Source organism: Pinus tabuliformis, chromosome 6, assembly GCF_031772625.1.
Source record: "Pinus tabuliformis cultivar Carrire ecotype Pingquan chromosome 6, CPIR1, whole genome shotgun sequence".
Taxonomy (NCBI): Eukaryota; Viridiplantae; Streptophyta; class Pinopsida; order Pinales; family Pinaceae; genus Pinus; species Pinus tabuliformis.
Genome location: NC_142292.1, coordinates 122402859 through 122979574, shown reverse-complemented (window position 1 = coordinate 122979574; position 576716 = coordinate 122402859). Strand labels below are relative to the sequence as shown.

Sequence of the window (576716 nt, the reverse complement as noted above, 5' to 3'; positions counted from 1 at the left end):
GTAACCCTGGTTGCTGGTATCTTTGCCTTCTTAACCTCTTCCTTGATTACCTTTCCTTTTCCCTTGGATTTGACAGCAGCTGGTGTGGCTTCAACCATAGGCAGGTCTTCACTAGATTGAGTTGTTTTTTCTAAGATGGTCTTCTTTAGTTGCCTATTTTCTTGTTGCAATTGGGCTATAACTAAATGAGCTTCTCTTAACTGTTTCTCTAACTCCTTGACTTGCTTATATTTCTCATCCATAGAAATTGTTTGTGCTTGAATTTCCTTAGGCTCAACAAGTTCTTCAATTGGCTTCTCCAATGGTAACCTTTTGGTAGCTGCCTTTGTGAGTGGCTTTCTTGGCACTGGAATCTCCACTACCTCTGGTGAGAACTGTATTTTTTTCCCTTTTTCTTCAGTGATTTCTCAACTATTGATGGATATATTTTCTTGATATAACTCTTTAGGGGTGAAGAAGTAGTCTTAGTGGTGGATGAAGGAGTATCCCTATGGCTTGATGGACTTCTAGTAGATTGCACTATAAACTTGGATGAGGTTAGAAAATCCTGCCATACCTGTCTCTTTTTCTGCAACTCTTCTAATATCAATAATTTTATTAGTGAAAAATGAAATAATCCTGAGTCAACCATGCCCTTCTTCATTCTTACTCTCTCAACCATCTTGCCTAAACTCCTGAAGAGGAAAAAGGGTAGATTTAGGGTCTTTTTACCTGAGAAATGCATGAGGAGCCTGAAGTGATATTGATAGACCTTGGTGAATATTCCTTCACACATGAAGTACCTCTGAATTACCTTGAGAAGCCTGCTATAATGTTCCAATAAATAGTCACTAGGCACTACAACACCAAACTACTGGTTTTTATACTCTGGTTTCATGAAATCCTTATAATTCTCCAAATCTAGATGCATTCCCTTGAACCATTTCTCCCCCTCCAAATGTATTTCTGTGGCTGATTCTATGGTGGCTTCTCACATAATGAATTTCAATTCACCAACTTTTACTTCATTTCCATCAAAATTTAGGGAAAATTCTTTGGTCACCTCCACATTATACCCCTATATTTTTTCACAAAATCTAACACAACCTGTTTTCTCAAAGGCTTCCCTGATGGCAGGGTCTGAGTTGATAAGTGAGAGATCTTGTGGTTCAAACCTCACAATCTCTCCTCCCTTTATCTTCCCCTTCTTCTCTAGAGTTTCCATTACTAAACACAAGACTTTCTGACTAGTAATGAAAGAGATGAAGATGCTTTATTTTGGCTCGTGTGTAGCACCCTAAATACAACAATAAAGAAAATACACTTCTATTGGCCAAATGACAGACTCAAGATGCCTCCAAAATTCCCAAGACCTATGATAATTTCAACTTAATTCATGTAAGCGTGATACACTAATAATTTCACGATTTCAAGGCAGGTGGATAGGTGGAAAAAGTCATTGTTTCTGTGTGCATCACCTACTATGCCCAGTGTTAAGGAAATGAAAGGAGAAATACTTGGAAACAACAATGAATTACATTCCAAAGGATACAAAATATTCCTATAATTTTAAACATCATACTCATACAAAAAAGACAGGGTTCAAATATGGTTTGGTTGATCACATGGGATGAAAAAGGGGTGACTATGGGCATGTGTAGTGCCCATGCACAATGTTAGTGTCTATGAGTCACCAGTGATCAAATGTGCTCTTTCAATGTTAGTTGATAGGGTCCTAGGTCAAATTGTTATAGTTTCAAATAAAATTTGATCATTGGTTAGTTTTAGGTCATTACTACTCCCTCCATACTCAAGGTCATAAAATGTTGTCATGGTCTTGTCATCCCTCCTATGATGGGTCACCAAAAGAGTGTCTTGGTCATCATTAAAGGTCATCATATCATTGTCATGCATACTGTGAGGTTTCAAAGGTCTTTAATCATGGTCTTAGATATCCATTTGGTGTCATCATTAGGTCAGGTCATCAAAAGTCATGTAGGGAGTCATGTCATCACCATAGTCACCATCAAGGGAGTTAGTAATTAGAGAAAGGTGTTTTAAAGGATTTAAAAGGCACATGTAACACTCATGGAGATGTAACTTTTCCTAATAAAGTTAAAAAGCTGTAGTACACTACCACATTTCATCATTCCTCAAAAAGCATATGTGATGTCATACCACTACCTAAGTAAAAATTTGACTTTTGAGCTATAAGAAGACCATACAAGCATGTAAAGACTTCATTTCATCTTAATTCAACTCTTATCCACCATTGTGCTTCACCTCATCCTTCAGAACCTGCAAATTTCCATCACTAAGCCTTTGCCAGAGTAGCTCGCTGCGCTTTTGCACTAGCACGTTGCGCTTCTGGGAGAATGTTGTGTTTTCGTATTTGGAGGCAAAAGGAAGCTACATCAGGGTCATTTCATTAGTATATAGGGTCCAGAGCCTTCAAACCAAGTAAGTACAACTTCACGTCAGCTTTTATACAGATATTTTTTTCGGCAACTGGTGAAATCCCTCTCCTAGGGTTTTTGCTGCGTTTTTGGTGTCTTTTGGTTTTTGCTTTGGTTCAAGGTTAAAATTCCTAGTTTCTTGACCTAATACCCCTGAACACACCTCATGTTTGGTTGTGTTATATTCTTTCCACGTAGTTAACAGGGGGTTTGAGGGGCACCCGTAACCCCACTTTATGGGGTCCTGGGTAGCGCCCCGAAAATTTTTGGTTTTGGACCCTATGTTAGGTTCGGCGGACCCACCTATGGTTTTGTGCAAGATTTTCGCACATGTTTTTTAGAAGCGATGGTTTTCAGTCCATGGTATTGGATGCTTCGACATGTATAAATATGTATTATAACATTGAAAGGAACATAATGAAAAATCAAGCTGGTAGTCCAGGTTTTGGGATCCGGGGGAAAATCTCTGTGTATATGTGTTTTATGTGTTCTGCTCTCGCATTATTTATTTTCTATGTTTTAGAATTCGTATGCAGGTAATTTTTTTACGGGTTAAAACCTACACCTCATACACCTCCCTCAACCCTTTCCCACACTCCTCTCCCTCATTCCCATCATTTTCCCCAAAACCCTAACCCCACGTTGCGTTTTTGTCAAAATCTAGGCTAGGAGTGTGTTTTAGGTGTTTTTTCCTCTTTTCCTCATTCATTTCAAATAATTCCACCTCCCTACACTCCCTAACACCTATCCCTACCCCCTATAATTTTCCCACAAATTTACCTAACCCCTAACCCCTTCATTCCCTTCCCTCAACACAACTGTCCCATTTCCCCTATTTTCCCAAATCATACCCTATCTTTCCTCCCTACCAAGCTAGGGTTTTATCATGCAGACTGAAACCATGGATAGTGAGAAGAAAAAGTACAACAAAGGAGGGAAATTTTCTAGGTATGAGCCCACTTAGGTCCAAGAGATCATGGCCTCATCTTTCATCAAGAAATCCTTTCAAGATGTGGGCTGCCTAGGTTTTTGTGAAAGGATTCAAGAGGCAGGTTCCCATGCCAAATTGACAAGCCTCTTTGCCACCAATTTTAGGAGGGATAAGGCCAACATAGCAGGGGTTGACTTCATCATCTCAACAGATGCCACTGGTATCCCTAACCATGGAGAAATATGGTTTAAATGGATGGATTTGGACATTTAAAACTACAATATCTTCCTGAAAGCACACTACAAAGATGCTCCCTCACACATTTTTCCTTTCAGATAATTGCTGGATCGATATGCTCCTTTGATGAAGATGATCATGAAATATTTTACATGTGAAGGGAGATTTCCAAGGCTATATCAATATCACATACAACTGTTGATGCAATTCACTTCTATCAAACCACTGAACTTGCCCCATTACTTATTCAGAAGCTTAGTCAAGATGAATGAAAAGGTACAAAGCAAAGGGAAAGATCACAAGGAAAACTTGTTTCATCATGGTTTGGTCAAGGTCATTGTTCTTCATCAGCTTTCACAGGTTAATATCTCATGGGAGACATTCTTGCAATCAGATGCCTTTATGCCTACCACTAGTCAACCTACCAGTCATAGCACTCCATCAACACCACCAAGGCCACATGAGGTTGGCTCATCTAGCAAGTTTTCAGTTAGAAAGACACCTAGGGCAAAGATCACACAGACCTACAAGAAGGGGAAAAGATTGGTTTTTTCCCTTGAGATCACTAAAGAGGTGTCTACACCTAGACCTCTAACTAGGTTACAAACTAAACAGTTGCATAAGGAAGCTACAATTGAGAAAGTTAAGGGAGAAATGGAGCAGTCACCTAGGCATGAGATTGAGTTAATGAGGAGGAAATGCCTCATGAACAAGAAATCTTGGACCATGTAGAGAAGTCAGATGCAAATATTATCAAGGAACAACAAGCACAAATACAAGAGCTCAAAGATGACCTTGCAAAGGAAAACCACATGGTGGTCTTCTTGAAACAAGAAAATAGACTTTTTAAGGTGAGCTTGATGCAACATAGTACCTCACAAGACCTTCCATCATCCAAAAAATCAAAGGACAAAGGTAAAGCAATGATTGGTTGAGAAGAGCAGGTTGCTGACAAGGAGCCATCTCCTCCAGCAATATAGAAATACCTTGTTGACCCTATTGCAATTGTGTTTGAAAAAGACAAAGAATATTTTCTTGAGTAGGTAAATGAGCACTTGGAGAAGCTCATGAGGGAGGTAAACAAAGCCACAAACCTTCAAAGACACATGGCTAGGCACTACTTCACCAGGAACTAGATTTGCAAAATTAGGGTTAGGAATATGAAAAAGAAGCTGAAGAAAACCCTAACCAAGCTAAAGAAGAAGGATAATTTGGATTTTATTGTTGAGGCCTCTCTAGTTGTCTAGGCCACAACTCAGAGATGTTAAAGATGATTTTTTAGTCAATTTTGAGAATTTTTGGTCAAATTTTGAATTTTTGGTGAATTCTGGCAATTCAGTTGCACAAAAGCGTAGCGTGGCTACATTGTGATTTTTCTCAGGGCATCCAAATCAAAAATTTCTTGTATGGATGGATAGCCCTTGACCCCCAAATCACCGTCATGTACTTTCTTTTCCATGTCAGCTCATAATTTTGGAGAAAAGGTAAAAAAATAGGTCATTGATGTTTCAACCTCCTTTTTGGACCCCACGTTGTGCTTCTGGAGTAGCCTTGGGAGATTTGATTTTTGGGTGTCATGGAGGTGGAGTTTTGTAGGATTAAAGGTTCAGTGGTCTTCTATACATCCTAGGCTATCTTCACATACCTTCAGTTCAACTTGAGGATATATAACAATGGCTAAAAAGGGCTTCACAAAAGCACGATGCGCTTCTGCAAAGGCGCGCTACGCTTTTGATATTTTCACTGCGCTTTTGCTAGGAAGTCAAATTTCGATGTTTGATGGGTCAAAATAACTTTAACTTGATTTATCTTGTCTTCTTAGATGTTTTGATGATGTAATTGAATGTCATAGTGATAGTTAAGGTTATTTTCATGTAAAGTTTGTGGTCATAAATGCTTGTAAAGTTAACTAAGTTGGTTTTAGTCTAAACAGGGAGTTGGTTTCTAACCTCCCTAGGTTTTGGTATGGTTATAGACATTTATGTAAAAAGTTCTTAAGATGTTGGATTCGACCCCTGAGAGGGGTAAATTTAGTTTTTCATCTATTTTTAGCTAGATCTAAGTCAGATTTGGCGTTGGACATTTGGGAGTGAGAGGCTTGGAGCTAGTGTACACTTTGCAGGAATAATACACGTAGTTTGGAACTATTATCTTGGGATTCCTATGGTATGATTTTGTGACAATGTTTCTTCTTTGTTTTATCATCAGTATGAATGTTATGTCTCCTTACTTCCATCTTAATTATTTCATGTGATCATCTCAGTAGTCTTCAAGAAGAATTCATACGTTTATGCTCTATTTTGATGAGATTTTCATGTTTATGTTTAATTTCCTCTGATAAATGAATTCACAACTCATATTCTCATTTTTATCCTTAACTTTTTCAACCCTATATCACAATGAAAACTCCAATATGTCATTTATCATACCTACATGGCCCCATTGTATCTCTATAACTGATCATTTGAAGCCTTGACCTAGTTCCTAGACCCATGACCTTGGTCCAACAAACCCTAAAATCAAACCATAGTGAACTGAATATCTAGCCTAAGATCTATTTTTCTTCCCAGTCATTTTATTGGCTGTGAGATTCTTGAGAGAGTCCTCTCTGATTTGGTAGGGATAGCTACCAAATCTAAAGATTGGTTTTAGGTTACCTCAGTCGATCTCTTTTCTCAGCCTTGGGACACTGAGGAGTGCTAACATTTTGGCAACCATACTAGGGACAAAGTGTCAAATATTCCTTGGGATTTTTCTCACGAGTTCATCAAGATCTAGGCCTGTGGGTGACAAGTTCTAGCTTTCAAAGAAGGCTGATTCGGTAGTTGAGCCAGAGTGCAGATTGAGGAAAACACTGGCTCCTAAAAGATATACAATATTTAATCCTGATCCAAACCCTCCAGCAGTAGTTGAAAATCCTAAAAAGCTCTTGAGAAAGCTGAAGTCTCAACCTCCAGAATTTGAAACAGGTACATCTCCATTGGTAAGAACCACATCTTTACTTGCACAATTGATTTCTCTTGAAGATTTATCTTTTGATCTTGACTTTGAGTTATCACTATTCAAGTCCAAGTCCAAGTCTTCCCTTTCAGAGACACTTTTTGACCCCATTAAGTTTGAGTCATATGTGCAATCTTCTGAGGCTTCATTTGCTAAGCTTGATAGTAAGCTTTGGTCAGATTTCCATAAACTCCAGAATTTAGTTGATCAGCTTAGAATAACTTCTAAAAAGCTTATACCATGTATCAGCAAGAGGCTTTCCCCATTGCTTCATCATCTGTTACACCTCCTTATACAACTACCCCATCATTTTCCACCACAAAACCATCATCTCCTCCCAAACCATCTTCTCCTAAAACAACTCCTCCATCAATACCCCCTGTTGTAACTATCATACTACCTTCTGCAGCCGTTATGGCGAGATTTGGCCCTTTGGTTTTGCCTGCGAAACTTGCTACTTTACCTCAAAATTATGGTCAAAGATTGCCTCTATTTGATGGGACAACTGAGATCACAGCCAGACAACATATAGATAAGGTAGTTGATTTCATTGACCTCGAAGAAGTCGATGAAGATGATGCCAAAATGTGCCTTATAGCTCAAAGTGTTTCAGGTGAAGTTAAGAAATGGTTCCATGCTTTGAGAGCTGCTTCAATAGCCAATCCCCAACAGTTGACAGACCTATTCTTGGCAAGGTGGGAAGAGAAAAAGAGCCCCCTCCAGATTCTGGCCAAATACAATTCTTTGAAAAGAGATCCAAATGAATCCGTGCAAGACTTCACTGCCAGATTCAATAAGGTCTACAATGCTATCCCAAACAACATCAAACCTCCTCCAGACTTGGAATTGATTCACTATCTCGATGCTTTTAATCCTGATATATGCTATCAATTAAGGGAGAGGAATCCTACAAATCTTGAATAAATTCTGAGGAATCTCATGAGTGTTGAAGCAAATTTGCTGAATAAGAAATCTAAGATGAAAGCATAAAAGAGGGTCATAATTAAAGAGGAGCCATCTACTTCATCAGATGGTAAGCTTGACACTTTAATCAAAACCATGGAGAAAATGATGGATAAGATGACAATATCAGAAAATCAAATCAGGAATCCTAATTTCTGAGGTCAACAACAACAACCTCAATTTAGAATCAAACAAAGAGAGCAACAAATTTGCACTCCACTCCAGCAGAATTATGCACAGGGACTTGATGAAGAAGAAGAGCTTGCAGGAGAGAATCACTTTTTTGAGTAGGATCAACAACCTATTTTCCTCATAGAAGAGGATGAGTTTTTTGAGGAACCATATGCACCTGATGATCAAAGATTTTTTCTTTCAAATGATGATGTTTTGGTAGTCCAAATAGAATATTATCAAAGGGGTTACCAAAATGCTCTTAGCCAAGTGCAAAGACAATATAATTTGAGGAACATAAATGTGCAACTCACTTCAAATCCGAAGAGGCCAACTTCTCAAAAAGATACTCATACCAAAGAATCGACCTCTACAAATTAGAACAAATAAAATGAGCCTGTTGCCACTAGTTAGGGAAAGAACAATGAAGAAACAAAAACAAGAGGATAGAAAAAGGATATTCTCACCAAGGAACAACCAGAAAATAAGGATATGACTTCCAAAGATGTAGAAAAACATCCTAGCTTATTTAGTCTTTAGAATCAGATTTCTAAACTGAAAGTTTCAATTCTTTTGATCGAATTAGTTAAGAATGATTAGTATAAATTCCATATAGCAAAAATGCTAAAGGTAGATCACATGTTAGACATGGTGAATGTTAGTGATGACCACCCTGAGATTTTGTTTGGCCTTGCTGTAGATGGAAATTTAGAAGATAGTGAAGTCCCACCATTTTACCTCAGTCTTCAGATCCATGATTTCATCCTTCACAATGCCATGTTAGATTCTGGAACTTCTCACAATCTCATGCCCAAAGCCATCATGGAAAAGTTAGGATTGGATATTATCCAATCATATCATGAACTTTAATCCTTTGACTCAGGAAGAGTTAAGTGTCCCAGTCTCATTAAAGACTTGGTAGTATCTTTAGACTAGATTACGACAAAGAATGTTCTAATGGACGTTGTTGTTGTTGCCATTCCTCCAAGGTATGGAACGCTGCTCTCCTGGTCATGCGGAGAAAAACTCAAATGCACTTTGCAACTTGATTTCTATTATGCTACTATATCGGTGTTCGGTCAACTTAGGAAATTATACCAGGAAACCAGGATGAAATATATGATTAGTAAAGAGAAGCCAAATAATCAGCCCATACATGTTGTACACACCGACCTAGAATATTTTATTTTTTACAATGATAATAATTCAGTTGATTTAGAAATTCAAATTGAGGAAGTTTCAAAAATTTTAGAAGTTTCAGGTAGTTGTGGAGCAGTTTCACATGCAGAAAATAAAGAACAGGGATTGACTGGTTTGCAGCTAAATACATTAGTTGAAAGGACAATAAATTCAATGAAGGAGACAAATTATGTTGAGATAGTGGATCATCTTCCGATTGAAATAAAAATCAGTGTTCCGAATGTCAGCTTCCTGATGAGGAAGATTCTCTTTAGACCATGGAATTTGATGGAGCCATGGGAAAGGAAGGAGATGGAATCAGAATTTGGATTCGTACCCAAATGAATCAATGAGATAAAATTCCTTGTAATGTCAGAATATGTTCATACAAATTAGCTTTCGATTGTTCTAATAATGAAGTGGAATATGAGGCCTTGATTACTAGTCTTAAGATTATTAAGAAGCTAGGTCCAAATAAGATTTCATTTTATGGTGACTCCAAATTGGTAATCAAACAAGTAAAAGGGTAATACCAGGCCAAAAATCATAGGATGCGAGCATATCGCAATGCTATGTTAGATATACTCAACATTTTTCTTGAGTATACATTATCTCTAATTCCAAGAAACTAGAATTTCATGGCTGATTCTCACGCCACCATTGCAAGCATATTTAAAATCCCAATACATTCCAATAAGAAGTTTGAAATCAATGTTAAACATCACCTTGCTGCCCTAATAATCTGCGATACTGGCAAGTGTTTCAGGATGATAAGCAAATCAATAATTTTCTGCAAATAGACAAAGAATTCGCCACTTCTTACATTGATGATATATTTTATGAAGATGATCAGGAGATCCAAGAAACACAATTGAAATTATTACAGTTGAAGGACAATTTCATTCCAAGAAGTCTTGTACCCTTGGAAGATCTCTTAGATGATGATGATGTTGCACAGAAGCTGACAATGGTCCCCACTGAAGCAGGAGTTGAAGACATCAATATTGGCATAGCCGAGAAGCCAAAGATGGTGAAGTTGTCTAAGTCCTTAACCCCAGAAATGAAAGGTAAATATGCAACACTTTTGGCTGAGTTTTCTGATGTGTTTGCATGGGACTATTCAGATTTGAAGGTTTATGATAAAAATATAATTCAACATACTATTCCTATCAAGCCCAATCAAAATCCTTTTCGCCAAAAGCTCAGAAGGATCAATTCGAAGCTGCTGCCATCCATAGAGAAAGAGGTAAACAGATTGTATAAAGCTGGTATCATTGTTCCTCTTCGCTTTTTTGATTGGATGTCAAATCTTGTTCCAGTTAGGAAAAAGATAGGTGAAATTCATTTATGCATTGATTTCCAAAATCTAAACAAAGTGTCCTTGAAGGACAATTACCCTCTCCCAAAGATGGATCACATTTTGCAGAGGGTGGTGGGTTCTTCTAGAATGTATTTACTTGATGGCTATTCAAGGTATAATCAAATCTTGGTCCATCCTGATGACCAAGCAAAGACAACATTCACTACACCTTGGGGTACTTTCATGTACGCCAAGATGCCTTTTGGGCTAAAAAATGAAGGAGGTACATTTCAGCGATATCACTTTCGCTTATGAAAAAGATGTGTTTTTAGTTATTTGCCTTGATGATATAACATTTTTCTCCCAAACAGATGAAGATCATTTGCATCATTTGAGGATAGTCTTCCAGAGGTGCAGGAAATTCGGCATATCACTGAATCCAAAGAAGAGTTTGTTTGCCATGGAAGAGGGAAAATTACTTGGTCATATCATATCAAAATATGGCATCCACATAGATCCCACAAGAATCGAGGCAATCCAACAATTGGATTACCCAAGAAACAAGAAGGAAATTCAGTCTTTTAATGGTAAGATCAACTTCTTGAGAAGGTTTATTCCTAACCTTGCTGAGCATCTAAGAGAAATAACTAACATGTTGAAAAGGGACAACGAGGTAAATTGGTCTGAGGATGCAAGGAAATATTTCAACCAAGTCAAAATTACATTATCTTGTGCTCCTATCTTAATTAGCCCTGATTACACTATGGATTTTATCATTTTTTCATTTGCTTCTGAGCACACATTGGCTGTTGTCCTAATGCAGAAAAAAGACCAAAAAACAGAGCAACCAATTGCATTTTTAGTAGAACCATAAGGGATGTGGCATTAAGGTATAATATCATTGAAAAATAGGCTTTGGCCCTAGTAAAGGCTTTGAAGGATTTCCGGGTGTACATTCTCCATTCACATATTGTTGCCTATGTTCCAAATGCTACAGTCAAGGATGTTTTGATGCAGAATGATCCTGAAGGTAGGCGAGGTAAATGGATTGTTGCAATGTTGGAGTATGACCTCGAAATTAAACCTACAAAGTTGGTCAAAGGGCAAGGTTTGGTGAAGCTTATGGCAGAGTCCAATTTACATGTTCTGGACATCAATCTCATTGTTGCACTGTCTGAAGAAGAAGTGGTTGATTCATCTGCTCAGGTATCACATATTTTTACCTCATCTCCTTGGTATTCAAATATTGTTTATGTGCTTCAGCATTTGAATTCTCCACCGGGTGTGTCAAAACGTAAGGATAGTGTAATGAGTTTTCATGATTGTCAAATCTTCCAAGGAAAGAGAAAGTTGTTATCGCTACCCTTGCAGCCAATTTCTGTCCAAGCACCTTTTCAGTAGTGGGGTCTCGATTTCATTGGTGAGATTCACCCTTCATCTTCAACTCAACACAAGTGGATTTTAATAGCAACTGACTACTTCACGAAGTGGATTGAGGCCATCCCCACTAGACAAGCTACGGATGCGGTAATAATTCAGTTTCTTGAGTCTAATATTTTGTCCTGATTTGGTTGTCCACAGAAAATTATCACTGATAATGCAATAGCCTTCAAGTCAAAGAATATGATTGATTTCTATGACAAGTACCACATCAAACTCAGGCATTCAATGGCATATTACCCACAAGGTAATGGGTTGGCTGAATCATCAAATAAATCATTGGTAAATATCATCAAGAAGTTGTTGGAAGAAAACAAAAAGAATTGGCACAAAAAGTTGATCAATGCTCTGTGGGAAGATAGAGTGAGCACTAAGAAGTCCATAGGTATGTCACCTTTTCAGCTGGTATATGGAGTGGACATTGTTTTTCCAACTTCTCTTGCTGTCCCAGTGATGAAAATTTTGTAGGAAGTTGACAATGAACCTAATGATATTCAGCGAAGGATCAATCAGATGATTCATTTGCAACAGTCTAGAGAGGAAGTGCTTCAAAATACTTCAAAGCTTCAGGAAAAGATCAAGAAGATCTATGACAGAAAAACCAAAGAAGATGATTTTAGTTTGGGAGATGTTGTTCTCCGATGGGATGCTCGGAATGAGGAGAAAGGTAAGCATGGAAAGTTTGATAACTTGTGGAAAGGACCATACAGGATTTCAGCTTTCAGAGGGAAGAATGCCTATTTGTTAGAAGAACTAGATGGACAAGCGCTACCAGGAGGACCAATCAATGGTAGATTCCTCAAGCATTACCTCACTTGATTTTTTCAGAAATTTCTCATTTCCATTGTACATAACAATTTATTTTGTTGCCAAAGTGTGAAGGAGCTATCATGAAATTTTGGAGCCTGAGGAGAAGGCCATAAGGATTTTTTGATCAACTGTTGTTTTGGAAAGTTAAGTCAGTTTCAGTTTGTCCTATATTTTGTTAGTCAATCATTTTGAAGTCATGTTTTGGGCCTTTTTACTTTTTTGACTCCATTGCCCAATGGATGAGGCTACTTGGTCTACAATGTTCTTGACACTTCCTAAAGGAGCTACCATCCCTAGCTGAAGCTAATGTTAGTGTCTATGAGTCACCAGTGATCAAATGTTCTATTTCAATGTCAGTTGATAGGGTCCTAGGTCAAATTGCTATAGTTTCAAATAAAATTGATCATTGGTCAGTTCTAGGTCATTACTACTCCCTCCATACTCAAGGTCATAAAATGTTGTCATGGTCTTGTCTTCACTCGTGTGATGGGTCACCAAAAGAGTGCCTTGGTCATCATTAAATGTAATCATATCATTGTCATGCATACTACAAGGTTTCAAAGGTCTTTAATCATGGTCTTAGATATCCATTTGGTGTCATCATTAGGTAAAGTCATAAAAAGCCATGTAGGGAGTCATGTCATCACCATAGTCACCATCAAGTGAGTTAGTAATTAGAGAAAGGTATTTTAAAGGATTTAAAAGGCACATGTACTACTCATGGAGATGTAAATTTTCCTAATAAAGTTAAAAAGCTGCAGTACACTACCACATTTCATCATTCCTCAAAAGCATATGTGATGTCATACCACTACCTAAACAAGAAATTGACTTTTGAGCTATAATAAGACCATCCAAGCATGTAAATACTTCATTTCATATTCATTCAGGTCTTATCCACCATTGTGCTTCACCTAAGCCTTCAGAACCTGCAAATTTCCATCACTAAGCCTTTGCCAGAGTAGCTTGTTGCGCTTTTGGGAGAATATTGTGTTTTTGTATTTGAAGGAAAAAGGAAGCTACAACAGGGTTATTTCATTAGTCTATAGCCTCCAAAGCCTTCAAAACAAGTAAACACAACTTCACATAAGCTTTTATACAGAGATTTTCTTCGGCAAGTGGTGAAATCCCTCTCCTAGGGTTTTTGCTGCACATTTGGTGTCTTTTGGTTTTTGCTTCAGTTCAAGGTTAAAACTCCTAGTTTCTTGCCATAATACACCTCCATCAACCCTTTCCCACACTCCTCTCCCTCATTCCCATCATTTTCCCCAAAACCCTAGACCCACGCTGCATTTTTGTCAAAATCTGGGCTAGGACTGTGTTCTAAGTCCTTTTTCTTCTTTTCCTCAATCATTTCAAATAATCCCACCTCCCTACAGTCCCTAAAACCTATGCCTACCCCCTATAATTTTCCCTCAAATTTAGCTAACCCCTTCATTCCCTTCCATTAACACAACTGTCCCATTTCCCTTGTTTTCCCAAATCATACCCTATCTTTCCTCCCTACCAAGCTAGGGTTTTATCATGCAGACTGAAACCATGGACAGTGAGAAGAAAAACTACAATAAAGGAGGGAAATTTTCTAGGTATGAGCCCACTCAGGTCCAAGAGATCATGGCCTCAAGAAATCCTTTCAAGATGTGGGATGCCTAGGTTTTTGTGAAAGGATTCAAGAGGCAGGTTCCCATGCCAAATTGACAAGCCTCTTTGCCACCAATTTTAGGAGGGATAAGGCCAACATAACAGGAGTTGACTTCATCATCTCAGTAGATGCCATAGCCTCAGCCACTGGTATCCCTAACCATGGAGAAATATGGTTTAAAGGGATGGATTTGGACATTGAAAACTACAAGATATTCCTGAAACCACACTACAAATGTGCTCCCTCACACATTTTTCCTTTTAGACAATTGCTCGACAGATATGCTCCATTGATGAATATGATCATGAAATATTTTAAATGTGAAGGGAGATTTTCAAGACTATAGTAGTATCACATAAGGCTGTTGATGCACTTCACTTCTATCAAACTATTGAACTTGCCCCATTACCTATTCAGAAGTTTAGTCAAGATGACTTAAATGGTACAAAGCAAAGGGAAAGATCACAAGGCAAACTTGTTTCATCATGGTTTCTTCAAGCTCATTGTTCTTCATCAGCTTTCACAGGTTAATATCTCATGGGAGACATTCTTGTAATCAGATGCCTTTATGCCTACCACTAGTCAACCTACCAGTCATAGCACTCCATTAGCACCACCAAGGCCACAAGAGGTTGGATCATCCAGAAAGTTTTCAGTCAGAAAGACACCTAGGGCAGAGATCACACATACCTACAAAAAGGGGAAAAGATTAGTTTTTTCCCCTCAGATCACTAAAGAGGTGTCTACACCTAGACCTCTGACTAGGTTACAAACTAAACAATTGCATAAGGAAGCTACAGTTGAGAAAGTTCAAGGAGAAATGGAGCAATCACCTAGGCATGAGACTGAGTCACCCTTGCAACAAGATGAGGAGGAGATGCCTCATGAACAAGAAATCTTGGACCATGTAGAGAAGTCAGATGGAGATATTATCAACGAACAACAAGCACAAATACAAGAGCTCAAACATGATCTTGCAAAGGCAAACCACATGGTGGTCTTCTTGAAACAAGAAAACAAACTTTTGAAAATGATCTTGATGCAACATAGTACCTCACAAGGCCTTCCATCATCTAACAAATCAAAGGACAAAGTTAAAGCAATGATTGGTTCAGAAGAGCAGGTTGAAGACAAGGAGACATCTCCTTCAATAGTACAGAAGGACCATGTTGACCCTATTGTAGTTGAGTTTGAAAAAGACAAAGAATATTTTCATGAGAAGGTAAATGAGAACTTGGAGAAGCTCCTGAGGAAGGAAAACAAAGCTAAAAACCTTCAAAGACACATGGATAGGCACTACTTCACCAGGAACTAGATTTGCAAAATTAGAGTTAGGAATATGATAAAGAAGCTTAAGAAAACCGTAATCAAGCCAAAGAAGAAGGATAACTTGGATTTTATTGTTGAGGCCTTTATAGTTGTATAGGCCACCACTTAGAGATGTTAAAGATGAAGTTTCAGCCAATTTTGGTCAATTTTTTATTTTTTTGGTGAATTCTAGCAATTCAGTTGCACAGAAGTGTAGCATGGCCACGTTGCGCTTTTTATTAGGGCATCCAAATCACAAATGGCTTGCATGGATGGACCTTCCTTGACCCACACATCACAGTCATGTACTTTCATTTCCATGTCAGGACATAATTTTGGAGAAAAGGTCAAAAAATAAGTCATTTTTCATGTTTCTGCCTCCTTTTGGACCCCACGTTGCGCTTCTGGAGTAGCCTTGGGAGATTTGATTTTTGGGTATCATGGAGGTGGAGTTTTGCAGGATTAAAGGTTCAATGGTCTTCTCGACCTCCTAGGCTATCTTGACATCGTTCAATTCATCTTAAGGATACATAACATCAAGTAAAAAGGGCTTCACAAAAGCATGTTGCACTTCTCCAGAGGCATGCTGCACTTTTGCCAGGAAGTCAAATTTCGATGTTTGATGGGTCAAAATCACTTTCACTTGATGTATCTTGTCTTCTTATATGTTTTGATGATGCAATTGAATGTCATAGTGATAGTTAAGGTCATTTTCATGTAAATTTTGTGGTCATAAATGCTTGTAAAGTTAACTAATTTGGTTTTAGTCTAAACAGGGAGTTGGTTTCTAACCTCCCTAGTTTTTGGTATGGTTGGATACATTTATGTAAACAGTTCCCCCTGGAGCCTTCCTTCCTCCTAGGGTTGATCCGTTTTGCTCTGTGGTTTCTATTGGTCTTTTTCCTGTCCCTCCCCTTTTTATTTTTTGTCGTTCTCTCTGTTTTATTTTTATTTATTTATTTATTTATATACCTTATATTTACATATATTTATTTTATATATATATATATATTTATTTATTTATGTTTTTTAATTAATTAATTAATTAATTAATTTATTATTATTATTATTTTTTTTATTCAACTATCTTTTACCTAACTTTTATCTTAATAACCTAATAACTTTAATATATATATATATATATATATTAATAATTATTAATAAATAATTTAAATAAATAAATTAAATTAAAGTTTTTAAAAACTAACCCTTAAATTTATCTATATTTTACCTAATTTAACTTATTTCCATAAATAATAATAATAATAATAATTTTAAAAATAATAATAATATTAAATTAATAAATACTAATTTGACTAGATAATCTTCGGCGAAATCACATAATTAATCTTTTGTCGACGCGTTTCGAACCAACAAGTGTGGTTCATCGTCAGGACAAGTTGAAGAACTGATCTGGCTTAGCTTGATTAAATAGAGTGTGCAGAGACTCCAACGGCTATATTGCAACGGCTAATTTTAACCAGAGGATCAAAGTCAAACCCCTGATTTTATTATTAATATAAGTTAATTGAATAAATTTATTGTTTTTAAATATAATGGTCATTATATCTTCATATTTATTAATTAACCTATATTTAAAATTATCTAAAAACAAATAAATGGTATTAAATTACTATTGTTCTTAGAATTTAGTTACAATAGGTAACTGCGTATTTATTTAATAAATTGTTTAAATCAAAGGGTCCAATGGTTAATTAGATAAAAGGTCATTAATAAATTAGGGTAAATTAAATAATGAAATGGTCATTAATACATTATAACAATATTTATTATTATTCCTAAATATAATAAATAGTATTAAGTCACTATTATTCTTATAGTTACAATAGGTAACTATGTAATTATTTAATAATAATTATTAAGATTAAGGGACCAATGGTAAACTAAATCTTCTCTAAAATAAATCATTTTTATTATTTAAAAGTAATGGCCCATTCGAAATTAAATTAATAAGTTCATATAATAATTTATGTTTATTAAGTAATCTATATTCACTTAATAAATTATAATTCTAATATTGTAAATACCATAATTCAAGTACATGTTCATTAATAATAGTCTATCCATTAACTCAATATTATATCATATATTTCCAATAATTTCTTGTTTATCATAACCTCTTATAATGAATATAGTAATTTATATCCATTAATCAATATCTAATACTAACATTATTATTAAAAACAACTATGTTATTACTTATAAGGTTTAAAAAAGGGGGGGTCTTTATTAATTCAATATAAGGAAATCAGTTAAAGGAAATGCAAAGAATCTAATCTAATATTAATTTACCCCCTGGGATAAGGATAATATCATAATTAGCCTGAAATTACTTAATAACATAATACTAACTCTTGCACTCCATGACAAACCCGTCAAAAACAGAACACGAGGAGAGGGAAGACAGAAACCCTAAGACCTACCAAAAGGGGAATGAGGAGGCTAGGAAGATAAGGCTGGGACCCAACAACTGCTAATCTTCCAGCCATCATCCCTATTAAGATTGTTCGGCCTTTTCTCAATCTCCAGGGCCTCTCTAAATTTACGATGGTGAAACTGTGCAACTTTGGCAATGACTTGAGCATCTTCTATACAGACATGATGCCTAGTCTTCCCCGCATGCTCAGCCAGGGCTGAGGACTTGGTCCTACCATGTCTTAAGTCAGCCGAATGCTCGCTAATCCGTTGATTGATAGAGAGACCAGTCTCACAAATATAAGGGGTCCCACAGGAACAGGGAATGACATAGACGCCTTTCATGTCCTTAGGGTCAATAGGGTCTTTCACAGACCTGAGGGAGCTACAGATAGTGCGGAGAGGTCTAAAAGTTGCGGGCACATCGTACTTCCTCAGAACCCTCGCAATCCTATCTGTGGTCCCTTGGATGTAAGGAAGGTTCACACCCATGATATGGTCTTTAGGGACTCTTCGGATTGAAGGCTCCTTCTTGGCCCTGAGGAAGGCTTTTCGACCTAGGTGCCTATTGTAACCATTCTTCTCAAAGACATCTAGGAGATGAGCCTTCTCCGCTTCCAGGCTCTCCTCATCCGAAATTCTTACAGCACGTGTGGCAAGCGTGCTAAGAACCCCTAACTTCTGAGCAGGGAAATGATGCGAAGACGCATGCAAGTATTGTTCAGTATGCGTCTTCTTTCTAAACACCTGATGAGAAAAGGAACCATCCACCTTCTTAGAGATGAGAACATCCAAGAACGGAAGACAACCATTATCTTCTTTTTCCATCGTGAATTTAATGACGGCGGACTGGTTATTGAGGTGACTGAAGAAACGGTCCAGCTCGACAGGACCATGAGACCAGACAACACCAGTGTCATCAACGAATCTTTTCCAAAGCTTCGGTAAGAGACGAGAGGAGGCCAAAGCCTTAGACTCAAACTCCTCCATGAAGAGATTAGCGACGACATGGGACAAGGGGCAGCCCATGGCAACTCCACAAGTCTGCTCATAGAATTCTCCCTCGAAGCTGAAAAAGGTGGAGGTAAGGCAAAGCTCAACTAACTTAGCCGTATCAGGGTCAGTTAGCTTATTGATTACCTTCATGGCCTCATTGATAGGAATACAAGTATAAAGGGAGACCACGTCGAAACTTACCAGAATGTCCTCGGGCTCAAGTTTAATTCTCTTAAGATCCTCAATAAAAGAAGCTGAGTCTTTGACATAGGACTCGGTCTGCCCAACCAAGGGTCTCAACTTAGCAGCGAGGAACTTGGCCAGGAGGTAAGTCGGACCACCAATGGTATTGACAATGGGTCTCAGGGGGACCCCATCTTTATGGATTTTGGGAAGACCATAAATCCTAGGAGTGATGGGGTTACCCTCAATAAGCTTCTGGGCTAGAGGAATCGTGGAACTGCACGACTTGATCGCAAGGGCGACCGCTCTGGAAACCTTTTTGAGGGGATTTTTCGAAAGCTTCTTATAACTCCCACTATTACAGAGATGGTCAAGCATCTTCATTCTGTAATCCTTTCTATCCATGATAACGGCAGCCCCACCTTTATCCGCTTTTAAGACCACAACGTCCCGATTTTCGTTCAAGCTCTTCAGAGCCTCAAACTCAGCCTTGCTAATATTGCTATGGGGAGGCTTAGCCTTCCTCAGGGCAACGACGCAATCCTGCCTAATTGTGTCTTTAATCTTATCAGGAAGGTTCTTAATGCCATATTCTACATCACAGATGATGTCTTCAACCGGGATTTTTCTGGGAGCTAGGGCAAAATTAAGACCCTTCCTTAAGAGACTAAAGACCGCGGGCGGAAAAGAAGAACTCGACAAGTTCACCACCTTATTGTCCTGTGGGGAGGAACTCGAACCACCCACCGACAAACCCTTAATATCACCATTACGACTAAGGCTATCAATGCCATCTAACACTTTATTAAGTGTACACTTTGCAGGAATAATACAGGTAGTTTGCAACTATTATCTTGGGATTCATGTGGTATGATTTTGTGACAATGTTTCTTCTTTGTTTTATCATCAGTATGAATGTTATGTCTCCATACTTCCATCTTAATGCTTTCATGTGATCATCTCAATAGTCTTCAAGAAGAATTCATATGTTTATGCTCTGTTTTGATGAGATTTTCAAGTTTATGTTTAATTTCCTCTGATAAATGAATTCATAACTCATATGCTAATTTTGATCCTTCACTTTTTCAACCCTATACCACAGTGAAAACTCCAATATGTCACTGATCATGCCTATCTTGCCCCATTGTATATCTACAACTGATCATTTGAAACCTTTACCTAGTTCCTAGACCCATGACCCTAGTCCAGCAAACCCTAAAATCAAACCATAGTGAACTGAATATCTAGCCTAAGATATATTTTCCTTCCCATTCATTTTATTGGCATTGAAATTCTTGAGAGAGCCCTCTCTGATTTGGTAGGGCTAGCTACCAAATCTAAAGATTGGTTTGAGGTTACCTCAATCAGTGTCTTTTCTCAGCCTTGGGACAATGAGGAGTGCTAACACACAACACTAGTGTGTGCAACAATGTGTAAGTAAGAAAAGTGGGGTGTCAAACTTAGTTTTTTAGTTGGAAATTAGTAAATGATTTTCAACTTTGACAGAATAAAACCCCAAATAAATACACACACCTGGAACCCGTGTTTGATGAGGAGAACTGATTCTTTGAGCTGTGTGCAGTGTTCCCCTACAACTTGTGTGTAGGGACAAAAATGATATTTTTCAAGTCCCTGGAGATGAAATGTTTGTAAACTTTGAAGGTTGTAGGATGAATTTGCATGCAATTTGATAACTTTATAGAGAAATTCTCTCCTCCTTGGCCAATAATGGTACTTGAGGAAGATCAAAAGGTTGAGCACTACAAAAACATGATTATGCCAAATTTGATGATGAATGTTGTATATTTGATGATGTCACCCACCACTTACTATTATTTAAACTTGATTGACATTACTCTAATCTGACTCTTATGACAATGACCCAAATTTATTCCCATTATGAGATTGTTTCCCAATGATTACTAATTTCAAATGATGACCCCTTATGGACCCTACAATTCAAACCAAGACTAATAGACCTCTTTTGACACACATATTTACAACGACTTGACCAGTTTGAGTCCTTTGTACAAATACATATTAGACTATCATACTTGGAGAATTTATAGACTAAATCTCACAAAGAGACACCCAAAATGAATAGTTAGACAAGCACACTTTGATCCCTATATTATAGGACCCTAACATAAGCCATCCTTAGAGCCTTCCATGTTTCCTTTTATTTTTGATTCCAAACTATCCATTCTAACATTCAATTCCTCCAATTCATTTTTGGCTACTCTTTTCGAGAGCGAAATTTGTTGCACTTGGTCTCATAATTTTGATATATCATGTTGCATTTCTTCCTCTTCTTCATGCGTCTAGTAGAGATTTCTGGTTTCTTAATAGGTGTTTCCATTTTATTTATTTGTGTAATTTTGGAATCAAACATTGATATTCATGCTTCAATATGCCCCTTGAATCACTTCAAACTAATTTTTCAAACAAAAGTTATGCAAATTTTAAACAAATACGCACCTTTTTCTTCCATTTTAAAAGCTCGATATTGAGTCTACTAAATCATTGTAATTTTGGATCTCCAAGGTTTGAAATTTCATCATGTTATATCCCTCAAAGTCTTCTTGCCTATCCCATAAGTCAGAGTACGATTGGATTCTTCAAGAAAGAGTTATGCCCAATCTCCCACGATGACTTGATTATAGACTAGTTCAGTAGAGCGAACTTGTACGGAATACCACGTGTCACTGTTTCGATCTTCGGCTCTAAAAATGGTACATGAAGAACTAAAATATGTTCACTTTCAGTCAATTTTCATGAAATTCAAATCCGATTCTCAGAGAGAAATTTAACATGATTTTTCCTAGGTCACATATTTGAGACTGAATTATGGATCTTGCAAAAACCCTAACTTCCTTGGATCATATCTATGAAAATATAGCAAACCAAGATCTGAAATTCGTATAATATTTTAATCAATATTTCAGCTCCACGTGGTTGCAATTTTAGCTTATGAATTTTCATATAAAAAAAGTATTGTGAAAATTACAAGATGACCTGTTTGAAGAAGCGAAACCCTAGAATCCAAAGCTCTAATACCAAATGTTATGCAACCAACTCATAAAATAGAAGAAAAGATAGATCAAAACTTAAAAGATATCTTCATCAAAGGAGAAACCTCCTTTACATTACATAAATGAACAAATTCTTGGATGATACAAACGATAATACCTCCTTGGTATATATAGGAGTCTAAGGAGTCAGAATATAATCAGAGCTTGCATTACAATAATAATGTGAAGGCACACAAATAACAATAGCGAGCTTCTATGGAGCACAAAATAACAACATGGGGGATACATGGGAACAAAAATAATAATAAGGGGCTATACTAACAATAAAAATAAGGGGAATACACTAGTATTATAGGGACCTAACATGCACAATTTCAAGAAGCGTTTTTCTGAACTATAAAGAGGAGAAAGGGAGTTGAATTGAAGGAGTAATATACCAAGAAGAATGATCTCACACATGTGGAATATTTCAATGAGAGGAATGCCAAATTTTAGAGCTAGTTGCACATCCAAATCTCAGGTTCCGAAATTTCATGAGCAAAATTTTAGGAAGGTGACTTGTTTGACCTATGTTGACTTTTCATATGGAGGTGACTTGGAGAAGGGTTGGGATTCGTGTTTTTGGTGGTATTTATAGTCTTGGTCTTGGTCTTGGATATCTGATTTTGATATGATTGTGTAAGAGAATGTTTTTTGTTGGATTTTCCCCCTTGTGGGGTTTTTCCCTAGCTTGGAGCTTAATTTCTGGTGTCTCTTATCTCTTTGTGATCATTTTGTTTTGAACATTTGTATAATTGCTTGATGAAGAGAACATAATAAATAATAAGAAAGTAGATAACATTCACATCTAACTATCAAGAAAGAGAAATAAATCATAATCTACACTCTACTTGGTTTCTCAACATGGTATCAGAGCTATGGTGAAGGCAGGAGCACCATTGAAAAAGACCTATTAAGGACTAAGCTTGGTATATGAGAAGAAAATAAGTAGATGTGAATGGATCTCAATTTCTGTGACTACTATTCTGTGGCAATGATCCAAACTATCCTAGACTAAGATTTGAATTTATGTGACTCGTAGTTATGACAGAGAATTCTAAAATACATCTCTTGGAAGAAGGACTATATATTTTAATATCATCTCTATCATTACATACATCTCCATGTATATACGAATTCCTGTAGCAAATAATGTTATATTTTTTAATAGAAAATACACGTTCATGTGGCAATGTTCCTATAATAATATGGCACTTATGTGAGTGAGTGTGAAGCTACACTTTATATAGAATGTGAGATGGTTTGAAGTACACGAAGATGTAATTTTTTGAGGGACAATCTCCTAAATTGATGCAAAGTTGAGAATTAGAAAGACGTGCATATATAATAAGATTTGTTGATCATATTGTGGAAAAATCATAACATAGTTTGACTTGACCACTTTCTGAAGCTGATCCAAGACAAGCCTCTAAACTCCTTGACAATCCCAACTATTGTAGAAGCAAGTTTTAAACCCTTTGAAATCATGTGTGAGTAGCATCTATCCACTTGTGAGAAGAATATATTTGAAACTCATCAAAACACATATGTCTGTGTTGACGGTGTTGGATCCGCAAACATTCAGGGGATCTATAATAACACCATATGCATGAAAGCGTGCTGGCTCTGATATTATTATTATAAGTGAAAGTTCCATCCATACATACACCATTGATGACCACTAGCCCCAATAGTGGAACATTAGAGTCAAGAACACCTGCTCCTCCAAATAAGTATACTCGCTTTATGCTATGGAGAAGCCAAGTCTCTTCATAACACTCCCAAGCCTTTTCTAAGCCTAAGCCTAGCCAAAATCTTGGCTCCCAAAAGCCCATTCTATGAGTTATGAGGTTTTATTTATAACAAAGTGTGGGGTGACCCTTGAAATTCCCCTTTGTGACTCTTTGAATTTCCTCACGATTGTTCAACTTCTTTACAAATAACTCATTACATAACATGATGACCTTTCACATTCCACTAATGACACTTGGAATTTCACTTACAACATATTTACAAATAATATTACATTTTCCACATGTACCCATGTGAGACAAAATAGGCTAGAGATAAAAATACAAGACACTATGGCTTCGAAGCTTAGGGAAAGACCAACTCAGTAACCTCCACTTGGTGCTTCTCGGTCACATATTGATGCCAATCTTGGTGCTAAATGATGGTGTCCCCAAACGGCTTAATGGTGTCTTTTTGAAAGTGAAATCTTGCCTCCATGACATCCGAGTATATGGTCTTGGAACCTGTATCCAACTCATTCTGAAGCATGTGTAGCATAGTGTTAACCTTGACCGGACCACTGATGTATTGCTGCATGTTGTGTGCATTGTTGAGCTAATCTATTAACACAAATTAACACCAGTATTTAATTATCAATCCAGGTTTGTAAAACTTGGAGGCAAGTCCACAATATATGGATATCAGATGTAGCCAAGCTTAGAAGATGAAATTTGAAGATTTAAGGAAGTACATATTACAAATATAAACCTATTTTAACAATTTCTAATTCACTTATGTAATATGTGAGGGATGAGGCTCCTAACTTAGGAGAACCAAGTTGTCCTTCCCTGCAATACTACTTTTATGAAGAGAAATCTAAGAGCACTATTTAATAAGGTTTATGATGCAGAAGATGTAAAAGAAGAGGCTCCTAACTAAGGAGGACCAGATTGTCTTTCTTCACAATTCTACTCTATCATAATCACCATTGCTTCAAACCAGAAATGCATAAATAACTTCAAATAAGAAAAGGAGAATGAAATTCAGTTTTAGTTCAAGATCAAATAGAAGGGGAATTTAACTTAAGTTCCCGTGTCTCCTTTCATATGTAGATTAGAATTAAACAAATATCCATTCAAAAATCATCACACATTAATTCAAATAAGAAAATCTGAAACAAAACAAGTAAACAAATCTAAAGCAACTACTTCATGAAAATTAAGCTAGTTTAATAATGAAGTGTACTTAGCTTGGAGTGGGGGTCCTCCACCCTTGCCTTGCACACTTGAAGTTGCTATCAAATGCTGAAACTTCAAGCACTCATCTACACTAATGAACAACAAAATGAAAGTAGAACAAGTTCTTCTAATTAATCTCCAATATTCAAATGTCTCAGCATAAAGTTATATAAAAATTACATCCCATAAGCCTTCAAAGTCTTGGCTTAAATAGAAGTTTATGAAACAAACTGATCTAAAGTCCCTCTAACAATCATATCTATTCATATCCATCTATCTAAGTTGAATTCATTCAATCCATCCCAAGAAATATGGACAATCCCATGAAATCACAAAACTGCCCTATTTCCTAGGGATTTTCTGGGTGACTAGTCATGTTTGACCAGCCTTGACCGGGCCTAATAAAGCTTGTTTTGACCGAACCAAGTGGAATTAGTTCAATCCTAGTTCCCAAGCTTTCCATTCATGCATCCAACTCGAGCCCAAGTGTCTTGCAAATATGTCATCCACATAGCTATTACGGGAATTTCTGATTCTGTCCAAAATTGCACTTGAAACTCAATTTTCATAAAAACTTCTAGAAATTGCAAAATTAAAATTAAATACCTGAATATGCATAAAATACATCAAAATGAGATGGATGTGATGGAAAATGGATGGAAAATATAAGGATTAAGTAAGTTTCCTTAAGAAAAAATAGACCAAAACTGAGGGCCAACATCTCCCCCTTGCTTACTCTCAAGCATGTCCTCATGCTTGCCTCTGTCTCCTTGACCTTTTGCTTCTATATGCTGACTGGCCTACTGATGTACCTGTGGCTCTGACCCTTGAAGATGAAGCTTTCTCTTGAGCTACCTGTAAAAGGATATCTATGCCTTCATGTACTTCTTCTCCCTTTTTGTAGATGACATTCTTTACTTTTTCTCCTTTTCTTCCCTCTGTTTTTCTAAAAAGAAATTTCATCATTTCTCTTTGAAGTGTTGCTCTTTGTAATATTCTTCACTTATCAGTGGAAAAATTATGGCTTTGGCTATGTATTCTGGAGTGATGGGAACAAGAATGTCTCCGATGTGTGATGAGGTTTCACCATCAACATACAAATACAAAAACTTTACACTATTCCTCCTTTGATGATAAAACACCAATATATCATTCTGGATGAGCAGCTTTAGTGAAGACAACAAATAAAACTTGAATTTTGTAATACATTCTGACACAAGATTCATGTCCCTCTCAAATTAGCAATATCAATAACTTTACTTAAAGGAGCCAATATCCAGTTGCCCTTACATCTCACTAAAAGAAGCCAAATTTTTTTATTTTATTTATTTTTATTTTTATTTTTTATTTATTTATTTTTATTTATTTTTTATTTATTATTTTTTTTATGACTAGGCATTCACTTTTAATTTAGCCACTGTTTTACCCATGCAATCTGCAAAATAGGGGTCGAAAGAACCATAAAAATATCCCAAATAGAAATGAATTTGAGAAAACTGCTCGTGCGGAGCATAATTAGGCTCATTCTGAAGAAAACCCATGTTTTTGTTTTTCAAATTTCATTTTCTTTTGCTCATAAAAAGCAATGAAAAATAGTGGCTTCTTAAAATTGAAATGCATTTCTGAGATTGAATGATCATTCAATTTGAAATCAATTTTTCTCTTCAAATGCTTCTCCAGTATCTTGCTTACCTCTTTTCTGATGCCCTTGACAAAGAGATGAAACCAATCCTCAAAAATATGAACTTACTGCTACCACAAACACAAAATTTTGATATAGAAAGATTATAAAAACATAATAAACATGTTTTTGTTAATCTACTTCTTATATTCTATCCTCTGTTTCAGTAAAAATTTTAAAAAATCCTTTGTCTCTGATGTAGAATTCTTTGTTTCCGTTTATCAACACTCTGCTCTGTTCATGCAAACCAAATATCCATCTTTATACACATCTCTGTAAGAAAGAAATTGAACTCTGTTTTTGGAAAAGAAATATAAAAAAACAAAATCATATTACAATTCCTCCCTTCGATTTTTGTTTTTCTTAACATATTCTTATGACATCAAATTAGAGTCACTTCTTCATTCACTGATTGTTGAATTGAGGCCACTGTGTGTAAATCAACATGCAACACTTCACTGCTGGTAATCAACGAATTGTTTCACACATTATAAACCTTGTACTCTGTTTTCGTTGATCATTTCCATTATGAAATCAAACTGAATCTTGGTCTTTTATCACACTGTCTGATCATAAATAAAAATGAACAAGTGTAGTTGTAACCTTGGCTGGCTATACGTTTTACAAAGGCTACACGTTTCAAAACTACACAAAATTCCTCATTTCATGCAATCAAAATTTATTAAGAGACTCTGTTTCAGAATTTCGTGGAAGATTTGTCTCTCTCAGTCGAGTTTTGTTTCATTTTCCTCCTTCCTACAGTTAACAAAACGTTCATAATCTTGAAGCTATGTCACAGTTTATTGCTTGTGCAATTAAACCCACTACCTGTGCATTTAAACTCACTTATAAACACTGCAAGCTTGGCGATTTCATGGAGTATACTTGACTGCTGTTGAAGTGTCGTAATCCCTTGATTCGTGGCCCACTTAGCTATGTTTCATATCGTTTCCCACTGTTAAGCGTTGTTTTAGAAAACCGTTGGGTTGACTGGTGGCACAAACGGATGACAAACAGAAGTTGTGTGCTTTCATATCCCGGCGATCTTTAGAAAAATCCCGAGATTTCCTCATGAACCTCTGTTGCATTTATTAAAGAGAATCAAGCTTTCGATCTTACCTTTGCTTCTCACGAGATTTTTTAACTGACTCCACTTCCTCCGTCGACTTACCCTTCTTATCTCTCCAAGTCCTCAACGCTCTATTTCTACCTTCACTTCCTCTGTCAAAACGTTTTACTTCCCTCAACTACTGGCCAATGGCATCTACCACCTTCCTGAGCCTCTCAACGGCTATGATGGCAAAGAAAATTCACAGTCCTGAGGTCTGTGGCTTCTAAAAATGGCGGAGCTCTTTACTGTTAATGCACAGGGCTTGTCTCTGTTATTTAAAAAAAATGTTTTGACCGTTTTGTTATTCTGTTTGTTGTCCTCTGACTGGAATGCCGTGTATAAACCATGCATACTAAATCGAAATTATTTTCGATAGAATGGAACTGTTTGTAATTATTTGCACCGTTCTGTCGACACCATATGGTTTATTATTTCTACGTTTGCATTGAATTTTTTTTTATTATGATTTTAGCTTAGGTTATGCTTGATTCATTTGAAGTCATCCTTCAATCCAGTCGTGGCTGTCCTCCTGCATACCAACTCACCATACCTTTGACTGTTGTATATATTGTTTGTTGCCACGTTGCTTGCATGAATGCCAGTCATTCATTATGTTTTTCGTTGGGTTTGCAATGCATTACCACCGGGCTGCTATGATGACCAAACTCCATCGTATTATCATAAGGCTTGGTATGATAACCTTGCACCATCACGTTGTATTTCCATAAGGTTTGCCATCATATCATATTCCATTTGCCATTATAACTTTACACCATCCATATATTGCCAATAACATTTCTTTTTATGTGCTATGATAAGGTTAATACATAAATCATTTTGATTTATATGTTTTGCAATATATTTCATAATGCACATATCTCTTATATCTCTTATGTTTTGCAATGTATCACTTTAATTTTAAAATGACCATTTAGGTCATGTTTAAAATTATCTCCATAATACTAATGTTTTATATGGTGGTGCAGGTTTCGATTTATTAAATCCTCATTTTGATCCCTTTTTCTTATAAAGAAAAATACTTAGGGTTATGGAATGAATATGAAATATATGAATGGAATATAGAATATAAATATAGGATTAGGTCTAGGATAAATGTACAATATAAATGTAGGATGTACATAGGATTAGGTATAAGATAATGGGTATAGGATGAGGGTAATGTAATGAATATAAAATATGCATTCAGGTATTAACTTAATTTTAACAAGCTCTAAAAATTCGAATTTGCAAGAGCAAAATTTTGTACTCACAATACTTGTACTTCCTTGACAATATTGGATGATGTCCTCTGATCAAATGTCTTAGATAGATTGAAACATAGAATTTATTTCTGCCTTCTATTCTAGCATCTTTCATTGATTCTGGTCCATTGATTATTGATGTCGTTCAGGTCCCTCTGCAATTGATTCATAATAACTCAGGTCCCTTCTGTCATGTACATTTTTATGCAATATATACATGTTTTTGCTAACATTTTAGGTCCCAACTGCTATTGATTTCAAAAATATTTCAGGTCCCAACTGCCAACAATACAAGTTCCGTTGTCAATTCAGCTGCACAATTAAGTTTCTTTTGCGACCTTCCCCCTTGCTGATGGGAAGACTTGTCCTCAAGTCTTGTTTATTTTGGAGGATGATTCCTGGAAAATCAATCTGAAGAAATGGTAAAACAAAATAGAGAATTCATATTGGCCAAACAAGTTGGTTTTCCTATATGAATTCGAGTTTGTATTGTGCCACTTTCGTGGATTTTCACAACCAAACTCCTTTATTATTTTTGATCTTTTTCTATTTTTTCTTTTCTTTTCTGGATGGAGGTGGGGTGTAATGGAGTAGGGAAGTATGAAAAGGTTATGAAAATAGGTTATATTGAAGTCATGATTTAGTAGTAAATGGATAGATAATAATTCTGGACTTCAACATGCATGGTCGCGGAGCTTAACATACAATATGGATGATGGATGAAATCATGAACAATTTGGCTTATGAAAGGCTTCTTTGGAGATTGATGTGACTTGACATGGTACAAAACTTGACTACTTCTTCTGATGATTATCTTCATGTCTTTTTGCCTCGATCTCGATCATGTTGTAGGGTTTGTTGGTGTTGTTGGTCAATAACTAAAGACAAGCTTCAAGAGTTTGAGTTTCATTGAATGAACTCAACATCAGGGGAATTTTTACTTCGCTTTGACTTGAACATTTGTATTCATATTCTGAAATATGAATTTAAGATCGACTTTGAAAAGTACTTCATCCATGGAGTTCACTCCTTCATTATTCCTATGACCTGCAAAAACATAGCACTTGCCTGCAATAAAATATTAGATGATGGATGAAGAGAGGTGTACAGTCTCTCTTCTTCCAATAAATATGTAAAGCATTATAAGCATTTCTTAGAAAACAAGTCCAAAAATGATATACAAACAAAATGCATTTATTTACCCCTTGAGGAATGGTGGCCAGCCTAGACCTCCTAGCGGTATTTTGTTTACAAAATGTTTGTTTTATATCCAATTAGAGTGATTCCAAATCAAAGATGAAGTGAATTCATATGGCTACCTCCAGTATAAAAAACTTTTCTAAATGGTTTAAAATGATATGGTAAAAATGATAAGAAGTGCCATGTTTGATAGAGTTACTTGTTATTTTTTAACTAGACCAACAGTCACTATTTGAAGTGTAACTTCTTCAATAAAGATCGAATCAATGTGATTCCACTTGGAGATCAAAATAGATTCATTTTTATCTTTCCAGTAGAAATAGGTTTTAAAAATTATTAGGCTTGATATCACAAAATTGGTGATGAACAAACCTAGGATGCAGAGTTTTACTATGCTGTTTTGAAGACATGTAGTCACTAAATGTGGCATAACTTTTTCATTTCACCTCCAAATGGGATTATTCAAATTGTGTCTTAAACTAGACTTGAATATATATCTCCCATATAAACAAGTTTTGAAAAGAAGATGATTTGGTATGTTAAATATGCCAATGAACAGTCAAGACCTAGAATTGTCACCATGCAGATTGTTCGAGAAACAGTTAGTATTTCAAGAATAATTTTTTTCATATGATCCCTGATTGAAGTGATTCAAATTGATTGGAAACTAGATTCCAAGGGCTATCTTCCCTGTGAATTTCAGGTAAAAATGTTTCCATTAGACACCTCAAATATTGGCTACATTAACTCTGTATTCAACATTTCACTTGAGACCTAGTTTTAATTTTGATCACATTTTTATTTGTGATGTAAATTGAGAATTTCAAAATGGATTCAAAAACTAGATTTCAAGAGATATGTAAAAAAACATGATTTAAAAATGATCCTATATGGTTACCCAAAATAGGATTGTTCTTACTGCATTTTTCATGTAATCCTTTCAAACGAATATTGAACAATGATTTGAAGAAATATTCATGACAGTTTGAAATAAAATTATTATGGAAGTCTTATTGTGAATTCATTATACTTGTTTTTTTATTCTATTCTATCCTATTCTACTTTAGAACATTAATTCAATCTCTCAAGTATAAGAGAATTTTCAATGCATCCATTTTCGTAATAAGATCATAAGTAAACTCATATCCAAATTTGAAAAATATACTTTAATGAATGTTTGGACATGAAAATTTATCTGATCATAAAGATTTGATGAGAAAGAATGTTGAAAAATGGAGTAGTGTTGTGAGCTAATGACTAGTTGAAACCAAGTTTTAAGATGATCTTTGTTTGCTTGGCTCTCATTAATTGTCATAGCACAAAACTCTTCTTGTGGTACTTGTTCAAAATATTGTATGCACAAGGGATCTTGTGATATACATGCTAGAAATTCTTCAATTTCTGGCTCTAATGTTTGATCTTCATTGCATATGATCCATGACTCATTCACCTCCTCACAAAGATAGCTAGAAGAAAGTTCTAGATTCTCTTCCTATGGATCATCTTCATGGATGTTTTGTTGCTCTTCTATCCTTTGACATAAAGATTCATCCCTAGTGAGCATTCTAAATTGAGGACAAGGACTTGAGAATAGTTTTGTGGTGGCATACCCTCCTTCTCTAAATGATTTCTTTAACATCATTTTTTTAGATCTTGTTTTACAAATGGATTTTGTAGTTATTTTATTTTATTTTTTGTTGGGGGTTTTGTTTTGGGAATCTATTTTTAAGATCTCTATTTCTAGGCATAAAGAAAACATAACTAAGAGAAATGTATCTTAACTGAATTTTTTTTATCAAATTTTTAGTGTTTTTGTTTATATTCTATTTGACTATGCTAATAATTGCCTCCTCGGCAACAACACCAAAATGTTGAGCTAATTTATTAACACAAGTATTTAATTATCAATCCGGGTTTGTAAAACTTGGAGGCAAGTCCACAGTATATGGATATCAGATGTAGCCAAGCTTAGAAGATAAAATTTGAAGAGTTAAGGAAGTACATATTACAAATATAAACCTATTTTAACAATTTCTAATTCACTTATGTAATATGTGAGGGATGAGGCTCCTAACTTAGGAGAACCAGGTTGTCCTTCCCTACAATACTACTTTCATGAAGAGAAACCTAAGAGCACTAATTAACAATGGTTTATGATGCAGAAGATGTAAAAGAAGAGACTCCTAACTAAGGAGGACTAGATTGTCCTTCTTCACAATTCTACTCTATCATAATCACCATTGCTTCAAACCAGAAATGTATAAATAACTTCAAATAAGAAAAGGAGAATGAAATTTAGTTTTAGTTCAAGATAAAATAGAAGGGGAATTTAACTTAAGTTCCCGTGTGTCCCTTCATATGTAGATTAGAATTAAACCAATATCCATTCAACAATCATCACACATTAATTCAAATAGAAAATCTGAAACAAAACAAGTAAACAAATCTAAAGCAACTACTTCATGAAAATTAAACTAGTTTAACAATGAAGTGTACTTAGCTTGGAGTGGGGGCCCTCCATCCTTGCCTTGCACACTTGAGGTTGCTATCAAATGCTGAAACGTCAAGCACTCATCCACACTAATGAACAACAAAATGAAAATAGAACAAGTTCTTCTAATTAATCTTCAATATTCAAATGTCTCAGCATAAAGTTATATAAAAATTACATCCCATAAGCCTTCAAAGTCTTGGCTTAAATAGAAGTTTATGAAACAAACTGATCTAAAGTCTCTCTAACAATCATATCTATTCATATCCATCTATCTAAGTCGAATTCATTCAATCCATCCCAAGAAATATGGACAATCCCATGAAATCACAAAACTGCCCTATTTCCTAGGGATTTTCTGGGTGACTAGTCATGTTTGACCAGCCTTGACCGGGCCTAATAAAGCTTGTTTTGACCGAACCAAGTGGAATTAGTTCAGTCTTAGTTCCCAAGCTTTCCATTCATGCATCCAACTCGAGCCCAAGTGTCCTGCAAATATGTCATCCACATAGCTATTACGAGAATTTCTGATTTTGTCCAAAATTTCACTTGAAACTCAATTTTCATAAAAACTTCTAGAAATTGTAAAATTAAAATTAAAATTAAATACCTGAATATGCATAAAATACATCAAAATGAGATGGATGTGATGGAAAATGGATGGAAAATATAAGGATTAAGTAATTTTCTTTAAGCAAAAATAGACCAAAACTAAGGGCCAACATGCATTTAGCTCCAAGTCTTCCCTGGTGGCCTCTCATCTTAGCTGCTCCATGTACTCATCGATCTCAAGCCAGACTTGGTTCTTGGATTTAGCTTCGGTGAGGGAACCAATTGATGGGATCCTTTGTGCTCTCACCATGAAATCCAAACTGTTGTACAACCATGCATATGAGGTCTGTACGCTGTTGATGAATGGGGTGAGCTGCTCATAGTTTTGGATCAACATATAGACCTTTGCTTTCTCTAGCTTAGCCTATGGCTTCATCTTCTTAGCTAAGTCAAGTGGGGCCCCTCTGTACCACATTTTCCAATCTTGTACATGGGTGATGAGAGCATGTATGTTCTTGAGAGTATGAATAAACACTTTGTTATGCTGTTGTAGGCCATGCACACAAACAATTTCTTTATGCACAATGACAAATTCGTCATAGAGATTCTGCATGGTATCCTCATGTGTTGATACTTCAACGAGTATCACTTCCCTCATCTATCCCATTGTGGAAACTATGCTCTGCTCTCGAAATTGTTCTACCTCTTGCTTGGCAGCCTGGAATTTCTTTTCCAGTTATTCATTCTCGGCCAATAGGTACTTAAAATCTGGGCTTCTTTCTCTTGCATAGGCCAATATGGCATCGACAAGTGCAGCTGGATGTTTCCTGGTGTCTGACACTATCACCCTTTCCTTGATGAATGCAAGTGATGCGTGATCATCCGGAAAGTGCTTCCTCCGCACCTGTACAATCCTCTTCTACAACTTGTCAAATGATAGATTGTACACATTCATGACTGGATCATCATCAATTATAACAACTTCTCCTTGTTCTCTTGGGATAGGTTCTGACACTGGAGGTGGTGGAGACTGAGAGATGACCTCTGGTGCTCTCAGCATGAGGTCGGTGTCTTCATTTTTTAGCTCCAGTTCCAAATCCATGTTTGTCACTTCGATTAGTTGCTCAATCTGCTGAACAAGCTCCTGATCCTGCATCTATTCACCATCTTCCTCAACTGCTGTCTTTTCTGGCTCATCAACTTGTATGGGCATTGTTTGCTTTGTCATTATGCCTTGCCTTTATTCTACCTCCTATGTATACTTCTCTTCTCTTTCTCTCCTCCTCCACTCATGTTCTTCCTTCAACTCCTCGATAGATGCAGTCAGAAAGTAACTTGCAATAGATGTTGATGACAATCTCTTTGGGTGTCCATGTCCAGCTCATGCTAGGGAACTACTGCTGGGCACAAATTGCATCCAGTAAGTATGCAGACTTGTAAAAACTTTCTTTGTCATTCTTGGGTGGATTCTGAGCGTTAGCCACATGGATCTTCAACTGATTAGCCAAAAAATATGGCCAGTTGAATGGCTTCCCATCACTCACCAACTGGTCTAGTACAACTATCCAACCTTTAGGAAAGGTTTTTGTGTTGTCTTGACTGTATATTCTATAGGTAAAGATGATAAATAATTGATAAGCCTTCCTGAGAGACTTTGTCTTGAAAACATGATTGGGTGTCTGTCTAAAATTTGATGTCTCTTTCACCTAGCACTTGACGATATCCCTTGTGTTCACGAAGTTGTGGGTGGCATAGAAAAATGAGTCCATGTGCTTCACCAACTGAGGTAAATGATAAGGTTTATGACGTGAATGTAAAAAATCAAGGAAAAAGCGACACTTGGCAATAGTTTCCAAAATAACTCAAGTGCCTCTTTAGGGTTGCTAAAATAGATCCCTATTTTGTAGAGATGCATTTTGTTTGTTGCTTTTTTCATTTTTTTAGGAAAAACTGCCATGCATTGCTTGGAAAGATTGCAGAGTTCTAGGAAGGACCAGGAAACTCTCTGGTTCATGCACTACGCAGTTTCTGAGCACAATGTGTTTTGTGCAATTTCTAATATGAGTGGCTCTGGGCTTCTTCTGATGTCTGCGGATCTTCCCAGCCCAAGGCTAACTGCAATCTAGTTCTGCGCAATTCTCAATGATCTCAAGGCTCACTGATAGATAGGACTGCACAATTCCCGAGAGCAAGGCTAGTTGCCCTTAAGGATTTCCTAGTTCTCTAAGGCAAGCCCAGAACTGTGAAAAAACCAAGTCAAGAGATCAGCTTGTGGATTAGAAGGTAAACCAAGTAAGTAAACACAAGCCAAGATGTAAAGGATATGGCTCAATCGAAGCACAAGTACCTAGATTAGTGCAAGATGAGATGGTGTAGTTTAAAAGGGAGGCTTCAAAACGAACCATAGGAAAAAATTTGGAGGGTGGTTGTAGTCGCTACAACATTGGCGACACACTAGTAGAACTCGAGCTCTATGTATGGACCTTGTCTCGTGAAAAGCAAGTCTAACTCTTCCGGAAGTATTGTTAAATTTTTCGATTATCATAACTTCTTCACTTAGCTTGAGTTAAAGATGTAGTTTCTAGCATTCTCTTTATCGATAACATACATAACAAGCCAAGTCAAACTGAGTTGTTTCTATTGGGGATGAGGGGTATATAGATGTACAATTAAAATAGGTTTCCATAGTTTTAGTTTCATCTCTGGTGTTGCTCTGCTGCGAGTAGGCCTGGATAGGACCCCGACAGAGTCACTTCAGGAACACAAGCATTGCTCTGCTGCTAATGAGCCTGGACAGTACCCTGTCAGAGTTACTTGCTTCAACTCTCTGTGCAGGGAAGCCATTCTCTTCTTTTTCCCTTTATTTTATTTTTTCATTTTTAAAAATTATCAAAGAATTATGCATATGCACTTATTTATTTCATGAGGCAAAAGAGGGATCCCGACTTATTGAGAGCAGAAGAGGTTGTCCCTTCAGAGAAGGATATTTATATATACCTATGACATACTTGTTAAGGTTTTCCCCCTCTCCTTACTCTACTTGACTTAGTTGACAAGGGTTAACCGAAAATAGAAAACCGATTAGAGTAGGCAGTACTAGTTAAGAGTGCAAGCATCGTGATTTCCCCATGACTTTCTCCAAAAGGAACATATTTTCCATTAGGGTATCATCGAATAGGAGAAATGCAAGATTAACATAAAGAAAGGGAATATAAATATAACCAAGTGTTGATAGTTGTACAATTTCCTCTTGGATTTCACCCTGCTTGTCTAAGAAGCCAAACACGATTTCATGCGGAAACTAACCTACGGGTACAAAAGCAATCAACAAAGGAAAGAATTAAAACAAAGCAAGACAAAGTAAGCAAATCAAGAAACAAACAATAAAATCAAACACTACTCCTACTCCTAACCTAAGCAGAGCATAGGCCAACTCATGTGAAGTTATACTTCCAATGCATCCATCGATGCATTGGTTGGCCCATGCAAGCGAGAGAATGATCGACAAGACAAATATGCAAGAAGAATAACAGATAATAAAGATACAACAATACAAACAAATACATTCGAAGCTTGAATGCATCCATAGAAAAATAAAAATGGAAATGACATGAAAGGCACTCTGTGGATGTATCATGGTGTCCTATAACATTACACGTGGAAGACAAGCATGTACACAACTTTGATCTTGAAATAAGAGAAAACGTAAAGAAATAAGAAAACTTCTATTCTGCAATAGTGCTTTCTACGTATGACTCCTCCAATTCATGAGAGATAGGATTGTGTGATTTTGGTGGAGGATGCGAAACTGTGAAATATATTGATTTTCAGTGTAAACAACAGAGTGATGAGGAGCCTGGAAAGATTCAACAGATTTCTGATCAGAAGTGGAACTAACCTCAAGGCTACGAGAACCTAACATAACCATTAGCTTGGGTTGAAGTGCCTCGACAAATTGAGGAGTTTCCAATTCATGAGAAGATGGATCATCAAAGACCAATGGCTTAGAAAGATCAATAGTAGGAAAATCAGAATTGTGATCAAATGAATGAATGAAAATATCACAACAACCATGATTAGAAGATTCAAGATCTAACGAATCATATAGAGGGGGTGATGAAAAATGAGAAATTTCACCCTCTATGTTTCCAAAAAGGTAAGATGAGAGATTGGGTGGATAAGGGAAGATAGATTTGTCCTCTCTACAATCAAATGAAAGACTGACAACCCATGTGTTTTGTTATGCAACCAACTCACAAAATAAAAGAAAGAGATGGATAAATGACTTAAAACGTAACCTCTTCAAGGGGTCAACCTCCTTTACATTACACAAATGAACAATTCTTGGATGATACAAATGACAAGGCATGTTTTCTATATATAGGAGTCTAAGGGGTCACAATATAATTAGATCTGACATAACAATAATAATGTAAGGGCACAACAATAACAATAGTGGGCTTCTACGGGGCACAATAATAACAATATGGGGACAACATGGGCACAACAATAACAATAAGGGGTACAATGACAATAATAATAATGGAATACACTAGTATTATAGGGACCTAACATGTCCCTCTCCTTCAAAAAAGTGTTGTCCTCAACACTTGAGTAGTTCTGGATGCTTCTGTATAAAATTCTCATCCTCCCATGTAGAATGTTCAGTGGGTTAGTTCTTCCACTTGATGAGATACTTTGAAATTGAATGATTTTGTAGCTGTCAAGTTCTTGTTTTTGTGACTGCTTCAGGTTCCAATATGATTTTTCCTTCCTCATCAAGCTCTAGCAATATTGTTTGAACTGGGAGCTTGTCACCTATAACCTTCTTTAAGCATGAATCATGGAAAATTGGGTGCACTCAGGAAGATGAAGGAAGTTCCAATTTGTATGCCATAGTACCAATCTTTTGCAACACCTTGTATGGACCATAATACTTTGGTGATAATTTATTATCCTTCTTAGCCTGCTTGAGGGACATTTGTTTGTATGGTTGTATCCATAGAAATACCAAGTCACCTACATCAAAACTTCTTTCGCTACGATGTTGATCTGCCTATTGTTTCATTCTATGCTGCACCAAAGTGAGGTTATCCTTTAAGAGTTGGAGAACTTTTTGTTGATGCTCGATGTGATCTGCCACTGCTTGAACCTTAGAATTTTCTCTTAAATATGATGTGATGTGTTATCACTCAGGTTGTCCTTAAGCTCCGGAAAAGGATACGACCGAGGTAACCACAGACCAACTTTGGACTGCAGGTTCTAGCCAACCTGCAATCAAAGAGGGCTCTCTCTTTTAGATTTAGCTTTGTTGAAAAGGATTTTAGGCTAGGTTTTGAGTTCAGAGGGTTTTTGTTTTGTTTTTGGTGGGAAAATTGATGTTTTCAAACAGAGAGGCAAGGCATAGTCTGGAAGTTTCAAACCATTGGGTGTGGAGTTGAGGAGGAGAACTGCTGGTGCATTTCTTCGGTCACAAGAGAGGAAAATGGAGCAAGATAGCTGCGCATGAAACAATATTTCAGGTTTAAATGATGGAAAGAATGCTAAGTAATGAGAGGCAGTTAAGAATCTCTCAATAAGCTTAACAGATGGGGGTAACAGAGCTCTACCTAGGGGCAGCGAAGAATCCCTAGATAATTTGCCAACACAGGTGAATCGGGGTAAATATGAGCCAGGAGGAATTCATATTCATAACCTATTCATTTACAGGAAAACATAAAGAAACAACAGAAATTGAGCATAGAGTGTACTTAAACAAATTCTAAGCTATTCTTTATTTCTGCTATTTAGATAGTGGTAAACAATAAACAGAGGTAAGATGCACTTATTGCTTCAGACTGCAGCACGAGGGTTCCATCTTCACATCTTCAAAACATTCATTTACAACAGACAATTTGCTCTCCAAGCTTTCAACAATCTTTGATTATAGAAAAAACTCAGGTATACAATGCGAGTCTCTAGTGAAAATTCTCAATTAACCAACCCTTGTAACAATGTAGAGGGCGGTATATATAGGGAAAAACTCTCTACAACTGCTTTTATTACATCTTGACCTAAACAGGTCGTAAAGAATGATTAATTTGACCTAATCCTATCTGAAATAAATGCATGAAAATATCTTTGGCTGTGCTGAGGGCCGCCGTATCAAAACTGAGTAAATGATGTTGTCCTCGGTGGCTTGGTGCAGTGTTTTCTGAAATAAATGTGTATGGGTTTTTGTTTCTCTGCTGTCTGGTGGCTTTGAATGCCTTAATTGTGATTTGAAGGCCAGGATGGGCTTACGCCTCTTGATTTGACTTTCTGGGGGGGCTCATCAATGTTCAGGTGCTTCGAGCCCCTAAAAAATCTTGACTGATACTCTTTGGCTCTTCTTCTTCCTCTGATACTCTTTGGCAATAAACTGGGCCGTTGTTTTCCTTTGCTGTGGGTCTAATCACAAATTAATGGCTGCTGTTCGGCCTCTGTTTCCTCTAGAACTGTCTTCTGCTCCTTATGGCAAGCTTCGCGAAGAAAAATGGGTCATTCGGCGCCTTTCAGGCTTGCTGGGGGCTGCATAATGAAAAGATTCCCTAAAGATTCCCCATTCAGGCCTAATTTATCCAGCGATGAGCGATTTGCGCTAGCTCATCAAAAACTGCCTCAGAAACTGATTTCGAGGCTCCGAAGTGCGATTTTCGCCCTTCGCGCTAAAAATGCTGATGATGTCAGCATGACGTGACTTTTTACGGCAGATGACGTCAGCATGATGACGTGGCGGGATGACGTCGGCATGATGACATCATCACGTACGGAGGTGACGTGGCAGTACGGCGGGTCTGATGATGTGGCAGGACACGTGGCAGGTGACTCGGCGGTACAGTGGCAGGAGGGCCACACAGGCAGGTGACGTGTCATGGTGACTGGGCAGGGGGTGACGCAAGTAGGTGACGTCACCGGGCAGGGGCGGTTTCCGGTTTTGGGGCGCACCGCCTTTGGGCATGAGCGGTTTTGTCAGAGGGGGCTCCGCCATAGCCCAGGAGGTGACGCGTGGCGGGAGGTACGGCGGGAATACCACCCATCTCCCGGATGCTAACCTTCGGGCGGTTCGGAGATGGGATGGCCCGTCAACCGTTGATCTGGGCATAGGACGATCGGACGGTTGGCGGGAAGGGTGAGGCGGTGGGAAGTTAGGGAGGGGAATATACAAGGGATATTCCGATTTTAATAATGCGCGGCGGGGGTTGTAGACTTAGGGAAAGTGGGTTATGGGGTTTAAAATGGGCGGGTTAATGTATTTACAGTTGGGGCTTAGGGATAAGGGGTAAAACATGGGTTTAATGCGCGCGGGTTTAACAATTTCTGCCCAAAACTTAAGGTAAGGGGGCGGAAAAGAGGGTTTTTGAGGGTTTTTAGGGCTAGGGGAGAGGTTGTTAGCATGACCAGGTGTCATCTAACTCCTGCTATGACTCGGATGGGCTAAAAACAGCCCCAGATGGACTGCTTTTTCCCTGACTTAGAAGAAAATATGGCTATATTGCCAGGGAGGGGATATTTACATAGGGGAATTTTATATGCATAGTTTTAGTAGGGGAAAGGGAAAACTAATAGGGAGTTATATACTAGAGTTAGTAGTTAATATGGAGATGATAAGCAAGCGCTAAGGTCAGGGACCTTAGGCTAATTTTGGGGAAAAGAATTTGAAAAGAAATAAAATCCTTGAGTGAAGCAGATCTTCACCAAGGCAACTGATATGGATGATGATGAAACTAAGAGGAATCAAGCAGATCTTGACCTCTTTGGGAAGTTAGTAAGTGACTTTAGGGAATTAGAAGAAGGGGGAGTTAGTGATGTCCACCTTTGAGCTCCTTTGAATGAAAACTGCCTGCACTGTGATCTGTAAATATGAAGCACTTTGTAACACAAAATTGATCATAAATCATCATTCTGCAACCTCACAGCTACCTACCGGGCCTACTTTCCTAACATTTTTTCTTCTTTTTGGTTTGGGTGCACTTAGACTTGCAGACCCTGATTTACAATTTTTGTTTTGAATGATTTCCTATCTAAATCTACACTTATTTCTGCCAGGGCCCAGATTAAGCAGTTGGGTCCCTTTGATTCTCTACCTATCTATAGATCTGCCAAGATTAAACTGTTTGGACATATATCATTCTCTATATTCTAAAACAGGAAATTGAAACCTAGGGAGACCAAGATTAGACTGTTTGGACCTCCCTTAAATGAAAACTCTTCAAAACTGGAACAACTCATCAAAATTGGAATCAACAGTGGCATTTGGACTAGCACACTTCATGGCTTTCTTGTGGAAATATGGAACACTGCAGCTTGCAAAGTATGACATATTTGGCATGTAAAAATGTCAATCATGAAAGATGAAACCCTGTTGCAACAGGAGGCTAACATGATGGATGGTGGATGATATCCATAAAGCACCGTAAATGGGGTCATTTTTGCTGCAGTATGGAAGGAAGTGTTATAACACATTCAACGAGAGGCAACCATTTGACCCATTGTGTCTGTTTATCAGATACAAAGAAACAAAGATATCCTTCTAAACATTTGTTCACTATCTCAATTTTCCCATCAGATTGAGGATGATAAGATGAGCTATGAGCTAACTGAATACCCAGACAAGAAAATAATTTTTTCCAAAAATTTCCAGTGAAAATAGGATCTCTGTCACTTTCAATAATCTTTGGGTTTCCATGTAGCTTTTGAATTGTTTCCATAAATGCAGTAGCAAATATATTGGATTTAAATGGATGAGATGATGCACAAAAGTGTGCATACTTGGTAAGTCTATCAACTACCACCATGATGACACTCTTTCCTTCGGACTTGGGTAAACCTGTGATAAAATCTATTGGAACCTCCTCCCAACGTTGACTTGGAATGGATAAATGTTGTAATATACCTGGGGTCTTAATTGTCTCAACTTTATTTTGTTGGAAAACCAAACATTTCGCCACAAAATTTTGAATATCATATTTAAGGCCATCCCAAAAAGATTCCTTCTTAACCCTGTGGTAATTTTTTTAAAATCCTGAATGGCCTCCTAAGGGAGATGTGTGCAATTTCCTAAGAATCTTTTGTTTGAGTTGGGAATTCGTACAGAGGTATAAGCAATCTTTGTACCATAAAGAATCATTTTTCCAGCTAAATGTATCAGATGTACTGGGACCTTACTGCTACTTTTGAATGAGTGCCCATAGTTCTTCATCATTCTTCCATTCATCCCTTGCTTTGTTTATCCAATCTGGTTGGATAATAGAAATGGCACAAAGTAATGCTTCCACATCCTCATCCTTTCTTGAGAGTGCATCTACAACAACATTTTGCTTCCCTTTTTTGTAGATGATTTCAAAGTCATAACCCAACATCTTTGCGACCCATTTTTGTTGCTCTTCTAAAGATAATATTTGTTGTAAAAAGTATTTAAGACTGTCATGATCTGTTTTTACCTTGAATTGTCTTCCCATTAGGTAAGGTCGCAATTTCTTAAGTGAATGTAGTATTTCCAACATTTCCTTCTCATAAATAGATTTGTGTAAATATTTCCCTTGATTGGACGACTTTTGAAAGCAATGGGTCTTTCCTCTTGCACTAAAACAACACCAATTCCATTTCCTGAGGCATCACGTTCCACAATAAAGGTTTTTGTGAAGCCTGGTGTAGCTAAGACCGTGCTTGGCACATTCTTCGTTGCTTTTGGAGTCCAAGAAAATTCATCTTTCTTCAATAATGTTGTTAGAGGTGCCACTATTCTCCCATAATTCTTAACAAACTTGCGATAATACCTTGTCAACCCGAGAAATCCTCGCAGATGCTTTATGGACGTGTGGATTTTCCATTCCTTAATGGATTTAATTTTTGTAGGGTCTACCTTAACACCTTCATGAGATACAATATGACCCAAATATTCCACCTCTTGTACTCCAAAGAAACATTTGAGGCTTTTTCATATAATTGTTTCTCCTCCAATAGTTTGAGCACCCTGTCAACATGTTGAACATGATCCTTCCAAGACTTGCTATACATTAGTATATCATCAAAAAATACTAACACAAATTTTCTAAGGAAGGGTTTGAAAATGGAATTCATCAAACCTTGAAATGTAGAAGGTGCATTGGTAAGGCCAAAAGGCATGACCAAAAATTCATAATGAACCTCATGAGTTCTAAATATTGCTTTTGGAATGTCTTCAGTCTTCATTCTGATTTGATGATATCCTGAACGGAGGTCTAACTTGGTGAAGTAAATTGCTCCATGCAATTCATCTAATAATTCATCAATGACAAGAATGGGGAATTTATCTTTAATAGTGAGCTTGTTGAGCTCCCTATAATCTGGACACATGCGCCCTGATCCATCCTTCTTGTGCACCAATATTACTAGAGCAAAGAAAGAAATTTTATTAGGTTGAATTATACCAACCTTTAGCATTTCTGCAACCATACGTTCAATTTCACTCTTTTGGGCATAGGGATATCTGTAAGGCCTGATGTTTGGAGGAACACTTCTTGGAATCAAATGAATAGCACGATCATGATCACGAATAGGTGGGTGGCCTGCAGGAGTCTCAAATACTTTGGAATGATTGTCCAAGACTTTTTGGAGATTTGGAGAAATAGATGATTCCAATGTGGGAACCTCTAGTGAACATAATTGTGCAATTATGTATCGTTGTTCTTTCTTTAGAAGCTTTGTCATGCTGTTAGAGCTGATTATCTTTCCCGGTTTCTTAATGATACCCCTTAATTCAACTTCCTTTCCTTCTAAAACAAATTTCAAGAAGAGTTCTTGAAAATTAAAATTTATCGTACCCAAAGATTGTAGCCATTGGAATCCTAGTACAACATCAGCGCCACCCATTGGAATGGAAAGCATTGGACTATTCAACACATATTCTCCCATGGATATCTTGATATTATGGCACTTTCCAGAGTAATTTATGGTTCCTCCATTTTCAATCATCACTTAACACTCTGGTGCTAGATATAGGAAGCAATTCAATTCCTTGACTATCTTACAATGAACAAAATTATGGGTACTTGCCGAATTAATCAACACTATTACCTTTTTCTTCTTGATATGTCCTTCTATCTTGATGGTTTCAGGAGTGGTAATTCTGACCAATGCATTACAAGATATGGTTGAATTCATTTCTTCTTTCTCTAGGGTCTGTTCTTGGCGTGTGTCCTCTTCTTTTGATGTTTCTTGTTTCTTTTCTTCCTCCTCTTCACAATCTATGTAAAATAATTTCTTCTCAACACACTTATGAACTTTAGTGTATTTTCTATCACAACTGTAACAAAACCCTTTTTCTCTTTTTTATTCCAATTGTTGTGGTGCCAACCTTGTAGGTTGTGGAAGGCTAGGGACAACAACACTTCCATATTTATAGTTGTGAGTGGCAGGCTTCCTTGTTGCCATAATTTTGCTTCCAATTTTTCTTGCCAACCTGAATGTCTTCTCCAATGAATTAGGTTCCCAAAGGCGAACCTCATGTTGGATGTTATCCTTTAAAGTCCCTATGATCACATCAATCTATGCTCCTTTGGAATATATTTTACCCTTATATTCAATTTTTGGAAGTCCTCAATGTGCTCCACCATTGAACCCTTTTGTTTGAGATTTATTAATTGGATAAAAAATGTGTTGCTTTTTGTATCCTCATAATGTGCTATCATTTATTTCATAAAAATTTCCCAAGTGACAATTTTTTTATGAGAGAAAAGCCATCGATACCATACAAACTGATTGGGTTCCAAATATAAAGTTGCGATGCGTGCCTTTTGTGTGCTTTGCACATTATGGAGATCAAAATATTGCTCCATCTGTAGCATCCATGTTACAGGATCCTTGTCATCAAAATTACTCATATCGATATTTGGAACATGGTGGGTCTTCAATCCAACATTAGAGTCTATGAAATCATGACTAACATTTTTTTTGTTCCCATCATGAGTTTCCTTTACTACCCTTTTGCCATTAGTAAGCATTTCGTGTAGCAACTTTGTCAAATTTATCTTCAAATATTCCATGTTGCCTTTAAGTTTTGCTTCTATACCATCCATCTTAGCTTCCATGCCATCCATATTAGCTTCCATTCCATTCTTTAAACCATTCATCTTAGCTTCAGTTACCTTTTGTGAGAGAGAAATTTGTTGCACTTGGTCTCGTAATTTTGATATATCATGTTGCATTTCTTCTTCTTCTTCATGTGTCGTAGTAGAGGTTTTAGGTTGCTTCATGAGTGTTTCCATTTTCCTCTCTTTGGGTCATCAATGAATGATAATTATGCTTCACAATTCCCTTTGAATCACTTCAAACTACTTTCTCAAATAAGGCTTTAAAAAAACAAAAAAAAAAAAAAAAAAAACTACACTTTTTTTTTTCACTTTGTATGAGATTGATCTTGAAATGGTTGTAACTATGTAATTTTGGATCTCCAAGTTATGAAATTTCGGCCTATGATAGCCCTCTGAGTCTTCTTTCCAACCACGCAAGTTTGATCGCAATTGGATTCCCGAAGAGAGAGTTATGCCCAATCTCCCGCGATGGCCTAATTATATACTAGTTCAGTAGAGATAACTTGTATGATGTACCATGTGTCACTGTCTTCTTTCTATCACGTTTTACGAAAATTTGAATAAGATCCTCATAGATAAAGTTATGAAGATTTTCCTAAGGTCCCCTGTTTGAGATCCAATTTGGAGCCTGCAAAAACCCTAACTTCCTCAGTTCATATCTCCAAACATATAGTGAGACAAGATCTGAAATTTGGTCATGCAGTTCATCACAATTTCATCTCAAATGGGTTTTAGTTTCAGCTTCTGAAGCTTTGTAGAAAAAATGTTATAGAGAACATGCCACCATGACTTATTTGAAGCAGCGAAACCTTAGAATCTAAAGCTCTGATACCAATTGTTATGAAACCGTCTCACAAAATAAAAGAAAGAGATAGATCAAAGACTTAAAACGTAGCCTTTTCGAGGGGGAAAACTCCTTTACATTACATAAATGAAAAATTCTTGGATGATACAAATGAAAAGACCTCCTTTCTATATATAGGAGTCTAAGGGATCACAATATAATCAGAGCCGACATAACAATAATAATGTAAGGGCACAACGATAACAATAATGGGCTTCTATGGGGCACAATAATAACAATATGGCGACAACATGGGCACAACAATTACAATAAGGGGTACAATGACAATAATAATAAGGGAATACACTAGTATTATAGGGACCTTACATGTTCTACAAATGATCGGAAGTGGAAGCATCTAGAAATGAATTTTCACAAGATGGAACAAAAATGATAGAATCGTGGAAGATGTCAGGATAAAGCGAAAGAGGTGTGGACAAAAGGAGGTCATCCATCACTACATATTCTTGTTCAGACTCCCGCACATACTCATTAAAAATGATATCTCAAGTTAGTTGTTCAACACCAACTCCATCCAAAACTTTATCCTCATGAACATCACAACATATGTGATCCAAAACGGATGAACACAACAGACAAAAATCCAAAGGATCAAAAGGACCAAAGGATGGAGGCTGAGGAGATAAGACCACATGACAACCATCGAGGTTACAATCCAAATATGCAAATATCCTGAGCAGGTGGGTAGGAGGAGATGGTGACAGATTAACATGAGGATTCTCAATTTCTCCTACCTCGACCGGCAAAGCTAGAGTTGTTTGATGAGAAGGGGATGAAGGGTCACTTGGGACAACAACCTTGTCCATATCAGATTTGGAAGCTCTAAAACCGAGGTATTTTGGGAGAGGTTTGAAAGATTCTAGCTCATGCAGATTCTCAGAAACGTGAACAAGATATTGAAATCTTTCCTCCAAAAATTCCCAGTCCTCTTCATCTTCAAGACATTCATAAAAATAGTGAAGAAAATGATTGTGAAAATTCTTAAGAGATTCATTAGGTGATTTTTGCAATTTTAAATTATTTTTATTGAGGGTTTTATGGTCATAAAGAAGAAAATCATGAAATAATTATTTAAAAAAGTGATCAAAAGAGTGTATAGAGGCTGCGGGCAATGTGTGATAACAGTGCTTTGCACACCCTTCGAATGTGAAATCAAACAACCCACATGCAATGTCATTTGATGGGACATCATGCCTATCATAGAAGCTAACAAAAGCAACAATGTGCCTGAACAAGGTTGTTCCATCATCTCCATTGAACTTATATTTGGAGAAGTCATCTATAATTCTCGCTAGCACATCGAAATCAACAAAGTTAGAGAAACATGTCAGGGTTATGATTTGGACAGAAGTCATGAAATATATGAAGAAATTAAAAACATACTTCAAGGGCTCAGCTTGTCATCTGGCCCTCCTTCTAGCACCATAAATGTTGACGGTGTTGGACCCGTCAACATTCAGGGGATCTCCTCGGTTTTAAGTCCCAACTAGACCTCAAACTGTTTGGAGTAGGAGTCCCAACAGTGGGTGGTAGTGTAATGCCTTGACTATGGTAGCGCACAGAGGTGAGTGTAATAAATTTGGGTGAAAGCAAGTGTGTGACCCTATGGAGAGTCAAGTGCGATGCATGGGGGTTCTAACACATGGAGGGTAAAAGGAAGTGTGCTCCTTAGAAGCCTATAATAGTATGGAACTTGAAAGGAACACATGAGCGGAATGACATCACAAGCGAAAATGTAGAATAGTCCACAAATTAAAGTAATGGGTTAATCCAACAACATGCATCCAACAAGATTCGTACAATTGCATACAAATTATTTCATAAAAAAATGCGTAAGTTAAACAACATACATTACTAAAGCAACCAAAATAGTCCAACTACAATAATGACCACTATCCCCAATAATGGAACATTACAGTCAATAGCACCTGCTCCTCCAAAGACATATACTCGCTTTATGCTATGGAGAAGCCAAGGTTCACTACAATACTCCCAAGCCTTTTCTAAGCCTAAGCCTAGCCAAAATCTTGGCTCCCAAAAGCCCATTCTATGAGTTATGAGGTTTTGTTTATAAAAAAGGGTGGGGTAACCCTTGACATTCCCCTTTGTGACTCTCTGACTTTCCTCATGAATCTTCAACTTCTTTACAAATAACTCATTACATAGCATGATGACCTTTCACATTCCACTAATGACACTTGGAATTTCACTTACCACATATTTACAAATAATGTTACATTTTCCACATGTACCCATGTGAGACAAAATAGGCTAGAGACAACATAACAAGACAAGACACTATGACTCTGAATCTTGGGGAAATCTCAACTCGACAACCTCCACTTGGTGCTTCTCGGTCACATATTGATGCTAAGCTTGGTACTGCATGATGGTGTCTTTATGAAAGAAGACTCTTGCCTCCATGACATCTGGGTATATGGTCTTGGAACCTATATCTAACTCATTCTAAAGCATGTGAAACATAGAGTTAACCTAGACCAGACCACCGATGTACTATTGCATTTTGTGTGCGTTTAGATCCAAGTCTTCCCTAGTGGCCTCTCATCTTAGCTACTCCATGTACTCATCGATCTCAATCTGAACTTGGTTCTTGGGTTTAGCCTCAGTGATGAAACCGATTGATGGGATCTTGTGCGCTATTACCATGATGTCAAAACTATTGTACAACCATGCATATGAGGCATGTATGCTATTGATGAATGGGGTGAGCTGCTCATAGTTTTGGATTGACATCCATACCTTTTCTTTCTCCAGCTCTGCCTGTGGCTTCATCTTCTTAACTAAGTCAAGCGGGGCCCCTTTGTTCCACATTGTCCACTCTTGGTCATGGGTGATGGAAACATGTATGTTCTTGAGATTTTGAACAAACTCTTTGCTACATTTTCGTAGGCCATGCTCATGTACAACTGCTTTATGCATAGTGAGAAACCCATCATAGAGATTCTGCATGGTATACTCAAGTGTTGATAATTTAGTGAGTATCACTTTTCTCATCTCTCCCATTGCAGAAACTTCTCTTTGCTCTCGAAATTCTTTTGCCTCTTACATGGAAGCTTGAGGGTTATTTACCAATTGTTCATTCTCAGCCAAAAGGTACTTAAAATTTGAGCTTGTTGCTCATGCATAGACCAAGATGGCATCAACAAGGGTAGATGGATGTTTCCTGGTGTCTAACACTATCACTCTTTCCTTGATGAATTCGGGTGATGCGTGATCATCCAGAAAGTGATTTCTCCGTGCTTGTACAATCCTCTTCTGCCACTCTTCAAATGATGGATTGTACACATCCATGAACGGATCATCATTAAGAAGAAAAAATTCTAATTGTTCGCTCGAGATAGGTATTGACACTGGAGGTGGTGGAGACTGAGAGATGAACTCTGGTGCTTTCAGCATGATGTCAATGTCTTCATTTTGTGGCTCTTGTTCCAAGTCCATGTCTGTCACTTCAATTAGTTGCTCAATATGTTGAGCAAGCTACTGATCCTACATGTGTTCATTGTCTTCTTCAGCTGCTGATTGTTCTGGCTCATTAACATGTATGGTCGTTACTTGCTCCATCATTGCGCCTTGCCTTTCTTCTTCCTCTTCTTTCTACTTCTCTTCTCTTTCTATCCTCCCCAACTCATGTTCTTCCTTCAACTTCTTCTCCATTTCATGTAACTTCAGTTCTTCTTCTTGCAACTTATGCTCTTCTCTCTTCCTTCGCTCTGCTATCTTTATCCGTTGATCTCTCTTCGCTTTTGCTGCCAAAGTTGCTTTCTCCAAGATAGGATCTGCTTTGATCTTGTAGCTTTGCTTTGCCTCTAGATCCTCAACGACCTTTCTCTTTCCCTTGTCTTTCACTAGGTTCTTGCTTATTACTACTGTTTTTGTTGCTTCATGTGCTGCTACTCTTTGCAGAGCATCTTTCCAAGTTGTTGCTATACGGAACGGCTCATGGATCTTGGAGGAATTGTAATAGTACCTCCAAGGTCTCCCACTTGTTGTTTTCTTTCAACAGGGGGCCACAAGAGATCTTAGTCATTTATCCAGCCTTGCAATGCCCATTGTTTGTCTACACCAAGAGAACTTCTCAGAGCTCACAGATTTTTTCAATGCATCTGCAATATTCTTCAAGGTGTCCACCTTTACTAGAAACACCTTTTTGTCTTCTATCATATCCCTCACAAAGTGATACTGAACATCAATGTGCTTTGTCTTTGAATGATATGCAGGGTTCTTTGCCAAGAAAATTGTGCTTTGGCTGTCACAGTATATCCTTATAGCTTCCTCTACTAACCCCATACTTGAACACAATCTCTGCAACCAAAATGCTTCCTTGCTTGCATGAGTGGCTGCCATGTATTCTGCCTCTGTAGTTGATAGTGCCACTACAGATTGTTTCTTACTCATCCAACTGATTGCACCTCCAAATAGGTTAAACACATACCCACTTGTAGATCTTCTCTGATCCAGATCTCCAGCCTAGTGTGCATCAACAAGGCCATGAATATCCAACACTCTGTCTAATCCTGGTCTTCCTTGGTAGCACAAACCATAATTACTAGTGCCACGCAAATACCTAAAAACCCGCTTCACTATTATCCAATGCTCATTCCCTGGTTTTGACATAAACTTGCTCAATACTCCCACTGCATGTGCAATGTCTGCTCTAGTACAGACCATTGCATACATCAGGCTACCGACTGCACTTGCATATGGAACATGGGACATGTCCTCTTCCTCTTCTTGTGTCTTGGGACACTGTTCAGCAGATAACCTCACACCTACAGGAATAGGAACCTTCACCGGTTTACTATCCTTCATATTAAAACTCTGTCGTATTGTCTTGACATACTTCCTCTGGTTTAACCAAATTTTCCTCTTTTCCCGATCTCTTTTAATTTCCATGCCCAAAATATTGTTTACAGCACCAAGATTTTTCATGTCAAATTTGGAGGACAATTGGGTCTTCAAATCCTGGATAATTTCTTTGTCATTTCCAACCAGCAACATATCATCCACATACAAGACAAGATAAATAACACGGTCACCAATTAATTTAAAATACACACAGTGATCTACTTTGCTTCTAGTGAAGCCAAGTCCCCGTATAAATGTATCAAATTTCTGATACCACATCCTTGGTGACTGTTTTAACCCATACAAAGACTTCTTTAACTTGCATACTAGTTCTTTCTTACCCTTCACCGCAAAGCCTTCAGGTTGCTTCATGTAGATCTCCTCTTTCAAATCACCATGAAGAAATGTTGTCTTCACATCCATCTGTTCTACCTCAAAATCAAAAGCAGCAGCAACAGATAAAAGTAATCTAATAGAAGTTACCTTGGCAACAGGAGAAAAAATATCACCAAAATCAATTCCCGGCACCTGGGAATAACCTTTTTCTACCAACCGAGCTTTGTATTTCTCCACTTTTCCTTTTGCATTTGTCTTCTTTTTGAACAACCATTTGCTGCCAATGGGTTTCCTCCCAGCCGACAACTCCACCAGATTCCAAGTGTAATATCCCTCCCCTTAATAAAAAATAATAAATAATAAGAATAATAAATAATAATATAATAATAAATAATAAATAATAAAAATAATTAATAATTAATAATAGAAATAATAAATAATAATAAATAAATCACTTAATAATAATAAATCATAAATGTTAAATAATAAATGATATTAAAAATATATACAAAGAAAATAAATAAAAATAATAAAAATAAAAATAGTAATAACCATACTAAAACTCTAAATAAGAATAAATAGAAATAAAACAAGAAAACTATCAAAAAGAAGGAAATAAAACAAGAAAAGCTAAAAATCAAAAGAAAAGTAAAGAAATAAAACAAGAAAGCTAAAAATCAAAAGAAAGTTGCATGTAGACACATGGAGTGTGTGCATGTGGTTCCCCTTCCAATGTTGTTGTATTTAATAGATGGTGAGGAAGATGAGAGGCATTCTTTCATTCCATCTTTTCGAGATTCCATCTTTAATTCTCTTGGGAGAATGGTGTTTTAAGACATAGGAGTCACTGGCAGTAGTACGTTGATTGAGGGCTCGGGGGTGGCCAGTTGTAGCGAATTCTTGCACAATTGAGCCTATGGTTGGGTGGAGAGTCATCCCCAAAACCTTGTTGCGGTAAGCCTACTTCTACCACAGGTAAGCACTATTCATTTAGTTTATTAATTACATGTTTATCTGGCTAGATAAGTGCCACTCTGATTTAAATTAAATGTTGATTAGTAAAGTTAATTAGATATTTATTTTTGGACTGTTACATATGGTATCAGAGCTTTGGCTCAACCCTTAGGGCCTATGGGCATCTTAGAAAAAAAAATTATTTTGTTGGAATTTTTAACTTGACTTGTTTTGAAGTTACAGGATGGTTACTTCCAGGAGGCCGCATATTTTTTCTACAAACCCTCGCTATACACGTAAATTTTTATTTAGTGCATACTTACTGCATAGTTATATTTTGATGGTGTTCATTTTTAAAGTCATTCCTATGAGTAATCTCCACAGCTAATCTTATCATGTACATATTTTCATATCTGGGCTCCTTCTTGTTGTCCCCTGCATCTTTACTGGTTGTTTATTCCAATTTTCTTAATCCAGAGACCACCCAATTATTTATAATCAAATTCTTGGGAATTGTTGGGGATTCTCAAGTTGAGCCCATGGAGGCATGGAAAGCTTTGTAATTGTACACAACGTGGGTTTTTAAAAGATAAATTTTTTATTTTACCTTAATTAAATTAATCCATATTTTTTTTAATGAAGTGAAATAATTTAATTTAAATAGAAAAAAAAATAAAAAAAAATGCAAGTAGTAGTTGTCTATAACCCCAGATTTTCTCTATTTTTGTAAAGCCCCTCTTTCCTTGATTATTAAAACCCTTGCGTGATAGCCCATAAATTATTCCTTTTACCTTAGGAAGTTTCCTCCTAATATATTATGTGAATTTTAATGAAAACGAATTTACAATACTCGATTCTCTTCCATGAAAGAATCAAATGCAATAAGATTTATTTAATGGTAACTTTTGGTACTGTCAATAATTTTTTTGGGTGCCTCCACGCAGAGGGAACGGAGTTATGGATTATTAAATTTTGGGTCCTTCGAAAGATAGTCAAATAATTTAATTTTCAAGTTTTCTATCCTTATGTGATCCACCCCTCACTTGATGCAATTGCGAAGGAAGTTAAATTTCGAGAAAGCTCATGTTGTTTTAAATTGTTACTTCGAATATAGTTTCATGTGCCCACCATGGCCTAGTTCACTCATGGTTAAAATTAATACAATCAGTCTACTTAGTAGTTTTGGTTATCAAGCTTTGTCATAAATGACGAAGTCTATTTTTCTTTATTATTTAATAACTCGAGTTGTCTCTGAGTTAACTCGATTATCCAACTGTCGTTGAGTCAGATTATTTTGACTTTACCGAACCCAAATACAAGTGAATTTTGACTATTATTTTGCTGAAGCTATTTTGGTATTAAATTTGTTACTCAACGTTTTCAGTTATTATGCCCCATATTTTTAATCTTCAAAGTGGGATTATTAGTTTTACTAATCACGATGCGGGAATGCGTTATTCCTCTTTTCGTTCCTTGCCAGTAGAATATATGCTGGAAATTCATTTTCTTAAAGTTTATATTAGTCCTTGTATTTTCTCTCATTAATATTTTTAGGAGGGGTATTTAAACGTTCATTTGAAAATTCTCTTTTACTATTTAAGGGATTATTCCTTTGTAATCTCATAATAAAAATAAATTTTCTTGAGTGAGTTTCAGATTTATTTAAAAGGGAGGATTTCTTGCGGAAGTGACTAACTCTTTAATTTAATTTTCATTTCATTGTATTTATATCTAATTTATTGGATTGCTTCACTTGGTCATTAATAAATCTAGACTTCATTGCTAATTGTTTGATCTCATTGGCTATTTGGTCTAAATTACATTGAGTAATTCGTCTTTATCTCACTTGTGTTTTAGATTGAAGTAGTATATCTTTAATTTTAATTAGTAATCTCATCTACGATCATTTACTTGTGCTTTCATTTGCATAATTCTCACTTGCTCCATTTGTCATAACATATTATAAGTGAATATTTTTAAGAGCACTTTCTATTAAGGAATTTGAGTTATTGTTCTAACATTTTCATCTAATTGTCATTTCCTTTACTTGCTTTATTGATTAATCCTTACATGCTTCATTGAATCATTGTTGTAAGCTAATAATCTTGTCATGAATATTGATTACAAGTGAATTGGTATTTCTTTTTTTGAAGCATATTGTTTTGAGAGATGAGGGTTTGACATTGAGAGAACCTGGTGACAATTGAGAGAGCACTCTGTGTGAGCTAACACAAAGCCAGATTATCTTCCACCCCTTTATTGGCAAGGAGGTCCGCTAATTTATTTGCATTCCTTCTGATATGAACGAAAACAATAGCTTGCCCTTCTACAATGATTGCTACTAGTTGTTAAACACCGTGGTCCAAGCGCCAACAACTTTTGCATTTGTGAGCTGGAGAGCCACCAAGTATGCAGTTGGCTATTTGAGTGGGTGGAGATTATGTGATCGAGCTATGATGAGGAAATGGTACTATTGATCTTATTGTGTGTGCATATTTCTCGTCATTGTTGTCGAAAGGAACAATGGAATTTGCAGGAACACGCATATCCATGGCCGCAAACTTACAATCTTATGTCTTATGCAGGAAATTTATGTCTTATCCGGGCAATTAACATGGCTAAATGTATTGTAATTTAGGTATTCGATATGGTGTTGCCTTCGCGGGTGTGCTTGCAGGCAGGCCATATAATTAATAAAATGATTTTATTTTGGTGTTGGGGAGGAATAACCTTCCCAGTCATCCGATCCGGTTTTGGGTCGGGTGACAGTGTCTCTTCTTATTATGGTGTGGAATATTTCTTTGATGATTTGATTTCTTAAATTTCCTTAGTAATTATTTAATAGCCATAAGAATCTCAAGATACAATTGCTTAAACAGATATAAAAAATCATGAATCTGCAGAATTAATATTGGTGATGAATAAATTTTCTTTCAAAATTCAAGTACCTTCTTAGCACAATAATGCCACCAATTTTCTTAAGCTTTAGTCATTCGAATTTGGATTATACATTGAGACAATTCTCTAAGATTTATTCTCACATCATTATGACCTTCTAACTCATGTTTTCCATGGTTTTATACTACAAAATTGTGATTGTTGGTAATTTATGGTTTAAGTATTGTGATTATTGATCATTTATGATAAAGACATATCTTATTAAACTCATAACTCTGATAATAAGGACAAATTATTAACCTTATTAGACTTTGATAATAATTATTATTGAGTATATTGGTTCTTATTTTATGATGAATCTTGAGTTACAGTAGTGTTTTTATTTCTCTTACAAGGTCTCTAGATCAACCTTCTTTTCTTTTACAGTTCATCAAATTCAAAATGTGATATTAAATAAGACCTGATATTAAATTAAGTGTAAGTTAAAGTTTGTGCACTCATTAGTTCCTCATTGGTTTTTGCATACATTATTATATACAACTGATTATTTGGTATGGATACCCGTCCTTTCCTTTGGGGTTCTCTGTTCTCATTACCTGGTAAAACCACTATCTCATTTTCTTGAGTTGTTGTGTTTGCATAGCTCTAGCAAAAATCTAAATGAGTCACATAATTAAAGATATAGTTTTATTATGACTCATTGATTCATTGAAAAAGTATATAATCTTGTAATATTGGATGGTGATAATCAATTGAAGTTGAAATTTGTCACCAATTAAAGTGCTCTAAAATAGTGAAATCTGTTCCAATTGACAATGGATAAACTCTGATATCTTATTACTTTTAGATGATCATTGTTCACTAGCATCTGTTCATTATTTCATTGTTCAATCTGATCTAAAAACACAGAGATAACATTCCTTGAATGTTGATCATACTATTCACTAATTATTTGGGTTGGATTGTTTTTCTCATTGTCCTTTAGCAATAGCAATTGCTTGGCATTTCTTTGGTCTATTATTGCAAGAACACAACTCTCTCAATATGATCTTCTAATAAATTTAATTTTACACTGCCATTGCCATTCAGATTACATGTATCTACTCATTTACTACTATATTCTCAATGGAAAATCATACAGACTTGGATTTCAGTTTAGATGCTGAGTATAATGTTACATGAGGTTTCGTGATTCAAGTTTAATTACATATAGTGGATAAAGATGTCGAAAGAGAAATGGAAAGGAGAAACTTGATAATGATAGTTCATGTGATTATGGCCAACTTGGATCGTAGAGGAGAAGTATCACAACAGGGGTAAGAAATCAATAAGAAGAAACAACCGATTTTAGAACATAATGGAAGAGTTGGTATAATCATGACTTGGTACTCTAAAGGTATCACTATAAGGTCTATCTAAGGATGATGCACATAAAGAAGAAAATATTGGTAATCAACAAATGAACTTGAAAAATCAGGGTAATAATGAAGGTTATTTTAAGGAACCTGTAAGGTATGATAAATAGAATGATTGGAGAAGATAAGTTGTGTGCATAACAACATCTATAACAATGGGAGAGCCACATTGTAAAGTTTTTCATAGGTGACTAACTATATGAATGAATTATGGATAACAAGACGTATGATAAGGAGATTTTATTATGTTGATGTCTTAAAACAGGAAAAGATAAGTGGATTACACTTGGTAGCTATCTTAATGAATTTATTTATTAGGTCTTACCCAAGTTGGAAATAGTAACAACATTTCCAAGGTATATCAGTGTTATAGGAGAGGAGGAAAAACCACAATGATTGGAGGTGAGAAATTCAAGTCAAATTAATAAAATATAATGAAGTGAAGAAACTTCCATTTTTGAAGCCAATAGACATGGAATAGTAGGAAATCAAGACAAGGAGAAAAAGAAAAATATATCTATGAATATCGGATAGGAGAAAATGAAGGGATGTTCTATCAAGAAGAAAGTTCTTTTAAAGGTATTAATGAGTAGAGCTAGAAACACCATTGGTAAAGGTCATAATGATAAAAATGTGAAGGTGTGAAGTTGCATGATGACCAAATGATAATAAACGAGGAAGATATAGGAAGGAATGTTGCTAGAAATTTTAGACGGATACCTTAAGAAGGATTGTGTACATAGTGACAAAAGAAGTGAAAGTCAATTAATAGAGATTGTACTTGACTCATTGTTTCATGAGTAGGACTTTCCATAACGATAAAAGAGGTCGTTTCCACATTTAAGTTTCTCATGGAAAATGATGGTAGTAGTGTTCCCAACTGTTTCAAAATCTAAAATAATGATACTATTTAATAAGAAAGAGTCTTTTGCCCAACTTGATGAAACTGAATTTATGAGAAAGCAATCAAGTGGTATCGAGATACGAACTTTACGAACTCGACGAGATCAGAAAATATTTCTGTGGATGAAGAGCTGATTGTTAAATAAGTCAACATGGATTAACAAATCCTTTCAAGCAAATTAAGCATGATATAAAATTAAATCATGATGAAAAAATGTTTATATGCAATTGCATATAGCGGTATTGGAATCAGTAAGCCAAAGGGTAAATGGATGTAAAATCAAAGGATTTTAATTTTGAGATAGATGATTTAAATAATGATGCCATCACTAGGAAGAATATATGACGAGAGATTAAGACTCAAGATGATGAGGCTCATGTGAAATTTAACGATGTACTTAGATGATTATACCATTGGTGTAAATAATCAACTACCTAGTAGAAAGAAGTCGAACTGATTATTGAAAAGTAATTAACAACTTGATGAAAACATATTGACGATGTTTCATGCTATCATGGTAGGAAGATAATGATGTACATATGGTTCTTATAGTGATAAGGTATCCATACGATAGTAGCGATATGCAGAGATATTATGATGTTATGTCAAGATATATTGACATATTCATTTACTAAGTGATGATAGGTATTTAATGTTCAATACTCATGATGGATATGATATGCATAACGTGGCATAGGAATTATGATGCTATCATATGAGGATTATTGACATGTGGTTCATTTATGAGAAGTCATGATATGTCTTTAATATAACTATGTTGATGGCATAACTGAAGCATGCGATAGTTCCGTACAAATCTATGACATGCATGAGCATGCAGTTCCTTATTATTCATAATGTTGCAATTAACAAAGATGAACGTTCTTATGATGACATGCAAGAGTTGGCATGTGGATTATTTCCTATGATACTATGATGGTATGGTTAATGCATTGGATGCATGTGGAGATGTGATGATTCACAGGACTCCACAAATGGGCCGAGAGGGCCGGTTTATTTGATGATCTCGTGCGAGCCCATACGCACGAGGGAGAATAAGTAACACCATATGGGCTGGGGACAAAACTCAATCAACACTACATATGCCAGTGGTTCCTTTGTCTTGTGTATAGCTCTTGATGGATAGCTCTTGAAGAGCTATGGCACCATCTTGAGGAGGCCAAGTGCCTGATGTTCTAGGCTAGGTGCCTATTATTGGATTGGGATGTCGAAGTCTGGAAGGGATGTAAAGGACTTCGATGCCTGGGGTTGTGCACCTTCGTAGTTGTGGAGGGAGTGGGCCAGCCTTGTGAGATGCCCGGGGTCATTGAGTACCAGACCGGATGCATGCCTTGGGGCATATGAGGTTTGAGTTAGGCGTGAGCCTTGGGGCCAGCCTTGGACTAGGATACAGACTGGGTCAGGCTTATCCTGGTGCCAAAAGTGGGAAAAAGGATAGAGATTCTTTGAGATTTCCCGGGGTGTTGAGGACTTTCGATGCCTGCTGGTTATACTAGTTCAGCAGAGGGTGTTGGCAACAGGAAGTAAATAAAATAATAAATAATAAATAATAATATAATAATAAATAATAAATAATAAAAATAATTAATAATTAATAATAATAATAATAAATAAATCACTTAATAATAAATAATAAAAATAATAAATCATAAATGTTAAATAATAAATGATATTAAAAATATATACAAAGAAAATAAATAAAAATAATAAAAATAAAAATAGTAATAACCATACTAAAACTCTAAATAAGAATAAATAGAAATAAAACAAGAAAACTATAAAAAAGAAGGAAATAAAACAAGAAAAGCTAAAAATCAAAAGAAAAGTAAAGAAATAAAACAAGAAAGCTAAAAATCAAAAGAAAGTTGCATGTAGACACATGGAGTGTGTGCATGTGGTTCCCCTTTCAATGTTGTTATATTTAATAGATGGTGAGGAAGATGAGAGGCATTCTTTCATTCCATCTTTTCGAGATTCTATCTTTCATTCTCTTGGGAGAATGGTGTTTTAAGACATAGGAGTCACTGGCAGTAGTACGTTGATTGAGGGCTCGGGGGTGGCCAGTTGTAGCGAATTCTTGCACAATTGAGCCTCTTGTTGGGTGGAGAGTCGTCCCCAAAACCTTGTTGCGGTAAGCCTACTTCTACCACAGGTAAGCACTATTCATTTAGTTTATTAATTACATGTTTATCTGGCTAGATAAGTGCCACTTTGATTTAAATTAAATGTTGATTAGTAAAGTTAATTAGATATTTATTTTTGGACTGTTACATAAAGCCTCATTTTTGTGCAAAGATGCCATTTCATCAACCATGGCCTCTTTCCAGAGTTTTCCATCCTTTGAATCCACTGCTTCCTTCACAGTTCTGGGATCATCATAAGTAACAAACAAAGCAAAATTTGAACAGAAAGCAGATGGACTATACCTCTCTGGCTGCCTTCTTTCTTGAGCTGATCTTCTCATAGCCGGAGTTTGTGGCTCTTCATCTTCTGATTCCTCCTTTGCTGTAGAGTCTGATTCATCCTCCTTTAGCTCAAAATCCATCTTCTCAGGTTCCTTTGGTTGGACTTCATGTTTAATAACATCTTTCACCTCTCTGAACACCACATCTCGGCTGTACACAACCTTGCTTGTTACTGGGTTCCAAAGTTTATAACCCTTTAAACCATCCTTATACCCAATAAAGATGCACTTTTCAGATTTACTATCCAACTTGGTTTGTTTCTCCTTTGGAACATGTATATATGCATTACATCCAAATACCCTTAGATGTGAAAGAAAGGGTTTCTTAACAGTCCATACCTCATGTGGAGTCTTATCCTCCAACACTGATGAAGATGACCTGTTGACCAAGTAACATGCAATATCCACCGCCTCTGCCCAGAATTCCTGTCCTAACCCGGCACCACTGGGCATGCTTCTTGTTCATTCTTTCTGCAACTCCATTTTGTTGAGGTGTATATGGAGTAGTCTTTTATCATGATATACCACACTTCTTACATAATTCTTCAAATTCCTTGCTGCAAAACTCTCCACCATTATCTGTCCTCAACATCTTTAACTTCTTCTCTGTCTGATTTTCCACGAGACCCTTAAATTCTTTAAACCTGTCAAAGAATTTAGATTTCTTCTTAAGGAAATATATCCATATATTCCTTGAGAAGTCATCTATAAATGATACATAGTACATAGACTTAGCCAGTGATGGAACCTTCACAGGTCCAAACACATCACTGTGCACAAGCTCTAATATCTGTTTCGCCCTCTTACCACCAGAGGGGAAACTCACCCAATTATGCTTTCCGTATACACAATTTTCACAGAAATCAAAATCCAGAGAGCTATTACTCATACCTTCTACCATACCTTTACCATGAAGTATTCGAAGGCCCTTCTCTCCAATATGTCCAAGCCTTTGATGCCACAACATGGTCTTTTATCCAGAGACCACTAGATTTTCTCCTCCACTTTTAGGAACCACTGAACTATTGCACCCATCAACAACAGTGCTACCTTGCAGCTTGTACATAGTTCCAATCTGAACTCCCCGCATCAATACGAATGCTCCTCGAACCATCTTGCAGGTATCCTTATTGAACATTGTTTTTACACCTGCATCATCCAGTTTACTCACAGAAATCAGATTTCTGGCTTATGCAGGAATATGCAGAACACCCGGAAGTGTTCTAACCCTTCCACCTTGCAGCGTCGACTTTACTTTTCCACGACCAATGATTCTAGCCTTCCTGTCATCCCCCAAGAAGACATCACCACCATCATATTTCTCATACTCACAGAACCACTCTCTATGGGGAGTGAAGTGAAAGGATGCACCTGAGTTAATCAACCGTGCCTCATGATCTACATGTGTACTTGAAGAAGCCAAGTACACATCCCCACCTTCATCTGAGGTGGTTTTTGCCTTTGCAGAAGGAGCCTCATCAGATCCCTTTCCTTTGTCAGGAGCTTTAGATTTACAGTCCCTTTTGAAGTGGCCTTCCTTTCTGCATTTCCAGCACACCACCTTTACAGGTTTTCCTGGAGATTTAGATCTCCCACTCGATGACTTATTTTTGTTTATGTTCTGGGACCATCCTCTTACAGACAAGGCATCACCATTTTGGCTCTCCATATTTTTTCGTCTCATCTCCTTCGTCAACAAGGCTGAGACTATTTCATCAAACTACAAGGTAGTTGCATTGCTACCTATTGCAATAACTAGACTATCCCATGAATTTGGTAGAGAACACAACAAACTGATGCACTTATCTTCATCTGAAATTTTAATATCAACAGATGCTAACTGACTTACCACAGTGTTAAAAGAATTCAGATGCTCTGTCACCGAGTCTCCATCTTTCATCCTCAAGTTATACAGCTTTTTCCACCGGAACAGTTTATTCACCAGAGACTTAGATTGGTACAAAGTCCCTAACTTGTCCCACAAAGCCTTTGCTGTAGCTTCCCCTGATACATTCAGCAATACTGAATCTGAGACACACAATCGTATTATGCTCTTTGCCTTCCGATCCAACTTCTTCCATTCTTCATCGGACACTCCCATTGGTTTAGTACCCAGATCTACTGCGATCCACTGATCTTTATCCACCAACAGATCCTCCATCTTGAGTTTCCACAACTCAAAACTCTGACCATTAAATTTCTCGATCTCTATCTTTCCACTGCTCACCATCTTCTTTCACCACTAGAATCGATCTCACAGATCTCCCACTGAACAAGGTCTACCACAGGCTCAAGAGAAACCCCTAAGCAACAAAGGCGTCCCCTTGAAGCGAAATCTGCTCTGATCCAAAATGTCGATTTTAACCTCATACAGAAATTACCTACATACGAATTCTAAAACACATAAAATAAACAATGTGAGAGCATAACACATAAAATACATATACACAGAGATTTCCCCTGGATCCCAAAACTGGGATTGCCAGCTTGATTTTTCATTATATTCCTTTCAATGTTACAATACATATTTATACATGCCGAAGCATCCAATACCATGGACCGAAAACCATCGCGTCCAAAAAACATGTGTGAAAATCATGCACAAAACCATAGGTGGGTTTGCTCAACCTAACATAGGTTCCAAAACCAAAATTTTTCGGGGCACTGCCCCGGACCCCACAAAGTGGGGTTATTGGTGCCCCTCAAACTCCCTGTGACCTCCCCCCTCTAACCCCCGATTAACTACGTAGGCTAGTTGTGGAAAGAATATAACACAACCCAACACAAGGGTCCTCCTCATGCCAGTGAAATGTTTCATGGATCCATGGATAATACACCTTCACATAGTGGTCCTTGCAAATATCATTGGGATCATACGAATTAAAGTCTTTGGTGCCAAACTTGAATCTCACTATCTCCTTATCTTCAACATCTACATATTTCTAGCTCTTAATCTCGTATAATATGATCAGCAAAGGAAGAGCTGGCCATGACACTTTCTTCTTCCTATGTAGTTCTTTTGACAACCCTATGGAGAGGTGACATTAGACCTATTTCATGATCAACTTGTCAGTGGCATACCTTGGTAGAACATGCAGAGGCTTCTCTCCACCAAAGACTCTGATAAAGTCGCCATCATCTGGTGAGGCATAATATATATGCAATGTTGACTATTGCCCCATTGTTTTTCCGGTCATGCAAGGGGGATCTTGATCAAAGATAAGCTTGTACAACGGGATGATAAAATGGTCAATTATCCTTGCCATCACTCCTCGATACCTGCAGTTGGAAAGCAACTTACAATAGATGTTGACGATAGTCTCTTTGGGTGTCCATGTCCAACTCATGCTAGGGAACTGTTGTTGGGCACAAATTGCGTCTAGTAAGTATGCAGACATGTAAAACCTTGCTTTCTAATTCTTGGGCCGATTCTGAGTGCTAGCCACATGTATATTCAACCGATGAACCAAAAATCTGACAAGTTGAATGGCCTCCCATCACTCACCAAATGATCTAGTACAACTACCCAACCTTTAGGAAAGGTTTCTGAGTTCTCTTGACCATATATTCTATAGGAAAAGATGATCAATAATTAATAAGCCTTCCTGAGAGACTTTTTCTTGTAAACATGATTAGGTGCATGTCTAAACTTTGAGGACTCTTTCACCCAACATGTGTCTAAATGAGTCCATGTGCTTCACTGAATGGGGTAAATGATACATCTGCTGAAAGTTCTCTGCCCGAAAGTTGGCAAGATCTATCCTGGTGGTACTGCTCTATCCTGCTAGCACTGCTCAATTTCATGGTATATTCATCTGTGTGTGAGACAATTCAGCTGATAATGTTCGCACATGGGAAGGTGGGGTAACTTCATGCAAACTTGTATAATCTTGATCAATGGATACAGAGATACACCTGTCAGTCCTCTAAGTATTTCTTGAAGTCCTCTGTGAAAGTAAATTTGATTTTCTTCCATGTTAACTTTGTACCCTTCTCAATGAATAATTGAGTATCTGCATAAACTGGTAGATCAACTGATATCTACTCAACTTCTTCCCTAGTACTTCTCTCGATGGTTTCCTTTGATGCAACTCTCTTGGATGCCATGTTCACCTTAAATTCTATAGATATTCTCAACGACTGTTGTACCTGTGGGACAAAGAGGATGTTCATTGGAAGCAATGTCGGCTTAAAAACCAAAGCAACTTCAAGTCAAGACCAAGCAAAAAACCAGGCCATGATGGGACATATTACACAATTTTGGTTGACAAAGGTCACTGGCTGCTTGTGGGAATTGTGCATTGTGCAGTCCCAGTAGTCACTTAGGAAGCTTGCTACCTGGAACTACGCAATGTGCATTTCAGTTAGGGGCCAAGGCTGGGAGAGACTATGCATTGCTTAGTCTCAGCGGCCAAGCTGGGAGGTTGGCTCGTGGAACTGCACAGTGTGTAGTTGGAGCTAGAACAAGACTTTTTGAAGTAATGCTTCCATGACTTTCAAGTTGTCATGAGTTGTATTGTGTGAGTTCCTTGGTTAATACGTGTACTAGCTATTTTTAGTAATCTAGATCCACAATGCTCGGATCTAGAAGGATCATGTATTCCTATATATGTAATGTCTGTGAGATCAATAAGATATAGTGTGTTTTGTGTTGTTTGAACAAAATTTCTCTCGCTCTCTATTTTTCTAACATGGTATCAGAGCGGGTTCAACCATGACTCTCTCACGAGAGGGGCTGTGATAATTAGATTTTGAGCAATGCTAATTATTTGTACACATGTGTAGGTTAGATAATACTGTGCGAAAGTATAAGTTTTGTGTATTTTTTTATGTTGATTGTGATCTTTGTGTCTGTCAAACCAACACAACCAGGGGATCTAGCGAGTTGTTTTGGCAAGAATCAACTCTTGTGTTTATCTATTGATGGTCTAGATCCTCATTGTTCAAGGCCATGTGGAGGTGCATCTTGAAATCTATAGGGAAGAGTTTGAAAGACAAGAATCCTTGGAGTCTGTGGGGCATGTCATTGTAGTCAACGTTGAAGGAAGAAGCCACGTTCACAAATCAAATCACATCTAAATTCATTTGGATTTGTTGCATTGCATTTTTGTGCAAAAACCTCAAAATTTTGATTTTCTGAAGGCATGAATTGGTTGTTTGTATAGGCCATGAATCATTAGCTACACATTGCTCCCAGGGTCTCTTACATAAATTTTCTTGGTGGAAATCCATAGACTTGGCGGCTACACGTTACTCCTATAGAACAAAGACAATGACACAACTTGGGAAAACATGAGGTTATTTCCCACGGTCAGGATGAATGTGGTAGTCATTGATAAGGCCTACAATTGCATGTTGGTAAATAAATACAACCTCGTAATCCAAGAACACCACACTTCTCTATCTTCATCATCCACATTAACAAATTATAGCTCTACCATTCTACGGGGGAAAACGTCTCCAATTTGACTGTATTCTGTAAATGTGTGAAAGCTTGTGTTTCCATTTGATGGAGAGAGACTCGCCAGTGATATATGTCAAAAGTGGTTAAATCTTTTTCTAGCTAGTTGCTCAGTTTGTTTTCTTCAATCATAACCATAGGTCTCCCTTAAACCGTAGTTTTCCATTGTTGTTCTGAGGGTCGAAGTCTCATTCAGAGGAATATGCGTTGTGACACAACACCTTCCATGAGCCACTTGTAGACTTAATTAATTTAGAAGTTTATTTATGAAGGTCAATTGGAAAAAGTTTTCTTTTTTAAAGTCAAGCCATTTATTCAATTGGTTTGATTCATTCATTTATTTAGACATGAATTATTATAACGTGTTTTACTATTCACACATACAAAGGGTTGAATATGACTATTTTATCAGCCACATGGTGGGTATATCTTTAATGGTTCTGGAAATAAAGTTAGTTGAGAAAATAGTCTGTGAAATTGTGGTGGTTTTATTAGTGTTGGTTGTAAAATTATTTTGTTGTGTGTAATAAAAAAAGAAAAAAAAGGAAGAAGAAGAAATGCAGAACCACAAAGAACAAGCCAACTATTCAACAGACTAATGTAACCCGTCATGCTCCTGGAGCATTGGTCATAGGTATTTCTTAATAAGGTCAAACTGGTGTAACCCATCATGCTCTGGGAGTGTCAATACAAGTTATTTATACAAGGTCAAGTTGTAGAATTGTTTGCTGAAGACATTGTGTACCCATAACACTATCCTAGATAACTGATGAAGGCTACGGAGGGCTGTGGATTCAACAGATGGTGGAACTTCCATAGGATGGTTTAGTATTGAGATTGAACTATTGCACTCTGGGAGGTTAAGAAGCGTCAATTATGCAAATCATGTCAACGATGGTCTGAAGCGGTTATGTCTTAAATGGATCAAGTGGGAAGCTAAAAAGTGTGGTGAAGAAAAGAGCGGAAATCAAGAGATTTCAGAGTGGACATGAGTGCTAGTGATGAGCATATCAGAAAAATTTGACAGAGATTAATGCATTGTTGAAATGTCTACTTTCTGGTTTTGTCATATAAGCATTAAGGGAGGGTATTGGAAGCAATGCTTCAATGAATTCCAAGTTGTCATGATTTTTATTGTATGAGTTCCTAGGTGAATAGGTGTAATAGCTATTTTTAGTAATCTAGATCCACCATTCTCGGATCTAGAAGGATCATGTATTCCTATATATGCAATGTATGTGTGTTACACAATAATTTGTCATTGGCCTCATATCCCCTGATCTCGGATAAAGTTAGTCTCTAAGCAACATCTTCTATGTGTCATACATCAAATAAATGTGTCCACATCTTCCCAATCATTCAAGAAGATTAACAAGTGCTCTTTAATCCTGAAGATTGACCCTTTTTTACCCATGTTTCAAGATCATCACAAGTAAACCTCATTCTGCCTGCAACGATTCTCTGTAATGAACTAGAACGTTGCGACGTCGTCGCAGGGGTACATTTGTTCCCTGCGACGGTCAAATTTTAGGGCTCGGTGCAAGTCCTCAAGATCTTTCTTGCGATGATAGCTCTAAATACATTGTTTCCTTGCGACGTCGTCGCTGAGTCCTAGTGTATGACTTGCGATGATCCAGATATGGCGAATTAGTTCAAACATAATGCTTCTGGGTGGTTCTGGAACTAGTTGTTGGGTCAAGGAAGTTCGCCTTTCCTCCTCTGGGATGGTGGTTCCACCTTTTGAGAAACCTCCCTTGAGGATAAGCTCCCTCTCCCTCATTTATGGAGGCTCCTCCTCTTATAAAAGCACTCCCTATTGCTATGATCAGCTAGTTTTTGGTATTGAGCAAATTAGCTAGCTTTGGTGTGAGATTGATAGTTTGCAGTGTGAATTGCTGATAGTCTAGCAATTGGTTGTGGATTGCCTTAGCCTTGTACTAGTGATTTTGAGTGAGAGAGAGAGTTATCAACCTCTTGGGAGACCCTTTTGAGAGTGAATGCTTGAAGAAACATACTAGCTAGACCCTTCGAGGAAGCTTGCGACGTCAAGGCTTGGTTGTAAGATTTGCTTTTATTCATTTTAATACAATTAATGGTGATTTCCTATGTATTATGTAAAATATACTTGATAAGCTTATGGTTCCTTGACTTTGTAAGTAAATAGATCATTTTCGTACTCTGTTATGTGTTCTGTTGTTCTCTTGTGTTGTTTCAGGTGAATTGCTCATCGAGGAAAAGGAAACGATAGCTGAAGTGGTGCAACGAAAGCTCCATCGAACACTAGTTTGAGGTAGGCTCTTTCAACAATGACTGTTTACGGAAACTAGCTATTACTTTATCTTGCTGTGACTAGACCCACTCTAGGGCTAGAGGGGTTGCCTCTGTCCGCAGAGGGAACATTTCCTACATCATAATGTGAGATCAATAAGGTATAGTGTGTTTTGTGTTGTGTGAACAATCTTTCTCTCGCTCTCTCTATTTTTCTAACAAGGACATCCTCTACACAATTCCAGAAGTCAAGGCAGAGGCCTTGAGCTCCTGAAATGAGCAGTGGATGCAGTGAAGTGGGAGATCTGGGCTAGCGAACCGAGATCTTCCCATGGGGAGTGTGAAAAACAAGCAGATTTGAAGGATGGTGTGATGCTAAGTGCATCTCCGATTAAGCGATGATGTATGCAAGTAAAACAAGTACATGAATCAATCAAATGGAAGGAAAATGAAGAATGTGAAGAGAGTCGCCACAACGATGACCGTTGGTGAAAATGGGAAAACACATGCAACACTTGGGAAAGGCAATCTAAAACTTAAAATAACACTTCTACAAGCTAAAACAATTTAAAATTCTAGTAGTTGTTCAAAGAAAAAAGTGAAACAACACTCACACAATCTAAACAACAAAAAGCGCCAGAAGAAGTGGTAAAAGATGATAAAAGCAAAACTCACGCTGAAAAGCGACGATGATCGCGCCGAAGGTTCCTTGATCTCCTCGAAAATGGCAGACCTCCATGATCGAATTTGAAAATGAGCTCTAGCAACGCCGATTAAATAGATTTGGTCAAGTTAGGGTTTATGACATGAATGCCAAAATCAAGGAAAAAGCGACACTTCACGACAATTTCCAAAATAACTCAAGTTCCTCCTTCGGGTTGCTAAAAATAGATCCCTATCTTTTAGGGATGATTTTATTTATTTTATTTTATTTTATTTTTATTTTTATTTTATATATATATATATATATTATTTTATTTTATTTTTATTATTATTTTATTTTTTATTTTTTAATTTATATTTATTTTTTAATTTTTTTTTCAAGAAAAAATGTCATGCATTGCTCGGAAATATTTTGCAGTTCTGGGAAGGACCGGGCAACTCTCTGGTTCATGCACTTGGCAATTTCTGAGCACAGTGGATTCTGCACAATTTCTAGGTTGAGTTGCTCTGGGCTGCCTGTCATGTCTGTGCATTTTCCAATCCCAAGGTTGGCTGCCATCTAGTGCCGCACAATTCTTGAGCTCAAGGCTTATTGACAGATAGGACTACGCAATTCCCGAGAGTAAAGCCAGTTTCCCTCAAGGATTGCGTAGTTCTCTAAGGCAAGACCAGAACTTTGAAAAGACCAAGACAAGAGATAAACTTGTGGGATAGAAAGTAAACGAAGTAAGCAAAATCAAGCCAAGATGCAAAGGATAAGGCTCAATCGAAGCAGAAGTACCTGGATTAGTGCAAGATGAGCTGTTGTAGTTTAGAAGGGAAGCTCCAAAAAGAAGCATAGGAAAAATTTTGGAGGGTGGTTGTAGCCGCTAAAATAGTCTGAGACTACTCACTCTAGGAAATTTGGAGAAAAATCAGAAGTAAAGGTCTAAAATATAAAGATACTAAGTCTAAAGGAGAAATATGGAACTATACTCCTATGAAATTCCTGAAGTATGTAATAGTTCATTTGAGAGGCATGACAAGAACTGTGAAGCATGGAAACAATGTTTTATCTCCCTATGAAAAGGACTATGACAAAGAATGGAAGGTATATCTATGAAAAGTTCAAGACATATATAAAGAAACCTTATAACAAAATGCTTGTACAAGATCTAAACTATCATGGCATTCAAAATTTCTGAGTAGTCAAGTTCAGAAATACATACAATGAATTTTTATGTGATAAATATGACTTTTTTCGTAACCTATAAGTAGAACTATGGGGCATTACACCATAATATATGCTAAAGAAAAAAGTTCGTTGACTCTGAAGTTGATCATACATGTGCCATTTTTATTTTAAAGATAACCGAAAGTCTGGGGTATCTAGTGGAAGGGTCCAAAAGTTTGTAAACTCTATGGAAAGAGACTGCACTATTAAGGTTTATCTCTAATCATGACGATCGTACCTTTTGAAAAAGGAATCAAATTTCCAATATAATGAAAAGCCTAAAGATCCAGTTATAGTAAGGACTATGATAAGAAATCTAAAGGTGCATGAAGTTTATCTCTATATTAAGCATACATGCTACCAAAATTTCCTTCTTATACATAAAAGGAAGACTAATTACATCAATAAAGCCGACCTATCCGATTCACCAATGTTTGCAAGACTATAAGTATCTTTGTTGGAGGAAAAAGGAACATGTCAATTGAAGAAAAGGTCAAGGGATAAAATCTTTGCAAGGATGAATAAGGTAAGGTTGAAAAAGGTATGTATAAACTTTGTTCATCAACTGTAGTATAGATAATGATAAGTTAATGATCTAATGCTCTCTTGAAAGATAATAGTGCATTATGAAAGGGGATGGTGTAGATATATTTTAGATATCCATTAGGGGACTTTTTAGGTCTAAAATGGGCCTCCTAAGAAAAATGTACAACCAAAATAAACTTTATAAGAACGAATAGGATTCAAGATGATGATGTCAACCATGGGGGATGATTCACCATTTTTGGAGTAAAAAAGTAAAAAGATTAAAAAATAATAAAATAGTAAAACTACTTTTTCAACTCGTATTTTCAACTTATCTCCCTAAGTTTTTACTCAAATTTTGAGTGGGAGTACTCGCTGGATGCAAAATTTAATTCCTCATCCAAAGAATACCCATGTTGTATACTTTCGATGGGCCCAACTACACGAAAAATGAGAAATACATGAAAAAACATGATTGCAATCACGTTATTCATGTATTTCTCAGTTTTTATGTAGCAGGGTCCATTGAAAATATGCAACATGGGTAGTCCTTGGATGAGGAATCAAATTATGCATCCAACAAGTGTTTCCGCTCGAAATTTGAGTAAACCCATAGGGAGATAAGTTGAAAATACGAGTTGAAAAAAGAGTTTGTTCTTTTTTCCCTCTAAAATTTGATGATGTCTTCTAATGTCATTTTATTATTTCCACTATTATTTTATAATTTCCTTAGGAGGCCCATTTTAGGCCTCAAAAATCCCCTAATGATCGATATGTTAGCGTTAGAAGTCTTTTCTTGCATATAAAGACTAGCTTTATGAAATCGAGGAATACAATGAATTCCATATCATGTATAAAGAGCTTGCTAATGCCATTTCTAGGTTTTGTAGCTAACAAAGTTGTGTACTTATAGAAATTTCAACTTTTACTTGAAGAGTTTGGAACATGAAGCATCTAGGGTTGTAAACCCTAGCGAAGGTTTGAGTTAAAAAACCATAGGAACAAAAACCCTAATTAATTGTTTAGGCTATAAGAAAAATATTTAGCTCTTGAAAATGACATAAGTAACATCATGTTTATGTGAAGATAAGAAAATGGTCCAAGGTTAAGAGGGAGTTGATCTTCCTCATAAGATAAGTACCCTACACTCTTTTCTTTGAATACTACTATTGTTATTTCATCTATGTACTTTGTTTTTTGTTCTTTCATAATATATAATAAATATTTCAAGTCAAGACAAAAACTATCTAAATTTGACTAGCAAATGGAAGAATTGGAAGAATGTGGTAGGGCATGAAGATTAAGAAGGAGGAAGAAGTTTGAAGTGTGCATCAAAGAAATCAATTAGATGGCAACATAAAATGGAAGAAGTTCACTTACCTCAACTCGAAAGAAGGAGTTGTAAGATCTTGGATGGATATAATATTATTTGAAGTTTGACAAAAATCCAGAGACACTTGTGATCGAAAGAGAAAATGATAGATCTAGGGAAATACCCTTTAACAAGAAGTTGAAGAGCTCTAATATTCTTTTACTGAAAACTAATTGGTTCAATTCAAGAACACATTAATTGAGTTGAGAATACTGATGCTAATAGAGATACTACCGATGATTAGGATCTGATATGATTTCTTAGAGGAGTGTGAAGAGAAATTATATTGAAATATAGAGAAAGAATATGTGAAGGTTTGTGCAATCAGTTGTGAAGAAATTTGGCTCCATGAAATGTTGGGATGAACTATTTGATGACACATTGGATTCGATCTGAGGATTGTCAGAAAACCAAGAAGGTCGAAGCTCGTTAGGATGTTTTTTGGTTGCAATATATGTATTAATGATCCAACATTAATTGTCAATTAGATGTTAATAGACTTCAATATGCAACACAAGAAATGCCTAAAGAGAATCGAGGTATCTGCAACTTAAATCCATACTTCTAGTCTATTTCTCCACACCTTCTGAAGTTCCTACACTACTTGTCAATTCCTGATCAAACCTTGTAAACAGTTGGTAGTTTATTATCGAAAACCCTAAACTGTCAATAAACCTGCAATCTAGTAAATAGCTCTAGAACTCACTATGAAAATCAATCAGAATATTGTTTTCTCAATTAAAATATTTCAAATAAATAAGCTTCAAGAAATCCAAAGGATTTCAACATCAAACATAACTTAAAAAAAAAACTTCAGTCAAAGTTTTTGTACTTAATCTCTGTGAAAACCAAAGAACCCAAATTACTCCACTTTGAATAAAAAAAAATCAAAGGTGCAACCCAAATATGCCTTCAAATAACAACAAATGAATCATCTAAAGAAAAAACTATTACGTGAAAATCAAATATATTAAAGAAGTAACTAATGTGTGCACAAGAAAATTTCACCTCACTCAAACTTTCATCTTTCTTAAACTTCAAAACATGCTTAAACAAGTGATCCTCCTCAAACCAAACTTGAGAAATTAAAGTCTACAATGACCAAAATCTTGCAAAATATATATCAAAAGCACAATGTCCTATATCAAATCAATAAGCAACTGTCAAAGAAGACTTCAAATAATAGTTTCCTTCTTCAATACATGTTCCTGCACTCAATGTATGACAATCATGATGAGTGTAGGACCTAACAATTATGAATCACTGTTCAAATCCCAAGTACTCATTTGACTTATCAATAGTGACAAAAGACGATAATATTGGAAGAGAAAATAACCAAATCCAACTGAATGACCATACCCTGTTTTAATATCAATAAACCAAATAACACTGAGGAAAACAACTACCTTAAGCAACTAGGGTTATCGATGTTATAATAAGCCTCAAATGTAATGAATATAAATCATATCTTAACACAATTCAATTTATCAATTCATTTCAAGAGTTTGAAGACCTTGTTGTATAGTCTGTAAACCCTAATCCAAGCAACGAAGTTTTTAGGGTTCACATGTATATTTATATAACGATGAAGGGTTTGTGAAATATGGTGAAATCTCCACTCAAATGTGAACAAATGTTTCAAAACTATGATTTTTCTCCACCACAGGTTGAAATGTATCCAAAGTTTACACTCTATTTAACAACAGTCCCAAGTCCTTGCTGAGTGATCAAGTGCTCAAAATTATGCTAAAAAATCAAAGTTTTCAGAATGGTGTGGAACTTGAACTATTGCGTAGTGCGCGTCATCTTGAATCCAGCACAACTCGTTTCGCACAAAACAGACAACGTATGCTCCTAGAAACTCGATCTGTTCATTTTCCCAAACATGGAAATTTGGTGCAGGAGCTGACAGGGATGTTGCCTGGGCATCTATACAGACCAATCAACAAAAAGAATATTATTTGGAATATTTTATGGAATATCCTCAGAACATTCCTTGTAGGTGGTGAATCAGAAGGTGACAAGTGTCAGAATTTCATTCGTCTGCGTGTTTTGGGTTTGGACCAATAAGGAGGTTACACATGACTAAGGTAGAGGTCACCACATGTCCTCCTAATGGTTGATCAAAATTTTATTGGCAAGACAGGTTAGAGGTCGGGCTCGACCCCGCGGCCTCCCACACAATAGAATAAAGGACTAACCACTCCGCCTATGCATTGTTTCTTAACTAACATATCATAGGTAGGTCAGTGATTAAAGAATCAACCCTAGAGAAAAGCTAGGGTGCAAGGCGATAATCACAATCACACATCGCAACTGGAAAATGTTATAGAATTGGCCCCAACAGGATCATGTTGTGATTGCGATATCGCAATCGCATATCACACAATGAAATTTATGTTATATGAATTACCCTAGCTCTACCCATTGCGATATATCTCAGATGCAATACAGATTATACTGTAGTGGATAGTTTTGTCAGGTCCACCGCTTATCGCAATTGCACATCACCCATGACCGCATTCACAAACCATAAGACCTGTCGCTTCTCGCTAATTTAGATTTTCTATGGGGCTGTTAGAACCGTTTCCTTAACCTCTGGACCTAACCACCTTACATGTGACCACTCGGCCTTAATCGCGAGATAGGCGGGGAAGTTGGCGGGACCGCCAATTTCGGCGTAACTACCAGAATTAACTCCAGATAATGAATTTAACTAGTAGTTAGCCAAATTTGGAGGAGGAAATTGTGGAAAGACTAGAATAAGTCATAACTAAGGCAGTTTTCGACCAAATGAGGAGCAGAAAGAGGATGGAGTACCATTTTTGAGTATTTTGGACTTATTGGAGCAATTTTCAGAAGCATTTGAGCATTGTAAACACATATTTTTACACTTTTGAGAATAATATAGAGGCCCAAGCCATTGGAAGATGTTTTTGATGATGTTCTGTACATGTTTATGTTGTTGTTCAATCTCTTATTTGTGAAAATTCTACACTGCAGTAATTGATTTATTTTTCCTACTTATTCCACCATAAGTTATTCATGAAATCACTTCAATAAACATTAAAATAAATACTGCTGCAGATATCACACCGTAATACAGAAACAAACATATGCACAAGAATCAACACATTGACACAGATATTTTGGACTAATGTCCTCGGAAAAACCCAATGTGGGAAAACTGGTGCAGCAAGGGAGGATTTTATTATTCAACAATTTTCTAGTACAACAGGGTGCCAAATTGGCTTACCCACAGATAGACAAATTCTTCAGCACTTCTTTTGAACCCAGCGTTAGCCCTGCTGACCTCTGCGTGGCCTGAAACCCTCTGTGTCAGTCTGTTGAGACTCTACATACCCTCTTTGGCCTTCTGCGTCACTCCTGTAGCCTCTGTGTGGATGACGTAGGCCCTGCTGGCTCTACGCAGTCTCTACTGCCTCTGCGTGGCTCCCTCTAGCCCTACGTCTGCCTTTTCTGCCTCTGTACTGATCTCCCATCTCTCAATTCCGTACTTGCTACCTCCTGACTACTCACAGACCACTGGTTCAATTTCTCAGCTAACCCCACTCCAGAAATTGAACTAACTGGTCTCCCTCAGTATGTTCTCCAAGTGACCCTCAAGCCTCCTCTTGCACTTTTCTTGTTGACAAATCAATGACTGAGATTAAGTCCCTAATCAATGGCTAAGATTAGATCTGGCTTGATCCATGACTTTTGGACCATTCTAACACAGTTTCATATTAATTCACATTAATATTTTATTTTCCCTAAGGTTAGACTTAGGGATTACATTAAAAATATTAATTATTTTAATATCTCGCAAACTGTTTAGAATCTGCCCAAACCCTTTCTGGGTATTGGAGATCTCATGTGCCTTAGCCTCTCCATCAAGTTTCGTGGCTAGAGCACATCCAATGCTACCCCAGATCAACACTCCCTCTTAGCGAGGATTGTCCTTTGGCAATACTCCTCATTGAGCATCACCCTGCTCATCCGACATCAATTCTTGTGCTGATGCTAAGCCTTCCTACCCAACATCCTTTGCATTACTGTATCCTGTACTGCTGCCCATGGCTCTGCCACTGCTACATCAGTATGAAAACTCCCTCTGCATCTGTGCTGCTGCTGGTCCTTTCTCCCAACACTGCATTTGCATTGCAACTCCCTCTTCATTTGTGTTGCTAACACACTCATTTCTACTTCTGAAAGGGGTTCGTTACCATCCCCATCTTTTCCCTGAAGTAGTAAAATTTTGACTTTCCAAGGGCCTTGGTGAGAATATATGCGACCTATTCTCCTGTAGGAGTGTAACTCAACTATACAGTTCCTCGTTGGACACAGTCTTTGAGAAAGTGACACCGGATATCAATATGCTTCGACCTATCATGAAACACTAGATTCTCAGAGAGTTTGATGCAACTCTGATTATCACACATGATCCTAGTCGCCTCCATATTTCTTCTGAATAGGTTCACCAATAGTTTTCTAAGCCATATGGCCTCACATGAAGCTGTGCTTGCTGCCATATATTCTGCCTCAGATGAGCTCAGAGCCACGAACTTCTGTTTCCTACTGCACCAGGAGGTCATTCCTGATCCAATGTTGAAACAATACCTAGAGGTACTTTTCCGATCCACTGAACTTCCTGCCCAATCTGCATCAATAAATCCACTCAACTTGATATCCTTCCCCTTGGTGTATAAGAGCCCATAATCAACTATTCCCTGTAAATACCTGAGAACATGTTTGGTTGTTGCCCAGTGTGCCCTCTTTAGTTCCACCATGAACTGACTGAGGGTGTTGACATCCAAGCAAATATATGGCCTGGTATTGACCAGATACATCAGGGACACTATGAGATGCTGGTATAGGGTGGGATCGACATCCTTTTCTTCTGACGCATCCATCTTCTTCCAGTTGGTGAGCATTGGCATAGCCATAGGTTTATAGTCTCCCATCCTGAATATTTTTAGGATTTCTATAGCATACCTCGCTTGCCCAAGGAACATTTCTCCTTTCTGCTGCCAAACTTCCAACCCTAGGAAGTAGTGCATTCGTCCTAGATCCTTCATAGCGAACTCTATGGCTAGATTCTTCTTGCAGTCCTTAATGAGTCTGGATGATCCTGTCAGAAAGAGATCATCCACATATAATACTAAGATAAGCAGCTTGTTCTCTACGACCAGATAGTAGAGATTCAGATTCATGTCACTCTTGAAAAACCCCATATTCTGCAAGTAGCCATTTGTTTGACCATACCATGCTCTCGGTGCTTGTTTGATCCCATACAAGGCTTTCTTCAGTCTACATACATGAGACTTCTTCTCATGAGTTTCAAAGCCCTCTGGTTGTTCAATGTATACATCTTCTTCTAGTACTCCATTCAGAAATGTTGTCTTGACATCCATTCGATGGATCTCCCATCCCATCTGGGTTGCAAGAGATATCACAGTCCTAATAGATGTATACTTGGCTACCGGGGCAAAGGTTTCCTCATAGTCAATCCCTTCCTTTTGAGCATACCCCTTAGCCACAAACTTGACCTTGTATTTCTCAACACTGATGTCTGCAACATATTTGATCTTGTAGATCCATCTCGAACCTACCACAAATTTGTCTTGAGGTCTTAACACCACCTCCCATACATCATTCACCATTATGGAGTTATACTCCTCTACCATCGCATCTAGCCAGACTTTATGCTAAGCTGCCTCCTTGAAGATGGCAGGCTCTCCATCCTGAGCTACTAACGCCTGATATCAATCTGGTTGTTTTCCCTCCCTCTTACTGTTCCTTGGCTCACCAATGAAGTTCTCTGCATCACACAAAATCTGACAAAGTTCCCTGCTAGTTCTTTCTCTGCCAGCAGGTGCTTCCATTCGCTCCTCATCCTAAGAATCTTCCTGACCCAAGGAAGAATTCTTCACTTCTGTTGGTTGAAGAGGCATGACCAATGGATCCTCTTTCAACTGCTCCTTGGAACACATTTCGCGAGATATTCTGAAAGCTCTGTCCTCCATGAACTTTATATCTCGTCGTACTACTACCTTCTTGCTCCCTGGAAGATAGATTTTGCATTCCTTAGAATTCTCGCTATATCCCACCAGATATCCCTTTTCCGCAGTCTGATCTAGTTTCTTCCTCTTTTCTTCGGGTATGCGGCAATATGCCAAACTCCCAAATATCCTAAAATGACTGACTTCAGGCGTCTTCCCAGTGAAGACTTTCTCTGGAGTAATCATTCCCAATGCCCAATGAGGAGTTCTGTTTTAAACATAGACAATTGTGTTGCATACGTCTGCCCACATGAATTTTTGCATATCCTAATCATACAACATGGCCCTAACTGCTTCTACAATAGTCATGTTCTTTCTTTCTGCTACCCCATTCTGCTCTAGATTGTAGGGAGTTGTCCACGCTCTTCTGATGACATCCTTAGCGCAATAATCAATGAAGTCCTTATCGACATACTCTCCATCATTATCTAAGGTCAAAAATTCTATTTTCTTCCCAGTTAGATTCTCCACCAGAGCCTTGAACTCCTTAAATCAACAGAAAACCTCATCCTTGGTTTTTAGAAAATAAATCCAAGTTTTCCTCGAGTGGTCATCAATGAAGGTAAGGAAATACTCAGCACCAGTGAGAGCTTTGATGAACATATGTCTGCAGATATCTGAGTGTATCAATCCTAGTACACTCTTGGCCCTGTGTTTGCTCCTAGGAAATGCCACCTTGGCATACTTTCCTAGAGCGCATCCCCTGCATACATCATATCGTTCCGTACTTAGATCCGAAACTCCTATTAAAGTGCTCCTGAGAATTGTCAGAGCTCCATGGTGCAAGTGACCCATCCTTTTGTGCCATAGTTCGTTCAAGTCCTTGTCCCCATGACTCCCTATTAGTGCCATTGGTGATTCTAGTTGTAATCTATATAATTGATTACTTTTGATCCCAATCTGATCTTTCTTTTTCCAGCTTAGGTGTTTGACGTATACCTTTTCCTTGATGAAGTAGACATCATAGCCCTTGCCTTGTAGTTGTGACACAGAAAGTAAGTTCATCCCTAATCCTGGTACATGCAGCACATTTGCGGCATGGAACTTCTCTCCCGATTTAATCTGAAAAACTATGGTACCCTTCCCTACTTGAGTACACTTTTCCTTGTTCCCCATGGTGATATGAAAGTTCATATTCTCTTCTCGATATTCTAAGAAACACTCCTTGATCCCCGTCATATGCCACGAGGCTCCACTGTGTATATACCATACATTTGATGATGCAACACTAGTCATGCACACCACTTCTTCTTCGAGCCTGGAAGCCAACATAGAGAAATCAAAATCTCTTTCTCTTGTGCAATCTTCTGAAAATATGCGTGAGTCCCCTGAGGTGGATGCCTCTGCATCGTGGTCTCGACCCATAATTGATTTTCCCTTTTTGTCTCTGATTACTTGCTCTGATACCATGTGAAAACTCTATCACTGTAGTAACTGATTTATTTTTCCTACTTATTCCACCATAAGTTATTCATGAAATCACTTCAATAAACATTAAAATAAATACTGCTGTAGATATCACACTGTAATATAGAAAAAAACATATGCACAAGAATTAACACATTGACACATATATTTTGGACTAATGTCCCCGGAAAAACCCGATATGGGATAACTAGTGCAGCAAGGGGGGATTTTATTATTCAACAATTTTCTAGTACAATAGGGTGCCAAACTGGCTTACCCACAGATAGGCAAATTCTTCACCACTTCTTCTGAACCCAACGTCAACCCTGTTGACCTCTGCATGGCCTAAAACCCTTTGCTTCAACCTGTTGAGACTCTGCGCAACCTCTCTGGCCTTCTGTGTCACTCCTGTAGCCTCTACGTGGATGACGCAGGCCCTACTGGCTTTGCGCAATCTTTGTTGCCTCTGCGTGGCTCCCTCTGGCCCTGCGTCTGCGTTTTCTACCTCTACATTGATCTCCCATCTCTCTGTTCCACACTTGTTGCCTCTTGACTGCTCACCAGACCACTAGTTCAATTTCTCAGCTAAACCCCTCCATAAATTGAACTGATTGGTCTCCCTCAGTATGTTCTCCAAGTGACCCTCAAACCTCCTCTTATACTTTTCTTGTTGACAAATCAACGGTCGAGATTAAGTCCCTAATCAATGGCTAAGATTAGATCTAGATTGATCCATGACTTTTGGACCATTCTAACACAGTTTCATATTAATTCACATTAATATTTTATTTTTCCTAAGTTTAGACTTAGGGATTACATTAAAAATATTAATTATTTTAATATTTCCTAAACTGTTTAGAATTTGCCCAAACCCTTTCTGGGTATTGGAGATCTCATGTGCCTTAGCCTCTCCATCAAGTTTCGTGGCTAGAGCACATCAAATGCTACCCCAAAACAACATTATTGATGTTAAATTGCTTATAAAATTAACATAAAAACTCATCATTTCACTTGCAAAAATTCATGAATCCTTAAGCACAATAAAAGCATTTTGTTTCTAATTTGAGGAGTATCTTAGCACAAAAATCTAATATTCTAAATCAGATCATTTTGGTATCAGAGCACTAGATTTTCTTTGTGAAAGAAGCATTTAACTATTTGCAAGTTTATGTCATGCTTACAAGGTTAAAACTCAAAAGAGGAGAAGGGAAGCTGGTTGGAAGCCTTGAAGTTGGGTCAAGGGGAAGGAGAGCAAGGTTTCCACAATCTCCAACACCAATTCATCCTCGAGTTGCAATTGAGACTCCAAAAATCATGTCTCGTGAAGGAGAACCTACAAACATGACAAAAGATGAGAAGACCTTCAAAAAGGCTTTCTTTGATATGACAAATATGGTTAAGGTCCTCTATGAAGAGAGGAATACCAAGCTACAAGGGGAAAGTTCCAAACCTCCCAAAGGAGAAGGCACTTAAAGAGGAGGTAATATAAAAGGAGGTAATGGAAATGGAGATAAACCTCCATCCTCTCCACCATCTTCTTCATTTTCTTATTCACAAGCATCTTCACCCTCTTCCACTAACACAACCCTTATACTCATCATCATACTTCAAAAGGAACTGGTAAATCACCTTTTTTAAAACTTGATGTTAAATTTGAGTTGCCCATGTATGATGGTGGAGTGAATGCAGAGAAGCTTGATAATTGGATTCATCAGTTTGAGGTATATTGTAGGATTCAAAACCTTCAAGAGGATGACATAAAGATTTAGTTAGCTTCCTTGAGAATGGAGGGTGCATCACTCGTATGGTGGGAATCAAAGACCCAAGAGGAGATTAAAAAACATGGTAATATCTCAATTTCTTGGAATGATTTAATTGCTGCAATCAAAAGACAATTCTACCCTCTAGCTTATATGCAGAAAGCAATCATGAATTGGCAGAACTTTAGACAACTTAAAGGTCAAAATGTGCAAGATTACACCCAAGAATTAAGAAAAATGTCTTTGATGTTAGGTGTAGATTTGCAATCATAGGACACATTACTGAAGTACATAGGGGGTTTACACAGTTACCTTAGGCATACTATCTTAATGTTTAATCCCAATAATATAGATGATGTGTATGTGCAAGCCACTCATCTTGAGGCAAGAGGGAAAAACACTCCAAAAGAAGGTAGTAAAAAGCCATTTAAGGGTAAAGAGAAAGAAAAGGGTTTCAAGGGAAAGAAAAATACATCCAATAAAATGGAAGGAGAGAAAACAATATGTAAAAAATGATCTAGAGAGGATCACGGTGAAGCTCATTGCTGGAAGCTTCATACCGAAATGAAACCAAAGAAATTAAACAACAAAGGAAAATAAAAGACAACTATCATCATTCAAGAGGATTTGGGATCCGATTCGGGTGATGAAACTAAAATTACAGCCATGGGTATAAAAGGAAAAGAATCCATTGCTAGCACTAGTATATCAAATTGTCACACTAGTACTCCAAATGAAGAAACAAGGATTGAATTATTTCATGTGAGGGTAATCTCAAAACATACAAAAATCAACACACTTTTTGATAGTGGGTCTCAAGCTAACTTGATATCTGATGAATTAGCTTAAAAAATTAATCTTGAAACCATTTTACATCCCAAGCCATATCCATTGGGTTGGATATGCAAGGACACAAACTTACATGTTACAAGAAAATGTATTCTTCGGTTTGCAATCACAACAAACTTCATTGACAAAGTTGAATTAGATGTTGTACCGCTTGATATATCAGGAATTGTTTTGGGTAGTTCTTACCTCTATGATAGAAAATCAATCTTCTATCTTCATGAAAACACGTACCAGTTGTTCAAGGATGGTGTGGAGTATATTGTAAGAGCTCATCGCAAGAAACTAAATCTTTCATTAGTTAATGCAGGGCAAATGAATTCAAGAAAGAATTTAGTGCTTCTTATGATCAAACCCAATGTTGATATTGATTATGAAGCGTTTGATGGTTGTAATTAAAAACTGAAAATTGATTTGGTTGATGTAGTTAACCATGATGATGAGGTGTTTCAGAAAGAAAAAGGATTTCCTTCCAAGAGGATAACCCAACATGAAATACCATTGTACAAAAAGTGTCTTCTTTCTAACATTGACATGCATCATATGTCAAGAAGGGAAAGTGCGGAAATAACAAAGCAAATCTAAGGATTGTTGAACAAAAGGATCATCCGACCATCTCCTTTACCATGTGGCACACCTTATGTTTTGATTCCCAAGAAGAATGGTAAGCATTTCATTGAATGGGATTCAAGAAGTGGTTTTCATCAAAGTAGAGTTGTTGAAGGAGACATATGGAAGACGACATTCAAAACCAAGCAAGGTTTGTTTGAATGGCTTGTTATGATTTTTGGTCTTTTCCATGCTCGTACTACATTCATGCATATGAAGCAAGATGTATTTCAACCATTTCTAGACACGATAGTCTACTTGGATGACATTTTAATTTTCAGAAAATTTCATTATGAACATGTCATGTATGAGAAAGAAATACTTGATGTCTTATGTCAAGAACATTTGTTATTGAAGATGTCAAAGTATATGTTGGATAAAAATTCTTTGATGTACTTGGGCCATGATATTGGAGAATATGAGTTGAAGTTAGACTTCTCCAAGATTGATGCCATTATGGATTGGTCAATGCTCAAGATAGTCATTTGGATAAGAGGGATTTTGGGAGAAGCCCAATGTTGGAGGGAAGATTTTGTTAAATTTTCTTCTATTGTAGCTCATTTGAATTCTTTGACAGTTGTGCAAAAGGTCTTCCAGTCGGGAGGCAAACAACAAGAGACATTTGATGCTTTAAGACAAATGATCAGCTAAGCCTTTATAGTTTCTCTTCTAAGCTTGAAAAAGTCATTTAAATTTCAGGTTGATGTATGTGACTATGCCATGTGCGTAGTCTTTATGCAAAGTGGTAAGACCATTTCTTTTCATTAAGAAATTTTCAATGGTTAAGTGTTTAAGTTGCAACGACAAAGGCACTTCCATTGGATGAGGTTTCTTCTACTATTCTACTCAGCCAAAAGGTATAAGAAACGTATAAGAGACAAGTTTGTTGATGTACTTTCTAGGCCTATAGTTTGTATAACTACTTTCCTCAAGCATCACGTTATTTTACATGAAATTTATGTTCAGAAAAATACATACCTTCAAGATGTATATTCAAGCTTGAGTCAAAGGAATCAAGTAGAGGAATTTGTTTACCATTTGCATCATAATGTGTTGTATCATCTTGGTAAGAAGGATGTTGCTAATGATAGTAACATGGAAAAATCCAAAGAGTTCATTGAATGACTCCAAATGGTACATCAAACAATGCAAGATCAACTTGAAAAGGGCAAAGGCAATTACAAAGCAAGGCACGACAAGCATTGTATAGATCATAAGTTCCAAATCAGTGATAAATGGATCGAGATTGGAAAGGTGAGGGAACTATACCCTCACCTGCTAGACAACTGAAAGTGATCTTTTTGGGTCCAAAAGGCTTCCAGCGGGGAGGAGTGATTAGGTGCTCAAAATTATGCTGCAAAATCAAAGTTGTTAGAATGGCGTGGAACCTAAATGAATGCGTAGTGCTCGTCATCCTGAATATGAGGCAATTCATTTTGTGTGAAACAAACACCGTATGCTCCCAGAAACACGATCTGTTCATTTTCCCAAACATGCAACTTTGGTGCAGGAGTTGACAAGGATGTTGACTAGGCATCCGTACAGACCAATCAGAAAAAAATAATATTCCTTGCAATATTTTGTGGATTATTCTCAAAATATTCCTTGTAGGTGGTGAATCAGAAGGTGACAAGAGTCAGAATTTCATTGATCCGCGTGTTTTGGGTTTGGACTAGTAAGGAGGTGACACGTGGCTAAGCCAGAGGTTGCCACGTGTCCTCCAAATGGTCAATCAAAATTTTATTGGCAAGACATGTCAGAGGTTGGGCTCGACCCCGCAACCTCCCACTCAACAGACCAAAGGACTAACCACTCTGCCTATGCATTGTTTCTTAACTAACATATCGTAAGCGGGTTGGCGATTAAAGAATCGGCCCCAGAGAAAAGTTAGGGTGCGATGCGATAATCGAAATCATACATCACAAAAGGAAAAGGTTACAAAGTTGGCCCTGACAGGATCAGGTTGCAATTTCGATATCACATCCGCATATCGCACAATGCAAGTTTTTTTATATGAATTACCCTGGCTCCACCGTTTGTGATATATCACGGGTGTGATGTAGATTATACTGCAGTTGATAGTTTCATCGGGTTTGCCGCTTATCGCAATCACACATAGCTCATGATCGCATTCACAAACCATAAGACCTGCCGATTCTCGCCAATTTCGATTTGTGATGGAGCTGCCGGAACCGTTGCCTTAACCGCCAGACCTAACTACATTGCATTTGACCACTTGGCCTTAAGCGCAAGATAGGCATGGAAGTTGGCGGGACTACCAATTTCAGCGAAACTTCCATAATTAACTCCAGATAATGAATTTAACTGGCAGTTAGGTAGATTTGGAGGAGGAAATTGTGGAAACACTAGCAGAAGTCATAACTAAGGAAGTTTTCGACCAAATGAGGAGTAGAAAGAGGCTGGGGTACCATTTTTGAGTATTTTGGATTGATTGGAGCAGGTTTCAGAAGCATTTGAGCATTGTAAACACACTTTTTTACACTTTTGAGCATAATAGAGAGGCCCAAGCCATTGGAAGCTGGACCAAGGAGAGGTAACCCAGGAGGGGTGAACTCCTTTATCATGTTCCTATTGTAATGTGTTTTTGATGTTGTTCTGTACATGTTTACGCTGATGTTCAGCCTCTTATTTATGTTAAATTGCTCATAAAAACTCATCATTTCTCTTGCAAAAATTCATGAATACTTAAGCACAATAGAAACATTTTGTTTCTAATCTGAGGAGGATCTTAGCACAACAATCTAATATTCTAAATCAGATCACTCAGTTCACCTAGTAATTAGGATTTTTCACTGTAACAAGCTTCAAGTGATGATAAATCAGGTTTCAACACTTGTCAAGTATAGTAGGGTTATCAACTCAATAGGGTTTCAACACCAAAAATACATGACAAGATTGTCAACTCATTAGAGATCCTCATAATCTTGTTTGACTCCTTACGGTCCCAAGTTACATTGCAAAAAAAAATTTCAAAATGGATCTTGGACTAAATGTTTGTATAGTGACAGAGAAAGAAAAACACTTTCACTTTCTAGACCAATAATGGATGAAAACTTACAAGTCTTGACTCATAAAATATATCACCAAATACACTTCACAACATACCAGATCTATGAAAGGATCAAAATTCCAAGGTAACCACTATTACGATGAGGAAACCCAAATCGTTTTGTCATACAAATAGGGTATCGATTTAGTATAACATTTCTCTTGATCACATGATTTAAATAAGTGCATTGATTGAGAGGTATCCCTTGCTCTCTCTCCAAATCCTTCAGATATGTTTAACAAATCAAAAACATAAAGATAACAAGCATATGAGAGAATCCATCACTTATACATCATACCACCAAAGAACCTTGTTGTTAGCACATTATTGCTAGAATGAAAAGCACATTGTAGGGTAGATCTGTGAACCACATAATAAATAAAAAGCTAGAGGGATGTTGAGTTGGTCTGATGGGCCCTACCAATCTAGCTCGAAACCTCATTTAAAACCTTAACTTACAAAGTCGAAGTAAATAATTTAACACACATGAAATAGAAATAGGAACCTAGCATTAGGATCCTTTGTATTTAATCAGAACAATATGTTTACACTAGGAGATAAACCAGATCTAGTTGAGGAGCGACACCTTATCAAACTAGCAACATCTCTTTAACAAAGGTATGCTAGCTTGGCTTAGAGCCAGAGCTTAACTTATATACATTTAAAATACACAAATTTCTCTAAGCCAACCAATCTATCCTAAACGAAAGAAGCAGACAAATCACAATTGTTTTCCATCGATGGAGATCTGATAAAACCACGATCAAAATTAAGAGATCAAGTTTGGTAGTGAAGAGACTATTTTGGCAAATGACCCCATTCTTCTCGGCCTATAACTGACACTAAGAGAGAAGCACGCTTTGGCTGTCAAATATCTCCATGAAAATATTAAACAAGAGTTGCAGTACCATCTAACAATTAGCCTTTGTGGAAAATTTGAGTAAATGAAGTGGTCCATGCAATCCTTGATTTGAGTGCAGGATCTCCACGGAGTGCGGGAACTGCATGTACTTGGACTAGTTTCTTTTTATGATCATAATGCTTTAGAAAATACATATAAACAAGAGAACTTGACTTAAAATAATAGTTACCTATCAAATTATTTAAATGTTGTGAAATTTAACACAAGTCTCCATAGTTATATAAAAAAGATAAGGGTAAATCTAGGTAAGGGAGCCAAAACTTGGTAAAACATGTCATTAAAAAGGGGAAAAATAGGGCATTTCATGATTCTGACATCTTCCCCAGCCCAACTCCTTTATGTTTCCTCACACAAATAGGGGTGTGTTGATCCTCTCCAAAAAAACAAAACTATAAAACTCCTCCCTCTTCACTTTTTGATATGAATGTTGATCTCTGTATCCGAGCCCTAGAATTCCTTCAATTTTGTTCTAAGTCTCTTATTTCTAATATTTAGATGAGAAAATTTCATCCTCCACATTTTAATTTTATCCTTTAGATCCTCCACTTCCTTCAATAGCTCCTCATTCCTAACTGTCAATGTGGAGTTATGGGACTTCAGGAAATGATCTAACACTTCCATCTCCTAGACTTTCACCTTCAAAGCCCAAATCTTTCTTTGCTTGAGTCATTCCATCACGATTCTAAATGACATTGATTCTTGTTGACCTTCAAAATATTCAACCATGTAACTATCGGTGGGTTCATTCATAGCTACAAATACATCTACCAACACAGATAATTTATCCTTCTTAGACACATGACGGTTTCTAAAAGAAAATTATTTATCACTTTCTGCCCATTTCACACCATTGTCCTTGGAAATTTCTTTTTGGGGTGTGTATTGAGGGGACTCCGCACTTTTGTCTCCTTATAAAATTTTTCACTTACACCTGGTCTTTGTTCTGCATTAAGTCCTTCATCTTCTATAGAGTCCTGGGGAGTTGCATCTGGTAAGGAGGCTTGGGGAGTTACATTAGGTAAGGAGGTTTAGGGAGATGCATCAGGTAAGGAGGTTTGATTCCAACCCAAACCTGTATTTGAGGTCGGGTTTGCTCAAATCCCACAATTCCTAGACCTTTGACCAAATTGGCACTTCCTTCTATGGTTTCCTCACAAGATTAAAATCCCTCTTATGTCAATTTTACAGTGGGAGGTACTTATGGGGCAATCCAACACTACATAAACTCTGTAGCCAATTCCTTCTCAATAGCCCCCAGAACCAAGATTAAAATCTGTAGCCAAGTCCTTTTCAATAACCCCTAGAACCAAGCTTCTAAACCTTTACCTTATCAATTTGTGTTCCCAAGAACCAAACACTGTAACCAAGCGCTACATCCACTCCCGTGACTCTGTGGGCCCGCAACTCTTTGAAATTCCAATTATAAAACCTTACGAGATTCTAACCTCCCGATTATGGCCCACCTTCCAATAACGTCGCTCCTTATTAGCCCTTCCTTTATAAAATATTCCTCAAGTCTCTTTTTACCTTATAATTGGAAATATTTAAATTTCCACCTTTCCCCTTGTGGGCCTCGCCAAGTACCCTGACATCCTTTTGAAACTCAATTAAAAATATGTTACAGGGTTCCGGGTTCCGACCTTCCAAGTTTTCCTTCTCGTAATCTCGATGCTCTAATTAAATTCCAATTTGCAAATGGTTACAGGCTCCGAAATTCTGGGACTTTTGACCTTCCAACTTTCTGAGTTGACAATCCTGGGTAATGGAAAAATACCTATTACTTGAAGCTCTGTCAACTAATGATCCCTAGTCCCCAACACTTTTGAAATTGCAATTTATAAAACGTTACAGGATTCCGGGCTTTTGAGTCTTTCGAGCTATAATTATATTACAGGATTTTGTTAAGAGTCAACCCCGGATTTATCAATTGACAAACTTTTCTAAAAAGCCAATATTTGGCGAAGTGTTGGACTTTTTCCAATGTTCTTCGCCTCAGACTCTTCTTGATCCCTTTCCCTTTTCATCTTCCTTATCAACAATATCAATGATTGATTTTCTTCCTCTAAGCTTAGATCTCAAGTTACACTATTCCTTCTGAGATTTGGGTTCTAAAAGTTAATCTAATTTGGCTCTCCTCCTCCAAATAACGCCTTTATGTCTCCTCTTGCTCCTGTTGCACTCTTTTTATGACCCTCCTGCAACCTTACTAATGCCTTTGTGTGACCCTTTTATAATTAATGGATCATTGATCCTTGTTCACCAACGATCAATGCTTATCTCTCCTGAGATTTATTTATCTTGAATCTATCATTGTTTGAATTCAGGTCTCTCGTGGATTTGAAGGTGTAGATCCCTCCTGAGTTGGATTCCTTTACAACAATTATAAAATATAATAACATACAACCTAACATGTTGACCCCAAAATATCTATCCATCTATATATATATATATATATATATATATATATAGATATAGATATATAGATATGAATAAATGGATGATTTATAGAAGGCCCTCTTTGGCCCAATTTACATCACTTGGCCCATTTTGGCACTAAGCCATGTTTTGGCTTCAAGCCTCTCGCTTTCACACTATGTCTCTACCTATATTAGACCTATCTACCTCTAGTCTAACTATTATTTACATGAAAAGGGATTCTGAACTGATTTAGTTCAAATCCAAAGAATCCTCACCTGAATCTCTTATCTAGGACTCTTAGATCCACAAATCTCTCATTAATCTAACTTCCCTCATTTTTATCTAATTCTCTCAAATATTCCTGAGATCTACCTTAAGGAATATATATATGATTGAAATTTTTATACATATTCTCTAAAATATCCTTACAACTTAGAAAAATACAATAATTAAATCAATTACATAAATTAGGGAACCAACTCCCTTGGTAAATGAAACAACCCCTAAGTCTAGAAAAACAAAGTTTATCTTGGAGGCAAGATGCTCCTACATCATACTCCTAAGGTGGAAAAATTTCATGGTCTCTTGACCATGTGCTTTCATATGTTGTTGAAAATCCTCCTGGATCAAACACTTTAGTCTATAATTGGTCTTTTTCTTTGTTGTGTTGATGCTATCCTGTTGTTTCTCCCCACTTGCTTTGTTGATGCAAAGTTCCTCTATCAACTGTTCCTCCTTACAGTTTATCCTCGTCTGCCTATTATACCTTCTTCTTCTAGGCAGTCTCTTCATCAACACACATGCTTCATGAACTATGATATAGACTAGAAAACTAGGCAAAACAACATACCTTTCTCAAGAAGGGTCCATGCCATTCTTCAAAAAGAACAACCAAGGGATCTGTAAGAAAGGCAAGGTATTAGACACAAACGCTTTGTGTTTAGGACAAATCTTAAGGTCATTAAGGTTATTGTGAAATCCCTTATCAAATTAGAAGAACTAGACCCACTCCTCTCTAAGGTGAAACAATTTGATTGGAAGAATTTAAGTTGGGCTCTAAAACTAGCCATGCTTTCCCTAATACAACACAAATTCTTGAAGCACCCTTGGGAAGGGGTGAAAATTTCATTTTCCTCCTCTCTCAATAATATCATGAGGATAACCTCACCTATACCCCTTTACAACGATGATGTTACGAGGGGAATCTTTTAGTCGATAGTAGAGACGTTATGGGAGTTGGACAACACTGCGGGTCATACCATTGGGAAAAAGATCGAGATTTTAGAAATCATGGCCATGGTTAGATCATATCACATCATGTTTGATCTAGAGTGTGATGACTTTATTTTTCAAATGTTCCAATGCCTTCATTAAGAAACATCATCCTGACATGGTAAAAAGAAACATGCAATCCATTTTATCTTCAGTTATGGGAAGTCGTGATGCCATTTGCAAGAAGCTGCAATCTAATTTTTTGCGCACTTGTAGAAAATAATAGATACTCCCACCTGCTACTCATGAACTAGCCAAAGGGTTGGTTGTGTTAATGCTCGAATTTTCCTCAGGCCGAGGAAGGCAAAACTCAAGGCAACATCAAACCACGCTCAACCTCGTAGCTAGCCCTACGAGGACAGGAGAGGGCTCTCTCCGGGTCAATCTCGGAAAAATATAATCAATTAGGCTCGAGATGACTGAAAATGTAACTAATCTTAGGCTAGGTATTAAGTGTAGAAGTTCAAAGGTGAGTTTTTTGGGGTTTTCATTGAATCAAAGGGAAAAGCAATTTTGGGTGCGGGAATGAGACACAGTTTCTGCAGAGGTCTGATTGGAGAAAGGTAGGCAATTGTTTTGATGCTTTAAAAGAAATGAGGTGAATAGATCAGACAGGTGAGGAGCTAAGGAGAGCAAGAAAACCTCAAGAGTTCTCCTTAAACAGATGAAAACATAGGATATCAAACAAACTTAAAGGCAGAGCATTACAGATTATGAATTCTACCTTAACACTTCATTTGTTCAATTGCAGAAGATGAGAGAGGGAAAATGATACACATAACAAAATTACAAGTACTGAAAGAAGCACACAATCAAGACATAAAGCCACAAGAATTCCAAACAGTGCTGCAAAACCCTGGTCTTTCCTTTGCCAAAATGTTGAAGTAACATGTACAATAAAGTCTCCAAGCCTCTTCCCAAAGAGTCCAACCCTGAAAATGACTAAGAAAATACATAATATAGGCAAGCTAACTTATTCCCTTGCCTCTACGGGTCGAGCTCATCATCCTAGGAGCTGTTTCAACCAATTCTAAACAAAGCACTACAATCTAGGCAGTCAAAACAACTTGCCTCTATAAGGTAGGAAACTGATTCATTCATTTAATTTTCACTTTTTAGTGAATGAATCTTCTAGAACAAGTAATAAAGTGCCAAAATTACATCATGTTTCATTAATTACATCAATAGGAGTGAAAAAATCCATCACAAGTCAAAACTGGTCAAACTAGCTACGTTTCTTGAGCTGAAGATGAAAAATGTGCCAAAAAACCTTGATGCGCCGCGCGCTTGAGCCCTATGCGCCACGCACCTTTCCACCTGCTTTTGGGGCACTTCCCGGCATCCAAATTGAGCTCAGGTTGGCTTGTTGGAAAGCCCTGGATGTCTACTTTCCAACCCAAGTGGAATTTTCCAATTTGATGTCCATTTGCCCCTCCAAAAGTGCATTCTCCCAAGGCTGCTTCCTGTGTGTCCAAAAAGGGGCAGTGAGGTCATTTTTTGCATGTTTTTTGACCTTTTGGGGACCCAAACCTTGATGAAATGCCTTGGAAATAGCTGAGAAGGTATATTTCATCATTAAAAATCCAAAAATTCAAACCATTTTTGATTTGGACCTCCCAATCTTATGGGTAGTGCGCGACGCGCTACGCGTTGAGCCAAAAAACCTGTTTTTTAAACAAAAATTTCAAAATTGACAAAATTTTCCCCAAACTTGTTGAAATTTGGGCTGGGGTCCCCAATCAAGTACTATGCTCAGCCAAAGAGGCTTTGGCGAAAATCCGTAGACGATCAAGCTCCTTTTCTCTTTTTTGCTTCTTGACCGCTTTCTTCAATTTTGCCTTAAGACTCCTAATTCGCGCCTTGCAAACTAGGTTCCGGGCCTTGTAATGCATAGCCATGTGTTTTAATAATGCATTGTCTCTATTGGCCTTTTTCAACCGTTCCTCCAAGTAGATGTTGACACTCTCGAGATTAGCCTCTCGATCCTCATTTACCTGTTGCTCTAGAGAGGTGAACTCAATTTCTCTATGTTGGGCAGCTTGGCGATTCTCACGGATGTTATGTAGCTCTATGATCACCTGCTGGTCCTCAAGTTGTTTATTCCGCTGCTCTAGATACCTGATATATTGGGTCTTCTCTGATTCTGAGGCTGTCTCATCATCATGAATAGTAACAAAACCTGATGGCTCACCTGAAGGCCTCTCCTCATGCTTGGGTTTCTTGCCCTTATCCTGTACCTGCGGTGCTGCTGTCGAAAACGAGGCCCCTTCCACACAAGGTGGAGATAACACTCGTTGTGTTGATGAAGTCAACGAGACCCCTTCCACCCTGGGTGGAGATAGTACTCGTCGTGTAGATGCAAATAATGCCCTGTGACCTCGCTAGTATGTCACATATGGAGGAGCACTTATATGCTTAGTCTCGGGAATGCCTGGCTGGTGTGAAGGTGCTCCCTCATCATGAACTATCTCGGGAGGTGGCTGTAATGCTGCAAAGTAATCACGCGAGATGAAATCTTCCCAAGTAATGCCCTGTTGTGCCAACTGATGCATCACTACGATTTTAATCAATGCATAATGATAGATGCTCTTATGCTGATGTGTTGGGCTCTTCCTTTGTACTAAAGGCACCATCCTCTCTATGTTGTGACACATGAAAAACAGAATGTTCATCATACGTACCCTTGTGAAATGCATCAACAAACGGACATGGTACACATAGAGACGTGAGAATCTGCCCTCGCAACTGAAATATCGAATGATGAGTTTCATCAATGGTGCATACTCATCCCTTAGGAATCTGAAAGGAAAAACTGCAGTCAAGTGTCTTATATACCCGGGCTTGATATATGGCTCATAGTAGAATCTGTCTAACTACTGGCGTTTACTCCATTCCTCCCCTACATTTGGTATCCCAGTGGCCTGAGCAATAGTCTCGGGTGACAAGGTGAAATTCACTCCGGCAAGGTTTACATGACCATCCTGTAAATGCAGAACAAATAAATGGACTAGTTCCTGATGATGCTGGATTTGTGAGATCCGCTCACAGTATTCAAAACATGATTGATACCGAAAACAGTCCATTGCAAGTGGACAATCTTGCAATTGAGCCAAAGAAGTAGGCTCCTCCCTGACATGCTGACCACTTTTTCCACCTTTGTGATACCTCCTTGGCACATTTACCTCCGGTGTAGAATCACTATCATAATCCTGCTCATAAGCTGACTCGGTCTCTGACATGTCTTTGAAAACAAGATAGCTGGAATATATATGCTGATGTATAAACTGTGTGTACAATTGCTTGTAAACTGTTCTTTTTCTCTAAGAATGCTATGACCAGGGGACACAAATGCACAAGGGAATATCAGGACAAGGGAAGCATTAGGGAAGTAGGAATTTGGAAATAAAAACAAGGGACTTAGAAAAGGGAAGGGAAATGATAAGGATAATGTGTTTTGTAATAGAGGTGAGGGACTAGGATTTTGAGGGATTATAGTGTAGGATGAAGGAGGGAATTAATGGGGAGAATAAGGGTGAATTTGGGAATGGGAAATAAAGGGAAAGGGATAAATAATGACAACCTTGGTTACATTCTGTTTTTGAAACCCTTACAACAATTTTTACACTAAAACCCTACATCAATTTCGTTGACAAGGAGGGATCTCCACTTGGATTTCAAAGGCAAACATATCATGAAACATTACATTTATCTTTCAAAAACCAAGCACAAGCGATAGATGTGAGCCTACCTGCAATTTTGTGCCGAGAGGAGGCGAGTTCATGCACTTCTAACCAAATTTTGGGCTTAAAACCCCAGTGCGCCGCGCGCCTTACCCAACGCGTCGCGCCCCTCTGATGCACCGCGCGCGTGTATTTTTGCACTACAATTTCTTGCCTGATGCGCCACGCGCTCTTGATGCGTCGCGTGCCTAATCCAACACGTCGTGCGCCCCTGAAACTGCTCAAACTTCCTTACAAATTCACAACTTCGCTTTGGAATGATGCTCTTCACTCTTGGCATGAAAAATGAGTTGAAAATGTCATGAAATATCTTTATAAAGACTCCCTTTTGATTTTTGCTTGGTCCATGACCCATTTTGTAATGTTTTGTCGTTGACACTTTTTTAGGATTAATAGACTTCTGACCTTTTTGGTTTCCTCCTTAAATTTGATTGAAATGATGATTTTCTTTGCAATTTTTTGCAGGGATAGCTGTGATATGCTTTGGCAAAGGAGACCAAGGCTGCACTTGGACGTTTCAAGAACTGAAATTTTTGAATATTTTTACAAAAATGAGATAACGACTTATCTTCAAAATAGAGTTTTGAATAGAAGTCCTAATTTATCTGTATAATGATAAAAATTGTTGAAGTAACCACCTATCGAGGACATCCCTCTGGCCTGCTGGTCTTCTTAGACTTTGCGAAACAAGACTGACTCAAACCCAAGACCTAATGACCAAGAACAATTGTTATGACCCAAAAATTTGAAACAGGACTGTACATGACCTTTGAAGACTTGTTTTTATGAATAGACCTGAACCAACAGTGCCAAGCAAGAGGGGAATGAGTAACATAACCATTCTGTCGGAGTTATTGCATGCCTAATGAAATGCAACTAATCGAAACTGATGGGACACCTAAACATGAAATGCAAAAAAGAGCTTTGATCTCTGACGGAGGGATAACTAGACCGACTCTAACATTGGCTCCAATGGGGATGGTAGCTCCTTGGAGATGCCAAGAACCGCAGATCTCTGCAAGAGCTAGACAGTGCCTTCATCCATTGAGCAATGGAGTCATTATTCCAACACAAAATTTTGAGAATTAAACGGAAAAAACAAAAACTAGTTTGACCAAAACAGACTCAAAACTAAAAGACTGATACAACTGACTTGACAAACTTAAACCAACTAACCTCTATTTTCAGAATTATAGCCTTCACTATTGGCCCCAGACTAAAGATGAGAAGTTAGTATACATGTGCAATAAAACAGAAGTAAAACGATATGTACAATGATGATGAAATGAGCATAAAATAATCAGAAGTAGTATCTCTTTAACAGCCGACCATTAATCGGCCCTCTAGGACAGTCATCTCCATTCATTTCTTTGAGAAGGAAAGCGTTTTGGCCACGATATGCTGCAATCTTATAAGGACCCTTCCATAAGTTGTCAAATTTTCCGTGTTTTCCTTTGTCTTCATTCCGGGCATCCCATCTCAGAACTACCTCATCTAGCTGAAAAGTGTCTGTTTTTGCCTTCTTATCATAAATCTTTTTGATGCGCTCCTGCAATTTGAAAGTATTTTGCTATACCTCCTCCCGTGTCTGCTGCAAATGTATCATCTGATTAATCCTCCTTTGCATGGGATCTTCGTCACTACCAACTTCCTGAAGCAATTTGACTACTGGGACAACAAGCGATGTAGGAAAAACCGTGTGTGTGTCGTATACCAACTCGAAAGGAGACATGCCAATAGACTTTTTCTGACTCACCCTATCAGCCCACAAAGCATTCACCAATTTCTTGTGCCAGTTCTTTTTATTAATTTCCAGCAATTTCTTTATGATATTAACCAAAGATTTATTAGATGATTCGGCCAATCCATTGCCTTGAGGATGATATGCAGTTGAGTGTCCTAGGCTGATATTGTATTTATAGCAAAATTCCACCATTCTCTTTGATTTGAATGCTGCTGCATTATCTGTGATTAGCTTACTAGGACATCCAAAACGTGACAAAATATTGGTTTCAAGAAAAGAAATGATTACCGCATCCGTGGCCTGTCGAGTAGCAATAGCTTCAATCCATTTTGTAAAATAGTCCGTGGCAGTCAATATCCATCTATGTTGTCCTGATGAGGCCGGATGAATTTCCCCGATGAAATCCAATCCCCACTGCTGAAAAGGCGCACTAACTTCAATAGGTTTGAGAGGCAAGGGCTGTAGTTTCCGCTTTCCTTCAAAAAATTGGCATTCACGACAATTCTTAACAGCCTTAAACACATCTGAAAACAGCGAAGGCCAATAATATCCTGCCCTTAGAATCTTATTTGCTGTGGTTTTCCAAAACAAATGGCCCCTGCAATCTCCTTTATGAAAGTCCTTCACAACTCTTTGAGCTTCCTCCTCTACCAAACAATTCAATAACATTCCACCAGGGTCTTTCCAATATAATGCAGAATTTATTATGCAGAATTTGGCAGCTTTCAATTTCAACGTTCTACTCTTGTTTCTAGGCATTCCGGGAGGTGAAGACAAATTATGAAGTACATATAAAATATCAGCATACCAAGGAGAAGAAAGAAACATATTAGATACCTGAACTGGCATACTCTCTTCATCTTCATCGGTCATGGCAGCAATCAAATTTATGTCCAGAACTTGCAGATTTGTTTCAGCCATCAGTTTTGCAAGTCCTTGTCCTTTGATCAACTTGGTTGGTTTAATCTCCACGTCATATTCTAACAATGCAGCAATCCACTTACCTCGTCTTCCCTCTGGGTCTGTCTGTACCAAAACGTCTTTAATTGCTGCACTAGGAACATATGCTATTATGTGGGAATGCAGTATATCTACACAGAAGTCTTTCAAATCGTTTACAAGCGCAAGTGCTTGTTTCTCAATGATATTGCATTTCAATACTCCGTCTCTTATAATCTGACTGAAAAAGGCAATGGGTCTTTCAACTCCTTCTCTCTTTTGCATTAATACGACTGCCAATGTGTGCTCAGAAGCAAATGAAAACAAAATGAAGTCCTGTGTGTAGTCCGGGCTGATCAAAGTAGGGGTTGAAGAAAGAGCTAATTTTACCAAATTGAATGATCTTACCACCTCCTCGGTCCACTTTATCTGACTGTCCTTTTCCAGCATATTCGTGATTTCTCTAAGATTCTCAGCTAGATTTGGAATGAAGCGACGTAGAAAATTAAGTTTACCATTGAATGATTGTATTTCTTTCTTGTTCCAGGGCTTTTCAAGCTGCTGAATGGCTTCAACACGTGCCGGGTCCACATGGATGCCGTCTTTTGATATGATGTGACCCAAGAGCTTGCCTTCACTCATGGCGAAAAGGCTCTTTTTTGGATTCAGCGAAATGCCATATTTTCTGCACTTTTGAAAAACAACTTTCAAATGATATAAATGTTCCTCATCAGTCTTTGAAAATACAGTTAAATCATCAAGGTAAACAACCAAAAATACATCTTTTTCGTTAGCGAAGGCCATGTCCATTGCGCGCTGAAATGTAGCACCTGCATTCTTTAAACCAAAAGGCATTTTGGCATAATGGAAGGTTCCCCACGGAGTGGTGAAGGTTGTTTTGTCTCGATCATCTTCATGGACCAAAATTTGATTATATCTGGAATACCCGTCGAGTAATGACATCCTTGATGCTCCAACTACTCGTTGCAATATATGATCCATCTTTGGCAATGGATAGTTATCTTTTAAGGACACCTTATTCAAATTTCTGAAGTCAATACATAAACGGATCTCACCTGTTTTCTTTCTTACAGGCACCAAATTTGATATCCAATCAGAAAATCTGATAGGCACAATGATTCCTGACTTATATAACCTGTTCACCTCTTTTTCAATCGATGGTAGCAGCTTAGGATTGATCCTCCTCAACTTTTGTCGGAATGGCTTCTGATTTGGCTTGATTGGAATAGTATGCTGAATGATATTAGTATCATATGTTTTCAAATCGGAATAATCCCATGCAAAAACATTTGCAAATGAAGACAACAATCTAATATACTCTTCCTTTACCTTTGGTGTCAATGATTTGGATAACTTTACCGTCTTAGGCTCCTGAGCCGTTCCAATATTTACCTCTTCAACTCCTTTTTCTGTTGGCTGCAATGTTGGTTTGTGGGCTACATCGTCCTGATAAAAAAGCTCCTCTAAAGGTATCAAACCTTTAGGAATCACATTGTCTTTGAGCTGTAATACTTCCATCTGATTTATTTGCAACTCATTGCTACCATCATCATGTTCTGCATCCATTAAAACATTTTCGAACTCACCTTTATTTTGCAGAAAATCATTGATCTCCTCATCATTTTGGAAAACTTGCCAATGTCTTTGATTATCCGGGACAGCAGGACGGTGCTTCACATGGATTTCAAATTTATTACTTGAGTTCATAGGGATTTTCAGATGCTAGCCGCCTTAGCAAGTGCATCCGCAATGCTATTTTGAACACGAGGCACACACGTCAATGTATAATATGAAAATACTTTTAATATATCTAAAACATCATTTCGGTATGCCCGCATCCGAGGGTGTTTGTTTGATATTCACCTTTAACTTGCTTGATCACTAATTCAGAGTCTCCATACACGGCAATTCTCTTAGCATTTAGCTTTCTTAAAATTTTCAGGCCAGCAATCAAAGCTTCATATTCAGCTTCATTATTTGAACAATCAAAAGCAAGTTTATAAGAACATACCCGGACATTACTTGGTACTTTGTCTGAGACAGAAAAAGGACTACGTACCCAAATTCCAATCCCGGCACCACCCTTACCTACTGCTCCATCAAAATCCATGGTCCATAAACCGTCTTCTTCTTCTGCCAAGTGCTAAAAGGTTGTCTGCTGTGATTTTTCTGTTTGCTGTCCATTACTTCCAACTAATTGCTCGGTGATGCTCTGCTGTTCGTGACATTCTTTCCTTAGGACTTCTCTGAAATTCTCTGCTATTTCTGGGATATCATTTATTACAACTAACTGACTATCAATATCATTTAAACTATCTGAATACAAAACGAAAGATTCAAGATCTGTATGTACATAACTGATAGGATGATTGATTGGTTTCTCCTTGCTGGTAATCATATATTTCATTTTCTGTTCCCGGTACAACTTTCTCATTTGGCCAAACACGGGAATCGTTGCATAAGAGAAATCAAGCTGAATTGTTCCTTGTAATTTGGCTCCCCAAGATCGAGAAAGGAGCATACCAAAGCGAGGAGGAATGTCGGCCACAACAACATCCATCAAGACATTCTTTGTAGGGATCTGATGCAAACTTACAACCAAATATTTGATTAACCCAATACATCTCACCCTGCTGGAATCAAAAGAGTAGAGATCATGATATTTCCTAGTGATATCCAAACCCAACTTTTCCATGATGGCCTTTGGCATAAGATTGTGGGAAGCGCCAGTGTCAAACATAGCATTATGCAATACAAACTCATGCAGCCTTAAACTTATATAAAAAGGAGGTACTTCCGACTCACCACTTAATGTTGGTCCAAATATCAATTCCGGCTGATCATCCTCAACACTGACCATATCAGACATTGGGTCAAAATTCAGAATTCTGGAGACTTGTCCTCTATAGCTGTTGTTCTTCATGAGCTCAGTTAATGGAATAGACACCTTCAATTTAGAAATTTCATTCTCCAAATTAAACGAAGAAGTCTTGTCCACTTCTTTGGCTGGAACATCTTTCTTTTCAGGTTTATCCTTTGGTATGCTGATCTGATTTACCCTTTCATCTGCTGGGATCTCATTTGCTGGAACAGGCTTGCTGGTCATAGGGTTAGCACTCTCTTTACCTTTCTTTTATGCAGCTGATGTTTCCTCTTTAGATGCTGGAACTTCCTTTCTCTTTTGGATGGGATTTATGGGAACATTTCTGCCTCTTAGTGATAATTGGCGCTGCTGAGCGGACAATGCATGCATATAACCTCTCTGATACTCATCTGACTCTTCCTCCAAAGCGATCTCATTTGCTAAGATAAAATCTGCATCATTTTGAACTGCTGATCTTGTTGTCTTTTCATCATCTTCAGTGATAAATGTGGGCATATCGTCAGGAGTAAAAAAATGATTTTCTTCTCCAACTACCTGATCATCGTCATCTGACTCAAGACCAACAAAATTCTGCTGGAGAGGTGTCTTCACTTGCTTCTATTGTGATGGTGTGTCTTGTGTTCGCTGTTCATGCTATTTGATCCTAAATTGTGGCTGTTGCTGACCACGAAAATTAGGTTTCCGAATCTACGTTTCGGGCTTGTCAATAGCTAACCTTTCAATCATTTTTTCTACCTTGCGAAGAACTTGGTCTGATGTAGAAGCTTCTTCCTTTATAGTAACCTTCCTTTCAACTTTCATTCTAGCTCTCTTATCATTCAAATTTGCTTCAACACTGACTGCAATTTTCTGCATCTCTTCTAAGGTGGCCGGATCTCTCTCCCTTAGTTGGTATGCCACGTCTGGATCAAAACCATCGGGGAACTTGAGCAGCGCTGATTTTCTGGTTGGTTTTAAATCATCCGGAATTGCATTGTATACTGCATTAAATCTGATACAATAGTCTTGAACGGACTCTCCAGCATTCCTTTTAAGCTTAGTATATTCGGCATTGATTTGCAGCGGATCTTTCTTCACTTCCCAACGTTCTAGAAATTTTCTTTTGAGATCATCTAATGTAGGAATACTTCTGGCTGGCAGGTTTCTAAACCATTTCCTTACCTCTCCACCAAAAGTCTGTACGAATAACCTCATAGTCACATTTTCTTCATCAATTTCATGAAGATCAAAGAAATCCGCCATCTTATCCACATGCTGTTGAGCTGTGATATTCTGAGGTGTGCCATCAAACAAAGGAATTTTACTTTGATAATCTGCAGGCATGTCATTTAAAACTTGAGGCAAAGCGAGGGGTGCAAACCGAGCGGCCATTGCTTTTGGAGGATTTGGTCTAGGGGTAGTTGGAGGAGTGGGTGTAGCTGAAGTATGTGCGGTATGTAGGGGTGTATGTGGAGGAGAAACCACGTGGGATGAAGAAGGGGAATTGACTGTAGATTCTGGATATGTAATTATGGGAGAAATGGAGATGAAAGGGGGTTCGGTCTGCTCATGCGAAGCAGAAGCCGTGATAGTATATCCAATGTTGGCAGATGCAGCTTCTAGAAAATCAACCAGATTTGCAGCTTAAATATCTGTCTGAAGTTGTCGTAGGATGAAATTTTCAACCACTTTATTGTTTCTCTCGATTTCAAGGGCAGTAGCAAAATCAGGATTAGGAACTAGAGAATCAAGTGCACTTTCAGATACTTAAAGATAGCTGGACATGAATGAGATTTAAATATGAGACTAGGATCTGAAGCCAGCTTGTTACTTTCAAAATATCAAGGAACAAAACAACTGGTCAGCTTGTGAAAACTCTCAACTTATCATCCAAAAGCTCAGATTTTACAAATGTACTGGCATGCTTCAAATGTCACGGTCACAAGCTAAACCGGAGATTAACTGAAGTAGCTTTGATCTACTTGCGCTAATGCAAAGCAAAAGCGTTTCGAAGGCTACCTGGCTAATCTTCAGGCTTCGTCTGTAGCTTATGAGAGAAATGACATCAACGGGCAAACCATTCTAATCGTTCCCCAGTATGGTCGCCACTATGTTAACGCTCGAATTTGCCTCAGGCCGAGGAAGGCAAAACTCAAGGCAACATCAAACCACGCTCAGCCTCGTAGCTAGCCCTACGAGGACAGGAGAGGGCTCTCTCTGGGTCAATCTCGGAAAAATATAATCAATTAGGCTTGAGATGACTGAAAATGTAACTAATCTTAGGCTAGGTATTAAGTGCAGAAGTTCAAAGGTGAGTTTTTTGGGGTTTTCGTTGAATCAAAGGGAAAAGCAATTTTGGGTGCGGGAATGAGACACAGTTTCTGCAGAGGTCTGATTGGAGCAAGGTAGGCAATTGTTTTGATGCTTTAAAAGCAATGAGGTGAATAGATCAGACAGGTGAGGAGCTAAGGAGAGCAAGAAAACCTCAAGAGTTCTCCTTAAACAGATGAAAACATAGGATATCAAACAAACTTAAAGGCAGAGCATTACAGATTATGAATTCTACCTTAACACTTCATTTGTTCAATTGCAGAAGATGAGAGAGGGAAAATGATACACATAACAAACTTAAAAGTATTGAAAGAAGCACACCATCAAGACATAAAGCCACAAGAATTCCAAACAGTGCTGCAAAACCCTGGTCTTTCCTTTGCCAAAATGTTGAAGTAAAATGTACAATAAAGTCTCCAAGCCTCTTCCCAAAGAGTCCAACCCTGAAAATGATTAAGAAAATACATAATATAGGCAAGCTAACTCATTCCCTTGCCTCTAGGGGTCAAGCTCATCATCCTAGGAGCTGTTTCAACCAATTCTGAACAAAGCACTACAATCTAGGCAATCAAAACAACTTGCCTCTATAAGGTAGGAAACTGATTCATTCATTTAATTTTCACTTTCTTTTAGTGAATGAATCTTCTAGAACAAGTAATAAAGTGCCAAAATTACATCATGTTGCATTAATTACATCAATAGGAGTGAAAAAATCCATCACAAGTCAAAACTGGTCAAACCGGCTACGTTTCCTAGGCTGAAGATGAAAATTGTGCCAAAAAACCCTGATGCGCCGCGCGCCTGAGCCCTATGCGTCGCGCGCCTTTCCACTTGCTTTTGGGGCACTTCCTGGCATCCAAATTGAGCTTAGGTTGGCTTGTTGGAAAGCCTTGGATATCTACTTTCCAACCCAAGTGGAATTTTCCAATTTGATGTCCATTTCCCCCTCCAAAAGTGCATTCTCCCAAGGCTGCTTCTTGTGTGTCCAAAAAGGGGCAGTGTGGTCATTTTTTGCATGTTTTTTAACCTTTTGGGGACCCAAACCTTGATGAAATGCCTTGGCAATAGTTGAGCAGGTATATTTCACCATGAAAAATCCAAAAATGCAAACCATTTGTGATTTGGACCTCCCAATCTTATGGGTAGCGTGCGGCACGCTACGCGTTGAGCCAAAAAACCTGTTTTTTAAACAAAAATTTCAAAATTGACAAAATTTTCCCCAAACTTGTTGAAATTTGGGCTGGGGGTCCCCAATCAAGTACTATGTTCAGCCAAAGAGGCTTTGGCCAAAATCCGAAGACGATCAAGCTCCTTTTGTCTTTTTTGCTTCTTGACCGCTTTCTTCAATTTTGCCTTAAGACTCCTAATTCGCGCCTTGCAAACTAGGTTCCGGGCCTTGTAATGCATAGCCATGTGTTTTAATAATGCATTGTCTCTATTGTCCTTTTTCAGCCATTCCTCCAAGTAGATGTTGACCCTCTCGAGATTAGCCTCTCGATCCTCATTTACCTGTTGCTCTAGAAAGGTGAACTCAATTTCTCTATGTTGGGCAGCTTGGCGATTCTCACGGATGTTCTGTAGCTCTATGATCACGTGCTGGTCCTCAAGCTGTTTATTCTGCTGCTCTAGATACCTGATATATTGGGTCTTCTCTGATTCTGAGGTTGTCTCATAATCATGAATAGTAACAAAACCTGATGGCTCACCTGAAGGCCTCTCCTCATGCTTGGGCTTCTTGCCCTTATCCTGTACCTGCGGTGCTGCTGTCGAAAACGAGGCCCCTTCCACACGAGGTGGAAATAACACTCGCTGTGATGATGAAGTCAACGAGACCCCTTCCACCCTGGGTGGAGATAGTACTCGTCGTGTAGATGCAAATAATGCCCTGTGACCTCGCTGGTATGTCACATATGGAGGAGCACTTATATGCTCAGTCTCGGGAATGCCTGGCTAGTGTGAAGGTGCTCCCTCATCATGAAATATCTCGGGAGGTGGCTGTAATGCTGCAAAGTAATCACGGGAGATGAAATCTTCCCAAGTAATGCCCTGCTGTGCCAACTGATGCATCACTACGATTTTAATCAATGCATAATGATAGATGCTCTTATGTTGATGTGTTGGGCTCTTCCTTTGTACTAAAGGCACCATCCTCTCTATGTTGTGACACATGAAAAACGGAATGTTCATCATACGTACCCTTGTGAAATGCATCAACAAACGGACATGGTATGCATAGAGACGTGATAATCTGCCCTCACAACTGAAATATCGAATGATGAGTTTCATCAATGGTGCATACTCATCCCTTAGGAATCTGAAAGGAAAAACTACAGTCAAGTGTCTTATATACCCGGGCTTGATATATGGCTCATAGTAGAATCTGTCTAACTGCTGGCGTTTACTCCATTCCTCCCCTAGATTTGGTATCCCAGTGGCCTGAGCAATAGTCTCGGGTGACAAGGTGAAATTCACTCCAGCAAGGTTTACATGACCATCCTGTAAATGCAGAACAAATAAACGGACTAGTTCCAGATGATGCTGGATTTGTGAGATCCGCTCACAGTATTCAAAACATGATTGATACCGAAAACAATCCATTGCAAGTGGACAAGCTTGCAATTGAGTCAAAGAAGTAGGCTCCTCCCTGACATGCTGACCACTTTTTCCACCTTTGTGATACCTCCTTGGCACATTTACCTCCGTTGTAGAATCACTATCATAATCCTGCTCATAAGCTGACACGGTCTCTGACATGTCTTTGAAAACAAGATAGCTGGAATATATATGCTGATGTATAAACTGTGTGTACAATTGCTTGTAAACTGTTCTTTTGCTCTAAGAATGCTGTGACAAAGGGGACACAAATGCACAAGGGAATATTAGGACAGGGGAAGCATTAGGGAATTAGGAATTTGGAAATAAAAACAAGGGACTTAGAAAAGGGAAGGGAAATGATAAGGATAATCTGTTTTGTAATAGAGGTGAGGGACTAGGATTTTGAGGGATTATAGTGTAGGATGAAGGAGGGAATTAATGGGGAGAATAAGGGTGAATTTGGGAATGAGAAATAAAGGGAAAGGGAGAAATAATGACAACCTTGGTTACATTCTATTTTTGAAACCCTTACAACAATTTTTACACTAAAACCCTACAACAATTTCGTTGACAAGGAGGGCTCTAGAATTGTGCAATTCTACCAGTCAAACCTCACAGTGAAAATTGCGCAATTTTCCCCAGCAGGGTTGCTTAGCCCATAATTTGCGCAAATAGGGGCAGCAATCAGCTGCTCTGCCAAGAAATTGATCAAATCTCCTGGGCAGCTAGCTCAGATCCCAGCCAGAAATGCACATTTCCTTCTAGCAGTTGAGTAGCCTCATGCATGAGCAGTTGGGTTGATCAATTCCACCCAGGACCAAGGAAACTTGACTTGCATGCATGGATTTATTTTTCTCGGAATATCAAAAGGAAACATGCAAAAGGCATCCCATGATTTAAGGAGCTATTTTTAACAGTCGAAGGTTACATGCAAAGTTCATTTATAAACTTTCCTCCAGGTGTCGCTTTTTCCTAGATTTGTGGCATGCGTGTCATGAGATCAAAACTTATTTATTTGACGCATCAGAGCTCATTCTATCACATTGATCTTGGAGCTCTGACATCCCACAACACATCTAGGACTCTTTGACACATCCGACTCAACTATTCACGAGTAAGTGGCCCCAACTTGTCTTCTTCAACATTTCTGTCACTTTTTGTGTTTTCGCTTGTGTGAGTGTTGTTGCTTGATTTCTTTGAACGCTTGTTGTCATTTAGATGTATTGATCCGAATTGGATCCATAGAAGACTATTAAAGAACCATGATTGGATCAGGTCAAACAAATATCTAAAGAAATCCAAAACAACGATCAAAAACACCCTGAACCAATGGAAATGGCAGCCAACGTGGAACAATGAGGACCTCGGTCAAAGCACGTTGACCGAGGCCCACGGAGACCGTGCAGGAGGCCAAAGTAGTCCCCGGGAGCCCTGGAATGGGAAAAGGAAGAGGTTTTTGCTAGGCAAACAGGGCCATAATGGAAAAGCCCGAGCACTCGGTCACGTGGGGGAACCAGAGGACTGTAGGTGGAAAAAGGAAAAAAGCGCGAAACGTACACGGTGGGACCCGTGCTCTGGAAACTGACAGTTTTGATCGGGGCACCCTTGAACGATAAGAGGTTTTGGACAGGAGCGGAGTGATTCCATACACCGATCGACGCGTGGCAGGCGGAGGTGAGAGAAAACCGCTGTTGATCGCTTGCTATCGGTCGAGCAAGTCAACCGTGCGAGACATGTGTATGACATCGGATCTGGAGGGCCCAGATCGGACGGTTGAGATCGTGCCCGATGGAAAGAAGCGGAATCGACAGGGAATTCAGCTATGTTCTAAAGGGGTTTGGAATATGTTTGACCGCCACGGTGGAGGAAGAATGCATCCACGACATAACTGAAGAAATGAACCGATGAAGCATGTTGGCGCCATTTAGAGGAGGACAAGTGGCCACTCCCTGAGCGTTCATGATGACGTCAAACACAGGGAACTCCAAGTGAAACTGCAAAAGGTGAATCAACACAGGCAGAAGAGGAACTGAACAGGCATAGGGTTCGAATGGCTAAAAGCCATGAACAGAGACAGTCGAAACAAGTTAGAGTTGAGTAGAGTCCAAGCGACCAAGAGAGACAGTGAACAGTGAACCCTGAGAGGAGGACTGAACACAAAGAACAGTAAAGAAAAGCAGAAGAGACAGAGGGCCGAGCTGATCAGTAGCAGCATCGAGCACCAGAGAGCTTGAGGATTCAAGCCATCCCATGGAGGAATCTGTCTGGACTGAGCATCACATTTGGCTCTTTCCACTGTAGACCAGAAGGTCACAAAGCTAGTAGGAAGAAGAAGAGTCTGTGTACTCCAGTGGCTTGGGAAATCCAAGAACCACCCTGCCAAGAAAAAACCTGCTTCAGGTGAACTCACATTGAGTCCCTGTATTGTAAATTTTCTGCTCAAAGGCACAATAAAACAAGGCCACCAATGAAAGTTGGACCGGATACGTATCCCTGGAGAATAGGGTGAACTCCTTATTGAAATTGTTTGTGTCTTTGTGTTTGCTAACTGTATTTCTCTGCTGTCTTTCCATTTTATTGTCTGTGTATTGGCAATCTGATCGATCCGTTGCTTCAATAACATAGAACACACACCAGCACATGAGTATGTAATACCTTCGTTTAATAAATATTTAACTGATGTCACTCATAGGGTGAATATCAGATCATGTATACTACCTTGTACTAGCACCATTTCAGTTTTCGTTGCTATCCCACTACTGTCGTATGCATCAAAACTGTTTTGCACAAATGGTCGTTGATTCGGCGACTCGCTTCACGCACATGCATGTTGATTTGTGTACTGAATCTTTCATTCACGTTTGCATGCACTGTCAATCACTTATGCTTTCACTTAGTGTCGCCATGCATTCACTTTCATATTTTCTTTCAGTTGCCTGTCGACGAATCTGGCCAACCTTGGCCTGGACCCTGCCTTCACTGAGACAGGGTTGCGTAATCTAGGGAAGGAAAGCTCTGTCTTCCTCTCCAGAAATGCGCATTTTTACCCAAGCACTATCCTCCAGGACTATTTTTTCACATTTCTGAGGGATAGTGACTGTTGGCCCAGAAAGTTGCGCAATGCAATCCCTGAGCCTGCAGTCACTCGCAACTGGAATTGTGCATTGTGCGATCCCAGTAGCCAACAACCAGTCTAGATTGTGCATTGCACGAATCCAACATCCAGTCTTGCCTCCTAGATAACCCAGACTTCCTTTTGTGCAGTTCTGGTAGCCAGTCACTCAGCCTCCCAGAAGAAATTGCGTAATCTTGCCTATCAATTCCCCAGGTATGTGAAATGTCATTCCCTGAATTTGCTTTGGTTTTGGTTGACAGATTTCTTGCAATGCATGTTGCTTTGTCTCCAGATATTTCAAGTGTTCAACCACCTCTTAGAAGTACATGATCAATGGCCTCCAAGGGAGCAGGATCACATGACACTGACCAAAATACAATTGGAGTAGCAGTTGAGCGAGTGTCCTTTAGTCCACCGATCTATGAAGATACAAAGTTGTTTCTAGACAAGGATATCAAGCTGAAGTGGCAAGAGGTCAATGAAGCATTTGCAGGAGCTTTTGAGGAATACCTCGAAGACCATCAGGTGTATGTAGACATTCACAAGTCCGGTTTGTACCAGATTTCATGCAGATACCCTGCCTTCCCATGCATGGACATGATACACTGGATCGTCTCTCACACTGATCCCGAGATGATGACCTTGAGCAGTGTCAGTGGGATGAAGCTTGCAACTTTCTGGGCACGAGATTATGATGAGATGTATCAGATGTTAAAGCCTGTGACTGTCATGAAGACTCCCGTCAGCGTACCCAACAACAGTGCTAACTCTAGAGACATTATGAAGAACTAGGTAAAGGAGCTGGCTTGATTCAGGTTGACACCTAACCAAATCTATAAGATGGAGATACTGAGGAAGGCATATCAATACTTGGTCATACTTGCATGTCAGTTGTATGGCTAAGAAATCACAGAAACCTTCCCACAGAGTTGGGTGATCGCGCTGGACCAACTAGCCAGAGAAGGAAAACCATGTAACTGGTCTAGCATGTTGGCTCATCAGCTGAAGGAACAGGTCAAGAAGGCTCGACATTCACCCAAAGGTATGCATGCATAGATCTACATGTCCACCTACATCTTAGATGCAATCTATGCCCGAAAAGAGTTCTCGGGCTTGGAGTGGGCATGGTCACCGACAGAGACTACTGTGAACACATATTTCAAGTTGTTCGAATGCAGCTTCAGAGGAGTAATCATATTGGTTCGATCATTGTTTCACCCCATTTTACAAGATGATATTTGAATAGGATACACCCTGCATGTCGAAGGGAGCAATGGAGGAACTGATAGACATTGCTAATTGGTATGCCTCACAATCCGACACCTTCATACGAATGTTCAGCACAGAGAAGCCTCTGCATGTCTACCGAAGTTTGCCTTAGACATACTCATCATGTATAAAGTATCATATCACATCTCGGCAGGATCGACAACTAGACTGCACCAGAAGAAGAAGGCACCTTGGCCCGCTCTTCTGTTGCGGATTGGGTTATTTGAGATCTGGAGTATCAAGCAAGGGGATGTCGAAGTAGAACTGATGAAGAAGTATCCATTTGACCTTCGAAGTTACAATTCGTATGACCCACATTGCATTGTGAAGGATCACTACATGAGAGTACAGTTCAACTGGATCCATGGGGCATTTCATTGGGCCGAGGAGGACCCATGGAGATATTGCTACAGTTTCTCCAGACCCAATGAACAAGTCAGCTTCACTGTGGAGTGGTTAGCGAAGCAACATGAAGTAACATCTCAAAGAGCACCAACACTAGCATCAGGAGTAGCAGTAGAGACAAGCATACCGGTGCACGACAAAGGAAAGAGGAAGATTGTCGATCGCATGGAGGAAGAGCAAAGCTGCAAGTTTCGAGCAGATCCATTAGTAGAGAAAGTAGCTATGGCTAAAGAGGCAAAGAGGCACCAACGCGACATGCGAATCACTCAAAGGTAGAGGGATAAGAGAAGGATGGAAGAGACAAAGAAGGAGTTGCATGAGTTGAAGGAGAAACTCCGAAAGGAACAAGAGTGTGCAAACAGGAGAGGGAAGCACAACAACAATAGGTATAATAGGTGGTGAAACATGTGCAAACAGAATAAACAACACCTGTATAGGTAGTGGATTTATCAGAGTAGCTGGAATCAGGTAGATAGGGTGAACCATCACTGGAGCAAGATTTCGCTCATGAGATAGAACAAGCACTTCAACAGTTGGATGAAAACATGAGGCAATAGGAGTTGGAACAGGACACCGACCTCATGCCTCATCACCAAGAGGTTGAATTACTTGCTTCACCACAACTAGATGATGATCAAGTCTCAAGTGACCAAGGAGGTACTGAGATCCTTATTGATCATCCAGGAGATGGGATGCACAAAATCTCTTTTAACAAATCTCAAAATAGAGTTGTGCAATCTTGCAGAGTGTCAACTCTGGAGGATCATACATATCCTGTGCAAGTTGAGGAACAAGTGATCGTAACTGATGTGCGAAAACATCCAACAGCCTTAGCCAATGCAACCAGAGTGTATGCCGAAGCCACTAGCTCAAGTGTTCACTTTCTGATAGTTGAGAATGAGCGAATGGCAAAGGAACTACAAACGACCAAGCAAGGAGGAGAGTTGGTGATAGCGTCCACCCGAGATGAGCTGAAGAAGGAAATACTAGATGAAGTATTGTCCCTTGACATAGTTATATGAGCATTGTACTCCAAGTTTGGTACTGTGCATAAGGTAGTTGTCCATCTCAACGGATGGCAACAACGATGTGCTAGAAGAGCACGTATCTTGATGAACTTGCATGCTGCTGTTGATGACATGCAAACATGGACGATGAAATATAAGGGAACCCCACTTCACTTGCCTAAGATGATGAGGGCCAATGCGGTCGATCTGAAGACACATATCTAGAGTCAGATCCAAAACCATGAAGAGCTCCCACAATTCATCACTAGCATACATGCTTCCCATGCACAAGTATTCAAGAGTATGGATGTTGTGGTGCACATACATGTGATCCCATCTATTAGGACTCTCACCCAGGCGAAGACAAAGGCATAGGTTTGACTAGAGCTTAACTTGTACTTCATCGAGTTGATGCGCGTGGCCACCAGCCCAGACTTTCCCATCAGTGCAGACATCATGCACAAGTATGTTGCTGGTCCGGCCGCATTGAAGACAATGACGCGCATGCTTTCAGATGAGTTAGACAGAGTAGCCTGAGTAGTGTACCCGGAAGCTATGGAGGCAAGTGTCAGGTTCCAGACATATGTCACCGTGGAGCACATGGACACCATCAAGGACTACCGATCTTGGCATCAGTATGTTACTGTCAATCAGCATGAGGATGTTGAGGAGTTGGACTTCCATGGTTGTCTAAGTTAGAGTGATGTCTAGCATGTCTTACTCAAGCTATTTTGTTTCACATGGGTACATATGCATTGTAATGTATTGTCAAGTGTAATTCAAGTGTCAATAGTTGGATGTAACAGTCATAGAGTAGATGAAGAGTCATGAGGGTAGTTGAACTGTCACAAAGGGGAATGTCAAGGGCCACCCCACCCTTTGCTATAAATAGTCCCTCATAACTCATTGTATAGGATTTTGGTCAGCCAAGCTTCTGATAAGACCATCTTGGAGAGAGATTGGACAATATTGTAATGAGCCTTGGCTTCTCCACTACGCATAGCTAGTACATCTCTTTGCAGGAGCAGGCGATTGTGGCTGTAATGTTCACTATTGGAACTAGTGGTTGGACATGGATGTATTGCATGACTGGAACTTACACTTCTTAATATAACAAGAGACATCACGTTTCATGCATATGTTGTATTGTATTCTATGCTATCTGGTTTACTCTAAATGATATATGTATTGGTTTTCTTATGCATGCATGTATAGACTATTATGTATAATTATGTATGAATCTTTATGAAATGTGTTATTGGTTTAACCATCACTTTGAATTTCTCACTAACTTTTTTCCATGTTGTGATGTGTCTTTTCTCGTGTGTTCCCTTCCAAATTGCGTGCTATCACAAGTTTTTAAGGGGCACACTCATCTCAACCCCCATGTGTTAGAACCTCTCATGCACCTTCCTTGACTCACTGCAACTATCACACCCTTGCTACTAATAGAGTTATCTTACTTGCCTCTATGTGAAATCACGGTCAAGGCATTATCATACGACCCATTGTTGGGACTCCTCACCAAACGGTCTAAGGTTTAATTGGGACCTCTTACTGGAGAGATCCCCTGACATGTTTGCGGGTCTAGCACCATCAATAGGATCATGCAATAATAATGAGTTGAGGAGAAAGGGTATTTGCCTCATATGCAAGGGACCTTGGAGGCCTAACTACTCATGCTTGAATTATCTAGAAGAGATGATAGAGGTAGATCAGGAGGAGATTCCTTATGACTATTCAGATGAGGATTCTTCTCTTGTAGGTGAGTACCAGATTGTCCCCATGAGGGAAGAAGATCGAGGAGGAGAATTGTGAGATGAGTTACCAGTGGTTATATAACATGGAGAGAACATAAAGGAGCATGAGTTAGATTAGGATGTTATACATGATGAGCTATTGAGCCTCATGCTAAAACCATGTTGGAGGAGGATGAGCAACCGTCTTGTGGGCTAGCCATTAATGAGAAGCAAATGGATGCATAGGCCGCTAGCAGAGCTACATTTCTTTCATACTATATCCCTCTACAAGAGTACATAGATAGGGAATGCAACATGACTTGGTTTTTTTGGTCCATTTTTGAGAGAGGGACATGATTTCTAAGACAGAACTTGTTGATTGAACATGATTTGAGCAAGGTGCAGCATAGTGTTAGAAAATTAGAAAGGCAGAAAGATTTTTGTATCTTGATAATTACTTGTGATTTCTTTGTATTCTTATTATCTTATTTTATGACTTCTTTTATGTCTTATTTTATCTTCTTATCATCAAGCAACTACCAAAACATAAATGCATTAAGATCAAAACAATAAGGACATAGGATGTAGGCTCTCAGCCAGGGAAAGTACCATCTCTTAGGGGAAAACCTAAGAAAAATTTTAACTTCTTCAAAACCAAATCAACAGAGACAACCAAGACCCTTTGACCACGAAAAAGACTACCTCCAATCCACCAAGTAAGCCTCCAAAGAAATTCCTTCCAAGATGACAAAAATATGCTTCTAGTAAAAAAAAATCAACCCTCTTCAATCTTGCATGAATCACAAATTTCAGCCCCCTTGTCGGCCGGATAAGTCGTTCTTGCGGACAAGATCGACCTCCCTAGTATCTATGGATATCTAACGACAAGCAAACCAAACAAATTCTATCTTTCTCCAAATATGCGATTTATAAATAAAGGCTAGTAGATGTTTTAGGCCTACCTCGGGTCCAGTGCTAGTTTGTGGAAGCCATGCTCCGTTGATCCAAATGAGCTCCCTTTTAAAGAATCTGCAAACACAAACAAGCACACATATTAAATAGCACCTGAAAAGCCAATATAATAAAGCATATTTATCATGATGATCAAGGAATTCACGAAATAAATCATAGAAGATAGTTTATTGAGAAAAATGAATCTGATTGTATTAACTTTAATCAAAGAAGAGCTTTACAACCTTGGTGCCTTGATTCTGTACAAGCTCCTCCCAGGGTCCAGCAAGAATCTCCTCTACTTTGACAAGTTTCACTCTCTTCCCAAAGAAGCCAAAAGGTATGTAATCTCTCCTCTCAAGCTTAACTGGGAAGTCTCAATTCCAACGGAATTTACCCTAAAAAAATGTTCAGCTTCTAACCTCCCTAGCAACCAGCCCAATGCCTCAATTTATAGTGCAAAGGAGGGAAGTTACTAGGTCCACCTTCAAAGGGATAGAGCCCTCCTTCAAAGGGATAAGTTCCTCTCATCAAGGGATTAGCTCCTTTAGTTATGGGATGCATGAACCACCTAGGAGCGAACCATCCACGTCAAGATTCCTTCTAGAAGCGTCCAGAATTAACCCAAAGTGAGTTTTTAAGAATAAACTTGCGCCTTTTTTACTTTCACAGGGGTCCACACCCACTCCTTTAGAGACAGAGCGGGCAGGTCCGCATGTAACATGACCAAGGGGTGCGGGACCGCAGGTAATGGTAAGAGAAAGTGCAGAACCAAATTTTTATTGATTTTCAAGGACTTTTTCTCATTTTTAAAGCTTGACATGAAGAGCTGAGGTCTCAGACTTACAAAGGAGGACAGTATGAGTGGTGATAGACTCACACTGACTGCAAATAGTCATGGTGACAATATTTTGTGTAACAGATTGCCCCCTAAAGTGCGAACTCTGTAGTAGATGAGGATTTCATTTATCATCTAAGAAGAGTGAAGTACTTTATCATTTCGAGGATCATCTTGTGGAGAACCTGGTTGGAACCTGTAAAAACATTCAATACAAAATATATATATGAGATCATATCATCGCTGAGGTAGGCATTCCCATACTCAGATCAAAACTGACTAGAAAACTAACTAAACTGCATTGATATAGGAATGATCTTGCAATACATCACAAGTATAGACACATGTAGACACAGTATGGGCACAACCATCTGTTTATGAATAGTCCACTGTATAATGAATACAAAATTCCTTGCAGCCTGGATGGTGGTAACTTGATCCAGGGTCTTGATTTCTACTTCTCGAAATAGTACGATTCTATCCATGTGAATGAATGTGTCGAAGTCGAACATGGTAGAAACCACTTGATTACCAGTCAATGATGTAAAATGTTAACAAGTGGGAGAGAAACCACCAGTAATGTCAATGGCTCTCAAAGTACTCAGTACAATCCATGAGATGTGAATAGATGTGTTGATGTCGAACATGTCACAGAATCCTTTGATCGAAGGTCAAGGATGCAACCTATCATTGAGGCATGCAAATCCCAAGGTACTGACGATTTCTAGATCATCTTTCTAGATAATGAGTTGAAGTCGATAGAAAGTGATCCGTCGTAGGCAAGCCCACAACACGAAATCATAGATCAATTTTGAAGAAATATAGTTGCAAGGACTGACTCAGGGATGGTCAATATGGATGACAGATATTTTGCAGATGAATGGTTTATTTACATTGACCTCTTGAACACATAACGACACTGCAGATGGTTTGGTGACAATTGACCCAAAGCTAATACCCAGAAACTGGCTGAAGACTTTCAATATGGTTTGATTAACTGTTAGGCAAAGGATTTCCCAACCCAGGTGAACAAAAAGTGTCGTGTTCAAGAGTGGTTAAATGTTTTTCTGAGACACAAAGTATGACAAACAGGTTCATTTTTCTCTCTTTTCCCCAACCACTTCTTGCAAGTACCTCTTTATTTTTGACAAGCTTGAGGAGGATAACATTTGCTTGATTATAAGCTCATCCTTCAGATGAGTCCAACTTAGTTTAAATTCAAACCCTAAGAAGGATTGGTCCGTTCCTGTTTGTAATTGAACAGGTCATTTACTGTTAAATTTTAACGAATCCAGTATAGGAGAAACTCAGCGTTTTTCAATTTTAAGGAGTCTAAAAAAAATTAAGAAAACTCCATGGTTGTCCTTTTTCGTAAATTTGTCTCCCAAACCCGAAAAAGTATAAAATAATACTTGAGAGAACTGCTTGACCATTATGATCAAGGAGTACTTTTCATAATTAGTGCCTCTGATCCGAAAAAGTAAAAAAGTGACCAATGACACGTCGTTTTATAACCAATATCGAATTTGAAACGACAAAAATCTGGCAATCTTTTCATGTTTTTACGGTCAGAAAAGGGTTGTAAGTGGATCGTCTTTTTAATTCCGTTTTAACGAGCTTAAAAAGAAAAACTCGGCAATCTTTTTATATTTTAGGAGTCAGAAAAGAGCTTAAAGGTGACTCTAATGTTTTTTGTAAAAAATGATCAATTTTGCGTGAAAAATCCATTATCCTGCACAAAAACTCAAACATTACTCATACCTGTTTAAAATAAATAAAATTGCTTCAAAATTTACCTCCTTAAAGTGAAAAATAAACAAATTAAAAATTCATTTATTCAAAAAATCTTATAAAAAGGGCTTTTGTAAATTCATTTTTACCATTTGACTTCAGAGTGAGAAAAGAGAGCTTTTGGTAAGAAACTTCCCGTGAAGATTACGAAAAATCCATCTGTTGGAATCGAACACCGTCACCTCCAGGTAATCCACATCATCTTACTCTTGCATTTCATCCATTTGAAATTTGTTTTTAGGGTTCTATTTTTATTTTTAGGAAATATTTAGGTTAAAATACGCGCGCGGGGTTCCGTAGGCGTAGCATAGGAAACCTGCGGACCTCGACTTTTTCGCATGCAGAAATAAGTCAGGGGCCCGCACCTGCTGTATATCCCGGGTGCAGACCTACGCACTATCTATAACATAGAGGGTGCGGCCCCCGCAGTATAGGTTTTCAAACCTAAAATTTTCAAATTCCGCCCCAAAAACCTTGATTTAAATGTTTTAATCCGCCTTTTTATTGAATGTAGGGTATACACCATGCTTGACTGGTGGGAATGGGAGCACGAGGATGTGGGCCTCGCCGCGATTAGTCATCAACCTTAGATCGATGCATTAAAGGCATGCAGTTTATTCAAATTCTGGGCCATACTTGGCATGAGGGCCCAGGTGGACTTCTTGCAGTGGCTGGTAGACAGGTGGAATGTATAGGACCAGTGTTTCTTTAGTGGTGGCCACCAGCTCGAAATGGGGCTAGAAGACATTTACTTTTTGACTGGTTTGCTTAATAGAGGTGAACATTTGACTCTATTCGGGGCTAGGCTAGATGGCCAGTCTGTCGATAGCCTCTGGCTAGAGTTTTGTAATGACCAAACCAGAGACAAAGGGATTGATATCAAAACCATCTCCCATCCTGAACTCAAAGTGATTGAATTTACTGTTACTAGGCTCTGCGGAAGCACAACACTACATGTGGCCACTGGATCCCAAATTCGGATGGCAGTAGACTGCTTTAAGGGCACCATCTTCAACTGGTGCAAAGCTGTGGTTGCTAATGTAAAAGGCAAACTGACTAGAGCAAAGAACCGACAACTGAAAAACTTTGGATATGGTTTCTTAGTTGTGAGCTTTGGTCTAGAGAGGGTCCCAATGTTGGTCCCACAACATCTTTCCGTTGGAGCTGGACTTCCCCGAGAGCCCAAACTGATGCATTGGGTTACAGTTATGGCCCGTCATCCTGAGGAGGGTTCAAAAGTTGTTCGATTTCCTCATGAGTATTTTCATTGGTTGGAGAATAAGTTTTTGCTATTCAGGATTTTCCTTATGATGGGATGGATTATCGTGGTGACCCAGACATGGCTCTTCCACTAGGAGAGCAATGGGATGACTCAGGTAAAATCATTTTCAATATTTTGTAATTTAATTTTTTTTGTTTGTTTTTAAATCATCCCAAAATTGATAGTAAAAAGTTTCAAATGTAGATGTAGGTCCACGACGACTAGCCACTCTCCGGCCCTATGAGAGGAAACAACCAGCTGCAGTAGCACCAGCCCCACGGGACGAATCTACAGAGACCCTGGCCGAATTGGAAAATCATCTAGAGCGTTTGATAGCAGACATTCCAGAGACTAGCATAGATGACATTCCTCTTAGGCTACAACGCTATGTGATTGGGGTCCCAGGACCTTTCAGGAGGTTCCTTTGTAGGGTGGCCCATACAGTGGTTTCTTATCGTGATCATCACCAGTGATAGGATGATCGCCTGTTGTAGACTCATATGACATTTTTGTTTTTTGTACTATCATTTTGCCGATCATAAGGTGTTTTTCAACCTATGATCGAAGACGATGTATATTTGACACACTTCTATGCTATGCTATATCACTATTACCGGTTATCTTGTAAAACATGTTATGGAATGTTTTTAAATTTACTTGCTTGATTACTGCAAATGTCTACTTAACATTCGAGAAGCAATTGCATCTGCTAATGTATTTAAATATTTTGGAATATGCTTATATTCAATATAGTCAAATTCACGTTCCAAGAGACGAACTCTCAAAAATAATCTCAATAACACTGGATTTCTAATGACATACACTCTATTAAGTTGTAACACAACGAGTTTATAATCTAACCTCACAATCAAACTCCGAATCCCAAATGAGATGGATTCAGATAATAACTCAATCACTGTACTATACTCTGCAATGTTGTTCGTTGTTTGACCAAGGCTTACCCCATGCATAGATACCAACTCATCAGAGGGCGAATAGATGACCCAAGCTGTAGAAGAAATGTTCTGTGTATTACGACAAGCACCATCAGCAAAACCAATGTATGTTTGGAGAGACATTGACATCTGCAATATCAAGAGTAAAATCAAGATAAGCAGGAAAAATGACAAAAACACTCTCTAAGATAAGCACACTTTTTAATCTAAAACACACCAGCTAGAAAGAAAACTAACCTATCTAAAAATCTCCACACCCAGATTTAAGCATAGTATCTCTTTAGGTAAAGACCATTTTTGGGTTTACCTAAAGAGACCCCGTCAAAGTCTACCAATTCATAGGCCCCTTTTGCCAGCTTTCGCTTAACAACATAAGGACCATGCCACAAGGGTATGAATTTTCCAACGCCTAATTTATCATTTGCTTGATCGTACAGTAAGACTAGGTCTCATTCCGAAAAATTACTAGGTGTAACATTTCGATCATACTGAGCTTTAATACGTTTGGCATGAGCTTCGATTGCTAGTGCAGCATCACGTTGATTCTCATCTAGCTGAGCCAAGTACAACAAACGTTTTTCCTCTTTGGAAGTGGCTGGAAGTAATTCTATGGCCATTTTCAATGACGGGATTTCGCATTCAATGGGTAACACAACTTCCAAACCGTAAACTAGTTGGAAAGGAGTGAAACCGGTTGATGTTTTTACTGAGGTTCGATATGCCCAAAGTGCTGAAAATAACATGTTATGCCAATTTGACCTATGAGCCACAATGATTCATCGGATCATAATGACTAGAACTTTGTTGATGGCTTCAACCAGACCATTAGCCTGTGGATAATATGGAGTTGAGTTATCGTGACACAGGCAAAGATGGTCTGTTAGTTCAGTCATCATAATATTTCAAAAATGACGCCCATGATCAGTGATAATCGCTTGTGGAACATCAAACTTAGCAATTATATGATTGAAAACGAAAATCACAGCAGTTTTGCCGTCTGCCTCAAATGTAGGCATCGCCTCGGCCCACTTGGTAAAATAATCTACCGCAAGGAAGATATACGCATGCCCCCCGGCCAAGTGAGGGTTACATGTAATAAAATCAATAACCCATTTCGCAAAAGGACCGACAACAATTATAGGGTGGAGAGGAGCAGGTGGAGCGCGCATCTTTCGATCAAAATTTTGGCAGTTGTGCCATTTTTGGACCGCGTTAATACAGTCTTTAAACAAAGACGGCTAGAAATAGCCAGCACGCAATATCTTTTGGGCTGTGGCAAACCCAGACATATGACCGCCACACACTGTAGAGTGACAGTCATTTAGAACCCTTTCAGCTTCCTCATGAATTAAACAACGTCGAAAAACAGAGTCTGCCCCATGACGATAAAGTGTATCTCCAATAATTTTGAATTGTTGGGATTGGAATCGTATTTTCCGACGCTGAGATCTTGAAATTTCAGGCCGAAAGGATTGGGTTTGGAGATAAACTATGATATCCCCATACCATGGATCTAAAGTGCTGATTAGAAACAAGGATTCGTCCGCAATGGGCTCTTCCGCCACAGTTTCAGTATCTGCACATGGGAAGTCACACATCAACCCTGCAAAAACTAAAGATTTCTTTGAATTAGACTTTTCAAATTCCAAGTCAAACTCCTGCAGGATCACAATCCATTTGGAGTACTTGCCCCCTAGCAATTGTTTGGTCAAAATATAGATCATAGGGTTGCAATCGGAAATTACTATAGTTTTTCGTAGTAAAATGTAATGACGAAAACATTGGACAGCTTGAACAGCTGCCAAGGCCAATTTCTCCACATGTGAATATTTTAGCTCAGTTGGATTCAAAGTTCGACTAAGGTATTATATCACATGTTCACTATCGAATTCATCTTCCTGAACTAACACCATTCCAATGGTGGAATGCGAGGCGGCGAGATATAAGAAGTAGTCCTGGTTGTAGTTGGGAGGATGTAATAATGGTGCATGGGTCAATGCGTGTTTTAATGCATCAAAAGATTTGTCAGCTATCTCATCCCAAAAGAATGGAGTATTCTGTTTCAAAAACTGGGTAAAACCCTTTGTTATCTCGGCGTAGTTAGGAATGAATCGACGTAAAAAGTTTGCTTTCCCTTGCAAACTTTGGAGTTGGCGAAGACTCGAAGGAGGAGGCAATTTGACAATAGCTTCAACCTTCGAGGGATCAACGCAAATGCTGGCTTTCGAAACAACAAACCCCAGTAACCGACCCGTTTCTATACAGAAAACACACTTGTGTGGATTCAACCTAATTCGATAATGCCTACACCTCATAAAGATTGGTCGTAGATGGATGAGATGATCGGCTTGATGTAATGAATTGATCAGGTAAATCATCGAGATAGGGTTGCACAATGTGCTTGATGTCATGAAACGCGTAAGACATGGCCCTTTGAAAAGTTGCACCGACGTTCTTGAGCCCAAAAGGTAATTTGCAATAAGTAAATGTCCCCCATGGACAAATGAAAGCCATTTTTGGTTGATCAGCAGGTAGAATATTTATTTGATTATAACCGGGAAAACCATCCATGAAGGAAAATATTTCACTGCCGGCACAATCATCAATGATTTGATCGACATAGGGAGTTGGGTAATTGTCTTTTGGACAGGCTCGATTAATATCCCTATAATCAATACATATTCTTATTGTTCCTTGCTTTTTATTAACATGAACAATATTCGATACCCAATCCGTTAAGGGAATTGGAGAAATGAAACCTGCTTTAAGTAATTTTTCAACTTCTACTTTAATAGCAGCAACTTTTCGTGGGTGGATCTGACGCAAACGTTGCCGGACGGGTTTAGCATCCGGGTAAGTTTTGATTTCATGAACAACAATTGCTGGGTCAATTCTTGGAATTTCCTCATATGACCAGGCAAACGCGTTGCGGAATTCTTGAAATAGGGCCTTGTATGTTTGAATTTCATCTTCCGTACAAGAGGCACCTATATGAATGTTTTCAAGAATTCTAGGCGTAACCGAAATGTCAATAGGAATAGTTCGAGAAATATTTCCCAAATTTAACTCAGAATCGGGATTTTTCATTGGATTCTGAGGTTCCTTGACATAATCGTAAAAATAGATGAAAAAACATTTTCAAAGTGATCAATCTTAGGTAAAAACGAAGATCTATGATGAAAATCTTCCCATGGTAAAACATCAACACACAGGATTTCACGAATTTGCTCATTAGTGTGAACAAGTTTGGAAAAAGTTGTTGAATCTGAGTTTGATGTTGAAAGTGATTCTTCATGGACCACATTCATTAAGTCAATTTCGATTGAAGAAGGGTCGGAAAATGACTGTACGACCTGATATGCAATTTCATATGGACTCAAAGGCATATCATCACCAAATGAATCTATCTCAGATTCAAAAGGTATGATCCAAGGATCATCATAAAAAATAGTGTCTGATGAAATCATATGAAAGGTTTCCATAGAAGACGATACGTTTGGAGGAGGAAAGGGAAAAGTTCCTAGTAAACCAAAATCTTTAACTAATCCTACTCCAACATCCTTATATGGGATAGTTGTTTTTCCGACATGCTGAATACTTTCAGAAGAGGCTAGGTCGGATGAAAAGTAAGTTAGCTGGTCTATAGTTACGATCTTTCCATTATGAGGAAACTTTATAAGCCGAAATACCGATGAAACAATAGTAGTCATAGCGTAAGACCAACTGCGACCCAAGAGAAGGTTGTAATCTAGAGGGGCATCAACCACCTCCACATCTAGATTAACAGTTTTGCCTTCAACCCTTATAGGTAAATCCTATAGAATGCCAAAAAGATGGAACCCACGGCCATCAAAAGCCTTTAGAATCATCGAGGATTGATTAAGTGTAGGAGAACCAAGCAATCTCCAATACTGGATCGACATAATACACGTTGAGGCTCCCTCATCAATCATAGTCCTATAGCAAGGTCTGTTTTTGACTAACACTGGAATCTGGAAAGCCATTTGATGAGGTAAGCGAGGTGTACTATTTTCTAGATCGAAAATTATAAGGTTCAAGTCCTGAATATCAACAACTCTTATAGCTGACAATAGCAATTTACGCTGTGCTGGACATGATTGCAGCACTTCCAAAGCCGACATTGATGAAGGTGAAATAGCCAAATCTTCAACAATGTTATAGTTCTGAGCAACTCTCGCATGTGGATTGAAAGCTGACTTTCGAAGTATACCCTTGGCGGGCGGTTTGATCACTAAGTCTGGGTTAGGTTTCTCAATCTGTAGTGGATCGGAACCGGGAGTTGAAGTTGATGGGTTCGAATTAGAAGATTATGCTTCCTTACCACCAACAGGACTTTTACTTCCATAATCTTGCGATCGTGTCACAATCCTAACATGGGACATCATCATTATGGGTTCTTCTGAGGCATTTGAGGAAGAACCTATCATCTTACTATCCTGACTAGGAAAAGGATCCTTCAAAATAGTAGGCGTTTGAGAACCTTTGACGATTTTCACAACCTCAGCACGATGAGGGAAGTCTCTTGTAAAATGTTCTTCATCACAAATGAGACAAGGATAACGAGGTTTGCGTTTCTCATCAGTAGATTCTATTTTTTCTGGTTTCTCTTTCGAATTTTTATTTGTTTTATTTTTCTTCTTCCCTTTATTTTTACCGCCAGATTTTGATTTGGCTGTAGATGACTCTACAACATGAATATCGGCAGAAATTTCCGCGGAAGAATCTCCTGTCGGGGAATCTGGTAAAGTTATGATAGGAGAAGAATTCTTGGAAGAATTCTTCTTACTTCTGGTATTAATTGTACCAATCATACTATCAGCGACAAGAGAGCCTGAAAGAGCTGCAGTTATTTGATTTTTTTTAGGAAGGTCGGGGATTTTCTCGTGTAACGTACCTAACTACGTATAAACTAGGTCAAGGTACTGAGCTTGAGCAATTACTTGCTCTTCAGTAACGACTCCTGCCGTAGCTACATACTCAGTGATTTTCGGTAATAAAGATTTGACAAACCATTTTGCTAAGATCTGATCCGGAATAAAAACTTTCACTAAACGCCGTTGACGTCTCTGTTCATGAATGTGATCTGAAATGTAAGTGGATGTTGACTGTTTTAATGAAGTTAATAATTCCGTGCCATTGTCATATCTGACTGGCAACTGAAAATGAGTTAAAAACGAAGTAGCTAACTGACTAAAATTATAAAAAGTGGCTTGCAATAACTCAATGTACCACTTGGCCGCAAGACCAATTAGAGTGCGTTGAAAAAGCCGTAAACGAATTGAATCATCTGAAATGGAGTTAGATGCGCACCAGAGGTGATAATTCATCACATGGTTCGACGGGTCCTCTCCTAATTTACCTTCAAACTTAGGAATATCACTAGGCAATTTATTCGGCATTGGCGACCAAAACGAAAGATAATTAATTGGATCGTTCGTAAGGCGCGACAAATCAGGCAAGTCCAAAGTTGCAATGAACGGTAACTGACGATTAGGGTTTCTGAAACCCTGGGTCATGAGACCAGCCCCAGGAGGACGATATCTGGGATAACTAGGAATTGGAATTGCATTTGGGATATTATATCCTCCCGGAAAACCAGGATTAACCGGACTGTACTGGGGTTGTTGAGGTTGCTGATAAGTATATCCAGGGTACGGTTGATATTGATAGACTGGGTTCTGCACAGCAGGACCAAATTGGTACTATCCCTGGTACGGTTGATAAGTAAATTGAGGTTGACTTGTGACAACCGTACTTGGACCAGGTTGTCCTACAGGCATTTGAACCGAAGTCTGAATTGTGGGACCAGACTGAGGTAAAGATGCTTGAGGAATTGATGCAGGAACAGTAGAAACCGGAGCTGTCGATACTCCAGAAGTAGGTGGGGCAGATGGAACAGATGTTGTAGCAGTTGTAGTAGTCATTTGAGGCGGAGTTTGAGGCGAACTAGGCCCAGGCTGAGAAACTACAGAAGGTGCAGAAGTTTGAATAGTAGGTTGGACAGGTTGCTTGGTTGAACCAGAAACCAAGGGTTGTCCAAATTGAGATGACAACTGCACATTCGGTTGCAATATCTGTTGAGATTGAGATGGATCCCACACTAAGTTCATTCCGGAGTATGGACCCATAGAAGGTTGAGCATATTGAGGACCATAACCGGGTTGAGGGTAGGGTTAATAATTCAAAGGTACATTTGCAGCTCCTTGGAAAAATGACTGGCCGTAAGGTGGTTGGAAACCTTGGGTTGGGTACTGACCTTGAGGTTGATAACCTTGAGGCACGTACTAATATTGGGGTTGACCTTGAGGTACATATTGATACTGGGGTTGACCTTGAGGTACATACTGAGTCTGGGGTTGACCTTGAGGTACATACTGAGTCTGGGGTTGACCTTGAGGAATGTATTATCTCGTAGGTATGTACTATCCTTGAGGTTGCCCCCCAGGTGGTAATTGGGTACCTTGAGGTTTCCCCCCAAGCGATAATTGAGGACCTTGAGGCTGCCCCCCAGGCGGTAACTGGCCACCTTGAGGTTGCGGATTTGGAATGGTACCTGACATCATAAGAATATCTTCTACACTCAATGGCTTAGTTCCGTTATTACCAGTTAATAACCCTTGTTCAACAGGTTGAGGAGATGCTCCCGAAAAAATACCAGTAAGTGACTGATACCCAGAGGGAACAGAAGGACCGCCATATAAAAAGGTTTCTGGAGATTGAGAAAACATGGACGACTATCTCGACATATTCAAAGGATGATAATAACCTCTAGGTGTTGGATGAAAAGGAACGCGAGGTGGTGAAAAACTTAGTCCCGGGTTTTCCAAAAAATTGGTTAATGAAAGATACCAAGCGTCCCTCCTAGGTGGACTGTAAAAAATCGATTCATGCTCCCTAAGTTCTATAGCTGGTTGATTTTCAGGGATAGGTATACCTTCTTCCGGAGTAACAAGTTCTTCAATAGCAATAAGTCTAAAAGGAAGATTTTGGGTAATGACTCTTTCTACCCTGGGTGAACCAGGACCACTGGAAGTTGGAGAGGCAAATCCTAATGTTGGAGTAGCAGCAAGTTCAGTTTCAGGTTCAGATATTTCAGGTTCCTCGGCTAATTAACTAGTAGAAGAAAAACTACCAGTAACTTCGGAAAAAGAAACAGGTTCTAAAATATACTTTGGTGCTTGAACTTGATAATCAAGATGTACAACTAAAGAAGACTCTACTTCTTCAGGTGACCCAACTCGGTGAAAACTCAGGAGGTTGGCCCCGAAGTCTACGGGACTTCCTCGGTAATTCAGCTACGATAAAATATTTTAACTGTTAGAAAATTATATATTACGGAGCAATGGAACACATAAAATATTGCAGAAATATAAACACAGAGAACGCATAAAACAAGAGAGACACAGATATACGTGGTTCACCTAGTTTGAGCTACGTCCACCCCGAACAACCAGTCCTTCCTTTCTATTATCCAGCAAAATGAAGAGACACAACCTACAGCAAATCCGCTGTAATATCCTCTGTTTTCTCTCACAATCTCACCTCTCTGTTTCTCGCTCACAGAATACACATCTATATCTCAGCCTCCAATACAATGCCTTCATACAAAGAGAGGGGTTTCCTTCTAGGGCAAAAAACCCTAAACTAAACATAAGTTCTACCATCAGATCATCTGCCTAATGAACGACCCAGATTGACTAGAAATTACTATACTTTTACAAGGAAATTTTACATTTTTTTTTAGCTTCGGGGGCGCTGCCCCCGAGCCCCCGCCGAGGGACCGCTGGCCCTCGGACCCCCCAACCAAGGGGGGTCGGCCCCCCCGGACCCCCGTAGGGGGGACAAGTCCCCCCCGCACCCCCCCGCATGGGGGGGTGTACAAACTTCCTGGGGTATACATCCGGCTGAAACAAAGACCTCTGAACAATCATGCTCCACACACAACAATCTCCCACTTGGAGAATGATTGTTGAAACTCCATCGCTGCTTCATTTGCTGGATAATGACTCCTCCTTGGACCTGGCTGTTTCTCATCTTCATCATCATCATTGAAGACCAATTGAAACTAAGCATATTCTCAGTTTCTCCCTGGTTACAACTTTTGTTAGCATATCTGCAGGATTCTGGATAGTGTGTATCTTTTCCAGCTTCAACTCTCCATCTTCCAACATTGATCGTATGAAATGGTACTTGAGCTGTATGTGTTTAGTCCTGGAATGAAATGTTGAGTTCTTTGCAAGATGAATGGCACTTTGACTATCACTATATAACGTGCCCATATCATGCACCTTACCCAATTCACCCATAAACCTTTGTAACCAAATCATTTCTTTACTAGCCTCTGTAGTAGCAACATACTCTGCTTCTGTTGTTGAAAGTGCAACAACACTTTGGATTTTTGAAACCCAAATGACAACTGTTCCTCCAACAGTAAATACATATCCTGTAGTGCTCCTCCTGTTATCTTTGTCACCTGCCATATCTGCATCAACATATCCTTGTAGGGAGATGTTTGAACCACCAAAACATAATGCTTGATTTGTGGTACCTTTCAAATATCTGAGAATCCATTTCACTGCCATCCAATGTTCCTTTCCTGGATTGTTCATGTACTTGCTTACAACTCCCACTGCATGTGCAATATCAGGCCTTGTGCAGACCATTGCATACATTAAGCTTCCAACTGCTGATGCATATGGAACTTTAGACATATAATCCATGTCTTCTTGGGTCTTTGGGCACATTTACTTGCTAAGTTTGAAATGGCTAGCAAAAGGTGTACTAACTAGTTTTGCATTGTGCATGTTAAATCTTTTCAACACCTTTTGTATGTACTCATTCTGAGACAATGTTAATTTACGATTTTTCCTGTCTCTAGTTATTCTCATACCAAGGATTTATTTTGCAGCTCCCAAATCCTTCATTGCAAATGAATTTGCCAATTTTCTTTTGAGCACATTTATTTCCTGCATGTTAGATCCTGCAACAAGCATGTCATCTACATACAATAACAATATAATATAGCTGCCATCATTTTTCTTTTTCAAATAAACACAATGATCAGAGTGACATCTAGTATAACCTTGTTCAGACATAAACTTGTCAAATTTTAGATACCATTGCCTTGGAGCCTGTTTTAAGCCATACAAGCTCTTCTTCAACCTGCACACTAGTTTCTCCTTCCCTTTCACCTCATATCCTTGTGGCTGCTGCATATATATCTCTTCCTCCAAATCCCCATGGAGAAAGGTTGTCTTTACATCTAACTGCTAAAGATGCAAATCTTCAGCTGCTACAAGACTTAAAATAGTTCTGATTGAAGTCATTTTAACAACAGGAGAAAATATTTCATCAAAATCAATACCTTTCTTCTGTGCAAACCCCTTCACCACAAGTCTAGCTTTGTACCTCTGTTTTCCTCCACCTTCTTCCTTCAGCCTGTAAACCCATTTATTCTTGAATTTAGTTTTTCCTGCAGGCAACCTGACTAAATCCCAAGTCTGGTTATGCATTAAGGAGTCCATCTCTTCTTCCATGGATACCTCCCACTTCTTCCTGCTTTCAACCTGCATTGCTTCTTTATAACATTCGGGTTCACCAGAATCAGTCAACAATTAATAATATAATGAAGGAGAGTATCGTTCAGGGGGTCTACTTATCCTAGTAGATCTTCTAACACCACTTTCAGGTGTTTGGGGTGCCTGTTGCTGCTGTGGTGGTTGCTGTTGTTGATTATTATTATTTTCAGGCACCTTTACCTTTTCAGTGATTTCATCAAGAACTGCGAATTCCTTGTTTTCTTTTTCCTATTTATTTTCCTGCAACTGATTCTTATACAAGACCTTTTCATTGAATATTACATCTCTACTCCTAATGATTTTGTGATTTTCGTAATCATATAAGCGATAACCAAAATCATTAACACCATATCCAATAAAGGTACATTTCTTTGACTTTGCCTCAAGCTTTGTTCTATTTTCTTTATCAATATGGAAAAAGGCCTCACAACCAAAAGGCTTTAAAAAGGAGTAGTTTACCTTTTTACCTGTCCATGCTTCCTCTGGAACACCACCATCCAAGGAACTTGAAGGCCCTCTGTTTATTAGATAAGCAGCAGTATCTTCAACATCTGCCCAAAACTGTAAAGGCAATCCTGCATGCAATCTCATGCACCTTGCACGCTCCATGATTGTTCTGTTCATCCTTTCTGACACACCATTTTCATGTGGTGTTCTTGGAACTGTCTTCTCTCTGCAAATTCCATGCTCTGAACAATACCTATCAAACTCTTCGCTGCAATATTCACCTCCATTGTCTGATCTAAGACACTTCAATTTCTTTCCTGTCTCAATCTCAACCAAAGCTTTCCATTTCTTGAAAGTATCAAATACATCAGGTTTATTGTTAATACAATAAATCCAAGTTTTTCTAGTTGCATCATTAATAAAAGTAACATAATAACGAGAGCCACCGAGAGATGATACCTGAGCAGGTCCCCATACATCTGTATGCACAAGCTCTAATTTTTCATTCTTCTTTTCTTTCCCAACTCTGAGAAATCTGACTCTTTTCTGTTTTCCATAAATGCAATTCTCACAGAAGTCCAAATCAACATTCTTCAAACCTGACAACAAATTCCTTGAGTGACGAATCTTCATCCCCTTTTCACTCATGTGTCCGAGCCTATGATGCCATAATGTTGCATCTGCTCCTTTGGAAGTTAAAGCATTAACAGAGTTAGAAATACCATTGCATAAATACAATGTACCAACCTTTTCGCCTTTTGTTATTACCAGGGCTCCTTTGGTGACCTTCCAAGCTTTATCTATGAAAGTTGTCACACAACCTTAACCGCCTAGCTACCCTGTTGAAATCAGATTTTTCTTTAGATCTGGAACATGCCTTACCTCCTTTAATAGTCATTGCTTTCCATTCTGCTGTTTTACAAGAACCTTACCCATTCCAACGATTTTACAGGGTTTATCATCACCCAGACGAACTTGTCCAAAATCTCCTTGAACATAGTCATGAAAGTATTTCTTATCAGGTGTGGCATGGAATGAAGCCCCTGAATCTACCACCCAGGAATCAGTAATATTTTCGAAAGAAAGAATCAAAGCATCTTGTAACACCTCACCTGTCACATTTGCTTCATGATTTTTTTCTTACTGTGCATCTCCTTCTTTTCCCTTCCGAGATCTACAGTCTTTCTTTAGGTGTCCTTTCTTTCCACATTTCCAACACACTATCCCCGATCTGGACTTGGATCTGCCTTTCCTTGATTTACTGCGATATCCTGAGCTCTTTCCTCTTTCAATTTTTCTTCCTCTAGACTCTGCACTCAAAGCATTTCCCGATGTCTCACCGGAGCTTTTCCGTCGCATTTCCTCGCTAAAGATAGCACCGACAACATCATCAAACTTTAAAGTACTAGATCCAGAAACGGAGTTACTAATGGCCATTACCAAACCATTCCAACTTTCTGGTAATGAGCACAAGAATAACAGAGCTCTAACTTCATCATCAAAGTTTACCCCTACAGAACTTAACTGACTTGTAACTGTATTAAAATAATTTAAATGGTTTGCAACAGATCCACCTTCCGACATATTCATATTAAATAATCGTTTCATAAGAAATACCTTGTTTGAGGCCGAGGGTTTTTCATATAGTTTCGACAACGTCTGCATCAAACCCTTTGTCGTGGTTTCCTTCGAAATGTTGAAGGTGACTAACGCAGCAAGGCACAACCGTATTGTTCCGAGTGCCTTTCTATCGAGAAGGTTCCATTCTTCGTCTTTCATACCTGTCAGCATCTTTGTTTTTCCGCCCAATAGTAGGTATAGATCTTTCTGATACAGATAATCTTCCATCTGCATCTTCCACAGCGAGAAGTTTTGGCCGTTAAATTTCTCGACCCTAAACTTACCATCTTCCGCCATTGCTCCCACTTGAACCAGGAACCCTTGTTTCCTGCGAGTTTATCAGCCAAATAGACCTTCGGCTCTGATACCAGTTGTTAGAAAATTATATATTACGGAGCAATGGAACACATAAAATATTGCAGAAATATAAACACAGAGAACGCATAAAACAAGAGAGACACAGATATACGTGGTTCACCCAGTTTGGGCTACGTCCACCCCGAACAACCAGTCCTTCCTTTCTATTATCCAGCAAAATGAAGAGACACAACCTACAGCAAATCCGCTGTAATATCCTCTGTTTTCTCTCACAATCTCACCTCTATGTTTCTCGCTCACAGAATACACATCTATATCTCAGCCTCCAATACAATGCCCTCATACAAAGAGAGGGGTTTCCTTCTAGGGCAAAAAACCCTAAACTAAACATAAGTTCTACCGTCAGATCATCTGCCTAATGAACGGCCCAGATTGACTAGAAATTACTATACTTTTACAAGGCAATTTTACATTTATTTTTAGCTTCAGGGGCGCTGCCCCCGAGCCCCTGCCGGGGGACCGCTGGCCCCCTGACCCCCCAGCCGGGGGGGATCGGCCCCCCCGGAGGGGACAAGTCCCCCCCGTGTGGAAGGGTGTACAAACTTCCTGGGGTATACATCCGGCTGAAACAAAGACCTCTGAACAATCATGCTCCACACACAACATTAACTACTTCGCACGCAAACAAAGAAAAATCTCAATGAAAACCACCTAAAGTCTCTAAAGAACCAAACAATTTTGAATCAAAATTTTGGAACAGTTACCCCGGCAACCTGCTTAATAAATAGACTGGCACAAGTTTATCCACTAAACCGTCTCGAGTGAAGAGAACCCCCCAGAAAATCCAAGTGAGTCTAGCTGACGTCTGCTCCAGGTACAATGGGATCTTCCCTCCACCATCACCTTAGGAAAGAATCCTATAGAATATGGTCACTATGGTTACCAACGGAAACAAATATACCTGGGGGAGCAGTCTGTGATCCGATACACACGCAAGGGAAGAGTAGCAAGCTCAATCCCCTTGAAGGCTCCTTGACATAATCCAAGGTTTACCAACAAGTGACCTGAGGCTCCTCGACAATGATTAGTCTGAGGTTTACCATTTTTAATACGTGTATATCTTGTATCGTTCCCAATGAGGAAGGATTGATTACCCCACTGGTTCGGACACGATCGCGTGCTTGACTCCTTTAAGAGGAGCTTCCTAGAGCATAGACGTAACAATTGGAATTTATCTCCTACCGCAAGATACAACTACTTGTTTGTTTTACTATCTTGGAGAGTTAATTACTCCCTACTCCAAGATACTAGCCTAAGCTATGTTGGTGATAAAGAGCCCTAGAAAATAAAAAGATTGCTATTTTACTTTAAGCGTTATTTTTATTGGTTTTTTCTTAAGTCAAAAGGTGCGGAGATGAAACTTTATGGTGTGAAGACTTGACTCCAAAACACTAAAAATGCACTTAAGATGATAAACAATCCTTTTTCTTCAATGAATTTCTAGCTAAAGAAAGAGTTGAGAATGCAAATGCTTGAAAAAACAAATCTTTCCTTAACAAACAAATAAAAAGAAGAACTTTTTTGTCTTTTTCAATACACTAAAAAACGAGACAACTAGTTATGCTCACAAAAATTTCCCTTTCTTTTCAAACACTCAATTACTACAGAAACAAATTTTTTTCAAAAGAGATTTTTTTTAAATTTTATAAACACTCAAAACTATTGAAAAATCTAATCTTGAGATCTATAAATTCTAAAAAAAAACTAATTGAAGTAAAATCTTACAAGATTTCTTTTCAAGGATGTTTTACTTAGTTATGAGCAAACTAAGGACTAATTTGTCCATAATCACAAATTAATAAAAAAACAACCAACTTTTGTTTTCTCTTTTAAAAATGAAATCCAAAACTTTCAATACAAGTTCTTTCGAAGCTTCGCAAAGAGAAAAATAAGATGGATTCCTCAAAAAACGTAGATTTTACAAAACGGTCAGACTCATAAGAAGACCAGCAAAAACCAGGGTGATCTGAGGTTTCTAAGGCTTCTAAGCTCTGAGTTACTACAAAGACCAAACGAAAATCAAGCCCGGCACACAAAGCTTCTAGAAATTTCACCTAAAACCTAAATGCCAATGGAATTAACCTACGAAAAGTTTCTGACAAGACACGTGCAGATCTAGGCAGAGGCTAAAAACACATAAACAAATCCTAAGCTGATTGAATGAGAAAATTTTAAGTTTTTCAAAATTTTGACAGGGTCCGCAGGCCCCCAGTATACCCAGGTGCGGTACCGCTCTGTGTGTAAAGCAAAAGTGCAGGGATGTCCACACTGTGTTACAAACAGAGGGTGTGGTCCTCTTCCAAAAGCATGAAAAACAAAAAATAATTCAAGATCTACAGAACCTACCCAATCCCACACAGCAACCAAAAACCAGAAATAGAGAAACAGTTTCTCAAGTCAAAGTAAAAGCAAAGGAAAAAACAAAAAATTCAAGTCCCAGTGGAGTCGCCATTTTTTCGGCTGGATAAGTCGTTCTTGTGGACAAGACCGACCTCCCTAGTATCTATGGATATCTAGCGACAAGCAAACCAAACAAATTCTATCTTTCTCTAAATATGTGATTTATAAATAAAGGCTAGTAGATGTTTTAGGCCTACCTCGGGTCCAGTGCTAGTTTGTGGAAGCCATGCTTCGTTGATCCAAATGAGCTCCCTTTTAAAGAATCTGCAAACACAAACAAGCACACATATTAAATAGCACTTGAAAAGCCAATATAATAAAGCATATTTATCATGATGATCAAGGAATTCATGAAATAAATCATAGAAGACAATTTATTGAGAAAAATGAATCTGATTGTATTAACTTTAATCAAAGAATAACTTTACAACCTTGGTGCCTTGATGCTATACAAGCTCCTCCCAGGGTCCAGCAAGAATATCCTCTACTTTGACAAGTTTCACTCTCTTCCCAAAGAAGCCAAAAGGTATGTAATCTCTCCTCTCAAGCTTAACTAGGAAGTCTCAATTCCAACAGCATTTATCCTAAAAAATGTTTAGCTTCTAACCTCCCTAGCAACCAGCCCAATGCTTTAATTTATAGTGCAAAGGAGGGAAGTTACTAGGTCCACCTTCAAAGGGATATAGCCCTCCTTCAAAGGGATAAGCTCCTCTCATCAAGGGATTAGCTCCTTTAGTTATGGGATGCATGAGCCACCTAGGAGTGAACCATCCACGTCAAGATTCCTTCTAGAAGCGTCCAGAATTAACCCAAAGTGAGTTTTTAAGAATAAACTTGCGCCTTTTTGACTTTCACAGGGGTCCGCACCCACTCCTTTAGAGACAGAGCGGGCAGGTCCACAGGTAACATGACCAAGGGGTGTGGGACCGCAGGTAATGGTAAGAGAAAGTGCGGAACCAGAATTTTATTGATTTTCAAGGACTTTCTCTCATTTTTAAAGCTTGACATGAAGAGCTAAGGTCTGAGACTTGCAAAGGAGGACAATATGAGTGGTGATAGACTCACACTGACTGCAAATAGTCATGGTGACAATATTTTGTGTAACACTCCTGCATCAAAATTTTGATGTCTATTGCAGACCTGGAATTTTCCACCCTTCTGCAACTTCAAAATATTTGCACATGTGGATTGGAAACAATAGAAAATGATATTCTTTCCTTCGCTAGGGTTTCTCCTTTCTTTGTTAGGGTTTATCTTCCTTATTCAAGCCATTACCTTCTCTTTTTCTTTCCTTCACACTTCCTTGGATTGCAATTCGAACTTCTTGCTTGAATGTGTCACAATAGGTCAAACACACTACTGTATAGTGGTTGAAGCTCCCTAATGAGGCCGACTTGAAATTTCTTGAGGTCGACTTGGTGAAGGAGGTTTACATGACTAGATTATATGAAAATAATTTTCTTCTTTGATACAAAATTCCCAATAAGGGTCTAGGACATGATGACAATGACAATGACTCATGACTAAACGCTAGAAGCACACAATGTGTGCTTTGATGTATAAAAATAATAGAATGAGCATGGAACATATTATTTATAAAAACAATATTCTTTGATATTTACAAATGAATTACATCATGCCATGAGCTAGACAACAATTATGAAGATTGATACTAGTTACATTTTCAACACTCCCTCTTAACTAGGGAGGCATTCATAATTGTTCAACTGATATAAGGATAACCTCAATTTAAAGTGTTCCAAGAAGAGTACAATGACATATAGAATGCTAGATACCATCAAGGCAAAAAATTGCTAAGATATCATTCAAGTGTCATCAAGGCTACCTGCCAAGACACTAACTCAACAAGGAATAAGGTGTCATCAAGGAAAATTTCCACTATAGGTACCATTAGGATACATCCCTAGTATCAATCCAACTAGATATAGATACCATCTAGGCCTCCATGTTAAGACACCAACCCTCACAAGGATCTAGGTATCATCAAGGTCAAGATATCATTGCTAAAACATAACTCCATATCATCAAGACCAAGATACCTTGCCACATTGGAATCTGGACATCATCAAGGCCAAAATATAACTGAGATATCAATATAAACTACACCAATATTTCCTCCCAAGTACCATCATACGAGCATGCATCCTAAGGTACTCATCTCTCCCTCTCAACCAAATCAGAGATGTTCACCAATCCAAGCATGCTTATCAAATATTTAAACTTCTTAAGCAGAGATCAACACATCAGCTACGTGTTCATCCATCATGACATATTGTAAACTTATGACCCCAACTAGTAAAAAAAATTCAATATATTGGTTCTTATTATTAATATGCTAGCATAAATATGGGGTCTTGAACTATTCTGATGTTGCTTAGGTCATCATAATAGCCAAAAAAATCTTAATAAAATTAGCTTCCTATTCCAACTTCTCAAACAATACCAAACTCAGCCTCAACACTTCTCAAACCAATTGATTCTTATTCACGATTTTCATCAAAACTAACCACCATCAGTGCTTTAGCTATTCTTTGATCTCATTCTCTCCTTATGGCCTTCACGATATGTATGGTTGTTAGTCAAGACACACCTTTTCCTCCCTCTCAACTAGGGAGATAAGTCCATTATCAACAACTTTTATTCTTCTAGCTACACATGCTCTTTATTTTGCATCATCATATCATCAGAGAACTTCGACCTTCCAAAAATTCATTCCTTTTATCTTCATATGGCAACAAGGTCATCTTTCAACCATCAATGTAAACTTCAATGTCATTAGGGTTCTTGTAGATTCCTCTTTCCGTCATGCTCATCATCATCATAAGGTCATCATCAAGTATGAGGTAGGAATACCTCTTTACAACCTCTCACAAACTATGTGCCTGCAAATCTCAACAACAAGTACAACCAAACACACAAATATATATGTACAAGAGCATGAAATTAACTTTATCAAACTAGGGTTATCATGTTATCACAAGGAGAGCATCTAGGGTTATCAAAACTTTAAATAAGAAATTAAACTTTAGATGTTCAAGACCTAAACTTAGTTAGGGTCACAATCATAGCGGAAGCAATCAACTAGGGTTACACTTTCATGCCCTAGAATCTTACAACAACCTTTTCTAGGGTTTTGTCACAAACCTTAGATATTATTATCAAAACTTTAATATTAAACCTTACATATCCAACAACTAATCCATGTTAAATTTTCAACCATAGTGGAATCATTTGCACTTAGGGTTACAGTTTCATGCCCTAGAATCTTATATCAACTTCTATAAAGGTTTTGTCATAAACCCTAAATATAATCATCAAACCCTAAAAAGTTAGGGTTTTATCGTATGCCCTAGATACCATCAACAAAAAATAAAAATCAAAACATTAGGGTTTTACCAAAGTGAAAAATAGTAAAAGATAGTTATTACAAGGGTCAATTTAATCTAAGGATCAAACACCCTAACAATATAAGAATCTTCATGATTCTATAGCAAAATCCTATACATGAGAGAGTCATTAATATAAAGCAATTTTAAAGACAAAATGACCATACCTTTTTATATGATGAAGGCCTACTACAAATCTTGTAATCTTAAACATACCTTGAGTTTCTTCCATTACAAACCTTGTAGGGCTTCCTCTTGAAGGGATCCCTCTACAACAAAGCTTCTTACAAGTATCCATTTGAAGGCTACCTCTAAATCTAGCCACAATCCTTTCTTTAGAATAATCCTGCAAATTTTTGTGAAAAAGTGGAAGCTACCTCTTGATCTTGCATTAATCCAATCTTTGTGAGGGATTTCTTCAACTTATCCAAAATAACTCAAGATTTTTCTTATCAAAATTAGGTCTATAAACCCTAGGAATAGAAAAGAAAGATTAATCCTAGAGTTAAACATAAGAGAAACTCTACAAGACCTAAAATAATAGCCTATACTATAAAAAAAGGATATGCAAGGGATAATATCCCTAAAGACTTAATAGAATAAGTCTTTGACCTCAGAGTCCTTAGTTTTGGTCTTCTTTGGTGGAACATCATCAATTGCAATTGTAGCTTGATCTCTTTCTCTCTTCTTGTTATTATGGTTATTATGACATTGGTTCTTGTAATGTCCCATTTTGTGACATTGATATCATTCTATTTTAGAAAGATCAATTTTCCCATGATTTTTCTTTGACCCTTTAAATTTCTTATTTCCTCCTTTCTTCTTGAAATGGGAAGAATAGGAATTTGAGGTGGTATTTTCGTCATCTTCTTGCCTACCTCATATAAGGGCAAGACAAGCTTCTTCTTGAGTACAAACATGCCACATCTCCTCAAAGGAGGGAGAGCTTTTCCAACTACTTATTCTTGTTGCAAACACATTCAAAGACTTTGGAAGTCCTATTAGGGAAACAATCACAAGTTTCTTACCAGTGATTATTTCATCAACTGCTTGTAATTCATCTCATATACGGGCAATACTTACAAAGTAAGATGACACTGTATCATCTTTGTTCATTTTGATAGTTCGAAGTTCATTCTTTAAACTTGCCGCTTGTCCAATATTCTTAATTGTAAATAATTTGGAGAGAGCATCACACATTTTCTTTGAGATATCTAGGGATTCATATTATTATTGATCACATCCACAATGAGGATCATGACAATAATGTCATTCTCCTTGAATTTTTCTTTTTCAACATCATTTTATGGTTCTCTAACTTTTCCTTGTACTAAATCCAAAATTTTTATTTGTTGCAAGGATGAGATTCATCCTTGTTATCCATGCTATAAAGTTAGAGCCTCCTTAAAGTTTATTCATGGATTTCATTGATGATGCCATAGATATATTTGATAATGTCACTTTTGATGAGGTCTTCTATTGAACTTCCAAAACATTTCTTACTATACCAATACCTTTTTTTTTAAAGGGAGGTCCCATGACTTCTTTCAAAACTTCCAAGGCTACCTTCTTTTCTTCAAAACTTCAAGAGTCCAAAACTTCTTCTTCTTTCTCCTTAAATACTTTCTTGAACCCTTACTAAGTGATATTCCATCTACCTTTTTCCCTTTCTTCACCTTAGCTATGATACCATGTTAGAAAATAAAAAAGGTAGGAAGATTTTCTTATCTTGATAATTACTTGTGATTTCTTTGTATTCTTATTATCTTATTTTATGTATTATTTTATCTTCTTATCATCAAGAAACTACCAAAACATAAATGCATGAAGATAAAAGAAACAAGGACATAGGATGTAGGCTCTCATCTAGGGAAAAACCCCTCTCCTAGGGGAAAACCCAAAAATTCTTTTCTCTTCTTCAAGAACCAAATCAAAAGCGACAACGAAGGCCCTTCGACCAAGACAAAGGTTTCCTCTAGCCCACCAAGTCATCCTCCCAAGAAGTCCTTCCACAACACCAAAAATTTTCTTCTAGTCAACAAAAGTCAACCCTCTTCAATCCTGCATCAACCACAGACTTTAGCCTCTTGCATCAAAATTTCGAACTCTACTATATACCTGTAATTTTTTTCCCTTCAACAACTTCAAAATCTTCACACGTGTGGACTGGAAACAAGAGAAATTAATCTTCCTTCTTTCGTTAGTGCTTCTCCTTTCTTCGTTAGCGTTTATCTTCCTTCTTCAAGCCTTTATCTTATATTTTTCTTGCCTTTTCACTTCCTTGGATTCTAGATCAAACTTCTTGCTTAAATGTGTCGCAACAGGTTGAATGCACCACTACATATAGTGGTTGAAGCTCCCTAATGAGGCTGACTTGGTGGAGGAGGATTACATGACCATATTACATGAAAATATTTTTTCTTCTTTGGTAAAATATGTCCAATAAGGATCTAGGACATGATGACAATGACAATGACTCATGACTCAACCCTAGAAGCACACAATGGGTGTTTTGACGTATAAACATAATAGAATGAGCATGAAACCCATGCTCTATAAAAATAATTTTGTTTGATCTTTACAATATTTTTTCTTTTCTTCTTTTTATAAATACAAATGAATTACATTATGTCATGAACTAGACAACAATTATGAACACCGACACTAGTTACATTCTCAATGCATAGTAGATTTGTTCCATATGTCGATGTAATTCCCCCGCCTTTCATAATGCGTTTAAATAATATTATTTAGGTTGGTGAGCTAGAAATTTATTATGAGGTCTGCATTCCCATGTAACAAATTTAATATATTGTGGGGCCAACGTGTCATATACTTATAAGCTTGTAAAGGTTATGAGGCCTTAGAGACGGAAATGTAATTAATGTAATAAAATATTATAAAATAATAAAATAAGGCTGGCTACGGAGCCCACTCCATGAAAAGAGTATGGGGGGCACAACTCTAGGGAAAAAGGAAACAATTATGTTCTTTCTGTGAAAATTGCGCTTGGGGTGCACGTGGCCTCAATGAGTGCCACTTGGCCAGTTAGGGCCATGCAGTTATAAAAGGAATACTATTCATTTGTCGAAGGATGAATGTGTTATGCTCCTATACCAATAGGTGTCATATTTCATGATTGACTGGTAAAATCTCAAATATGTTCATCTTTTCCATGCTGCGAAGGTTCCATATTTTGAAAAAATCAAAAAATTAAAAAATGAAAAGAGGGTATGCCCTAAAATAAAAATCAAAGGACAAAAAGAATGAAATGGTCAAAAAAGAAAAGAAATGAACCCCAATAAAGGAGACCAGGAAAGTGTGCTAGTCCAAAATGTCACTACTATTCTATTTTTGCAAAGAATCTCATGGTACACAGTTGGTTGACTCTTGCCACAGTTGATGGATGGCCAAACAACTTAATCTTGGCCAGTTCATGTTTAAATTTCTTGTTTTAGAGATAGAGAACAAAATCTGTCCAAACAATTCAAGCTTGGCAGATAAGTAGTTAGGTAGAGAAGCAAAGGTGCTCAATAGTTAAATATGAGCCCCTGGAAGAAATAAGGGCAGACTTAGATAGGATGGTAGTTAAAAGAAAATAAGAGAGTAAGGGTTTGCTAGTTCAAATGCACCCAAGGAAAAAGGGAAGAAAAAATGTTAGGTATAATAGGCTGGATAGGTAGTTTTGATGTTGCAGAAGTAGGCTTATGAGTAATTTTGTCTTTGAAAGGTGATTCATCTTATTACTATCATAAGTACCATGGCAGCTATGTGGTGACAGATCAAATGATGCATGTCTAACATCCCCTCACTCTTCTCCCAAAAAACGCTTACTAATTCCCCCCAAGGATATTGAGATTTGCTCAGTACTCCTAAATCACTCCATTTCATAAAAAAGACCAAATAAGTATAACAGTCTTGCTTTAGGCAAGAAGCCACATTTCTAGTGTAAAATCCCTCTTTTCCCTTTTCTACCTAAGTCTTAAACATTGCAACTTAGTGCTTTCCACTCATTTCTACATATTAACCTTAACATTATTATTTAATCCCACCCTATCACCCGCTCCTGTATTATATTTATAATAAAACCCCCCAAATCTTATTATTCTCACCCCGACTAAATTATAGCCATATGTCAACATTTTACAGGGGATTAAAGGTTTATTATAAACCTTGTAATAACCCTTCGCGCGCGACCATGGGATTTATTTAATCTTTGGTTAAATAAATAACCAAACATGCAACCCCGATAACCAAAGGTAATACCCCTCAAAACATAAAAAAACATTGATTTTATTGATGGGCCCCACGTCGTAGCCCTCTGCTAGCTCCGTTGACCGCCAACCATCGTATCTGGGCCTGCCCATCCAACGACCCAGATCCATATCGCGGCACCCTTCCACACCAATCTTTAACGCTCGGGAAACGGTGGTATTCCCGCCGTACCAAGGGACACGTGGCACCCTCTCGGCATGCTCGCAGACCCTCCTGCCAATACCACCTTGGCCGATAAGCGGTGCGGGCCCAAACCACTCATTGCCCACGCTAACCCCCCCCGGCTGACATCATTCGCTTACGTCACCTCCGTGTCAACGCCACGTCACTCCTCTGTACCCTGTGTCGTGACAAAACATCACGTCATGCTAATGTCATTCGAAAAAAGCACCAAAAGCCCGCCAAAGCCAATATTTGTTAAAAAAACCCGTAAAAACCGTCATTTTCGCTCATTTCTATTAGTTGTTGTCACAAGACCAGTGCATGCAAATTACGTCGAAGCTGCTACCAGAGCTCCAGTCCGCCACGCAGCCAAACAAAGTCCACAATCCTGTTCTCCAGCGCATCCCGCAACTTGCAAACTGCACAGTTCGTCTTTAAAGACAGGTATTTACCTAAATTCTGTTTCCAAACCCTGTGAATTTTAGTTTTCCTTTGCAAATTTTCCCAGAATAGCCAAATTCAAGTTAAATTCAGCCTGCAACTTACAGAAAAATTCACTAGATCTCCCATTTTGCCCATTTTTCGCACAGAAAATTGAGCAATGGAAGCCCCGGTGGCCCTTAATGTTGTGCCCCTCAATGCACCTCATAAAGACCTGGAGTGGTTACCCCTGGCTGATAAAGATTTTCAAATCCAAGACTTAACTGGTGACCAAAACCACCTCCAAGCATTCTGTGAAATCAGGAACAGTCACCTGAGTAACTCTGACCTCTATGGAATATGGGAGTCCAACTTGCCCATATATTACCTCCCCTCAATTAATGTTTTCCCTGATATAATCCGCCTATGCTGTGCCAATTATGAACCTACCCAAAGAGTAGTCAAGACTCCATCTACGACTGTTCTATTTTATATAACTCCTGAGTCCATAAATGAGATGTTATACTTCAAACCCATTCAGCCTCTGGCTCCTCTTTCTATGGGATTCTTGCTTGAGCAGGGCCCTAAAATACCAAACTCGGAAATAACCCGCATTGCTCAAACATTTATGAAACCAGATTGCCAGCCCAAATTCCCACCTCCCTTTCTACATGTCTGGTTCAATAAAGCTGGAAGATTCATCATTGATATGATATCCTATGTCCTGGGATTCAAGACAAGTGAATATGTTGATGAAACCACCCTAGTTTTGTTGTCCATATTTACTCCAGGACATACCCCTACTGTCAAATATGACTATGCTACTTTCATTGCCAACAAGATCCATGACCAATTCTTGAGTCTAGACAGAGAAGGAGTTTTCAAGTATACCTCTTATATATATCATCTGTTCCTGTATTTCCAAATAGACAATTTTCAGTTTCCCATCAGAAAATTGGATTCCAAGGGAGAGAGGAGGTCTGTAATCTTTTGGACCTCTATTTTCCACAGAGTTGGTGAAACTCCTTACACTTATTGTGAGTTCATTGACTTGTTCATATATCCGGTTTCCTCTCTACTGATGAGAGCTCCTCCTCCTAGACTCTCTGGTGATATGCAAAAGATTTTACAGCTCTCCAAGAACTACAAAATAGGTGACTGGTATTTCTACCAGAATCACATTGAGATCAGGATATATGGCTGTGAGTTGTGCCCTTATAAGCTGCCCAAGTATGTGCCCATGAGACTATTTGCTCTGGAATATTTCAGGCAACTTAGTAGTGCAGATTTAACTCATTTTTGCAATGTGAAGAAAAAAGCTCAGTTGAGGATAAGGAACCAATTAGGCCCCTTTATCATTAACAAAAGAGAAGCATGGGAGGATGCTAACAAAATATTGGGGGCACAACTCAAATTGAAGAAGAGATTTTGGGTGGTACCCTATGACCCAAATGGCTTTATAAGTGAAAGAAAAGTAAAAAACAGGCTATCAGCCTATAAACATTGTAGGATCCCTGAAATAGAGCAATTTGCTAATCAAGATGAGTGGGTATATGGCACATTGATAGAAGAGCTTAGTGAGCAAGAGAAAATGGAACAAGCTATGAAAAATCTAGAGAAGACTCTTGACCTTGACTCTTTTGGACAGGTATTTTTCAAACTGCCTCAGAAAACCGGAGTGGGTACATCTGCTGTTGGGACTTCACAACAACCTGCCCAAGAAAGCACTACACCAGCTGCAGGGACATCAAAGGGCAAAGAAGTGCTAGATACAGAGCAGCACATAATGACATATCAACGAGCAACACCAAAGGAATAGGGCCAAGGGCAAATTTCTCCTGTCCAGACCAAAGCACCAGAGATACAAGCATTACAGACTCCTCTAAATGAGGAAAAGGGAAAGAAAAGGGACAAAGAAGAGACCACACCTGTAAGTGGACCAACAGAGCAACCAGAGGCAAAAAGGTATAGAGTGGATCCTCTAGCTGAAGAGGAAATTATTGAGGAAACCATAGAAAACCTAAGAGGCGAGAGGGCAACCAGCCCACAGATCTCCCCGGTAATAGAAACATCCACCAGCTCTCATAGGCAGGAATTGGAGAGGCAGCATAGTGTGGAATTTTCCTCCACAAGGCCACAAAGCAAGCAAGGCTCTGAGATCAAAAAAAATTCACAAAGATAAAAGCCCGAAATGACCCACTGAGGCTACAACTTTATAATCAGCTTTTTAAAATGACCCCCGCCAACCAGCAAAGTTTAATGTCTGCATATGACATTAAAGAAGGAAAAATTATCTTGAGCCACTACTTTAAGCCTAAAGTGCAACAGCCACAGTCAACATCTGACTACATTAGAACAAATTTGGAGGTCCTTGCCAAAGACATTCATCCTGTGGACCAGATTGAGCTGTATAAGCAAACTGGTGACATGGTCTACTCTACATTGGCAGACAAGGCAATGTTGGCTTATAAATTACAGAACTCATTGAACAACACATCTGCCCAACTAGATTTGGAGAAGGTATCTTCTTTAGCCAAAGACAACAGAATAAAGTCCTTGGAAGATATTATCATCGAGCTGGGACATGATCCCAAGGATGCCAAAGGAATAAAAGTGTTGATGAAGAAAAATGAAGAGGACATTGCTGCCCTCAAGAAGCAATTGAAACTGCCTACTACTATGCATCGACAAACTACAGAGGTTGTACAACAAAAATAAGAGGAGGACATGATGGAGTTGCTTATGAAAATGAATGAGAGACTAAGTGGGACAGTTGGAGAAATCATTACAAGAAAAGCAGGGAGAGTCGACCTCCCAGCCATCTCAAATAGCTCCAACAGTCACAACTGCCCCTCCCACAGTTATAACAGCAGTGCCTCCCACTGTCCTAGCATCAGCAGCAGGTACTTCAGCAACAACAACAGCAGCAGGCAGCAGCACTACCATGACCACAGAGGAGTTAATAAAAGCTATGGAGGAATTAAAACTCCAAGTATCAGAATTGAAAGAAGCCAAAGAGAAATTGGCAAAATTAGAAGTAAGTTATGACAAATCCAAAATGACTGTGGCAGAAAAGACAAGAGAGGTGAAAGCATTAGAGAACAAGGTAAAAGCATTGGAAAAGGACCTCTCTTTAGATAAGCCTCTGGGAGAAATCAAAGGCATTTTGTGGGCTAACATCAGTCAATCCATTAGTGATGTATGGAGGTCTATTCAGACCATTTATGAGCAGATTGACTTGATAGCAGTAGCCCAAGTGGAAATTCAAAGGGCCATAACTCTATTGGGACATATGCCCAAACAGGCCAACAGGCTAATCCATTTTTTGAATACTAAGACCAGTGAAGAACTAGCAGCACTGGACATCAGAGACAGGACAGGCACCATCCTAACAATCAAAAGAGTTCTGACCAAGAGAACCCTGATGCAGAATCTGGAAAGGAGGTGCCAGGATATGCAAGTAGAGATAGACTCTTTTATAGAAAGATTTGCAGTTTTGCATGAAAGGGGTTTTCCAAGTCTATTGGGAAATAATGAATGCCTGTTGAGACAAGCTGAGTACACGCACAGGTTGAATAAACATGCTGCTGATCAAGTAAATGCATCATCAAGAACTTCAGCATCTACAACAACTTGGAAAATCTATTTTATATTGAGCATGAAGTGAAACATCATTTTACAATCCAGCCTAACTTTTACAGGTACACAAACGCAGATGAGACTTTGAGAAAGCTACAAAGACATAATTTACCAGAAGAACAGTGGTGGCAGAGCATGTTGGAAATCCTGTAGGCGTGTTTCAAACTTTTGTTTTTCCTAGGATACAACAGATATCATAAAGCAGAGAATAGGAATGGATAAGAGTCTGGCGGGGCAACAGTTTATCAAATCAAAATTAATATGCCCGAGAAATCTGAGGCAGCAGTGCGGAATATCAGTGGAAACAGCCACCAGCCGACTCACCGAGCTTACAGTCAACACATCTCACCAACTGAGCAGCCAACACAACAACATTTACTTCTTCATTTATTTCTCCCTGTTTTCAAGATCATTTACTTCTCCTGTAAAGTAGGTAGAATGAGTTATTACTAGATATTATCTCTTTGAGATATTTTGTAAACACTTTTGTATAAATACCTCCCTAAGCGAAGTATTTGGGGTTGGTGATACATTTCTTAGACTACGCTGTAACTCTGAAAACCTTCTGAATACAAAATATGTTGGAATCCATTGTTACTGGACTCTCTCGATGTGGAATTGATGGCAGAGGACTTGTTGCAGAATTCCTGAATCTTTTTATGGATCAATAAGTCTCTCTTACTTGTGTTTTCAATTTTTGTGTTTACTATATCATATATGTTTCATGATCTGAATAATAGAGAAAAAGAATAGCTCAGAATTTGTTTGTTTGCACTCTGAGTTCAATCTCTGTTATTATTAATGTTTTCTTCAGAATTAGCATAAACAGGAATTCTTAACTGCTCCTGTTTCCCCTAGTTCTTACATCTTGAATATTAGCTAAGGAATTCTTAACTGCTCCCTAGCAATAATCATCCACTTTCCCTCTGTCTGCATGATGAAGGATTCTTAATTGCCCTTCACCCACAGACTCCATCCCATCTGATTCCAGCTTATAAATTGTTCCATGATTGATTACCTTGCTCTGTAGTACCACCCTCTATCAAAGAAACCATATCCAACAGTTCATCCTCATAGACTCCATTAGCCCAATGGACTGAACTTCTCAGATTTACACCCCTATTCTATTGAATATCACCATCCAAAAATCAAACAAACCCTTGTACTTCATAACTAGCCTAATATAACTCAAAACAACGCTAAATTATAAAGAGAGAGCCCTCTCTGGATGCAGATAGGCTAGAATCTGTGTCTAAAAGATTGGTCTGTGGTTACCTCAGCCGTATTCCTTTTCCACAACTTTTGGGAACAACCTGAGTGATAACATCATTGGCGATTGAATAAATTGTTTGTTACTGCTGTTTATTTTTAAAGCTACAGATGGAGCCTGAAGTTAGCCAGCTAGCCTTTGAAACTGCTTTTGCTATGCAATTACAGGAGTAAATAAAAGTTGCTTCAGTCTATCTCCAGTCTAGTTTTAGGTGTTGAATAGCTGTCTCAAATATTTGATCAGTCCCTTGTTTCAATAGACCTTTAGGAAAATTCGAAAGCTCTCATATTTTAAACTTCCTAGAAAGATACTGTCAAAAGTTGTATCCTTCAAATATTTCAAGAAAAACCAAAAAATATATTCAGAAGCTGGCTCCAAAGAAGAAGATCCGTTATACCAGATCAAATCCAGATCCAAATCCTCCACCTATCTTTGAAAATCCTAATTTGATCCCTAAGAACCTTAGAAGCCAAGAAAATCAAGAACATTCTGCTAATTTACACCTTGACACACCTCAGCAGAACCCTATCCAAACTGAGCTTATTGCAGGAAAATCACCAGTCCTTTCTGCCATTACTGCTGCTTCTCCTAGTACACCATCATCACTTCAAACCATCTTTTCCACTCCCCCATCCACAACATATATTTCCACTATTATCTCTGCTCTTCTAGCTGTTACATTTATCCCTACAAATATGGCAAACCGATATGCTCCCCTGCAATTACTTGCAAATCTAGGGGCTTTGCCTCAAGATTATCAAAGCAAAATCACCTATTTTGATGGTACTGGCACTTACACAGCTCAACAACATACCAAGAAAATAACAGAATATTTTGAAAACTATGAAATTGATGTCGATGATGTGAGAATGAAGATCTTTGTTCAAAGTTTAAATGGTGATGTAAGGACCTGGTTTAGGGCACTCCATGTAAACACTATCGCTGACCCAGATGCCCTTTATCAAACTTTCTTGAACAGATGGGAAAATAAGAAAGACCCTTTGCACATCCTATCAGAATATGAAAGCTTGAAAAGAGGCCCACAATAAACTGTTCAAGATTATTGCGCCAGATTTAATAATGTATATAATGCTATTCCTCAGAATCTCAGACCTCCACTAGACTTGGCCTTGATCAAATTCCCTAATGGATTTGATTCTGACATGGCTTACCAGCTTAGGGAAAGAGCTCCTCCGAGCTTAGAAGACATGCAAAGTATAGTTGTCAGTGTAGAGGCCAATCTGATTTCTAAACGAGCTTGAGCTAGAGCTGAAAGGAGGACACCTTTCAAAGAAGAACCTTCTGCATTTGAGCAAAAATTAGATGCAATTATTAAAGGAATGGATAGACTGGGTGATAGAGTAGAAACAATTGAGAGGAAATCCTCTTGGGATGGTCAACCGAGCAACACTGGGAGAAACCCAAATTTCAGGAAAAATCAGAATCCCAATACTGGAAACGCTGGTCTTGACCCAAACATTAGACCTCCATTCCAAGAAAACTATGCTGAAGCTTTAACTTCTAGTGAGCCAACAGAAGACTCCAAAATTAACTTAATGGGTCTCAATAGTGAACAACAAATTTTTTTGACCCAGGATGACCAAGAAGCTCACACTTTTAATCAATTCCAAACCCAATCAGGTGAATCTTTCGATTTTAGGGAGGGATATGATACAGCTGTCTATGAGGTTCACAAGCAATACAACCTGAGAGGTAGAAAGATAGATGTCCCTGAAAGCAGTAAGCAGAAAGAAACCAAGCAACCTACCAAAGCTAAGGTTAAGAACCCTCTTGTACAAACTCTTCCCAAAACAATTTCTAACCCAAACAATCCAATAGTTGAAGATATATCAGACAATCAACAACCTAGCAAACAACCTTCAACTTCCATTCCTCTCAAAGGAACTGTGGAAGAGCCTCCAGAAATGGACTTGGAAACAGATTCAGCTCATAACAGCACTCCTGAAAAGGAGAAGAACACAGAAAACGCAGCAAAAAAAGAAAATCTTGCTGCCCGAAATGCAAAAGTTCAAATAGAAAAACCTTTCAACCTTGAAACTGAAATAGGCAAGTTAAAGATAGCCATTCCATTGTCCGAATTGGCTAAACATGATGTCTATAGAGAACAAATCAACAGATCACTTCAAATTTCAGAAAACAGAGATGCAGTAAATGTCCTAGATGACTAACCAGAATTAATTTTTGGCCCTAAAGTAAATGGAAAATCAGTAGATGGAGGAGTTCCTCCATTCTATGTAAGTCTGAACATTCATGATAAAGTACTTCACAATGCAATGTTTGATTCTGGAGCTTCCCATAATTTAATGCCCAAATCTGTGATGGAAAAGTTGGACCTAGATATCACCAGGCCATACAAAGACTTGTTCTCTTTTGATTCTAGCCAGGTCAGATGTCTAGGGTTAATCAAAGATTTATGTGTATCACTAGTTCAATACCCTGCCAAGACAATTTTAATGGATGTAGTGGTAGTTGATATCCCACCAAAATATGGCATGCTGTTGTCCAGATCTTGGGGTGCAAAGCTCCAGGGATATTTACAGTTGGACATGTCCTATGCCACCATTTCAGTATTTGCCCAGCCAAAGAGACTGTACCGGGAAACTTTGATGAAATATGTGGTCAGCAGCCAAGAGAAACCCCAAAATTTTGTCATCTATTCCATGCATTCTGATGTGGACTCTTTCATCCTATACAATGCTGAAATTTGCCCTCCAACTAATGACAAGGTTTTAGTATCAGCACAAGAAAAAGTCATAAATGGAAAATCTAGTGTTCGGATTCAAGAAATTTCTGTGACCAATGATACAACAGACACACAAGGGAAACCACATGAAACTGAAAATCCAAATCTGCCTACTTAGCAAAGTTTTGAAACTCCCGACGCTAGCTGTAATCAAGAAACCATATGGTATCTAGAGTTTGATGGATCTGTCAATAAGCTAGGAGCAGGAGCAGGGATTTGGATACATAACATGGAAAATGATCATGCTGAAGGACATGCATACAGGCTGAATTTTAGATGCACAAATAACATGGCTGAATATGAAGCCCTTTTGCTAGGACTCAAATTGATAAAAAGTCTAGGGGCAGTTAAGGTATCAATTTTGGGAGACTCTGATTTAGTTATTCAACAAATGAAAGGAAACTTTCTCACAAATGATCTAAGACTAAGGTCTTATAGAGGAACAACAATTGAAATACTCAATACCTTTCTGGAATCAAAGCTTGCCAAAATTCCAAGGAATCACAATTTTCATGCTCAAAGTTTAGCAACATTTGCCAGCACTTGTAAACTGCCGTTTGAGCCTAATCATCATTTTACAGCTGAGATTAAACACAGGCCAACTGTGCCTGATAATGTTAGAAACTGGCAAGTGTTTGACAATGATACTCAGATTAATAATTTCCTGACTTTAAAAGAAGAATTTTCCAGCACAAATATAGACATAGGCACTGTTGGTGAAGTTGATCAAATAGACAAAATTGAAACTCACATTTCAGCTGAAACAACAACTCAAATACTACATCCAACAAACTTTACCAACAAAGAGTTACAAGAGCTTAAAGAAATAGACTTTGATGAAACTGTTGAAGGAGAGTCTGAAGTTATTGATTTAAAGGATAATTTTTTACCCACAAGATTAACTCCTCTTGAAGAAATTTTTGATTCTAATGATATCCCAAGAAAACCCAAAATGTCGCCATTAAATGCAGAAATTGAGGACTGTAATATAGGAACTGAACAGAATCCTAAAATGATAAAATTGTCGAAAACTTTGCCTCCTAACCAAAAGCTGAAATATGTTGAACTGTTCAAAGAATTTCAAGATGTTTTTGCGTGGAGCTATGAAGATCTCAAATCCTATGACACTTCTGTGATTCAACATACAATACCCTTCAAAGAAAATAAAAAACCTTTCAAGCAAAAACTTAGAAGGGTCAACCCTGTACTTCTCCCTCTAATTGAAAAAGAAGTCAAAAGAATGTATGAAGCTGGGATAATTGCACCCATTAGATTCTCAGAATGGGTCTTTAATTTAGTCTCCACTAGGAAGAAAACAGGAGAAATAAGATTGTGTGTTGATTTGAATAATTTGAATAAAGTTTCTCTGAAAGACCACTACCCCTTACCTAAGATGGACCACATTTTACAAAGGGTAGTAGGTGCCTCTAGAATTTCACTGTTGGATGGGTTTTCAGGCTTCAACCAAATTCTAGTTCACCCTGATGACCAAGATAAGACTGCTTTTACAACACCTTGGGGAACTTTCAAGTATGTAAAGATGCCATTCGGACTCAAGAATGCAGGGGAAACTTTCCAGCGTGCAATGGACATAGCTTTTGCTAAAGAAATTCATGATTTCCTGGTCATATACCTAGATGATCTCACTTTCTTTTCCAAATCAAATCAGGAACACCTAGATCATCTCAGACAAGTGTTTTTAATTTGCAGAAAATATGGTATATCACTAAACCCAAAGAAATCATTATTTGGCCTAGAAGAGGGCAAATTGTTAGGTCACATCATCTCCAAAGAAGGCATTAGAATAGATCCAGACATAATACAAGCCATTCTGCAAGTTCCTCACCCTAGAAATATCAAAGAACTTCAAGCTTTCCTAGGGAAAATCAACTTTCTAAGAAGATTCATACCTAATCTGGCTGAATTAATCAGACTGTTGAACAACATGTTAAAGAAGGATTCCAAGGTCAAGTGGACAATAGAAGCTAAACAAGCCTTTGAAGAAATCAAAATAGCTTTAACCAAAACACCAGTCCTTACAAGCCCAAAATTTAATAGAGACTTCATAATCTTCTCGTTTGCATCTGAACATACTATTGCTGTTGTTCTATTACAGAAAGATGACCAAGGATGTGAAAAACCCATAGCTTTTTTCAGCAAAGCGCTTAGAGATGCACCACTTAAGTATCAAATCATGGAAAAACAGGCTTATGCACTTGTAAAAGCTATTAAGGACTTCAGAGTTTATATCTTATTCTCACATGTAATAGCTTATGTGCCAAATACTGTTGTCAAAGATATCCTAACTCAGGAAGGAATTGAAAGCAAACGAGGCAAGTGGATAGCTAACATTTTGGAATATGACATTGAAATTAAACCAACAAAGCTGATAAAAGGACAAGGATTAGCTAAACTTATGACTGAAACCAACTTTCAAGCCCTTGACATCAATGAACTGGATAATGAACAGGAGATGGCGACTCCACAGATCAATCAAGCCTTTTTACAATCACCTTGGTATGCTGATATAATTTATGTATTGCTCAACCTGCAGGCTCCTCCAAGGTTATCTAGAACTAAAAAGATATTTCTGAAAATGAAAGCTTCAAAATTCTGTATTTTAGATAATTTTTTATTTTGGAAAAATCATGAAGGCATTTTACTGAGTTACTTAACAAAGGATGAAACTAACAAAGTGCTGAAAGAATTTCACGCAAAGGAGTGTGGTGGACATTTGTACTGGAAATCAACTGCTGATAAAATCCTAAGGGTTGGATTTTATTGGCCCACCCTGTTTGCTGATGTCAAAAAGTTTGTTACTACTTGCCACAAATGTCAAATTTTTTAAGGCAAGAGAAAACTTCTACCTCTACCCCTTAGACAAATTTCCATTGAAAGACCATTTCAACAATGGGGTTTAGATTTCATTGGGGAAATTCACTCTCCCTCTTCTGGCCAGCATAAATGGATTTTGATTGCCACAGACTACTTCACCAAGTGGATAGAAGCCATCCCTTATAGACAAGCTAATGATTTAGTAATCATGCAATTCCTAGAAACCAATATCCTATCCAGATTTGGCTATCCTGAAAAAATTATAACAGACAATGCTGCTGCTTTTAAATCCAAAAGAATGATCAATTTCTGTCACAAGTACCACATTACCCTAGGCCACTCCACAGCCTATTACCCTCAAGGTAATGGTCTAGCTGAATCATCCAATAAAAGCTTGATCAATATCATTAAGAAAGTATTGGAGGAAAACAAGAAAAACTGGCATAAGAAGCTTATCAATGCACTTTGGGCAGACAGATTGACTACAAAGAGATCCATTGGAACAAGCCCCTATGAATTGGTTTATGGCATGGAGGCTATATTCCCTTCATCTTTGGGAGTCCCTGTGATAAAGTTGCTACAAGAAGTATAGGCAGAACCCAATGACATTCAGAGAAGAATAAATCAGACTATTCATTTGCAGCAGACTAGAGAAGAGGTATATCAAAGATCTCAAATTCTACAAGAAAAACTTAAGAAGATATTTGACAAGAGGACTAAGGCAGAGGATTTTTTCATAGGAGACAAAGTTCTGAAATGGGATTCCAGAAGAGAAGATAAAGGAAAACACGGGAAGTTTGACTTCCTATGGAAGGGACATTTTGCTATTCAGGGTTCATAAGGAAACAACACCTACATTTTGAAAAGTCTGGATGGTACAAAAGCAGAAGATGGACCAGTTAATGGTCAGATGCTGAAGCATTATTTTGATCTAGTTCGTTGATATGTTAGGACTCTAACTTGTACATAAAAATGTTTACTTTCTGTAGTTTATTACAACAATAAAATGGGAAGAGGAAATTTTGAGAAAAAGTCAAGGAATTGTGCTACCTTTTTGTGTTATTTTTTTTAGTTTGCCAGAAATTGAAAAAGAAGACTTGGGAGCTGAAAATATCAGAACAAACATTTAGACAAACTATCTAGAACAGAGCTGTAATTGTTTGAAAGGGCTTATGATAAATGTATATATGTTGCAGAGGTACAATTTTGTTTGCAGCAAAGGGAAAATTTCACAATATAGCAAGAATTGTACATAAGGCCATCTAACCTGCTGTTCTTGGCTTTTCACCAGAAAAGCCATCCCCAAGTGGAGCCAGTGTTATGCTCCTATACCAATAGGTGTCATATTTCATGATTGACTGGTAAAATCCCAAATATGTTCATCCTTTCCATGCTGCAAAGGTTCCATATTTTGAAAAAATCAAAAAATGAAAAAATGAAAAGAGGGTATGCCCTAAAAGAAAAATCAAAGGGCAAAAAGAATGAAATGGTCAAAAAAGAAAAGAAATGAACCCCAATAAAGGAGACCAGGAAAGTGTGCTAGTCCAAAATGCCACTACTATTCTATTTTTGCAAAGAATCTCATGGTGCACAGTTGGTTGACTCTTGCCACAGTTGATGGATGGCCAAACAGCTTAATCTTGGCCAGTTCATGTTTAAATTTCTTGTTTTAGAGATAGAGAACAAAATCTGTCCAAACAGTTCAAGCTTGGCAAATAAGTAGTTAGGTAGAGAAGCAAAGGTGTTCAACAGTTAAATCTGAGCCCCTAGAAGAAATAAGGGCAGACTTAGATAGGATGGCAGTTAAAAGAAAAGAAGAGAGTAAGGGTTTGCTAGTCCAAATGCACCCAAGGAAAAAGGGAAGAAAAAATGTTAGGTATAATAAACTGGGTAGGTAGTTTTGATGTTGCAGAAGCAGGCTTATGAGTAATTTTGTCTTTAAAAGGTGATTCATCTTATTACTATCATAAGTACCATGGCAACTATGTGGTGACAGATCAAATGATGCATGTCTAACATCCCCTCACTCTTCTCCCAAAAAACGCTTACTAATTCCCCCTAAGGATATTGAGATTTGCTAAGTACTCCTAAATCACTCCATTTCATAAAAAAGACCAAAGAAGTATAACAGTCTTGCTTTAGGCAAGAAGCCACATTTCTTGTGTAAAATCCCTCTTTTCCCTTTTCTGCCTAAGTCTTAAACATTGCAACTTAGTGCTTTCCACTCATTTCTACATATTAACCTTAACATTATTATTTAATCGCACCCTATCACCCGCTCCCGTATTATATTTATAATAAAAACCCCCAAATCTTATTATTCTCACCCCGACTAAATTATAGCCATATGTCAACATTTTACAAGGGATTAAAGGTTTATCATAAACCTTGTAATAACCCTTCGCGCACGACCATGGGATTTATTTAATCTTTGGTTAAATAAATAACCAAACCCGCAACCCCGATAACCAAACGTAATACCCCTCAAAACATCAAAAAACGTTGATTTTATTGATGGGCCCCGTGCCGTAGCCCTCCACCAGCTCCGTTGATCGTCAGCCATCAGATCTGGGCCCACCCATCCAACGGCCCAGATCCATATTGCGGCACCCTTCCACACCAAGCTTTAATGCCCGGGGAACAGTGGTATTCCCGCCGTACTAAGGGACACGCGGCACCCTCTCGGCATGCTCGCATCCCCTCCTGCCAATACCACCTTGGCTGATAAGCGGTGCGGGCCCAAACCACTTACCGCCCCCGCTGACCCCCCTGGTGACGTCATCACCACGTCATCCGCTTACGTCACCTCCGCGTCAGTGCCACATCACTCCTCCATACCTCGCGTTGCGACAAAACATCACGTCATGCTAACGTCATCCGAAAAAAGCGCCAAAAGCCTGCCAAAGCCAATATTTGTTAAAAAACCCATAAAAAATGTCATTTTCGCTCATTTCTATTCGTTGTTTTCACGAGACCGGTGCATGCAAATTACGTCGAAGCTACTACCAGAGCTCCTGTCTGCCACCCAGCCAAACAAAGTCCACAGTCCTGTTCTCCAGCTCGTCCCGCAGCTTGCAAATTGCACAGTTCGTCTTTAAAGATGGGTATTTACCTTAATTCTGTTTCCAAACCCTGTGAATTTCACTTTTCCTTTGCAAATTTTCCCAGAATAGCCAAATTCAAGTTAAATTCAGCCTACAACTTACAGAAAAATTCACCAGAACTCCCATTTTGCCCGTTTTTCCCACAGAAAATTGACCTCCGGTTAAAAACACAGAAAATTGAGCAATGGAAGCCCTGGTGGCCCTTAATGTTGCGCCCCTCAATGCACCTCATAAAGACCTGGAGTGTTTACCCCTGGCTGATAGAGATTTTCAAATCCAAGACTTAACTGGTGACCAAAACCACCTCCAAGCATTCTGTGAAATCAGGAACAGTCGCCTGACTAACTCTGACCTCTATGGAATATGGGAGTCCAACCTGCCCATATACTACCTCCCCTCAGTTAATGTTTTCCCTGATATAATCCGCCTATGTTGTGCCAATTATGAACCTACCCAAAGAGCAGTCAAGACTCCATCTGAGACTGTTCTCTTTTATATAACTCCTGAGTCTATAAATGAGATATTACACTTCAAACCCATTCAACCTCTGGCTCCTCTTTCTATGGAATTCTTGCTTAAGCAGGGCCCTAAAATGCCAAACTCAGAAATAACCTGTATTTCTCAAACATTTATGAAACCAGATTTCCAGCCCAAATTCCCAACTCCCTTTCTACATGTCTGGTTCAATAAAGCTGGAAGATTCATCATTGATACGATATCTTATGTCTTGGGATTCAAGACAAGTGAATATATTGATTTAACCACCCTAGTTTTGTTGTCCATATTTACTCCAGGACAACCCCTTGCTGTTAAATATGACTATGCTACTTTCATTGCCAACAAGATCCATGATCAATTCTTGAGTCTAGATAGAGAAGGAGTGTTCAAGTATACCTCTTATATATATCATCTGTTCCTATATTTCCAAACAAAAAATTTTCAGTTTCCCATCAGAAAATTGGATTCCAATGAAGAGAGGAGGTCTGTAATCTTTTGGACCTCTGTTTTCCAAAGATTTGGTGAAACTCCTTACACCTATTGTGAGTTCATTGACTTGTTCATATATCCAGTTTCCTCTCTACTGATGAGAGCTCCTCCTCCTAGACTCTCTGGTGATATGTAAAAGATTTTACAGCTCTCCAAGAACTACAGAATAGGTGACTGGTATTTCTACCAGAATTATACTGAGATTAGGATATATGGCTGTGAGTTGTGCCCTTATAAGATGCCCAAGTATGTGCCCATGAGACTGTTTGCTCTGGAATATTTCAGGCAACTTAGTAGTGCAGATTTAACTGATTTTTGCAATGTGAAGAAAAAAGCTCAACTGAGGATAAGGAACCAATTATGCCCCTTTATCATTAACAAAAGAGAAGCATGGGAGGATGTTGACAAAATATTGGGGGAAAAACTCAAATTGAAGAAGAGCTTTTGGTGGGTACCCTATGACCCAAATGGCTTTATCAGTGAAAGAAAAGTAAAAAACAAGCTATCAGCCTATAAACATTGTAGGATCCCTGAAATAGAGCAATTTGCTAATCAAGATGAGTGGGTAGAGGGCACATTGATAGAAGAGATTACTGAGCAAGAGAAAATGGAACAAGCTATGAAAAATATAGGGAAGACTCTTGACTGGACTCTTTGGAATATGTATTTTTCAAACTGCCTCGGCAAACCGGAGTGGGTACATCTGCTGCTGGGATTTCACAGCAACCTTCCCAAGAAAGCACTACACCAGCTGCAGGGACATCAAAGGTCAAAGAAGTGTTAGATACAGAGCAACACATAATGATAGATCAGCCAGCAACACTAAAGGAACAGGGCCAAGGGCAAATTTCTCTTGTCCAAACCAAAGCACCAGAGATACCAGCATTACAGAATCCTCTAAATGAGGAAAAGGGCAAGAAAAGGGACAGAGAAGAGACCACACCTATAAGTGGACCAGCAGAGCAACCAGAGGCAAAAAGGTAGAGAGTGGATCCTCTAGCTGAAGAGGAAATTATTGAGGAAACCATAGAAAGCCTAAGAGGTGAGAGGGCAACCAGCCCATAGATCTCCCCGCTAATAGAAACATCCACCAGCTCTCATAGGCAGGAATTGCAGAGGCAACATAGTGTGGAAGTTTCCTCCACAAGGCCACAAAGCAAGCAAGGCTCTGAGATCAAAAAAATGTTCACAGAGATAAAAGCCTGGAATAACCCACTGAGGCTGCAACTTTATAATCAGCTTCTCAAAATGACCCCCGCCAACCAGCAAAGGTTAATGTTTGCATATGACATTAAAGAAGGAAAAATGATATTGAGCCACTTTAGGCTTAAAGTACAACAGCCACAGTCAGCAGCTGACTACATTAGAACAAATATGGAGGTCCTTGCCAAAGACATTCATCCTACGGACTAGATTGCGCTGCATAAGAAAACTGGTGAGATGGTCTACTCCACATTGGCAGACAAGGCAATGTTGGCTTATAAATTGCAGAACTCATTGAACAACACATCTGCCCAACTAGATTTGGAGAAGACATCTTCTTTATCCAAAGGCAACAGAATAAAGTCCTTGGAAGATATTATCATCGAGCTGGGACATGATCCCAAGGATGCCAAAGGAATAAAAGCATTGATGAAGAAAAAGGAAGAGGACATTGCTGCCCTCAGGAAGAAATTGAAATTGCCTACTACTATGCATCCACAAACTACAGAGGTTGTACGGAAAAAAGCGGAGGAGGACATGATGGAGCTGCTTATGAAAATGAATGAGAGATTAAGTGAGACAGAGCAAGCATTGGAGAAAGCATTACAAGAAAAGCAGGGAGAGTCGACCTCCCAGCCATCTCAAATAGTTCCAACAGTCACAACTGCCTCTCCCACAGTTATAACAGCAGTGCCTCCCACTGTCCCAACATGAGCAATAGATACTTCAGCAACAACAACAGCAGCAGGCAACATCACTACCATGACCACAAAGGAGTTAATAAAAGCTATGGAGGAATTAAAACTCCAAGTATCAGTATTGAAAGAAGCCAAAGAGAAATTGGCAAAATTAGAAGTAAGTTACGACAAATCCAAAATGACTGTGGCAGAAAAGACAAGAGAGGTGAAAGCATTAGAGAACAAGGTAAAAGTATTGGAAAATGACCTCTCTTTAGATAAGCCTCTGGGAGAAATCAAAGGCATTTTGTGGGCTAACATCAGTCAATCCATTAGTGATGTATGGAGGTCTATTCAGACCATTTATGAGCAGATTGACTTGATAGCAGTAGCCCAAGTGGAAATTCAAAAGGCCATAACTCTATTGGGACATATGCCCGAACAGGCCAACAGGCTAATCCATTTTTTGAATACTAAGACCAGTGAAGAACTAGCAGCACTGGACATCAGAGACAGGACAGACACCATCCTAACAATCAAAAGAGTTATGACCAAGAGAACCCTGATGCAGAATCTAGAAAGGAGGTGCCAGGATATGCAAGTAGAGATAAACTCTTTTATAGAAAGACTTGCAGTTTTGCATCAAAGGGGCTTGCCAAGTCTATTGGGAAATAATGAACGCCTATTGAGACAAGCTGAGTACATGCACAGGTTGAATAAACATGCTGCTGATCAAGTAAATGCATCATCAAGTACTTCAGCAAAGAAGGCCCTTCCATCTAGCCAAACTCTCTACAACAACTTGGAAAATCTATTTTATATTGAACATGAAGTGAAACATCTTTTTACAATCCAGCGTAACTTCTACAGGTACACAGACGCAGATGAGACTTTGAGAGAGATACAAAGACATAATTTACCAGAAGAACAATGTGTTGGCATTATGAAACAGATGTGGCACTATGACATAAGTGTTGTCCTTGATGGCAACTCACTCAAGTGGCAAATCATTGTTTAGGCTCTCAAAATGATAAAAAATGAGATACCCGCATGTGTGCCTAACAAAAGATGCAGACCCGCAGGTGCCCCATACAAGAAGTGTGGACATACCGCAGGTTCTCCGAACAAAAGGTGCGGACGTCAATTTCACTCACTTTCATGCAGAGAAGCGCGCGTACGTGGGAAATTTTATGATTGATCCATGGTATTTAGTCCGACGTTTTTGATCCTATGGTTTTGGTCCGTGGTATTGCATCTAAAATATTGAACCCCGGTTTTGGGTCCCTTTTATTGGCTTTCTATGGTTTTGATCCATGGTTTGAGTAAGGGCTTGACTATAAAAAGGAAAGGAGATCAATTGGCTAGGCACTCATGTGTTGAATATCTTAAGATGAACAAGATCTGAAATATTTGCAATCGGTTGTTGAGTTATAGTTGAACCTGAGCATGAGAAGACAGATCAATTGAAGGTTCATGATCTCTTTAGCACATGATCAGATCTGTGGATCTGACAGTCTGTGGCATATTGGAGGACTGATAATTTGGCTCTATTCGGAGGTCCGCAGGCGATCCACAGTGCAGTTGCAGAGGTATGCAGTTTAGCGACAACTGCAGGTGCAAAGGTGCGCAGTTTAGCAACAACTGCAGGTGCAGAGGTACGGAGTTGAGATACGGGTGTAGTGCAGAGGACCGCAGTTCAGACTCGGGTGCAGTTACAGAGGTACGCAATTTAGCGACAACTGCAGGTGCGGAGGTGCGCAGTTTAGCGACAACTGCAGGTGCAGAGGTATGTAGTCAGCAACAACTGCAGGTGCGGAGGTACGCAGTTCAGCGACAGGTGCAGGTGGAGAGGTCGTGCGGGTATCCGCAAGTTGCTATTGGTGAAGTTGCAGACTTTTCTATTGATATATGTTTTAGCTGCTTCTGTCTATCACTGCTGTGTTCAGGGTTCTGAATTGGTGTCTGATTACTGGTACTATGTTCTGAGAAGTTCTTAATTCAATATTTGCACAAGGAAGTTGGTTGATTGCAGATCTAATTGATGTTTGATTGAGATTCTTGGATCCAGTTTGAAAATTTATGAAACGTGGTCCCAAGAAGAAGAAAGAAGGTTGAAGCCTTCAGTAGGTGGGCACCTACGTACTAGTAGCTCAACTAGTACAAGAGCTAAGGGGATTGTAGCTCCCTTCCAGGAGAGTCTAGAAAACGAGAGAGGGTTGTATCTCTCTGCAAGTTGCAGCCTGCGTACTGGTAAAGGACTGCACCAGTACAAAATTATTGTAAAAAGAAGTTTCTAATTGAAAGAAGATAGAGACACATTGCAGCAGGTGGTTTTCACCCACATTGGGTTTCCACCTTATATCTGGTGTTCTTTGGTGTGACTATCTGTTTTTCTTGTTCCTGTTCATTATTATATGGTACTGACATTCAAATTAATGGTCAACATCTGAAGAATAAATTAAATTATAAATCTAGAGGGTATATTGAAAAGAATTTGATAATACTGATTCACCCCCCCTCTCAGTATTATTTCCAACAATTGGTATCAGAGCAGGTCCTTCAGAAGAAGCTTGATCGCTTGAAGGAAGATCTATCATCATGAGCAACTACGAGAGAGAAGCATCGATCAGGCCACCAATTTTTGATGGGACAAACTTCGTATATTGGAAGGTAAGAGTCACTGCCTATCTTCAATCTCTTGGTACAAAAGTCTGGGATATCATAGATACAGGGTACACTTTTCCGTCAGCAACACCTACAGATCCGGTTGGTAAGAAGCAATATGAAACAAATGCAAAGGTTGTCAATACTCTATTAGGATGTCTATCTCAATCAGAGTTCGTCAAGGTTATGCAGTACAAATCCGCAAAATAAATATGGGATAAGATCGTTCTGAGCTATGAAGGAGATGAACAGGTAAAACGAGCAAAACTTCAAACCCTCAAAATTCAGTATGAAAATCTCAAAATGTACAATGATGAAAGTGTGGCTAACTATTTTCTACGTATAGATGAGATTGTTAATTGTATGAAAAACTTGGGTGAAGAAATAAAAGAGGTTGTTGTGGTTGAAAAGGTACTAAGATCTTTGTCCTCTAAGTTTGAATCAAAAGTTTCTGCAATAGAAGAAAAACAGAATCTACAACAACTTACCATGTCACAGCTGCACGAGATTCTAACTGCTTACGAAATGAGGAAAGGAGGACCATCAGACAGGAGAGAAGCTGCATTCAAGGTTGCAGGCAAAGGATATTACTATGAGTCAGGACATATGTCAGAAGAAGAGGAAGAATCAAATTTTGTCAAGAACCTTCAACGGGGTGCTGGAAGATTCAGAGGTAAGTTACCTTTCAAATGCTTTGCTTGTGGAAGAGTTGGTCACTATGCTGCCAAGTGTCCTCATAAGGATAAGCTTGACAAAGGTAAGGAACCTGTTAGATGGAACAAGAAACAGAATGTAAATAAGAAAAGCTATTACACTCATGAAGACAGTGATGGACTTTCAAATAGTGATGAAGATGAACAAGGTAATAATTATAGACTTTTAATGGCCTTTGAAGATGATGATTTTATGGATGCTATAAATGAAAAAGGTCTGTATGAAGAAATTTCTAAACTCAAAATTTGTTTAGAAGATAAAAATATGATTATTGATACTCTGCAATTCCAATTGGTTGAAAGGGAAAAACATCATGAAAAGTTGGAATGTGAAATTGTGGGTCTTAGAAAAGAGATTGAGAAAACAAAAGCGCTTAATCTTAGATTTGTTAAAGGATCTGAAACTCTAGATGAGATTATCAATGTGCAGCGTTCTCCTCTAATCAAGACAGGTCTGGGATATAATGAAGAAGCATCTCAAGCACAGAAACCATCCACCTCCAAAAGTTATCTTGATGCAGCAAGGAGGAGTGAACAAATTGACAATCGACAGCAAAGGCACTATGGAGATCACCAGGTAAATCAGGGACAATTTACCTCAAGAATGAAAAAAGACTACCAGGTAAATTGGGGGCAATCTACTTTAAGGATGAATAGAAGCTACAACCAGCCATAGGTAAAACATTCTCAATTTGCCTCAAGAATGGATGTCGATAGAAACTACAATCATTCAGTTGGTAGATTTGATAATCGCATGAGTTTTTCAATGGCCAATGTTTCTCTTGTCATAACTTTGGTCACAAAGCATCTCAATGTGTTGCCTATAAGACAATCATGACTAGAGAAGCTCAAAAACAGAGGAGTGTGACTAGGATCATGAAAAGAAACTACAATAACTTTTCTGCTCTTGAAAATGAAATAGAATGTTCTATTTGTAACAATTTCGGTCATGAATATTCTGAATGCAGGAGCAGGTTTCAGCAGACAACTCAGAAGGAGCAAGCCTCAAATGCCAAAACATGGAGAATGAAAGAACCACAACCAGAAAGATGTGGTATAGCCTTATATGCAGAAGGGCAAGAAAATCAATGGTACATCGACAATGGATGTTCAAAACATATGATGGGTGATAAAGAAAAACTTCAGTCATATTGTGCCTTAGAAAAGGAGAAGAAGGTATCATTTGGAAATGACACCCCTGCGTTCATAAAAGGTAAAGGTTCGGTTCAATTGAAAGAAAAGGTCAAAGCTGGAAATGTTATGTATGTTGATGGCTTAAGGCATAATCTATTGAGTGTCAGTCAGATGTGTGATCAAGGAACGGAGGTAATATTTCGATCAAATGGATGTAGTGTTCGTGATCTTGATACAGGAAAAACAGTGATCAAAGGCATAAGGACTCCAAATAATTTATACATATTCAAAGAAGGACAACATCAATGCTATCAAAGAAAGAATGATGAACACTGGTTATGGCACAGAAGATTAGGGCATCTTAGCTTCTCACAGATAAGGAAAGCTTGCAAGTACCAGGTAGTTCGTGGTCTTCCAGACATCAGAATTCCAGACAATACAATACGCAAATCATGTCAGTTTGGTAAGCAAACCAGAACTAACTTCCCTGAGAAGGAAGGATTAGCTAGCAGGCCACTTGAACTTGTCCATACTGATGTATGTGGTTCATCTAGGAAAAGATCACCTCAAGGAGAAGAATACTTTATATTATTCATTGACGACTTTTCCAGGATGTGTTGGATAGGACTTATGAAGCACAAAGCCGAAGCCTTTGAAAAGTTCAAATCATTCAAAGCCTTGGTGGAGAACGAATCAGATCACAAAATCAAATGCCTCGGGTCTGATAGAGGTGGGGAGTTCACCTCGAATGAATTTTTCGATTTTTGTGAAGAACATGGAATAAGAAGGGAATTTTCTACAGCTAGGAATCCTCAGCAAAATGGAGTAGTGGAACTCCCGCAACCTGCTATGCTTGATGAGTCTGGAACTCCCACAACCTTCTGGGGTGAAGCCACATTTGCTGCAGTTGTTATTCTCAACAAGAAAAATATCCGGGTGAACAGCACTCAAACTCCTCATGAGCTTTGGTATGGTGAGACTCCTTCGGTAAAACATTTCAAAATTTTTGGAAGCAAATGCTACATTAAAAATAATGATGAAAATCTTGGAAAGTTTGAACCTAGAGCAGATGAAGGCATTCTCCTTGGTTATTCTCCTCACAGCAAAGCATACAAATGTTACAATAAAAGGCTTGGAAGAATTGTTGACAGCATTGATGTAGTGGTGGATGAAGAAGAAAGCACTCCTAGGCAGGTAAGATCTGAAGATTTCGAAGATGATGAGGACTATCCATCAACATCAAATCAGATTCATGATGAAGAAGAAACTAGTGAGGCGCTAGAAGAACAGATAAGGATAGAAGAAAAGACTCCATCCAGGTATGTTCAGAAGAATCATCCAGAATCTCAAATTTTGGGGCAAAAAGAGGCTGGTATACAAACAAGAAGAACAATTGCAGAAGCTTCAAGCTGTTTGGCATTACTCTCCTCCGCTGAACCACAAAATGTAAAAGAGGCATGCAAAGATGAATGCTGGGTCAAGGCAATGGATGAAGAACTTGAGAAGATCGAAAAGAATAACACCTGGGAGTTGGTTCCTAGACCAAAAGATAAGAATGTCATAGGGACAAAATGGATCTTCAAAAACAAGTTGAATGAAAATGGGGAAGTAATTAGAAACAAGGCCAAACTTGTTTGTAAAGGGTATGCTCAACAAGAAGAAATAGACTTTGAAGAAACTTTTGCTCCCGTTGCTAGACTTGAGCCATCAGAATGTTCTTTGCTCTCTCTAGCTTTCAAAAGTTCAAAGTATTTCAAATGGATGTGAAATCAGCTTTTCTGAATGAAGACTTAGAAGAAGAAGTGTACATTGAGCAACCAGATGGTTTCATCCTTGGGAATGATCCAAATCTTGTATGCAGACTAAAAAAGGCTCTCTATTGTCTTAAACAGGCTCCAAGGGCTTGGTACTATCATTTGGACAAATACCTTCATCAACAAGGTTTTTCAAAAGGATCAACAGATAGCAATCTTTATATAAAAATTGAAAATGACAAATTGCTAATACTTGTTGTGTATGTAGATGATATTATCTTTGGCAGCAATGAAGAAGCTATGAGTCAAAACTTTGCCTTGGTAATGCAGAAAGAATTCGAAATGTCATTGCTTGGAGAGCTGACATATTTTCTTGGTCTACAAATCCAACAAAATGAAGGCGGTATCTTTTTATCTCAAACCAAGTACCTCAAGCAGATCTTGAAGAAATATGGCATGGAAGATTCGAAACCAGTATGTACCCCTATGGTTACAGGATGCAGCCTCAGTGCAAATGATGAATCAGCAGCAGTGCATCAACCAACCTATAGATCCATGATTGGAAGTTTGCTTTATTTGACAGGTACCCGACCAGACATCATGCATGCAGTGGGAATAGTTGGAAGATTTCAGGCAAATCCAAAGGAAACTCATCTTCACGCAGTTAAGAGAATATTCAAGTATCTTCAAGGAACTCAAAACTATGGCTTATGGTATCTTAGAGATACAGATCTCACACTTCATGCTTATACAAATGCCGATTGGGCCGAAAGCGTGGATGACAGAAAAAGCACTAGTGGTGGTGCATTCTTCATGGGTTCCAGATTAATATCTTGGTTCAACAAGAAACAAATTTTAATAGCATTATCTATAGCTGAAGCAGAGTATGTGGCTGCTGCATCTTGTTGCACACAACTTCTTTGGATGATGCAAACTTTGCAGGATTTTCAAATCACTTGTACTCTACCTATCTCCATCCTATGTGATAATACAAGTGCTATCAACATTTCAAAGAACCCAGTCATGCATTCAAAGACTAAGCATATACCTATCAAATATCATTTTCTTCGGGAACAAGTGCTTGAACAAAAGGTCAAGTTGGAGTATGTTCCCTCTAAGGAACAAGTTGCTGATATACTCACCAAACCACTGCCTAGGGAGACCTTTGAATACCTCAGAAAAAAGTTGGGGGTAGTTGATGCATCATCTTGCTGTTGAATCTTGCCTGTTTCAGAGATTGTTGGTTGTACGCAAGTTTCATATGGGGTATACGTGTACATTCGCTGGTTTATGGATTGGTCATAGACCATCTGGCACAGGTTTAGGGGGAGCATATAATGCATTGTTGGCATTATTGTAGAAGATCTTAGAAGAGCTTGTACAGAAGGAGAACATGGATGCTGATCTGAATAATGTTGCTAATGTTTGTCTCTATGTCTTATAATTCTTTTGTCAAGGTCATGTAACGGCCTATTTTGGTTTCCCTTCTATGCCTGGAATGAATGTACTTGGTTGTCATATGTAAATTTCTACTTGGTTGGGTGGATGATCCCCATTTGGTTGGATGATGTATGTATGTATAGAGTCTTTTGGTGATAGGAAAGGTCATTACAGTTCTTCTTGAAAAAAATTTCTTTTTCAGATCTGACCTACAGTCAGGGGAAGAACAATCAGCACAGCAGATCAAAGTTTTCAGCATGTTCTCAGGGGGAGCATAACCCTTTGCCCTTGATGACAAAGGGGGAGAATGACTTTGAGGATCTTGGGGTTGCCATCAAGTCCAAAGGGGGAGATTGTTGGCATTATGACACAGATGTGGCGCTATGACATAAGTGTTGTCCTTGATGGCAACTCACTCAAGTGGAAAATCACTGTTTAGGCTCTCAAAATGATAGAAAATGAGATACCCACAGGTGCGCCTAACAAAAGTTGCGGACCCGCAGGTGCCCATACAAGAAGTGCGGACATACCCGCAGGTTCTCCAAACAAAAGGTGTGGACGTCAATTTCACTCACTTTCATGTAGAGAAGCGCGCGCACGTGGGAAATTTTATGATTGATCCATGGTATTTAGTCCGACGTTTTTGATCCTATGGTTTTGGTCCGTGGTATTGCATCTAAAATATTGAACCCTGGTTTTGGGTCCCTTGTATTGGCTTTCTATGGTTTTGATCCATGGTTTGAGTAAGGGCTTGCCTATAAAAAGGAAAGGAGATCAATTGGCTAGGCACTCATGTGTTGAATATCTTAAGACGAACAAGATCTGAAATATTTGCAATTGGTTGGTGAGTTATAGTTGAACCTGAGCATGAGAAGACAGATCAATTGAGGGGTCATGATCTCTTTGGCGCATGATCAGATCTGTGGATCTGACAGTCTGTGGCATATTGGAGGACTGATAATTTGGCTCTATTCGGAGGTCCGCAGGCGATCCATAGTGCAGTTGTGGAGGTACGCAGTTTAGCGACAACTGCAGGTGTGGAGGTGCGCAGTTTAGTGACAACTGCAGGTGCGGAGGTACGCAGTTCAGATACGGGTGCAGGTGCGGAGGACCGCAGTTCAGACTCGGGTGCAGTTGCGGAGGTACGCAGTTTAGCGACAACTGCAGGTGCAGAGGTGCGCAGTTTAGCGACAACTGCAGGTGCGGAGGTACACAGTTAGCAACAACTGCAGGTGCGGAGGCACGTAGTTCAGCGACAGGTGCAGGTGTGGAGGTCGTGTGGATATCCGCAAGTTGCTATTGGTGAAGTTGCGGACTTTTCTCTTGATATATGTTTTAGCTGCTTCTGTCTATCACTGCTATGTTCAGGGTTCTGAATTGGTGTCTGATTACTGGTACTGTGTTCTGAGAAGTTCTTAATTCAATATTTGCACAAGGAAGTTGGTTGATTACAGATCTAATTGATGTTTGATTGAGATTCTTGGATCCAGTTTGAAAATTTATGAAACGTGGTCCCTGGAAGAAGAGAGAAGGTTGAAGCCTTCAGTAGGTGAGCACCTACGTACTAGTAGCTCAGCTAGTACAAGAGCTAAGGGGGTTGTAGCTCCCTTCCAGGAGAGTCTGGAAAATGAGAGAGGGTTGTAGCTCTCTACAGGTTGCAGCCCACGTACTGGTAAAGGACTGCACCAGTACAAAATTATTGTAAAAATAAGTTTCTAATTGAAAGAAGATAGAGACACATTGCAGCAGGTGGTTTTCACCCACATTGGGTTTCCACTTTATATATGGTGTTCTTTGATGTGACTGTCTGTTTTTCTTGTTCCTGTTCATTATTATATGGTACTGACATTCAAATTAATGGTCAACATCTGAAGAATAAATTAAATTATAAATATAGAGGGTATATTGAAAAGAATTTGATAATACTGATTCACCCCCCCCCCCCCTCTCAGTATTATTTCCAACACAATGGTGGCAGAGCATGTTGGAAATCCTGTAGGCGTGTTTCAAACTTTTGTTTTTCCCAGGATACAACAGATATCATAAAGCGGAGAATAGGAACGGATAAGAGTCTGGCAGGGCAACAGTCTATCAAATCAAAATTAAATACGCCCGAGAAAGCTGAGGTAGCAGCGCGGAATATCAGTGGAAACAACCACCAGCCGACTCATCGAGCTTACAGTCAACACATCTCACCAACTGAGCAGCCAGCACAACAACATTTACTTCTTCATTTATTTCTCCCTATTTTCAAGATCATTTACTTCTCCTATAAAGTAGGTAGAATGAGTTATTACTAGATATTATCTCTTTGAGATATTTTGTAAACACTTTTGTATAAATACCTCCCCAAGCGAAGTATTTGGGGTTGGTGATACATTTCTTAGACTGCGCTGTAACTCTGAAAACCTTTTGAATACAAAAGCTGTTGGAATCCATTGTTGTTGGACTCTCTGGATGTGGAATTGATGGCAGAGGACTTGTTACAGAATTCCTGAATCATTTTATGGATCAATAAGTCTCTCTTACTTGTGTTTTCAATTTTTGTGTTTACTATATCATATATGTTTCATGATCTGAATAATAGAGAAAAAGAATAACTCAGAATTTGTTTGTTTGCACTCTGAGATCAATTTCTGTTATTAGTAATGTTTTCTTCAGAATTAGCATAAACAGGAATTCTGAACTGCTCCTATTTCCCCTGGTTCTTACATCTTGAATATTAGCTAAGGAATTCTTAACTTCTCCCTAGCAATAATCATCCACTTTCCCTGTGTCTGCATGAAGGATTCTTAATTACCCTTCACCCATAGACTCCATCCCATTTGATTCCAACTTATAAATTGTTCCATGATTGATTACCTTGCTCTGTAGTACCACCCTCTATCAAAGAAACCATATCCAGTAGTTCATCCTCATAGACTCCATTAGCCCAATGGACTGAACTTCTAAGATTTTCACCCCTGTTCTATTGAATATCGCCATCCAAAAATCAAACAAACCCTTGTACTTCATAACTGGCCTAATATAACTCAAAACAACACTAAATTATAAAGAGAGAGCCCTCTCTGGATGCAGATAGGCCAAAATTTGTGTCTAAAAGATTGGTCTGTGGTTACCTCGGCCGTATTCCTTTTCCACAACTTTTGGGAACAACTTGAGTGATAACAGAATGAAGGAGGAATTAGTCAATCAGTTCCAAGGTAGACTTTGAGACTAAATAATCGCTAGTGGGTCCTGGGGTTGGACTATGAGCTGACCAAGGCACAATTATTAAGTTAAAAATGTCATATGGATGCATCCTATTTATGATGTGAGCCCCAATGTTGGCTCTGTGAGCTTGGTGCTCTGAGGGTTTGTTGACCCTATTTATGGCTTGGTGGCCATGGAGTTCAGGTGGGAAATCGGTGTCGGTTTATGGCCTGGAGGGTGCCTGGAGCCCTGCAGCAGCGTGACTGTTGGGTTGGTACCTTGGTCAAGGATGTGTGGATACTTACGATTATTGTTGCTTGGAGTTGTCTTCTCAGCTCGGGGGTGACCCGCTGGTTGAGCTTATGAACCACCAGGTCTATGGCTAGGTGGAACGTGGAGAGACCATAGCTATTCCGTCACCTTTTATATAGATAAGTGTCTTTGTTTACCTGTAACAATTTATATGTTATGTTGATATTGTTGAGTTGAATTGAAGGGAAACCCTAATTCTAGGGTTTCGTGATTAAATGCCTATTACTAAATGATATTCCGTTGTGCAAATTTTATACTTGTATGTATGTTGTGTTAGTCATTGTTTTATGTTAAAACCCTAGCTCTGGGGTTTTGGATAAGTTGCTGCTATTTTACTCTTTGGGATAATATGTTGTGAGGAATAAGTAATTATTTTGTGATGAAAATGAATGTTATATTGTTGTGTATTTGTTTATTTTTCGCATTTGATGAATATTGCATATAGGCATGTGGTGTGACATTTTATAATAATTATATTTTCGAGGCACAAGTTAAATTTATGGTAGAATTGAGTATATTCACTTCCACACATTATTTCAAATAGTTTAGGCAGTATTCGGCATTAGAGTTATAATAGTGTTTGCTGGACAGGGGCTAGAGACAATACAGAGTGGTATCAGAGCCAAGTTACAACACTGGGCCAACATGGGTTAGAAAAAAGTAGAGGGCAACAATAGAAGAATGTTTGCCATCTGTTTGACGAAATTTTGAAAGGGGAAACATAGAATACCGAGTCAATTATACCTTTAATTCATAAAGAGAGAGGATTGCACTCCGACTCAGTTAGTTTCTCAATTTTATTACATATTCTTGACCATTATTACAGGTGGGGTATGTGAATACAATTTTGTTGTTATGGTAATTTCTGTTTTTTTTTTTTTTCATTTGATGGCCTTACATTCATAGAAATTATTGAAATTTTACCTAAGGAAAAAGGGCAATGAGAGGCACGAAATTAAGAGAATGTTAGAGAGAGACATGGTCGTTGGCTATGCAGTTATCTTTGTATATGTAGGGTTTCCTAAGTTTCAATTAACGATGAAGAATCCATGACTTCAAGCATTGTCTAGGCTTTCGATAATTTTACTTAGAGATACAATAGTTGGGAAAAAATGAAGATGCATGCAAAGTGTTAAGAAAAATGCAATGATTTTCCTCAACATCCAATTTCTAGTGATTCTTGAAGATCTAGGCATCTTTGAGGATTTTATACATTGTAATAGTGAGGAATAGAATATTTGAAAGCTTAATGGATGTAGAGTAACTAGGCATAATTTACAATTTATATTGGTACCAAATATCCAGAATTTCTGAACCAAACCTATATGCATCAAGCTTGGAGTAAAATGACATGTTGTTGAAGCCTTAATGGATGTAGAGTAACTGAGCATAATTTATATTGGTACCAAATATCCAGAATTTCCGAAGCAAACATATATGCATTAAGCTTTGAGTAAAATGACATGTTGTAGAGTAAAATGACATGTTGTTTATTTAAATATAGCAGGTTTTCTTGGGGGTGTTAATTGGGCATTACTTGTGACCAGAATATGTAACAAAGGTCTCGTATCATGATCGAAGTTTTGTCTCTTCATGATATACCTACCGCCACTCAAGGAAGATCTATATGCAATATGAAATCTAGGTCTCCCCAAATACATGGGGAAACCATATTTCCCAAGTGTGTGACAAGGATATGAATTTCCTCTATATCAAGATGAAATTCGTTTTTCTTTCCACAACCTGGAGAGTGGTAGGGGTGGTAGGGGGTGCATTATCTACAACATGGAGAGTGGTAAGGTGGGCGATTACCCACACAAAGTGACATGATGGGTAGGCTGGCCCCAACATTTCGCTTACATTGCCACACCTTATTGGATATCGGGTCTCAGAGAAACGCCCACAAAACCACCATACGGAGAGCTTGATACCGCTTTTGGGAAACTAGGATGGTAAATGGTTTTTTTCTTTTCCTCTTTGTATAACGGTTAAAACCAATACGAATGGCGTTGTGAAATACTTGGCTTACCTATTGATTAGTGCGTTTTTTAAATATTTGTCTGTGTTAAATCCAGACTAGGTTATATGGGCATGCAGACCTTGCCACAAGTAATCGTTTTTGCCAATATGTTATTTATTTTCATGTTATCAGAAAATATGTCTTGCAAAACCATGCAGCATAATCCATCCTCAGCAAAACGATGCTCAGAAGATCAAGACCCGCATTAACTATTAATTTCTCTACAAGTTGTGTGATCTTAATAACGTAATATTGAAAAAAAGGAGACAGAACATTGAATAGTTGATTGAGTTTTCAGCTCTGCTTGGATGCCACATTGCAGGAAGAGCAAGATGACAACCTTTGAAATCGCATGCATCCAAGGTCAAAAATTATTATTTTTGAAGTGTTTAATAAAAATTCGGGTGTGATTCTATAGAATTCAATCACTTCCGAAAATGATTCGCAATATGTTTCCTGCTTCATGAAAATCCATTGGATGCATGGGCAAGGGACAGAAGGAGGTCTACTACCTTAAATTTTCACTCGTGGAAAGCGAGGACAGACTTAAATCGAAAATCTGATGCGATTGGGATGTTCACAGTTTTTAAGTGGATTTTCATTTACACACGCCAAGGTTTTTAATCTTTAGATACGGAAGCAATCCCAATATCCCCGCTGAATAAATAAAGAGTTTTGTTAATTAGAGCACTACCCAAACTTGGCATAAGATTAGTTAATGTTCTTGGTATATCCACATGTGGCTCAGAGGAGAGCCTTGGGAAAAATGTCAAATGACAGACATCAGCAAAAGAATCTGTGTAGTGGGGCATTGTGGTGAGAAATCAACAAAGTTTTGCTATCGCTTTCGTGTAGTTGGTTGTGGTGTGGCATCTGGATTTTCCATGACAATTCTTTGCACGTTGAATCACACATTTATGTATTTTGAATTTTATTTAGGTGGGACAAAATTCTTTTCCTGGAAATTGTTACTTCAACAAAAGCATATGAGAAATTATCATTAGCAGTCTTAGTTCGAGTTTTTGATAAATAATTTTGTGAGTGTTTTTTCATTTTTTCTTACGGTTGTGTTAAAAGTTGAAAATGTAGCAAGGAATGATTTCTTTGACTTGTTCGTTAGTCAAAGATGCTAATTTGAACTTGTGTCATTCATATTTGAGTTAGCTTTCATTTAACATGTGTGATGTGGCTTATCACTAGTTTATTGTCAATTAATTGAGTTAGATGACTTTTAGTGAGTTCTGTACTAGTTGATAGCTATCTAGTGGAGTTAAACTCTAGTGTTTGTCAATTCATTGATCTCTAGTTCTCGAATAGAGATTGCCTTGAGTTCTCGAGTTTTGTAATGTTCCCAATTTTTGTGTGCAAAATTCACTAAAGAGTTTTGCCATTTTTTTGTGATATTAAATAAAAAAGAAAAAATATTATTGTTTGGGAGAAAAGTGGAAATTATTATTTTAATGAAGAATGGTGGCAAAATAATATTTTATTAGTGGAAGGTGGGACCACCAAGGGAGAGGACTAGCTATTATAAATAGAGCTTGAAGGCCTCTATTTCATATCTTTGATCATTTGAAAATTCAACATTAGTTATCTTGAACTACTTAGCCAAGACGACTGTGCTGTTCAACACAAAGAATTTCGAGCGGAAATTTCACCTTCATTTCGGAGAACTTCGAGTGTCTCCCTAGTGAGACAATTTGGGGAGCTCAATTTAGAGTTTTCATTGGGCATATTTGCAAGTTATTTCAGTTGTGCTGAGTCGAGAGAATTCTTGGGGCCGAAATTCTACATTTCTGGAAGTGCACAGGGGTTAGAGGAATAGAGGTTGAGGAGTGATAAAAGTCGAAGATTGGAGCTATTCCTCAGGGGAGAATTTAGCCAAAGTTGAGAGAGGTTTCTAGTGGTGGATTTGGGCTTAATTCAATAGTATTAGTTTTGTGGGGCATTTTCTGGCCAAATTGGGCAATTTGCACTTATTTGGCGTCGCTGGGGATTGGTGGATTCAGCCAAAACCCATTTTGGGTTTTTGTGGGTTTATTGAGAGGAGTCTATAGATAATTTTACAGAATTTTTTGGGTGATATTTGGACCTGAAATTCTAAGTCTTATAATAGGGCGAATTGTTAATTAGCTAGGGAATTTGCACCATTTTGTGGGTTCGACTTTGGCTTGGAGATAGGCCAAACCTTTTCTGGGTTTTGGGCAAGGAGCACTCTCCTAATTTTATAGATTTTTCGTGGCACTCTAGAGTGGGAAAATCAGGGGACGAAGTCAAGCAACAATGCAGTTTTGGAGCAGCGACGCAATTTTCTAGAGGAGCTTTCTATTATAGTTGTTGAGCTTCCTTGTATTCATCACCTGGTGCTTGTAACTTACCTTGTGCAAGCCCAGGTGCATTTTTTCCAACTCATTTGTATTACAACACTATTGTTAATAAAATCTTGGTCAGTTTGTGGATTTGGAGATATTTCTAGTCTATGTGTATGCGTTTTTGAAAAATTGTGTATTATTATCTTTGCATGACTTTGTTATCATTGTAAAATTTCCATTATGAATATTACAGTGGTATCAGAGCATGATCTTGGCCAGTTGTGGAGTAGCCATCAAGATCATGGAATATTTGAGCATGTATGCACTGTGATGTGTGAACTATAGACAAACCCATGGCTCAAGGGAGACTGAGTATCATTGAAGGAAAAATGACTCTCACCCACTTTGATGGTTGAGCTAGAAGTTGTGTTAGAAAATGGGTACAAGAATTGGACACATATTTTTGGCTAAACCCTATGAGGAAGGCGGACGCTATTAGACATGCCACTTTGCACTTGGATGGAGTTGCTATGGAATGGTGGTACCGAGGGCTGATCCCTTTGGGTCATGTACGTATCACATCCTACAAAGAGTTCAAACAGAGGCTCATGGAGAGATTTGACCGAAAGGACACCAGACCCCCTCAAAGGGAGTGGATAGGACGAGGAAAGCTAGAGGATGAGACCAAGAGACATTTCTATTGGTGGAGACCGGGCTTTAGATGTTAGAAGCTCGAGGAGGAGGTTGAGCATAAGGACACGTAGGATGGTGAGGGGCACATCGATATACCTGGTGTGGTGCAGGAGTCACCATTGTTGGAGGCCTCTTTGGTAGCTCCAGCTGACACCTTGGTCGAGGGAGTAGAGCATACACCCGGAGGGCCATCTATTGATGAGATGCCAACAGTTGATGAGGTACCCAGTGCCATGACACAGTTTCTAGACGATGGCCGCCCACAATAGGTTGATGAGGTGCCTGGAGGCATACTTGTCATTGAGGAGGTACTAGAAGAGACGAAGGGGTCCAGAGCGGTGTGATGCGGGAGCATCTAGCTCAGGGAAGGACATGGTGGGAGTTTGTCTTGTTCAATACAGTTTGAGTTTCATTAGTTTTTTTTAGCATTTTCTAGGAATGGTTGTCTCAGCCAATAACAATGGTTGCTTACGTAATTGTTTTTTTCCTTTTAGTTTTACTTAGAATTTGTTTAATTTACAAAAGCAAGAAAATACAGTTATTCAGGAACTATTTTAATGTAACCATATTATTCAACCACTGGGCAGTTCTGCTAACTGCTGAGTGTTTTTCTACAAAACAGAAGGAAAAAGCAACGTACGTGATCTTTTTTTTGCCATCATAGAAGAAATATAAAGAAAACACAGAAATCTTTTCTGAATACAAAAACATCTGAAACCATTCATGCTACGGTCCTAAATTCATTCCTATTTTATACTGCTAAAATTATTTCTCTTTTCCCATCAACAAAGCTAATATACATAGGCGAACAACAAGCATAACGGCGAGGAGAGCTATCGTGCAAACCACAGTGCCAACGGGACGAAGACACGAAGGGCCGAGCAATCCATTGTTACAGAGTCAAGCTTCAGGTACCAAAATCAAACACATTCCAAATTTCCATTGCAGTGTGTAAACAAACGAATTTCCAGTAAAAAAAATAATTATAAATATATTTGGTAAGAAATCGAGACATTACAGTGCATTGGTCAAGGATCAACAAACAGTATCAAAATAACCACATTACAAAACCCTCACAAGACCATTACATAGCCATTTAAATACATGTATGAGTTATAAACAATAGAGTTGCACGCATACGGTGGAGCCACAGGCGCATTGCCAAAAACCACAGAAATCAATCCCGACTATAACCACGACTCATAAAACCCTATGAACAGTAAACCCTTGAAAAAATAATAAACAGATACCAAGGGACGACCCTACCCGTTTTAGGTGTAGGAGACTGGCGCAAGGACCACGAGCAAGCCTTCGTCCACCTGCACAAGCCATGGGTAATTAGCACGGAGTAGACCACAACCAAGCAACGAAAAACAATGAGGATAGAGAGAAGAACTGTGGAAACTTACCAGGGTTAGAGTCGAGCTTGAGCAAAGTACTAGTGGAGCCACGGAGCCGAAGTCGCAACCATAGAGTTGCTCGCTGCCACAGAGGAGCAGAGGCCCTCAGCACTTGAATGAAATGAAGTAGGGAGAAATAGCAGAGAAGGAGAACATACCTTCGGAAAATTGTTGAAGAAAATCGGAAGCCGAGCGAATCCATAGCTGCAACCTGTAGCAAAACATACAACTATTAACCTGTGAAGAAAGTGCACAGAGAAGAGACAAACGACCTGAGACTGACACTGAGAAAACAAATAGAGCCGAGTAGAAGTCGACAGAAGGAACCGATATTGAGGGTTTCACACCCAATTTTTGTAACCAACACAGAACGAGCCGAGGCATCGCTTATAAGCAGAGACCCACATCATACAACAGACCAGGCACAACAAGAACGAAAGTGAAGACAAATGACAGAGTAAACCCTCGTGCAGCAGACCCCGGAACGTCATCAACAACATAACATTAGAACAAAAACAACCAATGCCAAGTGAAATGAACAACTAGTGTTTTGAGGCACAGAAGGAGCGGGAAGGAGCAGAGCCTGAGACCTGGACACCTGTCCTTGTCTCCACACACCAACAATACACCGCATTAAAGTCAACCAACCACCAAATAATAAAACAAACCAATCAACATATATATCACTTAACCATCACAGTTAACACTTAGCTGAAGGTTGTAGGGGTTGGACCCATCAAATTTTGGTATCAAAGGCAAGAAAAGTTAATTGATAAAATGGAAGTTGGAAGAAGAGGTCGTGGTAGAGCTATTCGGAGAGTAGTAGATGAGGATTTGAGGCAAGAGATTAGGATCCTAAATGCCCGTTTGGCGGCAGTAGAAGCAGAAAGAAGGGATTCAGAAGTAGGAGATGACAGTGAGGAGGAGGCTATAGTTACAACAGATGGATCAGATAAACAAGGACCTGAGATCAAATTGTTAAAGTCAGTCTTGTTGGCTAGCAATAAGCCAAAGCTAGAAATTCTGAATTATGATGGCAGTTTGTCCATAAAAGTGCTGCTGGATTGGATTAGTGAGCTGGACAAGTATTTTGAATGTGAGGAGGTCAGCGAAGATAGGAGAGTTAAATTCACTGCTACTAAGTTGTAAGGACATGCAGCCTTATGGTGGGACAATGTCTAAGCGGAGAGGAGAAGATTGAATAAGTTACCAATTAAAAAGTGGACCAGAATGGTCGCCAAGATGAAGGGCAGGTTTTTGCCCAAAGATTACCAGATTTCTTTGCATTGATAGGTACAAAATTTGAAATAGAGAGGAATGATGGTGAAAGAAAATACTGAAGAATTTTATCGGGTGAACTTGAGAGCTGGTTATACTGAAGACACCCCAGAAAAGACAGCAATATTTGTGAATGGCCTAAGGCTGGAAATCTTGGATGAAATAAATATTCTTTCTCCAAAAACCATAGAGGAAGCATACTAGAGTGCCTTAAAGGCAGAAGAAAAAATCACAAGGAAGCAGAATGTGAGGAGGGGACGAGGAACTGGCAGAGGGAAAGGACAATCCTTTGGCAAAGGAAGAATTGTCAACAACAATGAAGAGGGTAGCAGTTCCAACACATCAGGGACAACAAAAAAGGAAGGCAACACTAGGGGAGGAAGGCCATACAAGAGAGGTAGGGGAAATGGCAGAGGTAGAGGAGTTGCCTACCAGTGCTACAAGTGCCACAAGTGGGGGTATAGATCCTTTGAGTGTCCTGAAGGAAAACAGGCTAGTCAAAGAGGAGCATATGTTGCTCAGACAAAAGAAGTGGAGGCACCGCCTCAAGAGGTAGAAAATGCACCAGAGACAAGAGAGGCCTTAGTCTTGAATAAGGTATTGTTGAAACCAGCAAAAGAAACAACTGAACAAACCTAAAGAAAAGCATTATTCCGGGCTGTGTGCGAATCACAATGCAAATGCTGCAAACTGATTATAGACAGTGGGAGTACTGATAATCTGGTTGCAATAGAGATGGTGGAGAAACTGGGTTTAAAACGATTGAAGCATCCAACCCCCTATAAGGTGTCGTGGTTACAGAAAGGTCACCAACTACTAGTTGATGAGCAATGTGAGGTGGAATTCCATATTGGCAAATATAGGGAAAAAGTTATTTGTGACATCATGCCCATGGATGTGTGTCATATTTTGCTAGGCAGACCGTGGTAGTATGACCGGAAAGTTGTTCATGATGGGAAGACAAACTGTTACAAGTTTGTTAAGGATGGGATTAAGCATATGCTAGTGCCCATCAAGAAGGAGGAAACAACAGAAATTAGTGGAACAAAAGTGCTATTGGTGGGTGGAAAACAATTTTTAAAGCAGATTGAAGATGACGAAGTGAAATATGTTGTTGTGAGGAGACCGAGAATAGTGTTATTGCACACTGAAATTTCTGATTTACCTGCGGAAATCTAGGAAATGTTGCAAGAATTCAGCGACATTGTGGTGGACGATTTACCAAATAAATTGACACCAAAGCGAAGTATTAGTCATCACATAGATTTCATCCCTGGAGCTAGTTTACCGAATAAAGTTGCTTATTGGATGAGCCCCAAAGACAATGAGGAGCTTAGAAAAAAGGTACAGGAATTACTGGATAAGGAACTGATTCGAGAGAGCTTGAGTCCATGTGCAGTTCCAACAGTTCTTGCTCCCAAGAAAGGAGGCGAATGGCGGATGTGCACGGATTCGCAAGAAATAAACAAGATTACAATCAGGTACAGGTTTCCATTGCCACGAATGGACGATATGATGGATTGTTTGAGTGGGGCAACATATTTTTCGAAGATAGATTTGAAGAGTGGATACCACCAGATTAGAATCTAGGAAGGGGATGAATGGAAAACAACTTTCAAGACTAACGAAGGGCTGTATGAATGGCTGGTGATGCCATTTGGGTTAATTAACGCACCTAGTACTTTTATGCGCCTGATGAACGAAATGTTGAAGGAGTTCATTGGGAAATTTGTCATTGTGTATCTTGACAATATATTGATTTTCAACAAAACCAGGGAGGGACATTTTCGACATGTTCAATATGTTCTGGAAAAATTTCAACAAAACAAGTTGCTAATAAATCTAAAGAAATGCACTTTCTTTTAGAAGGAGTTGGTCTATTTGGGTTTTGTGATTGCAGAGAATGCGCTGAAAATGGACCCGAAAAAAGTTGCAGCTATACTTAGCTGGCCATCCCCTAAGAGTCTATTTGAAGTTCGAAGTTTTCATAGGTTGGCAAGTTTTTATCGTAATTTTATAAGGGATTTTAATGGAATCTACGCACCTATGTTGGATACAATCAAGAAGGCAAGTCAACCTTTTTAGTGGACTGAAGCTGCAGAAAAGAGCTTCCAAATATTGAAAGAGAAGGTCACTGAGAGGCCAATTTTGAGGCTACCTGACTTCAACAAACTTTTTCAAGTTCATTGTGATCTTAGCAGTATGGCCATTGGGGCCGTACTCAGCTAAGCAGAAGTACTTGTCTTATGACAAGGAGTTCTATGCTATCGTCCAAGCATTGAAGCATTGAAGACACTATTTGTTGGGTAATGAGTTTATTTTATTTTCTGATAATTCTGCATTGCAGTACGTTATGCAGCAGCACAAGCTGAACCTCAAACATGCAAAATGGGTTGAATACCTGCAAAGTTACACATTTGTGTTGAAACATATTAGTGGAAAAGCCAACAAGGTAGCAGATGCATTGAGCAGGAGGGTTTTGCTCTTGCAGGAGAGCACGATACAAGTGCTCGGTTTTGAACACCTGAAAGACTTGTATTAGATGGATGCAGATTTTAAGGAGGCTTATGAAGCCTTCCAAAACCCTTTGATGAGGAATAATAGTCCATTGTTGGACTATAACCTACAGGAGAAGTTGTTGTTAAGGGAGGACAGCTGTGTATTCCCGACTGTTCGATGAGGGAGAACTTCATATGGGAGAAACACAGTGGAGGTCTTGCCGGACATTTTAGCGTTGATAAGACCTTAGATTAGCTCAGTCACTTTTATTATTGGCCAAGGATGCGAAGGGATGTACAATGATTTGTAACCGGGTGTAAAGTGTGTCAGTTGGAAAAAGGACATAGTCAGAATACGGGACTCTACACACCACTTCCTATTCCAGGTAGACCGTGGGATGCAATCAGCTTGGACTTTGTCTTGGGTTTGCCAAGAACACAGCATGGTCATGACTCTGTGATGGTGGTATTGGACCGGTTCTAAAAAATGGCACATTTCATTCCTTGCAGGAAAACCAGTGATGCCACTCACGTAGCACACTTGTTTTTCACCGAGGTTGTTAGGTTACAGGACTTACCTAAGTCCATTGTCTCCGACAGGGATGTGAAATTCACAGGACATTTCTGGCGCACCCTGTGGAAGAAGTTGGACACACAGTTAAACTTCAGCTCGGCTTATCATCCACAAACGGATGGACAAATGGAGGTGGTGAACAGAAGTTTAGGAAACCTGCTGAGGAGTCTAGTAGGAGAAAATTCACGTATGTGGGATCGTGTACTTTCTCAAGTAGAATTCGCTTACAACGATTCACCAAATCGAAGCACAGGAAGCAGTCCTTTTCAGATTGTGTACGGAATGCATCCCTGAGGAGTGCATGAACTGCGGGATTTGGGACAGCTAGAGAAAATAAGTGCTGACGGAGAAGACTTTGCAAGGGCAATTAACGACCTACATGAGCAGGTGAAAATGGAATTACAAGACAACAGTCAAAGGTACAAACAGAAAGTAGATCTAAAGTGACGTGAGGTACAATTTAATGTTGGAGATCAGGTTTTAGCGCATCTGCGCAAGGAAATATTTCCTAAAGGCGAATACAATAAACATAAATTAAAAAAAAAAGGACCTTGTAAAATTCTGCGCAAATTTTCTGCCAATGCCTATGAACTGCAATTACCTCCAAGGATAGGAATATCGCCCATTTTTAATGTGGCAGATTTATTCCCATACACTGCCAATCTGGAAGAGGACAGTTCGGCACAACCAAAGCAGGACACCCAAGAAGGAAGTGGTTCGTGGAAAAGACAAATGCCTACGGCTCACCCACTCAAAATCGAAGAAATTCTTGACACACAAGTGGCCAGGCGAACTCGGAGAAAGGAGTACCTACAATACCTCGTCAAGTGGAAGAACTGCCCTATTGAGGACAGTTCGTGGCTTGACGCCAGACAGATACAACGTGCTGGGTATTCTATCGAGGAGCTCATGGACCGGAGCCATGATTTTTCACCTACCCTGGGAGCCTGATGCAGGAGCATCTAGCTCAGGGAAGGACATGGCAGGAGTTTGTCTTGTTCAATACAGTTTGAGTTTCATTAGTTTTTTTTATCATTTTCTAAGAATGGTTGTCTCAGCCAATTACAATGGTTGCTTACGTAATTGTTTTTTTTTTTCCTTTTAGTTTTACTTAGAATTTGTTTAATTTACAAAACAAGAAAAGGAAGTTATTCAGGAACTATTTTAATGTAACCATATTATTCAACCACTGGGCAGTTTTGCTAACTGCCGAGTGTTTTTCTACAAAACATAAGGAAAAAGCAACGAATGTAATCTTTTTTTTGTCATCATAAAAGAAATACAGAGAAAACACAAAAATCTTTTCTGAATACAAAAACATCTAAAACCATTCATGCTACGGTCCTAAATTCATTCCTATTTTATGCTGCTAAAATTATTTCTCTTTTCCCATCAACAAAGCTAATATACACAGGCGAACAGCAAGCATAAAGGCGAGGAGAGCTATCGGGCAAACCACAGTGCCAACGGGACAAAGAAACGAGGGGTTGAGCAAGCCATTGTTACAAAGACAAGCTTCAGGTACCGAAATCAAACACATTCCAAATTTCTGTTGCAGCATGTAAATAAATGAATTTCTAGTAAAAAAATATAGTTTTTAATATATTTGGTAAGAATTCGAGACATTACAACGCATTGGTCAAGGACTAGCAAACACTATCAAAATAACCACATTACAAAACCCTCGCAAGGCCATTACAAGGCCATTTAAATACATGTACGAGTTATAAACAACAGAGTTACACGCATACAGTGGAGCCACTGGCACATTTCCAAGAGCCACAGAAATCAAGCCCGACTACAACCACGACTCATAAAACCCTATGAACAGTAAACCCTCGAACAAATAACAAACAGATACCAAGGGACGACCCTACCCGTTTCAGGTGTAGGAGACCAGCGCAAGGACCACGAGCAGGACTTTGTCCACCTGCACAGGCCACCCAACAGGCCATGGGTAATTAGCATGGAGTAGACCACAACCAAGCAATGAAAATCAACCAGGACAGAGAGCAGAATTGTGGAAACTTACCAGGGCAGAGTCGAGATTGAGCAAACTACTAGTGGAGCCACGGAGCCAAGGTCGCAACCATAGATTTGCCCACTGCCACAGAGGAGCAGAGGTCGTCAGCACCTGAATGAAATGAAGTAGGGAGAAATAGCAGAGAAGGAGAACATACCTTCGAAAAATTGTTGAAGAAAACCGGAAGCCGAGCGACCCCATAGCTGCAACTTGTAGCAAAACATACAACCATTAACCTGTGAAGACAGTGCAGGGAGAAGAGACAAACGACCTAAGACTGAAACTGAGAAATCAAATAGAGTCGAGTAGAAGTCGACAGAAGGAACCGATACCGAGGGTTTCACACCCAGTTTTTGTAACCAGCACAGAACGAGCCAAGGCATCGCTCACAAGTGGAGACCCACATCATACAACAGACCAAACACAGCAAGAACGAAAATGAAGACAAATGACAGAGTAAACCCTCACGCAATAGACCCCAAAACCTCATCAACAACATAGCAGCACAACAAAAACAACCAATGCCAAGTGAAATCAACAGCTAGTGTTTCGAGGCATAGAAGGAGCGGAAAGGAGCAGAGCCCAAGACCTGGACACATGTCCTCGTCTCCACACACCAACGGTACACCGCATTAAAGTCAACCAACCACCAAATAATAAAACAAACCAATCAACGTATATATCAATTAACCATCACAGTTAACACTTGGTCGAAGGTCGTAGGGGCTGGACTCATCACGGTGACTGAGTTTACTGAGGATAACCTCCCTCCACAATTTCATCAGTTTCGGGCTAGCCTTCTAGCATTGAGAAAGAAGGCCACGACAGTGCGAGAGGCCATTCTATAGTAGAACAAAGAGTTGGAGGGCATCAGAGCGGTTTGCGCTGAGTCAGTGGCCAAATTGACTAGCGTTGGGGAACGGTTACGTTCCCTAATGGTTCATTTGGAGTGCACATTGGAGCGATGGGGCAACCCTACTCAAGCATTACAGGCTGGTAGCACTAGCAGATTACCACTACACATTGGAGAGGGAGAAACAAAGTCACATCGACATATTTTATGTGTTGACCAGGATGGTGAGATGAGGCAAAATAGTTGCGCAGGCTGCATTGTTGGCAGGATGGAGGGTTAGTTCCATGTACGAGAGTTTATGCTCTCAATCCTTCCCTTGAGGTTGGATGGTGAGAGATATTGAGTTGGTATTTGGTGGAGCTGGCTAGGATGTTAGATGCATCCATGGCCACAATTTAGCGGAGGCTCTGGATTACCAGGGGGGCTCGAGGGCCAGACTATTGTTGGGATCCAGGTGGGATTCTCTATCACATCGTGGAGTCGGTAGGTCATGGTAGCTGCTACATGATGGACTCGTGGTTGGGTGCACACACCTTTTCATATCCTCTTCAGAGTTCCTGACAACACTAGTGACAGGATGGATTGGCAGAGGAGCAGGCATATTTCATGAGTTGTCATGGCATATTGATTGTGCATGGAGTCACAGGCTGATTAGCCTACTCTTACAAGAGTTGGTAGGAGGAGGTGGCATCGGCAGACCACTAGACAAGGCATTACATGGAGACAGTGCTCTCTCATTGGTATATTGGACATTGGAGCTACTGAGGATAGATACAATAGTGTCATTCCCATTGGCATGTGAGGAGTCAGACCGCTCATGTCTTTTATGGAAGATGGGGAGATGTAGCCCACATCATGGAGGGATTACTAGCAGAGTGGTGGATGCGTTGGCACATGCAGTATGGAATATGATATAGGGTGGTATGACAGTAGGCAGTGGTACCCAGGGGTGCATAAGGATATGGTGCAGAGTCCAGTCTTATGCAGAGGGATGCGACCTGATGCATGCAGACCCAATTTTAGAACCTAGCATCCAATGTTGTATAGAGGTATGCAGTGATGAGCAGTGGCATGCAAAGGAGCATGGAGATGCATGGTTTTTTGATGTAGAATGTTGGCCTGCATTGAGCGACTCACATTGCATCGCGTACACATAGGGAGAGCCAAATACAATGACATAGGCAGAATACGAGATTGTATAGGATGGTGATGAGCCTCATCATTGGGTAACTATATGGACCTTAATACATCTCCAAACTTACTAAAATCAACTCTTCTCATAATTCCTTACATGTTTTAATTATATTTTTCTTAATGAGATGAGTAAAAGTAAGATTTTATGTCTAGTAGTCTAATGTGCATTGATTACAGGTTTTTGGGAGAAAATCATGGTAATTTTGGCTAATTAAGGTGCAGAAACTCGAATGAGACAAGGAGGAGAGATGATAGGAGATGGATCCTCCTCATTAAATCCTCACTCATTTGAATATCCCTCAATCAAATCACACTAGCTCGGAGTTGCAAGCAGCTGAGTCATGGAGATCATTGGCAGCCGAGCCAGTGATAGTTAAGAACTAGTTCATCTTGAGTTTGGGAGCCAAGCCTCCTTATATTTAAGGAAGTTGTTGGAGAATTCAGTTGGATAAATAAGGAGGCTTAGAGCCTCATTAGGATTCAAATTTTTTATGTAAGAATACTAAGCATTTTCGAGTTGAGGAATTGTGGCAAAACACTGTTATGTAATTTTTTTTGATATGATAATGAGAATGAGCATTTGCTTGATCCAACACTGAGTTGACTCAAAGGGATGAAGCTCTTGGGTTAGGGCCCAAGCCTAGCAGCAAAGGTTCCTCTTATTGTACTTGTATGCTTAGGTTATTTCATAGATTAATTGTTGAATTGATTTTGGCATTGTTTCATTGCAAGTAGTGGTGAATTTGATTAGTTTGCTTCCATTTGTGCATAGCTTTAGAAATAGATTTAGAGAGATAAAGGAATACAAAAAATGCTGATAGCAGGAGGATCTATCCTCACTCCTTCCTTCAGGGATCATGGTTTGAGGAAAAACTCCTATTCAACCCCAAAAAGACAGAATTATGATTTCTTATGGAATTTAGGGTTTTCTGCTAATTAGGCCAGCATCTTTTCAGTTTTCAAGAATAGGTTTCAGTTGTTATTTATGATATCTCCAGATTTGTATTAGATCTCATGGTGTTTCACAATATTCTGCAAGTATTTCCATGCATGAACTAGGCAACTAAATAATGGAATTTTGTTTTCTTATGTTGATTGGAAATCTTTCTTGTTTGACATGATTCATGGGTAAATGTTAGTGATGTGTGTATTGCAGGAGTTTCAATAGTGCAGGAAGATCTCATGTCAGCAGCCTCAACCTAACCTCATCCATCCATGATCACCAAAATCCACTAAGTCCATCAACCAATTTATCATTCCATAAGAACAACTTTCCATGTTTGTTGAGCAAATCCAACCATCTTACAAACTTTGGTTTGAGTTCTGAGGAAGTCCTAGCCACTCCCTTGCCTTATTTCTTCCATCATTCACCTTCCCTAAGCCCTATACCACCTTCCAAACCACTCCTTATGCTTTCATCTGGATCTTGTAGGAATACAGGGGATCTTGTAGGAGCATTAGGACATCCTGTAGGACGACCTGTAGTGGCTTGTTTTGAGGCTGATTTGTGGAAATTGCATCCAGAAAGTTAGGAGAAGACCCCTGCTTGCCTCCCAAGCCATTTGACCCTTCACAACCATCTCCACACCTAACCCACCTGCCATACAACCAATAAGAATTAGCATTCATATTTTCACAAAAAGAACAAAAAGGAAAAAAGGTTATTGTGTTCATTCATATGCACAACAGTGAAGTGTTTTGATTATCTCAGATTGCATGTTTAGGATAATTGGGATTACATATATGTTAGCTTAGAGTTCTTCTGAAGCAATATCTCTTAACAAATAGTTAGATGAGTGGTGTGTTTAAAGCATTTATTTCAGTCTTTCATTACTATAGTCAACACTATTCAATTTTCTTAGTTAGGGTAAAATTCCCCTTTCTCCATTGGTATTCAAACTTCTTCTAAATCAATAGAAGGTTGGTTTGAGAAACCCTAGTGGTATATCGCTAGCTCAGCAGTGGCAAAGAGTGGACCCATTGCGTCTACTTTTGTATACAACATTGTCACTTCCAAGTTTGTATGAACCTCTGGTTGATAAAGTAAAGTTGGTAGCCCTAGAAGTTACAGCATTCTTGTTGCAATACTGGTGCTCATCACTTTTTGGCGCCATTGTCGGGGAGGTGTTTGAGTAGATGTGATTTCTTCTTTCTTTCTTCCATTTCTTATCTCTTCCATTCTGCTATTAGCTTCATTTTTTTTGCAAAAGTAATTGTAAGTTGGTTTGCTTTCCTTTCCATTCTGCAAGTGAGATTTCATTCAACAGTTAGTTTCCATTCAGTTTTTTATTTCAATTATGTAATTAGTCTTAAAGCTTGAAAAACAAAACAAAACAAAAACACTTCTTTCATGCCTCGTAGGAATAGGGATAACTTAGGAAAATTTCTACCAAATACCCCCACCACTTCAAACAACCAACCTTCCCTCTTCTTCGGTGGCTGTGAATTGGAGGACCCCTTAGGCGAGCAACCAGAGATTTTTGAAGAGCCTACAGGGGAAGAAGAAGAAGGAGAACCCATTCCAATTGACCTAATGGATGAAAATAGAAATGACAAAGGAGATAGAGAAAGAATTGAGGGTGCTTTTCCCATCAGAGAAACCAATGGGGATGCCAAGATGAAAAACAGGATTAAGTAGACTTTCCTATTCATGGAGTCATGAGAATTTATGGTTTATGCGATGACAGAGGAGAGGTGGGCAGCATGGACATTTTGGAGATGTTGGAGTTAGCGACACTTTGCGATGATGTATGATGGATTTGTCACTGATGAAAACCGTTTAGAGTGGGGGAGTATGTCCCACCCACGAGACGAGTCGTGCATGCTCATGTGCAACGATGGACTGAACACAGTTATATGTAATGGTGGGGAGACATCCTCGGTTTTATGCGACGGTGGGGAGACATCCTCTGTTTTATGCAACGAGATGAGTCAGGCGTGCCCATGTGTGTGACAGGTGTCCGAGCTCGATTATGTGCGACGAGTCATGTGGAACGTGTGACAAGTTGGCGTTTCGGTTATCTGCGACACACTGGAGTTCAGTTTTGTGCGACGACGGTCGGTTGGGTGGACGCGACGAATGAGCTTAATGAAGAGTCGAAAAACCGAAGATGTGAAAAAATGGAGGATGGAAAGTGTGACAGTGAGCTTATATGACGGATGGTTGGGTAGGTGGACCCAGTGGGCTGACATGTGGGGGCGAACCAATGTGAAGTTGGGGTGCGACGAGTTATGATGGGCAGGTCAGCTTGGAGGCCGACGACCCTCCATGCATAAGGGTGAACATATATAATAGCAAAGAGCTGGAGGCATTGAATCATCCAACAAGTGCGAACAAGCATACGAAATTGGTATGAAGTTCAAGGTGTTTGGGAGGCATAAGGAGTGTAATGAAGACAAAACTGGTGGCTAGAAACATTGCAGGGCAAAGGAGCCGCAGACTAGCAGGCAGAGGTGCAGAACTTGGCGAGTCTGCACGGCGGGCGAGTCAGCACGATGGGTGACCCGACCGGGGCGACACGACCCAATGACTCGGCTAGGAAAGTATGCATGACCCGAAGGCACTGCAGGGTGACCCGAGGGCGCCACAAGGTGACTCGACCTGGGCCAGGTTGAACGATCAGGCAGGGTTGCACGAAGGACGAGCCAGGTTGAACGATTATGCAAGGTTGCATGGAGGGACGAGTAAGGGTGAATGACACGGTTGGGCAAGGCTGCACGACACAGTGGGCAGGGCTAAACAACGCGGTGGACAGGGTTGAACAACCAGTGCGACAATGAATTTTCAGAATTTGTCTGAGGCAAGGAAACTTAGGGTTTCCTCATACTTGTGTGTGCAACAAGCAGCTGTCAGTTGTGAGGTTGTGACACAACACTTTGGTGGATTGTGTAGCCCAAGGCAGTTGGCAACACAAGATTTGTAAAAATTGTAATTGTAGATTTTCTATTACTGTTATATTACTGATACGGGGAGACTTTACTGGGGTTGCCCCTCCCAAGTATAATTGTGTATACTTGTATGAATTTTGATTTCTATTGCATATTGATAAATGAAGATGATGAATGTTAATTGAAGATGAATGATATTCCGCTAAATGAACGTTAACACTTGAAGAATTGGAAAATTGGTTAAGTGTTGGAGTTAGGCATAGACCATACAATCTATATTGGTGAAAAGAAAAAGTGTAGTGGTGTCACACCTGCCTATGTGCGGTTGAAAAAACTACCGCCACGATAGGGGCGTGACACTTCCCCTCTCCCTCTCTACCCTCTCGACCCTAGCCCACCCTCGCTCCCCGCCCACCTACTCCCTCTCCCTTCTCCCCATACCACTCCCGCCCATCCCTTCCCTCTCCCCTCTCTACACCCCAACCCCGTGCACCCCTTCCCTCTCCCTCTCCCCTCCCACTCGGCCCTCCCCGCAGGCGGGTGGGCGGGCGGGGATGGACGAGTGGGGAGGGGAGAGGGGGAAGGAAGGGGTGGGCGGGGGTGGAGTGGGAAAAGGGGATAGAGGAAGGGAGTGGGCAGGGAGCGAGGAAGGAGGGGGCTGGGGTGGCGCGCATAGGGGAGGGCGGGCGTGGTGTGGGGTAGGGAGGGGGTGCTGTGGGGTGCAAGGGGGGTGGGGAGGTGGAGGGAGGGAGGATGGCGGTGGGGTGAGGTGGAGGGAGGGGGTAGAATTTTTTTTAATATATATATATATATATATATATATATATATATAGATATATATATATATATATATATATATATATATATAATTGTTTTGGTTTTTTTATTTTGGGGTGAGGTGGAGGGAGGGGGTAGAATTTTTTTTAATATATATATATATATATATATATATATATATAATTGTTTAGTTTTTTATAATTTTAATTTTAAAAAATCCTAATTTTTTATTTTATTTTATTTTTGTTTATTTAAATTATTTAATTTAAATTATTTTTAATTTTTTTTTAATTGATTTTTTTTCCTAATTTTTTTTTTCTATTTTAATTTTTTTTTGTTTAATTTGTTTTTATTTAAATTATATTTTCGTTTGAAAATTTTACTCTTTTATTTATTTATTTATTTATTTTCCTTTTTTAATTTTTTTTTTTGTTTTTTTGTTAATTTTTACCTTCTCGCGAGGATGAACTGGTTCGAAACATCGACCCAATCTCAACGATGTGATTAATCCGAAAGATTGATATATAAGTTAATTTTGGTTTTTTTATAGGGTTTTTTTGTTTTTTTGGTAACTATCTAAAAAAAAATTAACGAGGTTTTTATTTTTTATTTGTTTTCTAAACTTAAAAAAATGGTTTTAGATTTTTTTTTTTTGTTTAATTTGTTTTTCTTTAAATTATATATTTGTTTTTCTAAAAAAAATGATTTATTTTTTGTTTTTTTGTTGTTTTTTATTTGTTTGTTTGTTTTTGCTTTTATTTTTTGTTTTTGTTTTTTGTTCATTAATGTTTTATTCGATTTATTTTATTTTTACAAGTTTATTTTGGTTTATTTTTACATTTTTATAGGGTGTTTTTTTGTATTTGATTTTTTCCGTCATGTTTTTTTATTTTTATTTTTATGTTTTATTATAGATATGAAAATCACCAAGATTTAAAAAAATTATCCACACTTGATACATTAGAAAATTTAAAGTGTAAAAAATAAGCCCTCTAAACAAAAATGGTTGATGTTCATGAGCTCTTTTCAAAATCAAGATAAAAATCACTAACAAAAAAAAATGTTCACACTTTATACATAAAAAAAATTTGAAGTATAAAAAATAAGGCCTCTAAAAAAATGTGTTGATGCTGCATCAACACTTTTCAAAATTAGCATGAAAATCACTAACATTTAAAAAAATTGTTTATACTTGATAAATAAAGAAATTTAAAGTCCCAAAAATATCCTCCAAAAAAAAGGTGTATTCTGAATCACCATTTTTCAAAATCGAGTATTTTTTGCTACCTCAAAAAACTAGGTACTAGGTAATTTTCTTGTTTGATCGATAACTATGTTGAGGGTGAAAAATATGTCAATGGTTGCACATTGTTACAACTTGCCTTTCACAAAATATTAGCCAATCCATCTCAAAGCTCAAAACCGACTTATTCAACAAATGGTGAAACCAAAGAAATAAAACTGCAACATGAAAAACAAAAGGACAAAACGCAATGCATCTAACTACATGCAACCTATACTAACCTAAACTAAACAGTATAAGGCCGGATTATGTGATGTGAAATTTCCAGTGTAGGCATAGAAGCTACTGCCGACCTTTAAAGTGAAAGATGTGATCATGTATAGTCGAAATGAAAAGAAATGCAGTGAACAAGAGGAATAGTGCAAACATCTGCACTGACTAACTGAAACAGGAAGTGCAACCACAACGGTGTATTACAATCGGTTGTTCTACCACATGGGAAACTCCACAACAATGATGAGCATTGGGCCTATGACCGTATATGACTCGATCGAGAGTATGAAAGTACATGCCAGGAGACATGGGCCTAGACTAAAAAGACTTTTCTAATGAATCTGCAACAGGATTGTTGGTACCAATTTATGACTGATTATTTTATGTAAAAACCCTCTTTTATTCATCATTTTCCTTTATTTAGCCTTTAAATTTCCTCCATATTCCTTAGAAACTAATTGATATAATGTTATTTCCATTATTTTTATCTTGGAATTAATCTTAGGAATTTTTGTGTTGAAATTGGAAATTTCCAGAAAATTACAAGTTGTTGTAACTTCCTGTAATGGCTCCATGGTTTGACATGTTGCAGGACAGATTGGCAAATTCGAGGACCTGGGGTTTGATCCTAAATGTACAAGGATGGTGGAATACCTATCCACTCTCAGATTTGAAGATTATAGGTGGTCGGTCAACGCTGGTCAAACCCAACCATTTTAGCAGAAATTCCAGATTTTGTGAACAAACTTTGTTATTTTTGGGATTTTGCTCAAATTGAGGATCTGAACTAATTCGACCTCCTTTGATGTAATTGTTAGGATTTCATTAGGATTATGAGGAGTACGAATAGCTTCCTCTTTTTGTGAAGATTTAGGATAAATAACTCAAAAGGAGAATTATGTAGTTTAGTAGTTGTTGATACATGAAAAACTTGGGAACGCAATTTATGTATTTTTTATTTCCAGACTTGAATACAGAGATACAATGTGGAGTCCATATTTATGTTTCAGATCCAGTATTTGCCTTCATTTGAATTAGTCTAAGGTGTGTTTGCAAAGTGTGGTGGCCCCCACTACAAAGCTGGAACACTTTTCCTTGAATTCTCTTTTACAATTTCATAGATAGATCTGATACTTAGAATTGTCATTCAATTCATATGTTGCAAGTTTACAAAATTGGAAATTGTTAATTGAAGAGATCCACATCTGTTGTGAAAGAGTTTTGTAAGAAAACCTCAATTAAAATTCATCTCGAAATTGACAATTGTGCTTACTATTTCATGGTTTTTATCTCATAGCTTGATCTATAGTTTGTTGTTCATTCGTTATGATTTGTAGTTGCAGAGCTCAATTGGTAGTTTGTTGACTGAACCTTGTAAGATGTTCCACAGTTGTTGATCTCCAAAGCTACATATTTTTTTCATTGTTTTGTGTGATAAGTAATTAGGACTTTGTTTTCCATATAGACAATTAGATTTGTTTCATTTAAGTAAATGCTTAAGTGTTAAAAAAACAAAGAGAAACCTTTTGTAAAAGAGCATTGTTGATTTTTCCACATTAAGCTATCATTTAGAAATTAAATTCTTCTAGATCTATATATATTAGATAGTGCTTCTAAGTGTACCTACTCGGGTTGACAGAGAAATTGAAGCCTGATTTACATCAGTATGTAAGCCCCAACATATTGGCGCCATTGTCAGGGAGGTGCAAGCTAGGAAGATTTTAAAAAAAGTCTAAAAATCTTAAATAAACAAAACAACAAAAACACAGATTTAGTTTTAATTATTTAAGCCATGATTCTTTATGTCTAGATCTAAGGATGAAAAAGGAAGATTCATAAAAAACCCCCACCAAATCAATAACCCTCCATTGGGAGAAGAAACTTTAGAGATGATTGAATACACAACACCAACTGGAAAAATTACTGTGGAAAGACTTGAGGAAAAACAAAGATCAGGCCAGAGACTTACTCTTGTTGAAAGACAAATCCTACTAGCTCATGAGGCAAAGAAAAGATATATACCTGAGACTTCTACAATAGGAAAACAAAAAGAGAGTAGTACAAGAATCCAACAGTCTATCCTTGAATAGATTATTCCTCAAGAATCAAAACAAGAAGAAGAGATAGAAACCTTAGACAAGTCACATATCATAATGGCTGAAGACGAAGGATCCAGAGGACCTATTGCAGAACAACTCAGAGAGTATGAGAGACAAGTGGAAGAAAGGAGAAGACAAAGAGAGCTTGAAGAAAAACAAGGAAATGATACTCTGTTTGGAGGGAATCAAAATCCACCAGAAGAAGAGGAATCAAAATTTAAATTTCCAATTCAAGATAAAGGAGAGTACATGGATGAGGAAATTAAAATGAAAAATATCCCACCTTTTGTATTACCAAACTTTTATGGTATGGTATCTGAAGACCGTGATTCATTTTTGTTTGAATTTGATATAGTATGTCGAACCTATGGATATACCGATGATGCACACCGACTTCGACTTTTTCCTGCCACATTAAAAGCAACAACACTTAGGTGGTTCATGGGATTAGGTGAACACACAGTCATTGATTGGGATAACATGAGAAAAATCTTTTTGAAAAAGTATCAAACTTACTGTCGATCAAAAGACTCTAAAGATGACATCTTTAGAATGAATCAACAAGAATATGAGACCTTAGAAGAATACATGGAAATTTTTCATACAATCTGCAAAAATCAAAACATAGAACCATGTCTGTTGATCTTATTCGAACAATATTTCTTAAGTGCATCTGGGACGAATATCTAGATGACCTCAATCTCATGGGTAAGGGAGACATTTCTAATTTACCTTTAGAGGAGATTGTTGACTTTTGTCAGAAGTACTCCAGAAGTAGAGCAAGAAATGGAAGAACTACGACATCTATAATCACTAAATTTTCCACAGGAAATATTACCAGAGCTGAACTAGGCAATGTATTTGAAGATTTTAAAATAGGCCTCTTAAGCACTTTGGGAAATCAAATAAACACTCTGAAAGAAAAGAAAAGACAAGATGAACAAGAAAAAGTGTTGTCTATATTTTGTCCTAAATGCTGAAAAACACATGCTTTGAAAGAATGTCCATTAGATAATGTTCAGATCTGTGGGTTTTGTACAGAAAATCATGACATTAATGACTGCTCTAAGATGAAAGTTTTGTAGAGTTATAATTTGGAAGCTAATGCAGAGATGGAGAACTTATATTTTGTGGGAGCTCGGAGACCATGGTAGCCAAGACCTCTAGGTATGTTTCAAAATCCAAATCCAGCAAATTATCAAATGCTTGTTCAGAATTCTTGGAATGTACCTATGCCATGGCAAAATTGGTTTAATCAGCAGCAACAATCTTATCCACAACAAGGATGGAGAGGATATTCACATCCTCAGCAATTTCCTCAACAACCACCTCAGCAATATCAACAGTCATTTCCAAACCCATATCCTCAACAATATCAGCAACAATACTCTCAGCCATATCCACCACAATACACACATCAATACCCTCAACAACCAATTTCTTATCAACAACAAAATCCTCAGCAAACCTTACCTGCTCCTCCACCAATGAATCAACCACAACTACAATTACCATCTAATCAACCTCCTAAACCTATGCAGCTACCTGCTCAACCAGTAGCTAATCCAAATAATCCACTGGACAAACCAGCATACAGTGTGGATGAGGGACCATTGTACCCAATTCTACCTCTGCAAAAATTAGAACTTAGATTTGGTCGAACTCTTCACACTGAACCTTCACCTCCACCTGTTTCAACAAAAGAGAGTTTGAATAAAACTGATGAACACGAATTGCCAACACACAATAAACAAGATGATTTAGAACAAGGCAAACAAATTAGGATAGTGCAGTCACCTCCTTATCTTGAGCGATTACTTCAACCAAAATTAACCACATCTCTGCCACAATTTGATGTTCTGGATGAGTTGAGAAATGTTTATGTAAAATGCTATTGCTCCAGGCAATTAAGGATATTCCAATCTATACCAAAGCCATCAAAGAACTTTGCCTTAAAAATCTTGCAAAGAAAATATTTAATCCATAGACCATTCACGTTATTGGCAATTTCGCTGGTCTTATGTCAAATGTCATTACTACGGAGAAATGTGTTGACCCTGGTATACCTAGAGTTACAACAATCATCAACAAAATCTCCATTCCAAATACTCTCATTGATTTGAGAGCTGCAATAAATTTCATGACATTGGATACAATGAAAACCTTACAACTGACAAATTTACAGTCAACACCAATTGTTTTAGAATTAGAAAATCACTCTAAAGTCATTCTTGAAGGGATATTGGAAGATATAACTGTTTCATTAGACTCTTGGGAATATCCATTTGATTTCCTAGTTCTCCATCCAAAGTCAAATTTAGGAGGACACCCTCTCATACTTGGCGGACCATGGTTGGCAACTGCTGATGCATTTATTGGGTGTAGATCGAGTAATATGATCATTTCCAGAGGAACAGAGAGAAAAAAACTTACCTTATACCCATCAGCCCAAGCTCCAACAGTAACACATAACCTATGGCTTGATGACAAATACAATGATAGGGAAGAAATACACTCTTTTTTAAGCATCAATCAAATTTATGATTTTGGGGAAGACAATAATGAAGATTTGGTAGAAATGTTTATCTCTCAACCTGATGTTTCAGAGGAATTGAGAAATGAACAATACACTGCTGTAGATCAAATATTGGCACAGAGATTTCAGGAAACTTGTACCATATATTCTCTGAAAACATTATTTGAAGATATCTTTCCAATTAAATCCATTACAAACACACAAAACAAGACTGTAGAAATCAACTCAAGAAAAACATTGAGCATCAGAGCATTTTTAGATTCATCTCAGGAATAGAAATTGCTTGATTTGCTAACCAACTACCAAAAGGAATTTTCTTAAGATTACATTGACATGCAGGGAATTCACCCGGAATTTTGCACTCACCATATCTATACAGACACTAGTATTCGACCAGTGAGGCAGCCACAAAGAAGGATGAACCCCATGCTTAAAGAGATTGTAAGAGATGAATTGCAGAAGCTATTGAAAGTAAATTTCATTTACCCCATCTCTGACAGCCAGTGGGTATCTCCACTAGTGATAGTCCCCAAGAAAAATGGTAAGTGGCAAGTTTGTGTTGACTACAAAGAACTAAATAAAGCCACCCTTAAAGATTATTTTCCATTGCCATTTATTGACCAAGTTTTGGATACATTAGCTAGAAAAATGTCACTTTCCTTCCTGGATGGTTTTAGCAGTTACAATCAGATCAGCATAGCTTTAGAAGACCAAGACAAAACAACATTTACCTGTCCTTGGGGAACATATACCTACAAAGTTTTACCATTTGGTATGTGCAATGCTCCAACAACATTTCATATAGCAGTATTAGCAATATTTGTTGATCTAGTTCATGAATATGTTGAGGTATATATGGATGATTTTTCAGTTTATAGTGATTCCTTTGCAAAATCTTGAGAAAGTTCTAAAACAATGTATAGAAACCAACTTGTCTTTAAGCAATGAAAAATGTTATATGATGTTGAATGAGGGAATAGTCTTAGGACATCATGTTTCTTTCGAGGGAATCAAGGTAGATCAAACCAAAATTCAAATTATTGTCAAATTGCTAATTCCAACAAATCAAAAATACGTAAGAAGCTTTCTTGGTTATGAAAGCTATTATAGGAGATTTATTGAAAACTTTAGTAAGATAGCCTTGCCTTTGTTTAAGCTTCTTGCAAAAGATGTATCTTTCAATTGGAATGATGCTTGTCAAAATGATTTTGAGAAACTTAAAGAGAAATTGTCCACAACTCCAGTTTTGAGGGGACCCAATTGGACTTCACCTTTTCACATCTCCACTGATGCATCCGATACAGCAGTAGGGGCTTCATTAGGGTAGAAAGATGATGGTTTAACTTATTCCATTTACTTCATTAGTAAAAATTTGACTCCTACTGAACTCAACTACACAGTAACTGAGAAGGAAATGCTTGCAATCATACATGCTGTGAACAAATTTCGTCACTACATAACTGGTTATGAAGTATTTGTTCACACTGACCACTCTACCATTAGATACTTAATGAACAAAACTATAAATAATGGCAGCATCACAAGATGGTTATTATTACTGCGGGAATTTAATCTCACAGTGCTGGACATACCAAGGAAAGAGAAACAGGTAGCAAATTACTTTTCTAGACTACAAAATCCAGGTGACGTTGTTCCAATTGAAGATTCATTTCCCGATGAACATTTATTTGCAATTTAAATATTAACACCATGGTATGTTGATTTATCTAATTACTTATCCACAGGGAAGATACCTCCATTCATCTCAAAGGAGAAGAAAAGACTAATTAAACAAAGTGCAAGATATTCATGGGTTAATGGAGAATTGTTTTATACTGATTATGATTTAATTATTAGAAAATGTATCAGAGAGGATGAAATTATTGACATATTAAAATCTTGTCGTGATGAACCTTGTGGTGGCCATTTTACAGCCAAGAGTACAACACGCAAAATCCTTACCCTTGGCTACTATTGGCCATCAATTTTCAAAGATTCAAAGAAGTATGTGAGAAGTTGTGACAACTGCCAACGTATGGGTAGACCGACTACTTCAGATGAGATGCCACTACAACCACAAGTACATCTAGAGCCATTTGAAAAATGGGCTTTGGACTTTGTTGGACCCATTAATCCACCTTCCAAAGGGAAAAAGTACATCTTGGTATGTACAGATTATGTGACTAAATGGGTAGAAGCAAAGGCACTTGTAAGGGAAACTGAGCAAACAATAGTTAATTTCCTTTTTGAAGAAATATTTGTTAGATATGGAGTGCCTAGAGAGATAGTAACAGACCAGGGGACTCAATTCACTTCTAGATTGGTTCAAGACATCACTGACAAGTACAAAATCAAACACAGAAGGAGTACACCCTACCATCCACAGGCCAATGGCCAAGTGGAATCTACAAACAAGACACTGGAAGGGATCATGACTAAAATAGTGGCAACAAACAGAAAAGATTGGGCAGATAAGCTCAATGAGGCACTCTGGGCATATAGAATCACCTGGAAAAACACAACAGGGTTTACACCTTATCAGCTGGTGTATGGCAAAGAAGTCATGCTGCCAATAGAATTTCAAATACATACTTACAAATTGGCAGCAGACTTAGGCATTGAACTCTCTGAAGCACAACAAGAAAGAATTATCCAATTGAATCAGTTGGATGAGATGAGACAACAAGTAGTAGAAAGGACAACATTGATCCAACAACAAAGATGACAGTGGCATGATAAACTAATCAAGAAGAAAGAGTTTAAAGTTGGTGATTGGGCTCTATTATTTGACTCCAAATTTAAAGATTATAAAGCCAAATTTACAACACACTGGATGGGCCCATATGAAATACTTGAAGTTTTCCAGAATGGATCAGTCAAACTCGGAACCATTGACCAAGAAGGTCGAACATTTATAGTAAATGGACACAGGCTGAAGATCTACCACAAGCCTGTCAGCAAAGAAGATTTCATGAAAACAGTGACACAACAAAATGAGGTTCAGATAGTACAACAGTCTGCTGTGATATCTATGCCTTAGTCATTTTTCTACTTTAAAGTTTAAAACAAAGTAATAAAAAAAACAGTTTAGATGTGAAAACCAGACTCTGGCACACTCTAAACTCGAATTCTTACAAGAAAACCAAGGAATTGGCCAATAAGAATTCATTATACTTCGTTGGTACTTCAAAATAAAAGCCTTTGACTATTTGAATTTCAAATTGATGACTTGAGGACAAGTCATATGATTAGCAAGGGAGGAGAAAGTTTGAACTTTTTCATGCTTTTTCATCTCCTTATTTTCAGAATTTCATTACAGCAGAGGAAGGAATTTGTTTTATTTTCATTCTTCAGTGGACTTTTCAACAGAGGATTGGTGTTCATTATTTCTCAAGAAGGATTTGTTCAATCTAAATTTATAACACATCAACGAAAGGGACTTGTTGCTTGATAATCTTTTAGAAGGGACCTGTTAAGAAGAAGAAGATTGCATCATCAGATTATGTCATGTCCTGTACACATCAAATAAGTCAAGTAGGGTTAAATTTCAACAAGGAAACATCTGAACGCTGTAAGAAATTTTCATTTTAATACTTGAATTTCTTTTATTAATTTCAATTTTTAAATTTATTGATTTCAGTTTCTCAATCATTCAGCCTATCCTATATCATATTCACTTAGCCTATCCTTCACTCAGCTGAATAGCCTGATCCCTAAACCTATACTCAGTATTCTATTCCTGTAGGATTTATTCCTACTCTTAAAAACTATCCACCCTAACCTATATATCCTATTTCTTTATCCTGTACATAACACTTCGATTCATAAGCCTATACTCCAATACATCAGTCAAATGTGCCAACAGATCCACTAAAACAAACTTTGTCAGATCTAGTCAAACATAGTCACAAATCATACATTTCTGAGGTATGTGGTCCAGGTTCAAAGATTTAAATAGAAATGCAAAAATTTTTATGGTTTTTAACCGTGTTTTTTTACGAAATGCATATGTTATGATGAAATGTTTTGATTGAAAAGGGTATTAAGGGATGATATGACAAAGTGTCATCATAACAAGGAGCAACAGATAGTTTCATAACAGGGATATTATGACAAAGTGTCATCATAACAGGGATTCTGTAGTTATTCACGATCTCAGCCAGGGTTCATACCATACCATTATGCCGAAACTCATCATTTTGAATGTGATTGTTCCACATAACCATCGGGCTTATCATTACTAAGTATTGTGCTGAAGGAGAGGTTCATTACTATTGAACATTGTGGGAAAGGTTCATTAGTGTTGAACGATGTGTTCATTAATGTTTGATAAAGCCCGAATGCGTCGAAAAGCATTGCTCTGTTTCTAGAAACCTTGAACGCCTGAGAAATCCTCCTTGAGGCATGCATGAATTGTAATAAGGAGAGCAAGTTGAACGCATAGACAAGCATTTTCTCTGTTTCTGGAACCCCAAACGCCTGAGAAACCCTCCTTGGGGTATGTGTGAAGCGTAATAACGAGAGCTACGAGTATGTTGACAATGGAAATGTCAACATACGAGTCTTAAGGGAAAAATTACATAGGACCAGCCGAGAATTAAGAAGGAGATTCCATTTGAGGATAACAGCCGTTTTCACTCCAGCAGAGACGAGAAATTTAAGGCAAAAGAACGGCATTCAGGTCAGCGTAGGACCAGGTGGTTTTTTTTTTCAAAAAACTGTGGTCAATTTTTCTTACAGAGTAGGGTAAAAGTAAAATAATTCTCATGGCAAATAGAACCGAACTGGAACAAATTGATATTTCTAAACTGCATAAAGACTGTGTAGACATCCTTAGAGCAAAACAATGGTTAGTTTTTCTGGAAAAATTTAACGGCCACAATGAGTTAACAACCAGGGAATTTGCTTCTTCTTTCACTGGAGAGAGAGCCACGGTAGGGAACCTATCCTTTAGAGTTTCAGAGGATACAATTGCCCAAGCTATAGGCATAAGTCTAGAGGGAGAGAAATATTTCAAAACTAAGCAGTTTAAGGAGAAATCCTGGACACATTTTGTATCTAAATCAAGAGTATCAACAGTTAATTGGACGAAAGGAATTCCTAGGAGTTGGCTTGTTCATCCTTGGGATGAAATAGTCTATGTGATTCAAAAATTCATAACATGTGAGGGCAGATACAATATAGTGTTTCTTTATCATATTAAAATGCTGATGCATCTGAGGGGAGATTGTGTTATAATTTTACTTTATTTTCCTCAGTAGAGTTTAACTAAGATGTCCAAAACTATACAAAAACATAGAAGTAACATGGATAGGAGCTTATATCATTTTGGCTTGGTGAAAATATTAATTGAGTTTGAATTGCGAAAGATAGGATTATCCTGGAAAAGATTTTTGGTTGCTAATGAATTTATAGCAGATGAAGAGGAATAAGAAAAACAGTAGGATCCAGAATTATTGGTTGATGTGGATGATGTAGAAGAGGAATTTTCAGAGCACATACCTAATATCTCTGCTCCATCTAGTAGCAGTGTAAAAACCAGAAAAATGGTAAGGGAAGAAACTGAGAAAGCTGAGAAGGATAAGATTTTTACCACCTATGAAAGGAGGTCTAGGAAGACTAAATTTGGACAAAAAGGGAAAACATTGGAAGAAGATGACATCTTACAACAGCCTCAGTATGATTATATATAGGAATTGGAAACAAAGGGCAAGGAGGAAGAACCATAGGAACAAAAATTTTCAGGCAAAAAGAAAAGGAAATTGGAAAGAAAAATTGAAAAATTACAGCAACAATTTATGGAGCCTAAAATTTTGGAAAGAGTTGTGAAGAAAGAAATGAAACCCTTAGAACACAAAGTAAAAAGTTTCGAGATGAAAATGAGAAGTTGAAGAAGAAGGTCAGGAGACTCCAAGCCTATAAGGTTCAGATCGGTAAGAGGGCCTATAAATTATACAAACAGAAGAAGGCCATCAAACTAAATACCAAATTTTGAAAACTAAATACAAGGCCCAGATGAACATCGATGCTTTACTCCAGGAAGCATAGGTAGAGGCAGAAGCAGAAGGAGAGGAAATGGTTTGACAATGTTAGAATTCATTTGCATGAGGACATGCAAAGTCTTGTGTTTGGAGGAGATGTTGGTACCAAATTATGACTGATTATTTTATGTAAAACCCCTCTTTTATTCATCATTTTCCTTTATTTAGCCTTTAAATTTCCTCCATATTCCTTAGAAACTGATTGATATAATGTTATTTCCATTATTTTTATCTTGGAATTAATCTTAGGAATTTTTGTGTTGAAATTAGAAATTTCCATAAAATTACAAGCTGTTGTAACTTCCTGTAATGGCACCATGGTTTGACATGTTGCAGGACAGTTTGGAAAATTCGAGGACCTGGGGTTTGATCCTAAATGTAATGGTGGAATACCTATCCACTCTCGGATTTGAAGAATATAGGTGGTTAGTCAATGCTGGTCAAACCCAGCGATTTTAGTAGAAATTCCAAATTTTGTGAACAAACTTTGCTATTTTTGGGATTTTGCTCAAATTAAGGATATGAACTAATTTGACCTCCTTTGATGTAATTGTTAGAATTTCATTAGTATTATGAGGAGTACGAATAGCTTCCTCTTGTTGTGAAGATTTAGGATAAATAACTCAAAAGGAGAATTATGTAGTTTAGTAGTTGTTGATACATGAAAAACTTGGGAACGCAGTTTATGTATTTTTGATTTCCAGACTTGAATACAGAGATACAGTGTTGGAGTCCATATTTATGTTTCAGATCCAGTAGTTTTCTTCATTTGAATTAGTCTAAGGCGTGTTTGCAAAGTGTGGAGGGCCCCGACTACAGAGTTGGTACACTTTTCCTTGAATTCTCTTTTATAATTGCATAGATAGATCTGATACTTAGAATTGTCATTCAATTCATATGCCACAACTTTACAAAATTGGAAATTGTTAATTGAAGAGATCCACATCTGTTGTGAAAGAGTTTTGTAAGAAAACCTCAATTGACATTCATCTTGAAATTGACAATTGTGCTTGCTATTTCATGGTTTTTTATCTCATAGCTTGATCTATAGTTTGTTGTTCATTGGTTATGATTTGTAGTTGCAGATCTCAATTAGTAGTTTGTTGACTGAACTTTGTAAGAGGTTCCACTATTGTTGATCTCCAAAGCTACATATTTCATTCACTGTTTTTTGTGATAAATAATTGGGACTCTGTTTTCCATATGGACAATTAGATTTGTTTCATTTAAGTAAATGCTTAAGTGTTAAAAAGACAAAGAGAAACCTCTTGTAAAATAGCATTGTTGATTTTTCAACATTAAGCTATCATTTAGAAACTAAATCCTTCTAGATCTATATATATTAGATAGCGCCTCTAAGTGTACCTATTCGGGTTGACAGAGAAATTGAAGCCTAATTTATGTCAGTAAGTAAGGCCCAACAAGGATCATGGACACAACCTCTAGGGAAAGACATATAAGAGAGACTATACAATGAAAATCCATGTAAATCATGTCATCAAGTTGACCACAATCCAGGTTGTCAAGCACATGAAATTATTTGATGGAAGATGAAAAAGATTCATTAATATTCTTCTATGTTTCCACATTACATATTTGATTTTTTCTTGTAATGGGATGAAGAGGTGGAATTTCATTAATCAAATTAAATTTCCTTCCCTGCGGATTGAATCTTTTTATATGAATTAAATAGGCACCCCCCAGGAAGGCATCATCATCCCATGTGATGACATCAATGAAAAAATTGTGCATATAAATAAAAAACTGACTGAAATTACAAATACCACCATGGTGACATGAACTTGACATAACCATCAACCTTAGCTGAAGTGCCCTACCCACTTGAATTGACTTTGTATTATGAGAAAACACAGTTAGCTTCTTATCAGAGAGGATTCAACACTTAAATGGTGAGATTCAACATAATATAGATGTTCAAGACTAGTGCAAAATTATTTAATGATAAGCATGTCATCTTCTTAATTGAAAGGAGATATACCTAAAAGAAAATCTTCAATAATCGTGTCAGACTCCTTTTGAAAATCTTGCAAATCTAGATCTTCATGTGGGAACAAAGATTCATCCAAATTACTTGAACAATCATGACCATATAATTCAGAAAGAAGAAAATCATCGGGATCATGATCATCCAAGGGTTCATCTCGATTAACAGGTGAAAGATTGATGGGAGGAATATCAAGATCTAAAGATCGTTGATTGATAGAGTAAAATGAATCACCGTCAAATGAGAGATGTGAGAGAAAGATAAGTTCTTCATCTGCAAGATGGTATTTTGATTTAGTAATTGGTCTAGGTCCAACGTACGGAACGTCAAAGGGAGGAGGGCATGGGACAAAGAGCATATTTGATTCTTCCTTCAAATGTTAAAAATCTTCCTGATCAAGAGGACATGATGAAACTGATTTGAAATCTTTCCTTGACATACAAACTAAGAATTGAAACTTCTCATCTAAGAAATTCCAGTCTGTGTCCTCATCTGGAAACTAATAACAAAGATGAAGGAACTGATCAGCAAAATGCTCAAGAGATTCAGTCAATTCCATTCTAAGTTGATCAATTTTATCAATAACATCTTGATATTCATACTTATCAAAAACTCGATAAAGCTCATTAACCAAGTGATCAAAAGATGTGATAGAAGCAGTGGGTAAATAATAACACCATTGCTTCACACGACCATCCAATGTAAGGGTAAACAATCATGCAATGATTTCTTATGAATCAACACCATTCAAAAATTAGAATTGAACAAATTCAACAACATACCCAAGAACGGTTGATGTACCCTTGCCATCAAATTTAAATCGTGACAAGTCATGTAAAAATTCCACGGGGATTGAAATATCTAAAGCTTGTGTAAAACACCTTAAGATTATGATTTGGGATGAAGCCATTAAAGGTAAAATATTCAAACAGACCTCATGGGATTGGCTCGTCATCTAGCCCGCCTTCTAGCACCAGAAATGTTGACGATGCTCGATTCTGCCAACATTGCAAGGGATCTACCTGATGCGAAGTCCCTTTGGTATCATGTCATGAAATTCAACTTCTTCATCAGAGATCCTTCTTCTTCATCACTTCTTAGTAGGGCATCGTCCATATTCTGCATCACTTCCCTTCAACGAAATATCATGTTGAACCAATAGTCATGTCATCCTTCTCTTCATCAAGAAGTGACCTTATTGTCCACATATGGCTATCCTTCATACAACTACCTCTTCCAATTCCAATCTCATGAGTACTAGTTGTAGGTGGCTTTCTACAATTCTCTTTTGGTAGCCCTGTTACAACCCAACCAGATGCTTTCTAAAAAAATGAACATTAAATCAAAGTTACGTCTTTGTGATGGCCTTTCGTCATGACATTTTCTTCTTGCAACATTAACATCCTGCACATGTATGAATCTATCTCCAACACATACATTGCCTAAGGTTCTACTTTTTCAACATATCAGGGTCTTCATAACTTGTCCATGGGGATGTCATAGCTAATCCATCAGTTATCAGATGTTGATCACTTTTATTATCTTATGTGACTATAGATACATCATTCACGAACTCTCCTTTCAATTTTCTTTGCATATTGCTTCCTCGGGATCTTCTATCCACATTTCCTATTATCATTTAGACTAGTAGGGGTCTTAGGAGGGGTTCTTGTAGAGAAACTACTAGTTCAAGTTGAAACAACGGAGTAATTGCCCACTTTCACCTCAGCTAAATCTCCCTACTCTTTATTGACTTTCACCAATGGGAGGAGTTCTAGTATTAGGGAAATAATTATGAAAAATATATCAATAGTGTGCATGGAGTGATTTCAAGAGCCTATTCAAAGGAGAGACTCTAATGATAGGGATTGCTTGCTTTAGAAGCAATATGAATGGCTCTCCAAGAAGGGCTATGAGGAGAGATAGACCTAGGTTTAAGAAGTGTTTCTTGATGTGAAGTTTCTTAGACCAAGGAATCCTAGAAGAATAGGGTTTCCAAGCAATCCTTGTGAAATTGGAGTGACAAGGTTGCAGGACCACAAAGAAGCCATAGTGGACCTAAAAAGGGTCAATGGTTTGGGATGAAACTTCAAACAAAGGGAATTGACGAAGTGAGGGAGAAGAAAAAGGATTAAGAGATTGGACTTGACTTGAGACTTTAATGCAATGATACTTGATAAAGTTACTAACCAAACGAAACCTAGGGAAAAATTTTTGTGAGCCAGGGCTTGCAAATCTTGAGATTCCATCATCAAAATAGATTCAAAATTTTAGGACCTCTCAAGGACACACTAGTGCATCTATAGACTAGAACTCACCAAGTGTGGACGACTACAATCAATTTCGCATGATGCCCTAGGAAACCTACTAGGGTTAGGACCTGGAAAAGAGAAAAGGAGGTGAGTGAAATCTTCGTTTTGGTGATCACCTAGGACTAGACCAGTGCCTAGCCTATCGAGAGAATGGAGTCAATGAGATTCGATGTTTAGGGATCCTTACACCCAATCAAGGAGTTCCCCAACAACATTGCATGGCCCTAGAGGCAACAACTAAGTTACAAGGAAAATTTATACTTCATTTGTGTTGGAATTGATGACTTATCAAGGAAATTATGAATGATCATATACCCCTAGGACATTCATTCACTAAAATTTTCATTAAGCATATGAAAAACCCTCACAAAGACAAGATCAACAAATTCACATTTCAATTAAGAGAGAGATTTTTCGGCGAAAATCACATGGAAAATCATTTGTCGACGCGTTTCGAACCAACAAGTGTGGTTCATCGTCAGGACAACTTGTCCTGACGATGAACCACACTTGTTGGTTCGAAACGCGTCGACAAATGATTTTCCATGTGATTTTTGCCGAAAAATCTCTCTCTTAATTGATATGGATCACAGAAGCCTGAACTCTATTAAATTCACATTTCATTAAGGAAACTACACCAGTGTCATCAGTAAAAAAATTTCATACATTATACAAGTGCAATACACGAGAAATAAACCATGAAAATGACACTTACAAATATAGCGAAATATTCCAATCATCAGTAGAGACAAAATCCAAAGCTCCAAGATTAAAGATAAGCTCTTCCAAACATCAAAATTCATCAAGATTAAAATTCGTCCATCAATAGGTATAGCAAAATTCTCAGGAAGAGATAAAGATCCAAATCTAAGTGATGATCAAATGGAATGATTATGACATCAATACATATCCTCCTTAAGGGGTTCAATTTTCCTAATTAGGCCTAATAATGCCCCAACTAATAAAAGAATGTGCAAAAATAACATTCCTTAGTGACAAGCCACCAAGATATCTCCATAATACAAAAACAAGCCTCTCAAGAGGGAAAAATAACAGATACAATAGGTCGAAGGGCCATTAAAGAGGCCTATTGGAGTCCATTGTGTGCCAAGATGAAAGAATGAGCTCCAAACATAGTGATAAAGGGGGTGGCCCCCTTGATATCCAAGTAAATGATCTGTGGTGCCCCCAAGTAGCTATGGAGGCACAAAACATTCTTATCGGTCTCCAAATGGATTGAACAAGCATGTATCCCATCTTTAAGGGTTGGAAGAATGATGCAAGCCCTCCCATTATCTCCTATGGTGAGACACGTCCTCATTTGGTCCCTAGATCAGCTACCAAGTGTGTGGTGCAAGAGTGGAACTGACTGGGCAAGGTAGTCCAAGTGCATCATCATCGTCAAATAGGTGGAACACGAGCAAGCAATAAGTGGAATTGAAGGATCCCATGAAGTGGCAATCTTCTATATGCTATGGTGGAGACCCATGGCTCTCAACGCTCACCCTACAAATGCTAATATGAACCTCTGGTTGGCTTGGACCCTGTACAGGGAGACCAAACCCAGGATGAATACCCACTTGCAATAATGTACAAGAGCTAATGTGTACCCTCACCTTATAGTACAACCAAACATTAGTGCAATTGAGTACATGAGCTTACAAATCATGAAATCGAGTGGACACTTCATAGTGCCATGCCTTTCCATAATGGGCCTTAGAACGTACAAGTGTTTCCAAGTTCAAAAAAAAGGTTAACCAAGGTCCCTATTAGGTGGTTTCATCCTCTAAGGGGAGTGACATGTCCATGGTACATCCATCAAATGGTAGGTGTCATATGATATAATGATGGAATGGAGTGGGGCATCAAGGGAAGGCTCCAAGCCACATGCCACAATACAATAGTAGCTAAAATAAGAAAAGGCCACACTTGGGTGTATGAATGTAGGAGGGAGAAATTGTGGTACATGAGTTACCTCGACCTTTGTTTTTCCACCCTTATTCATATGCCTTTTGCCTTTTATTGATTTTTATCTTATAGTTGCTTGGAGCTCCAAGGGATGAGAGCATGATGTGTAAGATATAACAGTGGATACCCCCTTAGGGTGGGGCAGTTCATTGCCCACTAGGGGTTGGGAAAATCATGGGTTCCTTACTGATGAAGGGGGCCAATATAAATGGGCCCTAAGAACTAGGGTGATGGCCATAATGATAAGGGTAGAGCTCATAATGGATTTTTCCCATATGCTAAATTTGTATGTCTCAACCATAATTTACATTTTATGGTACATTTCCTATTGAGAGTGGCCAAATTATGATTTATTTTTTCATTTTAGCTGCATCAACCTTCGGGGCATTGTTCCAAGCTCGACCCAAAGTGTGGACAAGGGGAGGTGGAGGCTAACCTCTTGTGGACCAATGGACAAATGTGGACCTAGATGGAAAATATGGTGAATGGAGTTATAATGGGAAGAGGGGAGTGATGTATATGGTGTCGGGAAGCAAGACCACACAACCATGATCAGACTTTCTCATGTAGTGCCACCCCTAAAGCTAGTAGCCAATAAAGGATATACCACGGGACTAGGATACAAGGTTAACCATCAAATTGGACAAAGGAGACAAGAGTAAAAACCACGCCCACTCTTTTTGCCATATCCCCCCACCAATTCATGCCCAAAAGTGTCCTTGATAAGTAAAAGAAAGTACCCAACTACACAATGAAGAGCCATACCTTCGAGGTTGGAAGACCCACCTTCAAACATACGATCATAATAGATGAGCAAGGGAACATATGGTTGGCTCAGGTGGCGAAGATAGTGGCACATCAAGCTATTTGGTGGTTACAAGAGGATACTAGCTGTCAGTTGAGCACCATCTAGGGTAAAAAATTTCTGCTATGGATACTACCCATAGGTGGTGGGTAAACATCTGGCTCCAACTCGGACATGATCTCTTAGAAGAGTGAACAAACATACTCGAACAAGGAGGTCATGAGAACACCAACAATGTATTGGGACTACAAACCTGTTACCTACACATATCAAAGACCAAGAACACGAGGAAGCATGTTTTTGTAGTGTCTCATGATCACCCATACTTATATTAGGCCATGAAAATCAACAAGAAATAAAATTTTATTATAAATGCAATTTAATCTAAATGCATCTATTCTAGCATGATAATATCATATGATGTTAGTTCTAATGAGAAAAATCAGTATGCAATGCATCCTACCCTAACATGCATATGATACAAGGTCAAGTGCCCTAAATGCATCTATTCTAGCATGATAATATCATATGATGTTTAGTTATAATGAGAAAAATCAGTATGCAATGCATCCTACCCTAACATGCATATGATACAAGGTCAAGTGCCCTCAGGGTAGTACTCTTTAAGGAGTTGTCCATTCATGGGAAGAGGAACAGACTCTCCATCAAGAGTTTCTAAATGGTAGGAATTTATACTATCTATGTCCACTATCTTGAAGGGACCTATCCATAGGTTATCCGACTTCTTATGCATGTCAGGTTTTTCCCTTCTTTTATCACATAAGAGCACTAGGTCTCCAAGTTTGAAGGCCTTATTTCATACATGTTTGTCGAATAAGATTTCATTTTCTTGTGATTACGGCCAAGTTGGTCAAGGGTTTTCCTTCTATTTTCATTGGCCTCAATAAGCTGGTTAATACAGGTTTGAATGGCATCTTGTTGGTCGGGGAAGGCTTTCAGGCATTCAAGGGCAGGTAATTGGAGTTGGATAGGTAATTTGGCTTCAACACCGTAAACTAATTGAAATGGGTTATATCTTGTTGATGCTTTTATGGTTGTTCGGTCGGCCCATAAATCATACTTAATCTTTCTATCCCAATTTTGTTTGCTTCCCCAATTGTTTGCTTGATTATTTTTACGATATATTTATTGCTTGACTCAGCTTGGCCATTTCCTTGAGGGTAATAGTTAGATGAATGTGACAATATTATACCATATTTATTACATAGGGATGTCAAAGCCATGGAATCAAATGGTTTAGCATTGTTAGTAACAATCTTTGCGGGGAAACCGAATATAGTAATAATTTTGTCCTCAATGAAATCCATGACTACTTGGTCAGTTGCTTTCTTAGTTGGTATATCATCGACCCATTTGGTGAAATAATCAACGACCATGAGAATCCATTTAAGCATATTTCTTGAATTATCTTTGAATTCACCAATGAAATCAAGACCTCACTGTTGGAAGGGTGCATCAACAACAACATTTCTAAAGGGCATAGCAGTGAGTTGTTTTTTTCCAACAAATAATTGGCATGGTTGACATCATTTTACAAATTCCAATGTATCAACGAAGATGTTTGGCCAATAATAGCATGCCCTTAGGATTTTGTAAGAGACAGTTTTAGCAACATAATGTCCTCCACAAAATCCTGCATGGAATTCTTTCATTAGTTTCTCAGACTCTTCTTTGTTGACACATCGAAGGATTATTCCGTCAGGGCTCATCTAACCAAGTCCATCTTGGGTCAAATAGAACTTAGCTATGTTTAATCTTAGGGCTCTCCTTTTGTGGTCGACAAGGTGAGGGGGACCCAGAAAGTTGCACAAATAGTAATATGTCCGCATACTAATCATCATTTTCAATTTCAATAGAGGTAGCACATACTTTCTCCTTTTCTCCTTCGTAAATGGTTTCGTTATTGGTTTCAGTAAACATTTAAGATAATCTTGACCCTTAATGATTTTCTTGGGGTCATATTCATGTATTTTTACTAACCACTCCCCCCTAGATCTAAGGCAATCAATTTGTGATAGCACATCTCTCACGACATGATAAGGAACATATGCATATATCTTGTTGTACCCCACATATGCTCTAAAATACTTGAGATACTTGACAATGGCATAAGCTCGCTTTTCAGTGATCATAGGAACCATAGTTACCAACCACCACTTATTCTTCATGAGGTCGTATTATGTTGATTTTATCTTCGTCAATATGTAGAGGAGTTCAAGGCACAATGTCTACATGCCTTCATGTATCATTCTAATGGAAGAGTTTCTTCTTCACACTCATGAGATAAAGCATTCTAACCATTCTATATGTAACCATATTATGGAATGACTTCATCTATCTATTATCATATATATGCATACCTCTTCCTTCATGTGGTCATCTAGACTTCTTTCCAACAGCTTCATTTCCTTCCTTGAAGACGAAAATACTTCAACCAACTTGATATGTTGCACATCTTTGTCATCATACCATCATTCTTCTAAATTGTGGATCCCACACATGGTAGAATGTAGACTACCTATGAGACGCTTGCTGCTTCTAAGTAGAGCTGAACCTTTTAACAAAGATTTCAATGGAGGATCTTGATGATCCTCATTCTGCAAATGCTCCTTTCTAATGATGATGATGTATAATGATATATCTATCTTCCTATATTGCTAGATGAATTGCTTCAACCTGTTACTTCAGTTATGCTTCCAATGAAGATGCCATGAGCTACTTCTTTTCTATCATGTACTATGACTACTTCAACCATATAGATTTCCATTTCAACTATCCTTTCATGCTTCTATAATGATGTCATCTCATTCTTTGCTATAATGCATCCTATCATACTTGAGATACTTTCCATCATGACTACTATCTTCTATAAAGTAAAAAGAACTAAGTATATGATGTAATCTTAGTCATAGTAGAGGTCTTTCACTTTCTCCTTTGACTTCTTCTTTACGGGTTCTTCCACACCTTCGGTGATATGGGCTTCATTTCTTTACTTTCTCTTCTTGTTTTCCTTCTTGAGTCTAGGACAATTCCTATTGAAACTCCCATATTCATTACATTTAGATGCCTACTGGAGAAGTGTTAGTGCTACACCCTATTGCTATTAACCCAACCTTACTCAATTAACTTATAGGGACGAGCTTCTTTGATTTATGTTGCTTTCCTGGGTGCGTGGGTTGAACATTGCTCTCGACTTTATACTGCCTTTACTTAAGTATTATCTACTAACAACCCCCCACTTGTTCACCTATAGAAGACCTCACCCTACTTACTAATGATACCCCAACCTAGTCTAGTGGTTCAGGTAAAAAATTTTGTGGTTAACACTATTTAACTTCTTGGGACGAGCTCCCAGCCACATACTATGAATTAAGAATCCATTGATTGATAGAATCTTGATACACTTATGGAAGTGGCACAGGAACAACCCACCAATAGTAGTTGGATCACAATCGTGGCATGGAAACTACCCTATTGATTCAACCAGAACTTATGAGATCAAATGGGTGGGGTGGGGAAAGCACGCAACACTTACAACATTCGTATTACCCTTGGTTATTCTACTTTATGAATTCCTTTCCAGTTGGACACCTACCACTACAAGTCTTGGATCCTTTCATGAACTGCTTTTATTGAGTAACTACAACCATATTTAGTGGAGATCCTGGGAATTTCAACTAATATCATTGAACTTCCTGTCGGATGGCTTTATTATGGTCCATCATAGATCCTTTTTGGACGAGCTTCATACAACTTGGAAGCTACCATCTTGGGAATAATACATGGGAGCTTAAATCCGCAAGTTCCCCATATTGTATATTATTTTCAGTTCTTACATTACACCACTAGACAACAATATTGAGTTGTTGTTATCCATGGCCTATGTCAGGTTTGGTTGAGGGAGGAAGGCACACAAATAATTTTGTTGGACAATATGCCAACTTCGTATAATTTTAGGTTGTTGAGCAATGAAACCTCACCCTCGTACCTCGGATGAGCACCTCCAATCCTATTGTTTAGGGGCTAGGATGCTCATTTTCCCATTACTACAATCTATTAATCTACGATGTCGCTCGCATCTATACGTTTCACTTTTCTTTGTAAGTAAATTGAGGATACTCCAATTGAGAATAATCTAGTGGGAATAATAATACATGGGAGCTGCTCTAATTCGCGCTATAATCCCCCTTACCTAGGCTTACTCCACTGCTAATACAACAATGGGAAGAGGAGATAAGAGGATAGATTGGGAGGGCAGGGGGATAAGTGGGACTAACCTCCAATGGGGTTTACTAAACTTACATCTATCTTATTTCATACCTACCATGTTGGTGACTTCACGAGCATAATGATGTTGATCGTTAATAGTTCGAGAAGTGCACAGGCATTACCAATTCATGTGAGGCTTGACCAAACTTGCCTCATATATACGTTTCACTTTTTCGTTTGAGGTAATCCCCTTATTAGCACCATTACCTAAGTATACCACTTAGAATAGAAAATCCCACCCCCATGCCAGACATGTAGACCAGACCCATCAGGGAGAAGGGACTAAAGCCTTCAGGTTATTGAATCTTAGACATATCGATTTTCTTTTGAAACTTCTTTCGAGGCTCAAACTTTCCAAATTTCCTTTTCTTCCTTGCCATTGTAGCATATGCTTGAGTTTTTTCAATTGACCCAACATCGTTCTTTGCCTTTAATCTAGTTTCTTCAATCTTGCATAATGACCACAAATCGTTGAATGGAGTGGTTTCCTTCTTCCCATAGATGCTTGATACAAAGTTGCCCCATTCATCAGGTAGTGCATTGAGTACAATGGTGGTCATCTCTCGATTAGACATTATTTCTCCTAGCTATTGTAGTTGACCTCTTATTTGAGATACCCTCATAAGGTATGAGGTTACCCCTTCTTACTTAGATACCTTCATCTTGTATATTTTGGTTTTCAATGATATAATTTCCCTGCATTGCTTATAGAGAACAATTCTACTAGATTTTCATAGATTCTTTCGATGTCTTCAACTTTGCTACATAAGGGATGAGAGAATCCTTGATTGACTCTATGGGGATTCTTTGAGCCCTTATTTCTCCTTTCATATATTTTGTCAGTGCTTGAGATTGCTCTTGAGAAGGTTTGGTGATTGATCTCATGACATATTCACTAACTTCATTTTCTAAGAGGATCAAATATATTCTCTTCTTCCATGCAAGGTAATTTGATGTCCAAACAAGTTTTTTGTTCTCCTTGCAAAAATAAGTCATTGTATATTGAGAAATAAAATATAGAATATTTACTTGTCAAGTGAAGATGTTCCTTTGATGATGATATATTCAGCTTGATGCCTTCTTGATGATGTTGACTTCCACTATTCCTTTAACAAATGACGATGCCTCCTTGATAATGTTGACTTCCACTATTCATTTGACAAATGAAGATGCCTCCTTGATGATGATTGCTTGGTGATCTTCGTCAAAGATGTTTGAGATGTAATCTTTTCTTCAATGTGAGGGAGATCACCTTAATTCCTTTGATGACGATGAAGTGCTTTTTCTTGCTTCTTTTGGATGTAGTGTAGAATGTGAAGGCTTCCAAGAATACTTCAAGTGTGTAGAGTTTTTTGAGTGGAGGTGGGGTCCTTGAGGTCTTCTTTCTTCTTCCAAGAGTTCCTTTATTTAAGATGATGTGTAGACTAGTCTTCCTTGAAGCTCTTTACCTCTCCTTAATGATATCCTTGTGCTCAGCCCTTTTGTATCCTTCTTCAAGTGGATTATCTTCAAGATGCCCTCCTTCTTGTTGTCACCTTATCTTTGATTCCATGTTGAGAAAACTATGGCAACTAGATTAGGGTGATTTCTCTTACTTTGATGTCTTCTTGTGATGTTCTTTTACTTAACTTTATGTACTTGTATTTAATTTCTTCTTTCTCTTTATTATTATTGTATTCTTATCATCAAACAATTACCAAACTATGAAGATAAAAAAACAAGAGGACACTGAATATAGGTTGCTAGCCAGGGCCAAAACCTCTCCTCCCGAGAGGAAAACCCACACGAATTCTTCTCTTCTTATAGAATCTTCAAAAGACAAATTCCAAGACCTAAGACCCTTGACAAAGACCCATCCAAGACTAAGTCAACCTCTTTGTCCTTCACAAAGTCAACCCAAGTCAAACTAGCTTCAAATCCTTAGATTTCAACCTCACTTCAGATTATTGACTTCTGCATCAGGGCTGGACTTTTCGGCCCTTCTTGCCATCTTCGATTTTCGCACATGTGGGTAGATTAGTGGTTGAAATGATCCTCTTTGTCCTTTGCTTGATGTACTTCCTCTTCCTTGATAATTCAGATTCCAAAGTAGGTCAGTTCTAGGTACCAAAATTTGGCTTCTTAACAATTTTGTAATTCGATCTTAGTGTAGTCACAATGATGTCCAAGATCCACATGTGTGAGATGATTTAGCCCTAAAAATAATCCTTAAACACTTCACTCTTCCTTCCTTGGTTTCTCGTCTTCTTCACTTGACTTTTTCTTGTCCTTGTATGAACTTATTGGATGCCTTTTCAATGAGATCGAACACCTTGTATATATAGGCTTCTTCATAGTGGTCGAATAGCCCTTATGAGGTCGACTTTTCATCCTTTGAAGGCCGATTTATTGCAGCGAGGCCGACTTGATCTTGAAGGGTCTTTATGACTCAAATTGACACACATAAATTTTCTTTACATGATACAAAGTTCCCAATAGGGTCTTTCATATATGATAATGATTCAATTGACTTCTTGACTCTATAAAAAACCCTAGAAGCACTGAATAGGTGCTTGACCTATAAATAAATTTACCTTGAGCATGAAACCCATGCCCAAAATAATAATAATAGTAAATTTTCTTTCTTTTTACAATATACTTGAATCAAGAGTACATTTTATGAAGACCAAACTTAGTTACCCATTTCAACAATTCCTTCTTTGTGGATTTTCTGGCCAAAATTGATAATCAAAATGAATTTGCAACAACGAGCCATTTTGGTCAAACCAAAATTCTCTAAAACAAAGTCAAGAAATTAATTATTGTTGCAATTTCGTAGCCTTTACTTCCACTATTTTTTTGAAGTGTTTAATGATCAAATTTGGTCATGAAACCACTTCCATATCCTTCTTCACAGTATTAACTTTCCAACAAACTCTCATTTTCTTAATTTCATAGAGTAAAAATCACAACATTACCAATCATAAAAAAATTATCAAAATTAATCACTTGAAAATGTACAATGCAAACAAAAATAATTTGGTCAGTTTATTAAAATTTTATTTTTAATTTTATTTTTTAATAAATTATAAATATTAAAAAATAAATTATAAATAAATAAAATAATACATTAAACTAATATATAAATACAACAAAACGTATTAAAATAAAATAAATTAAGAAAGAAAAATATTAAATAATTAAAAATAAAGATAAAATAAAATAAATTGAGTCAAATAAGGTTGTACGTGAGTCATATATGGTTCATGATTCAAGGATGTACATGAGTTAAGAGTAGAAGAGGCCATTAAATGGAAGAGGGGGGCACATTTAAGTGGGACCCTCTTCATTAACAAATCCTCTTTAAACATAAAGCCAAACAAAAAGCCCTTGTTATGATGTATATAAAAGTGCAACTCCTATGCTCCTTCCACTTTTCCCTTGCCTTCGATTCTTCTTGTGTCATCTTGGGCCTAATTAGCCTAGGAGGTAATGAATATAAGAAATGCAATCCCTGCCAACGAGCTGGGATAATGTCATAATAATAATATTCTTGGTTTAAATTTTATATTATTAAATTTATAATATAATATAATATAGCTTTTAATATACAATTTTTTATTTTCATTTAATAATATATTTAAAAGTTTTTGGTGGTTTTTCATAAATATTAAATAAATAAAAATTAAATTAATAATTAATTTTATAAATAAATAAAAAGTTAAAAAATAAGATTTACAATTTAATAAAGTTAATTAATTTACTTAATTAAAATTATTTAAATAGTTATATTTATGTAATTTAAATTAATATAATTTATAAAATAAAAGTAAAATACATTTTTACATATTAAAGTTTAGGTGATGAAATTTAACCAAACTTTGACTAAGCCTAATTTCCAAACTGTAAATCTAAATGATTCAAAATTTGAATTACTACAAAGCTGGTGACGAAAAGCACACAATGAAGCAATCAAAACAAAAATACGAGAAAAATGCAAATTTTGAAAAATCAAAATTAAAGCATCAAATAATTGAGTTGACCAAAATTTACATGGAGGATCACCATAATAAGTTTAAAAATTATGGGGGTGTTGTGGCCGGAACAAGTTGTCATGGATATGGACACTACAAGTCAAATTGTCCGAAAAATCGTAAAAACAAGAAGAGAAAGGAAAGACCTTAAAAATTAACAACTGAAGATGAGGAAGCTCCAAAGAAACATAAGAAGATCCTAATGATCTCTACTATTAAGAGATCATGAAGAGTATGACTGGTGTAACATGCATTGATCCTTACATCAGGTTTGAAGTTTACATTTAGTCAACATAATCGTGAAGGCTAGTGAATAGGCACATAAAAGTTTGTTTAGAAGTAAGCTCCCACAATAGCATCATTATAAAAGGAGTCCAACAAAAGTATCATAAAAAGCAATTACATGATAGAAATCTTGTAGAGAAGTTGATTAAAGACAAGGATCTTGACAGCAGATATAGAAGTTGGAATGTGTAAGTCTAGAAAGAAGATAGAGCAAGTGATATTTCTTATAATAGTGCACCTTATCATAGGAGAAAGACATTTGTTCTAGTAGCAGTCTATGGGAGAAAATCCAAGGGAGAAAGGACAAGTTTTCCTTATCTTTTTCTATGTTTAGATTGGACTGAGATTATACAGCTTGTTGAATAGGTTGTAAGGTGGTTTTGAGCATGTATTTTTCTATGGCATAACCTTGTTTGCAGGAAGTGTTTTAGACATAAATCTATGGCAAAATCGCTAGGACAAAGTTTCCTCTGTAATCTGGAGTAGGGTCGAGTCCCTTGTAGATTCCTAGGCAAAGATTTATTACACCTATACTAAAATTGCGAAAAAGTATTGAGTCACCAGAAGGAACAACAAAGAGGAAAAGGAGCCTTTAGTTGAAATTTGTGCACATGTTTTTGAAGCTAGTACTTCTATGAATTGGTCATAGAGATTCTTGTGTGTTGATGTAATGTTGAGTCTTTACTCAAGGCAACAAAAGTATGGCTCCATTGCTTAAAGCTAGTGCAGATCTAGAAGGAAGGAATAGCGTTGATGTCTAAGGAGGTTTAGACTTGGAGTAATGTTGAGCAGCTGCCCTAACCAGGGCCAAGAAACCTCAAAGATATGTTGCACGACCATAACCGAGAAGGGTAAAAGATGATTGTTGTTTGAGGTATGTTGTTAATGATTGAGGAACATATTGGACAAAATTTGGATTAGTTTGTGTATTGTATTGCAAGTTGATAGAAATTGCTTATAAAAGCCCTAGTACAATGGACAAAAGGTAGATTTGTCACCATGGTTGGGCAAACCTGTGAAGATCTAAGGATTACTATTTGAAGAACCAAAGGAGTAATCAATTGAGGTAGTTGGTAAGCCCTAGTTCTTTGATTAACAATGGGTTGGATCAGTGATAAGAGGGCAACTTGTTGAGCCCTAAGACTGGTCTCCTTTAGAGCAGCAGAAAGGAAACGTTTCTAGTAGTTTGTGAAGCTACAACAAATCCCCAAGGAAGAATAGGCAGCTGATGTAAGGGATGTATGATTACTTTCGACACAAGCTTGGGCTTGTAGATTTCTCCTCCAAGGTCGAGAGGGAGTGAGTTTGGACACATGGTTCTCCCTTTGTAATGTATTGCGACAGATTAGGATTAACACCCTAAGTACATGGCCATGGATAAGGAGAATGGTGGATTGGATAAGCATATTGGACAAACATTCTTGAGTCATGTACCATGACAGATTAGGATTAACACCCTAAGTACATGGAAATGGATAAGGAGAATGGTGGATTGGACAAGCATATTGGACAACATTCTTGAATCATGTATTGTGAAAGATTAGGATTAACACCCTAAGTTGAATACATGGGTTTGGACAAAGAATGGTCTAGTGGATAGACATTTCCTTGAGGGAAATGGTCCAGTTGAAGACATACGCTAGTAATCCTAGATGGAGTATGTACCTAGGAGAGGCAGTGTGGTGTCTTATTGAATGCCTCCCAACATTGTGCTTTGATCTAGTAGAGAGATATAACGGACTTGTAAAGGCCTTGGTAGTTTGACAATGTTGGTTATGATGATGATATCATTATTGATGCTTATCAATCTGGATCCTCTCTTATACGAATATTTCAACTTGAGATTGTCACATTGAGTAATTATGAATACCTCCCTAGTTAAGAGTGTTGAAAATGTAACTAGTGTCGGTCTTCATAATGTAATACAAATATATCATTGATGTATTTATTATATTCATTGATCAAAGTACGTTCTTCAGGCTTATAGAGTCAAATAAAGTATAAGAAATATTTTGAGTCAAACAAAATGTACTTGTCATGTACCATTTGGACATTTGTAAGAAATATTGTGTCAAAGTCGACCCTCCTTGGGATAAGTCAACCTAGGCCTCCAAGAGCCATCTATTCAACCTCTTGGACAACTATACACGAATGCCAATTTGACCTATTGAAAGCTCATCCATTCAATCTACAACAAGACATCTGAAATCAGTGAAAACGGGAGTCACGACAAGTCAAAAGAGAGAAGAAAATCGAAGTCAAAGGCAAGAAGGAAATTCTCAAGTTTGATCAAAGTTTGACCAAGAAGCAACCCGCAAGTGTGGACTATAATTATGTGCAAAAGGCCGAAATTATGAGGGTGCCACATGGCTGAATTTCGGCCTCCTACCGCAAGACAACAATTTCAGTATGTTGACCAAAACTTGGACAATTTGACTTTTGTTGACTTTGGCAAGAGTTGACCAATTTTTTAGAAGACTTGGAGGAGGGTTGAACTTGATATTTTGGTGGCAGTTTTGTGTCTTAGTCTTAGTCTTGGAAGTCTTATTTTCGATCTTATTCTATAAGAGAAGGATTGGTTGGGTTTTTCCCCTTATGGGGTTTTGCCTTGGCTTGGAGCCTAAATTTTTGTGTCTCTCACTTTTTTGTGATCTTTATAATTTCTTGGAAGATTGAATATTGTATAATTGCTTGATGTAAAAGACTAAAAAGTAACAAGAAGAAGATTAACATTCACTAATAATTATCAAGACAGCGGAATCAAGTCCTATCTACACTCAACTTGGTTTCTCAACATGTAGCTCACAATTTGTTTTCTGCATTCATATAGGAACCCATAGTTATAGACAAGAAAATAGACCTTAGATGAGGTCTTCCTCAATGTTGTTCCCTTTACCAAAGCTTTCCAAGAGTGATTTCAATGTCCTATACTTCACATAAGCTCTGAGAGTTTTCAAGTACAATAGAAACAAGAACTAATTTTTGAAACATTGATAATTACTTCAAATAGTGTAGATCTTCTTTTAGAAATTCCATTTAATCATTAAGCATTTGCACTTCGGAAATTCAACCATAAAAGTACAAGGACAATGAAGATCACAATGCACAAAGAGAACACAAAATCTACCCTGGGAAAAACCACTTGGGGGAAAACCAAACAACCTTTTCCTTGGAGAAATTCTTTAGTTCAACAAAAGATACATCTAATGCAGCTTGTCGACTCTAAGGTCAAACAAACCAACAATACTTATGGTCAAACCTAGTCAACATCCCTCAAATTAAGTCTCCCAATATGCCCAATAACTTGCTCTGATATGATTTTCCCTAGGCCGAAATTCAACCTCTAGAATATGTCTAGAAACTCAACATGTTAAAGTTTTGGCTAACCAAAATATGTTGACCATAAACTGCCCAGAAACACACGTGCAAGCTAAAAGAAAGTGATGTGTGAGAGAGAGAGAGAGAGATGATCTTTGTCCTTTCTGTCCTTTCTGTCCTTCTTGTCCTTCGCTTGGATTCCCAAAAATTGTCTTTCTTGTGTGAGGTTGAATGGTGCCTTTGTGGATGACATCAAATGCCTTTATATAGTGTTTTGCCTTCACAAATGGGTATGTCTCTTCACGGGGGCCGACTTGACTATTTTGGAGCAAAAAATTCAAAATTCAAAATTCAAAATTTTCTCTTTTAAATTTGACATGAAGAACATGTCTTATAATAATTCTTTCAAGAGAAAAATATTAAAAATGCCATGAAGAACATGTCCTAAAAATTCTTTATTCATTACAGGGGCTAGAATATAATTATTGTCAGACCAGGAGTAACTCCAGTTTGGCAGAAAACTGATACGATATATTTTATTAGGTAGCTATTATTATATACAAAGAATGTGACTGCTCAGTTCATCTTCTGATGACTGTTCACATTCCAAATTCACCCAATCGCAGAGGATTAGGTGTCAACATTCCCCCCCTTAATCTGAAGGGATGTTGGTGAGTCCAAGCATCGTTTTGAATCTTTCAAGCTTTTCTCTTCCAAGCGCTTTGGTGAAGATGTCTACAATTTGCTCATTTGTGGAACAATGACGGAGATGGATTGTTTTGGCCTCAACATGATGTCGGATCAGATGATATTTAGTATTGATGTGCTTTGTACGATCATGGAACTTTGGGTTCTTGGCCAACTTTATTGCAGAGGTGTCGTCAATCATGAGTGGAGTTGATTGTACTTGTTTTACTTACAAATCTTCAAGAATTTTTCTGAGCCACACAATTTCTTTCGTTGCTTCAGCTGCTGCCATGTATTCTGCTTCTGTTGTGGAATCTGCTGGAACTGATTGTTTGCGTGATCTCCAAGAGACAACTCCTGATCCAAGACTCATAGCATATCCTGAAGTAGATACCCCAGTTTCTTTGTCTCCATCCAATCAAGCTGAAGTCGTCCACCTGTGTATACTTGATTCCAAGGTCTTGAGTTCCCTTCAAGTACCTTAGAGCTCTTTTTGCAGCAGACCAATGTCCCTCACAAGGATTTTGCATAAACCTGGAGAGGATTCCAACAGCAAATGAAATGTCTGGTCTGGTAGTAGTGAGGTAGATGAGACTTCCTACAAGCTGTCTATACTTTGTTGCATCCTCAAATTCCTTTCTTTCAATAGATGTAAGCTTTAAGTTTTGTTCCAATGGAGTAGAAAGAGGATTGCACTCTGTCATGCCAAATCTGTTTAACAAATCTCCAATGTATTTCTTTTGAGAAAGAAATATGGATTTTAGATGTTGGGTTACTTCAATGCCAAGATAGTAATGAACATAGCCCAAATCAGTGATTTCAAAACTTTTCCCCAATTCCTTCTTTATGGATGCAATGTAGCTTTCATTGTTCCCTATCATTAAAAGATCATCTACATATACCACAAGATATACAACTGTTTTGCCAACTTTCTTGACAAATAAAGTTGCATCATCAAGATCAAAATGATTGAAGTTGAGTTTCAGAAGATGCTCAGTTAGTTTTTCATACCAGGCTCGCGGTGCTTGTTTAAGGCCATACAAGGACTTCACAAGTTTGCATACTTTTTGTTCATGTCCTTTCACAGCAAATCCTTCAGGCTGGGACATAAAAACATTCTCTTTTAGATATCCATTCAATAAGGCAGTTTTTACATCCATTTGATGGACTTTCCAACCGTTCTGAGCTGCTAGTGCAAAGAGTGTCCGGATGGTGGCCCATTTTGCTGTGGGGGCAAAAGTTTCTTCATAATCGACCCCTTCCTTCTGTGCAAAACCTTTTGCCACAAGCCTAGCTTTGTGCTTGTCAAGTGACCCATCAGCTTTGTACTTGTTCTTGTAGACCCACTTGCAGCCAATTGGTTTGGTTCCAAATGGAGGATCAACGAGCTTCCAAGTGCCATTTTTTATGAGGGCATCATACTCCTTTTGCATCGCTTCTTTCCATTCATCATGAGAAGCAGCTTCTTTGAAGGAAGTTGGTTCAAAATCTGTAGACAAGTTCAATTCACAATCATAAGTAAAATCCATATCAACAGGTGAATTAGAGTCATCTACATCACCTCCATTTTGTTGGTTTGAGTTTATGGTTCCTGTTTTTCCAATTTCATCAGGATGAACACTTTCAAGTGTCTTTGTCAGCCACTTCGAATCTTTCCTCTTGTAGAATCTTGAGCAAGATGCTTTTCTTTATGAGCAAGGCACACAGTCTCTTCAGAAGATTCAGGGGTTGTCTTCTTTCCAAAGGCTTTCTCTCTTTTAGCAAACTTTTTCACAAGAGAGTCAAAGGTTATATCTTTAAGATTTCCATTTGCTTGTAAAGATTCAAGATAATTGGAGTAAGTAGGATAAAGTGCCTTGAGAAAAGCAATAAGAGGGATATCCAGCTCAACCTTAGTGGATTTGATATCATGCATTATAGACTTTACTTCAGATGCAAGAGCAAGAGGATCATTATTTTTCAATTCAAGAGTGAAGAATTTAATCATGAGCTGAACAACTTCAAGTGCAGAATGTGAGTCATAGAGTTCTTTCAGCTTTTGTAAAGCTTCAAAGGCAGTTGAATATGATGAAATATGGCGACTTACTTCTTCATTTACAGATGTTGCGATGCATAGGCTTCGTTGTTCTTGTTTTCCCAAATGACGAGCTCTTTGTCTGATGTACGCTGCACTGGGTCATTGTCTCCTTCTTCGACACACACTCCTTTCCACAACTCATTGAAGATGAGGGTGTGTTTTATCATCCGGGACCATTCAGGATAGTTCTCCTTGCCAGTGAGAACTATTCCTACCATAGAGATGATTGAATGCATTCTGTAAAAAAAATACTTCTGCTGATAAAAAAAACTTCTGCTGATATACAGTGAAATTGTACTCAAAAGGGCAAAAAGATTTCAAATACTTTATGCACTATGTTTCTTCAAATCCCTCCAATGTTTATAAAAGCATCCTCATATAATATATCCAACATATTCCATTCTACAAACTCAGTTCATATTCCATTCAACGCATTCAAATGGAAGCCATTCAATATATATACTGGACCATTCTACGCATATACAGACTTGGACGGTCATATCTATACACCCACAACGTTTCCCTGGATGCGCACCACGTTAATACTCAAAAAAAGGCGTTAATATCATTCAAGCCAAACGCACCAAACTGAACTGAGCAATAATTTAAAAACGCGCATTTGAAACAGCACCATTCAAAACTTTATTTGAATCTATATCTGCTTGGCACATGAAATATCTAGGAAGGATATTGCGTTTGCTGCTATATAAAGCTCCACAACACATATAGGAAACTCCAAAAATAAACCACGTCACACTCAAACCCAAAATCACAAAGTTTGTCCTCTTGAAAAACTAAGATGATAACCCAACCAGATTACGACGACTCGACACAACAATAATAAAATTGCACCACTCTTTTTGCGCTAATGATAAAAATAAAGGAGTTTGGTCCCAGTAATGTTGTACGCAAATGAATTCATTTAGCACCACTATCACATTCCAGACACCACTGCGTTTATTGAATTTGAATTGGGACGGATGACCACGGTAAGGTTATCAACCAATATACGGTGCCATACCACGCTTCCGCTGCGCTACCATTCAACACAACATACTATTCAACACTGCATACTATTCCAGAAAAAAAATTCTAACTCCGCACTGCAAATATTTATGAATCACATGGACAAGTACGAGGGAGCTTTCCGTGACCGATTCGGAAATTCAACCCGCCAGCAGTAACGCCCTCGATGGTAAGGCCTATTCCAAGGACGCCGGCTTCCAGGTACACAGGGAAACGTATTTGTTTGAAATAGCATTCAAAACAACGGCAACAACAGCAAACGTATTCAGAAATGCAGTAAAAACGCAATACCAATTCACCTTTGTCAGCCTTCCGCTCTGGACAGAGGCGTTCTTCAAAAAACGCAGACGCACCAAGTAATCATTCACCAAAGTAATCCTTCAGAGGACAGAGGCGTGAGGCAATGAATTACAACGCAGAGGACAGAGGCGTTGAGGACAGTGCTCAGGTCAGAACGTCAGAGGACAGCGTTCAGTGGGCAGTGCTCAGACCAGCGTACAACCCACAGTAGCAAAAAATTAAGGGAGTTACAACTATTTTGAGAATCTGGCTCTGATACCATGTCAGACCAGGAGTAACTCCAGTTTGGCAGAAAACTGATACGATTTATTTCATTAGGTAGCTATTGTTATATACAAAGAATGTGACTACTCAGTTCATCTTCTGATGACTGTTCACATTCCAAATTCACCCAATCGCAGAGGATTAGGTGTCAACAATTATGAAGATCGGCTATAACTACAACAATTCAACAAAACCTTCACCCCAAAAGCTAAAACAAAAGGTAAGCTTCCAAGAACCAAAAAGTAGGAGAGAGAATATAGGTATGGTGAAGGAAAGTTTAAAATGAAGGGTCACTTGAAGCAAATCTAGAGTTAAATAATGACTATTAAGAAGAGAACAGTAGGGAAAAGGATCCACATGAAAATGGTAGAAATTTTGAAGAAATATCCAAAACCAAGAAAAGAATAGGTAGACTACATTGGTAAACAAGAACAAAAACTGTAATGAAAATATGGACTTGCAATGTTTATAAGGGAAACTATCCACAAATGACCATAGAGAGAAAAAAAGTTAGTGTCTAGTCTCACTTCAAAGATCAAAAAAAAAATGAGACTTGATAAAACCAAGAAAGAAAACAAGCAGCTTTGATGTGTTTTTCTTAATACAAGTTTTGCTATTGTTAAAAAATTAAGCTACCATTCAAGGTTAGATGTTTTAAATGCAAATCAATAGTTGTCATAAATGTTTCTCAATGTAAGAATACTCCATAAGAAGACTGAAATGAGAATATGGACTCACCCTGTGTAGAAGGCAAGCTATCCCCAAGAACTTGAAGAGGAAGAAGACACCGCAGTCTTATTTCATTTCAAAGATCAAAAACAAAAGGAAGGAGTATAAAACCCACACTGGGAATAGATCAACTAAAAAAGAAAACAAGCAGCTTTGATGTGTTTTTTCTTAATAAAAGTTTTTGCCATTATTAAAAAATAGACTAGCATTCATTGTTAAAAGTTTTAAATGCAAGTCAATAGTTTGTCAAAAATGTTTCTTAATGCAATCATGCCATAACGAAGGCTAAATGAATATCTGAACTAGCAGGTTTGTCGCATGAATTCATTTTACTCTCATCTGGGTTCCATGGGTTTATTCTAGCTCTACCCTGTACACGAAGTATATGTCTACATTTCATATGTTACAACAGCGCACAAGGAAATAAAACTGTTATCTTGGGGAAATAAGTCTTGAAAAGCTGCAAGTATCTTCCAACGTTGCATTCCTTTATATACATTTTATCAAATCAAATACATAAGAATCCCTCTTTCCCCTTTTCCACACCATGATACTAGGAAGATCCAAAGCACTGAGAAAAACGACCTTGTATCATTTTAGAAAAGTTCTACTATATGGATCCCAACAATAATAACCCCATTCATTCTAGGATCTCATGGAGATTATCATCGGCATTACTAGAAGAATCCATGATGGCATGTAAGTCACAGGATTATACATCATATAAGTAGGACGGCTTAATACTATCAGTGAGATCCCATTTCAACAATTAAAACATGACCGTAAATCCATTAGTTAAGCAATTTGATTTGAAATATATATAAGTTAGAACTACTCACTAATCTTGCAGCAAATGATTACTCCTAAAGGTCCAACTGCGGTCGAACAAGAATGCTACTATCATGGTTAAAAGCACATGATGCCTACTAACTCTTTGCATTGCATCATCCACAAGCTTGTCATAAATACTTGACAAAATTTTATTTTCTGAAGTTACCAATTCCAACTCTGGCTAAAGTTGCACGAGATGCCAAAAATACTGAACCACTTGCCTTCATTTAGAAGTTTGTCTAGCATGTATATCATATATATCATCGGTTACTCAAGAATTTTCTTAATTGGCAATAGTTTGCTTCAGCAAGCAAACCATACGGGATTATCTTATAGGGATCACAAGGCCTGCCATTTCACACTTCAGAATTAGTCATTTACAATCATTCCAATCTTCTTAGTGCAGTTACAGTTGAGTCATCAAAAAGTAGCACCGAAACCCAGCAACTTTTATTTTAAAATCAATGTCAATTCAGAAAATCGTTTACTTTCCTCTGTGAAAAATACAAATTTCTAGGAAAAATGTCAAGTTCTGAACAACTACGCAACATTCAGAAGATAGAACTAGAGTTTCTTTCGATTTAAAATTGATCCCCGTAAAACGTCCTTGACAAAAGTTCTAAAATTTCAGCATGTTATTACCTATCACACAAGTGAATTTGAATTAAACCCTCTCCGTTTCCACAGCTAAACTGTATTTACCATACTCTGTAGAAGATTTGCACTGTAAAGATAATTAAGTTGCTTATCCAGTAGACTACGTGTTGGAAAAGCCAAAATTTTTGAACAAGCCCTGTTGAACATGCAACTAAATGTCAGTCAGTGTTAAGGATTCAATAACTAGTCCAGTGCTTGAAACTAACTCAAGTTTTATATATGTGAGCATTTCTCATGCATGGTGTTTGCATTCCCGAATATTACCTTTGGATCTATGATCCCATAAGCAATACAGTAATGCTCCTGAAGATCACACAACAGTGAATAATATAATTATTAGAAAACAAGTTCCAGACAAAACAAATTTGAAATTTCTTGTAGTGCCAAAAGGGGCACTGATTTCAAAAACTATAAATTTAAAGAAGTCTTTGCATCATCCTACTTGTGACCCAACTTTGGACCTCAAGTGTGGTTTCAGTAAACCATTTGTTATGCAGTACAGAGTAACAGATGTCAATGGTTAATATTGACTCTACCACATGTTTCTCATAGATGAACCAATACATCAAGCCCTTTCCAAAATAATGAATCAATGAATTCTAAAAGGTTTTCAATAAACGCATGACCCCTTTATTATCAAAAGAATGAGAAGGGATAATATGAGAAGAAATTCATATATGTTTTTCTCTGAAAGTGAGTTCTTTATCGTAGCATCTATTATAAAGAAATTTCCTTCCAATATTTAGTACTTTTGCATCTCTTTGGTATTGCAACATTAAGATACTGAATTGTTCATTCCCTTACAGATTTTTCCGTGTTTATTGTGCCAATAATTGACAGAACTTCTATTGGAACATTTCTTCATATCTCCATATGTTCAGAAGCAACTCTTTTGTTTCAAAATATTGCACAACTGCTGATAGCCTGCAATACGAATAGCAATTAGAAGCTTGCTTCCTCTCCCTACTCCCAACAGACCTTATGCTCTCAAAACTTAAAATTTAACCAATCCTAGGTCTCACCTATTTCTTTCTTAGACAAACTAGAGCATCAGAGTTGTCTTGCTCATGTGTCAAGGTTGCTCCTCTATTAAAATAATCTTAGGTTGGATTGCAACTACCTTAGGAGTTAGAACCCACTATAGAGGATTGTGCCACATCAGTCTTTAGGTCTTCCCCAATCAAAGATGGATGGGATCATTCCTTAGTGACGGCTTGTTACCCCGCATGTTAGCAAAGGTATGTTATGAATATAATTCATAACAAGTAAATAAATAAAATAAATGTAAATATTAAATAAATAAACATTGATTATGTTAAATAGTCATTAAGTTAAGTGAAAAAACATGTCTAAAAGACATGCACTGTCACAAAAGGACACCTGCTTAAGTATATATATGCGGGTCCTCATTGTAACATTCATCACTTATACATTTTATATATATTAATAAATTATTATTTTAAATACCTCGTGTATTTTAACATATTAAGTCTTCAAGCTATCAGTTATCTTGCTTCAGCCATAGTTTTTATGTTTCAATGGTATCAGAGCCATGGCACACATAGAATGATGCGAGTCTTTGAGCGTTGTTCGCCGCACAATGCGCCATTACATTCACGTCCTGAATGCGTTGAGCAGTTTAGTAAAATTCAAGAAGCATTTCAGCGTTTAAAAAAATCATATGTAGAAGTTAAAGCATGTCGAAAGGAAATTGATAATAGGGAAGATGATAGCGACCATAAAGAAGATATTGATAATGATGAAGAAGAAGATTATGTAGATCAAAATGATGATCCAGATGAAGATGATGTGGATGAGGACTATCTTGAGAAACAAGAAAGATGTGAGGCCGAATTTCTGTGGGAATCTGAGATGATTGAAAGTTTAAAGCAAGCTGAATTAGATGACAAATCTTCTAAGTCAGAAGGAAATAGAGAAATTACATTGGAGATGCCTACATATGTATCTAACACTACACCAGACACTTACTCCTTGGTCCACACAAACATTCCAGGTCCAGTGTATAATTGTCCAGAGACAAGTGAAGGCAAGGTTGTTGTAGATGGCCTGGGGTACCAAAAGTATGATGCCAAACCCAGTTTGAATCACAAATATATGGACACAACAAAAAGGTCGAAGATAAAGGAATGTTCGGGGAATGATCTAAACAAGCCACAAACGCTGAATATGACAGTGCCTGGAAATGAAAACGGGACTGGCCTCTTTTTGAGAAATCAGCAAAATAAAAAAGTAAGAATGGATCCTGATAAGCTTCAAGAGGTCTTGTTCGTTCTTTTTGGAAAGCAGCCACTTTATAAATTCACTGAAATTGTCAGTCAGACAACCCACGTGACACCATCGCACGCCCTTGACTCTGTTTCCCTGTCAACAACTTTGTCACACCGTTGGTCGTACCATATCTGCTGCCGCCATCCATTCCGTTGACCATCGATATGAAGCCAGTTAAAATAGCGAACACCCAAAAATTGTGCCGGTCTAAAAAACCGTGCCTTTTGGAACCACGATTAGTTAAGTTATATTTACACCGTTATATAAATTTCACATATTTCAATCAAAGGAAAATAAGAATTCCTCTCAAGAAACCTCTTTCTACATCGATTTTATACCATAGTATGGACGAAAGGAAGGCGCAGGCAAATTTGAATTTCGAAGGAGAGGAAGACTGGGATGTTGAGCTGATACAAGAGTTCGTTCGCAAAGAGGAGGAAGCCATTGCTGCCAAAAAAACAGCGACACAGGATCAGGCATTTTCGCAGCAACTAACAAACTCTAATTTTTATGGCTTCAACTTGGCCCATTCGCATCGTTTTTTATTGATCCGCACCTGCACTGTCCAACGCTCCACCCATCCAGCTCCCCTGTCCACGTTGTTGCACTATCCACAGCCAAAAGCCACCGCATTCCTCTTCACTGCTCCACACCTTCCACCGCAATCCTCTACCACTGTAACCGTAGCCATATTCCATGGTCGGGACACAGCAGCGAAGCCGCATATCCATGGGCACTGTTCCCACTACGACAAAGAATCTGCAAACCTGTTAAACCCGATAATGTTGTCCGTTTCCAAACAATGTGCCCCTAATCAACGACAAGAGGTGGAGTATGGCACCGATTCGTACATGGTCCTGCGGGCAGCAAATTGGTTCGGTGCACCGGTTCGTATCGGGCAATACATAAGTCAATGGACATAATGACGTTTCACTTATCAAAATATAAACCAACATATATAGTCATACTATTAATTTAATTAATTAAAAACTATTTAATTAATTAAATTAAAATGAAAAAATATTATTATTAAAAAAAACTATATAAAAAAATTGTTATTATTTTAAAAAAAATATATTAAAATAAAAATAAAAATTTGGAGTTATTTAAAAAAATATTAGAGTTGGAAAAAAATAAAAATTATCGTTATTAAAAAAAAATATAGTTATAAAAAAAAATCTTATTAAAAAAAAAACTAAGAATAAAAAAAATCTTATTAAAAAAAATAAAAAAAATAGACATAACCCTGGGTTCAAGAGTAGAAATAACTCTGGACTCAAAATAGAGTTACTAGTGAATTATAGAAGCTAAGGTACCAGTGACGGCGAGTTTCCATATGCCGAGACAACAACTGCAAAGACAATTGCCAGCAATATAGCTTTGAGGACAAAGCTTCTGAAGGAAGGGGCTATGTTATGAATATAATTCATAACAAGTAAATAAATAAAATAAATGTAAATATTAAATATTGATTATGTTAAATAGTCATTAAGTTAAGTGAAAAGAACACATGGTATATATGTGGGGGTCCTCAATGTAACATTCATCACTTCTACATTTTATATATATTAATAAATTATTATTTTAAATACCTCATATATTTTAACATATTAAGTCTTCAAGCTATCAGTTTTCTTGCTTCAGCCATAGTTTTTATGCTTCAAGGTACATATGAACACTTTGTAGTGTTTCTTTACAGTATTTATCACCACCATAGTAAGCCCAATGTCAAAAGTTAAAAGCAATGTAAAAGCCATGTGAGGCCCTGTATTAGGTATCCTAGACCTTGTGTCTTCCCACTGAGTTTGTATCTTGTTGTTTTGGTTGGACCGTGGCTAGTTCCTTGAGGTTTACTTCAGGTTCCTTTCATCCTGTACAAGATTGGAAGGCCTTAGGTGATCTTTCTTGAGGAATCATGGTTTTGTGGAAGCCTTCATTTGTAGGGGTGATCACCGATGTATGGGTCAGTCCAATGCGTGCCAATGTGCACCTATGCCTTAACCACATGGTTGCAATCTATAGGGTCTACTGTCGCATAGAATGTCTAGGCACCGCGACAGTGGCTCAGATCGGAGGTTGTCACACTGATCCTCAATCTCTCCGTTTAAGTTGTCTCCCTACAGCAGGTTAAGGGGGGTAGACCCTACAGAAATGGAATGAAGGAGAACTAGTTGGTTCGGGAGACAAAGTGAAACGATCAAGTATTTGATTAAGATTTAGCAAGACTTTAGGATTTGATTAAATTTAAATGATTGATACCAGTGCCTTATGGAGTCAATGATCTTGCTAGGGAAATTAATACCAAGTAATCGATTAGCAACTATTGCTTAAATGAATGACTATCTTATATGAAATGCAGATCCTAAAACTAATGTGAGATGCAAGAATCTTGGTTCATTTTAGTTTAATGCCTATCTAAGTTTAAACCCTTCGATCTTTTCTATATTGAACCTGATTTCGTAGTAAGTGGCGGAGAGAAGATAAGGTGAAGCACACTAAGGTGTGATTAACAATACCTCGGTGCCTCCAGCGCTGTAGAGAGTTGTGGCTCTAACGACTGCAAAGTCACCATTTTAAGTACTATTAAAAGCAGGCTTCTCAAGCAAAGATGGATGGGTACCTATCTCTCTATCGACCAAGCTTATGCTTGAAAGTAAATTTTAATTATGCAAAACTAACTTAATATGCAAATGCATGGTATGATAAGATGAAGATAGACTCGAGGATTAGAAACGCTTGTATCGCAAAAGCTCTTAATCACCAAAATGAAATGTCACTTTACTAGATGAAGACTTAAAAGATAAACCCTTTAAAATATCGCAATTAAACCACAAGCTTACTTCAAATCTTTTTTGATACAGTTATAGCTCAAAGAGAACAAAAAAAATCTTTACAATCTAATATCAATGCCAACAAAAATACTTGGCTTCGGAACAAAAGATATGCAATTTATCACAATTTTATGACAGAGTACTTTGATAATTGTGTTAAAATTTGGGTCCCAGAGGACAAGTGGTTCCCTAAGGCTTTGATCTTTGGCCTAGGGAAAAGTGTCCAAATTTATTTGTACTTTTCTCCTAAAGTGACTTGATAAGTGGTAAAGTCAATTTAATTTAAAAGTGACAAGTGGTAAAGGTACATTCTAATTTAAAGGTGACTTTATTAAAGTCAATGAAGAATTAGAAAGTGAAAAAGTGACTATGGAAATAAAAGGCTAAGTGGGTCTTTATTTAAGTGAATGAGTTAAAAAATAGAAAGTGAGAATTAAATGCATATTTTTCTCATCCCTAGATCTAAATGAATCTCAGCCATTAGATCTTAGGGTAACCCAAAAGGTCACTTAGAGAGTAAAAGGAGAAGAGAAGAGAAAAAGATCAATTCATTCTTTCATGAGCATTTGATAGAAAAAGAAGAGAGAGCAAGAAGAAAATTTCTTAGTGAGGAAGTGAAGGAGAGCAATAAGAAGACATTTCAGCAAATCTGGGCAAAAGCATTTATTGGCACGCATCCCAAGGCAAAACCGTACAGCAGGAGAAAGGCACAAAAATCGAGGAAAAGGGACAGCAATAAGGGAACAAATTTCGAAGCAGTTTTGGGCATGATTTTCGAGGCAGTCGTACTATTGAAATCTGTATGCTCTGTTCTGGGCACGAATTTCGAGCCAGGCCGTACAACATTTAATGTTGTTTTATTGTTGGAAAAAATTATGTTTTGGCTAACTGGCACGATTTTCAAGGCGGAGTTCAAGCACAAAAATCGAGCTAAGTTGTAATTTGTGGTTGCTGGAATTTTTACTATGTATTTCAGTTTCTCTGTAAAATCATTTTCAAAAATAAAGAAGAGCTCTCAAACTGGTTTTCCCCAAGATTTGTAGGGGGTTTTCCCAGGGTCACATTGACTAAAAATCACTGTGTTATTTTTTGTGTGTGGTTGTCATAACTTTGTTGTGTTTTATTTCTGCAATTTCAGCAGTTGAGAAATCTCTAAATTTGTGTTTTCAGAAAATATTGTCATTTCCATATTTTAGAATTTTTATCATGCTTGGATTTAAAACTAAATGCTGGAGTGATAAGGAAAATCGATAACCGGAGTGGGGGTTTAAATTCTTCGAATTGCTCGAAGTATTCACAAAATATTTAATATGCAATGGACATCAAATAATTCAAACAATTAATATCGTTGTTGTGAAAATCGCGATTTTATCGTTTTATTGCGCTTTTTCCAATAAAACGATTTTATCACGATTTTTATACGAATTTATCGCAGGTAATTTTTTTTGCGCGATTTTTATGAAATTATCGCGATAAATTCGAATTTATCACGATAACAATCGAAATTATCGTGGGGGTCTCCAACAACGAGGTTTCAACAGCGAGGTTTTATAATGTTTTTTTTTTTTGTTTTTTTAAGAAATCATTTGCACAGTCGGGGCAGCGAGGTTTTATAAGGGATGCTAAATGTTCGAAATGCAATTTTTTTTGAAAGAAACAAATAATTTTTGAGTGGGGCAGCGTAATGATCAAGTCTACACCCTAGTATTGGTATGTTATTCATGGTAATGTTAAATTCTTAAAGTAAAAGTGACATTCTCCTTAAATTTCGACTCAGGATGTTTGAGAGTGGTTCCAGCCTCATTGGATTTCATATGGAGAAAGTAGAACTTGAGATTTCATTCAAAATGCAACAGACTTATCAGCTTTTCAAAATTTCAGGATTGGGAGATTGTAATGTTTCTAGGTGACACCACCTGCCCGGGCTACCCCTGCTACCAGTAGAGGATGTGGTCTACCTCCTATAGCTCCTACTTCTAGTTCTTCAACTTCTAGAGCATATCAGACTCCACTGCCAACTCCATTAGCACTAGCATCTACATCTAGAAGGAAAGGGAACGCTGTGCCATTTTCTCGCAAAAGGGGCAGAGGAAATCAATAGGATTAGACTTTAGTTATTTTTTTCATTTTATTGTATATGACATTATGACATGATGAGATACATTATTATATTTTTTGTTGATATTTTGAGGCTGAGTTGGGACTCAGGAGTCAGGACTTACTATTCAAGACATGATTCAATGTTGTGTGATTTTAGCACTAGAAATGATATTAAACATCTTATATATTAGTTCTTTTATCATATTTATGTGTCAATGTATTTATTCTATGTTGTAGATAGTTTAGATATTAAAAAAATTGAAAAAAAAATGAATATTTTTGTACCAAAAGATTTTTTCCCGATAATTACGATTTTTTCCGATTTTTTCCTCGCGCCGATATTATCCCAATAACGATTAATGCAGCAATGATTAATATGACGATCAATCTCAATAGATGCAAAATATTCTAGCAATTAAATTTTGAAAGATCTAAATATCTTGAAAAGCCATGAAATTCAAATGCTAAGCAATTCACAATCCTAGAATTAAAATGATTTTTCTTTAGTGACCCAAATCTAGAAAAAATTGTCTTTTTTCTATAATCAATTTTTAGATATGATTCTAAAACATAAATTGTGCTTGACAATAGAGAAATCAATACCACAAAATTTTACACTTAAAATGTTACACTTAACACAAAAAAGACACCAAGGAACTTTAGATTAGAATTTAGTTATCCCTTAGGTAAATTTTTAATGTGCTAAGCTTATGAAGCAAATTTAATGTGGCAGTTAAATTTTTTGATGTGACCAAAAATAAAAATCAAAAGACCTTAATTAAATATAAAATTTTAATGGACCGTATGGCCACATAAAAATTTATTTGTTTAAATGTGAAAGCCTAAATTCTCCTTCTGATTTATTTCATTCGCAATTCCAAAGTCACCAATTTTTTTTAAATTTTTTAGTTTTTTAATATTTTAAATGTTTTAAGCAAAATCAAAATAAAAATAAAAGAAAGAAAATCAAAACAAAAATCAAAATCGTAAGTTAAAATAAAAAAATGTAAAAACAAAACAATTAAAATTAAATCAAAATAAAAGAAATCGAAAAGTCATAACAAAAAATAAAATTGAATTTGATTAAAGTTTAATCCTAACTAAAGTTTAGAACCAAAGTAAAAAAAATCAAAAATAAATAAAAAACCAAAAGAGTTAACCCTAACGCATAAATCAAACATAAATGAATTAAAAGAAGGGTCGAATTGTTTGAGTGTTGTGCAGGTGTGGGCGAGAGGCAGTGGGAGGAGCTCAATGGAGGAAGAGACCTAGGTCGAGACGCAAGTTGAATGAGGAGAGGAGAATGGTTGAGGAATGCAGCGCGAAGGGAGATAAGGGGATACACACACGTTTTTTGCAGCAAGGGAATGAGAATGGACACGGAAAAGAGAAGCTAAGGAAGAAGAATACAGGGCCGGGGGCTAAGGAGAGGCAGGTCTACTCGACAGCAGAAGGTGGCAGCGTTAGGGAGAATGGTGGCAGAGGAGAATGGGTGAGGGAGAAGGAGCTGCGAGGGTAAAGGAGGACGCAGGTCGTATGGGAGTAAGGTAGTGCGAGGAGCAAGGGGATGTGGGGAGCCGACGACGATGGAGGAAATGAGAAGACGTGGGCAGCAGTAGGATTTCGATGGATAAAATGCGGGTTATGGCAACCACGAGAGTTTGCAGCGACGGAGAAATAATGGGTTTCAAATAATAATAATAAATAAATGAAAAATCGAAATTTCGAGCAGATGGAAAACCTCAGGCAACAGAGAAAAGAGAGGCTTCCAGGGAAAAAATGGTGGCCTCAAAAACTCCAGAACAAATCCAGAAAAAATTTAATTTCAAACCAGTATATTTTTTTTGCTTCAGATTTCCTTCCAAGAGAGACTTATAACCACAGATTTAAATTTTTCAAACCCTCGAACTGTAAAAAAAATAATGCCCCTGCAAGATGAGATTGAGGCCAGATCTTACCCTCCAGGGCCTATATCTGGCTTCAAATGAAATTTCCTTTCAGATCTGCAGCTGCAAAAAGAAAAATAAAACACCCAGAAACAATATATACATGAAATTAAAAACCCCAAAAACCCAGAGAAATAATTACAATAATTACAAGCTAAAAGCCCTAAGTAGTCAGATCTATCATTATCCGCACATAAATTAAAAGATCTTTTAAATTTTAAAAGGAGGTGCTAACTTGGAATCCTTAGTGCATCACAAACAAAAAATTTATGATAAGCTCGGAGTTAATTTAGCTGGGCTCTTCAGAAAATACGAATTAGAACTTGGTTGGTCCAACTATAAACTTCCCCTAATGCCCAATGATCTAAATCAAGACTTCCCTGCAAAACTCGAACCAGCCATTAAAAATAGAGCGAGAAAATAATAATAAAACTTAGACAAATAGAGATATCTGCTATTACGTTCAAAATTCAAATTATTATTCAAACTCCAACGACAGAGCAAGATACTTATACTCAAATCACTCTTCAGAAGCTATCATCAATGGCTTTAAAAAAAATTATGCATGAAAATGAAACATCTTATAGCGTTTCCATGAAGCATGAAAATGAAACATCTTATATCGTTTCCATGAAGAGTAACACAAGCAAAAATTTAACCCCAAAGTCTTTCCTTATTATCCAGAAAAAAGATTACACCTGAGCTTCTTGTCAAGCACGCGACTCAGAGATCGGATGAAAAACAGACTGACGCAAACCTCTAATTCATAGGTAAAATCTCCCATGGCTAGTTGGCTTGGTCCTTGTCAAATTAATCTCAACCGTTCATAAAGATTTAATTAATCTTTAATCATCACCATCAAAATTATTTAATTTTGAGGAAAGATCGAATTTACCATTTAATTGATTTTTAATTAACTCAAAATTAATTATTTTGAGTTAATTTCCTCAAAATTTTGATTTTGACTTAACCACCCAGGCCCAAGGGTCTAAAATTTCTTGATTTCTTCAATATTCCCTTGGTCGGGAACCTCCAAATTTTAACCTCTTTAAAACCCACGAATTTCACCATTGGAGAAATTAAATTTTTTTTTTCCGGGGAAAAAATCAAAACTTTTTATTAAGAGCGATAAAAAGTTTTACAAGCGATTGAATCATATGCCACCACATCTGGCTCAGGAGTCTGCTGTTCTGCTCAACATTTAAGGAGTTGTTCTGCTGTTCTGTTGGACACGAAACCTTTACATTCAACCTCCCAACGGAGGTGCAAAAGCAACCATGTAGCATATATGCGAAACAAAAACTGGGGTCTCCTTCAACAGAAGGAAAACAACCCCAAAATACAAAAAATATATGTCTTAAAGCCCGTGAGCAGTTCCAAAACGGAGAGAAATTAAAAAAACTCTGTTTGCTATGTTTTTAAATATGCTGCTACTGATAACAAGAACTAAAGAAAACAAAGCTGGAAAAAACATAAATATACATATAATATATAATGCCGCTACAAAACTGTTGTCAAAATAAAGCTAGAGGTCAGATGTCAAAGAGACTGTGCATAAGGAGGCATATTTGATCTGACTGAATGCCCCTGTCTGATCTCTTCTATGACCCAGATGCCCATATCCTGTTGTACACCAGCTTTAGATAGTTGGTCTGCTTCTTCATTCTTGTCCCTGTAAATGTGGCAGATAGAAAAAATATTAAAAGATGCCTTTAATAAGAAAATTTCTTCCACTAGAGTCCTCAATATCTGATTATGACAAGATGCTTTTCCATTGACCCAATTTATGACATTAAGAGAGTCCCCAAAAATCTGTATCATGTTTATGTTTCTGTGAAGAAGCCAGCATAAAAGGTAACGAAGAGCTGATAATTCCGCATAGTTATTAGTGCCATAACCCAGCCCAACAGAAGCTTTTAGTGAGTGATCAGGATCGATATGTATGCACAGGCCAGCTCCCGCCCTGTTATTTTGTGAAGCCCCATCAAAAAAACCCCAAGGGATGCCTTCCTGAATGTTGATTTGTTTTTGCTTTTGCTTAGGATCTTTTTGCTCAGGGGGCGGTAATGCAGAGTAAATGGCCGCTATGTTAGTGGCAATGACGAAAGAGGGAATGTCCTTGTCTTGAAAAATGCTTTTATTCCTGGCAAGCCATATTCCCCAGCAGAATATGAGAGGCAGGTTTCTCAGGTTTCCATCAGGAAAGTCTTGCCACCATTTTCTCCAAGCTGACTCCAAAGAATCGAGACCCCACCTAGCATTTATCTTGAGCAGCGTAGTGACCTCCTCCCAGATCTGTCTTGTGAAAGCACAAGATATGAAAAGGTGGTTTATGGATTCATCATCTGACTTGCACAGTGGACATCTACCAGGCCCAACTAAGAATCTTGCCTGTAGAATTTCCCAAGTTGGGACCTTCCTTTTTAAGATACACCATAGAAAAAGTCTGGCCTTTGCTGGGCTTTTGAGTTTCCACAAATTTTTGGCCCACCAATCCGGAATGCCCCAGCCTTTCTTTCCCATCAAGAAAAGGTATCCATCTTTAGGCGAGTAATCCCCTGTTTTACTCTGGGCCCAAAGCAAGCAGTCAGGTTCATCTTTTATCCTGACATTTGAACGTTGAAGTTCTTTTATGAAAACCTCCCACTCAGCCTTCCACCTGACATTTATTCCCAAATCGACATCATCCTTCCAAGCCTGTCCCCAAATAGTAGACTGTCCAACCTTCTCCACCTGATTTAGTGATGTAATACCTTTACTGTCCAGATGTCTGAGAAGTCCAGGTGACAGAGCATAATCTTCATTGCATCCTACCCAAGGGTCTCTGCCAATCCTGATGAGTCTACCATCACCAACTTTCCAAGCTAAGCCTTGTTCGATCACGGAGAAAGCTTCCACCGTGGCCTTCCATATGGCAGAAGCATTTTTTATCTTCTTGTTTTGACTCCGAATCCAGTCTTCCAAGGGGATGGGGTCAATGTATTTCCTTTTTACCACTCTTGTCCATAAGTTTTCCATAGTTATTAGCCTCCATCCGGATTTAGCAGCTAAAGAGAGACTGAATTCTGGAAGTCTTTTAATGCCCCATCCTCCCCATTCTTTTGGTCTGGCCACTTTGTCCCAAGCCACCCAAGGCAGCACTGAGGATTCCTTTGTGCCAGCCCATAGAAATCTACTGCATATTTTCCTGATTTTCTCCAGCACTCCTTTGGGGATCCACGTCAGGGCAGCCCAGTATACCGGAATAGCTAGAAGAACTGATTTAATAAGAGTCAGCCTCCCAGCTCTGGATAACCACCTGAAGCTCCAATGTGATATTCTAGCTTCAATTTTGGCTATGAGCCAGTTCCAATCCTCTTTTTTGTAGCCAACAGGCTTTAACCAGAATCCCAAATATTTGAAAGGAGTATCCAGGGGCTGAATAGGGAATGGAAATAAATTAGCCAGACTGTTCCTTTCCCTTCTTTCAAAATCTGCCACACAAGCTTGGGACTTTCTTGAGTTAATCTGCATTCCAGTAGCTTTAAGGAAGAGATCAAAAATGCATTTTAATTCCTTTAGTTCATCAGGGGAGCCATTAGTGAAAATCAAAATATCATCAACAAAAAGGAGGTGTGTGATGAAGAGATTGATTGCTACCTCTATACCCTTTACCTTTTCCGTCCTTCTGGCTTTATGAATTAGTCTGCTTAGTCCTTCTGCCACAAGAAGGAACAGAAGGGGTGATAAAGGGCACCCTTGCCTTAATCCCCTCTGACTGTTGAAGAAAGAGGAGGCCGCACCGTTAACCAGAACTGCAAAACTGACATTTGTGATGCACCCCATGATCCAGCTAACAAAAGAATAGTTGAAGCCGAGATGTGTAAGCAACATCCGCAAATAGAGCCAACTGATCCGGTCATATGCTTTGGATAAATCAATTTTGAGCACAACTCCCTTCTTTTTCTTCATCCTGATACTATGAATAACCTCCTGGGCAACCCCAATGGCTTCATGAATTTGTCTTCCATCCAGGAATCCAAATTGTTCCATCGATATGTTTCGAGATAGAATTGGAGCTAATCTGAGAGCAATAACCTTTGCAATAATCTTGTAGATGCAGTTACACAAGGATATTGGCCTGAAGTCTTCGAAGCTTTCCGGATCATCCTTCTTCGGAATAAGAGCTATAAAAGTTGAGTTGAAGGGTCTATAGACTGCTCCTTTCTGTCTCGACTCTTCAACTACTTCAGTTATTTCTGTTCCCAATTGATCAAAAAAATGGAGGAACAGCTCTATTGTCCAGCCATCTGGGCCTGGGCTCTTGTCCTTGCCCATGAGCTTCATAGCTGCTTCAACCTCCTCCTTTGAGACCGGGGAGGACAGAGCTTCTGTTTCATCTTCCTCAAAATTAATTAAATTTCTAGCTTAGGATTTAATTTAATTTTGCCAAAAAATTTAATTAATTGGCTGATGAGGGGATTAATAATTTTTCCAACCCTCTAATATTTAGCCATTGTGTCTAATTATGAGGGACCATGCACTAAATAATTTTTACATCAAGATTTTACATTTCAATACATGAAGGGGGAACACCCGTTGATTATAGACCCTCACATTTACCTGTTTCTGTGACACAAAATATAATCCAGTAGACCAAGTGACTTTTAATCAAATAATCTAGCCAGTTAGCTAGGATTATTCCCAAATCACTTTTACATAGGCTTGATCTAAAACACTAAGGTTCGCATAAGATCATAGCGACAAAATCCACTCTAGCTTTGGGGTGAGGTTGGAGGGAAAAACTCTACCGATCATTTGTGTCTAGAGACACAAATGAATCGGTGAGGCAAAAAACCTCCTAGAATGAAGATTGTCTCCAAAACCATAGGTTTACCTAGGTTGTTACATACAGGCGTAGTCAAACTAAGATTATTTACATTTTACATATGCAAAGTGGGTTGACATCTTTATAAATTTGTTGACTAATGATGAAATCTGAAAGGTGCAGATACTCGAACATGATGGACCCCTTTTGCCAAAAAAGGGGTGTACTGCTATAGGGTCGTTAACACATAATGGTCAAAAGGGTCCATAAGTGGCCTTGCTTTTCGTGCAGTATTCCTCATACAACTCTCATGTATAGTAGTCTCATTTTCGACAACTTTCACGTTTCCCAAGGTAGTACACTATTCCCAATACAAAGGGGTCTCGTTGGTCAAAAAGTCAACTTGGCCTAAAAATGTTCAGTTTGATGAGAAGAGTCCATGCCATGTTGAATTTTTCCAATCAAAGGTGGCAATAGCTATTGATGAGAAGAGTCCGTGCCATGTTGAATTTTTCCAATCAAAGGTGGTAGTAGCTAGTTATAGCTTGTTCAAACTTGGTACAGGTCAAGTAGTTTCCAAGTGATAGAATAGGGGCAGTGTTGGGTTGAATGATGCATGCATTACATCAAAAGTGGTCTACTCAACAAGAGAAACAAAACCCATGTTTCAAATTATCCAAATCTTCAAGGGTTTTAGAGATCATCCAGTTGGGCATGATGACATGGTAGGACAAGTTTCCAGGTGGCATAACAAGGGAAGATTTTAATAGAATTTAATGCGAGAAACAAAACTCATGTCTCATCTCCTCTGAATTCCCAAGGGCATTAGAGATCTAGATGAGGGCATGATGACGTGGCAGACATGATTCAAACTAGAGAAGGCATAAAATGATACAAGTGTAAAATATACTAGAAATGATACAACGTAAAGAAGGAAAAGCCTCATACTTTTTGAAGACAATTTGAAAGCTTGAAAATAAATGATGAAGAAAATGTTGTTGGTTATTTTCTTCAAGTAGATGAAGTTGTTAATTCTTTCAGAGGACTTGGTGAAAAAGTTGAAGAAATAATAGTTGTTTAAAAAATTTTGAGGTCTCTTCCTCTCTGTTTTGATGCCAAAGTCTTTGCAATATAAAAATTAAAGAATTTGGAGAATCTAAAAATGGACGAGCTTCACGAAATTCTCACTGCATACAAAATGAGGGCAAGAAAATCATCACATAAGGAAATAGCATTTAAAGCATCTAAGAAGTCAAGAAAATGCAATTCTGGTGACTACTCCAGTGATGACGTCGATACAAAAAAGGCTCAACTAGTCAGGACACTAGAGAAAAGATCTATATTCAAAGGTAAGTTAGCTCTCATCTATTTTAATTGTGGTAAGATAAGACATTTTGTTGCTAAATGTCTTTTCAGGGAAGAAAGTGATGATGAGGAAGAACCCAAAAAAAGGGTCTTCATAGGAAAATCTTCGAAAAAGAAAATTCTCTACTCCAAAGAGGATGATGATTTCTTTAAAGAATATGATTCAGATGATGATAGAAAAGGGGTCCTACTTTTAGCACAAATAAAGAATCCAACATCTACAAATCAGAGGAGCAAAAAGGAAGAGCAGAAGAAGAAGGTATTGAAGGCATAGTGGATCTTGAAGCAAAACTCATCAATGCATTAGAGGAGATTGATAACCCCTAGAAAAAGAACAAAAGACTATCCAATGAAATATTCGCCATCAAGACTAAAAAAAGAGGAAGAAAAAAGAATGAAAGAAGTGTTGAACAATCAACTAAAAGAAAATTGTGAAAAGCTTAAAGAAGAAATTGTCTCATTAAGAAAAGAGCTAGATAAGTTCAATAAGAACACGAAAAGCTCTCAAACCCTAGATGTTATTCTCAGCAATCAAAGATCACCATATGACAAGACTGGTCTGGGTTATATGGGTGAGACTTCATACCAAAAGGATGCAAACCCCCAGTCACCAGGAAAGAAATCTCAAGAAAAGCATGAAAGCTCCAATCTCAGTGAGAGTAAGGACAAAAGCCAAGAGGAGTATGGAAACACCGCAACACCAAAAAGCAATGTTGATGCTCTCAATAAGTCCATTCACAATGCAAATCGCAATATGATATCATACAAGGACTAGAAGTCTTCTCCAAAGAAAACCAACTTCAGAAGAATCCATTCAGGTAATCCTCTCACCTACATATCAAACAAATTTTCTTGGTCATTGCTTTTCGTGCAAAAATTTTGGATATCAAGAAAAAGTTCGTAGATCTTATGGGAAAAATGATAATGAAATAGGTTCTCATCAAACCTCTAGAAATAAATTTGTAGACAACAGAATCAAAGATATTGATGGCTTCAATAACATAAGCCATAACTCATTTTCTCCTTTATCCAAGTACAGCATTGAGTGTTACAGATGCAACAATTTTAGACATACGACAACCAATTGTCGCATTAATCCACACCAAGGGATATCGTGGAGAAAACCCTTAACTCCTCTTGGGGTGGCCTTGGGGGAAAGTATCGAGTTGAAGCTATCATTCATTTCTCAACTCCTCCGTCTAAGCTTACTCCTAGTGAAGCCAAAAGGGATGGACCCTAAAAGGTGTCTAAGGTTCAGCTAGCTCAACGCTAGCAAGTTAGTTTTCTAGGAGTTAATACAAGGTGATCAATATACACTTCAAATGTATAGCATAAATTACAATTACAAGCTCAATGAGCACATGCATCCACAAATATAGCAAGATAATACCGGTGCCCAAATATACCTATTTGCTAACGATATTCCAAGTGAAAATACAACTTTGCAAAACAAATTGGAAAACAACGTGCCACAAGATAGACATCTCTAATAGTAATGCTGACAAGTTATAACTTTAGTAAGTTCAATAAATGAGACAAGTGCTTGAGAATGGAATAATTGTCTATCAACTTGGAAAAATGCTTAAGTGATAAACGTAAAACTTGCAAGCAAATAAAATCTACTCAAGAGAAAAGACCCATTCCAAATGTGAGCACATGAAACTTAAATGATGGTGTTGCTTTTTAGTGTACCTTCTTTGTAATGTGGTGACCTTATCTTGGTTAATTTTAACTTACCTAAGCTCTAAAGCAAGTTTCAAAGAACTTTGTTTCCCCAAACCTCACCCTCGCCTAGGACTTGATCTCAGAGTGAGAAGTCAATAGGGGATGGAGGGTCCCTATTGTCTACTTCAGCCAACTTATGTTGGAGGTTGATTTCTTAGTGCCAGCTTGCTATGAAAAAGAAGCTTAGTCGAAAATAGAGCTAACTAATGATATTGACACCAAGTGAACCAACTAAAATTGCAAAAGAGAGAGAGAGTTTATCTACGCGATTGCAATAAAGAGATAAATGACACAATGAAATTAGAGAGTGAAGTTAAAGAAGATTATTCAACACATTAAACTGCATAGCATGTAAAACAAAATGAGAACGTAGAGAGACTAAAAGTGCATACTAAATAGAGAAGCAAGGTGCATGAATAAGTTAAAGGAAATAATTTTAACTCTAAACTACTTAAGCAAATCAAAGCAATAAGAATAACCACTCAACCAATCACATAAGGGACACCTTGCCCAAATGGGGGAAAGGGATACCAAGGGGAAAATTACCAAGCTCCCTAAAAGAAAGCTTTACCTTTTATTAAAGTAGGATCCCTCTTGTTGAATGAGGGATGGAGAAGACCTTTTGGAAAGAGTTTACAAATATCTTCCTCAAAAGGAATGATACTCTTTGTAAGTCAAGTGATATGGATTCCTAGCCTAAATTACAATAAGTTTGGGCTAATGATTAGAAGAAAGTCAAGGATCCCTTATAACCAATAAAAGCCTATTACAAAAGTTTTTTTACAAACAAAGAAGCCTCATTAAATGATTTCACATGAATGAGTAAACCTTGAAAGACACTAATATTACAATGATGAGGGGATGAAGATGTTGAGAAATGTAAATATGCTCAGTTTTCATAATTTGTATTGTACTTGTACCATTAGATATTTATTGTAAAAGTGAAAAAAGAGAATAAACAAAATTGTTTTGAAGCATGGGTTTCATGCACCTTTTATTTGTCAATTAGGTCAAGCATGTTCTTCATGCTCCTAGGGTTTATTGAGTCAATAAAGTCCTTATCATATGTATAAGATGTGAAAATTCCTCAAACCAAGGAATTCATACTGCAACATTGATGATATTTCTCCTACTTGTTAGATTTACATGAACAAGCTATTTGTAGTTTTCTACGACAAACATCGAAATACATACACTGCAGCCTACACCAATTAAATAATATGTCGAAACAAGAAGCTGAATAATAGAGAAAGATACACACAAATGATAGTTGTTTTTGGACAAATGTCCCCGAAAAACCCAATGCGGGAAAACCGGTGCAGCAGCTCTGAGGGTTTTTATTATTATGTAGTGGATTTTTTAATACAACTCTGGATGTCCTTCCAACAATTCAGTTACAGAGAAATATGATTGGCAAAAGAAATTTGTGAGATTACCTCACTCTACCCGGCAAGTCCCAACTGATTCAGCAACTGAACCAACGTGTCCCCAGCTATTTCTTCTCTGCCCCTGCATAGGCCCTGCGTCAGATCTGCGCTGGGTCGATTTTCTCTATCAGAGGTCTGACGTCAACCCTCCTAGCTCAGACGTCAAACCCCAACAAATTTTCAGACTTTTGCTTGGGAAGACTCCGTTGCCTCAACGTGAGCCCTTCTGGCTCAGTACCAACCCCTCATGGGTCTTGCGCTGCCTCCTTTTGGTGTCTCTCTGCCTCTCTATTGCGTATCCTAGCTCACGAGAAGACTCTCCAACTAAAATATCTCGGTCCCTCACCACAAAAGCTCACTATCAAAATTCTCTCGGCAGCTGCTATGCTTCAAAAAATCAAACTTCTAAACTCACTTTGTGTGTCTTCCAAATAACCCTCAAGCTTCCTTAAATAATCTCCTTGTTGATATTCAACGACCCAGATTAGAAGCTAATCAATGGCTAAGATCATTTCTACTTGATCCTCGCCTTCTTCTAGAAGTTACACCCATAGTTAGATTAATACCCATTAATTATTTTATTTTCCTAAGTTTAGACATAGGGTCCCATTAAAAATAATTAATTATTTTAATAAAATTGTTTATGGGTGGAATTTTCTAAAACACTTTCTGGGTTCTTTGGAATACATGTGCCCAAGCCTCCCTAAAAAATTTGAGACTTAGAGCACATCCGATGATACCAAAAATCATCACTCCCTCTTAGCGAGGAATGCGCTCTAGCAATGAAACCTACTGAAGCATCACTCTATTCTGTAACATCTCCCTCTATGCTGTTGATGTCTGACATGTTGTCCACCAACCACTGCGCAAATGTTGCATCAATACTGTTGTTGACCCTGCCATTGTCAACACTACATCCGTATTGCAACTCCCTCTGAATTTCTACATCCGTGCTGCTATTGCCACTGCCACTGCCAACTGCCTCTGCACTACAAACTGCTACTGCGACTGCATCAGCAACAGAAAAACATCCCAAATCACTAAACCAACTGTGTTTAGTATGAGACCATGTGAATGCTGGAGCCTGACTGTTGTTAGTCTATGTACTGACCCTTTAAATCTTTTGCGTTGTTGTTGACCTCTGCACTATGCCATCTACACCGTTGCCAATTATGCTCTGCATTGTTCAGTCTCTAGCGCTCCTAGCCACTGCAACTGTCTCTTTGACACTCCTCGGCACCATCTGACACTAGTCCATCCTACTACTGATATGGGCTCTCGTAGCAACGAATTGATCCGAGAGGTGGGTTCCTCAAGGATCCTGCCCATCTGTAGCTCTTTCGAACTACAAATCCAAATCATCAAACCTCCCTCCTGGAGGTATCTCGGCTATCATGGCAAACTCTTCCTCGATCTTCGCGGGTGTAGCCTTCAAATCGTGCTTCTCATATTTTTTCTTCTTCCTGAGAAGACACTGTGTTGCATAGTGACCCATCTCACCACACCTGAAGCACTTTATCTTCAAGACGTCTTTCTTCCGCCTCCACTGCTCCTGCTACCCCTTCGATGCAAGGGTTGCATTCTCATCCTCCTCTTTGGGCTTCGACCCATTGTTGCTGCTTCTGTCAAGCTTACACTTCAAATCCTCTTGCTTGAGAGCTACCCACATCTCATCCCAATTCGGCAAAGTCGCCCTGCCCAAGATACTCTGGACAAAGACTTGCTATTCATCTAAGAGAGAATTGAGGGTTAGTCTAACCAACTCGGAATCTTGAGGTATAGACCCCACAGCTGATAACTCATCTCGAGTCTCCTGAAGCTTCGTGAGGAATAGATCAATGTGCTCCCCCTTCTACATCTACGCAAATCTCAGTTTCTTCTCTAAGGACATCTTCCGTTGCTCGGAAGTTCCTTGATACAGCGTAGACAACACATCCCATATATCCTTAGCAGTCCCTCTGCTAGTGATGTGACAGACTACATGATCCTTCACTCCATCGAGGATCATTCTCTTGTACTTCTTCAACGGATTTGCATCTGCAAGCACAATCACTAAGCAATCGACATATGTCTTGAAAGCATGCTCATCTAGAAGGAATGACATCCTTTCCCTCCAAATGACGTAGTTGGATGCCCCATCCAACTTGTCTTGATCTCTCAAGCCACTAGTTGCCATCTCTACCACGAAAAACTATCGCACTGCTCCTCTCTGTTCTTACTGTTGCTGCTCAGCCAATAAGAGAACGGACTTCTTGGCAGGAAGTCAACTGAGGAAAGGTTCCCTCATGGTGCTTCTCATCTCCTCTTATGTCTTTCTACCCAGCAAAAAGACCTGCAAAAAAATTGCGTCCCACAAGCTCTTCCTCACACTGAGGCTTCAATGTTGCTCCCTCTGCCGCGACAAGGTTTCGATCTGGAAGCCCTTCTCTCTGTCGACTTACTCAGAGACAGACTACCTCAAAATTCGGCCCTCCTGCTAAGAATACGCAAACCCCTCTGGGGAGTTGAATTGTTGCATCCTGCAGCTTTTTCGACCTCCTTTTCTGCTCAGCGTTGGGTTCTCTGGCACTGTTCTTCTTGCTTCACCTGCACTCGCTTTGATACCATGTGAAAATTCCTCAAACCCGGGAATTCCTACTGCAGCACTGATGATATTTTTCCTACTTGTTAGATTTACATGAACAAGCTATTTGCAGTTTTCTATGACAAACATCGAAATACATACATTGCTACCTACACCAATTAAATAATATGCCGAAACAAGAAACTAAGCAATAGAGAAAGATACACACAAATGACACAGTTGTTTTTGGACAAATGTCCCTGGAAAAACACAATGTGGGAAAACTAGAGTAGTAGCTCTGATATTTTTTATTATTATGCAGCAGTTTTCTGAATACAACTCTGGATTCCCTCCCAGAAATCCAGTTACAAAGAAATATGACTGGCAGAAGAAATTTGTGAGATTACCTCACTCTACTTGGCAAGTCCTGGCTGATCCAGAAGTTGAACCAACGTATCCCCGATTATTTTTGCGTTGCCCTTGCATCAGCCTCTAAGGCTCTACGTCAGCTCTGCGCTGGGTCGATTTTCTCTCTTGAAGCTCTGACGTAAACCCTCCTGGCTAAGACATCAAACCCCAGCAAATTTTTGGACTTATGCTTGGGAAGACTGCGCTGCCTTTGCGTGAGCCCTTCTACCTCAGGGTCAACCCCTCCTGGGTCCTGCGTTGCTTCCTTCTGGTGTCTCTCTGCCTCTCTACTGCGTATCCTAGCTCAAGAGAAGACTCTCCAACCAAACTATCCCTGCCCCACTGCAAAAGCTCACTATCAAAATTCTCCCTGCAGCTACTCTACTTTAGAAAATTGACCTTCTGAACACACTCTGTGTGTCTTCCTAATGACCCTCAAGCTTACTTAAATAATCTTCTCGTTGGTATTCAACGATCCAGATCAGAAGCTAATCAATGGCTAAGATCATTTCTACTTGATCCTCGTCTTCTTCTAGAAGTTACACCCACAGTTAGATTAATGCCCATTAATTATTTTATTTTCCTAAATTTAGACATAGGGTCCCATTAAAAATAATTAATTATTTTAATAAAACTGTTACGAGGTGGAATTTCCCAAAACGTTTTCTAGGTTCTTAGGAATACATGTGCGCAAGCCTCCCTACAAAATTTGAGACTTAGAGCACATTCGATGCTACCAAAAATAAACACTCCCTCTTAGCGAGAAATATGCTATAGCAATGCAACCTGTTGAAGCATCACTCTGTTCTGTAACATCTCCCTCTGCGCTGCTGATGTTTGACATGTTGTCGACCAACCACTGCACAAATGTTGCATCTATACTACTGCTGACCCTTCCACTGTCAACACTGCATCCGTACTGCAACTCCCTCTGAATTTCTGCATTCGTGCTGCTGTTGGCACTGCCACTGCCAACTACCTCTGCACTGCAAACTATTGTTGCTACTGCATCAGCAACGGAAAAACATCCCAAATCATTGAATTAACTGTCTTTAGTATGATACCATGTGAATGTTGGAACCTGAATGCTGCTAGTCTCTGCGTTGACCCTCTGAATCTTCTATGTTGCTACTGACCTTTGCTCTGTGCCATCTGCAATGCTGCTAATTCTACTCTGCATTGTTCAGTCTCTCATGCTCCTAGCCACTGCAACTGTCTCTCCAACACTCCTCGGCACCATCTAACACTAGTCCATCCTACTACTTCTGATCTGGGCTCCTGTAGCAACAAATTGATCCGAGAGGTGGGTTCCTCAAGGATCCTACCCATCTGTAGCTCTTTCAAACTACAGCTGCAAATCGACCCACCTCCCTCTTGGAGGTGTCTCGGTTGTCATGGCAAACTCTTCCTCCTCGATCTTCGCGGGTGCAACGTTCGAATCGTGCTTCTCATCTCTGTCCTTCTTCCCGAGAGGACACTGTGTTGCATAGTGACCCATCTCACCACACCTAAAGCACTCGATACGTCCTTCTTCTGCCTCCGCTGCTCCCGCTGCCCCTTCGATGTAAAGGGTTGCATTCTCATCCTTCTCTTTGGGCTTCGACCCACTGCTACTGCTTCCGTCAAGCTTACACTCGACCAAGTCTTTCCTTAGCTCCTCTTGCTTGAGAGTTGCCCACATCTCATCCCAATTCGGCAAAGTCACCTTGCCCAAGACACTCTAGACAAAGACTTGCCACTCATCTGAGACAGAATTGAGGGCCAGTCTAACCAACTCAGAATCTTGAGGTGTAGACCCCACAGTTGATAACTCATCTCGAGTCTCCTAAAGCTTTGAGGAACAGATCAATGCGTTCACCCTTCTGCATCTGCGCAGATCTCAGTTTCTACTCTAAGTATATCTTCCGCTACTCGGAAGATCCCTGATACAACGTAGACAATGCATAACACATCTCCTTAGCAGTCCCTCTGCTAGCGATGTAACATGCTACATGATCCTTCACTCCGTTGAGGATCATTCTCTTTGCATTCACCATTACTGCCTTGTACTTCTTCAACGGATTTGCATTTGCAAGCACAACCACCACGCTGTCGACATATTGTTGAAGGAAGTGTAACTAGGTTTGGTATTCATAAATATACTTTTGATATTTGTACTTATTCAAGAAAACAAATATCATTTTTATAATATATGTCAATGAGTTTCTTGCTCATTGAAATAGGTCTAGCACATGTCAAAGTGCTATAAGTGAGTCAGATAGTCAAAAGAAGAAGTTGAAGGCCTTAAGGGCATGTTACACGATGCATAAATATATATTTAAGTCAAAGGAATAATATATGTCAATGGCATCATCAAAAGCTCCTTCAAGCATGCTACACCACCATGGAAACTATCTAAAGTCTGCTCAACAAATCAACCTCCAAAACAGCTCTCAAAGTCGGCCTACAAACAAGGTGACTAGTCGGCCTAAATGGAGGGACATTCCTCTATTTATAGAGGATGTCCACTCCAAATACAACGCACCAAATTAGCTCTGAAATCTGCAAGAGAAAGAGGACAAGAAGAACGAAGGAAGCCAAGGTAAAGGGTCTACTAGGGCAGCGAAGTAAGGAAGAAGAACAGTGAAAATTGAGGGATTGTTTTCTAGGGTATACACAGTCACACGTGCGAGGAAATGAAGGACAGTCTGCGGCTATATCAACAGTGATATCACAGTTATATATTCTTCTTTGATTGGGCTAGTGACTTAGGTCTATTAGGCGCCATATTCAAGTGAAGAAGAGGGTCTCTCTAGCAAAGGAAAAAGGAGCTTAAAGGAAACCTCTCACATGTGCGAGAAGGTAGGGCTACAGTACCACTATATCAAGTCTGCACTATACATCAAGAAGAAGCTTGATTGGGTCAAGAGAAAGAAGGTATACTCTTGGTGAAAGATCTCACTAAGGATCAAAGATTAGAGTCTCTTCTAGAACTAGTATAAGAGAGCCTACTAAGGAGTAGAAGAACGAAGTGCCGGAAGAAGGAGGACGAAGTGCTGGAAAACAAAGTGTCGGAAGAAGTGTCAGGGTATATGGTGCAGAAAGGAGTGAAGACTTGACTTGTGCTTGGAGGATCTCTTTGTCAGGGGTCTAGGGTTTGGCATTGATCAATAGAAGCTTCAATAAGAGAAATTCACTAAAGGGTTTTCCTCTCAAGAGAAGAGAGGTTTTGGCCCTGGCAGAGAGCCAACATCTTGTGTTCTTGTTTTTATGTTTTGGTAGCAGTTTGATGAAGTACACACATATGCACTAATAAGAAGAAGAAGAAGAATAAGCTAACAAGAAAAGTAAAAAGACTCCACAAATTTTTATCAAGTAACAAAGAATCACACTACACTACTTTGCCCTAGATTCTTCAACATGGGATCAGAGCGAGGTTGACACATCAAGGAAAGGGAAACTCAAGAACACTCATCAAGGAGAAGCATCTAAAAAGTTGAAGCATTAAGTCTAGACGTCTCAATCACTTCAAGAACAAGAAGGGTCTACAATCCATCATTCATCAAGGAGGTCTACAAAGCTAGAAGAAGAGCCTTACATAAAGGCACCTACAAAGAAGAACAGATTGAAGCAAGACCTACATCAAGCTACAAGTCTTCAAGCCAATCTCATCATAAAGCAAATCCACTTGGAGAAGGCAACTTAAAGAACATCAAGATCCAGGGAAGACAAGCCATCAAGCCTTCAAGGAGGAAGCAAATCCATTACATCTCAAAAATCTATCATGTAAGTACATGTCCCCTTCTGAATATATATCAATGTCCTTTTGCAAGGAAAGCAATAAATTGGTGGGTACCAATAACTTTCTTGCATGGAAGAAGAGGACTGATCTACTACTCAAGGACAATGAACTCCTAGAGCATGTCAAAGGGAATATCACTATCCCTTCTAAGGAACAAACTCAAGCCTTAGCCAAGTACGAATGATACTAGAGCTCAAAGGATTCTGATAAAATCAATCAAAGACTCTCTCGTTCCTTATGTCCCCAAGATTGAGACATCGAAAGAAATTTATGATAAGCTAGTAAAGCTATTCTCAGTATCTACAACCGGAGAAGAAATATCTATAAGAAATGAATTATACAAGATGAAGATAACAGAGGAAGGAATAGCTCCCTACTTCATGAAAATCTCTAAAATGAGAGATCAACTTCAAGAACTTGGAGAAGTCATGTCTGACAGAGAGATGACAACTATAGTACTCAAAGCTCTACCTGAGAATTGGGGCAACTTCACGTCAAGCATATATGCCTAGAAGGAAGCAACCACTCTCAGTGAAATGTGGTCTCTATGCAGAACAAAGGAAACCTGACTTAAGGCAAAGGAAGATGTGGGATCAAAGGAGCAAGCATTTGCTACCATGGCGAAAAAAAGGCTAAATTTGGCAAGTTTGGTCCACAAAGAACAAACAACAAAGACATGTCCAAAATCCAATGTTTTGAATGCCAAGAATATGGACACTACAAAAGGAATTGTCCTAAGCTTAAGAAGGACAACAACAACAAAAGGAAGAGGGAAGAAGCTCACATAACTCAAGAGATGAAATAAGGAAAGAAGCAAAAGAAGGAAGATACTCCGGATATTTACTATGACTAGGTCAAACTCTTTACTTCTAGACTTCTTCCAAGGTTTTGAGTAGGATAGGAGCATGTAGGAATAAATTAAAATTGCATGGCTAGAAACATCCTCAAAATCTAGTAGCATGATGTACATAGAGTTCTAGATACTCATGAAGATGTAGCATTTACGATAAGAACAAAAATGCATGAGTAGATATATCTTCTAGAATATAGGAGCATGGTAGGTATAGACCCTAGTATAAGACCTCATTCACGATGAAAGAAAAAATTGATTATGATTAAGAATCTTAGAAGACCTCCATCATCAAAAGAAAGGAAACATTTGCAAGGCAAGGATCTTTAAGATCCTATGATGGAACCTTCAAAACAAGGTTCATGGACCAAAGCAGATGTCTCATTGGGAATCCCATTCATGGGATTCAAGAAAAGGATGATATGCAGGAAAGCTAAGATGAAGCAAGAAGTGCCACATCAAAGGATGATCAAAGGAAAATCAAGATGAGGTATGTATGCATCAAAGTTTAGTCATGCTATCATTTGTATATTATTGAGTCATGGGAATAGTTCTATAACATGATCAAGTATGAAAGAATCTCTTTCACCAAGGACATGCTTGAAGGCATGTACTACAATGCTATGAAGGTCAACAAAAGAATATGCTCACATAAGGAGTGTAAGATTGCTGACTAAGAAGCAAGAAGAAATGTTGACAAGTCCAGAAAGCAAGCAATGAAGGAATGATCTCACAAGAAGCATTAGATGGTTGACCTATCTATCTGAGAAGAAGCAAATGAAGAAAGAGATCAAGCATGTGGAAGAACACCATGATCACTGAGAATCACTATCTGACAAGATACTTTGAAGATATCTCCCGAAAGAAGGCAAGACAACTTTGATAAAGGAAGAAAGGACCCTTGACACCTATGAAGGCCTTGGAGATATAAAAGGTGCAGATAACTGATTCTACTCTACAGAGATGTCATGATGAAGAAGCCATCCAACAAAAGAAAAAGCAATGTTGAAGCAATATCAAGATGAAGTCATGATGGGCTACTAGGTCAAAACATGTAAACATGCAAGTACAATGAAGCATCCATGAGAAGAATATTCCGAAGCATGGACAAGATGACAAAAGAGTAGCCAAGATGACAAGAAAACCTGATGAATGACAAGAAAGCCACTTTCCACGAAGGAAGCATGACATGAAAAACCAGGGAGGAAAGTGATCGATGGATGGTGCCCTACCTAGAAGAAGTTCGAACAAAGACTTCATGACATCAAAGAAAGGAAGGAGATCAAGCAGTTGAAGGACACCCAAAGAAGAAGTTGTTGATGAATGAAAGAGTCCCTAGTTAAGAGGGAGCTCTGACAGGTCCCTGATCAAGAGGGAGTTTTGGATCACCCCTGATTACAAAGGAGTGATAATTGTGTTTTCCATTTCATGGGTCAGACACTAGACCAGAACTAACAGCCGTAAGTCTAAATGAAGGCCATGAATGGAAATGTAGACACAATATAGAGTAAAGTATCTATAATTGTAGGTATTAGAAATCCTGTAAGAGTAAAAGTACTATCGTGTTTGGGATCACACCCAATCTGTAACACTTTTTGACCACGTCTCACTAGAGCGATTGAGATATTACAACTAGTTGTTGATTTACTGATTCCGCCTTTCCCGTAAACTGCTATTTTCACCGCCAATCCTCCTTTATCTAAATCTAAAAGTTATCTCTTTATTTCAAGGTTCTATATAATCGAATTATTATTTTTTTAAATAATACCTAATATTGAATGGTAGCAATAATTATAGATCCTATTGTATTTATAGGTCAATACCTCTAGGGTGGGGTGTCCAAGAGTTGATAAAAAACCTTATTGAGTTTCTTGTTTATACACTGATGATCATGGGTCGGTCCAAAGAACAAGAATCTTGCTCGTATATGGGAACCCTCCGTTGTTCCTCAATAGCTCAGTGGTAGAGCGGTCGGCTGTTAATTGATTGGTCGTAGGTTTGAATCCTACTTGGGGAGATCCGTTTTATTCAAAATAAAGCTCGTTTTTACCATTAGGAGTAAGTCAAACGTTACCTGTCCTTGTTCATAATATATGAATGCACAATCGCCACAGGATATTATAGACACAACATTATTGTCTTCACTTGGGAAGAAAGAATGGGAGGATTAGGTAATCATTTGGGATCCAATACTCTTTGACAGTGTTGTGGGGGAGCCCCCCCCCCGATCCCGCTCCCAATCCGCGCTCCGGGCGGGAGCGACTCGAGAGTAGGTCAGGAGCGCGCTCCCTAAAAAATTTTTTGCTCCCTGTCTTTTCAGGAGCGTTTTGCCTTTTTTGCAATTTCTTTTTGTAGTAATGTTCGAAATGCAATTGTTTTTTAAAGAAACAAATAATGTTTTAGTGGGGCAGCTTAATGATCAAGTCTATGTCCCTAGTATTGATATGCTATTCATGGTAATGTTAAATTCTTAAAGTAAAAGTGACATTCTCCTTAATCTTCATTTTCATCCTTTTACTTAAATTTTTAACATTACCATGAAATGACTCAGGATGTTTGAGAGTGGTTCCTGCCTCATATGGAGAAAGTAGAATTTTAGATTTCATTCAAAATCCAACAAACTTATCAGTTTTTCAGGATTTCGGGATTGGGGGATTGCAATGTTTCCATTTTATTTTGTCATGTATTAGGGTATGGAACTCGTATTTAATCAAGAGCACCAATCCCTCTATGTACCTTGATGTTAGTGACATTGGTTGTCGAACTCCTCTATCATGACCCTCCTAAAAATGTATGGATCACTCAAACAAAATCTTGACTTGACATGCTATGCTTTTTCTATCTTATGTTAATGCTTAGAGGGTGATATTAATGACAAAGATCCCTATACAGATACAGAGGTAATGAGAAAGATACCTCTGGATATTAATGCTAAGAGGGTGATATTAATGACAAAGATCCTGATTTTCCAACAAGACTAAAAAATTAGAAATTTCTCGCGGTGGCAAGAGGCCCAAGCATAAGAAATAGATAATAGATTTACTTCTCTTTTCTAGTTTCTAGTAGTTTTTATAACTATTGACTCTTTCATATTTATTATGATATTTTTTAAAACAATATATGACAATTTAAGTTTGAAGTTGGCAATTATAACCCATTAGTAATGAATTATGAATATGATGCTTCATGAAAGTTGAAATTTGTTTCATTTCATTTCATTTTATAACATCTCATTTCATGTTAGATATTATTTGTTGTAATGGTTACACTTAGCTTACAAGTACACCTTTGGTGATCAATGATGATAAAGGTTATATATTGAATTTTGAAAGCATGAAACTTTAAGATTGATGAATCATGAGACTCAATATGTTGTATGTTACTATGTTACTAACTTGTGGACGTGGTTGATGAAGATTATAACTTCTAGATGATTGTTGTTATATGGTTCAATCTATGTTTTTTTATGTTTTTTATATCTAATTCATTATTCTACATGTTTTTGTTGATATATATGTATCAAAATATAAAAAATATAAATATATATATATATATATAAAATGCTCCGGGATTCGCTCTCAAACTGGGAGCTTCTGAAAATGTCGCTCCCACTCCCAAGTAACACTGCTCTTTGAGGATGTGTAGGGCATCCAAGTCAAGAGTAGGCAAGAGGACCGATATTCTTTGAGGGTTGGGAACCCAAGATAAGAATAGTCCTAGAATGTCATACTTGGAGAACACCGGGTGGGCATGTACCTTGAGAGACAATGATGAAGGTGTCTATAAATCATTGGTCTCGCCAACATTGTAGTTCATGGTCTCGTAAAGAGATGGAGCTATTAGTCAAGGCCTTGCACTATGACAATGTTGATGGATATGATGCTATAACAGATGGATTGCTAATCCGGTTTCTCTTATGTGAATTCTTCAAGATTGATAATAGCCAAACACTTTGTAAAGTTGTATGAATACCTCCCTAGTATGAGGAAGTGTTGAAGGAAGTGTAACTAGGTTCGGTATTCATAAATGTACTTTTGATATTTGTACTTATTCAAGAAAAGAAATATTATTTTTATAATATATGTCAATGAGTTTCTTGCTCATTGAAATAGGTCTAGTACATGTAAGTGTTAAAGGTGAGTCGAATAGTAAAAAAAAATGTTGAAGGCCTTAAGGGCATATTACACCATGTATAAATATATATTTAAGTCAAAGGGATAGCCTCCAAGCAAAGTCAAGTCTACTCCTATGTAATGGCATCATCAAAAGCTCCTTCAAGCATCATACACCACCATGGAAACTATTCGAAGTTTGCTCAATAAATCAGCCTCCAAAATAGCCCTCAAAGTCGGCCTACAAACAAGGTGACTAGTCGGCCTTCTAGTCAGCCTAAATGGAGGGACAATCCTCTATTTATAGAGGTTGTCCACTCCAAATACAACGCATCAAATTAGCTCTGAAATCCACAAGAGAAAGAGGACAAGAAGAATGAAGGAAGCTGAGGTAAAGGGTCTACTAGGGCAACGAAGTAAGGAGGAAGAACAACAAAGATTGAGGGATTGTTTTCTAGGGTATACACAGTCACACGTGTGAGGAAATGAAGGACATTCTGCAGCTATATCAACAGTGAGATCACAGTTATATATTCTTCTTTGTTTGGGCTAGTGACTTAGGCCTATTAGGCCCCATACTCAAGCGAAGAAGAGGGTCTCTCTAGCGAAGGAAAAAGGAGCTAAAATCTTAAAGGAAACCTCCCACATGTGCGAGAAGGTAGGGCTACAGTACCACTATATCAAGTCTGCACTATACATCAAGAAGAAGCTCGATTGGGTCAAGAGAAAGAAGGTATACTCTTGGTGAAAGATCTCAAGAGAAAGAAGGTATACTCTTGGTGAAAGATCTCACTAAGGATCAAAGATTAGAGTCTCTTCTAGAACTAGTATAAGAGAGCCTACTAAGGAGTAGAAGAACGAAGTGCCAGGAGGAGGAGGACAAAGTGCCGGAAGAAGTGTTGGGGTATATGGTGCAGAAAGGAGTAAAGACTTGACTTGTGCTTAGAGGATCTCTTTGTCAGGGGTCTAGGGTTTGACATTGATCAATAGAAGCTTCAATAAGAGAAATTCACTAAAGGGTTTTCCTCTCAAGAGAAGAGAGGTTTTGGCCTTGGCAGAGAGCCAACATCTCGTGTTCTTGTTTTTATGTTTTGGTAGCAGTTTGATGAAGTACACACATATGCACTAATAAGAAGAAGAAGAAGAATAAGCTAACAAGAAAAGTAAAAAGACTCCACAAATTGTTATCAAGTAACGAAGAATCACACTACACTACTTTGCCCTAGATTCTTCAACACATATGTCTTGAGTGCATGCTCATCTAGAAGGAATGACATCCTTGCCTTCCAGATGACGTAGTTGGATGCCCCATCCAACTTGTCTTGATCTCTCAAGCCACTGGTTGCCATCTCTGCCACGAAAAACTGTCGAATTGCTCCTCTCTGCTCTCACTGCTGTTGCTCAACCAATAAGAGAACGGACTTCCTGGTGGGAAGTCTACTAAGGAAAGGTTCCCTCACGACGCTTCTCTTCTCCTCTGACGTCTTTCTTCCCAACAAAACGACATGTAAGAAAAACTATGTCCCACCAGCTCTTCCTCACGCTGACGCTTCAGCGCTGCTCCCTTTGCCCAGTACCACAACAAGAGTTCGATCTGGAAGCCCTTCTCTTTGTTGACTCACTCAAAGGGAGACTGCCTCAAAATTCATCCCTCTAGCTAGGACTGCGCAAACCCCTTTGGGGAGTCGAACTGTTGCCTCCTGCATCTTTTTCAACCTCCTTTTCTACTCAATGTTGGGTTCTTTAGCATTGTTCTTCTTGCTTCACCCACACTCGCTCTGATACCATGTGAAAATTCCTCAAACCTGGGAATTCCTACTACAACACTGATGATATTTCTCCTACTTGTTAGATTTACATGAACAAGCTATTTGTAGTTTTCTACGACAAACATCGAAATACATACATTGTTGCCTACACCAATTAAATAATATGCCAAAACAAGAAACTGAACAATAAAGAAAGATACACACAAATGACAGTTGTTTTTGGACAAATGTCCTCGAAAAAACCCAATGCGGAAAAACCATTGACACAACGCTGAGGGTTTTTATTATTATTCAATAGTTTTCTGAATACAACTCTGGATGCCCTCCCAGCAATTCAGTTACAGAGAAATATGACTGGCAGAAGAAATTTGTGAGACTACCTCACTCTACCCAACAAGTCCCAGCTGATCCGGCAGCTGAACCAACATGTCCCCAACTATTTCTGCGCTGCCCCTGCGTGGGCCCTGCATCAGCCTCTAAGGCTCTGCATTAGCTCTACACTAGGTCGATTTTCTCTCTCGGAACTCTGACGTCAACCCTCCTGGCTCAAACGTCAAATCCCAGCAAATTTTCGGACTTCTGCTTAGGAAGACCGTGTTGCCTCTGCGTGAGCCCTTCAAGCTCAGCGTCAACCCCTCCTGTGTCCTGTGCCGCCTCCTTTTGGTGTCTCTCTACCTCTTTGTTATGTATCCTAGCTCAAGAGAAGACTCTCCAACCAAACTATCCCTGCCCCTCACTGCAAAAGCTCACTATCGAAATTCTCCTGGCAGCTACTCTGCTTCAAAAAATCGAACTTCTAAACTCACTCTGTGCGTCTTCCAAATGACCCTCAAGCTTCCTTAAATAATCTCCTCGTTGAGATTAAACAACCCAAATTAGAAGTTAATCAATGGCTAAGATCATTTCTACTTGATCCTCGTTTTCCTTTAAAAGTTACACTCACAGTTAGATTAATACCCATTAATTATTTTATTTTCTTAAGTTTAGACTTAGGGTCCCATTAAAAATAATTAATTATTTTAATAAACTGTTTTTGGGTGGAATTTCCCAAAACGCTTTCTGGGTTCTTTGGAATACATGTGCCCAAGCCTCCCTGCAAAATTTGAGACGCACATCTGATGCTACTACAAATCAACATAAGACCCTTATGGGCACATTGTATCACAAAAGAAATATAAAATTTGATTTTAAAGTGTCATTTTTTGACTCCCAAGACCAAGTTGGCCCTGCTAGAGAAGTTGGCCTAGAAGCAACCTATTCGACCACTCAAGATAGGTTTATATTGGAAAAGAATTCGACCTAATGAGACATCAATTGAAGCAAGTTCAATTTGCACCTAGAACAAAAGCAATATCAAGTGCAAAGGCAAGGAATCAAAGGAAGAATCTAAGCGAAGGAGAGACACAAATCTGATCCATTTCAGCGCACACGTGAGTGATTTTTTAGGGTTTTTGGTGTAGCTGCAGATCCGTAAAATTGTAGGTCAAGTTGCATAACTAATCTAGAAGGCCAAAAATTTTTCAAGTTGCACAAGTAAAGAATTTTGAATTTCGTTGACTTGGATAGACTTTGACTCTTTTGGAGAAGATACTTTGGAGGGCTAACTTGGTACTTCGTGGAAGTCTTGATCTTGATCTTGGGTCTTGGATGTCTCATTTTTTACTTGGTTCTATATAGAGAAGAGTTTGACTGGGTTTTCCCCTAGGAATGGGTTTTTCCCTAACTGAGAGCCTACATATTGTGTTCTATTGTTCTTGTGATCTTCATGTTCTTTATGGTTTGATAGTTGCTTGATGAAAAGAAGACAAAAGAAGATAATATAATTAAAATTATCACAAGCTATTATCAAAATAAGAAAATATTTTCTGCCTTTTTATTTTCTAACATGGTATTAGAGCTAAGGTGAGGAAGGAAAAGGCAACTTGAAGATCATTTGCTCTAATCATCTTGGAAAGGATACAAGGAAGGGTATAAAGAGGGGCTCTTAGGAAAGAAAGCTCACCATTCATCTTAAAGTAAGGCTACTTGGGAAAAGACATTTGAAGACATCTTGAAAGAAGCATCTTGGAAGATCTTTTGAAGGCTTTTGGAAGACATCATTTATCACTACCTTAAAATAGGATCTCTTGAAAGATCCTATAAAAGTCTTTTGGGACCATCATTGAAGCAAGAAGTATCAAGAACCTTTGAAGCATCATTAAAGAAAGAGTGACCAACACCTTGGTTCAATCATCAAAAGCAAGCTAGGAAAGAGTCCTATTAAAGAATACAAGAATGACATTAACAAGTGTACCAATGGAATCATAAATGAAATCAAAAAATAAGCTTCAAGGTGCTTCAAATTTTAGAGCCTAGAAGACAAGGATGGATCTTATCTTGGCTAGAATCAAAATCTACGACATTGTGCAAGATAAAGTTAAAGAACCTACAGATGATGTTGGAAAAGAAAAATTCAAGGAGAATGACATTATAGCCATGAGCCTCATTGTGGATTTAGTTAAGGACAATCTGATTCCCTACATATCCGCTCAAGGCACTTCAAAGAAAATGCATGAAGCTCTCTCCAAACTATTTACAATAAAAAAATATTGGCCACATAGCAACCTTAAAGAATGAGCTTCTAATGCAGCAAACACACCAATAAAACTGAAATCCCCACAATGGATATGCACGCCACATCTCAGAAATAATTCATTAATAAATAAAATATTTACAGGAGATCTATTGGCCTAATCATTGGCCTCTCATCCCTCACTCTCACACACTTCCACACTTACATTCCTCATGGGCTCACCTAGATTTATACAAGTGGATCTGAACCCAAAGTAGGTTCTGAATCCCAAACTAACTCCCAAAATATCACTAGATCCTAAACTAACTCCCAAAATATCTCTCATGATCCATAAAATCTCTCATATAATCCCTTATCTCTAGATAAGATATAACTAACTGATGGCCCACAAATTGATGGTTGTTATTTCAGCAGCTTACAGTGTTGTTACAAGAGGAACAGTGAATCATTGCTCTCACAGCAAACTACAGTGTTGTTACAAGAGGAACAACAAATCATTGCTCTCACAGCAAACTACAGTGTTGTTACAGGAGGAACAACAAATCATTGCTCTCACAGCAAACTACAGTGTTGTTACAGGAGGAACGACAAATCCTTGCTCTCACAGCAAACTAAAGTGTTGTTATAGGAGGAACAACAAATCATTGCTCTCACAACAAACTACAGTGTTGTTACAGGAGGAACATCAAATCGTTTTTTTCCAGCCACGCAGTCTGTAAAAACACAGTTTAAAGATCCCTTCGTAACTCCCCAACCAAGGATCTTTTTGGAAAATCGCTCGTGAATTACCAAATAGACCCTGCTCTACACAAACCTAGATGCCAGAATTTCGAATTTCGTCTTCCTTTGATCAGAAATTGACCTGCAAATTTGATGATGGTTTTCCTTTACAAATTTTCTTTCTTCTGTTGGCTTGATACAAAGTGCTCTATATTCTCGAATCTGTAATGTAAAATGACTCTTTCCAATACACAATCTTGGATGCAAAAGTACTAGATTAGAATATTAACTAAAATATGATTCTCCAGGTTCTCATTTAAATGTAAATAACAGAGAAAATACAGTGCAGGAATTCCTCATTCAACATAGCAATTTAAAGACCAAATCAATTTCAATCTCCAGATATTAATATTATGGTTCACAAACCTCAGAAACACATATGCAACTAACTGTCTCACACACACTTACAAATTCGACTTGTTGATACAAAAAGACACTGGTCTAAGAAATGTTGTTCAATTAACTTCAATCTCACACCAAAACTTCTAGCACCCAAAAAAGTTCCTCCTCTCTCTCCCAAAAACTAAAAACAATTGTCCAAGAAATGAGTTCATGGATGTGAACCAATTTCCCTTAGCCCTAACTACCTACTAGCTATAAAATCATTTCTTTTAACTAGATATTTGTAATGTCCCTTAATAATAAATAATAATAATAATAATAAATAATAAATAATATAATATAATATTAAAATACAATAAAATAAATAATAATCAATAAATAAAAAAATTGTAATAGTAAATAAATAATAAATAATAATAAAATAATAAATAACAATACTAAAGCTCTAAATAAATATAAATAAAAATAAACAGAAAAATAGTAAAAATCAGTAAAGCTATCGAAAATTAAAAACAAAAGAAATAAAACAAGAAAGCAGTGAAAATCAGTAAAGCTATCAAAAATTAAAAATAAAAGAAATAAAACAAGAAAGCAGTAAAGTTGCATGTGGACACATGGAGTGTGTGCATGTGGTTCCCCTTCCATTGTTTGCTCTATTTAATAGATGGTGAGGAAGATGAGAGGCATTCCATGATTCCATCGTCCATTCTCTTGGGAGAATAGTGTTAAGATAAAGGTTTCCCTGGCAGTCGTATGTTGATTGAGTGCTCAGGAGGTGGCTAGTTGTAGCAAGATTTTGTGCAGTTGAGCCTGCGGTTGGGTGGAGAGTCGTCCCCAAGACTTTGTTGCAGTTCGCAAAATTCAACTAGCAATCACAAGTGAGAACGTCATCACCACAGGTAAGTTTCCTCTACTCATACTTCTGGAATTTGATGTTAATTAGTTGATAAATTGCGTGTTGGTTATAAATCGCATGATTAATCTAATTAATTACAAGTTTTTATTTCGGGGCTGTTACAATATTCCTAACTAATCTTAACTAAATATCAAAAACTCTTCACAAATAAACTTTAAATGTTCTAGCCTTGACATGTGATCAATCCATCACATTGTTAGGCTCTTGGTCTGACTTTAATAACTTATCATTTTTATGTGCTTGGCCTAATGCACCTGCATCACTAACCCTCAAATCTCTCAACTCTTCCAAAATACTCTTGAACCTTCTCTTATTTACAATAATTCACATTCTCTCCTAAACCTATAGGAAAATACAATAAATAATTAAATCCTAATTTAGGAAACCCACTGCTTTAGTAAACATTCAACCCTAGGATTGATGCACATGCATCAGACTCCCCAGGTAAAAGGAAATCATGGTCTCCTGGCCATATATCTTCATAACTTGATTAAATTCCTTCTGGATCCCAAACTTTAGTCTGTTGCTGATCGTCCATTCTTTGTCATTCTGCTTCAATGATTGTGACTTTTAATTCGCCGAGTTTCAAAATTTTATGTTGCAATTCTCCTCCTCCCTTGCTAATGTATACTCGAGTAGTCAAATGTCTTATGTTGTTGTCTTTCTGCCTCTTCTTGCAATATCTTGGTTTGTGTACTTTTTCCATTAGTTTCCTTAATTCTTCAATCTCATCATCCAATTTAGTTTCTGATTGAATTTTAGTGTTACTAGTTTGGAATATTAAATCATCATTAAATAGCAAATTACATTCAGGTTCCACATTTTCACTGATTGAACATTTCACTTTCTTATCTGCAACTTGATTAGATTCAGGTTCCATCAGCATCTTCTCTAGCAATTGTAGTTCTTCTTCACATTTCATCAACATTTTACGTTCTCTTTCAGAATTCATTTCAAAAGATTGGTCTTCATCCTTGTATGAAACAAAATTAATGTCTTGTCCATCATCTGCAACACATCCTGCATCCACACACCAATTTGTCAGATTTAAAACCAATTACCTTTTATCTTCCATTGACAATTCAGTCATCATATGTGAATCTTCTAAACAGTTTGTGGTGCCATCTGTGGGAATCGAACCCATGTTCATATCAACAAATTTCATTTCAGCATCATCATCGTCCTCACTAAGCAATGGTCCTTATTCTGGTTCACAAATGCATATATTAGTCTCTGTTATCTGGAGTTTTTCTACTTCCCTTAACAAAAATTTCAGCTTGTGCTTTTGTCTTCTTGCAATCAACTGCTTGATTGGCCATCTAATTGTCTTTTTCATTATCCATCCATGTTTCTGATTTTGTAGTAGCTCCATCAACACGTCAAGTCATGTCTTTAACTCAACGATCTCTTTCTTGAACTCTTCATCATGTACGCCAAGTACTATGGCATCTCTATAGCTTTTCCCTGAATTTTGCAAATGACTTTTCATAGTCATCTTCATCTCCTTCTTCTTTCGTGAACTTCACCTTGTTCACTATAAGCTGCAATCAAACTAACACCTTGCTAAGTTATCTTCTCTGAACTTGGCCAATGGTTCACTACACTTGAACCATCTTTTTGAGTACTCCTTGCTCCTCTGCCTGCAACACCTCCTTAGCTTATTTACTGAGAAATTCCACTTGTCTTTTTCCTAGCTTTTCCACATCGCTATCTCTTTGCTATTACTGCACTCTGCAACTGATACAATTTAATTTGATGCAAGATTCTTGATATTGGCATTACTTTGGGTGTCGGTCTCTACCGAAAATGCACCCAAATACAATCAACTTGACTTATGACTCTAATGTTCCTTTTAACTCCAGACTTCTAATTTGATGGACCCTGGGTGTCAGGTACAACCGAAAATGCACCCTTTATAAAATATATAAATGACTCAAAATTTAACTTAACTCTAACTTAGACTGTCAAATTCAACTCATGACTTGTCTTTTACCTATTACATAAAAATATAAAGACTTTCTATGAATTTCTTTTATTGTTTTAATTTCACTTGTTGACTTAATTGACTCTAAGACCTTGACAAATTTCTATTACATACTAAACCTTCCCATCTTCACTTTTAAGTTCCTTATTTACATAAATGTAGGCACTTTTGAATATGACAAGAAATCATGGTTTGTAGTTGTTGGAATTTCCTTTCCACTCTATCTAAAATGACAACATCAAACTGGTAAATTCAACTTGATTAATAAGATAAACAAGTCTGAGTAATTTCTTCACTCCGGCCCATAACTGTAACAAATCCAGACTAAAAGGACTCCTATAAAGAAATCATTGGAGCATTACCCCTTCAATGCTTATCTTTGACTTGGATGTATGCAAACCAATGTTGCACGAAGCGGGAGCGAAGCGGGAGCGAAGCGGAAGCGTTTTTTGGAAGCGGGGACGCCGAAGCGTCATTTTCCAAAAATCTAGGAAGCGAAGCATCCGCGGAAGCGTCTGCTATATATATATTTTTTTATATTTTTTTGCATTTATACTCAAAACAAACATCCCAAATACCAAATTAATTGTAGAAGACATGAAAACATGCATATTTTTGCATAAATCAAGATAGATATAACATCCATTGTACATTAATGATCTAGAATCTAGATTCTTCTCCTCTTGTCTAGCCTTTGCCTCTACCTCGATTGTCTAGGGATATTAGTCAACATTGCCCAATTTTGATCAAACTACCTAATTCAAGACTTAAAATATGGTAGAAAAAGCTTAACATGTTTGATCGATGATTTTGACTTGATTGAAAGGTAATTTTTTGCTAAGGGCGTGCCGCGTGACAAAGCAGTTCAACAATTAACACCACCAACACCAGGGTACATATAGGGCTTGGTGCTCTTGATTAAATGCTAATCGCATACCTTCATACTTGATATAATCTAATGAAATGCCACAATCCCATTGATCCTGAATACCTGAAAACTGTTAAGTCTGTTGAATTTTGAATAGGATATGAAATTCTATTTTCTCCATATGAAGTCCAATGAGGCTGGAACCACTCTCAAACATTCTGAGTCATTTCATGGTAATGTTAAAAATTTAAGTAAAAGGATGAAAATGAAAAATAAAGGAGAATGTCACTTTTACTTTAAGAATTTAACATTACCATGAGGGAGCATCTGCTATATTTATATTTATTTTTGCTTTCATTTGTCACCCTAACCCAAGGTGGACCCACCCCCAACAAGCAAACTCACCTAAAATTTAAAAAAAAATTGAAAAAAAAACGATTTTCTAAATGCTTTTCCGGAAGCTTTTCTGGAAGCGTCTGGGAAGCGTCTGGGAAGCGCCTGGGAAGCGTCTGGGAAGCGCCGTACGAAGCGCGCTTCGGCGCTTCCAAATTTCCAGGAAGCGGCTAAAAAATCCGGAAGCGCGCTTCCGGCCAAGCTTCCTAGGCGCTTCCGTACGGGACGCGCTTCGGGGCTTGGAACCGGGGGGGGGGGGGGGTGCTTCGTGCAACACTGATGCAAACCATTTCCACGCAGGTCACGATTTCACACAGATCTCAAATGATGATATCGTTTTTTATTTTTACTTGCTTAACTGTGGGTTATGGCCCACTGTGTCTTAGTTCTGTTGGCTTTAAACGAATTTACCAACAACTATACACCTCTGTTTTTTTTTCAAACTTCTTCTTCTGCACAACAACATCGTTGAAATTCAGTCACTTACCATGCTCTTTCTTCTTCATCCAGATCGTGTCTCCAAAATCACTTGAATCAAGCATAGGTTCATGCATTCTGCTCCACGTACAATACTCAAAGCATGCTTTAAAAACTTTACACGGTCGCAGGCTCTACGCTTCACCAGTTAGCTCTGGCACTTTTCTTCCAACAAAATCAGCTCTTCCAGACTTTATGCTGGAAATTGGAATACTTGTGAACGTTCAGATGTAATATGCAGATCTGGCTTTCTTAACCAATACCCAAATTTGTAGGTAATGATTCCTTGTGTTTTCTATTTGTACACTTCATACATGGACGATCTTGCATCCATATTATAATTCATACATCAAACACAAACCTGCATCACCTCTGCATTCCTTTCGTCTACCAATCTTGAGAACAGTAACAACCAAACAAAAACACTGCACGAAAACAAAGCGGGTTCCAAGAGAAATTCCCAAGAACTTCTTACATCAATAAAATGTCCGAGCCTGCATACTACTATACTTCTTTGGAATCATTCAAATATACTAATTCCATTATGATCTGATTAATTTGAAAAAAAGGAGATCTCACTTTGTTGCATAAAAGGCGATCTCAATCAACATTGGAGACAAGAATCCAGTCTCTGCATTCACGAATAACTTGACCAGCAGTCTAACATTCTCATCCAGATCATATTCTTTCTAGTGATTTCTCCTCAGGAATTTGCCCACGCAGTGTTTATTACTTATTTGTTGGGCATATGCATTATAAACATTCTCCTTAGGTCTTGAATCGTTGCTCAATGCAGAGAAATATGAACCCATGCCAATGACTCGCAACAGCTCGATCCTTTTTCACACAACCGTGCCCATCAATTTGCCAACTGCTTTTTTCTGCACAAGATATGACCAGATCCGGCTTCTTTACATGTAAATCTGTCTGCAATATACACAGCAGATCTGGGTTCTTCACATGCAGATCTAACCAAATCTATGGTGATCTTACATCTACATGTAGATCTCCTCTTCTTTCTCTTCTTTTACGCAGATCTGTCCAACAACTAAATTGTACATAGCAGATCTGACCAATAAACCTTTACATAACAGCAGCAAAACCATAGACACAAAAAAAAATATTACACCCTGCTCTGATACCAAAAATGATGCAGCAAACTAACCATAGGGCCTGCAAATTAAAAACATTAACACACCAATAAAACTGAAATCCACACAATGGGTATGCACACCAAATCTCAGAAATAATTCATTAATAAATAAAATATTTACAGGAGATCTATTGGCCTCTCATCGCTCACTCTCACACACTTACTTACATGCCTCATGGGCTCACCTAGATTTATACAAGTGGATTTGAACCCAAAGTAGGTTCTAGATCCTAAACTAACTCCCAAAATATCTCTCACGATCCATAAAATCTTTCATCTAATCCCTTATCTCCGGATAAGATATAACTAACCCTCAAATCTCTCAACTCTTCCAAAATACTCTCCAATCTTCTCCTATTTACAATAATTCTCATTCTCTCCTAAACCTATAGGAAAATACAATAAACAATTAAATCCTAATCTAGGAAACTAACTCCTTTAGTAAACATTCAGCCCTAGGTTAGATGTACCTACATCAGCTTCGAACTATCAACATGACAGAAGATGATACTATATCTTCATATTTTGTTACCCACCATCCGTGGGTGGTATCCATAGCAAAAAGTTTTTCTCCTAGATGGTCCTCAGTCGGCAGCGAGCAGCCCCTTGTAGCCACCAAATAGCTTGATGCGCCACTATCTCTACGACCTGAGCCAACCATGTGGTCCCTTACCCATCTGTTATGATTGTATGTTTGAAGGTGGGCCACCTGACTGCAAAGGTATGGCTTTTCATTGGTACAGTTGAGTAATTTTGTCTACTTATCATAGACACTTTTGGCCATGGATTAGTGGGGGGATTTAGTGGAAAGAGTGAGCTAAGTTTGTACTCTTGTCTCCTCTGCCCGATTTGGTGGTTAGGCTTGTATCATATTCCCATGGGATCTCTTTTATTGGCTACTAGATTTAGGGCTAACACTACATGGGAAATCCTAATTTTGGTTGCATGGTCCCGCCTCCCGGCACCATATACATCACTCCCCTCCACTTATTTTAACCCCATTCATCACTTCTCCCATCGGGGCCCACATTTGTCCATTGGGTCCACAAGGAGTTAGCCTTCCCCTCCCCTTATCCACACTTTGGATCGAGCCAAGAATGATGCCCCAGAGGTTGATGCAATTAGTAGAAAAGAAAAAGCATAATTTGGCCACTCTCGACAGGAAAATGTACCATAAAAAGCAAAATATGGTTGGGGCATACACATTTAGCATGTGGGAAAAATCAAAGCATGAGCTCTACTCTATCATCATGGCCATCACCCTAGTTTCGAGGACCACTCATATTGACCCCTTTCATCTTTAAGGAACCCATGATTGTCCCAATCTTTGGTGGGCAATGAAATGCCCCACCTTAAGGGGGTAATCACTGTTATATCCCACACATCATGCTCTCATCCCTTGGAGCCCTGAGCAGTGATAAAAGAAAATCAATAAAAGGCTAAAGGCATATGAAGAAGGGTGGAAAAACAAAGGTCAGACAACTCATGCACCACGATTGCTCCCTTCTACATTCATGCACTTTCCTTATTATGGCTACCCTTGTACTACGGCATGTGGCTTGGAGCCTTCCCCTAATGCCGCATTTTATTCCACCAATATATCACATTCTACCTACCAATTGACAGATGTACCATGGACATGTCAACCCCTTTAGAGGTAAAAACCACCTAAGAGGGTCCTTGGTTAACCCCCTTATTGAGCTTGGAGACACCTGTACATGCCAAAGGCCACTATGCAAGGGCATGCCCCCATCAAGTGTCCATTTGATTACATGATTTGTAAGCGCTTTTACTTGATTACTCTAATGATTTGTTGTACTGGAGGGCCAGGGGACACATTGGATCTTATGTAGGATTGCAGGTGGATCTCCATTTGGGGTTGGGTCTCCCTATACGGGGTCTAAGCCCTCCAGAGGGTCACATTGGCACTTGTAGGGTGAGCGTTGAGAGCCATGGACCTTCACCATAGATCCCGAATACCATTCGTTGATTGCTCATGTTCCACCTTTTGGATGAGGATGATGCACCTGGATCACCATGCCTAGTTGGGTACATAGTTGTACCATACACTTGGAAAACGTTCCAAGGCCCAGATGAGGATGTGTCTCACCATAGGATACAAAGGGAGGGCTTTTGTATTCTAGCCCTTACAAATGGTTTACAGGCATTGTCGATCCACTTGGAGACCCATGAGGATGTCATTGTGCCCCCACACCCACTTGGGGACACCACATGTGACTTGCATGGATATCAAGGGGCCAACCCCTTGATCACTGTGTTTGGAGCCTATTCTCTCAACTTGGCACACTTTGGACTCCACTAGGCCTTCTCAATGGCCCAATGACTCATCATGTTTACTATTTTTCCCTCTTGAGAGGCTTATCTTTCTATTTTGGAGCTATCTTGGTGGGCTTGTCACCAAGGCATATCATTATTGTACATTATTTTATTATTTGGGGCTAAATTAGGCAAATTAGGCCATTCGAATCCCCTATTGGATTGTATAAATAGATGAGAGGATGATTCATTTCTCTCATCATCACTTGGATTGGATTAGTATCTCTTGAGATTTTCGCACTTGTTCTCTTGGACGAAATTTGGAGTTTCTTGATGCACTATGATGTTTGGATTTTTGCTATTGTCTTTGGAGCTTCTATTTATGCAAAATTGATGAATGGATATACTCTCTCTCTCTTGTAAGTAAAATTTAATGCTATTTTGTTTTCTTACTTGTCTAATGCATGAGATATTTTTATCATTGTTCTTATATGGGCCATAAGTAATGCGAAATTCTTCTTAAAGCCTTGAATAATTGATATATTGCATGCGTTGTCATTGAGAGGGAGGGTGAATGTTCCTAGAGGCACCCTAATAGGTTAACAAGCCTTGAAACTTCATCTCTTTTGCAAGTTGAAGTATAAATCTCTAATGACCTAGTTGTTGCACTTGGAAGGGCTAGCAAAGGTCAATTAGGGCTCCTTAGCATATGAAAATTCTCGATCTAGGTGTATCTTGACTCCATTAGCCCAAAGAGACAAGGCACTGATCCTCGCTTTCCTTTGGTGATCAAAATAACCCTTCTTTTCTTCCCTTCTCCCAATTCTAGGCCTAACCCTAGAAGGCCTCCTAGGGCATCACACAAAATCATTTGTAGCCATCAAAAACCCTTGAAATTCGGTCTAGAACTGCATTGGGGTCTTCTCAAGGGGTCCTCCAATTTTGAGCTCAATCCGACGATGGAATCCCAAGATATTGCAAGCCCTAGCTCGAAGACTGTTCTTCTCCCTAGGTCCCCTTGGGTTAGTGTCTTCATTTGGATCATTGCATTTAAACTCCAAGAGAAAATTATTCCTTTGATCCTATTATCCTCCCAAACTTGGTCAAGCCCATCTATTGATGATCAACCCCACACCCTTGACCTAGTTTCTATCCACTTGGGTTCTTTGTGATCTGCAACTTTGTGATTCAAATTTCATAAGGATTACATAGAAACCTTTTCTCTTTAAGGATTCTTAGGTCTAGAGACTAGGATACCCCATGTCAAGGAATATATTCCATACCTAGGTCTAGGTATCCTTTTCAACCCTTCCTAGAGAGCCAATCACCTTGCTTCTAAAGCAAGTAAGCCATTTATCTAAGCCACTCTTGTGAATAGGCTTTAGGAATCACTCCTCATCTCATCATTGACCTATCCATCCTTGTGGTTCCTCTTATACCAGGTCTCCTCCCATCGGTGCAAGTTCGTAAAGAGAAGGATCTTTAGTTGAGGTGACAGTGGGCTATGTCTCCATTGTTGCCACTTGATCTAGTAGTTTCTCTATAGGATCCCCTCCTAGGACACCTGCTAGTTTAAGCAATAACAAGACCTTTTCAGGATCAAGAGTGGGATAACCAAGCTACTTGTATTCCTTCTAGTAGAAACTCTTGCAGAAAATAAACCATGTGGAGTTGCCACTTGAACAGGAATCTAACTCTAAAAATCCCAAATGCAAAACCGAATAGTCAGTCCTACACCAAGTCAGAGAGGACTTACCCCAGGCAACAACACCAAAAAGATGTTGTTGCTCAGATTTTGCAGGCACTGCGACAACAAATCAGGTTGGGGGTTGTCACTTTGATCCCCAACCTCTTTGTTCTAGCTGTCTCCCAACAACAGGCAATGTGGGGTAGTCCCTATGGAAATGTGAAGGTGAAGGGCAAGTTGGTATCCAACAAGTTCGAGAGACACAATTGAGTGGCCTAGCTAATTGGTAAAATTAAGCAAGACTCAAAGATTAGATTAGATTGAGATATGAGAGTAGTGCCTTATGGGGTCAAACTCTTGCTTATTATTAAATTAAGACCAAGTAACCGAATGGACAACCGGTGCTTGAATGATTGACTAACCTATATGTTATGTAAAGACTAGTTTCTAGGCATGATGCAAGGATCCTAGTTAATTTTAAGTTATATGGCTACTCTAAGCGGAACCTCCCTCTTAACTGTTTTGAGACCAGCTTTAAAAGTAGGTTTTCGGATGGAAACCAATGGGAAGCAAGCAAAGGCTTGATTAATGATACCTCCCCCTGTGTTCCAACCACCCTATGCCTCTGGCACTGCAAAGACTATGGCTCTAACAACTGCAAGGTCACCGTGTTAACCACTAGGAAGGTGCTGAATCCCTCAAGCTAAGTTGAGAAACGGTGGCCCTAAGTGTCTATCAACCAAGCTTATGCTTGGAGGTAAGTTATTAATGCAACCAGTGTTAGAATGCAAATGCAAGAATTAAGAGTGAGCCTTGAGTTAAGATTGTTTGTGTTCTTTAAGTACTTAATGTTATGATTAGCTTTTAACAAGAGTACTTAACAATATATTGAAAGACAATCTTAAACAAGACCAAGCGCTCGATAATGCAAGTGTCAACAAGAGATCTTCTCACAATAATTCCACAAAGATATTGACCAACCAAGTGATGATAGCAACTTAGGAAACTTAGAACACTTATCCACTTGACAAGATGCTAATGACAATTACCCAAAAGAGATAATAAGATTGCAAGTGTTCTTAGCTCCTTCTTTAACACAAGATGCTAATTGATTAGAGATCTTCTAAGATAGCTCAATGAGATAAATGCCAATATTACTCAACACCACCTATTGAAGAGATGTTCAATTGGATTAAGAAGTCCCTATGGATTCCTAGATCTTAAATGCCAATGTAAAGTTATCATTCACAAATAAGTAATGGCAACAGAGCAAGCATGATAGTAATGAAACCACTATTCACCACAATTCTTATGTTAAAGGCGATAGATAGCAATATCAATGAGCTCTTATGTTTATTTATTTAAGCAACAAGATTATGATGCCAATGTGTTTTAGAAAGTGAACTTATGTGCATGAACCTCTCACAACAAACCACAAGAGTTAGTATCACCAAAACAAATCCTCTCCACAGTTATGAACCAATGAGATCCTTATGCTACATATGACAGCAGTAAGCTACCAATGATAAAGGAGCAGCAGATGACAAAAATAGATTACAATGAGCAATTGTTGGCAATCATGATTATCGTTAGAACAAAACCCGCAGGTTTTAGTCAACGATCGCATCACCAGAGATAAGGATCCACGAGAGGCGGTTAGTTCATGTCGCAAAACACACAGGGAGCATTGGTTTATCCAATTTCCAAAAATCCCCCCCCCCCAAGCAAGTTGGGTTTGTATTGAACTCGTGACCTATGCTTTGATACCACTTGTTGGGAATCACGATTGTCGTTAGACCAAAACCTGCAGGTTTTAGTCAACGATTGCATCGCCAGAAATAAGTATCCACGAGAGCTGGTTAGTCCATGTCGTGAAACACACGGGGAACGTTGGTTTATCCAATGTCCAACAACAATATGCTAAAGTGTCAAAACATTCCAGATTGCCTAGTTAATTTTCTTTGAGTTAGATTAGAGAGCAAGCAGTAAAAATGTGCTTATGCCACTGATGCATCTCAGACCCTAGAATGCAGTGATAACAACCACCAAACTTGCAGACTTGATCCAAACAAATAATGCCCAAATTATTTAATTTGACTTATTAATGCACTTGACAATGTATGAGCAATTTTTTGTGTCAGTTTGATGAAATAAATGTCACTGTTGATATCAGACTTTAGTAAGCACTGAGAAAAGAGGTGGATCTTGTAAATTTATACCAAATGATGAATGCTTAAGAAATGAAATTAATTCCTTGGGTTGCTAAACAATTTACAAATTATTTTTAGGGTATTTTTATGAGGATTTTATTACTGCTATGAAATAATTTACTAGTTGTAGGTAAGCAATGAGAAAATAAAGGGTTGGAGGGTGCAAACAAGTGAGCCCGGCTAGAATGAGGCTTGGAAATCTACTCATGATTTCCTTGAGTTACTAATCCTCCTGCAAACAAAAATCTTACCCCAAATTCTCTGCAACCGAAAATGATTAGCTTAGAAAATTTGAATGATTACCACAATGATGAAGAATGAGAGCAAGGTGGGGCTCAAAAAGGGCAACACAGTAGTAGAAGAAGGCCAGAATAGGGTTGCGTTGAAGGGAAGAAGGCGTTAGAGGATACAACAGAGGGTCACAGGCCTGAAATGGACGAGGAGAGGCCTATTAGGCCTGCCAAAGGAAAGGGAGAGCTCCTAAAGGTCTGTCGCAGATCAAAGGAGGCCTGCAAGGCTAGAAGACAAAGGGAAGAAGCCATAGGGTTGACGAAAAGCTAAGGGAGGGTTGTCGTGAGGCATTAGAGGGATGGTAGAGGACCACGGAGGGATAAGGGAGAGAAGTGGAAGTCAGGGGAGAGGGTTAGGAGGAGAGGTGATGGTTGTCGTGAGGGGATGAGGGAAGAAGGAGGGAGCCAAGGGCAGGACGAAGAGGATAGGAGGGTGGGCAAAGAGGGAATAAGGGACAATGGAGGAGAAAAGGAAGAGAACGGAGGTAGGAGAGAGGGTTAGGAGCCCATGGCTAGGGTAGGAAAAAGTTCAGAGGGTTAGCAGCTAAAGGGAGGAACCTCCTCACACTGACAGCAAGGCTTGGAGGCCAAAATTTGTCAAACTTCTGCAAAATTTTCAGATTTCATTACCGCAAAAAAATTTCCCTAAGGACTCGCAATCTTTCCCTGGTCTTGTACGTTCAACTTGGAGAGGAAGAAGACAGTGGATCTTGCCTTCCTAGGCCTAGATCCACCTCTAGAAACCCGCACAAAATATTCCAATGATTAGCACCCTTGAAACCCTTGAAATTCTTCAAATCTAGCTTGAAGCCTTCCTGCACAAAAAAAAATTACAAGATCCCAAAACCCCAATATATACAAAAATTTTAAAAATAATTCAAACCCCTGGCTATGAAGGCTCTCGTATATAAACCTTTGGTCTAGCTTGATAACATAACCTATGAACCGAGGCAAGGCATATCGGTCGAATCACCCCGGGCTGGGACAAGAAACAACGGCTGGTCGAATCACCTCGGACAACCTGAGGAGCGAATGTTCTTGCAGGGAAAGCAAGCTCTATTGGTCGAGCGCTAACTCACTGGGCTAGCCTCTCCCTCAACCTCGTAACCTCGGTCGAGCCCCTAACGGGCCTTATGGTTGGGCTATGGTGAGATAGGCGGGTTGAGTGAAGCAGGCAGCAGGAAGGTTGATTGAAGGCAGAGACAGTTAGAAAGCCAGAGCCCTCTCCTTATCAGTCGAGCCCCTCCGGCCCTGAAAATGCTATAATAGAAGGGTGAGGCAACGAACGCTTGACCACCGGGCCACCATCGAAATCTTGTATCCAACAAAGTATCAAAGCCGAACCGAGCAGCCCAACTATGATTGTAATCGACTCTTGGGATCGAGTACCAGTGGGTGGGTAGCAGGTAGGTCTCAGCAGTTCTAATTGAATAATCGTATCGGCAAGGCTCCTCGGCGGGATTCATTATGTGCGCGAGAATTTCCAATATTTTGACTCATGATCGCATTCACTAAAAAAAAAAAGAGATCGAACAGAAAGCAGCTGAATCAACCCATTTCTTGTGTGTATCCATTGAAGGGTTTTGAAATCGGGGGTGTCTTTATCCTCGACATACATTCAAATGTAAAAATCTACGTGTCTCCTTCAATGATTCCATACCGAGTGTCTATTATGCCAATCTGTTTCCCAACGTACTTCGTTATAACCACCTAGCTCGGATTTTCTCGTTTGCTTCGTTCTTCCTCTTTCACAAAAGTGCCCGACGAGAGACTATTAGTTGTTGTTTGCCACTTAACGTACCTCACCCTTTCTTTATTCCCTCCCCTCAAAGAGCTCTGCAAATATTTCAGTTTGAGGGGGTTGGTTCACCCCTACCACATAAGTGATCTCTCCCATATCCCGAATCAATCGATAAAGGGTCAATCTGTATGCTTAGGAGGCTGGACAGGATAGACCAGGTGCATATATAGGTGCAGATTCAATTCCTCCAGTTATAGCGGAAGCACCCACAAAAGCAAAGTGAATAGCATAGAAGGTAGCAAAGGCGTCCCATGGCTAAGCAGCGTCCTTATAGGTTTAGATTGTGTCTCCATAACCAGCATAGGCAGCAGAGAAAGCAGCTTAGGCAGAATCATAGGCAGTAGCTACTACCTTCTTTGTTCCGCTCCTCCCAAAGACTATTATGCTTGAATGCTTGCACTATCTTTTTACGTACGGTTACCTTGAAGAATATCTAATTGGGGGATTAAATGTTCGGCCAGACCGGCACGAACCCGTGGATCTATTTCTTGTTGGAAGTATCCCTGATCCCACTGGTAACGAGAAAAGTGTCTGGATTCGAATAGGCAAAATATAAAAGTGAGTACTTTTCCTTTTGCCTCCCCTTTCCGATGACCGATTCGCCATAGGAATCCATAGGGCGGCGTGAAAAACTCACCAAGGCACTTTGCGTTTCCAACTTGGGCTTTCACTATTATTAACGCCTCTTCTACCATAAGGGGTGTCTCATGCATAGGTCTCGATTCTCTTTTGGCAAACGAAGCAGGCAACTAAGAGTATTTGGCGGAAATCCATAAAAAGGTAACTAAGTTGAAGTTTGTGGATGAAGTATCAGTCGAGCGAAAAATTGATGGCGGCCTTAACAGTCGAGCGTTCGTACCTCTCTTTCAGCTGGCTGGCTCTGAAGCCGAAGATTCCATTTTCTTAATTGAATGTCTGGATTAGCGCCAACCCCATCTGCAAAAACAAGATTAGAAAAATAAAATAATTTACAAGGGTATTATACAAATTATATTTACAAAATATACATGTAAAATGCTTGGAAATTTTTTGAAATTTTATAAATCTTTAGTAGTGGCTAAATGTATTTCGAAAGATAAATAATAAACTACAGCCTTAGCGAAGTTAGAACACCATAAAAATAATTAGAGTCCAAACATAGTCAGCCTCTATCCAAAGTTCGTGAACTTGGAGTCCAAGGGTTGGGGAACCTGCAAACACTATATATTTCTGAAGAACAAATCGTTAGAACACCCAGTGAATTGGATCACCTAAGATAAGCCCACAACTTACCAATAGAATGTTCTTATCACCTACAATGAAATAACAATCAAAATATTTATAAAGCACAATATAGGAATGCTCGTACCCAACACGTACCACAAATCATCAGATCAGAGACACCATGAACTGCACCCCAAAGTCTTTATTATGATTATTCCAACGTTCCCAGTGGGACAATAATTTACATCAGCTTTTTAGAGTTACATAAGCCAAAACTAGATGGCTTGAGACACAAATGACTTTCAATTTATAGATAAATCCTCCAAGTGGAAAAATAACGGCTAGTTGGCTTGATCCCCGTCAAAATAATCTCGGTTGTCGAAAAATATTTGATCATCGTTTGATCTTCGCCGTCGAAGATATTTATTTTTGAGGAATTTTCGAATTTCTCATTTAACCCATTTTTTATTAGCTCAAAAATAATTATTTTGAGCTAATTTCCTCAAAAAATTTGACTTTGACTTAACCACCAAGGCCCAAGGGTCCAATTTTTCTTGAAATTTCCAATATTCCCTTGGTGGGGGACCTCCAAAAATTAATTTCTTTGATACCCACGAATTTTTCCACTTGGAGAATTTAATTTCTCTAAGACTCTAAATTTGACTCTAATTAATTAATTTTCTGGCTTAGGATTAATTTAATTTTTGCTAGAAAAATTAATTAATTGACACTTGAGGGGATTAATTATTTTTTCCACCCTCTAATATTTTAGCCATGGTGTCTAAGTATGAGGGACCATGCACTAAAATATTTTTTACATAAGATTTTACAAAATTCAATCGTCAAAGGGGGAAATGCCCATTCGTTATAAACCCTCAAAATACATACCCAATTTTGCAACACAATATGATCTAGTAGACCAATTGACTTGTAATAAAATAATTTAAGCCAATTAGCTTAAATTATTCCCAATTTAGTTTACAGAAGATTCGACTAAAACACTAGGACTCATCTAAGACTTTGACAATAAATTCCACCCTAGCTTTCGGGTGAGGCAGGAGGGAAAATCTTTGCCGATCACTTGTGTTTAGAAATACAAATGAATCAGTGAGACGAAAACCCCCTAGGATGAAATCTGTCGTCAAAATAGTAGGCTTACCTACGTTGTTACATACAGACACGGTCTTATTAGCATTATTTCCATTATAAATTTTGCAAAATTGGTTTAGAATGATCCAAAGCGCTGACGACTGATGATCCCGATGCTTTGAAAAATATGGTACAACTACTTCCTTAGAACTTCAACAAAATGTGTACAACAGGATTCACACCTATTAAAATGGGAAAAGTCCCTAATCCCACTAGGTGTGGCCTTAAAGGCAAAACACTCAGGGAAGGGGCTATCACCTATTTCCAACTCTCTCCGTTTCAGTTCTCTCATAGATAAACCAAGGGGGGATTGGGTGGGGGGGGGTGGGGAAGGTCCCTAAATATGATTCTAAGAGGAAAACTTGTTAAGGATAACAAGCTCTAGGAGATTATGATGTTAATTAGATTAGTTAAGGCTTCACCAATTTAACAACTTGAATTATATCTTGAAATGAGATTGATTAGCAAGTATGAATAATTAAGAGCATATAACAATCAACAATGGAGATTAATCAATCCAGATATCCTGCAAGACAAATATAATTAGACCAATGCCAAATATACTTGCAAGAAATATATGCTCACAAATAAATCCACAATACTTGCAAATATGATATATCAAGAAGATCAACAAGTTACACAATTAGAGAAGCTGCAACACAAGAGGTTAGTGAACCACACAAGAGATTATATATAACTTTGAGATATGAGAAATAAATGTATTTAGAACTTGCAAGGAAATAGACCTCGTACTTTAAAGAGATATATGCTCAATTTTGATGAAATGACATGGAAGGACAATTGGCAAGAGCATGTAAATGAATAAGTACAAGAATATCCCCGGATGCGGGTGCTTCAGCTGGCATTTAAGTAGATGGGACAGGGGTGCGGCAAAGCAGGACGACACCTGCCAGCCCAGCACCACCTGGATAAGGATGGGACGAGCCTCATACAGAGGAAGGTGCGATCACATGGCCTCAAGCATTGGGAAGACAGCATGCACAGTCCGAACCTGGACCAGACCATCACCTCCGCATGCTTCAGGTCTAGCTGGGCTTCGGCTCCATTTATTGCAGAAGTTATGGCGGGGGATAGTCGAGGAGAGTTGGTGGTAGTTAATTTCATGTATAGCCATGGACTCGGTTGGAAGCTTCATATGCATCGCTGGTCGGGTGAAGGTGGGTTCTGGGATGCTGTTGGGTCACGCTCGGCTTCTGAGTCGCGCCCTCCGCCTGCTCCAAATTTGCTCTTTTCTCCACTCTCAGAGTACCTGTGCGCTCTCTCTGCTCCATATCCCATCATGGTGCGACAGCGTTTAATTAGCAGAAGGGGCGGCTCGAGAGGTGGTAGCTCTCGACAGCAAGTTCGGAGGCGAAGCACCTCGGGCTCTCCCTCTTCCTCTGCGGAAAATCCTCGCTATCCCAACACTAGAAGCGGACGAGGTAGAGCAGGGCTTCGCTCAGCTCCATTTCCTCTGCCCCAGCACCACTCCCCCCATACCACGCTCTTCCACTTCCGCAGCACTCTCAATCAGCCAGTTATCACTGCAACCATCTCCATCTCCTTCTCCGAGGAAGCGATTCAGAGTGCCTAGATGCCCTGCCCTAGAGGCGATATGCCTAAAGCGGAGCCCAGTCATCGCAAAGACCAGCAGAATGAAAGAAGAGACAAGGCAATTGTGCATGGTGGACAGCCCAAGCGGAAAGGGAAGGAGGCTATGAGGGAAAGGCAGGAGGATTCAGAGCCTCAGCGTGCCAAGCCAGCCATGGAGATGGGCAAGATGAACGAGGAGGACACGCAGCAGGTTGAAGGAAGAGGAGAAGGCGAGCAATCTCAGCCAGATAACCGCGAAGATTGGAGCTGCCCGGTAGTGGAGGAACCTGCCACGGAGGAGTTCATCAACCAAATTACCAATGCCAGGTGGCACTTCATCTAACGTTTGGTTCCACCTCTTTTTTGTCCACGTAGGTGCATCCAGGAGGATGAATTGCTGGTTTTATGTTGTTTTCTTAGCTCTTTTCAGAAAACTGAGGAAAATGTTCAATGATGTCCTTTTTCTTTTTGTAATTCCCGCACTATCAGACTGGTTTCCCCTCTGTTGGGGCAGTCTTAGAACTAGTTCTTCGGCAAGCTGAGATAGGCTGTTTTCATTTACAGCCAGTTCCTCTCTGTAAATATCTTTTTTTCCTTTTAATAGATTAACCTTACTTAGCAAAAAAAAAAAGTACAAGAATATAAATGAAATACTTGCAAATTTGATGAAATGCTCACAACCTAACTTATACAATAATCAATTGTGTGAAAGATGCGAACAAGTGTATGTCAAGTGTGTGATATCAAGTGGTCTTGGTAAATTTTATTATATGCCTAATCTAAGGTTTGACTTCCCCTCAATTCCTTCAACTTGGTAAGGACTGAGGTTTTTGCAAGAAGGCTTAGTGAAAAGGCTAAGGCCTCATTAACAATACCCCCCTAGGACTTCAGTACAACCCGCGTGCATTCGTTCCTACAAGGGTTCGGCCACAAGAGAACTTCAAGGTCACGGGTTTTAACCTTTGCTCCAAACTCAAATTTAGAGAGATTGAATGATAGTTAAGGAATTTGGTCCTAATTATCTATCAACCAAGCTTAATCTTGGAGGTAAATTTTAGAGATGCTAAATTGACAAAAGTGCTCCAAGTGAGATTTAATAATTAAAACCAAAATGCTTCAAAAGTGAAATATCTTAAGATTTACGAATAACAAATACAATTCCACTTATATGATCAAATTTATTGATTAATAGAGTGTGTTTAGAGTTGTGTTAAATGACCAATGAAGCAAATTCGATTTACTCGATGAAGCAATGATAATTAGATCAAGAAGCTAAAAACTACTTCAATGAACACAAAGCAAGTTAGATGACAAGTTATTGAAATTACTTGCAAATGTAGATTAGAAACTAGATCTAGAAATTAGATAATGCAAGAAAATAAACTAATCCAACAAGTTAGTGATCAATCAACCAAGAAATTCTCCTTCCAAATGAGATAGGGATACCAAGGGAAAAAACCCCAAGCTCCCTCCAAGAAAAATCTTTTTTTATTATTGTTACAAGAGAAACCCTCTTATACAAGAATGAGGGCTTAGATCCTTAAGGAGGGTTTACAAAGAGATATAGAGATTTGAAAGCTAATACCCTTCCTCAAAATACAAGATGGAAATGAGGAATTTTACAATGATTATGGCAATAATTTACAATGGAAACTTCTTCAATAAATAAATCAATTCCTCCCAAATATTTTCTCTTAAACCCTTGACATCCAAAAGGAGAAATATTTTCGCGCAAGAGAGAGAGGGAACTCGCTATCTCTTCCAATTAAACTCACTCAAGATGCTAGACGTTCAAGTTCAGAAAGGGAAATTTGTGCAATGAAAGAGGGAGAAGCCCTCTTTGCCCACAGTCAAGGAAGAGAGGCCTCAAAAAAAAAAATAGATCTTGATTTTACAAGCCTTAAATTGAAATCCCTTCAATAATTTGTCTTCAAACCCTAGCCATCTAGCTTTTAGAGGACAAATCTGCAAAGAAAGATTTAAGAAAATATCCAAACCAAAATCTCCTCCTTCCTTCCGATTTGTGCAAGCATAGACAAGAAGAGAAAAAGTATATACAAGAGAAATGTAATTTATATATACAAGGGTTAGAAATATATACAAAAATTTACAAATTCTAGCCCAAAGAGTATGAACACACCTTCGCTCTTGGGTAAGCAAGAAACAAGCTCTAAGATAGCTAGATTTGATTAATAAAGCACATAAGTAAATAGATTTGAAGATTGGATACTCCCTTTAAAATAAATCGTTTGATAAGCCTTTGAGAGAGACATCGAGGTGGGTTCTTCCACTTCTATCCCTTTAGAGTTGGTTGGTTCAACCAAAACCTTCCCCAAATGCTCCAACTCTGACTCAACAAGTATAGATCTCTACACACTTGAAATAAATGTGTTAGATCCACAAGGAGATAGATAACACAATGAAAAAGAAGACTAGGGGTTCAACCAAAAATCACTAGCGCTTCTAGATCTAGAGTGTTTCTCTAAACTCAAATATTAATGCAAGATACCTTACAAATAATAAATCCACAAATTGGCAAGTGAACTAACAAAAATTTGATTAGCACCAGTAGAGCATGAAGAACAAGAAATCAGAAAAATAGTACCATAGATTTTGAAAAATAACACCACAAAGCCTTTCCCCCAAAGTCTTTCTTTATTACTCAAAAAAAAAATCTAGTACAAAACTGAAGCAAAGCTTCGCTAGCTCAAGAAGTACAATTGATCCTTGCATGTGAGGAGTGAGAGCCTCAATTTATAGAGAAAATGAGAGGAGGATCCCTCTCCAAGTGAAACCTCTCGATCTCAAGGGCTAACAGCTAGATCCAAGAGGAAAACAGCTAGATCCAAGTGAAAAAATGTGTGGCCCTTAACAAAGTCTATGCTGATCTCAAGGAATAGAATTCATTTGCCTTGAAGGAGATGTTGGTTTGACCAAAAATTTGATCCCATAGTGGTTTGGACCACTGTAAAATATTTTCCATCATTTTCCCTCGAGAATCTCTCATTCAATTCAACCATCATGGACCATCCTCTTAAAAATTTGATTTGTTGCTAAGTTGCACGAAACGCCAAAACGTTTCAGAGTTTTTGAAACGGGTACATTTAGAAATGTCGCCTCCCAAAAATGGAAACGTTGGCCAAAACGTCATATATGTATATATAAAAATATATATATAAATAAATAAGTGAATAACACATTATCTTGCAAGAAAAAAGGGAATAAGACCCATATATGACAATTTAAAAGGAAAAACAAGTTTATATTAACTACAAAAGATGATTACATAATGGTCGACTTTCAGCCAAGTTTCGACCAAGTTTCGGAGTTTCGGGTACGAGTACGGCCTGAAACACCGGGTTCTTTGAAGTTTCGTGCAACATTGATTTGTTGGGACATGGGCTTCTTTTCAAGACCATCGAATTTTTTCTTGGGCCATCTTCTCTTGGTAAATGGAATTCCCATCATTTTTTTATTTGACTTTAATATTTGGGAATTTCCATCTCATTTTTTATCATTTTCACTTGGAAAGAAATTTTTATTTCTCTCATTTTATTTTGCAGCTAATATTTGGCTAATTATTTGCCATTTTTTGCCAAAAATTATAAAAATTGGGTTTTGAGGGGTAAATACATGTTTTTCCACCCTCAAAGTGTATCTAGATAGAAAGTTGAGGTGTAGAGGTATAATTTTGATTACTCATACGCCCTACAACTTCTATAGACAACACTTCTTACATTTTACATCAAATAATTATTAAAAATGTTAAATTTTAAACTTTTGTGGTCATTTTTTGGAAAAATATGACCCGGATTATCCACAGTACTTTGTTCATCATGTCGACATTTCGATCCATCATCAGGATAGAAAATGAGTGATATATTGAGAGAAGAATTTACCGACTAGAAAAAATAAATAAATACCTAATGGATGATAAATTAAAGTCGAAGCCGACTAATTCATAAGACTAAAATATATAAAACTATTCTCTCAATCTATCACTCATTTTCTGTCCTGATGATGGATCCCCTTTGGGGTTCGAAATGTTGACATGATGAAAAAAGTACTGTGGATAATCCGGGTCATATTTTCCAATTATTAAAAATCCCAACCAGTGGGAAAATTTTTAATAATTAAAAACCGACGCTTTCACACAATCAAATTCTGCGAAATTTTAGAGATGATATAGTATGGTAATATACATCGAGTCTAGACACTATGACTCACATAAAATTCTACCATCAAGCCGCACTCTAATTATAAGAAAAACTTAACTAATTATAAGAGTTGAAAAACACAAATAATGAACTAAGGAAAAAAAATCCCCAGAGTGAATTCACTTGCTAGTATAGTCCTAAGCTACCTAGGCCTTTTACATGAGTCATGACTCATTTCATCATACTAGAATCATGTTTACAATATCCCCGCAGGGCTACAGAATTTGAACAATAGAATGCTGAGAAGAAAGAAAATCTGATGAAGTTTGGACATCTGTCTGATCTGATGACGCAGGAATGCCTCTGATGTGTGCCTTGACCATGGAATCTTTGATAAATCATCAAGTGCAACTCAAGTGGTCAATGCTGGCCATTAAGAAGTTTTCTTTGTTTCTATCAGAAGATGGTGGAGATTTTGAAAGTTGTGATATTTAGCTAATCTCCATCTCGTTTGCCTTCTTCACGCACCAAATTATTTGTTCTTTTCCCACCATAAATAAACTGCTTTTGTAATTTCCTTTTACAGGATTCTCTCTAATTCATTTGGCATTTCTATTAATTTGAATAGAGTAAAATGAGGCTGCCCACTTATCTCCAAAGAAATAAATGCAAGGCCCTACTTTGCCTGTGTTATAATATCTTCTTAAAATTAAACTGCACAATTAGTATGTTTCTTCTAGTTTACTGTTTCTCACACCAGACATCTATCAGAAGTTTCTTCCCTATGGCCTCAGATGTTAGGAGAGATAGCATCAGAGGATGTTGATCTTCCCCTAGATAAGCTATCTCCCCTGACAGTGTTGTTTTTGTTCTTTGACTCTCCATAGTACTTGCACATACCTGCACTTTTGCTCTGTTTCCTTGCTTCATACTCTTACAGTTCAGAATTACAAAAAGGTTAGTTTTGATTATAACATGATTTTCTTGGAGCAGCCTTTGTGATCCCACTTTGTATCTCACTATTGTACCTTGCAGTCCCACTTGCCTATTTATGGTCATTTGTTGGATATTAATGATATTATCTTATCTTATCAATTTGTACACCCCTGCCATTCCTTCCACATAGGACATCCCTTGTGAGTAACTCCTGATCATGATTCATTTGCTTACATCAATTTGAGATAAATTATTTTTTCCCTTTGGGCTATGAAAAGAAATGAATATACTTCAAGCATATTGTTCCTTTCATTTAATCTTGCATTATTTATAGAGCCTAGTTGCATGGAAACAGATGCAAATCTGCCATATTTTTAAATAGACAAGACCGTCTAAGAGAAAACAGCACACACACCTACATATAAGCCATGTGGCATGAATCAGAAACATGGAAATTTGAAATTTCAGATCTCCAAATACATTTCACTCCAAATTGCTTTCACAAACTCAGAAATTCAGACTGCTAAGAAAAACTCAGATTTACTTTTTAAGGTGGAGAGAGAGATTATTTTATAGGCAAAGGTTAGGGTGTTAGGGCCCCACACATTGCCTTTTCTATCTTTTATTCTGAAGTTTAGAAAAGGTCTTTTAATTATCTGCCAGCTTGGCATTTCCAGCAAGCTGGAAATACATCTCAAGTGGATCCTCCAGCACTTCCAAACTGAAAACGTATCCCAAGCAGGTCCGAATCTCATTCCACAGAAACACAGATCCTCAATCCTCCATAGGCAGCTCTGGTTACCTGGAAAGAAATAAAAGGAATTTACTGTTCCCCAACCTCAAAGATCCTCAATAGAATGTTCTTCATGCTAGCTGGGATCCTTCTAGGAATTGTTAGACACTTAACAGAATGCAAAATTTCTGCAATTCAAACGCATCCTTGTTTGTAGAAACTTTGTTAACCTCTCTGTATACATTTTGGTTTCTTCAAATGACTAATGACATCTGCTATTGAAAGAAACATGAGAGTATGAATCAACAGACTCATCCGAATTAAAAACAGATAATTCCACTAATGTTTGCATGAAAAAGAGAATACAGAATCAACACCATTGTAAGACATCTTAGATCTAAATATGTAGATTCCAGGAAGGACACTTACAAACATGTAAATGCAATTAGACTTTATACTAAGCTAACTGTGAACATGCTGCAACAGCCCTAATTTCAACAGCAAAATAAATACCAGAAATCATGTGAGGATACACTAATTTATCAACAGCATGGAACAGTTCAAAAACCAGAGTAGATGCAATTATCTATGACAATCAAAATTGCAGCAAGAACATAACCACAATTAAAAAATATTGACCACTTTTTACTCAGAGTCACAAATTCAGTAGACACATGCCTGCATCATATGCCATTCCTCAAACTCGTCAAACATTTCTAGCCGCTCAATCCTGGGATACATGGAACCAAGATGGAGTTAAAAATAATTAGCATAGTTGAGTAAAATTGCTATTCTCAATAATGATATCAAAAGCAAAACTCATATTATACCTGCGCCTTTCCGGTAAATTCAGGTATTTATTGTATATAGTATTCATGTCAATAGCAGTTGCCTTCTGCAAGAACCCAAAAGACCATTTCAGGCACCATATTGAGATTCTAAACAGAAATTGATAAGTTTAGAAGTTACATACTCAGATTTGCATCCAAACCCCACAATGAACCTCACAGAAAGAAAAACTCTGAAGGAAATTATAAATGCAATTTAAGAAATTGAACACTTCATGGTACAGTATACCCAACAATTTGTTGAGAAATCTAGGGCTGTGATTAGGTTAGGGTTTATTAAATGATTTCTCTTAGATTGACAAATTCTTGTGATATTATTTTATTAGTGTTCTTTCCATCATCAAGACAAATGCCAAAAACAAATGAAGATCACGGACACAAAAAGAGGAACACCAGATGTAGGCACTCAGACAGGGCAAAACCCCTAGGAAGGGGAAAACCCAGTCAAACTCTTCCAATAGATTCAAATCAAGTTGAGATGACCAAGACCCTAATTACCAAGAACACCTTCCATCTATCAAGTCAGCCTTCTCTGCACAGACAACACATCTGCTAGTCCATTCCTTCGTAAGTCAACAACAAGTGGTTCATCAAGATACTTGTCCTTCTTTACACTCATGTAACCTTAGCTTCCTGCATTCATATAGAATTTTGGTCCTGTGATTATAGAGAGCTTTCGGTCCTGTAGTTTCCTAATACTTTGGTTCTGCAGTAACATAATGTCTCAGTCCTGTAGTCACCCAATACATTGATCCTGCAATGACATGATGCCTATAGTCACCCAATACTTCGCTGTCCTGCAATAACATGACACCCAATACTTCGTTATCCTTCAATAATTAACTTCTGTCCTGTAATCATTAACTTCGCTGTCCCTTAACTTTGCTGTCCCGTAATCCATCCGAAATTCCTTAGACTACTCAACTAGGTCGAGTTCACGTGGGTATATATAGTTGTTTCTGCCTGTATATTGAACCGACATGAATAATAGGAGAAGCCAACTTGTAGAAGGAGCAGTTGGAGCCAATTTCGAAGAGCTTGAGGCCAACTTGATGGATCGAGGGTTTAACATGATAAAATAAATTTCTTTATTTGACACCATGAACCCAGGAAGGGTTTCTTACGTAATAAATTTGACTGACTCAACAAACATGCTAGAGCACACAATGTGTGCTTTGACCTATTGACCATTGACCCAAGCATGAAACTCATGCTTTAATAAGTCAATAAAAATTCCTACTATAAATAATTTCTTTCTATTGATAAATACATGACTCAAATTCAATTATGAAGACCGACACGAGTTACATTCTTCATCCCAATTAACGATAGAGGTTTCCATACCTAAAACAGAAATCAGTAAAATAAAAAAGTAGAAACTACTAGAAAAGTGCAAGCACTTTTGCTAAAACAAAGAACAGAATGTGTTATATAAAAAATTAGTTAATTGTAATTAATAGTTTATTAGGCAAAGGGCATGATCAAAGATCATGCCCATTCACCAAGAGGCACCCAAGGCAGTATAAAGCCAGGGGCCTCCCACAAATTGTATCATCATCTATCTATTTAATAATAATAAAATATGTTTTTGCTGAATAGCTGAATTCAACTATTCCATCTGATATCAGAGCGAGATCGGTCTCCGGAGCGCGTCCTTCTGCAACCCTGTTCCGGTGTTCCTTGCATCATTCCGTTGTTTCTGCTCCTCATCAACCCATTGTTCCATCGTTTTCCTTTTGAATCGTCGAACGTCGCTATCCACCCATTTTCCATACTATCTAATAGTGTTGCGTTTTCCCTGTTTCCAATCCACCACATTGCCATTTGCGCTTTCCATACTGCACCTTTTCCATATCTCCGACACTGTCCGCCATCATTCGCTCTCCTTTCCAATATCCCTGTGTCCATGACCACTGCACACTCCACATGTCGTTCTATCCGCAACACCGCACTCTCTGAGTCCGTTCCTATCCTCCTCGTCCGCACTAGTCCCAGCCACCTCTCTGTGCCACTATTTCTTCACCGACCACCATTCCCAATCCACGCATTGACCATTGCGACTCTTCACCCCGACGTCTCATAGTTCATATCACATAGTTATATCACAGTCTAAGTTGCACGAAACGCCGAAACATTTCGGAGTTTCTGAAACGGGTACGTTTAGAAACGTCACCTCCCAAAAATGGAAACATCAGCTGAAACGTTGACTGAAACGTCATATATATATATATATATATATATATATATATATATATATAGTTATAAATAAGTGAATAACACATTATCTTGCAAGTAAAAAGGGAATAAGACCCATAGATGACAATTTAGAAGGAAAACCAAGTCTATATTAACTCTCATAGATGATTACATGATGGTCGAGTTTCGGAGTTTCGGGTACGGGTACAACCCGAAACGCCAGGTTCCTAGAAGTTTCGTGCAACATAGATCACAGTTCATATCACATAGTTATATTAATTACTATATAGTTCTAATATTTATTAATTATATGATTCATAATTATATAATTAATTAATATTTAAAATCGATATATATATAAATTAATATTTATTAAGTGATTTAAAAAAAAGTTTTAATTATTTAAAAAAAAGAATAGATTAAGGAAGAAAGCTTAAACTGGCGAACAAATATACACCCCCACAAACCTGTTCAATGTCGTCGATGACAATGACCGAATTCAGCAAAAAATTGGTTGATCTTGAGAATCGGATTACTAGTCATTCTAATGATTTTAACCAAAAATTAGTCGATCTCAAGAGTAAGGTTACCAAACATTCCGACGATATCAAGAAGCTTCAAGATACGACAAATCGGATAGAAAAACAACTTGGGCAAAACCATATCGAATCCAAAATAGGTCATAATCGGACAATGACAATACTAACCGCTATTTGTGGCAGGATGAAGATTACATCCAAACAAATATTCCAGAATGATGAAGGCAATCAGCAGCACAATTTAGCAAATTCAGCAGATTCTCATGAAAAAATCAAGTCTCCAAAAAAAATCATCCACGCACCATCAAGAAAATAGTAATACGAATTTTCAAAATAAGCGGCTTTGGAATCCATTCATCATTCAATACCCTTTTTCACTCCACCGTTAGCGGCATATCAACGAAGAGCAAAAATTGAGCTACCCAAGTTCGACGGTAACGAAAAATGCAGCGTTGCATGGCTTAATAAAGCAGAAGAATATTTTGAGATTTACAATATTGACAATGATGATGAAAAGATTAGGCACGCTTCCATGCAAATGGAAGGCGAAGCATATAATTGGTATATGTGGTGGAAGAAGACGACACTCGCTATCAATTGGAGAAAATTTAAGGATGTGTTCTTTAAAAGGTTCCAAGGTGTCAAGGAAGAAGAGTTCTTTTCAACACTCATCAGATTGCGACAAAAAGGAGATGTGGATGAATACACTCAAGAATGGGAGACCTTAGCAACATGAGTACCTGGGTTATCAGAATCTCGTCTAATCCAATCGTACATCTTCGGACTTAAAACACATCTACAAGTAGAACCTGAGCTTCATAACATTACGTCAATAGAAGTAGCAAGACAAAAAGCAAAAGCCACTGAAAAGAAATTTAAAAAAATATTGTGGTCAAAGCCGGAAAAAGTATATTCGAGACGAATATTCCCCCAATCTGCGAATACGGATAATACAAAATATGTTCCACCACATCTTTGTGAAGGAGAAAAATCTAACGTGGAAATGCAAAGGATGAAAGAGGGCTAGTACAAACGCTGTGGCGAAAATTGGGACCCTAAACATAGGTGTGCTAGAGGAAAAGAGACAAAGAACCTATATAACTGTGAAGCAACTAATGATTCAAACTATGATGAATCAGCCATAGAAGGAATAGATGATGCCCCAAAATTCTCTCCAGAACTGGATGACGAAAGCATTACGCAAGTGTCATTATCGACTATGACAAGGATATCATAACCCCAGACTTTAAAGTTAAAAGGACATATCAAGAAGAACAGCGTAATGGTTCTCATTGACACCAATAGCACCCACAATTTTTTAGTCTCAATAATGGCAAAGAGACTCATCATTTTCACATTTCCCATGCCCAACATGAAGGTGATGGTAGCTGACGATAAGAAGATTGAAAAGGTAGGGAAATGCCATAAGGTCAAATCGCAGATTCAAGACTTTAATTTAGAATCTTCGTTCTACACTGTACCATTAGGAGTAGATGTGTTCTTAGGTATCCAATGGCTACAAACCCTAGGCACTTACTCTGCCAACCATCAAAAGCAGTTTATAAGCTTTAAATGGGAAGGGCAGAGGTACAAGTTATACGGATTCCAAGCACCAAAAAATCAAATCGTGACATCATCCCAGATGATGAAAATGATTCGAAAAGGAGCACCATGCCACCAACCTATGTAGTACAATGTCATCAATTAGAAATGTTATCTGCAAAAGTGATCAACGAAGAGTCACTAGCAGTACAAGAGCTAATTCAGAAGCACGAAAAAGTATTCCAAGACCTGCCCATGAAAATGCTTCCTAACTGGGAAATCGAGAATACAATAGAAGTCAAAGCAAGGTCAGACCTTGTCAACATCAAACCGTATCGATATCTGCATCACCAAAAGACCGAAATTGAGAGATTAGTCCAAGACCTTTTAAAATGTGGAATCATCTCAAAAAGTAAGAGTCTGTATGTTGCTCCAGTTGTATTAGTAAGGAAGAAGGATGGATCGTTCAAGCTATGCATTGATTATAGAGGATTAAACAAAATAACTATTAAAAACAAATTCCCAATTCCCTTTATCGATGAAATGTTGGACGAACTACATGCCGCAAAATATTTCTCAAACTAGACTTAAGGTCAGGTTATTACCAAATCAGAATTAGGTTGGAAGACATACCAAAAACTGTGTTCCGAACACACGAAGGTCACTATGAATTTAAAGTAATGCCCTTTAGGTTAACCAATGCACCGGCAACATTCCAAGCCACTATGAACGAGTTATTTCGTCCATATCTTAGGAAGTTTGTATTAGTATTCTTTGATGATATTTTAATTTACAGTAAAACTTGGAAGGAGCGGCTACAACATCTGGATAAAGTTCTTACACTAATGGAAGAGCATCAGTTCTACGCTAAGAAATCCAAATGCACCTTTGTGAAGAAAGAAGTGGAATATCTCGGACACATAATATCCCATGAAGGAGTAAAAGTGGACCCTAATAAAATCAAGGCTATAAGGAATGGACCAAACCTGTTACTATATCCAAAGCTAAGAGGGTTCTTAGGATTGACTGGATATTACCAAAGATTTATTAAAAACTATGCACATATAACTACACCTCTAACAAACCTTTTAAAGAAGAATTCATTTCAATGGAATGAGGAAGCAGGAAGGTGTTTTGAAGAATTCAAGGAAGTTATGTGGAATTCCCCGATATTGGCAACTCTAGATTTCTCTAAACCATTTATCACTGAGTGTGATGCTTCCGGGTTCAGTATAGGTATAGTGTTAATGCAAGAGGGGCATCCAATAGTTTTTGAAAGCAGGCAGCTCAATAAAAGAGAACATCTTAAATCCACATACAACAAGGAAATGCTCGCTATAACGCACACACTGGCCAAGTGGAGACAATATCTTTTCGGAAGTAAGTTCTCCATTCGAACAGACCAAAACAGTCTCTAGCACCTCCTCCAACAAAAAACACTTTCCAAAGAACAACAAAAATGGATTGAAAAAATTGCCGGCTTTGACATGGCAATATTACATAAAAAGGGAAAAGGCAATGTAGTAGCGAATGCCCTGTCTAGGAAGGACGAAGAACCAACATTACTTGCAGTCTCAGTTGTTGTTCCTGAATGGCTTAATGAGATTTGAAGTGAGTATGCCAAGGATCCAAAAATAACTACGATAATCAATAACCTTCCAAACAACTCAAAATTTGAATGGAAAACAATATTCTATGGTACAAAGGAAGAATATATCTGAATTCAAACTCCAAGTTTAAATCCAAGATACTCAAGGAATCACATTATTCACTGTTAGCCGAACACGTAGGATTCTTTAAATCTTACTACAATGCACGTCAATCATTCTTTTAGAAGGGGATGAGTCGCGATATTCAAAAATATGTAGCAGAATGTGATAAATGTCAAAGAAATAAAAGTGAAAATATTATGACACCTGGATTACTTCACCCCTTAAACATTTTGAATCAGAAATGGGAAGAAATATCAATGGACTTTATTGAGGGGTTACCTGTATCCGATGGCAAGGATAAGATTTTTGTAGTCGACAGACTCACCAAATATGCTGACTTTATTGCAATGAAGAAATCAGGCTCAGCTAAACAAATCGTTGAGATATTTTGCAAAAATATTTATAAATTACATGGTTTTCCGAAAGTCATTGTGAGTGATAGAGATGCCAAATTTAAGGGTAATTTCTGAAAGGAATTGTTCAACCATATAGGAACCTACCTAAATATGAGTTCCGCTTACCACCCTCAAACAGATGGACAAACGGAGGTTGTCAATAAATGTTTGGAAGCCTACCTACATTGTTACGCTACAGAAAAACAAAATAAGTGGGTTCAGTGGTTGCATCTCGCTAAATGGTGGTATAATTCTACTTACCATACGTCAACAAAAATGACTCCATTCCAAGCTTCGTATGGGTATGAACCTTCGAAATGGAAGGATCTAGCTACCGTCCAGACAAATATCCTCGCTGGTAAAAACCAACAAGAAGAAACCCAAAAAATCGTCCAAACCCTAAAAGAAAATTTAAATAATGCAAGGAACAGTATGAAGCAACACGCTGACCGAAACAGAACAGAGAGAGAATTCGAAGTTGGAGAATGGGTATTTGTCAAGCTCCAGCCATACAAACAGTTGTCTTTGAAACAAAAAGGAAAAAATAAATTGGCACCAAAGTTCTATGGACCATACCACATCAACAAAAAGATCAACCAAGTTGCATATAGTTTAAGCCATCCGAATAAAAGTCGTGTTCACAACGTCTTCCATGTATCATGCCTTAAAAGGGCACTTGGTGACCATCAATCAGCACAAACACCACTTCCATCTTTCAATGATGAAGGAAGGGTCATTTTAGAGCCAGAACGTATCATATCCACCAGGGAAAAGAAGCTCTGATCTCGCGTAATCAAGGAATACTTGATCAAGTGGAAGGACTTACCAGAAGAAGAAGCTTCTTGGGAGACTGAAGCATTTCGTCAACAACATCCGCCGTTACATATGCTTTAAGGACAAAGCATTTTTTGTGAGGAAGACAATGTTATATAAAAAATTAGTTAATTGTAATTAATAGTTTATTAAGCAAAGGGCATCATCAAAAATCATGCCCATTCACCAAGTGGAACCAAAGGCACTATAAAGCCAGGGGCTTCCCACAAATTGTGTCATCATCTATCTATTTATGTTAATATTAGACAGCAATGGTATGTTCTATGCTTTAGAGCAATTTTACTTCAATTCCTTTATTAGCCCAATATCAACCAGTTTAGCAATCACATCAACATGATAGTAAACTGCAGATAGAACATAAACATAAACAGTAGAAGACAAGCCAAGACAAGAGGACACAAGATGTGGCACTAGCCAGGAACAAACCCCAATGTGGGGAAACCCTTGATCAAATCTTCTTTTAGTCTTCAATAGTTCAACACAGAGAGATAGCACAATTTACAAACTCTGACAATTTATAACAGCAACAAAAGAGCCCTAACCAGAAAAGTCAACGTTGGTCAACAGGGCAGATTTGACCCTCAATTATTCGGTCAACTTCAATCAACTTCAATCAACTTCGGCCTCCAAACAGCAAGATGAATCAGCCCTCAAAACAGTTTGAAATCAGCCCAGTCAAAATCTGGTCAAACAGTCAACCTGCAGTCAGCCCTAGCCGCAGTCAACGTTGGTCAAAGTCAACGGTTTGCCTCAATTTCTGTGCCCGAAAATGTGGCATGTTGAGACAGAATTTCTCCACCAAAAATCGCAATGAAAGATGGTCAACGCAGCCCAAAAACAGCCTCAGAAAATTCAGTCAAACCGGGTCAACGCAGAAACATAAAATTTGTCCTTTCCTTCGCACATGTGGAGAGAGATGCTGCCTAGAAGTGCGTACCCATCAGATGAGGAGAGAGAGAGTGATGTGTGAAGATGAGTGTGTGCAAATGAGGATGAGACATCATGTATTTACAGGCTAACGTCGAGGATGAATAGACATGACTGTTGGGCTTTTGAGCCTAAATGAGTTTCCTGACCGACCTTGACAATTTCTCCATAATCAAAATAAATTCATAACTTCATTTCTACATGTCATAATCAGATGATCTCTAGATCAATCCTACACCTCTCGAAGAGAGGAATCCACGAAAAATATCAGTTGTCATAAATAAGATGACCCATCCCTAGTTTCCAATTTTAACAACTTAATAATAATAAAATATGTTTTTGCTAAATAGCTAAGTTCAACTATTCCAGAATGTTGGGGCATAGGTTTTGTGAAAGTACAAAAGGGCAGAGAAGCCACAGGCCCATGAAACTACAAAAGTACACAAAAAGGAAAGCTTGGAGAAAAGTTGTTGTGGACTTGTGCACACTAGTAAAGCTGGATTGTGCAGTTTTGACATATGCATAGTTGAAGTCAAAAGAGTGTGCAATTTTGACAGATGGAAGGAAAAAACCCAGAATTGAGAAGGGATGAGTAAATACAGAATTGGAGGGAAAGAAGGTGAGAAGGTGGTGTAGTGCAAAGGTTGCAGAAGCTAAAAAGTCATCAACCTGACAATTCGTGCCATACAGAATGTTGGTGTCTTGTTATGAACCTTGTGCCTTAAAAATGATAAGAAACCAATAATTACAGTCCTCTTCAAGTGGAAAACCTCCTTTTACCATGAATACAATGTTCAATGCAAAATTTTCATGATCCTAAAACTAAGTCTATTTAGTATATATATATAGGAGACAAAGGGTACAATTATAATAAAATGGAACCATGGGAGGTTCTAGCTTATATAACAATATAACAAGAGAAATGTAATCACTTAATATCTATGGCTTAATAAGGGGTTTCATGGTTAACATGGGACATAGATAGGGCTTCACATACCCCTCCCTTTAGAGAAGTTTTGTCTTCAACACTTGACTATGTGCCGGTATTTCTATAGGAACAACTCATCTTTCCATGTTGCTTCTTCCACTGGTAGGTTCTTCCATTTGATGAAGTACTCAGTAATTGCTTAATTTCTTAGCTACTTAGTCCTTGTTTCCAAGATTGTTTCTCATTCTAGTAATATTTTCCTTTCTTCATTAATCTCTGGTAGAATACTAATCTTGTCACCGACTACCTTCTTGAAGTAAGAAACATGGAAGACTGGATGTGCTTGTGAACATAGTGTTGAGAAATATAACTAGTGTCGGTCTTCATAATTGTACTTGAGTCAAGATGTAATGTATTTGTCAAAAGAAAGAAAAATTATTGTAAAAGAAAATTTTATTTTAAGCATGGATTTCATGCTTCATTTATTTTCTAGGTCAAGCCTCCATTGACGGCTTCTAGTGTTATGTCGATAGTCATATTCATATTCATTATGTAGAAGACCCTCCATGGGCTCCTTATATCAAAGAAGAAAAATATGTTTTTTTCAAACTTTCAAAGTAAGCCTCCATCCACCAAGTCAGCTTCATCTTCTTCTAGGCGACCTCATAGAAGGGACATGTCTTCACACAAAAGAAAGGGTATATATACAAGGACTATTCGACATATTGAGAAGGACACACACAACATTTTTTTTATCTGCAATTTAAAGGAAGAATGAAATGCAAATTACTTAACAGAGAAACTATCCTATGACAAGAAGAAAAGAATGCCAAGAGAAGTAGGAAGGAAGTCTGGTTCTGCCACACATGCAAGAAATTGAGAAAATTGCAGGACCTAAGTTGGAAAGCCGAGTTTCAGGATTGCAGAAGGAACTAAGACTTTTGAAGGGCTGATTTGTGATGACCTTTGAAGAATTTGATTGAAGTTTTGACCTGTTCAAAGGGAAGGCTGACTTGGTGGATGGAAGGAATATATATTTTGGTCAAAATGTTCAGATAGTATCATTTGATTTGTTTCTAAAGAGAAGAAGAATTTCTGGGTTTTCCCCTAGTAGAGGGGTTTTGCCCAAGCTGAGTGCCTACATCTTGTGTTCTCTTTTGTGTTTGTGATCTTCATTGTTTGGCATTTGTCTTGATGAGAAGAACAAAATAATTGAAAAGAACTAATAAGAAACTTCACAAGAAAATGTTAAAGAAACAGAAATCAAAATTAATGAAAACCCTAACTATGTTGCCCTAATGGATTTCTCAACATGGTATCAGAGCTAAGTTCAGTGGCATAAGCGGCTGCTAAGAAGATCGCCATTGAATTTCAAAGCCTTACCCTCAAATCTAAGCTACCTAGAAGAAGGACAGAATTGAAATAGCTCAACTCCGGGCTTAATCATAAGTCAATACCTCAGCATATTAGACCACAAGCCTAAGATGGAAGAACAAAGTGGTAAAGGGAGACATGAAGCATCAAATGGAGATTCAAAGATCTGGATCATAAGCTCCTTCAAGGCCAAGTTCTTTGTAAGGGAAAGCAAAGTCCTGAGCATGGATTTAAGGTCTAAAAACCACCTCTGATATCCAAGGGACCTGTGTCATCTCAAAAATCCAAAGTGACCAAAGATAGTCCTTGTAACCAGCAATACGTTCAAGTATTAAAAATCTAGGACTGGATTATTTGTTGATTTTTGGTAGCATCGGATGTGCTCTAGCCTTGAAATTTGGAGGAGAGGCTAAGGCACATGAGATATCCAAGACCTAGAAATCGTTTTGAGAAATTCCACCCAGATGAGAAGTTATTAAAATAATTAATATTTTTAATGGGTTCCTAAGTCTAAATTTAGGAAAATAAAAATATTAATGGGTATTAATAAAGATAAGGGTGAGAAGCTTCTAAGGGATGAGGATCAAGTCTGTTTTAATCTTAGTCGTTGAATAGGGACTTAATCTCGGTTGTTGATTCATCAACAAGGAAAGTATAAGAGAAGACTTGAGGATCATTTGGAAACACACTAGCAGATACTCAATATCTCAAGGAAAATTGATTCTCAAGTAGAGGAGACCGATTTCAGAGGGAGAGTTGTAGGGTGGAGGAAGAGGAGGGCATCAGCAGCAGGCAGTGACCAAGGAGGAGGTGACGCAGGGACAGTGGGGGACAACGCAGAGAGAGAGGCAGTCCAGACGAGAGACACAGAGCTTACACAGGATGATGCAGAGGGATGTAGAGTCACTCAGAGCCACGTTGGGCCACACAGAGTGACGCAGGGGTGACGCGAAAGTGGGAGTAGGGTCTCCAAAGTGTCAGAAGGTTTCAAGGGGAAAGTCTTGGGTGTTTTCTTTCAGTTTCTCTGTAAAACTATTCATTGTAAAAGCAATAGTTGCTGAAGATTAATAAAGCCTTCATCTGCTGCACCTGTTTTCCCACATTGGGTTTTTCTGGGGACAATTGTCCAAAAATAACTGTGTTGATGTGATTGGTTCTTGTGCATGTATTTTTTCTCTGGGTAATTGTGTGATAACTGCAGTAGAATTTATTTTAATATTTGCTGAAGGGATTTCGTAAATAACTTATTGTGAATAATAAGTAGGTGAAATAAATCAGTTGTTGTAGTAGTAGAATTTCAATTTAGAAATTTTAACATGGTATCGGAGCAGAGATCCGGCAACAGGAGAGGAAAATTGATTATGGATCAAGAACATGATGCAGAGGCATCCACTCAAGGGGACTCGAGCAGATTTCCAAAAGAATGCACAAGGGACATAAATTACAATTATTCTATGTTAGCTTCCAGATTGGAAGAAAAAGTCGTTTGCTTAGCAATCTCTGCCTCCTCGGAGGTTTGGTATATAGACAGTGCAGCTTCTTGGCATATGACAGGAATCCGAGAATGCTTTTCAGATTATCAGGAAGAAAAAATGAATTTTTAGATCACTATTGAAGTTTCTAGGTTTACTTAGTTTAGAAACCCTTCATGCACTTTTTCTGATTTATTCCTACCTACTTGTTATTTTTCTTTAACAAGTTATTTACAATGTAAATACTGAAAATAAACACCAGTGCATGCTCAACATATTACGGATCAGCAACTAAAAGAAACAAGAACAAACACACCACATGACACCATTATTTTTGGACCAATGTCCCCGGAAAAACCCAATGCGGGAAAACTGATGCAGCTATCTGAGGGTTTTCTTATTAAGCGATATCAAAGTACAATCTAGGTGCCAAAACTAGCCTACCCAACAGAGAATTTCCTTAGCAGGTATACCTCACAGTTTGAGAGAAATCTCTTGGCTGAAACCCCGTACAATCCTTCCAGCAGCTCCTCAGCACAAAACTGCTCTGCAACCTCAACGTCTGCCCAATCTGGACTGCTTCAGCCCCTCTCTGTCTCACGCTGGCCCTGCATCAAACTTTCTTGGCCTGCGTCAGCCCCAGGAGGCCCTGCGTCAGCTTTCTGGGCCTCTGCGTCAGACACACTGGCCTCTCTAGTGCTCCGCACAACACTTGGCTGCCTCTGCGTGAGCCCTTGTTGGATTTGCGTCACTCTGCTTAGCTGCTGCACTGCTCACCCGACACAATCTCTGCCTTCTTTGTTTCTCTGTACTCAATGCCCCTCAGTTGCTCTCCCGATCACTGATTCTATCTCTCTTAGCGAACCCCACTCAAGAAAATAGAATGACTGATCACTCAGGTGTATTCTCCAAGTGACCCTCAAGCCTCCTCTTATACTTTTCCTGTTGACATCTCAACAACCGAGATTAATTCCCTAATCAACGACTAAGATTAGACCTTGCTTGATCCGTGTCTTTTGGACCACTCTAACACAGATTCATATTAATACACATTAATATTTTACTTTCTCTAAGTTTAGACTTAGGGACTCCATTAAAAATATTAGTTATTTTAATATCCCCTGATCTGTTTAGAATCTGCCCAAACCCTTTCGGGGTATTGGAGATCTCATGTGCCCCAACCTCTCCACCAAATTTCGTGGCTACAGCATATCCAATGCTACCCCAAATCAACAATCACCATGGGAAATAAGGCAAAGTGTACTCTAGTAGAAAGAGGTACTATAGTTTTTCAAATTGAAACAGGAGAGCGGCTTCAAGCAACCAATGTGTTGCATGTGCCAGGATTGGGGATGAACTTACTTTACGTATCTCAACTTCAAAACAAGGGCTATGACGTTTTCTTCATTAAGGAGAAAGTATATGTCAAACATCCAAGTTGGGAAAAGGCCCAAATTGGAATCAGAAGTAACAGGTTGTACAGGTTGCAACTAGAATCACCAATGGCACTGATAGGCAGTAATGGAGACAAAGATTTGAATGAACTATGGCACCGGAGGATGGGACACTTACACCATGGGTCTCTGAGAATTCTCAGGAAAACAGTATCAAGAGCTCCAGAACTAAGTGTTGAACGAGATGATGTATGCAGAGGGTGCGCTCTAGGCAAGTATGCCAAAGCAACGTTTTCCAGAAGTAACAATAGGGCTAAGAGTGTGCTAGGATTGATACACTCAGACATCTGCGGACCGATGTCCACAAAATCTCTTAGTGGTGTCGAATAATTCGTCACCTTCATCGATGACCATTCCATGAAGACTTGGATCTACTTTCTGAAAACCAAGGATAAGGTTTTCGGTCGATTCAAAGAGTTCAAGGCTCTAGTGGAGAATCTGACAGGAAAGAAGATAAAAGTGTTGCGCTCAGACAATGGTGGAGAGTATGTTGACAAGGACTTCACCGATTTTTGCGCAAAGGAAGGCATCAAAAGATAGTGTACAGCTCCCTACAATTTGGAGCAGAATGGAGTAGCAAAAAGGAAAAACAGGACTATTATGGAAGCAGCTAGGGTGATGCTATATGATCAGGATATGCCTAAATTCCTGTGGGCAGAAGCATGCAGTAGGTCAGTTTATGTCCAAAACAGGACTCCTCACAGAGCATTGGGCAAAATCACTCCAAAGAAGGTCTTCACCGGGAAGACACCTAAAGTCAGTCATTTTAGGATATTTGGGAGTTTAGTGTATTGTTGTATACCCAAAGAGAAGAGAAAGAAATTAGATCAAACTATTGAGAAAGGATATCTTGTGGGATATAGCGAGAATGCTAAGGCATATAGAGTCTATCTTCCAGGGAGTAGGAAGGTAGTAGTTCGGCGGGATGTAAAGTTCATGGAGGAAAGATTTTTCAACAAATCCTGAGAAATGCCTTCCGAAGAGCAGCTGAAAGACAAGTCGTTGGTCAAACCACTTCAACCAGCGGAAACTAGTACCAGAAATTCTCCTGAAGACAAAGGTTCAGAGGAATCTCAGGAAGAGGAAGAGCTGATAAATGTACCTAGTACCAATGGAAGAACAAGCCGGGAACTCTGACAGATTCTACGAGATGCAGAAGACTTCATTGGTGCACCCAAGAGTAGTAATAGTGAGCAAAGACAGCGAGATAGATACCAGGCCTTAGTAGCTCGAGTTGGGTAACCTTCTAGTTTTCAGGAGGCCGTTCAGCATCAAGTATGGGTAGATGCTATGGTGGAGGAATACAACTCTATAATGGTCAATGATGTCTGGGAAGTGGTACCTAGGCCTCAGGACAGATCCGTGGTAGGTTTGAGATGGATCTACAAGCTCAAATATGTTGCAGACAGCGGTGTGGAGAAATACAAAGCCAAGTCTGTGGCTAAGGGGTATGCTCAGAAGGAAGGGATAGACTACAAAGAAACCTTTACCCCAGTAGCCAGGTATACTTCTATTAGAACCGTGATATCTCTTGCAACACAGATGGGGTGGGAGATTCATCAAATGGATGTCAAGACGACATTCTTGCACGGAGTAATAGAAGAGGAAGTATTCATTGAACAGCCAGAAGGTTTTGAGACACATGAGAAGAAATCTCATGTATGCAGATTAAAGAAAGCCTTGTATGGTCTTAAACAACCACCTAGGGCATGGTATGGTCAAATTGATGGCTACCTGCAGAAGATGGGGTTTGTCAAAAGTGACGCAGAACCTAATCTCTACTATCTGGTTGTAGAGAATCAACCTCTAATCCTAGTGTTATATGTGGATGATCTCTTCTTGACAGGATCATCCAGGCTCATCAAAGACTGCAAGAAGAACCTAGCCACAGAATTCGACATGAAAGATTTGGGACAGATGCATTATTTCCTAGGGTTGGAAGTTTGGCAACAGAAGGGTGAGATCTTCCTTGGACAAGGGAGTTATGCTACAGAAATCTTGAAGAGATTCAGGATGCAGGATTGTATACCTATGGCTACTCCAATGATCACCAACTGGAAGAAGATTGATGCATCAGAAGATAAAGACATTGATCTCACCTTGTACAAGGAGCTTATAGCGTCCCTGATGTATCCAGTCAATACCAGGTGAGACATTTGTTACACTATCAACACCCTCAGTCGGTTCAAGGTGGAACCTAAGAGGGCGCACTGGGCAACAGCCAAACATGTTCTCAGGTATATACAAGGAACAGTCGAGCATGGACTATTGTACACCAGAGGCAATGACATCAGACTGAGTGGGTTCTCTAATGCAGGTTGGGTTGGAAGTTCGGTAGATCGGAAAAGTACAACTGGGTATTGTTTCAACATTCGATTAGGAGTGAGCTCCTGGTGCAGTAGGAAACAGAAATCCGTGGCCTTGAGCTCAGCTGAAGCAGAATATATGACAGCTAGCACAGCTTCATGCAAAGCCATATGGCTTAGGAAATTGCTTGTGAATCTATTCAGGAGAAGGATGGAAGCGACCAAGATCATGTGTGATAATCAAAGTTGCATCAAGCTCTTTGAGAATCCAGTATTTCATGATCGGTCGAAGCACATTGATATCAGGTGTCACTTTGTCAGAGACTGTGTCCAAAGAGGGGTAGTACAATTGAGATACACTCCTACAGGAGAACAGGTGGCAGACATCCTCACCAAGGCTCTAGGAAGAACAAAGTTTGTTTATTTCAGGGAGAAGATGGGGATGGTAAAGAATCCATTTCAGTAGTAGAAATGGGTAACTGTCAGGAGTTGCAGTGCAGCAGTTAGTAGTGGCAGTGCTATGGGCAGCATGATGCAGCATGTTGAGAGGCAACTGCAGTACAGGTGCAGCAGTCGAAGTGGCAGTGTCATGGGAACCAATATAGGAAGCAACAGTGAAGGGGATGTAAGGCAGCAGGCCAAACATCAACATAGGTACCAATGTGGAAGATAAGTGTGATGTTTCTATAGTGAAACATTACTAGAGCACATTCCTTGCTAAGAGGGAGTGTTGATTTTTGGTAGCATAGGATGTGCTCTAGCCTTGAAATTTGGAGGAGAGGCTAAGGCCCGTGAGATCTCCAAGACCCAATAATCGTTTTGTTAAATTCCACCCAGATGAGAAGTTATTAAAATAATTAATATTTTTAATGGGATCCTAAGTCTAAACTTAGGAAAATAAAAATATTAATGGGCATTAATAAATATAGTATTAATAAAGATAAGGGTGAGAAGCTTCTAAGAGACGAGGATCAAGTCTATTTTAATCTTAGCCGTTGATTAGGGACTTAATCTCAGTCGTTGATTCGTCAATAGGAAAAGTATAAGAGAAGACTTGAGGATCATTTGGAGACACGCCGGCAGATACTCAGTATCTCAAAGAAAATTGATTCTCAAGTAGAGGAGATCGATTTCAGAGGAAGAGTTGCAGGGTGGAGGAAGAGGAGGTCATCAGCAGCAAGCAGTGACCGAGGAGGAGGTGACGCAAGGACAAGTGGGAGACAACACAGAGAGAGACGTAGTCGAGAGGAGAGACGCAGAGCTTATGCAGGTTGACGCAGAGCCACTCAGAGGGACGTTGGGCCACACAGAGTGACGCAGAAGTGGGAGGAGAATCTACAAAGTGTCAGAAGTTCTCATGTGGTTTTCCCACATTGGGTTTTTCCGGGGACAATTGTCCGAAAATAACTGTGTTGATGTGATTGGCTCTTGTGCATGTATTTTTTCTCTGGGTAATTGTGTGATAACTGCAACATAATTTATTTTAATATTTGCTTAAGGAATTTTGTAAATAACTTATTATGAATAATAAGTAGGTGAAATAAATTAGTTGTTGCAGTAGTAGAATTTCAATTTAGAAATTTTAAAATTATTGTAGGGTTGTTATAAAGCTACAATCACCTTGAAAGTAAATAAACCAAGACCCCTATGGAAGGACGAGAATCTGTGCATATATATATAAGGCCTGACCCTCAATAAAAGTCGGCTTGAAGGATCACAAAATATTAAAATAAAGCTTGTCTTGAAATTTAATTAAGAAAAACATAATCTCAATCTTAGCAGCTTCTACATTTTACTCCAACTAAAAGTCAAGAATGAGCTGTAGAAAAAGGAAAGTACATGATCTATCAATTGAAGATAGGAAGAATTCATTGAACAAGCTCTATATCTTTATAAGAGTAGTGTATCATTTTGAAAAGGAATTGATTCAGCAACATGGAAACTTCTAGCATTTTTGGACCAGCTTGCGCCCTTCATCAAATTCAAGTGTTATCTTTGTTCTTTATGCATTAATCGTCTAATAATTTTGTTGGAAATACTGAGAGGGGGGGTGAATCAGTATTTCTTTTCAATTGTTATTTTTACCAGTTAAATCATTTATATTTAGAACACAAAATGAACAATAGGAATAAATGATTTTATTAATATAATCTTTACAATAAATCAGGTACAATATATATAAGGCTCCAATCTGTTGCCAAGCACCAACTTGGTCTTTTGTGAGGCTCCAACCTCTAGGGCACCAACCCTATCTTCTCAAGGCACCAACCTTGTGTTTATGAGCGCCAACTACAAGGACACCAATCCTTCCAATTCTAAGGCACCAACCCCAAGGGCTCCAACCCTATCTTGTCAAGGCACCAACCTTGTTTGTTCGAGGCTCCAACCTTCAGGGCACCAACCCTCTGGGCTCCAACCCACTGCTATATTTTGTCTAGATATGTTTGATAGTAATTCTCTGCTCCCAAAATCTTCTTCACTGAATTCTGTCAATCTACAACTTCACTGTAGTCTCCATGCTACATCATCAATGACAACCTGTCTTCATATGAAGGAGTCTTAACAACTCTTCATATTGCCCACACAAAGTCTGCAAAGTTACCTCATGATAATTTCAAATATCCATCATGATCTACAATAGTCTTTACACAACTTCAATGTGTCTACAATGAACTGCACTAAGCTCTGCACAAAACAACTCTTTGTTTCAAGCCTTTGTTCTCACTGTCACGGTAAATGCTTCAGGAGTGACTGCTTCAGGAGTAACTGCTTTAGGAGTGACTTCTTTAGAGGAGTGACAGTCGCAGTTTCATATTGTGCATTCAATTAAAAAACAACCCTGTTCATACTCAAATAATCTTCTTAGATCCACAAAGCGTCCTTTTGAACTGTTATCTCCATCACTCTCAAACACAAGTCCGAGCTTTTCAATCAATGACCCAGTCAACAAAATGTTCGGCTTCCTTCTTCTTCTGCTGGACCTTCAGCTTCCTTTGTTTCTTCCAGTTCACAAGTTGTGAACTTTTCTTGTTCTCTATGATAGATGCCTGATACGCCTCATAGAAAAAGAATCGTTTCAACTTGTATATCTATATCTATATATATATATATATATATGAGTTTTGCCAATGAATCGAAACAACTTGTTCAAAGGTGAAGGGACCGACTCATATTTTTCACAGAAACCATATAAGAGCTGTTATACCCACAGGGAGGTCCCACATGCCACGTCATCACCTTTACTCGCAATCGCAACTTCATGAAAAATCGGATTTTTTCCTTTAATCCCGCAAACAAACGCCAGTCCCACCTGAATGCACAAGACCAGACCCCAAATAAAATAAACCCGTGTCCATAAACTTCTCAGATCCACTCAGTCCCAAGTCTTATCAGATTAATTCTCCACCGTTGATCTCATCATTAATCCGACGGTTGTTGATCCACTCGATTAACAAACCTAATCGTCGATCCTCCATCGTTTGATCAAGGCGCGTTGGATCCAATGGTTCACAACAATATCAGCCGGGGAACTTGCACGACGCTTAACTGCCCTTACAAAGCCAATAAGGATTATAAATCCTTGATCTATAAAAGTTCAGGTCCATTTTGAGATTAACGTCGGATCAGTTTATGACCCGATATCCATTCGATGTACGAGATCATCAAATCTACGGCTTGCAGGTCTTCAACTAGCACATGGTTTGAAAACAGGCCTAACCCCAGCCGTTGACTGTGACGTAAGCGTTTCAAAATGAGATCGATGGCTAGGATTTAGCGTAGGCCTTCAACCACGATCAAAACATCCGTACACTCCTAACCTCTGCTTCTTTGATAGCTGTTGCTCTTATGACTTCTCTTCTGCTCTTCCAATAGCTATCGCTCTTGTGTCTTATCTTCTTGTGACCTCTTATAACTCTGTTTATGCTCCTCTGTTGTTTTCTTCTTTACTCCTCTGTTATCGTTGTTGCTCTTTGTTTTTTCGATAACACTTACCCTTGGACACATGCGATAACCTGCTTCTCTTGCTCTAATGACTTGCTTCTTTGATGGCTTTCGATAAACGCTTCATCTTACTCTTTGGCTTCTTGCTCCTATTGCTTTACTGGATCTACTGCGTCATTTGTTGTTCAATTGACCTTTTGCGTCATTTGTTGTTCATTTGTTGTTCAATTGACCTCCTGTTGTTCAATTTTTGTTCAATTGTTGTTCAATTGACCTCCTGCGTCATTTGTTGTTCAATTGACCTCCTACTGTTCAATCCACTTGGGTCCTCCATCTCATCATATCATCATATATCAAATTTTCATCACTATGAGCATTATGATCAATGGGCAATATCATGTATTAAAGAATTTGTCATCACAAACATTGCTATATTGACATCAATGACAACCTAGATTAACAATCTCCCCCTTTGTCATTGATGGCAATATTCTTCTTCTCTCCCCCTTTGACATCAATGGCAAAGGAGTGCACAAGGACTCCCCCTGTCGAACTACTCCCCCCGTCAAACTGCTTATGTTCTTTATGAATAGTAAATTTTTATGGGTATGTTACTCCCCTTGTCGTGGTGCTCTTCTTTTTAATCAAGATAGAAGGATTGTTGCCTCATCATCAACTAGCACATTATCCCCTCTTCATGTCTCATAACTTCTTCATAATGCTTTCAACAATGCTTAAATATGCTCCACTTCAATGCTTCTTGTCTCCACAGTCAGAATTAAGAGGCCTTCATAGTCCGAATCAAGAGAAAATGCCACTGAAATTGTCATTCTTGCTATCTTTCTTCAAATCAAGATTCCTTTGTATCTCTGTGCTTCTCCTTAAGTTGTTGAGCTATATTCGACAGCACAACATTCTCCCCCTTTTTTTTAATATCTAATCCTTGACTGTCTTTTAAATTCTTTCTACTGGTTGACAACTTTTTGCAATGCTTCAATTATGCTAGATTCTTCCAACTGCTCTTGCTTCAAGCTCCATTCCCAGATGTGTTTGTTTGTTTGAAGGTTGCCTCTATTACTGTCCTTGATTTACCTATTCTCACATCATATCCCTGAGTTGAGACATTCAACTTCTGTAATACCAACAACATAGTTATTTTCCCTATTTCTCTAGCATTGGATGGCCTTCTCTGTTGCTCCAATTTATCCTTAGTGATCAAGTGGAAAACATCTTCAACAACAGTCCAAAGAATGGTTACAAGATCATGTTCTTCAATGTAGTGCTCCTGAGAAATGATCTTTATCAAAGAATGATTGTTAAAATAGCTCAACAAGGATTTCATAAGGACCCTTTCATGAATAGCTTCTGCAATAATGATCAAAAATCACAAGCTCCCCTTAACTGTATGCATTGTATGCATGGTCTCCTTTTGGCAGAATCCCATCATCAAACACTCGAAATATCAAGGATATCTTCATCAAGTCAACAACGTGTTGTTGGTTGGAGAGTTCAGGAGATTTTCGGATTGTATTTGCTTTCTTCTCCATACTTGTGTAACTTTCTTCTCTAACATGGTTCTAGCTTGTGTAGGAGCCCAAGTCAAGTTACAATCACATGCCATATGACCAATGTTATGACACTTGAAGCATTCTATGTTGTTCATGAATAAGAATTCATGATTTCTTCCTGCAAAATTGTTCCTCGGAGATTGTTGGGGACCATAATATCTATCTTTATGATATGCCCTACAATCTTTTGCCATGTGTCCAAAGTTTGTACAAGCATAACAATAACCAAGAAATAAACTTTGGTACCTGGGAGATGGAGATTTCCTTGATGTACTTCTGAAGTCTTTCTGCCTTGAGATCCTTTGATGATAACCATTGCTTCTCGCATCCTTGACATCATCTACATTTCTTCTTGGAACATGACTTCCTTCATTGTTGCCTTGACTCTTATCCTTACCTTTGCTGAAACTGGGAGCATCAACATTTCTTTCTGACTTCCTCACATCTTTGTTGTTTGAAGTATTATCATTCTTGCTTGAGGATTCACCTTCATAGCCAAGACCTGATTTATCAAATGGAGATCTTTGATGGTTGAGCATGTCATCCAAGGCTTGAGAGCTCTTCAAGATTTTGTCCATTCCTTCAACCTTTTTCCTGAGGGAGACAATCTCTTCTTCCAATCTTTCGCAATCATTATTCTTCTTAGCAAGTTGTTTCTCAATCTCTTCCTTAATACATATTGCTTCATTTGCTTCTAATTTAAGGGAGATGATATCTGACTTCATTTTGAATATTTCTTCATTTTCTTTTGCTAGACTGCTCTCCATTTCTTCCTTGATTCTTGTAGCTTTACATGTTTCGGCCTTGAGAAGGTTGAGGTCGGATTTTAGTTTGAATATCTCTTCATCCTTTGCTTTTAGTTGGTATATCATGGTGTTTCTCTCCTTTTCTGCTTCATCAACCTGTCCTTCTATGATTACCAATGCTTCCATTGTCTTCTCAGCTCCTTGTGCTAACTTTCTTGCTTCTTGTAGTTGAGATTTGAGAGAGGAGACCTCTACCTTGTACTGACCAATCTCTTCTTCAAGTTTGTTCAAGCTCTTGCACCTTTGTTCAAACTGACTTGACAAGATATCTTCCCATTTCTTTGCCTTATCCAATTGATTTGTCATGGATATGACTTCTTCATGATGCTTTCTTTTGCTTTGATGAAATTCCTTCTTAAGCTTGGCAATCTCTTCATCTTCTAGGTCTTCTTTAGCCTTGATGTCATCAATCTTATCTTCAGCTTCCTTGATTGGCTCTGGATTTTCTTCTTGTTTTCCATCATTTTCTTGACTAGAGATCATTGTCAACGCTCCTTTTGAGTGAAGATCATGAAGTTTGTCCCATATACCCTTCGCTGACGAACATTTTCCTAAATTGTTCTTTATAGAATCTGGTAGCCCATTCAAGATTGCCTTCATTTCTTTTGAATTGTACTCCTTGGATTCTCCATCCATCATGCTATCAACAATCACTAATTTCTAGATTTCAATGCCTTGAGTCTTTAAGAAATTCCTCATTCTTGCCTTCCATATATCAAAGTTTCCATTGAACCATGGAGCCTCCACAAATTGATTAACTTCTATTTCAGTGGTAGAGGGAGCACATCTTTAGGAGGATTGGAGACTTTCTTCCTTGGCTTCACCATTTGTGTTCTAATGATCAACCTTCAAGCCGTTAGGCTTTGAATGAAGGTACTGGATCTGATACCAATTGTTGGAAATACTGAGAGGGGGGGTTAATCAGTGTTTATTTTCAATTGCTATTTTTACTAGTTAAATCATTTATATTTAGAACACAAAATGAACAATAGGAATAAATGATTTTATTAATATAATCTTTATAATAAATCAGGTACAATATATATATGGCTCCAATCTGTTGCCAAGCACCAACTTGGTCTTTTGTGAGGCTCCAACCTCTAGGGCACCAATCCTATCTTCTCAAGGCACCAACCCCAAGGGCTCCAACCCTATCTTGTCAAGGCACCAGCCTTGTTTGTTCGAGGCTCCAACCTTCAGGGCACCAACCTTTTGGGCTCCAGCCCACTGCTATATTTTGTCTAGATATGTTTGATAGTAATTCTCTGCTCCCAAGATCTTTTTCACTGGATTCTGTCAATCTACAGCTTCACTGTAGTCTCCATGCTACATCATCAATGACAACCTGTCTTCATATGAAGGAGTCTTCACATCTCTTCATATTGCCCACACAGAGTGATGATTTCAAATATCCATCATGATCTACAATAGTCTTTACACAACTTCAATGTGTCTAGAATGAACTGCACTAAGCTCTGCACAAAACAACTCTCTGTTTCAAGCCTTTGTTCTCACTGTCATGGTAAATGCTTCAGGAGTAACTGCTTCAAGAGTGGCCTCTTTAGAGGAGTGACTATCGCAGTTTCATATTATTTGTTCAATTAAAAAACAACCCTGTTCATACTCAGATAATCTTCTTAGATCCGCAAAGCGTCCTTTTGAACTGTTATCTCCATCACTCTCAAACACAGGTCTGAGCTTTTCAATCAATAACCCAATCAACAAAATGTTCGACCTTCAGCTTCCTTCTTCTTCCGTTGGACCTTCGGCGTGCACTGTACCTTTTGCGTCTGCTAGACCTTCGGCTTCCTCTGTTTCTTCCAGTTCACAGGTTGTGAACTTTTCTTGTTCTCTATGATAGATGCCTAATATGCCTCACAAAAAAAGAATCGTTTCAACTTGTATATATATATATGTATGAGTTTTGCTAATGAATCGAAACGACTCATTCAAAGGTGAAGGGACCGACTCATATTTTTCACGGAAACCATATAAGAGTTGCTATACCCACAGGGAGGTCCCACATGCCACGTCATCACCTTTAATCGCAATCGCAACTTCATGAAAAATCAAAGTTATTCATTTAATCCCGCAAACGAACGTCAGTCCCACCTGAATGCACAAGACTGGACCCCAAATAAAATAAACCCGTGTCCATAAACTTCTCGGGTCCACTCAGTCCCAAGTCTTATCGGATTAATTCTCCACTGTTGATCTCATCATTAATCCGATGGTTGTTGATCCACCCAATCAACAAACCCAATCGTCGATCCTCTACCGTTTGATCAATGCGCTGGATCCAATGGTTCACAATGATATCGGCCGGGGAATTTACGCGACGCTTAACCGCCCTTACAAAGCCAATAAGAATTATAAATCCTTGATCTATAAAATTTCGGGTCCGTTTTGAGATTAACTATTGATCGCTTTATGACCTGATATCCATTGGATATACGAGGTCATCAAATCTACAGCCCGCGGGTCTTCAACTAGCACACGGTTTGAAAACAGGCCTAACCCCCACCGTTGACTGTCACGTAAGTGTTTGAAAATGATATCAAGGTTAGGATTTAGCACGGGCCTTCAGCCATGATCAAAACATCTGTACACTCCTAACCTCCGCCCTTCCGATAGTTGTTGCTCCTGTGACTTTTCTTCACTCTTCCCCGCTTCTGATCGCTATTGCTCCTGTGGCTTATCTTCCTATGACCTCTTATAACTCTGTTTATGCTCCTCCGTTGTTTTCTTCTTTACTCCTCTGTTATTGCTGTTGCTCTTTGTTCTTTCGATAACGCTTACCCTTGGGCATATGCAATAACGTGCTTCTCTTGCTCCAATGACTTGCTTCTTTGATGGCTTTCGATAAACTCTTCATCTTACTCTTTGGCTTCTTGCTCCTGTTGCTTTACCAGATCTACTGCGTTATTTGTTGTTCAATTGTTGTTCAATTGACCTCCTGCGTCATTTGCTATTCAATTGACCTCCCACTGTTCAATTGTTGTTCAATTGACCTCCTGTTGTTCAATCCACTTGGGTCCTCCATCTCATCATATCATCATATATCAAACTTTCATCATTATGACCATTATGATCAATGGGCATCAATGGGCAATATCATGTATTAAAGAATTTGCCATCACAAACACTGCTATATTGACATCAATGACAACCTAAATTAACAAATTTGTCCTTCGTTTGCAAGTAAAAGCAACAAATGGAACAACAATCCTTCAAGACAAAGGTATGTATAGCATGGTCACTTGTTAAAAGTCTAGTATGAAATGTTTTAGGGTCTAGTTGCTTTTAGGGTTTGAAGTTTTTCTTTGTGATGAAGATTGAACATATGGAAACCCTTACTCGAATACTCTGTGAAAATCTGGAGATTCCAAATCCTACTGCAGCAACCTAAGTCACCTGACACGTGGATTTGGGACACGTAGGATTCGGGATTCGTGGTGTCGGATTCGGGACACGCTGACCCCCGGAACAAGACACGTTAGGACACGTTATATATTATTTTATTAAAAAATATATATATATAATATATATATTTAAAAATATATATATATATATATTAAAAATTAGATATTAGCATATTTCTTACACAAATTTTAATTAATGATACAAATTTATTGATTTCAAACATAGATCTTGATTCTTCATCTATAGCTATTACTATTAGCATGCATAGTACATACAAAATTCAAATAAATGTCAGTGGTATTGGTCACATAAACATAAATGATAAACACACTGACAACTGTAGTTTTCTCATTAAGTCATCAAATCAAAATCTGTTACATAGGTAGTGTTGGTGCAATGCCAATGGCAAATAGAAATAGAAAATATAAAACAACTATAGGTATACAAGCCTCAAGGCATCAATCAGCATCAGAATCAGCATCACTGTCCCCATCATCATGGTCCCCACTGCTCTCCTCTGCATCCTCCTCCTCCCCTGTATCCATAGTCGCCTCTGCATCTGCTGGTATGGAGGTTGACCCCTCTAAGTCATCAAATCTAACAGGCTCAAGCACTGGATCACTGAGATCCATGTTGGCCAATGCCAACTCAACAGTGGTGTCCAGACCCATATCATCAGGAAAGACATCCCACATCTTTGTCTTTCCCCTCAACCACTCTTCCCTCTGCCTGTAAATAAGACGAAGGTTGGTGTGCACATACACCATTGTCTCTGCCCTGGACTGCTCAAGCCTGCTCTTCTTCACAGTATGCAAATTCCCATATGTGCTCCAATTCCTCTCGCAACAAGAGGATGAAGTCACCTGAGAGAGGAGCCTCATGGCTAACTGCTGAAGAGGAGGGCTTGTTGCCCCATGATTTTCCCACCAAGAATAGGGCTTCTTAAGCCCCCTGTCTCTAATCACATCATAACCTCCAAATCGACCAGTGCCAGTGGAAAACTCTGCAAAGGCATCCTCCACCTCAGCAAGCAATGCACTATCCTGATAAATCCGCCTCAATGCCTCTTTCCTCCCCTGTGAGATTTCACCATCCATGTGAGGAGGGAATCTGCGGGAAGGTCCACCATTCAGCCACTCATGGCTGTAGTATTTGGGGTTCAATGAGTGAGCCAAACAATGTAAAGGTGTACAATTCTTGTCCCATTTGCGGACAAGAATATCATGTATGGTATCCCAGAAGGCCTCTGGTGATGTCTCATACTGGGGGCACTCACTCTGTAGAATAATGCTCCTCACAGACTCAATCATGGAATCCCATCCCTCATAAACCTCTCCTAGGATGGGTTTGTCTGTATCTGCAACTCGAAGCAAAGAGATGATAGGGTCCATGATCCGAATAACTAGATCTACCCTCTCCCACCAAGCATCATCTAGTACCGTGTCCTTCACTCTTTTAGAGGCTGCCTGATCTGTCTTTCTCCAAAAAGACCAAAACTCAGAAATAACCATGGACCCAAGAGCAGTCTTGACCTCCCTCAACCTCTTCAACATCATGAATGAAGATGCAAACCGTGTATCAGCAATCTTCAACAATGATAGATTGTTGTACTCCTTGTAGATAGTGAGGGCATTTGTATGATTTTGCACAAAGTTACGGATATGTCTTGCATCCTCAATAATGCTTCCAATCCAAAGCACATCAGAAGCAATGGATTTCAGTGCTAAGTTCAATGAATGGACAATGCAAGGTGTCCAAAACACTTGTGGATATTTAGCTTCCACAATCATGCCAACCGCCTTGCAAACAGGTGCATTATCTGTAATGATTTGCACACAAGATTCAACACCTACCTCTTCAACAACTCTAATAAATAACTCACCCATAAATTGTGCATCCTTGTATTCGCCAAGTGTATCCACTGCTTTCAGGAAAACTGGACCATTCAAGGAAGACACCATGAAGTTGATGATTGGGTGTAGTGCTGGACTGTCCATCCATCATAAACAATGCTAACCCCAGATGTTGGCCATGATGCCATAATAGGCTCAAGCATTTTTTTCACCTCTTTTTTTGCCTTCGTCAACAATGTGGTTCTCAGCTTCTCTGACCCAGGAGGCACATACCCTGCTGGAGCCCCTTGAGTTAGAGCTCGGCACATCTCAACAAATAAAGGTGAACGTGCAACATTAAATGATATGAAGTTTTGATAGAAGAAGAAGGCAATGGTGAGATCAAGCTCTTCCTGTCTCTCTTTTTGGAAAATCTTGTCCATTGGACCAAGTGATCTTCTTTTTAATGCTTGTCCCCCAGTAGAAGTAGAACTCTCAAATGGAAATTTGGTGCTGGCTTTCCTCAAAAATGGAAGGGGGTCTTCATTCTTGCCCTTGGGTGCTTTTGATTTTGAAGCCAGTGCCACATGTTCTATACCAACATTGGCCTCCTTTTCCAATTCTTTTCTCTTTTGTGAAGTAATAGTTTTACAAGATCCAATCCCACAACCAGGTATAGCCAACAAATGTGATTTCACACGGTAATATGTGCTTCTGAAAGAAATTTTACAAAAGTTGCATTTCCATTGCACATTGCCTCCTCCTTTTCCCTTGTTGTTTGGCCCATCCTCTCTTGTGACATATTTCCACAATGGATATTTATCATTGTCTTTAAGTCCTCTTCCCTCAACATTACTTGCAGCAGACTCTGATGATATTGGGGGAGGAAGGGCATCTCTACCCATGACATTCTTGCCCTTCCTTGCTGCCTTTGATTGAGCCATGTTACCTCAACCTGTAAAAAAAATGAACAAACTGCTAATAGATTTTATAATTTACAAGCAGGTGAACTTATGGCTTGTACAAACATTTGTCATTCAATAAAATTGCAATCTCATTGGAATTTTGTAGTTGGTGCTGTTCCTTCTAGCTAGCAGGCTGCTCAGCATTTTTATTTTTGTGCAATGTGCAGTTATCAGTATCACTATAATGATACAGGCCCCAAGTAAACTCATAAACTTGCGATTTTGCTTCTCAAGTAAACTCAGAGATGACCACGGCACTAATATATATATCACTTATTAAGTTATTAATTACACACACACATGTATATATACCGAGAGTCCGAGACCTGTTGTAACTTGTGATATCAGTGATACACTGATATTAATATACATATTAAATTATTAATATAGCAAGGAGGTAGATCCATATACTGTGAGATAAGCTCTATACACAGACAATGCTGAGATTGATATCACGGAAATAATGACTATGTCAAGAATCAATTTAACCCAGAATTCATATTAATACAGAAGTTATTATTAATGAGTGATAGCAAGTACGACAGATGTTTTTAGTAAAATTCTGGAGAATTAAATAGAGAGGGTTCTAAAGCTACATTACTGACAAGAGCCAACTATTTTTGCCATGCCAAAGCGTTTACGGTTTAGCATTTGTGAGGGGTTTGAGATATTTTTTTAACAGTAACGAGAATCTCTATTTCAGATTTCTCTATACTTGGCATAAGTTTCCTTTCACTTCTGGTACTCGGTCTCATAACGGTGCCTGGTACTCGGTCTCATAACAATGCCTGTGCCTGGACTTTGGATTGTTATCTATGTAAAAGAAGATCATTGTGCTATGGACTTTGGATTCTTTAGATAGCAAGATCGTATGTAACTTTGTAAGTTGTAAACTGTAACATAAATGTGGTTCACGTTTCAACCGCTCAACGCACTCAAATTTCATCATAAATTATAATTTTATAACCGGCACCGCTGATAGCCTGATACAAAGAAATGCGTTATCTGAGATCTCAATCTGGTGGACCGTGGACTACTTACCTCAGAGAGTCAGAACTTGAAGTTTAAACTGGACTGTGGATGTTGGGTGGATTGTGGACGTTGGGCGGTCCGCTCCTCGCTGCAACAGAGCAATCCTTTGCCAACTGACTTGCAGAATGAGCCGTCAACTGAGCAGACACGCCCCCTTTTAACCTAGCAGCAGTTCCGAGCCCTTGAAACGAATCCGCAAACCAGGACACGTCATAAAAATCGTGACACAATTGGAAATTCGTGACACGTTACTGGACACAACGTGTCATAAAAGGACACGACGTGCCCTGAAGCCTTGACACGAATCCGTAGAGAATCGTGTCGGATTCGAGCGATTCGCGATTCGTCAAGGGTTTTGGACGAATCCGGTTTCTCAGGCAGCAACTGATAATATTTCTTCTATTTGTTAATTTACTGAAACAAATTATTTGCAGTTGACTACGGCAAATATCGAAATACATACACTGCAGTCTTCACAAATTAACTACTGCGGAAAACAAATGTAAGGAAAATACTAGCACACAAATAAACACATTAACACAGTTATTTTTGGACAATTGTCCCCGGAAAAACCCAATGTGGGAAAATCGATGCAGCAAATGAGGGTTTCTTTTATTATTCTTCCGCAAAATCTCATGTACAATCTATGGCTAGTAGAATGGAAGAAGAATCACTGAGTGAAAATTTTACAAACACTTTTCTTTGCATCACAGTGAGTTTCTAACACCTACGAGGACTTGTTGTCCTCACGCTAGTCGTACTGCGTCACCCTCTGTGCAGTAACTGCGTTATCTTTGCATCACTGCCTCTAGGTTGGTCATCTGCGTCCCTCTTTTGCGCTGCCTCTTCCTGCACCCTCGATTATTCCTGATACCCTCTCTCTCTCACCTGCAACTCTCCCTCTGATTCGATTTCCTCTTGCCGAACTTTGACCAGTGAGAAAATCGATTTACTTGGGTAGCTTAGTATCTCCCTAGTGTGTATCTTCCAGTTGGGTAATTAACAACCCAGATTAGATTCTAATCAGTGGCTCAGATCATATTGAATCGATCTTCATCTTCTTCTAAAAGTTTCACCCCCAGTTTAATTAATACCCCTTAATTATTTTAATTTCCTAAGTTTAGACTTAGGCACCCATTAAAAATAATTAATTATTTTAATAACACTATCTCCAGGTGGAATTTCCCAAAACGATTCTGGGTATTCTAAAATACATGTGTCCTAGCCTCCCTGCAAATTTTGAGGCTTAGAGCACATCCGATGCTACCAGAAATCAACACTCCCTCTTAGTGAGGAATGTGCTCTAGTAATGCAACCTGTTGAAGCATCACCCTGACTTTGTAACATCTCCCTCTGCGTTGTTGATGTCTGACATCACTGCCCACCAACTACTGCACAAATGTTGCATCTGTGTTGTTGCTGACTCTGTTGAGCTGTTGCGATCACTGCAACTCCCTCTCATCTGTTGTTGCTGCAACTGAGAAACCATTCGTTTCTTTTACTAAAATGAGTTCTCTTCCATAGCCACCTGCTCCCTGAACTGGATGAACTTAACTCTCCCTAGAGCTTTTGTGAGTATGTCTACTACCTAATCTCTTGTGGAGACACATTGTAGCTACACTGCCCCACGCTAAACACCGTCTCTGATAAAGTGACATCTGATATCAATGTGTTTTAACTAATCATGAAATACTGGATTTTCAGAGAGTTTGATACAACTCTGATTATCACAATAAATATTGGTTGCTTCCATCCTCTTTCTGAACAAATTCACAAGCAGTGTTTTAAGCCATATGGCTTCACACGTAGTTGTGTTGGCCACCATATATTTTACTTCTACTAAGCTTAGCACTACCAATATTTTCTTCCTGCTACACCAAAAGATTATTCCTAATCCAACGATGAAGCAAATACCCAGAGGTACTTTTCTGGTCTACTGAACTTCCTGCCCAATCTGCATCTGTGAATCCGCTCAATCTGACGTCATATCCTCAGGTGTATTTCAACCTATATCCCACTACTCCATGCACATATCTAAGAATGTGCCTAGTTGCTGCCCAATGTACCCTTTTCGATTCCACCATGAACTGACTAAGGGTGTTGACAATGAAACAAATGTTTGACCTAGTGTTGACCAAATACATGAGCGACCTAATTAGCTATTTGTACAAGGTGGGGTCCACTTCCTTGTCTCCTGATGCATCTATTTTCTTCCAATTGGTGATTATAGGCGTAGCCATGGGCCGATAATCCTGCATTCTAAATCTCTTTAGAATCTCTATAGCATATGTTCCTTACCCAAGGAAGATCTCCCCATTTTTCTGACAAACTTCCGACCCCATATCCTTCATGTCAAATTCTGCTTCAAGATTCTTCTTGTAATCCTTTATGATCCTAAACAACCCTGTTAGAAATAAGTCATCTACATATAATACCAGAATAAGTGTCTCATTCTCCACCATTAGATAGTAGAGATTGGGATCAGCGTCACTCTTTATGAATCCCAACTGCTGCAAGTAACTATCAATTCGACCATACCATGCTCTGGGTGCCTGCTTGAGCCCATACAGGGCTTTCTTTAACCTGCATACATGAGTTCTCTTTTCATGAGTCTCGAAACCTTTGGGTTGTTCTATATACACCTCTTCTTCTATCACCCCGTTCAAGAATGTTGTCTTGACATCCATCTGGTGAATCTCCCATCCCATTTGAGCTGCTAGGGATATAATGGATCTGATAGAGGTATATCTAACTACTGGGGCAAATGTCTCCTCATAGTCTATTCCCTCCTTTTGTGCATACCCTTTTACCACAAACCTAACCTTATACTTCTCTACACTACTATCTGCAACGTACTTGATCTTGTAGATCCACCTTGATCCTACAACTAATCTATCTTCTGGTCTAGGTACCACTTCCCAGACATCATTCGTCATGATAGAACTGTACTCTTCTAGCATGGCATCCACCCAAACTTGATACTGTATGGCTTCCTGAAAACTGGAGGGTTCTTCAACCTGTGCTACCAAAGCTTAGTAACTGTCAAGTTGTCTATGTTGTCTTTTGTTGGTTCTAGGAGCTCTAGAAAACTCCTCTGCATCCCTCAGTGTCTGTCGTACTTCCCTGTCGATTCTACCACTGATGGTGGGAGGCTCAATCAAATCTTCCTCTTGTTCCTGTTGTCCCATCTCTTGAGAACTATTTGGATCTCCTCCTTCTGAGGAAATATTGGTGCTGGTTACGCTACTCGATCCTGAAGTCTGTCCTCCTGCTTGTCCTTCCTGTTGCCCTTGCTACTGTTGGACTAATGGAACACCTGTTGACTGATATTCTATTGGCATATCTCGAGATTTCCTGAAAGCTATATCTTCCATGAACTTTCCATCTCGTCTTACTACAATTTTCCTGCTATTTGGTATGTATATTGTTGAAGTTTCTAAATTTACTTAGTTTGAAACCCTCCACGCACTTTATCTGATTTATTCCTACCTACTTGTTATTTTCCTTAACAAGTTATTTACAATGTAAATACTGAAAATAAACACTAGTGCATGCTCAACATATTACAGATCAGCAACTAAAAGAAACAGAAGCAAACACACCATATGACACCATTATTTTTGGACTAATGTCCCTGGAAAAACCCAATGTGGGAAAACCGGTGCAACTATCTAAGGGTTTCCTTATTAAGCAATATCAGAGTACAATCTGGGTGCCGAAACTGGCCTACCCAATAGAGAATTTCCTTCGCAGTAATGCCTCTCAATTTCTAACAAATCTCCTGGCTGAAACCACAAATAATCCTTCCAGCAGCTACTCGGCACCAATCTGCCCTAGAAACCCCACCGTCAGCCTCTCTTTGGACTGTGTCAGCCCCTCTCTGCTTCACGTTGGCCCTGCGTCACCCCGAATGGGTCTGCGTCAGCCCTGGGAGGCCCTACATCAGCACTCTGCTTCAGCAACACTGGCCTCTCTGAGGCTCTACACAGCTCTCGGTTGCCTCTGTGTGGCCCTACGTGAGCCTTGGTTGGCTCTGCATCACTCTCCTTCGCTATTGCGCTGCTCCCCCAACACTATCTCTACCTCTTTGTTTCTCTGTACTCAAATGCCCCTCAGTTGCATTTCCCAATCACTAATTCTATCTCTCTTAGCAAACCCCGGTCTAGAGAATAGAATGATTGATTGCTCAGGTGTATTCTCCAAGTGACGCTCAAGCTTTCTCTTATACTTTTCTTGTTGACATATCAACAACCGAAATTAAGTCCCTAATCAACGGCTAAGATTAGATCTGGCTTGATCCATGTCTTTTGGACCATTCTAACACAGTTTCATATTAATTCCCATTAATATTTTATTTTCTCTAAGTTTAGACTTAGGGACTCAAAAATATTAATTATTTTAATATCTCTTGAACTGTTTAGAATCTACCCAAACCCTTTCTGGGTATTGGAGATCTCATGTGCCCCAACCTCTCCACCAAATTTCATGGCTAGAGCACATCCAATGCTACCCCAAATCAACACTCCCTCTTAGCGAGGACTATGCTCTAGTAATACTCCTCACTGAGTATCACCCTGATCATCCGGCATCGGTCCCTGTGCTGATGCCAGGCCTGCTGCCCACCATCCTCTGCACTGCTGTATCCTGTATTGCTGCCCATGGTTCTGCCACTGCCACTGCTGCATCTTCACAACAACTCCCTCTACATATGTGTTGTTGCTGGTCCTTGCTCCCAGCACTGCTTCCGCACTGCACCTCCTCTCATCATGCTGCATCGTGCTACCCACTGCTGCACTGCAACTCAGTTACTGAGAAGTAAGTAACTGATCTCCCAACTCTGACCTCTCTATTGGGCTAGAGACACCCACTGATGCTAAAGCTCCCTTTGCTGCTGACAAGTGCTCCCTCTCTGACCTCTGCGCTGTTGCAACAACTCCCTGCATCTCGCACCATTGCACACCTCTCTGTGTCATCCTACACTGGTGCAACACTCATGTGCCTCTCGCACTGCTACAGCCTGCTAGCCTCGCGCTGTCTCGGGACTCCTGCACTGTAGCTCTCTCTGCCGCTCCATCCACATCCATCTCCACCCGACTCAACCAGTCCTGCTACTCCTCTTCGGGGCTCCCGTAGCAAGGTCTAATCCAAGAGGTTGGGTACCTCAAGGATCCTGCCCCTCATCGCCTATAGTCCGCCTGACTACAGCTCGATGTCTCCCCACTTCCGCTCAAGTGGTGAGTGTGCACTCATGGCACAGTCATCCTCTATCAAAACTTCTTTCTCTACTCGTGTTGGCGCTGCCTTAGTTTCGGAAGACTCTCCCTTACTCCTCTTCCTTGGACACTAGGTCGCATAATGACCCAGCTCCCCACAGTGGAAGCACTTGATCTTGGAGAGATCTTTCTTCTTTCGCTTTTCCTACTTTCTCTCAGATGCTAGGGCCACATCTTCCTCCTCCTTCTTGAATTTGATCCCCTTGCTGCTACTACCCATCTTTGACTGTCGTCTGATCTCTTCCTGGCAAAGAGCTGCCCACATCTCATCCCAAGGTGGGAGAGTCCTTCTGCCCAGTATACTCTGGACAAACACCTCCGAGTCTTCTAAGACAACATTCAGGGTTGTCCTCACCATCAACTCTTGATCCAGTGTCGCCCCTATAGCAGTCAACTAATCTCGAATCTCATTCAGTCCTCAAAGGAAGGTGTCAATCGGTTCTCCCTTCTTCATCGGATACGACCTCAACTGATTCTCAAGCAGCATTCTTCTCTGCACAGAAGTATGCGGGTACAGCTTCTTGAGAGCCTCCCACATCTCAAATGTCGTTTCCTTCTCGGCTATGTGTGGTACTACATGATCCTTGACCCGTCAAGGATAATGCTCTTGGCCCTCGCCATCGCCTCCTCGTACTTGTCATTATCATTGGGGTTGATTGGGATAGTTATTACTGTCAAGGCGAAGTTCTTGACATGATTCCTGTAAAGTACGGATAAGATTCTGGCTTTCTAGACTACGAAGTTCGATACTCTGTCCAACCTATCCTGGTCTTTTACTCCCTGTAGTGCCATGATGCTCCTCTACTTCCCTCTTGGAAGTTCTCTGTTCGACTCCTCTGAGTCTCTACTTCCCAACTAGAAGTTCTCTTTTGGACTCCCTCTGAGTCTTGATTTCCCTCCTGGAGATCCTTCTGCCACTGTCAAGATGCCCCTTATTTTGATCGCCTTATACAACTACACCACTGATCCGAGTTCCTCGGCTAGAAACCTTTGGTAACAACTCCTCTGGCCTTGCTCTGTTAGGTACTGTTCTGACTATAGTACCTCACCAGCTCCACTCTACAATATTCCAGCAGCCTTCTAAACCCCAACAACCTAAAGGTGAGAGCTCCTAGGCTCTGCGCAATCCCGGAGCCAGCAACCCAGCCTCCTCAGCCATTTGCGTCAGCCCTCCCAGCGACTACGTGGCTCTGCATGAGGCTTCTTTTGCCTTCCTTAGCCTCTGTGCCTCCCCTTCCCGGCTCACCCTTGATGACGCTGGCACTGCGTCACCCTTCCTTGTTGTTGCTGTGCTAGAAACAACTTCTGTCACCTCAGGACAACTATTTTCTGCTGCTATTGCTCCACTCGGTTGATGTCCTTTAGTCCTCTTGTGATCTGCAATCACGCTCTGATACCATGTTGAAGTTTCTAAGTTTACTTAGTTAGAAACCCTCCATGCACTTTATCTGATTTATTCCTACCTACTTGTTATTTTCCTTAACAAGTTATTTACAATGTAAATACTGAAAATAAACACTAGTGCATGCTCAACATATTATAGATTAGCAACTAAAAGAAACAGAAACAAACACACCATATGACACCATTATTTTTGGACTAATGTCCCTGGAAAAACCCAATGTGGGAAAACCGGTGCAGCTATTTGAGGGTTTTCTTATTAAGCAATATCAGAGTACAATCTGGGTGCTGAAACTGGCCTACCCAACAGAGAATTTCCTTGGCAGTAATACCTCTCAATTTCTGACAAATCTCCTGGCTGAAACCCCGAATAATCCTTTCGGCAACTACTCAGCACCAATCTGCCCCAGAAACCCCAGCGTTAGCCTCTCTCTAGACTGTGTCAGCCCCTCTCTGCCTCACGTTGGCCCTGCGTCACCCCGGATGGGTCTACGTCAGCCCTTTGGCCCTCTACGTCAGCAACGCTAGCCTCTTTGAGGCTTTGCGCAGCTCCCGGCTGCCTCTGCGTGGCCCTGCGTGAGCCTTGGCTGGCTCTGCGTCACTCTCCTTGGCTACTGCGTTGCTCCCCCGACACTATCTTTGCCTCTCTATCTCTCTGTACTCAAATTCCCCTCAGATGCATCTCCCAATCACTAATTCTATCTCTTAGCAAACCCCGCTCTAGATAACAGAATGACTGATCACTCTGGTGTATTCTCGAAGTGACCCTCAAGCCTCCTCTTATAATTTTCCTGTTGAGATATCAACGGTCGAGATTAAGTCCCTAATCAATGGCTAAGATTAGATCAGTGTTTTAAAAGTCGGCCGGCTCGGAACCGACTCGGCCGAGTTGGTCTGAGCCGATAAAAAAATTTGTGACTCGGCTCGAACTGGTTCGGTCGGCCGAGTTAAGACTGACCCGGCCGAGTCATGACATGACTCGGCCAGGTCAGTCTTAACTCAACCGAGTCCGTATCAACTCAGCCGGGTCACTTCATGCGGCCAGTAAACCCCAAAAACACAATTTTTTTTCTTTTTTTATGGTTTTTCTGAGTGTGGGGGACTCCAAATGGTTTTATTAATTGGTTTCTTGGTCTTTGGGGTCCATTCCCCTCTCCTAGTATTGATATGCTATTCAAATTTCATGGTAATGTTAAAGTGACATTCTCCTTAATCTTCATTTTCATCCTTTTACTTAAATTTTTAACATTACCATGAAATGACTCAGGATGTTTGAGAGTGGTTCCGACCTCATTGGATTTCATATGGGGAAAGTAGAATTTTAGATTTCATTCAAAATCCAGCAGACTTATCAGTTTTTCAAGATTGGGGATTGCAATGTTTCCATTGAATTTTGTCATGTATTAGGGTATGGAACTCGTATTTAATCAAGAGCACCAATCCCTCTATGTACCTTGATGTTAATGAAATTGGTTGTCGAATTCCTCCGGGATTCGCTCCCAAACCGAGAGCTTCTGAAAATGTCGCTCCCACTCCCATTTATGCTCTCGCTCCCCACTTTCACTCCCGCTCCCAAGTAACACTGTGCTAGATGATGTTGGCAACTCTAGCAGTAGCCAGTAGTACTGGTCACAGACTTTTGTTGTAGAGGCCATTTATAGCCTCCTTGGTTATGTGTTTTTGTTTTGATCTCTATATCATCATCGTGTATGTATTAGACAGTGCACTGGTTTCCATTTTGATATAATGGATATATTCATGAGCCTACTTTGATCGTATGTTGTCTTCTATCTATATTCTAATGTTGTGTGTTTGGAAACATGAATGAAAATCTTTAAAATTATGTGTTTTTATAAAAAAATAAATATTTAATGTATTTTTTACAATGATCGAGTCATTGAAATCGAGTTGGCCGAGTCGATACCGAGTTGGAGTCGAAGTCGGAGTCAACCCTCGGCCGAGTCGGAGTTTAAAACATTGGATTAGATCTAGCTTCATCCATGTCTTTTGGACCATTCTAACACAGTTTCATATTAATTCCCATTAATATTTTATTTTCCCTAAGTTTAAACTTAGGGACTCCATTAAAAATATTAATTATTTTAATATCTCTTGAACTGTTTGGAATCTGCCCAAACCCTTTCTGGGTATTGGAGATCTCATATGCCCCAACCTCTCCACCAAATTTCATGGCTAGAGCACATCCGATGCTACCCCAAATCAACATAGATTTTGTATGCTTTTGAGGTCTCGCTATACCCTATGAGGTACCCCTTTTCTGTAGTCTGGTCCAACTTACTACGCTTCTCATCTGGAATGTGGAAATATGCCACACTTCCAAATATCCTGAGATGACTCACCTCCAGCTTTTTCCCTGTGAATACTCTTTCAGGCGTTTTCTTCCCCAATGCTCTATGAGGAGTTCTATTCTGGATATACACTACCGTGTTGCATGCCTCTGCCCATAAGAATCTAGGCAAGTCCTGGTCATATAACATAGCCTTTGCTGCCCTGACAATTGTTCTATTCTTCTGCTCGGCTACTCCATTCTATTGTGGATTGTATGGAGTTGTCCATTCTCTTTTGATGCCCTCCCGTGCGCAGAAATCTGTGAAGTATTTATCCATATATTCTCCACCATTATCTGAACGCAATACCTTTATCTTTTTCCCTGTCATGTTCTCTACAAAAGCCTTAAACTCTCTAAACTGATCAAAGACCTCATCCTTGGTCTTTAAGAAATAGATCTAGGTTTTTCTAGAGTGATCATCAACAAAGGTGACAAAGTATTTTCCACCGCTAAGAGCTTTCATGGACAACGGGCCACAAATATAATAGTGTATCAATCCCAATATGCCTCTTGCTCTGTTATCACTTTTGGGAAAAAATGCCTTAGCATATTTCCCTAGTACACATCCTCTGAAAACATCATCATGCTCAGCATTGAGGACTGGAACTCCTATAACAGTCTCTCTGAGCATTCTCAGTGCTCCATGGTGTAAGTGTCACATTTGCCTATGCCATAGTTCATTTAGTTCCTTTTCACCATTATGATCACTGCCTATCAATGCCATTGGAGATTCGAGCTGCAATCTATACAATTTGTTGCTTCAAGCTCCAATTTCTCTCATCTTCTTCCAGCTGGGATGTTTGACATACACCTTCCTTTCGCTGAAGTATACATCGTATCCCTTATCCTGTAATTGGGATACTAAAATCAGATCCATTCCTAACCCTGGCACATGCAGCACATTAGTGGCTTTTATGTTGGTTCCTACTTCTGTCAAAAATGTTATGGTTTCTCTCCCTACTAGAGTACACTTCATTCTATTTCCCATAGTGATCTGGAAGTCCATCTGCTCTTGTTGATAGCTAGAGAAGTATTCTCGTACTCCAGTCATGTGAGTTGAAGCCCTGCTATCAATATACCAAACACCTATTGATGTTGAACTTGAAAGACATGCAAATTCTTCTTCCAATCTGGAAATAATACATCTTGACTATCCATGTTATTTCGTGCTATTCTCCTTCTCAACGCTCTACTGCTAGACACTGCGTTTTAGCTGGAGATCTGCTCTGCAAGAGAACCATAGCTTCTCCCTCTGCCTCTGACAACCATTCGATCTGGAGCTTGGTTCTTTGTCGACTCACTCAGAGAATTAACTTTCCTTCGAAATCCTATCTGGCCTAAGGACTGCGCAACCCTTTGGGAACTTCGAGCAGTTGCTAATGTAGTGCTACGCTATTCTTCTTTTCTTCTGCACTAGATCTCTCCTGCCTCCTGTCTCAGCTCTGAAACCATATGAAAATCTGGAGATTCCAAATCCTACTACAGCAACTGATATATATTTTTTCTATTTGTTAATTTACTAAAACAAATTATTTGCAGTTGAATACGACAAATATTGAAATACATACACTGCAGTCATCACAAATTAACTACTGTAGAAACAAACATAAGCAAAATACTAGCACACAAATAAACACATTAACACAGTTATTTTTGGACAATTGTCCTCGAAAAAACCCAATGTGGGAAAACCGGTGCAGCAGATGACGGTTTCTTTTATTATTCTTTAGCAAAATCTCATGTACAATCTACAGATAGCAAAATGGAAGAAGACTCACTAAGAGAAAATTTTACAAACAATTTTCTTTGCTTCACAGTGAGTTTGTAACACCTAAGAGGACCTATTGTTCTTCACGCTAGCCGTACTACATCACCCTCTGCGCAGTGACTAGGTTGTCTCTGCATCACTGCCTTTGCACTGGTGATCTATGTCACTCTTTTGCTCTACCTCTTCCTACACCCTCTATTATTGTTGATACCCTCTCTCTCACACCTGCAACTCTCCCTCTGGTTCGATTTCCTCTTGCCGAACTTCGACCAGTGAGAAAATCGATCCACTTGGGCAACTGAGTATCTGCATAATGTGTTTTCCAAATGCCCATCGAATTCCTTTTTATAATCTTCCAGTTGAGTAATCAATAACCCAGATTAGATTCTAATCAATGGCTTAGATCATATGGACTCGATCTCCTTTTTCTTCTCGAAGTTTCACCCCCCAGTTTAATTAATACCCCTTAATTATTTTAATTTCCTAAGTTTAGACTTAGGCACCCATTAGAAATAATTAATTATTTTAATAAAACTGTCTCCGGGTCGAATTTCCCAAAACAATTTACAGGTATTCCGGAATACATGTGTCCTAGACTGACTGCAAATTTTGAGGCTTAGAGCACGTCTGATGCTACCAAAAATCAACATACTCTTGTTCCTAACTCATGATATATAGGACTTATAGGTATTTGACAATTCTTTATGAAAAGAAAAATTGAATGATGTTTTTGACATAATACCCTAGAACTAGTTAGGGTTCGTACTCAAAATCCCTTGGAATTCATTCAAGGTAATGAAAACCCTAGATAGTCATTATGTTATTGTACTTTTATATTTTGATTGTGTTTGTCAATCAATATTACAGGTATATATTAAAGGAAACAAAAATAACGCAGACACGTTGATCTTAGCAATGGTAAATTGAGTTGGAACACTGGACACTCTAAACAAAAGTTGATTCATATGGAAATAGACCATGATAATGTTGTTATGATTCAGAGGGAGACCTTCAATAAGGAAACCCTACGAGGTTTGTGAAAAGAGCATCTCCAGGTATGTTTAAGACCACTAGATTTGTAGTTAATTGTCTTCGTTAAAAGATACAATCATTTTTTAATTTTGCTTTGGATTACTAACTCTTTCATGTCTAGGGTTTGCTATAGAATCATTAAGATTCTATATTGTCAGGGTGATTAATCTCTAGATTGAATCTACCCTTATCATACTATATACCCTTTGTTTACTTCTGGTAAAACCCTAATCTTTAGGGATAATTGTGAAAACCGTATCCTTTTGATGTTTAGGGTTTGGTGATGTTTTAATGAAACCCTAGTCTACTTAGGGTTTGTTGATTAAAACCCTAATTTCTTAATATAAGAAACCATATATCCTTTTGGCATTAATTGTTGATGCTATATGATGCAACCCTAGATCTTTAGGGTTTGATGAATAAGGGTTTATAACAAATCCATTGTAATAATTAATGAAAGGTACTAGGAATGGAACCCTAAGCATATGTGCTCAGTGTTGAAAATATCAGTATCGACAAAATATCGATGAGGGTCCACAAAACATCTTATCAGCGAAAATATCGGCAAAATATCGGCAAATATCGGCAAGCATAAAAAATGCATAATATATTCATTTTTTTTCAGATTTCTAAACATATAAAGCAATAACAACATGAACTAAACACATTGGCACATAAATATGAAGAAAGCACTAATATATATGATGTCAAATAGAAATGATACATCAAACTTCAAAGGCGATACCAAATCCTGTTGATCCCTAATAATTGTCCAATCAAGGACTCAAATAAAATAACATCACATATCCTGTTGATCCCTGATAATTGTACAATCAAGGACTCAAACAAAATAACATCACATATATAAAACTTTAAAAGTATTTCATCATCATGAGTTATAAACTTATATGTAGCAAAAGTTGCAAAACAAATAAAACTAGCAACTATCTATCTGAGACCATTGGCCTCTCCCTAGCAGCTTTCTTTTTGTCTTGTTCAGCAATTACCTTAAGAGCTTTTTGTATAACCTCTGCACTAGAAACCATACAAGGCATTACATCTGCATCATGTGCACAGAGTCTAGCCAGATGGTATTTCAATCGTGTAACCCCTCCTGAGATCTTGGTCCCACACAATTTGCATGATATATATGCCCGATTTGCCCCACCAACAGCCTCCCCATACTCCCAAAATGGGTCCAAGGCTTTTGGCATATTTGACATTTGTAGTGAACTAATTCTAACCTAGGGCATAAAAAAACAAAAAATTGGCATTAAACCCCCCAAAACAAAAAATAATAAGTAATAACCACCTCATTTAAAAAAAATTACTACATTATTTTCATTTTGCAATGTGAATGAAAAATGGCAATAAGAGGGTGCATAAGAAAGTTGAAAAAAAAATGAAGCTTGCTGTCCAAATATGGAGAAAACTCTTGCATTGGCGCATGGGCATGAAAATCATAGCAAATGGAAAAAAAACAAGGAAACAAAATGTTGGTAGGCAAAGGGGCAAGCAAGCATAACCCTAAATCTATGGAAAAATCATTAACATAGGGGTTTTTCAGAACATCCCTGTTAATGGAAGAAATGAAGTTTGTCTCTATTTTTCAATCTTTGATCCACAAAAAAAGCTTAGTTGGTGGTGATAATCGTTGTTTGATCCTCAAACCCTCCTTGACAACCACCACAAAACTCTTCCCCTTCCTTCTCCAACACTCAGAAACAAAAATGAAGAAAAAAAACGATTTTCCCTTTTTCTACCCATGGCATAACACGCCCGGCGATATTTTATGTCGTCTCGCGATATTTTGCCGAGATATCAGCAATATCTCGGAAATATTGCGATATTTTTGGGAGCCAAAAATATCACGATATTTTCTCGGCGATATTTCGGCTCGCCAAAAATATCGCAATATTTCCGATATTCGGCGATATATCGCTGATATTATCATCACTGTATGTGCTTCCACATGATTGAAACCCTAGCTTGGTCAAAATTGGTGAATATCTAACATCGAAGTTATGGTGTTTGTATATAGGTTTTATAACAAAAACCCTAGTAGAAATTGATGAGGTTCTACGGTATGATAATGAAACCATATAATGCTTTCACTATGTTTAAATTAGTCGTTAAGGCTTTAGTCTCAATGAAGAAATCTAGGGTTTGTGACAAAAACCCTAGCAAAAATTGATTGTAATGATCTAGGGCATCAAACACGTAACCCTTGCTGATTGTAAACCTAACTAGATTTAGGTTTTGATATCTAGAGTCTAATTGATTATGCTCCCATTGTGTCAACATGCTAACCCTATATTAATAAAGTTGACTTCATGCTCTATATTTGTGCTTGGTTGAACTTGTTGTTGAAGATTTGTAGGTACATAGTCTTCAAGATGTTGAAGATGCTTACCTATACTTGATGATGATATTGAGCATGATAAAAAGAGGGACTAGTAAGAATCTTGGTAACATTGAAGTATACATTATTGATGACCTTGTTGCCAAACAAGGATAAAAGGAATAATGTTCCAGAAGGTTGAAGTTTTTTGATGATGTGATGATGCGAAAGAAAGAGGTTGTGTGGTTGAAGATGATGAACTTATCCCCTAGTAGAGAAGAAGTTTGGAAAGTGTATATCTCCCTAGTTGAGAGGGAGCTTGATAAATCTCCTCCATAGTTGAAAACCTAATGAGAAGGCCATGAGGACTTTTGAGATCGGAGAGTAGTTGAAGCAATACAAATAGATGGTTATTCGTGAGTTGTATTCATAAAGTTATGATTGATAACGATATCAACAAGAATTGGATGTTTTGGAAAGTGTTGAGGTTGAGTTTGGTGTTGCTGGAGAAATTGAAGAAGGAAGCTTCCATCGAAATGTATTTCACTGTGATGACCTAAGCAGCATCAAAATAGTTGAAAGACCCCGAAGATTATGCTAGCATACAAGAATATATACATTGGAAGTTTGAATATTGGTTGGGGTTGTGAAGCTACAATATATGCCAACAACTGAACAGGTAGTTGATGTGTTGACGAAAATCTATTCCCCACAAGAAGTTAGCAGCATGCTCAGATTGGTGGATGTGTTGATCTCTTCCTAAAAGATTGGTATTTGATTTAATTGAGAGGGAGCTTTCGTTTAGTGTTGATACCTAGATCCCTATAAGGGTTGGTGTCAGGCATGGAGGCCTAGATGGTATCATGTTGGATATCAGGGTTGTAGCCTAATGATGGTACCTATAGTGGCAAATGCCTAGATGACACCTTCGTCCTGTTGAAATGTGTAACTAGGTTCAGTCTTCATAATGTCTAATGTAATCATGATTTTATGTATTTGATGTAAAGAGAAAAAAGAAAAATATATTATTATTATTTTATAGCATGGGTTTCATGCTCAAGGTTATTTTATTTGTAGGTCAAGCACCCATTGAGTGCTTCTAGGTTTTGTCATTGAGTCAAGAAGTCAAAGAAGTCATTGTCATATGTAAAGACCCTATTAGGGCATCTTGTATCATGTAAAAGAAATTTATTTGAGTCATAAAAGTGTCATAAAGACCCTCCAAGACCTAGTCAACCTACAAAAGACAAGTCAGCCTATAAAGCAATGAAGTCAGCCTTCGAGAAATGACAAGTTGACCTATTAAGAGCCTCCAAGCAACCTATATATAAGAGGTGCTCGACCTCATTTGTGAGGCATCCAAGCAGCTCGTAGAGAAACAAGAAACAGACCAATAAAGCAAGAAAATAAGAGAGATATGTTTAGGAAGATCAAAGCAATTGAAGTCTATTTTGGGCCACCTCCATCTCACACATGCGAGTGAACTAGGGCATGTTTTCCCGCAATAACACTGAAATTGCAGTCACCGCGTAAGACCGAAATTTGGAGTTAGAAGGATCAAGATTGTTCATAGAATTATGAAGGAAGAAGCAACTCCCCAAGTGAAGGAAGAAAGAGTCATTTTACACCATCATTTCTCACACGTGCCAATCTAGGGTTTCTGCAATGCAAGTCGAAAATTGCAATCTTGAAGTAGCAAGTTGAAATTCTGAAGAAAGGTTGAAATCTAAAGTATTGGAGCAAGTTTAACTAGTGTTGACTTTGTGGAAGAGAAGCTCATCAAAGAAGAGGTTGACTTGGTCTTGGAAGGGTATTTGTCAAGGGTCATAGGTCTTGGAATTTGTCATTTGAAGATTGTTAATTTTAGTTATAAATGGTATGTTCTATGCTTAGCACAATTACTTCAATGACCTTTAAGCAGCCCAATGACAATTTCCAAATTAGTTTTCCATTGGAAATCACATTAACCATAAATCATATTGACAGTAACTGTAGATAGAACATGAATAATAAAATGCAAAAGAAAAGAGGACACCATATTTGGTGGATGCCAGGGAAAAAAACCCAAGATGGGGAAAACCCTTTGATCAATTCTTCTTCTTATTATATCAAATGTTCAGTAGAGAGAGAGAGTACAAAAGTCAAAATGGACTTGCCAAATCACAGTCAAAACAACCCTATCAAATATGAGATTTTTTGCAGTAGTCAACAACCCTAACCAGAAAGTCAACATTGGTCAAATCAACAGCAAACAGTCCTCTTTGGAGCTCGGTCAAAGGTAGTCAAACTCGACCTTCTGACGTGGTCAAATTCAGCCCAAAAAAGTCCTGAAATCAGCGGTCAAATTTTGCAGTTCAAGTCTACGGTCAACTCTGCGATCAACACTAGGGTAAGCCCTGCGGCCAGCCTTGGTCAATGTGCCCAAAATACCTCGATTTTTATGCCAGCAGAAGCAGCTCTCCAAAACTGAAATTTTGACCCAAAAATCGCAATCAAATTGTTGGTCAAAGTGCCTGGTCAACGCTGGTCAAACTTGCAATAGAAGTCTGAAATTCGGCACTGTAATTTTTCTGAAATTTGTCATTCTTGCCACACGTGAGAGAAAAGATATGCCCAATAAGTTGTACGAACCAATCAGAGAAGGAGAGAGAAGATTGTGTGTGATGAGATGATGCCAAATGAGGTTTGAGGTATCTTATATTTATATAAGTCGTTGAGGGTGAAGTGACATGTCTCTTGGGCTTCATGAGCCTACATGATGATGTGGCCGACCTTGACAATTTGCACATGTGTGGGCATAAATTCAAAAACACATTTCTGCTTATCCAAATTTGATGATCTTTAGGTCAATTTTGGTCCTCTTGAAAAGAGGAATTCAATGCAATCATCATCTCCATCGAATGAACTATCCAAAGTGGAATTTGGCCATAGTTGCCAATTTTAACACTCCCTCTCAACTAGGGAGAATTCCACCTGCAATCCATCCATCATCATGCCATCCTGTCATCATGTACCATCTCTACATCTCATCTCAACTTTGTTGAACACTGATATAGACAATAAGGAAGAATCGATCGAGAGTGAGTCACACAACCTTACCACTCTCCACTGACAAAGTTCAGTCCAGGGGTAGAACCCCAATTAGACTTGATCCCAAATCAAGTTGTTAAACACCATGCATTCTAGACATAGCAAGTATAGCAGTACGCGATGCGTCCATCTATAGTGTTATGGTCCCTATCCACTTTTCCCAACTAACTGGCCAGATGAGAGATACTTCCCATGAGTCTCGGACTACATGGGTAGGATGTATGTTGGATCATCCGCAAGAGAAGGTGAACCACTCACCTTATGCATATATCCTCAATCGTAGGGGAAGGTGAACCACTCACCCTACACACATGTCAACCATCATGGGGTATCACAGGGGAAGGCGTACCACTCACCCTATGGTCGCTCATAGCTCCAAGAAGTACCCTAAGCACCCAGGAGCTCCCAAAGTTCAATGTCCAACTCAAGCAGGACCCCCATGGGAAGGTCCTTCCACGACTCCAAGTCTCTCTCGGAAAGCTAAGAATTTGACCTTCCCCAAGCGTTTCGTGAGAATGTCAACGATTTGCTCATCTGTCCCAATGTGTTGGAGCATTATTGCTCCCCATTCTACCATATCTTGAATAAGTCGTACCTGATATTAATGTGCTTGGAGGGGTCGTGGAACACAGGATTCTCTGAAAGGCAAATCCCACTCTGGTTGTGGCAATAGATCACGATGGTATCCAACACGTGTTGATTTTTGGGTAGCATCGGAGGTGCTCTAGCTCCGAAATTTTGTGGAGGGGCTAAAACACATGAGATCTCCAAGAACCAGAAATTGTTTGGTGAAATTCCACCCAGATTGTATTTTATCAAAATAATTAATATTTTTAATAGGGTTCCTAAGTCTAAACTTAGGAAAATTAAAATATTAATGCGTATTAATGAAAATATGGATGAGAAGCTTCTAGGAGACGAGGATCAAGTCTAATTTAATCATAGTCATTGATTAGAGATTAGATCACAGTCGTTGATTTCTCAACAAGAAAAGTATAAAGGAAGGCTTGGGTTCAGTTGGAGAATACACACAGTGAGAGCAACACTCGAGCTAGATCGAAATTTTGGGGCGTAGTTTGCTAAGAATTTCAGAGTAAGCTTCTAGAGCAGAGAGGGGCAGTTTGGCAGCAGGACTTTCATCCAAGGCCGAGAATACATAACAGAGAGGTAGTATAGCACAAGGGAGAGACAGCACAGCTCCAGGAGGGTGACACAGAAAATAGAGGGGTTGACGCAGTCACGCAGAGGCAGTGTTGGGGTTTTTGTGAGACAGATCAGGCATCATTACAACAGATTGATTTCTGAGCCAAGAAGGCTCACTGGAAGGGTGATGCAGTTCGAGTGCAGCGCTGGGAGCAGCCATCACTGCACAGCACTAGGGACAGCGCAGTCACCTTTGGGGTTTGTTCATCCATTTGCTGGATTCACCACAATATCTATCTCCCAATAGAGATGCTTCTGTCGAGTTTATTCTCTGTTGGGTGAGCCGGATTTGGCACCCTAGTTGTATTCATAAATCTTCTTAATAATAAAACCCTCATATCTGTCGCAGTGGTTTTCCTGCATTGGGTTTTTCTGAGGGCGTTAGTCCAAAAATAAGTGTGTCCTTTGTGTGGTTGTCTCATTTATTTTTCAGTATTTGATCTGTATATTGGTGTAGACTACAGTGTATTTGCATTAATATTTTCTGAATATTTCTGAAAATAACTTGTTAAAATGAAGACCACTAAAACAGTGCGAAACACGCATGTGGATTTCCAATGAATTAATTAATTAATGAGCAAGCTCAAGCTCAATAATAATACAGAGATATTTACAGAAAATAGAAACATCAAGTTTCTATCTAGATAATGGAAACAATCAGTTTCATCTAAGAAACTGCTAAAAGAATAAAAATTAGCAACAGCTAAAAGAATGAGCATTAAATACTTAAATACTAAATAGGATTATTCTAATACCCTCCCTTAATGCTCAATCTATTTACAACACCAATAGACCCTCTGAATTTTACAAATTTATCAGGACCAAGAGGCTTGGTGAAGATGTCGGCGGGCTGCTCTGTTGTGGGAACATATTGCAACTGAACTGATCCGTCTTCAACAAGCTGGCGAATGTAGTGGCAATGAGTTTCCACATGCTTTGTTCGTTCATGAAAGACTGGATTCTTGGCAAGTTTGAGCACTCCCTGATTATCACAAAACAAAGAAGTAGGCCCTGTCTGGGAAACATGCATATCTGCAAGCATACGTCGAAGCCAAACTGCCTCACAGGATGTCTTAACTGCTCCCCGATACTCTGCTTCTGTTGAGGAGAGAGCCACAGCCTGTTGTTTCTTACTAGTCCAAGTAACAACATCGGATCCTAGACTAAACACATACCCAGCTGTAGATTTACGGTCATCAACCGAACCGGCCCAGTCACAATCAGTGTAACCACTGAGTATAGGATTGGAATTTCGAGTGTATAGGAGGCCATAATCAGAAGTGCCACGCACATATCGTAGCACACGCTTTGCTGCTATCCAATGATCAGCTTTAAGAGCTAACATGAAGCGGGAAATGTAGCTTACTGCAAAACTGATGTCAGGTCTGGTGGCAGTAAGATAGATGAGACTGCCCACTAATTGCCTAAATAAAGTTTCATCCACAAGGGGAGAGGATGACTGTGCTGAAAGTTTGAGCCCTGGTTCCATAGGAGTCGTGGCCGGTTTGCAATCCTGCATTCTGAACCTGTCCACAAGATTTTTGGCATATATGATTTTCAGTCTGCCAAACTTCAACCCCCAGACAATAATGAAGTCCCAAGTCTGTCATCTCAAAAGTTCTGCATAAATCTTGTTTGATCCCATGGATCAAATGTGCAGAGCTGCCAGTAATGATAAGGCCATCCACATAGACAACCACAAACAAGATATCATTACCAGTATGCTTGATATACAGGTTTGCATCAGATGGGCTCCGCTGAAAACCCTGATCTGTCAGGTACTGATCAATTTTCATGTACCAAGCCCGAGGAGCTTGTTTCAATCCATAGAGTGCTTTAGCTAATCGACACACTTTCTGACCTTGACCAGCAACCTTGAATCCTCGAGGCTGCGTCATGTAGACTTCTTCTTGGAGATCACCATTTAGGAAAGCACTCTTTACGTCCATCTGATGAACTTTCCAATTGAACTGAGCTGCTAGGGCAAGGACAAGCCTTATGGTACTCATCTTGCCTGTAGGAGCAAAAGTCTCTTCATAGTCGATGCCTTCCTTCTGTGAGAACCCTCGAGCCACAAGACGAGCTTTATACTTGTCTATGGTTCCATCAGCGTTGTATTTCACTTTATACACCCATTTGCAGCCTATGGGTTTTTTCCCTGCAGGAAGATCAGAAAGTGTCCATGTGTGATTCTTCTGAAGACTCTGGAATTCGGCTTCCATAGCCTGTTCCCACTCAGATGTACCCTTAGCCTCTGAATAGGTTTGAGGCTCAAAAATACTGTGCAGGTTAGCCATAAGAGCAAAATTGACTGTAGACTGTTGTTTGTTCTTATGTCTAGAAGTTCTACCTTCAAGGAGCTCATCATCCCGGAGATCACCAATGGTTTTAGCCCACCATTTAGGCCGAAGAGTAGAGGAACCAATATCAGGAGGAGGTGGAGAAGACTCAAGAGCAATAGGGGCAGCAAGAGGAGGGTTATTTTCTGGAGGAAGTTCAAATAGAGTATTATCAAATACTGATGCTACATCATCCCTCCCATCAGGTGGACCGACCGGAAGAAGAACACTGTGAGACTGATCCTCAGAACACTGCTCAGAAGAAGAAGACTGAAAGAATCCTCTGTCTTCATCAAATACTACATCCCGACTGAAGCTAAGATGACCAGTGGCTATATCTATCAACCTATAGGCTTTGTGATGATCACTGTACCCTGTCATCATGAGTTTCTGGCTTTTGGAATCCAACTTAGAGCGCTTAGCAGTTGGAATCCAAACATATGCAACTGAGCCAAATACTTTGAGGTGACTGATCTTAGGCTTACGGCCAGACCAAACCTCTTCGGGAGTCTTCCCTTTAACAGCCTGAGTGGGTGATCGGTTAAGAAGATAAACAGCAGTAAATACTGCTTCAGCCCAGAATTTGTTTGGAACACTCCTGTGTTGTAACATGGAACGAGCCATTTCAACAACCGTGCGGTTGCGACGCTCGACAACACTGTTCTGCTGAGGAGTGTAGGGTGTGGTTAACTGACGTTTGATGCCATGAATATCACAGAAGTTGGCAAAAGCTGAAGAACAAAATTCCCCCCCGTTGTCGGTCCTAAGAGTCATGATGTTACAGCCAAACTCTTTTTCAACTAAGGTTTTAAACTTCTGAAAGTTACCAAGTGCATCAGATTTATTTTTTAGAAAATACACCCACATCTTTCTACTGAAATCATCTACAATAAGTAAAAAATATTTGCAAGCAGTGATAGAAGCTGTATTCATAGGACCACAAATATCAGCATGAAGTAACTGGAGTACCTTAGATGCGCGCCAAGATTCTCCATCTTTGAATGAAGACCGATGTTGCTTTCCCGCTTGACAGGCGCCGCATACCCCCAACTGCTGAGTCTGAATATCAGGTAATCCTGACACAAGTCCCTCCCGAGAGAGCTGAGAGAGATACTGCATATTTAGATGCCCATATCGTTGATGCCATAGAGTGCTGATGGGAGAGACACGTGCTGCTAGAGCCACTTCTGGAGAGTCACCGGTGTCAAGTAGCCTGTATAGACCATGGTCCTCTAGGCCAACAGCAACTGTAAGACTAGTCTCCCTGTCAATAATGGAACACTTGTGCGCACTGAACATTACATCAAGCTGAGGAGAATTCCTCATAATCTGGCTGACAGACAGCAGATTAATTTCCATACCAGGAACATAGTATACATTCAGAAAGATGAGTGTGCGCCCACCAGACTGGATCTGAACGGTACCTCTGCCAACCACTGTGTACTTTTCACCTCCACCAAATACCACGGAATCATTGAAAGGTGAGAAATCAATAAACCAGTCACGCCTGTGAGAGAAATGGCGTGATGCACCAGAGTCAATGTACCAAGCGGAAGACGGGACATGATCTGACGACCTTTTAGCCATAAAGGCGTAAAAAGCAGATTCTGTCTGCTCGGAATGTTCTGCCACATTCGCTGTCTGATGGGGCCCTCCCTGTTTCTTCTGTTCAGAAGCAATCCTCTGTCGGCAATCTTTCTTCATGTGACCGAACCTGTGACAGTAATTACACTGCACACTTTTCTTCCGAGCAGGATCAAAAGACTGAGAAGAGCCTTTCTGCTGAAAGGACTGAGAGGACTGATATTTGGCAGCAAATGCATTTTCCGAGGACACTGATGAAGCACTACTACCAAACTGTTGTTTCCACCGATCCTGCTGCAGGAGTTTGGTGCATAACTCTGGAAACTTCAGATCAACATTTGTGGTGGTAATGTTGAGTGTTTCTATGAAGTGTTCATAAGATTTCGGTAGACTTTTCAGAGTAATGACTACCATATCTTCTTCCTCCATGGTCCGACCAATAGCTTCGAGCTGATCTCGAATGTCTTTTATCCTGTTAAGGTGTTCCTGTAATGACATATGTTCGTCCATCATGATGGAGAACAGCTGATTCTTGAGAAAGAAGGCTCTGCTCTTGTCGGATGTCTCGTGCAATTCCTTAAGATGTTGCCAAATTTCAGCAGCAGTTTTGCCAGAAGGAATCTGCGGTAACTGATCATCAGTTACAGAAAGTTTGAGAAGCATAACAGCCTCTCGATTTCGATCATCAAACTTATCTTGATTGGTACCAGCTGTACCAGGATGGAGCTCTTTGGCCAAAACAAGCTAGTCAAGACGCCTATATTCAAAAATGGTCAACATTCTTTCTTTCCAGATGTTATAATTTGTGCCATTAAAGCGTTGACTGCCTTCCAACATCAGATTGGTTAACGAAGCCATCTGCACGTTTCCCAAGATACAAAAAATCCTGCACGGATTTCAATGCGGATGTCGGCTGATCCGGACAAAATTTGACAGATGCTGATGTAAATATGAAGTGATGCCCAAAGGAAACTGATTTACCGTAAGAAGCACAATTTAAACAAACACTAGATAGGAACAACTTTTAAACATATCAACAAATTGGGCTTTGAGTTCTGTGCATAAAATACCCTTGATTTTCTCTCTGTTGTACACAGTTCCCTTGATTGCTCGAAAATAAAGATCGTAATTTTGTTTCACACTAAAACAATAATGAATTTGACCTTGAAGTGGACAAATCGGCCATACGAAGGAGGATTTTCTGTTAACACGGGAATTTGAACGGAACTTCACCGTAATAAAACAAGATTTCTCTGTTCAGACTAAGATTTCGAGTTCTCGAGACTTTTTTTTCTTGAAAAAATTGATGGCTGTAAAACACAAAGAACTGTTGCGTACTTACGTGCCCTCGGCTCAGAGATTTTTGTTGCTACGCGGAAGCCGTCAATATAGGAAGCGGAGCTCGTATAGGAAGCCGTTGCAGTCGAAACTGGTGTTATCGCTGTTATCAGCCCGCAAATGAAAACAGGCAAATGACGCCCGCGCCTGGTTGATCGAGCTAGTTTTGAAGGAGCGAATGCGTGAACGGGAATCACGTATCAGTATGTGGTGATGTCGGTATTAGAACCAATGTAGCTAGTGCGTAACGCTGGAAGTCTGGTTATTGATCGAACATTGATTTGAGCAGGATATTTGCCATCTGTGAAATTCGAATTCGAGTCAGCAATGGCGCCCAAGGGAGAGAAGAAACCCGCGGAGAAGAAACCCGTCGCAGAGAAGGCTCCTGCAGAGAAGAAGCCCAGTGCTACGCCTGCATTGATTTATAAGAATCGATCGTGCGATGTATTCACTGGTGCGAGCGCGGGGCGGAGAAGGCGTGAAAAAAAAATTAGTCGTTCTGTGGTAGATGTAGCAGCACCCAGGAGCTTTGAAATGCGTTCGAGCGGCTATCTCCTTGGTTGATATAGCAGGGACTGCGAATTGAGTCCAAATATGACTAAGAAACGAGCAGGGTAATGGTGAAACCCCAAGCAGAGCCCGTCGTTGACTCAAGTTCGAACAGCGTTAACCAGCTTGAAAACAAAAAACTCAGATGCAGACCCTGAGAGCAGTTTCGAAATGAAATACTGAATTTTTCAAACTATGAAAAATTATTTCGAAAAAAATTCCTGTGCTCTGATACCATAAAACAGTGCGAAACACGCATGTGGATTTCCAATGAATTAATTAATTAATGAGCAAGCTCAAGCTCAATAATAATACAGAGATATTTACAGAAAATAGAAACATCAAGTTTCTATCTAGATAATGGAAACAATCAGTTTCATCTAAGAAACTGCTAAAAGAATAAAAATTAGCAACAGCTAAAAGAATGAGCATTAAATACTAAATAGGATTATTCTAATAACCACAAGTAGGTAATGCAAATCAGTTTACTGCAGTAGGATTTCTAATTTGTTAGATTCAGAAATTTTCACATGGTATCAAAGCGATTGCAGATCAAGGAGGACTGAAGCCATCAGCGAAAAGACAGAGAAAAATCTGTGCGGGAAGACAGTTGTCCCAAGAGATAGCGCACTTTCAGGCCAAGAGAGCAAAGGAGGGATGACATAGTCACCGAGGGAGGCTCACGCAGAGCCTGCGTCAGCCTGATTGGGTAGCATTATTGCTGCAGAAGGCAGTGCAGTGGTTACAGGGCCAGCGCAGAGACTGTTGAGTCTCATTTTTCCAGTTGTTGGGGGTGCAGCGCAGATTTTATCTAGAGTCCCTAGTGGGGTGTTGATTCTATTGGTGCAGAACAATACCTAGTGGGGCAGAAGCAAAGCAGAGGGAATTAGTTCCTCAGAAGATTTCTTGCCAAGAAATCTAGATCCAGTGTTGAGCAGCAGCAAAGAGAGATCTGAGAGGGGTGGTTCAATAGTGGTTCGCAGAAGGATTTCTATTAAGGAAATCGAAATTCAAAGGGAGCTTGTTCCTTAGAGGGTTTCTAGCGCTAAAGAAATCCAGATCCGAGTTTTGCTGGGGCAGCAGCGAAAGAGGGAGAAGAGAACTAGTTCGACATTCATTTTTGTAGAGATGGCAATCACATCTCCAGGAGGGAGGTGGTGTGATTTAGAACTGTAGTTGGAGCTACAATGAAGTAAAGGGCATGATCCTTGAGGTGCCCAAACTCTTGGATCACATACGGCTACGCAAGCCCTTAAGGACAGTAGCAGAATGACGGGAGTCAGTTGGTGCGAGGGATGATGGAGCAACAATGGCAGAGCTAGAGCGCCAAAGTCTGAAGCAGTGCAGTGGAGTGTTGCAGCAGTGTGGAAGGCACAGAGCAGATACAACAGCAGTGCAGTAGCATAAGAGGGTCAACACAGATTAGCGGCAAAGGTAGCTTCAGCGTCAAGGGGCATCCAGATTGACCAACATGTCAGGTTTTGGGTGACTTTTCAGTTGCTTACATATTAGCAACTGAGTTGTAGTGCAAGAGTTAGCAGTGGCAGTGCTATGGGCAGCAAGATGCAACATATTGAGAGGGAGTTGCACTACTATTGCAGCAGTGACAGTGGCAGTGTCATGGGCAGCAATACATGTTGCAGCAGCGCAGTGGATGAAGGGTAGCAGGCCAAGCATTAGCAACGCAGAGGACTGATGTTGTGGATCAGTGTGATACTTCTGCTAGTAAGTATTGCTAGAGCACATTCCTAGCTAAGAGGGAGTGTTGATTTTTGGGTAGCATCGAATGTGCTCTAGCTCCAAAAATTTGTGGACGGGCTAGAACACATGAGATCTCCAAGACCTAGAAATTGTTTGGTGAAATTCCACCCGGATGGTATTTTATTAAAATAATTAAAAAATTTAATGGGGTTCCTAAGTCTAAACTTAGGAAAATTAAAATATTAATGGGTATAATGAAAATATGGGTGAGAAGCTTATAACAGACAAGGATCAAGTCTGATTCAATCTTAGCCATTGATTAGAGATTAGATCACAGTCGTTGATTTCTCAACAGGAAAATTATAAAGGAAGGCTTCGGGTCAGCTGGAGAATACACATAGTGAGAGCAACATTTGAGCTAGATCGAAATTTTGGGTCGTGGTTTGGTGAGAATTTTGGAGTAAGTTTCTAGTGTGGAGAAGGGCAATTCGGTAGCGAGACTTTTGTCCAAGGCTGAGAATACATAACAGAGAAGCAATGCAACACAAGGGAGAGACAACACAGCTCCAAGAGGGTGACACAGAAGCTAGAGGGGCTGACGTAGTCATGCAAAGTCAGCGCTGGGGTTTTTGTGAGATAGATCGGGCATCAGTTCAACAAATCGATTTCTGAGCCAAGAAGGCTCACTGGAAGGGTGACCAGTTTTAGCGCAGAGCTGGGAGCAGCCATCGCTGCACAGCACTAGGGACAACGTAGTCACCTGTGGGGTTTGTTCATCCAGTTGTTGGATTCACTAAAATATCTATCTCTGGATAGAGGTACTTTTGTAGGTACTTTTGTTGGGATTATTCTCTGTTGGGTGAGCCGGATTTGGCACCCTAGTTGTATTCAGAAATCTGCTTAATAATAAAACCCTCATATCTGCTGCACTGGTTTTGCTGCATTGGGTTTTTCCGGGGACGTTTAGTCCAAAAATAAGTGTGTCCTTTGTGTGGTTGTCTCATTTATTCTTCAGTATTTGATCTGTATATTGGTGTAGGCTGCAATGTATTTGCAGTAATATTTTCTGAATATTTCTGAAAATAACTTGTAAAATGAAGACCACAAGTAGGTAATGCAAATCAGTTTACTGCAGTAGGATTTTTGATTTGTTAGATTCAGAAATTTTCACAACACGTACTCAAATAGCTCACTGAACAACTTCATCAACCATATAGCTTCACAACAGGCCATGCTAGCAGCAATGTATTCGGCCTTGGCAGTGCTTAGAGCAACTGATTTTTGCTTCCTTCTCGTCCAAGAAATCGAAGCAGATCCCAATGAGAAGCAACATCCTGACGTCCTCTTTGTATCCACCACACTGCCTACCCAGTCAACATCAGAATATCCATGAAGCCTCAAATTCCCGACAGTGTATCTCAAGCCATAGTTGATTGTGCCTCGGAGATATCTCAAGAGATTCTTAACAGCAATCCAATGTATGTGATGAGGTCCAACCATAAATTGACTAAAAGTATTCACAGCGAAGCATATGTTCGGACCAGAGTTTACCAATAACATCAGGGCCCCCACAAGTTGTCGATACTCAGAACGGTTTACCAATTCGGGCCCAGCAATACTTCCACACAGCTTCTTGAAGTTGAGTTCGATCGAAGTAGACACAGATTTGCAATCCACCTCCCACATCTCTCAAGTAGCTTCACAATGTATTTTCCTTGAGAAAGGAAAATATCGCCTGGCTTTTGCCATACCTTCAGGCCTAGGAAGTAGTGCATCAGTCCTAGGTCCTTCATCTCAAACTTGGAAGTCAACTCCCTCTATCATTGATAAAATGAGAGGGTCTGCACTAGTCAGAAACAGATCATCAACATAAAGGACCAAAATGAGAGGCATGTCCTTTCGTTAATTTTAGGCATGTTCTATGTTAGAGCAATTTATTTCAATTTCTTTTCCACATTAGCAATCACATCAGCATAAAGTAAACTGCAGATAGAACATAAATATAAATCGCAGAAGACAAGCCAAGATAAGAGGACACAAGATGTGGCACTATCCAGGGACAAACCCCACAATGTGGGGAAACCCTTGATCAATTCTTCTTTTATTTTCTTCAAAGTTCAGTAGAGAAAGTGAGAGAGATAGTACATTTACAATAGAAGTCAATCATTGACTTCTGATATCGGCATGAGATCAGTTGAAGACATATTGCTTCAACTGATTCTCTAAGGTGACTCGTTCACCTATCATAGCGTTGCATCTCGTCTATTTGCCGCACATTACCGTGTGACACCTTGTTGTACTGTCACGTGTTGAACCTTCATGACTAAGCTTCTCTCATCTTCATGCTACTCATCATGTTGCATATTCCATGGTCTTATTCATCATCAAGTTGCCCATGCTCATGATCTCATTCATCATTATGTTGACCATGCTCATATCATCATGCATCATTATGCTGCCCATGCTCACATCATCATGCTACTTATTATGTTACCCATGATCTCATACATCATGCTTCCCATACTCGTATCATCATGCATCATTATGCTGCCCATGCTCATATCATCATGCTACTTATTATGCTACCCATGATCTCATTCATCATGTTGCCTTCCTTTAGAGACAAACGCTCCGGCTGTTTCGGCAGTTCTCCGTAGTTCCGGCTTTTCTGGCAGTTCCGGCTTTTCCGGCAGTTCCAACAATTCCGGCTTTTCCGGCAGTTTTGACAGTTTCGACGTTTCCAGCAATTCCGGCTTTTCCGGTATTTCCAGCTTTTCCGGCATTTCCGGCTTTTCCAGCAGTTTCAGCTTTTCCGACAGTTCTAGCTTTTCCGACAGTTCCAGTAGTTTCGGCTTTTCCAGCAGTTCCGGCTTTTCCGACTTTTCCGGCAGATCTCTCCTCCTACTAAAACCCAAAGACAAGTAGAGAGAGAAAGAGATCCAAGTGTGTGTAGAAATGACTTGTAGTCATCTTCTATTTATACTAAAATGTATAGGTTGAATAGACATGACTGTTGGGCTTCTGAGCCTACATTTGTTGCTGGTCGACTTAACAATTTGTCCATAACATAAATAAATTCATAACTTCATAAATACTTATTGAAATCGGATGATATTTAGATCAATCCTACACCTCTCAATGAGAGGGATCCAATAAAAATATCAGCTACCATAAATAATATGACCCACATGGAGTTTGGCCCTAGTTGCCAATTTTAACACTCCCTCTCAACTAGGGAGAGCTCCATCTGCTGATCCATATGTCCAATTGTACTATCTCTACCATCAATACCCTGCACTGCTCTGCTCAACTCAGCTCAGCTCTACTCAACTCTGCTAGCTTTGCTTTGCTCAGCTCTGTTGGCTCTGCTCTGCTCTACTGAGCTCTGCTAGCTCTGCTAGTTCTACTCTGCTCTGCTGGCTCTGCTCTGCTCAACTTAGCTCTGCTAAACCATGAAGAAGACGAATTGATCGAGAATGTGTCATACCATTCTCCACTGACCCGAAGTCAAACTAAGAGTGTGAACCACTGGTCCCAGACCAGTCCTCAACCGACCCGCAGTCAGTGTCATAGTGAGTACAACTCCTACCACTGGTCCCAAACCAATATCATTGATCCCAGATCAATGAAGGTCATCCTAGCAAAGGGAGTACGGTAGATACAACGATGCATCCATCGGTACTACTATGGTCCCTATCCTCATTTCCCTGCTCATTGATCAAATGAGAGGTACTTCCCATGAGTCCCAGACTGCATAGGTAGGATGCCTCGACAGGAGAACTTAATCAATCCTATCTTCACAGGAGAACTAATCATCCTGCTACACAATCGCCATGGAGAACACATCATCCAGGCCTCACAGGAGAACTAATCATCCTGCTACACAGTCGTCATGGAGAACACATCATCCAGACCTCACACGAGAACTAATCATCCTGCTACACAATCGTCATGGAGAACATATCATCCAGACCTCACAGAAGAACTAATCATCCTGCTACACAATCGTCATGGAGAGCACATCATCCAGACCTCACAGGAGAACTAATCATCTTGCTACACAATCGTTAGGGAGAACACATCATTCAGACCCCACAGGAGAATTAATCATCCTGCTACACAGGAGAACGAATCATCCTGTCCCACAAGAGAGTGAATCATCTTGTCCCACAGGAGAGCGAATCATCCTGTCCACAGGAGAGCGAATCATCCTGTCCACAGGAGAGCGAATCATCCTGTCCACAGGAGAGCGAATCATCCTGTCCCACAAGAGAGCGAATCATCTTGTCCCACAAGAGAGCAAATCATCTTGTCCACAGGAGAGTGAATCATCCTGCCCACAGGAGAGCGAATCATCCTGTCCCACAATAGAGCGAATCATCTTGTCCCACAAGACAGCGAATCATCCTGTCCACAGGAGAGCAAATCATCCTGTCCCAGTGCGCACCACTAGGGGAGGGTGAGTCACCCTGTGGTCGTATGTTGCTCCAGTAAGAACCGCAAGCCCCTAGAGCTCCCAGAGCTCAATGTATGCAACATGCAGGACCCTTTTACAAGGGTCTCTCAACGACTCCAAGTCGTTCAGGAAAATCACAAATTTGATCTTTCCCCGGGGCTCTAACAAAGTGTAGCGACCTGTACATCATCTCAGTGCAATGGAGCCTCCTTGCTCATCGACTTACCATATCCCAGATAAGGCAGTATCTGATGTCTATCTGCTGGAGCAATCATTGAATACAGGATTCCTCAATAATCGAATCCCACCTCTAGTTGTCACAGAGAATCACAGTGGTATTCATCATGTGTACTCATTGAAGATTTTCCACAACCAAGCAACTTCATACGAGGTCATACTCGTAGTTATGTATCTGGGCTTGGCAGTACTTATAACAACTGATTTCTGCTTCCTGCTCATCCATGATATTGAAGCAGAATCCAAAGAGAACCAACACTGAGAAGTGCTCTAGTGATCCTCCACACTGCCTGCCCAGTCAGCATTCGAATAATCATGCAATTTTCATATTTCCGGCAGTGTATCTCAATCCATGAGAGATTGTGCCCCGAAGATATCTTAGAGGATTCTTGGCACCAATCCAGTGAGGCTCAACCAAATATGAGCTCACCATGCTAACTGCAAAACATATGTCCGGAGTTCACCAAGAACATCAACGTGATTGAGTTTATAAAACTCAGAGGCATTTCCCAAATCTGGTCCGACATCACTACCATATAACTTCTGAAAGTTAATATCCTCGAGGTAGTCACAGGCTTGCAGTTTATCATTCCACATTCGGAATCCAACTCCCTCTTACTTCTGCAAATGAGAGGGTTTGCACCTATTTGAAATAGGTTGTCCTCAGAGGGTGCTTGGTATGAGAGGTCTATCATTCACAACCTTCAAGTAATGGTTTGGATCAGTTTCACTCTAGCTTCATCTGGCAGCTATCAGTCCAGCAATTCCGACAGTTCCATCTTTTCCGGCTTTTCTGGCTTTTCCAGTATTTCCAACTTTTCTAGCTTTTCTAGTAGTTCTGGCTTTTCCGACAGTTCTGGCTTTTTCAGCAGTTCCGCCTTTTTCAGCTTTTCCGGCAATTTTGGCTTTTCCAGCTTTTCTGGCAATTCCGACTATTCCGGCTTTTCCGACAGTTTCAGCAGTTCCGGCTTTTCCTTGGGATCTCTCCTCCTACTAAAACCCAAAGACAAGTAGAGAGAGGAAGAGATCCAAGTGTGTGTAGAAATGACTTGAAGTCCTCTTCTATTTATACTAAAACGTAGAGGTTGAATAAACATGACTGTTAGGCTTCTGAGCCTACATAAGTTGCTGGCCGACTTAACAATTTGTCCATAACATAAATAAATTCATAACTTCATAAACACTTATTGGAATCGGAATTCGGGCCCAGCAATACTTCCACATAGCTTCCTGAAGTTGAGTTCCATCGAAGTAGACACAGATTTGCAATTCACTTCCCACATCTCTCTAGTAGTTTCACAATGTATTTTCCTTGAGAAAGAAAAATAGCTTTTGCCATACCTCCAGGCCTAGGAAGTAGTGCATCAGTCCTAGGTCCTTCATCTGAAACTTGGAAGTCAACTCCCTCTTGCATTGATAAATGAGAGGGTATGCATTAGTCCGAAACAGAGCATCAACATAAAGGACCAAAATGAGTGGCATGTTCTTTTCAACCTTAAAGTATAGGTTTGGATCAGCATAGCTCCTTGTCAATCCCAGCTTCATAAGATAACTCGCAATCCTCCCATACCAAGCCCTAGGGGCTTGCTTCAACCAATAGAGGGCTTTCTTCAACCTGCATACATGTGTCCTTCGCTCTTGTACTTCGAACCCCTGAGGTTGTTCCTAGTAGACTTCCTCCTTAAGCGAGCCACACAAGAAAGCAGTCTTGACTTCCATTTGATGTAGGCTCCATCCTTTATTGGCAACTAGAGCAATAATAGATCAGATAGTGGTATATCAGTCAATCGATGCAAATATCTCGTCATAGTCCACTCCTTCCTTTTGAGAGAAGCCTAGAGTAACGAACCTACCTAAGTTGCACGAAACGGGGAAACGGAAACGAGTTTCCGAAACGGGAAGCGATACGAAACGCGACCTCCCCAAATTTTGGAAATGGGGAAACGCGAATATATATATATATATATATATAATATTTAAAAATTATTAATATATATATGCAATCATAAAGCATTAATGATACATTTACATTATATGATTATAATTTATTACATTTATAATCTGTGGCTGAGACTACCCCGAAATGCCAGAAAAGAGAAGAGAAATACGGTTGTAGCTGAGCCAAATCTGCTGCTACTGAAATCTCCTGCTGAAATCTCTTTCTCTTGCTGCTGAAATCTCTTTCTCCTGCTGTTGAAATCTACTTTGCTCACTGCTCAAAACACCCTAGCTGAAACAACTGCCAGTCTCCAAGAGAAACAACTTGTTGAATAGTGTGATGAGAGAATGAGACAAACTGCTCTTTTATAACTTTAGAATAGGTTTCTAGAACATCCTGGAAACCCTAAAAAAAATTAAAAACAAATTAAAAAATAACTGTAATTTTGGGGAAACGTGGCCCGTACGGCCTCGAAACGTGTTTCCGGCCGTACGGCCACGTTTCCGTTTCGGGAAACGTGGCCGTACGGCCGGAAACGCGTTTCCAGGCCGTACGGTACGCGGAAACGCGTTTCGTTTCGTTTCCCCTGGGGAAACGACCCCTAGGGCCACGTTTCCTGCAACTTAGGAACCTACACTTATAATTTTCAGCACTCCCATCAGATCCATGTTTAATTTTGTAAATCCATTTAGAAGTGACCACAGACTTGTCCTTGGGTCTAGGCACCACGTCCTAGACATCATTCTTCATGATTGATTCATATTCCTCATTCATCGCATCCTTCCATGATTGGTGCTTTACAACTTCTTCGAACGTGTATGGTTCAGCTTGAACAATAGTACTCATAACAAAAAAATATCCTTGGTACCTATTCGGCTTCTTACTTTCAGGAAATGTCCCTCTTGGAGCAGTAGTCTTTCAGCATCTTCGAGAGTATCTTAGAGCCATAGAGGTCATTTCCTTGAGGTAGAGGAATCACTAGGGGGTGGATCAATAGGATCCATCATACCATCAACATCGGACATAAGTTCATCCGTAAGAGGTCATCGTATTTTTCAGTAGCATCATCATTGTCCTTCCTTGGGATGGGGAGACCTCTGCCTTTCCCAAGGGCAGTATCTTCATCAAAGGTAACATCACGGCTTACTTCCACATCTCTTTGACCAGGCACATAGATTCTATATGCTTTCGAATTTTCACTGTAGCCAACGAATATACCCTTCTTCCCAGATGCTTCCAACTTGTTCCTTTTCTCTTTAGGCACATGAAAATACACAGAACAACCAAATATTCTAAAATGAGAAACATCAGGTTTTTTTACCAGTGAAGACCTCCTCGGGTGTCTTGAAATCCAATGTTTGATTTGGACTCCTATTTTGAACATATACAACAATGTTGGAAGCTTCTCCCCATAAGAACTTCGGTAGACCTTGATCATGGAGCATGGCACGGGTGGCTTCCATGATTATTTGATTCTTCCTTTCAGCAACGCCATTTTGCTCAGGAGTGTATGGAATAGTTGTCTCCCTATTAATGCCAACCTCTCTGCAAAAGTCATTGAATTCATTTGATTCATATTTAGTTCCATTGTCGGTCCTCAATATCTTGATCTTCTTCCCTGCTTCACTTTCCACCAATGCTTTGAAAGAACGGAACCATTGGAACACTTCATCCTTCTTCTTCAAGAAATAGATCCATGTTTTGCGTGAGAAGTCATCCACCAAGATTGCATAATATAGGTATCCTCCCAACAATGTTACGGGCAACATACCATATAGGTTAGAATGGATCAATTGGAAAATATTGGTTGTCTTGCTTTCACTAAAATGGAATGGTCCCTTTGTAAGTTTCCCAGTTGCACAACCTTGACACACAGTGTCATGATTCATATTAAACTCGGGCATACATGTGACCATCTTCCTTACCCCAGGTAAGGTTTTGTAATGCAAGTGGGCAAACCTCCGGAGCCATAGCTTGGATTGAAAAGAAGTTTCACTCACCAAAGCTCCCAAAGGGCTTCCTCCAACTTGATAGAGGCCATCAATTCTAAATCTAAGAGTAAATGCATATTTAGGGTTTCTTTGCCAAATACGTACCTTTCCATCCATGAATGCTACCTTGAATCCTTTATCTTCCCTTGCAGAAATAGACACCAAGTTCTTCAAATCAGGGACATACAACAATTCTTGTAGATGAATGGTTTGACCTTGATTCAAGTGAAGAGTGACAATACCCATCCCTTTCACAGGGTAGGTGGCATTATTTCCAAGTATGATCTTCAAATTAGTCTTCTTCTTAACCAAAGTGAAGAGGGCCTCCTTGTACCTAGTGAAGTGCCTTGAGGCTCCACTATCAATCAACCAATGATCCAACATACCCGGAGGAGAGGCAGTAGATAGAGCAGAAATAAGATAGAATTCATCTTATTCTTCTACAACATTACTTTCATCATACTTGGTATTTCTCGTCCTTTTGGAAGGTCAACCATTTCCATTTCGAGTAGCGGGAGCACTCCTCAATCCTTTGTTTTCGATCCTGTTGTTCCTTTGATTGCCATTTCCTTTGAAATTGTTATTGTTGTTATTGTCATCATCCCTTGGAGAATTCTTTTTGTGAGGACACTCTCTAGCATAGTGGCCGAACCTATTGCAATTGTAGCATCTTCCTTTTCTTCCTTCTTTGAATTTCTTCTTGGATCCTTGACCTTGTCTCCTCGGACCAACATTATTCTTCCTTTTTGCATGAGTGGAGAAAGCAGTAGGTTCATTTCCATTTGAAGGCTTGTCTCTCTCCATCATCCTAGTCTCCTCTTGAGTGCTTCTAGCCAATAACTCGTCGAAACCAAGTATCATATCATTGTTGAGAATGGTGGTGATAAACACATCCCATGGTCTTGGAAGACCTCCAAGAGCAATGAGAGAGAGCTCCCTGTCAAAAATAACTTCTCCAATAGATAGCAAGTCATTCTTGATTTGAGTAGTCTCATGAAGTAGGATTGAATAAACTCCCCTTTATCTATCTTGATATCCTTCAACTTGTTTTTGAGAAAGAGGATTTGATTTACATTATTCACTTAGAACATCCCAACCAGCTTATCATATATCTCCTTAGAAGATCCCAAATCTGAAATATAGGCAACCAAATGCTTTGGAATAGAGTCAACCAAAATTTTCTTTGCTTTGACCTCACCTTCTCTATACTCCGTTTTAGCAGCAGTCGATGCATCTGGAGGACGCTCCACCACTTTTCTCTGCACATGGTCCAATACTTCATGCTCCTCCAAAGTCAGGTACAAAGTCACCTTCCATGTGTTGGAAAATGTAACTAGGTTCGGTCTTCATTAATGTACTTGAGTCATCATGTAATGTACTTGTCAAAAGAATAAAGAAAAGAAAAATTTTATTATTATGACTTATTAAAGCATGGATTTCATGATTGGGTCATCATGTTTTAGGTCAAAGTCCCCATTGAGGACTTCTAGGATTTATTCTAAGTTAATAGAGTCATTGTACTTTTAAAGAGACCATTCTTGGGCTTTTGAATCATGTAAAAAGGTTTAGTATTGAGTCAAAAATGAAATATGTTTCCTCCACACCAAGTGGACCTTAAGATGATCAAGTCGGCCTCAAGGAGGGCTATTCGACCTCACTTAAAGGCTATAAAAGAAGCAGTTCGAATTCATTTGGAAGAGAACATCTCAAGCAAGTTCGATATCTCTCTAAAAGCCAGAAAAAGTGCGAAGTGAAGGAAGAGGTCTAAAGAAGTGCAAGTTTTTTCAAGGTGAATGAAGTAAGGAAAATTGAAATTTTGGTGCATCTCTCTCTCCCTCGTGCCCTAGATTGGAAGATCAAAGTTCTCTTGTTGATGTCGTTGTTAGTTGCTGCATGTTGTTGCTACTAGAACAAGTATAGGTTGAAGTTGTTGTTGTCGTTGGGTGTTGCTGCATGAGGAAGTTGTATTGGGCCAGGATCGAAGTTTCCAAGTCAAGATCGAAGTCTTTCAACCAAGATACCCAAAGAAAGGTCAAAGTTACTGGGTCCAAGAAAGTGTTGCATAGTGTTGCTACTGTTGTTGCCGCCAGGTCAAATAGGATCATCTACAAAGGAAGAAGAAGGTTGACTTGGTGTGGAGGAAATTTTGTGTCAAGGTCTAGAGTCTTGGATTATCTCAGGAAAACTATTGAAGGAAGAATTATTGACTGGGTTTTCCCCTAGAGGGGGGTTTTGCCCTGGCTGTGTGCCTATATCTAGTGTCCATTGATTTATGTGCTATTGCTTTGGTAATTGCTTGATGAACTAAAATGAAAGAAGATATAAAGGAAATCTAATAAAAAATCAAGAACATCACAAGTAATTATCAAGTATAAGAAAATATCCTTCCTTTCTAATTTTCTAACACCATGCATGATAGTCAAATTTGCCAGTGAGCTTGTCCTCAGTCTTGAAGTAAGATGTAGAATCCATTGCTACTTGACCAATAAATCTCTCTTGGTGATTTCTTTTCTCTCTCTTGGTGATTTCTTTTCTCTCTCTTGCTTGGGCTTTATCTTCACTTGGGCTCTAATACCATGTTAATTTTAGTTAACAATGCTATGTTCTATGCTTAGAACAATTACTTCAATGTCCTTTAAGCAACCCAATGACAATTTCCAAATTAGTTTTCCAATAAAAATCACATTAACCATAAATCACATTGACAATAATTGTAGATAGAACATGAATAATAAAATGTAGAAGACAAGCCAAGACAAGAGGACACCAGATTTGGCAGATGCCACGGAAAAAACCCCAAGATGGGGAAAACCCTTTGCTCAATTCTTTTTATTATTATATCAAATGCTCAGCAGAGAAAGAGAGTACAAAAGTCAAAATTGAATTGCCAAATCACAGTCAAAACAACCCTATCAATCTGAGATTTTCTGCAATAGTCAACAGCCTTAAATAGAAAGTGAACGTTAGTCAAATCAGCAGCAAACAGTTTACTTTGGAGCTCGGTCATAGGTAGTCAAACTCGGCCTTTTGAAGTGGTCAAAGTCAGCCCAAAATCAGTGGTCAAACTTGGTCAAATTATGCACTTAAAGTCTGCAGTCAACCCTAGGGTCAACCCTGCAGTCAACTTCAGTCAATGTCCCAGAATACTTCAATCTTTCTACCAGCAAAAGCAACTCTCCAAAACCGAAATTTTGACCCAAAATTCATTGTCAAATTGTTGGTCAAAGTGTCTGGTCAACATTGGTCAAACCTGCAACAAAAATCTGCAATTCGGCCCTGCAATTTTCCTTAAATTCGTCCTTCTTGTCACACGTGCGAGAGAAAATATATGCCCAATGAGTTGTACGAACCAATCAGAGAAGGAGAGAGAAGATTGTGTGTGATGAGATGATGCCAAATGAGGTTTGAGGTCTCTTATATTTATACAAGTTGTTGAGGGTGAAGTGACATGTCTCTTGGGCTTCATGAGCCTACATGATGATGTGGCCAACCTTGACAATTTGCACGTGGGCATAATTTCAAAAACACATTTCTGCTTATCCAAATTTGATGATCTTTAGGTCAATTTTGCTCCTCTCGAAAAGAGGAATTCAATGCAATCATTGTCCCCATCAAATGAGCTATCCAAAGTGGAATTTTGCCCTAGTTTCCAATTTTAACAAAGATTCTATAAGAAGAGCAGAATTCTTGTGGGTTTTCCTCTCAACAGGAGAGGTTTTGGCCCTAGATTGCAGCCTACATTTTGTGTCCTCGTCTCATTGATCTTTCTTGTTTGGTAGTTGTTTGAAGATAAAGAACACAATAATAATCAAGTGAAGGAATAAACTAATAACAAGTACATCAAGACAAGTAAGAGAACATCACAAGCAGTTATCAAAGTAAGAGAAATCACCTAATCTAGCAAACCCTAGATTTCTCAACGTGGTATCAGAGCTAAGGTGAAAACATAAAGAAGAAGAGGAAACTTGAATATCATCCAATTGAAGAAGGATACATAAGGGCCAAGCACAAGGACATCATCAAGGAGAAACAAAAGGCATCAAGGAGGACTATCCATCACATCACAAGGATCACATCATCACAACTCTTGGAAGAAGAAGAAGACCTCAAAGACCCTACCTCCATTCAAGAAGGACTTAACACATTTAAAGCATCTTGAAGTCTCCACATTCTACATTTCTACATCCAAAAGAAGCAAGAAGAAGTTTGTTCATCATCATCAAAGAAATCAAGGTAATCTCCCTCTCATTGAAGAAAGGATCTCATCTCAAGCATACTTGAAGAAAGACATTTCTTATCATCTAGAAGAAAAAGCATTTCCTTTTGAAGAAAGAAGATGATCAAGAAAGTGATCATCGTCAAGGAGGCACCTTCAATTGCCAACATCACCAAGAAGGCATCAAGTTGAAGATATCATCATCAAAGTGTTGGAAAAAGTAACTATGTTTGGTCTTCAGTAATGTACATGAGTCATTATGTAATGTACTTGTCAAAAGAATTATTATTATTATTATTATTATTATTATTATTGTGACTTATTAAAGAATTGAGGACTTTTAGGATTTATTTTGAGTCTATAGAAATATTGTACATTTAAAGAGACCCTTCTTAGGCTTTTGGATCATGTAAAAAGGTTGAGTATTGAGTCAAATATGAATTATGTAACCTCCACACCATGTCAGCTAAGAGAATATCAAGTCGGCCTAAGGACCCTATTCGACCCCACATGGAGCCTATAAAAGGAAAGTCATCAAATTCATTTGGAGCATCATTCTCTCATCAAGTTCGAACTCTCTTGTTGCTAGACAGAAGTGCAAAGTTCTCTTGTAGCTGAGAAAAGGTGGAAAGTTTGTTGCTTGGAAGCCGAAGTGAATGCAAGTTTGGGTGAGTCGAAGGAGACAAAGAAAATCGAAATTTTGGTGGTGGTCTCTCTCTGTTCCATGCTCTGGATTGGACGATCGAAGTCTTCCAAGTTGGATTGTTACCGGAAGCTGCCAGTTGCCGTGAGTCGCTGCCCTAGTCGAAGTTGCTGGAAAGAGGTCGAAATTCTAGGAGGTTGACTTGGTGTGGAGGGACTCAAAGAATACTATTGAAAGGAAGAATTATCTTGACTCGGTTTTCACCTCGAGGGGGGTTTTTCCCTAGCATGTGCCTACATCTTGTGTCTACTGTTTTATGTGCTGCTCCTTTTCGTAATTGCTTGATGAAATAAAGAAAGAAGATATAAAGAATCGTAATAATAAGAAACATCACAAGTAATTATCAACATCAAGAAAATATTTACTACCTTTTCTTATTTTCTAACATGGAATCAAAGCTTTGGTGAAGAGGAAGAAAAAGGCAGTCTCAAGCACTTGATCTATTCATAGGTACTATCTCAAGGAAGGAGTCTATCATATTCAATGAAGAAGTCTAACTCAATCAAGGGTGAGAACAAACTTGAAGGAGCATCTAACTTCAAATCCTGGAAGAAAGGATTGACTTAATCCTCGAGAAGAACACGGTATTGGATTTGGTAAAAGGAAATGTAAAGAAGCCTACAGAAGATGCCAGTGATGCCGACAAAGCAAAATTCAGGGATTAGAATTGGTGGCTATGACTCTGATGGTAGAAGGGATAAAAGACAATCTTGTCCCATTCATTGCTAACATCGATCATGCTCAAGAGATGTGTGAAGCCTTATTGAAGCTATTCACCATTAAGAACACTAGTCAAGTAGCAAGTTTGAAGAATGAGCTGAGGACTGCGAAAATGACTAAAGAATATACTGTAGCAACCTTCTTTGTGAAGAAAGTTGGACTCAGGGATGATCTCTTAACCATTGATGAGATCATTCCAGACAAAGAACTAGTTATCATTGCTATCCACCCTCTTGGGATGGATTCGCTGAGGTCTCAACAGTTGGAAGGTATCTCCCACCTTTGAAGAATTATGGACCACCTTTAGTCAAGAAGAATTAAGGATCTCAATGGCTGTCAATCCTGAAGGAGTATCAAATGCTTAGGTTTCTCATCATAAAGAAAAGAGATCGAAGGGACCGAGGAAGAAAGTTGACATGTCTAAGATAGTGTGCTATCAATGTCATAAGAAAGGTCACTACAAGAGTGACTGTCTCGAGAATCCAAGGAATAAGAAGAGAGGACGGGATCAAGCCAACTTTGCTGAAGAAGGAGACACAATGAAAGTCAATCCTGAAGAACCTGACATAGGGACTTACACTATTAAGTCATTTTCTTTACATAACTTGTTTTATATGTTTTAGAATTTATAAGTTTTTAACATATTTTGGAAAAGACATGTTTGTATTGTTTTAAGGTTGTAGGTGTTGATTTGGGGTTGCATCGGATGTGCTCTAGACACGAAAATTGGTGGAGGAGGCTAAAGCACATGAGATATCCAATACCCAGAAATGGTTTGGGCAGATTCTAAACAGTTTGGGAGATATTAAAATAATTAATATTTTTAATGGATTCCTTAAATCATGGATCAAGCCAAAGTTAATCTTAGTCGTTGATTAAGGACTTAATCTCGGCCGTTGAATTGTCAACGAGAAAAGTATAAGAGGAGGCTTGAGGGTCACTTGGAGAACACACCGAGTTGATCAAGATTTCAATTTTTTGGGGCAAGGTTTGCTGAGGAAGTCGAAAGAGTGATCAGAGTTGCAGCTGAGGGACAGTGAATACGAAGCAGAGAGGCAGAGATAGTACCAGGAGGATCAGCGCAGAAGCTGGGAGAGAGGGACGCAGAGCGAACCAGAGGTTCATGCAAAGCCAGCCAGGGCTCACACGGAGAGAGCCAGGAGTTGCGCAATGCCTCAAAGAGCCAGTGTGGGTGATGCAAAGGCTGTAAGGCTGACGCAAGGCGAGCTAGGGTGACGCTAGGCTAGAAAGAGCTTACGCAGTCCCTAGAGGTTGATGCTGGAAATTTTCGTGGGGCAAATTGGAGATGGGAGCTATCGGAGTGGTTATCCGAGGTTTTAGCAGGAGCATCTGTCTCCGACTAAGAGGTACTACTGCCGAGATTATTCTTTGTTGGGTGAGCCAATTTTGGCACCCAGATTGTTTTCTAAAACTGCTTAGTAATAAAACCCTTAGATAGCTACACCAGTTTTCCCGCGTTGGGTTTTCCGGGGACATTGGTCCAAAAACAACAGTGTCACTTGTGTGCTTGGTTTGTTTCCTTCAGTTGATGATATGTAATGTGTTGAACATGTACTTGTATTTATTTTAAATAACTTGTTAATTAATCAGAACAAGTAGGCAGAAATAAATCAGAAAAGTACATGAAGGATTTCTAACGGGTTAGACTTAGAAATTCCAACAGTAGGTTTCCCTCAAGCTTTGGAGGGAGCCCCCAACAACTTTCAAAGATAAGTATTTCATGTCTTTTCAGTTTTGGGTTCATGTACTCATTTAGTTTTGATTATATTAAATATTAATCACCTTTTCTCCCTCTGTTGTCTTGATTAGGAAAAACATCTGAAAGAAGGAGGTTCTCTCAAGACAAGGTTAGTCAAGAAAACAAAGGTATGATTTGAATACATTGATTGAAAGGATTATTCATTTGATGATCTATTACGAACTTTGTTATGACTAGCTATATTGAATCTTAGTGATTCTTGTTTGGGTGATTCGTCTATTGATAAATCTACCCACCCCATTCATATTCTTTATTGGCTATGTAGAACCCTAGACAAGTTCTGGAAAACCCTAACCAAAGGGTATGCTAATATGAATGTCTAAAATCCTAAGTTGCTTAGGGATATTGTGAAATGCTAGTTGAAGTTTTATTGATGATGTCATGTCTGCGATTTTGGTATGATCGGGAAATCCTAACTTGTTAGGATTGAGTGATAAGGTCCAAAATCCCGGGACCTTTGAAGTTTTCGTGATGTTGGGTTTGCTATGTTTCTACATTGGAACCCTAAATCATTGGGGTTTGGTGGAATATGAGAGCAAGACCCTTACATTGTCTTAGAAATGTTTCCTTTAGTGTGTATGTGTTTGTCTGAGCAAACCCTTATGTAATCTAGATGGTTGTGAGTCTAACTCTTATTTGATATTGTTGTCAAGTTGGGTTTGACTAACACATGATATGAAATATATTTTTTCATAATGATAAAATCTAGGCATGTATATGGATATGTCCTTTTGGTTGAATCCTAGGTTGGTCTAGGTGTTAAAATTGGCAACTAGGGCCAAACTCCATGTAGGTCATCTTATTCATGGTTGATAATATTTTTATTAGATTCCTCTCATCGAGAGGTGTAGGATTGATCTAAAGATCATCCGATTCCGATAAGTATTTATGGAGATATGAATTTATTTTGATTATGGAATTATTATCAAGCTGACCTACAACTCATGTAGGCTCAAAAGCCCAACAGTCGCATCTATTCAAACATCAACAGTTGTGTATAAATACAGGAGGACTTTTCCTCATTTGCACTCACTCATCTCATCACATCTCTCTCTCTCCTGCGCAAAAAAGAGGCTCTTCTCTACTGCGCAGAAAAGAGACTCTCTCTCACACATGTGGAAGGAAGCTGCTGAACCTGAAGCTACAACTGCAGATCCAAACTTTGACCAGCATTGACCATCAAACCTCCTCTTCTGAACTGCGTTGTAGGTCCATCTGGACCTCCTCTGAAGGCTGCATTTTTTGGTGGTGGAATCAAGCCGATCCGACGGTCAGTTTGCGAGATATCAACTGCCCTAGTTTTGATGATGAAGCCGCTAATGTTGATGCTACTGATCTAAGGTTTGCTACTGCTGCTATAAATCAGATTTATTGTACTATTTCTCTGTTGAATTATTGAAGATAAAAGAAGATCTGATCAAAGGGTTTCCCCACACATTGTGGGGTTTGTCCCTGGCTAGCTGCCACATCTTGTGTCACTTGTCTTGACTTGTTTTCTGTTGATCATTTAATGTTCTATCTGCACTTTACTTATGCACATGTGATTTCTAATCTATGAATAATAATAAGAAAGAAAAGTAAATTGCTCTAAGCATAGAACATACCATAAATTAACACTAGGTCAAATATATATTTATGTTATAGGACATATGATATGCTTATGTATGGTTATGAATTCCTACATATGTGTGCTAACCTAGTCATTGATGGTCATGAGTCTTAAGATTTAATGGAAGTCCTTGTCTGAAATTCTAGGATGATGATATTTGGAAATCTAGGGTGTTATAGCTAGACCCTAGTGAAGTTGAAATTGTATATTATGTGTGATATAAAAATCTGAAATCTATTAGATGATTGTTGAAAATAATCTAGGGTTTTGTAGTTAAATCTTAGTAGTGACATCATCTAGTGTGAAATATAACAATCTGAGATACATGCATGTAATGATTGTTGAGTATGGAATTCTAATGTTTTGGAATTAAACCTTAGTCAAAGTAAAATCTCTTAAATATGATGATTTGAGATTTGTATAAGATTGTTGAATTTGTGAAAATGGAATTCTAAGGTTTTGGAGTTGAACCTTAGTTGAAGCAGAAATCTCTATTGAATGATGACTATATGATATTTTGAGATTTGTTGGAATTTGAGTTTTGGTTGAAATTGATGATTACTCGAAAATATAGGGTTTGGAACTAACCCTGGTGGAAGTTGGTCAGGTTAATGAATAAGTTGTGATTAACTTTTATTGATTATGTTGTGAAATCTAGGATTTGTATGAATCTCTAGTGAGAAGCCTAACATATGTATTTAGTAAGGCTGTTAGATGTTTTGTAGATCTATATTGGTGTGAACTATTTCTAGGGTTTGCTATATGTTGTAGTAAGGTATGTCGCCTTTGGAAGTAACATTGTAACCCTAGATGGAATGAATGTTATTATGAAGTAGTTTAGGGTGTATAAAGTCCTTAGCAAAATGTTGAAGAGTATATGTCCATTGTTTGTAATTGAGTTTGGGTATCTGATATGTATAAATATCAAATGCTTACGTGATTTTGATATGGCTAACATCATGCTTCTATAGTATTGGTTGTACTTTCTATTAAAGTTGGTAGGTACACAATCTTCAACTTGGTGAAGATGCTCATTGATGTGATAAGCATGATGAGGTTGATGATAACTATGATGAAATGGTTGGAAGCCACAAAAGATTCTCTGATGTCGAAAAAGAATAAGTTGATCTCCCGAAGGAAGCATGAATAGAAGATATCTCCCTAAGATTAAGAGGGAGCCCCGATGAAGAGGTGTTTCCTAGTTGAGAGTGGCGACATAGCTTGGTATTAAGTGAAAAATGAATTTCAGAGGATATGTTGTTGCATGAGAAGTAGGAAGGAAAAACATATGATTGAGGAATCTTTTGTCAAAGATTTGGTTGATAGTCCTACTATGGAAAATAGAGAAGCAACATTAAGTTGTCTGTAAGACCCCAGAGGTTTGTATTTGATTATGTACATGTGAAAGTATATTATTGACTAGGGTTGTGTTTGTACAGGTGAATCTAGCGAAGGATTTGACAGCATGCTGGTTACCAATCAGTTTGATTGGGAGAGATTGGTCATTCTTGATCTGTTGGATCAAGGGGTGTTGAGGCTTTGTGAGTGAATCATTGCCTCGAAGGACATCTGACCGGTACTTTGTGTTGATGTCTCTAAGTTGAAAAGGTGGTGTTAGTTATTGAGCTTTGTACACACCTGGATTTTTGGGTTGATGGTTAGCAAATAAACCTGAGGGTACCTAAAGGGGTTGAAAGCTTGAGTCCATCTTAGTCCCACCTGGATAGATTACCTTGGTCAAGAATCTAGTCCTTGGCATTGCATTGCCTAAACTATTGTGCGACTGTTTGGATAGATTGCCCTAGTCAGGAATCTAGTACATGGCATTGTGGTGCCTAAAGTTCTTCATGGTTCATATAGTTTGAGATCTTCCATTGTATATGTACATTATGAATACCTCCCTAGTTAAGATGGAGTGTTGGAAAAAGTAACTATGTTTGGTCTTCAATAATGTACTTGAGTCATTATGTAATGTACTTGTCAAAAGCCCCAAGGGTTAGCTCAATTGGTCAAAATCAGTGCCTCGACATCGGGAGGTCATAGGGTCCATTCTCCCCGAAGCCCTTGGGGTCAGGCCTAGCTAGTGGGCTGCGGGGCTAGATTCCCTTCGGGGTCGATCAACCCAGATTTTTCCGTGGACGTAGCGCCACCCGTTCACTAGGGTGTCCGTGAACCACAGCGAAAAAAAAAAAAGTGTACTTGTCAAAAGAATAAAAAAAGAATTACTATTATTATTATTATTGTGACTTCTTAATGCATGGGTTTCATGCTTGGGTCACCATGTTTTAGGTCAAAGACCCCATTGAGGACTTCTAGGATTTATTCTGAGTCTATAGAAATATTGTACATTTAAAGAGACCCTTCTTGGGCTTTTGAATCATGTAAAAAGGTTAAGTATTGAGTCAAATATGAATTATGTAACCTCCACACCATGTCGGCCTAAGAGAATATCAAGTCGGCCTAAGGTCATCGAATTCATTTGGAGCATCATTCTCACATTGAGTCTCTCTTGTTGCTGCACAGAAGTGCAAAGTTCTCTTGTAGCTGGGAAAAGGTGGAAAGTCTGTTGCCGAGAAGCCGAAGTGAATGCGAGTTTGGGTGAGTCTAAGGAGTAAAAGAAAATCGAAATTTTGGTGGTGGTCTCTCTCTGTTCCATGCTCTAGATTGGGAGATTGAATTCTTCCAAGTTGGACTGTTGTCGGAGGCTGCCAATTGTCGTGAGTTGTTGCCCTAGTCAAAGTTGCTAGAAAGAGGCCCAAATTTTGGGAGGTTGACTTGATGTGGAGGGAAGGTCTGGTCAAGGTCTAGGGTGAAGAGTGTCAAAGAATACTATTGAAAGGAAGAATTATCTTAACTTTCCCCTCGAGGGGGGGTTTTGCCATGGCATGTGCCTACATCTTATGTCTATTGTTTTATGTGATGTTGGTTTAGGTAATCGCTTGATGAACTAAAGAAAGAAGATATAAAGAATCATAATAATAAGAAACATCACAAGTAATTATCAAGATCAAGAAAATCTTTTCTGCCTTTTCGATTTTCTAACACAAAGGAGCATCTTCACTTGACAAATAAATATTTTACATTTTTATGTCTCAAACTACAAACCAAATGACCTCATTCTGCAAGGATAACAATAAATTGGTTGGGACATCGAACTACCTTGCATGGAAGAAGAGAATTGATTTAATTCTCATGGAGAATGAAGTTATTGAATATGTAAAGGGCTCCATCACCAAACCATCTCAAGAGCAATCTTAAGCACTATCAAAATACATGAAAGGAGAAATAAGGGTACAAAGGATCCTCATAGGGTCAATCAACAATTCTCTCATCCCTTATGTTGCAAAGTTGAAGACAGCAAAAGAGATCTATGACAAATTGGTGGAGTTGTTTTCTGTAAGCACTGCAGGTGAAATCATATCTTTAAGAACTGAATTATACAAGATGAAAATCTCAAGGGAAGAAGGGATAGCCTCATATTTCATGAAGGTATCTGAAATTAGAGACCAACTACAAGAACTTGGGGAAGTAATGTCTGATCGAGAAATGACCACCATTGTGCTCAATGCACTACTTGATGAATGGGGGAATTTTGTACCAAGCATCTATGGGAAGAAGGAAACCACTCCATTCAGTGATTTGTGGTCATTATGCAAAATTGAAGAATCTAGATTAAAAGCAAAGAACGAAGTTGGATCAACTGAACTAACACAAGCATATGTAGCATCAACAAGGAAGAAAGGAAAATTTGGGAAGTTTGAGCCTTGAATGAAGTTTCAAAAGAGAATGGACATGTCAAAGATCAAATGCTATGAGTGTAATAAATATGGGCATTTCAAAAGGAATTGTCCTAAACTCAAGAAGGACAACAAAAAAATAAAGGAAAGAAATGAAGCCCATGTCACCGAAGAAGTGGAAGAACCTGATAAAAAAAAAAATATATATATATATATATATATATATCAAAGAAGGAAGTGAAAGACCTTTATTATGACTGAAATAACCTCCTTCACTTAGTTTATAAAAGATAGTAGTCATGATGGAAAGCATCACAAGTATGATAGGATGCATTATAGTTGAGATAGAGATGACATCATCATAGAGGCATGGAAGCCAAAGTAGAAGTTCATATAGTTGAAATTGTCATCATAGAGAGGAAGTCGATCATGGCATCTTCATTAGAAACATATAAGGACAATCGAAGTAGCAGTGTATATTGTTGGTGAAAGTCATCTAGAAGGATAGAATATAAAGAGATAAGAAGCATTTGCAAAATAAGGATCATGAAAGTCCCCCATTGAAATCTTCATTAGAAGGTTCACCTCTACTTAGATGAAGCAAGTGTCTCGTAGAAAGTCTACATTCCACCTTCTGTGGGATCATTGGTTAGAAGGATGAAGGTATGGTGACACTTGCGTAGCATGTCAAATTGGTTGAAGTGTTGTTATCTTCAAGCAAGGAAAGGAAGTTGTTGAAAAGAAGTCTAGATGACCACAAGAAGAAAGAAGTATGTACATATTTGGTAATAGAGAGATAAAGTCATGTCATCATATGGTTGTAGATAGAATGGTTAAAATGCTCTATCTCATGAGCATGATGAAAGAAGAAGAAACTCTTCCATTAGAATGATGCATAAAGGCATGTAGACAATGTGCCTTGAACTCTTCTACACATTGACAAGATGAAATCAACATAATATGACCTCATGGCGAATATGGGGTGTTTGGCAACTATGGTTCCAATAATAAAGGAACTATGTATAAACAATCTTGAGGAAGCAATATGTGAAGAAGGGAGAAAGAAGAGAAGATGCATCTAATATAAGATAAAGTGATCAACATCCGATAACTAGAAGGATTAGCTATTACATCTCCACGGAGAAAGATACGAAGACCCTGATATGTTGGAAAAGGAAAACCCTTGGTAATGTATGTCTTGGAGATGGATTCATACAATATATGAAAAGATGTTGATGCTGCAAGAAGTTAATGTCATGTCGAAAGGCCATCACAAAAAGGTAACTTTGATTTAATGTCTATTTCAATTTTTGAGAAAACATCTAGTTGGGTTGAAACTTGAAACAGAGCTACCAAAAGAGGGTTGTAGAAATCACCTACAACTAGTACTCATGAAATTGATCCCGAAAGTAACATGACCTGGAAGAGGTAGTTGTATGAAGAATACCCAGATGTGGACTAGAAGGTCACTCCCCGATGAAGAGAAGGATGACATGAGTACTGATTCAATACGATGTTTCGTTGAAGGGAAGTAATGAAGAAGATGATTGATACCCTATGAAGAAGATGGCTCCATGATGACGAAATTGAAGTTCATGACATGATGCTGAAAGGAGCCCTACAAGCAGTTGATAGTATCTCCATCGAAGAGAGTTGTTGTTGATAACAAGTCCCTGGTTAAAAGGAAGCTTGGGTATATTCCTTTTATATGAATTAGTAGATCCTCCCTAGTTGAGAGGGAGAGATAGAGTCTAGACACAACATTCTTGTCTTCATGTGATGAAGAAAGAGCAGAGGATTGGATAAACATCTAAGATTGATTCTGATACACTTTGAGGATGAGGTAGGGTATCCAATAGGAAAGAGTAGTCGAAGAGGAAATTCCATGAGGATGTGTTAATCCAAGAATGGTCCTAGAAGGACATACCTTGTGAACATCCAGATGGGGTATGTGCCTTGAGAGACAATGATGAAGGTGTTTATTAGTCATTATCTCCCCAGCATTGTGCTATACCCTTGTGGAGAGATAGAGTTGTTAATCAAGGCCTTTCTATATCACAATGTTGGTTGATATGATGAGATTCACTGATATAAGTTGAATAAATAGCTTAAGAGATGGCTAACCAATCTAACTCTTATGAGAATTCTTTAGTATGAGAATGTCCAAGTACCTTGTATAGATTATGAATACCTCCCTAGTTAAGAGGGAGTGTTGAAATGTGTAACTAGGATCAGCGTTCATAATTCCTAATGTAATCATGATTTGATGTATTTGATGTAAAGAGAAAAATAAAAATATATTATTATTATTTTATAGCATGGGTTTCATGCTCAAGGTTACTTTATTTGTAGGTCAAGCACCTATTGAGTGCTTCTAGATTTTGTCATTGAGTCAAGAAGTCAAAGAAGTCACTGTCATATGTAAAGACCCTATTAGGGCATATTGTATCATGTAAAAGAAATTTATTTGAGTCATAAAAGTGTCATAAAGACCCTCCAAGACTTAGTCAACCTACAAAAGACAAGTCGGCCTATAAAGTAGTGAAGTCGGGCTCCAAGAGATGACAAATCGACCTATTAAGAGCCTCCAAGCAGCCTATATATAAGAGCTACTCGAACTCATTTGTGAGGCATCCAAGCAGCTCATAGGGAAACAAGAAAGAGACTAATAAAGCAAGCGAAGAAGAGGAGAGATAAAAGAAGGAAGATCGAAGCAATTGAAGTCTGTTTTGGGCCACCTCCATCTCACACGTGCGAGTGAACTAGGGCATATTTTGCAGCAACAACACTGAAATTGCAGTCACCACATAAGACCGAAATTTGGAGTTAGAAGGATCAAGATTGCTGGCCGAATTATCAAGGAAGAAGTAACTCCCCAAGCAAAGGAAGAAAGAGTCATTTTACACCATCTTTTCTCACACATGCCAATCTAGGGTTTTTGCAGTGCATTGACCACTACGTGTCAACGACCCATAGCAGTACACCCCCTTTTTCGCAAAAGGGATAGCACCTGATCGATATGTCCGCGTCGTCCAGCTATCATCATCAACTTGGTTGTCATGTTATAATGTAAACCCATTCTGCATATATATGATGTAAATAATCTCAGCAGATCTGTGTCATGTATGTAATTGCCTAGGTAAACCTATTTTTCTGGTAACGATCTACATTCCGGGAGGTTTTTTGTCTCACCGATCCATTCTCGAATGGTCGACAGAGTTTTCCTTCAGCCTTACCCCAAAGCCGGAATGAATTTTGTCACTAGAATCTTAGGCGAGTCCTAGTGTTATAGATCGAGTCTGTGTAAAAGTGATTTGGGAATAGTCCTAACTATTTGGTTAGGTTATTTTGTTACAAATTGCTTAGTCTGTTGGATTATATTTGTGTCGCAGAAATGGGTGGTCTGTGAGGGTCTGTTTCAGATGGGTTTTCCCCCTTGTGATGTAAAAGATATGAAAATAATGATGTAAAGTGTCTTGAGGGTTGGAAAAATAATTTATCCCCTCATAGGTTAATTAATTAAATTTTCTGGACAAAATTAATTAAAATCCTAAGCCAGAAATTTAATTAATTATAGGTCCTAGGTAAATTTAAATTTTCCAAAGGCAAAATTCGTGGGTCCTTAAAATTCAAATTTTAAAAGCCCCAGGGACTAAGGTAAATTGATTATTTTGCTAAATTTTAGGCCTTTGGTCCCTGGGGTTAAGTCAAAGTCAAAATTTTGAGGAAATTAATGCAAAATTTTAATTTTTGAATTTATTAAAATGCATTAAATAGAAAAATTCGAAATTTTCTCAATATTTAAAATTTCGACAAATGAGATTAAAAGAAATTTTAATCCTCATCAACGGTCGAGATTACTTTGACAAGGATCACTCGAACTAGCCGTTGGAATCTTTAAATAGGAGGTCATTTGTCAGTTGAGATCATTCGATCTTTGAGTTGTGTGCTAAGTGAAAGCTCTCTTGTAATCTTTTTTTTTATGAGCAATAAAGGAAGACTTTGGGGTTAATTTCTGCTGGTGTTACTCTTCGTGGAAATGTTGTAATATGTGTTATTTTCATGCATAGATTTCCTTTTAGCCATTGATGATAGCTTTATGAAGAGTGATTTAAGCACAGGTATCTTGCTTGATCACTAGGGTTTGAATGGTAATTTAAGTTCTGAATATAATGGCAGATATCTCTATTAAATCTGAATTTTATTATCGTTTTCTCGCTCTACATTAATGGTTGAATTGAGTTGTGCAAGGAATTCTTAATTTTTAGATCATCGGGCGTTCAGGGAAGTTTTCAGTTGGACCAGCCAACTCCCGATTAGTATTTTCTGAAGAGCCCAGTTTGATTGAATCCCGGGCTTATCATAAGAAGTTTCATTGTTGATGCATGAAGGGTTTTGGGTGAAGCACCTCCGTTTAAAGTTTAAATTTCAAAAAATTTCTGTACTACATTGATAAATCTGGCTTTTAAGAGCCTCAAATTGTTAGATCTGGGAGCGGAGTTGGACTCACACTCCCCAGATCTGGTAGATCTGCTACTCTTGTGCATAGATCTGTAATATTTTTTTCTGACTTAGGGTTTCTGGGGTTTCATTTTTTTTGGTGTATCGGGATTCTGAGTGTTTGTGTTTTCAAGGAACAAGTTGCAGATCTGAAGGTGAATTTTGATTTTGAAGCCAAATCTAGGCCCTGAAGGGTAAGACCTGGCCTCAGAACCATCTCTGCAGGGGCATTATTTCTGCAATCCAGGGTTTTTAGGTTTTTTTATCTAGAGACGATTTTATAGGGGTTTCAAGTAGTAAATCTGAAGCAGAACATATAAATTTTATTGAGAAATCTCTGGGAAATTTTTAAGGGTTTATTGGGCTGCTATTTTCTTTTCCTGTCTGCTGCCTGGGATCTTCAATTTTTCTGTTGCCTGAAAAAATTTCAAATTTTTTTTTAGGCTCACAGCTCATTCTCTCATCCTCTCCTCATTTTCCTCCCTTCCACGCATATATAAACCTCACCCCTATCCATGTTTTCTCTCCCTAGCTGCGTATTTCCTTTCCTCATCGAGAGATCCCGCTCCATCTCTACACAACCCAACCATCCTCCCTCCATCGCTACTCCAAATGTTGGCCTAAGTCTGTTGTCTGCTACCCCATTCTTTCATTACCAATTCGCAGTCATATGATCGCACTCTCCATTCCCATCGCTCATACCCTCGCAGTTGGCATATCCTTCACTCTGCAGCATTCTCTCATCCGCTGCCCACAGTTTTCCTTCATTAAACCGCAACCATTCCTCATTGCAGCTCCATTACGCCTCTCCTATTTGTAGCCTTCCACATTCGTTGTCCGTCAGCGGCAATCCTTTATGTTGTCCAAGCTTCAACCTGCAAAACAAGTTATCTGCTCTCCCTCACACCGTCCCTCCTTCTCACCGCTGCCTGATCTCATCCTCCCGAACAGATCCATCCTCATCGGCCATCGAGTTTCCTCGTCCTCCCTCATCCTTCTGTTGCCTCGTTCTGCTCCCTTCCATCTTCTCCCTCACTGTCTGCAGCCTCCACCTGCGATTTGCATCCCTCTTCCGACCTGCATCTCCATCCTCTTGCGTCATCCCTCCTTTTCATTACACTCCTCACTCCTTTCCGCCGTTGGACTCCCTCAGACCTGCAAACACAATGCAACAAATACAAATCCGATTTTTTTTATTTTATCTTCAGTTGTATGAACACACATCCATTAGGTTAGGTTTTACGTTTAACTTTGTATATACATTGAAAGGCCAACTTTTTTTAGAATGTATTTTGATTCGATCTCAATTTTCTTTTTTCCTTTTTTATTATTTTATGTTTTTTTTTTAAATCTAAAAACAAAAAATTAAAATTTTCTAAAACTAGAAAATCATAAAAATAAAAAATTTCTAAAAGAAGGGGCTTCACATTAATTTTATTTTGAGACATCCTAAATTTTTTCAAAAGTAAATTTTTTAGCATTAAAAGATTTTAAATTTTTTATGTGGCCTCTGGCCCATTAAAAATTTTTTTTAATCTTTTGATTTACTTTGGTCACATTAAGAGAAAATCTTGATTTATCATTTACTGCGCATTTAGTCTTGCTCAGCACATCGAAAAGTTTTCCTAAGACTAATCAAATTCATCAAGGGTAAAATCTAAAGGAGACTTTTGCGGTATTAGTGTTTGCCATTTCTCTATAGTTAAATGTGCTTAAATTTTTATGTCTGAAGATTAACTATTTGAAAGTGGTGAATTTCCTAGATTTGGGTCCCTAAGCATAATCATTTAAATTTTAGGATTTGAACTAGTTAGCATTTAAATTTAATGGTTGTTTTTAAGTGTTTGGATCTCTAGAAATTTAATTGCTAGAACATTGTGCATCTGTTGAATATCTTGCATCTATCTATAGTTATTGCTTGGATTATTTAATGCTCATTACATGCTAGACATTTTGCAAATATTTTCAAGCGATTGTTAAAGATTTTTATTGTGGAATTACAAATAGATTTCATTTTCCTAAGCAACAGTAGCTAATCAATTACTTGGTTTTCATTTTACCTAGCAAGATCATTAACTCCATAAGGCACTGGTATTAATCATTTAAAATCTAAATCAAATCTCAAGTCTTGCTGAATCTTAATCAAGTATTTGATTGCCTCGTTGTGTCTCCCGAACCAGTTGATTCCCAGCTAGTTCTTCTTTATCCCAATTTTCCATAGGGTCTACCCCCCTTAGCCTGTTGTAGGGAGACAGCTTAAACGGAGAGATTGGGGATCAGGGTGACAGCCCCCAATCTGAGTGTTGTCGCGGTGCTTAGACATTCTGTACGACAACAATTTTTTGGTGCCGCTGTCGCGGATAGAGTTTTTTCTGTCCTTGGTTTCTTAGACATTCATCTCATCCCTCTCGTCTCTTGCCGGGATAAGTTCCTTGTCCTTGTTTCCTTGCTTTCGGGTTATTATGAGTTGGACTCTTTGTCCGGGTGGCGACTCCACTTCATCTATCTTCTGCAAGAGTGTATACTAGAAGACATCCAAGCAGTTTGGTTAATCCTGCTCTTGATCCTGAAAGGGCTCTCAGAGTACGATTCCACAAACTCTTTTCTCATACCCTTCTTGTTAATCTCAGACAAGAAGCCCTCTCTGATATTCGTTTTCTTTTTACTAACCCGGTCGAGCACGACATCATGGACATATTTGCCCCTTGTGACTTTGCTAGCATTCAAGGTTAGATATTCCGAAACATGGAATGGATAAGATACCTATCTTTCAGGGCAATAATGCAATTAGTGCTAACTCTCATTTAAAATCTTTTAGTTCATGGTTGTGTAAGTATGCAAGGGCTACGGATTTTAATCATGAAGATGTAAAAATGACCTTTGTTGTTCTTACCTTGGAAGGGGATGCTTTAGATTGGTTTACGGAAAAGCCCCAAAATTCATTTGATTCTTTGCAATCGATTGTCAATGCCTTTAAGGAAAAGTATGGAGATAAGAGAGAAGGAAGGCATCTTGTAAAAGCTATCAGTATCATTAAAAAGAGAGAAAATGAGACCGCAGAAGAATTTAACAAGAGGTTCAATGATATTATTAAGGAATTACCTCAAGATTATAAACCTACCGATAAATCTCTTCGCAACTTTTATATTGATGCATTTAGCCCTGAGCCTTCTTCTGAGTTAAGACATGCTAAACTTCCTGATTATAGGGATTGTCAAGCTTTAGCAGTAGAGCTTGAAAAAGATAAGGCAGCATCTGGGAAGTCTGAAATCCCAGGTTTTGATAGGACTTCAACAAAATTAAAGGAACCTAAAGGAAAAGGGGTTCAAGAATTTGATAATGACCTCGTTCAGAAATTACTGCAAAAATTGAAAGCGTGGAGATTAACCAAGCGAAATTAACCTCTAACCATGCTAAGGAAATAACTACTTTGCAGAATAGGCTGGTCCAAATGGAAAGAGCTCAAAATTTCTAGCGTAGAAATAATAATTGGTAGAAGAAAGGTCAATCTAGTGAGCAGAGACCACCTAATCTGCATGAACATACTAATTTGGTCGATGATGCTCCGCCTTATTGTCGGGCTTGTGATGCTCTTCATGAGGAGGCAACTTGCCCCATAGTTAGAAGGATTTTGGATAATGGAATGTTTGGGGCAAGTAATCAAATAAATTGTGTGGCTAAAGAGTTTTCTTTGTCTATGAAAGATTGGATGGAAGTTAAGGAAAATAGTCAAGATGTTATGACTCCCACATCAACTTTTAGTATAAATAATTTTGAGAATGAAGATGATATGATGGTTAAATTATATGGTGAGACGCCTTCTAAATTGCTAAAGATAAAGGTTTAACTTATCAAAGAAGGGATAGAGACAACACAGGAATCAAATTCCCCCTCGAATTTTTAACCTAGGTTCAAACTCTGGATTAGATGTCGATTTGGAAAGTTGGTTTAATAATGCAAAAATCTGGGTTCCTGTCTGCGAGATTGCGAAGATTCCTTCTCAAAGGATAAGTTACTAAAAGCTATTGAAGCTCCTCAAGTGAATGTTTCTCAACAGAAGGCACCAGAGGTTGATTATCAGGATGCTCCTATATATTTGCAAAAGTTTAGATTCAGATAACAAGGATCATCAGCCTTTCTTTATTACTTTGATGGTTAATGGATATAAATTGAATAATCGCATGCTGGATTATGGTGCGTCAGCTTGTGTCATGACCAAGAGAGTCATGGAACAACTTCATTTAAGAGTTTCTAGGCTTTACTACAATATATGTGCCGTGGATTCTAAGAAGATTGAAGTTCACGGTCTGATCAAGGATTTACAAGTTCATTTATCAATTTACCCTGACATTATGATTGTTATGGACATTGTCGTTGTTGATGTGCCTGATGCTTGGGGTATGCTTTTATCAAGAAAATGGGCCTCTGATCTAGAAGGGAGTATTCAAATGAATTGGTCAAATGCTATGATTCACTGTTGCGGGGGAGCGCCCCCCCCCCTTCGAACCCGCTCCCGAAGCGCGCTCCGGGCGGGAGCGGGTCGGGAGCGCGCTCCCCAAATCGCTCCCGGAGGGGAGCGATTTTCGGGAGCGCGCTCCCGTAAAATATTTGCGCTCCCTGGTCTGTGAGGGAGCGCTTCAGGGAGCGATCGCTCCCGCGCTCCCGGAGCGCTTTTTAATGCCCGGGAGCGATCGGGGAGCGATCGCTCCCTGATCGCTCCCGGGCATTAAAAAACGCTCCGGGAGCGAATTTTAAAAATCCGGGAGCGGTTCGGCAGAAAAAAATTCCGCCGGACCGGAAAAAACAAAAAAATTTAACTAATTTTTTGGTTTATAAGCCCAATGGGCCAAAAAAAAATCATTTCAATGAGATTGAGCTTGAGCTTGAGAGCTGAGGAAGAGCAAAGGAGCAAGGAGCAAGAGCTGAGGAGCAAGGAGCCAGAGCTGAGGAGCGAGGAGCAAGTGCCAAGGAGCGAGGAGCAAGCTTGCAGAGGTAAGTAACTTAATCATTTAGTTAGTTTAGTTGGTTAGGTAGTTAGTTTGTTTAGTTTAATTTACCTGTTTGAGTTTAAAGATCATTAATTTAAATTAAATTAATAAATTAAATGAATTAATCCCAATAAACTAAATTAATTTGCAGATTCAAGACTCAAACCCTACAAACATCAAACACGATGGACCTGGGGATTTTTATTGGCATTTTCCTCTTCCTGGTCCCTTTTCTGGTTATTATGGTGGTGGAGAGTAGGAAACGGAGGGGGCCTGAAACTGAAGAGGTGGATGAAGAAGCCGGAGGAAGTCAAATAGGTGAAAACCCCAGTGAGGAGGATGTGGAGGAGGGTGAACATGAGGGTCAAAAAACTAAACAAGACCAAACTCCATTGTGGAAATATGTTCAGAGGGCTGAAACAGGGAGAGGGGGTGGAACCACTAAATTTCATTGCCCCCATTGCAACACTGATTACACAGGCTCATACACCCGTTTGAGAAGACACCTTTGCGGGAAAAGGGCATGGGATGGAGAGAAACAAATAGGAATCAGAACTTGCGACGCGGTGTCAACAGCAGATAGAGCCAAATACATAAAGGAAGAGGAGGACGCCCAATACAAAGCAAAAAGATCAAGGGGTTTCTTTGAAAGCTCACAAAGAACTCCTTCAGCATCCTCCCAAGGCAGTGGATATGGACATGGAGGCTCAGGGTCATCATCTTTACGCCGTAGAACCATATCAGATTTCCTTGATGAGGGGTGTAGGAATGATGTGGATTCAAAAATTTACAGGTTCCTCTATGCAAATGGGATACCATTCAATGTTCTACGCTCACCTTATTGGCACGAAATGGTTTCTGCCATAAATGATGCCCCTAAAGGATACAAGAGCCCTGGGTATGACAAGGCAAGAACTGTTGGCCTTGATCATGAAAAAGCAAAAATATCACATTCTTTGAATAAAATGACAAGTTCTTGGACTGACAATGGGGTGTCCATTGTATCTGATGGATGGACAAATGTAAAAGGCAAGCCATTGATAAGTGTTCTTGCTGTGTCCCGAAGTGGTCCCATTTTTCTAGCTGCACATGATTACTCAGACAAGTTCAAGACCGCTATCAACATTGCAGAAGCATTGCTTGAAACAATTGAGCGTATTGGCCCATACAATGTCATCCAAGTCATCACTGATAATGCTCCTAATTGTAAGGCAGCGGGAGCAATTATTGAGGATAGATACCCGAACATATTTTGGTCTGGATGTTTGGTTCACACATTGAACCTTCTGTTGCATGATATTGTCAAAAACAAAAATGAACAATACGAATGGATTGGTGATTTGTACAAGAGAGGAAAAAAAATGATAAAATCTATTACAAATCATAGCAATACCCATGGCCTTTTCCGCAGTCACTCGAGATTGGAGTTGCTGAAGATTGCGAGGACTAGATTTGGTAGCTATTACCTCACCTTCAGGCGCCTTTTGAAGGTAAGAGAGGGTTTAGCTAGCATGGTATCAAGTCCAAATTGGCAGGTGTTAAAGGAAAGGGCTACAAATGTAGCTGACATTGCAGGTTTTGAAACGGTGGAGGAGGCCGCTCTTGATGGGCAGTTTTGGACAACTGTGAGACAGGTATTGGATTTCACCAAGCCAATTTATAACATGATTCGGTTTGCAGATACAGACAAACCAGTGATTGGCGAGGTGTATGAGCAAATGGATACCATGTTGGGGGAAATAAAAGACATTGTTAATAACAGAGATCCCGACTTGTACAATCTGATTCACGATTGTGTGTGTGAACGGTGGAAAAGGCTTAACCTTCCACTACATTGCTTGGCGTATATCCTTACGCCAAAATACTACTCAGATTCTTGGTTGGGCAAACCTGCAGCAGGGGGTGGTGTTAGGACCAAACCCCATTTAGATCGAGAGGTAACTAAAGGATATCTGGATGCATTAGAAAAGTTGGTGCCTGACAGGGAGGAATGTGCAGCTGTGCGCCTTGAAATAGGCAGATACTTCACTGGCAGTGGTTTGTATGGTAACTTCCATGCAATGGACGACAAAGATAAATTTGATTCTCTCACATGGTGGGAAACATATGGCGGCGACGGACTTTTGCGAAAATTGGCATTGAAAGTTCTTGCACAGGTTGTAAATTCTTCTTCTGCAGAGAGGTGTTGGAGCACCTACAGTTATATACATATTACATAATGTGAAAAAGAAACAGGCTCAACGAAAACCGAGCAGAAAGCTTGGTTTATGTGCACTACAATTTGAGGTTGTTGAGCCATTACTGTGATCGGGCTAATGAAGATCCCACATATAAAATTTGGGACAATCACCCTGAGGACGACAATTTGGAGGATGGCATTGTACATATGGAAGAACTAGAAGATGAGCTTGTACGGGATGAAGCTGAAGCAGCTGCAGCAGCCATGCCACCTCCACCTCCACCATCCAGTAGCAGTTCTCGGGGCCCGAGTCTTGTTCCATTGCTGTCGCCACCTCCATCGACACCCTCGCGTGGAGGCTCTAGTTCTGGTCGTCGGTCTGGGCGGGAGACTCCTAGAAGACCGCCACGACCTACTTATACTCCTGGAGACTCTCGTGGCAAGGGCCACTTGTAGATTTACAGTTTACTTGTCTTTTTTAGTTTCTATTAGACTTGTCACTTTAGTTTTCATAATTGTTCAGTGTTGAGTTTTGAGTCCTTGACTCTTGACTCTTGACTCTTTCATATCATTATGACATTATGATATTTTTTGTAAACATTATATCACTGTGACAATGAAAATTTGAAGTTTGAAGTTGGGCCTTGGCAATTATAACTCATTGGTAATGATTGTGAATTATGAATATGATGCTTTGTGAAAGACTAAAGTTGTTTCATTTCATCTCATTATTCATGTTTCATTTTATAAATTTTTAACATTTCATATCATGTTAACAGTTAGAAGTTAGGACTTAGAAATATCTTCGATATTACTTCTTGTAATGGTTAAACTTGGCTTACAAGTACAACTTGTTACTTTGGTGATCAATGATGATAAATGTTATTGAATTGAATGTTATTTTAATTTATTATTTTACTAAGGTTGATGACGATTATAATTTCTAGATGATTGATGTGATATGGTTCAATGATCAATTTATGTTTTTTTATGTTTTTTATGTCTATTTCATCATTCTACATGTTTTTGTTGACATATATGTATCAAAAATTAAAAAATATATATATTTTTAAAAAATCGCTCCGGGATTCGCTCCCAAACCGGGAGCTTCTGAAAATGGTCGCTCCCGCTCCCGCTTCCGCTCCCGCTCCCCGCTTCCGCTTCCGCTCCCGCTCCCAAGTAACACTGCTATGATTCCTTCTCCTAGAGGTGATGGTTTTGTGAGACTTAATAGAGAGCCTGAGAGAAGATTCCATGTTGAAGATCCTAAGAGACCTCATAATGAGATAATTAAAGAACAATTTGACATTGGGAATTATGCTATCCTGTCTAATTCCATAGTTCTTCCCAATGATAAGGTTGATAAAAAGATTGGGGATCTCAAGGATAAAGTTTGGTACATGTATTTTGATGGTGCATTGTCTAGGCATGGTAAAGGTGTAGGAATGGTATTAAAATCTCCCCATGGTCATATTTTCAAGTTTGCCTATAGGCTGGAATTTGAAGCAACCAACAACGTTGATGAATATGAGGCTTTGTTTTTGGGTCTTGAGTTGGCAAAGGCTTTAAGAGTTAAGTTGCTTAGCATCAAGGGGGATTCCGACTTAATTATCATGCAAATTAAAAATAAATTTACATGCAAAAATCAAAGGTTAAAGAATTATAGAAATGTTGTATGGGATACTATGGAATACTTTGATGCCCTTGACTTTGAGGCTATCCCAAGAGAGCAGAATAGTTCGGCAAATGAGCTTGTTGTAGCTGCTTCTACTTTGCTATTATCTGATGGGTTGATTAAGGATAAGATAAAAATGGAAGTTATATTTAGGCCTTCTGTTCCAGATAACTCAGAGCATTGGCAAGCCTTTGATGACGAGAAACAAGTGATTCGTTTTCTTGATAATTTGGATGAGTTTGAAAATTTTCGGATAGATTCTAAGGAGTTTGGATCTGATGATCATGAAGATATCATAAATCCTACTCCTAGGAATGTGGTTTCTTTAGAACAACACTTTGATCGGCATGATGCCACAAAAATGAAAGAGGAAAATAAAATGGATCTAGGCGAATACATCGAGGTAAACATTGGTACTTCTAGGGATCCAAAGATTATCAAAATTGGCAAGGGTATTAATGTTGAAGAAAGAAAAAAGTTAACCAATTTACTTTGTGAATATCCGGATGTTTTAGCATTTTCTTATGATGAATTAAAAGGTTATAGGGAAGATGTCATGGAGCACACTATCCCTTTGAAAGATGAAAATGCTAAACCCTTTCGTCAAAAGCTTAGGCAAATAAATCCTAAGTTAGCCCCTTTGGTTCAAAAGGAGCTTTCAAAGATGCTTGCAACAGGAATTATCGCTCAAACGAGGCATTCAACATGGTGTTCCAACCTGGTGATTGTTAGGAAAAAGAACGGTACAATAAGACTTTGTGTAGAGGATGATATTGATGACGAAGATCCCAATATAGGCAATGATTTTGATGATATGTAGGTATGTGTTGTAGCATAATTTTTTTTAGATGTTAGAGGCCATGTGGAGCTCGTTTGCTGATGTATTTTCGGTTCAGAGATGGATTGCACTCGATGTTATTTTGGTTATGTGCACTCGATGTTATTTTGGTTATGTGCACTCTTACATGCTATATAAAAGAACTTTTGATTATTTGTGTATAAATGGTTTGGATTCATATGAATGCACATTAATATATATGTTTTTCTTTAAAATTTGAATATTTTATGTGTTTTTGGTTGACCAATTTTTTGGTCCGGTCTTTTTACCGGTTTCTGTACGGTTTTGACCGGTTCCTGGTCCGAGGGGTATACCAATTCAATGACCGGTTCGGTTTTGATAACTATGCTTGGCATAGGAGAAAAGATCATTCTTTGGAGAAGCAAAAAGTGACTTAATGTTCCACTATTGGAGCTAGTGTCTCACAATTGTAACTATGTACTTGGATCTTTCACCAATAATCAGAAGCTCGTTGAGCCAACACATTTTCATGCATGTATCGCGAATGTTGTAAGGCTATTCTTTAGATGTTTGCGATATATGTTATGTTCATTTGTACTAAAGAAATTGAACTATTTCATTGGCTTTGGTGCTTATCTTGTTGAATGTGTGTTGTATGTGCTTTAATGGTTGTTGTGTCTATGTGAACTATTTCGCTAGATAATTAACGAATCTTTCCTTGCTCTCATGTGCCTCTCTTAGGATAGTACTATTACTTTCCTTCTAGAGACTCACTCTTACTTCCCTCTCATGAAAGTCTCATTTTACACATTGTAATTGGTGTTTCACAGTGTCAACTTTCTTGTTGATTTCAAAGGTTTTGTGCATACTCTCTTGTGTTATTCATTGCAGCCAAGGCAAACCTTAGAGTTATGGTGGCCGAGTCGATACTCTAGATGGGGCTCTTATTCCAAACATTGTGAGGTATAATTTGGACTTCATACAAGGGAGACCCCCTTGGTTGACGAATTTCTGGCACCATCAACAAGAGGCTAAGGTCTCATTTAACGATACCTACCCAAGACTTCTAAGTTCTAGCAACCTAAGGGCCTCTGTTCCTACAAGGGTTCGGTTGCAAGAGAACTGCAAGGGCACTCATTTTACTGTTGCTTAAGGGTCAAGCTTCTCAAATTGGATATGAAGCAGGTTGTCCTATCTTTCTATCAACCAAGCTTATGCTTGGAGGTAAATTTTAAGAATGCAAACATAAATGTTCCAGTGAGATTCAATGACAATAATACTTCAGTAGAGAAAGAGCCAATCCATTTATAATCAAGAATCACTTATGAGTGCAAGATGATTAGCTTACAATAATGATTAATGAAGCAAATAGAATATTATTCAATGAAACAATAGAAGTGCAATTAGATTAGATATTAGAGCAATGTCCCAAATGTCTTTAACAATTAATGCTTCTTAAGATGGCTTTACTTATATTAGACAACGGAAACAAGTTGTATAATGAAAGCACAAGTGAATGATGGCAAATGAGATTGCTAGCAAGATATTAGAGAGACTACTTTAAATCTTCAGCTGCAAGTGAAACAAAGACAAACCATTTCAAATGCAATTAGATCAAATAGCTAGTTAATGAATGCAACCAAAGAGATTAGATCTAAACTATGATAACAATGAAGCTAGCAATGCAAGAGAGACAAGTTAGTAAGCTAGATCTAAATACTAAGGGAAAAGGAAAAGTGGATGCCTCCCTTTTAAATTAGGAGGCGAGATACCATGGGATTGAGATCCCAAGCTCCCTCAAAACATAAAGATCTTTATTATTATGTTACAAAAGAAGAAGTCCTTTTGACAAAGGGAAAGGACTCTTCAACTCAAGGAGAATTACAATGATGAAAGAACTTCACAAAACCACCTCCTTAAGATACAAAACCAAACCAGATCAGCTATCAATTATGATTCCAAACACTTCCAACAAGTTGATCCAACCCTCCAAAAGACCTCAGCCTCCAACAAGAAATTATACCCGTCAACAAAGCCCACGGCCTAGGTGAAGGAAGGCCTCTAAGAACTCATGGCCTATTCAGAAAAAAATGATTTAATTTTTTATTTAAATTTTATCAAAAATTTTATGGTGATTTTCTTCAATATCAAGGCTTAAAATTCTTCAAAAAAAAAACAGCTTCACACCAGTCAAAGAAGAGGCTCCTTTAGGAGCTCTTGACCTTGAGGAAAAAGGCCTAAAAATATGCGGCTTCCTAAAAAATTTGCAAGTGATGTCAATCCTTTGAAAATCAATTTTTATGCCAAGAATATATGGTGAAACCCTAAAAAAAAGATCGTTGAAACTCTTGCAAAATCACAAGGGTTAGCAAATAAATCAATGGCAAGAATTTTAAAGCCCTAGAGGGCTTGCGGCCTAGAGAAAAGAGGCCTAGAATTCCTACGACCCTCAAGAAAGAGTCTTCAAAAATGATATGGGCCACAAACAAACCCTCACAAGGTGCCAAAACAAGCCTTAAGGCTAGAGGCTACCCAAGAATGAGATCTGAAGAGCAAAAATGACAAAAATTTCAAGCGAAACCCCCAAAAAAATTGCAAAAAAATTGTATAGAGGAAACTCTTGGGGAAAAATTCAATCTGGGGGGAAATAAGGCTCCAAACCTTTGCGGCCACCAAAAAACGCTAGACAGCTTCCTTACAGATTTTCGCTGCCCTCGAAAGCCCTAATCGTCTAGGCTAGGAGGCTAATCCTAACTTCAAAAAAAGATTTTCCTCAAAATTTCGATGGGATCAAGCTTGCAAAAAATATATATAACAAGATCCAAGCCAAAATCGATGCCTTATCTTTAGATCTGCAAGAAAAACTCAAGAAAGCCCAACAGGTATATATAAATAGATGGAGATTATATACATGGTTAAAAGGAAATATATATATATATATAGATATATATATATATATATATATATATATATATATATATATATAAAAGATCTATTTACAAATTTACAGTGACAAACTCTTTAAATAGCAGATTTATTCATTAAAGTCGTAAAATAATTTTGAAAGATTTTAAAGATAGATAAAATTTCGATATTGAGAAAATCGTAAGAAAACCCCTTTTCTTATTTCGACTTCTATGCTTGAGCCTTGAATAGTTGGTTAATTCAACCGAGAATGCCCCCAAGTATCCAAGATCTAATCAACAATATTATTTTCTACACACTTGAAAGATAATTGTTAAATCCACGGAGATTTGGATAGCACAGTGATAGAGCAGTGTAAGGATTTAACAGAAAACCAATAGATCGGTTCCATCTAGTGTGTTTCTCCAAATCTAAACAATGATACGAGATAATTGTACACCGATTAATCTTCAAGAGCTAATGAAATAACAAATTAAAACGCTAGTAGAACATTAAGCACAAGAGATCATAAATATTATAACATATAATTGAAGAATAGCACCTTAGCTTTGCTCCAAAGACTTTTATTTTACTGCTCAAAAAAATATAACAAGGGTAGTAGAGCTTCACTTAGCCAAGAGCTCAAGATTTTTCATTGTTACAAATGAGGAGCTTAGAGCTTCCTTATATAGAAAAATGAGAGTGTGAGAGCCTCCAAGTGGAAAAAATGGCTAGTTGACTTGATCCATGGCTTGATCCTCCTCAGAATAATTCAAACCCTTGATTACTACTACGTAGATCCATAGGAAAATTCGACCTCCTTGATTGATGTGCTGGATGGACCAATATTTGACCCTGGAGAGGATTTGGACTACTACAAACTCTTCATAAATAATTTTCTTGAAATTCACTCGTTCAAAATAACAAGCTAGACCAAAAAAATCGATTTCCTTGAGAAAAGATTTTCCCTTTGGCCAAACGAATTTTTTGTGGGTCTTTTCTGCCTTGGAAATGAGACTTTTTCATCTTTCCCTTTGATCCTTTTTTTTGGAAAGAACACATTACCTTTTTAATTATTTTTCCACTTGGAGAAAATTTTATTTTCTCTCATTTTAATTTTTTGACTAATTTCTAGCTAATTATTTTTCCTTTTTTGCCAGAAAATAATAAAAATGACTCTAGATGGGGTTAAACATATTTTTCCGCCTTTGAAGTGTGTCTAGATAGGAATTTTAGGAGTTGAGGTGTAAAATTAAGTACTGATGCCCCCTAAAACTCCTATAGACAACACTTTTTTACATCTTTACATCAATTTTTTACATAGAAAATTCCCATACATAAGGGGAATAAAAACATGACCTCTAGACTCAACCAAATTTTGCGACACTTTACAGATGATCTAGTATGACAATTTACATAGACTCGATACACTAGGACTCACCTAAGACCTTACCACTGAGCCCCACTCTAGTCGTGGGGCATGCTTGGGAAAAAAACTCTACCAATTATAAATGTTTAAAAACACAAATAATTGGCGGAGGAAAAAAACTCCCTAGAGTGAAACATTTTGGCAAAAATCATAGCCTTACCTAGATGTTTCACATGGCTTTATAAACATACTAGAACCATTTTTAATTCAAGGCCCACAGGGCTGCCAAATTTGGATTACATTATGATGACCAAAAGCTGCTTGATGATGATGAAATCTGAAAAAATTTATGATTGCTCTACACTATACTCTACTGAAGGGGTGGTTGACACATGAGTGGTCAACAAGCAAGTTTCAGATGTTTTGACAAAGGCCTTGGGTAAAGCAAAGTTTGTTTTCTTCAGGGATAAGTTGGGAGTAGTGGAGAAAATCTTCATCGCTAAGAGGGGAGTGTTAGTTTTGGTAGCTCAGATAGGTTTTCTAGTCCCAGATGGTATCTATGAGGCTAAGAACACAAGTGGATTAATTATTTACAATACCCAGAAGAAGTTTCCAAGTGAAACTGTCTTAATTAGATTTAATTAACCAGTTTTAATTATTTTCCTAAGTCTAACTTAGAGAAATGGGTTAATTAAACAAGATTAATTGAGACAAATCAATTTTTCTCTAGTGACTTCTAGAAAAGTGATTTGAGGAAGTCAAATTGATCGTAGCCATTGATTGGATTTAGAACGTGGTTGTTGATTCGTCAACGTGAGATTATAAGAGGCGAGTGATGGGGCTCTTGGAGATCATTCGAACAACAAATTTGCAGTGATAGCAAGGGCTGGTGATAGTGTGGGAGACACCAATAGTGGGGTTTTAAGAAAGAGAGAATTTCCGGAGAAATTTTTCACAATGATTCCAGATTTTTGAGAGCACAGAGGAGGTCGAATTCTACAAGAGGAAGGCCGACTTAGGTTTTGCAAGAGGTAGGTCGAATTAGGCAGTGTGAATAGCCAGTTTATCTAGTGCGAGTTGCCAGAGGGTCGTTTTTGTTTCCAGTTGTCGGAACAACATTCTAGAGGCAATGTGAGTTGGTTAGTCGAGTTGTTGGAGGCAGTATTGCTCATGAGATTGATTTCCTAGAGGCAATGCGAGTTTCTGGGTGACCAATTCGTATTTTCTAGTTTGCCAGTGCAAGTTGCCAAAGGAGGTGTGAATAGCCTAAGAGAGTCCGAGTTGGTTTGCAGAGGGAGATTCTTGATTTCCCAATTCAATTTGGTCAATTGTAGTGAAGAGAAAATTGTCAGGGCTTTGCCAGTGAAAGGCAAGCAATTTATATAATCCTTGATTTGTTAAAGAAATAATATAAACCCTCATCTGCATAACTGGTTTTCCCCACGCTGGGGTTTTTCCAGGGACTAATTTGTCCAAAAATATCGGTGTCCAATTTTTATGTGTGTGTTATATTCTCAATTGCTGTGATTATTTTTGGTGAAATTGCAGTTGTATTTTTATTCAGTGTTTGTCGTAAGTAATTTACAAAAGAGAAGTAATCTCAAAATATAGAAGAATAATAACCAGTGGTTTCAATAGAATTTTCACAAGCGATACCCATGTTGTAATATTCCTAATGAAAAATTCACAGTGATAACAAAAACATGCAAAACAATACAACATAAAAAAAATTGGTAAACACCAACAACCCAGAAATGCTCCCAACATGCCAAAAATGGGCAACTTTATTATGTAAACTATTGGAATACAATGTGAAATAGAAAGAGTGCACTTGGGCTTGCACAAGGCAAGCTACAAGCCTCAAGTGGTGGATATGCCAATGCCCAACTGCTGCTAGAGTTTATCTATCAAAAAATTTGCGCTGGCCCAGTAATTCTACACTGCTGGTTGTGTTGAGACCCTGATTTGACCCCTCAGATCTGCCTAGAAAATTCTACAAAATTAGATTTGAGGTCCTTGCCAAAAACCCATAAAGGGTTTCCTCTAGTTTTGATGCTCCAAAATTGGCCCCAAATTCCCAACACTCCTCCACTACCAGTAAATTTCGGCCTGCAGGAAATTATGTCTTTACAACCCTCCAAAATGATGGAAAATCTCCCTTGTCCCCCTTCTAACTCCCACACAACAACCCAGCTCCAAATTCCACTGAACAAGACCACCCACAAGCACTCCCTCTCAATGACTGCGCAGGCCTGGGCAATGACTGCGTAGGCTCAGCAAGGGAATTTCATACTGGAGTGGTGGACTCACTTCTGCTCTGCAATTTCCTCTTCTCCTCCAACAAATTCTGCAAGTAATGTCCAACAAATGGGTGTAGCTCCTAATTCCCGGCACCAACTCTCCAAAGGATAGCGTGGCTCTGGTTTTGCGTCCCAACTCAGCTCAGAAAATTCGTGGCACCTGTGTTATGTCTCTCCCTGCCTCCACAAGACAATGGTGATACCTTCCTAGGGTGGCACTCATAGTCCACCGAAGAGAAGGGTGAGTTTCCTCCTTGGGAAACTCTGGTGCTAAACAACACTTGTGACTCAACTGAACAACTTGAGAAACAACAAAGTTTGTCAAATGATCAAAAGCCCCTAAAATGAGAGCCTCACCTCCAATTTATAGCTAGCCATCCCTCATGCTCCTTGTGGGCTCCACCCATCAAATTCCCTCTCTCACCTAATTCAAATTCCTCCAAGGGGTGCGTATTCCCTTGGAGTGGCCCCTACTCTCCATTTCCCATCGAATTTCATGGTTTTTCTAATGTTTGGAGGTTGCACCTTTGTAAATTTTCCTTTTTCACCCACTTTTCCTAAGTTTATATGCCAAATATGTATTAACTACCAAAAATTGCAAAATTGAGAACTCCCTTAGCAAAGTTATTAATTGGGGACATGACACATACAATTGAGAAATAAACTATACACAAAAAATGAAATAGATCATAGTGACTATTTGGGGGGGAAGATTGCAATCATGGATAACAGATATACCTTTGAAATTCCTCCTCCTTTACACCAAAACCACTATTTTTCACAACAACATTCCTATACACCGTAAAAGACAAGGTGCAAATACTTTAGCAATGCTCATCCCCAAATTGGGGCAAATTTCCATTACAACATCATATGCTTGCAAAATGCACATTAACAGCAGAAATGCTATAAAGATGACCCATGCCACAACAGATGGATGAAACCCCTATTTCATGAGGCCTATTTTGCCAAATTCCTCATTTGAAACCCTACTTACTCTCTTGAACCTTGAGACCCCAGATGAAAATGTCTAACTGACTTGATGAGTCTATTAATGGTGGATAGAACTTTATAGCACAATGCAACCCCAACAATGAATTTGAGACCTTCCATGACGGGCTCTCCAAGATACTGAAAGAAAAACGAATAGTAGAGAAAACTTGCAAAGTAGCAAACACGAGTAACAAAACGTCCATCAGAATTCCTTGTAATTGATTATTGAACAACATGAAAGGCCTAAATCCTAAAATAGAAACAAATGAACACTAGAATACAAAACCAAGTCAACTAAAACCCAATTCCTCAGGCCGATTCCTATGTCGAATGCATGGATCAGACATACCTGATATTACAAATAAATTACTTGGCAGAATAGAAATGAATACAACAAACCCACACAATAGGCTACACAGCATAATTCAAGACCCAAACACAATCAAGAAAAGCTAATCATGTAATGCCGCAAAAAGAAGAAGAAATGCCACCCTTATTATAGTCAAGATGTCATATTTATCATAGATTCAAAAAGCGTATCTGCAAAATCATTATAGATGATGAAGAGCAAAGTTACCTAGAACATACCAGACAGTAAGGGTAGAACTAGCAGGTGAAGAGATCATAGATTAATAAATTCAGCTATGAACACCCCAGCATAAGTGGTTGTGATTGATCCCAATTGTTGTCAAAGTGGAAATATACACAACCTCAGTTTAAAATCTTTCTTTGGGTCTGAATTATAACTTTGCAGCTCACTAGATAATTTAAGCAGTAGAATTTATTGGACAGCTATCTACTTGTTTTGGGATGGATGTTCACAATGCAAAATTATTTCAATGATAAGGAAACCTAACAAATCAAGATTCACCCACAATTTTTTAAATTCTTCTAGCTTATTGCATTTAAGACAATGACTGTACCTGCCAGCCAGAATCTGTGAAAAGTTTTTCCTTGGCCTCCAAAGATGGTGTGTCATTTAGACCAAGAAGAGGACAGCCCCGACTCTGCCACAAAAGCATATGATTATACAGATATCACATGAACCATTCTCATGCATTATGAAGAAATTGATGACATTGGAAAGACCCTCAAATTAAGCTATGAAATTAAATTACTATACATAACCATTGCAGATATTTCTCACTTAAACAGCTTCTGCCATCTAAAATTCTAAATGACAAGTCCGAGCAATAACATAGCAAAAAAAAATATAGGATCTATGATTAATCAGCAGAATATGAGAATCCTTTTCAGAGATAAAACTCAATGAGACTATAATAACAAATGAGAAAGAAAGCATTTGCATAAGCTATCCCCATTTCAAGTTCAAGAATTGAGCATTGCTCTATGAAGTTTAAAATCATCCCTAAAGACTGAGAAATTGGCATGGATACTAAATCTTAGACATCTTTGCATATACAAGGTGAACTGTGTAACTCAAAAGAATCTGTAGTTCTTTCTAAAGATTCCAACATTGCAAAATGAATTCCCTTTACCTCTAAGTTTTTGATCATCTGTTGTCCAAATGCATCCTCTGGATGAATCTGCATAAGCAGATTATTTTCAGTTCTTTTATATAGAAGGAACAAGAATACAAAGAATGCACAATGAATAAAAAAAGGTCAAAAGCAACTTTTAGTAGAGATCCAACATCATAGATTAAGTCGCTCACACACATTATTTATTTCCAGAACAGAAGTGAACCTGTTCATATATGACAAACACTGAAGTGGAGAACTTCTCTGCTGCCCATTTTACTAATGCATGGCTTGCATACGGCTCCAAATAGATAAGAACACATTCTGCAATGATAAAGGTTGGCATGCTGATGACAGCATCAAAATAGAAAGAGCTTAATAACATTGTGGAAAGCAGACACCTACTTGGTCTGAGGCCAGTAAACAGGCAAGATGATAAAATACATAAAATGTTTTCAATCTCCCAATTAAAAGAAAACCAGAAAAGAAAGCAAAATCCTCAAGGATAAGACTTTCAGAAGACAAAAGCAGTATACTACTAAAGAATATAGAACAGCAAAGCATTTCTTGTCAACTTCATAGCACCCTCTTCATTCATTTCACAAACATGAATTAAGGCAATTATGATCATGTCAGTCTTTTGTTGCTTATAGTGCTATAGGTTGTTCCCAATAGAACAAATTCCCTGGCATGGCCCTCACTTCAATGTTGAGCCTAGATAGAAAAAAAAAAACTAAAAGAAGCAAGTACAACCAACTTCGATGGGGAAAAAGAAGAGAAAGATGCCAAAATTCCAAGAAAGAATAATTCCTACTTGCGCACATTTAAAACATTGCTTTATCCATCTATGCATTTCATTATAAGTTTATCCAAACATTTAAACATGGAAAAATATGATCTTTGAAAGCTTTCATAGTAGATTAATTGGCCAAGGAAAGAGCCAGAGAAGAAGCAAATCTTTGCTCCAAGAAATTTGTGTCACCCCTCACCTCAGATCCAACTGAGCTAGGTTAATAACTGCATCCAGATCCTTAATATCACGCAAATCCAAAGGAAGAAGTTTGTACTGCTCACTGTGCACTTCCCCTCTTTCTGCATGGAAAACCTATTGCTTAGAATGTCCAGTTCAAAAATATAATAATCATCAATGCATGCAAAAACAGTGTTTTCAATTATTCTCACACATATTTCAGCACTTCAAATAAGATGTACCTCTAGTTTCATGGAAAGAAAGCTAAATCAATTTGGTACAAATGAAATTACACAAAGAAGAAGAAGAATGGCAATAACATCACAAATCATTTTTACTAAATACCATTTCAATGGTTTAGTGCACATATTAAAAAGCACGGAAGCCTGCTGACCTGTGAATACAAAAAAAAATCCTTCTTCATTCACAGCAAATTGGCTCAGTTTTAAAAATTTAATTTACCATCTTACAAATATAGTTGTGCTAATGTATATTTATAAAATAAAACTTATATTTTACCCCTTTTAGGCTATGGCCACATCAAGCCTTGGGGTGTCATCCTTTTCTATTGATGAACTGTTGTCATTATCCACTAATTAGTAATGAGTTGTAAGTGAGATCTAGATCCATACGTGGTCAAATACAAGTATTATAAATTGATATGATGAGATGAGCATGTTATGAACATAAATGTTATAATAATAATAATCATTAAATAGTCATTAATAATTATGAAAGGACATGATTGTTCATGAAAGGGCATCCCACCTACATATATATACGGTGTCTTCATTTGTAACCGAACCATATCAAGTCATTCATACAATTATCCAATATTCATATTTATTTATCCTAAATGAATACTTCTATATTCCAAGTACTTTGGTTAACTAACTCATGAGCCAGGTTTTAGTATCACATTTGGGATCAGACCCTCCTTTTCTAATCCAGACCATTGGCCAAATTTTCTTTTTCTTTTTTTTTACCTTGTTTGGCAAGGCTCTTAGCCATTCTCAAGATTTTTGGTAGTTTCTCTGATTCCAATGTAATTGACCAAGAAATTAACCGCTGCAAAATTTGAAAACTGATTCCAAAATTATAATTATATATATAGAAAATTAAATAAATATATAATAAAAACTTAAATAAAAAGAGAAAAAAAATTACAAGGTGTGTATGAGCTTCCATTCCACAAGCCTGCACAGCAATTTTTTTCACACGGCCACCACAATATTGTTGTCCACTTGTCTATTAAAATGTATGAATGAGAATGATGTTACAAATGAGAGTGAGGGCCTACCTATACACCCTAGGCAGGTGCCTCTTCATGGAAGGTCATGTCCCATTTAGACATGTCTCTTCAGTACTAATTACTAATTAACTAATCATTATTACAATTATCATTATTATATATTTTTTTTATTATTTATACATATTTTATTCATAACTATATGTTGTACCTATCCATTTTTGTTGTACCTGCCACTATCGTTGTATGAATCCATACTATCTCTGTACTTTTGTTCAGCGATACCACAGCCACCAAACTCCATACCAACCATTTGTATACCATCTATCAAATCTCGTACCTATCCATCTCTACTATCGCTGTCACTATGGTTGTACAAATCCATGCCATCTTTGCACTTCCATTCAGCGATACCACAGCCACCAACCTCTCTATCGATCATCTGTACACCATCTATCACAACCAATACTGCTGTATACTGCACAACAATTCCAGGCTTCAATCATTCGCTGTACAGTTCAATAAAAGAACCTTTCAGTCCTATTACCCACCATTTTGTGGGTAATATCCATACGAGAAAAATTTTCTACAAGATGGTCCTCAGCTGGCAACCAATAGCTAGCTCATTATGCCATTTCTCCGCCACTTGAGCCAGCCATGATGTCCTTCGCCCATCTACCATGATCGTATGTTTGAAGGTGGGCCCCCCGAATCTAAAGGTATGCCTTGTCATTTTGAAATTCAGTTTTGTAGTTTTCTTATCATGGACATTTATGGGCATGGATTAATGGGGGGATTCGGCAGAAAGAATGGGCTAGATTTGTGCTTCTGTCCCGTAGACCCCTTTTAGGAATTAACCTTGGATTCTAGTCTCGTGGGATCCCTTTTACTGACCACTTGTTTTCAGGGATGGTATTTCATGGGAAACCCCAATTTTGGTTGCGTGGTCCCACTCTCTTATTGCTTATATTACCCTCTTTCCACTCATTATTACCCCATCCATCATTTCTCCCACCTGGGTCCAGATTCCTCCATCGAGTCCACATAAGGTCAGCTCACCCCTCCCCTTGCCCACACCTTGGGTCATGGCTTGGAATGAAGCCCAGAGGTTGATGCAGCTAAAAACAGTCAAAAGCATATATGTCCACATTCAATAGGAAAGGTACCACAAAATGCAAAAGATGGCCTGGACAAAACATTTAGCACATGGGCAAAAGCCATTACATGAAGCTATACCCCATTATCATGGCCATCACCTTGGTTCCAACAGGTTCTATGAACCTTCCTCATTGTGAAAATTCGATGTCTCGAATTTTACTGCAGCAACTGATATTATTTCTTCTATTTGTTAAATTGATTAAACAAATTATTTGCAGTTTTCTACAGCAAATCTCGAAACATATACACTGCAACCTACAAAAATAAAAATTGTGGAAAATAAACGCGAGAAAAATACTATCACATATAACCACAATGACAGTTATTTTTGGACAATCGTCCCCGGAAAAACCCAATATGGGAAAACCGGTGCAGCAGATGAGGGTTTATTTTATTACTCTTCAGCAATAATTTTTGTACAAGATACGAATAGCCAAAATAGAGGAAGAATCACTGAGAAAAATATACTGATGAATTTCTCACACTCCACAGTGTTTTTTTGACCCCGAAGAGGACATTTTGCCCTTTCGTTGGCCTCACTACATCACCCTCTGCACAGTGACTGCGTCATGCCTGCGTCACTCCTCTGCGCTAATGAACTATGTCCCTCCTCTGTGCTGCTCCTTCCATATTTGTCCTGCACTCTTAGACTATTGCTAATGCCCTCTCTCTCTCACCTGCAACTCACTCTCTAACTCGATTTTCTCTTGCCGAACTCAGCCACTGAGAAAATCGATTTGCTTGAGCAACTGAGTATCTGCCAGTGTTCCACAGGGACGCATCCCTCATGGCCGGGTGCACGCACCCCTCACACCCCACAAACCCGGGACGGGGAGTCTACTGGGGGTGCATTTCCCCACTCACCCTTTTTGGGGAGTCTTAGGGAGACGCAAGGGGGTTCGTTTCCCCAATGTGGTGGACGAGACTCCCCAAAAGGGGTGTGTCTAGGCGTCCCCCCTCAAAACTTCAGTATATAGTATACTAAGTAACCTGACATGGGGATTCAGAATTCGTCGGATACGGGGATTCGAGTGTCGGGTTCAGACACGTTGACCCCCCGGAACAAGACACATTCGAATACGTTATATATTATTTTATTAATATATATATATATATGAAAAAATAGATATTTCTTGCACAAATTCTCATTAATGATACAAATTCATTGATTTCAAACATAGATCTTAATCTAGATGTAAGTTTTACTGTTTACAAAGTAAGTTAGTAACATTATAGCATGCATAGTACATACAAAATTCAAATACATGTCACATAAATGATAAATCAATGACTCATAAATTCTAAATTCATAAACGAGAAATCATAATACATATTCAATTCATCAATGATCCAGTAGGAGAAAGACAAGATAGTAAGATAAAGACACTGACAGCTGTAGTTTTCTCATTGAGTCATCAAAATCAAAATGTGTTACATAGGTAGTGCAATGCCAAATGCAAATAGAAATAGAAAATACAAAACAACAACAGGTATACAAGCCTTAATGCAATAGGTAGCCCATGACTCATGAGTCATCAATCCTCATAGTCATCATCAGAATCAACATCACTGCCCTCATCATCATGGTCACCACTGCTCTCCTCTGCATCCTCCTCCTCCCTTGTATGCATAGTCGCCTATGCATCTGCTGGTGTGGAGGATGACCCCTCCACAGTATCAGCATCATCAAATCTAACAGGCTCTAGCACTGGATCATTGAGATCAATGTTGGCCAACGCCAACTCAACACTGCTGTCCAAACCCATATCATCAGGAAAGACATCCCACATCTTTGTCTTTCCCTTCAACCACTCTTCCCTCTGCCTGTATATAAGACGAAGGTTGGTGTGCACATACACCATTGTCTCTGCCCTGGACTGCTCAAGCCTACTCTTCTTAACACCATACAAATTCCCATATGTGCTCCAATTCCTCTCGCAACAAGAGGATGAAGTCGCCTGAGAGAGGAGCCTCATGGCTAGCTGCTGTAAAGGAGGGCTTATTGCATGATTGGTACAAGGACATCATTCATTATTTGTTAAACCTTACATGTCCTACCCATTTAGTTGCTCATAAAAGAAGGGCTCTTAGATTAAAAGCAACTAAGTATTGCCTTATGAAGGATGGCCTCAAATGCAGAAATCTTGAAGGTTGTTGGCATTATGATGCATGTGGTGTCCTTGATGGCAACTCACTTGTAGAAGAAACAAGTATATAGTAACTAGATAAATCTACAGGACAGATCAGAGGTGACAAAATGATGGAACAGAATAACAGTCAAAGGTTTGATACACGGAGATTGTTAGTGTGTGTTTTCCTTGATAACAGTTGTTCTTTGATGAATGAACTAATTGATAAAAGGATAAACAGGATGTGACAGAATGAATGGCAGTTGTTTTTACAAATGTGACAAAATGCAGGGCAGTTCAAAGGAATCAGTTCGGAAGTAATATACAATGGCAAATCACATTATAACAAGGCTATTCAGAGGTAACAAAGTAATGGTACAGAAGAACAGGGTGATGGAACAAAGGACTACAGATCAAAATCAAGCAATTGAGGAAAAAGAATGTTTTTCCAGTATGTTAAGTTGTATACGCGGGTTCACTGTACAAAAAGAGTGTATACAAGCAGGTTCACTATACAAAAAGAGCGTATACGTATGCACGCACTTTCACAAGAGGAAAAGCAAATATGGGAAGGAAAATTAAGGAAATTAAGTTGAACGAATACCAAGGGTCCATACTATGGTATTAGCCCACAATATTGAGCGGAATAACGGTTACTTGATCCCGTCTAAGAATAACACAAGTTCTAAGTGTTGTTTTGGTCCGAGATATTGAGAAAGGCTAAAACTATATGAGGAGAAGATCAAAGGGCTAAGTGCACAAGTAATGAATATCTTATGAAGAATTAGATCAAAAGCAAATATGCATGTTATGGGTTTCTAATGCTCTGCTTGGTCTGGACTAAGTATGCACTTGAGTGTTTGATGATGGATGAGATATAATGATGGATCAGGATCATAATGACTTATCATTATGTGATCTGATAATGGATAGGCTAGATCTGAGTGCTAACAAATGTTTTGTCCTTTAAATGCTATGATATGGGTATATCTGAAGTCTGGAATAGCTGCGAAGTTATAAGTTTTTATTTGCAAATCTATACACTGGTTCGCCTTGGTGAAGGCGCGTATACACGTTGGTTCAACACTTCCAAGTAGCGTATGCAGAAGAAAAGCTTGTTGTTCAGGGATGACTGATCTATCTGATCAGTGTTGTTGTTTTATTGTTGTTTGTCAATGATGTCTTCATTAGATCTGAAAGTAAAATTGATTGTATAAGGAGATTGAGTCTGGTTGATTGATTGATTGAGTAAGAAGGGTGATCCTTGTTGTTATCTGTTTAAAACTCTGTGATATGACAGTAGATCTTCAGAATGTCATTGATTGGTACAATTTATGGTTTAGAAGTTTTATGATTCAGTATCTTTAGAGGTATACGCAGGTTGGGTTAAAGGAAGTAGTGTATACATGCAAGTTAGATTCATTGAAGTAGTGTATACATTCTGACACATGATTTTTGAGGTTGCAGTTGGTTTTGGTTGTTGAGGCAGTGTTCTGGGTTCAGATCTGTGTACTGGTTACAGTGATTAGTCTGTTCTAGTTGATTGGTTGAATCTTGATCAAGTGTCAGTTGATTGAGTTTCCAGTGTTGATTGATTCATTTGTGGTTGAGTCAGAAATTGATGATTGAGTGATTCAGTTATGTCAGAGGTTTCAGTGATTGAGTGATTCAGTTATGTCAGAGGTTTCAGTGATTGATTGATTCAATTGTGGTTGATTCAGAGATTGATGATTGGGTTTCAGTTATATCAGAGATTGATGATTGAGTTTCAGTGATTGGTTGATGCAGATGTATTTGATGGTTGTATTGCAGTGATGATTGATTTTGAGCTTCAATGTTACTGATGGGTCCAATATGAAAATTTGATGAAACGTGGCCTTCATATTGTGTTGTTGTGTACCAGGAGTATCTAGTATGAAAATTTATGAAACGTGGTCCCTGGAGGATACTAAGGGTTGGAGCCTTCAGTGAGGAAGTCGAAGCTTCCTGCCAGTAGTGGCTGGTGATTAGATCAAGGGGTTGGAGCTCCCTTCCAGTAGCAACTGGAGAACGAGTGAAGATGGTAGGTTGGCACCTATGTACTGGTAAACATATCAGCCAGTACAAGAGCCAGGGGGTTATAGCTCCCTTCCAGTAGAAGCTGGAGAACGAGAGAAGGTTGTAGCCTTCTGCAGGTGGGTGCCTGCGTATTGGTATGAGTTTACACTAGTAAAACATTGTAGACAACTTATTCTTTATATTAAAAAGAAGACAGAGACAATAGTAGCAGGTGGTTTTTCTCCCACATTGGGTTTCCACCTTAAATCTTCGTGTTCATGTGTGTTGCTTATGTGTGATGGTTTATTCTGTTATTACTGCACATGGTTACTGTTTAATGTTTAATAAAGTATTGAGGCACTGATTAAAGATCCACATATGATGAATTAACTAAATCATAAGTTCACTAGATATACGATGGTTGCCTTAAGAACAATTGCGTGCACACGAGAGTTCCCTTCACTGAAGTAGCGTATATAAATCTGATTATGAAATGGAAAAAGTTATTTATTTGTAAATACTGATTCACCCCACCCCCTCTCAGTATTATTCCCAACAAAGGTATTGTACTTAGGTGCGTTGATGAAGTAGAGACCAATAAGTTAATTTCTGAGTTTCATTCAAGTTTTTGCAGTGGCCATTATGCTGCAAGAACTACCACCCACAAAAAATTTAGAGTTGTTTATTATTGGCCTTCAATCTTTTTTGATGTACATAAGTTTGTTAGAAGCTGCCAAGCCTATCAACTATTCACTGGGAAATAGAAGCTAGTTGCCCTGCCCTTACAACCTGTGGTTGTTGAGTCACCTTTTCAGCATTGGGGTTTGGATTTCATTGGGAAATTTCATGAAAATTATAGCAATGGCTACTCATGGATTTTAACTGCTATTGATTATTTCACTAAATGGGTTGAAGCCATTCCTGCTAAGAATGCCACTGAAAAGGTTATTATGGATTTCATTGAAAATCACATTATTACTAGATTTGGTGTCCCAACTAAAATCACCATTGATAATGCCAAAGCTTTTAGTTCTGCAAAGTTTTCATCTTTTTGCTTAAGTATGGCATTGTATTATCTCATTCATCTAACTATTATCCTCAGGGTAATGGCCTTGTTGAATCAAGTAATAAAAATCTTATAACCATTATCAAGAAGATAGTAGGAGATAATAAGCAGTCCTGGGATAGCAAAATCAAGTATGCATTATGGGCAGATAGGATTACAAAGAAAAAAGCTACTGGTAAAAGTCCCTTTGAATTAGTTTATGGTTCGGATGTAACTCTACTTGTGCACCTTAAATTGCCAACTTATCAACTCCTTCAACATTTTTCCACTGATAAAGATGTCCAAAATAGAATTGATCAAATTGTGGAGTTAGATGAAACTTGAAGAAAAACTTTTGATAATATGTGTAAAAGTCAATCTAATGTTAAGAAAAGCTTTGATAAATCTTCTCGAGCTAGATCTTTGCAGGTTGGAGATATGGTACTACTTTGGGATCGCAGAAATGAGAAACCAGGAAATCACAAGAAGTTTGACAGTTTGTGGCTAGGTCCTTACATTATCAGAGGCATCGCTGGACCAAATTCATTCCACTTGAGCACATTAGATGGTGAACCACTTGACTTACCTACAAATGCTCAAGTTGTTCTTCAAAGATGACATTTGATGCCATTGGGCATCCTCTATATTGTATTTCTAACCCCAATCCTTGTTATTTGTTTCTGTCGTTAAAGTAGTTTTTATTTCAACATTTTATTTCATACATTAAATTTTCTTTTCAGTACAGCTTCTATTTCATGTGCTTAATGTTATATGATGATCTTTGGATGATTTTTGGATGGGCGCTACTTATATAAATTTGTGTGTTGTTTGGTTGCAGATTCTAGATTCTCACATTCCTTTGGTGAAGCAAGGTGTCCCCAAGTAGAGCTAGATGTTGACTACTCCGTGTCAACTACCCTATAGCAATACACTTTTTTGCGAAGAGATTCCATCATGTTCAAGCACTCGGATCATCATGGATTCATCAGTCATCAGTCTATCAAAGTTGTAAACCAATTCTACAAGTTTATAATGTAAATGATCTTAATAAGACCATATGTATGTAACAACCTAGGTAAGCCTACTATTTTGGTGATGATTTCCAACCTAGGAGGTTTTCCCTCTCACTAATTCATCTGTGTTTCTAAACACAAATGATCGGTAGAGTTTTTCCCTCCAACTTCACCCCAAAGCTAGGGTGGATTTTGTCGTCAAGATCTTAAGTAAGTCTTAGTGTTCTAGTCGAGTCTTCTATAAAGTGATTTGGTAATAATTTTAGCTAATTAGCTAAATTATTTTATTACAAATCATTTGGTCTACTAAATCATATTGAGTCGCAAAATTGAGTAAAATAATTGAGGGTCTATAACGAATGGGTTTTCTCTCTGAGGGTTGAAATGTAATTATCCTATGTAAATAATATTTTAGCCATGGTGCTAAAATATTAGAGGGTTGGAAAAAATTATTAATCCCCTCATGTGTCAATTAATTAAATTTTCTGGAAAAATAAATTAAAACATCTTAAGCCAGAAATTTAATTAATTAGAGTCAAAATTAAGTCTTAGAAAAAATAAATTCTCCAAAATAAAATAAAATAAAAATTGTGGGTTCTAGAGAAATTAATTTTTGGAGGTCTCCCAGCAAGGGAATATTGAAAATTCCAAGAAATTTTGGACCCTTGGGCCTTGATAGTTAAGTCAAAGTCTTTTTTGAGGAAACTAGCTCAACATAATTAATTTTGAGCTAATTAAAGAAAAATTCAAAAATTCCTCAAAAAATAAATATTTCGATGATAGAGATTAAAAGATTAATTAAATATTTATCAACGGTCAAGATTAATTTGACGAGAATCAAGCCAACTAGCTGTTTGGAGAATTTATTTATAAATTAGAAGTCATTTGTTTCACAAAAGATCCAATCATTGAATCGTGCACTTGCTCTTGAGAATTCACACAGAACATATTTGGGTTCAGTAATCAGATTTAAGAAACTGATGGTATTTGTCTTCTAAGATATTCTCATTATTTGATTAGTGAATGGTAACTTTGCTGGAGTCTAATTCTCTTTGAACTAATTGGCATTGAAAGAAATTCACTCTAATTGCATGACATTGGAAAATCTGAAGATAGTTGATTGGTTTGGATCTAATTGAATACTTGGGCTATTTGAACATCTCTTGGATAAATAGTTTTGGAATTTCAAGCAATTGTCATTAGCATTTTACATTGAGATTTCTATTGTGAATTGGTGGCAAATTGTGCATTTCAGTCATTTATTTTACTTTGTTGGCACTTTACAAGATTGGCATTTATCTTTGTGATTGGGATTATCCATTGAATCTTTGCTTAAGTACTTAGCGTATAACTCAGATTAAATCGTAATCTAAGTGCTTCGAGGTTTTAACAATCTTGCTTCATTAATCATCTGCTAATCTCACCTTGCATTTGCATTCTAAGTTAGTCTTGCATTTAATAACTGACCTCCAAGCATAAGCTTGGTTGATAGAGAGATAGGAACACCTTTGCATCTTCTCTTGAGAAGTCTACTCTTTTTAGTATCTAAAACGGTGACCTTGCAGTCGTCAGAGCCACAGCCTCTGCAGCACCAGAGGCACCGGATATAGACAAAGATCAAAGGACATACTTAGACTAGGCATTTAAGTAAAATCAACCAAGATTCTTGCATTTCACATAAGTCCTAGGAATTGCATTTCATATAAGATAGTTACTCATCAAAGCAATAGTTGTCCATCTAGTACTTGGTCTTAAAATTTGTAAAGCAAGAGTATTGACTCCATAAGGCACTGGTTTCAAATCTTATAAATCTAATCGAATCCTTAAAATCTTGCTAGATCTAAACAAGTACTTGGCCACTCAACTGTGTCTCCCAGATTAGTTGGTTCCCAACTAGTCCTTCATCTCATTTCCACAAGGTCTACCCCCCATAGTTTGATGTTGGGAGACAGATTAAACGGAGAGGTTGGGGATCAGGGTGACAGCCCCTGACCTGAGTCATTGTCATGGTGCCTATGCATTTTGAGCGACAACAGGTCCTATCAAGGAGAGACAAGCTTCTTCTTTAGTACAGACAAACCACATTTCATGAAGGAGGGAGAATATTTCCAAATACTAATTCCAACTGCAAAGGGATTCCAAGACTTAGGCAGTCCAAGAAGGGCAGCAATCACAAGCTACTTATGAGGGATTATTTTATCAACTACCTGTAGTTCATCTCTTATACGGGAAATTCTTACAAATTAAAAGGATATTGTATCATCATTGGTCATTTTAACAGTTCGAAGTTCATTCTTTAGACTTGCCACTTGTCCAATATTCTTGATTGTAAATAACTTGGAGAGAGCATCGCACATTTTCTTTGAAGTATCTAGCATGGATATGTAGGGAATCAAGTTGTCTTTAACTCCATCCACAATTAGGCTCATGGCTATAATGTCATTTTCTTTGTACTTCTCCTTACCAGCATCATCTGTAGGTTCTTTGACTTTTCCTTGTACTAATTCCAATACTTTATTCCTTGCAAGGATGAGGTCCATCCTTGTTTTCCATGCTCTAAAGTTAGAAGCTCCTTGAAGTTTATTCTCGGATTTCATTGATGATGCCATAGATATAATGTTACTTTTGATGAGGTCTTCTATTGAACTTCCAAAAGATTGCTTACTATACCAATACCTTTTTCAAGGGAGGTCCCAAGACTTCTTTCAAAACTTCCAAGATTTCCTTCTTTTCTTCAAAACTTCAAGAGTCAAAACTTCTTCTTCTTCCTTAAATCCTTTCTTGAACCATTACTAAGTGATCTTCAAGCTGCCTCTTTCCCTTTCTTCACCTTAGCTCTTATACCATGTTAGAAAAACAAAAAGGCAGAAAGATTTTCTTATTTTGATAATTACTCATGATTTCTTTGCAATCTTGGTGACTTCTTTTATGTCTTCTTTTATCTTCTTATCATCAAGCAACTGCTAAAAGATAAATGCATGAAGATCAAAACAACAAAGAGACAAGATGTAGGCTCTCAGCCAGGGAAAAACCCCTCTTCTAGGGGAAAACCCGAAAATTCTCCTCTTCTTTTAGAACCAAATCAAATGAAACAACCAAGACAAAGACCTCATCCAATCCACCAAGTTAGCCTCCCAAAATAGTCCTTCCAAGATGACAAAGATCAGCTTTTAGTCAACAAGAGTCAACCTTCTTCAATATTGCATCAATCACAAATTTTGGCCTCCTACATCAAGATTTCGGCCTCTACTGCAAACCTACAATTTTGGCCCCTTCCTGCAACCCAGAAACTCGCACGTGTCAACTAAAACCAAGAGAAAATGATCTCCTTTCCTTCGCTAGGATTCCTCCTTCCTTCGCTAAGGTTTCTTCTCCTTCTTCAAGCCTTTGTCACCTCTTTTTCTTGCCTTCACACCCCTTTTTAATTGCAAATCAAACTTGTCTTGGTTGGATGCTCAAATAGATCGAATTCACTGCTAATATATAGCCTTTCTGTGTGGTCAAATTCCCTTTATGAGGCCAACTTGAATAGAGGGCAGGCCGACTTGGTGGAGGAATAAATGACCAAATTACATGAAATAAATTTTCTTTCTTTGACATAATAAGCCCAAGAAGGGTCTAATACAAGATGACAAGGACAATGACTCATGACACAAACCCTAGAAGCACTCAATGGGTGCTTTGAACTAGAAACAAAATAAATAAAGCATGAAACCCATGCTTATAAATAATTTTCTTTTACAATAATTTTTCTTTTTCTTTTCTTTTGACAAATACATAAGAATTACAATCAATTATGAAGACCGATACTAGTTACATTTCTCAACACCTCTTTCATTATTTCTCTCAATATTGGTTAGTCAACTCCTCACACACATAAATATCAGGTCCTTACTTTATATCATTCCCATACTTTTAACTCAATACTTCTTTCACATATGAATCAATTACAACAACGGGCATCTAAATTCATAAGTAGCTCAATTTGGGCAGCTCAGTAGCAATTTGCACAATATCCACAATTTTATAATTTTCAACTTTGGTTTGTACTAACATGGAAACATAGTTCCACAGCCCATATTTCAACTCACTCAACTTGCAATACCACACTCTTTCTCAAATAATCTAGTCTGCATAAAACATCCCCATAGGCAATACTTTAAAATAACTCAGCCATATCACCATAGAGATATCCTTCTTGATCACAAAAATCAGAACCATAGAGCGTTTTGCTTCCTTTCTCAGAATATTTTCTCCACTACATCAAAAGACTTGTGATCTAGTTACTCTTTGATGGAGTCTCGAAACTTATAGCCACAAAACAATCTCTTCAAGCTTGATGGATCAAGACTTCTATAAGATCTCTTAAAACTTCCTTCCTCCTAGCAAATGGAGTCCTTCAATGGATCTTCAAAGGTTCAATAGGTAAGACTTCACTTCTCCTTATGATCTACCTTGAAAACTTCTCTTGAATCCTTCCTTAAGATGATGAGAGCTATTGATCTTCAAGCTGCCTTTTTCCTCTTCTACTTCACCTTAGCTCTGATACCATGTTAGAAAATCAGAAAGGCAAAAAGATTTCCTTATCTTGATAATTACTTGTGATGTATTTGAATTCTTACTAGCCTCTTTTATATATTCTTTTATCTTCTTTATCATCAAGCAACTATCAAAACCAAAAGCATGAAGATCAAGACAACAAGTGACACAGTATGTAGGTTCTCAACCAAGGCAAAAGTTGGAATTTCTAAGTCTGACACGTTAGAAACCCTTCATGCACTTTACTGATTTATTCCTACCTACTTGTTCTATTAATTAACAAGTTATTTACCATGTAAATACTGGAAATAAATACAAGTACATGCTCAACACATTACATATCATCAACTGAAGGAAATAGAAACAAGCACACAAGTGACACCGTTGTTTTTGGACTAATGTCCCCGGAAAAACCCAAAGCGGGAAAACCGATGCAGCTATCTGAGGGTTTGATTTATTAAGTAGTTTCAGAATACAATCTGGGTGCCAAATCTGGGTCACCCAACAGAGAAAAATCTCAGCAATAGTACCTCTCTACTCGGAAGCAGATATTCTGGTTAAAACCCCGAATAAACACTCTGGCAGCTTCACAGCTCCAATCTGCCCCACGAAACCCCAGCGTCAGCCTCTAGGGACTGTGTCAGCCTCTCTCTGGCCCAGCGTTAGCCCAGCGTCACTCTGGCTTGGCCTGCATCAGCCTCTGGAGGCACTGTGTCAGTCCTCTGGCCCTCTGCGTCACCCACACTAGCCCTCTGAGGCACTGCGCAACTCCTGGCTGGCTCTGCGTGAACCCTTGGTTGTTTCTGCGTCCCTCTCTCCGACTATTGCGCTAATCCGCCCAATGCTATCTCTGCCTCTATGCTTCTATATTCACTGCCCCTCAGCTGCAACTCTGATCACTCTCTCAACTTTCTCAGCAAACCCAATCCCAGAAAGTCGAAATCTTGATTTTTGGTGTGTTTCTCCAAATGACCCTCAAGCCTCCTCTTATACTTTTCTCGTTGACAAATCAACGGCCAAGATTAAGTCCCTAATCAACGGCTAAGATTAGATCTGGCTTGATCCATGACTTTTGGACCATTCTAACACAGTTTTATATTAATTCACATTAATATTTTATTTTCCCTAAGTTTAGACTTAGGGACTCCATTAAAAATATTAATTATTTTAATATCTCCCAAACTGTTTAGAATCTACCCAAACCCTTTCTGGGTATTGGAGATCTCATGTGCCTTAGCTTCTCCACCAATTTTTGTGGCTAGAGCACATCCGATGCTACCCTAAATCAACAGCAAAACCCCTCTTTTAGGGGAAAACCCAAAAATTTTCTGCTCTTCCTTTAGAACCAAATCAAATGAGACAACCAAGATTCTTGTTGGCTTATAGGGTCCTGACCCAGGTTCGGAAGAATTGTTTAGCCAAGCAAATCCTGCAGCTACCAGCCCTTTAAGCAACAGCTCGCAAAGCACAGACTGAGGTCTCACCCGAGGTAGCAGGGGAGGGAGCTGGAACCAGGTTTCTGCACCCTTGGGATGTTTAGATGTGGGTTGGACAGTTTGCGCACTGTGCTGCAGCTTCGCACTGCACCATATCCGCGCAGATCTAGAATACCACTTATGTCCTAGCAGCGCACTCGTTACAAATCGAATCTGTAGGATGAGCTATTGTAATTCAGTCTACTTTAACAGGGTCTTTAAGCAAACATTTAACAAAGATAACCAGATCGCATACTTAAATTAAACCCAGATCCATGTATATTCGAGACTGTAGTTAAGTGCGCATAGATTCAATAACCATACAATAAACCAGATTTGTGATAATCAAACTTAACAAAAAATTACAGAACAACTTATCTTTATTCATTGTCTTCCCCAGTACATCCACCTTCGCTCTGCGCACTCAGCTGCAGGGGTCCGTGCACACAACTGCAAACTCTTCCAGGCCTCTGCGCACACAGCTGCAGAGCCTCTACCTACTACCCTAACCCTCGGCTCGGACTTACAGACACTTTCAGAGAAAACCCATTACATTCCGATCCAAAATCATACCCTTCTGAACTGCCTTTCCCTCATAGAGTCGTGCTCTATTTATACCTATCTATGGTCCGCGGACCGACTTACTTCCTATTATTTTACATTATTTCTTGGGCAGACAACCCTTTGACTTGACCTTTTACATTTCGCGCTCCGCATACTTTGGAGTTTTTACAATAATCCAATCCTACATTTTAGGCTTTCTGCCCCAAAATCGTTACGCAGGACCTCCGCTACCCAACAATCCCCCAACACAATCATCGTGACTTGTCCCGAGTCACTCGTCGGCACGGCTAGACGCTCTGCCTTGGCTGCGCGGGTCGCCTCCCTTTAAGTGACGCTCGTCGTCCTGCTGCTCCTTCATTGTCTCCTGCAATACTTTGTCCGGCTCCTGCTTCGGTGTTTCTACCACTTCTTGCAACCGATGATGCTCATTCTGCTCTGCTCGGTTAACACAGAACACCCCCTCATAAGTTTTTAGCTCGAGTGGGGGAACCACATACGGGACCTCCTGATACCACCGCTGCCACTTCCGACCTTCGTATCTGCTATTCACACCATCTGCTGTAGCTTGTGTTGCAAATTTGCAAGACCCTGGCTGTTGTCCGCAAGATCCCAATCTGGATGGGACATTAGAGACGACTTATTAACTGCATATCTACCCATGGTCTCCATTTGTCCATCTTTTCGTTGTCCTGTTGTAGGTCGCCAACCTGCCCTTACGCGAGGCAACGACATCCGGACCAATTCTACATCGTGTTTTCTCTTTTCCGGTACATCCCCTAGTGTTGATGCTGCAGTCTGCGGGATGCTCGCAGCTGTCAACACCATACTCCTTACAGAGTCCTGCTTCTTTATCGGCCAGATCACCACCGTCGGGCTCACGCCTTGTGCAGAGATAATGAACAGCTCCATCTCAATACTCAACATATGTGATTTAGAAGTGTAGGTCGTCTGGTGGATGCCCCTTGGAGATTTATAAATAATTCGAATTTCAAATTCACTAATTCCAGCCTGGTCGATCATTCTTGTGTAAAATATGTGGCAGCTTGCTCCATATCTAGCTCGTGCAGTTTCTCTTAATTGCCCGTTGCCCACTCCCTTTGGCCATAATGTAGACATCTTGTCATGAATAGTGATCTCAACGGTCATCGTTCCTCTTATCAGCGCGTCCGCGTGATCCTTCTTGCACAAACGTGACCCTTGTGTTTGGCCAAATGTACACACACTGTGGTACTCGTGCATCTGTCCTCCAGACTGCATATCGTCCCGCGCTCTCTTTCAACTGGTTGAAGCGGTGAGACTATCCTCTGAACGGCTAGTCAGGTGTTCGCACCTTTGGTGTGAGCCCGGCTAGTCCCTATTGTCTTGGGCTGCGAGCACTTCTGAAGCATCTGGGTAATTGGTCTAAGGTTTATATTCTTTCGTGAATGCGGGTGCGATCGTGGTAGCAATGTCACAGTGCGTTGCAGAGCCCCTCTATTTCGCAATGTACTTTGCTTCTTTAGTCGTAACCCCCATTTATCTATGTTGGAAGGTCCCCGTCCTCGAAATTTTGTTGGAGCAACCGATTTTGTTCTATTGCAAGCCCAGCATACCTGTGGTATCCGCAACTTCCCTAAGGCTGTGCTACCTACGGCGCTGGTCTGTTGAGGAATCTTTAGGCTACTATTTCTAGGCTGGGAAGATGTCCGCACCTCAGATACCTGTGGTCTCGGCTGGCAGGGAATGCGTATTTTGGTTTGTGCTGCCAATCATGCGTGCGCTTTCCTTCGATATCTGCGCCCTGTCGTTCGCATCTTCGAAGTGACCCTCTGTCCGGAAGTAGCCGCTGCGTGGAATGTTTCCGCGACTAATTTTGGCAGTTCCTCTACTCCCTTTGTCACCATCCAATTACAATTGAGTGTGGTTACTTCATGTAACCGGTTCTGCCATCGTTCAACCTCTTCATCCGAGTCCGATGTGCAAGAACTATTGCGGTCCCATGAGAGTCGACCATCCGCTGTCGGGTTGACCCTGTCCTGATCCTGCGCAGTAATCTGGTAAATACAGCCCAGCTCATCGTCGTTGTCTGTGTCGCGCACAGGCTCGATATATCGTGCCCCTTCCGCTGGGTCCAGCGGGACCACTACATGGAGGGATTTCTTTTCGAAGATCATTTTGCATTGCTTGAGATTTATAACTCCATTCATATCTGTTGCCCAATCTATTCCTAACAATGCAGGATATGGGTTACTATCATCCACAATTTCGATAACCTCAAAATCAGTTTGGGTGCTAGCACCATCGATGTCTACTGTAACTCTGTGCAGACGTCCCATAGGTAGAATCTTTTGTTGGTTAGCCATCCTTAGCTGAATCGGCAACCATTGCAGAGGAGGCCTACCCATTCGTTCGCAAATCTGCTTTGGTAAGATATTTGCATCAGACCCCAAATCTAAAACGACCTAATCCATCTGAAAGTCCCCAATCTGGACTGTTAGTCGCATTTCTCGCCCAGTGCGCAGAGCCTGTTTTCCTAATTTTCGTATTATTCGTGGTTCATCCGCTCCCGCGCACCGAGTTATCAATTCCTGCAACCCCCTGACTGTTTTGGCATCCCTTAGTAAGTTCATACATGTTGTCAGGAAGGTAGTTAGCACAGATGTATCCCTCTCTGATCCGAATTGATCCTTACTCCCCGACGTAGAGGCCTCCGCTAAACTCTTCTTGGCTTCCATAAAGGTTTCCTTCGCACGCTCTAAATCAAAGTTCGACTGTTTTGGGGGGACCTTACGGACCCATGTATCCATCTCTGGCTTGCTCCCCTTATCCTCCCCAATGGTCGCACCACTCCGGAGCATCATATTTACGTTCGGCTCTTCTACACGGGGTTCAGCCTTCATCATCTAGACGGTCTTAGTGGTGTTGGTCGGGAGCACCCCCTTTTCACGCAGCTGAGCGATCAACATGGGGCAATCAACTGCGTCGTGGTCAAATTGATAGCAGTAAGGGCAACAGGCTTTGGTCGGGTTCGTACAATCTCGCGCATAATGCCCCGGCCCCCCACAATTGTAGCAAATTAATTGCCCTCGTCCCCGTCCAGGTCCCATGCCTCCACGGCCCCGTCCACGCCCCTGGTATCCTCCCCGTACAAATGGCGCGATGGAATCCTGCCCCCACGCCTCTGTTTGCATTCGATACGCAAGTGTTCAATCCATTAACATTTTGTAACTGCGGCATTCTTTCTCCTCATGACCCACGGTTCTGCAGAAGTTACAAAATAAATGTTGAGGAGGGGGTTGTCGTAAGCTTCACAATAGGTGGCAATTGTCCGTGGCATGCTTTCCTCCTATTTCAAAGATCGCGTACCAGAGGGTGGGTGCTACGTTTGGCCCCACCGGTGCCTCTAGTCGCAATGTTATGGGTCCCCCTCCGATCATCGGGTTCGCAAAGATTGGACAGTGATCTTTGTTGTGACCGGATCCCTTGCATTTAATACACCATACTTCTTCCAAAACATAAGTTTTGTATTTGCGCTTGAATTTGCTGTATTCCCAACCCTGGGTCCTGTATTGGGGTTTCGTGCAGTCGCATCGCTGCCTCTAGTGCTTCAACTTGGGTTGAGATCTTTTGCTGCGACAGGGCCAATCTCAGATGTGGTGTTAATGATGCAATAAACCAAGCGTGATGCTGTTCATCTGTTAGTGTCATGTTGGCCTCGCAGATAGCACTTTTCAACCTCTGATCTAAGTCCCACGGCGTTTCACCAGGCAACATTGCTATCTCCTTGAACCCCATAACTGACTAGGCTTCTGACTTGGGTCAGCCAAATTCTTTATTTAGCGCATCTTGGATTGCCACTATTCCTTCTTTCGGATGGTCGATTGAGTATTTTATGTACCATGTCAGCGCGCAGTCCTGCAGTTCGCTGACCAGTGTAGCCCTTTTAATGTTTTCATCTGTTATGCCTTGCGCATCCCATACATATTTTATCACAAACCAAAACCGACTTGGCTCCTCATTCCCTACACCTTTAAATGTCCGTAACTTGACTGCGGTCGCCATTCCAACCTTTGGTGGTTGAAAAGGTGGAGGTGGAGGTGGTGGTGTTGGTGTATATGGATTTGATGGGGGTGAAGCGGGTGGCGGTGTGGATGGAGGTGGTATCAGTGGGAAGCGTTCTTTAATCAACCGAACCGCACTTCCTGGTGAGAACCTAGCGAGATATTCCTCACTTTCCCGCGAGATCGATATCAGCGGACTATTCTCTACTCCTCCCGTTCAGCGGTAACCTCTTCCGCTTTGCGTTACTCCAGACATCAATAAACGCACATAATCTGTTTTTCAAATAACATCATTTTAATCCACGTATTCAATGATTTGATATACTTACCCCGAGGTCCTTGAAGGAACTGCCTTTCCGCTTCGCTATAGCTCACGGTAGTATCTATCGCGAACTCAATGATAAATCCTCCTATTACCCGATCCAACCAATGATCTACTGCGCGCGCTATTTTATCCTCGGTGGCTTCTAGCCTGTGCACCTTTTTCAGTGTGCACACAATAGGCCAGTCCAATCTGCACTTTCCCACATTGTTAGCTAGCCTTGCGATCCACTCGTACAATTCTACCGGGAACGACGCAAAGAAGATATCGTGAATATCTGTGAATATATACCGGTCCAGCCAATTTTCTTCTGATACTCGCAAGTTCCTGTTTTCCTGAACTGCGAACTCTTGAAGTTTCAGATCCCACCACTCTTCAATCTCTTTCTTTGTAGGGTTCCAGTGTTCCCACAGTAGACACCCCTTAGGCAGATCCCGGTCCTGGCAACGGAACCATTTATTGGCTTATAGGGTCCTAACCCAGGTTCAGAAGAATTGTTTAGCCAAGCAAATCCCACAGCTACCGGCCCTTTTGGCAACAGCCTGCAAAGCGCGGACTGAGGTCTCACCCGAGGTAGCAAGGGAGGGTGCTGGAACCAAGTTTCCGCACCCTTGGGATGTCTAGATGTGGGTTGGACGGTTTGCGCACTATGCTGCAACTTTGCGTTGCACCGTATCCGCGCAGATCCAGAATACCCCTTATGTCCTAGCAACGCACTCATTACAAATAGAATCTATAGGATGAGCTATTGCAATTCAATCTACTTTAACAGGGTCTCTAAGCAAACATTTAACAAAGATAACCAGATCGCATACTTAAATTAAACCCAAATCCATGTATATTAAAGACTGTAATTAAGTGCGCATAGATTCAATAACCATACAAAATCCATGTATATTAAAGACTGTAATTAAGTGCGCATAGATTCAATAACCACACAATAAACCAGATTTGCGATAATCAAACTTAACACAGAATTACAAAACAACTTATCTTTATTCACTGTCTTCCCCAATACATCCACCTTCGCCCGGCGCACTCAGCTGCAGGGGTCCGCGCACACAGTTGCGGACTCTTCCAAGCCTCTGCGCACACAGTTGCAAAGCCTCTACCTACTACCCTAACCCTCGACTCGGACTTACAGACACTTTCAAAGAAAACCCATTACATTCTGATCCAAAATCATACCCTTCTGAACTGCCTTTCCCTCATAGAGCCGCGCTCTATTTATACCTATCTATGGTTCGCGGACCAACTTACTTCCTATTATTTTACATTATTTCTTGGGCGGACAACCCTTTGACTCAACCTTTTACATTTCGCGCTCCACATACTTCGGAGATTTTACAATAATCCAATCCTACTTTTTAGGCTTTCTGCCCCAAAACCGTTACGCGGGACCTCCGCTACCCAACAACTCTTTAACAACAAGTCCTCCTTCAATCCACCAAGTCAGCCTCCAAAGAAGATCAATATAAGTCAACTCTTTCAAAACGAATCAACAAGGGTTTCAACCCTCTTTGCAACTTCTGAAATCTCGACCTGTAGTAGCTTGGACCTGCAGTGACCCTAATTGCTCACACGTGTGATAGAAACAGAAATATTTTGGTTTTTTATGCTTGACAATTGTTCCTTTCTTCCTCGCTAGGGTTTATATTCTACTTGTAATGGGATAGACCTTCCTTCTATGCTTTTTCGCACTTCCTTTATTCACTTGTGATTGCAGATCAAACCTCTCAAATTCAGCCATTATTACAGTTGCAATAACCCTAGCAAATACTCACACGTGTGAGAGAGATGGGTGCAAACTTCAAATTTTGGCTTCTCCTTTTTGTCTCCTTGTTTCCTCTAGACTTTCGCTCCTTTTCTTTGCTATCTTACTTCAAATCGAACTTGCTTGAGTTGATGCCACAATAGGTCGAATGCACTGCTTATATATAGTCTCTTGTGTGAGGTTGAATCCCTTCATGAGGCCGACTTGGTGGAGGAGGCACAAATTACATTTTTGACACAAAAATAAATGTCTTCTTTGATACAATAAGCCCAAGAAGGGTCTAATACAATATGACAAGGACAATGACTCATGATCCAAACCCTAGAAGCACACAATGGGTGCTCTAACCTAGAAATATAATAAATTGAGCATGAAACCTGTGCTTATAAAATAATAATTTTCTTTTCTTTTATAACATTTTTTCTTTTTCTTTCCTTTTACAAATACAAAATAATTACATCATGTCATGAGCTAGACAAAAATTATGAAGACTGATACTAGTTACATTTTCAACAACCCGTACACCAGTGATCAACCCTACAAATCCAGGCTCCCATAAAACCACGAGTCCTCATGAAAAGCCTACCAAGGTCCTCCAATCCAATTAGGGATGAGATCGCCTAGGTGAAGATTTCAAGGGACAGGGCATGGTCCAACCAAACAAAAAGACAGACTCAAACGGACAAGACAGGGTTATAGGAGACAAAATACAAGGACTCGCATGGTTTTTCCATGGCTTTAACCTTTACCTTGCAACCTTGGACTTACAATGGTGGTGAATGATGAATTGAAAAAATCTATGTACCCCCACTAACATAGGGGTAATAGTTCCTAATATGGTATGTTGACTCTTCTAACATGAATTGGAAGAGGAAATAAGGCCTTTGTCTTATGCTTGATGTATCCTTTTTCATGTTGTCACATAAGGTTCAACTTTTTCCAAAGGAAAATAAAAAGAAATAATATAGCCTAATCTCGACTGATAGTGATACTTGCACAACCACAAACAAGAAAAAGAACGACAAGAAGTAGAACAAAATGTCATTTTCCACAAAAGATTGAAACCCTCGTCATACACAATCACCTAAATATTGTTGAGAAATCTAGGGCATTAACAATTAGGGCATTAACAATTAGGTGATTTCTCTACTAATGATAATTGCTTGTGATAGACTTTTACTTATTGATTATGACCTTCTCTTCTATAGATTATCACTGTGTTCTTTTCATCAAGACAATTACCAACTCATGAACAATAAAAGACAAGAGACACAGTATTTAGGCTTGTCAGCGAGGGCCAAAGCCTCTCACTATTTGAGAGGAAAACACAAACGAAATTCTTCTTATAGATCTTCAATTGACGAACACCAAGACCATGACAAAGACCCTCAACACTAGAGTCCTCCCAAGACCAAGTCACTAGCCTCCTTACTGCTCTTCCCTTTCTCAGCTTCCTTCTAGAATCTCGGACTCTTCCTTTCCACACTGCTCTTTTTGGCTTCCTTGAGAAGCTTGGTATCCTAGGTCAACCTTATTTTAGAAACCCTGGAACAATTTCGCTCCTTTATTAGTCTCTTCGAGAGAGAGAGACCTATAGAACTTCTACTCAGCTTCTTCTAGTGAGATCCTTTACCCAAACAAGATCACCTCAATGTAGCTGCAAGTTCTTCGACCTTCGCTAGATGCCTTCAGATCTACTAACTTCACACGTGGGAGAGTATACTAGCCCAAATCAGACTTCCCAGAAGTGTTCCTCCCTTCGCTATTCTTCTTTGGTCCTTCGCTTCTCTTTTCTAGTCCTTCTTCGCACTTATGATTGTAGACTTATCTTCACCGAATTGCTTGCCTCGAAATGAGGTCGAACACTACTATATCTATATGTTTCCTCATGTCCTTTACGCCGACACGATTTCTTGAAGGAGGGTCGACATCATCTTCTAGGTTTCTCCATTCATTGTAAGCCGACTTGAAGAGGGCTAGTGACAAGGTCTTGGAGGATGACTTTACATAGACACGTGTGACTCTTTACAATGTGTAACATGTCTTCATTACATGACAATGACTCTTTATACTTTATGACTAAATGACAAAATTCCTAAAGGCTCTCAATGGGAGCCTTAACTAAAAAATAAAATCTCTTGCTCATGAAACCCATGATGCAAGCATCACAATAATTTTATTTTTTTTCTTCTTTACATCTCTTACATAAAATCACAATTACATGTCATTATGAAGACCAAACCTAGTTACACTTCTCAACAAAAATTGGGTTCTTGACCTCCATATTCACAAGGGAAATATGATACTCTAACTTGATAATAAGAAACTGAAACATACATTCAGAAACAGAGTTTTTTGCTTTCTATAATTGAAGCTCACAGTAAAGTATATTTTCTGCAAGCTTTTCAGACAAATGGCTGTCTGAATATTTCTATAGCTTGTAGAATACTAAATCATAGCTTATTTCTTTTATGTTTAATATCCTGTAAGTTGTTTTGAAGACAAATATAGAAAAATTATATAACTTTTTAAATAAACCAAATACTATTCAATACAACTAAAAACTAGTGGGACTGTAGTTTAACAGTGTGCCAAAGCAGCAATCAAACATGACAGTGTACAACCTTTAGTTGTAGTTCAAATTATTCTAGCATAAGCCAAAGTATATCTCCGGAAGCATACAACCTCGTTTTAATATCCTGGAGAGCTGATGTTAGTGCATGTTGAAAGACAGAACCTAACCTCGTGAAATACATGGTGCCTTCCCAAGCTTGTTCCTCATCTGTTCTTGGGACTCAATAATTGCTGCCTTTTTACTAGTTACCTATAAAAACGACATAGCCTAGTTCAATCGACTTTAAGAACAAAAATGACAACAAATCTCCCTAAAATTTTAAAGGAACAAGGATGAATTGATTTTGGCACAAGAAAATGATATGACCAGCAGAGATAACAGTTAACATCATCCTACCTCTTTAAAATCTAGCTCAACATAGAGTGTTGGGGCTTTCCCTTCTTCCTACACATTTAAACAAAACAGATTAGATCACTGATGCCACTGTTTTATTTGCTTTACACATGGTCTAGGCAAATCTTTAATGCACAAGTTTTAATTTGTATATAAAAAAAAAAAAAATTGCAATAATAAATCTTCAACAATAAAAACTCGTACCTAGGAGAAAACAAAGCCACCATGATATACAAGAAGCAATGCTAACGTGGGTTTTTTTCCCCACAATATAGTAATAAAACAATTACAATTTAGTACGAAAATGGAGATTTTCTACTCTTCTGGAAGGCTCAAAAAGGTTAGGAAAGGAGTCATAATTCAATTTTCCACAACTAGAAAGGAATCGCAGTTTAATTTTCCACAACCATAACTCCTCTCTGTGTCTATGTCCTGCAGTCTATTTCAGCCTCATCATATTAACTCCGCCTCAAGCAGATGTTACCTTAAGCAATATTACTTCAAAGTTCAAACACTCAAACCCCATTCACATTGTCGAGAACTCATTCTGCCCTTTCCTTTAAACTTTAGTTCTTGAAACATATGAGATAGTATTCAGCACAGTCCCCTAAGCATATCAAGAGGTTATAAATCTTCTCTAATGTTCTCTTACTGGAAGTATCCTCTAGTCCCATTGACCTACTTTTGAGGTCATTAGTTAGACATTAATAAAATTATCTTATCTTATCTTGATAGCATTCTTAAATTTTAATTATCAATAGAACAATTTTTAGAAATGTAGTCTTTACATGTAATTTAATAAAGTACTTGCTGAGAAACCTGTAATGAAGTATGAATCTGGGAATGCATTTCAAAAAGGTGCTCTGTTGATCAACCTCTGTCAAAGTATGTTCTCATAAGTAGAATTAGGAATTATTTTGAAATATATCAAAGTAAGATTGTAGTTAAAATTATTCACGAACTCATATGGCATGCACTTTTCTCTACTAAACAACAGTGCCATCAAAATCAGGGTTCACTTGCTAAGGAATATCCAACATAAGGAGGATAGTAGGTTGAAATCCATATAAGATAATAAATATATAGTTAATAATGAATAAAATAAATTGTTTCATACAATGCCATGTGACAGTATAATTATACATATTGACTAGTCACTATGGTTGATGAATCATGTCCCTTGGTTAGGATGTGTCACTTCATTTATTTATTTTTTATTATTATTATAGTTTCACTATTATCATTTTATTTAGTGATGTTTATTCATATATTTATTTCATTACATTCCCTATCCCTTCAAAGATCCTTTGTCCTTAAAACATAAAAAAGACATGCATGCCTTCACCTAATTCTCCATTCTGGAGTTGGTGAGGACATGAGACAATATGATCTTATATGCGTTGAGCAGAATTGTTGAGCTGTCCCTTTGACCCTAGTTCAATTTTCTATAAAATTGTGTGGCAATGTGTTCTCATTGATTTCGTCTTTGGTGAGAGTTGCCCCCTCATATGGTATGTTGTAACATTTTTTGACCCCCCTAAAATGTTACGAAAAATTTTAAAATTTGCCAAATTGTCCCTGGCTAAACCATCTGGCATATACAAATCTCTCGTGGCATTGCTTCGTATACAAATTGCGGGGATATTTTTAATTATAATTTTTAATTTTAGATCAATTTTATTTTATAGAAATATTGTTATATATTTTTATAAAATTATTTATTTAAAATTTAAATAAAAACTTCGTCCTGGAAAAAGATTTAAATAAAAACTAGTGCAAAAAACTTAAATAAAAACTAGTGCAAAAAACGAAAATATTGGGCTTTCGGGTCCCAATCTCCAATTCTAAGTCGAATTCTAAGCAAGTCTAACAACACCCACAGCGCCAGGCCCGTCCAACAACACACACAGCACCTATACAACATGGCAAGCCAAGGTAGGAGCCCACAAGGGGCGTGGTGCACTACGCATCAGGAAAATATTAAAGTGGTGGTGTATATAAACTCCAACGCATCCTTTCTAATATCTATTGCTGCATGTGGGATATATCCCATGACTCAATGAACCAAAGATACGACACCAAGACCAAACTCGAAAAACACTTGCAGCCGAAGGAATAAGCCACCAGGGGCATTTATGCTCGAAGTGTCTAAATTCATTGAGGGCAAGAGACGTTATAAGAAGCACACTATCATATTGCCTTGCAAATGTGAAGTTATTCCCATCAACAAGTGCCAGGGAAAATTCAATGTGTCAAGCAGAGGGCATTATGAAGTCCAAAGAAAAGTCGTTGAATCCACTCGACAATGCCAGGAAAATTAGCTTCAGGTGAAATTGATTTTAAGTGCACATACACAAGGTAAAAGCCTTGCAAATAATATCGGCGATAAGAGGTGCCTAGAAAATCAACGGAGATGATTTAATTGCGGACCCCCCCCAGGCTTTTCAACATTTAACGGAGGAGGGGTGGTCCAAATAAGTCGTTTTGCGTTAACAGCTTCTGATGACGTGGCGCCTTGGAATTGTGGGGGCGTCCCTCATGAAACCACTTCACAGCTAGCACCCCTCTTACAAACTGGTTTGAATAAACACTAGGGTTAAGTTATTACAAAATTTTCGCAAGCCTTCAACTGGTTTTAGTTTGGGGTTTCCTTTTCAGCGTATGGTTTTGCAATGGTCTCAGCTGAAGCCTTTTCAAGAATCATTTCAATGATAGATGGATAAATCGTTGGGTGCAATCTTAAATGAACTTGCAAACGCTATCAATGATGGTCTTTCTTTTTATGAACAGCAGGAGCTACGAAATAAGCGCAGAGGATCAACTAAAGTTTGGGCCTTCAACACTGTCTGGATCTGCTCATTTACCAGTGTTGTTGTTGTTAGAGACAATTATAGTCTTAACAGATCCTACCCTCCCTTGGGCTGGAAACACTATGGACTATATTTTGTGGACATATACATTTTGTCATGAATTAATCCTCACCATGCAAGGCATTCAAACTAACATTCCTGCAAGTGGGGTGTGTCATCTAAAATGTTTACTTACAAGACTTGCTTTGAGTATTGTTTAGAAGCTCTACACTGCTCACAATATGCAGATGAGTTTTCCAATAAAAATTTTGTCCATTCCTTTCCTATGGAAGAATTCCAAATCTGAAACAGGTTGTGAATCGTGATGAGTCAAGGTCTCTGGCCATGCTACGTTCAACAAATAACAAATGTTTTACCAAGTCTCTGCACCCTTCTTCCTCTAGATACATCTTCACAGTTTCCTAGTCATACTTGCACGCTTGGCAATGTCCTAGAAGTAGTTGGGTTTGCTTTATATCGGCCAAATTGTACTCTGCAGATCGCCATGGACTTTGCAACTAGCGCAAGATTTCTTTTGGAGGAGATACCACATAGTTTTAAGACTTCAAATGCAAAAATATATGATAGATGAATATGACTTGGATAAGCATTGGGAGGAGTTAACGAGGGAATTGACAGTCCATCTGATAGGTGTGCCACATTTGCAGTGACAGGAAGATTGTTCCGCAAGAAAGAAACCTAGTTGGGTAGTCTGGTAATGTTTGTTGAAGGTTGGTAGTATGCCAAGGCCTTGGACTAGAGGAATGGAGTTGGTCAACTTGTGATTACACAATACCATGAAGATGTGTCCATGCTTGTCACACTGGAAAAATTCTACATTCACTGAAGGCCTGGAATAGACATTGTTCAAATGTTTGTTCAACTATCAGAATTGTTCACTGCCTATTAACAAATACAAAAGAAACAACCAGAGAGAGGAGTTTATGAAAGCACTCATAAAAACTATGCCTACGGCAGTAGTGATAGGGAATGTGAAGTTTGTTGCTCCTAGCTTTACTCAACTAAAGCAGTAATAAAAGAAAGGAAAGAAAGCTTCTCCTCAGATTTGATTTCCCAAATAAGAAAGGGGAGCAGTGTTTCCTGTGAAAATTTCTGAATCTTTACAAACAGAAATCCTACTGCAGTCACTAGTTTATCATCTCCTACTTGTTATTTCATTCAACAAGTTATTTAATTAACAATGATGAAAAACACTACTGCAGACTACACTGACATACAGATCATAAACTGAAACAATATATGAGACAAATACACAAGGGACACCGTTATTTTTGGACAACATGTCCCCGAAAAAACCCAATGCGGGAAAACCAATGCAGCAGATAGAGGGTTTGTATTATTAAGCAAGCAGAATCTGAGTACAACAGGTTGCCTCTCACACCGGCTAACCTTTCAGAGAAATCTCGGCAGCAAGAAATACATACAAGGGTTTACCTCATTCTCCAAGTCACAACTGATCCACTGAGTGGCCTGACTCCGGCAAACACTGCGAAATCCTAGCGCAATCACTGCTTGGGCTAGCGTCTTGCCTCTGGGAGACTGCGAGACTGCGTCACCCCTTCTGATGGATCGATTTGCTGGAAGAAGACTGTTGTTCAACCCTCCCGGCTTAGAACCTCGCTTCTCTAGCAAAATCTCGAACTTCTAACGAATATCCTACACTGCCACTACAAGAGACCCTCTTGGCCTACGTCAGCACTGCATGAGCCCCTTCCTGGGCTGCATAGGCCTCTGCGCTGCCTCTCTGATGCTACTACTACCTCTCTGCCTGGTACTCTTTAGCTTGGAACTCCTTTCTGATCCAAATCTTTGCTTCTGCCCCTCTCACTGCAACTAAAATCACTTGTTCGATTTTCTCGACAAACCTCGCCCCAGAAAAATGGAATTGACTGATCAACTTGGTGTATCTGCAACTGACCCTCAAGCCTCCTCTTATACTTTTCATGTTGATGAATCAACGGCCGAGATTAAGTCCCTAATCAACAACTAAGATTAAAACAGACTTGATCCTCATCTCTTAGAAGCTTCTCACCCATATTTTTATTAATACCCATTAATATTTTTATTTTCCTAAGTTTAGACTTAGGAACCCCATTAAAAATATTAATTATTATAATAACTCACAATCTGCATGGAATTTCTCCAAACGATTTTTGGGTCTTGGAGATCTCATGTGTTCTATCCCCTCCAAAAATTTTGGAGCTAGAGCACATCCAATGCTACCCAACATCAACACTCCCTCTTAGCGAGGAATGTGCTCGAGCAATACTTCTCAACAGAAGCATCACACTAATCTACTGCATCGGTCCTCTGTGTGTTGATAATTAGCCTGTTGCCCTTCATCCACTGCAATATTGCAACCTATATTGTTGCCCATGACACTGCCACCGTCACTACTGCATCTGTACTACAACTCCCTCTCAATACGTTGCATCATGCTGCCCATAGCACTGCCACTATTAATTGTTGCACTGCAACTCAGTTGTTGAGAAGTAAGCAACTAAAAAAGTCACCCAAAAGCTGACATGTTGGCCAATCTAGATACCCTCGTGATGTTGAAGATACCTCTGCTGCTAACCTGTGCTGACCCTTTGATGCTACTGCGTTGGTGCAATCTGCTCTGTGCCTCCCGAACTACTGCAACCTCCACTGTGTTGCTTCAAACTTTGGCACTCTAGCTCTGCCACTATTGCTTCATCATCCCTTGCACCAACTAACTCCTGTCATTCTGCTACTATCATTAAGGGCTCCCATAGCCGTATGTGATCCAAGAGTTTGGGCACCTCAAGGATCCGCCCTAGTGTAGTCCTCCCGACTACATCTCAATGTCGCCCCATCTCTTCTCTAGAGGTGCATGAGCACTCATGGCGCAACTGTCATCCTCGCTTTCTCCATCAGCTTTCGCTGGAGCAGCCTTCGAGTCAGACTTCTCTTCCTTGCCCTTCTTCCGAGGGCACTGAGTGGCAAAATGTCCTAGTTCCCCACACTTGAAGCATCTGACCTTGGTTAAGTCCTTTTTATTCCTATTCTGTTGACCTTGTTATCTCGATGATCCGAGAGTTGCATCCTTCTCCTCCTCCTCCTTGACTCTGGCTCCTTTGCCACTACTTTCCGCTTTGGTTAACCTCCCGATCTCTTCCTGTCGAAGAGCTGCCCACATCTCCTCCCAACTGGGGAGAGAAGCCCTGCCCAAATACTATGGACAAAGTTCTCCCAGTCTTCAGTGACTGCATTCAGGGCAGTCCTGACCATGAACTCAAGCTCTGGTGTAGACCCCACGGAAGTCAATTGGTCTCGAATCCCTTGCAACCTGAAGAGGAATGGATCGATTTCTTCACCCTTCTGCATCTGGTACTGTCTTAGCTGATTCTCCAGCAGCATCTTCCATTGAACGAAAGTTCCCTCGTACAAGATGGTCAAAGCCTCCCACATCTCCCTTGTTGTGTCCTTTTCAGCAATATGTGGGACCACATGATCCTTGACCCCGTCCAAAATCATGCACTTAGCCTTCGCTTGGGCCTCCTCGTACTTCTTCAGAGGATCAGCATTGACCGGAACAGCAACCGTCTTCAAGGCATAATCCTTGATGCGATTCTTGTCCAAGAATGCTAGGATCCTAGCCTTCCAGATGACAAAGTTGGATGCTCCATCCAATCTGTCCTAATCCTTCAATCCATTGACTACCATCTCTGCTCAAACAAGTATAGAATTGGTTCTCTTCTCCCTTTCTTGTTGTTGCCCCAACAAGACTCGGATCCGGATTTCTTTGGCACTAGAAATCCTCTTAGGAACAAGCTCCTCGTCTCTTAGAAGCTTCTCACCCATATTTTTATTAATACCCATTAATATTTTTATTTTCCTAAGTTTAAACTTAGAAACCCCCTATGTTGCAGGAAACGTGGTATAGAGGTCCGTTTCCGTACGGAAACGGGTACGAAACGCGGAAACACGTTTGGTATGGCCGTGAAACGCGTTTCCGGCCGTACTGCCACATTTCCCAAAAACGGAAACGTGGCCAGCACGACCGGAAACGCGTTTCAGGGCCGTACGACCCACGTTTTCTCATTAACTTGTGTTTTTTTTAATATATATATATATATATATATATTAAAATTTACTTTTAAGGTATGTTAGTGACTTCTTGTTTCTTCTAGATGCTTGTCTAAAGGTATAAAAGTGAATTTTTGCCCTAGTGTTGATATGCAGTTCATCAGGAAGTTTGAGGGATATGCAGTTCATGGTAATGTTAAATTCTTAAAGTAAAAGTATTATTCTCCTTTATTTTTCATTTTCATCATTTTACTTAAATTTTTAACATTACCATGAAATGACTCAGGATGTTTGAGAGTGGTTTCACCCTCATTGGATTTCATATGGAGAACGTCGAATTTTAGATCTCACTCAAAATCCAGCAGACTTATTTGTTTTTCAGGATTTCAGGATTGGAGGAATTGCAATGTTTCCATTGGATTTTATCATGTACTAGGGTATGGAACTTGTATTTAATCAAGAGAACCGAGCCCTCTATGCAAGGGAAACTCCCAATAATCAAGATCATGTAGGGTACTAGGGTATGAAACGTGTATTTAATCAAGAGCACTAAAGTTCGTTCGACTATGTAGGAGGAGACTCCCAATACAACAGTGGTCCTTCTAAAGAATGGGATGTGGATGCAGAAAATCCTGATTTGGATCTCTCTCTTGCAGCCTTATAGTCTTTATTGTACTTGCAGCCTCATATATTAATATAAATAAAGGTTGATTTTGAGATTTGGATATATAATAAAGGTTGCTTTTGGATATTCCGATATTTTTATTTTCATTATGTGATCATTCATGAGTAAATGTGATGTAAATTAAATCTTAACGTTTAAGTGTAATAAATTATAATGTATCATTTATGCTTTATGATTGCACACACACACACACACACATATATATATATATTTAAATATTTTCAATATATATATATATATATCCGCGTTTCCCCGTTTCCAAAATTTGGGGAGGTTGCGTTTCGTATCGCTTCCCGTTTCGGAAACTCGTACTCGTTTCCCCGTTTCGTGCAACTTAGGAAACCCCATTAAAAATATTAATTATTTTAATAACTCACAATCTGGGTGAAATTTCTCCAAATGATTTCTGGGTCTTGGAGATCTCATGTGTTTTATTCCCTCCACAAAATTTCGGAGCTAAAGCACATTCGATGCTACCCAAAATCAACATTTCCATTTGTTCATTATGGGAATGAGTCAATTGTGCATGACATCCCTATCCAACTATGAGGTGAGTTTATTGATTGCCCTATGGTTGAAAATGAAGTACATTCGTGTGAGCTGTAGATGTGGTTATAGCAGATTTTGTCTTGCACATATAAACAAAATCTTGTGTTTAATGCTAGACTAGGACATTATTAATTATATTATTATAAGAAGCAATATGGCTTTATCATATAAAGATGTCAGCTCACACCAGCAAGGCATTAATACAGCCTTAGAAACAGATCAGCAGGAGGCCCGTGAACAGCTATATATGTTCTCAAATGACTGGCGGAACATAATTGTGAACTTGGTTACAGAGCAAAGCATATTTTGAAGTTTGCAAAAGGTATTTATAAAGGTCAATGGGAGGTCTCAGTACATTACAGGTATTGTTCAAAGAGAATGTTTATAAAAGAAGAAACTCAAGCACTAAAAAGTGAAGAGTAAGAAATAGTTGTGGTGATTAAATTTCTACAATTGTTGAAATTGGACTAAATGAACACAGGCATAAGTTACGTGAGACATTAGATAAGTCATAGCTGATCCTTAGAGACAAAGAAAATACAAAATTTGAATTGTATTCATAGGGAAAAGGTGTGTATGACAACTGTTTAACTGTTAACATAGGTGGCAGAGTTGACCAAGATTTGTGGGCAGTTGACAGGTTCCTGGGGAATAGCTCCAACAGAGTCAAATTTAAAGGAGGAGAATCAGTATGATCCAGATATTCGAGGAAAAACATCAGCAGTCGGGCAAGTATTTAACATTCATATGTGACGACATGTGGAAATGGTAAATGGGCCTCAAGTTCACCTTGGGTCAGGTGGAGTTCCTGACATGTCTCCCAGTGACGACTTGTTGAGCTGGTGACCTAGGACTAGTGGGTGACTAGTTCCTCCTTAGATGCTGATGCAGGGATGTTTTCCTCATGGTTCTAGTATTGAACATGAGGTGGATGGATTCATCAACATAGCTTAAGATCATTCAACCTTTTCTTGGAATGGAGAAATTGTATTCATCATATGTACATCTGTGGAAGTCAAAAAGAAATACATCCCTGGCTAAGAGAGAGTGTTGAAAATACGTAGCTGCGGTCGGTATTTAAATCAACAAAATCAAAGAGAAATAAAATTACATTTTATTATTTATGTAGGCTCCAAAACTGGCAAGTCAGCCCCACCACCTGAAGGGGTTTGACCCTTGATCAAAACCCTCATGATTGGACATGTATATATTGACATTTGACCCTCCTCATTTGATCATCATCTCAACAACTCGGATCACAAAGAATACTTCTGTTCACACGTGCAAAGAAGGAAGAAAACTAAAGTTGACCACTGAAATTTCTGGGCTGAAGTTTGACTCGTTGACCAGCATTGACTTGGCATTTTCTGGGCTGCTTTGACCAAATCTTTGACTGGCTATTGGACCAAATCTCTTGAGATCTTTGACTGAACAGCTGACTGAATTTCTGGGCAAAGTATCGGATGTTTGCAGAAACTGTTTCACCAGCATTGAATGCAGGTCAATTATGGAAGTTTGACCAAATTTCTCTGAATTGCAGGGCCAAAATTTGGTATCCTTGACTGCAGTTGAACAGAAGCAGCAGAAGCCAAAATTTAGCCTGTTGACCAAGTTTGAATTGCTGAACAGAAGTTTGACTTTCTCTCTCCTTTGACCAGATTTGACTTGGAAAGTGGTATGGTTAATTTGACTATATTTTACTGAAAATTTAGATGTACAAATTGATTGAATTGGACAATTTTTCCTTAAAAAAGGTTGCTGGGTTTTTCCCCTGGTTTGGGGTTTTCCCGGGGTAAATTTTGTGTCTCTTGTGCATCTTTATTTTACTGTGATCTCTACTGCCCTATTGCATTTATGGTTGAAATTTTCTTAAGTGTAATTGCTTAATGATTGGAAATTTGCTAAGAAGATAAATTGTATCATTGGAAGTAATTATCTCGCAGAAAATTGTGTTTGTCTTAATTGCACTTAAAACCAACAATTGTGGCCCATTTTTTTGACGTGTACATATTTCTGACCAAATAATAATCAGAGGCATTTCATCCCATAAAAATAAATTCCAATCAAGATTTCCAAATCTTAAAACTTTACATTCCACAAAATGGGCTATATCTAGTTCATTGCAAAGATTTTCTGTTTCTAGAATAGTATCCTTCTTTATCTCTGAGCAGAAATATCAATAATTGATTTAATTCCAAAGAAGAAAAGGAAAATGCAGTCTATTTAACAATTAAATCAGCAAAAGAAATGCCAGCAAAGTTAGACAACCTCAGCTCCAATGTTATTTTAGAATTTTGCAATGATACATTGCTAGTGATACATAGAGATATATATAGAACCATCTAACGGAAAGGAGGTCTATGATAACTCTAACAAGTAAAACCAGTTTGTTAGATCTAAGACTTTTGTGATCCATATTGTAGATAAATGTCTTTTGGATTAATCACATCATTCGGATTGGGTCGACGTTTCGAAAGACATTTATCTACAAGTTAAATCATTACAAAGAACGCTCCATAATAGACTCTAAGGCTCACTAATAACCATAGATCTAAATACCAAATAATAATTTCCAAACATAGAGCTATTCTTCTTATCATCGTGATTTCGCAATTAGTGGAGTTCCAAACCTGAAGTTGGAAGAAAGTTGTGTCAAAGCCAGCTCCAAGAGAAATTACTTGCTTTTTCAAAGGGGTACCCTCAATAGTTTGTGCTCCATCTTCAAGAAACTGAAGGAGTAACTTCCGTAAAGCAGCCCATCGTGCATAGTAACCTTGATATTTGCCGATTTGCATACCAAATACAGAAATGATTGTTAACCTTCATATGTTTCTCAATAGGTGAATAAACCAAAAAGACCATTGAAACACATACCACGATTAATAATTGGGGATCTTTTCACTGGTCTTCTAACAAAAAACTGAACATAGTTGTCATTTATATAGCCCTTTTTGGCACATGATCTGTATAATAAGATGAAAATCAGAATTTGTTAGTTGACACTCAACAAATCAGCGATGTCAACTTTTACTTCACTTGCGGAGGATCAAAACACGAAGATTCAAAGCAGGATAACATATCAATGATGTTGTTATCATTCATAAAACATGTTCAAAGACAGAATACTCAAATTTAAAAACAATCAAGAGCTTGCAAATTACAATTCAAGAAAAAGGAATATTTTGAGAGAGAATCTGGATCAGGGTTGATGTTATTTTGATATAAATTAAGGAAATAAAAAATCTAAACAAGCAGATAGAAAAAGCATCAACGTTGCGAGGGATTGTGAGACCATTACCAAGCAAAACATGGGTCTGGGGCTGCCTCACAAATCATATCACACTACACTATATCATCTCATCTCTTCTCATATCTATCATATCATATTTGTGAATTTATATATATCTGTAAGTTGTCAATGTGACAGAACAGTTGAATTTTGAAAGTCATGTATGAACTTAAAAAGCATATCAATGATGATTGATGATATAATATATTTCATCGGAAATACATACTGAGATTTGAGATGACAAAATAGTACAATTTCATGACAAGAAGTAATCTATTACATTGCTACATAATTATATGTTTCATAAATTATAAACTGCAAAGAATAATATTGAAACCAAAAGATTTGACATAAAAACTTAAATTATTCAAAAACAACTAAAAGACTAAACTACTTAACTACTTATCAATCTAAGTGCCAGTGGATCCTATCATTTGAAAGTGCATCCTCTAGATCCTAGATCAATATGCTTTTTAAGTAGTCATCATCTCAAGTACTAGTTCATCTGTGAGACCTATAACAGTAGGCAACTCAACATCGAAATCTAGTTCAATGACAATCTCCTCATTTTCACTTATAGCATTACAAATTGGTCCTATTTTGATGAGCAAAGTAGTCTAGGACTTTAGGGCGTTTACACTCATCATCTTCGTATTGATCAAGTGTGTCAAGTGAGATCTTCCTGTACCACACTGTTGTATCATGCATATTTTTTTCTTTTGTTAATATAAGTTGCATTTTCAAAAAAAAACGAAAAAATAGTCTTAGTTTATGTTTCTTTGTACTTGTCCTCTGATATTGTCAAGTGAGATCTGTCAGAAACTCAAGACGGAAATCTCATTCAATCTCCTCATTTTCACATATAGCATTACAAATTGGTCCTATATAGGACTTTAGACTCTTAGAGTGTTACACTTTTCATATTTGTATATATCTAGTATGTCAAGTGAGATCTGCCAGTACCATACAATTGTGTGTGTGTGTGTATATATATATATATCAGAACCGAACCAGTGATCAAACAGTAAAACCCTCTGAACGGGGAGCTGATCAGAACCAGATTGGAACCGGTAAAAAACAGACCAAAAAACCAGTCGACCAAAAACACACAAAATATTCAAATTTAAAAGAAAAACATATATGTTCATGTGCATCCATATGAATCGAAATCATTTATGCACAAATAAGCAAAAGCTCTCATTTATATAGCATGTAAGGTGCACATGAACAAAACAGCATAGAGTGCAATCCGTCTCTGAACCAAAAATACATCAACAAACAGGCTCTAGATGGCCTCTAACATCCCAAAAAAATCATGCTACAATAAATGCCTATCTATCATCAAAATCATTCCCTATATTGGGATTTTCATCATCAATATCACCCTCTAGGCATTCAAATAAGATAGAGAAAACATAACATGTCAAGTCACGATTTGTTTGAGTGATGGGTGCATTTTTAGTAGGGCCATGATAGAGGGTTCGACAACCAATGCCACTAACATCAAGGTACATAGAGGGTTGGTGCTCTTGATTAAATACTAGTTCCATACCCTCGTACATGACCAAATCTAATGGAAACATTGCAATCCCCCAATCCTGAAATCCTGATAAACTGTTAATTTTGTTGGATTTTGAGTAAGATCTAAAATATTACTTTCTCCATATGACATCCAATGCGGTCGGAACCGCTCTCAAACATCCTGAGTCATTTCACCCTCTAGATTTGCTTCTTCAGTATTAAATTTTATTATTTTTGTATTACTGACTTCGGCCTCTAAGGGTGAAACTTCATTTTCTACACAGTCATCATTGTATAAGACGAAAGAGTCCATGTTTGAATGTACTAAATAGAGGAGATAATTGTTGACTACGGACCATGTACTTCATGAGTGTTTCCCTATAAAGTCTTCTAGGTTGGCCAAACACAGGAATGGTGGCATAAGTCATATCCATCTGCAAAGTGCCTTGCAACTTTTCCCCCCATGATCTAGACAGTAGCATCCCATACTTTGGAGGTATGTTTGCTACTACGATGTCCATGACTAGACTCTTAGCAGGTATCTGAACTAGAGTGACACATAAATCTTTTATCAGACCAAGACATCTAACTTTGTTTGAATCAAAAGAGTACAAGTCTTTGTATGGTCTGGTGATGTCTAACCCTAATTTCTCCATGATAGCTCTGGGCATCAAATTGTGAGAGGCTCCAGAGTCAAGCATTGCATTGTGTAGGATTTTATCATGGATGTTCAAGCTTATGTAGAAAGGTGGAACAATGCCATCTTGAGGCTTACCCTCAACTTCGGGTCCAAACAAGAGTTCAAGATGGTCATCAGTCAAATTGACTGTGTCTGACCCTTCTCCTATTTTTAAGGCTTTCATGACTTGAGTCTTGTACATCAATTTTGTTAAAGGAATGGGGATCTTTACCTTAGCCAATTCAGTTTCCATATTAAAAGATGTCTGAGATCTATCACTTTCCTTGACATTTACATCAAGTTTTTTAGAAATTTCTTTTTGAGAATCAGGTTTTGGTTGACTAGAGGAAGGGGCATCATTTTGAGTTTTACTGGAAGAAGTTCCAATGGCCTTTTTGCTTCTTAAGTTGTATTGTTTATGCACCTCCATAATGGAATTTTGATATCCTTGTTTATAATCTTCTGATTCTAATGGGAGCTCTTCTGGTTGAGAGAGAAAAAATTGGTCTTTCTCTTCTTTGGTCAAGAATATGTGATCTATCTCGCTTTCTTCAAATAGATTTATTTGATTTTCTTCTAGTTCTTCAGACAATTCAAGTTCTTCATTAGTATAATTTTCCTAAAATGGAGGCCTCACTGGTTGCTGATCACCAGGGCCTCTTTGTTCCCTTTGTTTAATCTATGGTGGGTTTCTCCTAAAGTTGGGGTTTCGAATTTGAGGTCCTCCCTGGGGTTCTCTAGGGGGTGTTCTATCTACCACTATCATCCTCTCCATCATTTTTTCCATAGTTTTAACTAGATTATCTAGTTTTGAATCTGATGAAGAGGAGGTAGGTTCCTCCTTGATAGTGACCCTTCTTTTTGTTTTCAATTTAGCTCTTTTGGCTAATAAATTAGCCTCTACCTTAACAACATTGCTTTGCATCTCTTCAAGAGTGGTTGGGTCTCTTTCTCTTAATTGATAGGCCATGTCTACATCAAATCCTTCTGGAAAATGAATAAGGGCTAATCCTGGTGGGGGTTTTATAGCAACTGGAATGGCATTATAGACACAGTTAAACCTAGCACAATAATCTTCAACAGTCTCATTTGGAGCCCTCTTTAAGTTTTTGTATTCATTTAGAATTTGAAGGGGATTCTTTTTAGTTTCCCATCTAGTAAGAAAACTTTGGTGAAACTGAGGTAAATCAACTATGCTCCCAGCTGGTAATGCCCTATACCACTTCTTAACTTCTCCCATTAAACTCTGAGCAAACAACCTAATTTTAACATCATCATCATCGACTTCTTCTAAGTCAGAGAAGTCATTCATTCTATCAATATGTTGTTGTGCTATCACAGGACTTGTACCATCAAATTGTGGCAATCTCTGAGCATAGTTCTGTGGCATAGCATTTAAAGGTGCTTGCAATGCCAAAGGAGCATATATGTTTGCCATGGTTAGTATGTGAGGTACAAACGGAACTACAACAGGTATGGGTATGGAAGGTATGAAAGGAGGTGTAATAATAGTTTGTTGTGTAGATGTAGGGATGGTAGGGATTGAAGATGAAATAGGTGTAGTGGTAGGGATTGAAGATGAAACAGTTGGGATGGTAATGGGAGTAATTACTGGAGAGGTAGTGGAAGTGAAAGAAAATCCTAGGGGAACAGAAACAGCAGGAGTTTGGAAAAGAGTGGTATGAACAAGGGAAATTTTGGATCGGGTGAAAATTTTAGGATACTAGTTTCTCAAGTTTTTCAAATTGTTTAATGGCATCATCATCAGGATCAGATTTATCAGCTTGAGGTTTTAAAATGTGAGGTTTGAATATATTCTCATCAACCATTGTTTGAGGTATCCAAGTATCTGACTTGGTTCTAAATAAACTATGCTCAAAAGCTAGATCCAACCCAATATCAACTTCATCTAAATTCTCAAAACCTATAGGGAGAGATTGAGCTTTAGATGGAGGGTTGTTACTTCCCTGGCTTTCAGTTGGGCTTTTCCTTCTAAGGATCAGTTCAGGGTTGTCTACAATCTGTGGGGGATTGGGATCTAGGTTGGCTCTAGTATGTATTCTTTTGGGAGCCAGATCTATTACAAAATATGTACAGTTATCAAACTTTATACACCCTTATGAATAACAGACAGTCTTAGCTCAAATTTTAGAAATGGAAATTTTAAGCACTGAGATGAATTTTACTTTTTTGGAAACTTAAATATGAATCAAGTTTGTTCGTCGCCAGAATGTTAGCACTTTGTATTTCCTAAGACTGAAAGAAATACAAAGGTAACCACAAAACCACTTTGGAAGCTGGGATCTAGCCCTGCCAACTTCAGAGAGGGATCTCTCTTTCAGATTTAGATTTGTTTATATTGAGATATTAGGCTAGTTATGAAAGTTCAATGGTTTGGTTTTAGATTTGGTTTGGTTGTTTGGTTGATAATGTAACAGTACACCATTGGGTAATGGAGTCAATATACTTCGAATGGATTTATTTCAGCATTTACAGACAGATCTAATAAGGCAAGGTAGGCAGATTTATTGGATATTATGTCTGATGAGATGGAAAAAGAAGAAATGATTAAGTGTCCATTAAGCAGAGAGCAATTAAGAATTATATTGCTTAACTTCAATAGAAAACATTGATATTGTTTTAAGCCAGAACAGGGTGCTTTTAAAACAAATCCTGAACTTAATTTTCTTTAAAACAATAGAGAAAAGAAACACATATGAAAAAAAGAGAAAAAAACAATAACAAAAGAGAATATCACTTCACCAAAAAATCTGACACATGAATCCTGAAAAAAACTTTTGTATTGCTGAAATATGTCCATTGGAACTCTGTGGAACAACTTTACATCAATGGTCCTTTCTTTACATAAACATCAACCTCTACTACTTCAAATTATGAAGTACTTATAGAAAAATTATTTACAAAATATCTTGATGTCAAAAGATCAAGACAGAATCCTAAAATATCTAAAACAGTTACATAAATAGTATAAAAATTTAGGAATTCAGAACTGCTGGAGCTGTTGGCACTATTGTCGAGGATGGTTGTTGATGACTAGTCCCAAAAAGGTGTTGTCTTGTTGTCTGAGATGAAAAATGTTTCACTCAAGTAATTCACACAAGTGATCCCATCGATCTTCACTGGGGATAGAAAGTTTTATTAGCTTTCTATATGTTTCATCAACTTCGGTATATTTCTCAAAGGTAGGTTTGTTGATGAAAATATGTTTAATCTCATGTTTGATGATGAGATCAAAATCTAGAGCCTCTAAGAAAGCTTTGTCTGTCATACTTGTGAAAATTTGCTGCAATAATTGATTTATTTCTCCTACTTATTTATAATAAGTTATTCACCAATACTTCAGTAAATACCAAAATAAATGTAGTTGCAGACTTCACAATTTAGGAACTGAAAATTAAAAGGCAAGAGAAACATCAGCATATGAACAATCACATTGACACACTTGTTTTTGGACAGTCGTCCCCAGAAAAATCCAATGTGGGAAAATTGTTGCAGCAGACCTGAGGATTCTTGTTAATGGCAGTAAATATCTTAATACAATTTGGATGCCCTAGAAAAAAAACGGAAATCCACTCAGAGAAGGTAACTGAGAATTCTCTCACACTAATTCTGGAGATTTTGTTCTTTCCCTAGCCCGTTGCATAATCCCTACGTGAGCCTACGCAGGCTCTGCATGATTTTTGCGTGGAGGTTCCCTCTGACTGCGTCAACCTGGACTACTGCTGAGAAATCGAGATTTCTCCTACCAATCAACTACTTCTCTTCCCAGCACTGAACTCTGCTCTTCCCCATCACTTTTGCATCAACCTCTTCCAGGTTCTGCGTTGATCCTCTGCATCAATCTCCTTCAGTTGTTGCACTGTCCCTTCTTGGACCAGCGCTGGCTCTATTATCCTTCTCTGTGTATTCATTGGAATTGGAAATCACTTCCTTCCAGTGTTGCCTCTGATCCTCACCGCTTGACCATTGGTTCGAATTCATTAGCAAACCATGCCCTAGGAAAATCGAACTAACTGATGTGGTCTCGATAGACTACATGATGAGATGGGTTGGGAGTTTTGGAGGATCGACGGTGAACTTGGTGCATTTTAGCATGTTGTGTGGCGTTTGTAGATTGTGGACTTCCTATGTCTTGTAATGGATGGTTGGGAAAGCTTGAGGGTTTCTTTGGCATGGACAAGATCAGGTTGATCGAGATGGCTTCATGTGATGGACTGCAAGTTGGCAGGCTGGAGTCTTCATCGGATCGTGATGTTGCATATCCGAGAGGGGAGGATTTGTACGAGTGGTATTTGATCCAGGAGGATGAGTGTTTGTAGTTCTGAGTCAGTGGAGATCATGTAGGCTCAGAGGGAGTCTAGCCTCAGAGGGAGTAGCCCTATGGAGGTTCGAGATGATCAAGTTCGGATGTGATGAGGCAGAGGCACTACCGAGATTGTTGGATTCATTCTACAGGGTATGTTGTAGTGATGGATGCCAGATGGGCTAGTGTCATCAGAGATGATGATGGTTACTTCCTAGTCTTGGAAGTACCTCCCTCGCTAAGAGGGAGTGTTGATTTGTGTAGCTTGGGAGGTACTCCAAGCCCTAGTGTTCGAGGGTTGGACATCAAAGCACCACAAGTAGGCTTGTGGGCTTAGAACCCAAGCTTGGGATTTTGCACCCAACTATGTTTGGGGCAATTTCGAAAGCACATTTCTACATGTGATGGCATGAGACGATAGAGGACGAAAATGAGAATCCAACGCTTCAAGAATCGTCGAATTTCGAGTTGTAGAAGTGGAGAAATGAATTTTTGAATTTGACTAGTAATTATTGGTTTTCAAGTCATGTAGGCTTGAAGTAAAATTTAGCCAATAGATGTGTCTCTCCACTAATTTGTTGAAGCCCCTTTATTGGCTATAAATAGAGGGTGAATTGGAGTCATAAAGACATCCATCTTGTGCAACACATATACATAAAAGAGGAACTCGTTGGAGGAGAATGGAAGCTCGGATTCCCTACCTTGATTGGGTCACGGATAGAGGACAGGATAGTGTGGAGAAGAGGCAACGTGGGAGCTTCTTGGTGGTTGTTTTGGGTTATGTTTTGTCTTACCGGGAGGCCGAGTTAAGTAAGGGCAAAGGCAAGTATGTTGGGCAATGTTTTAGGGGCAGGAAACTACCTGAATTGTTGGCCAGCTGCTATAGGTTTGTTGTGTGCTAGGTCGCAAGCCATAGCACAGTAGCAAATGGTGCGGAGAAGGGTTTCGAAGGGCTGGTATAAGCCTACAACAGCATCGTGGTAGAGGAGGGGTCTTCTAAGACTAGGCCAATAATTTTGGGAGGCTGCCAAGGGTTGTTCAGGGGTCGGTTAGTGGTTGTTGCAGCCTGCAAAGTATGCCCTAAACAGTGATAGTCAAGGACAGCGAGAGGACAACAAAATTGGAGTAGAAGTTTGAGGTGTGTTGGGTCAAAGACTTTGACCAGTGCTTGGATCAGTTGATGGGCAGCTTGAGAAGGCCTTATGAGTTGTTTGGAGGAGCCCACGTGGACTGTTGGGTAGCCTACCAAGCAGCCAAGGTGACAGCAGGCACATCAAGAAGAGAGGCAAGAGGACAGCAGCAAGGAGTGTTGCAGAGGTTCCCTTGGATGATGAGTTGATGGTGTCCTAAGTGAAGGACATATTGGTGTGCCTAGATTTGTGCAATAGCTCCTCTATTGTGGAGCAAAGGGCGGGTTGGAGAAGTCTGTTGGCAGCCATGTGTAAGGGTCTCCTAAGTGTGGGGATGCCCTAACTAGGAGCAGATGCTACAATGTGGACTTGGTCTCTCATGGACTGTTGGAGGGCAACGTGAGAGAAGACCAAGTGTGGATGTGATTGGGCACTTATGGTCTGTTGGAGGACAGCGTGATAGTGTCCAAGTTGGAGCCCGATGAGCAACACCTTGATGGACAAAGGTAGTTGCAAGAGAGGCAGTTGTTGAGCTCAAGGGTTGACGAACCAGAGGAGCAGTTGTGGAGCCCGAGACTTGTGTGTGGAGAAGGACTTCTACAGCAGATGATGGGCAATCCTCCTAGCCCGTGTTCATTGTGGGAGATGGACATCTTACAGTGATAGGTGGCAGCCCTCCATGCCCTATGTTGGTCTTCATCAGTGCAGCACAGGAAGACCATAGTGGGTTGAAGTCCCTGAGTAGCTGAGGAGCAGCAGTGGGCAGATTGAGAGTTGTTCACAAGTGGAGTTGTGAACAACTCGACAAGAGTCTCAATGTGTTGTGGCCTTGATGGACTAAGGCACAACTAGAGAGCAGATTGGATAGCTGAGATTCAGTGGCCAAATGGACTTGGAGCATTGATAGAGGTAGGAGTTGTAGATCAGGAGCCGAAGGACCGGGCAGGTACAGGGTACGACCAAGAGGAGCTGAGAGAACGCGCTACATCAACTAGATGGTCAGAGTATCTTGTTGAGGGTAGATTGGTTGTCGATGGATTGACACCAAGCCCCAGTTGTGTCTTGTACTAGTGGATGTGTGAGGGCCATAATCCCTAGTACAGGAGCCCTAGACTGTTGTATTATATGTTGTTTAATATAACGAAGTTGGGTTAAAAAATTGTAAAAAGTTGTCCATATTCGGTGCATATGTGATTTATTGTTTTATATTTCCATTGTGCAAAGTAGTTTATGGTTGAGATTCTTGGTTTGGTAGCGTCAGCAATTTTAAGACTCTAACCTAGACCCAAGGTCGTGGAAATTCAACATGGTCTTGGTTAAGGGTCAAAGGTGGAATTTGTCAATTGGAGGTCTATAAGAAGAGAAAGAATTATGGTGGGTTTTCCTCTCAAGTTGGAGAGGTTTTGGCCCTGGCTGATTGCCTACATCTTGCGTCCTATTGTCTCATTGATTTTACTATTTGATAGTTGTTTGATGATAGAAGAACACTAATAATAATCAAGTGAAAAAAGAAGCTTATCAAAACAATTATCAAAGCAAGAGAAATCACCTACACTTGCTGCCCACAGATTTCTCAACATTGTGAACCCCCGGGTGGGGTATGTACCTTGAGAGACAATGATGAAGGTGTTTATAAATCATTGGTCTCGCCAGCATTATGCCCTAATCTTGTGGAGAGTTGTTAGTCAAGGCCTTGCTATGTGACAATACTAGTTGTTATGATGTTAAACAGATGGGTTACCAATCTGACTCTTCTTATGAGATCTCTTCAGATTGAGAATGTCCATGTACCATTTATGAATACCTCCCTAGTTAAGAGGGAGTGTTGAAAAACGTGTAACTAGGTTCAGTCTTCATAAATATGAAATGTACTTTTGATTCTTATATATTGTAAATGAAAGAAAATTATTATTATTATTTTTGGAGCATGGGTTTCATGCTCAAGGTATTTTATTTTAGAGGTCAAGCACCCATTGAGTGCTTCTAGGGTTTGTCCTAGGTCAAGAAGTCAAAAGAGTCATTATCATATATTGAAGACCCCATCGGGCACATTGTAATTTGTAAAAAGAATTATTTTTGTATTTAAAATTGTCAGAATACCCTCCAAGACCAAGTCGACCTGGAAGCTAAGAAGTCGGCCTATTTTGTGGAGCCACGTCCACCTTAGAAGCCTATGTAAAGGACGGATCTCGACTTCCTTTGGACACACATTCACTTCTCATCGTCTAAGCAAAGAAGAAGAGCAAGAAGGCTAGCGAAGAAGGAGAAGGATGAAGGAAGAAGTTTTTGGGCTAATTCTCTCTCGCACGTGCAAAGAAGAAGAGTTGGGGTTTGCCGCTTCAAGGTCGAAATTCTCAAGTTGCTGGAAGAAGAGCCTATTAGGCCACCTTCTAGCCCTAGACAAGGAAGAAAGCCAAGCGAAGTTGTTGGGAGGTCTTGGAAGGCTAAATTTTGCTTGCACGTGTGGATGCAGCAGCTGTTGCAGGGGACCGAAAATTTCACACTTGCAGTAGAGGCCGAAATTCTGTAGTTGGAGGTCGAACTTGTGCTACTAGAAGAGATTTGACTGGGTTTGACTTGGACAAGTGAAGCACATCATCAAGAAAGTCAGACTTGATCTTGGAAGGGTATTGGTCTTGGTCTAGAGGTCTTGGAATTCGTCAATTGAAGAATCTATAAGAAGAGAAGAGATTTACAGGTTTTCCTCTCAGGTGGAGAGGTTTTGGCCCTGTGTTAAATTTCGATGATGCGTTCTTTGCTTTGAACAATTACTTCAATGTTTCATATTAGCCCATTTACAATTCTAATTTAGATCCATTAGCAATCATATAATCCATAATCACATTGATAGTAACTGAAGAAAGAACATAGACGATAAATGCAGAGGACAAGCCAAGACAAGAGAACACACATATTGGCTCAAGCCAGGGAAAAACCCCAAGACGGGGAAAACCCTTAATCGATCTTCTTTATTATAAATATCAAATGTTCAGAGAAGGAGAGAGAGAGTACAATCATAGTCAAAGTAGACTTGCCAATACTATTGTCCAGATACTGAGAAGATAGCCCAGTTTAACATTGTCCAAACATAGAGGAGATAGCCCAGTCAAATTCAGTCTTCAGTCCTAACTAGAGATCAATGATGATCAAGGCAGCTACAAACTTGACTTGATCCAATATCAATAAATGTGGCCTCTTGCACTGAAGATAAGATACCCAAAATAGGTTGAATCTCGACAGACATACAATTTTGGTTAGGGCACATATTAGCCCTAACTTACAGAAGCAACCCTGTGAAATCACCGTCAAAGTACTTCGCTCTTCCTTGTTGTAGGTGCGATCCAGGCTAGGCTAAAACATAGGCATCATATCCTTCATGTAACATATGTTGAAACCCTGTAATATTCATAGAGAGACTGCGGCCTACAATAGAAAAAGACGCAGTCCAAAATAGCCCTTAAACACATATTGCATAAGACCAGACTTCCTCTAAGCAACCTCGGCCTCCTACCTGAAGAACTCGACTCACAAAGAAGACCAAACAAATCCCAAACTAGCCACCTTCGCTGGATATCACCCTCTTTTGCGAGCATTTCAGAGAAAATGGATGTGCCGAAATGAGGGTGGAGGCACCTCTATTTATACAATTCGGTAAGGTTGAAGAGACGTGACCTTTGGGTTTAATGAGCCAACATAAAGGAGAGGTCGACCCTGAAATTTTGCATAAATTCAAAAACCCATTTCTCCTTGTCCAAATTTGACGATCTTTATATCGATTTTGGTCCTCTCAAAGAGAGGAATTCAATGTTGCAATTATCTTCCCCAGAGGAGCTGTCCAAAGTGGAATTTGGCCCTAGTTTCCAATTTTAACACTCCCTCTCAACTAGGGAGAATTCCGCTTGTCAATCCATCCATCATCATTGATCATCATGCCATCCTGTCGTCATGAACCATTTCTGTGTTGATTTGTGGTAGCATCGGATGTGCTCTAGCCATGAAAATTGGTGGAGAGGCTAAAGCACATGAGATCTCCAAGACCTAGAAATGGTTTGGGGAAATTCCACCCGGTTAGAGAGATATTAAAATAATTAATATTTTTAATGGAGTTCCTAAGTCTAAACTTAGGAAAATTAAAATATTAATGGGTATTAATATAAAACTGGGTGAGAATGTTCTAAATGACATGGATCAAGCCAAATCTAATCTTAGCCGTTGATTAGAGACTTAATCTCGATCATTGAAGATTCAACAGGAAAAGTATAAGAGAAGGCTTGAGGGTCAGTTGGAGACACACCAAGAATGATCAATCAGTTCGATTTTCTGGAGCGGGATTTGCTGAGAGAAATCGAACAAGTGATCTGAGTTGCAACAAGGGGCAGCGAGTACATAGTAGAGAGGCAGAGATAGTGCCAGAGGGCCAGCGCAGTGATTGAGGAGGCTACACAGAGCCAGCAGGAGCCATGCAAAAGGCCAGAAAGACTGCGCAAAGGCTAGCAGGGTCTGCGTGGGTGACGCAGAAGGCTAGAGAGTTGATGTAGAAGGGCAGAGGGTTGACGCAAGGGGTTCCAGAGCTACGCAGAGGCTAGAAGGGCTGACACAGAGCCTTGAAGAAGCACTAGAAGGATTTTCGTGGGGCAGACTTGTTGAATATCTGCTTCCGAAGAGAGGTATTACTGCTAGATAGAAATCTCTGTTGGGTGAGCTAGTTTGGCACCCTAGTTGTACTCAAAAAAGTTGCTTAACAATAAAACCCTCAGAACTGCTACACCGATTTTCCTACATTGGGTTTTTCCAAGGACAATTGTCCAAAAACAACAGTGTCCCTTGTGTGTTTGTCTATTATTTCATTTGATGATCTGTATATGAGTTGAGACTGCATTTCTGTTTAATTTCAATATTTATATGGTTAAATAACTTGTTAAGGAATAAACAAGTAGGTGAAATAAACAGATAATGCAGGAAGAAGTTCTGACGTGTTAGACTTAGAATTTCAACATTCTGTATCTTATCTTTGCTCTGCTCTACTCCACTGAACAATGATATGAATAATAAAAAAGAAACGATCGAGAGTGAGTCACAAGACCTTGCCACTCTCCACTAACAAAAGTCAATCCACATAACCAAAGGGCGAATTCCAATCGGACTTGATCCCAAGTGATCAAGTTGAAGAAACATCATTTATCCTAGACATAGGGAGTAGGGCAGTACACGATGCGTCCATCGGTTTTGCTATTGTCTGTTGATTTGGGGTGGCATCGGATGTGCTCTAGCCACGAAAATTGGTGGAGACGCTAAAGCACATGAGATCTCCAAGACCCAGAAATGGTTTGGGCAGATTCTAAACAGTTTGGGAGATATTAAAATAATTAATCTTTTTACTGGAGTTCCTAAATCTAAACTTAGGAAAAATAAAATATTAATGGGTATTAATATAAAACTGTGTTAGAAGAGTCCAAAAGTCATGGATCAAGCCAAATCTAATCTTAGCCGTTGATTAGAGATTTAATCTCGGTCGTTGATGGACCAACGAGAAAAGTATAAGAAGAGGCTTGTGGGTCAGTTGGAGGACACACTGAAGGAGACCAGTCAGTTCGATTTCTGGAGCGGAGTTAGCTAAGAAATTCGAATTGGTGGTCTGGACAGCAGCATGACGCAGCAAGTACGGAACAGAGAGTCGAGATCAACAACAGAAGACCAGCGCAGAGGCAGGAGAGGCAGCAGAAGACTGCAAAGTCACTAAAGGGCCTGCGTGGGTGATGTAGAGAGGCCCAGGGCTAACGCAGACAAGCAGGGCTGACGCAGAGTGTCTGGGAGCTACGCAGAGGTTAGCCAAGCTGATGCTGGGACTGGGAGAAGTGCTAGAGAATTTTTCTCTCTGTTGGGTAAGCCAGTTTGGCACCCGGTTGTACTGAAGAATTGCTGAATAATAAAATCCTCCCTTGCTGCACCGGTTTTCCCACATTGGGTTTTTCCGGGGACTGTTGTCCAAAATATCTGTGTCGATGTATTGATTCTTGTGCATGTGTTTGTTTCTGTATTATGGTGTGATATCTGCAGCAAAATTTATTTTAATGTTTATTGAAGGAATTTCATAAATAACTTATTGGAAATAAGTAGGCAAAGTAAATCAGATGTTGCAGTGATAGAATTTTCACATGGTATCAGAGCAAGTAATCAGAGACAGGAAGGGAAAATCAGTTATGGGTCAAGACCATGATGTAGAGGCATCCACGTCAGGGGACTCACACAGATTTTCAAAAAATTGCACAAGAGAAAGAGATTTCGATTTCTCTGTGTTAGCTTCCAGGCTGGAAGAAGAAGTGGCTTGTATGACTAGTTTTGCATCATCAAAAGTATGGTATATAGACAATGGAGCCTCTTGGCATATGACGGGAATCAGGGAATGTTTCTCAGAGTATCGAGAAGAGAAGATGAACTTCCAGATCACCATGGGGAACAAGGCAAAGTGTACTCCAATAGGGAAGGGTACCATAGTTTTTCAAACAGAATCAGGAGAACGATTCCCTGCTACAAATGAGCTGCATGTACCAGGATTGGGGATGAACTTACTTTCCGTGTCACAACTTCAAGGCAAGGGCTATGATGTCTACTTCATCGAGGAGAAGGTAGACGTCAAACACCCGCGCTGGAAAAAGAAAGTGCAAATCGGGATCAAAAGTAATAGGTTGTATAGATTACAACTAGAATCACCAATGGCACTAATAGGCAGTCATGGAGACAAGGACTTGAACGAACTATGGCACAGTGAAATGGGACATTTGCACCATGGGGCTCTGAGAATTCTCAGAAGCACTGTAACAGGAGTTCCGAATCATAGTACGGAACGAGATGATGTATGCAGAGGATGTGTTCTAGGAAAGTATTCCAAGGCAACGTTTCCTAGGAGTAAACACAGGGCCAAGAGTGTACTAGGATTGATACACTCAGATATTTGTGGACCTATGTCCACCAAAGCTCTTAGTGGTGCCAAGTATTTCCTTACCTTCATTGATGACCACTCAACGAAAACTTGGATTTATTTTTTGAAAACCAAGGACGAGGTTTTCTGTCGATTCAAAGACTTCAAGGCTCTGGTGGAGAATCTGACTGGGAAGAAAATAAAAGTTTTGCGCTCAAATAATGGTGGAGAGTATGTCGATAAGGACTACACTAATTTTTGCGCTAATGAGGGCATCAGAAGAGAGTGGACAGCTCCTTACAATCCGGAGCAGAATGGAATAGCGAAAAGGAAGAACAGGACTATCGTAGAACCAGCTAGGGCCATGATGCATGATCGGGATATGCCAAAATTCCTATGGGCAGAAGCATGCAACACAACAGTCTATGTTCAAAACAAGACTCCTCATCGGGCATTGGGCAAGATTACTCCAGAGAAAGTTTTCACAGGGAAGTCATCGGAAGTCAGTCATTTCAGGATATATGGGAGTTTAGCATATTGCCGCATACCCGAGGAAAAGAGGAAAAAGTTGGATCAAACTGCGGAAAAGGGATATCTAGTGGGATATAGCGTAGTAGTTCGACAAGATGTAAAGTTCATGGAGGACAGGGCTTTCAGAAAATCTCGTGAGATGCCTTCCGAGGAGCAATCAAAAGAAGAGTCGTTGGTTAAACCTCTTCAACCAACAGAAGTAAAGAATTCTTCCTCGAATTAGGAAGATTCACATGATGAGGAGGAGCTAACAGAAGCACCTGTTGGCAGAGGAAGAACTAGCAGGGAACTTTGTCAAATTCTGCAAGATGCAGAGGACTTCATCGGTGCGCCAAGAAACAATAAGAGGGAGCAAAAACAACCAGATAGATATCAGGAAATAGTAGCTCAGGATGGGGAGCCTGTCAATTTCCAGGAGGTAGCTCAACATCAGGTTTGGCTAGATGCGATGGTAGAGGAGTACAACTCCATAATGGTGAACGATGTCTGGGAGGTAGTGCCAAGGCCTCAAGACAGATCAGTGGTAGGTTCGAGATGGATCTACAAGATCAAATACGCTGCAGACGGCAGTGTTGAGAAATACAAGGCCAGGTTTGTGGCTAAGGGGTATGCTCAAAAGGAAGGAATTGACTACGAGGAGACCTTCGCCCCGGTAGCCAGGTATACATCTATTAGGACCGTGATATCTCTTACAGCACAGATGGGGTGGGAGATTCATCAGATGGATGTCAAAATGGCTTTTCTGAATGGGGTAATAGAAGAAGAGGTATACATTGAACAACCAAAGGGCTTTGAGACACATGAGAAGAAGTCTCATGTATGCAGATTGAAGAAAGCCTTGTATGGGCTGAAACAGGCACCTAGAGCATGGTATGGTCGAATCAATGGCTACTTGCAAAAGATGGGATTTGTCAAGAGTGACGTGGATCCGAATCTCTACTATCTGGTTGTAGAGAATGAGCCGCTAATCTTAGTATTGTATGTGGATGATCTCTTTCTAACAAGATCATCCAGGCTCATTGGGGACTGCAAGAAGAATCTAGCCACATAATTTGATATGAAGGATTTGGGACGAATGCATTAATACCTAGGGTTGGAAGTTTGGCAGCAGAAGGGAGAGATCTTCCTTGGGCAAGGGAGGTATGCTACAGAAATCCTGAAAATATTCAAGATGGAGGACTGTAGACCCATGGCTACTCCAATGATCACCAACTAGAAGAAGATTGATGCATCAAAAGACAAGGATATTGATCCCACCCTATACAGGCAGCTCACAAGGTCCCTCATGTATCTGGTCAATACCAGGCCAGACATTTGCTACGCTGTCAACACCCTCATTAAGTTCATGGTGGAACCGAAAAGGGCGCACTAGGCAGCAGCCAAACACGTTCTCAGGTATTTACAAGGTGTTGAAGTTTCTAAGTTTATTTACTTAGAAACCCTCCATGCACTTTATCTGATTTATTCCTACCTACTTGTTATTTTCCTTAACAAGTTATTTACAATGTAAATACTGAAAATAAACACTAGTGCATGCTCAACATATTACAGATCAGCAACTAAAAGAAACAAGAACAAACATACCATGACACCATTATTTTTGGACTAATATCCCCGAAAAAACCCAATGTGGGAAAACCAGTGCAGTTATCTGAGGGTTTTCTTATTAAGCAATATCATAGTACAATCTAGGTGTCGAAACTGGCCTACCCAACAAAGAATATCCTTGGCAATAATACCTCTCAGTTTCTGACAAATCTACTGGTTGAAACCCTGGATAATCCTTCCGGTAGCTGCTCAGCACCAATCTACCCCAGAAACCCCAACGTCTGCCCAATCTGGACTGCGTCAGCCTCTCCTAGCCCATCACTGGCCCTGCGTCAGCTCTCTGAGCCTCTATGTCAATTACGCTGGCCTCTGGTGCTCTGCGCAGCACCTAGCTGCCCCTGCGTGAGCACTGACTGCTCCTGCATCTCTCTCTCAGCTGCTCTCCCGACACTATCTCTGCCTCTCTATCTCTCTGTACTCAATGCCCCTCAGCTGCTCTCCGATCATTGATTCTATCTATCTTAGCAAACCCCGCTCTGAAGAATAGAATGCCTGATCACTTTGGTGTATTCTCCAAGTAGCCCTCAAGCCTCTTCTTATACTTTTCCTGTTGACATATCAATGGCCGAGATTAAGTCCCTAATCAACGGCTAAGATTAGATCTAGCTTGATCCATGCCTTTTGGAACCTTCTAACACAGATTCATATTAATACACATTAATATTTTATTTTCCTTGAGTTTAGAATTAGGGACTCCATTAAAAATATTAATTATTTTAATATCTCCTGATCTGTTTAGAATCTGCCCAAACCCTTTCTGGTATTAGAGATCTCATGTGCCCCAACCTCTCCACCAAGTTTCGTGGCTAGAGCACATTCGATGCTACCCGAAATCAACACTCCTTCTTAGCGAAGACTATGCTCTAGCAATACTCCTCACTAATTATTACTTTGATCATCCAGCATCGGTACTTGTGGTGATGCAAGGCCTTCCTGCCCAACATCCTCTGCACTGTTGCATCCTGTATTGCTGCCCGTGGTTCTGCCACTGCCACTGCCACTGCTGCATTTGTACAACAACTCCCTCTGCATTCGTGCTGTTGTTGGTTCTTTCTCCCAGCACTGCATCCGCACTGCACCTCCTCTCATCATGTTGCATCGTGCTACCCACTACTGCACTGCAACTCAGTTACTGAGAAGTAAGTAACTGATCCTCCATCTGACCTCTCTGTTAAGCTAGAGACACCCACTGACGTTGAAACTGACAAGTGCTCCCTCTCTGACCTCTACGCTACTGCAACAACTCCCTACATCTCGCACTATTGCACACCTCTCTACATCGTCCTGCGCTGGTGCAACACTCCTGTGCCTCTCGCACTGCTACAACCTGCTAACCTAGCGTTGTGTCGAGACTCCTGCACTGTAGCTCTCTCTGTCACTCCATCTGCATCCGTCTCTACCTGACTCAGCCAACCCTGCTACTCCTCGACGAGGCTCCCGTAGCAAGGTCTAATCCAAGAGGTTGGTTACCTCAAGGATCCTACCCCTCATCGCCTGTAGTCCACCTGACTACAGCTCGATGTCTCCCCACTTCCGCTCAAGTGTTGTGTGCGCACTCATGGCACAATCATCGTTTATCAAAACTTCCTTCTCTGCCCGTGTTGGCGCTACCTTAGTATCGAAAGACTCTCCCTTACTCTTCTTCCTTGGACACTGGGTTGCATAATGACCCAACTCCCCACAGTGGAAGCACTTGATCTTGGAGAGATCTTTCTTCTTTCGTTTTTCATGTTTTCCCTAAGATGTTAGGGCCACGTCTTCCTCCTCCTGCTTGACTTTGATCCCCTTGTTGTTGCTACCTATCTTCGACTGCCGTCAGACCTCTTCCTGGTGAAGAGCTGCCCACATCTCGTCCCAAGGTGGGAGAGTCCCTCTACCCAGGATACTCTGGACAAATACTTCCCAATCTTCTGAGATAGCATTCAGGGTTGTCCTCACCATAAGCTCCTGATCTGGTGTCGCCCCTATAGCACTCAACTAGTCTCGGATCTCATTCAGTCCTCCAAGGAAGGTGTCAATCGATTGTCCCTTCTTCATCTGATACAACCTCATCTGATTCTCAAGTAGTATCCTTCTCTGCACAGAAGCATGTTGGTGTAGCTTCTTGAGAGCCTCCTACATCTCAAATGTCGTTTCCTTCTCAGCTATGTGTGGTACTACCTGATCCTTGACCCCGTCAAGGATGATGCTCTTGGCCCTCACCATCGCCTCCTCGTACCTGCCATTATCACTGGGGTCAACTAAGATAGCTATTACCTTCAAGGCGAAGTTCTTGACACAATTCCTGTCAAGCACGGATAAGATCCTGGCTTTCTAGACCGCGAAGTTCGATGCTCCGTCTAGTCTATCCTGGTCTCTTACTCCGTGTAGTGCCATGACGCTCCTCTACTTCCCTCCTGGAAGTTCTCTGTTCGACTCCTCTGACTCTCTACTTCCCGTCTGGAAGTTCTTTTCTGGACTCCCTCTGAGTCTTGATTTCCCTCCTGGAAACCCTTCTGCCGCTTGTCGAGATGCCCCCTACTATGATCGTCTTGTGCAACTACACTGCTGATCTGGGTTCCTTGGCTAGAAACCCTCGATAACAACTCCTCTGGCCCTGCTCTGTCAAGTATTGTTCTGACTATAGTACCTCACTAGCTCCACTCTGCAATATTCCTGCAACCTTCTAGACCCCGATAGCTGCCTCTTTGTGAATTGCATTAGCCCCTCTACCTCATGCTTGCTCTGCATCACCCCGAATGGGCCTGCGTCAGCCCTCTGGCCCTCTGCATCAACGATGCTGCCCTCTCTGAGGCTCTGCGCAACTCCCGGCTTCCTCTGCGTGGCCCTGGCTAGCTCTGCGTCACACTCCTTGGCTTCTATGCTGCTAGAAACAGCTTCTGTCACCTCGGGACAATTGTTTTCTGCTGTTATTGCTCCACTCGGCTGATGTCTTTTAGTCCTCCTATGATCTGCAATCACCCTTTGATACCATGTTGAAGTTTCTAAGTTTACTTAGTTAGAAACCCTCCATGCACTTTATCTGATTTATTCCTACCTACTTGTTATTTTCCTTAACAAGTTATTTACACTGTAAATACTGAAAATAAACACTAGTGCATACTCAACATATTACAGATCAACAACTAAAAGAAACAAGAACAAACACACCATATGACACCATTATTTTTGGAATAATGTCCCCGGAAAAACCAAATGTGGGAAAACCGGTGCAGCTATCTGAGGGTTTTTTTATTAAGCAATATCAGAGTACAATCTGTGCGCTGAAACTAGCCTACCCAACAGAGAATTTCCTTGGCAGTAATACCTCTTAGTTTCTGACAAATCTACTAGTTGAAACCCCGGATAATCCTTCTAGCAGTTGCTCAGCACCAATCTACCCCAGAAACCCCAGCATCTGCCCAATCTACTGGTTGAAACCCTGGATAATCCTTTCGGCAGCTGCTCAGCACCAATCTACCCCAAAAACCCCAGCCTCTGCCCAATCTGGACTGCGTCAGCCTCTCCTAGCCCAACACTGGCCCTGCGTCAGCCCCAAGAGGCCCTGCGTCAACTCTCTGAGCCTCTGTGTCAGTTACATTGACCTCTTTGGTACTCTGTGCAGCACTTAGCTGCCTCTGCGTGGCCTTGCATGAGCACTGGCCGCTCCTGCGTCTTTCTCTCAGCTGCTTTGCTGCTCTCCCGGCACTATCTCTGCCTCTCTGTCTCTCTGTACTCAATGCCCCTCAGCTGCTCTCCGATCACTGATTCTATCCCCCTTAGTAAACCCCGCTCTAGAGAATAGAATGACTGATCAATTTGGTGTATTCTCCAAGTGACCCTCAAGCCTCTTCTTATACTTTTCCTGTTGACATATCAACGGCCGAGATTAAGTCCCTAATCAACAGCTAAAATTAGATCTGGCTTGATCCATGTCTTTTGGACCCTTCTAACACAGCTTCATATTAATACACATTAATATTTTATTTTCCCTAAGTTTAGACTTAGGGACTCCATTAAAAATATTAATTATTTTAATATCGCCTGATCTATTTAGAATCTGCCCAAACCCTTTCTGGGTATTGGAGATTTCATGTGCCCCAACCTCTCCACCAAGTTTCGTTGCTAGAGCACATCCAATGCTACCCCAAATCAACATAGGGAATAGTCGATTATGGACTCTCGTACCCCAGGGATAAGGATATCAGGTTGAGTGGATTTGCTGGTGCAGATTGGGCAGGAAGTTTAGTGGATCAGAAAAGTACCTTTGGGTACTATTTCAACATTGGATCAGGAATGACTTCCTGGTGCAGTAGGAAACAGAAGTCCGTGGCTCTGAGCTCATCTGAGGCAGAATATATGGCGGCGAGCACAGCTTCGTGTGAGGCCATATGGCTTAGAAAATTGCTTGTGAACCTATTTAGAAGGAAAATGGAGGCGACCAGGATCATGTGCGATAATCAGAGTTGCATCAAGCTCTCTGAGAATCCAGTGTTTCATGATCGGTCAAAGCATATTGATATCCAGTGTCACTTTGTCAGAGACTGTGTCCAACGAGGAGCTGTACAGTTGAGCTACACTCCTACAAGAGAACAAGTGGCGGACATCCTCACCAAGGCCCTTAGAAGGACAAAGTTTGATTACTTCAGGGAAAAGATGGGGATGATAAAGAACCCGTTTCAGTAGCAGAAATGGGGGTGATAGCAGCACGGATGAAGAGGGAGTTGTAGTGCAGATGCAGTGTTGGGAGAAAAGACAAGCAGTAGCATGGATGCAGAGGGAGTTGTCGTACAAATGCAGTAGTGGCAGTAGCAGAGCCATGGGCAGCAATATAGGATGCAGTAGTGTAGAGGATGTTGGGCAGGGAGGATTAGCATCAGCACAGGGACCAATGCTGGATGATCAGGGTGATACTCAATAAGGAGTATTACTAGAGCACAATCCTCGCTAAGAGGGAGTGTTGATTTGGGGTAGCATCAGATGTGCTCTAGCCACGAAAATTGGTGGAGAGGCTAAAGCACATGAGATCTCCAAGACCCAGAAATGGTTTGGGCTAATTCTAAACAGTTTGGGAGATATTAAAATAATTAATATTTTTAATAGAGTTCATAAGTCTAAACTTGGGAAAAATAAAATATTAATTGATATTAATATAAAACTGTGTTAGAAGGGTCCAAAAGTCATGGATCAAGCCAAATCTAGTCTTAGCCGATGATTAGAGATTTAATCTCAGCCGTAAATGGACCAATGAGAAAAAGTATTATTAGAATAATGCTATTTAGTGTTTAATGCTCATTCTTATTAGCTGTTTCTATTTTTATCTCTTTAGCAGTTTCTCAGAAAAAACTAGTTGTTTCTATTTCCTAATAGAAACTTGATGTTTCTATTTCTGTAAATATCTCTGTATTACTTATTGAGCTTCATTTGCTCGTGTAAATCAATTCAATTCATTCATTGAAATCTGAGTGTTTTTGCACTGTTTTATGGTATCAGAGCTTAGGTTCTATTTTTTTCGGAAAATTTTTTGTTGTTTGAAAAATTTCGTGGATTCTGAGAAAAATTGTGGTTGTTTACTGGGCGTCATGATTGGTCGCACCACTTGCCAACTCTTACTCGCAAAGCAGTGGCTGGAGACAACACATCCACCTGTTCTTCGTGTCAAGAGACGAACTCTCCCTGCGCAGACACTAGAGACGCTTGATTAGGGCCATCGAGGTCTTTGATACCCGTCACTGGAATACTCTGAGACGTCAGACATCCGAGGATGTTGCACTGAATATTTCCATATGATCAACCGTTAATTACCCTCTAAATTCTCATTTGCAGTCGTCTGGTGTTTATGCTTTCCCTGTCTCGGAAGGCCCGAAGATTCATTAACCTGGGACAAAGTTGCGCATCATAGGGACGCTTCTTGCTATTCTGTTCAGGAGGCCATCTTACTATTGGTTAAGATAGTCATTATTGACCAGCGGAAAGTGAAAATTGTCTTCGTTTTGTTTTTTATTTTAAAGCTTAAAAGGAGCCACCAGTCTCCGTCTCTGTCTCCATTCAGGCGTTTTGTTTCTTTTGTTTGGTAAGAGGTTCAATCCTCCGTCACAATCACAGTCACGAGATTTGGGCATTTGAAAGCTGAGAATCCAGCGGTGAATAGCACGACTAGAGATTGCCCGTGAACTTTAGTAGACCCACGAGCGTCACGCGGAAATTATATTAATCATTAGAAAATCCGAATATTTTTTTCACGGTTCTGTTTGTAGTCGGAATCAAGTATTTTATTTTTTTGTCAAAAAAAATCCGATTACAGATTTGATGTGGGTTTTGTGATATCTCAACTAGGTAGTCGCCAGAATTTTTTTGGGTGCATCGTTTTCCGTACCTCGTTTTTTCGAGTTAGCGGGTTTGAATTTTGTTTCCAACACTTATCAATTTTTGTCCAAATCAGCAGGCATCTACATTGAAATCCGTGCTAGACTCCTTTGTTGTTTTCCGTGTCTTGAAAAAACGTGTTGATGGCCTCGTTAACCAATCTGATGTTGGAAGGCAATCAACGCTTTAATGGCAACAATTATAACGTCTGGAAGCAGAGAATGTTGACCATTTTTTAATATAGGCGTCTTGACCAACTCGTTTTGGGCAAAGAGCTCAGTCCTGGTACAGCTGGTACCGATCAAGATAAGTTTGATGATCGAAATTAAGAGGTTGTTATGCTTCTCAAACTTTCTGTGACTGATGATCAGTTACCACAGATTCCTTCTGGCAAGACAGCTGCTGAAATCCGGCAACATTTGAAGGAATTGCATGAGATATCCGACAAGAGCTGAGCTTTCTTTCTCAAGAATCAGTTGTTCTCCATCATGATGGACAAACATATGTCTTTACAGGAACATCTTAACAAGATTAAAGACATTCGAGATCAACTTGAAGCCATTGGTCGGACCATGGAGGAAGAAGATATGGTAGTCATCACTCTGAAAAGTCTACCAAAACCTTATGAGCAATTCATAGAAACACTCAACATTACCTCCACTATTGTTGATCTGAAGTTTCTGAAGTTATGCACCAAACTCATGCAGCAGGATTGTTGGAAACAACAGTTTGGTAGTGGTGCTTCATCAGCCTCCTTAGAAAATGCTTTTGTTGCCAAATATCAATGCTCTCAGTCTTTTCAGTAGAAAGGTTCTTCTCAGCCTTTTGATCTCGTTAAAAAGAAAAAGTGTGCAGTGTAATTACTGTCACAAGTTCGGTCACACGAAGAAAGATTGCCGACAGAGGATTGCTTCTGAACAGAAGAAACAGGGAGGGCCCCATCAGACAGCGAATGTTGCAGAACATTCCGAGCAGACAGAATCTGCCTTTTACGCCTTTATGGCTAAAAGGTCTTCAGATCATGTCCCGTCTTCGACCTGGTACATTGACTCTGGTGCATCACGCCATTTCTCTCACATGCGTGATTGGTTTATTGACTTCTCACCTTTTAGTGATTTAATAGTATTCATCGGAGGTGAAGAGTACACAGTGGTTGGCAAAGGTACAGTTCAGATCCAGTCTAGTGGGCGCACACTCATCTTCCTGAATGTGTACTATGTTCCTGGTATGGAAATTAATCTGCTGTCTGTCAGCCAGATTATGAGGAACTCTCCTCAGCTTGATGTAGTGTTCAATGCGCACAAGTGTTCCATTATCGACAGGGACACTAGTCTTACGGTTGTTGTTGACCTAGAGGATCATGGTCTATACAGGCTTCTTGACACTGAAGATTCTCCAGAAGTGGCTTTAGCAGCTCGTGTTTCTCCCATCAGCACTCTATGGCATCAGCGATATGGGCATTTAAACATGCAGTATCTCTCTCAGCTCTCTCGGGAGGGACTTGTGTCAGGGTTACCTGATATTCAGACTCAGCAGTTGGGAGTATGCAGCGCCTGTCAAGCTGGCAACCAACATCAGTCTTCATTCAAGGATGGAGAATCTTGGCGCGCATCTAAGGTACTCCGGTTAATTCATGCTGATATTTGTGGTCCTATGCATACACCTTCTATTACTGGTTGCAAATATTTTTTGCTTATTGTAGATGATTTCAGTAGAAAGATGTGGGTGTATTTTCTAAAATATAAATTTGATGTATTTAGTATCGTTCAGAAGTTTAAATCCTTAGTTGAAAAAGAGTCTCGCTGTAATATCATAACTCTTAGGACAGATAACGGGGGGGAATTTTGTTCTTCTGCTTTCTCCAACTTCAGTGATACTCATGGCATCAAACATCAGTTAACTACACCCTACACTCCTCAGCAGAACAATGTTGTCGAATGTCGCAACCGTACGGTTGTTGAAATGGCTCATTCCATGTTACAACACAAGAATGCTCTGACCAAATTCTGGGTTGAAGCAGTATTTACTGTTGTCTATCTTCTTAACCAATCACCTACTCAGGCTGTTAAGGGAAAGACTCCCGAAGAGGTTTGGTCTGGCCGTATGCCTAAGATCAGTCACCTCAAAGTATTAGGCTCAGTTGCATATGTTTGGATTCCAGCAGCTAAAACTCTAAGTTGGATTCCAAAAGCCAGAAACTCATGATGACAGGATACAGTGATCATCACAAGGCCTACAGGTTGATAGATATAGCCACTGGTCGTCTTAGCTTCAGTCGTGATGTAGTATTTGATGAAGACAAAGGATTCTTTCAGTCTCCTCCTTCTGAGCAGTGTTCTGAGGATCAGCCTCACAGTGTTCTTCTTCCGGTAGGTCCACCTGATGGGAGGGATGATACAGCATCAGTATTTGATGATGCACTACCTAAGCTTCCTCCGAAAAATAACCCTACTCTTGCAGCTCCTATTGTTCCTGAGCCTTCTCCATCTCTTCCTGATATTGGTTCCTCTACTCTCTGGCCTAAATGGTGGGCTAAAACCATTGGTGATCTCCAGGATAATGAGCTCCTTGAAGGTAGAACTTCTAGACATAAGAGCAAACAACAGTCTACAGTAAATTTTGCTCTTATGGCTAACCTGCACAGTATTTTTGAGCCTCAAACCTATTCAGAGGCTAAGGGTACACCTGAGTGGGAACAAGCTATGGAAGTTGAATTCCAGAGTCTTCAGAAGAATCACACTTGGACCCTTTCTGATCTTCCTGCAGGGAAAAAGCCCATTAGCTGCAAATGGGTGTATAAAGTGAAATACAAAGCAGACGGAACCCTAGACAAGTATAAAGCTCGCCTTGTTGCTCGAGGGTTCTCACAGAAGGAAGGCATTGACTATGAGGAGACCTTTTCTCCTATAGCGAAGATGAGTACCATACGGCTTGTCCTTGCCTTAGTAGCTCAGTTCAATTGGAAAGTCCATCAGATCGATGTAAAGAGTGCTTTTCTGAATGGTGACTTACCGGAAGAAGTCCACCTGACACAGCGTCCAGGATTCAAGGTTGCCGGTCAAGAACAGAAAGTCTGTAAATTAGTCAAAGCACTCTATGGTCTGAAACAAGCTCCTCAGGCTTGGTACATGAAAATTGATCAGTACCTCATAAATCATGGTTTTCAGCGAAGTCCATCTGATGCAAACCTGTATATCAAGCATACTGGTGATGATATTCTGTTTGTAGTTGTCTATGTGGATGACCTTATCATCACTGGCAGCTCAACACATTTGATCCATGGGATCAAACAGGATTTGTGCAGCACTTTTGATATGACAGATTTAGGACTTCTTCATTACTGTTTGGGGGTTGAAGTCTGGCAGACTGAGAACAACATCTTTCTCTCTCAGTCCAAGTATGCCAGAAATCTTATGGACAGATTCAGAATGCAGGATTGCAAACCTGCCACGACTCCTATGGAACCAGGGCTCAAACTTTCAGCTCAATCATCCTCACCCCTTGTGGATGAAACTTTATTCAGGCAATTAGTGGGCAGCCTCATCTACCTTACTGCCACTAGACTTGACATCAGTTTTGCAGTGAGCTACATTTCCCGCTTCATGTCAGCTCCTAAGGCTGATCATTGGATAGCAGCGAAGCGTGTGCTGCGTTATGTGCGTGGCACTCCTGATTATGGACTTTTGTACACTCGAAGTTCTGATCCTATACTCAGTGGTTACACAGATTCTGACTGGGCCGGTTCAATTGATGACCGTAAATCTACAACTGGGTATGTGTTTAATCTAGGATCCAGTGCTGTCACCTGGACTAGTAAGAAGCAGCAGGCAGTGGCTCTCTCCTCAACAGAAGCAGAGTATCGGGGAGCAGTTAAGGCATCTTGTGAGGCAATTTGGCTTCGAAGTATGCTTGCGGATATGCATGTTTTCCAGACAGATCCTACTCCCTTGTTCTGTGATAATTAGGGAGTGCTCAAACTTGCCAAGAATCCAGTCTTTCATGAACGAACAAAGCATGTAGAAACCCATTGTCACTACATTCGCCAGCTTGTTGAAGACGGATCCGTTCAGTTGCGATATGTTCCCACAACGGAGCAGCCCACCGACATCTTCACTAAGCCCCTTGGTCCTGATAAGTTTGTAAAATTCAGAGGGTCTATCGGTGTTGTAAATAGATTGAGCATTAAGGGAGGGTATTAGAATAATGCTATTTAGTGTTTAATGCTCATTCTTATTAGCTGTTTCTATTTTTATCTTTTTAGCAGTTTCTTAGAAGAAACTGGTTGTTTCTATTTCCTAATAGAAACTTGATGTTTCTATTTCTGTAAATATCTCTGTATTACTTATTGAGCTTCATTTGCTCATGTAAATCAATTCAATTCATTCATTGGAATCTATATGCGTGTTTTCGCATTGTTTTTAGTATAAGAAGAGGCTTGAGGGTCAGTTAGAGGACACACTGAGGGAGACCAGTTAGTTCGATTTCTGGAGCAGGGTTAGCTGAGAAATTAGAACTAGTGGTCTGGAGAGCAACAGGAGGCAGCAAGTACGGAATAGAGAGTCAAGATCAGCAACAAAAGACCAGCGCAAAGGCAGGAGAGGCAGATGCAGAGGCAGCAGGAGATTGCGCAATCACTAGAGGACCTGCGAAAAACTCTTCTTCTTTGTTCAAACCCGCGCAGTTCTAGCCTGAGCTCCCTCTGTTCAACCTTCAGCTCCTCGCATTGTCCATTTCCTTAAACTTGCGTCCAGCCCACCTCTGTCTGCCAGCTCCAACCCTTCCACGCATTTTACCTGCTGCATATACCCTCGTTTCATCTTCTTCTCTTTCCGCCATCCATTCTTCTCCATAGGCTGCCCTCCTTCCTCCTTGACCTGCTCCTTCTTCATTTTCGTATCCCCTCGCTGGCCTTCGAGCTCTCTTTCCGCCATCAGAACCTGCAAATACAACACAAACTCAAAACTATTCGACTTTTATTTTCACTGTGAGATATGTATTTGGTTTAGTTTGGTTTAGTTTGGTTTAGTTTTAGGTTAGTAAATAGCTAGGGTGTATATATTTTTTAATTTCATTAAATTTAAACTTAAGTTAGGACTCATTAAGTTTCGAAAAAGAAATTTTCGATTTGATTTTGTTTTCATTTCATTTTTATTTTATGATTTTTATTTTAAAATTCTAAAAAAAGAGACTAATATATTTAAAAATTAAAATATCTAAAACATTTACAAAGTTTCAAAAAAATCATAAAAATCTACCAATAGGAGTCATAATTTTGAATGACTGAGATTAAGCCTTGTAATATTGTACATACCTTTGCTTTCTGCAAATGTTTTCCATATTAAAAAATTAAAAAATGTAAAGAGAGTATGTCCTAAAAGAATAATTGAAGGACAAAAAGAATGAAAAGGCCAAAAAAAATGAAAATATATGAACCCCAAAAGACAAAAAGAAGACCATGAAAGTGAGCAAGTCAAAATGCCACTACTATTTACTTTTTTGCATAAATAAAAGATTGTGTGCAGCTTGTTACTCATGCCACAATCCATGATAGTCAAATTGCTTAAACTTGGCTATTTCATGTTTTGAAATTTATGTTGATAGTTAGAAAATAAATCTGACCAAATAGTGTAATCTTGGCAGATCATTAGTTAGGTAGATTAGATAAAAGGTGCTCATTAGTTTAATCTGAGCCCTTGGATGATATAAGGTTAGAATTAGTTAGTTTACTTTGTAAAGAAAAGAAAAATATTGATAAGGGTTCTAGCCTAAATGCACCCTAATAAAGTGAAGAAAAAAATGGTAGGATGAGTAAATGGGTAAGTAGTAGAAAGATGGCAGAAATATCATGTGGTTATACAAAAGCACTTATGTCATTATCTTAAATGCAATTTTCAAATATGCATAAATAGTAGGCAAAGCAAAAGCAATGGTTCACCACTTCAAAATGATTAACTCCCCATCATTCATTTTAACCCCCATAACACTCACTAATTTCCCTTTCATAATAAAAATATTAATACCTATAGTTCTCTAAGTCAAAAAAGGCTCAGAGCATTTCTCTGACTTCTGGTGGGACTGGACCCTCGGCTCGATGACTTAAGAAGGAAAGGTGTTAAATTCCCTTACAATTCATTCATCCCCCTCACAAAACCCCTTTTCCTAAGGTTAAATTATTTTTGCCTAGGAAAACCCCATTATAAACACATTTTGTGCAAAAACCCACCAAATACATTTATCCTAAGTACTAAATGTATGAAAAACGCATAAGATTTCGCATACCTAAGTACAGATACCCCTTCCGCTCATTTCACCTCATATTAACTTTTTATTTAAATATATAAAAATCCCGAAAAACCCATTGGCCCATATATATTTAACTCCTTTATATAAATTAACCCCACCCCTTAGTTTATTTATAAACTATACTACTACTCCATATCCCACAAAATATATTAAAACCCCGCCCACAGTCCTTAATCCTGTATTAAAGCGCCCCCGATGAGATTAAGTGTTAATCTAATCCTATACCGCCGGTGATTAGACCCATGGGCCCCCCGAAAACTTTTTGCGTAAATCGTCGTGCAGCTCCATCGCCCGACTCCCGTACGATCTCCCTCCCCCTCATCCAACGGCTCGCATCCATATCGGTCCGGCCCGATGTCCGTCCTTTACCCGCCCAATAAGGCGGTTTTCCCCGACCCCCAGAGTGCTACGTGTCACGCGCTCGACTAGATCGGGTGAGCCCCCCTCAAAACCACTTCCCTCTCAAAAGTGGTGCGATGACCCCATTAAACCACCCTCCCGTATAATTGAAAAAATTGCCCATTGTTCATCATTTAATGAAGCCACCAAAATGAATGTTCTCCTATATAAACCCAATTACCCCTCTTTTCACTTTTTTCGCGCAATTGCCATTGAAAACTTAGAAAGTCGTTGTGACCCCTACAAACAGCGAATTTGCTCACAAATCTCCGCCATTGCTCCACGGACGCTGCAAATAGCCCAGCTCATCCATCAGTCCGTACTCTAACAAGACGAACCTCTGCAACCACCATCAACCACCATTTACAGCCAATTTCGCCCAATTCCAGGTATTTAACCGTGGAATACCAACTCAATTGTCAAATTCCAAGTCAATTCACCCTCATAACACTGTTAATTAAGGAAAAAATATCAAATTTACTTTAATTTCAACACTTTAAAGCCATAACCATCTGCAAAACCTTCGTTGCCCTAAAAACTTTGAATCAGCCCCCATACTCAAATCCACAAGAACTGAGTTATGGTTGCCCCCATCGCCATGGACGTTAGACCAATTACCACTCCCCATTTGGACCTCGACCACCTTCCCCTGGTTGACAAGGACTTCCAAATAAAGGATACCACTGCCCTAGAGCCCCTGCTCAAAGTGCACTGTCAAAGTAGGGACAGGTACCTGAACCATGCTGATAATATTGGCCTGTGGGAGTCAAACTTGCCCAAATACCAGTTCCCCCAAGTCCACATTTTCCCAGAGATTGTCCACTACTGTCAAGCCAATTACATCCCTAGTCAGAGAGCAGTCATGTCCCCAAACCAAACCATACTTTTTACCATCACTGTTGAGTCCATTAATGAAATGTTGCAGCTCCAACCAGGGCCAAACCTAACTCCCCTCTCAATTGGAGACTTGTTGGACCAGTATCCCAAGCTTAGTTCTACAAAATTGGCCCAATTGTTCCAAACTTTCATCAGAGAGGAGAAACACATCCCTAAGGATCCCCCTCCATATGTAGCTACTATTTTTTCCCCATGGGGCCAGAACATTGTAGCCATGATATCTTGTGTTTTGGGGTACACCACCAGTGAATACATTGACCAATTAATCCTTGCCTTCATGTCCATCTACACTCCAGGAGAACCTCCTGCTGTCATTTATGACTATGCCCAATTTATAGCTGATAGGATGCATGAGCAATTCCTTAGAATGAGCAATGAGATAGTTTTCAAGTATTCCTCAGTCTTATATCATATGTTCTTGTATTATCAACCTGATAAGTTCCCATTCACCCTTCAGAAGCTAGACACCAAGGGTCAGCCCAAGTCAGTCATTTTTTGGACCCCATTGATCCACAAATATCAATCTCCATACTCTTATTCTGATTTCATTGATTTATTTGTACACCCAGTCATGGCAATGTTGACTGGAAGCCCTCCTCCTAGAATCAGTCCAGAGATAAGAAGGGTCCTTCAACTGTCCAAGCAGAGAAAAGTGGGGGATTGGTACTTGTACCAAAACCACACCGAAATTAGAATCTACGGTTGCATGCTTGCACCATACAAGCTACCAAGATACCTCCCAATGAGGTTGTTTGCATTGGAATACTACAGACAAATCATCAATTCTAATGAAATCGATTTTGTGTCTGCCAAGAAGAAAGCTCGTTTTAAGATAAAAGACCAACTAGGCCCCTTCATATGCAACTCTAGGGAGGCAGGCAAAGAGGCAGACTTGATATTGCAAAACATGAATTTCCAAAAGAGCTTCACATGGAGATATGATCCTTTGGAATTCATCACAAAGAAGAGACAAAAGGTCAAGCTAGGACCTTTCATTCACCATCCCATACCTGAAATAGAAGCCTATGCCAATCAAACAGAATGGGTGGAAAATACCCTCATTGACAGGGATAGCACCAGGGTAGACATAGAGAATACTCTCATTGATCTAGAAAGACAACTTGATGAGAGTTCTTTCCTGCAGGTGTCAGAGCAATCAGGCCAACTAGAGACAACTATGAGTACCCCTCCAATTATGCAGACTCCTCAAAATGAGGAGAAGAACCTAAAGAGTAGGGAGGAGGCCACTACATCAGCAAGGGGAACCTCACACACTCAACCAGAAACAAGCCAAGCAAAAAGGCAGAAAATGAATCATGTCTCTGAACAGGAGGATACAGATGGCTCAGTTGAGGTCACAAACACAGAAGCAGAAAGAAGTAGGCCTACCACTCCATCTGAAGGCATGCAAGAGCCTTCCACATCACAGACTCAGATGTTGGAAAGGCAGCTTAGTGTGGAAGTATCTTCATTCAGCAGGCCTGCTGACAGAGACCAGGACATCAAGGAAAGATACAAGGAAATCAAAGCAAGAAATGAGAGGCTTAAGGCCCAAACATATGCTCAGTACCTGAAGTTGACTCCCACCAATCAAACAAGGCTAATGTCAGCCTTTGACATTAAAGAGGGAAAGTTGCAGATGTCTTTTATTAAGCCTACAGCTCAGCAGCCCAAGACAACATCGGATTTCAAAAAGGTGGATTTTGAAGTGTTGGCAAGGGATATTCATCCCATAGACCATATTGAACTGCACAAACAGGCTGGAGAGATGATATACTCCACCCTGACAAGTAAAGCCATAGCTGCCCATCAGCTACAGAACTCTTTGAACAACATATCTGCACAATTTCAGTTAGAAAAGGCCTCCTCACAGGCCAAGGATACAAGGATCAAGTCCTTAGAGGACTTAGTAATTGAATTGGGACACGATCCCAAGGATATAAAAGCTACAGAGCAGCTTATAAAGAAGAAAAATGATGATATTGCTGCACTTAAGAGGCAATTGAAAATACCCCAGCTGCAACATCCTCAAACTCTAGAAGTCATAGAGAATCAAACCAGACATGAGGAGTTGATGGACTTGGTCCTAAAGCTAAATGATCAACTAAAGGAGACAGAAAAGGAGTTGGACGCTTTAATTCAACTGAAGCAAAGCGACTTGGCCACAACTTCCAAGGATGTCATCCCTACAGTATCCATAGCAGTTCCTTCTACACTGGCAGCATCACTGGCACCCATAGCTCCACCTGCCACAACATTGCTAGTCACAGCAGAATCTACAACAACAGCAAGTGCATCAGGAGAGAAAGCATCAGAATTGGTTAAAGCCATGGAAGAGATGTCTATCCAGGCCACAGAGATGAACAGGCTGAGAGAAAAGGTGGCAAGTTTGGAAACTGACTACAAACTTGCCCAGCTTAAGCAAAAAGAAGAAGCACAAAAGCCCAAAGAATGAGTGAGAGAATCAAAGTCTTAGAGAAAGACTTAACACTGGAGAAACCCCTTGGGCAAACTAAAGAAATGTTGTGGGCCAATATCATTGACTCTGTCAATGATATTTGGCCATCAATTCAAGTTATTTTTGAACAAACAGAGTTAATAAAGATAGCTACAGAAGCTATCCAGAAAGTAAAGGAGGAGTTGAGAGACAAACCTGAGGATGCCAATAGACTCATCCACTTCCTCAACAGCAAGAATAGGTATGAGTTCCATGATCTAAATATATAAGATAGGACTGGGACCATTTTGGAAATAAGGAAGGTCCTTTCCAAAAGGAACCTTATGCTTAACTTAGAAGAAAAGTGACACAACATGCAAGTAGTCGTTGATAGGGTCATGGCTAAATTCCAAATTTTGAGGGAGAAAGGTCTGCCCAGTCCTTTGGTCATCAACGACAAACTCATGACACAATTGGACTATGGTAATAGGCTCAGACAGTTGGCTAAGGAACAAGCTAGCTCTTCATCCATAAAAGCACTGCCAACAGGCAAAGTTTTGTACAACACATTTGAAAACTTGTTTTTTCTTGAGCATGAGATAAAACACTTATTTCTCACCAAACCCAATTTTGCCAAATATACTGAAGCTGATGAGATCTACAGGAGGATGATGAATGTAAAATTACCTGATGCAAAATGGTGGGAGACAATGACAGATTTACTGTGATAAATTTACAGCCAAAAATTACTACACAGTAAAAATGAGAGCAGCCATGTAAAAAGATGAAAACAGGGTACCATGGTCAAAGAGTATCAGGTGAAAGATGAAAGTAAAGAAGATTCCAGCGTGAAACATCACAACTGCAAGCCAACACAAAGGGCTACAAATCCAACCATAAAAGCCAGCAGTACCAAATAAAAAGGGACAACATGAAACAGTTCATTAGCTGTCTCTATCTTCTTGCAAGAAGATATTTGTATTTCCTAAATTAAATCTCAAGTTAGTTTGAGATATTTTGTAATAATTTTTTGTATATATACTTCACAATTCGAAGTATGTAGGGTGGATTCTTAGACATTTCTATAGACTTTCTTGATCAAAGACTGTAAGCTATTGTATCACTGTTTGGACCAGCAAGCTGGATTAATGAATAAAGCCAAGACATTTCACTGGATTCATGTGTAGTGCGAAATACAAACAAGTATCTTCTCTTGTGTTGTTGTTTTTCTTTAAAAGTTTTTCCATAATCTTAAATGTATCTGAAATCTAAATGCTATAATATGGAATGATATCTCAAAATTTGCTTCATTGCACTCTGTTTTAACTATTATGCATTTAAATGTTTTCTACTAATTATCTAAGTTAAGGAATTCTTGATTGCTCCTTAGTTCAGGTAGTTTCCCTCTAATCTATAGTAAAGGATTCTTAATTGCCCTTTGCTCATGATTATCCTCTGCTCCTCATTTTAATCCCGGTTTGAGAATTCTTAAGTGCTCTCTCACCCTGGTTAAGATCATTTCACCCATCCGACCTAAAGACCTGTATTTCACTCTACTAGCTTGCCCTTTGAACACTCCCTTTAATGAGTTAATCCCAGTTTTGCTTCCCTTCTTTGACTCCATAGCCCAATAGCCCAGAGACATCATTTTATCCATCTGTTCAAGGATTCCACCATCCAACCTTCAATACAAATCCAAAACCCCCCGAACTTTAAGAACTAGCCTAAAATCTCAGCAAACAAAGCTAAATCATATAGAAAGAGCCCTCTCTGAGTCATAGGTTGGCTAGAGCCTATACTTAAAAGATTGGTTTGTGGTTACCTCGGTCTTTTCCTTCTTCTGATAACTTCTAGGGAAAATTTCTGAGTGATAACATCTACTCCCAGCCTTCAATTACACAAATTGCATACCAGTGAGTAATCATATGAACCATGTGCACCATGCATACATACCAGTATTGATCATTAACCACAGTGGCACAGCCTTTCATTTGTGCATTCCAATTAACAAAAAAAAACATGGATCACTTCTACTTCACTCATCATGCACAGGTATAGAGATTGCAGCACAAAAAAACTTTACAACCTGCTGCAAGAAGGTAAGACACTCTTTTGATCTGCTGCAGAAATGATATGACAAGGAAACTGAATGATAACAAAAAAAACCCTTACACAGCTTATGATAAGGCCTTTTCTGGGGATTCTCTGAGGAAGGGAGCGTGATGGGAGACCTGGTTCTGCTCACCCGCTACAGGTTTCATGGTGGTTCTGAGGGTTAAGCTCGCGGGTCTGACCGCTACCTCACTGTTTATTCACCCTTTGACCCTCAAGGCCCACACTCTTACTGGTTTCCTGGTGGTTAGACTACTCTGCTCTATTTTTGCGGGAACCCCGTTTCATACTTGGCCTATCTCTCCTGTTTTCTCGGACGAAAGTTTTACTGTTGGTTCCCGATGGATGCGGAGGACCTCGTGGACTACGAGGAGGACCCATCCCCCGACCAAGTCATATGGGCATCTCAACCTGGCCCCGACACTGGTCCCCAGTCTGCCAATACTCAACAACTAACAGATGCACAGTTGATGCCCGTCCACCCACGCTCCTCTGGCAAAACGCCCCCGCCTGATGTTCATTTTGAAGACCTCCCTGGCCTGGACTGCAATCCACTTTCTCCGACTACCCACAACCTGCTTGGCACCAGCCTTCAATCCTCTCCCACTTTCAACTCACCTTTGGTTTTGCCTCCGCCTCCTTCCATGCCATTGAATGTACCCTCATCCTCCTGTGCTCTGGCTGGACCTTCAATCCCCATAAACCCGGCACATTCTTTCGCCCATCTGGGGTCCTACAGTTTAAACCCTAACTCTCTGATCCGCTCCAGGTGTTTTAGCTCACCCATCCCAAACCCTAAATCCAACCAGACAACCCCCCGCAGCTCCTCTGAGGCATGCAGAAGCCTTCTGACGGAGCACCCCACGGGCCGACGCACAAACAAGCAAAAAAAGGGAAGGTGCCTCAAGGTCGTGGATACAGACATTAATCTGACCTTCGGCGAGGATGTACCGATGGGAGATGTGGCTGATACGGCAAGGAAGGTTTTAGTTGGGTGTGTGCGTGGAAGAAACTACTCGGTTGAGCGTCTGCGCCATTGGACTATGGAGATTTGGGGTTCACTGTTAAAAGAACTCCCCATCATCAGGGTTTTGGCTCGTGGCTGGTTTGCCCTACGTTTTCACTGGGAGGAGTATACGGATTGGATTCTCTCTCGCTACTGGCACCTTGAGATGGCACCTGTGCTTCTCAAGCGATGGGATCCATTATTTGATCCGGAACGTGAACAGCTGGGAGCGGGACCAATCTGGGTTCGACTGCCGGGGTTACCCATGCAATTTTGGATCCCTCAGGTTTTCAAGCGCATTGGCAACGCATTGGGGACTTACCTTGAACACGATCAGTCCTACGAAAAAACTGGCATCATGACCATGGCCAGGATCCTGGTTCACCTTGATACTAGAGAGGGGCTAGAAGAGAAAATTACACTCCACTGGAGGCACTTCTCCCACAAGCAGATCCTAGACTACGAAGGGGTCCCCTTCCGCTGCAGAAGGTGCCACAAAGTGGGGCACCTGTACAAAGATTGCCCGCTTCTCTCATCTCCAGCTTCGGAGACTGCACGAGGGGTCAAACATCGTCGTTCGGAAGAAAGGAACATGAACGATCAGCCACAAAGACAAGCCCCTTCAAAGGATGTTGATGGTGTGTCGACACAGCAGACCAAAGTACCAAGAAAGTCCTCTCCATCACCTCCTCGGACGCGCTCCAAGTCTGCCATTGGAACGGCACCTTCTCCGGGTAATGACTCTATTCCAATCAACTCTGTTATTCTTTCAAATGATATTCCTTCTTCTCTGGTTTTTCCCACTCCCCCCTTGCCTCTACTTCGTGCTCTCTCCCACCATTACATGTAACATCGTCAATCCTCCCCCTCCTCCACGATGCCTCCATCTGTCAGAGGGACTCCTCCTCCCCCCCTTCCTTCTTCCCCCACCACTGCATCGGGATCCCATACCTACAACCTTCGATCCAGATCATTGCTTTCTCCACAGCTTGGTTTCGGTATCCCCCCCCATCTGCTGATACCAAACCCTCCAGAGGTCGACCATCTAAGATTGCAAAATCCATCAGGTCTGCAATGGCTGATGTAGCACAGGGTCGACAATCCACTATTGAAAGGGCACTTAGAGCATCCGAGCCCTCTGTATCTGTTCCTCCATGATCTGGTTATCCTTCAACTGTAGGGGACTAGCCAACCCCAAAAAGAGATTGGCTCTCAAGCGTTTACTGAACAATTCCAACTGCGACATTCTCTTCCTCCAGGAAACCCTTGGATCTTCCGAACTTATAACCAGAACCCTTCTCTCCCTACTCCCGGGCTGGTATTTCCATGGTTTAGATGTTGTGGGCAGATCAGGGGGTCTTGCCTTGGGTATCAACCCCAAATCGATAAAAGTTATTTCTACCTGGGGTGGGAGGGGGTTCTTAGGCATGGATGTTTTTGCGAGAGACCTGGGGATCCATATTCGAGTTATAAACATATATGCACCAAACCAGAATAGGCTCGAATTTTGGCACTCCATCCTGGACAGTCCACTCATTACAGGCTCCACCATCATCGGAGGCGATCTAAATTTTTCTCTTGGAAATGAGGAATCCTGGGGTCATCACTCTCAAATTGACCCTATTATAGACCAGATGGGCTTTCTCCTGGAGAACCATAGACTCATTGATGTCCCCATGAACAAGAAATTACCTACGTGGCACAATAGGAGAACCGGTGATGCAGCCCTAGGAAGGAGGCTGGATAGATTTCTAATTCATGAAGATCTCCTCCGATCCCTCACACTATTCAGACAATGGGTTGGATCGGGAGGACTATCAGATCATTCACCCATTTTTCTACAAGTCTCGAGCCCTTCCAGCAAGCCTCGTGCTCCATTCAAATTCAACTCTGGCTTCTTAAAAGACCCGGACTATATCAAACTTGTCTCGGATTTTTCGAATGCTCAACCCCCTCTCGGGGAGCAGAGAAAGGCTGTTGATTTCTGTGGACGCCTAAACAAGCTCAGAACTCTTACAATGGATTGGTCAAAAAGGAAAAAAGAAAGGGATGAGCAAACCCTCAAGGATTTAGAAGATCAGATTGCCTCCCTAACTGATGAAAAGGGGCTTGGTTTCCTCTCAAGCGACACAAAACTTCATTTAGTTAATCTGGAAACACAGAAAGCAAAGATCTTATTGGAAAAAGAAGAACTATGGAGTCTTAGAAGTAGAGCTATTTGGCTTCAAGTTGGTGATGGCAACACAAAGTTCTTCCACAACTTCGCCAATGGTAGGAAAGCTACAAACACCATCTAGCAGCTACCCATGGAGCGGGAAGGTTGGGCTTCCACCCACCCCCAATTGGAAAGGTTGGATATATCACATTTCAAATATCAGTTCACAGCCCCCTCTGCCACCACACTCCCTGAAATCATTAATCTGGTAGGCCACTTCCCTAGATTTGTGGATCCTGATGGCACTGAAGATCTTTTAAAGCCTGTCTCTATGGGGGAGCTAGAGGGCACCCTTAAATGGTTCAAGAAAGACAAAAGTCCAGGCCCAGATGGCTAGCCTGTTGAATTTTACACTGCATTTCTGGATATTTTGGGGCAGGATTTACTTGAGGTCGTTGAAGAAAGTAGGCTCTTGGGCCGTATCTATACCCTTCTAAATTTTACCTACTTAGCTCTGATCCCTAAGTCCGACTCCCCCGCTTCCTTCAATGACTTCCGGCCTATTTCTCTTTGCAATTGTCTATATAAAATCATATCCAAAATTATTGCTAATCGCATCAAGCCCATCCTATCTGAGCACATATCCCAGGAACAATTTGCCTTTCTTCACCACAGACATATCCAGGAAGCTATTGGCTTGACCCAGGAAGCCCTACATTCAATTAAACTCAAGAAGCTCAAAGGACTAAATCTTAAAATAGATTTAACAAAAGCTTTCGACAAAGTCAGTTGGTTATATATTAGAATGATTCTCACACATTTGGGATTTTCCCTGATCTTCACAAACTGGATCATGGGATGCATATCTTCAGTATCATTTGCTATTCTCATCAATGGATCAGCCACCCCCTCATTCCATATCAATAGGGGCATAAGACAGGGTTGCCCACTATCCCCTCTACTCTTCCTCTTGGTTATGGAAGGCCTGAGTAGATTGATTGATTCTGAAAAGCCAATGGGGAGGCTCAGGGAATTAAAGATCACTGAAAATTTCAATCTGACACACCTCCTCTTTGTGGATGACATCCTCATTTTCCTAAGTGGAGGGTGGGTTGCTCAAGCACATGGCTGTGGGGGTGGCATCCTTTTCCATCTCACTGAATCACATTCCTTCCAGATTAATATGGGTTTGGGCCATGGAACAAATAATCATGCCGAACTGATATCTCTCCGACACCTGATATATTCCTTCCAGATTAATATGGGTTTGGGCCATGGAACAAATAATCATGCCGAACTGATATCTCTCCGACACCTGATATACTTTGCCATACTTCAACAATGCAGAAAATTACAAATCTATGGGGACTCAAAGAATGTGGTTGATTGGTTTAACAACACTGCCACTTGCAATGCTTATACAATGAGAACTATTATGGATGAAATTGTTTTTTTAAAACATATTTTGATCAGATTTCTTGCTCTCACATCTACAGGGAGCGAAATGAAAGGGCGGACAGGCTTTCGAAAGAAGTGACGAATCGTCCTCTAGGAGAATGGCTGATTATAGAACATAAACCAGCAAGAACATATCAGTATTTCCACAGGCCATGCATAAACAGAGAACTACAGAGGGGGGACAGCCCCTAATTTTATCAGAAATTTTTGTTTATAATTTTGTTCATTATTCTGGCTGCTAAGTCGTTTTGTATATAATCAGTTTACACAGTCATCACCTATGGTGACATTTTGATCTTTTTGTTTGAACAAGCACAGTACACCCCTCGGGGTCTTTTTGTAATATTTCTATTTCTTGACAGTGGACTTCGGCCACAGTACAGCATATGCCTATGGGCATCTACAGCATGTAATTTCATCTATAATGAAATTATGATTTTTCTTCCCGGGAAAAAAAAAGATGAGGCCCTTTCCTGCTAAGGAAGACAATGAGGCTTCTTGACAATAACACCTTTACTGCTGGCAATAAAACACTTGCTCCTAAATAGGTCATATTCCTTCAATAGTTGCAAAGATGTAACATAACACGCGTACCTAAAACAAATGTTGCTCTGATCCCTCCTGCCTTTAGATGCCAATGACTTATGATGCCCACTGCTATAGTCTGGAATACACAGTCAATCTTACCAATCTTGAAACTGCACATAAAACCCTACTTCCTTCAGATTTGAGTCACAGAGATATTTCAACGATAGGGAGCTAATGATATTTCAGATATTCAGATATTAGATCTCCAAAAGTTGTCACAATATTTATGCAAGGGAGATCATACCTTAATTAATAATGAAGCCCTTGATGTGACATATGACTTTAAACAAACCTCTGTCCCTAGTCTTCTCGCACAGGATTGTGCCATTGATATTTCAGAACAGTGACCAATATAGCACATCATAAACCAGCGACTATAAGAACCACTGTGTTCCTTCAAGACAATTTACGCTTCAGAAGAAGCTTGCATACACTTTAGATCTGTAGATTCAGATTTGGATCATGACATACCTTATATGCATGTATGCTGTCAAGGAAACCTTAAGTAATCTGCACTTTGCTATTAAAGTAAGTTCCCATATCAATATCAAGCGAATAGCATCAGTTTTGTTCCTCACGACTTGCTTCAGAATTTTGCCCACATCTATAATGACCTCATCCTGGTGTAAAGATATTTCAGAAACCAAATTTAACCAACCTTCATACCATCATTCTATCAAATCAAAGGCTACAGGTATCTGTAATGGATCCGAGCCTCACATTAGGTTCATAACATAGGCCGAAAGTTTAGGGTTGCAGCAACCATATCCAAATAAAACAAATCCCTTGATCCTTGAATCAATTTGGTCTTTCTTGCTTCCTTCGCTAGTCCTGCAGAGATTCAATCAACAACGAAACCCTTATCATTCCATAACCCAAGAGATAACCTGTTAGGTCCCTATAATACTAATGATTCCCCCATTACTATTGTCATTGTAGCCCTTATTGTTATTGATGTGCCCCTATTGTCCCCATATTGTTATTATTGTGCTCCATAGAAGCCCACTATTGTTATTGTTGTGCCCTTATATTATTATTGTTATGTCGGCTTTGATTATATTGTGATACCTTAGACTCCTATTTATAGAAAGGAGGTTTTTGTCATTTGTATCATCCAAGAGGTATTCATTTGTGTAATGTAAAGGAGGTTGCACCCTCGAAGAGGCTGATTTTGAAGTCAGTGCTTTGGATTCTAGGGTTTCGTTGTTCCAAACAGGTCATCGTGGCATTTCCACAATAACTTTTTTTCTACGATGTTTCGGAAGCTAAAATTAAAACCCATTTGAGCCAAAATCTTAATGAACCTCGGGTCCGAATTTCAACTATTTTCTCGCTATATTTTCGAAGGTATGATCCAAGCAAGTTAGGGTTTTTGCAGGCTCTTGAATTACATCCCAAACAGGTGACCTTGGGAAAATCATCATAACTTTCTCTCGGAGCATCGGATTGAAATTTTGTAAGAAGTTACAAAAAGAGAACGAACTGTAGTTTTCTGCATATCAGTTTCAGGTCCGAAGGTCGAACTAGTGACACGTGGCAGGTCGTACAAGTACGCTCTACTGAACCAGTCTATAATCAGGTCATCGTGGGAGATTTGGCATAATTCTTTCTTGAAGAATCCAATATTGATCAGACTGGGGGGGTAGCAAAGGGGCTTTGTTACAGCTGTGATAGCAAATACACAAAAGGTCATAAGTGTGCTAAGATGAAATTATTTTACATAGATTATGAAGAGGAAGAAAAGGAACAAGAAACATCAAAAGAAGAGGATATGCATCAAGAATCAACCCTAGAGAAAGGAGAAATGAATCCGGCCATATCTTGTAATGCATTGCAAGGAATTACTACTCCTCAAACTCTCAAGATAGAAGGACATATCAAGAAGAAAAAGGTAATAGTGTTGATTGATTCGGGTAGTACCCATAATTTTATTCATTGTAAGATAGCCAAGGAATTGAATTGATTTCTATATCCAACACCAGAGTGTCAAGTGATGGTTGCAAATGGAGGAACCATAAATTGCTCTGGAAAGTGCCATAATATCAAGCTATCCATGGGAGAATATGTATTGAATAGTCTTATGCTTTCTGTTCAAATGGGTGGTGTTGATGTTGTACTAAGAGTCCAATGGCCACAATCTTTGGGTACGATAGCTTTTAATTTTCAAGAACTTCTCATGAAACTTTGTTGGGAAGGAAAGGAAGCTGAATTAAGGGGTATCACAGGGAAACCGGGAAAAATAATCAGCTCTAACAGCATGACAAAGCTTCTAAAGAAAGAACAACGGGGTGTAATTGCACAATTATGTTCACTAGAAGTTCCCACATTGAAATAATCTATTTCTCCAGATCTCCAAAAAGTCTTGGACGATCATTCCAAGGTGTTTGAGACTCCCAAAGGCCTCCCACCTATTGGTTATCATGATCATGTTATTCATTTGATTCCAAGAAGTATTCCTCCAAACATCAGGCCTTACAGATATCCCTATGCCCAAAAGAGTGAAATTGAACGCATGGTTGCAGAAATGCTAGAGGCTGGTATAATTCAACCTAGTCAAAGTTCTTTCTCTGCTCCAGTAGTATTGGTGCACAAGAAGGATGGATCATGGCGAATGTGTCCGAATTGTAGGGAGCTCAACAAGCTCACTATTAAAGATAAATTTCGCATTCTTGTCATTGATGAATTATTGGATGAATTACATGGAGCAATTTCCTTCTCCCATTCTCGTCATTGATAAATTATTGGATGAATTACATGGAGCAATTTACTTCACCAAGTTGGATCTTCATTCAGGATATCATCAAATCAGAATGAAGACTGAAGACATTCCGAAAACAGCGTTTAGAACTCATGAGGGTCATTATGAATTTTTGGTCATACGTTTTGGCCTTCAAGGTTTGATGAATTCCATTTTCAAACCCTTCCTTAGAAAATTTGTGTTAGTATTTTTTAATGATATACTAATCTATAGCAAGTCTTGGAAGGATCATGTTCAACATGTTGACAGGGTGCTCAAAGTATTGGAGGAGAAACAATTATATGCATAAACCTCCAAATGTTTCTTTAGAGTACAGGAGGTGGAATATCCGGGTCATATTGTATCTCATGAAGGTGTTAAGGTAGACCCTGGCAAAATTAAAGCCATTAAGGAATGGAAAATCCCCACATCCACAAAGCATCTGCAAGGATTTCTCGAGTTGACAGGGTATTATTGCAAGTTTGTTAAGAATTATGCGAGAATAGCAGCACCTCTAACAACATTATTGAAGAAAGATGCAATTTCATGGACTCTAGAAGCAACGAAGGCCTTTGAACATCTTAAAGAGGCAATGTGCCAAGCACCGGTCTTAGCTACATCAGACTTCACAAAAACCTTTATCGTGGAATGTGATGCCTCAAGAAATGGAATTGGTGTTGTTTTAATGCAAGAAGAAAGACCCATTGCTTTCAAAAGTCGTCCAATCAAAGGAAAGTATTTACACAGCTATTTATGAGAAGGAAACGTTGGCAATACTACATGCACTTAAGAAATGGCGACCCTACCTAATGGGAAGACACTTCAAGGTAAAAACGGATCATGATAGTCTTAAATACTTTTTAGAACGAAGATTATTGTTAGAAGAGCAACAAAAATGGGTCACAAAGATGTTGGGTTATGACTTTGAAATCATCTACAAAAAAGGGAAGCAAAATGTTGTTGCAAATGCACTCTCAACAAAGGATGAGGATGTGGAAGCATTGCTTTGCGCCATTTCTATTATCCAACCAGATTGGATAAACGAAGCAAGGGATGAATGGAAGAATGATGAAAAAGTGTGGGCACTCATTCAAAAGTTACAACAAGATCCCAGTACATCTGATACATTTAGCTGGAAAAATGATTCGTTATGGTACAAAGATCGTTTATACCTCTGTAAGAATTCCCAACTCAAACAAAAGATTCTTATGGAATTGCACACCTCTCCCTTTGGAGGGCACGCCGGATTTTAAAAACTTACCACAGGGTTAAGAAGGAATTTTTTTGGGATGGCCTTAAATCTGAGATTCAAAAATTTGTGGCGGAATTTTTAGTTTCCCAACAAAATAAAGTTGAAACAATTAAGACCTTGGGGCTATTACAACCTTTATCTATTCCAAATCAACGTTGGGAAGAGGTTTCAATGGATTTTATCACAGGTTTACCCATGTCCGAAGAAAAGAGTGTCATCATTGTAGTAGTTGACAGACTTACCAAGTATGCACACTTTTGTGCATTATCTCATCCATTTAAAGCCAGTACAGTTGCTACTGCATTTATGGAAACAATTCAAAAGCTACATGGAAACCCAAAGATTATTGTAAGCGACGGAGATCCCATTTTCACTGGGAATTTTTGGACAGAATTATTTTCTTGTCTGGGTACTCAGTTAGCTCATAGCTCATCTTATCATCCTTAATCTGATGGGCAAACTGAGATAGTAAACAAATGTTTGAAAGGATATCTTCGTTGCTTTATATCTGATAAATAGACACAATGAGTCAAATGGTTGCCTCTGGCTGAATGGTGGTATAACACTTCCTTCCAGACTGCAACAAAAAGGACCCCATTTATGGCACTTTATGGATATCATCCACCGTCCCTCACGTCATATTTAAGAGAAAATTCTAAAGTTCAAACAGTGGAAGATCACATCAAGCATCAACAACAAGTTCTCCAACTGTTAAAGGATAACCTCACTTTGGCACAGAATAGAATGAAACAACGGCAGATCAACATCGCAGAGAAAGAAGTTTTGATGTATGTGACTGGGTATTTCTACGGCTACAACCGTATAAACAAATGTCCTTCAAGCAAGCTAAGAAGGACAATAAATTATCACCAAAGTATTATGGTTCGTACAAGGTATTGCAAAAGATTGGTACTATGGCATACAAATTAGAGCTTCTTGTAACTTCCCAAGTGCACCCAGTTTTCCATGTTTCAAGCTTAAAGAAGGTTATAGGTGACAAGCTCCGAGTTCAAACAATATTGCCAGAACTTGATGAGGAAGGAAAAATCATATTGGAACTTGACGCAGTCACAAAAACAAGAACTCGACAGTTACGAAATCGATCAATTTCAGAGTATCTCATCAAGTGGAAGAACTTGTTAAAGATTCCACATGGGAGGATGAGAATTTTATATAGAAGCATCCAGAACTACTCAAGCATTGAGGACAACACTTTTTTGAAGGAGCGAGGCATGTTAGGTCCCTATAATACTAGTGATTCCCCCATTATTGTTGTCATTGTAGCCCTTATTGTTATTGATGTGCCCCTATTGTCCCCATATTGTTATTATTGTGCCCCATAGAAGCCCACTATTATTATTGTTGTGCCCTTATATTATTATTTTTATGTCGGCTTTGATTATATTGTGACCCCTTAGCCTCCTATATATAAAAAGGAGGTTTTGTCATTCGTATCATCTAAGAATTATTCATTTGTGTAATGTAAAGGAGCTTGCACCCTCGAAGAGGCTGATTTTGAAGTCGTTGATCTATTTTTTCTTCTATTTTGTGAGCTGGTTGTATAACATAACCATAACCAGAAACCCTTTTCAATTTTGTCTCTCCTTAGATCTTCAAGGATTCCAAGGGGCCGAGAGAGCTAAGAGTCTTATGATTTGCGTTGAATTCTTGCGATACTACTCATCGTCACTTATAGACCTTGATAAAGATCTCAACTTTGAAGGGTCTTCCTTACAACAGAGATCCTTAGTTTGGCATTATTACAGTTGAGCATTTATGGAGATTTGTCCACAAATTTTGTGATTGCTTTCTCTTCCTTGGGCTTGCCCTCACCTGAGCTTTGATACCATGTTAAATTTCGATGATGTGTTCTTTGCTTTGAACAATTACTTCAATGTTTCATATTAGCCCATTTACAATTATGATTTAGATCCATTAGCAATCCCATAATCCATAATCACATTGATAGTAACTGAAGAAAGAACATAAATGATAATTGCAGAAGACAGGCCAAGACAAGAGAACACACATATTGGCTCAAGGCAAGGAAAAACCCCAAGACGGAGAAAAACCTTAATCGATCTTCTTTATTATAAATATTAAATATTCATAGAAGGAGAGAGAGAGAATACAATCATAGTCAAAGTAGACTTGTCAATACTACTATCCAGATACTAAGAAGATAACCCAGTTTAACACTGACCAAACATAGAGGAGATAGCCCAATCAAATTCAGTCTTCAGTCTTCAACCCTAACCAGAGATCAATGATGGTCAAGGTAGCTACAAACTTGACTTGATCCAGGATCAATAAATGTGGCCTCTTGCACTGAAGATAAGACACCCAAAACAGGTTGAATCTAGGCAGACATACAGTTCTGGTTAGGGCACATATCAGCCCTAACTTACAACAACAACCCTATGAAATCACCCTCAAAGTACTTCGCTCTTCCTTGTTGTAGGTGTGGTCCAGGCTAGGCTAAAACATAGGCATCATATCCTTCATGTAACATATGTTGAACCCCTGTAATATTCATAGAGGGACTACGGCCTGCAAGAGAAAAGACGCAGTCCAAAATAGCCCTTAAACACATATTGCATAAGACCAGACTTCCTCTAAGCAACCTCAGCCTCCTACCTGAAGAACTCGGCTCATGAAGAAGACCAAACAAATCCCAAACTAGCCCTTGATACCTTCGCTGGAAATCATCCTCTTCTGCGGCCATTTCAGAGAAAATAGAGAGAAAATGGATGTGTCGAAATGAGGGTGGAGGCACCTCTATTTATACAATTTAGTGAGGTTGAAGAGACGTAACCTTTGGGTTTAATGAATCGCCATAAAGGAAAGGTCGACCCTGAAATTTTGCATAAATTCAAAAACCCATTTCTCCTTGTCCAAATTTGATGATCTTTATATCGATTTTGGTCCTCTCGAAGAGAGGAATTCAATGTTGCAAATTGCAATTATCTTCCCCATAGGAGCTGTCCAAAGTGGAATTTATCCCTAGTTGCCAATTTTAATACCCTGGCTTGCAGCATGTATCTTGTGTTCTTGTGTTCTATTGTTCTTCTTGTTTTCGCAGTTGTTGTATGATAAGAACAAACATAATAATAAGAGAAGCTAATAAGTAAGAAAAAAGTAAAAAAATATCACAAGCAGTTATCAAGTAAAGAGAAATTATCCTGACTACTACCCTATAGATTTCTCAACATTTTCACTAAACCAACTAGCTATGTACTAAACTAGCCAATCCATACAACATAATAGAACGTGACTAAGGAACCATGGAACTCAAATTTACAAAAAAAAACACAACAACAACAATAATTTATGAGTGGCACAAGCTAATACTCAACTCTAGGGCCCTATTAATGCCATGTAATTAATGTAATGTTAAATTCTTAAAGTAAAAGAATGAAAGCAACATTTTCATCCCTTTACATAAAAATTTTACATTACAATTAGTTGTTTCAGAATGTTTGAGAGTGATCCCAATCTCATTGGATTTAATATGGAGAAAGAAGAATTTTAAATCCAATTCAAAATTCATTGGATTTCATATGGAGAAATTCGAATTTTAAATCGCACTCAAAATTCAGCAGACTTAACAGTTTTTGAGATTTCAAGATTGCCAGAATTGCAATGTTTCCATTGCATTCTATCATGTATGAGGGTATGGAACTAGCATTTAATCAAGAGCACCAACCCCTCTATGTACCTTGATGTTGGTGGCATTGATTGGTGTACTCCTTTGTTATGACCCTAGTAAAAATGTACCCTTCACTCAAGAAAAATCATGTATTGGTGCGTTAAGCTTTTTCCATCTTATTTTAATGCTTAGAGGGTGATTTTGATTATAAGGATTCCAATATACGCAATGATTTTGATTATTTGTAGTTATTGTTGTAACCATTGGATCCTGCCGAGTTGCACATCAAAGAAAGCCCAAGCACCAGAATTGTCAGTAACTTCCTCTATTGAGTCGACCAATTTTTATTTGGTTGTATCTTAACCAGCCAGTTCCGGTAACACTGAGTGGTGCTGGGGGTGTTTTTTCTGCCGGACAATCATATTTTAATATTCAAAGCCGCATTCGGTCAGGGATCCAACATTTATACAGAGTTTATGGCATTAAAGTTGCTTGTCAGTCTGGCTCTAGAAAAAGAAGGCTCCAAAATTCAAATATCTGGGGAATTTCTGCTTGTGATCAAGTGAATTAACCAGAAGTATACTGTGAGGAATTTTATTTTTCAACCATTAATCAGATTATCAATGAACTCAGTCTCTTAATTTCCATTTTTAACATTATATCTTTCTCCCATGCGTATCTGGAAAGAAATTTTGTTGCAGATGGACTAGCTAAAGCAGGAATCCAGCTTGATCATGGGAAATGGATCATTTGTGAAGAAGTAGATGGGCACTTTTCAGAATATCAACGTCTACCCTTTTAATGTTCCATTATTGCTGTTCCAGGGTTACTGTTGGCAAACAGTGACCTAAATATTTTGGGGATATACTGGAACCTTGTATTCCGTAATTTTGTTTATAGCAGAGTACGAATGAGCTGTGCGGGCAGGAAGTTCAATATTTCTAGTTACTTTCTGCCTTATCATGATCAATACTGTGATTATATGATGGCTCGGCTAGACAAAATTCAGATGGAATAGAAGCGATAAAGAGAATGTATGAACATCTTTGTCACATTTGTAGTCCTTGGGAGGATAATTGAAATACTGAAAAGCACTATGCAACAATTTATTTTTTTAATAAAATTACAGTCTGTTTTTTCGAAAGTAAATTAAAAAATGGTTTTAAAATTGGCCGACTCTTCCAGATTCAGGTCTTAAGCACCTAAAAACAAACTAAAATATGATTACGATGTTCTATTAGCATAAACAAATTAGGGTTCCGTGTATTCAGTGTGAATAAAGGGATCAACGGAGCCTATACAAAGGCCAATTCACCGGCTTTGAACATGTAAACAACCAATAAATGACGTAGCAAGCTGAAAACATAAACAGAGATCCTCGGCTTTATATCGGTTATTGTGGTTGATCAGAGTTTTGCCTACGCTATGGTCGATTTAATTATTGGAAAATCAGATTTGAATTTTTTTTTAATCAAAACATAAATCGGTACATTTAGGGAGGAAGGGTAGAGAAGAGTGATGTACAGTTTGCTGGCGGAGGCGTCGTCGTTGGTGGCCTGGACTGCACCTACGTTGCTACTCGGGCCTGACATATCTTCTTCCTTTACTTGGTCTGAACTTAAAATATGCCCCCTCTATATGTAATTTTCCTGAACTTTCCTCTTTAAAAAAAATTGGATGGCCATGTAATGATGGTATCATTCATTTATAATGTATAGGTGGAGGAGTGATTTATTTAATAAATAAATAAATGGATATTTTTTTATTTTTTATAATAAAGTAAAATTAATATATATTTATATTTTTTTAATTATTAAATTTAGTTATTAATTTTTAAAATATAACTGCTTCTGTTTGGCTAAGAGTTCGTCTTCCTCGAACGTAAGGAAACAGGTTAACGGCCCAAGACCCAGAGGCATTTGGCAGGAGTGAAAGCCTGCTCCTTTACGGACCACCAGCGGGTTATTCCAGGTGGCGTGGTTTTCCTTGATAACAGTGATGCGTCAACCAACATTCGCGGATAGCAGCCAGAGATGGTTGTCCTCACTGTTGGTTTTGACAACTAAGTTTGATATGTTTTTCCACCTTTGAACAAAAAAAAAAAAAAATAAGGGTTATATAATTTATGATCTCTATAGTAATAATTTACAATCTCTACAGTCATAATTTACGATCTCTCTGCGATAATAGAAAAACAATCTGGGGCACGTGTGTCTACGGTCTGGCTTGCTAATATCAGGTGCACACATTCAAGTATGAATAATTCACCACAATTACCAAAGATTACCAAAGGTAGACCTAGCACAGTTACTCTACAGAGCCTCTATGAGTATATAGAGTTTTTAGCGAAACGTAGAGAAGAAAGAGAAGTCAAGCTACAAACAAAGTTAGCAGCCATGCTCGAAAATAAATTCACATCTCTTAAAGACAAGATCCAAAAACAAATAGAAAATAAAATAGAACTATTGGAGAATAGTATGGAGGCAATGGAGACTAGGTTGCAGGTTATAGAAAAAAAAACCAAGATACGAACCAAACATCTCAGCAAGTAGATGTTAATACTTTAGAGAGTCTTAAAATGAAGGACATGATTAAAGAGCTAGAAGAAAAAGTTAATAGCCACCTCACTTTAAATAGTGTGGTAGGTAAATTAGATATCAAACCAATTAAAGATGAAATGAAAAAATTGATAGAATTAGACCATGAGCGTAACAAAAGGGCCTTGAACCTTATAATCTTCGGTTTGAAAGAGGAGGTAGACGAGGATACTTTAGCCATAGCTCAGACAGAGTTCCATAACAGATTACAAATTGAAACAACGTGTCTCACGGAAGCAACAAGGTTGGGGAAACTAACTAAAAATAAAGGAAGGTTGATCCGAATAAAGGTGAGCTCTACTGACCATAAGTATGACATACTTAGTAAAACCTCAAGTCTAAAAGAAATGGAAATATTTATAAATGAAGATCTCATTCCAGAAGATCAAGCAGAATTGAGAAAGGAGGCTCAAATGGTAAAGGAAGCTAGGAAGGAAGGAAAATGGGCAATAATCAGAAATAGAAAGGCCGTTATTCGAGATAGAAACCAAAAACATAATAATAAATAGCAATTCAACATGCTCCGGCTTCTTTCTTGGAATGGAACAAATGCCCCAAGTTAAGTTAGATCTCGAATGAGGTTGATATTATTTTGCTTATTGAAACTTGGGAGCATGAAGAATCTAAGGTCCCTAATATAGATGGCTTTACATTATGGTCTACTTGGAATAAGTGATCTTCTCGTAGAGCATTGGGGGTATAGCTTGTTACATTAAGAAGAGCATCTCTCCCCATGCTAGGATTTATAAAAACGACACTTACAACCAATATTGTTAGATAGAAATTACTGACATTTATGATAAAAAGACCTACATAGCAATATGTTATTTCCCCCATCAATTCTAACTTCTATAAGAAAAATAATCTAGATAAAAATAGTCCTTGCAATGGTTTAGAGAATGATATTTCTAGCCTAAGGAATGAAGGCAATATCATTTTAATGGGTGACTTTAATGCTTGAACTTCAAGCAACCAAGCTATTCTTCTAAGCAATCATTCCAACCCTAATCCTCTTTGGTTAGACGAAGACCTTCCTCTGGCTAGCCCATACAAAAGGAGCTCTGGAGACCTCGGGGAGAATTTGTTTGGGTCGAAGCTAGTCAAGCTTTGTAGTGCTCAGGATCTCATAATTTGCAACGGTCTAAAGAAGTGACTCAAATCTAGCCAGATGACCTACATCCATGGGCTTGGTAGCAGCGTGGTAGACTATGTTATCTCCGATCTCCCTTTGTACAACGAAATAACAAATTTTGACATCTTAAACGACCACGAGCCTGACTCTGATCATAGGCTTTTACTTATAACTCTCAATTTTGTCATGCATAGAGATCCCATAGAAGATAATCCTTATAGCCAAAAGAAGTTAATATTTGATAGAAATAAAAAAGATCTCTTTCTAAATTAATTAAAAACTAATTTGCTTCCTTTATCTAGTATAGACAACATAAAAGATCTCTATCATAATTTTACTACAACCCTCTCATATTCTATTAACAAGTTCTCAATTGAAGTTTCAAGTAATAAAAGAAATAGCAAAACCAACCCATGGTATGACAAATATTGTAGAAGTGCGAGGATAGCAATTAAGGAAGTTGTTATGAATCTCTTAAAATTGGCAAGATAAAAATATACAAAGCCCTAACTAAAAGGAAAAAAAAGGCAGTATATTCATAAAAGACAAGAGAATCTCTTACACCTCTCTAAGGTAGCTCCTAAGAAATTTTGGAGGCAGATTCTAACTAGGAAAAATAAAGATAATAATAAAATTGTTTTACACGACTGGAATTCCTATCTTAAAAAGTTTTATGAATCTCCAAATGTCATGGATAACTTTGAAACCCTGCTCACAACGAAAGAAGTTTTCTCATAGAAGACATTGATTTTGGGGTTAATCGCTTGGCTAATGGGAAAGCTAAGGACTTTGAAGGTTACCAGGAGGAAATATTAAAAATTGGAGGTCTTGTCCTCATCCCCCACATTCACAAGCTTTTCAATCAAGCGGTCAAGCAAGGGTTCCCTAAACCCTGGACTCAAAGCCTCATTATCACTATTTTTAAAAGTGGAGATACAAATAACCCCTCTAATTATCGGACAATTATGATCAGTCCTCTCTTAGCCGAGTTATATGGTATTAGTTTGGAAAGGAAGTTGAACATATGGCTTGAAAGTGAAGGTAAGCGGGCTAAAGGCCAAGTGGGTTTTAGAAAGCAGCACTCAACAACAGACCACCTCGTTATGCTTAGGATCATTGTGGAGGAATGCCACAATGATAAATCCAATCTCTTTTGTTGCTTTGTGGACTTTAGAAAGTCTTTCGATAGATTCCTAGAAACAACCTTTGGAATAGATTACAAGAGCTAAAGGTTCCTTTTGAGTTGAGAGTTGTCGCTATAAGGTTATAAGAGAATGTAATTGCCAAGTTAAAGAGCAATGAGGGGTGTTCGAAAGATATTAAGTGTAATATCGGAGTTAAACAAGGTTGCCCCCTCTCCCCTGCCCTATTTGGCATTTACATCGACAAACTAGAAGGTTGTTTAGAGGAAGCAGGATGTGCTGGCACGATCTTAGCTGGGATAGTCATCATCCTTCTTCTCTACACTGACGATATTGTTCTTCTCGCAAGGTGCCCATCTGATCTTGATAAGCAACTTATACTTCCTAAGGATTTCTATTCTACCATGGGTATGATTGTTAACACTGACAAAACAAAAGTTATGATTTTCAAATCCAAGAAGGACACTTACGCTAATTTTATGTATGACAATAGTAACTTGGAGGAAGTGTCTTCCTACAAGTACCTAGGAATTGATATTCATCACAAGCTCAACTGGAACTATAGCATTGAGAAAAGGATTAATGGGGGATGGAAAGCTTATTTTGGTCTTGAAAATAATTGTAAAACGACAAACCTCGTAATATGGGATAGAAAGAAGTTCCTCTTTGAAACTTTAGTCAGTCAGATTATCTTATATGGATGTGAGGTTTGGGATTGTAGCATCTCTAGAGAATCATGGAGAAATATTGAGCAAATCCAGAAGTGTTTTATAATGTATAACCTCAAAATTAAAAGCAACACACCCTATCATATTCTCCTTATAGAAGTGGGTATTTCCCCTATCGATAGCCTAGCTATGACTAGGCTTCTGTTGTACAAGCACAAACTCAATAACATAGGAGACCATAGACTTCCTAAGCTGGCTGTAAATTCCAGCCAAAACCACCTAAGGCTCAAACGAGGTTGGTATAAAGACACAAGGGCCTGGTTAAACCATTGGGAGATCAACGAGAATGTTGCATTGCAAAACATTAATAACATTAAAAATATTGTTATTACTAAGTTCAAAGAAAAAATGTGGTGTGAGAAAGATTTAGCAGCTAAAAGAAAATTAAAATATTATAAGGAGGTCATCAACCCACCCTAGAAGATCAAAAGTATCTCTCTTTTTTAACTAGTTCAAAGAAGAAAATTAATATAGCCAAGATTAGAATTAACTTTCATGAACTCCATAGTGAAACGGGTCGTTGAGCAGTTCTTAAAACACCATGGATGGAAAGGTTCTGTCATCTTTGTGAGAATATGAACATCGAGGATGAAAATCGCTTCCTCTTAGAGTGCCCCGTGTACAACCACATTAGATCTCAGTTTCAAAATCTTTGTTGCAATACTGACCTTCCTAGCCTTTTATGTTGTCAAAATTACAGTGAGCTTCGGAGGCTTCTCTCCAAGCTTTTTGAGCATAGGAATAAAATCTTAAAACAAACTATTTAATTCGTTTATTTAGGTCCGATAGACCAAAATTTGGTCTCAGTGGACGTTAACCATCATCATCATCATCATCATCAGTAGTTAGTACTTGCCACTTAGCTTAAATATAGTTTAATTAAATAAAAAACAACAAAAACAAAAATTCCATCACAAAAATGAAACAACTAATAAAATATTGTATTATTGAATGTGATCACCAAAAATTAAGAAATATGATTAATTACTAGCAATTGTCCCAAAAGGTACAAAGAGAGGCCGATAGGATTATTAAATTGGAATTGTTGAATTTTTCTAGAAGAGTTAATTGGTTTGTGGAAAACCTTGTTTTCTTGGACTGGATCATTGTGCAATTACTTTTCTTTAGATGTTTTGTTTATATCTATATTACAAGGAACACATTGAATGTCTTATTTCGGATTATTAAATTAGCATAAACAAAAACGAAAAATTAGCATGATGATTTGATGTCTGAAATGTCAAACAAGGCCGCACAACCTTGTGATTTTAAATATGACATTTTTTTTTCAAGTTTGGTTGAAGATTGACTACCAACGTAACCCCAAGATCCCTGGCATATTTGATTTTCACCATGCTTTTAAATTGCAAATTAATAATTCGTATTTCCTTTTGACACTTATGCCTTCCATGTGATTTGTCGATATCGCCCATTGGACAATTATCGCTACCCTATGCAAAAAACTTAAAACCATTTGAAATAATAAACAAAAACGGTTTAACCTTCCCTGCTATATCAAGAATACGGCAAAACAGCTACGGCTCCCTGCAACAAAATAAGGTAAAAATGCCATGGTGCATATATACAAGGCAATACTGAACAAATTAATCAATTAATGTTAACCCTCATCTTCTATCGGCTTAACTATTTACTTGGGCATTGTCAACTACCTATTTACATGGGTCATCTCCATAAATATAGGTTCTGGACATTCAACTGATGGTATTGAGCAAAATAACAAGTAATTAAACAAGAAATGATCGAGTTGATAGAATTTGCAGAGAGCGAACCAAAAATGACCGAATGATTTTTCTCTTTGAGAAAAGAAGAATCGCTACTCACCTTACCTAATAAAATGAATGCCGCAAAGTAGTGTACGAACATCCTTTTGCACGCGTATTATTGTCCTGCGTGTTGTTTCACCTGTCCAGATTCACGACAGGGCATTCAAATACCGTGTTAGAAAGATTTGAGAGACAAAATCCGCATATGCGGCAAATTTTGACGGATAAAGAAATAAGAAACAAGTGAGAGAAAAGAAAATAGATTCAAAAATCGAAGCTTCTCGTCATATATTATCCCTCCATGGCGAACTCTTCTCTTCCCCTGTTGCAAAATTAATAGGCAGGGAAAAACCATTAAGCAAAAACTGCCAAATAAAATAAAAGCACTATCTCTACGGTTAAAGCCCTTGCGATTTTTCCACGACTTCACCGTAATAAAGAAATAATGGATTGAAACTGTTGGAAAAATTGGGTTCCATGCATAGCCATTATCTACCATGCTTCTTTTCCCTGTATAAATTTATTAGTAAAACCTATAGATATTGAAAACCAAAAGCATACCTGCTTCTATCCATCAAAAATTTCGAGAATTTCGTTCCAATGGATCAAGAATTTCATCTCTATCGATTCTTCTGCTCAACATAACAGCAACAAAATAGAATCGCCAAGATAAACCATGCAAACCCTCTTTTAAAAGAAACATAAACTAAATTCAAAACAGAGAAAAACACAACGAAAATAAAACACTGTAAAATCCAAAATGCATGGCCATGCAACAAAGAAAATAAACTTGAACAAGAAACAAGGCAAGCCAATGCAATGCAAAGTATTGAAGAAAATGATGAGATTAAAGTGAGAACGCGCTTCGTGAGATGCTTAATACTAATCAGTGCTTGCCAAAAGCCGGGGAAGAAGAACAGTGCTTGCCGAAAGCCAGGGAAGAAGAATAGCAATCACATAAGTTAAGCCAGGGGAATTTTCCTTCAATTGTAGAAGGTTAGTCATAGGAAACTTCACATAAATTGCAGAAGGTAAGCCACAGAAAATTCACATCATATTTAGAGTATAAGCCACATAAATTCGCATATTTTTCTAGAACCCATGCCACAAAAAATTCGTTTATTTTTCTCCAGAGAAACTTGAATATCCTTGCCACAGATATTCGAATATCTTGCCACAAAACATCAATGAATTGCTTTCCAAAATGAATGAGAACAGGTGCCAATATATAGTTGTTTTTCCATGTGGAGTCACATCCCTTGGGTAGGTCGACTTGGCCTTTGTGGAGGACAAAATATATTTTTCTCTTTTTCTAACAAGAAATCCAAATGGGAATTTGACTCTTTGACTTATAATATTTTTTCTTATGACTCAATAAGTCCTAAAAGCATGAAGAACGTGCTTATCTAACGAAATATAATTTTTTTCTTCTTCTTTTTGCTTTTTACATCAAATACATAATGATACAAGTGCAATGATAATTCTGAAGATCGAACCTAGTTACACTTTTCAACACTTCCTCTTAACTAGGGAGGTATTCATAATTACACAACAGGATACAAGGATACTCAAAATGAAATATTCTCATAAGAAAAGTCGGATTGATAAGGCATCTTCAAGCATCGACATCATAGCCAACATTGTCAAATTGCAATATTGCAAGGCCATGACTTAACAAGCTCCAATTCTCCACAAGATTAGAGCACAATGTTGGGAGGCATACATATGGACACCAACACCACAGCCTCTCAAGGCACATACCCCGTCTAGATGTTCACCAGGTATATCCTTCCAGGACTATTCTTATCTTGGATTCTCGATCCTCAAAGAATATTGGTCATCTTCAACTACTCTTATCTTTGATACCCTATCAACTCCTCAAAGAGTATCGATCCATGGGGACTACTACATATCTTGGATTCCAAATCCTCAATGTGTATGAGTCCCAAATGCTTATCCAATCATCCATTCTCCCTACCAGTGCCTTCATTAAACTTACGGTTATTAGTCCTAGCCTAGTGCATGACAAATGGAGAATACATTGTCCCACATCATTATCTCATCGATCAAGGAGGTATTCCTTACTCCTTTTTAAACAAGGAGGTAGTCCATACTACTTTTTAAACAAGGAGGAAATCCCTCACTCCCTCTCAACCAGGGATCCATCATCACAATCCTTAGCTTATTCTCAATCATCAACTACTTATTCTTCCGTAGAGATCTACTTGTAGTTGCAGAGATCCTATCGTGCATCATCATATCATTTTTGAGCTTCGACCTTCCTGGATGTCAAACATTTTACGAAGCCAAATTCTATCACATTTTATCTTCATGATAGGGTTTCTCGACTCCTAACAACATCACAATATATCAAACTTCGACCTTTTTGGATCTTTTTCCATCATCATACAACTTTGTCGTCAAATGGTTCATCTATCATCTTCAAGGAGCCAAACTTCCTCACGGTTGCTAACACACGCCTTCCATCATTGCATAACAATATTTGGTCTTCATGCTCTTCCAAGTCATCATCAATATCATCCACTCAATCCATGTTCTCTCCAATTGAATCAAAAAATGACCAGTACAATATCATTAAACAAGCTCTCTTTCCAACCTCTTCACATACTTCTGCAAAAATTTATTTCCGTGGAGCCAAATCATATCCCTATCCAATCAACAATGTTAGAGTTACCAAATCACAAATGCCTCTATTCAAGGTGTGGGGTATGTCAAATTTATGCTACTTTCTCCCTCTGAGCTCAACATTCCTTCGCATGGTCTTATCCTCGTATTGTAATAGAGTTTTTATTCATGCATTTATGATTTTCAATCATTAATTAATGTGTTCCTGGAAAAAACCAATCAGTTGTTGTTACAACAACATCAGGACTCTTCATCTTCTTTGCTTAAATACGTTTCCCTAAAGCAAACGCCATCTATTTTGGTCATAAGCTTGTATCTATCAGAGTCTTTACATATCCCTCTTTCCATCTGAGGTGGGTGAATTTCTAGCCATCTAATAGTCTTCTTTGATGCATACATCAAGTTATCCTTCCTTCACAATCTTCATGTTATGTCATGTTCCTTCAAATTTTTCATCTTGCTTAGTCAAGCTTTAGATAGAACTTTCCTTGACCTATAACCTTGGTTAGAAGACTTATGAAAGAACAGGGAGACAAAATATAAAGACAGTAGCATTAGTAATAATCAAGAAGATGTTAAATACTTATCTCTTGAGGAAGGTTGACTCCCTCTTAATCTTGGACCCTTTTTCATCAAACCTTGTCTTCACATCAGCATGATATAATACCTATCATTCTTAAGAACTAGGTTCCTTTTTACTTCATAGAGGAAACAATCAGTTAGGATCTTCTATTTCTAGGGTTTTTCCTTTTATTCCATGCTTTTCTAGGGTTTACAAACCCTAGATGCCAAGACCTGTCACTTACAAATTGCAAGGTTCTACAACCACACAAAAGAGTTATTTGCAAAACCCTATATTTTAAGGTCTTCAAGATCTGTCACATTAGAGATTGCACATTCTATGTAAACCCTATAACCTTCATTGATAAGACTTTTATGTCAGAGATTTCATTCTATGATTATAGAACCTCGTTCTAATATGCGAGAGAATGCTTCAAATACCATGATAGTATTCAACATATCTTGCTGATACTAAATTTCAAAAGAGCATAAGATCAATAACCATAATCTAGTAGACTTATAAATGCATAATAGTTAGTAAAACATTTAAGAATGATGTTTACTGTAGAAATTTTGAATAATTTAACACATATTCAACAGAGATTATCCTGATCATGTACTATTGCGGAAAACATACACAATACATAAGCTCCTCTACGTTGATCAACAATATAGCAGCATCAATAACAATAAAACATCAAGAGCATTCACACATTAACACAGTATGTATCCCGGGGAAAGCATCGCGCTAAAAACCCCAACTATCTGTATATTAATGATTGAGTCATGTAACATTACACAGCATAATACTTCTCACAAGTATCTCCACCTCTGTTACACACAATACAGCTCAGATCTGATCTCCAAATCTCTTCCACTGCTTGCCTGCCTCCACTGCTCAATACCTGCTCAAGAACTGATGAGAATAGCTTCCCAAACTCGTTTTTCACCTGCAAAATAGTCACTCACTCTTTGTGGACGTGAGCAAAGGCTAAAATGTGGGCCAAATACGTGAGCAAACTCATTGGCATACTCAATCCCTTGATTGTGCAAGATCTGATGCACAACTATAGTCACAACTGATAGCAATCTGATTCTCTACCACCTGTCCCTGTTGAACTGAACATGCACTGACATGCAACTGAGTTAACTGATGTATTCATTAGTTGTATTATGAGTTAATAACTTGTGAATTAATTAATAACTAATTCACCCAACTCATCTCTAGTCTATTTGCCAGTTAGACTAAATACAACCAGTTTAACAAAGCTAAACTGAACACAACTCCATCAACTCCACCAAACTCAACTGATTGAGTTCTAACTGAAGTCATGCATGCAACAACTCAACTGACTCATAAGAAAAGCGTATTTCCTTCTGACAGCTGCATGTGCCACTTCTGTAGCTCAAACTGAAGTGCTCCAAGAGAATAAGATTAAGTTTATAGTCCAAATATTATTGTGAGATAATAATATTTGACTTTTCTATTTTTGACAGCCAGTCTAAAAATAGACTTTGATCACTCACACTGTGATCACTCACACTTTCATCAAAAATAGAAGTCCATCTATTTTTTCCCAACTCGATCAATCATCCATAAACAACAACCTGCAATCCATAGACATGATCCATATGTCTAAAAATAGACATAGTCTAAAAATAGACTTGCGCCAAAAATAGCCTGCGGGCCCACTTAGTAAAGGCGACTCTTTTCACTAAGCTCCATTATCTTGTTGCAATCTCAACATTTACCTCTTTAGGCCTTACCTGGACCATGCAAAGATAAATTGTCATGTCTTACTTATCTTCATCAAAGATGCCTTAGACCTTTAGCTATTGGATTTCAAAGAGAATGTATTTTGTCTTTCATGCCTCATAATCAAACAAGTTGGCTTCAAGTTCAAATTCATCCTTCTTATATTAATAGTAAGGATGTCTTAGGGTTTCTATGCATACAGTTCTTTCAGTCTTGAAATTCCGATGTATCATAGGTCCTTTATTTATTTCAAAGTTTTTTTTGGTTCTTTTAAGGTGCGTCAAGCCTTTATATATGTCCCAAACTATTTTCCAATGATATGACAATGGTTGCCTCTTAGATCGTTATTATCTAGGTCATTCACAAGCAAACTCCTTTTGTTCCACTTCAATGTAGCCCATGACTTTGCATCAACAAAGTTTTTGTTGAATTATATAGTGAAGAATTTATACTATTCTCAGATCCTTGGATGATTTTTGCCACAAGGAATTTTTGCCATCATGAGTCACGTCACAATGGAGTAGTTTCCACGTATACTTTCAATTACTTCAAAATTTGTATATGATGCCATAGAATATCGTTAAAGTGAGAATCAGATGCTTGCATCTCATCTTGCATTACTTTGTACCACTCTCATAACATACTTCATAACGAATTTGTATTACTACCAAACTTTACATATCATGGTTGTAACTTGTATCATGCATATCACTATTATATCAAGGAAGATAACTCTCAGAAAAAAGAAACCCATAACATTGTTGAGGAATTACATTGTAAATATAGTATAAATGATTCAGATCATTGTCCAAAAGGATAAGCGTCTTGCATCAAGAGTAATTAACTCATGTTATTGTTCTATAACTTCTTCAAATCATAGATTCTGCATCACTATTATGATTCAAATCACTGTGGGGTAATTCAGACTACTTCAGAACTACAGGAGTAAAACTTGGACTTCGTCAAAAGAGAACCACAAATTCGGATTTGTTGACTAGGTTTATCATAAAGTCTTTTTGAACATTATTACTTCTAGAGATCTATTCTTCTTTTCATAATTTGGATAGATTCTCCAGATCTCAGATTTTGTCTTAATTTCGAATATGAACCATAGACTAGGGTCCCAGATTCCCATCTCTCTTTCAAGATCCATTTTCCAACAATAAGAGACTTGAAATAACTATAGCAAACTTCAGCCTTCCATAGTTGAATTTCACATATTACTAGGAAATAGAACTTTGGATGCCTCTCATAGATACTAAGGATCAAAACTCACATGATTTTCCTAGTCAGATTTTTAGGCGGACAAGACAAGATCTCCCTTGATCCAATGGTTGAATCTCATAACAAACAAACAAACTAGTAAATATTTCCCTGATTTCATTCCTATTTAATCATAATCAAGAATGTTGGAATATGAAATTCATATCTTTCAAACAAAATGTTTGATGAAGATCCTCGTTATGGTTTGATGCAACTTTCTGATGCTCAGAATCCAGACCTACAAACACAATAACAGAAAAGGATCAAAGACATATGATACACACAATACATTAGCTCCATTGAACAATATAGTGGGAAATAAACACTATTTTGAATTATAAATGAATAAAAAGGAGCAATACAACCTTAGCCTTGATATTGCAAACCCCCTTCCAATAGTCTCCAATCCTCCCTTAAGTGACAAGCTTACAGCCTCAATTTGACAACATAATTTTACATTCCAAAATCCTCTCTTACCCTCTAGTCTATGCTGAATTTATAGGATAAGAAGAGGAGCTTTGAGATCCTATTCTCAAGGGATGATATCCATAAAGAGAGGTATTAGGGATCCACAAAGAGAGGAATTTTGATCCATGAATGAAGGGATGAGGTCCAAGTAGGTAGGGGCTCGAGGCCTTTTAGTTGAGAAATATTCCAGGACAAAGCTTCGAGAAATTGCCTTTTTATTTTTACCTATGTTAAGAGGTTGTCACACCTTTTAATGGAGAATAAAGTGCAGGATTGCATAGGCCATAACAATCATAAATGTGTTTGCGTAAGTAGTGACTAGGAAAAGTGCGATAATGCTTGAAAATAGGTTTTTAAGCAATATAACTGAAGATTCTTGTTGTCGTTGGGATTGTTTTGTTTCCAACGTTGTAGGGGATTGCCTTGGAACACTTTGTCGAATCACAAGAGATTCAAATTGGCGGTCATTTTCATAATGGCGACAAAATGGCGTGTAACAGATTGCCCCCTAAAGTGGAAAGTTAGAAAAGGAATTTGAGGACTGCAACACTTTATCATGCAACAGTTCAAATTAGAGACCAATTGTTTAGGGACCTTAAACAAACAATCAAGGATTACAATACAATATCTTCATATAATCATCACTGAGGTAGGTATTCCCATACTCATAGTATAAGAATCTTAAAGAACAAGTATGGAAATGTATAAAGATCCATGTCAATGATAGACACAATATGGACGTAACCATCAAATATGGATCTTTATTTACAATCATAAATTTTTAAAACTCCACACAACCTGGATGTATGAAACTAGATCCATGGTCTTGGTCTTCATCTCTATCAATCCACAGAATGAATCTAACCATGCGCGTGAATGTCGTGCAGTTGAACATGGTAGAAATCACCTTATTACCAGTCAATGATGTGAACCATTAGCAATTCCAAGAGAAACCACGAATAATGAAAATGATTCTCAAGGTACTCTAGTACAATATATGAAGTTTGAATAAATGTCTTGAAGTCGAACACTCATATAATCATCTAATCGAAGGTAAATGATGAAAACCTGTCGTCGAAAGTGAGAAACCATTGAGGCATGCAGGCTGCAAGGTACTAAAGGAGTTGTTAGCACTTCGTAATTCCTCCAGGATGAGGAGAGGAACCCAAAGGTAACCACAAACCACTTTAAAATTGGATTATAGCCCTTCCAATTTCAGAGAGGGAAAATCCATTGGGCATGGAGTTAGATGGAGCTAATGATTTTCAATGATATGATGGGAAAAATGAGGAATCATTAGAGAGGGGAAAGGTAGGCAATCCTTATGGTGTTTTTTTGTCAAATTTCATTGCAGGGATGGTGATAAGGGGAGTAGTGGAATTGATAACATCTAAAGCATCTAGCCGAGGATGAAATTTAGATATCACAATAAAGGAAAAACATTAAATGTTTAGTTAGTCATACCAAAGCACTTGACATCAAATTCTGAAACAAATTCTTGCTTAACTAAACATGAAGACATAACAAATTAAGCATGATTATAACAAGAGATAAATTCACATACAGAAGAGAAAACATCACCATAATAAATTGACACATGAATCCTTGTAAAAGTAGCCTTCAACCTTCACCATTCAATGAAACTTAATGAAAATGTACAGTGCACAATGTTTCTTCTATAAAACCCTGACCAACCAACCTTTTGCACACTAAAATTCATGAAATATATACAATTAGCTCATCCTTGAACCAAGGAAGTTGAGATCCATCCTTTTCCCAAACATAGGAAGAGGCTACAATGCTTTAGGAATAAAATATTTGGAAAATTTGGCCATATCCTACTATATATGGTTTGGCTTTTGACTAACCAAAAAAATGCTAACTAAAGATAAAATCATGGTATTTGATATAAACATCTTTAAAATTCATCATCCAAATTAATTTGGAGTCAATTATGCCAATTTGGAGGTCCACCAAGTCAAATTTCAAAAAATTATAGAACTCTGTCAACAAATTTGGCTTGGTGAAATTATGAAAAATGAGTCTCGAAGTGACATATGTAATTCCAAAACTGTAACACCTGTGTATAAACTGAGAGAGGTTTTTGTATATGATATTTTTCTTGAAATAAACTTCTCTCATATTTAAAAAATTCTTCTCCATCTCCTTGGAATACACGCCCAAAGATCATGGCTTAAACAGGAAATGACGAAATCTAAAAAATGGGCTATAAATATTCATTCTAATATTCCAATATATAACACATGTTACAAAACTAAAGGATATTTTTGTTATTAAGCTTGTGTTTGACAAAAACCTCTTTTGGTTTTTCAATATTCATCTCTATTTGGTAAAAAACCGATTTTGAAGTTAATTGCTAAAACAGTAAAAAACGTAGCAAATCCCCTGCAGCGAAAACGCAACAAGTTCATCCTTTGCATACTTCTGACCATCTTCCATGCTTTTGAATGTGTCAAATAGGTGGAACACAAACCTTGAATCATCAAATACCTATTAGAAAACATTTTGCTAAATTTCAAACCTCGCTTCTTGAAAATCACCACCTACAACAAAAGCACAACAACAATGTAACAACTATGGAATTAGGGTTTTAGATGAGGTCTTATGGAAAAATTTGAATGAAAATCCCTATATTAATAAATTCATACAACAAAAGTCAACTCTCGGATCCAAATGCAGCAGTTTGTTGTTTTTATCTACAACGAAATTTCAAACACACAAGTGCAGCAAGAAAGCGCAACACATTCAAGTTTATGAGGGATGCGAGCTCTTCTAGGCATTCTTCTTGATTACTAAAGATGAAACTAACAACATACAACATGAATTATCTTAGAGAAGAGAGTTTTGGAACTTGAGAGTGATCGTGGCATAAGAAAGCCTCCAATTTTGCAGAAGTGCAGCGAACCCCTGTAGGCAAAGCGCAACGACTTCCTCTGGGTGTTCAAAATGTATAAGGAGGAGGAGGAACTAGTTCGATGGATTTTTGAAATCCAAATACATGCATTTGTCACCTTTCATGCGTTCTAAGCCTCTGTTGTTTGCAATTATTGGTTGCAAATTCAAATATGAAATTGCATCACAAATGATAAGCGCAACACCAACTTATAATAATGATGATATGATGACTCGACCTTACAACTGACTTGACATGAAACCACTAAACTCAACTCGAAGATGGAAGCTCGAACCCATTATGATCTTCACTCATGATTAAATTGACACATTCCCTTAAAATTTATAAACTTATACCTTAGGAAATCAATGACTATTTCCATCATTAATTTAAAAATTTTAAACATAACCCTACTTAGAATTAAACTAATCATATGATCCCACGCTTCTCTTAAAAGACTAATGACTTGATCTCAATGAGATCATAACAACACTTTACAAATTGACTAAAATAATAAAAAATACTAAGCTTGGCTTTGACTACCATAACATAGGACAACAATAGGAGGTTTCTAGATCAATTTCCTGTAGGATTTAACCCCGTACAGAAGTTACTTGCATACGAATTCTAAAAAACAAAAAATAAACAATGGTGAGAGCATAAAACAAAAAATAGATACATAGAGATTTTTCCCCTAGATCCCAAAACCAGGACTACTAGATTGATTTTTCATTATATTCCTTTCAATGTTACAATACATATATATACATGTCAAAGCATCCATAAACCCCGATCCATTAACCCTGGATTTGAACATAATTGTAGTTCCCTTGACCGGATCTACAAAATACCATGGGCAGAAAACCATCATGACCAAAACCATGTGCGAATACCATGCACAAAACCATAGGTAAGTTCACCCACCTAATATAAGGTGCAAAAAAGAATTCCCTGGGGCGCTGCCTCGGACCCCGTAGAGAGGGGCTACCACTCCCCTTCTGACCTCCCTACTGCACTCAGCATGACGAACATGGGGGAGTATCACTCCGCCAAGCGTGGGGCTATTCGTGGGAAGAATATAACACACACCCAACATTCTCCCACTTGTTATTTTGTTTCCACAAGAGAGCTTAGTCATTGGTGCAGCCCTGCAACGCCCATTGTTTCTCTACACCAATAGAACTTCTCAGTGCTCACAAACTTTTTCAATGCATCTATAGTATTCTTCAAAGTGCCCACCTTTACCAGTGACACCTCTTTTTCCTCAACCATATCCCTCACAAAGTGATACTGAATATCAATATTCTTTGTCTTTGAATGATAAGCAGGTTTCTTTGCCAATAAAATTGCACTTTGGTTGTCACTGTAACAACCTCCGGGGTAAATGGGCATATAAAAAGCAGAATAGGAACAAAAATACAACAAACATATCAGTCATCAAAATCCATATATACATCAGTACATTTACACATGAAAATCAAGGGAATTAATTTTTTTCATTAATAAATGCAATGAACCAACCGGAGATGGGACTACCACGTTCCACCCGACTATAGATTGGTTGAGCCAAGTCTCTCTTCAGTCAATCACCCACATGCCATATTCCAAGCATGAATGTGGGATCTCATAGAACACATCAATCAAAACTCATCCAGGGCTTCCAGAGGCCACCCACCTCAACCCATAAAACAATGATTCCACCTCATGGTCATACATCACCAAGAACCATCATCATATTGGTCTCCATCCAAGCCTTCTAGGGATTCTAGAGTGTTTGTCCAACCAAGGCTTCCAGAACTAGTAACTCAACCCAACTCTTCTACAAGGCTTCCAGAGAGTTTGTCCAACCAAGGCTTCCAAGACTAGTAACTCAACCCGCCAAGGGCTTCCAGAGCATTTGTCCAACCAGGGCTTCCAGGACTAGTAACTCAACCCAAGCTGTTACAGGGCTTCCAGAGCGTTTGTTCAACCAAGGCTTCTAGGACTAGTAACTCACCCAAGCTATGGAAAATTGAGAACCAACCAAAACAAAGAAATGAAAGTAAACCCACAATCACCATGGCTATCCAGCAAATGGCAAGGCTAGGCAATCCACTGTCAATCCCATCCATCCTCCATGCCAATGACATATCATAACCAACAAACCACATGCATGTGCCATGCGTGCCAAAACTAGTGAAGAAACCATACATGCAACTTGGTACCTGCAAGAAAATCTGATGTAGCTGTTGACGCTGATGCCTTCTTGCGCTTTCTTGCTCTTCCTTTGCCTTCTTGCTCCAAGAATCCAAGTATGGCACACCCTCCAAGAGTGCTCCAAGAAAACTCAAGTGACCAAGAGTATGAGAGAGAGAGAGAGAATAATGAGATAGCTCCAAAACTGAACTGACCAAGTCTTGCCCATTGATCCTCATAAGCCTTTTTATTAATGAGGCCTCTATTTTCTTTATTTTCCATTATTTTCCTTCAATTTCCTCCTCACATGCAAAATGTGATCTTTCACCTTCCTTTTCTCCTAACCATTATTTTCATAAATAAATGTGCCAAAATACTTTTTTCCTCTTTAATGCCTTAGCCATAGCCTTTGCCAATTTCCTTAGACATAAACAACCAAATGAACACCCCCTAGGATGCCTTGCCCACCATTTAGCTTAGAATACATGTCCCGTCATCCGTGGTATTTATATATTTTTACATGGAATTTTCACAAGGGCCGTTATGGAACCCTCCCCCTTGGGGGAACACCGTCCTCGGTGTTCAATGATACCTATAACCAACATAACTGCCGAAAACAAAACATACTGCCCATGGAGCTTTATAACACAGCTCGTTGCAATATGTACAATGAAATACCTGCTCAAAATCAAAACATCATGACACCATACCGCATATTGGAGCTTTACAACACAACTCATTACGATATTTACAATGATATACACATATACACATTTACTTAACCAACAAATAAAGGATACGATGCCCATATCAATCAACAAGGGAATCCATAGGCTCACACCTCAACCCTCAAAGTAATACCAGGTTTCGCCTGCTTCCCAAGAAGTCCAGAATTCGCTGCAAAGTCAGATTTGCATCCAATGTCCAGTGCTATAATCCTACGCCACTTGTCCTCTCAGTGAATAATTACCGACTCATTGTTCCAAGGCACACTCCCAATGTGCATCTGATTCCATATGGTAATGCTAATGACCAAAAAAAATCCATTCGTGACCTTCCCTTCTCTACTACATAGTCCCTCGGGAATCTGGTCACCCCTTCCGTGCAATCACTCACCTTCCAAGTTCCACTGGCACCACCATCTTGGGCAGTCCATCCCTTGGAAAGGCTTCCTCACATCAGAAGATTCAAATACCAAGGCATATACCTAGCTCAAAACTACCATACCGGTCATAGCATGCTCATGGAAATCAATGGGCACTATTGGATACCAGTGCCCCACAATGGCCCTGCTCCTAAAGTGATTTACCAACATATTGTTGCATGTTCCAATTTATTTTGTTGTTGCTGTCAATTCTTGTAGTCGATTTCAATCACTTAACCGGGCATGTTCATGCATTCCTGTACCAGGAACATAAATTCCTAATGTGATTTTCGCCAAGGAATTCTCTCAACTTGATATGGATCACAGAAGCCTAAATTCAATAACATAAATTCCATTAGGTTTAAAATAAATTGAAATAAATTCACATCATACCTCATTGGTAGCTCGACAAAAAGGTATATTTGCAATCTTGTTCTCTTCCTATCATAAGAAGTCAAACTAGCATCTTTGACCAACACATCATCTATAAACATATCACATATGGTTAGCTCAAAACACATCCATCATAGATCAACATCATAAATCACATGCAACCATCATAAACCAGAATCATAGATCACATATAGTCATCATATATCAGAATCATAAATCACATGCATTGTAAAACTAAAATAATATACTAATACTTATCCTTCATCGATCCTTACTTCTGCCTTTGCTCTCTTGTACACACACCTGATCAATTTCCACATCCAGAAAACACCCAGTGCCTTCTCCTCCACCAGGTGCACATATGCATAGTGTGCATCACACACATACAACCACACACAACATACAACACCATGCAACACATGCAACATACGCATAGTGTGCATCACACACATACAACCACACACAACATACAACACCATGCAACACATGCACCTATACCTGACATACAACACATACACCTACACCCAATGTACATACATATACGTACACAATATACATCACAAGACATGCATCCGCACACAACTTGTGATGCCACAAATGCATACACATACACTCGATATACAACACAACTCATACATATATACCCATTGTACAACACCACACAATACATGTACCTACACATAGTACAACACAACAAGTACACACGTTGCAATACCACGACTACATGATGCACATACATCATACCACATGCCCTCAACACAACATGTATGACATGCACACCATACCACATGTGCACCAGTATCATATGTACAACATGTACACAGTACCACTGGTACAACGCACCACCTGCACAACGTGTGCACAACATCACATGTACACGACGCCACTTGCACAACATGTACACAACGCCACATGTACACCACACCACTTGTACAACTTGCACACAATACCACACGTGCATCAGTACCATATGTACAACATGTACACAATACCATTGGTAGACCGCACCACCCGCACAACATGTGCATAACATCACATGTACATGGCACCACCTGCACAACGTGTACACAACGCTACATGTACACTGCACCACTTGTATAATGTGTACACAATACCACATGTACATAGTACCACATGTACATAGTACCACATGAATTACATGTACACGACACCACATATACACAACACCACATGCACGACATGTACATAACACCAAATGCACACAACGCCACTTGTACAATATGTACACAGCACCACACACACCACACCATGTCTACACAGTACCAGTGTACCACATGCATGCAACACCACTTGTACATAGCACTGCATATCCAACATGTACATAGCATCGTCTGCACACAACACTGCATATCCAACATGCACAGAGCACCATATGCACACACGCCGCATATATATCATGAAGACAATACAATATGTATACAAGACCCCATATGCAATATACACACAACCCTATTTTTACCATCCTGTACATAACATTGCATAAATAACATGTACACATGCTATGTATATGAAACACCACAAATGCATACATCATAGATGCAACATGTACAACATATACAACATATGCATAACAGTAGTACCACACATCCAAAACCACACTGTCCTTACCAAGAAACCTTGCTTCCAGTATCTCATCCATGCTTATCCTAGCATGCCGCATACCACACTGCTTTCACTTTGTTGATGTATCCTTCAACATTACCTGTCATAACATAAAAATAGGCATAATACAAGTATACAATACCAAATCATATCCACATGATACTAACCTCGTATATTTGTCGTGACTACTCTTCCCAATTGATTCCTCGTAAGACCAGGAACCTCTTCATGTTGTTCTCCTGCATAAGCAATCATTCCTCCACAAGAATGATCCCTGACAACCCTGTCAGACAGTAACATAGATACATGGATACATACATACATAACGTTAACATAAAATAATCATGATCCTATCAGATAATGACATACATACACACATGTATACATATATAAACTTCAACATCATCATGATCATAAAATAATTACCAAATATCAAGGTCAAGGTTAAGAGAACTTCCTTTATTCATGCACAACATGCACAATATTAAGAATAATAATTCCCAACATAGCCAAGGCAACTGACGCCTCAAATCCATTTACTTTACCTTTTTCCTGTTACCTTTCTCATGACTATACTATTACCGTCCATATACCACAATGGACCCAGCCAGTCCAACCGACTGTCATAGCCTTACCTTCCGCTGCACTTACTCATGCACCAAGCTTCATCTGAATCTTACATTCACTTTTGGGTACCACAAATCTCTCCCCAAGCTCCACCAACTTTCCTCTTTCCAAACCAATTCCCAAGAATCAAAACAATAAAAGAGAAGATAAGAAAAACCAAGAAGAAGGCCACGAAAACCCATAACGACATGACACTACAACAAAGTGGCAAGGCCTTGCACCAGACATAAGAAAAAAAAAAAAAAACCAAAAAAAAAACCTGCAAGTCAAGCTCAAAAGATCAAAAGCACAAGACTGACACCATGACTCAATCCCCATGGTTCCCAAGGAAAGAACAACCTAGACCTTCTTCAAAATTTCATGGCAACCTCTCTTGCCATGCAAGTCCCTGCATCATGCTCACACATGTCAACCACATGTTCCAAATATCAAGACAATCATATTTATCAATTTGAAATCAACTTTTACAAACAATCATGTCATAATCCATAGTCAACTCATAGTCACCAGTCATAATACTACAACTATCACCTACTATATTCAAGTACATATCAACTATCTCAACATATATTTTAGTACAATCATCTTAAAACAAGATCATTCGAACACATACTCATATTATGTAATTCATCAAACATTCATACCATGTTAAATAAATCAACTAGGCACCAAACACTCAAACACAAAATAGACGTCATGATCAAACAACCAAGCACCAAATATACGACATAAGAAAACTCATACCTTAATGTATATAAAGGGAGGATATCTTATCTACACAATAAATCTAGGTTAGCGTGATACAACTTCACAACATATCAACTCAAACATAAATCATGATATCCCTAACATTAACTAACTAACGTGTTCACATCATAAGCTCATAAGCATTTGTCATTCATACATAACAATCACATATGTATGATCAATCTAAATTAGTACAACACCACATCACAAATATGTCATCTCATACCTGAGTATCGCAACCATAACCATCTGCATAGGTCAAACTAGGTTAACACAATATATGTAACATCAAGATCTTCAATGCACTGAACATAACCATCACACATATGACCAATCCAAATTACGACATCAAGATCTCAATGAAATAACTCTAATTATCAAGTTAATAGCATATAACAATAATAAGATATATATCACGCTCATCAACAACATATAACCTAATCATCAGGTTATCCAATACAAAACAACAATAGCAATGCATATAACTACAGACTACTATCATTATTGATTATCCGACCAATGTGCATATAACTATACTAATCAACTAACATCTATCATGAATGTAACCATAACATCAAAATACATGTACATAAACCTTATGTATAGAAACATAATGCATATAGGAATCCTTAACTTACATACCTGCATGCCCACATGCAATACACGTATGATGATCTTCCCTTGCCTCGAGGTCCAATGCTGCAACTTCATTTTGATTATCTGCACCTCTTGCTTTATCTCAACCAACTCATTAGCATCATAACAACCAAAAGCACCATGATGACCTAAACTGCATATAATGACTTCACAGGGCATATTTGACCTACTATACATGCATAATCATAGCCACGACCATACATGCATAATTACAACCATTACTCCATTTTACACATTGCCACATGCAACTAACAGTATGCACAAGCAATGCCAAATCGACTACACCTACGCATAAACACATGTAGTCGAACATAAGCGGTCAATTCTTGTAATCAACCTACAAGACTGATACATGTAATCAAAATAATTAAAAATGTAACCTAACATACAAGGATGTAAGTAGGTATCATGAAATCAACATGTAAGCGACATATAATTCATACACAGTCAGCCACATGTTCCAAAAATCAAGACATCGTGTCTATTAATTTGAAATCAACATTCACCAATACTAACAACCTATAAGCATACCCCCTTACTATCCATGGTCCACACTAAGGTAGAAGGAGGAAGCTACTATAATGGCTTGATCTCCAATGTCCAATTATGGAAATGTGATCTCCAAAGCTCTACTAAATTTAACCACACTTGAAAAGAAATTGATTTTTATTTATCGTACATTTTGTATGAGATTAAGTCAAAACATTGCACTTATTCCACTTGTAACATAATAACTAAAAACATGCCACTTTTCCATTTCCTTACATGCAATTTTTCAAATTCCTTGCATGCAACCTTTCAAATTCCCTACATGCAACTCTTCAAATTATTTGCATGCAAATAGGAATAGATCAACTACATCCATATTATCACACCACAATACTATCCCATCTTAAAAATAACATTTTCTTCAAACAATTACCATACTTTTACATTTTTCTTCAAACAACTACTATACTATTACATTTGCATGTATGCATTTCTTCAAACACGTTACATGCAAACTAATATAGAAAAGTATTTGCATAAAAGTAAGAATATATCAACTATAGTGATACTATTATACATAAATACTATTCTCAACCACAAACAACATACTCATTGGGGCACTTTATCAAACAATTTTTATGCAATTAATCACTGAACCATTTAAGCATTTCATCAAACACTTTGCATGCAAACTAATATAGCAAATGATTCAATGCATATATCCTAAACAGTAGTAGTACAAGTTATGGAAACTGAACCATATGATCAGTGATATTTTCCCTCACTATGGTTCATGTTTAAACTTCTGATATTTCATAGATGAAAAGTTATAACAAAAGTACCAACACAATCCTCTTTGGTGCACAATTCTAAGAGTATCCAGAAAGCTTGACTTCCACTGGTCATATCTCCTAAAATGTAATGAATAAATGTCTAAAATTTTTATCACAATATCAGTGAGATTTCCCCTCATTGTAGAAAAAAATTCAGCTCCTGAGAGTGCCCAAAATAAAAGTTATAACAAAAATGTTAGCGTGACTTGTTTGAGACCTGATTTTAGGAGCATTCAGAAGGCTTGACTCCCTCTGATCATAGCTCCTAAAATATTGTGACCCAATATCTGAAGTTTCTACCACATAATCATGGGTATTTCCCCTCAATGTGGACGATTTTTCAGATTCTGAAAGCCTACAGAAGAAAAGTTATTGCAGAAATGTCCACATGACCTGTTTAAATGTGCATTCAGGAAGGTCATCTTCCTTAGATCATAATTCCTAAAGTGTTGTGAACCAATATCTGAAATTTTTACCACATTATCAGTGGGATTTACCTTCAGTATGGAAAAAAATTTAACTTCTAATATTCCACAGAAGAAAAGTTATAACAGATATGACAAAAAGGTCTAAAATTTAACCTTTGTTCTTCATTTTACCTATGATAGAGCCCATCCAGTCCAAGTGTTTGAACCATGCTCTGATACCACTCTGTAACAACCTCCAGGGTAAATGTGCATATAAAAATCAGAATAGGAACATAAATACAATAAACATATCAATCATCAAAATCCATATATACATCAATACATTTTCACATGAAAATCAAGGGAATTAATTTTTTTTCATTAATAAATGCAATGAACCAACCAGAGATGGGACTACCATGTTCCACACGACCATAGATTGGTTGAGCCAAGTCTCTCTTCAGCCAACTACTCCCGTGCCATATTCCAAGCATGAATGTGGGATCTCATAGAACACATCAATCAAAACTCATCTAGGGCTTCCAGAGACCATCCACCTCAACCCATCAAACAATGATTCCACCTCATGGTTTGACATCACCAAAAACCATCATCAGATTGGTCTCCATCCAAGCCTTCCAGGGATTCCAGAGTGTTTTTCCAACCAAGGCTTTCAGGACTAGTAACTCAACCTGCCAAGGGCTTTCAGAGCGTTTGTTCAACCAGGGCTTCCAGGACTAGTAACTTAACCTAAGCTTTTACAGGGCTTCCAGGACTAGTAACTCAACCCAAGCTATGGAAAAATGGGAACCAACCAAAACAAAGCAATGAAAGTAAACCCACAATCACCATGTCTATCCAGGAAATGTCAAGGTTAGGCAATCCACTGTCAATCCCGATCATCCTCCATGCCAATGACAGATCATAACCAAGAAACCACATGCATGTGCCATGCATGCCAAAACTAGTGAATAAATCATACATGCAATTTGGTACCTGCAAGAAAATATGATGTAGCTACTGATGCTGATGCCTTCTTGCGCTTTCCTGCTCTTACTTTGCCTTCTTGTTCCAAGAATCCAAGTATGCCACACCCTCCAAGAGTGATCCAAGAAAATTCTAAGTAACCAACAATATGAGAGAAAGAGAGAGAATAATGATAGAGCTCCAAAACTGAACTGACCAAGTCTTGGCCACTGGTCCTCATAAGCCTTTTTATTAATGAGGCCCCTATTTTCTTCATTTTCCATTATTTTCCTTCAATTTCCTCCTCACATGCAAAATGTGACCTTTCACCTTCCTTTTCTCCTAATTTCCATTATTTTCATAAATAAATGTGCCAAAATACCTTTTTGCCTCTTTAATGCCTTATCCATAGCCTTTTCAAATTTCCTTAGCCATAAACAACCAAATGAACACCCCCTAGGATGCCTTGTCCACCATTCAGCTTGGAATACATGTCCCATCATCCGTGGTATTTATATAATTTTCCATGGAATTTTCACAAGGGTAGTTACATAATATCAATGTGCTTTGTCTTTGAATGATAATCAAGTTTCTTTGCCAAGAAAATTGCACTTTGGTTGTCACAATCTATCCTTATAGCTCGTTGTATCAACCCCATACTTGAACACAATTTCTGCAACCAAACTGCTTCCTTGCATACATGAGTGATTGCCATGTATTCTGCCTCTGTAGTTGAAAGTGCCACTATAGACCGTCTCTTGCTCATCCAATTGACTGCACCTCCAAATAGGTTAAATACATACCCACTTGTAGATCTTCTTTGATCCAGATCTCCAACCCAGTCTGCATTAACAAATCCACGGATGTCCAAAACTCTATCCAATCCTGGTCTTCCTTGGTAGCACAGACCATAATCACTAGTGCCACGCAAATACCTGAAAACTTGCTTCGTTGTTGTCCGATGCTCCTTACTTGGTTTTGACATAAACCTGCTCAATACTCCCACTGCATTTGTAATGTTTGGTCTAGTACAGACCATTGCATACATCAAGCTACTGACTACACTTGCGTATGGAACACATGACATGTCCTCTTACTCTTCTTGTGTCTTGGAACACTATTCAACAGATAACTTTACACCGACAAGAATAAGAACCTTCACTGGTTTACTATCCTTCATATTAAACCTCTATAATATTATCTCGGCATACTTCCTCTAGTTTAACCAGAGCTTCCTTTTTGCCCAATCTCGTTTAGTTTCCATGCCCAAAATATAGTTTGCAGCACCAAGATATTTCATGTTGAATTTGGAGGACAATTGGTTCTTCAATTCCTAGATAATTTCTTTGTTATTTCTAATCAACAACATATCATCCATATACAAGACCAAATAAATAACACGGTCACCAATTAATTTAAAATACACATAATGATCTGCTTTGCTTCTAGTGAAGCGAAGTCCCCGTGTATATGTATCAAATTTATGATACCACATCCTTGGTGACTATTTTAACCCATACAGAGACTTTTTTAACATGCATACCAGTTCTTTCTTACCCTTTGCCGCAAAGCCTTCAGGTTGCTTCATGTAGATCTATTCTTCTAGATCCCCATGAAGAAATGATGTCTTCACATCCATCTGTTCTACCTCATAAAAAAAACAACAACAGATAAAAGTAATCTAATAGAAGCTACCTTGGCAACAGGAGAAAAAATATCACCAAAATCAATTTGTAGCACCCGGGAACAATCTTTTGCTACCAACCGAGCTTTGTATTTCTCCAACTTGCCCCTTGCATTCATCTTCATCTTAAACACCCATTTTCTTCCAATGGGTTTCCTTCCAGTTGGTAACTCCACCAGATCCCAAGCCTCATTTTTGTGCAAAGCTGCCATTTCATCAACCATGGCCTCTTTCCAGAGTTTTCTATCCTCTGAATCTACTGCTTCCCCGACAATTCTCGGATCAACATCAGTAATAGATAAAGAAAAATTTGAACAAAATGCAGTTGGACTATACCTTTCTGGTTGCCTTCTTTCTTGAACTGATCTTCTCACAACTGGAGTTTGTGGCTCTTCATCTTCTGATTCCTCTTCTGTTGTAGAGTCTGATTCCTCCTCCTTTAGCTCAAACTCTATCTTCTCAGGTTCCTTTGGTAGGACTTCATGTTTAATAACATCTTTCACCTCTCTAAACACCACATCACGACTATACACAACCTTCCTTCTTTTTGGGTTCCAAAGCTTATAACCTTTTAAACCATCCTTATACCCAATAAAGATGCACCTTTTAGATTTACTATCCAACTTGGTTCTTTTCTCCTTTAGAACATCTACATATGCATCACATCCAAATACCCTCAGATGTGAAAGAGAGGGTTTCATACCAATCCATACCTTTTCTGGAGTCTTATCCTCCAACACTGATGAAGGTGATCTATTAACTAGGTAACATGCAGTCTCTCCCGCCTCTACCCAGAATTCTTATCCTAACTCGACACCACTGAGCATGCTTCTTGCCTTTTCCATCAATGTCATGTTCATTCTTTCTGCAACTCCATTTTGCTGAGGTGTGTATGGAGTAGGCTTCTGTCGTGCTATACCACACTTCGTATAGAACTCTTCAAATTCCTTCTTGCAAAGCTCTCCACCATTATCTATCCTGAGCACCTTTAATCTTCTCTATCTGGTTTTCCACTAAAGCCTTAAATTATTTAAACCTGTTAAAGACTTCAGATTTCTTCCTGAGGAAATATATCCATGTATTCCTTAAGAAGTCATCTATAAATGATACATAATTCACAAACTTACCCAGTGATGGAATCAACACAGGTCCAAACACATCATTATGCACGAGCTCTAATATTTGTTTCGCCCTCTTAGCACCAGAGGGGAAACTCGCTAGATTTTGCTTCCCAAATACACAATTTTCACATAAATCAAAATCCAGAGAGAAACTAGAGATACCTTCTACCATACCATTACCATGAAGTATTTGAAGGCCCTTATCTCCAATATATCTAAGCCTTTGATGCCATAACATGGTCTTTTCTCTAGAGACAACTAGATTTTCCGCTCCACTTTCAGGAACCATAGAACTATTGCACCCATTAATAAAAGTGCTACCCTGAAGCTTGTATAGAGTTCCAATACGAACTCCCTGCATCAATACAAATGCTCCCCGAACCATCTTGCAGGTATCTTTATCGAACACTGTTTTTACACCTGCACCATCTAGCTTGCTCACAGAAATGAGATTTCTGGCCAATGCAGGAATATGCATAACACTCGGAAGTGCTCTAATACTTCCACCTTGCAACTTGAACTTGAATTTTTTGTGACCGATGATTCTAGCCTTCCTGCCATCCCCTAAGAAGACATCACCACCATCATATTTATCATACTCACAGAACCACTCCCTGTGGGGAGTGAAGTGAAAGGATGCACCTGAGTCAATCAACCATGCCTCATGATCTACATGTGTACTTGAAGAAGAAGCCAAGTACACATCCTTGCCTTCATCTGAGGTGGTTTTCGCCTCTGCAGAAGGAGCATCATCAGATCCCTTTCATTTTTTTAGGAGCTTTAGATCTACAATCCTTTTTGAAGCGCCCTTCCTTTCCGCATTTCTAGCACATCTTTACTAGTTTTCCTGGAGATGTAGATCTCCCTCTAGATTTAGATCTCCCACTCGAGGATTTATTTTGTTTCTATTATGGGATCGTCCTCGTACAGAAAAGGCATCACCATTTTGGCCTTCCATATTTCTTTGTCTCATCTCTCCGACAATAAGGATGAGACTATTTCATCAAACTGCAAGGCAGTCACATTGCTACCTATTGCAACAACCAGACTATCCCACGAATCTGGTACATAGCACAACAAACTGATGCACTTATATTCATCTAATTTTTTTATATCAATAGATAAAAACTAGCTTACCATAGTATTAAAGGCATTCATATGCTCTGTCATCGAGTCTTCACCCTTCATCCTCATGTTATACATCTTTTTTCGTAGGAACAATTTATTCACCAGAGAGTTAGATTGGTACAAAGTCCCTAATTTGTGCCACAAACTCTTCGTCAAAGCTTCCCCTAATACATTCAACAATACTAAATCTGAGATACACAACCGTATTATGCTCTTTGCCTTCCGATCCAACTTCACCCTGTCTTCTGCTGACACTACCGTTGGTTTAGTACCCAGATCTACCGCTATTCACTAATATTTATCCACCAGAAGATCCTCTTGAGTTTCCACAACTCAAAACTCTGACCATTAAATTTCTCGATCACTATCTTTCCACTGTTCACCATATTCTTTCACCACAAGAATCGATCCCGTAGATCTCCAACTGAACAGGGTCTACCATAGGCCCAAGCAAAACCTATGAGCAGCAAAGGCGTCCCCTTGAAGCAAAAACAACTCTGATACAAAATGCAGGTTTTAACCTCGTACATAAATTACTTGCATACAAATTCTAAAAAACAGGAAATAAATAATGGCGAGAACATAAAACCTAAAACAAATACACATATATTTTTCCCCTAAATCCCAAATGGGGACTACCAGATTGATTTTTCATTATATTCCATTCAATGTTACAATACATATATATACATGTTGAAGCATCCATAAACCCCAATCCATTAACCCTCATTAGAACATAACCGTAGTTCCCTTGACTGGATATACAAAATACCATGGGTAGATAACCATCATGCCCAAAACCATGTGCCCCAAAACCATGTGCGAAAACTATGCACAAAACCATAGGTAGGTTCACCCACCTAATATAGGGTCGAAATTTTTTTTCCTTGAGGCGCTGCCCCAGACCTCGTAGAGGGGGGCTACCGCCCCCATGTGACCTCCCTATTGTGTCTGACGCAACGAACAGGGGAGGCTAAAGCCCCCCGCACATGGGGCGAGTCATGGAAAGAATATAAAAAACACCCAACACTTCCTAGATACTGAGATGAAGTCGATGGGAAGCGATTTGTCGTAGGAGGGCCTACGACACAAAACTTGTGTCAAGTTTTGAAGAACAAATTTGGAGTGATTTAGGATTGATTCAGGGATGGTCGACACAATTGAAGGTTATGATTTGCAAGGTAATTTTGACTGAGGTTGGGCTTCTCTTAAACATATTGGCGACACAACATTTCAACTTGGAAGCATTTGACTCAAAAAACCATTCTGAAGACTTTTAATGAGGTATGATCAACTGAGAGGCAAATGGATTTCCCAACCCATACAAAAAAGTGATGGAGTGTCATGTTCAAGAGCGACATACCACCTTTTCACAATAAAAAAACAAATGTTTCTTTCCCATTTCCCCCAACCATTATTGGCAATTACCTCTTTATTTTTATGCAAGCTTGAGGAGGATAACATATGCTTGTCTTGTAAGATCATCCTTCGGATGAGTCATTCAGAGTATTTTTAATGAACCCTAGGAAGAAGTGGTTCGGTCTCATCATGATTAATGAGTCCTGCACTGTTTACATTTTACGAGTCTAGCGAAGGGGTAACTTGATGTCATTTTCATATTTAAAGAGTTTGAAAATACACAAAAAGGAAATTTGATAGTTCTTTCAATGTAAAATTTTAACGAGCCTAGAGAAAGTAAAGCTTGGTTTTTTTTCATATTTAGGGAGTGAGGAGAAAGAATTAAGTAAACTCCAAAATGTCACTGTTCTCAAGCCCATAATAGGGTAAAATAATGCAGGAGAGAACTCTTTTAGCCATGATCAAATAAAGTATATTTTTTTTTTTCGTAATTAGTCTGTTTCGTATGTAAAAGGAGTAAACTTATACCGGGTAGACGTCCTTTCGTTTAGTTTTACGAGTTCGAAAGAAACAAGTGTACTCGACAATATTTTCATGTTTTGAGAGTTAGAAAAGAGCTTAAAGATAACTCCTCCTGGAGGAACGAGTGGTATAAAGGGTAGAAATTGGTTCCAGTCATGATGGAACTGCTCAAAAAATGTAAAGGTCAAGAGCCTGACTAATAAGACGACTCATAACAATAGTTCCTTAGGAAAGACCAAAACACCAAGTGAAAGCGAATGACTGGCCAAGCAGATGGTGACGATGGAATGAAAAAACCAAGGCTTATTTGACATAATAGGCTAATAAAAAGTGGAAATCACGAGGATAAAGCAGGAGTGGTTTCATTTTTACACAAGCTTGAAACATAGGAAAAATATGCTTGAGAGTGGTTTCATTTTTACACAAGCCTGAAATAGATAAAAATTGTGCTTGAGATAGGTACCGTGCCCCTAACATAACGACAAAGGCACATCCCCCCCAAGCTTTGTTTCATTCACCTAAGTAGACTACTAGTTACTAATAGGTAGATGAAATGAAGGTTCATTTGCGAGATGAGGTGAAAGAATCGAATTAACATTTATAAGATCAGGTGAAAGACTTGACTTAAGTTTTACGAGATCTAGTCAAAGACTCGACTCAATTAGGGGAGGATTTGTTTCATTTTTTAATGAGCTTGACACATGAAAAGAACTATGCTCATATCACCTTGTTTCATTTTTAATGAGTTTGACACAAGAGAAAGAAGTATGCTCATAGGTTTGTTTTATGTTTATGTGAGCTTGAATTATAAAACAAGTTATGCTCAGACCTTTTTTCATTTTTTAATGAACTTGGCACAAGAAAAAGAACTATGCTCATGGTTTGTGTTTCATTTTTTAATGAGCTTTACACAGGAAAATAACTATGCTCTTAGGGCCTTGTCATGGATTCCAAGAGGACATTGCTTTGGAAGGAATACATGCGAAGGGACACAACTCAATCATGGTTTCCAAGAGGTCTTCATTAGAAGGAAGAATAGTTCTTTGGAAGGAACACATGTCAAGGGACTTAATAGGGATAAGAAAATCAGGTTCAAATGTCCCCATTGAAGGGTTCACCATGTCACCTACTAGATCTAAGTCAAAATAAGATGAGCATATAGTGAGAGGCTCATTTCTATCAGTAAGTGAATGCATGGGACTAGTTGCCACATAATTAACCTGTGGTGGGGTAGATACCACTTCCATATAAGGAACATTTAGGGATGTCATATGGTTGGTAGTCGAATCAAGACCAACAAACGAAAGTTGGTCAATAGTCACAATGTTTCCATTATGAGGGAAAGACATCACTCGAAAGAGTGTGGACACGAAAACTTTCATGGCATAGGCATAGTATCGCCCATGGGGCAAATTGAAATCCAAGGGGCCTTGGACTACCATAAGATCAATACAAACAATTTTTCCTTCTAGAGTAATGGGTAACTTAGGAAGGATCCCTAAAGTTTTGTTGATGGTTCTATTATAAGATAACAAATTTTGTGTAATAGACACAAGCTGAGGGGAACGCAAAGCTTGTCAAGTGGTTGATGATAAAATACTAACAGAAGCACCTTCATCTACATTTGTGTGACACACGTTCCTATCGCAAGCCTTCACAATGATTTGGAAAGGGATGCGAAAACAGAGACACGTTTTTGTAAGTCTATTACGATTAAAGGAAATTACCTTAGTACTTGGAGGGGATACGTGGAAACAGGTGAAATGCCCCTTGTGCGGTGGAATATGAAGTAACAAAAAGAACCTAAGTGGTATTAACTGCACTCTCTAAGGGGAGAGTGGGATCGATTGGAGATGGAATCGATTCGACTACTTGATCAAACAATGGTTCATTAACCTGAGTGATACGAGCTTCACTCTCCAAGGGAATAATATGATTGAATGAACTTGAAATGGGATCAATCACTACATCACTGACACTAGGTTGGGAGAACCATTACAGTGACAAGTTGGAAGTTGTTGATCAGAAACATTAAGGTTTTCCAACAATTTATAGGCTTCATCCATATGAGCACAAAGGTGAGTTTGATGACTCCCTTCGCATAAACTACAAGGAAACCTAACTTTACCCTTTTCCCCATAACCTTAGAATCACTAGTTGATGAGTCAACAGTAAGTTGATAAGAATTTTTATACCATACTTCCAAGAACTTAGGAATACTAAGGTAATTGATAAGGAAGTGGTTGCCCTTACAAAGCTTGTATTGTTATTTGGGCTTACGATGTATGTTGGAAGGTCCCTCAACATTACCAATACTTACAACCATGGTTGGTTGGTTGAATACTTTCTTATCTTTCTTCATCTTATTCTTCCCTTTCTTCTTCTTCTTAGCCACCTGGTTACTAACATCAAGGTTTTTACCAAGCGAAGAAGAAGAAAGGGAGGAAGACATGTTGGGTGAAGAAGGTAAAGGTTCAACATGAGGTTGGTGATGTTGAGATGGTGAAATCTCTGGTTCAGGTAAAGTATCTTGGGTATTTGAAGCCAACAAGGTTGAAAACAACCATACCGGTAAATCTATCTTGAATCCAGGAAGAGACAATGTAGCCATATAAGAAGGACCAACATTTCTAAAACAAGGAAAAGGATTAGGATCATCGTTAAGACGGGTTCCTTGATTGGTAAATTCTGGAACTGTCGCCATCATATTCAACCCTAGGTCTACTAAAAAGTGAATTTTAGTTAATTTTTTTAACAATATATGATAGTTAATTTTACAATTGGTATCAAACAAAATAAACAAAAGCAGTAAAAACGAGATACTAGGTATAAAAAGTTACCAAGCTGATGTGACCTATGGAATATCATTTCCAATATGTGTAGGCAATCTCTTTGAATTTTGTGTTCAGTGTATCACAAATAACAAGGTGACTGACTCAATTTCCTATGGCAGTTTTTCAACCTGAGGGGTCTTAAGATATACCCGAGAGTACATGGAAGCTCAGTCAATATCTGTGTTGTCTAGTGTGTCTTGTATGATAGGAAGCATTCTAATATACTTTTCATATGTGGAGCGTCTTCTTATATACTCAAGGGTACGTGGAGAATGGTCTTATATACTTACTTACATCGAATACCGACTACCCGCATAATGTAACACAAACAATTAACGACAACTCCTATGTTTATAGATGCTGGAACACCTCTTCTAACCTAGATCCACTAAATATGATGTGATTAATTTATGCCTTGGTAGATTGTAATTGATTTGATTGTTTCACTTTTCATTAAGGTAAAATGAAATATATGATGATAAAATGGTATAATGCTTCCAACTTCAAACTAATGCAACAAATATGAGATTATATTTTTTTCTCGGGGAGAAATAACGTAATTTTCATTGATTTCAGAAAATTACATGTTGTAGATGCTAAAAGCATATGATGAATGTGGGCGGAGCCACTTACAAAAAAATACTCCAAATGAAGTATTCCAGAAAAAGCCCTTAGACAGGGAAAAATAACAAAAACAAAAAAACAAAAAAGGGTATGTAAACCCTAGCAAACTTGTAGAAATAGGAGCCCAAAGAAAACCTATACCCATTACAGAAAAACAACAAAGAAAGTAGTGGTGCAGCCCCAAGAGAGAGGTGGCAGACCAGCCGTTTAGCTCAAACCCGACACCGAACCACCACAAGTGGAAGATAACTCCTGAGGAGAGAAACCGAGACAGGAAGCTCTAAACCTAGCAGCTCAGACAAGAAAGAGAGGCATGAAATGGGAAAAAAGCAGCCAGGGTAGCCACTCCTCCCCCGCCCCCTCAAAAACTCTCCTCCTGAAACAGATGAACCAGAAGTAAAAACAGCTGCCCCCATACTTCCTCAGCAGCCTTCAGAAACCCCAGCACACCCAGCCATGTTGCAGTGACACGAAACAAAACGCAGAGATGGTCAGGACCTCCACATCCATGTTCCCTCAATGCTCCAAAATAGTAGAGGAAAGGCCAATGTGCGTCCAACAAGCACCATTTGCAGCAGCGAGAAACCCATCCGGTCCCGGCCAGAGAAGCAGAGGCAAAACCGGGGGCAGAGGTGGCTAGAGTTCAGCCTCCTCGCCCCCGCGCAGTGGAAAAACCCTAGAAACCAGTAGCGAAAATATTTTGACACTGCCTCTTCCCGCTCGTTCCAGTTGAAAGTAAGAAAGTTAATCACTCTGGGAAGGATGAAATTGCATTCAGTTTTGAAAAAATACAAAGATCTTATCTTCATCAAGTTTGATTTAACCAAAACACACAAAATGATTAAAAATGCACACCTTCAACATAAAGACAACAAAATTCTCAACCATACAATGTAAACTATGCACAATTTGATGCAAAATCATGCAACTATAATCTGTGGACAAGACCATGCAAATGTAATCTATGCAAGAGAATTCTTCAAAACAAACACAAGATGATTCCAAATCAGTGAAAGAACAATATAACAAGACTACTTATGCACAACAATACCTTCTTTCACTAATACAATGAACGAACCAATCAAGCGTAAGTAAAGGAAATTTCACAAAATTATGCTACCCAAATGAAATCAAATGCAATATGAGGTTTCATTAACAGGGAACTCAAACTAAAATTTCATGAAAATTTCAAAGATCAAAAGAGATGACACTCAAAGGCGATTATCACAGGGGAATTTTTTTTGCAAAAATGCAAGCAAAAGACACCCAAAAATTGTTAAGAAATGGAGAAACCTCTGAGTAGTGACAAAAACAAAGGAAAGTTGGAAAAGCTCTAAATTTTTAATTTTTCTATGTGTGTCATAGATGAGTTCTTGATGCCAATGTAGTGTCACTTTGTTGCTAAAGACAAACTGTGCAACTTGCACTCTGTTTCTGAAAGAAAAGTGCGCAACCCGAGAAAAACAAAGAAAAAATAAAAATATGGTCACATATCCTCTTCTCAAGGGATGATATCCATAAAGAGAGGGATTAGGGATCCACAAAGAGAGGTAGTTTGATCCATGAACCAAGGGATGAGGCCCAAATAGGTAGGGGCTAGAGGCCTTTTAGTTGAGAAATATTCCCCCAACAAAGCTTCTAGAGATTGCTTTTTATGTTTACCTTCGTTAAGAGGTTGTCGCACCTTTTAATGGAGAACAAAGCGTAGGATTGCGCAGGCCATAATGATCATATCTACATTTGCATAGGTAGTGATTAGGAAAAGTGCGACATTGCTTGAAAATAGGTTTTTAAGCAATATAACTCAAGATTCTTGTTGTCTTTGGGATTATTTTGCTTCCAACATTGTAGAGGATTGATTTGGAACACTTCATTAGATACCAAGAGATCCAGATTTCCAATCAGTTGCCTAATAATGACCAAATGACATGTAACACATATCTTATGATGAAACTTGCACATGCCAACAAGACGTGACCTTTAGACTAATAACATATACCCTAGCTCTGTTACCAAGTTTAGAAATCAATAGGCTTATGAAATTAGGGTTGATTTTTCTTTGCATGATAATTACTTGTGAATTTGTTAGCTTCCTTATTATTATTATTATTATGTTTTTCTTTTTTCATGAAGCAATTATGAAAATAAAATATGAAGATCACAAGCAATGGAGAACACAAGATGTAGGCTTATCCAAGTCAAGGCCAAAACCCCACAAGGGGGAAAACCTGGAAAAAGTTCCTCTTCTTATAGAATCATATCAAAGTGAGATTTCCAAGATCCAAGATAAAGATGAGTACGTCCACAATAGCCCCAAATCAACCCTCCAACTTCTATAAAACTTGCATCACATTGTCTCTAGAGATTACATCAACATACCTCTTTGAAGCTCACATTAACCACATAAAAGAAATCTTAGACTTGTTCCATAAACCATTGAGAGAAAATCACAAGAAGGTCGTATTATTCACAAAAGATAAGCCACAAGAATTTCCCAAATGTTATCACTCAGGTTGTCCCTTGGCTCCTTAAGGGATACGGCCGAGGTAACCACAAACCAATCTTTGGACTGTAGGTCCTAGCCTACCTGCAATCAGAGAGGGCTCTCTCTTTCTGATTTAACTTTGTTTTGGGTTGATTTTAGGCTAGTTATGGACTTCTTTGGGTTTTGTTTAAGTTTTGGTGGGATGATTGATGTTTTCAAGTAGGGAGGCATGCATAGTGTGAGAGGTTCAAACCATTGGGCATGGAGTCATGGAGTAGGGCTGTTGGTGCGTTTTCTTGGTCACAAGAGGAATATAGAGCAGGATAGCTACACATGAAACAATCATTCAAGCTAAAAAGGATGAAATGAAGGCTAAGGAATGAAAGGCAACTAAGAATCTCTCATTCAGCTTAACAGAGGGAAAGTGAGTGAACTATATCTAGGAGCAGTCAAGAATTCCTAAATAACAGTCATACATGAATGAAATAGAGCAAATATGAGCCATGAGGAATTCATATTTATGCCTAAATTAGAAGAAAACATATAGAAGTCATAGAAACTGAGCATAGAGTGCAGCCAAGCAAATTCTAAGCTAATCTTTCTTTCTGTAACTTAGATGGTGATATATGTATGATATAAACATATATGAATTGAAAACAGAGGTAAGAAACACTTATTGGGCCATGTAGCAGCGCAAGAATTCTATATTTCACTCTTCAGCCATTAATAACACAACAGACAGTCCATCCTCCAAGCTTTTCAGCAGTCTTTGATTATAGAAATTCTCAAACATACAGTGCGAGTCCAGAATGAGGATTATCAACCAACCAACCCCTTTAAACAATGAATTAGGGTGGTTTATATAGGGAAAATATCTAAAAATATCTATTACAGCAGACCTTAAACAGATCTGAGGGAAATGAGTTCTTTAATCTAATCTTGTCCTGGAATTAATGCAAGAAGATATCTATTTGAGCTGCGCTGGAGGTAGTTGCATCAAAATGAGTTAATATGGTGTCCTTGGTGGCTCGGTGCAGTGTTTTCTGCAATAACTGTGCCTTTATTCTCTCATCTGCACCTCTTAGGTGGTTCTGCTGCTTTTAGGTGGCTTTAATGTGCACTAATCTCAATCTGATAAGCTTTGAATGGCCTTTACTGCTTCCTTGACTTGGATGGAGGCCTTTAATGTTCCCCTGCTTTGATATTACCAATCTGATACTCTTCGCCGCTTCACTAATACTCTTTAATTTAATCTGGGCTTTATCTTTCCTCTGATACTCTTTAACACTTGAATCGGGCCACTTTCTCTCCCTTGATATGCTAGAAACTGTCAAATCGCCCCTTTTCTGCCCTTTCAAGGCAAAAATGGCTGCTGCAAATGCTTTTCGTGGCCTCTGGAATGCTATCGGTGCTGGCCGATTTGAATATGAACATAAATGAAGAAATCCTGTCAAACTGCGAATTTTTGGGCCTGCTGGTAGCCGAGCAATATGAAGCCTTCCATTTTGGTCATTTTTTCTTGTGCTAATCGCGCATCGAAAACTGCCTCTGTTTCTCGTTTCAGGCTTCCTTTGCTGCGATTTTCACCCTTCGCGCCTTCTTTCAGTGATGACGTCAGCGGTGGGTCCCGGTACGGTAGTGACGTGGCAGTACGGCAGGGATTAAATCGACGATCGGCAATCGGTGGGGACAGGGGGCGATGGCTTTTATATATGCCGATTGCCGATATTGGAAAAGCGATAAGGCATGCGGCTGTGCGAAAATAGGAAATATTGTGGAAATGCCATATATTGAGGTAAAATGAGGTTAGCGGTAAAACTTAAGTTTTGCAATATAACCAAGTTTTACGGGGAAGCAGAGGTATATATGGATAAATGATGCAATTGCGATAATGAGTGGATCACGATGCAATATGCTTTCAGGTGCAATAGCAATATCGCATCGGCGGATGAGAGGGGGGCATATATATATAGGTACAGAAACCTTTGCGACTGCCGATCGCGAAGTCGCGGTCGGCGGTTTGCCATCGGAGTGTGAATATATGTGGGCCAACAAAGTCATTGCCACCTCCGACAGCGATATCGCGTCGGAGGGAGGGGGATACAGATCGGAGGAATGTTTTGTTAATCGGTGAAGGCCTAACGTGATCGGAAGAAGGCTTAATGCGATCGGAGATGGGTTTTAGTACATCGGATGAAGATTTTTAAGCTTTAGGAAGAGTCCTTAATGCATCGGAAGGGGTCCGATAGCATTTGAAGGGGGTTTTTGTGTTTTGGAAGGAGTCCAAACACCTTAGGTAGATGGTTTTTGAGCAAAATGAGGGTTCTTACTAAGTTTCAAGTAAACTTAGTAAATCCCAAGCAATATTTATGGTTATATTTCAACCAGAGGAGGGGATATGTAAATAATGGGGCTTTTTACTATTTTTTAGTATGGGAAGGGGAAATAAGGAGGGATTTACATAATAGAGTTAGGAGTTAATATGAATTTTGTGAAGAAAGCGCTAAGGATAGAAATCTTAGGCTTTAAAAGGGAAACATGACCTGTATAAGAAATATAAGCATCCTTAAGCAAAGTAGATCTTTCCTTTAGGCAAATGCTATGGAATATGATGAATTTTTAAAGATATCAAGCAGATCTTAACATCTTTAGGGGAAGTTAGTGAATGATTTGGGAGAAAGGAAGAAAGGGAAGTTAATCATGCCTCGCTTGAGCTGCTCCAAGGGAAAATTGCCTTGCACTTGTGATCTGAAGTAAAATAACACTTTGAAATACAAAATTGATCACACTTATTCATTCTGCAACCTCAAAACTACTTACCCAGCCTACTTACCTAACATTTTTTCTTCTTTTTGGTTTGGGTGCACTTAGACTTGCAGACCCTAATTATCTTCTTTTCTTTTGACTGCCCTCCTATCTAAATGTACCCTTATCTCTTCCAAGGGCCCAGATTAAGTAGTTGGGCTCCTTCATTTCTCTACCTAGCTACTGATCTGCCAAGCTTAAGCTGTTTGGACAGATATGCATTCTCTATCTTCTAAAACAAGCAATTTAAACCTAGGGAAGCCAAGATTAAGCTGTTTGGCTTTCCCTTATCTGTAGAACTCTTCAAAAATGGTATGATTCTTCAAAATGGAACTTCTTGGAAATGTGGAACTTTGCAGCATGAAAAGATGACACATTTGGCATGTAAAACAGTCAATCATGAAATATGAAACCTATTGCAATAGGAGGCTAACACCAACAATTGCAAAAGGGTAGGCACAAGAAACTTCACATAAATTGCAGAAGGTAAGCCAAAGAAAATTTGCATCATCTTCATAGGATAAGTCACAAAAATTCACATTTTTTTGCAGATCCCATACCACAGAAAACTCATCTATTATGCTCCAGAGAAACTCGCATATCCTTTCCACATATATTCACATATCTTGCTGCAGAACATCAATGAATCGCTTGCCAAAATCAAGGAGAACAGGTGCCAATATACAGTTATTTATCTATGCGAAAAGTCACGTCCCTTGGGTAGGCCGAATTTTCCATCTAGAGGGCCAACTTGGTCTTTGTGAAGGACACACTTTGTTTTTATTTTTTTTCTAACATTAAGTCCAATTGGGACTTTGACTCTTTGACTTATAATCAATTTTTGTTTTCACTGAATAAGTCATAGAAGCATGAAGAACATGCTTACCTAACGAGATAAAAATTTATTTTTCTTCTTGTTGCTTTGTACATCAAATACATAACAATACAAGTACAATGATAATTATGAAGATTGAACCTAGTTACACTTTTCAACACTCCAGTAGTGAGTAGCGTACAATAGCCCAAATACTACCAAATCTCAATGTCACCGAGCCTACAATTGGAAGAAACCAAAAGAGAAGATGTTTTCTCCCATTAGCTCATATGTATGATATTTTTTAAATATTGTTTAAATTTGCATTTTTTGGCGCGTGCACACACACACACACACACACATATATATATGAAAAGTTAGCAAAAAACTTCAAAATTTCGGGATATGGCGCCTTTAGGAAAACAATGTAAGGATAAATTTATTTGGAATTAGGCCCCAAATTTTGAATGATGTCTATGATGTAATAGTTGTATTACCATCACATATTTGAAGTATAAAAATTATATTCTTATTCTTGTTTAAAAAAATAGTAGGTGTAAAAATGTAAACATGCAAACATACTAGTGGTTACTACCCACATAAATTTAGTACTTAGGCTTGAGTAAGCAATTAATTTTTCCACTTCATCTACCAATTTATCTGCCAAGCAAAGACTACAACAATGGATTTCAATATTTAACATTATTTGTTTATCATTATCCATTACATCTTATAATGTTTAACTTTGAAAAATAAATATTTATTTTCAATATTATTCAAAAAATTGTTTTTCAACGCATACCCGTTTTTTATTTCCAATCTTTCTACAATATCCATTTCTCTTATCTCTACCAAATTCTTATCAATTACAACTCAGTCTCAAATTTGGTGGACCCATCAAATGATTCTCAGTTAATTTGGAGACAACCATCTTATATGCAATTTTTATGAGAACAAAATTTCTAACTTGAGTGGCAAGGATTAGGCTACCATGAACACTTGTTTAAATCATTTTAAAATGTATAAAATCCATAATAACAAAGTTTTTTAATCAAATTATTATTATTTGTAAAAAATTTGGATAAAGTTTTAATCTTGTTTAAAAAAATTAACTAAAAAGGGGTTGACTTTGTTATTTATAACTATATTATTCTTTGTAGGACTTATTTGTGGTAGTTGTGTGTTTTTCTTTTTAAAGAAACGGGTAGCATTTTCATTATATGAATTGGAAAGGGTGAGGTCCCGTATAAGATTATGCTCTATGCTCTCTGCAAAATTCATCGTTTTACATTGATGTAGGACCTTCTTGCTACCTGCTTTATTTACACAAAGACTTTGTACATATCTGTAATTATAAACTCTCCAAAAAACTCCACATTATTCTATACTTCGACATAACATATAAAACATTAATACTAAAACTTTCAGCTACTACTAGGGTCAATTTATTCTCCCGAAATTTCATCCACAATCGTTTCCAAATCTTCGACATCATCCTCTCTAGTGTCGAGATCCCGCTCCGCAACAACAACTGCATCCCGCTCCGCAACAATGACTGCAACAACCACATCGATGGGGGCCAAGCCTTCCGCGCACCCAAAAACTTCCTTAAGTACCTTGACAGTAGCAGATTCCACTCTTAATTCAATATTTTCCACCTTCTGCTACATGCTCAGCACATCACTGCATAGGCCTTCCACTGTTTTATGCAACAAATCCATATCTTTGCCTAGACCTGACAATTGTGCATAGAGAACTACCATGTTTTCATTTAATTTCTTTACTATTTCCTCAATGACTTGCTTATATGAACTATCAACCAATCTCTTAATGCATCCCCCAGTGCCATGACTTGACCCTGCGCCACCAGACCATGAGCCTTCACCACTGTCGTTGCTCGCAGATGATCCAGGTTCGGGTGTGATAAAGGACCCTTCCAAGACCTTTTACTTATGTGATGGGTTAAATTTCATTTGAAAAAAAACATAAATGAATACATCTGCATGTTGTAAAGAAGAGGAACATGACAATCATCTGCAACAATAACAAGATGTTGATAACGGAGTTCGTCCACGAGGGACTGCGTCTCCGGGCCCCGATGTCAAGATAGTGTAGGCCGCTGCATTAAGTGCTGTCAATAATGATGATGTACATAAGAGGTGATGTCACTATCATACAAGGAAAATGCCCTCATGCAGGAGTGGCTCCAAGAGATGTTCCACTACATGAACTCTCAGTGAAAAAAGACTCCTATCAGTATGACACAAACTCATGCATGATGATCATCCCGCCAACATGGCATAAAAGGGATCTCAATGCAACAATGCATGATGACAACATGAGTATCCCATCAACATACAACAAAGGGATCTCAAAACACAACATGACGAATCATGACAACAATTACATCACACAGATGATTCCGCATCACATCAAGCAGGAATCATGAAAACAAGTAAGAGACAAGATCCCACATCAAGCATCAAATAGGGATCTATGCAACACAATACATAACAAAAGAAGTACATGAACACATTGCATATACCTCACATCCAGGGGCCATCTGAAGAAAATGATGTCAAGCTGTTGAAGTTGTTCGTACCATCAATCTCGCTGTGACGAATCTCATGGAAATAATTGCTTGCACATGAATGCTGACACTTGCACACCACTTAGAAAAGTGGCCGAAAAATGAAATGAGAAATTGGAAAATATGAACACACCATCAAACTTATGGCGTCGAATAGTGCAAAATCGATCGTCAAATTTATGAATTATGAGAAAATGAAAATCTTGGGTTTAAGGAATCTTTTAGATTCCCCCTAGATTACTCAAAGATTCCCTCCTCCGAGTCCTCTGCAAATCGGCTGCTCAGATTAGGAACTAACTGTGCCATCGAGTTCGTGTCGTTGAGAGGTGTAAGATCGACATAAAGTTTGTCCAATTTGGACACTGCAAAAATTTCACCCTAATAGAAATTTCGCTCAGTCATGGTTCCACCTGCATTAAAAATTAATTAAAAAATATTGCCTCGAATTCTATGCCTGCTCCTGGTTCCTCCATCTGCGTGGGCACAATGTGCAAATGAAAGTTTATATAATTTCTCTGGCGGATTTACTAATGAATTGGTTTTGGCATGTTGGTAAAATTAGCAGTTTGTTGAGGAAGGGTCGGGTGGTCAAACCCCGCCCCTCCCTTTTTTTATACATTAAAAAACCGCATGTGTATTTTTTGCTGGGGGTCAGGTCCGCATTGGGTGGCCCACCCCATACCCTTCGTATCCATACATTTTGCGTTTTCTTATTTAAGTGGCGCATTAACTGTTTTGGCGTATTAATTGGGGTGTTCGTTTTGTTATATGGCACGAAGGTGTGAGATGATACGGATTCAACGTGGGGCCACCACGTGGGTAGTGCCGACCCTCCTGCCGGCCATGGGTTCAACTCCCACTGGCCCCTTTTAATTATGTCGTATGGTTCATATATAGAGAGGTGTGGGGTGGTGGCCCACCACCTCCCTTATATATATATATATATATTTTAACTTTTAATAATCATAAGGCCTTTTCGAAAATTTCAAAATTTGACTGAAGGAGTCAAACTAACCAGGCCACAAATTCACCCGGAATTTGTCCCAGGTTGGCCAGAATCCAGTGGTCGGATTTTGTGCAAATTGCAACCTCCTTAAGCCTGCCGAGTCACCAAAGTCAACCTGAACTTTGACTGCTCCTAACTTTCGCATACAGACTCGGTTTGACGAACCATTCGCACCACTGCGATCAGGACGACGAGATCTACGCTCTGGTCCTAGTTTGAAATAATTATGATCACTTTTATTTTCTAGCTTCCATAAGCCCTCTTTGTCCCGTGTGTGTCTCTGGAGCCACTTGGATCAATAGCAGAACATCTCTTGGAGCTAGTCCTGCGTAAGGGAATTTTCCTTCTATGATAGTGATGTCACCTCTTATGTACATCATCACTATTGACATCACTTAATGCAACTGCCTACACCATCTTGACACCGGGGCCTGGAGATGTAGTCCCTCCTGGACGAATTCCATTATCAACGGCTTATGTTTTTATGTTGTTGACGATTGTCATGTTCCTCTTCTTTACAACATGCACATGTATTCATATATGATATTTTAAAAATACAATTTAACACATCACCAAAGTAAAAGGTCTTAGAAGGGTCCTTTGTCACACCCAGACCTGGATCAAGTGGTATCAGAGCGGTCTTTGCGTGGATGTGAATTGCAAGTGTGAACAATGGAACGTGTAGCGACAGAGGATGAAAAAGCGATGTACGAGACCATGCTCAACATTTCCAAAAGGGTGGAGATAATGTATGAAACTCTACAGAAAGAGACAAAGGAAAAGGAGCGATTTCAACTTCAGTTATAAGCCACGAAAGAGGCCCTGGGAGAACTGAAGCACAACAAACATAATTTTCAAACAGAGAACATTGAATTGAAGACGCGTCTACATGAAGAGAAAGAGGAGAAACATAGTTTGCTATGAATATTGCAAGCAAAGGACAAGGCCTTGGAAAAGCTGCAACGTGACCCATGTGAGGTAAAAAGTGGTTCTCTAAATTCATGTATGTGTCTTAATGATGATTTCGCTGTTTTTGAAAATCATACCATAGGAATTGGCTCCAAATTGTTGGAGAAAATGGGGTATGAAGGAAAAGGTTTGGGAGTTAATGGCCAAGGCATTGTCAACCCCATCAAAGTAGAGGAATTACCATGTCGAACAGGACTTGGGTATGTCAGAAAGAATGTTGGGGAATGTGCCACGACAATTAGAGAACCACCAACAACAGATGATGAGAAGCCCTCATCAGTTCTTTCCAAATCAAAAAAAGAGGTAAAAGATGTTGATTTCCTTTCGGTTTTGTCTTCACATAGTATGCTTTCCGTTGGAGATTTGGAGATCCCAATTACAAGGACAAACATGAGGCTCCTTACCAGGATGAGGCACGAGAAGGAAAAAGAAATTGGTGTTAATAACCAGGGCATAACTTAACCATTGGAGGTTGTGCATAAACATCAATTTATAGGTTTGAGATACACCGAAGGATGATGCTCGAAGGTGTCATATGCTTCCGAGACATCGTCAAAATCGTCGAGGAAAGAGAATGATGGAACACATCCCCATCATCCCATGGAAGTGCCCATTGTAGGGAAAGAGATGAGGCAAGCTCTCATCACCACACTTACACCAGAGACGGCAGGGAAAGGTATAACCACTCTTGACATTCGAATGTTCATTTCGATTATAATCATGTTTTTAATGATGGACATAAATCAAGACATTGAAAAACATGTACCTTTTGTGGATTACATAACCATACATTTTCTAAGTGTTGGAAAAGAATAGCAGTACAAACAAAGAAGAGGCATGAAAGACCCTCTCAATAGCAGGTAAAGAAACATGTTAAGAAGATCTGGAGGAAGAATACCTATTGCAGTCATTGCGACAAAAGTGGCCATCAAAGAGCCACATGTTGGAGGCTCCATCCAGAGCAGCACCTTAAAGACAAAGTGTCGGTGCATGAACCAGGTGAAATGATGGTTCGACAAGCAAATACACCACAAGGAGGCGACCCATTCACAATGAAAGTGAAAAATGGTTTCTAGACATGATAACATTTCATGGTTGTACTTTTGTAAATCATTTGTTGCATTTTAAAAGGTAAAAGTGATGATGTGTTTTTCATCACTTGTTCAGCAACAATGATGTCTGGTCTTATTTTGTGTTGCATGATAAACTGTGAAAGTGATGTCATGTTTCCATCACTTGTTAGAGCAAAAATAGTGTTTGGACTTATTATTGTAAGTCATGTGTTGCAGTGATGATGTGTTTTCCATCACTTGTTGAAGCAAGAATGATATGTTGGCCTTGTTTTCGTAGCTAGGGTATTGTGTCCATCCTGATGTAAACTTGACCATTGAGTATGTGTTATAAACCCGTGGCAAGTGTGGGATGCTTGGGTCATTAGTTGATCATGAAATTCAAGCATGTAATTTGCAAAACAAAGTACTAGAGGTTGCAAGTGTTAGCTCATCACTTAAGGCTTTGAAGAACAAAGGTAAAGGAGATGGAAGTGAGGCCTTTCAGGATGCTTGTGATGCAAACAAGGTACAGAGAAGTTGCAGGTTATTTTTCATGATTTTGGAGGACCAAAAGCTCCTCAGTGTGGAGGATTGATCTAGGTGGCTCCAGAGACACACATAGTACAAAGAGGGCTTATGGAAGCTCAAAAATCAAAGTGATTAGAATGATTTTGAACGAGGACCAGAGCGTAGATCTTGTCGTCCTAATCGCGGTGGTGTGAATGGTTCGCCAAACCGAGTCCGTATGCGAAAGTTAGGACCAGTCAAAGTTTAGGTTGACTTTGGTGACTCGACAAGCTTAAGGAGGCCGCAATTTGGACAAAATACGGCCACCGGATTCCGGCCAACTTGGGCTAGATTCCGGGAGAATTTGTGGCCTGGTTAGTTTGACTACTTCAGTTAAATTTTGAAATTTTCAAAAAGGCATTATGATTATTAAAAGTTAAAAAAGAATATATATAAGGGAGGTGGTGGGCCACCATCCCCACCACCCCACACCTATCTATATATTGATCCAAAATGGATTTTGGATAGACTCCTAAATCTAAGTGTTCCTCACAGAGGAAAATGAAAGTCCAAGGAAGTTCCTAGTAATAGCCCCATTACAGATATCGTCTCATTCTTAATCTACTGCAACTTGAATGAGCAAAAATGAACTTAGGATGCAGAATTTGTCGCAGAAAGAAGATGCCCTTTGTTCTTTAGAAAAAGAGGCAAAATCCCCTAAAATGGGGAAAAAACCCTTATAAAGGGAAATCACATCAGAGAGGGTCCAACAGAGGACTTAATCAGAAAGGGGAAGAGACCCCCGCTTGCCGATCCTTGACATATCGGGTCGGAGGCAGGCTGGTGCATATAACATGAGGAAAGGACTCGGGCTGATGCGGCATTGCGATCGCCGATCGGCATTGGCGATGGCATAAGACAAGGGACGGACCCCTGGGGCTATGTAATGAGCGTTTGCGATATATCGCATCGCGGCGATAAAAAGGGTGATAATACACGCACATGCGATCACCAGACCCGATGGGTTTCATAAACCCGGCTTCATAATGTTTCCGTAAAGGGATTTTCTGTGTATTGGCGTATTTCGGCATACAAACCGAAATACAAAGGAAAGAGCCCCCAAAGCAATAAAGCAGACCTGAAATGGAATTATAAATACAGCACATGATATTTGAGTTCCACAAAGACAGGATTTCGGGTGGGCCAAGGGCGGAAAGCGGTAATGGGCTGGCTCTGCTTGCTTGCACACACTGGTCGACACGTGGCTAGCGGAGGAGAGAGGAAAATCGCCTTTTCGGGTGGGTAACCCTCGTACTCCTAAGCCGCCCGAAATTGGATATCGACCGTTGATTGGAGATCCCGTAGATCGACGGTGGGGATTGCGATAGCGATCAAAGGTGGACCCGATGTGATATTAGGGCAGATGCGATAAATTTTCAAGTCCGATAAAAAGGATTTTGTTGGGTTTTTCACGTATTTCTTATGTATTTGGGATTTTAGCCAAAACACTTATGCGATGAGATATGCTTCCTAATGGCGGACCCGATAGGGATTTTAGGGGCGATTGATGGGATTCCACGTCCGAAAATCACGCCCAATAGTGTATTTTGCAGACATTCTCTGTGTGATGGGATTTTCTCATTTTTCAGGTTTTTGCCTATGAAACGCCCCCGATTCCTTCTATAACCGCTCCTGATCATCATACCACGCTGCAGCAGGCGTTTTTACAGGCAATGATGCATTTTGAAGCCATGGAGCCGCAGAGCCAGATGGTCAGTCTAACTGAGAGGGAGTAGAGAAGTCACAAAGCTGCAGAGGGATAATTAAATGCAGAGAAATTGCTGGGGGAGCCGAAAAGCTGGAAAAGTACCTCAAAGGGGGTAGACAGCTCAATGGAGAAAAGGTAGGAGCAGAGAGAGCGAAAAAGCTAATGCGTAGAGCAGTTGAGGGAGTCTTTGGAGTCACTTGGAGGTCAAGTGAAAAGCCAAGCTGAAAGTTACAAAAAGCCAAAGCCAGAGCTAAGAGAAGCCAGAGCCAGAGCCAGCGATGAAGAGCCAGAGCCAGAGCCAGAGCCGAGAGAGAGCCAAGGGCCAGAGAGCCGAGAGCTTCAGAGCGAGGGACAAGATGGTGTCTAAATCCATTGTGTTTTGTGTAAACCAATGGAGTTGAGCCGCATAGCTTGTAAAAGGAATTTTCCATAATCCCATAAAGCCTAGTTGAGTTGACTAGAGCTCACGGAGACGTAGCCCAAGAGTTTTGGGTGAACTTCTAATTAAATTGTTGTCTTATGTGTTTATTTTACTGCTGCATTATTTACTATTATATGTATTTATATTAGCTTAAGCACATCAAATTAAAACACATAAACAACCTTAAAACAGACCAACATACACCTATTTTCAAGCACATATTTAATTATGCATTGGTTAATCATAAAGACTTGGGGAAAATTTAAGCTTTGGGAGTGGGAGAGGTTCTTGTAAGTTAGATAAGAAGCCTAAGTGCCCCATTTTCAGATCATATATGAACCATACGACATAATTAAAAGGGGCCGGTGGGAGTTGAACCCACGGCCAGCGGGAGGGTCGGTCCCGCCCACGCGGCAGCCCCATGTTGAATCCATATCATATCACACCTCTGCTCCATATAAGAAAATGAACGCCCCAATTAATACACTGAAACAGTTAATGCGCCACTTAATTAAGAATGCGCAAACTGTATGGATAGAGAGGGTATGGGGTGGGCCGCCCAATGCGGACCCGACCCCCAACAAAAAATACACATGGGGTTTTTTAATGTATAAAAAATGGGATGGGCGGGGTTTGACAACCCAACCCCTCCTCAACAAACTGTTAATTTTACCAACATGCCAAAACTAATTCGTTGGTAAATATGTTGGAGAAGTTATATAAAATTTCATTTGCACAGTGTGCCCAGGCAGATGGAGGAACCAGGAGCGGGCACAGAATTTGAGGTAATATTTTTTAATTAATCTTTAATGCAGGTGGAACCATGACTGAGTGAAATTTCCAGGAGGGTGAAATTTTTGCAGTGTCCAAATTGGACAAACTTTATGTCCATCTTAAACATCTTGGTGACACGAACCCGATGGCACAGTCAGTTTCTTGATCTGAGTAGCCGATTTGCAGAGGACTCGGAGGAGGGAATCTTTAAGGAATCTAGGCAGAATCTAAAAGATTCCTTAAACCCCAGATTTTCATTTTCTCAGAATTCAGAAATTTGACGATCGATTTTGCATTATTCGACGCCACAAGTATGATGGTGCATTCAGATTTTCCAGTTGCTCATTTGATTTTTCGGTCACTTTTCTAAGTGGAGTGCGAGTGTCAACATTCATGTGCAAGTAGTTATTTCCATGAGATTCGTCGTAGCAAGATTGATGGTACGAACAGCTTCAACAGCTTGACATCCTTTTCTTCAGATGGTCCCTGGATGTGAGGTATATGCAATGTTTTCATGTACTTCTTTTTTTATGTATTGTGTTGCACAAATCCTTGTTTGATGCTTGATGTGGGATCTTGTCTCTTACTTGTTTTCATGATTCGTGCTTGATGTGATGTGGAATCATCTGTGTGATGTAATTGTTGTCATGATTCGTCATGTTGTGTTTTGAGATCCCTTTGTTGTATGTTGATGGGATACTCATGTTGTCATCATGCATGTTTGCATTGAGATCCCTTTTATGCCATGTTGGCGGGATGATCATCATGCATGAGTTTGTGTCATACTGATAGGAGTCCTTTTTGACTGAGAGTTCCTGTAGTGGAACATCTCTTGGAGCCACTCCTACGTGAGGGAATTTTCATTGTATGATAGTGACATCACCTCTTATGTACATCATCACTATTGACATCACTTAATGCAGTGACCTACACCATCTTGACAGCGGGGCCCAAAGACGTAGTCCCTCCTAGACGAACTCTGTTATCAACATCTTGTTATTGTTGGGGATGATTGTCATGTTCCTCTTATTTACAACATGCAAATGTACTCATTTATGTTTTTTTTAAATGCAATTTAACACATCACGAAAGTAAAAGGTCTTGGAAAGGTCCTTTGTCACACCCGAACCTGGATCAGCAGAGGCCATCTTCGTAGCATTTTGGCTTTGTATAATCACTATCCTTTGGATAACTGGTAGTTGTGTTTATTATGTATGCTATTACTAGTTATCTTACTACAATGATATTTATTTTTTATGAGTTGTTTACATTAACATTATTTTTCTTATCTCCATGACTATAACAAGTGTTTTTGTGTTTATAAAAAATGTTGATTACCGAGGGGTTTATAGTTTGAATGTTAAGAAGGTAGGTTCCATACTCTCCCCACCAAATTTTAAACCCTCAATGAGACATTGCCTCGTTGTGATAAGGCTAGAAGAATAGACACCCCCTTAGATAAAGGGTGCCTCAGGATGTCTTGACCCTTACTAGGTCATGAATTACTGGTATAGATGGCTTATAGTCTATTGATATACTCTTAGTGTTATAGTGGCAGGCAGTCAATTTGATCTTGAGACTAGCCAAGGCCAACATAGCCAATTAATAATTCCCATGGTTTCAAAAGAAAAATGTAAAAGTATTATAAAAAGAAATTGTTTTTATGTGCACAACTACAACTTAAACAATACATATGGTCTTTATAAAGGACACGAAGTTGAGAAATAAAAGGTAAATGAGCAATGGTCTCCTCTAGTATCACAACAATTAAAAGTGAAATTTAATATTGCTTTTGAAAGGGAACATTAAAATGGCATGGAAAATAAGAGTAATCAATGATAATCATGGGTATTTCTAAAAGATGTTTTTCAGATTCTTAGGGGAAGGACAAAATAACATGACAAAAAGCCACGATGAAATAACAAAGATTTGTGAAGCAATGAAGATGGGTGCTAATAAGATCATACTAGAAGGTGACTCAAAGTTCCTCGTATATCACCTGAATGACCAAGAAACTAACAAGCCTTTGGCACACAACACAAATTTTCTTAAATTGTAGCTTAGAGTATGATATTCCTACTTGTTAAATACACTATTGACTAGATGGTGGACTAGATGGCAAATAAGGCCATTTATATTTAGAAAAGGTTGAAATGGCTTACTTAGTTCATAATGAGATTATGGAGGCTATTGATTAGAAGAGAATCCTATAAAATATTATGGAAACCAAGCCCACGTGGAACCATATGAGGATCAAAGTGTTGACATCTTAGACATAATGTACCTGGACAAGGCCCTTCACAATATTAATGACTCATAGAATGTTTCTAGATTAAATTACAATAAGGGAAGAGAGAGAGAGAGAGAGAGAGAGAGAGAGAGATTGACCAAACTTGCTGAGAAAGAGAGGAGAGAGAGAGAGAGAGAGGGGGAATGTGGTTATAACTTATGCAACTACTTTGGTCAGTCGATTGACCAAACTTGCTGATTAATTAAAGTGACTAAAAGTTTACTTCTACATAAGATGCACGTAATAAATTCTCAACTTAGTCAACCAATTGAATAAGGCTCCTACAATTTCTCCTGTGGCCTAAAATGAGAGAGAGAGAGAGAGAGAGAGAGAGAGAGAGATAGAGAGAGAGAGAGAGAGAGAGAGAGAGAGAGGGAGAGGGGGAAGGTGGTTGAGAGAGAGAGAGAGGGAGAGGGGGAAGGTGGTTGAGAGAGAGAGAGAGGGAGAGGGGGAAGGTGGTTGAGAGAGAGAGAGAGGGAGAGGGGGAAGGTGGTTATAACTTATGCAACTACTTTGGTCAGTCGATTGACCAAACTTGCTGATTAATTAAAGTGACTAAAAGTTTACTTCTACATAAGATGCACGTAATAAATTATCAACTTAGTCAACCAATTGAATAAGGCTCCTACAATTTCTCCTGTGGCCTAAAATGAGAGAGAGAGAGAGAGAGAGAGAGAGAGAGAGATAGAGAGAGAGAGAGAGAGAGAGAGAGAGAGAGAGAGAGAGAGAGAGAGAGAGGGAGAGGGGGAAGGTGGTTATAACTTATGCAACTACTTTGGTCAGTTGATTGACCAAACTTGCTGATTAATTAAAGTGACTAAAAGTTTACTTCTACATAGAATGTTTCTAAGGAACATTAAAGGAGAAATATATTCACTTGTGCCAATGATGAGGGAATCGATGAAGACGACAATATTAGGCAATAGTTGGTCATAGCGATTAAATTACAATAAGGGAAGTGAGAGAGAGAGAGAGAGAGAGAGAGAGAGAGGGGGAAGGTGGTTATAACTTATGCAACTACTTTGGTCAGTCGATTGACCAAACTTGCTGATTAATTAAAGTGACTAAAAGTTTACTTCTACATAAGATGCATGTAATAAATTCTCAACTTAGTCAACCAATTGAATAAGGCTCCTACAATTTCTCCTGTGGCCTAAAATGAGAGAGAGAGAGAGAGAGAGAGAGAGAGAGAGAGAGAGAGAGAGAGAGAGGGGGAGGGGGAAGGTGGTTATAACTTATGCAACTACTTTGGTCAGTTGATTGACCAAACTTGCTGATTAATTAAAGTGACTAAAAGTTTACTTCTACATAAGATGCACATAATAAATTCTCAACTTAGTCAACCAATTGAATAAGGCTCCTACAATTTCTCCTGTGGCCTAAAATGAGAGAGAGAGAGAGAGAGAGAGAGAGAGGGGGAAGGTGGTTATAACTTATGAAACTACTTTGGTCAGTCGATTGACCAAACTTGCTGATTAATTAAAGTGACTAAAAGTTTACTTCTACATAAGATGCACGTAATAAATTCTCAACTTAGTCAACCAATTGAATAAGGCTCCTACAATTTCTCCTGTGGCCTAAAATTCTTGTTTATCCTACGGATGGGAGGAAATGGATGAATTTTTTACTCAAAATGAAAAACCATGATAAAACTTCCTCTAATTTCAATGATCTAGTTATATGCTAACTGTTTATGCTAGTTTTGGTGCAATTGGAGGGTTGTTAACTAATGGGATTGGATGGTAGAATATATTTATTTGTATTGTTGTTGGCTTTCACTACTTTTTTGTCATGCTTTTGATGTGCTTACAACTTCTACGCAATCCTGATAGGTGTTGGGTGTGATAGCTCTTAACTTATCATCAAAACTTTCTTATTCTTCTAAGGCTTGCTCTACAACGATATTTGCATGTTTCATATTAATAGCGTCATTAGTTTTGGTATGAAGGGATGCACTTTATATTTTTGGTTTAGCTAGGTTTCATGACTACATCTATAATGCATTGATAGACATATCGTATATGTGTGATTGTTGTGTTCATTTGTTGTTGTGCAAAATTTTCCTCTTGTAATCATTCACTCACCTACACTTCACCTTTTTTGTGGTTACTCTTTCTTCTTATCGTTGTTTATTCACTCCATCTCTACTTATAGGGTTTGTAATTACACTTTTTATATCCTCTAACTTTTTGATGAGGGGTTTCATTACATTAAATTAACTACAAATATTAGCATAAGATGATTTCCAATTATACATGATTTTGGTTGATCTAGATATGGATTCAATATCCTCCAATATTTCTTGTTGTTGATCAACTTTCCATTTTATGTTTATAATATTTCGATGGTTCGACCTTTCTTTAAAATTGTGTTTTTCTCTGCTACTTACTCATATCAATTGATGAAATCCAATATAAAATTCTTCAAGTTATTGATTGGATCAACTTCTTTTGTACTCATGGGGATGTTGCGCACATATGTTTCTTATTCTCTGCATATATTCCAAATTTGGTTCATCTTTTTCTTTTTCTTATTTAAATTTCCTAGTCAATCCACTCCATCCCTTATGTTTTTATTTGTTGGTCACTTGTGTAATTCTTGGAGCTCTTTATCAATAACATCCTTTTAAATAAAAGAGTATCTATTTGCCTTGTTGATCTTTCTAATGTGTAAATTCTTTAAATCCCTTCATTTTGGTCAAAATATGCTTCTTGTTTTGATTTGTCATGTTGTTATTTCATGAATTTCATGTTGTTATTTTCCATTTCCTCTCTTGCTTGTCTTGCTTATTTGGCTTATCTTTTTACTTGATCTCTTTAGTTTGTATTTTTCCACTATATTACCCAAAAATCCTTAGAGATTAGAATATACAATTTATTGTTTAATGATCATGAAATCTATTATTTTATTTCTTGATAGCTCTATTCAAGTTGATTGTTTTTGGGATTCAACTGCTTCTTTAATGCTTCATTCTCTATTGTGGTCGATTGGTCCTTTGTTGTTTATTTTTCAATTGAAATTAATTGTTCCTATAATGATATGCACCACGTGCTTTCAAAATGATAAGAAGTAAATGAATACAATCCACTTAGAATAGGATCCCTGCTTTTACAATGAATTCAATACATGAGACAATATGAGATGATCCCAAGACTAAATCTCCTTGGCATGTGTGTGAGTGTAGAGGAGAAAAAGTGTATAATTATCAAGAAATGGTACAATGAAAGGCTTTGTTTAACCTACTTGTATAACATTAGAAACGTAATAGTTCAATATCTAGGGCTTAATAAGGGGTTTTATGCTAAACATGTTTGTTCCCTTAAAACAAGTGTTTTCCTGAACACGTGAGTAATCGCAGGTGTTTCTGCATGAATAACTCATCTTCTCATGTCACCTTTTCCACTAGTAGGTTCTCTGATTTGATGAGGTACTCAATAATTCCTCAATTTCATAGCTATTGTATCCTTTTTCTAAGAAGCTTTTGGTTATAATGATTTTAACATTTTCATTAATCTCTAGTAAAATAGTTGGACTAGGATCTTGTCATCGGTTACCTTCATTAAGTAAGAAACATGGAAGGTTGGAAGTACATGTGAAGATGGGGGCAAATCCAATATGTAATGCATACTTCTAATCCTTTGTAAGGCCTTATTGTTACAAGAAAATTTGGGCACATCAACCCCAGCTTCCAAATCCATATTATTAGGGTCCATCAACCCATAATTAAGTTGTTTTCATTCCCTAATGAAGTCATCATGCATCACTTTTGCCTCCCACCATGTTCCATGTCAAAAATCATCCAAAAAGTGCCTCTAAAGCAATCATTGCAGGAAGCCTTGTGTTAGGGTGCGATGAATGGCAGGCAGTACACTGTCTGGGTGCTATGCATCGCACCTAGCCTTTGTATAGGGTGCGATGAGCACGAGACAACTAAAATCCTCATTGGATTCCTTATCCAATGGAAGTTTCTAGAAGCATCTAGAGGGATAGGGTATGCTTTTGGATGAGGGAAAGGATGGATCATCCTCAATCCACTTATCCCCTCTCTCATGGAACCAACTCCCATTAATGGAAAAGCATTTATGAAGGCCATTTAATGCCCAACTTCCTCCCTACAGCTATAAAAGGACCAGTCCTCCCAAAGCTGGTCTAGGTTGAAAGCTATTAAGTTAAGGAAATGCTGTTGGTTTGAGACTAAGTTGTGAGAGTAAAGTTATCATGTTGGATTGGTGCTTCCATGAGGAGAGAAGGAATTGAAGATGGGAGGTTGACAATGAATTAGACATGCTATATGGTTGTAATATTCCTTCTTAATCAATAAAGAGTTCCTTGTTTTCCCATTCATTTGTTCATATGATTGTATTTTGTATTTATGATTATATTATATGTTTAGTTAGCAAATCAATATTTATGCTTTGATGGTTTTCTATTGTTTCTTGGTTGCAGGTACCTTTCAAGCGTGTTAAGTACGAAAGGGAGTGGCGAAAGCGATTAAAGGGAAGAGGTATTGAGTGCAAGACAAAGGTTAGTACTTCCTCTCCTCTCTCTTTTATTTATTAACTAAAGGAAAAACAATGAATTACTTCAGCTATTGTTCTAGATCAGCTACTAGGTCTAGGGGTTAGGCGCTATTTAAGAAGCACTAAAATTTCCCAAAACAAATTGGCGACTCCACTGGGGACGATGATGGTTTTTTTCTGTTTTATGCTCTATGATGAGTTATATAAACTATAGACAGAGTCTGAAGCAAGCCAGGAAGCCTTCGAACTGCTTTTGTTATACAATTGCGTAGTAGATAAATGCTACTTCAGTTAATCTCTGGTTTAGTTTATATTTTGAGCATTTGATTTTGTGCAAAAAGTGTTAAGAATGCCCTTCATTAGTAGCATTTTTTTTCCTCTTAGAACACTTAGTTATCTTTACTCTTTGTTGTTCATCAGCCTTAAGAGCAATTCACTGAGATTTGTGTCAGTTTTGAGTAAGTTTTTATCATAAACTTGTAATTCTTCTCCCATCACACCTTTGTAACTGACAGGGTGCCATTCATTGCCACCCTCTCCATAGAGATAGTGCTATGAATTGCACTGTCTTCCACTATAACTTGCGCTAGTTCCAGAGAATCAGTTTTTCCCATCTAGGAATTGCAGTATGCAGTCAAGTTTCAGTTGGCTTGAATTGTCTTCTTGATTTTGATGAAATTTGGTCTCTGAAAGAAGTCTTGTTTCCTTCTTTTGACCACTCTTGAAGATTGGATTGTTGAATTTTTGTTTTGTGTATTTGTTTTTTCATTCACAGTCCATAGTCGACAAGTAGATTCCATCGATTGTTTTGTTAAACAAAGTGTTGTAAAGTCTTCCTCCGTTGAACGGTCGATTGGTCTATTTGAACATTGATTCATCTTTTGTTTAAGTGTCGAAATCTTTGTTTCCTTGAAATTAAAAAGTGTCGTTTAGTCTTCCTTTACTTTCAAGCGAAATTGTTAATGAATCAACATTTTTATGAAAAGAAATTTTTAGTCATTGTGCATTAGTTTTTCTTAGTGCATATTCACATTAAGGAAAACGAAAAAGAAAAAGAAATACTTGCGTCTTAGAGTTTGTTTGTGTTTGCTCGAAAGGAATGGTTAGGGAGATGCATTAGTGAGTGCTCTTTGTTGTTTGATCTAGAAAGTACTTGTTTCCTCTATCCCTTATTAGTTAGGATTTTCATTGTTGAAAGCAAAATGGAAAGAGTGTTTCTCATTTAGTTGCATTCTTAGGAATCTTGGAAAACATCACGTGGTGAAACCCAAAGGCAAATTTTAAGCAAGATCAACCTAAAATTAACCTCAATTAACTTAAAAATGCATTGGAATTTAACGCAAACATCTAGAGGTGTCTAGGCTAGAGATGTGTTCCAACGTCTTTAAACCTAGTAACTGTCGTTTTCATCGAGGTTGGGTGATTCCTCCTCCTTGATTCGATAAGTGCTAGTACGGACTTGCGCTCCCTGTACTGTCGTGTATATAGTGGGAGACCCTAATAGGCTTAAATCCTTTATCCCTAGGAAGCCGAGTCTGCTGCCTTACCGATCACAATGCACCGAACACAGCATTCGGGAAGACTGACTATCGTACGGTAAATCCTTGGTAATTTCTCTTTAATTTACCACCAAGGTGTATATTGCAGTTTTGTGATTAGTTTGGTAAACCCTCTTTCTTAGTATCTCCAGAGTAGTCACTTTTGTTCCTTTTCAATTCCTTAAAATAAATTGTCCATCTGAGCACTTGTCCTTTCAAGCTCATTAAACAACGAAAGAGACTAGAGTCATCTTTTGTTTTTTCTCGACTCTTAAAACATGAAAAAGCAAAGTTAAGTTGAGTCGTAAAAGTTATTTGACTGCGAAAACATCCCTTTTTTCCTAGTTGAGTTAGGTTGATAAGTTGAATCAGAAATTCTGGAGGAAGATCAACCTCCACTCTGTCGTTCGAGGAGAGTTACGAGCAAACCGCCCTTGCCACCGAAAGTGACACCCATCCGGTCAAGGCGGACTCGTCAAACTGAGTCTGGTACTTCAAGAGTTTCTGGTACTTCATCTGAATTACCAGAGCCGCCTATCACGGCTAGTATTGAGCCTCAAGTTACTCCAACTATTTCTGGAACATCTATTACACAAGAGGAAGTTACTCAACTACCTGAGGCCACTATAACGGAAACAAGTGAACAAGTGCCTGAAGTTGATCCACAACTTGAAGTGGATCAACCAGAAATTACTTCAGAACTTGAACCAGTTCAATTGGAATTTGATCCAGAACCCATAGCAGTTGAAACCGAAGACATTCCTGAACCTGAAGTTGTTCATGAACCTTCCATTGAAACTGAAGTTCTTTTATCGGAACATCTGGACTTTGACCTTGAACATTCCGAAACTATTACCGAAATACCTCAGTCATCTGTAGTTCCTGAAAATCCATCTTTAACACCAGAAGTCTTTTTCGGACCTGACGGTGAAATCCTTCCACCTAGATTAATTTCTGTAGAGGAAGAATCTGAAGAAGAGTCTGATCCTAGGACTCCACATCATTTTGGTCCTGGTTTATATCTTTATTTTGAATCTCTTCCTCGATTTGCTACTGCCTCTGAAGTCCCACTTGATTCATTAGGTTAGCTTTTGGGCCAGCTAACCATGGCAGAACAACCGTAAACATCCCAGATTGCTTCAGCTGCGGCAGAGTCTTTTGCTGCTACTTCTTCGATGTTTACAACCACACCTGAGTCACATTTATATGGACAACCGTCTGTCCTGGCTGGTTACCAATCTATGTCTGGAGTCCACTTAGGAGTATCATCTTTTCCATGGTCATCTCCCATGTCATCATCAGGAATTTTACCTGGTTCTTCTTATCAAGGACAACAGTTTGATCCTGGGTATCAGTATCAAATTGGGCAATACGATGAACAAAGACCCGTATATCCTCTTAACACTGGATTGCCGCCATACGATCAACAATATGCTTATTCACAGCATCCTCCCTATCAAGGAGGACAACCCTATGGTTATGTCCCGCCGTATCTAGGTCAGCCTGAAATGAGAGTCTGTCAGTGGCAACCAACTATGCCACCACAATCGAGGCTTATGTATCCGACACAACCTATGCGAACTGAGCCAATTATTTCGACCCAACATGTCGTAACTATGGAACAACAGATGCAAGCTCAACCCGTTGTATCTCAACCTGTGCAAGTTAGTTCTGCTGCCTCACAACCTCAAGTTTCGAGTCAGCAAACCCAAACTTCTCAGGCTGTTATGCAACAATCGCTTGTTTCTGGAGTACAATTACCACAAGTTAGTGTGCCATTATTTGGAGTGATTCAAGTTGCTACATGTTTAGTTTATTTTCAGCCTAGTCAAACTAGCATTGGGGGGAAATATCAAACTTCACAACCGATACCCCAACAACCTTGGCAGCCACAGTATCCACAGCCTCCATTTTAGAATGTCCAACCTCAGTATGGGCCTGCTTTCCAAACTCAGCCTGGGCAAGGACAGTATCAAGCATATCAGGGTCCTGTGTATCAAGCCCAAACCAGTTACGGACAAATGCAAGGTCAACCTGGTTTCAATCCATATACCGGATATGTCCCACCGCCTTATCAAGGATATCCGCCTTATGCGGGTATGCAAAGGCCTATGGCACAAGCAATTCCATCCTATCCCAGATATGCTCAACCTGATCTGAATTGGCAGTTTCCATTTGTGGCAACTCTAGAATTACCAAATTTAAACCGGCTTACAAATGATCCTATTTTGTATTCACCATTGTGGTCGGTGATTCCTCATAAGTTGCCTTCTGACATTCCAAAGTTTAGTGGAAATCCTGGAGAAGACCCGTCAAATCACGTTATGACTTATCATTTATGGTGTTCTTCGAACTCCTTGAATGATGATTCGGTAAGACTTCGTCTTTTCCAAAGAATGCTAATTGGTTTGGCTGCTAAGTGGTATATCGAATTGCCGAGAGCTTCTTTTAATAATTTCACCCATTTAGCCACTACTTTTTTGACCCACTTCCAGTTACCCATCAGATATGAAACTGGAACGGAACTTTTGACCAATTTTAAACAAATGACTTCTACTCACATATCTGATCATATTCATGAGTGGCGTCATCGTCGTCGCATGGTTAAAACCTATGTTCCTGATCAACTTTTAGTTGAGTGGTTCATTAAGTCCTTACTGCCATTTATCACTGAGGATGTGGCTAAAGGAGGAGTTGTTACTGAAGAGCAAGTGATTGCTCGTGCCCAATATTTGGATTTAATTTACACGCAATCTCGCACGCTCTATGACAAAATTCCACATGTTCCGCACCTTAATCAATCCATTCCACCTCCACCATCAAATAGGGACTCTCATGCCGGAGACGGTGTGATCGGCTTCTTGAGCACGCAAACGACGAGCAAACCATCTGGTCAATCACTTACCAAAAATCAAACTGTAAATGAACCCAAGGTTCCTGCTTTCAAGATTAATGCCGTGTCATCTAACAAAGACAAGAATCAAAAGCAACCAGGAAGCAAGAAAAAGGGGAAAAATAAAAAGAAAACTGAAAACCCTCCTCAAGAGAAATCATCTGATTTCTATACTTCGGGAAAGAAACCTTGTTATCCATGTCTAATATGTGATAACGATCATTTTACAAGGGATTGTCCTCACCGCTTTGAAGTTTCTAAGTTCTTAAAAACTTCCACGCATCTGCAGTGTTGACCGATCCGTTTCCGAACTCGGATACCAATATGGTTGCAACTAAAAATGCTTCCACATCCCAGGTATTAATGTTATCCATCGTGAAACCTAAAGATGAAGTTTTGGTTCAGACACGTAGTAAAGATTATGGTAATCTGCCATTGTCGTCAAATAATCAGGCCTCTGATCAACCTCGTTCTTCGACTTCGTCCACATCGGAAAATATTCCACTACCCATTGCACCAACATTAACAATAAAGCCACCTAAGTGAGTCGTGCATAAATCAATGTTTAATACTCAAGCTCAAGTTGCTCAAAATTACAACATAGTAGAAGATCTTGCTCAGTCTCCTTCTACTATGTCAACGCTTGAGGTATTACAAAACTGCCCCTCCCAGATGTAGGCTTTACTATCAGCAATAGGTGGAATCGATCCAATGGATTCTAATCTTGTGGTTTTTAATCACTAAGGATATACACCGCAGTTACCAACTCAATTAGCTTTTCTAATTCAGGTTAAAGCTCTCAACAAAAATATTCATTGAACCATCATAGATGAGGGAGCTTCTACCTGTATTATGTCAATGAGCTGCTGGAAAACACTGGGGTCACCTACGTTGTCAAGATCACCAACCACATTAAAGGCTTTTGATGGAAGGACTTATACTTCATGTGGGATTTTGAATAATTTGCAAGTAGAACTAGGGGGAAAAATAGTAACTGTTGAGGTTGAGGTGGTTGATGGACCCCTTGACTACAACATTTTACTTGGACGACCATGGGTTTATGCTATGGCTGCTGTTGTTTCCACGTACTTTCGTACAATTTCATTTCCTCATAAAGGTGGAATAACAATTATCGACCAAACCTCATTTTTTGCCTCTAGTTCTCAAGTTATGGGAAGCATTCCATTTGTTAACAGACCCCCGCTTTCACTTCAACTTGTTGGTGTAGGTATTTTCAAAGATCCCTCATTAATGGGTACTTTCACACTTCCGCCACCATCTGGAACATCAGAAGTTGCGAGAGTCGAGACATGTTATATGTTATCCTCTACTTCATCTGATTTAAAGAGGATCACCAACGGTGATGAAGATGAGAGTTTTACTGAGGTTATGCCACTAATTCCTATCGAACTCGCATAACAATAAATTTTTCTTGCTTGCGCGACATTTCCAGATCCGCAATCGTCAATTGTATTTGTAGATCGTTCACTTGAATATGGTACTTCTTCTAATCCTTTTGCTTGTATATATTCTACAGATGAGGAAATCATCCAATCCATGATGATAGGAGAAGAACCTTGGGAATATTATCATCATCATTCCCTTCTTCCAGATTCCAAGGAAGATTATTCAGATGAACTAGTACACCCTTCGATTGTATATTTATTTTCAAATTCTATTAGAATAGATTCGGTAGATTCTGAGCGTAATTTGTCTAATATAGAAGAAACCATTTCTATAGACATTTCGACCAAGCCTAATGTTGTAGAAAACATTCATGTCGGCAAATCTTGTTCTCCTTTAGAACTTGATATTTACCGTGCTCTGTTTCGTGAATTTAGAGATGTATTTGCATGGTCTTATGAGGAGATGCCAGGCATTGATTCAAGCATTGTTGAACATCAAATCAAAATGTACCTTGATGTCAAACTAGTACGACAACGGCTTCGACCTGTACATCCAAAGAAAGCTGCTGCCATTAAGACAGAGGTTGAAAAACTTTTGCATGTTGGCTTCATTTACCCTATACCTCTTACTGATTGGGTATCAAATATTGTTCCCATGATGAAAAAATAAGGAACAATCCAAGTGTGTGTTGATTACCGGGATGTAAATAAAGCATGTCCAAAAGAAAATTATCCTACACCCTTCATCGACCAGATTATTGACGAATGTGCCGGATGTGAAATCTTTTCATTCATGGATGGATTTTCCGGTTACAATCAAATCAATATCCGCCTAGAGGATCAGTCAAAAACTGCATTTATCTGTCCCTGGGGCACATTCGCATATAGAAAGTTACCTTTTGGTTTGAAGAATGCAGGGGCTACATTTCAGAGGGCAATGAATTATGCCTTCCATGACATTAAGAACATTGTACAACCATATCTTGATGATTTTCCTGCTCATTCACGAAAGCGGACTGATCACCCGTAGCATCTTAGAGCAATATTCTTACGGTGTCGACACTACAAAATAAGACTCAATTCGCACAAGTGTGTGTTTTGTGTTGGCTCTGGTCGATTTCTTGGATTCATGGTCTCAAAAGATGGATTTCGACTCGATCCATCTAAGGTTCAGGCAATACTTGACTTGCCTCCACCTTCGAATTTATTAGAGTTACAGAAACTTCAAGGGAAGGAAAACTTTCTGAGGAGGTTCATTCCAAACTATGCTGAGTTGGCTAAAGGTTTTACTCGTCTGTTGAAGAAAGAGGTACCCTTCCATTGGGATCAGGTTGCACAAGCTTCCTTTAATGCTCTTAAAGATTCCCTGATTAGAGCATCATTAATGTATGCCCCAAACTATCAACATGACTTTTACTTGTATCTTAACACTGCAGATACAACCATCGGAATGGTTTTAGTCCAAGAAGTAGATGGAATGGAACATCCTATATATTATTTGAGTCGTAATCTCAATGATATAGAAAGGAAATATTCATATGTTGAAAAGTTAGCTTTGGCAGTCGTTCAAGCCGTGCAGAGGTTTCGTCACTATATTCTCCTGCGTAAAACTACGATAATCTCCCATTGCAACCCTATGACATACATTTTGTGACGTCAATTTTCGGGGGGAAATTATTCGAAATGGATAGTTATATTGCAGGAATTTGATTTGGAATTCGTTAAGTCTAAGTCAAAGAAATCTCTCGTATTTGCCGAACTACTTTGCGACCTTCCCTCATCCTCAAACATCAATCATGGATGAGTCTTTGTTTCTCATTTTGTCAAGTGATTCATGGTATGGAGATATACTGATCTATCTCCAGACCCAAGCTTTCCGGCCCGATACCTCTCGCTCTAAACAACGACGTATCAAATACCAAGCCAAAAATTATCTGATTGTTGGTGATATGCTTTATCGTCGTGGTATTGATATGGTTTTACGAAGGTGCCTCACTCATGAGGAGGCTGAGAAAGCTTTGAATGATTTTCATTCAGGTGCTTGTGGTGGACATCTGTCCGGATATGCAAAAACGCAGAGAATTCTCTGTGCTGGATACTTTTGGCTAACAATATTCAGAGATTGCATACTTGCTGTCAGAAGTTGTCATGCATGTCAAATATTCAATCGGAAAACTCGATTACCACCTGCACCTTTGCATCCCATATTTTTTGTTGGACCATTCGCAAAATGGGGCATAGATTTCATGACATGTAATGCCACCTTGACCGGGGGGCATGGGTATATTATAGTCGCCGTTGACTATTTTACCAAATGGGCCGAGGCGATGCCTACATTAAACAACAGTCACGAAACGACTGCATTATTTTTCTTCAACTACATGGTTTCCAGGTTTGGTGTACCACAGGCTATAGTTACAGAGCATGGATCGCATTTTCGCAATCACATGATGGTTGAGTTAGCTGCCAAATTAGGACTTTCACATGATAGTTCTACTCCATATTATCTGCAAGCTAATGGACAAGTTGAGGATAGCAACAAGGTCCTTAAGCGTATTTTACAACGGATGATTGGATTTCACAAAAGAAATCAGCATTTAATCCTGTACTCGGCCTTGTGGGCATATTGAACCTCGATGATAAATGCTACTAGATTCACACCCTTTCAGTTGGTGTATGGTTTGGAAGCAGTCTTGCTGATTCAATGTGAAATTTCGTCACTCAAACTTGCAATTCACCTGCTACCTGACACTTCTGAGGAAGAAGCACGTTTCTTGGAATTAGTCCATCTGGATGAAACCCGTCGTGATGCCACGTTGGCTAAAAAATCACACAAGAAACAGGTAAAGGCACAATTTGATCAAAATGTCAAGCCTCGAGTCTTCTCAAAAGGTGACCTAGTCTTGTTGTACAATCAGGAGTCAGATAAAATTGGTGCAGGAAAATTTGAACCACTTTGGATGGGCCCTTATATTGTTAAACATGTTTTGATGAAAGGTGCCTATGAGTTAGTAGATTATGACGGAATTCCATTATCTAAGCCCAGAAATGGGTTGTATTTAAAACGTTACTATGCTTAATTGAGTATGGTAAAACTCATGTATATATGCTTGGATTGCATGTGTGAGTGTGTTTCTTTAAGGGTTTTTATTTGGTTAAGTAATCCACTTCGCATTTATTACAGATGTCGAACTTTTCGGAACCATGGGTTGGTTACGCTAATGGTGCTAGTCATAGTACATAGAATCTATCTTCTGCAACATGGGCCATTTTCGCTCTGAGCGGCGAGCTAATGAGTTTTAGAGGGATTTTTATTGGCCGGTCAACAAAAAATATCGCTGAGTATAGCGCCTTGATTGAACTTATCTCTGATGCCATTTCACTTGGCATCCTCCGAATTATCATTAGGCTAGACTCACAACTCATTGTGCTATAAGTTACTGGCGTTTATACTGTTTGAAACCCAACAATTCATCGTATGTTCCTTAGAGTTCATATTTTGGAAAGGTATTTTGAGTTTATTCAATGTCAACATATTTCCAGAAGTCTAAACACATTAATCGACTCTTTAGCAAATTATGTGTTAAATAGACATTTGCAACATATGTAAAGTAAATATTTTCAATTAGAATCATCAATTGAATAGGATTGCATCACTCAACTATAATAAAATCCTGGAAGATAATTGTAAAAAGTTTTTACAAACAGTTTGTGTCCAAGAAAAAAATTGGTCATCTAACCCAAAAACTAAATGTATGCAGAAATGATCTTAGTAAGCTAGTGGTGCTCATGATAGTAGGTCACTGCCTATGCTATCATGCACAAAAGTCTCATCCAACAACTCGACACACCAATGGTGTGGCGTTGCAATTGCATAGGTAGTTCCTCAATCTGGATATCTAGAATACCTAAGGTTAAACCCTCTATGTGCTTTTGCAATTCATCCAGATTCTTGACTAGATCTAAGTCTCGGAGAATCGCTCTTCCTATAGGTCTCTATGCTGGTCCAACTGCATCTCGTGGGTCTCCCACAGGTTGAGCAGGTCCTATATATGTATAGATAAAAATTGTTTTTTGTTAAGTCTTGGAGTTGATAAAAAACACAAAAAAATGCAAAAACTTTAAAAATTAAAAACACTAGGTCAAACAATTTACCAATAGCCCCCCCACATTGCTCTAGCAGGTAGTGGTAAATCTGAATCGCCACGGAAGTCCATTCCTGAATATGGATATTCTGCGAAGGTCATCTCCCATTGATTGAACCATCCAAAGAATGTAGAGGTAAATATGATCTTAGAGTGGGCACCATCCCTGGCCATTAGGTCTATCCACCTCTGCAACCGTGGATCTCTTGGTCCAGATATACCTAATGAAATGAATTTTGGCTACAAGAGAGGTATTCTCTCCAAGGCAAAGGAGATCACGATTGATCCATAGCCAAAATTTATGAGCTTTCCTTCTTTCACCTTGGTCAGTTGTTCTTTCACAGATGAAAGGACAACCCCACACCAGTTAAATATTTTTGGCTCTAAACACTCTAAAGCATATTGCATGTATGACTTGGTGGCCAAATGAAGCGCAGAACTACCAGCCAATTTGGCAATGGTAAAAGAATCGTCCTTAGCGGTAAATCACTAACATCCTTGATAAGTATCTTCTAGTCTTTGCTAGGCTGGGAACCTGGCCTACAAAACTGTCGCACCGGTCTACCTCCATGGGCAAGACATGTTAGTGAAATAGGGGCACCTCGCCTCAATAGTCTAGTTAGGAAGTATATATCATCGATGGTAAAAGGGATTTATTTTCCCTAAATGTGAAAAGTTTGATTGGTCGGATCCCATGATTGAACAAGAAATCGTAGAAGATCCATCTGCTGTCGTAGGTTGGATAGCTTAAAATACTTGAGTAAACCGCAGTCTCTTAGGGCCTCGACTGTTCCTGGATTACTCAAGGCTATGACATCTTGCTCTTCATGCTCTCGTTCTCTCCATATGATTACCATTTTAAAATTCCTGATTTGGAAAGAGAAACCCTAGGGGCCTCAAAACCCTAGAATGTTATTGACTAAAACAGGAGATAAATGAAATAAAAGAGAATGGAATTAGATCCTACCTGGTCCAAACTGCACAAGGAATGATCCCTTCAATCCTCCGCAATCAACTGGTGAGCTTCGGGAAAGAACTGCTCCAGAGATCAGAAGGTAAAACGAGATGGTGAAAATGAATGGTAAGAACCGGTATTTATTTCTTGCACTTTAATCGAGTAAACATTGGTTTTTATTTATTTAATCCATGAACATGTATTGTTTAATCTTTTGATGGTATCTTGAGCAGGATTAACAACTGGCAAGCAGTTATGATGTGCTTACGTGTAAATTGAACATCTTTGACCACAAAGCAAACTTTTATCGCTTTTTCGAGCTTTGTTAAAAACGAAAAAGGAACCCCCTTGGAGTCCTCTTTAAGCTCTTTCCAGGCTCTCTAAAAATGAAAATATTGCCAAGCACTTGTCGTTTCTAGCTCCTTAATGGATTAGAATCGATATCTACTGTTACACTAAAAAATGTCACCATGACTATTTGCAGTTAGTATGGCTCCATCCACTGTCATACTATCCTCCTTGGCAAGTCTCATGCCTCTGCTCTTCATGTCAAACTTCAAGAAAGAGAGAAAATTCATTTAAAAGTCAATTATCTCTGGTACGCAGTTTCTCTTAGCCTTACCTGCGTGTACGCAACCCAAGTTCACAGTACCTGCGTACTAGTACGCTCTGTATGTAAAGGGGTGGGTGCGTACTCCTGTAAAGGTCAAAAGGCGCAAGTTTCACTCCAAAAAAGTTACTTGTGGTCATTTCTAGAGCATTCTAGAAGCTTGTTTGACGTGTATGAAGCGCCTCCAGATGGTTCATGTATCCCTACCTAAGAGGAACTTATCCCATCAAGAGGGGAGCTATCCCATCCAAAGAGGGGCTTATCCCATCCAAAGAGGGGCTTATCCCATTGATGGTGGACCTGAATAACTTCCTCTAGAGCACTATAAATACAGGCATTGGGCCAAAGGGAGGAGAGGTTGAAAGCTGAACATTCCTAAGGGTAGATGCTGCTGGAATTAGGACTTCCTTGTAGAAACTTGTGAGGAGAGATTACCATCTTTACTTGTTTCCATTGGGAGGTGGGTGAGCTGATCAGAGTAAGGGAGAACTCTTGTGGACCCTGGGAGGAGCTTGCACAACACCAAGGCTCAGGTTGTAATGGTTCCTTTTGTTACCTTTTAATACAAATTAGTCCATTCTTCTCAACAATTTGTTATTTATGAGTTGTTTCATATACTCCTTGGTCTATATGTTAAATATGTTTTATTTTATGTGATATTCAAGTGCTATTTAATCGTTTGATTGTTAGTGAATGCAGGTTTCGAAGGGAAGGAGGAGCTCATCCGGATCAACGAAGCTGGACTACTACAACAGCATTGGATTACAGGTAGGATCTAAACACTTGATTTCTCATATTGTAAAAACATATTTAGGGAAGGATTGCTCTTATTTGTCTTGTTTGTCATTAGAAAGTCTTAGGCTTTCTAGGAAGGTCGGTTGTGTCCGCACTAATGACTCTTTCCGCGTGACAAAATGGCGACTCCGCTGGGGAAACCATGAATGTGTTTGAGTTCTTTTTGATTTGATATTTTGGTCTGAGAAAAATCGCTTGTTTTCTGATTTTTGGCTGTCTAACTATGTATTTGGGTGGGTTAGCTTAGAGTCAAGTTAGTTTTTTATTTTTCTTAGCTTTTCCAGTAGTACGCAGCCTCTGAGATAGGCACAATGCGTACTTGTACGCACTGCGGCTTTGCGCACAGAGCGTACCCGCGCCTGTGTGAACAGATGACCTGCGTACCCCTGACAATTTTGAGAAAATTTCAATTTTTGCTCTTTTGCTCTTTAGATTTTGTTTTTATTTTGTTTTTACTGCCCAGATCCATTAGTTTACTGTCAGAGGTCTTCACCTGAACTTGTCCTGTTAGTGTCGAGGGTTTTGGTGGAATTCATAGGGATTTTGCCTTAGGGTTTGATTTTTAACTGGTCCTGTAGTGACTTTGGCGTTAGAGGTTGTCAAACTTTGGATCTCCTTGGTTTTGATCAGTCCTCTTAGGAGTCGGGCCTGTCATAGAAGTCACCTTTGTGAGAGACCTACCATTGTGTCTTCTCTTTGCGAATCTCGAAAAGTTTGTTTATTAAAGCCTTGAATTCCATTCTTGAGAAAAAAGAACAAAAAGATTTCGATTTTGTTTTTTGGTTAGTTTATGATTCTGCATGAACTGATCCTTAGTTGCATTTTGACTGAGTAAAACATCCAGGAATTATCCTTGTAGGTTTTTGTCCTCATTATTTTTGCTTTTAGGTAAATTTACTTTTGATTTGCTTTTGAGTAAATTTGATTTGATTGTATTAGATTTGTTAAATTTGATTTGATAAAATAGTTTTTATATGCTTTATTAATATAGGGAAAACACAAAAAAAAATTCTTTTGGAAAAAAAAAAGTTTGCTTTGGTAGCATTTGTAGACTTTTGGGAGAAAAAGGAAATTTCGTAGAGTAATTAGTGGTCATGAGTTGTGTGTTTTGAAAAGATAAAGAGAATTGTTTCTTTGATTGTCTTTACTAAGAAAGTTGTTTTCTATAAAATTTGCATTTTCCAACTCTCTTAGTTAGGAGATTCATTGAAAAAAGAAAAGTAGTGTAAATCATCTTAGGTGCATCTTTGTAGTGGTTACGAGTCGAGTCTACACACCACCAGTTTCATCTCCACTACCTTTTGTCTTTAAGAAAAACCATAAAATTAACGCTTAAAGTAAAATCAACTTAGTAACTTTTATTTACTAGGGCTCTGAAACACCAATATAGATCAGGCTAGTGTCTTGGAGTAGGAGAGTAATTAACTCTCCAAGACAACAAAACCAAACAAGTAGCTTATCTTGTGATAGAATAAATCCAATTGTCTCATTTGTACTCTGGGAAAGCTCCTCTTAAAGGAGAAGCACGAGCTCGTGTCCGAACCAGTGAGGGGATCAATCCTCCCTCGTTGGGAACGACGCCAAACACGCACGTATTACAAACGGTAAACCTCGGATTAACCATTGTCGAGGAGCCAGGGGTCACTTGTCGGTAAAACTTGGATTATTGTCAAGGAGCCGGCAAGGGGATTGAGCTTGATACTCTGCCCTTGCGTGCTGTCGGAGTGTAGACTGTTCCCCCAGGTGCATTTGTTGCGGTTGGTAACCTTAGTGACCATTATCTTTAGGATTCTACCGAGGTGACGGTGGAGGGAAGATCCCACTGTACCTGGAGCAGACGTCGGCTAGACTCACTTGGATTTTCCGGGGGGTTCACTTCAGTCGAGACGGTTAAAGTGGAGGAACTTGTGCCGGTCTATTCATTAAGGAGGTTGCCGGGGTAACTGTTCCACCCGCCACTTCTGTACTGAATCCGGCGATGTTGGGTTTCATCTCCAACTAGCGTTTTCGGTCTGGAAGGCTACTGTTTGTGCTTGGTTTGACGCCCTAGATTCTTTAGGCGTGTGATTCAAATTTGTTTGGTTCTTTAGAGACTTTAGGTGGTTTGCTTTGAGATTTTACTTTTTTTGCGTGTGCAGTAGTTAAAAGTTTTTAACTGTGGCGGAATTACCGAGACAGTCCCGTAGACTTCGGGGCAAGTCTCCTGAGGTTGTTTCTGTGGCTGAATTGTTGAGGAAATCCCGTAGACTTCGGGGTGAACCTCCTCAAGACGTCCCGAGTTATCACGAAGGTTTAAAGGTCCTTGTAACTCCTCCTAGTGGCAATAGGGTAGGTTCACCTGAAGAAGGAGAGTCTTCGTTGGTAGTCCATCAAGATTACCAAAGTCTAGAAACAGGTTATAATCCTGAAGCAGTTGAAGTTTCAGAGCTTGCTGGTAGTTTTTCATCTACTAGTGATATAGGCGAAGAACCTGAAATATCTGAACTTGTTACTCCAACTTCTAGTGTACCAGATTCACCTAGGGTAGAAAGAGTCATCACCAAAAATCTTCCTACTGGGTTGATAGCTATTGAAGAACTTACTCCAGAGGAAGAATTAGGCGTATCTATCCTTGAAGATCAACCTACTATTGATCTAAGGGAGCATGAATCTATCTTTTACAGTCCTCCTAGAAGTACTACTTGGTACCTTTCGTTAACCAATTATTTAGATAACTCAGGGGTAGGTTTTTCTCCACCTCGTACTCCTTTTCCACCTGGAGGTATTTATACTCCTGTAAATATGTCTGGTCAGTCATCCGTGTTCACTCAATCTCCTGAATCTTTCTTACACGACGGTCCTTCTGTTCCCACTGGGTATCAGTCACTTTCTGGTACCTTTGCGGGGGCATCTCCTCAACCCATTGATCATGGGTTATTAGCTGGAAACAATGGTAATAAACCGTTGGGTGTAGGGGACATTTACATGATGTCAGGTTCAGTTCCCGTTTCTCAACCTCAAGGTGGTCAATTACCGCCTGGGGGGCAGTCTCAATTAACGCCTGGGGGGTAACCTCAAGGTACACAAATTGTGTCTGGGGGGCAACCTCAAGGCCAGTATGTACCCATAGTACAATACATGCCTCAAGGTCAACCCCAGCCTCAATATGTACCCCAGGGTCAACCTCAGTATCAATATTTACCTCAAGGGTATCAACCCCAAGGGTATCAACCTCAAGGGTATCAACCTCAAGGTCAAGGTCAACCCCAGTATCAGTATTTACCCCAAGGTTATCAACCTCAAGGTCAATACTCGAGTCAAGGTTATCAACCACCTCAAGGTCAGTCATATGTTCAAGGTGTGGGAACTATGCCTCTTAGTTATCAATCCTATCCTCAATCCGGTTATGGATCTCAGTATCCTCAACTTGTTACGGGTCAATACCCCGGAATGATAGTGTGGGATCCATCACAAGGTCAACAGGTGTTGCAGCCAAGTATACAGTTGTTACCTCAAACTGGACAACCCGTAGTTTCTGGTTCACCCCAGCAACCGCAACCTGTTCAGTCAAATGTTCAAACTTCTGTAACTTCGGTAGTTACTCAGCCGCCAATTGCACCTAGTACTCCATCTCAAACGGCTGCTGCAACTACCGCAACATCTACCGCACTTACTTCTGGAGTATCGACAGCTCCGGTTTCTACTGTCTCTGCAACCACTCCTCAGACATCTTTACCGTTGTCCGGATCTACGATTCAAACCACGGTCCAGATGCTTGTAGGGCAGCCTGGTTTAAGTACTGTTGTAACAAGTCAACCTCAATTTACCTACCAACAGTACCAGGGACAGTACCAATTCGGTCCTGCTGTTCAACAACCGGTTTACCAGTATCCACCGTATCCTGGGTACACTTATCAACAACCCCAACAACCCCAGTACGGTCCGGTTAATCCTGGTTTTCCAAGAGGATATAATATCCCGAATGCGATTCCTGTTCCTAGTTATCCTGGATATCCTCCTCCTGGAACTGGTATTGTGACCCAGAGTTTTAGAGATCCTAACCGGCAATTACCGTTTATCGCAACTTTGGATTTACCCGACTTGACGCGCCTAACGAACGATCCAATTCAATATCTTCCGTTCTGGCCGCCAATGCCAAATAAGTTGCCCAGCGATATACCCAAGTTCGAAGGTAAGTCTGGAGAGGATCCGTCCAATCACGTGATGACTTACCACCTCTGGTGTGCTTCAAATTCTATCTCGGATGATTCGATCCGCTTACGTCTTTTCCAGCGTACGCTCATTGGTCTCGCGGCCAAGTGGTACATTGAGTTACCACGGGCCTCTTTTTACAATTTTAGCCAGTTAGCTACCTCGTTCCTAACTCATTTTCAGTTGCCGGTCAGATACGATAATGGCACGGAGCTATTAACTTCATTAAAACAGTCGACCTCCACTTATATTTCCGATCATATTCACGAATGGAGACGTCGAAGACGTTTAGTGAAAGTTTTTATCCCGGACCAAATCTTAGCTGAATGGTTTGTAAAATCATTATTACCGAAGATTACTGAAGATGTAGCTAAGGCCGGAGTAGTTACTGAGGAGCAAGTCATTGCTCAAGCCCAGTACCTTGACTTAGTTTACACTAAGTCGGGTACGTTACACGAGAAGATCCCAGATCTTCCTAAGTCGAATCAAATCGCTGCTGCTCCTTCGGGGTCTCATGCAACTGATGGCATGATTGGTACGGTGAATACTAAAAGTAAGAAGAAATCCTCAAAGACTTCTTCTCCAATAATAACCTTACCAGACTCCCCGACAGGAGAGTCTTTTCCTGAAATTACCGCCGACATTCACGCTGTAGAGTCATCTACGGCCAAATAAAAAAACGGTGGTAAGAAGAAAGGCAAGAAGAAGGATAAAGCAGACAAGGCTCCAAAGGAGAAAAAAGAGAAGTCGGAATCTAACGACGAAAAGCGCAAACCTCGCTATCCTTGTTTAATTTGTGAAGAAGATCATTTCACGAGAGATTGCCCTCATCGGGCAGAGGTTGTGAAAATCGTTAAAGGTTCCCCAACTCCTGCTGTTTTGAAAGATCCATTTCCGAAGCAGGAGAGTAAAATGATAGGTTCTTCCTCGAGTGCCAGTGAAGAACCCATATTGATGATGTCTCATGTACGGATTGCGACTCGATCGCAAGATTATGGTAGTAAGAATCCTGTTGATGGGAAAGAAGCAGAATCTTCTCATTCTAATCCATCAACCTCAGCTCCCGGTTCCGATCCACTACAGATCGAGAAACCTAACCCAGACTTGGTAATCAAACCACCCGCCAAGGGTATACTTCGAAAGTCTTCTTTCAATCCACATGCGAGAGCAGCTCAGAATTATAACATTGTTGAGGATTTAGCTGTTTCACCCTCAGCAATGTCAGCTTTGGAAGTGCTGCAATCATGCCCAGCACAACGAAAATTACTCTTGTCGGCTATAGGAGCTGTTGATATTCAGGACCTGAACCTGATAATCTTTGATCTAGAAAATAGTACACCGCGCCTCCCTCATCAAATGGCTTTCCAGATACCAGTAATAGTAAAAAACAGGCCTATTCATCGGACTGTAATTGATGAAGGAGCTTCTACGTGTATTATGTCGATTCAGTGTTGGAGATCGCTTGGTTATCCTTCACTGAACCAATCCCCGACGATTCTTAAGGCCTTTGATGGCCGTGGGTTCCATCCGTTTGGCATTCTACAGGATTTTCCTATAGGGGTTGAAGGAAAAACCGTTAGTCTGGATGTGGAGGTGGTTGATGCCCCTCTAGACTACAACCTTCTTTTGGGTCGCAGTTGGTCTTATGCTATGACATCAGTCATGTCATCGGTCTTCAGAGTTATAAAGTTTCCACATAATGGTAAGATCGTGACGATAGACCAGCTGGCTTACTTTTCATCCGACCCAGCCTCTTCAGAGAGTATCCAGCATGTCGGTAAAACGACTATCCCTTACAAGGATGTTGGTGTAGGATTAGTTAAAGATTCCGGTTTACTGGGAACTTTTCCTTTTCCTTCGATCAATGCAGACCCTTCATCCACATCCATTCATATGATTACTTCAGACAATATTATTTACGATGATCCTTGGATTGTCCCATCTAAATCTGAGATAGACTCATTCGGTAATGCAATGCCTTTGAGTTAATCTGTTACACTAAAAAATGTCACCATGACTATTTGCAGTTAGTATGGCTCCATCCACTGTCATACTATCCTCCTTGGCAAGTCTCATGCCTCTGCTCTTCATGTCAAACTTCAAGAAAGACAGAAAAGTCATTTAAAAGTCAATTATCTCTGGTACGCAGTTTCTCTTAGCCTTACCTGCGTGTACGCAACCCAAGTTCACAGTACCTGCGTACTAGTATGCTCTGTATGTAAAGGGGTGGGTGCGTACTCCTGTAAAGGTCAAAAGGCGCAAGTTTCACTCCAAAAAAGTTACTTATGGTCATTTCTAGAGCATTCTAGAAGCTTGTTTGACGTGTATGAAGCGCCTCCAGATGGTTCATGTATCCCTACCTAAGAGGAAGTTATTCAGGTCCACCATCAATGGGATAAGCCCCTCTTTGGATGGGATAGCTCCCCTCTTGATGGGATAAGTGCCATTTTGTCACGCGGAAAGAGTCGTTAGTGCGGACACAACCGACCTTCCTAGAAAGCCTAAGACTTTCTAATGACAAACAAGACAAATAAGAGCAATCCTTCCCTAAATATGTTTTTACAATATGAGAAATCAAGTGTTTAGATCCTACCTGTAATCCAACGCTGTTGTAGTAGTCCAGCTTCGTTGATCTAGATGAGCTCCTCCTTCCCTTAGAAACCTGCATTCACTAACAATCAAACGTTTAAATAGCACCTGAATATCACATAAAATAAAACATATTTAACATATAGACCAAGGAGTATATGAAACAACTCATAAATAACAAATTGTTGAGAAGAATGGACTAATTTGTATTAAAAGGTAACAAAAGGAACCATTACAACCTGAGTATTGGTGTTGTGAAAGCTCCTCCCAGGGTCCACAAGAGTTCTCCCTTACTCTGATCAGCTCACCCACCTCCCAATGGAAACAAGTAAAGATGGTAATCTCTCCTCACAAGTTTCTACAAGGAAGTCCTAATTCCAGCAGCATCTACCCTTAGGAATGTTCAGCTTTCAACCTCTCCTCCCTTTGGCCCAATGCCTGTATTTATAGTGCTCTAGAGGAAGTTATTCAGGTCCACCATCAATGGGATAAGCCCCTCTTTGGATGGGATAGCTCCCCTCTTGATGGGATAAGTTCCTCTTAGGTAGGGATACATGAACCATCTGGAGGCGCTTCATACACGTCAAACAAGCTTCTAGAAGACTCTAGAAATGACCACAAGTAACTTTTTTGGAGTGAAACTTGCGCCTTTTGACCTTTACAGGAGTACGCACCCACCCCTTTACATACAGAGCGTACAAGTACGCAGGTATTATGAACTTGGATTGCGTACCCGCACGTAAGGCTAAGAGAAACTGCGTACCAGAGATAATTGACTTTAAATGACTTTTCTCTCTTTCTTGAAGTTTGACATGAAGAGCAGAGGCATGAGACTTGCCAAGGAGGATAGTATGACAGTGGATGGAGCCATACTAACTGCAAATAGTCATGGTGACATTTTTTAGTGTAACAGATTGCCCCCTAAAGTGCTTATGAAGCCGTGCAGTCTTTTACCGACTCGCGTTCAACCCAATTCGACCAAATGAATGTGGTCCGTGAGGAATCACTTTTCACATCAACCTCCGAACGGATAACATTTCCTGAAGTCGTGTCATCTGACGAACAACTTCGCGAAATCCTAAGTGTAGACGATCTACCATGGGAAGATCTTCATCATAGATCTTCGTTTTTACCTGAGAGTGATGACTTTGAAAATGATTTTTCATCAATTTTTACAGCTGAATATGTCAAGGACGCTCAGGATCCCATGAAACATCCAGATTCAGAGTTAAATTTGGGAAACATTTCCCAAACTATTGCCATTGACATTTCAGTCAAAACCGGAGTTATTGAAAACATTCATATAGGTGCCTCGTGTACAGATAACGAAATTCAAACATACAAGGTCCTATTTCAAGAATTCCGCGACGTGTTTGCCTGGTCCTATGAGGAAATGCCAGGAATTGATCCCTCTATTGTTGTTCATGAAATCAAAACTTACCCGGATGCTAAACCCGTTCGGCAACGTCTGCGTCAGATACACCCTAGGAAAGCGACTGCGATTAAAGCAGAAGTCGAGAAGCTGTTGAAAGCAGGTTTCATTTATCCGATCCCGTTAATGGATTGGGTATCGAATATTGTTCCGGTTAACAAGAAACAAGGAACAATAAGAATATGTATCGACTATAGGGATATAAATCGTGCTTGTCCAAAAGACAACTATCCCACGCCCTATATCGATCAAATAATTGATGATTGTGCCGACAGTGAAATATTTTCCTTTATGGACGGTTTTTCCGGTTACAACCAAATTAATATTCTACCTGCCGATCAACCAAAAACGGCTTTCATTTGTCCTTGGGGGACATTTGCTTACTGCAAATTACCTTTCGGACTTAAGAATGCCGGAGCCACTTTCCAACGGGCAATGTCTTACGCGTTTCACGACATCAAGCACATTGTGCAACCGTATCTCGATGATTTGCCTGCTCATTCTTTACATCGAGCTGATCACCTTGTCCACTTACGCGCTATTTTTATGAGGTGTCGGCATTATCGAATTCGGTTGAACCCACACAAATGTGTCTTCTGCATAGAAGTGGGATGATTGCTAGGATTTGTCGTTTCAAAAGGCGGTATCCGCGTCGATCCCTCGAAGGTCGAAGCCATCATCAAATTGCCTCCTCCTTCGAGTTTGCGCCAACTCCAAAGTTTGCAAGGGAAAGAAAACTTTTTACGTCGATTCATTCCTAACTACGCCGAGGTTACAAAGGGTTTCACCTGGTTGTTGAAACAAAACGCTCAATTTTCTTGGGATGAGATAGCTCAGAAATCTTTTGATGCACTTAAGCACGCGTTTACCCATGCACCGTTGCTGCATCCTCCCAACTACAACCAGGACTACTTTTTGTATCTCGCCGCCTCCCACTCCACCATTGGAATGGTCTTAGTTCAGGAAGACGAATTCGGAACGGAACATGTGATATATTATCTTAGTAGGACGTTAAATCCCACTGAGCTAAAATATTCGCATGTGGAGAAATTGGCCCTGGCAGCTGTTCAGGCTGTCCAGCGTTTTCGTCATTACATTCTTCTCCGTAAAACTACAGTGATTTCGGATTGCAACCCTATGATCTATATTTTAACAAAACAATTTCTAGGGGGAAAGTACTCCAAATGGATTGTTATCCTGCAAGAGTTCGATTTGGAGTTCGAGAAGTCCAAGTCTAAGAAATCCTTAGTTTTTGTGGAATTGATGTGTGACTTCCCGGGTGCTGACACGGAAACTGTGGCAGAGGAACCCATTGCGGACGAATCTCTGTTTCTTATCAGCACTTTAGATCCGTGGTATGGGGATATAATCGTCTATCTCCAAACCCAATCCTTTCGGCCCGAAGCTTCAAAGTCGGAACGCCGGAAAATTCGATTCTAGTCCCAACAATACAGAATTATTGGAGATACTCTTTATCGTCGTGGGGCGGACTTGGTTTTTCGTCGTTGCTTAACTCATGAAGAGGCAGAAAGGGTTTTGAATGACTGTCATTCTGGAGCATGTGGCGGTCATATGTCTGGGTATGCCACAGCTCAGAAGGTGTTGCGTGCTGGCTATTTCTGGCCGTCCATGTTTAAAGATTGTATCATTGCGGTCCGGAAATGCCACAACTGTCAAGTGTTTGATCGCAAGATGCGCGCACCACCTGCTCCTCTCCACCCTATAATTGCCGTTGGTCCTTTTGCTAAATGGGGTATCGATTTTATTACATGTAACCCTCACTCGGCCGGGGGGCATGCGTATATCATCCTTGCGGTTGATTATTTTACTAAGTGGGCCGAGGCAATGCCTACATTCGAGGCAAGCGGCAAGACAGCAACGATTTTCGTATTCAATCATATTATTACTAGGTTTGGTGTCCCACAAGCGATAATCACTGACCATGGGCGCCATTTTCGAAACATTATGATGACAGAACTTACAAGCCAGCTTGGTTTACGTCATGATAGTTCTACTCCTTATTATCCTCAAGCAAATGGTTTGGTTGAATCCATCAACAAAGTTCTAGTTATCATGATCCGACGAATCATTGGGATTGATCGGTCGAATTGGCATAACATGTTATTTTCAGCGCTCTGGGCGTACCGAACCTCAGTAAAAACATCAACAGGGTTCACTCCTTTCCAGCTAGTTTATGGTTTGGAAGCAGTGTTTCCCATTGAATGCGAAATCCCATCACTTCAAATGGCTATCGAATTACTCCCAGCTACTTCCGAAGAGGAGAAGCGTCTGTTATGCTTAGCTAAATTAGATGAGACTTGACGTGACGCTGCTTTGGCAATCGAGACTCACGCAAAAAGGATGAAAGCTCAGTATGATCGTAACGTGACCCCTCGTAATTTTTCGGAAGGAGACCTAGTGCTATTATATGATCAAGCTAACGATAAATTAGGTGCTGGAAAATTCGTTCCCATGTGGCATGGGCCCTACATTGTCAAGCGAAAGCTGGCAAAAGGGGCCTATGAGCTGGTAGATTTTGATGGGGACTCTTTGGGTAAGCCCAAAAATGGACTTTACCTAAAGAGGTATTATGCTTAAATGGTGGGTATGGAGATTTAGTTAGTTCTAGTTAGGTTAATTTTTCTTTCTAGCTGGTATGTTTGCTTAGTTTAGACTGTGTGCTTAGTTTAGAGAGTGTGTTTTTGTCGTTATTCTGGCTTATCTTGGTTTTACTCTTGATATTGCAGATGTCGACGCCTCTCCAAACGTACATTGGATTTGCTGATGGTGCTTGTCGTAGTACACGGAATATCTCTTCCGTAGCTCGGGTTATCTATTCGCCCTCTGACGAGTTAGTTTCTATGCATGGGGTGAGCCTCGGTCAAACAACAAACAACATTGCAGAATACAGTGCAGTGATTGAATTATTATCTGAATCTATTTCATTTGGGATTCGGAGTTTGAGAGTGAGGTTATATTCTGAACTCGTTGTATTACAGCTTAATAGAGTCTATGCCATTAGAAATCCAGTGTTATTAAGATTGTTTTTGAGGGTGCGTCTCTTGGAACGTGAATTTGATTACATTGAATATCAGCATATTCCAAGGTCTTTAAATACATTAGCAGATGCAATGGCGTCTCGAATGTTAAATAGAAATTTGTAACAATCATAAATGTAAATTTATAAACATTTCATCACACATGTTTAACAAAATAAGCCGGTAATAATGATATATATAGATAGGAGTGTGTCAAAAATATACATCGTCTTCGATCATAGGTTGAAAAACACCTTATGATCGGCAAAAATGATAAGTACAAAAAACCAAAAATGTCGCATGTGTCTACAAAAGTGACTAGCCAATCACTGGTGGTGCTCTCTATACGAGACCACTGCCCGCGCTACCCTACACAGGAACCTCCTGAAAGGTCCTGGGACTGCGACCACGTAGCGCTGAAGTCGGATAGGAATGTCATCTATAGTGGTCTCTGGTATACCCGCCGTCAGATGCTCTAGATCCTGTTCCAGCTCAGCTAAGGTCTCTGCGGCCGCATCCTGTGGGGCCGGTGCTGGTACAGCTGGTACTCTTCTCTCAAAAGCCCGGAGATTGGCCGGACGCCGTGGACCTACATCTGCATTTTGAAAATTTGTGCTGTCAGTTTTGAGACGATATATAAAAAACAAAAAAAATAGATAATTTAAAAAACTTGTGAAAAATGAAATACCTCTGTCGTCCCATTGTTCTCCCTGTGGAAGAACCATGTCCGGATCATTGCGAAAATCCATTCCGGCATAAGGAAAATCCTGAATCGCAAAGACCTGGCCCTCCAGCCAGTGAAAGTAACCATCAGGAAATCAAACAACTGCTGCTCCCTCATCAGGATGCCGGGCCATTACCGCAACCCATCTCGTCAACTTAGGCTCCCGAGGAGCCCCAACTGGAACTGTGAGATGCTGGGGGATCAACATTGGAACTCTCTCTAGGGCAAGGCTCACAACTAAAGGCCCATATCCAAAGGTCTTCAGTTGTCCGTTCTTTGCCCTGGTTAGTTGGCCCTTCATATTGGCCAACACAACATCGCACCAGTTGAAAATGGTGCCTCGGAAGCAATCTATAGCCATTCGCATTTGGGAACCAGTGGCTATGTGCAAAGCGGCAGCGCCGCAAAGTCTGGTAACTGTAAAGGCAATTACCATAGGTTTAGGTCGGGATATATATTTGATTTCTATCCCCTTATCCTGGTTTTGATTGTTGCACCACTCTAGCCGGAGACTAGCAAGGGATTGGCCACCCGGCCTAGTCCCGAATAGAGAGAGTTGCTCGCCCCTGTTAGGCAATCCAGTGAGAAAGTATATGTCGGAGGACTCTATCTCAAGCTGGTGTTCTCCGATGTAAAAACATTGATCCTGAATATTCCACCTTTCAACCAGCCACTCTAAGAATGGCACCTGGGCCCTCATGCCAGGTATGGCCCAGTACTTGTAGAGACCACATGCCTTTAAAGCATCAAAGGAAGGTTGATGACCTATTGCGGCCAAATCGACGTCTTCGTGTTCTATTTCACGCCAATCTAGCATGGTGAGTGACCTACACACCAAAAAACAATGATTAGAATTCATTAAACAAAATTTGGTTGGTTAAATTTGGGGTTTGGGGTTTGAAAATCCGCGTTTCACGGGGTACGCACCCCGCGTTCAGAAAACAGAGCGGCGATACGCAACTGTTCTGAAGGTGGGCTGCGTACTCCGACCTTTTTCCCATATACGAAAAAGTCGGGGTACGCAGGTCGCCCATGGGGCACCTGCGTCCCCCGAGAAGCGGACCCTAAAACCTAAAACCCTCTAAAAAATCAAACTAGAACTTGAAATGAAATTCTAAACGGATGAAATTGAAGAGGAGGATGTTGTGAAATACCTGAAAGAGACGGCGCTCGATTCTGACGGTCGGATTCTCCGCAAAGTCCACGGGAAATTTCTTGTCAAAAGCCCTTTTCTCAACCTCAACAGTAAAATGGTAAAAATGACATGGTAAAAAGTCTTTTTATAGGTTTTTTGGATGAATGAATGCTAAGTTTGTTTTTTTTCACCATGAAAGGACATTTTTCAATGTATTTTTACCCATCTTAAACAGGTATGAGTAATGTGTTGTTTTTGTGCAGGACAAAAGGACTTTAGAGTAAAATCATCATTTTTTATGAACCAAGACATCAGAGTCATCTTTTAAGCCCTTTTCTGACTCCTAAAACATGAAAAGATTGCCGAGCGTTTCTTTTACACTCGTTAAAACGGAATTAAAAGACGGTCCCCTTATAGCTCTTTTCTGACCGTAAAAACCGGAAAAGATTGCCGGGTTTTTGTCGTTTCAAACTCGATACGGAAATAAAACGACGTGTCCTTGATCGCTTTTTACTTTTCAGGTCAGAGACACTAATCATGAAAGTACTCCTTCGTCGCAAGATCAAGCGGTTCTCTCAGGTATTATTTTATACTTTTTCGGGCTTGGGAGACACAAATTTACGAAAAAGTTCACTTTGGAGTCTTCTTTAGTTTTTTCAGACTCTCTAAAAATGAAAAACGCCGAGTTTCTCCTATACTGGACTCGTTAAAATTTCACAATAGAGGACCTGTTCGATTACAAACAGGAACGGACCACTCCTTCTTAGGGTCCGAATCTAAACTAAGTTGGACTCATCCGAAGGATGAGCTTATAATCAAGCATATGTTATCCTCCTCAAGCTTGTAAAAAATAAAGAGGTACTTGCCAGAAATGGTGGGGGAAAAGAGAGAAGAATGAACCGATTTGTTATCCTTTGTTATAGAAGAACCTTATCACCGTTATTGAACACGACACTTTCCATTCACCTGGGTTGGGAAATCCTTTGCCTTAAAGTTGATCAAACCACTTTGAAAGTCTTCAACCGTTTCCGGGTATTAACTTTGGGTCAATCGTCACCAAGCCATCTGTCGTGTCATTATGTGTTCAAGAGGTCTCTGCAAATAAACCATTCATATGCAAAATACTTGTCATCCATTTGACCATCCCTGAGTGAGTCCTTACAACAACATTTCTTCAACTTGAACAATGATTTCGTGTTGTGGGCTTGCCTGCAACGGGTCGCTTTCTATCGACATCAGCACATTATCTAGAAATATGACTTAGAAATCGTCAGTACCTTGAAGTCTGCATGCATCAATGGCAGGTTTCTCGCCTTTGACGACAGTTTACATCATTGACTTTCGATCGAAGGATTCCGTGACGTGTTCGACATCAACCCATTCATTCACATTTCATGGATTGTGCTGGGTACTTTGAGAACCATTGGCATCACTGGTGGTCTCTCTCACACTTGTTAACGGTTTACATCATTGACTGGTAATCAAGTGGTTTCTACCATGCTCGACATCAATTCATTTATTCGCATGGATAGAATCGTACCAATTCGGGAAGTAGAAATGAAGACCCTGGATCTAGTTTCCACCATCCAGGCCGCGAGGAGTTTTGTATTCATTATACAGTAGACTAATCGTAAACAGATGGCTGCGTACATACTGTGTCTACAAAAGTCTATGATTCTGATGTACTGCAAAATCATTCTTGTATCAGAGCAGTAGTTAGATTGTTAGTTAAAGTTTTCAATCTGAGTATGGGAATGCCTACCTCAGCGATGATATCATCTTATATATGTATTTTGTGTTGAATATTTGCAGGTTCTGATCGGGTCCTCCGCAAGATACTCCTTGAAATGATAAAGTACTTCACCCTTCCTAGATCATATAAAAAACCCTAATCTACTACAGGCTTCGCACTTTAGGGGGCAATCTGTTACACTAAAAAATGTCACCATGATTTTTTGTAGTTAGTATGGCTCCATCCACTGTCATACTATCCTCCTTGGCAAGTCTCATGCCTCTGCTCTTCATGTCAAACTTCAAGAAAGAGAGAAAATTCATTTAAAAGTCAATTATCTCTGGTACGCAGTTTCTCTTAGCCTTACCTGCGTGTACGCAACCCAAGTTCACAGTACCTGCGTACTAGTACGCTCTGTATGTAAAGGGGTGGGTGCGTACTCCTGTAAAGGTCAAAAGGCACAAGTTTCACTCCAAAAAAGTTACTTGTGGTCATTTCTAGAGCATTCTAGAAGCTTGTTTGACGTGTATGAAGCGCCTCCAGATGGTTCATGTATCCCTACCTAAGAGGAACTTATCCCATCAAGAGGGGAGCTATCCCATACAAAGAGGGGCTTATCCCAGTGATGGTGGACCTGAATAACTTCCTCTAGAGCACTATAAATACAGGCATTGGGCCAAAGGGAGGAGAGGTTGAAAGCTGAACGTTCCTAAGGGTAGATGCTGCTGGAATTAGGACTTCCTTGTAGAAACTTGTGAGGAGAGATTACCATCTTTACTTGTTTCCATTGGGAGGTGGGTGAGCTGATCAGAGTAAGGGAGAACTCTTGTGGACCCTGGGAGGAGCTTGCACAACACCAAGGCTCAGGTTGTAATGGTTCCTTTTGTTACCTTTTAATACAAATTAGTCCATTCTTCTCAACAATTTGTTATTTATGAGTTGTTTCATACACTCCTTGGTCTATATGTTAAATATGTTTTATTTTATGTGATATTCAGGTGCTATTTAATCGTTTGATTGTTAGTGAATGCAGGTTTCGAAGGGAAGGAGGAGCTCATCCGGATCAACGAAGCTAGACTACTATAACAGCGTTGGATTACAGGAAGGATCTAAACACTTGATTTCTCATATTGTAAAAACATATTTAGGGAAGGATTGCTCTTATTTGTCTTGTTTGTCATTAAAAAGTCTTAGGCTTTATAGGAAGGTCGGTTGTGTCCGCACTAACAACTCTTTCCGCGTGACATCTACTCAGTATAGTTTTACCCCTTCTTCGGGCTGAGATAGATTAACTACAAAAAAGGTTCTCGTTGGTCAAACATGATCAATAGGTTCTCTCTTGTATTGTTTTATGATTTTTCGGGCTTGAGAGACAAATTTACGAAAAAGAACTTTTTGAGTTTTCTTTTTGTCCCTTTTCAGACTCTCTAAATGTGAAAAGGACCGAGTTATCTTTGTCGTTAAACTCGTTAAAAACATCAAATAGCGACAAACTTGTCCATCTAGACAAGACCGAGTTTCACCTTCGCTAGACTTGTTAAAACATCAAATAGCGATGGATTCACCCAAAGGGTGAAATTATACAACAAGCATATGTTATCCTCCTCAAGCTTGATAAAAAATAAAGAGGTACTGGTCAGAAATGACTGGGGAAAATGGGAAAAGTTGGGAACACTTTATGGTAGCAGGTCGCTCTTGAACATGACACTTTCACCTCATCACCGTGATTATGTGAGTTGGGTCATTCAACTTGATGGTTATCACACCGTTGGTCTATCATACCATCCATCACTTTGTTTTGGGTCAATGCTACCAATTCACTTCAATGTCACCGATATGTTCAAGAGAAGTCATTCAGCTCGTAACCTCATCCTTCACAATACAGTAAACCTTCATTTTCATGCCCGCCATTCCTGAACCTTGTGTCGTCAGTCGATGTTTCATCTCCAAAAATCATTTACCTCGTTTCGTGTTGTTGATGTGGGATACATAAAGGCCCACCTGCGACGAGTCACTTCTTGTCGACGTCAACACATCATCCAAGAAATTGACATAGAAACACCCCTTCAGTACCTTGAGGCTTGCATACATCAATGGCAGGTTTCTTGCTTCTAGCGATAGGTTGACATCAATGGCCTTCGACCGAAAGACTTCGTTTGGTGTTCGACATCAAATCATTTATTCACACCATACAAAATGTACTGCAGTACCTTGAGGGTCATCGTCATTATCAGTGATTCCTCTCGCATTTGTTAACGACTTACATCATTGACTGGTAATCAGACGATGTCTCTCCATGTTCGACTTTGAATCATTTGTTCACATGGTTAGACTTGTACTAGAGTGAAAGATTGGACAAGTTTGAAGACCCCAGATCTAGTTTCATCCATCCGGGCTGCGATATTTTCAGGAGCACTATATCAAATGTACAATGGACTTACATTCATGGTCATCCATTCATGGGTCTATATCTGTAGACGACTATTTTTGTACATGTAATGAAAGTTTATAAAGCTGAGCATGGGTATGCCTTCCCTCAGCTAAATTGTGAGAAAAAATCGAAGTATCATGATATTTGTATTGTAACTGATGCAGGTCACCTTCCGGTTTGAAACCTTCTCTCCAAGTGGTAAAGTATCTCACTCGACATGGTTATTTTCGACTTCATTCTTTAGGGGGAAACTGTTACAGGAAAATTTGGGCACATCAACCCCAGCTTCCAAATCCATATTATTAGGTTCCATCAAACCCTAATTAAGTGTTTTTCATTCCCTAATGAAGTCATCATGCATCACTCTTGCCTCCCACCAAGTTCCATGTCAAAAATCATCCAAAAAGTGCCTCTAAATTATTCATTGCAGGAAGCCCTGTGTTAGGGTGTGATGAATGGCAGGCAGTACACTGTCTAGGTGCTATGCATTGCACATGGCCTTTGTTTAGGGTGTGATGAGCGCGATACAACTAAAATCCTCATTGGATTCCTTATCCAATGGAAGTTTCTAGAAGCATCTAGAGGGATTGGGTACGCTTTTGGATGAGGGAAAGGATGGATCATCCTCAATCCACTTATCCCCTCCCTCATGGAACCAACTCCCATTAATAGAAAAGCATTTATGAAGGCCATTTAATGCCCAACTTCCTCCCAAAGCTGGTATAGGTTGAAAGCTATTAAGTTAAGGAAATGATGTTGGTTTGAGACTAAGTTGTGAGAGTAAAGTTATCATGTTGGATTGGTGCTTCCATGAGGAGAGAAGGAATTGAAGATGGGAGGTTGACAATGAATCAGACATGCTATATGGTTGTAATCTTCCTTCTTAATCAATAAAGAGTTCCTTGTTTTTCCCATTCATTTGTTCATATGATTGTATATTGTATTTCTGATTATATTATATGTTTAGTTAGCAAATCAACATCTATGCTTTGATGGTTTTCTGTTGTTGCTTGGTTGCAGGTACCTTTCAAGCGTGTTAAGTATGAAAGGGAGTGGCGAAAGCGATCAAAGGGAAGAGGGATCGAGCGCAAGACAAAGGTTAGTACTTCCTCTCCTCTCTCTTTTATTTGTTAACTAAAGGAAAAACAATGAATTACTTCAGCTGTTGTTCTAGATCAGCTACTAGGTCTAGGGGTTAGGCACTATTTAAGAAGCACTAAAATTTCCCAAAACACTTATAAGGGCCATAATACTTGGGTGCTAATTTATTGTCCTTTTGTCTCTTGAGGGACATTTTTTTACATGGTTGTAGTCTCAATGGTTTGTAATCACTTTCAAAGTTGATGTGATGGATGGAGGATGATATCCATAAAGTGAAATAAATGGGACATTTTTTATGAAGTATGGAAGGATGTATTGTGTCACCTTTTTCCAAGGGAAACCACTTGACCCATTGTGTTTGTTTACAATATACAAAGCAATAGAGATATCATTTTAAAGATTTATTCATAATCTTGGTCTTCCCATTAGATTGAGGATGCTAAGATGAGATGCGAGCAAAATGAGTACCCAAACAAGAAAATAATTTGGTCCAAAAAATTCGAGTGATAGTTAGATCTTTGTCACTTACAATAGTCTTAATAACCATGTATATTTTGGATAGTATCCATGAATGTTGTTTCCACTATAATTATTTAAAAGGATGAGAAAGAGAGCAAAAATTGGCGTACCATAATGACATGATTTCCTTTAGGTCTAGGTAAACTTACAATACAATCCATTCAAACTTCTTCCCAATGTTGACTTGGTATCGCTAATGGTTTTAGAGTGTTTATCTAGGTTGGATCATTATATTGTTTTTCATCCATATCAATGCTTTCATAGTGGAAAAAGTGGAAGAATCAACTCAAGGGACCATTTTTACTAGCAAGACCCAATTTGGGAAATTGGAGTCAATAACCTTATGGGAATAGTTTGGGGCATTAAACGATATATTTTGGGGGTAAAATTTTTTTGCTCAAGTGTGACACCATTTTTTACTATTATAAACACAAAGATCTTTCCAACATGGTAAAAATTGCCTCAATTAGAGTCAATATGCAAAATTTATGTCACCCAAAAGTTGACCTTCCTGTTTTGACCACCTTAATATAAGAGGATTCCATGTCAACCCCCATCATTCATGGAAAAGGGTCTATCCATGCGATCATGATGAAGAAAACTCTAGAAGATTCAATATTGTAACTCTAGTTAAAAGTTGAAGGAGTCAAAGCTAACCACTAGTAGGTATTTGGGCTATGTTATAATCAGGCAAGGGTTACATTCTTTTTCAGTGCATTTTGTTTCATAAACGAGCAAAGTAGACAAGAGAGAGGGAGAGAGAACATATAAAGGATTTATGCATTGTAGTAGCTGATGAGCCCCAATTTTTGGTACAATTTGGGCTCATTTGGCCTACTTGCTCTGCTCAAACCATTCATTTTTTATTGCTTATGCATTCATTTCTTGGTTTATTCGTGTTGTTTGTAGGAAGAAGGGTAGGCATTCTATCTACGTGACTAATACATGATGATTTCAGGTTTTTGGCATTAAAAGGGAGCAAAGACCACGAGAGAGGAGACAAGGAGACAGTGAGGTGGCACTTCTGGTTTTTAGGAGAGGATGTCCACGGTCTTGGGGACCTTCCTCGTGATTCCCACCATAGCTCCAAGCTCCAATCAATCTCCCCACCGATCTTAGAGGCAGCCAACTGTTCTACAGGAACAACAGCTATAACTGTTCTACAGGATCAGCAGTTTAACCTTCAGTTGGACAACCGAGCTCCACAAATCAAGGACACCTGTTGGATGATCATTTTGCATAAATACTGAGGCCGTAGCCTTGGATAGAAGCTTTTTGGACTTTTGTATTGCTCTTGTAATTTGGGAGTACGAGCTAAAGCTCGGTGTTTTGTTCCTTTTGTAAGCCAGTTTTGGCATGACATCAGATTTTCGTTTATGAATAAAGGCAGGCAGATTTTGATCTCATTCTGAGTTTCTAAGGGAGCTATAGCTCTTAGGTTAGGGCCCAACCTGAGAGCAATAGATCTCCTCGGTGTTGTAATGTTGTTTGCATTTCGTTCCAGCACTTTGAGTTTTTACTTTAACATGCAATTCGAATTTACAGTCTGTTAATTTAGTCTTTTTCATGAGATTGAATAGGATTAGTTTATGGTGAATTTGTTTCCAGTTGCTTAGGTTAGAAGAGGATAGATATAATTCATTGGAGCTCCAAAAAAAGGTTGTTAGAGCTCACTGCCATCTCTGCTTAGGGATTGGGGTGCAGTCCATAACCAACCACCAAAAAGAAACGCAGTTCTTCTCACTTCCATGCAAGCTGCAACATAGACATTTTCGTTGAAGATCGATCCATGCACCTTTGATATTGAACCATACTTCTACATTCTTCATTCCATGCACGGTTTCATTTCTTGGTTTTCCATTGTTGTTCATAGGTTTCATGGCACAGTTATCATAGGTTAATGAATTCTCGTTTTTGGTGCATAAGTCATTTGTTTCATTTACACTGCTCCATATCATTCCACTTCCTTCTTCTTCTTCTTAACCTCTCCTCAAGCCACCTACTCGGCCTCTGTCCAGCTCGTTTACCCTCCAATTCATCCATTGCCACGTAGCTTCATCTTTCTGACCTTTTGTTGATCCCATCCTTCCAGCCATCAACCCACTGCATGCACTCTTCCTCCATCTGATTTCTCTGCTCCTGAGCCATCACCAGTTCCATCTCCATCTCACCTATCCTCCCACACCACTCCAACACTTCACCATCTCCCAAAACTTCCACGGTCAAACATCCTGTAGAATTGCACAGACTTCCTATAGAAATCCCCGAGTTTCCTGTAGGATCCCCTGCAGACTTCCTGTAGAAGCCTGCAAACTCGGTTGCTGAGCATCCGAACGTGGTAGACTTCTGTGGACTGATGCTAGAGACCCTCTGGGACCTCCCCTAGCCATCCTGACCTTGCCCATGCTTTCCTTCCATTCCAACCGCTCCTGCACAACCAAACCCTAATCAAAAGCATCATCACAATAAATCCAACCACTTAATGAAAAAATACAAAAACATGTCTTTTCAGATGCAAGTAGCTTAGATGCATGTATTTCAGTTCACTGCAAGTAATGGCATTATTGGTAGTGGTTTCATTCACAGTTTTGCATAGTAAGGGTCTAGCTAGTCAAATTAGGGTTTACTAGGGTTTCCATGCTTTGTTGGCTTTCAGTTTCCTTTTGCAAAGTAGGCTAGCTTTCTTCGAGATAGCTTTCGTCCATCACTCATAAAGCTTCTTTTGAGAGCATATAGAAGTTGGCTTGAGCCCTAGCGGACTTGTGCCAGCTGACCAAGTGACAGCTGCGACAAGAGCTAGTACTTGTGCATACAGCACCGTCGCTTCCAAGTTTGTACGAACTACCGGGTTGATAAAATTAGAGATAGGAAGCTCCAGGAGTTGTAGCATTATTGCTACAATACTGGAGCCCACCATCTTTTTGGCGCCGTTGCCGGGGAAGCGTCAGAGTATTAGTAATTGTTGCTTTTCTTCTACTTTCTTACTCTTGCCTTCTGCTAAGTAGTTTACTTCATTTCCATTCTGCAAAAGTAGCATAGACATTTCCTGCTTTCATAGATTAGCATTTCCTGCTTTCATAGATTAGCATTTCCTGCTTTCATAGATTAGCATTTCCTTTCTGCAAGCGTAGACTAGCATTTCCATTCTTGCAATTTCATTTGAGCAAAGTAGAATAGTTCTTTCCTGCTTTCAGTTTAATTCTGCATCTTTCATAGTTAGTTGTAGATCAATCTGTCTCAGTTTTGCAGGTACCAAAAGAAAAGCAAAGCAAAAACAATCAAAAGAAAAAGAAAGTCTTTTCCATTTCATGCCTCGTAGGAACCGAGATAGATCAGGCAAATTCCTACCAAACACCCCCACCACATCACTGAGTCACCCTTCTCTCTTCTTTGGTGACAGTGACCCAGAAGAACCTATAGGTGAACATCCTGAGATATACAAAGATCCTATAGTAGAAGAAGAGTTAGAGACCACTCCATCTGAAGCTATGGCTGACAATAGAAGAGAAGATGAGAGAATAGAAGGTGCCTTCCCCATCCGAGAGACCAATGGAGAGATGAAAATGAAGAACATTAGCCCCTCCGCCTTACCTCACTTCCATGGGCTGACCACTGAAGATCCGGATACCTTCCTGTTTGAGTTTGCTGTCCTTTGTAGAACCTATGACTATACTGAAGATGAGCAAAAGTTGAAACTTTTCCCTTCCACTCTTAAGGATGCAGCACTACGCTGGTTCATGGGCTTACCTGGGAATAGTATCACCACTTGGGCTCAGATGCAGCAAGCTTTCAACACCAAGTACCGGGATTACTGTAGGTCCAAGGAAACAAAGGGGGAAATCTTTCGGATGTCCATGGGAAATGATGAGTCCTTAGAGGATTATGAGGAGAGGTTCCAACTAAGCTATAAGCGGGCCAGGTGCACACTTGACCCTGAATCCCTCAAGTTGGTCCTGCTCCGAGGAGTCCCTGAAGACCTCTTAGATACCCTTCACATGTTAGCTGGGGGGGACATTTACCAACTGCCTTATGAGGACATCAAGACTGTGTTTAGAAACCACTCCAGGGCAGCTCGGAAACGAGGTAGAGGAAACCACCTCTCAACTAGTGTCCCTTTCTCCAAACATGAGCTTGCAAATCAATTAGAAGATCTTAAGAGTGAGGTGAGACAGACCATTGCCATGCAGCTTGACACATTCAGGATTCAGCAAAAGAAAGAAGAAGCTGAGAGAGCCTTGGCTGTCTTCTGCCCTAGGTGCACAAGGAGACACCCTAAGAACGAATGTCCATTGCATTCGGTTGAAGTGTGTTTCGTTTGTGAGGAGGACCATCCCACAAATCAGTGTCCAACCTTACCTGGGTTTAAAGCCATGTACCAAGGGACAGAAGCTCCCACTGAACCTCTCTATTACCTCAACCAAAGGAGGCCACAGGGATCTAGACCTTATCAGCAGGGGATGCAAGGGGCATCTCAAGCTTATTACAGCCCCAACCAATCGACTCCTATGCCTTCCTGGGGTCCCCCTGCTCATCCTTCATGGTCCATGCCTCCTCCATGGTCTTATCCACCTCAGTACCCCACTCAACCTACTTCTCATTCATATCACTCACATGCCCAGCCACAGCCTCAATGGAATGCACCTCAGTCGGGGTGGAGGCCCCAATACAACACTCCTCCTGCCATCTTGCCTCCACCACCAGTTCAACCTCAGCCATTACCTCCTGCTCCTCCAAGGCAACCTCAAATGCCTGCTCAACCGAACCCGAACCCCAACAATAGACAGGCCCAGCAGGTATACACTGGGGAAACCTCATGCCCTACCTATGCTGTGGAGATCCAGGAGATCAATCTTCGATCTGGAAAGACTCTACCAGATCGCCAACCTCCTCCCCCAGAGGATGAGGAAGATAAACAGGAAAGTGAACCAAAGGCTATTCCACCCTTTCCTGAGAGACTAACAGCCACCACACAACCCAACCCAGAGGAGGATGAGCTTCTGGGTGAGCTCAAGCAGTTGTGTGTAAAAATACCACTTCTCCAAGCCATCAAGGATGTGCCAATATACAACAAACTGGTTAAGGAGAAGTGTTTCAAACACCCAGGCAGACGGAAGAAAGATGCTTCAACTATCAATGTCATAGGACAACTGTCTGACCTTATGTTAGGACAAGTCATCTGCCCAAAGTACCTAGATCCTGGAAGTCCTGTAGTAGATGTTCACATCAATGGCACCATTATACCTCACACCTTGATTGATCTGGGGGCTGCCATTAATGTGATGACCAGGGATACCATGCTTAAACTTAATCTTCAGGGTTCCTTGAGGAAGACCTCGACAGTACTGCAATTAGCAGATCGCTCCACCGTGACTCCCGAAGGGATTGTGGAGGATGTCTTGGTCTCTATTGACTCTTGGGAATACCCTGCAGACTTCCTGGTTCTGCAACCAAAGGCCAAGCTTACTGGATATCCTCTCATTTTGGGAAGGCCTTGGTTAGCTACTGCAGATGCTTACATAAGTTGTCGTGCAGGAAACATGACCATCAAAAATGGTCCCATGTCCAAGCAGCTAGTCCTATACCCTCCTGCCCAACCCTCCTTAGAGCATGACTTACCACTCTGGTTGGAAGAAGGAGAGGAAGACGAGGTGTACTCAGCACCTCTGTGCACCTTAGATACCACTAGAAGAGACCCCCCAACCGAGGATGACTTGATCGAGACCTTGATCCAGAATCCACCTTCCAGTGCACTACCCTTAGAGAAATTGGTGGAGGATGCCCAAGCCAGCACCTTAGTGGATCTTTGTACAACCAACCCTGTTACTCCCAGAGTCAAGAATGTGGAGTTCGGCCCTGAGAAAGCATTGAAGATCAGCTCCTCCCTATCTCCTTCCCAGGAAAAGGAGCTGTGTAGTCTGTTGGCCAACCACCTAGATGCTTTTGCTTGGAGCTATAAGGAAATGAAAGGAGTCCATCCTTCGGTCTGTACCCATCATATATACATCAAAGAGGATTGTAAACCGGTTAGGCAACCTCAGAGGAGAATGAATCCAGCCCTTAAGGACATTGTCAAGGAAGAATTGCAAAAACTGTTGGATGCCGGATTCATCTACCCCATCTCAGATAGTGAATGGGTGTCCCCTCTAGTGTTGGTTCCCAAGAAAAATGGGAAATGGAGAATCTGTGTGGACTACCGAGAACTGAACAAAGCTACCAAGAAGGACCATTTCCCTCTACCTTTCATAGATCAAGTGTTGGATGGACTGGCAGGAAAGAAGTTCTTCTCTTTCCTGGATGGGTTTAGCGGGTACAACCAAATCCAAATCAGCCCGGAAGACCAAGATAAGACCACCTTCACTTGTCCTTGGGGTACCTTTGCCTATCGAGTCCTTCCCTTTGGGCTATGCAATGCTCCTGCTACCTTTCAGAGAGCTGTCTTGAGCATCTTCTCGGAGCTGGTCCATGATGCAGTAGAAATCTATATGGATGACTTTACTCCTTATGGGGCCAACTTCCAGGAAGCATTGTCCAACCTGGGAAAAGTCCTAACCAAATGCACCGAGATGAACTTGTCCCTTAGTCCTGAAAAATGTGAATTCCTAATGACTGAAGGGACCGTGCTAGGCCATACCATTTCTTGCCAAGGGTTGCAGGTGGATCCTAACAAAATTGCTCTCATCAAGAGGGTTCCACCTCCTCAAAAGGTAAGGGATGTCCGGAGTTTCTTGGGATTAGCAGGATACTACCGGAGATTCATTAAAGATTTCAGCAAGCTAGCCTCGCCATTGTTTGGCCTGTTGGCAAAAGATGTGGAGTTTAATTGGACTGACGATTGTCAGAGGGCTTTAAATGAATTGAAGGACAAGTTGGTGTCAGCCCCAATCCTGAGAGGTCCAAACTGGGCCCTACCTTTCCACATCCACACTGATGCCTCGAACAAAGCCATAGGTGCAGCTTTAGGACAAGTTGAGCAAAAACTTCCATATGCCATTTACTTTGTTAGCAAAAACTTGTCCAAAGCTGAGCTGAATTACACTGTAACCGAGAAAGAATTCTTGGCTGTGGTCCATGCACTGAACAAGTTCCGACATTATATTACTGGTTACCAGACCTTTGTACATACTGACCATGCTGCTATTAGATATTTAATGAATAAACCAGATGTGAATGCTCGTATTATTAGATGGTTACTTTTATTGCAGCAGTTTGATTTGACCATTGTTGACAAACCAGGTAGAGAAAATGTTGTTGCTGACTTTTTATCTAGATTGGATTTGTCTGCAGATGAGGATGGAACAGTGGATGACCAGATGCCCGATGAACATCTGTTTGCTATTTCAGTACTCTCTCCATGGTTTGCTGATATAGCAAACTATCTTGTTTCAGCACAGTTCCCTCCACACCTATCTTCCAGAGAGAAGAGCAGAATCATCAGAAAAAGTGCCTCATTTACTTGGATCGGGGGCAATCTGTTCAAGCTTGGCCCCGATCAGATCTTAAGGCGTTGTGTAAGGGAGGAGGAAGTCTTTGATATCCTCCTCACTTGTCATGATGGGCCTTGTGGAGGACATTTTGCAGCAAAGAGAACTGCCTTCAAAATCCTGCAGGCAGGCTACTATTGGCCCACACTTCATCAAGATGTCAGAAGATATGTCAGTCAGTGTGACCAATGCCAAAGAATGGGGAAACCGACCCAAAGGGATGAGATGCCTCTCCAACCTCAAGTGACTCTTGAGCCATTTGAGAAGTGGGGCATGGACTTTGTGGGCCCAATCAACCCCTCTTCGAGGCAAAGGACTTACATCATTGTGTGTACTGACTATTTGACAAAGTGGGCAGAGACCAAAGCAATCAAAGCAGCAACAGAAGAAAAGGTGGCCGAGTTCCTAAGAGAAAACATCTTCTATAAGTTTGGCTATCCAAGAGAGCTGGTCACCGATCAAGGGAGCCAGTTCACCTCCAACCTGGTTGAAGATCTACTAGCTCATCACAAGATCAAGCATAGGACTTCCACCCCTTATCACCCTCAAGCAAATGGGCAGGTGGAAGTCACCAATAGAGCATTAGAAGGGATCTTGACTAAGGTGGTGAGCAGCAGCAGAAAGGACTGGGCAGATCGCCTGGTTGAAGCCACATGGGCTTACAACACCACTTGGAAGACCACCACCGGCTTCACACCGTATGAGCTGGTCTATGGGAAGAAAGCTTTGCTGTCCATTGAGTTTGAATACAACACTTTGAGGATGGCAGCTCAGCTGGACCTAGATCTCAGCCATGCACAACAAGAAAGGCTACTGCAGCTGAATGGCCTGGATGAGCACCGAATGCAGGCCCTCCTTCACTCAGAAGTGGTTCAACTTCAGAGAAAGGTGTGGCATGACCAACATCTCCATGACAAGCAATTTCAGCCGGGAGATTGGGCTTTGTTGTATGACTCCAGATACAAAGATTTCAAGGGGAAGCTGAGAACCAGATGGCTAGGACCATATGCAGTGGAGAAATGCCATGACAATGGATCTGTCCTCATTCGAACCATTGATGAGGAAGCCATTCCCATGCTTGTCAATGGGCATCGATTGAAGATCTACAGGAGACCTCTCTCAAGACAAGAGTTCATCAAAACTATGGAGAAATCTGTATTGGTCATAGAGAAGGGTTCTGCCTCTGCTTTTGGCATACCCTGAGGGATATGAAAAAAAAAAAAAAAAAAAAAAAAGAAAAAATAATAAAGATCCTTGGGTGAAAACCTCTCTGAGGCGCCCAAGGCAGGTGGTAGGGGTGAAAACCTCATTGAGGCGCCCCTATTGTCTTTCAAAAAAAAAAAGGAGAAAAGGTTTGAAAAAGATCCTTGAGTGAAAACCTCTCTGAGGCGCTCAGGGCAGATGGCACGGGTGAAAACCTCTTTGAGGCGCCCCTGTTATCTTTCAAAAAAAAAAAAAAAAAAAAAAAAAAAAAAAAAAAAACAATAAGCAAAATATGGTAAAATTGCATGCAGGTTGCAGATGTTCTATGGAGGAGAGGAAGCCCTTCAACTCAAAGCCAAGGGTCCTTATCATGCTGTCAAGAGACCTCACCAGCACCTCCTCCAAGGGTACCCATGTTTTTTCAAGGTATGTGCAATTTTATCATGGTTTGAGTCCTCTACAGGAAGATGCAGTCTTTCTACAGGAAGATGCAGTCTTTCTACAGGAAGGCGCGGATTTTCTACAGGAAAGTACAGACTTTCTACAGGAAGGCCGAACTTTCTACAGGAAGCTCTGTGTTCTACAGGAAACTTCCTGTAGAAGTTTGGGACGGCCCAGAATTCATCTTAAAAGGAGATTTAGCGACTACGGATTGGTTTGGATGCATGCAAGCCTCTGTTGGCACCCTTGCACATTGCTGTCACCTTGCTCCACCATCCTTGTCGACATGCAACCAAGTTCCCTGCACCAACAAAGCAGATCGATGAGTTCTCGCGGGAAAAGCCATTTTCAAAGTTAAACAAATGCTGGGATCTCATACCGCAGGCATCAAGAGCTCCGGGAACGTGATTGAAAGGCCAGATCCTCCGTCGTGCAGCATGCACCCAAGGAGGAAGAACTGTTACGAGACACCTCGCGGGAATCCTGTAACAGTTCAACCTGCTAGAGTGGATACCATTCACAGCACCGCCATCTGCAATGAAACGCGGGCGCATGCAACCAAAGCATCCACTCCATCGTCGGCAGCCTGTAACCACGAGCCTCCGGGTCTGTGTAAGTTCGCATGCAGCAGGTAGATCCACTCACCATCGTCCAAAGACTGGAAAAATCGTGTGCAGCCACGCAGGTAAGTGTCTCGACCCTTCCTTCCATCAAATCGCATGAATTTTACTTTGAATTGTTTGCATGGCGTAAAAGTGAATGGTTGAGCGGCCGTATGGCCAGTCGACTGGCCACGTCGGCTAGTTATGGTGTAATTGGATGTTTGGGTGGCGGCCACGACAAAGAGAATGAGCGGCACGCACGTGAGAACACTCCCGTCGGAAGCATGAGTTTAACAGGAAAAGGCGGCGGCAGATCTGTGGGAATGGATGCGGCAGCAAGTGAATACGCAGGCGAATGATGGATGACGTCGCCCAACGGTCCGGCGGGGACAGCTCACCCCCCGCGCCACGGATTGCGCCGATTCAAAATCTAATCGGCTAGATCATGCGCATGCATTTATCAACCACCACTTCAAACTCGGGTGGCTATTCTGATCTCCTCTGCACTTTGATACGCCGAGCTGTTGGCTACCAGAACGCCGGTGAAGCACACCTCGAGCGCGGGCCAACTACAGTCCTCCCCGAAAATTGCGCACTGCTCCTACAGGAACACAGTTTCTACAGGAACGCAGTTCTACAGGAACGCAGTCTCTACAGGAACGCAGTCTTCTACAGGGAAGCGGGTGCCTCACGAAAAAAGGTGGCCAATTAAAGAGGTAACCCTGAACTCTTCATGCAACTGGTTAGTAAGAGTGGCAAGACCATCGTCCACAGTCTGGTCATAAAGATATTGGTGAAATTGTTGTTTGTTGTGCCTATGCTGTCGTTCTACAGGATGTCAGTATAAGTAGACTGTGTTGAATTTTGTGGATTATGTGCATGCTCTGTCTTAATAGACCAAATCTCTTTTGCATTTGCCACCTTTAATTAAAACAACCGTGTTCATCATGCCGGGTGGGTTTATAAGACGGGAACCCACTGATTCAACCAAATTAAGGGAAAACCCGGCAGTGGTAGAGCTCTTCACCAGAGCACAATGGATGCCTTTTTGTGATAAGCTGCAGGGTTACGATGATGAAGTGGCCGAAGAATTCTTGCAGGCTCTGAAGCCTAAATCCCAGACACTGGCCACAGTGAACTTCAGAGGTCTAAGCCTCAAGCTCACCCCGGAACATATCAGTCGGATCACAGAACTTCCTATGGGTTTGCCGTGGGATAAGGAAGAAAGAAAGCTGAGCCAGCAGGCAAAGAAAGAATTCTTTCCACCTGAGGAAGAATTCTCGGAGGACAAAAATGGGGTGCGAAGAACGAGCCTGTTGCCACCATGGAATGAAGTCAGTTTGCAAATCATGAAATATATCACTTGTGAAGGCCGTTTTAGCATCGTGTATGCATATCACTTTCGGCTGCTCACTGAATTGAGGCACCGAATTGATCTTCCTGTAGAACAAAAACTGAGCATCCCTTATTACCTACTGCAGTCTCTAATGGAGTGTGCCACAAAGCTGAAAGAGGGCATACCAGATCAGATAGCCCACCATGGGTTGATCAAGCTTCTTGTGGAGGATGCGCTGCATTCATATAAGGTCCCCCTCTCATGGGAATCCTTCCGGAATTTGACAAAAGATGGAGACATTAAAATGTTGATCGAAGAAACGGGTTCCTCCAGCAGTGAGGAACAAGAAGCAGTGGCCGAGGGACAGAGAGAAGAAGGCCAGAAGACCCCGACCACAGTACAGAAGAGAGAACAAAGGAAGAAGCATGAGGAAAAGGAGGACAAAGAAAAAGGTGGCACACCTATCTTGTCAGCAAGAGAAAAGAGGATGAAGAGCAGAATGGACAAAGCTGAGGTGGTCCACGTCAGCCCAAGTACCTCAACAGCACCTGCAACCAAAGCAAAAAGCAAAACTCAGGCAGGCAAGCAAGCGGAGGTGGAGACACCTGTGTCTACAGGAAAGCAAAAACAGGCTTCTACAGGAAGCCCGAAAACAAAAACAAAGGCTTCTACAGGAAGCCCGAAAATCATTGAGAAAAAGGCTTCTACAGGAAGCCCAAAAACAAAGACAAAGGCTTCTACAGGAAGCCCGAAGACAGAGACAAGGGCTTCTACAGGAAGCCCAAAATTGGAAAAAGGGGCTTCTACAGGAAGCCCGAAAGTCATTGAGAAACAGGCTCCTACAGGAAGCCTGAAGACAGAGAAAGGGCCTTCTACAGGAAGCCCGAAGACTACCAAAGCAGGGGCTTCTACAGGAAGCCCGGGAGTGGCTAAAGCCGGGTCTTCTACAGGAAGCCCAAAATCGGGAAAGAAAGAATCTTCTACAGGAGGCCCGGAAGTGGGCAAAGCAGGGTCTTCTACAGGAAGCCCGAAATCTGAAAAGGAGGGGCCCTCTACAAGGAGCTCTGAGAGAGCAAAACGCAAGAAAGAGAAGGCTGGTATTCTAGAAAAGGAGGCAGCAGCGGCGCTGGCCGCCCTCAGTACACCTCCAAAGCCGAAGGAGAAGAGAGAGAGGGAGACCCCTCTACCATCTGAAGCCAGGAGAAGCAAGAGGATAACCACGGGCAAGCCACAGCCTCCACCCAGCAGCCAAACCATTTTAGGGGATGTCCCTACTTCACCCAGTGCAAGAACCCCCTCTAAAACATCAGCCACCCCCGAGAAGGGAAGCCCAAAAATAACTTCCTGGACACGAAAAATAGGCCAATCGCCTTCCGAAGCCCGGCTCAAGGAAATAGAAAAGGGGGAAGAAGCACCACCTTCGTCACCACCAGGGGCAGCAAAGGCAGGGCCGCCAAAAACAGGAAAGGAAGAAGCGCCACCCTCGGCAGAAAAGGCAGGGCCACCAAAAACAGGAAAGGAAAAGCATGCTCGGGCTCTAGTTCTCGGCCAAAGACGAGGAGCCAGAGCAAAGTTGCTCAAGGATGAGCAAATAGTTTAGCTGGGGGGTGATGATGAGCCCCAATTTTTGGTACAATTTGGGCTCATTTGGCCTACTTGCTTTGCTCAAACCATTCATTTTTTATTGCTTATGCATTCATTTCTTGGTTTATTCGTGTTGTTTGTAGGAAGAAGGGTAGGCATTCTATCTACGTGACTAATACATGATGATTTCAGGTTTTTGGCATTAAAAGGGAGCAAAGACCACGAGAAAGGAGACAAGGAGACAGTGAGGTGGCACTGCTGGTTTTTAGGAGAGGATGTCCACGGTCTTGGGGACCTTCCTCGTGATTCCCACCATAGCTCCGAGCTCCAATCAATCTCCCCACCGAGCTTAGAGGCAGCCAACTGTTCTACAGGAACAGCAGTTATAACTGTTCTACAGGATCAGCAGTTTAACCTTCAGTTGGACAGCCGAGCTCCACAAATCAAGGACACCTGTTGGATGATCATTTTGCATAAATACTGAGGCCGTAGCCTTGGATAGAAGCTTTTTGAACTTTTGTATTGCTCTTGTAATTTGGAAGTACGAGCTACAGCTCGGTGTTTTATTCCTTTTGTAAGCCAGTTTTGGCATGACATCAGATTTTCGTTTATGAATAAAGGCAGGCAGATTTTGATCTCATTCTGAGTTTCTAAGGGAGCTATAGCTCTCAGGTTAGGGCCCAACCTGAGAGCAATAGATCTCCTCGGTGTTGTAATGTTGTTTGCATTTCGTTCCAGCACTTTGAGTTTTTACTTTAACATGCAATTCGAATTTACAGTCTGTTAATTTAGTCTTTTTCATGAGATTGAATAGGATTAGTTTATGGTGAATTTGTTTCCAGTTGCTTAGGTTAGAAGAGGATAGATATAATTCATTGGAGCTCCAGAAAAAGGTTGTTAGAGCTCACTGCCATCTCTGCTTAGGGATTGGGGTGCAGTCCATAACCAACCACCAAAAAGAAACGCAGTTCTTCTCACTTCCATGCAAGCTGCAACATAGACATTTTCGTTGAAGATCCATCCATGCACCTTTGATATTGAACCATACTTCTACATTCTTCATTCCATGCACGGTTTCATTTCTTGGTTTTCCATTGTTGTTCATAGGTTTCATGGCACAGTTATCATAGGTTAATGAATTCTCGTTTTTGGTGCATAAGTCATTTGTTTCATTTACACTGCTCCATATCATTCCACTTCCTTCTTCTTCTTCTTAACCTCTCCTCAAGCCACCTACTCGGCCTCTGTCCAGCTCGTTTACCCTCCAATTCATCCATTGCCACGTAGCTTCATCTTTCTGACCTTTTGTTGATCCCATCCTTCCAGCCATCAACCCACTGCATGCACTCTTCCTCCATCTGATTTCTCTGCTCCTGAGCCATCACCAGTTCCATCTCCATCTCACCTATCCTCCCACACCACTCCAACACTTCACCATCTCCCAAAACTTCCACGGTCAAACATCCTGTAGAATTGCACAGAATTCCTGTAGAAATCCCTGAGTTTCCTGTAGGATCCCCTGCAGACTTCCTGTAGAAGCCTGCAAACTCGGTTGCTGAGCATCCGAACGTGGTAGACTTCTGTGGACTGATGCTAGAGACCCTCTGGGACCTCCCCTAGCCATCCTGACCTTGCCCATGCTTTCCTTCCATTCCAACCGCTCCTGCACAACCAAACCCTAATCAAAAGCATCATCACAATAAATCCAACCACTTAATGAAAAAATACAAAAACATGTCTTTTCAGATGCAAGTAGCTTAGATGCATGTATTTCAGTTCACTGCAAGTAATGGCATTATTGGTAGTGGTTTCATTCACAGTTTTGCATAGTAAGGGTCTAGCTAGTCAAATTAGGGTTTACTAGGGTTTCCATGCTTTGTTGGCTTTCAGTTTCCTTTTTGCAAAGTAGGCTAGCTTTCTTCGAGATAGCTTTCGTCCATCACTCATAAAGCTTCTTCTGAGAGCATATAGAAGTTGGCTTGAGCCCTAGCGGACTTGTGCCACCTGACCAAGTGACAGCTGCGACAAGAGCTAGTACTTGTGCATACAGCACCGTCGCTTCCAAGTTTGTACGAACTACCGGGTTGATAAAATTAGAGATAGGAAGCTCCAGGAGTTGTAGCATTATTGCTACAATACTAGAGCCCACCAGTAGCCCACATGGCACACGCCTTACTTATTTGTATTTATAACCATTTTATATTGAGAAAATGAGAGCAGAGAGACCTCACCTTCCAACTAGGTTTTTTCTCAAAAGGGTTTCCCAATATATATCTTGTGTAAATTTGGTTTGTGATATTTTATTTCACTATTCTCTATTTTATTCATAATTCTAATTTGCATGTATATGCAATAAACTATAATTTATAGATCTAGAAATCTAAGGAGAAATAAATCCTCTAGTGTAGATTTCAGATTTTCTAATATATGTAGTAGATCAATTGTGATGAATTGTCGAGTTCAATATCCATGGTAGCTTATGGATCATAGTGGTATCAAAGTAGGTTTATTTGGGCATATTGTGGGGAGTTGTAGGGGATCCATATCAGTTTATTTGAAATTCACAAAACCCAAGTCATGGGCGACAAATTGGTGGATAACCCTCCTAATCCCATAAAGGAGAGGTTTTCGCAGCTTGAAGCAAAAGTTGCAAATACAAATTGTAAAGTCGTCCTCCTCATGGCAGCCCTGACAAATAAACTTGAGCTTTTAAGATAATATGGGGGTTGTAAAGCAGAGGTTCAATCAAAGGGGAGATTAATAAATACATAAGAAAAAGAGAAGGAATCGAAGAAAGAACCCAAAAAGATCAACTGAGTTCAAGTGTTGTGAACCATTCACAGTCCTTGTTCAAAATGCAAGTGAAAATTGACATCAGGCCCTATCAAGGAGATATTGATGGTCTACATCTAAATCATTGGTTGCAAAAATTACAAGTTTAGTTTAGTGTCCATCATATAGAGGAAGAATAAAAGATTTTGTTTTCTAAAATCAAATTAGAGGGTCATGCCCTAACTTACTAAGAAATCCACATAGATACCTTGAGGTTGGAGGGAGATCCTCCACTGGTTAAGTGGGAGGACGCTAAAATCATCATCAAGTCATAATTTTACTAAATCAAGTATGTAGAGGACTAGTGGATCTAGTCGCACTACATGGGAAGAGTGTACAAGTGTACACCACAAAATTTAGAAAGATGGCCATAATTCTCGATATCTCCTCAAAGAATCCAAATGTACTCCTCAATTATTTGGGGGTATACATGACCATTTGCATAAGTAAGTGATATTGTTCAAGCCCAGGTTAGTGGACGAGGCTTGTGTACAAGCACAATACGTAGAGAACATACACTAGAAGAAAGGGAAATCAAGTGGATTGAGGTATAAGGAGCACTATGACTATTCTAAGGAGGGGAAGGAGAAGTGGAAAGGGGGAAAAATTAAAAAGATGGTAGCTACAGCACACTAGTGCAAAGATCTCAACAACCATTGCAACCATTGTAACATTGATGGTCATATAGAGGAGAAGTGTTGGAATTTTTATCCAGATATTAACCTAAAGAAAAAAAAGAAATATAATAAGAAGAAGAATATCATGGCCATTTATTCAAGCAACTAAGTTGAAAGAAACTTGGACATGGATGAGAATATTGCATGTACATTAGTGCATAATGAGGTGAATCTGAGTAGCCTTAAGTAATAGGAAGAGAATGAAAAGACTAGACTCTTCCATATAAAGAAATAGGTTAAAAGCCAAGATTGATGCCTTATTCAACTAAGGATCACAAGATAATCTCCTTGCAGTACAGATGCTCAACAAATTTGGATTTTAAGTTCATGGTCATCCAATCCGATATCTATTGGGATGGGTGAATAAGGATTCAAAAATAAAGGGAACAAAACAATGCAAAATCAAATTTGCTATCAGTGTTTATTTTATTGATGAATTCTAGATGTGGTTCCCCTTGACGCATGTGAAGTGATGTTTGGAAGTCCCTATATGTACATGCAAGATGCAATATTCATACGAAGATTCAACCAATACTGCCTTGTCAAGGATGGAAAATCATTCACCATCAACGTGCACAAAGGAAAGTCAAAAATTTCATCGGTAAGTGCTAACTAAGTCAAAAAACTAATTAGTTACAAGAAATATGTTCATTGTTTTTAAGAAAAAAATAGTCTATAGAAGATTCATTGAAAGCAAAGGCATCCTTGAAGGGGTGTACTAAGTAATGAAAACAACAACTAGAAGAGTTGGTACAGGATTACGAGAATGTGTTCTAAGAGCCTAAAGGGCTACCATCGAAGAGGGAAGTG

The 576716-nt window shown here is 39.1% G+C and overlaps 1 protein-coding gene across 4 annotated transcripts; it reads right to left on the bottom strand.

The window, feature by feature from the left end:
• Nucleotides 1-224580: 224580 nt before the first annotated feature.
• On the bottom strand, nt 224581-471876 carry LOC149257644 (leucine carboxyl methyltransferase 1 homolog). Of its 4 annotated transcripts, XR_016256758.1 has the most exons (14): nt 471716-471875; nt 421727-421815; nt 421483-421625; nt 410702-410749; nt 410473-410554; nt 386405-386507; nt 385642-385762; nt 385434-385481; nt 384858-384941; nt 285606-285670; nt 285454-285505; nt 225546-225584; nt 225267-225417; nt 224581-224972 (listed from the first exon to the last, which is right to left on the bottom strand). XR_016256758.1 is itself a non-coding variant. In XM_089414497.1 (13 exons), the coding sequence occupies exons 1-13, from the start codon at nt 471781-471783 to the stop codon at nt 225382-225384; spliced, it is 978 nt and encodes a 325-aa protein (XP_089270623.1). In that variant the 5' UTR covers nt 471784-471875; the 3' UTR covers nt 225052-225381. The 4 variants fall into 4 exon arrangements, 3 of the variants coding, with proteins under 3 accessions (XP_089270623.1, XP_089270627.1, XP_089270628.1); XM_089414497.1 differs by lacking the exon at nt 224581-224972 and having other exon boundaries at nt 225052-225417; XM_089414501.1 differs by lacking the exons at nt 224581-224972; nt 225267-225417; nt 225546-225584 and adding an exon at nt 284494-284844 and having other exon boundaries at nt 471716-471876.
• Nucleotides 471877-576716: the final 104840 nt, after the last annotated feature.

Bases quoted from the DNA above. Each gene is read 5' to 3' on its own strand.
- LOC149257644 (XM_089414497.1), bottom strand. From the start codon at position 471,783: ATGTCAGGCCCGAGTAGCAACGTAGGTGCAGTCCAGGCCACCAACGAC. The intron at 421,816-471,715 runs GTACATCACTCT...CTTATTATACAG, and splicing joins GACGCCTCCGCCAGCAAACT to ATCATGTGCCAAAAAGGGCT. The intron at 225,418-225,545 runs GTAATATTCGGG...CATGTTCAACAG, and splicing joins ATGGGATCATAGATCCAAAG to GGCTTGTTCAAAAATTTTGG.